At 41.6% G+C, this 548,629-nt stretch overlaps 16 protein-coding genes and 4 long non-coding RNA genes across 37 annotated transcripts; 10 read left to right on the forward strand and 10 right to left on the reverse strand.

Moving 5' to 3' along the window:
- Positions 1–423: 423 nt before the first annotated feature.
- Positions 424–16,560, reverse strand: LOC146682584 (uncharacterized). The gene is made up of 3 exons (XR_014917428.1): positions 15,964–16,560; positions 693–2,135; positions 424–599 (listed from the first exon to the last, which is right to left on the reverse strand). It is a non-coding gene; the product is annotated as an uncharacterized LOC146682584 (long non-coding RNA).
- A 7,407-nt stretch (positions 16,561–23,967) lies between these two features.
- Positions 23,968–28,380, forward strand: LOC146682585 (uncharacterized). Of its 2 annotated transcripts, XR_014917613.1 has the most exons (3): positions 23,968–24,101; positions 26,604–28,111; positions 28,205–28,380. It is a non-coding gene; the product is annotated as an uncharacterized LOC146682585 (long non-coding RNA). The 2 variants fall into 2 exon arrangements; XR_014917612.1 differs by lacking the exon at positions 23,968–24,101 and having other exon boundaries at positions 26,420–28,111.
- Positions 28,381–43,137: 14,757 nt separating this feature from the next.
- Positions 43,138–46,278, forward strand: LOC146682586 (uncharacterized). Its single transcript, XM_085445662.1, has 3 exons — positions 43,138–44,350; positions 44,667–44,802; positions 45,085–46,278. Exons 1-3 carry the CDS (start codon positions 43,755–43,757, stop codon positions 45,835–45,837), a joined length of 1,485 nt encoding a protein of 494 aa, XP_085301788.1. The 5' UTR covers positions 43,138–43,754; the 3' UTR covers positions 45,838–46,278.
- An 18-nt stretch (positions 46,279–46,296) lies between these two features.
- Positions 46,297–52,974, reverse strand: LOC146682587 (uncharacterized). The gene is made up of 5 exons (XM_085445663.1): positions 52,775–52,974; positions 52,349–52,440; positions 47,851–48,045; positions 47,686–47,762; positions 46,297–47,429 (listed from the first exon to the last, which is right to left on the reverse strand). The coding sequence occupies exons 1-5, from the start codon at positions 52,923–52,925 to the stop codon at positions 46,454–46,456; spliced, it is 1,491 nt and encodes a 496-aa protein (XP_085301789.1). The 5' UTR covers positions 52,926–52,974; the 3' UTR covers positions 46,297–46,453.
- A 46-nt stretch (positions 52,975–53,020) lies between these two features.
- Positions 53,021–56,062, reverse strand: LOC146682588 (uncharacterized). The gene is made up of 3 exons (XM_085445865.1): positions 54,582–56,062; positions 54,130–54,265; positions 53,021–53,847 (listed from the first exon to the last, which is right to left on the reverse strand). The coding sequence occupies exons 1-3, from the start codon at positions 55,175–55,177 to the stop codon at positions 53,095–53,097; spliced, it is 1,485 nt and encodes a 494-aa protein (XP_085301991.1). The 5' UTR covers positions 55,178–56,062; the 3' UTR covers positions 53,021–53,094.
- Positions 56,063–69,231: 13,169 nt separating this feature from the next.
- On the forward strand, positions 69,232–120,589 carry cica (capicua transcriptional repressor a). Of its 5 annotated transcripts, XM_085446867.1 has the most exons (22): positions 69,232–69,434; positions 73,795–77,348; positions 79,141–79,417; positions 90,272–90,403; positions 92,882–93,035; positions 101,787–101,886; positions 102,015–102,197; positions 102,500–102,626; positions 103,524–103,696; positions 106,116–106,248; positions 108,097–108,179; positions 108,482–109,313; positions 109,721–109,857; positions 110,896–111,056; positions 112,289–112,532; positions 113,721–114,009; positions 114,173–114,339; positions 115,208–115,353; positions 116,096–116,247; positions 116,397–116,531; positions 116,616–116,741; positions 117,413–120,589. In XM_085446867.1, the coding sequence occupies exons 2-22, from the start codon at positions 74,001–74,003 to the stop codon at positions 117,673–117,675; spliced, it is 7,362 nt and encodes a 2,453-aa protein (XP_085302993.1). In that variant the 5' UTR covers positions 69,232–69,434; positions 73,795–74,000; the 3' UTR covers positions 117,676–120,589. The 5 variants fall into 5 exon arrangements, with proteins under 5 accessions (XP_085302993.1, XP_085302990.1, XP_085302994.1 ...); XM_085446864.1 differs by having other exon boundaries at positions 116,397–116,741; XM_085446868.1 differs by having other exon boundaries at positions 108,482–108,962; positions 116,397–116,741.
- Positions 120,590–121,424: 835 nt separating this feature from the next.
- On the forward strand, positions 121,425–144,727 carry LOC146682590 (glycogen synthase kinase-3 beta-like). Its single transcript, XM_085445266.1, has 11 exons — positions 121,425–121,798; positions 130,694–130,779; positions 133,017–133,118; positions 133,247–133,330; positions 133,770–133,880; positions 134,119–134,249; positions 136,441–136,645; positions 136,783–136,878; positions 138,443–138,629; positions 138,863–138,940; positions 139,833–144,727. Exons 1-11 carry the CDS (start codon positions 121,624–121,626, stop codon positions 139,892–139,894), a joined length of 1,317 nt encoding a protein of 438 aa, XP_085301392.1. The 5' UTR covers positions 121,425–121,623; the 3' UTR covers positions 139,895–144,727.
- A 1,401-nt stretch (positions 144,728–146,128) lies between these two features.
- LOC146682591 (dromaiocalcin-2-like) lies at positions 146,129–148,999 on the forward strand. The gene is made up of 8 exons (XM_085445267.1): positions 146,129–146,148; positions 146,215–146,289; positions 146,421–146,447; positions 146,724–146,768; positions 148,042–148,202; positions 148,352–148,483; positions 148,649–148,751; positions 148,842–148,999. The coding sequence occupies exons 2-8, from the start codon at positions 146,238–146,240 to the stop codon at positions 148,916–148,918; spliced, it is 597 nt and encodes a 198-aa protein (XP_085301393.1). The 5' UTR covers positions 146,129–146,148; positions 146,215–146,237; the 3' UTR covers positions 148,919–148,999.
- A 1,490-nt stretch (positions 149,000–150,489) lies between these two features.
- LOC146682592 (transcriptional regulator ZNF706) lies at positions 150,490–154,802 on the forward strand. Of its 2 annotated transcripts, none has more exons than XM_085445160.1 (4): positions 150,490–150,572; positions 151,930–152,080; positions 153,335–153,457; positions 153,798–154,802. In XM_085445160.1, the coding sequence occupies exons 2-3, from the start codon at positions 151,946–151,948 to the stop codon at positions 153,428–153,430; spliced, it is 231 nt and encodes a 76-aa protein (XP_085301286.1). In that variant the 5' UTR covers positions 150,490–150,572; positions 151,930–151,945; the 3' UTR covers positions 153,431–153,457; positions 153,798–154,802. The 2 variants fall into 2 exon arrangements, with proteins under 2 accessions (XP_085301286.1, XP_085301288.1); XM_085445162.1 differs by lacking the exon at positions 150,490–150,572 and adding an exon at positions 150,898–151,549.
- A 1,223-nt stretch (positions 154,803–156,025) lies between these two features.
- Positions 156,026–168,312, reverse strand: bmp8a (bone morphogenetic protein 8a). The gene is made up of 7 exons (XM_085445159.1): positions 166,845–168,312; positions 159,892–160,084; positions 159,091–159,239; positions 158,432–158,611; positions 158,235–158,311; positions 157,953–158,063; positions 156,026–156,742 (listed from the first exon to the last, which is right to left on the reverse strand). Exons 1-7 carry the CDS (start codon positions 167,341–167,343, stop codon positions 156,593–156,595), a joined length of 1,359 nt encoding a protein of 452 aa, XP_085301285.1. The 5' UTR covers positions 167,344–168,312; the 3' UTR covers positions 156,026–156,592.
- A 5,350-nt stretch (positions 168,313–173,662) lies between these two features.
- macf1a (microtubule actin crosslinking factor 1a) lies at positions 173,663–398,156 on the reverse strand. Of its 7 annotated transcripts, none has more exons than XM_085446511.1 (106): positions 397,934–398,156; positions 310,770–310,831; positions 303,069–303,158; positions 299,695–299,772; positions 298,319–298,411; positions 280,644–280,810; positions 280,184–280,296; positions 279,027–279,133; positions 278,509–278,628; positions 277,388–277,483; positions 276,615–276,742; positions 276,382–276,475; positions 275,736–275,890; positions 274,684–274,978; positions 274,239–274,367; positions 274,076–274,153; positions 272,928–273,089; positions 272,623–272,727; positions 272,057–272,152; positions 271,812–271,937; positions 266,272–266,424; positions 263,612–263,766; positions 263,131–263,257; positions 262,811–262,994; positions 262,477–262,643; positions 261,523–261,701; positions 261,295–261,433; positions 261,023–261,216; positions 260,707–260,866; positions 260,525–260,608; positions 260,340–260,447; positions 260,099–260,197; positions 259,213–259,335; positions 259,004–259,095; positions 258,601–258,736; positions 250,080–256,229; positions 249,816–249,971; positions 249,435–249,650; positions 249,205–249,348; positions 248,725–249,012; positions 247,713–247,862; positions 247,325–247,558; positions 246,948–247,127; positions 246,687–246,860; positions 246,350–246,517; positions 245,028–245,219; positions 244,763–244,936; positions 244,396–244,519; positions 244,090–244,289; positions 243,622–243,939; positions 243,363–243,529; positions 241,813–241,969; positions 241,599–241,710; positions 240,683–240,745; positions 239,931–240,169; positions 239,660–239,789; positions 238,392–238,591; positions 237,735–237,962; positions 237,371–237,647; positions 236,562–237,154; positions 236,259–236,447; positions 235,973–236,179; positions 234,391–234,708; positions 234,109–234,291; positions 204,351–204,512; positions 203,195–203,365; positions 201,674–201,840; positions 200,306–200,465; positions 199,563–199,889; positions 198,423–198,507; positions 197,612–197,838; positions 196,483–196,689; positions 196,166–196,393; positions 195,829–196,047; positions 195,536–195,739; positions 193,620–193,845; positions 192,296–192,522; positions 192,040–192,162; positions 191,803–191,904; positions 191,565–191,666; positions 191,232–191,405; positions 190,929–191,084; positions 190,609–190,806; positions 190,208–190,336; positions 189,253–189,435; positions 189,011–189,166; positions 188,680–188,886; positions 188,397–188,516; positions 188,129–188,298; positions 187,854–188,013; positions 187,572–187,766; positions 187,192–187,464; positions 186,916–187,104; positions 186,656–186,767; positions 186,372–186,526; positions 185,987–186,149; positions 185,742–185,896; positions 185,578–185,652; positions 183,538–183,555; positions 182,678–182,795; positions 180,889–180,951; positions 180,330–180,362; positions 178,135–178,352; positions 176,306–176,428; positions 175,539–175,647; positions 173,663–174,465 (listed from the first exon to the last, which is right to left on the reverse strand). In XM_085446511.1, the coding sequence occupies exons 1-106, from the start codon at positions 398,154–398,156 to the stop codon at positions 174,218–174,220; spliced, it is 23,385 nt and encodes a 7,794-aa protein (XP_085302637.1). In that variant the 3' UTR covers positions 173,663–174,217. The 7 variants fall into 7 exon arrangements, with proteins under 7 accessions (XP_085302637.1, XP_085302635.1, XP_085302636.1 ...); XM_085446509.1 differs by lacking the exon at positions 180,330–180,362 and adding an exon at positions 301,475–301,576; XM_085446510.1 differs by lacking the exons at positions 180,330–180,362; positions 180,889–180,951 and adding an exon at positions 301,475–301,576.
- Positions 383,788–398,094, forward strand: LOC146682595 (uncharacterized). The gene is made up of 3 exons (XR_014917616.1): positions 383,788–383,853; positions 392,553–392,682; positions 398,012–398,094. It is a non-coding gene; the product is annotated as an uncharacterized LOC146682595 (long non-coding RNA).
- A 13,141-nt stretch (positions 398,157–411,297) lies between the features above and the next one.
- On the reverse strand, positions 411,298–416,662 carry ndufs5 (NADH:ubiquinone oxidoreductase subunit S5). The gene is made up of 3 exons (XM_085446438.1): positions 416,578–416,662; positions 414,863–415,082; positions 411,298–411,510 (listed from the first exon to the last, which is right to left on the reverse strand). Exons 2-3 carry the CDS (start codon positions 415,076–415,078, stop codon positions 411,406–411,408), a joined length of 321 nt encoding a protein of 106 aa, XP_085302564.1. The 5' UTR covers positions 415,079–415,082; positions 416,578–416,662; the 3' UTR covers positions 411,298–411,405.
- Positions 416,663–418,188: 1,526 nt separating this feature from the next.
- On the reverse strand, positions 418,189–461,259 carry rnf19b (ring finger protein 19B). Its single transcript, XM_085446822.1, has 10 exons — positions 461,003–461,259; positions 438,928–440,200; positions 428,952–429,151; positions 425,889–426,033; positions 425,628–425,790; positions 423,066–423,180; positions 422,444–422,584; positions 422,161–422,350; positions 421,881–422,015; positions 418,189–421,024 (listed from the first exon to the last, which is right to left on the reverse strand). Exons 2-10 carry the CDS (start codon positions 439,590–439,592, stop codon positions 420,577–420,579), a joined length of 2,202 nt encoding a protein of 733 aa, XP_085302948.1. The 5' UTR covers positions 439,593–440,200; positions 461,003–461,259; the 3' UTR covers positions 418,189–420,576.
- A 7,745-nt stretch (positions 461,260–469,004) lies between these two features.
- On the reverse strand, positions 469,005–487,851 carry ak2 (adenylate kinase 2). 2 transcript variants are annotated; one of them, XM_085445670.1, is made up of 7 exons: positions 487,650–487,851; positions 485,342–485,467; positions 482,985–483,095; positions 482,020–482,114; positions 478,770–478,842; positions 474,228–474,447; positions 469,005–469,266 (listed from the first exon to the last, which is right to left on the reverse strand). In XM_085445670.1, exons 1-7 carry the CDS (start codon positions 487,746–487,748, stop codon positions 469,259–469,261), a joined length of 732 nt encoding a protein of 243 aa, XP_085301796.1. In that variant the 5' UTR covers positions 487,749–487,851; the 3' UTR covers positions 469,005–469,258. The 2 variants fall into 2 exon arrangements, with proteins under 2 accessions (XP_085301796.1, XP_085301795.1); XM_085445669.1 differs by lacking the exon at positions 469,005–469,266 and having other exon boundaries at positions 473,568–474,447.
- Positions 487,852–489,764: 1,913 nt separating this feature from the next.
- On the forward strand, positions 489,765–506,745 carry LOC146682599 (hepatic lectin-like). Of its 5 annotated transcripts, none has more exons than XM_085445985.1 (8): positions 489,765–489,861; positions 490,050–490,130; positions 492,167–492,271; positions 492,464–492,541; positions 492,627–492,692; positions 505,419–505,570; positions 505,686–505,810; positions 505,903–506,745. In XM_085445985.1, the coding sequence occupies exons 1-8, from the start codon at positions 489,798–489,800 to the stop codon at positions 506,105–506,107; spliced, it is 876 nt and encodes a 291-aa protein (XP_085302111.1). In that variant the 5' UTR covers positions 489,765–489,797; the 3' UTR covers positions 506,108–506,745. The 5 variants fall into 5 exon arrangements, with proteins under 5 accessions (XP_085302111.1, XP_085302110.1, XP_085302113.1 ...); XM_085445984.1 differs by lacking the exons at positions 505,419–505,570; positions 505,686–505,810; positions 505,903–506,745 and adding exons at positions 492,802–492,953; positions 493,069–493,193; positions 493,286–494,130; XM_085445987.1 differs by lacking the exons at positions 489,765–489,861; positions 490,050–490,130; positions 492,167–492,271; positions 492,464–492,541; positions 492,627–492,692 and adding exons at positions 498,962–499,037; positions 503,966–504,040; positions 504,556–504,678; positions 504,996–505,073; positions 505,244–505,309.
- Positions 506,746–510,785: 4,040 nt separating this feature from the next.
- On the reverse strand, positions 510,786–511,228 carry LOC146682600 (uncharacterized). The gene is made up of 3 exons (XR_014917515.1): positions 511,163–511,228; positions 510,966–511,077; positions 510,786–510,885 (listed from the first exon to the last, which is right to left on the reverse strand). It is a non-coding gene; the product is annotated as an uncharacterized LOC146682600 (long non-coding RNA).
- A 3,223-nt stretch (positions 511,229–514,451) lies between these two features.
- LOC146682601 (uncharacterized) lies at positions 514,452–517,966 on the reverse strand. The gene is made up of 3 exons (XM_085445704.1): positions 517,825–517,966; positions 516,437–516,671; positions 514,452–516,234 (listed from the first exon to the last, which is right to left on the reverse strand). Exons 1-3 carry the CDS (start codon positions 517,946–517,948, stop codon positions 514,644–514,646), a joined length of 1,950 nt encoding a protein of 649 aa, XP_085301830.1. The 5' UTR covers positions 517,949–517,966; the 3' UTR covers positions 514,452–514,643.
- A 13,660-nt stretch (positions 517,967–531,626) lies between these two features.
- On the forward strand, positions 531,627–536,015 carry LOC146682602 (C-type lectin domain family 4 member E-like). Its single transcript, XM_085445989.1, has 7 exons — positions 531,627–533,393; positions 534,430–534,510; positions 534,719–534,832; positions 535,023–535,091; positions 535,287–535,438; positions 535,541–535,665; positions 535,757–536,015. Exons 1-7 carry the CDS (start codon positions 533,330–533,332, stop codon positions 535,941–535,943), a joined length of 792 nt encoding a protein of 263 aa, XP_085302115.1. The 5' UTR covers positions 531,627–533,329; the 3' UTR covers positions 535,944–536,015.
- Positions 536,016–537,805: 1,790 nt separating this feature from the next.
- Positions 537,806–539,891, forward strand: LOC146682603 (C-type lectin domain family 4 member E-like). The gene is made up of 7 exons (XM_085445990.1): positions 537,806–537,866; positions 538,036–538,101; positions 538,587–538,700; positions 538,886–538,954; positions 539,150–539,301; positions 539,412–539,536; positions 539,630–539,891. Exons 1-7 carry the CDS (start codon positions 537,806–537,808, stop codon positions 539,814–539,816), a joined length of 774 nt encoding a protein of 257 aa, XP_085302116.1. The 3' UTR covers positions 539,817–539,891.
- The last annotated feature ends 8,738 nt before the right edge of the window (positions 539,892–548,629 follow it).

Here is a 548,629-nt window from a genome sequence, read left to right on the forward strand (position 1 = left end):
TCTTGACATTTTTGTGTTTCTTTTTATTGCTGTATAACTGATTTTAATTGAAAGCCTGCGTGCGCTAGTACCGCTTGCCACGAGTTCCCAGAATCCTTTGCGGTTCTACCCGTGAATGACGTCACATTTTCAATCTCTATATAATATGCATGTTAGATTTTATATTTGGGGTAAAATATCAAGTCTTTTCAAGTAAACCGGTTCAAGTCCAATTCAAGTCCCAAGTCATTGGTGTAAAAGTCCAAGTCAAGTCACAAGTCTTAGAACATTTTTTCAAGTCAAGTCTAAAGTCATAAAATTAATGACTCGAGTCTGACTCGAGTCCAAGTCATGTGACTCGAGTCCACACCTCTGCATATCACTGTCACGGTTTGGCATGGCAAACCGTGGGGGTTGTGGGGAAGGAGGACCCAGGCGCGGTGCTCTATGTACAAGCAGTACGTTTATTTACAGTGTGTGGAAATAACAACAATAAATCCCCGTGGTTTCCCCTGACTCCCGTGTCGTGTCTCTCCGTGACCAGTCCGTGTCTCAGTGCTCGCCGCTCCCGTGTCTCAGCACTCCTCGTGCTGGCTGCTGTCTGGCGCTCCACACTTCTCCTGGGGACACAATAGACGCAGCCGTCAGGACACATAACCGCGGGCATACATACACTAACTTAGTTCAAATGGATGACTAACGTGGAGACTCACGCAATGATCCCGCGTCGGTGGGAGCTCCAAGACTCTCCCAAGTAGCTCCCCCGACGAGGCCTGACCAGCAGCAAGTGTGTGGCTTCGGGTGTGGCCAGACCATCAGCAGGGCCACACCCACCAGGCCTGAAGGCGCCCACTGAAACACATATACACACACGCAAACAGGGAGGACAGCAACACCAAATATACATACAATAACAATAATAATATAATTCATAACTGCTCAGGGACCCTGACAATCACCGATGAACATCACATTATCAACTTTGATCTTTTTAAGTCTAGGCCAGAGTTTTATGAACAGCCGTTGGGTGATGGCATCAACTTTTTCAGTAGAGGAAGGTGAACTGGCATTTTTATTGACACGTGTCACCACCTTCTTGATACAGGCTTCCACAGATAACCTGTAATTTTCAGCCTCTTCAGCATCACACAGGGCTGGATTCTGCATAGTGTCGATCAGGTGATTTTTAATGATATCGACCGTCAGTTTTCTCAACACTGGGTCCTCGTTGTTCAGTAACATCAGTAAATGTTTTTCTTTACAGAATGTTTTCTGACGTAGCTCTTGGTAAATGGCCCGGTCGAGATCTTTCAGGTTTTTTTTATGTATATGCAAATCTTTGATCCTGTTGTCAGACAACATGTGTTTTTTTGTGTGTCCCGTTTGGATCTTTAGCCATAAGAATTGTTGTCTTGCCATATTGGTCCATTTGATTGACCTTTATTATAATTACAACACGTGTTTTAACAGGTACCTGTGGAGTTTTTTTTTAGAAGGTCTGTAGTGCGAATTATTTTCAACACGTGTGAGCACAGCATCAATGAGTGCGCTCACATGTTCCTCTTCATCATCATCATAATCGCTGACACTAATGCCAGATGATGATTTTTTCCTCCACTATTGGAAATATATTACTTTTAAATTCTTCTAAACGTGTTTCAGACATGGCTTTAGTTTCTTTGTCCTCGTCATCCTTGGCTCTAACGCACCACGAGAAGAACCTTGCCAGCAGGTTTTTACGGAAGTGGTGATCTTCAAATATGGAAATGATCACCTCTAGGTACGGCTGACCTACGGCTAGCGCAATGATCACGAGATCAGGGCTAATGTCCAGCCGCTTTGATGTCTTTAAAAATCACCTTTTCAAGTTTTTTAATCCCCCTGTGTGTGATTTTGAGAGGCTTTTGCTCAACTTGTGACCACAGAGCTGTGAAGAGGCGCTGCTGAATCATGTCAGATGGCGACACCTTTGCGTCTTTGGAGGCACGTGAAAAATCTTAATTGCCCATTGTTTTTGGAAAAATCTAAATTGCCCATAGGTATGAGTGAATGTGAGTACGAATGTTTAGCCCTGTGACAGACTAGCGACCTGTCCAGGGCGTACCCTGCCTCTCGCCCTGAGATAGCTGCCATAGGCTCCAGCACCCCCTGCGACCCTGAAAAGGAAAAGCGGAAGTTAGGGGTGGGCAACTCCAGGCCTCGAGGGCCGGTGTCCCTGCAGGTTTTAGATGTGTCCTTGAACCAACACAGCTGATATAAATGGCTAAATTAGCTCCTGAAAATGTCCTGAAGTTCTCCAGAGGCCTGGTAACGAACTAATCATGCGATTCAGGTGTGTTGACCCAAGGCGAGATCTAAAACCTGCAGGACACCGGCCCTCGGGGCCTGGATTTGCCCACCCCTGGCGTAAGTGAATCGATGGATAGATACATACACATATACACTGTGCTAACAATTCAAGAAACATTTGGAATATTTTATATCCCTCCCCTCTTTGTCCCTTTTCCCTATGTCCTTGTAGTACTTCTATTTTGTGCCCACAGAGCTGTGAAGAGGCGCTGTTTAATCTGCAACAGCATCCTGCCATGCGATTGAATTCGTCCCTAACCTTTGGGAACCCTCACATAAATTTTATCGAATGGAAAAAGGTTAGCTTTCATCCTCCAGCTTCACTGTGTTTATGTTATGCTAACATAGCTGTATCGCTAGTGATCTCGTAGTACATCATTATGTACCAGCTAGTCCAACCTCAGTAACCCAAAAAAAAAAAAAAAAAAAAGTCACTGCTGTTTAGTTTTCTGTCTTCATTTATGTTGGAAGTGATAGCAGAGCTGTACGTTTAAATTTTTTCAAAACGTCTCTCAGTCAGAACATTATATATTATGTTTAGGTGGCCCTTTCGAGATTTTTTTCCATTGATGTGCAGATCTTTGATTGTGTCGTCAGACAACAGGTGTTTCTTCAAAGATACCTGTGGAGTTTTTTTTAGAAGGTTTGTAGTGCGATTTCTTTGTAGCCCGTGTGAGCACAGCATCAACACTGTAAAATTAATAAATACAAAAATAAAAAATTGTTGCGAAAACTTAAACTCAAGGCAACCCACTGCATTTAGATTTTTAGGTTCTGATGGATAACTTAGTTGAAGCAACTTTTCTCCTAAACTTGAAACCTAACATTTTGTTTTAAAAACAAAATGTTAGGTTTAGTGTTGTTGCTAAAAAAAAAAAAAAATTTTATATCAATTTGGGAACTTCAGGTTCATGCACAAGTTTTGCAAACAAAGTTATATGGTACTATTTACCTAAAAATGCAGCCAAGGCCTCAGGCATTTTTTATATAACCATCTAAATCTATTTACAGAACAATCAGGTGTTCTGCAGCAAATAAGAAGGCACACAAATTATTTGTGCCGGTCCAAAAAAAAAAAAAAGAAAAAGTTTGTGTTCAGTATAAGACAGAAGAGAACAGCACAGGCCTAAACCCTGCAGGTCTGACAACAGGAGGTGTATCAGTCCTGTTTTCCCTGTGGGAACAGCGTTTACACTAGAATCTGCTTTTGATGGCTTTTTTGGAGCAAATGTGACATTCAGCAGTATAACTGACACAATACAAAACAATAACTACACTACACACTAACTCTAGCCTCCAAAAACGCTAAACATCACTAATGTCTCACATTTGAAAACTTGCGCTCTCTTTCTTTTGCTCACCGCTTTCCGTCGCGGGTGTCACTCCTAAAACGGCACCTTCTCCCTAAACAACCAAGTGCCGCATGTTGCCATATCATTTTTTTGATTGGCTGACATGGTAAATTCTAACACCAATCCGGTTGTTCAGTCTGACGTCACTAGCCGTGTCTGGACCTAAACTTCATACATAAGGCGCACCGGATTATAAGGCGCACTGTCAGTTTTTGAGAAAATTAAAGGATTTTGAGTGCGCCTTATGGTCTGAAAATTACAGTACAAATATCCTGTCACATTTGATCTCTGTGAGGTCAGAGGTCAAATTTACAAATTAGTACCTCTTATCTGTGACCTACTCCTACATGAAGTTTGTGTAATCAGAGTAAAACGCCTGTGCAATGTTTTTGTTGACTAACGTGGAGACTCACGAAATGATCCCGCGTCGGTGGGAGCTCCAAGACTCTCCCAAGTAGCTCCCCCGACGAGGCCTGACCAGCAGCAAGTGTGTGGCTTCGGGTGTGGCCAGACCATCAGCAGGGCCACACCCACCAGGCCTGAAGGCACCCACTGAAACACATATACACACACACACACACACACACACACACACACACACACGCAAACAGGGAGAAGGACAGCAACAACAAATATACATACAATAACAATAATAATAATATAATTCATAACTGCTCAGGGACCCTGACAATCACCGATGAACATCACATTATCAACTTTGATCTTTTTAAGTCTAGGCCAGAGTTTTATGAACAGCCGTTGGGTGATGGCATCAACTTTTTCAGTAGAGGAAGGTGAACTGGCATTTTTATTGACACGTGTCACCACCTTCTTGATACAGGCTTCCACAGATAACCTGTAATTTTCAGCCTCTTCAGCATCACACAGGGCTGGATTCTGCATAGTGTCGATCAGGTGATTTTTAATGATATCGACCGTCAGTTTTCTCAACACTGGGTCCTCGTTGTTCAGTAACATCAGTAAATGTTTTTCTTTACAGAATGTTTTCTGACGTAGCTCTTTGTAAATGGCCCGGTCCAGATCTTTCAGGTTTTTTTTATGTATATGCAAATCTTTGATACTGTTGTCAGACAACACGTGTTTTGTTTTTGTTTTTTTCTTGTGTCCCGTTTGGATCTTTAGCCATCAGAATTGTTGTCTTAAGGCCAAGAAAGATGCCAAACGGATTTATTTTACCAAGTGGATCATCATGGCCTTGCCATATTGGTCCATTTGATTGACCTTTATTATAATTACTTAAATAAATTGAAACTGAAAATCCTGCGTCCAGATAAACAAAATCTACTTTTAGGGACTTACACAACAGTAACCAAGTATTTTCTGCCTGCGATCCATACAGCATGAAGAAAGAAGCTTGTGATGAAATGTTCACTTTCCAATACAGTGATGGCATGCTCCTTGAAAACCTTTACAATTACATCATCTGCATATTCATGGTCTAATTCCATGAATATGTATGACATCTGGCTCTTTCCATTTCTGTATTAAGGAGCTATAAACCATATCACATTATCAACTTTGATCTTTTTAAGTCTAGGCCAGAGTTTTATGAACAGCCGTTGGGTGATGGCATCAACTTTTTCCGTAGAGGAAGGTGAACTGGCATTTTTAATGACAAGTGTCACCACCTTCTTGATGCAGGCTTCCACAGATAACCTGTAATTTTCAGCCTCTTCAGCATCACACAGGGCTGGATTCTGCATAGTGTCGATCAGGTGATTTTTAATGATATCGACCGTCAGTTTTCTCAACACTGGGTCCTCGTTGTTCAGTAACATCAGTAAATGTTTTTCTTTACAGAATGTTTTCTGACGTAGCTCTTTGTAAATGGCCCGGTCCAGATCTTTCAGGTTTTTTTTATGTATATGCAAATCTTTGATACTGTTGTCAGACAACACGTGTTTTGTTTTTGTTTTTTTCTTGTGTCCCGTTTGGATCTTTAGCCATCAGAATTGTTGTCTTAAGGCCAAGAAAGATGCCAAACGGATTTATTTTACCAAGTGGATCATCATGGCCTTGCCATATTGGTCCATTTGATTGACCTTTATTATAATTACTTAAATAAATTGAAACTGAAAATCCTGCGTCCAGATAAACAAAATCTACTTTTAGGGACTTACACAACAGTAACCAAGTATTTTCTGCCTGCGATCCATACAGCATGAAGAAAGAAGCTTGTGATGAAATGTTCACTTTCCAATACAGTGATGGCATGCTCCTTGAAAACCTTTACAATTACATCATCTGCATATTCATGGTCTAATTCCATGAATATGTATGACATCTGGCTCTTTCCATTTCTGTATTAAGGAGCTATAAACCATATCACATTATCAACTTTGATCTTTTTAAGTCTAGGCCAGAGTTTTATGAACAGCCGTTGGGTGATGGCATCAACTTTTTCCGTAGAGGAAGGTGAACTGGCATTTTTAATGACAAGTGTCACCACCTTCTTGATGCAGGCTTCCACAGATAACCTGTAATTTTCAGCCTCTTCAGCATCACACAGGGCTGGATTCTGCATAGTGTCGATCAGGTGATTTTTAATGATATCGACCGTTAGTTTTCTCAACACTGGGTCCTCGTCGTTCAGTAACATCAGTAAATGTTTTTCTTTACAGAATGTTTTCTGACGTAGCTCTTGGTAAATGGCCCTGTCGAGATCTTTCAGTTTTTTTTATGTATATGCAGATCTTTGATCCTGTTGTCAGACAACACGTGTTTTAACAGGTACCTGTGGAGTTTTTTTAGAAGGTTTGTAGTGCGAATTCTTCGCAGCCCGTGTGAGCACAGCATCAATGAGTGCGCTCACACATTCTTCTTCATCATCATCATAATTGCTGACAGTAATACCAGATGATGATTTTTTCTCCACTATTGGAAATATATTACTTTTAAATTCTTCTAAACGTGTTTGAGAAATGGCTTTAGTTTGTTCGTCCTCGTCATCCTCGGCTCTAACGCACCACGAGAAGAACCTTGCCAGTAGGCTTTTTTTACGGAAGAGGTGATCTTCAAATATGGAAATGATCACTTCTAGGTATGGCTGACCTACGGCTAGCGCAATGATCACGAGATCAGAGTTAATGTCCAGCCGCTTTGTGATGTCTTTAAAAATCATCTTTTCAAGTTTTACTAACCCTGTTTGTGTAACTTTTGGAATTTTCTGTTCAACCTGTGCCCACAGAGCTGTGAAGAGGCGCTGCTGAATCATGTCAGATGGCGACACCTTTGCCTCTTTTGAGGCACGTGCAATAACAGCATTTATTAGCTCTTTAAACAAGCAGAAATTATATGTGTGTGTGTGTGTGTGTATATATATATATATATATATATATATATATATATATATACATACACGTGTGTGTATTTAATAGTGATGGGATTTCCGGCTCTTTTTAGAGATCCGGCTCTTTCGGTTCGGCTCACTAAAAAGAGCCGGCTCTTTCGGCTCCGAACCGGCTCTTCAGGTTGTTTTGTTGCTTTAATTAATTTATTATTAACAATAATATAAAATTATGCACAAAAGGAATTACTAACATAAAAACAAGTGGTTTTATTTATATATGTTTATATATAAATATATGCGGTGGCCCCTAGAGACAAAACACGTACAAACTCCAAAACACATTTCTAGCATGAACTGAACTTCCAAAGCAGAGCTACTAGATCACTTAAATTACACAATTGAAAGCATGTGTGTATTGTTTGTGTATTTATACACAGGCACTCATATATATATTCAAATAATTTAAAAAAAAGTTCATTTACCTGTTATTACCACACACCAAATCCGGTCGTTGGTACTTGCTGGCTTGTGTAGCCACAAGATAACAAAGGCTCAACACTGCGCCCAGCATCCTGGAGCACTTCTGTTGTCTTTTGTACGTGTTTTGAGTTTTTATGTGCTTCTGAGTTTTTACGTGCTTCGGAATTTGTACGTGTTTTTACGTGTTTTGGAGTTTTTACGTGTTTTGGAGTTTGTACGTGTTTTTACGTGTTTTGGAGTTTGTACATGCTTCAGAGTTCGTACGTGATTTGAAGTTTGTATGTGCTTTGTCTCTAGGGGCCACCGTAAATATACTTTTATTTATTCACTCCACATAAAATGTAATAAATAAATCATATAATACAAAAATCAACTATTCACATTTCAAGTTTTAACTATTTAAATTTTCAGCTTTTTCCTTTCACAAATTTAAAGTGAAAAGAACACAAAACACTGCAAACCACAACACAATTAAATATAAATTATAATATGAAAACTAAAAGAACATGCATATTCTCTGTCATATGGACCTGCATGAATAAACTTTCTCAATCCTTTATCATCTGCAACTGAAAATAGTTGTGGATGATTACTATACCTTTCTAATGTTGTTGTCCCTGCCTCTCTTTCTCTCTCTCTGGCTCTGTTCCTGTGCTACTGAGTGTAACTACCGCCCCTCCCCCCTCTGCCCAGCATAAAGCACAAGGCTCGCGTGCAGAGTGAAGCGGAAAAAAAGTGCGAGAGAGAGGCTGAGAGAAAGGAAAAAAAAAAAAGAAAACCCACGTGACGGCTCGCGATAAGGAGCCGGCTCTAAGAGCCATTTCGTTCGCGAACGACCCATCACTACTGCATAGTGTCGATCAGGTGATTTTTAATGATATCGACCGTCAGTTTTCTCAACACTGGGTCCTCGTTGTTCAGTAACATCAGTAAATGTTTTTCTTTACAGAATGTTTTCTGACGTAGCTCTTTGTAAATGGCCCGGTCCAGATCTTTCAGGTTTTTTTTATGTATATGCAAATCTTTGATACTGTTGTCAGACAACACGTGTTTTGTTTTTGTTTTTTTCTTGTGTCCCGTTTGGATCTTTAGCCATCAGAATTGTTGTCTTAAGGCCAAGAAAGATGCCAAACGGATTTATTTTACCAAGTGGATCATCATGGCCTTGCCATATTGGTCCATTTGATTGACCTTTTATTATAATTACTTAAATAAATTGAAACTGAAAATCCTGCGTCCAGATAAACAAAATCTACTTTTAGGGACTTACACAACAGTAACCAAGTATTTTCTGCCTGCGATCCATACAGCATGAAGAAAGAAGCTTGTGATGAAATGTTCACTTTCCAATACAGTGATGGCATGCTCCTTGAAAACCTTTACAATTACATCATCTGCATATTCATGGTCTAATTCCATGAATATGTATGACATCTGGCTCTTTCCATTTCTGTATTAAGGAGCTATAAACCATATCACATTATCAACTTTGATCTTTTTAAGTCTAGGCCAGAGTTTTATGAACAGCCGTTGGGTGATGGCATCAACTTTTTCCGTAGAGGAAGGTGAACTGGCATTTTTAATGACAAGTGTCACCACCTTCTTGATGCAGGCTTCCACAGATAACCTGTAATTTTCAGCCTCTTCAGCATCACACAGGGCTGGATTCTGCATAGTGTCGATCAGGTGATTTTTAATGATATCGACCGTCAGTTTTCTCAACACTGGGTCCTCGTTGTTCAGTAACATCAGTAAATGTTTTTCTTTACAGAATGTTTTCTGACGTAGCTCTTTGTAAATGGCCCGGTCCAGATCTTTCAGGTTTTTTTTATGTATATGCAAATCTTTGATACTGTTGTCAGACAACACGTGTTTTGTTTTTGTTTTTTTCTTGTGTCCCGTTTGGATCTTTAGCCATCAGAATTGTTGTCTTAAGGCCAAGAAAGATGCCAAACGGATTTATTTTACCAAGTGGATCATCATGGCCTTGCCATATTGGTCCATTTGATTGACCTTTATTATAATTACTTAAATAAATTGAAACTGAAAATCCTGCGTCCAGATAAACAAAATCTACTTTTAGGGACTTACACAACAGTAACCAAGTATTTTCTGCCTGCGATCCATACAGCATGAAGAAAGAAGCTTGTGATGAAATGTTCACTTTCCAATACAGTGATGGCATGCTCCTTGAAAACCTTTACAATTACATCATCTGCATATTCATGGTCTAATTCCATGAATATGTATGACATCTGGCTCTTTCCATTTCTGTATTAAGGAGCTATAAACCATATCACATTATCAACTTTGATCTTTTTAAGTCTAGGCCAGAGTTTTATGAACAGCCGTTGGGTGATGGCATCAACTTTTTCCGTAGAGGAAGGTGAACTGGCATTTTTAATGACAAGTGTCACCACCTTCTTGATGCAGGCTTCCACAGATAACCTGTAATTTTCAGCCTCTTCAGCATCACACAGGGCTGGATTCTGCATAGTGTCGATCAGGTGATTTTTAATGATATCGACCGTCAGTTTTCTCAACACTGGGTCCTCGTCGTTCAGTAACATCAGTAAATGTTTTTCTTTACAGAATGTTTTCTGACGTAGCTCTTTGTAAATGGCCCGGTCCAGATCTTTCAGGTTTTTTTTATGTATATGCAAATCTTTGATACTGTTGTCAGACAACACGTGTTTTGTTTTTGTTTTTTTCTTGTGTCCCGTTTGGATCTTTAGCCATCAGAATTGTTGTCTTAAGGCCAAGAAAGATGCCAAACGGATTTATTTTACCAAGTGGATCATCATGGCCTTGCCATATTGGTCCATTTGATTGACCTTTATTATAATTACTTAAATAAATTGAAACTGAAAATCCTGCGTCCAGATAAACAAAATCTACTTTTAGGGACTTACACAACAGTAACCAAGTATTTTCTGCCTGCGATCCATACAGCATGAAGAAAGAAGCTTGTGATGAAATGTTCACTTTCCAATACAGTGATGGCATGCTCCTTGAAAACCTTTACAATTACATCATCTGCATATTCATGGTCTAATTCCATGAATATGTATGACATCTGGCTCTTTCCATTTCTGTATTAAGGAGCTATAAACCATATCACATTATCAACTTTGATCTTTTTAAGTCTAGGCCAGAGTTTTATGAACAGCCGTTGGGTGATGGCATCAACTTTTTCCGTAGAGGAAGGTGAACTGGCATTTTTAATGACAAGTGTCACCACCTTCTTGATGCAGGCTTCCACAGATAACCTGTAATTTTCAGCCTCTTCAGCATCACACAGGGCTGGATTCTGCATAGTGTCGATCAGGTGATTTTTAATGATATCGACCGTTAGTTTTCTCAACACTGGGTCCTCGTCGTTCAGTAACATCAGTAAATGTTTTTCTTTACAGAATGTTTTCTGACGTAGCTCTTGGTAAATGGCCCTGTCGAGATCTTTCAGTTTTTTTTCATGTATATGCAGATCTTTGATCCTGTTGTCAGACAACACGTGTTTTAACAGATACCTGTGGAGTTTTTTTAGAAGGTCTGTAGTGCGATTTATTTGCAGCTCGTGTGAGCACAGCATCAATGAGTGCGCTCACATGTTCTTCTTCATCATCATCATAATCGCTGACACTAATGCCAGATGATGATTTTTTCTCCAGTATCCGAAATATATTACTTTTAAATTCTTCTAAACGTGTTTCAGACATGGCTTTAGTTTGTTCGTCCTCGTCATCCTCGGCTCTAACGCACCACGAGAAGAACCTTGCCAGTAGGCTTTTTTTACGGAAGAGGTGATCTTCAAATATGGAAATGATCACTTCTAGGTATGGCTGACCTACGGCTAGCGCAATGATCACAAGATCAGAGTTGATGTCCAGCCGCTTTGTGATGTCTTTAAAAATCACCTTTTCAAGTTTTATTAACCCTGTTTGTGTAACTTTTAGAATTTTCTGTTCAACCTGTGCCCACAGAGCTGTGAAGAGGCGCTGCTGAATCATGTCAGATGGCAACACCTTTGCCTCTTTTGAGGCACGTGCAATAACAGCATTTATTAGCTCTTTAAACAAGCAGAAATTATATGTGTGTGTATATATATATATATATATATATATATATATATATATATATATATATATATACTCTTGGCATTCTTAAAGTTTGGTTGAAGAAAGTAACGTATATAGTATTGTTAGCAAAATGCATTGTACTCCTAGAGTAATGTGATGACTGGTTATTTTGAAAGCAGGATTTTTAAAATGAAGTTGTTAATCCAGCTGCTAATCCAAATGGCAATCCTTGAGCTAATAATTTTTAAAAAGCATTTTGAAAATCAGTTTAATAATCCTCTACGAAATAGCGTGTCCCTGAGGCAACAAACCACATTTTCATGCCTCACACTGACCCTTCAAAAAAAACAAACAACTGTTTTTCAAATAATTAAGTTTTTTAAAAGACATTTTGAAAATCTATAAAAATCATGGCATCAACTTTTTCAAAACAGGAAAGTGAACTGGCATTTTCGGTCACCACCTTCTTGATACAGGCTTCCACAGATAACCTGTAATTTTCAGCCTCTTCAGCTTCACACAGGGCTGGATTCTGCATATTCTCGATCAGGTGATTTTTAATGATATCGACCGTTAGTTTTCTCAACACTGGGTCCTCGTCGTTCAGTAACATCAGTAAATGTTTTTCTTTACAGAATGTTTTCTGACGTAGCTCTTGGTAAATGGCCCTGTCCAGATCTTTCAGTTTTTTTTCATGTATATGCAGATCTTTGATCCTGTTGTCAGACAACACGTGTTTTAACAGGTACCTGTGGAGTTTTTTTAGAAGGTTTGTAGTGCGAATTCTTCGCAGCCCGTGTGAGCACAGCATCAATGAGTGCGCTCACACATTCTTCTTCATCATCATCATAATTGCTGACAGTAATACCAGATGATGATTTTTTCTCCACTATTGGAAATATATTACTTTTAAATTCTTCTAAACGTGTTTGAGAAATGGCTTTAGTTTGTTCGTCCTCGTCATCCTCGGCTCTAACGCACCACGAGAAGAACCTTGCCAGTAGGCTTTTTTTACGGAAGAGGTGATCTTCAAATATGGAAATGATCACTTCTAGGTATGGCTGACCTACGGCTAGCGCAATGATCACGAGATCAGAGTTAATGTCCAGCCGCTTTGTGATGTCTTTAAAAATCATCTTTTCAAGTTTTACTAACCCTGTTTGTGTAACTTTTGGAATTTTCTGTTCAACCTGTGCCCACAGAGCTGTGAAGAGGCGCTGCTGAATCATGTCAGATGGCGACACCTTTGCCTCTTTTGAGGCACGTGCAATAACAGCATTTATTAGCTCTTTAAACAAGCAGAAATTATATGTGTGTGTGTGTGTATGTATATATATATATATATATATATGCATACACGTGTGTGTATTTAATAGTGATGGGATTTCCGGCTCTTTTTAGAGATCCGGCTCTTTCGGTTCGGCTCACTAAAAAGAGCCGGCTCTTTCGGCTCCGAACCGGCTCTTCAGGTTGTTTTGTTGCTTTAATTAATTTATTATTAACAATAATATAAAATTATGCACAAAAGGAATTACTAACATAAAAACAAGTGGTTTTATTTATATATGTTTATATATAAATATATGCGGTGGCCCCTAGAGACAAAACACGTACAAACTCCAAAACACATTTCTAGCATGAACTGAACTTCCAAAGCAGAGCTACTAGATCACTTAAATTACACAATTGAAAGCATGTGTGTATTGTTTGTGTATTTATACACAGGCACTCATATATATATTCAAATAATTTAAAAAAAAGTTCATTTACCTGTTATTACCACACACCAAATCCGGTCGTTGGTACTTGCTGGCTTGTGTAGCCACAAGATAACAAAGGCTCAACACTGCGCCCAGCATCCTGGAGCACTTCTGTTGTCTTTTGTACGTGTTTTGAGTTTTTATGTGCTTCTGAGTTTTTACGTGCTTCGGAATTTGTACGTGTTTTTACGTGTTTTGGAGTTTTTACGTGTTTTGGAGTTTGTACGTGTTTTTACGTGTTTTGGAGTTTGTACATGCTTCAGAGTTCGTACGTGATTTGAAGTTTGTATGTGCTTTGTCTCTAGGGGCCACCGTAAATATACTTTTATTTATTCACTCCACATAAAATGTAATAAATAAATCATATAATACAAAAATCAACTATTCACATTTCAAGTTTTAACTATTTAAATTTTCAGCTTTTTCCTTTCACAAATTTAAAGTGAAAAGAACACAAAACACTGCAAACCACAACACAATTAAATATAAATTATAATATGAAAACTAAAAGAACATGCATATTCTCTGTCATATGGACCTGCATGAATAAACTTTCTCAATCCTTTATCATCTGCAACTGAAAATAGTTGTGGATGATTACTATACCTTTCTAATGTTGTTGTCCCTGCCTCTCTTTCTCTCTCTCTGGCTCTGTTCCTGTGCTACTGAGTGTAACTACCGCCCCTCCCCCCTCTGCCCAGCATAAAGCACAAGGCTCGCGTGCAGAGTGAAGCGGAAAAAAAGTGCGAGAGAGAGGCTGAGAGAAAGGGAAAAAAAAAAAGAAAACCCACGTGACGGCTCGCGATAAGGAGCCGGCTCTAAGAGCCATTTCGTTCGCGAACGACCCATCACTACTGCATAGTGTCGATCAGGTGATTTTTAATGATATCGACCGTCAGTTTTCTCAACACTGGGTCCTCGTTGTTCAGTAACATCAGTAAATGTTTTTCTTTACAGAATGTTTTCTGACGTAGCTCTTTGTAAATGGCCCGGTCCAGATCTTTCAGGTTTTTTTTATGTATATGCAAATCTTTGATACTGTTGTCAGACAACACGTGTTTTGTTTTTGTTTTTTTCTTGTGTCCCGTTTGGATCTTTAGCCATCAGAATTGTTGTCTTAAGGCCAAGAAAGATGCCAAACGGATTTATTTTACCAAGTGGATCATCATGGCCTTGCCATATTGGTCCATTTGATTGACCTTTATTATAATTACTTAAATAAATTGAAACTGAAAATCCTGCGTCCAGATAAACAAAATCTACTTTTAGGGACTTACACAACAGTAACCAAGTATTTTCTGCCTGCGATCCATACAGCATGAAGAAAGAAGCTTGTGATGAAATGTTCACTTTCCAATACAGTGATGGCATGCTCCTTGAAAACCTTTACAATTACATCATCTGCATATTCATGGTCTAATTCCATGAATATGTATGACATCTGGCTCTTTCCATTTCTGTATTAAGGAGCTATAAACCATATCACATTATCAACTTTGATCTTTTTAAGTCTAGGCCAGAGTTTTATGAACAGCCGTTGGGTGATGGCATCAACTTTTTCCGTAGAGGAAGGTGAACTGGCATTTTTAATGACAAGTGTCACCACCTTCTTGATGCAGGCTTCCACAGATAACCTGTAATTTTCAGCCTCTTCAGCTTCACACAGGGCTGGATTCTGGGTCCTCCTCGTTCAATCCGGTTGTTCAGTCTGACGTCACTAGCCGTGTCTGGACCTAAACTCCGCTGCAGGTTCACATGACAAACGATCACTATGGCATTACTGAGAGTTGAAAAACTGTCTAAAGTCTTTCATCTTTAATAAAATGATCAGCGTTCTGTTCTACCAGGTGTAACAATTGAGTTTAACATCCAGGCACCCATGAAAACGAAATTTATGACATTTAACGGAGTTAGAAGTTAGCAGGGAGTTAGCTCGCTAGCTTCTATCTAAATACAATATAGCATGTCCTGACTGCGGGGTTTTGGAAACAAATTAAACCCTACAGCTGTTATCACTTCCAGCATAAATGAAGACAGGAAACTAAACAGCAGTGACGTTTGTAGGGTTATTGAAGTTTGGCTAGCTGGTATATAATGATGTGCTACGTGACCGCTAGCGACACAGCTATGTTAGCATAATATAAACAAGCTAACTTTTTTCCCCCCACTCGATAAAGTTAACGTGAGTGTTCTCGGTGGAGGACTCCACCACCCCGTTCACACAGAAACTAAACCACATTTTTTTGGCTAAATATGATTTGAACAAATTAAACAACATGGCAGCGGGGGCCCCCGAAATTATTTATTTATTTTAAAAAGCGGTGGGGGGTTTGCCATGAGCGAGCTATATTTTATTTTGTCGGGTTTCTTTCGTTCGGTGGTATGGCGAACACCCCCTACATGAAATACACGTAGGGGGTGTCGTGGAGGCTTGTCAGACATGAGCGCGCCTGTTTGGAAGGGATGCTTGTCGGATTTACATTATTTTGTGACATGGCGATTTTTATACGAAAACTTTAAAGCACTATTTCATGATGGAAAACATTAAAGTTGCTCACGAGGGCATTCAAGCAGCACGATTGAGTAAAACAGTCTAGGGGGATCTTAAATGAGGTAGTAAACACATATAAATCCACATTAAAAGAAACAGTACTTGCCTTCAGAAAGTTGAGATGAACACCTTAGCTGCATCCAGCTCCTGGCGTAAAAAGCCTCGTGTTCGCATTAAGGCAGACGGCCAGGTGGCTTTCAGTCCTTGCAAAAGTGCATCGTAGACCCCGTAGTATCCAAAAATATGACATGCGCATGCGTGCTCAGGCACAGAAAGGCGCCAACAGCTTCAACTCATGTAAAACTTGAATTCATTCATTTTGCCAGCAATAAAGTTCATGTGAGACCAACTTTTGCTCCAAAACGTTAAAGGATTAGTTGAAACCCTTAATGTATTTGAGTTTATGGGGCAACTCAGCTTTTATTGTTGAATTGTGAAAGAAATGACTGTAAGCAAGTTTGATTTTTTACAGTGAATGAGTGCGCTGACACTAATGCCAGATGATGATTTTTTTCTCCAGTATTGGAAATATATTACTTTTAAATTCTTCTAAACGTGTTTCAGAAATTGCTTTAGCTTCTGCGTCTTCATCATCCTCGGCTCTAACGCACCACGAGAAGAACCTTGGCAGTAGATTTCTTTTTTTTAGGGAAGAGGTGATCTTCAAATATGGAAATGATCATCAAATCAAATCAAATCACTTTTATTGTCACATCACATGTGCAGGCACACTGGCACAGCACATGCGAGTGAAATTCTTGTGTGCGAGCCCCACAAGCAACAGAGATGTGCAAACACAACAACACAAACGAGCAAAATACAAGAATGGCCAACCTGAAACTAATAAATATATGTACAATATATAATAGTGTATGCATTTCTGGATGTGTATACTAAATATTTTCCTACGTGTGTGTGTGTGTGTGTGTGTGTGAGTTTGCTTGTGTCAAAATTGGGGACTTCTGTCAGCTCACACACCAGTCAATTGGGGACACCTCTACCTTTGGGGACCAAAACCACCGTCCCCAATTAGATTTACCTCTAACAACGTTCAGCATGCTCTAAAACATATTTTAATCCAAAAATCTCAGCTGTCCCCAAAAGTGACATTTTTTAGATTTTTTGTGTATGTGTATGACATTGCCCCCAAAAATTTTTGCAATCTGTGTATAACTCTATGTTGCCCCTAGTGGAAGTGTGTGAAATTGCAAGAATTTCCACTGTCCCCAAAAGTGACATATCTTAGATTTTTTTGTGTGTGTATTACCTCTCCCTAACCCTTATATTATTATAGTGTAAGATTTCTTTTAATATACTGATCTTTTTTGAAGATCTTATTCAACATTCTTCTGTATGAATGGTTTTATATAAACAAACATTTGTTCTCTTGACTGAATAATAGAAATCAGTAGACTATTTAGTAGATTATATTTTCAAAGGGTAAAGAAGACACTAGAAAATACAAAAGAGTCATATTTCACGTAATTATGATATAAATAGTTTTAATATTTTTTAAAGAATTATTTGGCATGATGTGAAGCAGATGCATGAAATAATGGAGCACTTTAGGTTCATATTTGCTTTCTGAACTGCAGCTTGACATAAATTACTCTAAATTCTTGATACTTTTATTGCAAAATATTTAAGATATTTCTTGAATTTCTGTTGGATGGTGCAGGGATCCAAAATTTGGTGAAACAGCTGAGCTAAATTTAAATTTCAATGTTAATACCTTTTAGGCAGTATGTAAAATACTGCCTAAAAGGCATAAAAAGTCACAAGCATATGGCATAAAACTTAATTCTCACCAAAGTTTCTTTAAGAGCTGATCAAAAACTGTGTAAGACAATGGTCATTACATATGGATCATGACAGAAAAAAAATTATATCCTGGATACAAGTGGGAAAGATTAGCTTCTGTAGCATGGTTGACTGGGCCTTAGAGATATGTGCAGAGCTTGACTCAAGTCAAGTTCAAAGTCAGCTTTATTGTGAAAACCCACATGTACAGATGATACACAGGAATTTTAAATTGTAATGCTCCCACGGTCTACAGTGTACAGTGAAAAACTTAAAGATAAAAACAAAACAAAAGTCCTATGTACAACATAATACAATGAACACTAGTGTCATACAATCAGAGTGCTTTTGGGAAAGAGTTCGTGTGCAAGTGGGGGTGGGGCAGTAAGTCAAAGGGCAATGTTTAGAGTTTTGTATGTCTGTCGGGTGGGGGGGCTCAGAGGAAAGAGATGAATGCAGGTCTGGAGTTCGTGTGTGTGTGAGAGTGAAGAGGGACAGAGCAGGGACAGCCTAAAGATAGGGGAGGTGAGGTAAGACCTCTATGTCACCATAGGCCTTGATCGCAGCCATAGAGGTGTGTGCAAGCAGCAGCATGTAGAGCAGCTTTAAAGGTATGAAAAGTGATTAAAACTTTTTTAGTTTTTAATACCTATATCTTAAGGGTTCTGCTGACAAGTTTCAGCATTTTCTGTTTGAATGTAAGAAAGTTATTTAGTAATAACTGCTAATACTGGTTTGCTAGATGTGCCCTTGATGATTTGGGGAAAAAAAGACTTGAGCTAATTAGCCCGAAAAAGCTAGCCACATATAAGTTACACATTCAGAGCCGTCTTGGATTAAACATCAAGGGATGTTTGAATGAACCAAACTTTCAATATTTTAGGGGATTTAATTTTTTTTATGCTTTTATGATTCTAAAATAATAAAGGATGTTTATTAGCATCCTTAAGTTTTTCATGTGCAAGCTAACAATGAGGATTATCTTGTTAATTAAGAGAGGCTGATGAAACGGAAAAAATAAATAAGCTTTATAAAGAGGAATATTATGCTATTTGTTTAATTAATTAATTTATTATTCTGAAACAAAGAAACATAAATAAGCTGCAGGATTTTGAATGTCCGCATTTAGGTTAAAGTGGAGTGTATTTGTGTTAGAAACGTCCCCAAAAGTCATAAGAATATGGCATACTAGTGACTATAGTTGGATATAGTTTTGTATTTTTTTTTTTTGATATCATGTCCCTATTTTCTGTATAAACCTATCCATGAAGTCAGAGAACAATTTATCAATGATTCCCACACTCAAGTAAGGGCTATGTTGTAAAATCCTTCATTATGTCTAAGATTTGAAAATATGGAACAAATACCAATCAGAATGAGGATTAAGATAAAGCAATCCATCCCCCACATCATTACACATACCTCAACATATGCATATGTTTAATAATCAGAGTTCATTGTATTTACCAGTTCCAGTTATTTACCAGTTATTGTATTTTTAAAAATAGTGTCATGTCCCTTTTTCAGTATAACTCCATACATGAAGTTCGAGAACAATTTATCAATGATCCCCACACTCAAGTAAGGGTTATGTTAAAAAAAAAACCAACCTCTTCATTATGTCTAAGATTTAAAAATACAGAACAAATACCTTAATATATGCGTGTGTTTAATGATCAGAGTTCATTGTATTTACCAGTTCCCTAAGGAAAGTTTCCCACTGAATGTCCCCATTTAGGTTAAAGAGGAGTGTATTTGTGTTAGAAACATCCCCAAAAGTCATAAGTATACTGTATGGCATACCTATGACTATGGTCAGATATGTTTTTGTATTGTTTTTTACAAATAGTGTCATGTCCCTTTTTCAGTATAACTCAATACATGAAGTTCGAGAACAATTTATCAGTGATCACCACACTCAAGAGTTATGTTGTAAAATCCTTCATTATGTCAAAGATATGACAATATGGAACAGTTACCAATCAGACTGAGGACTAAGATAAAGCAATCCATCCCCCAAATCATTACACATATCTTAATATATGCAGATGTTTAATAATCCGAGTTCATTGTATTAACCAGTTCCCTAAGGAAAGTTTCCCATTGAATGTCCCCATTTAGGTTAAAGCGGATTGTATTTGTGTTAAAAACGTCCCCAAAGGTCATAAGCATATGGCATACTAATGACTATAGTCGGATATGTTTTTGTATTGTTTTTTAAAAATAGTGTCATGTCCCTTTTTCAGTATAACTCCATACATGAAGTTCGAGAACAATTTATCAGTGATCACCACACTCAAGAGTTATGTTGTAAAATCCTTCATTATGTCAAAGATATGAAAATATGGAACAAATACCAATCAGAAGGAGGATTAAGATAAAGTAATCCATCCCCCAAATCATTACACATACCTCAACATATGCATATGTTGAGGTATGAAACATATGCATATGTTGAGGTATGTGTAATGAGTTCGTTGTATTTACCAGTTCCCTAAGGAAAGTTTCTCATTGAATGTCCCCATTTAGGTTAAAGCGGAGTGTATTTGTGTTAGAAACGTCCCCAAAAGTCATAAGTATATGGCATTCTAATGACTATAGTTGGATATGCTTTGGGATTTTTTAAAAGATGTTATCATGTTCCCTTTTTCTGTATAAATCTACCTATAAAGTCAACAAACAATTTATCAGTGATCACCTCACTCAAGTAAGGGTTATTGTTGTAAAATCCTTCATTATGTCTAAGATTTGAAAATATGGAACAAATACCAATCAGAATGAGGACTAAGATAAAGCAATCCATCCCCCAAATCATTACACATATCTTAATATATGCAGATGTTTAATAATCCGAGTTCATTGTATTAACCAGTTCCCTAACGAAAGTTTCCCATTGAATGTCCCCATTTAGGTTAAAGCGGATTGTATTTGTGTTAAAAACGTCCCCAAAGGTCATAAGCATATGGCATACTAATGACTATAGTTGGATATGCTTTGTATTTTTTTAAAAAAATAGTGTCATGTCCCTTTTTCAGTATAAATCTATCCATGAAGTCTGTAAACAATTTATCAATGATCCCCACACTCAAGCAAGGGTTATGTTAAAAAAAAGAACAACCCCTTCATTATGTCTAAGATTTAAAAATACAGAACAAATACCAATCAGAATGAGGACTAAGATAAAGAAATCAATCCGAAAAGTAGTTACACATACCTTAACATATGCATGTGTTTAATGATCAGAGTTCATTGTATTAACCAGTTCCCTAACGAAAGTTTCCCATTGAATGTCCCCATTTAGGTTAAAGCGGAGTGTATTTGTGTTAAAAACGTCCCCAAAAGTCATAAGCATATGGCATACTAATGACTATAGTTGGATATGCTTTGTATTTTTTTTTAAAATACTATCATGTCCCCTTTTCAGTATAAATCTATTCATGAAGTCTGTAAACAATTTATCAATGATCCCCACAGTCAAGCAAGGGTTATGTTGTAAAATCCTTCATTATGTCAAAGATATGACAATATGGAACAGTTACCAATCAGACTGAGGACTAAGATAAAGCAATCCATCCCCCAAATCATTACACATATCTTAATATATGCAGATGTTTAATAATCCGAGTTCATTGTATTAACCAGTTCCCTAAGGAAAGTTTCCCATTGAATGTCCCCATTTAGGTTAAAGCGGATTGTATTTGTGTTAAAAACGTCCCCAAAGGTCATAAGCATATGGCATACTAATGACTATAGTCGGATATGTTTTTGTATTGTTTTTTAAAAATAGTGTCATGTCCCTTTTTCAGTATAACTCCATACATGAAGTTCGAGAACAATTTATCAGTGATCACCACACTCAAGAGTTATGTTGTAAAATCCTTCATTATGTCAAAGATATGAAAATATGGAACAAATACCAATCAGAAGGAGGATTAAGATAAAGTAATCCATCCCCCAAATCATTACACATACCTCAACATATGCATATGTTGAGGTATGAAACATATGCATATGTTGAGGTATGTGTAATGAGTTCGTTGTATTTACCAGTTCCCTAAGGAAAGTTTCTCATTGAATGTCCCCATTTAGGTTAAAGCGGAGTGTATTTGTGTTAGAAACGTCCCCAAAAGTCATAAGTATATGGCATTCTAATGACTATAGTTGGATATGCTTTGGGATTTTTTAAAAGATGTTATCATGTTCCCTTTTTCTGTATAAATCTACCTATAAAGTCAACAAACAATTTATCAGTGATCACCTCACTCAAGTAAGGGTTATTGTTGTAAAATCCTTCATTATGTCTAAGATTTGAAAATATGGAACAAATACCAATCAGAATGAGGACTAAGATAAAGCAATCCATCCCCCAAATCATTACACATATCTTAATATATGCAGATGTTTAATAATCCGAGTTCATTGTATTAACCAGTTCCCTAACGAAAGTTTCCCATTGAATGTCCCCATTTAGGTTAAAGCGGATTGTATTTGTGTTAAAAACGTCCCCAAAGGTCATAAGCATATGGCATACTAATGACTATAGTTGGATATGCTTTGTATTTTTTTAAAAAAATAGTGTCATGTCCCTTTTTCAGTATAAATCTATCCATGAAGTCTGTAAACAATTTATCAATGATCCCCACACTCAAGCAAGGGTTATGTTAAAAAAAAGAACAACCCCTTCATTATGTCTAAGATTTAAAAATACAGAACAAATACCAATCAGAATGAGGACTAAGATAAAGAAATCAATCCGAAAAGTAGTTACACATACCTTAACATATGCATGTGTTTAATGATCAGAGTTCATTGTATTAACCAGTTCCCTAACGAAAGTTTCCCATTGAATGTCCCCATTTAGGTTAAAGCGGAGTGTATTTGTGTTAAAAACGTCCCCAAAAGTCATAAGCATATGGCATACTAATGACTATAGTTGGATATGCTTTGTATTTTTTTTTAAAATACTATCATGTCCCCTTTTCAGTATAAATCTATTCATGAAGTCTGTAAACAATTTATCAATGATCCCCACAGTCAAGCAAGGGTTATGTTGTAAAATCCTTCATTATGTCTAAGATTTGAAAATATGGAACAAATGCCAATCAGAATGAGGACTAAGATACAGCAATCCATCCTCCAGATCATTACACATACTTTAACACAGGGGTCCCCAATCCCAGTCCACGAGGGCCGGTGTCCCTGCAGGTTTTAGATATGTCCTTGATCCATCACAGCTGATTTAAATGGATAAATTACCATCTCAACATGTCTTGAATTGTGATTCAGGTGTGTTGACCCCAGGTGAGATCTAAAACCTGCAGGGACACCGGCCCTCGTGGACTGGGATTGGGGACGCATGCTTTAACATGAGCAAATATTTAATAATCAGAGTTCATTGTGTTTACCAGTTCCCTAAGGAAAGTTTCCCATTGAATGTCCCCATTTAGGTTAAAGCGGAGTGTATTTGTGTTAACAACGTCCCCAAAAGTCATAAGTATATGGCATACTAATGACTATAGTTGGATATTTTTCATAATTTTTTTCTAAAAATAGTATCATGTTCTTTTTCAGTATAAATCTATCCATGAAGTCTGTAAACAATTTATCAATGATCCCCACACTCAAGGGTTATGTTAAAAAAAAAAAACCTTCACTATGTCTAAGATTTAAAAATACGGAACAAATACCAATCAGAATGAGGACTAAGATAAAGAAATCCATCCGAAAAGTAGTTACACATACCTTAACACATGCAGATGTTTAATAATCAGAGTTTATTGTATTAACTAGTTCCCTAAGGAAAGTTTCCCATTGAATGTTCCCATTTACGTTAAAGCGGAGTGTTTTTGTGTTAGAAACGTCCCCAAAAGTCATAAGAGTCAGGTATACCAATAACTATTGTTGCATATGTTTTTGCAATTTTTAAATGGAGGTATATTTCTGTATTTAGTATTAATCTACCCTTGAGATCAGTGACAAAACCGTTAATGGTCACTGATCGTTAATGACGATCAGTTAATGATCACTGTACTCTGGTACTATATCAATTCAATTTCATTTATGTATATCCTTTTGATTGTCCTCATTCAGGTTAATGCAGTGCATTTTTGTTAGAAATGTCCCCGGAAGTCATAAGAGTCATCTTCTTTGGCAGTTTTTAATTGTCTCTTGTCTATTTGTTATTCATGTTAAATGGACTACTTGCACTAACACTTCCGCGTTCTATGCTGGCAAAATGAATGAATTCAAGTTTTACATGAGTTGAAGCTGTTGGCGCCTTTCTGTGCCTGAGCACGCATGCGCATGTCATATTTTTGGATACTACGGGGTCTACAATGCACTTTTGCAAGGACTGAAAGCCACCTGGCCGTCTGCCTTAATGCGAACACGAGGCTTTTTACGCCAGGAGCTGGATGCTAAGGTGTTCATCTCAACTTTCTGAAGGCAAGTACTGTTTCTTTTAATGTGCATTTATATGTGTTTACTACCTCATTTAAGATCCCCCCTACACTGTTTTACTCAATCGTGCTGCTTGAATGCCCTCGTGAGCAACTTTAATGTTTTCCATCATGAAATAGTGCTTTAAAGTTTTCGTATAAAAATCGCCATGTCACAAAATAATGTAAATCCGACAAGCATCCCTTCCAAACAGGCGCGCTCATGTCTGACAAGCCTCCGCGACACCCCCTACGTGTATTTCATGTAGGGGGTGTTCGCCATACCACCAAACGAAAGAAACCCGACAAAATAAGCTAGCTCGCTCATGGCTGACGACCAACAGCGGCAACCCCCCCCCCCCCCCCCCCCCCCCTTTATTTTTTTTATTCTTAAATAAATAAATAATTTCGGGGGCGTCCGCTGCCATGTTGTTTAATTTGTTCAAATCATATTTAGCCAAAAAAATGTGGTTTAGTTTCTGTGTGAACGGGGTGGTGGAGTCCTCCACCGAGAACACTCACGTTAACTTTATTGAGTGGGAAAAAAAAAGTTAGCTTGTTTATATTATGTTAACATAGCTGTGTCGCTAGCGGTCACGTAGCACATCATTATATACCAGCTAGCCAAACTTCAGTAACCCTACAAACGTCACTGCTTTTTAGTTTCCTGTCTTCATTTATGCTGGAAGTGATAACAGAGCTGTAGGTTTTAATTTGTTTCCAAAACCCCGCAGTCAGGACATGCTATATTGTATTTAGATAGAAGTTAGCAGGGAGTTAGCTCGCTAGCTTCTAACTGCGTTAAATGTCATAAATTCCGTTTTCATGGGTGCCTGGATGTTAAACTCAATTGTTACACCTGGTAGAACAGAACGCTGATCATTTTATTAAAGATGAAAGACTTTAGACAGTTTTTCAACTCTCAGTAATACCATAGTGATCGTTTGATATGTGAACCTGCAGCGGAGTTTAGGTCCAGACACGGCTAGTGACGTCAGACTGAACAACCGGATTGGTGTTAGAATTTACCATGTCAGCCAATCAAAAAAATGATATGGCAACATGCGGCACTTGGTTGTTTAGGGAGAAGGTGCAGTTTTAGGAGTGACACCCGCGACGGAAAGCGGCGAGCAAAAGAAAGAGAGCGCAAGTTTTCATATGTGAGACATTAGTGATGTTTAGCGTTTTTGGAGGCTAGAGTTAGTGTGTAGTGTAGTTATTGTTTTGTATTGTGTCAGTTATACTGCTGAATGTCACATTTGCTCCAAAAAAGCCATCAAAAGCAGATTCTAGTGTAAACGCTGTTCCCACAGGGAAAACAGGACTGATACACCTCCTGTTGTCAGACCTGCAGGGTTTAGGCCTGTGCTGTTCTCTTCTGTCTTATACTGAACACAAACTTTTTTTTCTTTTTTTTTTTTTTGGACCGGCACAAATAATTTGTGTGCCTTCTTATTTGCTGCAGAACACCTGATTGTTCTGTAAATAGATTTAGATGGTTATATAAAAAATGCCTGAGGCCTTGGCTGCATTTTTAGGTAAATAGTACCATATAACTTTGTTTGCAAAACTTGTGCATGAACCTGAAGTTCCCAAATTGATATAAAAAATTTTTTTTTTTTAGCAACAACACTAAATGCGTTTTTAAAACAAAATGTTAGGTTTCAAGTTTAGGAGAAAAGTTGCTTCAACTAAGTTATCCATCAGAACCTAAAAATCTAAATGCAGTGGGTTGCCTTGAGTTTAAGTTTTCGCAACAATTTTTTATTTTTGTATTTATTAATTTTACAGTGTTGATGCTGTGCTCACACGGGCTACAAAGAAATCGCACTACAAACCTTCTAAAAAAAACTCCACAGGTATCTTTGAAGAAACACCTGTTGTCTGACGACACAATCAAAGATCTGCACATCAATGGAAAAAAATCTCGAAAGGGCCACCTAAACATAATATATAATGTTCTGACTGAGAGACGTTTTGAAAAAATTTAAACGTACAGCTCTGCTATCACTTCCAACATAAATGAAGACAGAAAACTAAACAGCAGTGACTTTTTTTTTTTTTTTTTTTTTTTTTTAGGGTTACTGAGGTTGGACTAGCTGGTACATAATGATGTACTACGAGATCACTAGCGATACAGCTATGTTAGCATAACATAAACACAGTGAAGCTGGAGGATGAAAGCTAACCTTTTTCCATTCGATAAAATTTATGTGAGGGTTCCCAAAGGTTAGGGACGAATTCAATCGCATGGCAGGATGCTGTTGCAGATTAAACAGCGCCTCTTCACAGCTCTGTGGGCACAAAATAGAAGTACTACCGAGGGGGCCTGGATTAGTTCGTTACCAGGTTCGTTACCAGGCCTCTGGAGAACTTCAGGACATTTTCAGGAGCTAATTTAGCCATTTATATCAGCTGTGTTGGTTCAAGGACACATCTAAAACCTGCAGGGACACCGGCCCTCGAGGCCTGGAGTTGCCCACCCCTAACTTCCGCTTTTCCTTTTCAGGGTCGCAGGGGGTGCTGGAGCCTATGGCAGCTATCTCAGGGCGAGAGGCAGGGTACGCCCTGGACAGGTCGCTAGTCTGTCACAGGGCTAAACATTCGTACTCACATTCACTCATACCTATGGGCAATTTAGATTTTTCCAAAAACAATGGGCAATTAAGATTTTTCACGTGCCTCCAAAGACGCAAAGGTGTCGCCATCTGACATGATTCAGCAGCGCCTCTTCACAGCTCTGTGGTCACAAGTTGAGCAAAAGCCTCTCAAAATCACACACAGGGGGATTAAAAAACTTGAAAAGGTGATTTTTAAAGACATCAAAGCGGCTGGACATTAGCCCTGATCTCGTGATCATTGCGCTAGCCGTAGGTCAGCCGTACCTAGAGGTGATCATTTCCATATTTGAAGATCACCACTTCCGTAAAAACCTGCTGGCAAGGTTCTTCTCGTGGTGCGTTAGAGCCAAGGATGACGAGGACAAAGAAACTAAAGCCATGTCTGAAACACGTTTAGAAGAATTTAAAAGTAATATATTTCGGATACTGGAGAAAAAATCATCATCTGGCATTAGTGTCAGCGATTATGATGATGATGAAGAGGAACATGTGAGCGCACTCATTGATGCTGTGCTCACACGTGTTGAAAATAATTCGCACTACAGACCTTCTAAAAAAAAACTCCACAGGTACCTGTTAAAACACGTGTTGTAATTATAATAAAGGTCAATCAAATGGACCAATATGGCAAGGCCATGATGATCCACCTGGTAAAATAAATCCGCTTGGCATCTTTCTTGGCCTTAAGACAACAATTCTTATAGCTAAAGATCCAAACGGGACACACAAAAAAACACATGTTGTCTGACAACAGGATCAAAGATCTGCATATACATGTATATAAACTGAAAGATCTCGACCGGGCCATTTACCAAGAGCTACGTCAGAAAACATTCTGTTAAGAAAAAACATTTACTGATGTTACTGAACGACGAGGACCCAGTGTTGAGAAAACTGACGGTCGATATCATTAAAAATCACCTGATCGACACTATGCAGAATCCAGCCCTGTGTGATGCTGAAGAGGCTGAAAATTACAGGTTATCTGTGGAAGCCTGTATCAAGAAGGTGGTGACACGTGTCAATAAAAATGCCAGTTCACCTTCCTCTACTGAAAAAGTTGATGCCATCACCCAACGGCTGTTCATAAAACTCTGGCCTAGACTTAAAAAGATCAAAGTTGATAATGTGATATTCATCAGTGATTGTCAGGGTCCCTGAGCAGTTATGAATTATATTCTTATTATTATTATTATTGTATGTATATTTGGTGTTGCTGTCCTTCTCCCTGTTTGCGTGTGTGTGTGTGTGTTTCAGTGGGCGCCTTCAGGCCTGGTGGGTGTGGCCCTGCTGATGGTCTGGCCACACCCGAAGCCACACACCTGCTGCTGGTCAGGCCTCGTCGGAGGTGCTACTTAGGAGAGTCTTGGAGCTCCCACCGACGCGGGATCATTGCGTGAGTCTCCACGTTAGTCATCCATTTGAACTGAGTTAGTGTATGTATGCCCGCGGTTATGTGTCCTGACGGCTGCGTCTATTGTGTCCCCAGGAGAAGTGTGGAGCGCCAGACAGCAGCCAGCACGAGGAGTGCTGAGACACGGGAGCGGCGAGCACTGAGACACGGACTGGTCACGGAGAGACACGACACGGGAGTCAGGGGAAACCACGGGGATTTATTGTTGTTATTTCCACACACTGTAAATAAACGTACTGCTTGTACATAGAGCACCGCGCCTGGGTCCTCCTTCCCCACACCCCCCACGGTTTGCCATGCCAAACCGTGACAGTGATATGGTTTACAGCTCTTTAATACAGAAATGGAACAGAAGTTATTCACTGTCTACTTTAGCAGAAGGTTTTTAGCTGAAGATAGTTTAACCAGCTGTTTTGCCAACACCTTCTGATAGGTTTGTTGCTTGTACCTATCCGCTGGAACGTTAAAGACAATACAATTACACTGCAAAGCAAGACACAAGTAGGCAAAGTTCTTCATGTTACTCGTGCACGGGAGAGACCGGACAGAGCGCCGTTCCTTCGTCTGACCCCAGTTGCTCTCGTCCGTCCTCCCGTACCACTGTCCTTTTATTGAGGTTACATGAATATGCATAGGTTCATTAACATACGACGTCTACATACAAAGAGTACCTTGCCTGTGTGTGTGTGTGTGTGTGTGTGTGTGTGTGTGTGTGTGTGTTGCTGATCAAAGGGTCAAACATCCTTGGTCAGGAAGAGGGTAGACTAGGGGTCCCCAATCCCAGTCCGCGAGGGCCGGTGTCCCTGCAGGTTTCAGATCTCACCCTGGGTCAACACACCTGATTCACATGATTAGTTTGTTACCAGGCCTCTGGAGAACTTCAAGACGTGTTGAGAAGGTAATTTATCCATTTAAATCAGCTGTGGTGGATCAAGGACACATCTAAAACCTGCAGGAAACCAGCCCTCGCGGACTGGGATTGGGGACCCCTGCTGTAGCTCAAACAGCATATGAAGCATTTAAATTCAGACCAACCTTATAACCGTATAACACCGATGGGGAACAATGTGTTCTGCAGAATACTCTTGATACTTTAAGAGCAATTTTCCAATAATACAGATTCATGTGTAGTAAGGTGGTTTCATTGCTACTTTTATTAAAGGAGTGCTTCTAAAAATTGAGGTGGTCATCTCCGCTTGCATTTCTGTAAAAGCCACAGCATGCCACCTTGGGTAAGAATATGCATTCTTAACATTTTGCTGTCACAGTTTAGCAGTTTTCATTTCCACTGACACATCAGCTCCTAAGACCACAATACTACTACCAAAGTACTACAAGGATCCGGAAAAAAGGACAGAGGGGGGATATAAAATATACCAAATGTTTCTTGAATTGTTAGCACAAGTGTATATGTGTATGTATCTAGTCGAGTTTATATGCAGTAGTGCTCACTTGTTTTCTTTCATTTTATTACTTAACTGTATTTCATGTAAGTCTTTGATATTAAATATTGATTTTACAGAGGGGTGGTAAGAGTTTGGTTTGAGATTTTCCTGTTAATATTTGGATATTTTTCTTGCATTAACAATTTTTTGATTAGAAAAGCAGAATAAAATGTGCAAATTAGCTTCATTTATAGTTTGTTATACTCCTTCCCTCTAATACAAATATTTCATTTCTAACTCTGAGTGTAAGTGCATAATTTAATGATAAGTGTTTCTGCTCACAAATGTCCACGAGCACAGACATGCACGCAAAAACTGCGTGACTCCTCGCTGGCTGTAACTCACCGCGCGTGTTCACCTGGAACGTCCTCTAAGAAGACGTGTGACCATTCTGATAGCCGTCTGTGTCTGCAGGTGAATGAGTGAAGCTACATAAACAGTTAAATTAGCATAGCTTACCAGCCGTAAACCCGACAACAACACAGTGGGTGAGGGTCGGAGGGGGGGTCGCTTGACATTCTAACTTTAAAGGAAGGATTTTAACAGTATTTGCTGTGGGTTAAAGCAGTGGACCAGCAGGCTACATGTTTGAATCCAAACAAGTTTCACTCAATCCCAACAACTGAGGATCGCCATTGTATAGCGGTCGCTAGGGTAACGTCACGTCGCCGTCATATCGGATGTGGGCGGGGCTTAGCGCTAGAATCCCTTTGATCCTTTCATGTCTTGTGTGACATCACCTTGGTAAAAGTCTATAAATAGAACCATTTGCACAGGGTTAGTCACAAGGTAAGTTTAGTAAGAGGGAGTAAGAGGCATTAATGTCTGAGACACAAACTCAGCAACTTACACAAAATTCAGAATCAAGTCCAGATTGTAAAAAAGTTATATCATTTGAAAATATGAATTCTGCCATTGAAACAACCGATGCGATTCAAAGCTGCGCCACTGAAGACGACTCTGAATGTAGTGTCGTCCCTGGCGTAAACATTTTACGGAGCGACGAGGGGAAATCGAAGCACTGTGTGTGCTACCCTCAGTCATGCAACCAGCAACAGAATCCGGGGGATCCAGAGTCAGTTGATCTCCAGGAACCTCCGGTGTCAGAAGAGCAGCTGCTCGTTAAAGAGCTAATAAATGCTGTTATTACACGTGCCTCCAAAGAGGCAAAGGTGTCGCCATCGGAAATGATTCAGCAGCGCCTCTTCACAGCTCTGTGGGCACAAGTTGAGCAAAAACCTCTCAAAATCACACACAGGGGGATTAAAAAACTTGAAAAGGTGATTTTTAAAGACATAACAAAGCGGCTGGACATTAGCCCTGATCTCGTGATCATTGCGCTAGCCGTAGGTCAGCCGTACCTAGAGGTGATCATTTCCATATTTGAAGATCACCTCTTCCGTAAAAACCTGCTGGCAAGGTTCTTCTCGTGGTGCGTTAGAGCCGAGGATGACGAGGACGAACAAACTAAAGCCATGTCTGAAACACGTTTAGAAGAATTTAAAAGTAATATATTTCGGATACTGGAGAAAAAATCATCATCTGGCATTAGTGTCAGCGATTATGATGATGATGAAGAAGAACATGTGAGCGCACTCATTGATGCTGTGCTCACACGGGCTGCAAATAAATCGCACTACAGACCTTCTAAAAAACTCCACAGGTATCTGTTAAAACACGTGTTGTCTGACAACAGGATCAAAGATCTGCATATACATGAAAAAAAACTGAAAGATCTGGACAGGGCCATTTACCAAGAGCTACGTCAGAAAACATTCTGTAAAGAAAAACATTTACTGATGTTACTGAACGACGAGGACCCAGTGTTGAGAAAACTGACGGTCGATATCATTAAAAATCACCTGATCGACACTATGCAGAATCCAGCCCTGTGTGATGCTGAAGAGGCTGAAAATTACAGGTTATCTGTAGAAGCCTGTATCAAGAAGGTGGTGACACGTGTCAATAAAAATGCCAGTTCACCTTCCTCTACTGAAAAAGTTGATGCCATCACCCAACGGCTGTTCATAAAACTCTGGCCTAGACTTAAAAAAATCAAAGTTGATAATGTGATGTTCATCAGTGATATGGTTTACAGCTCTTTAATACACAAATGGAAAGAGCCAGATGTCATACTGACATTCATGGAATTAGACCATGAATATGCAGATGATATAATTGTAAAGCTTTTCAAGGAGCATGCCATCACTGTATTGGAAAGTGAACATTTCATGACAAGCTTCTTTCTCTGTGCGGGTCATGCTGTATGGATCGCAGGCAGAAAATACTTGGTTACTGTTATGTAAGACCCTAAAAGTAGATTCTGTTCATCTGGACGTAGCATTTTCAGTTTCAATTTATTTAACATCTAATCGAGTCATTTTAAAAACCCTTGACCGGTCGAGGCAGATGGCCGTTCCTCACTGAGCCTGGTTCTGCCGGAGTTTTCTCCCTGTTAAAAGGAAGTTTTTACTCCTCACCGTCGCCTAGTGCTTGCTCAGAGGGAATTGTCAAATTATTGGGGTTTTGTTTTGTGCCATCTAATACACAACTTATCGTATTGGGCACTCTAAATGTATTTTTAATCAATAAAAAGATCCAAAAAAGATTATATTGTGAATTCTGCGTGTTTTCATTGTCACACAAATGTATACATTTTCAGCTTAGACTGAACGTGTTTGTTTGTCATTCCTTTCAAATCAAAGATTTTAGTAGCAACTATTGTATTAAAACATTGCACAGGCGTTTTACTCTGATTACACAAACCTTATGTAGGAGTAGGTCACAGATAAGGGGTACTAATTTGTAAATTTGACCTCTGACCTCACAGAGATCAAATGTGACAGGATATTTGTGCTGTAATTTTCAGACTGTAAGGATTATTTGTATGTAAACTATAATTTCATATTAAGAATCCACATCAACACATTCTCACTCTCAAAGTGTAAAATGTTACACTATAGGTGACAAATCGTCAGTATGTTACGCTTTTGGCCACCCAACATGTCCCTGTGTTACTTGTTCGGAAAAATGAGGAAACATGAGAACCATTTTGAATCAATCTACACGTGTATGTTTATTTTACTGTAATTGCTTTGGAAAACACTATCTAACACGATTAGGTTATGATACGGGTTAGGATTAAGGTTAGGGTTATGGCTGGAATACACAGCTGGAACGTGTATTACACCGGGAGCGTCATTCTATTGGATGTCATCCACAATCCGGCGCGTATCAAATAGATGCGGAAGGTTACCTTTCACGTGTCTATGGGACACCTCGGAGCGCGACTAATGGTCGGTATGTTACACGTTGGGAATGAGAACGGGCTGTCCACATATATTGGTATGTCATCTACTAAATTTTGCCAATACAAACAATGGCAGTAATGAATTAATTCATCAATATAATAATTAATATATATAAATATAAAAACACATTTACAAAAAAAAATTATTCACTGTCTACTTTAGCAGAAGGTTTCTAGCTGAAGATAGTTTAACCAGCTGTTTTGCCAACACCTTCATTTTTATCATTTAGCATCATTTTAGAATATAATACATTACTGTAGATCAGGGGTCCCCAATCCCAGTCCGCGAGGGCCGGTGTCCCTGCAGGTTTCAGATCTCACCCTGGGTCAACACACCTGAATCACATGATTAGTTTGTTACCAGGCCTCTGGAGAACTTCAAGACGTGTTGAGAAGGTAATTTATCCATTTAAATCAGCTGTGGTGGATCAAGGACACATCTAAAACCTGCAGGAAACCAGCCCTCGCGGACTGGGATTGGGGACCCCTGCTGTAGCTCAAACAGCATATGAAGCATTTAAATTCAGACCAACCTTATAACCGTATAACACCGATGGGGAACAATGTGTTCTGCAGAATACTCTTGATACTTTAAGAGCAATTTGCCAATAATACAGATTCATGTGTAGTAAGGTGGTTTCATTGCTACTTTTATTAAAGGAGTGCTTCTAAAAATTGAGGTGGTCATCTCCGCTTGCATTTCTGTAAAAGCCACAGCATGCCACCTTGGGTGAGAATATGCATTCTTAACATTTTGCTGTCACAGTTTAGCAGTTTTCATTTCCACTGACACATCAGCTCCTAAGACCACAATACTACTACCAAAGTACTACAAGGATCCGGAAAAAAGGACAGAGGGGGGATATAAAATATACCAAATGTTTCTTGAATTGTTAGCACAAGTGTATATGTGTATGTATCTAGTCGAGTTTATATGCAGTAGTGCTCACTTGTTTTCTTTCATTTTATTACTTAACTGTATTTCATGTAAGTCATTGATATTAAATATTGATTTTACAGAGGGGTGGTAAGAGTTTGGTTTGAGATTTTCCTGTTAATATTTGGATATTTTTCTTGCATTAACAATTTTTTGATTAGAAAAGCAGAATAAAACGTGCAAATTAGCTTCATTTATAGTTTGTTATACTCCTTCCCTCTAATACAAATATTTCATTTCTAACTCTGAGTGTAAGTGCATAATTTAATGATAAGTGTTTCTGCTCACAAATGTCCACGAGCACAGACATGCACGCAAAAACTGCGTGACTCCTCGCTGGCTGTAACTCACCGCGCGTGTTCACCTGGAACGTCCTCTAAGAAGACGTGTGACCATTCTGATAGCCGTCTGTGTCTGCAGGTGAATGAGTGAAGCTACATAAACAGTTAAATTAGCATAGCTTACCAGCCGTAAACCCGACAACAACACAGTGGGTGAGGGTCGGAGGGGGGGGTCGCTTGACATTCTAACTTTAAAGGAAGGATTTTAACAGTATTTGCTGTGGGTTAAAGCAGTGGACCAGCAGGCTACATGTTTGAATCCAAACAAGTTTCACTCAATCCCAACAACTGAGGATCGCCATTGTATAGCGGTCGCTAGGGTAACGTCACGTCGCCGTCATATCGGATGTGGGCGGGGCTTAGCGCTAGAATCCCTTTGATCCTTTCATGTCTTGTGTGACATCACCTTGGTAAAAGTCTATAAATAGAACCATTTGCACAGGGTTAGTCACAAGGTAAGTTTAGTAAGAGGGAGTAAGAGGCATTAATGTCTGAGACACAAACTCAGCAACTTACACAAAATTCAGAATCAAGTCCAGATTGTAAAAAAGTTATATCATTTGAAAATATGAATTCTGCCATTGAAACAACCGATGCGATTCAAAGCTGCGCCACTGAAGACGACTCTGAATGTAGTGTCGTCCCTGGCGTAAACATTTTACGGAGCGACGAGGGGAAATCGAAGCACTGTGTGTGCTACCCTCAGTCATGCAACCAGCAACAGAATCCGGGGGATCCAGAGTCAGTTGATCTCCAGGAACCTCCGGTGTCAGAAGAGCAGCTGCTCGTTAAAGAGCTAATAAATGCTGTTATTACACGTGCCTCCAAAGAGGCAAAGGTGTCGCCATCGGAAATGATTCAGCAGCGCCTCTTCACAGCTCTGTGGGCACAAGTTGAGCAAAAACCTCTCAAAATCACACACAGGGGGATTAAAAAACTTGAAAAGGTGATTTTTAAAGACATAACAAAGCGGCTGGACATTAGCCCTGATCTCGTGATCATTGCGCTAGCCGTAGGTCAGCCGTACCTAGAGGTGATCATTTCCATATTTGAAGATCACCTCTTCCGTAAAAACCTGCTGGCAAGGTTCTTCTCGTGGTGCGTTAGAGCCGAGGATGACGAGGACGAACAAACTAAAGCCATGTCTGAAACACGTTTAGAAGAATTTAGAAGTAATATATTTCGGATACTGGAGAAAAAATCATCATCTGGCATTAGTGTCAGCGATTATGATGATGATGAAGAAGAACATGTGAGCGCACTCATTGATGCTGTGCTCACACGAGCTGCAAATAAATCGCACTACAGACCTTCTAAAAAACTCCACAGGTATCTGTTAAAACACGTGTTGTCTGACAACAGGATCAAAGATCTGCATATACATGAAAAAAAACTGAAAGATCTGGACAGGGCCATTTACCAAGAGCTACGTCAGAAAACATTCTGTAAAGAAAAACATTTACTGATGTTACTGAACGACGAGGACCCAGTGTTGAGAAAACTGACGGTCGATATCATTAAAAATCACCTGATCGACACTATGCAGAATCCAGCCCTGTGTGATGCTGAAGAGGCTGAAAATTACAGGTTATCTGTGGAAGCCTGTATCAAGAAGGTGGTGACACGTGTCAATAAAAATGCCAGTTCACCTTCCTCTACTGAAAAAGTTGATGCCATCACCCAACGGCTGTTCATAAAACTCTGGCCTAGACTTAAAAAAATCAAAGTTGATAATGTGATGTTCATCAGTGATATAGTTTACAGCTCTTTAATACACAAATGGAAAGAGCCAGATGTCATACTGACATTCATGGAATTAGACCATGAATATGCAGATGATATAATTGTAAAGCTTTTCAAGGAGCATGCCATCACTGTATTGGAAAGTGAACATTTCATGACAAGCTTCTTTCTCTGTGCGGGTCATGCTGTATGGATCGCAGGCAGAAAATACTTGGTTACTGTTATGTAAGACCCTAAAAGTAGATTCTGTTCATCTGGACGTAGCATTTTCAGTTTCAATTTATTTAACATCTAATCGAGTCATTTTAAAAACCCTTGACCGGTCGAGGCAGATGGCCGTTCCTCACTGAGCCTGGTTCTGCCGGAGTTTTCTCCCTGTTAAAAGGAAGTTTTTACTCCCCACCGTCGCCTAGTGCTTGCTCAGAGGGAATTGTCAAATTATTGGGGTTTTGTTTTGTGCCATCTAATACACAACTTATCGTATTGGGCACTCTAAATGTATTTTTAATCAATAAAAAGATCCAAAAAAGATTATATTGTGAATTCTGCGTGTTTTCATTGTCACACAAATGTATACATTTTCAGCTTAGACTGAACGTGTTTGTTTGTCATTCCTTTCAAATTAAAGATTTTAGTAGCAATTATTGTATTAAAACATTGCACAGGCGTTTTACTCTGATTACACAAACCTTATGTAGGAGTAGGTCACAGATAAGGGGTACTAATTTGTAAATTTGACCTCTGACCTCACAGAGATCAAATGTGACAGGATATTTGTGCTGTAATTTTCAGACTGTAAGGATTATTTGTATGTAAACTATAATTTCATATTAAGAATCCACATCAACACATTCTCACTCTCAAAGTGTAAAATGTTACACTATAGGTGACAAATCGTCAGTATGTTACGCTTTTGGCCACCCAACATGTCCCTGTGTTACTTGTTCGGAAAAATGAGGAAACATGAGAACCATTTTGAATCAATCTACACGTGTATGTTTATTTTACTGTAATTGCTTTGGAAAACACTATCTAACACGATTAGGTTATGATACGGGTTAGGATTAAGGTTAGGGTTATGGCTGGAATACACAGCTGGAACGTGTATTACACCGGGAGCGTCATTCTATTGGATGTCATCCACAATCCGGCGCGTATCAAATAGATGCGGAAGGTTACCTTTCACGTGTCTATGGGACACCTCGGAGCGCGACTAATGGTCGGTATGTTACACGTCGGGAATGAGAACGGGCTGTCCACATATATTGGTATGTCATCTACTAAATTTTGCCAATACAAACAATGGCAGTAATGAATTAATTCATCAATATAATAATTAATATATATAAATATAAAAACACATTTACAAAAAAAAATTATTCACTGTCTACTTTAGCAGAAGGTTTCTAGCTGAAGATAGTTTAACCAGCTGTTTTGCCAACACCTTCATTTTTATCATTTAGCATCATTTTAGAATATAATACATTACTGTAGATCAGGGGTCCCCAATCCCAGTCCGCGAGGGCCGGTGTCCCTGCAGGTTTCAGATCTCACCCTGGGTCAACACACCTGAATCACATGATTAGTTTGTTACCAGGCCTCTGGAGAACTTCAAGACGTGTTGAGAAGGTAATTTATCCATTTAAATCAGCTGTGGTGGATCAAGGACACATCTAAAACCTGCAGGAAACCAGCCCTCGCGGACTGGGATTGGGGACCCCTGCTGTAGCTCAAACAGCATATGAAGCATTTAAATTCAGACCAACCTTATAACCGTATAACACCGATGGGGAACAATGTGTTCTGCAGAATACTCTTGATACTTTAAGAGCAATTTGCCAATAATACAGATTCATGTGTAGTAAGGTGGTTTCATTGCTACTTTTATTAAAGGAGTGCTTCTAAAAATTGAGGTGGTCATCTCCGCTTGCATTTCTGTAAAAGCCACAGCATGCCACCTTGGATGAGAATATGCATTCTTAACATTTTGCTGTCACAGTTTAGCTGTTTTCATTTCCACTGACACATCAGCTCCTAAGACCACAATACTACTACCAAAGTACTACAAGGATCCGGAAAAAAGGACAGAGGGGGGATATAAAATATACCAAATGTTTCTTGAATTGTTAGCACAAGTGTATATGTGTATGTATCTAGTCGAGTTTATATGCAGTAGTGCTCTATTGTTTTCTTTCATTTTATTACTTAACTGTATTTCATGTAAGTCATTGATATTAAATATTGATTTTACAGAGGGGTGGTAAGAGTTTGGTTTGAGATTTTCCTGTTAATATTTGGATATTTTTCTTGCATTAACAATTTTTTGATTAGAAAAGCAGAATAAAATGTGCAAATTAGCTTCATTTATAGTTTGTTATACTCCTTCCCTCTAATACAAATATTTCATTTCTAACTCTGAGTGTAAGTGCATAATTTAATGATAAGTGTTTCTGCTCACAAATGTCCACGAGCACAGACATGCACGCAAAAACTGCGTGACTCCTCGCTGGCTGTAACTCACCGCGCGTGTTCACCTGGAACGTCCTCTAAGAAGACGTGTGACCATTCTGATAGCCGTCTGTGTCTGCAGGTGAATGAGTGAAGCTACATAAACAGTTAAATTAGCATAGCTTACCAGCCGTAAACCCGACAACAACACAGTGGGTGAGGGTCGGAGGGGGGGTCGCTTGACATTCTAACTTTAAAGGAAGGATTTTAACAGTATTAGTGTAACACACTTAGAGACAGTGTGCGCACCACGGATGACGTCAGTGCGCACACTGTGTCTGAGGAGGATGTGCGGAAGTGCTTCAGGAAGGTGAACGCACGCAAAGCTACTGGTCCGGACGGGATTCCCGGCCGCGTCCTCAAGTCATGCGCGGCTCAGCTGGCTGGAGTGTTCACGCACATCTTCAACCTTTCCCTCTCTCTATCTGTAGTCCCAGCCTGCTTCAAAATGGCCACCATCGTCCCTGTACCCAAATCCTCCACCATCTCCTCATTGAACGACTGGCGACCTGTAGCCCTGACCCCCATCGTAAGCAAATGCTTCGAGAAGCTGGTCAGGGACTTCATCTGCTCTGCACTACCCGACTCACTGGACCCTCTACAGTTTGCATACCGCCACAACAGGTCCACTGATGATGCCATAGCCCTGACACTACACACTGCCCTGTCACACCTGGAGAAGAGAGACACGTATGTGAGGATGCTGTTTGTAGATTACAGCTCAGCATTCAATACCATCGTTCCCTCGAAGCTGGACAGGAAACTGCAGGATCTAGGACTGAGCAGCTCCCTCTGCAGCTGGATCCTTAGCTTCCTGTCTGACAGACGCCAGGTGGTCAGACTGGGCAGCATCACCTCATCCCCCATCACACTGAACACTGGTGCTCCACAGGGGTGTGTACTGAGCCCTCTCCTGTACTCACTCTACACCTACGACTGCACAGCCACTAACAGCTCCAACATCATTGTGAAGTTTGCGGACGACACTACAGTGGTGGGTCTTATCACCAACGGTGATGAGACGGCTTACAGGGAGGAGGTCAGCGCCCTGACCCACTGGTGTCAAGACAACCATCTCACCCTCAACGTCGCAAAGACAAAGGAGTTGATAGTGGACTTCCGGAGGTGCAGAGAAGTACACACCCCCATCACCATCAACGGCGCTGCTGCGGAGAGAGTGAGCAGCTTCCGGTTCCTTGGAGTACATCTGGCTGAGGATCTTACGTGGTCAGTACACACAAACAAAACAGTGAAGAAGGCGCAGCAGCGCCTCTTCTTTCTCAGGAGACTGAAAAGATTCGGCATGAGCCCCCGCATCCTCAGGACCTTCTATCACTGTGCCATTGAGAGCATCCTCACTGGATGCATCACCACCTGGTATGGCAACAGCACCGCCTACAACTGCAAAGCTCTCCAGCGAGTAGTGCGGTGCTCTGAACGGATAATTGGAGGTGAGCTTCCCTCCCTCCAAGACATCTACAGGAAGCGCTGCCTGAGGAAAGCGGGGAGGATCATCAAGGACTCCAGTCACCCCAGCCATAAACTGTTCAGACTGCTTCCATCAGGAAGGAGGTTCTGCAGCATCCGGTCCCGTACCAGCAGACTGAGAGACAGCTTTTTCCATCAGGCCATCAGACTGCTGAACACGTCATAGACACCTCAGCTTCACTACTGGAACTTCAACATTATGCACTCCACACTGTATATAAATGTATATAAATGCCACTTGTTTTGCACATATTCAACTCTGTATATTTTATATATTTTATTATTATTATTATTATTATTTTTTTTTTATTTTTTTTTTTTTACTATTTAATTTGTAAAAATGTGTATACACACACACACACACACACACACGCGTAGGAAAATATTTAGTATACACATCCAGAAATGCATACACTATTATATATTGTACATATATTTATTAGTTTCAGGTTGGCCATTCTTGTATTTTGCTCGTTTGTGTTGTTGTGTTTGCACATCTCTGTTGCTTGTGGGGCTCGCACACAAGAATTTCACTCGCATGTGCTGTGCCAGTGTGCCTGCACATGTGATGTGACAATAAAAGTGATTTGATTTGATTTGATTTGATGATCATTTCCATATTTGAAGATCACCTCTTCCCTAAAAAAAAGAAATCTACTGCCAAGGTTCTTCTCGTGGTGCGTTAGAGCCGAGGATGATGAAGACGCAGAAGCTAAAGCAATTTCTGAAACATGTTTAGAAGAATTTAAAAGTAATATATTTCCAATACTGGAGAAAAAAATCATCATCTGGCATTAGTGTCAGCGCACTCATTCACTGTAAAAAATCAAACTTGCTTACAGTCATTTCTTTCACAATTCAACAATAAAAGCTGAGTTGCCCCATAAACTCAAATACATTAAGGGTTTCAACTAATCCTTTAACGTTTTGGAGCAAAAGTTGGTCTCAGATGAACTTTATTGCTGGCAAAATGAATGAATTCAAGTTTTACATGAGTTGAAGCTGTTGGCGCCTTTCTGTGCCTGAGCACGCATGCGCATGTCATATTTTTGGATACTACGGGGTCTACGATGCACTTTTGCAAGGACTGAAAGCCACCTGGCCGTCTGCCTTAATGCGAACACGAGGCTTTTTACGCCAGGAGCTGGATGCAGCTAAGGTGTTCATCTCAACTTTCTGAAGGCAAGTACTGTTTCTTTTAATGTGCATTTATATGTGTTTACTACCTCATTTAAGATCCCCCCTAGACTGTTTTACTCAATCGTGCTGCTTGAATGCCCTCGTGAGCAACTTTAATGTTTTCCATCATGAAATAGTGCTTTAAAGTTTTCGTATAAAAATCGCCATGTCACAAAATAATGTAAATCCGACAAGCATCCCTTCCAAACAGGCGCGCTCATGTCTGACAAGCCTCCACGACACCCCCTACGTGTATTTCATGTAGGGGGTGTTCGCCATACCACCGAACGAAAGAAACCCGACAAAATAAGCTAGCTCGCTCATGGCAAACCCCCCACCGCTTTTTAAAATAAATAAATAATTTCGGGGGCCCCCGCTGCCATGTTGTTTAATTTGTTCAAATCATATTTAGCCAAAAAAATGTGGTTTAGTTTCTGTGTGAACGGGGTGGTGGAGTCCTCCACTGAGAACACTCACGTTAACTTTATCGAGTGGGGGAAAAAAAAGTTAGCTTGTTTATATTATGCTAACATAGCTGTGTCGCTAGCGGTCACGTAGCACATCATTATATACCAGCTAGCCCAACTTCAGTAACCCTACAAACGTCACTGCTGTTTAGTTTCCTGTCTTCATTTATGCTGGAAGTGATAGCAGAGCTGTAGGGTTTAATTTGTTTCCAAAACCCCGCGGTCAGGACATGCTATATTGTATTTAGATAGAAGCTAGCGAGCTAACTCCCTGCTAACTTCTAACTCCGTTAAATGTCATAAATTTCGTTTTCATGGGTGCCTGGATGTTAAACTCAATTGTTACACCTGGTAGAACAGAACGCTGATCATTTTATTAAAGATGAAAGACTTTAGACAGTTTTTCAACTCTCAGTAATGCCATAGTGATCGTTTGACATGTGAACCTGCAGCGGAGTTTAGGTCCAGACATGGCTAGTGACGTCAGACTGAACAACCGGATTGAACGAGGAGGACCCAGAATCCAGCCCTGTGTGAAGCTGAAGAGGCTGAAAATTACAGGTTATCTGTGGAAGCCTGCATCAAGAAGGTGGTGACACTTGTCATTAAAAATGCCAGTTCACCTTCCTCTACGGAAAAAGTTGATGCCATCACCCAACGGCTGTTCATAAAACTCTGGCCTAGACTTAAAAAGATCAAAGTTGATAATGTGATGTTCATCAGTGATATGGTTTACAGCTCTTTAATACACAAATGGAAAGAGCCAGATGTCATACTGACATTCATGGAATTAGACCATGAATATGCAGATGATATAATTGTAAAGCTTTTCAAGGAGCATGCCATCACTGTATTGGAAAGTGAACATTTCATGACAAGCTTCTTTCTCTGTGCGGGTCATGCTGTATGGATCGCAGGCAGAAAATACTTGGTTACTGTTATGTAAGACCCTAAAAGTAGATTCTGTTCATCTGGACGTAGCATTTTCAGTTTCAATTTATTTAACATCTAATCGAGTCATTTTAAAAACCCTTGACCGGTCGAGGCAGATGGCCGTTCCTCACTGAGCCTGGTTCTGCCGGAGTTTTCTCCCTGTTAAAAGGAAGTTTTTACTCCCCACCGTCGCCTAGTGCTTGCTCAGAGGGAATTGTCAAATTATTGGGGTTTTGTTTTGTGCCATCTAATACACAACTTATCGTATTGGGCACTCTAAATGTATTTTTAATCAATAAAAAGATCCAAAAAAGATTATATTGTGAATTCTGCGTGTTTTCATTGTCACACAAATGTATACATTTTCAGCTTAGACTGAACGTGTTTGTTTGTCATTCCTTTCAAATCAAAGATTTTAGTAGCAATTATTGTATTAAAACATTGCACAGGCGTTTTACTCTGATTACACAAACTTCATGTAGGAGTAGGTCACAGATAAGAGGTACTAATTTGTAAATTTGACCTCTGACCTCACAGAGATCAAATGTGACAGGATATTTGTACTCTAATTTTCATACCATAAGGCGCACTCAAAATCCTTTAATTTTCTCAAAAACTGACAGTGCACCTTATAATCCGGTGCGTCTTATGTATGAATTCTGGTTGTGCTTATTGACCTGGAACCGATTTTATGTGCTACACGGTGCTCAAAAATCTGTCAAAAATTGTTTTAATACGACTTTGGATCTCGTGATCATTGCGCTAGCCGTAGGTCAGCCGTACCTAGAGATGATCATTTCCATATTTGAAGATCACCTCTTCCCTAAAAAAAAAGAAATCTACTGCCAAGGTTCTTCTCGTGGTGCGTTAGAGCCGAGGATGATGAAGACGCAGAAGCTAAAGCAATTTCTGAAACACGTTTAGAAGAATTTAAAAGTAATATATTTCCAATACTGGAGAAAAAATCATCATCTGGCATTAGTGTCAGCACACTCATTCAGTGTAAAAAATCAAACTTGCTTACAGTCATTTCTTTCACAATTCAACAATAAAAGCTGAGTTGCCCCATAAACTCAAATACATTAAGGGTTTCAACTAATCCTTTAACGTTTTGGAGCAAAAGTTGGTCTCAGATGAACTTTATTGCTGGCAAAATGAATGAATAGACTACTTGCACTAGGGCATGTGACGTATTTCCGTTTCCAAATAGTACCGCTTGTGCGTTTCCGGTACGTTTGCTTATCTATCGGTAGCTATGCTAATGTCGCTTCAGAATGAGTATAAAAAGGAAAGTATTTAAAACAGAACATTTTCAAAAACAGGAGAAGAAATACTCCGAGCATTGCTGTGTCCCACTTTGTTCAGCTTCAGCCAAATTTAACGGCATACTAAGTTTTCATGCCTTTCCGACCCATTCCGACTTGAGAAGACAATGGCTGGTAAATATACGCCGGGATCATTTCACGATTACCTCTCACACCAGGGTCTGCTGCAGACACTTTGCCAGTGATCAACTCATAGAGCCAACAACCCTCGGTGGTCGAAGGCGGCTTATTAAAGGTGCTGTACCAACACTTTTTGAGTGGAATGGCTATAAAGTTGAACCACCGCGGCGTAGTGTTTGGGAGAGAACGGAGCGACGCCCTGAACTAGTTCCTCCTGACAATCAAGAAGAGCACAGTCTTACAAGAGATCATGACTACTGCTCAGTCCCTGAGCCATCTGCATTGGACATATCTGCATCAGCTGCAGAAGACCTGTCCAAAGACGTGGAGACTCTGAGGAAGGAAATACAGGAGTTACGTGTCCAGCGAGAATTTGGGTTACAGCGTTTTGCTGGCTCCGACACTGACATCCGATTCTATACCAGGTACATCTAAGTTCTATTCAAGCTAACTGTTTAAAATATACCAAGGTCACCATCAGTTAAATTTCGAAAGTTTTTCCAGTCTTAATGAAAACAAAATAGAAATTTACTTTTTCTCTGCTGATTGTATGTTTTATGTAGATGCTTTAGTATTTAAACAATATCCTAATGCTACAGGTAAAATACAACACCAAATACTCTTAATCAGACTATTTTATACAGCATTCCATTAGCATATTTGTCACAGTTCACATTATTTTTATGTCAGTGTGTAATGTTAATTAATGATTGACACGATGTATGTCTCTCTCGTGAATAGATTTCCAAGCTATGATCATTTGATGGCATTCTGGGTTTTGATTGAGCCTTGCATCTATAAAATGATCCGGGTTTCAAGAGCCAAGTCAGCTGCCAATCGGAACGAAGAAGTGTTGACACCTGCACGCACATCAACAGTAGGTTATGGGTTTGTTGGTAGTTAGAACTAGAGGTGTAATGTTATTGTATTTATGTACAATAACATTACTTTATGTACAGTAGCATACATACACAGGTGTATGTATGCTAGACTCAGTATCCTTTACATACATACACCTGTGCACTACAGCACCTCATTGTTTACCCCATGGTACAGTATGGTATGCCTAACCATTACAAAACATTTAGCCAAGAAAAGCATAATTTTACTAGTTCATAGCTTAAGGAGTAACATTTTCCCTTTTGTTTTCACCTTCCAGAGGCAGCTGCTACAGCCAATTGACGAGTTTTTTCTTTTCCTGGTTTTCCTGTCAGTTGGTTTGAAGGAGAGGGACCTGGCACACCGATTTAACATACACCAGTCCACAGTGAGCCGCATTATTGCAACATGGACAAATTTTCTTGCCACTGCACTGGGGTCTCAGTGCATCTGGCTTACACGTGAAGAAGTGCAAGCTTACCTCCCTGAGGAATTCAAAGATTTCTCAGACACCCAGATGATCCTTGACTGTACAGAGCTGAGGTGTCAGACACCATCCTCACCACTTCTCCAAAGTGAAATGTACTCTTCGTACAAATCCCACTGTACGATGAAAGCCCTGGTTGGCATAGCTCCACATGGTCCAGTGACATTCATCTCTAATCTGTATGCTGGTTCGGTTAGTGACAAGGAACTATTCAAACAATCAGGCATTGCTGAGAAGTTGACTGAAGACATGGCAGTGATGGTAGATAAGGGCTTCCTAATCACTGATTGTTGTAAATGCAAAGTGTACTGCCCACCTTTTCTATCTAAGCAGAAGCAGATGCCAGCATACCAGGTTAAGGAGACGCAGGCCATAGCCAGACTCAGGGTACATGTGGAGCGAGTCATTAGGAGGATCAAACAGAACAAACTTTTTGATAGCATCATTACCATGTCACATGTTTATAATATCAACCAACTGTTTGCAGTGGCATGTATGCTGTCAAATTACCAGAACACAGCATTAGTTAAAAAATGGGTTAAGTGAGACAAGATGGATTTTTCCCAAGACACCAGTGCCAGTACAAGTAACTTATGGAAAATGACCTGCAGCTGAGGCCACTACAGTTGCATTTCTTCCTTCTCAGCTGACAATACTTGATTACAGAACTGGTACTTGAGTGCCGATAGTTGAGTTTCAGTTATTGATAATTCAAATTCATTGCAAATGTTTAATGTTAATAATACTGTTTAATTATATTACTATTATTACTATTCAGATTCAACAAAACTATTTATCAAAATTATAAAGTAAATCACTAAATCGTTTTAAAACCATAAGTGACATTGAACTTTTGTAACATCAAAAATACCATTTGTCATTTTCTACAGTTCAGTTGTGTTATTGTCTAAATGTATATCAGTATGCTAGGCATGGAGTTTTAAATACTTACCATGTAAATAAGTTCTGCACAAATTCAATGTTTTAATGTGTTTTTAAAAATTTAATTGATGCCATTGCTTAAATAACAGTTTATTGATGTCACATAAAAGTAACATGTAACAACAAAATAATTCATGAAATATATTGAAAATAAAACATCAGTTATTTTGTTCCAGCCAGCCTGAAGGATCTGTTTTTCTTTTTGCTATGTTTTCACTGTTCATTTTTTCAAACACAGGTATCTTGGCATATATATGTAAAAAAAGAAATAGTCTGCCTTTTCTCTGATTGCATTGTGCACATCTGTATCCATGTATATTCTTTGCACTAGGTAGTCCTCTTGTGCCCACACAACAAAGTCACACCACTGCATCCCACTGATGAGCAGTTGTCCTTGCACTTGCCAGTAATATGCGTGGCTCTTTTTTAGTTTAGGGGTACCACATTCCATCTGCACATATTTGCAGTCAATAAAGTTTTGTACATTGGGACATTTGAATTCGACGAAGCCAAACTGGGGGTATTCATTGGGGTCAAAAACAACACCATCAGGAGATGCAGCAAGCCAGGGGGCAATGGGGTGAATGACCAGACCACAGGGTGAGTAGTTAACATTCATTAGCCTACTATACTCTGCTGCTATTGCAGGCTCCATCTCAGTTCCTCTCCTCATGTCTGCTGTCTGCCTTGTTCCCTTCAATATACGCTCTGCTAGTGACTCGGCCGAGCTCTGGCCTCTGACGTGACACACCTCCCGAAACCTAGAGGCAGTCACTCTGGGCCTGCGGAGCTGATGCCACTCAGACGAAGAGCTTTGCTCACGTGTAGCTTCCTCTATTTTGTGAGCCATTTCCAGAGTTACAGACAAGCTTTTCAGATGCAGAAGCTCTTCTTCTGAGCACACAAACACACAATCTGATGGCAAGATGTCATACCCCTCCAGAGGCAAGTGCGGTGTTGGTGGTGCATCGCGGTGTAGTGTGATGTACCGGGTTGTCAAAACCGGCTGCTGATATGACAGAACACTGCCCTCCTGCACCAGCCCAAAGGCACTTTCCACAAGGGGCTTGTCAGGTCTCATGTTCATTGTGGTCACAAGTGGCCTGTCCTCAATATTACATTTTGCATATGCCTCCGTTATTCTGAACAAGCAGGGATCTGGTAACGGACCCACCATGCCTCTGTAGAAGCCACTCCTAAAGAAAACATCAATGACAATAATGTAAGGGAGAAGGTTATTATACTGAACAACAACTAAACTAAAAACTAAAAGGTGTAAAACAGTGGTGCATAAGTTAGAGACTGGGATGTATATGTACATGACTGAGTTAGCCGTCTTCAGAAAGTGTAATGTTGTATGTAAATTAATACCTATTCTGACACATGTATGTATGAAAAAAATAGCAACATACATTTGTAACACATGAAACCAAATTTTACAAATGTAATTACCGTACTCCAGTCTGGGCCATCCTATTTGGTACTGGCTTAGTGAAGATCATGGAGTTGATGGGTCCTGGCCTCACACCCTAACAGAAGACACATTTACTATGGATGGTGTTGCTGTTCATATGTAAACATGGACTAATTCAAAAACTTTAACCTCATTTAAATTACCACTGTCCGTGGCTTGTGCCATTGCTGTTCAGATTCCGTGCAGCTATGCACAGGGGGGACAACCGGCACTCTGAGTTGTGAGTAGTGTGCTGTTTGGAAGAGCAATGCCACTGTGTGATTGCACATAACAGCGCCTGCCACACAGGAGCACTGGCTATGTGTCAGTATCACCGGCGATGAATCCAGAAGCTTAATCTAAGAAGAAAGAACGAAAATTAAAAATGTAACATCTTCATGGAAGAGCCGAACAGGAACATAGTTCAGTGTAGAGCTGGGCGATATGAGATTTTTTCATATCACGATATGTTTTTTTCATTTCAGGCGATAACGATATCTATCACGATATAAGCCAAATAACTATATTTGTAAGATTTAAATGTGCCGTTGCTCACAAGTAAGATGTGAAATAATCAGCAGCTTGTTTTTATTTAAATATTTATTTCCCATAATAAGTTCAACAGGGTAGATGTACTTAAGGAACATGAGACTTTTTCAGATAAATAAAGGCAAATATTGCAAACTACACAAAAGGCAGCCGCTAAAGCGTTTAAGTTTCAAAATAGAACAAACGAAACAGACTAAATTGTCAATTCCACTTAGAAACAAAATATTAATTCTAAAAATAAATCTTAGTTTGTTTTACAGAAGAACAGACAAAACTGACTAACTTTTGTCAATATCAAATAAACTGAGAACTAAAAGGAAATTCTCAATCTCTCCTTGTTGTATAGCTGAGCTTTTCAAACAGTTTTAACAGTTACTTTAGTCTGACAAAAGCCGAATGACGAATTAGCGCTTCCAGTCAGAGACTGAGGCTACGTCCACACGTACACGGGTATTTTTGAAAACGGAGATTTTCCGTTTTCGTTTTAAAAAATAATCCCGTCCACACATAAAGGCAGAAATGAAGGAAAACGCTGCTATGAACATGCCAAAGCAGCAGGTGGCGCTAGATTCCTAACCGTGCCGAAATGTTGGCCAATCAGAAGTCTAGAAGCCTCGGTGGGAAAAAGTAAACAAAGCTGGGGCATAGAAGCAGAACCGAGTCGTATGTGTGGAGCAGTGGCGTGTCTATATAATTTTTGTTGGGGGGGCCAGGTAGGGGCACAGATTTGGAGAAGGGTGGCAGATTTAATTGGCAGATAATGTTTAAAAAAAAAAATTCTACCAACCCTTAACCATAATTCAATAATCCTATAAACCTAATAACCAAATGCACTTTTAACTCTTATTAGAATGAGATTTTAACCACTACGGTGCAAAGTTTTTAGATACTGCGTTGATAAAGTACAAGAGATACAATCAGTGCTTTGTCAGTGTTTACTCAGCATTCAAGGACATCAATATTTGCATAGTATTTTTACTGACATATAGTGCACATATGTTTTGGGCAAAAACATTTTTGAAAATTAAAATACGAACATTTGTAACAAACAATTGACAAATTAGCCAATGCCAATGCAAAACTTTATCTGCCTGTTAAAAAAAGAAGATAATCTTCTCACAAACTGGTGTTTGATTTTGAAACAGGAAAAAAGTGGGGAAACAAATGAAAAGACTAACATTTGAATAAAACCTGAAAGCAAGTAAATACTTTCTATGCTGCCTTATGGTAAACTTTGGTAATATTGATAAAGAACAACACTGGCTGATGATAAAATACAGTCAGCTGGCATGGTGACACTGCCAGTATTAACCTGCAGGGCTGGACTGGGACAAAAAAATTGGGCATTTTTACTACAGACCGACCCACCAGGTATTAAAGCCATAAAGACTTTGAATGAAAACAAATGCTGTTGTGACAGTGATGTACAGTCTTGTTGGTATATGTATGATTTCTATACATTTTACGTCAGATAAAAACTTTGGTTGTAAGATTTAGATAATTATTTAATAAAAACTAGGTATTTTAAATGAGAATAAGAAAGAAAAGTATTTCTTTGTGCCCCCTTTCCCTGTTAATGCCCTACCTGGCCCCCTGGCAAAACTTTGCTAGACCCGCCCCTGCACAGTTACCAGCTGTCAGCTACATAAAAAAGGATCCTGGTGTTATTTATCTCTCAGAAACAGTTGATAACTTCAACTCATTCATGTCACCTAAAAGGTAAACCTGTTTCTCCATCACCTGTTCAGCTCTGATGATTCAGTAAGGACATCTCCTGGTTTCATCTTCATGTTTCCCTCTCACCACATATCTAAACCGACATCATGACCAGCAGCTTTACAGCTGTGGCTCCAGCAAACATCAGCTGATACTAGAAATTAATATTAAATACATTCTAACAACAGCTGATCAAGCTTAAACGTGCTGCTGTTGTTTAGCGCAATATCTGCTGGTTTCCTCTTTCTGGCGCAAAGTGGGCGATAAACAAACAAGAGAGAAAAGCCGATCAGCTGATCATTGATCAGTTTCATGATTGAAGTAGCAACAGGAGAGGGAGGGGGAGAGAATGAGAGAAGAGGCAGCTGTGCAGCATAAAGACAGAATAAATCCAGCTTTGTGTCTTTTTTCCAATTCTAGCTAAAGTCCGGGACAAACTGCGTCTCTTCTCAGCTCAATACGAAACGCGTAATATTTTCTCTGAATGAGGGACCATTCCATTTTTTTAAGGAGCCGTTGGCAACTCTACTAACCTTATGAATAAAATAAAGTTCACTATCAGTAACATCATAGCACCCACCCAGCTGTATAAAAACTCCGTCAAGCTGGCTAGAACGCAGTATGAGTTATTGCAACTGACAGTAAAAAGTCAGCAACATGAAAATAAACTCCACCTAAACTTGGTTTATATCTGACCCAGATAGACTGCAGGTCATAACTTCTTACCTGAAGTTCAGTTCACCTGACACTCGGACTGGCGGCTGCCTCGGGGCTCTCCTCCTGCCTCCCCTTCCCTCATCCACCTGTTGCCTCTGTGGAAGCCCCGCCATAGCCACCACCAAACAACGGAGTTATTTCTACACATCGACCTGCATCTGGCCAATCCACCACCTCTCATTGTTCATGCCATTACAAAAAAAATAAAAAATAAGTCACTGGGGATATGCCCGATGGCCAGTCCAGCTATGTTAACCTGCAACCAAATTTGTAGCTCCATACAGCAATGTTACGACTTAGATTATATTTTATAACTCATAACTCTTATGTTAGCTGCCCTCAGTAGCATACTGTCTGAAATATTCCACAGCTGCAATAATTCTTTAAGTGTTATTTTTTTCCTTGGTATTCTAATTTCACTGAAGTTTACTAAACTCAACAAACTTGATATTACTTACCGGGACATTTATTCTGTCCTCATTTTCTTTCACCGAAAAATTGTTTCCTGCAGTGCCGTCTTTTGCGCTTGGCTCTCCTACCTTTGCTAACGTGATGCGCATAGCGCAGAAGTGATGCTGCATTCACTTACACTCGGATATCTGAGCGTCACCGTGAAAACATAATCGGACATTTGATATTTGATTGAATTTTATTGTTTTGCCTTTGGGGTGGCACCTGGGGTGGCCAGTCTGGTTTGGGGGGTGGCCTGTGCCCCCCCAGGCCACCCCGCTGGACACGCCATTGGTGTGGAGGGACAGTAACTTTGTGTATATGTAAGCATTTAAACACTGCAGAGAGTAGAATTAACAGTAACAGTATTGTAGAAATTCATTTCACCGAAACAATAACGTGGCGCACAGTGTGACGCATGCACCAGTTTATTGTATTTCCAGACTTGCTTTCGGCACAATTTACTGTGCACGCTACTCTGTTTTTTGTCAGACTTGAAATAGCCGAAATACCTTCACACTACGGAACTTCTATGGCTCTTCCGTTCGACAATCTCTCCGGCATTGGAACCATCATCTGTTTTCTCTTCGGTCACGCTCGGTTGATTTTTCTAGTCGGCACACTCATTTCCTCCATTACCCGCTGGCTCCATTACCCGCTGGCTGCTTCCCAAACAAACACACGTGAGGCTTGGCACTTGTGCTGTACGTAACAAGTCACACGACGTGATGCTGCGGCTGTGATTGGTTCGGCTCTGCGCTACTTAATTTGGATTGGCTGACCTTTTTTTTTTCTTTTCTTTTTTTTTCTTTCTTGAGGACAAGAGCGGCGAGGTCTATCGCGATAGCTTAATTTCTCTATCGAGTCAAAGTTATATCGCGATACATATCGTTATCGTTCTATCGCCCAGCTCTAAGTTCAGTGTTATGGTTACGTACCCTCCTGAATGCTTAGTGTTTCCTTCTCTCCCTATTAAAACAACTTAACCATGCTTGATAACTGTAATAACTTAGATTGTGTATATTTGCAGTATTAACTTGTTGTCAAATGTTTCTGATCACCCAAACACACGTTGATTTAACTATCTGACTAGTCAAATTAGGAGTGATAAAGCAGGGAGACAAGGAAAAATTCAAGTTGATGGGCCTTTAGGAATGACCTTAACTAATGCTTAAATGAACTGAACCCCACAGAACGGGGATTAACAACTTTACACAGCTTCCTGCCTACACTTAGTCTGTGTGGTGCCTCACTCTTCCTCATCGACCTGTAGCACAGGGCTCTCACACCGACCTCCCCTGACAACCTGTCTTTATTGGACACTGAATAAAGATACAAGTACCATTAGCATTATTTCTGTATTACTCATTTCAGCATGTCTTAAACATATATATTTTACACTTAGCAAGAGTAGCATTAGGTAGTTAACTACCTCCATAGTTAGCCAACTACCTAACGCTAATATAACAGTGTCTAACAACAAAAGTGACATTAGTTAAGAAAACCTCAACTATAGTTTAGGACGACATAAAACACCGTTTAAGAAAACATGTAATGTAGAGAACTGACATCAAATGAAGGACATAGCGGAGTAACGTAGTGTTTGCATTTGACGTTAGCTAGCGTTTCTTTGTCGGTTAATTTACGTTTTCTTACCTTCGTAGTTGTGTATATAAGATGCAGCATATAACTTAAATCCTTTATCTAATTTGCTGGCGGGGGTAGTCGTCACTCTGCAAATCCGATGAACATCGGTGATGTTCAATTTTGGGAGCTCTTGTAGGCATCGAGTGTAGAACGTCGCCATGGTTTAACCGCACCGGAAGCACTGGAGCAGGACTACATAGAACGTGGAAGTGTTAGTGCAAGTAGTGGACTACTTGCACTAAAATTCAACTGTAGTGGCCTCAGCTGCAGGTCATTTTCCATAAGTTACTTGTACTGGCACTGGTGTCTTGGGAAAAATCCATCTTGTCTCACTTAACCCATTTTTTAACTAATGCTGTGTTCTGGTAATTTGACAGCATACATGCCACTGCAAACAGTTGGTTGATATTATAAACATGTGACATGGTAATGATGCTATCAAAAAGTTTGTTCTGTTTGATCCTCCTAATGACTCGCTCCACATGTACCCTGAGTCTGGCTATGGCCTGCGTCTCCTTAACCTGGTATGCTGGCATCTGCTTCTGCTTAGATAGAAAAGGTGGGCAGTACACTTTGCATTTACAACAATCAGTGATTAGGAAGCCCTTATCTACCATCACTGCCATGTCTTCAGTCAACTTCTCAGCAATGCCTGATTGTTTGAATAGTTCCTTGTCACTAACCGAACCAGCATACAGATTAGAGATGAATGTCACTGGACCATGTGGAGCTATGCCAACCAGGGCTTTCATCGTACAGTGGGATTTGTACGAAGAGTACATTTCACTTTGGAGAAGTGGTGAGGATGGTGTCTGACACCTCAGCTCTGTACAGTCAAGGATCATCTGGGTGTCTGAGAAATCTTTGAATTCCTCAGGGAGGTAAGCTTGCACTTCTTCACGTGTAAGCCAGATGCACTGAGACCCCAGTGCAGTGGCAAGAAAATTTGTCCATGTTGCAATAATGCGGCTCACTGTGGACTGGTGTATGTTAAATCGGTGTGCCAGGTCCCTCTCCTTCAAACCAACTGACAGGAAAACCAGGAAAAGAAAAAACTCGTCAATTGGCTGTAGCAGCTGCCTCTGGAAGGTGAAAACAAAAGGGAAAATGTTACTCCTTAAGCTATGAACTAGTAAAATTATGCTTTTCTTGGCTAAATGTTTTGTAATGGTTAGGCATACCATACTGTACCATGGGGTAAACAATGAGGTGCTGTAGTGCACAGGTGTATGTATGTAAAGGATACTGAGTCTAGCATACATACACCTGTGTATGTATGCTACTGTACATAAAGTAATGTTATTGTACATAAATACAATAACATTACACCTCTAGTTCTAACTACCAACAAACCCATAACCTACTGTTGATGTGCGTGCAGGTGTCAACACTTCTTCGTTCCGATTGGCAGCTGACTTGGCTCTTGAAACCCGGATCATTTTATAGATGCAAGGCTCAATCAAAACCCAGAATGCCATCAAATGATCATAGCTTGGAAATCTATTCACGAGAGAGACATACATCGTGTCAATCATTAATTAACATTACACACTGACATAAAAATAATGTGAACTGTGACAAATATGCTAATGGAATGCTGTATAAAATAGTCTGATTAAGAGTATTTGGTGTTGTATTTTACCTGTAGCATTAGGATATTGTTTAAATACTAAAGCATCTACATAAAACATACAATCAGCAGAGAAAAAGTAAATTTCTATTTTGTTTTCATTAAGACTGGAAAAACTTTCGAAATTTAACTGATGGTGACCTTGGTATATTTTAAACAGTTAGCTTGAATAGAACTTAGATGTACCTGGTATAGAATCGGATGTCAGTGTCGGAGCCAGCAAAACGCTGTAACCCAAATTCTCGCTGGACACGTAACTCCTGTATTTCCTTCCTCAGAGTCTCCACGTCTTTGGACAGGTCTTCTGCAGCTGATGCAGATATGTCCAATGCAGATGGCTCAGGGACTGAGCAGTAGTCATGATCTCTTGTAAGACTGTGCTCTTCTTGATTGTCAGGAGGAACTAGTTCAGGGCGTCGCTCCGTTCTCTCCCAAACACTACGCCGCGGTGGTTCAACTTTATAGCCATTCCACTCAAAAAGTGTTGGTACAGCACCTTTAATAAGCCGCCTTCGACCATCGAGGGTTGTTGGCTCTATGAGTTGATCACTGGCAAAGTGTCTGCAGCAGACCCTGGTGTGAGAGGTAATCGTGAAATGATCCCGGCGTATGTTTACCAGCCATTGTCTTCTCAAGTCGGAATGGGTCGGAAAGGCATGAAAACTTAGTATGCCGTTAAATTTGGCTGAAGCTGAACAAAGTGGGACACAGCAATGCTCGGAGTATTTCTTCTCCTGTTTTTGAAAATGTTCTGTTTTAAATACTTTCCTTTTTATACTCATTCTGAAGCGACATTAGCATAGCTACCGATAGATAAGCAAACGTACCGGAAACGCACAAGCGGTACTATTTGGAAACGGAAATACGTCACATGCCCTAGTGCAAGTAGTCTATTCATTCATTTTGCCAGCAATAAAGTTCATCTGAGACCAACTTTTGCTCCAAAACGTTAAAGGATTAGTTGAAACCCTTAATGTATTTGAGTTTATGGGGCAACTCAGCTTTTATTGTTGAATTGTGAAAGAAATGACTGTAAGCAAGTTTGATTTTTTACACTGAATGAGTGTGCTGACACTAATGCCAGATGATGATTTTTTCTCCAGTATTGGAAATATATTACTTTTAAATTCTTCTAAACGTGTTTCAGAAATTGCTTTAGCTTCTGCGTCTTCATCATCCTCGGCTCTAACGCACCACGAGAAGAACCTTGGCAGTAGATTTCTTTTTTTTTAGGGAAGAGGTGATCTTCAAATATGGAAATGATCATCTCTAGGTACGGCTGACCTACGGCTAGCGCAATGATCACGAGATCCAAAGTCGTATTAAAACAATTTTTGACAGATTTTTGAGCACCGTGTAGCACATAAAATCGGTTCCAGGTCAATAAGCACAACCAGAATTCATACATAAGGCGCACCGGATTATAAGGTGCACTGTCAGTTTTTGAGAAAATTAAAGGATTTTGAGTGCGCCTTATGGTATGAAAATTAGAGTACAAATATCCTGTCACATTTGATCTCTGTGAGGTCAGAGGTCAAATTTACAAATTAGTACCTCTTATCTGTGACCTACTCCTACATGAAGTTTGTGTAATCAGAGTAAAACGCCTGTGCAATGTTTTAATACAATAATTGCTACTAAAATCTTTGATTTGAAAGGAATGACAAACAAACACGTTCAGTCTAAGCTGAAAATGTATACATTTGTGTGACAATGAAAACACGCAGAATTCACAATATAATCTTTTTTGGATCTTTTTATTGATTAAAAATACATTTAGAGTGCCCAATACGATAAGTTGTGTATTAGATGGCACAAAACCCCAATAATTTGACAATTCCCTCTGAGCAAGCACTAGGCGACGGTGGGGAGTAAAAACTTCCTTTTAACAGGGAGAAAACTCCGGCAGAACCAGGCTCAGTGAGGAACGGCCATCTGCCTCGACCGGTCAAGGGTTTTTAAAATGACTCGATTAGATGTTAAATAAATTGAAACTGAAAATGCTACGTCCAGATGAACAGAATCTACTTTTAGGGTCTTACATAACAGTAACCAAGTATTTTCTGCCTGCGATCCATACAGCATGACCCGCACAGAGAAAGAAGCTTGTCATGAAATGTTCACTTTCCAATACAGTGATGGCATGCTCCTTGAAAAGCTTTACAATTATATCATCTGCATATTCATGGTCTAATTCCATGAATGTCAGTATGACATCTGGCTCTTTCCATTTGTGTATTAAAGAGCTGTAAACCATATCACCGATGAACATCACATTATCAACTTTGATTTTTTTAAGTCTAGGCCAGAGTTTTATGAACAGCCGTTGGGTGATGGCATCAACTTTTTCAGTAGAGGAAGGTGAACTGGCATTTTTATTGACACGTGTCACCACCTTCTTGATACAGGCTTCCACAGATAACCTGTAATTTTCAGCCTCTTCAGCATCACACAGGGCTGGATTCTGCATAGTGTCGATCAGGTGATTTTTAATGATATCGACCGTCAGTTTTCTCAACACTGGGTCCTCGTCGTTCAGTAACATCAGTAAATGTTTTTCTTTACAGAATGTTTTCTGACGTAGCTCTTGGTAAATGGCCCTGTCCAGATCTTTCAGTTTTTTTTCATGTATATGCAGATCTTTGATCCTGTTGTCAGACAACACGTGTTTTAACAGATACCTGTGGAGTTTTTTAGAAGGTCTGTAGTGCGATTTATTTGCAGCTCGTGTGAGCACAGCATCAATGAGTGCGCTCACATGTTCTTCTTCATCATCATCATAATCGCTGACACTAATGCCAGATGATGATTTTTTCTCCAGTATCCGAAATATATTACTTCTAAATTCTTCTAAACGTGTTTCAGACATGGCTTTAGTTTGTTCGTCCTCGTCATCCTCGGCTCTAACGCACCACGAGAAGAACCTTGCCAGCAGGTTTTTACGGAAGAGGTGATCTTCAAATATGGAAATGATCACCTCTAGGTACGGCTGACCTACGGCTAGCGCAATGATCACGAGATCAGGGCTAATGTCCAGCCGCTTTGTTATGTCTTTAAAAATCACCTTTTCAAGTTTTTTAATCCCCCTGTGTGTGATTTTGAGAGGTTTTTGCTCAACTTGTGCCCACAGAGCTGTGAAGAGGCGCTGCTGAATCATTTCCGATGGCGACACCTTTGCCTCTTTGGAGGCACGTGTAATAACAGCATTTATTAGCTCTTTAACGAGCAGCTGCTCTTCTGACACCGGAGGTTCCTGGAGATCAACTGACTCTGGATCCCCCGGATTCTGTTGCTGGTTGCATGACTGAGGGTAGCACACACAGTGCTTCGATTTCCCCTCGTCGCTCCGTAAAATGTTTACGCCAGGGACGACACTACATTCAGAGTCGTCTTCAGTGGCGCAGCTTTGAATCGCATCGGTTGTTTCAATGGCAGAATTCATATTTTCAAATGATATAACTTTTTTACAATCTGGACTTGATTCTGAATTTTGTGTAAGTTGCTGAGTTTGTGTCTCAGACATTAATGCCTCTTACTCCCTCTTACTAAACTTACCTTGTGACTAACCCTGTGCAAATGGTTCTATTTATAGACTTTTACCAAGGTGATGTCACACAAGACATGAAAGGATCAAAGGGATTCTAGCGCTAAGCCCCGCCCACATCCGATATGACGGCGACGTGACGTTACCCTAGCGACCGCTATACAATGGCGATCCTCAGTTGTTGGGATTGAGTGAAACTTGTTTGGATTCAAACATGTAGCCTGCTGGTCCACTGCTTTAACCCACAGCAAATACTGTTAAAATCCTTCCTTTAAAGTTAGAATGTCAAGCGACCCCCCCTCCGACCCTCACCCACTGTGTTGTTGTCGGGTTTACGGCTGGTAAGCTATGCTAATTTAACTGTTTATGTAGCTTCACTCATTCACCTGCAGACACAGACGGCTATCAGAATGGTCACACGTCTTCTTAGAGGACGTTCCAGGTGAACACGCGCGGTGAGTTACAGCCAGCGAGGAGTCACGCAGTTTTTGCGTGCATGTCTGTGCTCGTGGACATTTGTGAGCAGAAACACTTATCATTAAATTATGCACTTACACTCAGAGTTAGAAATTAAATATTTGTATTAGAGGGAAGGAGTATAACAAACTATAAATGAAGCTAATTTGCACGTTTTATTCTGCTTTTCTCATCAAAAAATGATAATGCAAGAAAAATATCCAAATATTAACAGAAAAAAGTGAAACCAAACTCTCCCATATTTTATATCCCTCCCCTCTTTTTCCTTTTTTCCAGATCCTCCACACGTGACACACGGGCAGCATGGTGGCACGGTTAGCACTGTTGCCTCACAGCAAGAAGGTCCTGAGTTCAATTCCACCATCAGGCCAGGGTCTTTCTGTGTGGAGTTTGCATGTTCTGCCTGGTTTCCTCCTGTGGTCCAAAAGACATGCAGTTAGTGGGAATGGGTTAATTGAAAAATCTGAATTGCCCATCGGTGTGAGTGAATGTGAGTACGAATGTTTAGCCCTGTGACAGACTAGCGACCTGTCCAGAGCATACCCTGCCTCTCGCCCTAAGATAGCTCCCATAGGCTCCAGTGACCCTGAAAAGGAAAAGCGCAAGTGAATGGGTGGATAGATACACATATACACTTGTGCTGACAATTCAAGAAACATTTGGAATATTTTATGTCCCTCCCCTCTTTTTCATTTTTTCCAGGTCCTTGTAGTACTTCGTGGTCTTAGGAGCTTGAAAGAGGATGACTGGACTTCCTTACGTTGTTTGAATACACAGGAAACAGACATTAGCAATAGAAAAACAGGATGACAAACATAACAGCCTTTACTTATGTAGCAGGTTTGTCAGAGAAACTCGAGAGAATTTTCTCCAAGAACAACATCCCAGTGCACTTCAGACTCAGCCACACCCTCAGACAACAACTGGTTCATCCCAAGGACAAAACTCCACGACACGGGGTATGCCGTGCAGTGAGGAATGCTTGGACTTCTACATTGACTGTAGAAACCAGAGAGCCACTCCCTATAAACGCATGGCACAACATAGAAGAGCCTCCTCGACAGGGCAAGACTCAGACTTGCATCTGCAGGACAAAAGTCACACCTTCAGATGGTTTGAAAATCAGCCCAAATAATCACCCCTCCACCCCTGTGCTTTATGGTTAGCATGACGTGTTTGGTCTCGCCTGTGCAAAGGACATTTTACCAGAAGTCTTGTGGTTTGCTCAGATGTGGCTTTGCATACATACATACTGTATTCTTTATAGACAGAAGAGGCTTTTAACATGCTGACTGAGGCCTGTAGAGTCTGAGATGTGGCTCCTGGGGTGAATTTTGTTCCAGGAAGATTATGGCTTTGTGTTAACAAACCTGAATGCTCCCCTTCAGAGGTGACAGTCTGCTTTAAAGTAGATGCTCACACTTACTAACGCTCAACTAACCAAATGCATTTGATTACCAGCACCTGGAAGCAACTGACCAGGGGAGCCACCATAGGGGTGGGGAGGCACTGGCCTCCCCTGACAAGACTGCCTTATGTTGGTAATAACTTTAATAAATGTAAGCACATGAGAGAGTAAGACACCCTACAATGAACTTGTCATGGGGTTAGTGTTTCACAGGACTGCAGAGAGCCCTGTGAAAATGTTCTCTTTGCTGTTCATCATCTGCTTTTTAAATGAATAGTTTATTAAATATGAATGTTCACTTGTTCTCTTTTAAATTTAAAGACAGGTGGGTTGTGAAGCAGTTGTTTTGGGCTGTAATTTGTGACCCACCAACTGAAATGAGTTTGACAGCCCTGCCCTAATCCAGAGTGAAATGCAAAATGAGCTGTTAGTATGTATCTAGGGGTGATTTAAAGAGCGTTGCCCTCTCAGAATCAATCCAGACTGATTTAAATAGATCTCAGTGAAGTTGGCTTAGTGCAGGTCAGCGTGTGTAGAAGATCACATGCTCCCTGATGCATACCTGAACCGCAGAAGGTGTTTGAGTGTATTACTGGTGACAAATTGTCCTCATGGCTCATGTGAGTAATGAGGACTCATTATTTGCGAGAGTCACAAGATGAGAGCGTCCAGTACCGGCTGCTCGGGTCTGCTGCTGGCTCAACATGTTCTCATCCAACAGCTCAGCTCGACAGATTAGCCAGAGAGGGGTTGCTGTCGAGTTACTACCCTGGACCTAAATGAGAAGAAGATACTCAAGTATTAGTGTTTTTGTGAACTGCAAAAGCCCCAAATCACTTTGTGTGAACCAAAACCTCGGTGATTTAAGCTAATGTAGTGAATCAACCCCTCTTCTGACAAGACTTTAAATGGTTTTCAGCTCATTAGACACAAATTGCAGACCCTGTTTAATCTTTTGTTGAATGCATACACCTTTGATTTTCATGCATTTCCTCTGAATTATTGCTTCATGGTTATGAGGGAAAATAACCATGAAAATAAAAGGAGCTTTTATTTTGAGTGTGTGTTTGAAACACTGAGAGATGTTAGTGTCTTTGAGATTCTTAATTTGTCAGCTTTGTGTAGACACCTCAGGACTTTGTAGGTGTTTGGATATAAAGCTCACTCTGATCTGCTGATGTCTCTGTGTCTCTCCAGCAAAAGGTGATCTGATAGGGCTTCAGGATGTAAAACAATGCATCTCAAAGGTTGTGGCTCGAGAAGCAAAGAGAGCAGTATTTCCCAATGTTTCCAACATAAATAGGTCCTCATCTGAGTGGACAGAGGCTCTTCTTGGATTTTAACTGTCTCATGAATTCTGAAAAGCTGAGCAGATTTTAGTAAACTTCTGTATGTGTAACTCAACACTTGAAACCTCATGTGTGTCACAGTCCTCTTGTCCTCCTGTGGCAATCTGCATCTCTTTCCTCTCTCTGTGTGAGAGTGAGTGTGGGTTTGTCTCTTAACCTGCTTGTGTGTTTCAGAGATGGCGTTTGTTCCCATGGTTACTCTGGCTACACACCTGGAAGCTGTTTCGTATCATCCACAATCATCCAACTGTCTGCAATCCAGTGATTACCTGCCTGCTCTTTAAGGCTGAAGAGTCCCCTCCGTCGATGCCAGGTCGATGTGTAGTTCGGCTCTGCTGTGGACGTTTCCTCATCTCTGCCAGCCCGTGTGGTGAAACGAGAAAAGAAAAGCTGCGGACGAAATACCTCTCAAGATGACTCTATCTTCAATAAGCCTGTTAAACCTTTATTCTGGTGTCCTGCATTTTGAGTCCAGATCCTTCAAAAAGTGATTGTCTTGCAATTCTACAAAAAATGCAAACTAGAAACGGGAATGGACCCAACACTTGTACTTTCAAAGAAAATAATACACCATCAGACTTCTTTGTCTTAAACTGTGGTTTACCGGCTCCACATTTCCTTCATTCAACCTTGTGTGCACTTGATTCATACTTGTATAACATATAGTTATGTTGGATGACCCATCTGCTTTCACACGTAAATTACAGTGTGACACATAAAAGAATTTAAAATAAGCCACCATGATCTTGAACCTCTGTTGTACTGCGACGTTACATGATACTGGTGGAGGAGGGAAGTGGCAGTGGAGGACTGCCACCTCCCTGTTTCTGGATTTCTGTTTTTATTTCATACTTTATCATTTTTGTAGGATTATAAAACAACCACGAGTCTGGAAAGACCAGAGTTGCGTGTCAAGAACACTGTTTTTAATTTTTTTTTATGCAGCGTGTCATGAATGCTGAATGGTGTTTATATTTTTATGGTCGTGCGTGTGATCTGAAGATTCATGTGTAGTTCTGAACTGTGAGGGTTTGCCTCACAAGAGGTTAAAGTATTTTGAAAACAAGGTTTTATGTTTAAAGCTTTGAGAAGACTGAGAAAAGTTCTAAGAAATGTTTCATAGCAACTGAGAAAAACTGTAAGAAAATACAAATCTCAAATGATGAAACGGAGTAAGCGGTGAAATTAAATCTTCTCTCTGCTGCTTGCCACAGCAGGTCGTCTGTCTCCATCCCACTCCGTCCTCAGTATCCTGTCACGCCAACCCTCTGCATGTCCTTCACTACATCCATGAATCTTCTCTTTGGTCTTCTTTTCTTCCTCCTGCCTGGCAGCTCCATCTCCATCCCATTATCCCTCCCTGTGCTAAATTAAATAGTAAAATATCACCATGTGGGGTAAGTGGCTGGTCAAAACAAATTATATCACACAAAAGGTCTCAGCTTTACCAACATTTTGATCCAACGCTCATCTTCTAGCCATGAGCCAAAGAATCGGGAGCATCAAAGATGACTTGCACCGAAGCCTCCGGGTTTATTCACAGGAGAGATGGCACCATCTACTGAGCAGAGACGGCTGCTGCAGATACTGTGTGTGTCCACCAGCTTTATCTGTGAGATTTCCATTCATTGTTTTATGTCCAATCACGTCCAACTAATCTGTCAGCGTAGCTGTGTGTGGGCAACACTGATTCACAGCCTTTATAGTTAAAAATAGTTTTCTTTTGCTTCATTTCTGATGATTATTGCAACATCGAGAGTAAGAGACTGTGGTCATTGTGTGGTCACTGTGGTGGGTTTGATAGTTTGTGTTATTTAAATATGCAAACCAATACTTGTAATGCACTTACATAAGAGAAATATGCAAAATGAAGTGAAGTGGGAGTCGTTGTATTATACAAGCCAAGTCGCAGTGAAGTTTAATGTTTCGGCTGCTGGCACAAAAAGCGTGTGGTATCAATTGTATGACAGAAGTGAGGCAAGCATACAACATGTGAGGCCTTTTAAATGAAGTTTTACATTTTTTGTAAATAGCAGGCCTGGAGTCATCCGGCGTCTCTGCCTGTTAGAGAGTATGAGTCAAGCCCTGAAGCAACATTAACAGACAGGGAGGAACAAAACCCTCATATTCATGATGTGTCAGTGGAAATGAAAACAGCTCAACTGTGACAGCAAATTCAGAAACAAACTAAGCCTGCTCAGTAAAAACATTTATGACACAGGGTGTGCACGAGAGTTAAACTTAGTACCTGAACTCAGAAACAGCAGATAAGAAAACAGCTTTTCACGATTTTCCTTATGGAAGTAATGAACATGATGTATTGAGATAAACAATTTGACTATTATTATGCTGTTTGATGATTAAAGTCAGTTGACCCATCATAGCAGGCTGGAGACCAACAATGATAGGAATTAGGAACCCCAGAGTCTAGATGGTGGTAATGAAGATGAAGGGGGGATGATAGAAAAGCAGTGAGATTTACAGTAGACAGAATAGCGGCTGATTGGCTCACAGACGGTGGGCAAGAAAAAGACTGGAGTAGATAATGATTGAGTTTGCAAGCGTGGGAAAGTGGAAGTGATGAAGACAAGCAGCTCGAACACCCAGGAAAGCAGGCGGATGACTGATTACAGCTCTTCCTTATTGAACTTACGCATAAGCTTCATTTAGATACATGCTTGTATATGTTTATGTTAAGAATACATATTCTTGCTCAAGGTGGCATGCTGTGACTTTTACAGAAACGCAAACAGAGACGACCTCAACCCCCTCCAAAAAGAGAACATCTTATAGAGTTGAGAAATACTATTACTTATATAGATGTCATCTAAATATTTGTTATTAGGTGACAATGAAGAGTGATGGAGGAATTTTTAGAAGCACTCCTTTAATAAAAGTAGCAATGAAACCACCTTACTACACATAAATCTGCATTATGTGCAAATTGCACTTAAAGTATCAAGAGTATTCTGCAGAACATTGTTCCCCATCAGTGTTATATGGATTACTGCTGTAGGTGTTAAAGGTTGAGCTGAATTTAAATGCTTCATATACTGTTTAATAATGCATTATATTCTATAAAATCATATATTTGCCCGGGCTGCTTTGTGAAGACCACTTATCTTTAAAAACAGGTTTTAATGAGCTCAGAAAAATATACCTACACCTTGTTTAATGACAAAAGAATTACTGATGAATTAAAAAGTTTGTCCACTATCTAACACTGACTGTCAATACGTACAGGAGGATTAAAATCTTAATTAAAAATGAAGGTGCTGTGTTGACAAAACAGCTGGTTAAACTGTCTGTCAATCAAATGATTTCTCATAAATACTAACCTGAAAGTGCGGAGCCTACATCTCTGACTTTTCTAAATCACACGTTGGTCAAGGTGGTTCATATGAGGAAACTTATCTGTGAAGTTGATAAGTCACAGTCATTTACTTCTGTTCCCACACGGCCACTGATGGAAACTGATCTCAGAGCAGTGAAACCAGAGCAGTAGTTTGTCTAGCACATTGGTCCCCCATTGGTTTCACATCAAACCTGCTGGGTTCTTAGCTTGACAGGGTCCAGCTGTTGTTTACAGGACACACAGATGTCCATGAAATCAAAGGAAGCTAAAGATTCCAGTGGCCCCATAAAGCAGAGTTAAGCCTGCTTCCAGAAACAATAGCCAACTGCTGCCATAAGATGGCAGTAATTTTAAGGATGGATGCAAAATGACAGAATGTTTTATAACAACACAGTTTGAAATGAAAGCAGAAAGACTGATTTGACCTTGGAAAAAATTCTTTAATATCTATTTTTAGATTTCACCAGACAGGCAGTGCTTATTTTGAAAAAAATGTCAATAGTTCTAGTTTATCTGTTATATTTAGCCTGCAGTTTACTTTCTTTATCCATACTAAGAACTGTAAGTGTTAGCTTCAACATTAGTTAATGATTTTGGATTTTTCAGCCAGCTATGTAGCTACTTTTCTGCAAGCTGTCAGGTCTGTTTAGCTAACAGTATTATCTGTTAGCTAAACAGGTTATCTGTTTAACCTGATTTTAGCTAATGATTACAGCAAAGGTTTAATCTATAATTGTAGTTGTTACAACTGCTCACCCCAATAACTGTATAGCATAATATTTTAGCTATTAACATCTACCCTTTTGTTAGATATTGTAACTGCAAGCTATTCAGCTAATGCTGCACTAATTTATGACTTTTTTCTTGTTTGGCTAACTGTTTTGCCTATTTGATGTCAACTGCTAACCATAGTTTTACTTAAAAATGATCAACTTTCTTTGTTCAGTTCAATCAGTATGTTTAACTAACAATTTATTGTGTATACATACTGTAGGCTAACACCGTCAGCGGTCAGCTATACTCGAGGTATAACTTTTTTGTTAATTTTATCAAGCTATTTTACTTTTTTATCCATACTGTAAGCTAACAGATTCAGCTGCTTATGCATACTACAGAGACTTTCTGACTTTCTGTAATCATTAGTATTAGCTATTGATTTCAGTTGTTGGTCATCATTTTAATGATTTATTTCAACTTTTTATTTTTTTATTTTTTATTTTTGGTCAATTAATCATATTTAAGTCATTTATGTATTTGCTTTAAACTGTTCTAAAAAGGACAAACAAAAACCATCAAAGGTGACGGTACAGTCAGCTTATTTTAGCTTGTGTGCAGGCAAGAAAAAATGGTGTTGTAGTCCACACCTGTTGTGGAGTGCAAATGTGGTCATTAAATTTATTTTTATTACAAAAACAAACTAAAAAAGGCACAAGGAGGCTGAATTGAGGACAAAAATATATTCAATATACTGCTAATACAGCTGTTTGCAAACATCTGCACATGAAGCGTGCTAATGCAGAGCTAGCAGAGAACCAGGAGCGAGTGTATGCTGACCCTAGGCCTGCAGCCAGATCCTGATCTTCAGCAGATAACAAAGACAGGTTTACAGCACTGTAACCTCCATTTCTACCTGTGCATGTTTCTACTCAAGAAACACATTGCATGAACACTTTGAAGTCTCTTTGAGCTGGTTTGCAACATTACTTTGTGTTGTCAGCTCTAAGTTCAAACGCTAAAAGAAAGGTCAGAGGTGTGTCATCAGCATATTCATTTGCGTCAGTGTGTGGGACGCTAGTCTGAGGTTTATACTGGCAACTGTTAAATATGTGACAATAAATTTTAGGACATGTCACAATGTACCAGAAAATAATGCAGTGAGCTGTGTAACAAATTACTTTCTTCAGGGAGTAATTAAGTAATGTGTGATACATTGCTTTTTCTTTTTTTTTTTTAAATAATAGCCCCAACACTGCTTTTAATTCAATGATAACTTTTCTGCTGAAAGACATTAATCTCCTTTTAAGTCTGCCTGAGATGATTATCCTGCAGTGCACTGAGTATTGCAGTACTCGGTATACAGAAGTAATACATCATTAACTACTATGATATTTTCTACTTATGTTCAACCAAGCCTTAAAGTCAGGTTTAGGGTTATCCAAGTTAGGCAGTTTACAAAAAGGAGGGTTAGCGTCATGTTAACCCATGAAATTCAAATGAAATGGTAGTTGATAAGCTGCAGGCTGAGGTAATATCACTCGGCGCATAGCTGAAATGTCTTTTTGTTTATTTAAAAGGTTATTGTACTGTGTGATGTGGAGTATTTCCACATATTTGGGGAAAACCTTATTCATCTTAGACTGGAGAGTTATTTCAAGTTTTGCAGGCTTTTGTAGATAATTATACATGCATTATCTATGAGTGACTCCACACTCGTGTCAGATTGTATTACTCACACCCCAAGTGCAGGCTGTTAAATCTACTGTACACCTATTCAACTTCAAAATGCTGGGCAGGGTTGGAGAAGAGAAGTGCTGGACTCATCTCACTGGCGAATTGTTTCTTTTTTTAAAACACACACACACTTGAATTAGAGCATTTTAGAGTGTTGGGTCAGGCACAGTGCAGGGTCCCTGGAGCTGTTTAGCAGCTAAGTGGCCATAATGCATTTAGTGTAAAGTGACTGGGATTGGGGGGGCTTAGCCACAGCTCTCCGTCTCATTCTTAGAAAGTGCTCAGAGGTGCTAATACCGTCCAGATTTATGCCGCTCATTCACAAGCAGCTCGACTTCTGCGACAAACAGCCGTTCTCAGTCTGAGAAGCTGTCCAACAATTTCTTTTTTTTTCTTACATGATTTATACCTGTCTCTTTGTCTCCCTTCCCCCTCTCTTTGCAGTCTCCTGTCCTTCTTTATTCACTCCACCTGTCTCACTTCCACCTTTCCTTCACATTTTGATTTCCAACCTCACTCTAAGCATTGCAGAGACTTAAATCTCAGGTTTCCATCTCACTCTAATGTCTCTCGACGGCGCCTTACGAAACCAGCCACCCCTCAAAGTTGCTACTCGCCCTACATTTCTTGAATACACACTTGTCTACAGTGAATGAGCAGAGGAAGAGACTGCAGTGCTTCACTATACAGGGTGTTGATGTCTGGAGATCCCACTCACTCTTAAGTGTGTGTGTGTGTGTATCTGATTTGCGAGTCACAGGTTCTTCATATGTGTACAGTTAATACATGAAAGCTAAGCCCGAGCATGCGTGTGCAACCTAACACTTAGAATAAACCTGTGTTCTCTTTGTTGTATGTGCAACAGTGCCTGTTTGCATGCTCGAAGAGGCTGTACACACACATAGGTCGGTGCGTATATATGTGTGTGTGCTACAATCACGCACAGCTTATGTAACGCCCAGGCATGTTATAACTTCACTGCGCCTGCTGTGTGTGTAGGTGCCTGTGTTTATGTGTGTGCCCAGTTGTGTGTAGCTATGGAAGCGTGCCCGCTCGCCTGTGTGTACATGTGCGTGTGAGTGCGCCAGACAGACTGCAATGCCGCAACCAGCCAGCCAGCCAGCTCTGTATCATCACTGACCATGCTCGCCATCTGTGCCTGTAAGCTATAGAAACGGCGTGCCGCACTGCTACACAGCAACGCCATTAGTGTCTTAGGAAACTATGCCTCTGTGCTTCCATCACGTTCCGTGTTGTGCTGTATTCCTCAGGGTATATGCTCCTGCAAACATCTCCCACAGTGTATGTGTGTGTTTGTGCAGGGAGGCCCACAGTGTATATGGGTCACTCTCTCAGGAGCCATAATCCCATGTTTGGACCAACTTACTCACTGGGGTTTCACTCCTTCTGTTTGGCCAAGCTGATGGCAACAAGCATAATGACCTCACCACACCACTCGGTCATTGGCCTGCAGACCTCGGGCCTCTCAGCCAATAACAGATGGCTCTGGTGACGTATAGCCTCCAGTGGCTGTCCTGATTGGCTGAGGAGGCGGGACAAAGGGGCACTGTGCTTTTTAGAGCGCCTCTGATTTGCTTAGAGGGTGAAAGAAGAATGGAAGAAGGGAAGGGAGAGAAAGCATGAGAATTTGGGAGTTGGTGTTTTTTTCTGTGTGGCTCCTGTTGAAACTACACTCAACCTGTGGCTTACATGGATCACAGTGCAGCTGTGCAACACATGGGAACACATGCATATACATAAATAGCACACATGCAGCTAACGAAGCGTACTAAATCTGCTTTAGAAACTATGAGCTGAAGCTGGTGACCTGACATTTTGATCTTTATTAAATCTGATAATGCCATGGCAGTGATTTTTTTTCTTCACTGTCCACTAAAAGAAAGTCTAACCTTTAGTTTGACAAGCCACAGCCCATTTTTCTGCATTAATGTTTATAGCCAAATGTAAACGATAAATAAATAAATAAATAAATAAAGGCAGGAGGAGAGAAAGGTTTCAGTCCCGTCCTGCGTGCCTGTATAGAGTCGCAGACATACCCACATAGCAGCTCTATTGGACGCAGCAGCCTTGCTCTCCGAACAGCTGTTCTGTGTTTTCCCACACTGTGATTGGCCACGATGCGCCGTCAATCAAATTTACTTTGACGTGCGGCCTCGCCCCTACTCGCCTTACGCGGCATCCTATTGGCTACTGTACGCGTTCGTGTTCCGCGATTGGTCGGACGGGCTGGTTGTCAAGGCTTTGGGGCTTCATTCACCATTTTGCGACTGTAGTGTAGAATGTACAGGGCAGTAGTTTTTCCTCCTTTTAAGTTGCTTTGCCGGAGAAACATGAACGGCCGCTAACTGGCAGCTGCGGACGACTGGACACCCTGCCCTATTTTACCCAGCAAACTCATCAGAGAAACACACCGGGGTACTATACATGAGCTCTGGTGAGTACAGGCTGCCTACAAATCTTCTCCTGCAGCACTGCAGTGGGGCTTGTTGTGCGTTTGCTAACGTTGTTCATGTTTACCACAAACAGTATTAGCAGAGGAGCTGATCAGCACAGTTTGCGATATCTGGGTGGCCTGCGAAGAGACCGGAATGGGTGTCTTCTGCGAGAAAAAAAACAGGGAGCGGTGCGGCTTAGGCATAGTGAGCCTGAAACTTTTCCACGAGAAAATAGAACGCCATAACAGCCGTTGGACTTTCCAGAAACAGCGCTTATTTAGGAAAAACCTCGAAAACTCCTCGCTTGTCATGCTTTCTTCCTGTTTTTTATTAAATCAGCGTGGCCATTTGGATTGATATGTGGTTTTAAAGCGCTTGTAGAGGCCTTTTTTTTCTCCCCTTGGGCTAGTTTGTGGCAACACACTGACACTAACCCCCCTCAAACCACCCCATGTAACACGGCTGCAATTATGCTAATAACGACGAGGGTGAATACTAAATTATCCTGGCAGCTTCAGCTATATTTTCACATGGTTGTCACTTTCGGATGGGCCAAACAAGCGACTTTGTGTAGCTGTTTGTCGCTTTAAGGTCGTGTAAGCTGGCAGATATGGGCCATATATGGTGGCATTAAGGGTCAGTATGCCCGTTAAACCGGTTATTTCCCGGTTACGGTGAGTAGAGGATTTCCAAGAGGCCTTGTGTGTTTAGTTGAGGCCTGGTCGGTGCACGCCACGGCCTGCAGTGTTTGGAGTAAAACTGGTAGTAATCGCGGTACTACGAGGGCTTGACACGGCACTATCCAGCTAAAGCAGAGGTGACATCACCGCTTGTTGTTTGCATTTTGTGCTCTGGGGCCTTGTCTTGGTAAAGTTAACAGCTGTTATCTGCTCGGGTTTATGATTATGCATATATTGACCTGCCCTATCGTCATTACAGCTCTGTAGTAAGCCTGTTATGAACTTGAAAAAAACTTTTAGATATCTGTCCACTAAATGTGGATTAGAAACGCACTTAGAAGAGACTGAAAGTTCACTCTGTCTATATTGTCATAGATATTACATTTTTGTATGCACACTTACTAGGAGTGTACTTGAGGTGCCACAATAACCTCAGTATTTAAGAAAATGAACATGTCAGTAATGCATGCATTGTAATATGGTAAATAATAGGTGAATTATTCTATTTTATATTATTTTTAGTATTACAGACTCTCATGCCCATCTCCATTCATAGGTATTTTGGTTTTCATTAATTTGCGAGAAAAGTCAATGTATAGTAAACAAAATTATAGATGCATTTGTCTGATAGCATTGCTTCTTATTTTAGTATTGGCCTACCCTGCCCAAATAACTTTGTAGACGTGCTGTGCAATGTAAGAACACTATCGGATATCATTTATTACAATGCGGGTTAATTAAATCTGGTTACGAGAGCCAAAATATCTGTAAGAGTTCACCTCTTGACACTATAATCTCTCGCAGCTTCTAATAGTAAACACTAAGTGTGACCATAAACATCCTGTAGGGCATACAGTTTTGTATGTATGGGGAATATATGTCCTAGAAGGGTCACAAAAACCATGATTTTGAAAATTAAATATCAATAATGTGTAGTTCTTTTTTAACCAGTATAATCCAAAGCTGCAGGTGTCTTCTATCATATTATGCTTATACATATGACCTGCCCTGTTGTTATTGTAGTTTTGTAGTGATCCTGATATGAACTTTAATCATAGGCTCTGCATATAAGAAAACTAAAGGATATTACACATTGAAGACATCTCTAAAAGGTCACAGCTTGACATTAGAGATCCTTGCCACATATTGTAGTGAGGTTTATGGCAGTGTTGGCATAAATGTTATTGAGGACATAACGTTTTGTGTGCACAAGGAATATATGTACTAGACAAGTCATGATAACCATGATTGTATTGTAAACACCTGCATTTTCAAACTCTCTCATAACCTCCATGCACTTCTAGTTTCATTAAAATATATTTTAACTACTTGCAGGATATCTATTTCAGTGTATAAAATGCCTAGAAAAAAAAAAGAAAAATGGTTCAGTGTAACACAGATTAATTTCCTTTCCTATACTTGGACCCATGGTGCTTTTACATGCACTGGTATGCATACACCCCTCCTCAAGACTCTTTCCAAGCTAGGACAACCTTGTTTGGGGTAATTTCTGATAAGACTGGGAATGTTTTATATCGATTAAAGTAAAGTAAAAATCACCCTATGATTCAGTTCATGCGTGATTTCATAATGATTTTGGCACAGTTATGGTAGAAAAGTGGCTTACACTTGAACAGACGCCTATTCAGACTAAATGATCCGTCAGTCATGTTTTTCTCTTTCTCTCGTATGACTTATATCAGCTCCATGGGGCCTACAGTGGGTATTCACAACAGCTCAAATGCTATTCTGCAAGTAAATTACGACTGAACTTGTTACCCCGCTCTTTATGTGCGTCTGATGATTACATGAATGTGAAACATTAAAGCCACAGACCTACTTTACCTCCCATATGGACTCCCTTGCACCATATTTCACTGAGGTTACTGTGTGTTGTGTCAGTTTGCCTTTAAGCTCTTATCGTACGGCCCATGACTCTGACACCAGCTGTTGTACACAGTGCACTACTGAGTAAACACATGTAGCATACCTCTATCGTGACCAAGTAAGGCCAGCTGCCAAATTATTTTATGGTGTCTGCTGTACAGTTGTCTGTCCTAAATAGGGATTTACATAGAGGCCAGTGATGGCTATGAGCTCTCAACCTCTCCGTGTGCACTATCAGCTATCAGCACATAGATGTTTGCTTTGTGTGATGTGTGTGTATATGTGCGTGTGGCCTTGAGACAGGCGGCACTCATCTCTGAAAATGGATTTCTCTCCAGCCGATATGATGTGTCAGATATTAAAAGGACCTGAATGAATGCAAGCCTTCACAGACAAACAGGAAGGCAGCAAAAGGGAACAGAGACGAGCAGACAGAGAGACCGAGACTAGTGGGAGGACGAATGTAGAAACAGGGACAGGCAGGCAGACATGTAAGTTAACAGCCAAACTGTCACTGACAAGTAGACATGCCTAGTGGTTGGTTGATAGACATCATAACAGAACATTTTGACAGTGACCATCACAGCTGGAGTGAGGAATTACATGACAGAGTATATAAGGGCTGTGTTGACACTCCCTCTTATATACATGTTTCTGTATCTATGAAGACTTCACTTCCCAAAGAGATAAGCTAGAGACCACAGCAGCTACAGCCTGAGGCTAGTCCAGCGCACACCAGCCACACAGCAAACAAACCAGCTAAGTGATCACAGCTAAATCAATCTGTTTTACTTTCTAAACGTGAGTCTGAGCTGTGGATGAGGCTGGTGCAGAATAAGAGATAATCTGAATGACTCTGGCACGGCTAAGAGCGCTGCTGAATGACTCTGGTGTGGAATAGCAATTATTGTGAACAACTCTGTGTTTCTGGATGACTGCGGCACAAAAACGAGTATAGAGACTAAGTGGAAGGAGAGGAAGGAAAACGGGGGAGATGAGAGGTAAAAAAAACCCAAACAAACAAAAATCGATATTGTGGAAAGAGCGAATGCAGGCAAGGAGGATAAGAAAGAAAGCATAGCAAAGAGAGAGGGAGGAATAAAGTAACGGGAAGTTAGGTAATGGTCTTCCACAGGAAATGGAGTTAGTTGTAGGGGCGGATTGCTCTGCTTTGAAATACATAGATAAAGGTCGCCACTGAGAAAGAGAGAGAGAGCGAGAGAGAGAGAGAGAGAGAGAGAGAGAGAGAGAGAGAGAGAGAGAGAAAGGGAGGGTTTCAGTATGTGAGCAAAGAAGGAATTCCCCCGCCTCTACTGCCCGGGCCAAGAAGTAGTGTGTGCGTGAGTGTGTGAGAGAGGATTGCATGCAGAAAGGCTTGTCTGGGCAAATTGCAGAATGCTCCTCACTATTTCCATGCTGCGCTGTAAGCCTACATTGTGTTTATCCTACAATATGGCCTCCTGTTTTCAATATGTACCTGGTATGGCTGTAGGTCTTGTGTAATGTGAGTAGAAACTGTTATGTAATGAATTAATGTGTAATGAATTTGTAGATGAGTCATGTTCATTACTACTCTAATACGATGGTGCATCATTTAGCGGGGAATACATTTCTTTGAATTATAATTTAACTGTTTGTTACAATTTTTTTTTTTTATATCGTTGCTGTGTTTTTGTTTTTGACTATTTGCCGTTTTTAGAATGTTTTCAGAAATTACTTTGAGTTGTGTTTCTGTCTGAGTGTCTTTGCTGCACAGGAAACCCACACTCACCTGTTCTTCTCCTCTTTTCAGAGTCTCTGGAATAAGGTGGGCAAGTGCCGAAGTCGCGCAACGAACACGAGACAGGATGAGAGTGAGAGGGCCTGGCAGAGAAAGAAAATAGAGTGAAAGGAAAGGAGGAGGAAATAACGCTGCAGCGCAAGAGAGGAACGTCAAGGAGAATCTCTGGGATAAATAAATAAAAGAGTTGTTTTGAGAAAAAGGAACTAGATGAAAAGATGAAGCCAATAAAAAAGCGCTCCCCTCCCTCCACCCGGGCTAAAGGAGGAAAGCGGCGAGGAGCGGGGGATACCTTGGAAGGAGGAGAGAAGAGAGACTCAGATGAGAACAGAGACAGAAGCAGATCTCCGCAAAACCGAACTCCCTCCTCCTCGTTATCTTCTAACTCACATTCAGAGTCTCCACAGGCGGACGCATCCAGAGCGCGGGACTCTTCAGATGGGGAGGGGAGGTCTGCTGCCAGCAGCGGTGGTGGCAGCAGCCACTGTGACAGCAGCGGCAGCAGTTGTAGTAACAGTAGCACACCAAGCGCCAACAACAGTCCAAACCCCGCCTCCAGCCGGAAAACAGCCACCTTCAAGGCCCGTGTCCCCAAAAAGAAGTACACCTCCGAACACTGCTCATCTAATACTGCTGGTAACTATAGCAACCCTGCATCCAGCACGCCCCCTCCTTTTTCTCTGAGCCAGGAGTCAGCGGGTCCAGGAATCGACATCAGCGTCTCGCATTCTGACGGAAACAGTCAGAGTAGGAGCTTGATGGATGACTTCCACAGTCGTACCACCAGCAGGGAGGGGTCTCAGGACTCCCCGGGACCACCAACCCTGTCGCTTGGAGGGGAAAAACCCAGAGGAGGTGAAGGAGTGACAGATGCAGAGCAGGTGTCCCCAAGCCCGCTGCCCCGCTGCTCCTCAACAGACACAGCCAGCGAGCACTCGGCTGACCTGGAGGTAGTTGGTGACACACCCCCTCAGATGTCGACACACAGAACGTCTAGTCTCCCTGACGCACTGTCCGATGCTCTGGCCAAAGGCCTGAAGAATCAGCGGATCCTCGCCCGCCAGCTCAGGAGAAGAAGTGATGAGGAGGGAGGAAGTGACAGGAGGCACGACTTGGTATTCCGGGCTGGCGTGGTCCGTAACGTCAGTGGTGAATATGGAAGCCTGGAGGTTCAGCTGAACGGGGAGAAGACGTTATGCCGCTATCCTTACCGACATGAGAGCCCCCCAGGGGTGGTGGACATTATCCTAGATGCCCCACCTCCTGGTGTGCATCCAGTACCTATAGGCACCCGTGTCTGTGTACCATTTGGGAACGACGAGGGCAACGAGAGCCAATGGCAATGGTACCGAGAAGGTGTGGTGACACAGGTAGACCCACACCCTGCGGTGGCTAACCGCTACCGTGTCCTGCTGTCTGAAGAAAGGCCTCACTCTCTAGATGATGAAGAAAACAACAGGGGTGCTACCCAGGCAGTATGGGTCTCCAGACAAACACTCCGGCTTCTGGTGCCACCCTGGGACTTGGATTTGCCTTCTGCTGGTGGACATGAAGTAGAAGAGGGGGTAAGAGACAAGGAGAGAGATCGGGAGGAAAGGGAAGAGATGGATGTGGAGGTGAGACGTTTGAGTCGACAAATGACCCCGAGCATGGGATCAATGTTAGGGAGAGGAATGCCCTACCCAGGAATGGTTCCCGTTTCCTCCACATCGGGCCACAGCATCACCTCGCCCGTTACTCCGACTTCAGTCCTCAGCCTGGCTCCTGGGCGAGAGAGGGAAATCGAGAAGGACTTGGAGTGGGAGTCACAGAGAAACCATGGAAGAGAGAGGGAAAGAGAGCGAGAAAGGGAAAACAGTGTCAAGCAGCAGCAGCAGCATCACCCATATATGCCCCTCACCCCTGAAGAAGACATGGAAGTGTCCGGCATCAACATGGTCCAAGTGGGGCAGATTATATCTGGGGGCAAGCCTATGGCAGTTCCCCAACATCGTCACATTGTTTCTAAGACCCCGTCTGGCTACCTCAACCCCCATCCCCACTTGTCTGTGGTGCGAGGCATCGGGATTCCCCCTGCTCACATGACCTTGAATCCCCACCCCTCTCCTTCACCTGTCCTGTTAGGCCTTGACCCAGCAGCTGCAGCAGCCGCAGCAGCTGGAGCTGTCATTACCACCCCTCAGCTCCATCCTCTCCCTCCCATCACCTCTTCCACTACATCCTCCTCCAGAGTGGATAAGACATCAGGGGGAGGTTCTGCCAGCAGTGGAGCAGGTGGTGGATCCGGATCAGGTTCGACATCCTCCTCCTCGTCACGTTCCCGGACTCCGCTGACAGCTGCCCAGCAAAAATACAAGAAGGGAGACGTGGTGTGCACGCCGACAGGTATCCGAAAGAAGTTCAACGGGAAGCAGTGGAGGAGACTGTGCTCTCGGGAGGGCTGCTCCAAAGAGTCCCAGCGGCGAGGGTACTGCTCCAGACACCTCTCCATGAGGACCAAGGAGATGGAAGCCAGTGGAGGGGGCCGGGATCGGGGCGGCGCCAGCAGCACAGGGACCCTAACACCATCTGACCTCCGACTCAGCGGTGGGAGAGCCAGTTCAGAGTTTGACTGGGATGAGACATCACGGGAGAGCAGTGAGGCCAGCAGCCGTGGAGGAGACTCTCGCCCCCGCCTCGTCCTTCCCTCGCTGCTCCCCCAGGACCTTTCTCGCTTCGACTTCGATGAATGTGAGGCGGCAACTATGCTCGTCTCTCTCGGGGGCTCTCGTTCTGGCACGCCTTCATTCTCCCCCATCTCCAACCAGTCACCCTTCTCACCAACGCCATCCCCATCACCCTCTCCGCTCTTCGGTTTCCGCCCTGCCAATTTCAGCCCCATCAATGCTACTGCCTCACTTACCCCACGCCGCCCCCGACAGCTAAGCGGCACTAAGATGGGTACGCCAGGCGCAGAGAGAGAGCGCCATCTGTCAGGGATTGTGCCCACTTTTCAGACCAACCTGACTTTTACAGTCCCGATGAGCCCCAGCAAGAGGAAGTTCGACTCCCACCCACCCCCACCGCTACCTGCTGTCCAGGACTACCAGACCAAACCTGAACAACAGCAGCTGGTGGGTGTTGGGGTGGTGGGAGACCCACCCATGGGCCATAGCCCTGCTGCCTTCAGAGTGCTCTCCCCCCAGAGTCAGCCCACAACACCTTCCTCACTTTCCTTCTCTCGTCCTCGTAGCGCCACCAGCAGGCCACCATCCTCTGCCGCCTCCACGCCTCCACCCATGTTAGTCTCTCCAACTCCTCCTTCACCACTTCCCCAGGAGCCGTCCCCACGCCGCATCGTGCCCCTCCGGGACTCCCCAGTCATTGTACGCAACCCAGATGTCCCCTTGGCCAAATTCTCCGATGGCCCGTCGGGAAAGAGAGAGAGAAGCAGGTCGAGGGAGCACAGCCAGCACACAGCTCCCCCAGGCCTGCAGGCCCCCGTCCCCATCAACGGGGCAGCCACCAACGGGGCAGTTCTCCTCCGCAATTCCACATCCACGCTCGTCCTGGTCACATCCAGCTCGGTAAGGACGTCATTCTTTTTTTGTAATATATGACTATGTACTGCATAGGGTCATAGGTTTGTATTTTATATCTCTAATATTTTAATTATGTCTTTATTAGCTCATATTATAGAACATTTATAGGTGTTAGGGCAACAGAAATAAAGTGAGAAAGCTTTCTTAAATAACATACAACTGGTGTGACCACCATTGACTCACATCCCAAACCCCACAGTTTTTATCAGTTTACAATGAAAAGGATCCGAGCTGTATTTTAGTAAAATAAATATAAGAAACCTTTGTTTGAGTGTTTTACTTATAATGATTCATTCAGCTTGTTTTCACTCCATATTTCTTACACCAGTTTACCAGTTTGGCCCCAGTGGGGCTTAGTCTAGTCCTTCCTTCTCTTGAATTAATAAAATGTTACTTGCCTTGTGGTTTTCAAATTGCTGAAAACAAAAGATCAAACAAAATACATTTAAAAGTGAGCAACAATACCTCTTTCCATGACAGTTACTCAAGAAAATCCTGAAACCTTGAACACTTTAATGTAGCGACTTGTCATTTACTTTCTGCCAAATTTTGAACCACATCACTGTGTAGAAGGAAGCAAACATCCAACCGTAAGCATTAATGGTGACCACTCTGCTAAGCTGCCATGTTTGCCATCTGAGCACTTCTTCTGACTGGCCGGTGTGCTTCAGTTGGAAGAAAACATCAATGTTTGTGATTTTTTTTTTGAGTAACTGCGTCACAGGGCTGTAGACTTAATTGAATTTTAATTTAGAGTAAAATTTTGGTTTCTCGCAGTAATAAAAACAAGACAATCGAGACAAAACACTTATTGTCCCACAATCTATTTTGCTGCAATGTTCTCCAGCCCATCGTTTTCCTTTACTTTTTCCTGTCCGTGACAGTCCAGAGTCACTCTCCAATAGACTGCAGGAGGTTTAGTTCATATGTATTTATTATTTATTTAGTTTTTAGTTAGTTTTTTGGTAAGTGAGGATCCCTAATGGCTTATGATTTCCAGAAAGAGATTTTCACATGTATTTTTGCCATTTTGCCTCTGTCAGTGAGAGGGTGGCTGTGGCTACAATGTAGCTGCCATCACCAGTGTGTGAATGTGTGTGTGAATGGGTGGATGACTGGTTGTGTAAAGCGCTTTGGGGTCCTTAGGGACTAGTAAAAAGCGCTATAAAAATACAGGCCATTTACCATTTACTTTGTTACCACAAACGTTTAATGTCATTATATTGAATAAAAGGCGTGTGACTTCTTGACAACTCATACCAAAGCGATCTAGATGGACAAGTGAAACTATAGGCCAAAGACAAAATAAGTAATTTCGAGGTGAACTGTCTCTTTAAAACAGCAACAATTTATGCAGGTCGATGTTTGTTTTAAAGATATGACTGGTAGACTGGTTTGCGTGCATTCCCAGACTGACTTCATGACGTTGACGTCAAGTCTCTGTTGGGGCCTGCTTGTTCCAAAGGTTGTTCTAACTAAAGAATAAATTTGGGACCAATCAGGTGCCTCTGATGATATTCGTGATGAATAAGAATCTCACCCTCTAAAATAGCCTACAATTGTGCATGGGACTGCACATCATTATCACCTAAACCTTGTACATTTTGTATTTTGAGCTGTGACACCCAGAGTTGGGGTAAGGAATCCATTAAAATGAGATTAAACAGTTTTGAAACCATTTCGCACCTGGAAATGGCGTTACCAGCTGCAGGATGTTTTGAATAATCCGAGTTTCCTTAAAATACTATAAATATTTTTTTTGATGTCTCTTCCCCAGTCCTTGACTCCAGCCACAGGGGGCCACGCTTCCCTCTCCAGCCCCTCCACTCCTGGGTCCATGTCTTCTTCATCAAGCTCTGTGTTCTCCTCGTCTGGTTCCGGAGGCAGGGAGAGGGAGAGGAAACCCGAAGGGCATCAAGACGCCAGTGGTGGGGCGCTGCCACAGCCGGTAGCCTGTCATCCCACACCAACAGCCCTGCTGCCCCTCATACTACCAGCAGAGTCGCCTCACCCTGCTCCACGCAAGCAAATCATCATGGGACGCCCAGGGACCGGTAAGAAACGAGGGGGAGGGGGAATGGGAGATCATTTCTTTGTGGTCTGAACCTCTGTTCTGTCAGATTTAGAGTCAGCTGAGCCACACAGCCTAAAGTGTGAAGAGATGTGCAGCTTGTGTCTTATGCACTCTGGCCCAGTACCTCTCACTTTCAGTATCTCTCTAGGATTACAGCTGTGTCATCAATGCTTTGGCTATGACTCATGTACACTTTACTATTGTTCCCTTGCTTTCAGATGGCTTTTTGTTTGTTTGTTTTTTTCTCTTTGTTTCTGTTTTCAGAAAGTTTATAAGAATTTTTCCACTGCTTTGGGCTTCGCAGAGGACTGGTATCTTCTTAGAAATGCTAGAATTTCACTTTTAAAATATTACACAGGCTACAACACGGAAAAGCAATTCCATTAATGTGAAATATACTCTTAGCAAAGAAGTGGAAGAGTCACAGATGGATAAAATACAGATGAAGTGGTTGTTTGTGTTTATTCAGAAGCATTTTCGACCCAAACTTTAGTTCATTTTGGGTCACACATGCAGTTTTTGTTGTAGACTAAGGATATCGTACAGTACAGGGCTTTAAATTTTAATTTTAAAAAAGAATGCCTCCTTTAATTACTTCCCACAGGGGGAATTTATACACTTTGGGGACAGGATACTACATTGTTCTGTTCTTACCTCAGTCTGTGTTGTCGTTCTTCACAGAGTAAATCATTGCCATTCATCATTTCTACTGTCCGTGTGTTTTATGGCTTTCTTTTCCTCTTACCTCCATGGCTGCGCTGGTAGTTTTCTGGCTTAGCTCGCTCTTAATGGCCATGCATTCATTACTGGTTCTGCTCAACATTATTATATCTCTGCAACTGTGTGTTAGAATGTCCCACTTTATATGTGCAGGAATTGTTTAAATCATATGCAACACCCACAATCCCACCCTGACATTCCAGCGGTGATATATTTATTTTCCTTTTGGTTATCAATGTTGTCTTAAATTGTACCATCGGGAGAGCCTTTAAAATACCAGCTGTGCTGTAGTTGTGTGAAGATGCCGTTTTGCATGAGGGAGAAAGGAAAGAGAGATTGAGTGCTTGTCCATAATTGGTAAACATAATGAGGTCTGTAAGCTGATACTTATAAGAAAGAAGAATAGCTTAGAAAACTGCTTTCTAATGAGGCTTCTATATCAAGCAGGGTTCAGAAGTAGTGAACTCCATGGTTCTCTAAAGGTTGTAGGCCTGTTATAAATCACTCTTACTAAAGTCTAATAAGACGTGGATAACTCCGGTTCTCAATTGAGACAGATTGTGTCACTAATTATATTCCATTTAAGAGTCAACAGTACCTCACAGATTATCCATTATAGGGCAGATTTGCTAATGACAGAGAAAGTGCAAAACCCCCAATGACTGTTGGGATTTACAAAAGAGGTGCAGTGAAAAGTTAGCAATATTTGGAGGGGTAATTTTATACTCAATGAGGTGTTCAGTGCTCGAAATGGTTGCAGTAGTTGCCACTATGAGTGTTTTTGAAATTTCAGGAGAATCAGGGATATTTTCCATCCTTGTCCTTCCTCACATGGAGTGAATAGTCTGTTTCAAACACATTTGCATTACTGGAACTACGCCTTGTGGTTTAGGTGAAGGAGCTGCCTGCAGAGAGCACGCAGGAGGGAGTGCACATGACACCCACTCTTTAGTAATGAATGCACTGGACAATTATCTGCTCTATTCTCACATCAGCACAATCTGACATCGCACAGATGTTGTATTGGGGAGCTGGCAGGTTGAAGACTGGCAAATGCCCGATCTGCATGTGTCAGACTTTTGCATTCTCACGTGGATTTCTGTTGGGTGATGTGAAGAATTCAGGGCTGCACTGCATGTGTGAAAACAGCTAATTTATTTGGAATAAGTGCGTAATCGCTGATCAAGTCTGAGTGTGTGCCTTGGCTATCCACTGGCAGTAAATTTAGTCTTTAAAGTAAGGGCGCAGTTGAAAGTACCAAGTAGAAAGCTTCACTTGAGTTGTTAGCAGATTACTCGAACCTTCATCAAGCGTGCTCTTGGTGGATTATGCTGGTGATTACTGAAATGAATCAGCTCTTCCTGTGTTCATAAATCGCCCGCCTCAACTTTCCCCTTCCTCTGGACCTTATTTGTGATTTTAGCTGCACACTAATGTGCACTCTGTAAGCTGGATTTATAGTACTATGTTAAATCTGTGGTTTAAAATCTATGCTACAGCCTACAGTGTAGCTTGATCTCCACAGAAATGTAACTACAGGTTACAGCGACATGGATCTCACAAACTGTGACAGGTCTGTTCAGTAATAATATGCAGCGCGAATGCATTTTATTTTCTTAGGGTTTTAGTTTTAGCTATCTTGCTCAGTAGGCTGTAGATGTTAGTTTTTTGCCAGTGTAGACATATACACAGAATATGTGTAGACTCTGTTTGTTCTGAATCCTTTTCTCCTTCCTGTGATTCAGTAATAGTAACTGTTGTTAAAGATTTATTAGCTCCAAGCCCATCATGAATGGCTCGCTTTCACTCCTGATGGCAGAGCAATGCAGACACACCAGGGTGCACCAAATATAAATGCAAACAGTACTGCACTACTACTACAAATTAGTATTGCAATATTCTAACTGTTGTTATCCATGTGCACTAAAGATGGGGACGTAACAATTCTGAAGCTAAGACCAAAACCTCAGTAAAATATTTTGCATTATCCATTGTTCCCTGACCCAAAGCAGAGCTGGTTGCCTGACGAAAGCTGTAATGTTCATGCAGTGAGGGAAATATAAACACATCAGAATGACTGAGTTTATTCTTTGTTTAAGAGCTAATTATGATCAAGTGATGTGGACTGTGGTAAAAAATGATTCTCTATTTTTTGTTGTTGCTTGTGTAATAACCAGAGTTGCTTACAGTTTTGTATATTTTTATTAGTTACATTGTTTAAAAATGTTTTGTTTCTATTTAGTTTTATTTAATTTTTGCTAGTTTCAGTTTTGGTGATTATTATAATTAGGGGCAGATTTAAAGAGTCCAGAATAGCTGGGTGATAGGTTACAGTCATGCAGTGATCCCGGTCTGAGAGGACTCTAGTTGTGTTGGCAAATGTAACCGTGCTGACAAAGACTAAAACGATAAAACTGGGGAAAATTTGCCGAGAATTTTATTTTATTTTCAGTAGTTTTGTTTTCTTTCTTTTCTTTCTTTTTTTTTCAAAATCTAATTCCTATCTTTATTTCAGTTAAGTAAAAGGGTTTTTTTTCACAGCAACTTTTAGATTACTGTGTTTAGTTCACTATTATAACCTTGGTTTGAACTAAGTTGTAGTTTTTGCAACACACCTACTAGGCAGCTAGGAAGAAACCAGAGCACCAGCACTGATCCAACAGAAATTGTTTATAACACATGAGACAGAAAGTAAAATTAATATCATTTTCTAATTTCACTCGACTGTGACTCTTCTACCAGAAGCTGAGACCAGTTTAAATGAATCTTCTCACCCAGTCAGGTGGTGGGATGTAAGAAAATTGGCTAGCGAGAAATGTAGGTGCTTGGGTTCATCATCTACTTTGTGCTTGTTTCCATGCCAACTTTGTGATATTACAGCCTGGGCAAGCTCAGAAATGTTACTTTGAATATATGAATGACGAAGATTGTTTCCATTTAAAATGCCTGATTTCTCATTTTGTGTCATTTTGATGCAGCACTTTGTAAATCTGAAAACTGAAAGTGGAGGATATTGGCAATTTATAGGTTGGTTGGTTTCACGGTTGATAGTGAGATGATGTAGAAGCAGAATATTTTGCACAGGCAGTCACGTAGACGAGGATAAACATAGACATAGCTGCAGATTAGTTTAAGGCAGGGGTTCTTTAAGTTTTAACGACTGAATGAAGGGAGCCATGATACGAATGAAGGCTACAGAGGATAAATGCACACATCAGACAAAATAACGCTAAAAGCTGACATTTATTTATTAAACATGAAGATAACAGAAAGCTTCATGAGAACCTGCTGACAGAGAGAGTAAGAGATTGCCTGTATACCACATGAACATGTTATTTTTAATCATTAGTTTTATTGGGATTAGTATTAATATGCTTAAATGATTGGAGAAGTTCAACACATCAACATAGCGTCTCTTACCTGTGGCCATTTCCTCCTGGCCAGAGTTTTCTTAAAGCCCGTCTCCATCTCTGTCTCTGACATGTCAAGGGTGGATTGCATGCGATCTTAGCTTGGACTTGTTGATGGTGGAGAAGGTTTTGTTTTATTTATATGTCAAACAGAGAGGCCACTCTCTTTGTATGCTTGTTTAAGTGCAGAGTGTCGACACTCGGAGTCCGTCAGTGCTACGTAGAGCTTTGTTCAAGGGGCAGTGTCAAAAATATGTGCATTAGCTGGTAATGTTGGGTGCTTTTATTCATGTCTTTGTTCCTAAGTAAACAGCAGTTCTGATATATGTATAAAGAACGTCTTTGTCATAAAGTAAAAGTGTATTAACAGCAAAAATTGCGCAGTAGAGCCACTGTCTGTGGTTCTTTCTCTTCATCGTGAACTTTGCTTACATTTCCTTTCCTCTTTAAACAATTAATTAGCATTTGATCCACGTGTGATGTCATCCCCATCAGGCTATGTGTTTTTGGCTTTTTGGTATCTGTAGCCTTTGCATTAATTGTACTGGTTTTATCGTGTGTGCAAATAAAATGAACCTTGAATTTGGTGCACCCACAGGTCAGTAAAATATTACTGAGGGCCACCAAAAAAAATTTGTTCTTCTAGTGGGCACTTGAAAGTGGCTACAGAAGCAAGTTAGTCCCCACAGATAAAATGTTAAAATGTTGAACTCTACATCAGAAATAAACATGTTTACACCCTGGCACTGCAAACTATTTTGGTCTTTATTGATAGTTACCACATATATATAAACTGTATGGGGGTGATTGTTTTTTAACTCATTCTCTTGGATGCTGGTGAGGCTGAAAGTTAGGTTCAATTTCAATTCAGTTCAATTTTATTTAGACAGCGCCAAATCACAACAACAGTCGCCTCAAGATGCTTAGTATTATAAGGTAGACCCTACAATAATATATGCCGAGAAAAACCCAGCAATCATATGATCCCCTATGAGCAAGCACTTTGGCAACAGTGGGAAGGAAAAACTCCCTTTTAACAGGAAGAAACCTCCAGCTGACCCAGGCTCAGGGAGGGGCGGGGCCATCTGCTATGACAGGACAAAAGAAATGCTGTGGAAGAGAGCCAGATATTAATAACAAGTGATTCAGTGCAGAGAGGTCTGTTAACACATCGTTAGTAAGAAAGGTGACTGAAGAAGAAATACTCAATGCATCATGGGAATCCCCCAGCAGCCTACATCTAATGCAGCATAACTAAGGGAGGATTCAGGGTCACCTGATCCAACCCTAACTACGTGTATGCTTAGAGGCTTGGCTGCTTACATTGACAGCTCTCCTCATTAACTGGACGCATTGAAAACTGGTCCGATCCGCTGTGATTGGGGCATTGGTGCCTTTATAGCATTTTTAATGCAGTTGTCTGACAAATAATATGGTTTTGCTGTGTAGTTATTTGTCTAGTTTGTGCTCCAGTCTGGATGAGTGAAATTGTGCAGCTTAATTAGTATATTACTATTACTAGGTAATAGTTTATGGATGCAGCTCAACAGAGTTTCCCCTCATCCAAATATGGTAACTTCCCGAACCAAGATGCCATTTTCCCAGATGCAAAAATGCAGGATTCAAAAGGTGGAGTCAAGAAAATGATGGATGGGTACAACTGTGTCTTTATCCATGTTTTATGTTCAGTCTACACTTTAAAGCCATGAACACAAGTGGCAAAACTATCAGCTTTGCTTCTCGAGGATCTTTGAGTTCCTTATGTTAGGATTTCATATCCTCCTTTGTGATTAAATGATAATATCTTGTCTTGAGTCAAATGTTAAAAATGACTTTAAAGTGAAACAGTTTCTTCTGAGGAATGAATATCGAAAGCTTTGATACATCAGTCGCTCTGGCAACCACTCAGACCCGCTGCTCGCTGTGTGTAATCTGTGACTCAGTGTGTGTAGTGTCACAGTTATCGAGTGTGCAGTGGGTGTCACCCTTTTTATATGTGTACGCATGTGTGTGAGCACGCGTGTGTGTAAGGGAGTGATAAGGGGTGTTTCACTTTAAACTTAAAAAGGGCGAGAATATCGACATGTCTAGACATGCAAGACTGAGAGCGGGAGTGCAGAGAGCAACAAGGACATTCACACCTCCTACACACAATACACACACAGACACACACACACAAACAAACATGCAAGCACGCACACTCGTTCCAGACAATCAACAACCTCAGACAGGGCATTAAGGGCAGGTCCAGCGTGATATGAATGTGTTTCATTGCTCTCAGCAGAAAAAGGAGCAATCGTATTGCTGGCGTGTTGTCATGGATACACTGTTTCCACCGGTAGAATTAGTGCAGTAAAGCGTTCAGGCCTGAGCTGATTACTGGTGTGCCCTTTTCTCTCCCCCCTCTCTCCTTCTCTCTCCCTCTCTCTCCCTATCACATCCCTCGCACTGCTGCTAACAGCCACCTGCCTCTATAGCGTAACGTTTCCTCCGCCATACATTTTTTAAAACACCTAGAGCCATCGCGGGCCCAGAAACAAACACAGAAGAAGGCAGAGCAGGCCCCACGGCTGAGATCTCTCCTAAATATAGCCCAGCTCAAGTGCAGCTGCATTAGCATCACAAGTTTTATTACTGCTCTCTTTGAGTGCATCTGCAGTCTTCAGTGACGGAGAAGAAGGAGGAATAAGAGCTCAGAAGTAGCTCAGGAGCTGTTTTATTGCTATACTTTCCACCCACGGGAGTGATTATTAGGAAAGGTCTAGTGGTAGTAACGTGCAGTCATGGGTCAGATGCATAGTTTTCCCCACTTTAAATCGTGTGCAAGTCTTTATCAGTTCAGCCTTTTGCTTGTCACTAAACCAAGTAAACCAATAAAAACATCTGATGTAGATATCCGAGCAGTGCTTCTCTGTGATAGTTTCACAACTCACTACTGTCAGTAGTTGATCAGTGCACTTCACCTCTTCCGGGTGTTAGCATTTCCTTAAAATGTTCAAAGTATCTCTAGCCAGGTTTTTCATAGCTAAAATAACCTAAACCGAAAAATAAAACTACCCACCGTTGCATTTGGCCATATTCTGGTATGTCACAACCACAGAGAGTATAAAACGTGGACATAATCACCATGACATCACCCACTGGTTTGTGAAGGCAGTTATGAAGCCTTGCGCCGAGCATTTTCACTGTCGCCATCTTAGTGTTTTGAAACTGGATGTGATGAGTGAGGGTTAGATCTCGCTAATGGCTTGTAATTCACAAGAGACAAGAAACCCCCTCCCTGCTCTCACCAGTGAGCTTCAAACTTTGCTTTTTTGACAAAGCTAATGGTTAAGACCTCCAAGTATGCCTTCGCCTTAGTTATCCCGCTATAGGCTCATGCTGCTGGGGACTTCCCCTCTTTTTACTAACCATGTTTTATATACCACAGCTGCATGTCTGTCTTTGTGTCTCTCTTTTTTCTCTCCCTTCAACCCCAAACTGATCACAGCAGGTTACTGCCACTCCCTGAGCATGGTTGTGTTGGAGGTCTCTTCCTGTTAAAACAATGTCCTTCTCCCCGCTTTTGCCAAATAGTTGCTTGTGTGTCTGTTACAATACCATGTTTGCAATGTAAAGTGCCTTGTGTGTACGATATGTTTAAATTGAGAGATTTTAGCCTTTACACACATGTACTACACAGATGAGCAGGTCGTAGTAGTAATTATTGTAATTGACCACATCTGTGGCTGGAAACAGCAAAATGTGTTGCATGTCGACAGTTTGAAATTCACGCTTCTTTCTATTGTTACAATAATTCGTGACATTATAACTGTATCCTATTGAGCTGCTCTTTTAAACTAGCAGACTGTCATTAGTTACACTTTATTTGAAAGGGTCTTAATTCTCTTAATTTGGTCTTATAGCCAATTCAAGAAATGTCTTCACTGAATATTCTACAGTAACAAATGTCTGCATCAGGACTTATTTGATTATTAGGATCCCCATTAGCTGTAACACAAAGCACAGCTATTCCTTCTGGGGTGGGCGTGTATATTAACACATTTTAAAACAGTGATGTAAAACAGTGTGACTTCTTTTAACTTGTGGATGAGGTGTAACCAGTTGCCCAGAAGTCATGTGACGTGTCATATAGCTGTGACAGAAGTCTGTATGAATCGGTTTATCACAAATGAAGTGTGTCATGTGTTTCAGTCAAGCAGTACACATAAATAGCCATAGACCTGCCTGTAATTTGCCACACACAGAAATCCAGTGTAATTTTGTTTGGGATTGTTTGTTTATGTCTTGTGTTTATATAATGAACGGTTGCTATGGTTGCTATCAAATGTTGTCTCTGCTCTTCCTTAAAATGTCTGCATCAGCTGATTTGTCCTCGATTGAGACCTTCAATCTCGTGGGTTTAAGAGCAGTGCAGCTGGATTTTACCTTCAACCGACTAATGAGGAAAACAACAATAACGTGTGTGAATTGTTTTGCATTTAAGGACTTTCCCGGGCATCTTAGCAAAGCGTCTTGTGGTGTATAAAGAATTTGAATAAGCCTCACTTCCTCAACTGAAGTTCCCTTTACAAACAGTAGTATAAACTTGGAGAAAGAAGTACGGAGTCCAGAAGTCTCAGTGCTGTGATGCTAGTCATGTGATCCGAGAATCTGCATCTAAAGGATTTCTTAAACACAGTGAAACTAACAGCAGCTACAGTACATCCAAGATGCACTTCTTTTTCTTACTTGTCTAGCTCAGCAGTATCTAGATCTTCATTTAGAAGAGCAATAGCTGGCAAATGGTTAGCTATATTTAGACCATTTTAATACTTAATTATATAATTATAAATGGAAATGGAAACTGGACATGTCAGTGCTGCAGCGAAGAGTTCACCACCAGTTCGTTTCCACCAGGCTGGACTTGAATCTGGACTAATGGAGGCAGGGGAGGAACAGGGAGCTGGGAGGAACTGAAGCTGAACGCTTTATCAAATAAACTCAGTAAAGATGTCTAAAATACCATGCCTCTGTAATTAATATAACTAGAAAGGTTAGTGGTGTATAATTCAACAGTTTAACAAGTTTATGTAGCTTAGTTTCCATTAACCTTGTGAGTCTCTTCTTTTACATGCTAGCTTTGTGTTTATCAAGTTTATGTTTAGCAGGTTTCGTTTCTGCTGAGTTTACCACCTTGGTTAAGGATATCAGCATGTTCACGTTCACTAAGTAGCCTGAAACACAAAAAAACAGCTGTGGTGAATGGGAATGTTTTTGCTTTTACAGGATCAGTCATTAACAGACAACCATGCAGGGTTTTTCTCCATGCAGGAATCTTTTGTGCACCCCAAAAATGCTTTAACCCAGAAGGATATTGTAATAAATATACTGAAATCAAATTATGCTTGAGCTTTTCATTCGCTCAGCAGTAAAACACTGTAGAATTTGGTCTATAAAATGTTCAGAAGGAGCATAAGAAAGCATTAATTTATGTCATGTAAGGCCAAAGAATCACTTACTTTATGTGAATTAGACCCATTTCAGCCATCTCAGAATGAGTGGTGGCAAACCAGTGTTTACCAGCATCCAGACTCATCCTCTGTGAGCTATGAACACTGAGTAAAAAATGAATGTTAGTCCAATGTTGTTGAGATGTTTTAGTCTTTAACAATATCCTGGTTCAACACAGTCGTTGCCATTCCAGGGAAATATTGGAAATACATAATTATTAGGGCAATTCATTGGACTAGGGCAGTTCTTTAAATTATTTTATTTGTATGTTCAAACATATTGTGAAATATTTGTATTAGGGAAAAAAATCTCTAGTAAAGGAAATTACTCCAGGAAAAATATGTACCCAGTGAAGGCTTGACTATAAAATTTACAGTAAATGTATGTACGTATGAACGTTATGGCATTCTGTTTCTTTTTTTAAATATTAATTGTAACTTCTTTTCAACATCTCCTTTTATTTTACTTAAGTTACTGAAGCAACCTTGCAAACAGGTGTTGTAAAATTACTGTTAAAAGAAAGACTGAGCAACGAGTTTTAGTTTTGAAAAGTCATCAAACTGCCTCTCGTGCCAAGCTCCTCTTTCAACCTGATATCAGCAGGAATATATATCACGTATGGTCAAACAACAACTTCTCTGTGATTTTCCAGTATGATTTAGGGGAAAAATACTGCTGGGTCCTTATTTTGGACCCATGATGCATTGTGACTCTGTAAGATGGCAGCAGGAGAAGTTGCTCTAAACTCTTTGAATTTATTGCATTTTGTTTTACGGTGTCGTTTGTGTCAGCTTGAAATAGATCCCACTACAGAGAGAGTTCAGCTGAGAGTCTGAAGTTCGGCAGGGGTCTAGACAGCGAGTAGACTGGAGTCTGGAATCTGTGTGGATAAAATAACAGGTTCCCTCGTCACATCGCACACCACATGACCCCTCAACTCTCATTATCCTGAGGGCTCATCTGCATGTGTGTGTGCTGGAGACAGGTGCTGACTAGGTGACTGAGTACACAACTCCATTCATGGTCTCCAGACACATTTTGTCAAAGTGTGGTTTTTAGTATCGCTTCAACAGCAGTGATGGTCACACAAGACTTCACATGCTGCCAGCGGGCAGAGTGATACTTTCTGTTTACAGGCAGTGATACTGAGGCAGATAAACATGATGACATTTCACTTTTTCTCTCTCCCTCTTTCCCTTCTCTTCCCACAGTTTGGACCAACGTGGAGCCTCGGTCGGTGCCAGTGTTCCCTTGGCATTCGCTGGTCCCTTTCCTGGAGCCCAGCCAATCGGGAGCAGCTGCCCAGCCCGTTGATGGCCAACAGCTTGTCAATCAGAGCAAAGGTACCAAATGACCATATTCCTTTTCTGTACACACGACCTCGTAAGGTTTTACCCAGGAGAGGTGTGCCGAAGATGGATTCGTGCCCTAAAAACAGTTTTATAAACAGTTTTCCCACAATAAAATATTCATAACAGGAAACGGCATGCAGGGATATGTTCTCAAATAACGCCTGCCAAAACAATCAAGTAGAAATCAACAGCCAAGTCAGTGTTTCCCAAAACAGTTGCGACAGGATTGCAAATCACCACAGTTGGTGTTCACACCATTATTATTCTCGTAACATTGTTGATAACACTATTTATTGAGTCAAGTACTGAAATCTATTCAAAGACTGATTTGAGCAGGTGGGGATTGTCAGTAAGCTACAAGCTAATTTGGAAACAGAAATCTCTTTTGTACACATCTTAATGGGATTTTATTTTAGGCCCTTTAAGTCATATTTTTAAGAGCTGTAGGCTGTTTAAAGAGGTTCTGCTTACCACCTCTCTATTTATATCTGCTACTGGAGTAGCTTTGCATGATTCACAGTTCAAAATAAACAAGTAGCTTTAGCTCCTCCCTCTTCAAGCCAGCTTTCATCTGATTGGCTGCTCCTTACAAATAGAGGTTTGAACAGCAGGAGGAAACCAAAAGTACTAAAAACTGTCTCACACCCAGCATTTTGAGCTGTCTGAAGCCTGAGCCTTTCAGCCACAGGGATTTTACATGTTAACCTCATTATTTGAGACTTCATCCATGTTTAATATGATCTCTACCACTTTAACAGTGCATACCACATATGAGAGAAAATAAGGGTCCACTTTAAGACCTGCTTCGAAGGTCACAACTTAAAATTGCTTGTTTTATCTGCTCAGAAAATCAGAGTAGCTGGTGATAATTTCCCAATGAGCTGACCTGCTCATGAGTGTTTAGCAGCATTTGCTGCACACACCAGCATTTTCAGCCAATGTTAGTGTTTTTATAAATACTTAGCCACCTAGACATCACTCATTAGTTTTTGGATTACCAGTTTGAAGGTTAGAGTTTGACGTTTGGCCCAGTGCCATCTCGGCTCTGTGAAACCGAAAATGACTATATTTAGATGAGAGAATAGAGCTAATCAGCTAATGCCTAGCTAATTTGGTTAGCAAAGTGTATCTGTTATATACACAGACTGTATAAGTGAAGACAGTGCAGTTTTGATCACTAGTTTCTACTTCTACTGAAATGCAGCACAACGTTTATTGTGCAAATTAGAGTTTGAAAGCAATATGAAGCATGGTGTGCTTTAGGGTGGGCCTACTAAGAGTTGCTGTGTAAGCATGCAACACCTCTTAGTTTCTCTGTGAAATCCACCATCACTTATCATGTGTGGTTTCAAAACATCAAGATGACGATGCAGAAATACTGAGCTTGAGGCTTCACAGTAATGGTAAACGGTAAATGGCCTGCATTTGTATAGCGCTTTACTTAGTCCCTAAGGACCCCAAAGCGCTTTACACTACATTCAGTCATTCACCCATTCACACACACATTCACACACTGGTGATACCAGTGGCACTGAACTGCCCATTTGGTGACAGTCGGTGGTTATTTACAGTAAGTGGCTTTATTATCTTAGAAGTCCGCAGGGTTAAAAACAAAATTTTCCTTGCTGAAGAAAGTGAACAGCCAACTCTTTTGATGATACTGAGAAATACTTTTGCTAGAAAATTAGAGAAATAACATCGAGAAAACAAAAGTAATATTAAGAGAGTGAGCAGAGAAAGAAAACCCCACTCTGTTTCGTATCTGTGAAAGTGGAATAGATAACTTCGTTGGACCCAGATCACCATGATCAGACTGCACCAAGTTACAAAATGAACATCATGCTGTATTAAATAAAAAATAAAATTAGCTTTGGAGACTATAAACTCATGAGGACATTATTTGCTGAGGCCTTAAATCATGTAATTTTCTCATAAACGTCTGCATCATAAGACTTCTGTTTTTGCCACTCCTGGATCCACTTTTTAGACCCAAAAGCTATGTCTTATTTTATTTTGTTAGATTTGTTCACCACACAGCCTGACTGACTAAATGCTGCAGAGAGTGTTAGCTAAATAAGTAATGGTGAATTCAGAAGTTGAAGCCAGTCTCTGTAAACCCGTCAAACCTTGAAAACAGAATAAATACAAGGAATACTCGGCTAAATCTTTCAGTCTGTGGATTTAATGGACGCACTTATTTGATGTACAGATTTAGATTTTAACTTTTCAGAGAACAGTTTCTTTATGTTTGCCTCCATCTTACACAAGTATTTTTGTTACTACAGCAATAGATTATAACATAGATTGAGTCAGAGCTTGTCACACCTCCCACAGACAGTTGGCCAGAATACCTGCCATCAGCAAGCTGCATGCAGAGTAGCCCCGTGTTTACACATACGCCACTGTTACTTTCATAAAGCTTCTCCACTAACTGGCACATAAATCGCTTTTTTTGGATAATATTTTCAGAGCCTCGCTGTGCTGTAGCTCTGGTGAGTGACGGGCGGTCAGGTCCTCCAGACCTGGAGAGAGGATCGCCATCATGTCCACCCCCAACGAATGACAATCCTCCTACAGACAGGGGTGGGGTGGACAGCGAGATGGAGAGTGACACAGATGACCCGTAAGTACAAAATGTTTGTTTGTTTTTTCATTTTATGCAGAGTTTCTTTCTGGCGAGTGATGTTTCGACGCGTACAGGGTCTTTTCATATGTTTTATTTGCTTGGATATTGAGGATTAAAGCCATAAAACGCACTACAGTCAGCTGACTTCAGTTCCTGTGGGCATCAAAGGACAAGCGCATGATTTGAAAGTGCATTAAGACCAGGAAGTACCCACTGCTGTTAAAGTGACCTGGAATTTCTTAATTGTTTTTTCTTTCTTATTGTTTTAAAGAGTTTTTATTCCTGTGAAGCACTTTGAACCTTTATATATGATTCAAGACTATAGAAGTGGTTGTGAGTGTACATGAGTCCAGGAGTGCCATGGGATTTTAAGTCAACCAAGCTTTATTATTTTAACTGCACAAATGGAATTTACATACATTCAGTGCCCTGAATGACACATCAAAGGTCCTGATTGGTAGAGAGGACAACATTTGTGAGGGGGAAGATTTCTTGTGTGGAGAAAACAAATAAAAACCCCTAAAGATGAAACAAAAGCTATCAGGAGAAATTACTCCAAAAGTTTCCTGTTTATGACTTCAGCTGGACTGGGGGTGTCAACGGCTTTCAGCATGAGTGTGTCATTTGTTTTTGAGGAGGTAACCACTAATGCCATTGTGCCAAATGAGTTAGAAAGGCACTTGAAGACCAAGGGTCCCCTTTCAGAGAAAGTTTGGCTACTGTAAAAGAGCACAGGATGTTAACTAGAGACGGCAAGAACGTGTGCTGGATTGTGTGGAACTGTCAGATGATGAGGAGTGGGGTTTTAGTTTTAGTGGGGCTTATTGCAAAAGCGTCTTCATCTGACAATAAAATCAAAATTGTCATTCATGTCATTCTGGATAACATAAAGGGCTTTTTCTCTGCAGATGAAAGCTTGATTTCTCTTTGAAGAAAAGCTAGAAAACCACTGAGCTATACAAATAAAAATGGCCCGACTCTTTGCAAACAACTGCAAAGAAGGCATGCGAACAAAAACACTAATAATGATGTGCCTGCTGACCTCAAACAAGCAGCCAAAGCCTGATTTTTAACACGTAACAAAAGTAGAGCTGAGGCTTGTAGCCTCCATTACAGCACAATCTGCATGGCCTCAACATTTTCCTGCGAAGTGCACTTTGTTCTGTTTGCCCTGTGTTGATACTTAAACACTAAAAAAAGCTCATGTGTGTAACCTCATTAGGATAGAGGCTTGAGCCTGTGTGTGGGACTGTAGCCTAGGATTCATGTGGTTCACTGGTAATGATGCAATAAGTCGTCTCAGGCCGTGCACACAAAATAAGGAACCACAAGGATAACGTTGTGTCTTTAAAGTCTAAGCTCTTATCGATGATGACCCCAGCCCATATTCTGTGCTATCAGAGTATGTAAATATTGCTTTTGTTAAGCCGTTCTTCCAAGTGTTGGCAATGAGGAGGGGGGAAAAAGTCATTCTAACTGATACGCTTAAAAAACAAGTTGCTTTTTGCTTTTCTCCAAAATATACAGTTAGAGTTTTAAAAAAAATAGCAGATTATATGTAAGATATTACTTTTTTGAGTACAGGGGCCAACATTTATGAGTGCTGTTGGAGAAGAAGTGGAATAATCACAAAAAACAATAGATTGAATTTAAATTCAAGTGTAGAGGGTAGCGTGGTCCCCTGACCAATCAGAAGCCAGTCGACTGCCGAAGCGGTTTAGGTCTTATTTACATGCAAGTGCAGTCTTTATATCTGTCTGCTACTCACATATGAACTCAGTCACTTCTTAGAGCGAAATAGCAAACAGTCTGGAAATCTGTTTATCAGTAGCTGCTTGCTGGTCCCCTCACTTGCTGCTGAGGATATTTTATTCTAAAGTTTTTGTGTGTGTTTTTTTCAGAGTCTCGCTGAAACAACAGAGTGTTGTTAACCAGGGACCTTCTGTCCCTTCGTGCTCCATTTAAATGGTGTCAACTCATTTTGAGCAAACACTTCATACATAGTGTTTGTTTCCTTTCTGCGACTCTCGGTATGACTCATGAAAGCGGGTAGTAACTGTGGATTATATTAGATGCAGTTTGTCGGTATAGTTTGAATCTCCAGCTTTAAAACTCTCAAGGACTCTACACTTGGAACAGGTGTATTGAAATCCACCTTTGCCAGCAGAATTCAAAAGAAACAAACAACTTTTCTATCAGCTGCATCGGTGTGTGTGTGTTTAAGTGTGTGTGTGTGTGTGTCTGGCAGGAGTTGTATAGTCTGTGCTTGTTCATTCCTCTCAGTCTCAGGCTGTGTCTTTACATCTGGCGGGGTTATTGCTCTTTCAGAGTGACTCAGACGAGCTGCGCGGCTGTCTGGCTGGTAGTGTGGTTATGAATGTTTCAGGGTCACTAGGCTCACAAAGGCTGCTGTCGCCAAAAGAAATAGATCAGCAATATCTTAACGTTACACTGCTTACACCTGTTATCTGCCTACATCTCAATGGAGAGGACAGCGGCATTAATAAAAACAAAAAGTCTGCACATTTAAAAAGAGCCGGTATATTAGCTCCACTACCCTGTTTTTATGTTATTCGTTATCAGCCTCTTGTTATCGGTCCATTCCCAGTCTCTTGCTTTCTTTTTCTGCTTTTGTTCACTGCCACACAAAAGTGAAACATCCCCCTACACAAGCACATTCACACATACGCCTATAAACAGTACTGACTTTACCCAAAGTCCTTCTAGAAGAAAGTGTCTCCACTTGGCAGTTGTTCCTGTTAGCAAACACTAAGGCCCTGTCTGAGTGAGTGGGGAGAGAACCATAACATTTGCTGCATGTAAAGAATCGGTAATTAAATCTGATTAAAAACTGGCTTAAAAGTCAAAAAACTCCCGACGTTGTTTCCGTGAAATCTGCCAAACTCCCCGACGGAAGCTTGTGTGCCATGTTTAACGTGTGGTTTAAACATGACCATGCCATGAGAAAAACACTATTTAAATTATTTAACCCTCAAGTCGCCGAGCTATTTTAGTTTTAGTAACTGTGACCTCCTTACCTTACCGTTAGTTGCAGGCTTATATTTAAGATTTTTGTTTGTACGTGTGCAGAAACATCTTCTGCAACAGCAAATGTTGCTACGCTAAATCTGTTAGCGTAGGTTTGCTTCAACACACAGACGTGGGAAATTCCAATCAAATCAGTAGCTGTGATGTCAAAAAGCACATATATATTACCGTTGGCCTTCCCACACCAATGGACCAATTGTCATTAAAAACAATGAACAGTTGGAGTAGAGGTGAAAATATTTCCTCACATAAATTTATGTCGGGAAACTTTTTTACAGTCAAAACTACCACATCAGCATATTTACATATGTGTCTGGGGCAGTGTTGGGGAGTAACGGAGTACATATGTTATGCTATGCCCTCTATATTTTTGGTAATCCCACGCCGGTGGAAACCCCAAACAAAACACGCATTAAGAGGCTCTAATGCCTGTGTCTCAATCTCACGGCCTATGTCACCTCTACTTGCGGCCTGCATAATGACGTGACGAAATATTTTTAAAAATTATTGTTCAAATAATTATTTTTGTGTTACAGGCATAGCCTCATGGGCTAGTAACCTTCAGTAATAGTAATAATTCACACAGCAATAGTACATTTATGTAGCTGTAAAAAACATGATAATATATTACATTACTCTCATTGAGTAATGTAACGGAATACGTTACAAAATACATTTGGGGCATGTAATCTGTAATCTGTAGTTGAATACATTTTAAAAGTAACCTTCCCAACACTGGTCTGGGGTCATGAATTGTATATTTGGCTACTTGAGGGCTAAGAGCGAGTATCTAATTTTGAAGACTTTGTACACTGTATGGACAAAAGTACCGGGACACTTATACATGTCACCTATAGGAGCTGCTCAGCCTTCACAACATGGGTTTCATGCTGTGAAGCTCCCAGTGCACAGTTTTCATGCTGATGTTAATACCAGAGGAGTTTTGAAACTCTGCAGACTGTTGAGTCAGCAGAACGGCGGTAATTTTAACACCCTTTGCGCCTCAACACTCGGCGCTCTGTAGCTCTGCGTGGTTTGTCACTTTGTGGCTCAGTTGCTGTGGTTCCTGCAGTAATACTACCTTCATTTGAGAGTGGAGAGAGGAAATCTCACAACGCATCTTATTACAGCACCACGCTCAAACTCTGCAGTGTAACCCATACTTTCACAGATGTTCGTAAAGGCAGACCTCATGGCTCTGTGTTTGTGATTTTATACACCTGCGGCAACGAAAACACCTGAATTCAAACATTAAGAGATGTTTTTACATTACTTGTTGTCCATATAGTTACTCCTTCATTACCAGCTCAGTCCAAGTCTCAGCAGAAAACCTGAATAATTCTGCACTAATCCACGTTATGGGCCACAAACACTGAAGATACAGCGAAGATACCTACACCTGCACTATAATATCGAGTTACTGTCATGAATATGAGTAGCCCACGTGTTTCCTGAATCAGCCATCGATCGGCTCTATGAGGACAACCACTGTTCCAAACTGCCTGATTGAGAGTCTCAGAGTACCATGTCTCTGAGTCAAAACTAACTTTATGTTCTTCAGCATCAGAAACAGAGACAGTACTAAACCAAATAAGTTACATTTAGATTTCATAATGCCATGGTGTCAGTTATATATAACATTCCTGTTTTGGGTGGCTTTGGCATTTAATATAATTCAGCAACACCATCAAAGAGGTTTTCAACCTTTCACAAAATGACTGTGTTATCAGAGCTTAAAATGTGTTTTTCTTCATCAGATCTTCAAAAGTAACAGGAACACAAGTCTCTTTGTTTGGATCAATCATGCTTATGTATGTAACCTTCCCCAAAGGCTCAACCCTGATATTCTAATCAGTTAATAAAGTAAAAGTCTTAATTATTATTTTCCATACGATGGTGCTGTGTTGTTTAAAATGTGCTATAAACTTGGCTTTGTTAATGACTGTTTTGAGGGGTTTTCTGTGTAATATCTTGGCAGACATTTCTTAAGCTTGTTATTCCGATAATATCTTTTTACCCCATCCTAACTCTCTGACTCATTATTGTGTTGTTTTTTTTATATTTCCTTGTTTCCCATAGCTTAATCATTATCTCCATGGACACTGTAAATATTACTCTTGTGCCTTCATCTGCTTTTGTTTATTTATTCTTTCTTTTTCTTGTGTTTGCCATATTTGCCAAAAATGTTGAGTAGAAAAGAAAAGGAGAAGAAAAAAAACACCATATTCATGTAGTCACAGCTTGACACCGAGTTCACTGTCTAACAGACTTTCTGTCTGCCTGCTCACAAAAGCTTTTCTTCTAAACAGAGTTTTTTATTATTATTTCCTTTTATCTGACACCAAGTGTAGCAACAAGATTTCCTGTGTTTCCTGTCGCTCTCAGGAAAAAGTCTGAGAGTCAACACTAAACTATTATTCTTCTGCAGACGCCCTCAGATAATCTTTTCTAATACTGATAACTGGTATGTTCACATTTTAATTCTTAGTATTTCTACATTCCTGTAAGTTTCATTACTTTCCCCCTACGTCAAGTTTAATATCATAATTAAAAGTTAAATTTTCCAATTAATCGACACTAAATCCGTCTTTTGTTTTTTCTCATAAAATGACCAGTCATGTCTTTTGAAGATAAGGTTAGCGTTTTGTTTACTTGTCATTATGAAACTGCTCATTCATATGTAACAAAAAACTGTCATCAGCTGCAGCAACAGCTGTAAAATCATGTTTTTCTATTGTTGTGTTGATAAAAATAATCTAATATTGTACATTTTAGTTAGGTTTCTGTACTTGAGTACAGTGAACTCTTATCAACACCTGTACAGTTCTTAATAAAGTCATTAGACCACCGCACAATGAAAGGTTTATTTCTTAGCTACACTAAATTAACAGTATTAGTAATGACCAAAATCATTTTTTATGTTTCTGTAGTGGTTGTTCCACCAGTATGTGCAATCTCTTTAATCAGAATTGTATTTTTAATACTAAAATGTACATTTTCAAATGTACTGCTTGACGAAAAACTCAAAATATAGTAATGTCCATGATTATTTTTTGATTCACATGCCGAATTACAGTTATTTACACGCATTTATGAGAAGAAAAATTTGTTTTAGAAGTTAAATGTCACACTTGATTAATGTCTGACTTTTTTCTGAAACTCAGTTAGTTTTTTCTGTTTTTCCCGCCTAATCAATACCGATATAATTTTTAGTTTTACACAAAGCTTTGACAGATTTTTAAAAATATTTCTGTTTTCTTGGTGGTCTATAAAAAATCGTGTCAAGCAATGAATGCATATGGCTTATTAACACTTTCTCATCCCTGTACCGATACCCATGCAGTTTCTGCTGATCCAATACAGTCTTTTTCACTTTCGTGAGCAACTAAAATACTAATACAAAGAAACAAAAACTAGATAGAATCAACACTCAGTCTAACCACTATCTAAATTCACAGATTAGTTAAGCTTTTGTGCATTCTGTCAGATTTCTTTTTTCTTTTTATTATCTGATGCTTGTTTTCCTCTGACACCACTGCTCAAAACAGCAAGCAAACACTTTGATTCAGCAATACTTGGAATTTTAAAAAAATGCATTCAAACCATTTTTTTAGCTTGTGAAAGAGTTTATTTTTGGATGTTTCTTCCTTTGGTGATAGTTAATACTTCCAGTATTGTATTCACAACAACAATCTCTGTTTTCTGCAATCACGATCACCTTATACTCATGGATGATTATTCCATGTAAGGTTAAACAAACCTGATCCCACCTGATACCCTCATAATCAGCTAATTTATTTATAATTTTAGTTAATGTGAGTTATATAATAATTACAAAATTTGAACTTCATATTATGAAAATGTTCTGAGTTTCAGGCCCTCAGAGTACATAGAGGTGGGTAGTGATTTGGTCCCATATCTGCCATGTGTGACTGTTAAAAACTGTAACCAAATCTAAAGCCAAAATCATGTTTTAGCCCAGCATGTTAGAGACTCAAAGCAGCCTAATATAAACAACAGTAATGTTGAAATAATATTAAAAAAAGTAAAGCACATCACTGCATTTACCATTTATTTTAACTGCTGTTTACAGCAGCAGGTCAAACTAATGTATGTTTATGTATGTTTGGTTCCCTTTTCCCAGAACCAGTTCAGTGTCTCGGGGGGGAAATGCAGTTTCGTAGCAGAAAAAGCCGTTTCAGTGGAACTCACTGAATACATTCTCAGTAGTTAGCAGGCTTAATGATAGCGACGGTCGCTTTGAGGTGTCTGCACAGAGCTGAAACGCTACTAAAAGACAATATCAGCCACAGTCTGATCACCCTGCTGCCCTGTGGCAAGGGATACAAAAGTGTTTGCTGCTGAACCACAAGACTTTGAAGCCGTTTGTTTCATCAGTCTGAGACGACTCATCCACCACATTCCACCACAAACCTTTATTTCTATGACTTAATTATTTATTCATTAATTTATATCTTTTGTTTGGTTTTTTTGTGAGTAGCAAAGGGGATTTTTTTAAAAACCCAGCCTTGTTTTGATAATTAGAAATTACCACCGAGTCTCGAAGAGGTGAGAAACGTCGTGCCAAGTAAATTTACAGCAGATGAAAGATACACGAAGTGGAAAAAGCAACACAGATGGAAAGAACTGCTCCATTATTTCATGATTGCATAGAAAACTGCAGGTAACCACTAAAAAGGAAACATTTTTTGTGGTTTCTGCAGCACGACATTTCATACTGGTTAAGTGGTTACTTCATATGAAACGCCACAGTGAGCTGAACCTTCCCTTCCTGCAGCAAATTTGTGAAACAAATTTAAAACATATGAGGTGGAGGAGTGAGATATCTGAATAAGCAGGCACTACTGCATCAGAGACCCTTCTGCTGCATTGCTTTCCTGACTTGGAGTATGTAGCCACACTAGTATGCTTTTATATTTAAAAGGTGTAAATGTTACTCCAGAAAACCCTAAAACACAGACTTGTGATATCAGTGCTGACCTAGTTTTAGTTTCCATACTCTGGGATTGTTTTATAGTTAGACTGGAGACAGATTCGCTCCCTGACTGGGGCTTATCGCTCTCAGAAAATAAACATTAAAGCCAGGCTCACATATGCCTGGCGATGTAAGTCTTCTCACGTCTGTATTCATTTTACATTTTTGTGTCATCACTTGATGATGGATACTCATCCCAGTAGGACTCTAATGTGTTGCTATATTCGCTTTGTAATGACGAATATATTTCAAGTGTCACAATTTCTAGCCAAAATCACATTTTGTTAGAATGACTTTTGCCAACTTTGAGGATCAGTATCATAAGCTATGTTGAAATTTAAATAGCAAAACTGAACTGCATTTTAAATGTTCCTGTGGGGTAGGGGGCTGTTCATGAAAGGTCTCCCTTTTACATTTATGATACCAGGATCATCTTCTATCTAAAGTTATTGTAGGGAAAAATGGGAATGTCGAAGGTGGTCCTCACAAAGGAATCTCTGGTCTTTCTTTTGAGTTCTTCTCCTGTAATATTTTCTGTGTCACTCTGCTTCCTGTCAATGCAGTCATTCGTGGATGGATATTATTTTTTGGGAAACTGTGGTAAAACGTCTGGACAGAGGATAAAGCCTCAGACTGAGGAATCTCCCTTGAATTCCCGTCTCAGTCAGAGTCTCAGTTTCACTTTTCTTTTTGTGTGGATGCAGGTTTTCCCCGGGTTTGGCCAACGATCCATCGCCTTCCACTGGAACCATTAAGAGACGCACACAGTCCCTCAGTGCACTGCCTAAGGACGGAGACAGAAAGGTCAGTCCGGAGTGCACCCAGTCAACCAGCAGACAAGATGTAAAAAATAGAAGTGGAACACCAGATGGTGATTGCTTGTTAAATGTCACTACAATAAACACTCGTGTCCTCTGCCAAACTTTAACCAGAGGGAAAAGGACCACATCCGCCGTCCCATGAATGCCTTCATGATCTTCAGTAAACGCCACCGGGCCCTGGTGCACCAGCGACATCCCAACCAGGACAACCGCACAGTCAGCAAGATCCTGGGCGAGTGGTGGTACGCTTTAGGGCCCAATGAAAAGCAGCAGTACCATGATCTGGCCTTTCAGGTAAACAAACACCCTCAAATTCTTCTTCTTTCCTCCTATTTTATTACTTCTGTGCTTTTTCTTGTAATGAATTGGTTAAATGTTTTGAATTGAGTTTACTGCTAACAAGTCTAACACATTAGCCGCTGTAAACATCCAGTTTCAAGTGGCTTCTCTGTAATTATCAGATAAAAAAAAACTGGGGGAAATTTCACGAGCTGTGAAATCTGCACAGCTGGTATTCAGAAACTGAAACTGCATCAACAGAAAGTTGAAGACCTTTTCTCCTCCTCCTCCTCCTCCTCATCTTTCTCCTCATTCAGGTGAAAGAGGCCCACTTCAGAGCCCACCCAGACTGGAAGTGGTGTAACAAGGACCGCAGAAAGTCTTTGTCAGAGGGCCGGGGTACCCCAAAGGAGCCACGGGAGAGGAGCATGTCAGAGAGCATAGGTGTGTGATGATCACCTCTAATCTGCATTTTTAAGCTAAAGGGAAAAAAACCATCTGTGAATCGCTTCGAACCTTCATAAGTTCTGCAGTGAATTTTAATACCAACTGTTGCTATGAAGCATTGTTTTTTTTAGATCTTCACATAATTTATATGTATAAAACGTATCGAGTTTGCTAGCTGTAATATAGTAATATTACGAAATTTAACAATTTTTCCAAGCAAGTCAAAAAAATACTGGTGAACTGTACAAATCCATTTCTTACTCAGGTGATTTTACATTTTCATACCCACAAAAAAAAATCACCACATCAAAATGCAAAGCAGCATGAGCAGATTATAGAATGACCCCAGTCAGCTGGCAAGTTCAGATCAGGGGCCATCAGCACTCTTACTCTCACCTTTTTTGTCTTGGTGTGACATAAACACACCACTTTAGGTTACACCTGTGCTCTTTTACCCCTCCCTAAAAGCTCAAACTCACTCTGTTTTCAGGAAAGACGAGTCAAAGAGAGCTGTTGTTTAAAAAGCTCCATCTAGAGGAAATAAAACTCACAATGTTTCTCTAGATGAGCCAGGGGAAGGCTGAATATCAGTATTAAATTATCACAAAGTCATTGTGATTAAGATTATTTGCTATAATGGAGGAGCCTCGTCTTCAGTAATAAAGGGATTTGCTTGTATTTTATTATAAAATGCACAAAGCGTTACACACATTTGTATCAAGTGTCAGGCTTTTGTTCAGTATGGACAACAATAACTAAACCCCTCGACTGTCAGAATATAAAGGAGCGTTTCTGAGTATAAACGTATTGATTTGAAGCTGTATTGATCCGCTCCTTGATGATTCAATGTGATATTTGATCTTTGTTCTGAGTCTGCTCTTCTCTCTTCCCCAGATGCCCACTCAGAGTCCCAGGTGCTGGAAGGGAAGGGGGGAGGCTCGGGATGGCCGGGGGCATCGGAGCGTCGCGGAGGGATGTTTGGGGGGCCGTCTCACCGTCCCCGAGCCTTTTCCCAGAGTGCAGTGCACACCCTGGAGCAGAGGGAGTGGGAGAGAGACCTGGAGAAGGTGCGAGGTTGTTAATCTGTAGCTGCCAGGCAGCAAACAGACTCAGGAGATTTAAGACTGTGAAGAAAGCTGTTTCAGATCACTGGATACTACCAACTGGTTACTTACCAAACAGTGTAATTTCTCAGAAAAACACCCACGTAAATCTATTTAATGTGTCAAGTTGAGTGTATTTAACAAGTTTCTTAGAGAAAAATGCATCCCAGAGTGAAATGAAGAAGCAACAGAGTGAAGTAACTTAAAGAAACCCACATGAACTCAGCGGTTGCAGTGTTTGTGTGTGCCTCTGCACGCACACCGCAGACGTGTGTCCCTCAGACCGCAGAGCGTTTTGGCCGAATGCTGTTCAAAAGCAGTTCAAATGGACTCGCTCGATGCTTTGTGTGAGGGCTCGAGTTGTTGCTGCTGAAAACCCAGTGGAAGCTCTGGGGGAGAGCAGCCTCCAACTTCAAAGGTTTCGCCTTCTACTTTTTGTGTGCCTTTGAAGGTGTGAGACTGGTGTTTGCTGCTTCGCTCCTAATCACAGAGGAGTAGGCCTACATGCGAGCGCTTTTGTCTGAAGGCGTTCATCTGATGCCACGGGCGTAAAGAATGTATGCATGCTTTAATAATAGCTGCATTACTTCTGTCTGATTTCTTTAGAGTTTATAAACAGCACATCTTCCAACACTAACACTTTTTTCACGGGTTTCTCCCATATTTTAAGACAATCCTGTTTTCCTCCATCTCTCGGGGAAACTCCTGGGAATTTGTGCGAGTCTCAGACTTTATTGTAAATAACTGGAACACATGCATCTGTTACCAAGGTTACCTCGTCTGCCAGATTGTTTGTGAAATGCTGTCTACATACAGAATTCACACACCACATGTAATTTTAATGAGATTTTAATCCATCTGTAACCCACAACATGCATTAAGAGGTGTCTGTTTCACAGCAACATGCATCAGAAAGGTGACTTTAAAACACAGCAAAATAAATAATAATGCCTCGAGCAATGTGTGCGAGTTGCTGACTTCAGTGAAGTTGGAAAGAGGAACCTAGACCAGGATATGTGCACACATTAAACTAATGTCTAGGTCTGCTTTCTTTCATCTGTGCAAAATCTCTAAAATTAGAAACATCCTATCTCAGACGGATGTGAAAAATGAGCTCTTGCATTTGTTACTTTGAGACTGGACTGTTGTAATTTCTTACTATCATTAGGTTGTTCTAAAAGCTCCTTGAAAAGCTTGAGCGAGGCTCAGTTGCCGCAGCGAGAGTACTGGAAAGAGAGATCATATTTCTCCCGTACTGACTTCTCTTCTTTAGCTCCCTGTTGAATCCAGAACTGACTTAAAATCCTTTTTCTCACATACAAAGTCCTAAATGATCAGGTCTTGCTGTAGATTGAGAAGCCTCATAGTATGATATTATCCCAACTGAGCACTTTGTTCTCAGACTGCTGGCTTAATTGCGGTTCCTCGAGTTTCTAAAAGTAGAATGGTAGGCAGAGCCTTCAGCTATCAGGCCTCTCAGCTCACAGTTTGGATTCAGGAGAGAGACACCGGCTCTACTTTTAAGATTCAGCTTCAAACTTTCCTTTTTGATAAAGCATATAGTTAGGGCTGGATCACACATTCCTGAACCATCCCTTAGGTACGCTGCTATAGCCTCAAGCTGCTGGGGGACTTCCCGTGATGCACTGAGCATTTTGTTCCCCCCTGACCTTTTTACACACTTTTCACTGCATCTCAGTAATGTTTGTCTTCTCTCTCCCATAGTCTGTGGTATTTATTTGTCTTCTATGCTTTCCCTTTTTTACTTTTCTCTCCCCCGACCATCCCAGGAGATGGCTGCCCTTCCCTGACCCTGATTATGTTGCAGGTCTCTTCCTGTCAGAAGGGACTTCTTCCATCCTACTGTCATCGAGTGCCGCTTATTTATCTTACAGTATAAAGCACCTTAAGGCAGCTATTGTGAATTAATGCTATAGAAATAAAACTGAATTGAACAGCCACAACTTGAGGTTTACAAATCAATTACTCATACATGAAATATTGTAAAACCACCAAAGATACCCCTCCCCACTCATATTAAATTACACAACTAGTTGCAACCAAATTAGGACAAATAGTGATATCTCTGTGTCATGAGAAGAATGTGCAGGGACCAAAAACACAGAGTAGTTCCAGATCACTGGTTATACTGCAGGACGTAGCTTAAAAATGATTTATTTTACATTTTTCAGGGCAAACTTTATTTAAACATTCAGTAACTTTAGTGGCACTCTGTGTCACAATCACTATAAAATACTCTTGTCGTCCTAAAAAAAATAAATCTCCCATATTTTGGACATAAATGTTGGCTGGTGTCATTCAGTGTCGGTGATATATTTTAGAGAAATCACTTCATGTGCCGTCTTTCTTTCTCCACTTTCAGGAGGACGGCACAAGTTTGTTTCGCGGCCGTCCACCGCCTCAGTCGCTGTACCAGGGTGGGGCCAGCGAGGACGTGACTAGCGATGAGGAACGCATGGTCATCTGTGAGGAAGAGGGAGACGATGATGTCATGGGTGAGTGAGATTATCTGCAGAGTGATTTTAGTGAGGTTACAGTTTCATAACCAGAGAGTAATAGTTTCAGTTCCCATGATGGCCAGTAAACTTCTGTTTTCTTACTCAGTGTGACTCTGTCAGCAAATACCTAATGCTTGAAAAAAAAAAGTGTCTCTGTCATGCAGCCATAACACTTCAGCTGCTAATTGCTAGTCTTAAAATATCACGACCACAACAGCACATAATTCCCAGTGTAGCTGTGAAAGTCTGCAGGCAGCCTTAACAACCTTTGTCTCATTTGCTCTACAGAAGAAATCAATTCATAGTCATAGGTGTAGATTTTCCAGTCAACCTACAGGATACTTCCTTTTCACTATTATAAACATGTGTGTTAAGATAAGATAAGATAAGATAAGATAAGATAAGATAACCTTTATTAGTCCCACACGTGGGAAATTTGTTCACTACTATTGTTTCACTACGCCCAGTAGGAAGCTGAAGACTTTTGTTGTTAAAAAAATAATAATAATGACGTGACTCATAAGTATAACAATGCCTCTGACAGGGCAGGTCTCTTTCTTCATCATTAATCTTCCTCTGTGAGCTCACGCAGCTACTAGATCTTTTGTGACACAAGTAAATATCCCTGTCACGCACACAAACACATGGTATTAAGGATCTGCAGGAGAGAGCATGCAAATGCAGGAAACTGAGGCAAGATTAATAAACAAAAGGCAAGGTTTAAATGGCTGATAAATACTTAGAAGAGTCCAGTTAGGTCCAGTATTTCACAATAAAAGCAGAAATCTAAAGCAGACACATAGAAGGAAAAACCATAAATAGCATTAAAAAATGGATGTAGCCACCATGATGTCACCCACTGGTTGGTGAAATCCCACCGTTTTGGTGTGACGAGTGTGGGAATGAAAGGGTTTACAGCAAAGGCCGTTTTCACATGGACGTCTATATAACTGGAACCAGAGGCATCACCCCCTGCTGGTCATTAGAAAGAATGCAGGGTTGAAGCTTCACTTCTGAAGTGACGTTACCGCCATCTTTTTTACAGTGTGTGGATAATACTGAGAAAAACTGAAAGCTGAGAGTGGAGAGACAAGAATACAGTGGGTATATACACAGGACTGAGTGGACACAACTGAATACAGATGAAACTAATGAGGGCGGGGCAGCAATCACAAAGGAACAATAGGCAAAGAGAACGTCATCACCAAAATAAAACAGGAAATAAGAAGAAAGAAGGAGATTGACACATGGACAAAACAGGAGACAAAGACAAGGAAATATGACACACTTTGAAATAGAAGAAAGAGTATCAGTTAAATCGAAACAGGGAACATAAAGGAAAGGAAAAGGAAAAAAGACCTGACTTAGAATAGAAAGAATTCATTCATCACTGAGGTGAATACGGGACATAAGCACAATTAACAAAAGACCCAAAGGAGGGCAGAGTAGTGAATCGTGCCTGCGTGTGTGGATTCAGCAGGTGTATGTGAAATAAAACAGGAATAAAGAAATCAGAAATCCTCAGAGCCTCTGTTCTATTTTTAACTGTTATGAACTGTAATAAAGACATTTCAGCCAAAAATTCATGAAAAAGCCTTAAAGCGCTGGATGCTCTCACACATGAGACTTCTCAATGTGTCCACCACTCGCAAACATCCAAACAAAATCTAAACCCATGAAAGGTTTGAAGTGTGCTGTGTGCGTTTTGTGCACTTGTGCCGATATTTTTTGAAGAGAGTAAATAAGAAAGAGATCAATGAAATTGATAAGGCTAAAATGTTTTGTAGGTGAATAAAGAATAATTATTCTAATAATAAAAGGGGTTGTGTGATATTTCACCCTCAGAAGATTCATGTCCTGAAGGCTCCATCGACCTCAAGTGTAAAGAGAGGGTGACAGACAGCGATGAGGATGAACCAGATGGACAGGTACGTGCAGGGTTTAAAGAGATGTTCATTCAACATGTGTTTGTCTTATTTGACTTGTTCTTGGAGTCTGTAAAGTTTGAAATTTAGCACAAAGCTCTTTCTGTTTGATCGAAAGTGATTCTGAGTCATCAGCGTTAAATTAGCATCATATTGTTGGTGCTTTATTTTAAGGCTTTTTCTGCATTTCTTTATTCCCATCGAGCATTAAAAACCCACAGACTTTTCAAAGTTACTGTAAGTTGAGAAGAACTTCACATATTAACTTTCCCCCTTTGATCTCTGTGCTTCTCTCTTCCCTCCAGCATGGCTTCCAGCCTGTGGCTCGCTCCTCTCTCCCCTCCTCCTCTCCCTCCATCATTCACTCCGACTCCTCCTCGGCTAAAGGGAACGGTGGCGGTAACGGAGGAGGTCCTGAAGACGGGTCAGAGAAGAAGAGAAAGAGAGGCGCAGATGGAGGAGAGGATGAGAGCGAGGGAGCCCTAAAGACAGAGCAAGCGGCAGCGGGTGGAGGAGAAGGAAATGGAGGAGGTGGGCAGGGTGTCTCCTCTCTCTTCATCGCCCAGCCTCCTCCACCGCTGGCCCAGCAGAGTTTGACCCCGGTCGGCGTCCGCATGGCCCCCACGATGGTGACTAACGTTGTGCGCCCCATCGCCAGCACGCCCATCCCCATCGCCAGCAAGCCGGTGGAAGGAGCCATCACCCTCAGCACCCTGCCACAGGACAAGAAGGCCACTCTCCTGATTGGGGGTGGAGGTGCTCAGCAGCTGCCGATCACAGCAGGGGGTGGGTACCTGTCGTCCTCCTCCCCTGGTCCAGTCAGTGTAACCCCTGTAGGAGGCAGCAGCCTGCTCACTAGCCTAGGTCTGGGACCCGCTCAAGCAGTGGAGCTCCTCTCCCTACACATCCAAAGCCCCCTACCTGTCCTCCAGCTCCACCCCACTGCTGCCACCACCTCTTCTCTCACACCTCCCGCCTGCCCCACGACCCCGGGACAGGCGCAGTACATCCTGCCCACCGAGAGCCCCTCCTCCCCTCAACTCACTCACCAGCAAATCCTCTCCCTGCCCGCAAATGCCGCCCTGGCCAATGGCGTGCACTCGGGGGCGGGAATCAGAGTCAGCCCCGGGACTAGAGGTGAGACAGAGAGCAACGATTGGCTGAGAGAGAAAAAAAAATGGCAAAAAAAAGTAAAAATGTCTTTCTTTGATTTTTCTTTCTGCTGCTCTTCCCTTCACTACAGTAGATTTGATTGGCTTACATAAACGGGAGATACATGATTGACATGAGTTATGAGTGCCCGCCACCCGCCCACGTCCTAATCACTCTCTGTTCATAAGAAGCAACAGGACGTCATTCCACCTTGTTATCAGCAAGGAATTTCACTAGCATCTGTAGCTGAAATGTTCCCTCCGTCTCAGCGTGTCTCCACCCACCGCCGCTCCTCTGATGTCTTCACCTCCCCTCTTTTGACTCGATTCATCTGTTCCTCACGCTGAGTGATTTAATTCTCTCTCTCTCTCTCCCTGCTTCTCACTAATCAGTCCAAACCCAGTCGCCAGTCTTGCAGAGCAAGATGTTGGTTCCCATGGCAACAGTGAGAACCGGGTCTACTCCTCCTCATCCTTCCCTGGTGGCTCCGCCTCTTCCCGTGCAGAACGGCCCTGCGACAGGAAACAAGGTAAGAACACGGTGTCAGAGATAAATACCTGCCAGCCCGGTGGCTCGGAGCAGCAGCGACGTTAAAACCCGAGTGAGGCGACAACAAAGCAGATGACACGAGGACGTCCACGCGTGTTTTACTCATCTGATTTGGAGCAAAATTTTCTTTTTGAGTAAGAAAATTAGATTCACACATTACAAGCAGCCTTTTACTCTTATTTGTGAAGTTGTGTTGAGCGTTATTTAAATTAAAAGATCATAAAAACTCCACGTGTAGAATCATCAGTCAAATCTGATGTCAGAGTGCTAAATTTGCTACAAAATGAGGTTTTAAAAAGCTTTCTTTCCTCTGAAAGTGAAACTTCTACCTCTTACTTCAGCCCTCTTTGTGTTGCAGACTTAGGGTATTTTTCAAATCAGAATAATTTGAATGCCATGTCTCCTTTTTATAATATCTCTTTCAGTGCTCAAGGACATCCGATTTGTATCGTTAATCAGGGGACCTATTATGCTGATTTCCATCTCCATGTTTCTTTCTTGGACTTTATTTACAAGACAACTCTTATCTTATACTGAGTCAGTTCATGCACCGTCTGAAAGAAGCTATTTTATCTCTGTGATGACCATATAAAGATATCAAGTCTTTTGACAGATCTCTGTAAGCTTTTTAATTAGATGATGGTCGTTAACATTAGTGAGAGGGGCTGTCACATTTGTGGCTTTGTTTCTAATTCTTAGGAAGGAATTAAACTTTCTCACAAGAACAGAAAAGTTTAGTAATTTGCTTTCACACCGTGACCTGAACTGAGGGCGAATTACATGTACGCCATTGCTTTCTTTGTTTTTCGAGCTCAAAGGTCTGCTTGAGATGTTGTTATAGGCTCAGAAACCCGGCTTTAATTCTTTTGATTTCTCACAACCATGAAAATACATTGTATGTTTATAGCTTTTAAATACTGGATACATGACAGAGAGATGATAAAATATGAAACCTGTTCTCTAAAAAACTGAAACCTGGTGAGGAATTAATGGTGTTTTTCTGATTCCCCCACTCCAGATCATCCAGATCGCTTCCATGCCTGTTGTGCAGACCAACGTCCACCCTAGCGGTGCAGCAACAGTACATCCTGGGAGCCCCTATCCTGTTTCCATGGCAACGGTGATGACTCCCGGTGCTGCGCCCCCACAGACCGTTCTCCTGACCTCTCCACCCACCAGGTCAGTAACACAGGCCTAACACCTGAAAGACAAGCAAAACGTGCCCTGACTAAACTTTACTGGACTAATGAGTGAGCTGGTCAGAAAGGACTCAGAGACACTGGAGTTCAACAACTTTAAAAGATGCTGTCAGATATTGATTTTGGCTGGGTCATGCCATCGCTTAATGTGCTGCAAATGCAGATAAAGAAAGTCAACACTTTGAGCACGATTTAATTCTCCATTATCCCTTGCAGCCATGTGAACTATGACACCAACTATAAAAAGCCTTACACTTTGCAAAAGAGAACTGCTACATACGGAGAAGTTTCTGAAAGTTTCTTTAAAGCTGGAATCATGACTGAGTATTTTATAGACAGTAAACAAATTTACACCCAACATTTAAACCATATTTATTAAAACAAACCCAATAGTTATCTGATCCAGCTGCAAATAAATATTTTCTTCATACAGACTGTACAGGGGATGAATTTTGACTTACGTTTTAAGTACTGTTAGCGTCTTAAGTTATGTAACTACACAACTAACGATACAACTAATGAGACAGCAAGCAGCTAACTGATCCAATTTTAGAGCCTTCTGGAGAATTTTAGTGCATTTATGCAACACATCACATGGTTTGCTGTGCAATTAATTATACTAACAGACTGTGTGAGTTAGCTTTGGTGAGTTAAATTCTAGTATGCTGTTAGTCTGTTAGCAGATATGTGTCTGTGCATTGCAACCATACAGTTCATGGATGCAACTGTCTATTCAGTTACTTAGCTCTCCACTCGCTTGTCTTGTAAAACAATAACAGGGCTAGAAAACAGCATGGGAAAGGCAGGATAAGAGGGCATGAACACAGTCTGACAAAAAACAGACACGTTAAATATACACAGAGGGCTGACTGGGTAGCAAAGCAAAGGTGAAAGCAGTTAAGAAAGGCAAGTCAGACAATCAGGAAAGGAGGGAAAAGTAACAAAGGCAGGAAGTTAGATTGCATTAAAACACATGACTAGATTGCATTAAAACACACGACTAACCTAACTTTCAGAGTAAAATAGGCCGATTACTCACTGGCAAACATGAAGTCAAAGTCAGATAACGCAGAAGGAACTAGAAAACACAAAACCGACAAATTAGGACCATGATGGCGGTGGCTACGACCGTCTTTTACGTACACTAATCATTTTATTATTATTTTATATATTTTTTCTGGTCACTACTGATATGGCTTTTTTCTCGTCCAGGATCACGTATGTTCAGTCAGGTCCAGGTGTCACCACGGCAACGCACCAGCAGGGTCCACAACCCCCTGGTCCTGCATATCTCCAGTCTTCTCTGGCAACCCTGGGCTTCACCGCCATCGCCCCAGCTCCACAAACCCTGGTTCAGCCAGTCGTTGGTCAGCCTCCGCTACTCGCCCCAGCTCAGCCTCTAAGCTGTCAATCACAGAGCTCTCCGGGACAGACAGCGGGCACCACCGGTCGTCAGGTAAAAAGAGATTTGCACAGTATCAAATATCACTACAGTGTAGAGGTGTGAGAGAGAAAGTAATGATAAAGATGTGAAAACAATTACAAAATCAGTCTTCATGTACATGTTTAAGTACCAGACTTCTTCTAAAACAGACCCCAGACAGTTCAAAGTGACTGTCTCACCTGCTGAAGGAGTTCAGGGTGGTAACGCCCTCCTGTTTGTACTCTACATCCATGACTGCATTCTCAAACATGTCGCCATCATTGAATGCATTAGAATTCATATTAGAGAGGAAAATCAATAATTACTCAGTGTGGTGCACAGAGAACAAGATGCACACTGTAGGCTTTGTAGCCCCTGTTTTGGATGAATTCCCACCATCTCTCTCGGCAAAGTCTAAGTCACCACAATCATTAATCCCATATTTGGACGTGGCTGTTAATTTTAGAGAAAGAGAGGCCTTATTCTAACTGGAAACATCACAAACCAGTATGAGATGTGGATTTCCAAAGATCAAAAGGCTCAGCGGGTGAATAAACCCACCGAAAACATCACAACATCACTGGGATCAGTGAACCAAAAAAAGAAACTGTCCAACCTGCTGCCATCTGTCAAGCAACACAGAAATAAAGTAAAAATAACTATATTAACCCAACTTAAGTAATTACTAATTTATTTTATTAAAATGCTAATAAAAAAAAGTACTTCTGTAACTCGAGGCTGTAGCTTACTTATACCACTTTGTGTTGCCGTCAAAGTCACTGCTATCTTTTGGTTTTTCTTTTTAAAACACACACTACAGACTAGTTTTCCTCACTCGCCAGTGGAATATGAAATAGTTAAACGTCATCCGAGCACAAAACAAAACAAACACACAGTAATCAGCCTCAACACTAAGCCCACTGACAGGTGAAGTGAATTAGATCATCTGGTTACAATGTGATGGTCTTCTGGGAAACCTCGTGTTCTGGCACAGTCCACAAAATCTTCCCGATCAAGCATCAAAACAAGCTGGACATACAGATCCCAAAAGTATCGTTGCCATTGTCCAGGAGTTCACGGGACGCCAGCAAGGACCCGGTGCAGGGAGGGGTCAGACCTGTTTTTGGCAGCATCGGGTGGAGTGTCTTTTCAAACACTGTTGTTGTTCACTTCAGTCTATTTCACCCGCTGACATGCCTGGTTTCCTGTTTCCTTCTTCAGGTACTAACTGCCATCTACCCTGCACCACCCGTTGCTCTGCCCACTGGTGTGGTCTCAGTGACGCCTGTGCCGCCTGCAGGGGCGGCTCCAGCTCAGGACGTGGCGAACCCTCCCTCTCCGCTCGCTGTAGGGCTGCAGGGTTCAGCGGTGGCGACCCCTCACCCTGGCATGGGAACAGAGGTGGAGGTGAAGCACGAGAGCCAGCTGGATGCTCAGAGTGACGCTCAGGGGTTGTCGAGCTGTGTCACCAGCTCCTCGATGGGCACCTGTACAAGCAGCATCATCGCAGGTAACGGTCCACTGATTTAGAACACTGGTGGATTTATTTGTACTTATCTTATAGTGTAGTGTGGGCTTCATCAGACGTCCACTTCTAAAGGAAAATTACAGCAATGTGCAAGTTTTTTAACTGGATAAGTAATTTGGTAAAAATGATCTATTTTGTGTTTTAGTGAAAAAAGAGGAGGACACCACTTTGCGCATCAAAGAAGAAAATTTGAGGGATGGATATGAGAGAGAGAGACAAAGTGAGATGGACGACGAGCGAGAGAGCTGTGAAAAGAAGCGAGGCAGAGAGACGGAGAGAGAGGAGCTCAGCACGGGCAACAGCAGCAAAGAGGTGAACAAAGCCGCATGGGGCCTTCACTCATACTATAATAATACTTTTTATATCTGAAGTTTTTATCTGTTTACCATATGTTTCTCCGAGTGAATCAGAATCAAATCAAAAAATATCTGTGAACGATACAGATTCTTTTTCAGAACTTGTGTGAAGTGATTTTGGAGGTTTTCACAACAAATCACAATTTTGAAATACAATTAAGAGATTTTTGAACAACCACAGATCAAATCATGGTAGTCGAGATAAAGTGATCATTTTTTACATTTCACTTTTCTCCCACGAACCGAGTTCCCCGTCCTGAAAGGTCATGCCAGCTCCAGATGCTGCCTTCATCTACCACTATAAAATTAAAAGGAGGACTGGTGATATTTCAAACAACATATAGACAGATGCGCCTTGAGATTTTGGCTCGCCCTTCAGTGTGCATTGGGAGTGTCTGTAAGTCATTCACTTAGAGGAAGTAAAATGTTTCGACATTTGAGCCTGAGAGAGAATCAAAACTGTTGCAGCTGCTTTTGTCTCTGAATTGCATCAAGTGTCCGTCATGCAGTCTAATTCCAGCAGCTCTCCTCTGTCATCCTGCCCCCCGTCCTCCACCACAGACATCCTGCAGTGGAGGTGTGAGCCAACAGAGACCTCTGCTTGCCCACACAAGGCATCCACACATCAAACCTTTTTATTTTTTTATTCGAGTTACGTTTAAAGTTCTTTGAACTTTAAACCTTAAGTTATTACAATTATTACAATTATTGGCCAAAATCATTCTGCGTTCACAGGAGAGTTTAAAAAGCTCCTCATGTCCTCAGAAACAACCACACAAACAGTGCAACCTTTAACAGATGAAAACCTCTCACTCTGTTCCCAGGCTGGACCTCGTTCCCCACCTCCACCACTACCCTCAGGTTTGGACCCCCCTCCTCCTCCACCTGTAGAAAGAGATCCTCCCTCTTCCTCAAAGAAGACCAAGTTTCGGCCCCCGCCACTCAAAAAGACGCCTGACTCTCATGACAAGTAAGTGGGCTGATAAACCTTTATGTCAGAGGACTCCTGAGATTCTAACGTTGCTTCTTATATTTTCTACAACTGTGTGGGTTTGTTGGTTTAAGCAACCTCAGATGCGGACTGTATAAACTGATGTGAAACAGGTAAGTATGCATTTTAATGAAGCCAGATTCCATCTCTGGCTGCAAGAAAAGCTTTTATTAAAGTCCAGATCTGGTCTCGCCGTGGTCAGACTGAAGTTTCATAGAATCGTTGCCAAATCAGAGAAAAATAAGCCAAGTCTGCCAGCTCTTTCTGGCTTTCTGGTCTTGGTAAAAATAAAAAAAATAAAAAGACTTCCTTTCATTTTAACAGTTTACATATTTTCAAGCTGAGAGAGCGCATACAACAGGAATGAATCTTATGTAATTTTGGCAGCTTGAAGGGAAACTAGCAGCACCCTGGACAGGACTCCATTTGTTGACTTTATTAATGAGCACTTGTTTTAAAGCGTAGTGGCATCCAGGTCTGTTTTTAGTGCACGGCCAAACCTCCAACTTTCTAAGATTATGGTGGAAACTCTGTTTACTGAATGTGAGTGGGCAGAGTGCTTACTCTTGATGTTCTTTATTTAGATGGTAGGAAAGTAGCATGGAAGCCGCAGAGGCGAGAAAGTCACGGCAGAACTCGGCCTTAAGGAATGCGAATACATTCAGAAGTCGTCCCTTGATACTTGAACCACCGCACAACTGGACTGTGTTTGTGTGTGCAGGCTCCTCTCGGAGACGTACTTTGAGGAACGCTTTGCTGAGCTGCCAGAGTTTAACCCAGAGGAGGTCCTTCCCTCGCCCACTCTGCAGAGTCTGGCCACCTCACCGAGAGCAATCCTGACCAGCTACCGCAAGAAGAGACGCAACTCCACGGGTACGAGTCAGAAATTCAGAGATGACTCCAAACTTTAGATCTGAACAACTGATATCCTGTGGAACAAAATCTCCACATTCAAAGTCTCTGTTCTTCCTCTTTTCCTTTGCTTGCCTTTCATTATTCCTCACGCGTCCGTCTCCCTCCAGACCTTGAGCTGACTGGGGAAGACCCGAGCTCCCCGAGGAGAAAGACTCGTCGCCTGTCCAGCTGCAGCTCAGAGCCCAACACCCCCAAGAGCGCCGCCAAGTGTGAGGGAGACATATTTACCTTCGACAGAGCAGGTATGACGTGTACGGCACCTACAACCTATCGAGAGATGCCGAGATGGCCTGACGCTGGTCTGATGGACCTTTCTGTGAAACCAGGTCCAGAAGGCGAGGTTCCCCCGGGAGAATTGGACAGGGTTTCGTACTCGTCTCTGCGCAGAACACTGGATCAGCGTCGGGCCCTCGTCATGCAGCTGTTTCATGACCATGGCTTCTTCCCCTCAGGTAAGCTAACAGTAGATAAGACATGACGTCACAGGAGAAGCAACAAACTAAAGCTAGAATCATTATGTAGTGCAAACCTGTTAATAACAAAAGCAGTAATGATGAAAATACGTCACGGCTGTGTGCTTCCACCAACAACTTAAAAAGCAAAATCACTGTCAGACTGAAGCAAGGAAAGAAGAATTTGCATTTTTCAAATTATTATTTAATTATTTATTTAAGTGGGAGTTTCCATCGCTATTTTTTCAAGAAAGATGTTTACAAAAACACAGACAACACAGTACAGACACTTAATACAAAGAAATACACCAGACTTCAGAATAATCAGATAAATTACAGTCCAAATAAATATAATCCTTTAAAACGCTGTAATGAAATAAGAAAATGTAGCTTCATACATTTTCTTATTTCTTAGCTCGTCCCATTCGCAGGCAGCAGAGCATTTTAATGTGTCTATCAGAGGTCTACCTAATGTTAAAATGTCCTGTGAATGGACTTTGGTATGCTATTTAAACGTCACAACAAGGGTGCGGAGGTAGACCTTCCCACTTTTTTATAAAAGATACAATGATGAGTGAGAAAAGCAGCAGTCTGTGACGAAGAGAATCGAGGGGCTTTCAAAGTGCACAAATGACATAAACATAATTTCCTTCTCACTCTCCTCTCTCCAGCTCAGGCCACAGCTGCCTTCCAGGCGCGCTACTCAGACACGTTTCCCAACAAGGTGTGCCTGCAGCTGAAAATCCGCGAAGTCCGTCAAAAGATCATGCAGACGGCCACGCCAGGAGCCCTCGAGCCCGGAGCGTTGGCCGAAGCCAGCCCCGCCTCTTCCCACAGCTCCTCTTTTAATCAATCAACCCGGGAGGATGCAGGGGTGGAGCAGCAGGGAGACAAAGGGCGGAGCCCCGAGGAGCCGAAAAGCGAAGGATCGTAAGCTGGAGAGGGCGACGGAGCAGAAGAATGGAGGAAAGACAAAGAGGGAGAGAGAGGAGTGCGTTAACCAGTGAGGTCCTATCTACTGGCGCTAATCTCCATCAGACCTGGGCAGAAATGTGGAATGTGGTCACAAATAATTCAAACTACTCAAGGCGCGCTTGGATCATCTAATCAGACCTTTAAAAAAAAAAAATCAAAAAGCCTCAAATATGGTCAAATCACATGCAAGTCACGATGAGTCAAGTGCTTCTTGTATTGTTTTCGCTGTTTATTTTCCAAGTATCCAGAATGTCTTTAGTTAACCCTTTTGCCCGGGTCTGCTCTCAGCACATTTGTACAGTAGTTTGTAGTTTGACACACAAACTCTATCTCTCTGGCAAACACACACATGCGTACAGACACACACACCAGCCCTGGTGCATATGTAATCTCCAGCATGCACATGATCCCACAGAAACACGCATACACGCTTAACAATCAGACTGTTACTCTTGGTTGGCAGCCCCCAGGAGTTGCTACCAAGGACCACGACACACAAAGGCACTTTGTCACTTATTGTGCAGATGCAGTTTGCTGTTGCCAGCCAGCCAGCCCTCAGATGCCATTGACTTGACCTCTTTCTCGTCCTCCCACTCCTCAGCACAGTGGTCAGGACATAAAAACACAACCCCAACGACCTCCACTGATATTTCACAGCCCCTCGATGCTGCAAGACAGACAGCACACACACATACACAGTACACACACACAAACACGCGTCCGTACAGCGTGAGTACACAAACACAGTCAAACACCACCACCAACCCCGCCCCTTGGTCTGACCAAGCCATCGGCCTGCACAGTTTTTAGTGATTGTAGTGAGAAGAGAAACTGAAAGCATGAAATTTTATTCGCTCCTGAAAAGAAAAACAAAACAAACAAATAAAAACAAGAGGGCAGGAGTCGTGATGTAGTGTGACCAATCTTTGCACCTTCAGTTTATTGCCATTATGAAAGACTCGAGTCATTACTGGCGGGAGCTGATGATCTATATGTCTGTATGTCTGCCGGGGGTCATGACCCCCAAAACCTGTGCGAACAGGCACCATAAAGAGATTATGTAAAGAGACTTTTAGGTTGTGAGGCTTTGAAGAATCAACGTTAAACTCGACACCGACCAGCTCCCAACAGAGCACGGAGAAAAAGGGCGGGAGAAGGAAAAACTGGATGCAAGATTCATATTCCAACGATGGGAAGACGTGATAGCGGTGAATACGGACAACATGACGAGAACCAAACTTCTCTGAATCTCCCCCCTCCCTCCCCCCATGGATATGATGTTGCTTTCTCTCATTATCGTGGAAATAACCAGTTTTAACGTGGCCTGTTTTTCTCTCTCGTGGCTCTATTGTGTTTCTTCTCCAGCATAAAAAAATAATAACAACAACAACAACAAAACTCTGGACAAATAAGGGGACAAAAATCAGCGTGTGCCCCGTCTCTCCCCTCCCTCCCCTCCCTCTACGATTTCTCACCAGACACAGAAGCGGGGGAGCAGGGGCGTTTGTCGTTTTGTAAAACGTTGAAATCAGGTGTTTGCACAATTTGTGCGGCCCTCTCCGTCTGGGGGCCGCCACAAGTTAAATCAGGAAAGTATTGTTTTTAGAGATTGTTTTAGTAGTTAAAAAATAATAACTTGTTCCTTATGTTATCAATCACCCTTTTCCTCCTTCCCTGCTTTCCTCCTCAGCCCTCTCTCTCTCCTTCTCCCCCCTTTACTGCTCTCCTCCCTCCGACCCTCAAGTGTTGTCTGAAAGTGCCCTTAAGCACTGGTCCCGGGTCAAGCGCTATGTAGCTCAGGATGGTTCTGGTTAGGGTTAGTTCAGGGAAAGCGGATCCTAGACCAGCACTGGAGGGCAGTCTCCGGAGCCCTCCCCTTGTCCCTCTCTTCTCGACACTTTATCCTTTCCCATCAAATGGTGCAATAGGACTTTTTTTTTTTTAAATGGGTGGGTTATTTTTTTTTTTTTTTTCGGGGCAAGGCTCTGTGCCATAGATATTAAACCCAGTCAGACAGTGAGAGGGATGAGCTGTTGTCTATAAATATGGTATAAAAGAAAACAAAAAAGAATCACGCAATTATTGTTCTTGTTGAAGCGATAGAAAGTATAACTTACTAAAAGTCAAAGACAATTTTTAAATAGCACTTTTTGGCTCTTTGCTTCTCGAGTGAAGAGTGGGGGTAGTTATTATTATTATGGGTATCTCTATAATTTCTCTGTATACAGTTGGATGTGTGAAAAACAAATATATATACCGGTATTTCCATATATGTGCATTTAGGTCTGTGTTTGGGTGTTGTGTGTATGTTTTGGCACATGCAGGTAGCGTGTTATCACGACCAACCTCTCGTTCTTTCACCACACAGCAACATTATCAATAGTATATTTTTCATTGTATCTACATTCTATATTCTACTCTAGAGACAGTATTTTTATAGTCACCATGACTATTTTGTCTGCCATCTTGACTGTTATCAAACCCAGTTGATTCAGGATATATGTGAAATATATATATATATCTATATATATAGATATGTAGATATATCTATATATATATATATAAATACACACAGGTAAGAAGAAGACTATCAATTCACATTACTTCGGGGTTAGGGCTGTAAAGTGTCTGTCTGCATGCATGTGCAATCACATGCACGCGTGCACACACCCACACAGACATATGTGCATACACACACGTATGCGTGTACACTGTATGATTGTGCTTAAAAATAAACTGTCCTTACTTTGGAGAAGGAAATTTTAGGATGAGCGATGTGAGTGTTATCTCATAAGCAGGCATGTTGACCATGTGCAATATTTCTAAACAACAAAAAAAGACTAAATATTGAAAATATTAAAGTTCTAACACAACCTCTTATGTGCTTGCATTTATTTCATGTCCCTGCATTTCTTGAGTCTTTTATAATGTCGTGTGTCTTATTTGTGAATCTGTGTCGGTGGGAGATGAATCTCTGCAAAAATCATAATGGCAGCAAAATCCCAAAATCCCTGGAACATACAGTGTGTGCTTCTCCAGCTGGCCTTTATCGAGCATATCAGTGTTGAAAGTGCTTATTGGATTAGAGCAGCCTTTGAGATTCAGGTCATATTGGGCGAGAAGCTGGGTTAAGTTAAGGAGACCTGGTCAAAGAGCTTTCAGTACAGTAAAACAGATGCTCTGTGGGAAGCTGGAGATAACACCTGGCTGCCCACGTCTGAACCCTAAATAAATCCATTGGCCTTCATTAGTTCTTTTTTTTTTTTTGTTTACCCAAGCAAGACATAACACCAAAGGCATGAAATAAAATGGAAAAAATACATTTAATTTAAAGGATATGCTGTTAAAGATTTAAACGGCACAGCAGTGTTGAACCTCACAGTGATCGGTCATTGAGTTTTATTTGTATTTCCAATATTTATGTTACTTTTATTACATTTTTACAAAGAGAAAAATTAATATAAGAGTCCAGGCTGTAATATGAACTAAAGTAAAAGGGTGTGAGTTATTTCCGAGAAAAAAAGCTAAATTCTGTGATGTATCTTGAATTTTTTGTTGCTTTTCTACAAATGTTATAGTTTTACATTTAAATTTAACTGTAGCTGCGGCTCTTTCTGGCCTACATCCCTCCTGTTAATCCAGTTGAAATTTGTAGTTGTTTTGATTTGTAAAATTCAGAGCGGCAAACCTAAGTAGCGGTTGGCTCTAACTCCATCTCCCAGGTGTCATTGCGTGCGGTCTGTTTCTAGGTGTCTAGCAACAGCTATAAGCCCAGACAGCCGGCGGCAACGGGAGCGGTGTTTCTTGGTGTGTCTTTGGTGTGATTGTTCGTTGCCGGTTGTTCATAAGTAATAGTGGTTTAGCTGAAAAAACGGTGAAACAACAACCCTGACCCCTGCACAGAGATATGAGCGGCAGCGGGCGGCCCAGGACCAGCTCGTTTGCTGAGCCGCCAGGTGTTCCAGGAGCCGCTGCTGCGTCCGCCGGATCAGCCGCTGCCGTGGGGAGCAGCACAGGAAAGACCGGGGTCTCGCAGGCCTCCGGTAGCAGCTCGTCAGGATGCTCCAACCTTAAGCTTGCCAGTAAGTTGTAATTATCTACTAACTCCTTATCAGAATGTGCTGAATCAATATGTCATATTACAAGTTACAAACTAAAAACTACACACCGTCGTTATGTGTCACAGCGCAGAGGAAAGTCGTTATTTCTCCGCGAACTGGCTAGCAAGGTTACTAGCCTGCTAACGTTAGCCACTTGTTTTGTACATTACTAGTTCCCTGTCCGGCCGATGGCTCTTTTCACCCCGTCTGGTGTCAAGACTGTTTCACATGCCATCATTTTAATCGAGCAAAACTAAAGCACATTAAAGATTTGAAGTAACTAACTAATATGTGTTTAAAAGCTGCAAGTGGGTTGGATTTTTTTATTGTGGTCATTGTGGCTGCTGAGCTGTTAAATCAGCTCCGTTGTTCTTTGTGACCAAGCTAGACTGTAATACCCCAAGTTGAGTGCTCAATTGAAGGGTCTTTTGTAGGTGTAGCTGAGAGTGCCATTAGCTAACAGTCTGAATCCACTGGTGGAGGGTCAGGGCGGAAAAGTTGCATATTCACCAAGGTCACCTGCGGGGTAGTGTTAAAAAAAGAAGCTTAGCAGCAGGTGGCCGACGCCTGGAGGATGCAAGTGATCCACGTCCAACAGCAGAGCCCAAGGAGTGGGTTTCCTCAGTCTGAGGAGAAATAATAGTATGCCCTTTTATCACTGTAGTAGCGGGTGTAAGCAGAGATCTATGTGTGTGTGTTAATCCAAACCTTATCCATTTGCAGCCACTGCCGCGTCTCTTGATATTAGAGCCCAAAAGGGAGGTCATCTCCAGTTCAAAGCCATGTGACCCCTAGTTTCTCTGCAGCAGAACAACACAGACTGATGTCCTATCAAATGTTGCCTTTGGCAATTTAAAGATACTCTTTTGAATGGTTGATCAGGTGTTTTTTTGTCATGTTTGAGCAACCTGCAAGCTATACCTGGAGGCAGAATTTCTGTCAGTAGGATTTTCCTGAATATATCACCAGGACTGTGATATTTATTTATTTTTATTTTTTTAAACAAGTTCTTTTTGTAAGTTGGGTAAAAATACTTTAATCCATTTTTGTTCATCAGAAATAATAATAAAAAATTTAAAAAAAAAACACCTAAACCTCTGATATGCTTAATTGTATAGCCAGCCTCACTCCCAGCAGACCACAGTGAACCCGGAGCAACGTTGACACGTGAGGGAATGAAGTGATTTGGGGGATTAAAATTAAACTTGGACATGGAGCTTAGTCAATGCAAAGTTGAATTGTAGTGCTTCACAGATGACTGACAAGCCTATAAAAAAAATAATAAAACAAATGAAATAAAAAGTAGAGAGTAAATTATAAAACCAAACAGAATAAAATACAATAACTTATTTTATTTATTTTAAACCATACATGCCTTTTCAAAAGGAGAAGGGAACACAGGAAGGTAACGCCCGATAAATATTTGAAAGGGATTTAACATTAATTACATTTTGAAAACTAGATACAGCAAAGCCAATTTAAAAAGTGGTAAGCTATGTCTATAAATCATACTTAATCACAAGCCAGGCTGAAGAGGCCGGTTTTAGATTTTCTATTTCAGTGATTGTTCCTGTGATTTGAAGCATAAAAAGTAAAAAGCTGCCCCACCTGGTATAATGGCGTATACTCTGAGAGCATATAAGACACATTAGGGCTTTTTTCTGGCTAAAAATGGACCTTTGGGGCAGTGATGACTGCAAATATAATCACAATTTCTTCCAGTATATGTAAGGCACAGAATCTGTGTTGCCTTACTAAAGTCTACATTAAACATTAAACACCACTAACAAGAATTTAAAAAAAAAACAAAAAACCAACAACTTTGAAATCATAATCCTGCTGATCTTTCTTTAGGTAGAAAGCCAACACTTTTTTGGTTTTTGCTGGAAAACTCCTGGATTTGTGCAGCAAAGGACCGTAGGGCCTTAATGCGTACCATCCATCTTGTCCAAATAAGCACTCAGGCTGCTGTTTTTTCAAAGACTAGATAGCTGAGCATTTTTCAAGCCTGCTTTAAAAGCTTGGTCACTTGGAGAGATAAAGAAATGGTTTCACTTTTGTGGCATTTTTAAGGAGATAAATGGCAGATCTGGAGATAAATCTCACATGAGAAAAGTTCAGCTCTGAGGCTCCGTCCACACTAATGCGTTTTGAAAACACATCGTTTTCTCTCCATTTTGGCCTCCCATCCACACCGGATGGCGCTTTCCCCAAGGAAAAACGCAGCGTTTTGAAAACGCTCTGGAAAACGAATACATTTGAAGACGGTGCGTTTGCGTCGCAGTGTGGACAGTGAAAACGCAGACTTTCGAAAACGATGACGCATTTTAGTCATGTGATGCACTCATGTGACTAATTAAACAAAGATAGCGGAGGGCATTATACAGCTGTTGTTTTATTTGCTCTCAATTTTGACAGCCCTTTTAAACATTAATATCAGTTTGTACATGCTCCAGATAGCTTTTCTTCAAATTCTTTAATTCTCACTCGCTTTTGCAACTTTGTACTTTTGTGTTACTTGCAGCAACATCTCCACCTCATTGTTAGTCCATTTGAAAAACTCGGTGCTTTTCCTCGACATTTTGCCGCGACATTTCAACGAGCCGGAAAGTAAATAAACGGCTGACAGAAATGAGGCAGGCCGAATCTTCTTGCGCTTCACGCATGCGCGGTACTGGAACGTAGGCGTTTTCTGCCGTTTCAATGTGGACGCACAACTCTGTGGAAATGACTGAAAACGCTACTGTGGACTCCGAGCGTTTTTCAGACGAAAACGCTGTTTTCAAATCTATCCGGGCTAGTGTGTAGCCTGAGTCAAAGTCCACAACTAAATCTCTAACGCGTTGGCTTGTTTTTCAATGGATCTGTCTGTATAAAGACTGGAAAACATGTAATGTTGAGGCATTTCCTTGATGTTATAAAATACCGGTATTGGTCTAATTTCAGTCCTTTGCTCTGAATATGGTACTTGTTGTTGGTAACTCTTAAAGATGACATTTTTACCTCACTGTGTATTAAACAATAAAGAAAAATGCACCTCCTTATAGCTTAGATTAAATAACAGGTTGCTTACCCACCTGGTTACCTGCCAAAATAGTTTTAATTGGTGTGGAGATGTCCTGAAAACCTTAGTTTTCTGCATTAAGGCCCTGTGTGAATGTACCTCCTGAGCTGACAAGCCCTGACATGTCTTTGAAGTGAAGGAGGAGGACTAAAGACATGCTGTGTACAGTAATCCTCTATGATTACATTTTTGCTGAAATACGCTGTTATTAATACTTATATAATCACTAAAATATTTCTCTCTTGGAAATTAGAGTACCAGCATCAGAATTGATGCTAATATTATGGGATGCTTGACAGTGAATTTAATTTTTTTGTGTGTGTATGTGTATTGTAGAGTTTTTCTATTCAAAAGAGGAAACAGGTCCTGCTTCCATGAAGCAGAACATTTCTTCACATCGTTGTATAATTACCTTGTCGGCTGCTGTCACCGCTGCATCCAGGAAGATGTTCTCTTTTCCTGTTTTGTTTTGTTTTTTTTGTATGGTCTGTGAGCAGCACCAGGATTTATCTCAGGTCTGCTTCATGCATAAAGTGTAATTCCTTTGCAGTGTTTGAAGTTTTATAATGCAAAATACAGTTGAGGATCTAACTTCTAGTTTCGTGCTCATGGCAATCTGATGTCAATGCTGGATGAATGATATGAGGGCTTGACTTTTGCAATGCAATATATAAAATTCAGAGCATCATACCTGTACAGTGGAGGTTGAACATGTAGGACACAAGTCAGGGGCAAGAGACCGTTCGCCTTCCAAGTAAAAGTTGTGATGTTTGAAATGTGTTTATCCATCGGTAAAACTGAGAAAGAGTTATCTATTTTCATTTATGCTTACTGCTTATTCTTAGCAAGCAAGTTGGGGGGAAAAATGCAATTAAATTAAATCCTGGATGTTTGTCCTTCACACGAATGATGCCACACCTGTAACTGTGAAGCTTTTGTGTAGGTTAACAATGTCAGTATTTCAGGCTGTCTTTTAACTGTAGCAGGTGTTTCCTGGCTTAGAATAGGCCTTGCTGTTGAATAAGTCTGTTAACTTATTCAACAGCATTCATGCGTGTTTCTACCCTTTGAAACATTGTTAAATACTAATGTTGTTAATAAACGAGTGCATAATTCCCAGTAACACACATTTAAAACATTTTTTTTTAATCTGATCCACACAAATATTTATTTTGTTAGGATTAGGTCACTCTACCTGTGACCTGGACAAGCTTTAGAAAACGGACAGCTCAGTGTCAGACTGTCAGTTTGATAAAGTAGGAAATGTGTGTTGAGTCACTATCTCTTCTGTGAAACACTGCAGAGGCGTTTCTGATACAATCATGTGATCACCTCAGGCTTGAGGGTATCACAAGGTTGGTAACAGCTACATTGATTTTATGTAAAGTTGATGTAAATCAGCTTACAGTTTACTCACAGATGTAACCTCAGTGTACCGGGAAGTGGACATGTTTGTTTTTTGGTTTGTTTGTTTTTTTATGGACATGTTAAACATAACATGAGTGCTATACTCTAAAACAATAGAAGCCTCTTTCTTCCACCAGCAGTTCTCCCCACAGAGCAGATGCCCTGGTTAGATTTTTTGGAAGATGCTGCTGCATTAAACTGCATATTAATAAGGTAAACTTAATTCTCTTGAACTACTTTGCTTTAAAGTGTGGAGTTCATCTAAGTGCAGTTTGTTTCTTGTGTGTAAAGATATTAACACAGAAACCTGCTGCTTAAGTGTGGCAATTCAGACTACTTCTTGCATAGTGTAACCCTCAGCTGACTAAATTATTTGGCTTATAAATTACCAAGTACGCTTATTTATGGTGCCCATTTTATTCTGTATGGGACTTCAATGTATTTACATTTTGTTTTCAAAGTTTAAAAGGTGTGAAATTATCTTCCATTCAATTAAACTGTGTCCACACCAGAAGTGATTTGCTGCACTGTAGTGACCAGAGATCACAGAATGTACATATTTGGCAACGCAAAAGTGGGCGGGACCTGAGATAAACTTTTCTCAACTTGCAGCAAATGACTGAAGGGGCTACCAGTGAAAGTGTCAAATGTCATATTTGTCATAAGACCTAGTGGTAAATAAGGTAGAGGCTTACTAGACAAGATGGACCTTGTGATTTCCACAAGTGATCATCATCAGTTTCAAAGCGATGCACAGTGAGTGAATGGTTTTCTGTGTGCATATGAATCCTTGTTTACTCAAGTTCTGTTTCAACTGTGGTGTAAAAATTTTCAAAAAGGAACGAGGGGCAAGCTTATTGATGGCATTTAAAAGCAGCTGGAGATGAATGGTTCACGTTGGGTTTTCAGACAGACAGGAAAAAAAGGAGAGAACTGAATAGAAGCTTAACACTCGGTGGTTAATGCTGACAATATGTTTTGATTCCAGCTTACTTTTCCACTGGCTGCAGATATTTGTAGGTTTCTAGCACAACTCTATTCCCGCAAGTAACATGAGGGGAAACTTTTTGTGATGCACCATTACCAACTACATTACTAAATCTATTTGCGTCAGTAATACTAGAAAAGGAACACTTAAGGTGGGTACAGTGTGCCCTTATTATTTTAACACCAGCCTTTTATCCTCTGTTGTGCTTCTGTTTCAGAGCAAGTCTAAACAAACACATGGTTTTTAGATGTGTCGTATTTAAAATATTTGCAGAGAAACATTCAAAATCAAGAGTTCTGCAGCAGTAAATCTTGTTCTAGGTCTATTATCATATATAACGATTATGGGTGGGAAATTACAATAAAATCAGAGTGTTTATTGTCGGGACTTGCATGCAAGTGTTCATTTTCCTTGCCACAACAATGAGCCACTTGCAGTAAAATACAACGTATAAATATACAACCAAATTCCTGTTAAGAAACATTTTTTGATTAGAAATATCCCAGTGGGAGATAAATGTTCAGCTGAGGTCATTATTAATTTGACTTGGAGGTTAGGAGGAGTAGATGCAACACGCATTTTTTGATCTGGCTACAATGTATCAGCCTTTTAAAAAAAACAAACAAAAAAACTGCAGCTGAATTGGTGTTGGTGTGACAGAGTTTGAATAATGGCATGCATGCAGGGATTATTTCCTCCTGGAGACGCGTGTTTCCCGTCTGTGAATGTCAGGTGAAAGACAGGAAGCCAAGCGGTGACACACAATGCAGCGCTGGTAGGAAAACACTGAACCGTGAAGCGGTGATAAATCAGGAACTCTGACGGAGACGGAGAAAAGGCTTCATCTTTATCGTGATAGATTAACAGCCTCGAGCAAGTTACAAGCCCGTGGAAATTATTTTTCATGCTATAAAAAATAATCAGCAGCAGAAGGGGGGGGGGAGCAGCATCTAAGACAGTTGCCCTACTTTTAACCTGGACAAGTGAGTGTGTTCATCAGGGTTCAGAGCTTGAACCCAGTCAATGAGGTAGGGAACCCACTGACACGGTCACGCTGCAGGCCTCACGGTTTCAGCTGTAACAGATACTGCCATCGTGTCATTTGGATAACCAGGACAGTTTGCTGTGTGGACACAGACATGCAGGAACACTAGGGTATGCAGTTCTGTGTGAACGAGAACAATATCAATAAGTGCATTGTCTTGTTTGGTAAACAGAGCATTAAGTGTGTGGACATAGAGTGGTAGTGACACAGAACCATCATAGCTACATGACAGTGTTGCCCCATTATTTAGACTGCACAGATAACACAGGAAAATTAAATTTAAAGTTAAAGCAGGGTTGTCATATTAAGTTTAACCAATGGCCACACAGAGAAATGGGAATCGGATCAAGGTTCAGACATAGATTAAGCCTAATCGCAGACCGTCAACACAGGTTTTCATTGAGTTTTTCGTTTAGACTGGGCCTAGGCCTAATCCATGTCTGGGAAACCTGCTGATGCAGTTTATTCGAGGTTTTTCCAGGCTCAAATGAGTCTTTAAGGGTATTGCATAAAGGCATGATTGATCCACATATACTCAAAACTAAGACCCGTCAATTTGCCAAACAAAAATGACATTTTTAATCTTGAGTTTAGTAAACCCCACTGAAAACACAGTATTGGTGATTTTCATTTGGTGGAAACCCAAAACTACTTTGGTCTGTACTGGAAATTTCAGAACTAGTTGACAGGAACAACAGATGATTCCCAAATTTTCATATACAAGACAGTGACTTTTCTGCACGAGGCATATCTTCCTATGAGAATTAGTACTTCTAAACTATGATTCTACTTGGACTGTTGAGGAAACGTTTTGTGTGTTTGTATCCCCCCCCCCTTTTTTTTTTATTTTTTTTTTTACTTTTATCTGTTTGTTTGTGGTGGTGGTGTTGATGATGATTGATTGAAGTGTACATGCTAATTTATCAAACATTTTGACACTTAGAAACCTTGTTGGTAAAAAATAGATGTGAAAGGAAATTGGGCCGATGTTGGAGATGCTTTACACTTTTCTCAACTCCAAGGCATGCCTTATCTGATAGAGAACAACCCATGCATTTAATTTCTTTTTGCAGTATTCTGATATTTCTTTCTTTGTAAGAGACTGGGGCTCATCGGAAGAATGTCACCGTCCTTCGGTCTGTGATTCAGTTTTTGCTTTCACACCTCGACCAGCTTTGACCTGAGAGAGAGTCACGGTTTCAGCCACGTATGCAGGATTTCTGTTCTCAGGATTATTTTTACATGCAAAAAATAGCCTCTTTTCCACCAGCACCTACTCAACGTGACTCTACTGAGTTTCGATTGTTTTCCATTATAATTGATTACTACCTCAATGTGGGTGGTGGTATTATAGCAAGGTCCTGTGACATTTTTATGCAAAACAAACACAAAAATGGAGGGCACTTGTGCGTAGCCATTTTCATCATTTCCAGGTTTCCACAAATGACTGGTTTTATTCCTGAAAGTTGCCCTCATGACTCATTGACTGACGTCACTCCCTGGCCAATCAGTGGCGTGCAGTCTGTTGATGGCACATTTTCGGCTCGACTCGGCTCACTTGGAAATCCGTTCGAGTAGGTACTAAAAAAGTACCTGGTACCAGGTTGTACTACCACCTAATGGAAAAACCTAAAAACAGTCGAGTGAAGTAGGTGCTAGTGAAAAAAACGGGCTTTAGTGAGCGAACATCTAGCTGACAGGAAACGAGGTGATGGGAAAAACATGAAATCATGTGTGCAAACCAAAGTCACCACCTTAATGATTGAACCATTCGGGTAGGTTAGATGTCTGGGTAATTGAACCTCAATCTGAGGCTCACGTGTGAAAATGTTAATGGCAGAAAAGTATATTTCCTCCATTTCAGTTAAACAATAATTGAGTGAAATGCTACAGTCTTCCCATTATACTGGAGGCTAATATATGGCTGATGATGCTACAAAAATAATCCTTTTATGTTAGGCTGTTATGACTTAAAAAAAATTTATGAAGACAAAGAAAGTGGCTGGCCTATTTTTGGGTCCATTCCCACTTTAATTAGTCACAGCGTCTTGAATATGAACTCTGTCTTTCGCTCCTTCTTCCTTGGAGGGTTTTGTAAAGTTGACAATCATTCACAGGCTGTCATTAACCTAAATAATCACCCGGCCAGTGGAGAGACAGCCCAGATGTAAAGGCTGTTGGCAGTCAGTTGAATGTCAGGAGTGCTGTTTAGTTTGTATCCTAAAGGTCTTTCATTTCTTTAAGTCTCATAGAAATGAGCCAGAGGGATGACAGGACATTTAAAACCTCCTTATAACTGTTCTGTGGTCTGCAGCACAGTTAACCTCACTATAGCTACAATTTTTAACATGCCTCTTCCTGCTTGTTTCCTAGGAGACAGCGGGAAGGTGACAACAGTCGTGGCCACACCGGGTCAGGGACCAGACCGCCCACAGGAAGTCTCCTACACTGACATCAAGGTGAGAAAGAAAGAAAAACTGAAGCTCTATGAAATTACAACTTTCTTTTTCCAAGTCTTCTCCTCATTTTTGTTTTGTCTGTTGAGGATGGTTTTACTTAGTTGCTGCATATTAAACGCACAGTTGTGAACAGCACATGTAAAGCCCCCAGTCTATGTAGCAAGTAGAGACCAAACACACTTGTGCAGAACCAAATGCTTATACGTCTTCTTTGGTTTCTTTTGGATTTTTAAAAATCAGAACAACACAATTTCAGTTTTCTTGAAACTAAAAGAAAATGTATCAAAATCAAACCACTTTTAAGGACTTCTGATTGGTTCTTAGTAGCATCCAGGTTTCCCCCCCCCCCCCCTTTTCTCCAAGAGCAAAATGAATTTATAGTTTATGTAGTTTGTAACAATGAGAAACTGAAGTTGAATCAAACACTTGGCGAGTACAGTGCGCTTGTCCTCCATTTGTCATTGTTGGTGACGCCACCAAAACATCCAGTCTGTAGGAGAGTTTCAGCTGATGGGTCATCATGATACAGCATCAAGCAGATTTTTCACTGAAGCTGAAATATTTTCAACCCACACAGACGCATTATTGCCACTTTTCTTATTGTCTAACAGAAATTTTTGGCAAACCAAATCGTGCATAAACTTTGTATGTAATCTCAGCAAAAACTGCCCTCATTTGGTATGACAAGGGCGTTAAAGACGTTAAATGGGATCTGTCGTTCTTATTTCCAACTTTATATTTTTATTGGATTCTCGTGATTAGTTTTTGATGAGTTAGTTTTCATGAGTTTTTAAACGTCACAGGTTTTAGTCCTTGAGGGCCAGTGTCCTGAAACTTTTAAACGTGTCCAGCTGCAACACAACGGAATAAAATAAGTAGGTCATTAGCAAGACTATAGAACTGCATGCTGAGGTGGCAACCCCTAACCTAACTCAAGTAAATTAAAATACATGTATTTGGAAAAATGTACTCCTAAAAGTACTTTAATTGCACCATGTTCATTCACTCATGAGCTACTGTAACATCACCACCTCAGCATGAAGTTTCAGAACACTGGCCCTCAAGGACTGGAGTTTGACACCCATCCTATAGAGCTACCAGTGGAACAATCTGAATCCTGAGCTTTTGGCTCACAGGGATAAGTCAAACGTTATTTGAAACTTTAATCACTGCATGTGGAATTAATAAGGGTATTGGTCAATGCTGATATTTCCATAATTATTCTGCCAAGCCATAAAAATGCATGATTTTAAAGGCGCACATTCTTTTGCTTGTGTCTTTGGAAAAAATGACATAACTGTGTCAACTGTAGCCTGAAACTACATAAAGAAGAGTGTTGCACAGAGCCAGGCTGTTATCACTTTTAAGATTACTTAATGGCTCTGTAGGTGTGTGTAAATTCAGATTTATCACACTTTTATCACAAAGCCAATAAAATCGTCGTTTAGGCTTATCAGAAATACTTAACTTGTCTGATGCCTGCAGCAGTGGAACGTTATCATTATATTTGTATAATTTGGCAAGAGTCTTAAGCAGAAATAAAATCTGACTACAAACATCTCAATGTGCTTAATCGCCATTTTTAATACCTGTAATTTTAATACCAAAGGATTTAAATGGGAAAATTGCCAAAGAATTTTGATTTATTCATGTACTGTTTCTGTGCTCATGTCTGACTATCCATCTATCTTTTGTGAAACAGTCACAAGATTTAATCTATTAAAACATTTTCTTGATCATTAATTTCCCCTCTTATTTATTTTTATAAACAAATTTTCTACATATGTCCACATAGTTATCATTTCACAGAAGTCCCGCATGAGACCCTTAACACTTCTGTTAGATTACTAATGGAATTTGGTTGGACACCATAAATCGTTAGGTTTAGGCATGAGAAACTACTTCATTAGTTTTATAAGAATAGGCTGAGGTAGGATTAACAAAAAAGGAAGATTGTTTGGATTTAAATACATAAGTTGCTATTTTATAATTTAAATTTTGTGGTTGTTAGAGTGACAGATCTCCACTGAAGAGTCATCATATGCGCTGTAGGCTTGAAAAAGACTTTCAGAAAAAAACAGACTATCAGTCAAAGATGGATAGAGCCAATTTATTACTGTTAAAAGAATGGAAACACCAGCAGCTGCAGCTTTCAGGAAATTAAATAAATGTTTGTGGTTGATCACCTGATGGGCTGTCCTTCAGTCTGACTCTCCTGTTCTGTTAAAACCTTGCAGGTCATTGGGAATGGGTCGTTTGGTGTGGTGTACCAAGCTCGCCTCATCGACACACAGGAGATGGTGGCCATCAAAAAGGTTCTGCAGGATAAGAGGTTCAAGGTAGGCGTGTAATTTAGTTTCTGTAATAATCTTATCAATGGCACCCCCCTCACCCTCCTTGTTAATAGTTTTCGTGATCACTTTGTTTACTTGGTTTCCCTCATTGACTCATGTGTCTGTTTGTACAGAATCGGGAACTACAGATCATGAGGAAGTTGGACCACTGCAACATTGTCCGATTACGTTATTTCTTCTACTCTAGTGGCGAGAAGGTAAAAAAAACAAAAGGGTCATGGTACAGACTACTCTAAAGAGAGCTGAAAGAAGAGATGGTGAAACAAAACTAACATAAGTTAAGCTATGGTTTATAAAAAAAAAAATAGACATAAAATAATTAAACCTCTCTAAACTCCCAGTAGTTTCAGTATGTCGAAACTATAAATAAAAGGAAATGGTGCATGTCCATAATACATATACAGATGCTCAGATATAGCATTAAAAAAATAACCCAACCCTAAAAAGGGGAAGAAATTAGTTTCTTTTACTGATAAATATAGAATCTGATTTAATGTTGCAGAAGTAACTTACTGGAAATGTTTTGTATCAGCGTGCGAGGTTATGCCAGGCTTGTCTGTCTGTTTGCTTAGCTGTCTTAAACCATAAATGCTTTAACTACAGTTACCTTTGTGTCAATCCCTCCATCCTTTGCAGAAGGATGAAGTGTACCTCAACCTCGTGCTGGACTTTGTCCCCGAGACGGTCTACAGGGTTGCCAGGCATTTTAACAAGGCCAAGAGCATTATTCCTATCATATATGTGAAGGTAATTCTGCCCCTAATTTCCTTCCAAAACATTTCCATGTTGTCCAAGTCACAGTATTTTTCTGTTGCAGTTTTTATTCTCCAAAAACTTCAAACATTGTAAAGTTCAGAATTTCCTTCTTGTTTTCAAGAATCTCCTCAGGTCTCCAGTACAAATACCAAGCTTTATGCTATTTATGCCTCTTAATAAATTATTTCTATGTTGTCTGATTTTTGTATTTTGTGTTGACCTCCAACAGGTGTACATGTACCAGTTGTTTCGCAGTCTGGCTTATATCCATTCCCAAGGTGTGTGTCACAGAGACATCAAGCCCCAAAACCTGCTCGTCGACCCAGAAACTGCCGTCCTAAAGCTGTGTGACTTTGGCAGGTAAACTAAACCAAAAAAATTTCCACACAAATCAGAACTTAATTTAACAGTAGTAGCAGGATTACGTTTATCTGCCTTTTAAGTATATATATTTTTTCTGAAATCTAATATGGGAAGAATAACAGCATTTCTAATGCTTAACACTTAGATTCTGTTCTGTGAATCAAGTTCAACATGCATAGGACTGCAAACAGTCTGAACAGGGTAATGAAGGTGGTTGTCACCTCAATTCAACTCATCTAATCTAGCTATGAGCACATTCATGTGAAAGACTTGGAGTTTGCTGCATGTGATTAATTGGAAACGAGGACACGTCAATGGCTATTAGAGCATTATACTTCACAAAGGAAAAGCAAAGAGTAATGTTGTAAAAATACAAAAAAGTTAACCATAAAACAAGCAGAAAGTAACACAGCTGCTGTAAACGTGTGCTGAGAAAAGCCCTGTACAGAGTGTGAAGTATTAAACAGTGATGTATGGTTTCATGCGTCTTATATTAGATCCAGAAATGACAGCTGGCAAAAACTCAAGTTTAGCGTCAGGAACACGGCTCTGTTTTTATTTTTGGTAGTATTTTATTTTTTTTATTCAAATGCTTATTTTTCTGTTTCACAAGCACACACGTCTCTCCCAATAGCCTTTCTCCTGCACTCAAGCTGCATTACTGATCTCCTCTTCAGTATCTGCAGATGATGATCAGGCATTTGGTTGAAGATCAGACTTTAATTACAATGTTTAATTACCGTATTTCCCGGACTACAAAGCGCACCTAAATATTAGCCGCACAAGCTAAAATCAGGGGAAAATCCTGTTTTGTACATACATTAGCCGCACCTGACCAAAAGCCGCAGGTGTTTCAATGTTGACTTATCATATGTAAGAGAATATGCACAAAGGGAATTGTCAGGAAAGAGATGGCTGTTTGGAGACATCACTTTTATTAATATTTTGAAAAACAAGTTATGGGTACATATTTGCACATGTAGTACATAACAATAACCTACAGCACACCAGAACAATAGATTCGGACTACCTTTTAGGCTCAGGTGCAGTGACACAGCTTTAACAAGAAGAAAAGTCAAGTCATTCACCACCATCTTTCTCTTCTTCCTGCGCACTAAAACCACCAAAGTCCTCTTCTCCAGTGTCGGATACAAACAGGCTCAGGATGGCTTCGTCATCCACTCTTCTTCTCTCCTTCGTTGTCACTTTCAAAACCAAAGAAATCCTCATTGTCAGTGTCAGAGTCGAACACCCTCAGAAGGGCCGTGGCGGTGTCCTCCTCTCCATCATGCAGCAGTCCAGCCCTTCAAAATCCGTTGGTGATCGTGGATGTTTTCGCACTTTTCCACGCTGTCAGAATCCACCGGTGGAGTTGGGCATAACTTGCTTTTTGGGCATAACTTGCAAGTTTATCGCCGCTCATCATCCACGACTCCCGCTGAACGCGTAGCGCTACTTTGAAGTTTGTTTTTCGCGCTACTTCGTACGGCACTACGTTGCCTGGCGGACGGACATGTGACTAACATACCACTCTTGAACCCCGATCCTTCCGCCAGGCAACGTAGTGCCGTACAACAGCGGAACACACAAAACAAATCGTCTTACGATATGACAAAAATCACGGACAATCCATAGAAAAGCCGCACCTGACTAAAAGCCGCAGGGTTCAAAGCTTGTGCAAAAAGTAGCGGCTTATAGCCCGACATTTACGGTAGTTAAATTAAGACGTTGTTAAATGAAAGGACTCATATGGTGTGTAATAAAGTGTTAATCTTGCTCTGCCCAGTTGTGTTAATCTGTCTGATAGAAATAAACTATAATTCAAAACAGCAAATGCCTGATTGCAAATTTTATAAAAGTCATCAAGTACTCTTTTAAGATTATATTGCTTTATGAATGTTTGTATATCATAAAAATTGTTTTCAAATTTTGCTTGCTGACAGAAGGGGAAGGTAAAGGAAAGAAGTTAGTCCTCAGAGTCTATATTTCTCTTTGATGCTCAGGGAAATATAAAAACTTCCGACCCTCTTACTATCTGCACACAGAGGCATCTTCCAGGAATAGTGTCACTATTTTCCAGACAACTGAGTGCTCAGTAGGGAGTCGTTTGGTATATATTGATCTCCTATCTTTCTTTTTTTCCTGCCGTCTTTGTTACCATTTAACGTGATTCTTGTGCTTCCTTCAGCGCAAAGCAGCTTATCCGGGGTGAACCAAATGTGTCGTATATCTGCTCACGGTACTACCGCGCCCCAGAGCTGATTTTTGGCGCCACAGACTACACAGCAAACATCGACATCTGGTCAGCTGGCTGCGTACTGGCAGAGCTGCTGCTCGGACAGCCCATATTCCCCGGCGACAGTGGAGTGGATCAGCTAGTGGAGATTATCAAAGTGAGTTGTTTGTTTGTTTGTTTGTTGTTTTGTTTTTTCATTTAAGTCTTTCTGCACCATTCATTTATACTATTAAAATGTAGTCTTGCAAACACTCTGTTTGAAGTAAATGTCTTATCCTCCTCTTCTGTTCTCAGGTGTTAGGAACACCAACAAGGGAACAAATTCGAGAGATGAATCCAAACTACACAGAATTCAAGTTCCCGCAGATCAAAGCGCATCCTTGGACCAAGGTAAATAACACCTGAGGACGAATAACAGCAGCACAGTCAGTTTTCTCCAGGTCTATGCTCTCTGGAAGCAGGTGCACTGTGAATAAGACCGATCTTTTGTCTGAAGTGAGAAATAAAAGTTATCACAGTTTCATCAAGTAAATGAAAAATGTTATGTTGGTAGTTTCTTGTTAATTATATTGATGGCACTGACTTAGATGTCAAGTAACAGTCCCAAAAAATGAAGTATTGTTGTTCATAATGTTAAAAAGAAAATGGCAAAACCAGCAGTTACAGCTTTTATACTTTTTCAGACAAAATGAATCATTTCTGCAAAAGTAAGTTTTAAGAAATGATTTAAAAGTAGATGCAGAATTTGCTAACCTCGGTTCTTTTGCAAAACAGTTCCTCAACTGCAGGGTGTCTAAATTTCCTTTAGTCTGACCCGAGGAACTTGGGCAGTGACTCAGTTTTTGAAGGGGAGTTGATGTGTAATATAGTCGGCGAGCCCATGAAATGCTTTACATTTAAAAGTTTAAAGTCATTTCTGTATCTTAACTGGTAGCTACTGTAGTGTAGCAGGGATAGGAGTCATTTGGTCTTTGGTGTCATTAAGTGTATTTTCAAGTGAAGTCTCGTTCAGTTTGGTGCCCAACGTCCTCTGTAAGCCTCCTTTATGGTTACTGCAATGGTATGCATGACATCATCACAGCCCTGGGAATATTTACATTGGTGTTTGTGGCACTCTGGACTTGCTAGTTTTCTCCAAAACAGTAGGTGTTGCAACCTTTTCACCAGCGCTGGTGCAGAAGAAGTCAAAACAGGAAATGAAGCAGTCACAGAGGTTTTCTCCAGCATGTCTCATATTTTCCAGCTGTTGCAGCTTCTCTCTGTGTGCATTGCTATATGTTGCTGTAGAGCTGTAACACACTCGTAGACATGGCGCCAGGTTAGAAAAACTGAGATACCAAAGCACGGGGCACCTACAGCTAGGACATCATTTTTGTTGATGTACCGACTGCTGCTTCCAGTGCAACCATAAAGTGCTGCCACTCAGAAGCAATCATTAGGCTCATCTTTATTGGTAGGTTTATTGAATTTTAAAGCCCTATAATTTATCTTTTCCCTTAAAAAAAGGACCTAAGGAGGAGGAGAGTAGAAAACCTCTTTTAGGTGCACAAGTTTATTAGAGTAAAAAAGAGAAATCCTGTGGTTGTGAGGATGAGGCCACATGGACTTGAGGTGTTTTTAATGTTTGATTAACTGAGATATACAAAAAGTATATACTCAGCATGCAGCCAAGAGAAGAATCCCTTGTAAATTTACTACAAAGCAGCTGGCTCTACTTCAAAAGCTGCCTGCTGTTGCCTTTGTAGATGCAGAACTCCTGCATAGAAATAACTGTCTGTCATTTTGGGTTAACTTTGGGTTAACTTCCAGAATGGAAGAAACCCTGCATTGCATGACACTGGTTAAACATACTGGCATATGGAGCTTGCCAGTATGTTTAACCAATGTCTTGCCAGTATCAAAACATGTTGCTTGATGTCGGAACTTTTGAAGAAAAGCTCTCGTATTTCCTCAGGTGTTTAAACCTCGCACCCCTCCAGAGGCCATTGCGCTTTGCTCTCGGCTGCTGGAGTACACGCCAGCCTCACGCCTCTCCCCGCTAGAGGCCTGTGCACATGCCTTCTTCGACGAACTGCGCCAGCCAAACACGAGGCTGCCCAGTGGACGAGAACTGCCGATGCTCTTCAACTTTAGCACCACAGGTAGCAGAGTTAAAGTCTCGTTTCCTTCCCTTTTTTCTTTGCTAATTGTTCAGCTAAGTTGTAGCTGCTCTGCATGATGATTCTATGTCTGTAACACGACTTTAAAGTCAGTTTGTTCTGCGACTGCTGAGGTGTTCCGGTTAATTCAGTATACCTCTTTTGTTCTGTTGAATGACACTGCGCTCTCCTTATGACTCAGCGCTAAATAAAAACTCTCCTTTTATTCTCTGCAGAGCTGTCGATCCAGCCTCAGCTGAACTCAATCCTCATTCCTCCTCACGCTCGCTCTCACACAGCTGCTTCTGCACACGGTGGGAAACTCTTATTGTAATTTTACTGACACTGTCAATAGCAGCTGAGAGGGAAAAAAACTGAAATATATTTTTATGTTTTACCTTTTTGATTTTATTTTTTTAAAGCCAGACACTGAAGAATTAAAACTCTTAAAATTGTCTTTATATTTTTGAAAACCATCTTTATATCTCATGGAAACATTTTAATAAGCACACCTTATTTAAGTCCCATCCTTGATGTCCCCATCAACATCGTATATTTGTATAAATTTGAACACCTCTGTTATTTTTAGTTCATACAAATCCTTAAAATGCCTTGTAGGGAATTAAACTCATTCACCTGAAAAGTTTATGATGGCCATTTGGTAAAATTGAGACAGGCTGCACAAAATTCTCTAAGTTTAAATGCCTTAAATTAGTTCTTCAAAAGTCTTTCAAAAATATTATGCTGTTTGTACGTCTCAGCAGTAAAAATCTTATGGTTTTGTTGTCACCCTGCTGGGTGGGTGGGCGGTCAGCATGGACACCAAAGTTTGTAAATCCGATTACTCGAGAAGGAAGTCGCCTAGGACTTTCAAATTGAAACTTAAGCTACTGTTTTGTACAGATTTAAAATAGATGCAAAGTTGATTTTAAGGCCTTAAGAGGTTTCTGAAGATCTTAAGAGTCACCTTGTGTATTTAAAAAAAACAAACATAAATCTGACATAAATAGTTTGAAATAGAAAGTTTGGGGGAGCGGGTGTTTTTATTTTGTTTTTTCTCTCCTGACACAAGATGGCAGCACTACGCATAAAATTTCAGACTGATTATTTTCTATTACACTGTCTGATGTTTACTGCTCTGTAAAGCTGTAAAGCTTCAATTTAAAGCTCACTGTACCTTTTGCCTCTTCTTCCTCTCCCCTTCAGATGGTACCGGTTCAGATTCATCTCAACACAGTTCAGTACCAGGATCTCTCAACAGCATCTGAAGCAGCTTCTCACCCATCTGCCTGCAAAGCATCACCACGTTTTCTCAGACACACACACACTCTGTGTCCACAGCTGTCCACCATGCTGCTTTGCTATCTTCTTCCATGGTCTGTTTCTGTACAGTAAATCCACTGAGCAAACCCTTCGTTGTTTAGGTGTCAGGGTCGAAACTACGACAGGAGATTGTTACACACACCGAATCGTCCCGCTGCTGCTCGGGTGGTTTTAGAAGGTTCAATAGTCGGGGCTGGTCCTCTGTATTATAAGCTTTTGTTAACCATTTTTTTTTCATTTTTGTTTTCTTTGTTTTTATTTATTTGGCTAGGTAAAATCATTATATACCTGTTTTTCCCCCCTCACTTTTAAGATTATTTTTTTATTCAGTGTTTTTAAATGAGTGCACGCTGCCTGAACAAGACTAGAACTGGGCCCCTCATCACAGGTCATCACAGTAGGACTTTAATTTAACTCAGGATGGGAGAACAGTTGCAGGGACATTGACATTATTTTAGTCCAGTCCTCTACCTAAGTTACAAATCAAACCTTCAGCTGTTGTTGTTTTAGCTGCAGATGGAAGAAAAAAACAGGCCACTGCCAGATAAATGTCAGTTTGCCTCGTGTTGGAAACGAGCATCCTTACAGGTGTGTCTGCTAAAGGAACTAAACGCTTCTCTGACTAAACTATATATACCCAACAAGGAAGGAGTCTTAATTTTTTTGAGGCTTGAGACCCTTTCTCAGTTTTTAACCATGTTTTTACTTTTAAAATTAGGTCCCACATTGTCGGCCACAGAGGCATATTTGTAGGAAAGGGCACTTAAGTGCAACTCGAAAAGAAGGCATCACTTTTCAGGAAATAGTTTTAGACCTATTAGGGTTGGGGGAAAAGAAATGGCCTCCTCAGAAATGTTTCTAGATGGCTGGACAGAAGCGTGGCTGCTCGTTCTCCTCCTTCACAGGTAATTTGGCTGCGTTCGCCTGATCATGAAATGTCAGGAAAAGGTTCAGACAGTACTTTTAGTCTTAGATCAGTGTTGTGAAAGAAGATTGCAAAAGTTCCCCATAATGTGCAAGTGGAGGTGGAGACTTTATATTAAAAAAAAAAAAAAAAAGTCTTTTCTTTAAGCAAGCAGAAAAGGAAAACTTTCAACCTTCCCCAAAGACATGTTTGAATTTCAGCCTTCTCTGGAAACGGCTCTGTGTTCTGCTGTTTTAACTAAACCAAAAACGTAGTTATTTCTTTACTATATTTCCATATTTGCTTCCTTTTAAAGATTCAATTCTGTGATATGAAGTCAGTGATATGAACATATAAATTGGTGTTACAGTCTGAAATTATTCAGACTTTTAATGGCTTAAAAACAAGAAGCAGAGAATTATCTGATTGGTCCCTCATCCGGTTTTTGTAGTTGTGTGGATATGAAAGCCTCGAAACTTCAGTTAAAACTTAGCAGAAAAATTGATTTAGATGCAAATCATGTCCAGATATCAGAAAGCTGTTTTTGTCTTTTTTGGGGGTTTTTTTTGTTTTTTTTTTTTTTTTAAATCCTCCTTGGTTTGGAAATGTGGCGCTTGAGTATTTGTCTCACTGTTGATTAAAGGCAGCAGAGAAACAAATGAAAGCTCCGGCGAGTTCGTGTTTATTTATAAGGTTGTCTTTGGATGAGATTGGAGTTACTCTAAAGTCGTGGTGATGGTGCGAGGATAAATGGAGCTGGGCTATCAGCTCATCAGTGCTGACGTAAGAGGAAGCATATCTGTAGGCAAGCAGGGAAATCCCTTTAAGCTGAGTGTGTCTGTGTGTGTGTCTGTGTGTGTGTCTGTGTGTGTGTCTGTGTGTGTGTGTGTGGTACTCCTGTGTTCTTGAGGACCAACTCTGATTTAACCCCCGTGATGGTGAGGATGTTCTTCCTGTCCTCACTGCATTGTTTTGTTTTTTTTCTTTAAGTAGTTGGAGCCCAGAGAGTGAGTGTGTATGTGTGTGTGTGTGTCTGTGTGTGTGTGTCTGAGAATACTCCCACCTACAGTCTGAACAGCCAGTGTTTTAGGAATAGAGCAGCCAACAATACTGATTTTTAGTACGCAGTACAGACCACTTGAAAGTTTGTAGTATAGTATATTTGATACTATTGTACCATTGCCTCCACCTGCTCTTTTCCTCCACCCCACCTTTTTTTTTTTTTTTTTAAATTGCTCCACACGTTCACATTAATTTTACACAAGGAGAATCACTCTTCCCCGCCAGCCGCTTCATTTGTTTGTGGCGCGTTAAAGCCGGCTGCATCCCCCTTTCTCTGCTGTAAGAGCCCAACCAGCACGTTTGATCGACTCTGCGGGTCGACAGCGTTCACACGCAGAGCTGTCAGTCTTTTCTGACGCAATGAAAAGCTGTGACCAAGCCTGAGGAGAGGACTCAAATGTGGCTGGTTTCAGAAGCCATTTTACTTCCTAACTCCCCTCCTCCTCTTATCGCACGTGTAAATATCACTGATTTTTATTTGTTCCTCTTTTTACTTTTATTACAGAGTTGTTTATATCTTATTTCCCCTCATTAAGCTGTCTTAGTTCCTGCATTTTTGTAAATAATTTTTTTCACTATCCAAAATGTAAATACTGCAAAAGTGAAAAGGAAAAAAAAAACAGCCACTCCTCATGTTTGTTGACGATCTTTCTCTCTCCTTCTCTTTCTTGTGTACCAGTGAAACTGTTTAGTAGCTCGTCCTGTTTCTCCTTTAGTCCTCTGTGGACTGACTGACTGCTGAATGAGCCTCTTATAAGGGTTCTGTTCCATAATGCTCTCTCTCAGCTCACCGAGTGTGAATATAATCAGCTAATCTGACGCCTGTAAAGGACTGAGCCATTTAAAAGCAGCATCCTGGGTTTGAGTCTATCCCGAGAAGCCAGCCAGTGACGTCAATAAATGTGAAATGTCCAGAACATTAAACCATTAAAGTGAGACTTAAGGGGTTTATTTTTGATTTAAGTGTGATTATATCTAAAAGAGCTGTTTATGTACAGGATGTTCCACTTACTCCCACCTGCACTAATTCAATCCTCCAACAGGTCCTTTTCCTGCAGCTTTTCCCAGAAAGAGGAAAAACATAAAAAAGCAAAAGAAAATCTCTTTGCAGGTTGTGCAGGTCATATTTACAGTAGTCATTACCTTTTGACTGTAGATGGCGAACACCAGCAAGCCTAATCCTTATAGCACAGATAAAGTAATGCACTCATTTTCATTATTAGGCTAAGTAATTGCTCCTGTTACTGCTTCACAGGGGGTAGAGTACAAAGTACAAGCAGCCCATAACAATTCAGTGAAGGTCAGTGCACAGTGTAGTTATTTTATTCCTCACACTCAAACGCACCACTCTCACTCATTTCAGTCATAGAGTTGGGTTTGTTAAGCACAGACTGTATATAAAAGATGGACGTAGCCGCTGATTCTGAAAAGCGAAGCCAAGGTTCTGGTTGCTTAGATGACCCATCAGTGTATTTATCACCTCTTCACACGTCAGTCATTGGTATCCTTCGTTTCAGTCTCTTCAATCACTCGTCTTGAAGTGTAGTTTGTTTTTGGACACGCCCACTTGTCTGTTGTTACTGCAAGTCTCTGAACATGGTGCTTATTGGTTAACAAGTTGCGATCTTGCTTTTCTTTCATTTCACAGTCGGGTCTACCCCCTCACTATGATGTCTCGTTACAGAAAGCTAAGATGGCGACAGTGAAAATATCTGCTCAGGGGCTTTATAACATGACCTCACTAACCAACGGGTGACCTGACAGGAGTTATGTCCATCATTTATTTACAGTCTGTGGCATAAAGTTGAAAGTTAACTCTTAGCTTCTCCAGCTCCAGTTAAGAACTTTTATCAGAGTTCATAAAGCTCTTTAGTGTTTTTTGTTTATTTTTATGTGTGGTTGTACTTCCTGTATTTCTTGCCTTGTAAGTGGAGCAGGTTTAAAAAGCACCTGAGATTTACATGTCCTACTGAGTTATATGATGGTGCTTTATTAGGTGCCTCTGTGTCTCCCCCATTATACGAAATGTGTCCTTCAGTGTTGGCGCTCTGAGGCTTAACCACAGCTCCAGTTGTCATCGTCATAAGGAGCTTGGAGGAGTGTTGGTGACTTTCCAGGATTAACAGGTTTTCACTTTTGACTTTCACTTGCCTCAATCTATGCGTTTATAAACTGCTTGGTTATGGTTTCGGAAAATTTTCGTGCTTTTTACCCAGAGCATCACAACACAGATGCCAGCAGGTTTGACAATGCAGTCTTAACTGACGCCTCGGGATCAGAGCGAGCGTCTCATTAATTCTCATTTTGGAACAGAACTCTTTTTGCTTGTGACAGTTTGCAAAATATGATTACTGTGCAGTATCGAGAGGAAAAGTGTCGAGCGATCTCACAGGTGTTTAGTTGGGTTAGAGTCCAGCTAGTACTCAACATGTGGGCATTTTTGTGTTTATGCGCTGTGTGGCATTCAGAATCGCTGCTAACGATCACAACAGGGTGGACATGGGCGCCTGTGTTACGACAGACCTATCAGGTGTGTGTGGATGTACATTACTGACAGTTTCATGAAGTCTGAATCTCAGAAATTGTTCTTAAATTCTCTGAAAACTCAGATGTTAATATTACCTCCTTTAAAAAAAACAAAAATCACATCTGTTAATTTTTTATTTAATCTGTTTACTTTAGTGTCACTCTGGCCCGTAGACCACTGAGCCTGAGTGCTGGAGGGAGAGGGAGAGAGAAACAAACAAGTCTGTCTCTGTTCTGTGTGCGTACGATATGGACTCATTTACTGTAATAAAGTGATGAAACTGTGTCACAGCGTGGGTTGTCTTGTTTGTGACTTGGATTAAAAGTTAAAAAACATTTATCCACAGCTCGAGCTCTTTGTGGGCCAAACCTGCAGAAACAAGCTTGTCCTCAGACTGAGATGTCTCACTTCTGCTTACTTTGGTAGACTGTCACCTAATACATCACTTTAAATCACATCCCTGATTAAAGGGTGAACAATTATATTGGACTCTGTCTGCGAGTAAATTTCAGTGTCTTGGTATCTTCCCCCCCCAGTTCCTTGCTTAAAGACCTACTGTGGCTTGAAGGGCCACAAACACAAGTTGGGGGCCCCACCCAAGAGGGAAAATGAAAGGGACACAGTTCAGCATCAAGTCTGTTAAGCTTCACGAATATTGATCTTGTCAGTTAAGTAGCAGAGAGGGTTTTAATCACTTTAAGCTTCTTTGCTGTCAATTAAATTAACTGGTCCACTAGAGGTTCAACAATCAGACAACCCCCAAAAGGAATGGTTTCACAGGTGGAATCCACTGACATTTTTTCCCCTCCTCATCTACTCTGGGGGGTTGTTTTCATGTTTTGCATAGTCTACTGTCACTACTGGTAGCTGTACCCTACAGAGGTTGTGCAAGTAGTCCAATTTCTGGATTCACAGAAGTACGTCCCATTGCTAGGTTTGCTATGTCACCCAGCACAGCACATAGAGGAGAGTCCAGGAGACGGACAGTTACTCGACAGCGTGTTAGGTCCTTATCAGTGTGACCAGTATCTGGTTTTACAAGTAGAGACAGAATGAACACAAAACCCCTTTTTCCCTTTGATAATTTTCATTTGTATCACATGATGTTGCATCCTTTTGTTGCTAACACATCTATCTAGAAGTATAGATATCCAGGAGTCTTCCTGTTGAGTTGTTTTCAAAGTATTCCTTTCTCAAGGGAGGAAACTGAGTTTGGTGATGTCCCTGAGTTCTAGGCTTCAGGCAGTCATTGACTGCAAACTTTAATCCAAGTATTAAAAACAATCATAGAAATACTGAATTATGCTGGTTTGTTCAATCAAATCTGCATTGTTGGGTTTAAAATCCCCTGTAGTGATGTACGCAGGCAAAACTACAAGACTTCTGTGTTTAGGGCCATAATTTGTTGGACAGTGGCGTACCTATTGAAGTGGTCAAGAAGTGAAGACTTTGCAGACGCTACAGAACTTTCATGAATTTGCTTGGTCATCGGTGCAGGTGTGCACTTTTTGGAACAAAACACCTGTTTTGGAGTCTTCAGAACAGTTATTGATTTATTTATTTATTTTAAGTCATTTTTTAACCGTGCCTAATTCAATCAGTAACCATAAGTAAAAAATTGTTTCCTTGTTTCTTCTTGTATATAAGAGTTTGTTATTTCACAGGACTCCAGAATTCAGCCGAGAGGTTAAACTTCACTGAAGCAGGTGCCTGAACTTTCTGTTCTTTCCTTTGGGTTTGTTTGAATTTGTGTTTATTAATTTTCTTTGCAGCAGTCCATCACCCAAAACAAGCTATGAGGGTATTTTTCCTTCTTTTTGCCGGCGTTGCTTTGTGCATCACAACAGGTGAGACTCATCACAACAAAGAAAACCATTGAACAGAAAAAAAATCATAGCGACATATATGATGCACGTCTTTTCATAAACTACTTTGTTGTTGACAAATGCTTAACTTCAGTCTAAATACTCTTTCACAGCAAATCCAGTGCCTGACATGAAGCAAGGTAAAAGTCCTTGTGATGCATCTTTAACATTAAGTAGGTCAAAGTTAGTTACTGCCAGCACAGAGGCTACATAGAGGTAACTTTTTCTCCAGATAAGTATTTTCTATGTTTTGTGGCTTTGTTCGTGCAATAACAACTGGAAGAAAATGGTACAAATGTGTAAGTAACTGTGTTCCCTGCAGGTCAGTGCCACTTCTACTGTCCTGCTGCACATGCAAAGCTGACAATGTACATTAAAACCTACATTTGATCCATTCTTGTTATGTTCTGTACTAGAGTCACCACTGGAGCTGATCCCTGCTCAGCAAAACAGGACTGATGGTAAGGGAGAATATTTCTTAACTTGTCTGTCCTTCAATCACGGGTCCTCTACCGGAGGCCTGGGAACTTCAGGGTACTGTACAGTATCCATGCTGCTCCTAAGACTTTCCTCTTCTATACAGAAATCTCAGATATCATTCTGAGTTTGGGGGTCACTGCACCAAATGCTCTGATTACTACGAGGAGCAGATCTTCTGCACCAGCTCTCTCAGGTATTTCTCAAGCTTCTCATGTTCCTTCTTCCTAATGTTGCTATCACTACGGCCTTCTTGCTCTGCTTGTCCACCACTACAATGTCCATTTAATTAGCCATAACCAGTTTGTCCCACAGGATCATTCTCAACCACCTTAGGGGGTGTATCTCTTTGGGACATTTAGGCCATACTCAGCACAGATGTTCCTGTATATTGTTATGTAGTAGGATTCCAACTTTTCCCTATTCTCATCCCCTGTGCACTTATGCCATAGCCTTGTACCAGTAGCCTCAACACCTGACGTGAGTCTTGCTAGTCCAGGCAACTTCAGTTATATATCTCCCACTCATGTACCGAGGTAGGCTTTGGGGGGCTTAACCTACAGCAAGCTGGACTGAAAGGTTTGGTAGCACAGGAACAAGCTCCAGCTGTGTAAAGAAGCCCCTGAGCAACCCAGCACATAACAGCAGGGTGCAAGAAGCTAGCAAGATTACACGGGTCTTCCAGATACAGGCAGACAAACTCTGATGATGGCTAACCAACTGGGCTCAGTAGTGGTGAACAACCAGAGGAAGATGGCTGTGGTGTTAGATGTAGCTATACAAAGTGCTAGCAATATCAAGAAGAAGGAGCACGAGAACCTTGAGAAATACCAAGAGCTGAGAAAGTAGCTGGAGAAGATGTGAAGGGTGAAGGCAACAGTGGTCACCGTGGTAATCAAAGCCCTCGGTCAGTGACCCCCAAACTGAGCGAGCGACTCCGGCAGATCACAGGAATGTCATCCAAGATCTCTAACAGGAACAGCAAACAGTGCGGCACTAGGAACAGCAAAAACCTCAAGCTCCTAGGCCTCTGGTAGAGGACGTGAGCGTGGAGGATAAAGACTCGCCTGCATGGCAATTGTGTAATTTTTTTTCATTATATATAAAAAAGAAATTATAACTTATATAAATTATAAAATGTAGAGAAACTCTCTGAATTAAGTCTATTGTCTATGGAATACCAGCACTTTTCCCAATTTCGAACTTCTTCATCTCTGGTCAATTCAGGATGTAGTTCATTAACTATTTTTTAACCAGAGATGAAGAGAGGGCAGCCGCTGCAAAAAGCAGGAAGGACGGCTGTAGGGAAAGAGGGATTCGCTGAGCCTCCAAACCAACATGGAGGGAAGTGTCCCTCTGAGTTTCCTGAGCGATGCTTCGGCTTCTTTAATATCCCCCTGGCTTGGATAGATGCCGAGGTAACCGTGTTACATCATAATTCTACTGAAGACCTTTAGAAATTACTCAGAAATCCATTATTTTTATTATTTATAAAAGTAACTTAAGCGTGCAGTTACCATTGAGGTCTGAGGCACTGTGTTTGCCTGTGATGTGTCTGCTTTTGCAGAAATATTGTTGGTCGTTTGGTGCCAACCTCGCCTCCATCCATGAATGGGATGAGTATGATTTCGTAATAAAGTTCATGGAAGAAAAGGGATACAATGGTCCGGCGTGGATTGGCGCCTTTGATGCTGTCAGGGTAATGTAAAATGCAATTAATTGTTATTACAGCAGAACATTTATGCTAAAGAATGAATGTCTCCCTGCTTGTTGTAAATACGTGCCTTGACTGTTGTGATTTTATTTTTACAGCTGAATTCTTCTTACATTGCTTGACGCTGCTTGTCGTTTTTGTTTTTTACAGTTTGGAGATTTGCTATGGAGTGATGGTTCAGTATCCATGCCATTTCCCCGTTACTTGCTAAATGACTGGAATAAATTGGGACATTGCCTCACAATAGGTTCAGGTAACGTGACTAAATCAAGTGACTACAGAAATGCATGTATGTATTTTGAAATATAAAGCAGAATGGTCACTCTTCTTGTTTTCTTATCAGATTACCCCACACCGAAACGTCCTGGTTGTGAAGAGAGGCTTCCTTTCATTTGTGCATTTAGACCAGGGCTGTGTTAAGCACTTACCTGCAATCAATCACATGAAACCAAAATCTAAAATTCCTTTCCTTATTTGCAAAATAAAAGTGGTTTCTCTTAAATCATAGCTCAGTTCTGTTTTATTTATTTATTTATTTCTCTTTGTGCATTGCCCCGGGATACATCAGCATAATACGTATATGAATGTCATGGGTACAAAGCAGGGTTGATACAGTCTCATATATGAATCGGGTCTGCTTTTTATTTTCATAAAATGTCGACTGTTTGATGAGGTCTTCTCTCATGGTACCCCCGGTATAGATCAGTGTCATCAGCATACAGCAGGGTCTTTACATCAGGATAAACAGAAGGACATGATATGATCTAAACAACACACCCAATAACACTTTGCCTTGTGGCTTCCCTCATGGTTAATGTACTCCTAGACCCAGTGCCAAGCCTGGTTAAATGGTGAAGGCTGCATCAGGAAGGGCATCCAGTATACAATCTTTCCCAAATCAAACATCCAAAATCACAGTATTTCTCTACCAGACCAGATGGAGCCCTGATTAACAACAACTGCCTCCTGTGCTATTGGCTAATAGTATGCCAGTGGAAACGGTGATATTGTTGACACTTAAATGTAGAGACTATGACTGGTTAAGAGAGAGAGCAGGATGATATGACATGGAGAAGGAAGGTAGATGTGTGAAAAAAGACCAAGAGGAAGAGAAACAAGGCTGGGAGCGTTAGAAGTAGATTTAAGGTGTTCTATCATGCTGTAGATAGGAAGAAAATGGGGTAGAGTTAATCTTGAAGGAAGAGCATGTTAGTAATGTTCTGGAGGTACAGAGAGAGTCAGACAGGAGTTTGAAACTAAAAAATTGAAGGGCTGATGTCAGTGTATATGCCCCACAGATTGGATATCAATTAAGAGAAAGAAAAATTCTGGAGTAAGTTGGATGAAGTGATAGAGATTGTAAAATGTAGCTAGGCAGCATCAGATGATAGTCTGTCGGACAACTTTAGAAATCCAAAAGAAGAAGTGGGTGAAGACAGAGTCAAGGATTAAATGGTGGAAGTACAAGAAAGGAGAATGTTGAGAACTCTTCTAAACCACTCTCTGAGGTGTTTGAAACATCCTCTGGACAGAGGAAAGAAAATAAGGAGACTTGGTGATGTAATGAGGAAGTGCAGGAAAGTTTTCAAAGGAAAACAGCAAAGAAAAAGTAGGATAGTCAGGAAGATGCATAAAGTTGACAGGAGTACTGAGAGGCGCCATGTACAACAAAGAGAGAGGAGGAAAAACAAAGGCTTAAAAATCAGAATACCTTTATAATCCCTAAGGAAATTATGTGAAAATTAGAGTAAGTTGTATCGGAGGCAGGACATTAAGGAAAGAGAAAAAGACTTCCATTAATTGGGTGGGCTTTTGTTTTACAGATTGAAACCAAGCATAAAATGAAATAAAAAATCACAACTATAATAACTCAGGTGTATCACAACGTCACTCGTTCGGGGCTAGATAGTTATATTATCTCTGGATGAACGTGAAGCTCCGCCCCGGTCCAGCAGGGGGCGCTGCTGGTCTCGTCGCATTTCAAAGCTTAGATAAAAGCCTCCGCAGCTTCCTTTAGCACATTAAAAAAAAAGAGATAACGACAAAGGAGCGAAGGCAGAGCCGCATCTCGAAGGTAAAACCACAGAAAAAAATCTTCCTGTTAGGGACCTGTTATTTATTCTGGCGTATTTTAATCCGGATTTGTACTCAACACTGCTTCGTCTTTAGTATAAAAACACCGCACAGCTCTGTAACTCGCGATCACGTGTAATATCAGCTTCCCTAGCTAGCTCAGCTAACAGGGTTAGCAAGGCGGCCCCGGCTGAGGAGAGGCCCGCTGGCGGTGATGACGGTTTTCAGCTGTTTATTTAACATTTTGTCAGGAAAACAATACAAAGTCAGTGGCATCAGTTAGTTATTAGTAACCTGTTAGAGGCTCTCTCCTCGGTCGTCGAGGGTAGCTGCTGTTAACGATCTTTAAAGGACTGAAAGTTGTGATGATTTGACGCCTTTACTTTACTTTACCATCTTAGTAACGCCCCCCAGGCAGTTATGTTTGAAGTGATAAGTAAATCAAGTTTGGTTGTTGGTCCCCGGGACCATAAAATCTGTGTTGATGCGTTTGGAATCGCTGTATAATTCAAATCGTTTAAAATGTGTGAAAAGTTGTATCTGCAGTCGCATCCAGACACTGCTACAGCAAGTCACCTGAGAGATTATTTTTGAGTAGATATATAATATATTTATGTTATAACGACTAACCTGCCTACATTTTCGATGATTATATCAGTAACTCTTCTTACTACTGACACCGTAGTACTGCAGTCACATCATCTAGTTGATCTTCTGAGGGTACGTGAGGTCACATAGTCCGGTTTCAAGCTTCGGTCAGTTCCTCTCGCATTCAGTGATCCTTCTTCTATCGCATTTGGGGTGATGATATCTCTCCCTTGCCGTAGCACGTGTGTTGTACCTTGTCAATCTCTAGCTGTGAGAGCATAGGGGGGTCTAACCTAGATGGGAATCAAACGTGCAACTCCCGCTCCAAAGGCGTGAAGACCATCTGACTCTGCTAGATCAAACACACCTGGTGACCCCACAATAATAAAGGTCCGCTCAAGAAGAGATTGTGGCTGCTGGATCACTTTGACAATTAAAGAAGTCCGTAATCATATAATACAAATGTTTATTTCTGAAAGGTAAAATCTGGCACTTATACAGAACTTTATGGAAAAAGTTGACAAAGTAAATTTTTACAAATGTATTACAGCTATGCCACAAACATTTCAGTCAAGCTCCCTTCACCAGAGAGTAATTCAGTGTGCCAATAATCCAAATCAGTTTGATTTTAAGCCTTTATTGTCTGAAGAAATAAACTCTTAACATGTGGTTTTCAGATCCCTGAAGATACTTCGTTTAATGCAAAAGAAATGCACGACTATAAGGTAGGTTCTTGCGCCGTTATAACTTGTTGCCGGTCGTTCCTGCAGGTTGAAGCTGAGGGCCATGGCTCGTGGGCAGCAGAAGATTCAGTCCCAGCAGAAGAACGCCAAGAAGGCAGCAGAGAAGAAGAAATCTCAGGGCGCTGACCAGAAGACTGCAGCCAAGGCCGCCCTGGTCCACACCTGCCCTGTCTGCCGGGTAAGAAACAGCCACAGCTTCTGCCGAAGCTCGCAGAGGCCTTTCACCTTTGTTTTTAAAATGTTGATGCTTCATATTTTAAGATGTTAAAACAACCAGTCAGCAGCTGCATACGTCATGTGGCTGGGTTTGTGCATGTGAGAGACGAGGGAAACTCTTTAGAGCAGTGATTCTCACCAGCACTGTAGAGATGTAAGACAGGTTTGTCTGTATGCACTAATTTCAGTAATTGTCATAGGTTCAAGTTAATTGCATGGAGTTTATCGTAATGGTCACATAAATATCTCTGTTAAGTGCAACCAGGGCCAGAGATGGAAAAGGTCAGAGGTCATTTAGCTGGGTTTTTAAAATGTAGCTGTTCTGCTTACAGAGTCTGAAGTGATTGAAAGTGGAAAGTAGTTTGCATCCACTTTGGTAATTATTCAGCTGATGGCCACAGATTAGGTACGTTTGAACTTTCTTACCTCCTCAGGTTCATGTGCACATGTGAATTATTAAAGAGCAGGTGGATCAGTCCAGATGTTACACCTTTTTTTTTTTTTTGTTTAAAGGGTGTCATTTGACATCTTCCACTGTTAGGCTGTAGCTACAAGCTGCGACAGTCTCAGATGTTAATAACTTGTTAGCAGGATTGATTTTACATGAATTTTAGACAAGATTTTTTTTTTTGTACTGGAAGCTTTTTGGCTTCTGTTTGTTGTCTAATGTTAACCAATCATGGGAAGGCTTTACCTGCAGGTAAATGGTCTATGTGGAAAGCAAGAGAAACACAGTGGCTGAAATTAACTGTAGAAATTTGTCAGCTTAGCTTTTTAAAATCTGCATCCTAGTTTGAACTGTAAACACTGAAACACAAGACAGGAAACCAGGCTTGACTATCTTTCTGCCATCAGCACCGGAAACCCCAAAACTTTGAATTTCCCCCAGAGGCTCAGTCAGATGATAGCTGATAGTTTCAAACATTGTTAAACTCACAGTGCTGGTTGGTGCATTTTCGGTTAAGTATTCTTTAAGGGCTTTGCCCCCAGTCAGCAAACACAAAGTGGTCTGAAACACGTAAGAAAATAGTTTATCTGATAAAGATTTTCCTGGATCAGAATCCAAGTACAGTAAGCTTAACATACTTGGGTTAAGTAAGGCTGCTGTTGCCTTACTTAACCTGCTGTGCCAGGGGAAGTGAAGCCCTGTTAATGGTTGGAACGAGACCTTTTTGGTGTTTTGTTTCTCATGCTTTTACTGTCCTCCTCCTTTCAGACACAGATGCCCGACCCCAAAACCTTCAAGCAGCACTTTGAGAGCAAACATCCCAAGTCCCCCATGCCCCCCGAGCTTGCGGATGTTCAGGCATAAAGGACTGCTGACTGGACCTGAATCTGGGTGAGTAGTACCTGTAGTGTTTTAAAAAAAACAGTGTTTCCCACTCTCCAGGTTTCAAATTTAGACCAGAATTTGCTCTGCCAGGTTGCTTACTGGTCAGATTTGTGTTGTATGATGTTGGATGCACTACAAGTCCTCCTCGGACTGCAGCTGGCGTCGGTAGTCCTCGTTTCTGCTTTGGAGACCGGCTGTGAGTTGACGGGACACTCCAGTTGGAACCGAAAGCAGATTGAGAACTTTCTTGATTCTGTTTAAATTAATATTGGAGTGAAACTACACAGCAAACATGAGGAAACTGTGTTTAAACTGTAAACATGACCCCACAAACTGTTGCTTACAGATACACAATGACTACGGATTAAACATCGACTCGCGGCACCTGAAGGACGTTGGCGACGAACGCTGGGACCTCTCAGAATTCACGGACATCGGGTTGGGAAGGCGGGACGGGGCGGATGTGTGTATGTGCTGTGTACGTACATGTTTGTGTAAGAGAAAACAGTAATGATGGGGCAGGCGTACACCAGCAGCCCAATTTTATATTTATTGTGTACAACTACCTTGTTATCCCAAGTTGGGGAGGGGGGGGGAAGCAGAACCAGCAAGATTATCTGTCTGCTTACACTGAATCAAAATTGTGACTAATGACGGGGATCTGGAAAAGCTTCAATAGGATGTAAAATAAAATTTCTGAATGTGTGTCTACCTGACAGCCGGTTCTATTGAAACGGTGTCGTCCAATGAGGCGACGGCACATTCACTTCACTCCCACATGGACGTGGCTCTGCTGTCGGGTCAACTCTTCAGCTCTGATTTTTCTTTCTCTCCCCAAAAAAAATCCCAAAATCGGCTCCTTAAGGCGACTAAACGTTTCCTTTAACTTCCTGTCTGTATGGTCGGACTCCACAGCTTTGCCTCCTCCATGCTGCTGCTGCTCCACAGGTGTCCACACTCGGTAACACCTTACAACAGTACCTCACGTTAACCACACAGCAAGTCTATAACGCACTCTTTTTCAAATCTCTTCCACTTGGACTTCTCAGTGTCATCCTTCTTGGCAATAACACCCCCCATCTTTGTCCCGCCTCAGTTAAAGCAGGAGTTGTTCTGTAAACCAAACACGCAGCTCTGTGCTCAGCGATGCTTTCAGCTGTAGTTTGAAGAAGCTGTACGTAGCCCCAAAGGACTGAGAGAGAAATCATTTAGTTCCGAAACTGCAAAAGATAAGAGTTAAGGATTTTCTTTTTGGGTCTTCTTTAAATCACTAGCAAGCAAAAATAATTTGTTTTCACTGTAACTTTTTTTTTTACCCTTTTCAATAAATTGAAAAATGTATTTAATGTGATTGGTCTGCTCAGATGCCTTTTATTCTGCATGAGAATCGTTTTTGTTTTTAAATCAATACAGTTAGTTTTTGTGTGTATTACTCAGACTGTGACTATTAACTGTCTTTAACTCAGACTTGCTACTTCAAGCTAACATATAAAGAGGTTAAGTTAAAAGTTTGGGATGGATTTGCATGAAATTTTGTTTTAGAGGCGATGATTTCAAGACCATTTAGAAAATATCAACTAATCTGGATCCGGACTCAAAGCGAGGTGTGGAGCAGTCTTGGTCTGCTCCTGCTGAAATAAATGCAGTCTATTTAATTTAACATGAGTATGCAGATATTTATAGACAATAGAAGAGTTCTGGTAATAGACATGTTCTGGTTTGAATTATTAGTCTGAATAATGTTAATTGGACAGTCATGTGATCGGAGAGACACTGGTGACAATAACAGGTGTGACTCTGTAACTAGCAAGACTTAACAGCTTTTTAAGCTTAATATATTTACGCATTTGCAGCACTAACTAAATACAGGTAAATTCTCATGGTTGTTGGTGAGATACAGCTCAACAGTTTACTTATATAAAACATGCCTTCAGGATAAAATCTGTGTTATTGTTAAAGAATCGGAGAAACCGCAGAGCTCCAATTTGATTTTCGAGCAAACATAACGTGCTCCAGACCAGCTACGTGTTCAGCGTAAGTCACAGTTGTGATTTAGCCTTGCTAAAAGCAGCACTCACTGTTCCTCCACAGATTTACCAGGGTTCAGTCTAGAACCCGGTCCTCACATTTTCACCATAAAATAATTTATGATCCCAGCGTTTGGAGCACTGATGTTCTCGGCTTTGGGAGTGGCTACTGCAAATTCTCCAGTACACCCTACTGTTTCCACACCGGGTGGAATATTGCAGCTGTGTGCAGGACTGCTTATACATAAATGTGAAGGCACTTCCTCCGTGGAAAGCTCGTCTCTTCTGTCCTCCAGATGCATTTAAGGACTTGAGACATCCAGGCGTCAGGCTGATTTCCAGGTTTTAGGCAGGATGATAGAGACGCTGGTAAAAAGCCCATCATCACGTTTACTTTCACACCTGTTGAGACTCTGGTTTCACAGCAGCTGGCTTCAGATTGGACTCAGGTTACAACATGTTTGCATTTCACTTTAGTGGAATAACTAGGATTTGCTTAAAACTTGCAAAAATAAAATTAGATTATTTACACGCCTCAATCTCAAACTGATAATAAATGTACTGTTTATTTTATATTAACTGAATACAGTTTAATAATCTCTTCATATAGATTTTTCTTATAACAACAGTAGTGCTGTCAGTTAACAAAACCAAAAAAAATTATCAGGCATCACTGATGGATTTCCTACCATCTAAAATCATCTGCCTTCATGAGAATTTAAACCTTTCTGTAGTAAACTAAAGTTTGTGGTTTGATGCTGATAGATTAGCTTTTTTCAATTTGAAAATGTATCAAAATAAGAGAAATGCCCAAACATTTGCTCGTAACTTCCCTGAAGAAGCTAAGCGATGTTCAATGTGTACATTTATGCCATTTCTGCAATGTAATCGTGCGCCGCGAATCGATTGTTTTTGTGAAGCCAAAGAGTCTCGGAAAATGCTGAAACACTGACAAAGGAGAAATCTGCGAACTTTAACTCTGAAAAACAGGACCATTCAGACCTGCTGGATGAGATTTGTTGGTCCATCATCATCCAAACTGTTCATGTTTCTGCAGCGTCTGGAAAAATAAATCACCCTTTATACATTTTCTTCTAAGCGGGGCCTCGGCCACTCATAGACAGCCGCAGGTCTTGACCACCATGTTGCGATGCTTTTTGAGGATGACGTTGTTGTTGTCGTCGTAGAACAGGACGGAGATTGGGCTGAGCTTCGTGGGGGCGCAGCACGCTTTGGGGACCTCGTCAGGCTTCAGGATGTGAACCTGCCAGAGCAGAGTGAAATACAGTTAATGCTGTTATACTAAAGTATGTTTTAGATATGTAACAGAGAAGAGACAAAAATAAAGTCTATTATAATATTTAGGTATGTTGTAATCAGGTGTTTACAGGAGTTAGAGTCTGTTGGCAAGTTTTAAGGACTTTTATTTTACCAAGCTGTCCAACTGAGACCCAGATCTGTTCTGCAAGAGAAGCTGGTCAGTGTGGCAGCCATACAGACTCACAATATTACCCTTTCTTCATGGTACCCATCCCTCGAGCCTTTCTCCATTTGAAGCAATGAATTATCAGAGATTGTAACATCTGGTCCTCTTACTGAATCAGTTCGTGTTTCTTTTGTTATTTCAGTTAAATTAATAAAATAAAAGGAAATGCTCCTAACTGAAAAGATCCATTTCATACACTCCAAATTTGTCCAAACATTTGTGATTAGGATTTTCTTTCTTTCTTTCGCAACAATTGCCCACAACTAAAGAAAAACAGCCACATGCCTCCTTCACCACATTTATTACAGTGTGTAAATTCACAAACCATCGGCTACAAGTGCAGATCTTTCTGTAAAGTTTCTGCAATGTTTGTTAAAATAAAAACACTTCAGATCTGAAATCCCACATAAAAAAGAATGACTTGAAAAAGTAGTTCAGCTCTAAAAGAATGCAGTAAGAGACTGCAGAGGCGCAATGATAATATATCATAGGCACAAAAGTAGAGGCCACAAATCCACACCTGCGCAAACCCAGATGTATGCATCAGCGGTACTCAGTAGTGTTCAGGAGTTTACCCAGTGGCACATTCGGATGCAGGAGCTGGGACTGAACCATCAGTCGCCTCAGTGGGGTTAAGGTCTGGCTCTGTGATGGCCAATATGTGTTTGAAATGTTCCTCAATGATTCCGTCAGGGAAGCAAAAATCCACTGATGGAATAAACATGGTTGCTCATTATACTCAGGTGGTCAGCTGACCTCATTTTTTGGAAATGTGGTGTTAAAAATGCACAATGTTGTTTTTGTTGGTCGAGTAGTGCGTACACACATCACCATGACACACATCAAGCCAACAGGAGCAACAAATTGACTGAGATTACTACACGAGGGGCCCGCGGGGAAAGGTAACAAGCTTCACGGTGTTTATTTTATCTGTATCTGTATTCTGACATGGCCGAGGTCAGGATGTGATTGACTCGTGTGTACTGACCACTTGCTGGATGAGGGCGTGGTTGGTGGCGTTCATGCAGGCGCCCAGAGGATAAAAGCACTCTCCATCACAGTAGTACGCCGAGTATCCAGTAGGAGCCAAAACCCAGTCCTGAGCACAAAGACACAATTATAGTTTATGATACAGAAGCTACAAGTTTTATCTAATCTATAAAGAAATGTCACGTATGAGAGCGACACATGAGACGTTATATCAAAGATGATTTAACTTTTATAGGTCACTAGTAAACAGATGATTAACACCACGAGTAACAGGACTGACCTTCCAGCCCAGATCGCTGAAGCTGACGTAGAGTTCGTGCTTTTTACAGGGCTGACCTCTGTTTTCAGAATTACGTTCTGAAGGAACAACAGAAAAAAAGGTGAAAATTATTTGCACGATAAAACAACGAGTTAAAGGTTTCAACACGGTCATCAGTAAGGCCTGTAATCCCAGAGTGTGATTGGCCGGAGCCTGACCTTTGAAGTTGGGGACTGGGAGGTCGTATTTGGGTTTCTTCCTGCGGGGATGAGGTTTAACGGCTCGCGGCGGCCGACACGGGACCTGGTTCTCCCTGAAGAAGGTGACCATGAAAGGCTGCTTGGAGCGAGGGCCCCTCCGACCCACCAACCCAATCCACCCTCCAGCCAAGGAGCGGTCTGAAAGAAAAGTGTCTCGTTATATAAAACATATAAAGGTAAAGAAGCTGGCTAATAATTATGGAGACCTTGATACAGGGTGTTGACCTCCTGAGGCCACACCCTCCCTCATTACATAAATACACATCACCTGATCTGCTTAAGTCCAATAAGCGTTTAAGTTTTTACAGCTTGGAGTTGGAAAATATACATAAAAACTGTGATATGGTCAAAATACTCCCTACTCACCAAGCCCAGTATAAGATAAATACGGATTATTTTGAACTGACTCATGCAAAGCTACACTTGAGGAGTCCAAGGGTGAAGATATGGAGCTGGAAATGAAAGTAACATGACCTGTTTAAGTATTTTCCACTGATTAAAACCACAGGGCAGGAAAGCAGGAGATAGTTGGAGGTTACAACCATATAAGGCGAATTAATGGATCTAATGGCACTGATAGAAATGAGCATCGGTGTTGGGCCCAGAGGCGGACCCACCTTCTTCTGTCTCTACGTAGAGACGTATGCCCATGTTGCTGCGGGGGTGGACGAGCCAGTGGTTGGAGGCTGAGGTGACGTCAAAAGCCAGCCAGCCCTCCTGCCCTGCAGGTACCGACTGCATGTCCAACAGCACCAGCTCTGGCTCTCTGCAGGAAGAGGACGTATAGGAATTTAGAATTTAGAAGAACAGCTTGGTGGTTTCACATATTTTGATTGAGCATACAATCACCAAAATTAACTATATGGTCAAAGGTCTTTTGATCTTTTAGTTGTTTTACACTTTACGTAAAAATCTCTGCAAGGTTAGGATCTGAATGCTTCTTCCAGCTCTGGTGTTTTTCTCCAGCACACGCAAGTAAACTTTATCAGTCTAGACAATCGTAAACACTCGAGTCAGCCTGTATTTATCAGTTTGACAGATGACGTCCTTTACGGCTGTTATAAACAAGACTTCAGATGGTCTTATTTTCACAGACTGCAGCCAGGCTCGCGATCTTTGAATCTGTGTTTTCAGTGTTGCTTTGATCTGATTTGACCTGCTGATTTCATATAAGGTTATCGGTCTAGCTTTGTGTTTGAACCAGTTAGTGTAAAAGCAAAGTAGGGCTGAGGCACGGGGGGGGGGGGGTGTTTATAGGCTTATACCCATAAATTTAAAACAACATAAAGACGCTAAAGACAGGCTAAAGCGTCAGAAGGCCTAAAGCTGGCCGTGTGGGACTAAAATCAAGTAACTGAGACCAAGACTGAGAAGGAGAACTACCGTAAAGGAAGAAAGACATAAAAGTGAGAGGAAACCTCTGTCTATTCTCTCGTTTGATCTCGTAGACGGAGATGTGCAGCGTTCGGTTTGCCCTCTGACCCACCGTCAGCGTCTTATAGATACGAAACTCTGCCGCAGTCACCGTCTCACCCTTGGGGAGAGGGGTGAGGTCAAAACGAAACTCCTTCCAGTAGGGACGAGGCTGCAGGAGGTCACGCTCCTGCTCCACTGCACACGGAAAGAAAGAATAGGGGAGATTCATCAGCATGGCTTTTCAGAAGGAACAGATTTGTTTGAGAACTTTAAATAGAGTTAGATTGTAAACATTTAGATGATTTGACAGTAATGCTGAAGTATTTCAAGCATACATTCTGGAAGATGGAGGCACAGATGCTCAAGCATCATTCCTGGTCAGTGCATGCTGGTCCTGCACATTCATACAAGTTTGTAAATGAGGGCAGTTTCTTTCAGAACACCAGAATAAAGCAAACAATCAAAGAAAAAAAGGATAAACTAAATAATGCGATAAACAAAAACAAAAAAAAACTCAAACAAGGGGAAAAAAAGCTACCAGGTGAAGGTTTTTGGACCAACACCAGTCGCTGTCGGTGCCAACATCAGATTACAAACTGTTCCTGTTGTGCAAAGAACTGGGGGAAAATGGTTTCATCCAACCAGATCTGAACGGTTTGTCTGAGGAGTTTTAGTTAACAGCAGATGAAAGAGGAGAAAATGTGTGTAACTGTGGAGCATAAAGGAGCAACAAAAGTGAAGAAGAGGAGCAGCAGTGAGCTCATCAGGAAATGAGTCAGAGAAAAGGACAGAGGGAAACAGTGATGAAAGAACTATTCACATCTTTGTAACACAAGTAAAAGATCAGACAGAAAGGTGATCATTACAATTTATTCCTCATTATTTTTATTAATGATAATTTACTGCTGTAGCTGCAAAATGTAAAAGACAATTTAAACTACTGTAAAGTGCAAAAAAATAAAACAAATAACTATTATATCCTTCACACAGAAAAATCATACCAACTAACTGCACCCGAGAAGCAGAACTCAAGCAAACATTTCCCCCAAATGTATAAAAGACCGACGTGTTTCTGTTCGTAAGGTCGCAGTTTTAAAATTGCATTCTTTTATTGCCCACCAGGGGGCGACAGCGCTGCCTGCAGCTCCGTCTCGCCGTGACCCGATGACTCATCGGCTCAGTTGCCAATGGTGATTCCGTGATAAAGGAGGGTCATCCAGGGACTGTCAATTACAAATCAGGTGACTGCTCCCACCTTTTGTGGCCTGCACTACAGGCTGCACGTCTTAAACACATTCTTCTTAAAGGTTTCAACTATTTTTTCCTTCATAGTATTAAATAAATAAGCTGTTCGGTTCTGTCATTTATTCTTCTAGCGAGGAACAAGCGCTTCAAAATCATATAAACACTGGAAAATACAGAAAAAAGACAAATAATTACAGGAAAATGTTGTTTACTGTAGTTTGAATACAGTAAACACCGGTCATCCTCAACATTAATCTGAGGTCATATCTTTTGAGCACTTTCGTTTGTGAGCTAGGACAGTAATTAAAACTCGGTCTGATGTATCTTGTGGATACTCAAAAAGCCTTTGTTGAGTTCTTTAATTGGACAAAGTCTTTCTAGAAGCAGGCCCCGAGAGTCTGCAGCCACCCTGAGAGTGATCTAAGTTAACTAGAACCAGTCAGGTCGAATAAATACTGGTTAAAACTTTGCTCGGAAACACACCCTTTAAGAGCTTTTCCTCCCCCTGAAAGTTCAACTTCTCCCTCCATCTTCCCTGACATGACTTTTATTTACTTTATTTTTTAATCTTTAGTTTTATTTTGTTTGTATTCATTTGGCTTTTTAAGATTCATTCGATCTGCAACAGTGTGCCATGATCCTGGGCTTTGCAGCACAGCGTTGTTCTGAAATTAGATTATTTATGTTACTTCACCTGTCGGTGATTTTGTAACTGACGGCGATCAGCGAGTTTAACAGCTTCAAACCAGGAAGATTCGAACTTACAGTTTTTTCCTGGTTGCTTTGCTGTGTGAAGTCCTTTTAAAGCATAGCAGTTTTTCTCTATGAAATGCGTTAGCTTTATTTCTTCATGCAAGTCCTCACATGCACACCTGTTCTGCACTTTCTCAGCACAAAATCAAAGTATTTATCCAAGTACATGCTCCCGGGATCGCCTAGTGCCGACATTTATGACCGTTGTTATGATTTTTGTCATATTTTTTAAATCATAAAAATGTTTCTTGAATTTATCAGTTTACTTCACTCATAAAATGATCAATAATCACAAAGCAACGATTGAGTAAAATGCAACTGATTTATAAAATGAAATGTTTATTTATTCAAACTTGTATAAAATGAAAATTTACCAATCAAGTACAATTCATTTGATCAGATTCCAATAAATTACATTTTTACATATATTGGGGGAAAATGCCAGTTTTTAAAACTCACAGATTAAGTTGCAAAGACTCACTTTTAGTTTAGATTTGGGGATGGACAGTAAACCCTGATCAGAAGATCTACTGGTAACATTTGACTGTTTGGCTTTACAAACACAAACGGAGCCATTACGAGATTTACTGTATAAACTATAATGGTAGCTATAAATGACCACACTTGGTGACTTGAGGGTTCAGCTGAGGTGCCCTGCTGAAGGGCACATCAGGAGCTGCTGAGAACATGCGAGCATGAAAAGTCCTTCAGGGTTTGATCGTGACTCACAGGAGGAAACCCGAAACATGACACGAGGTGGAAAATGCAACTGAGGCCTGAATCTGTAAACGCAGAGGTGAGCAAGTGAACACACGCCCTCATACATCAGCACAGCGAGTGTGTGTGTGTGTGTGTGTGTTTGGGGTTTGGTCTACACACACACACACGCACACAGAGCATGTTAAATAGAGATACTCAGCAGAGGACACCCCTCATGGGTTGGGCGTGCGCATATCAGCACACACACACACACACACACACACACACACACACACACACAGCAGCAGTAATTAGAGACACTTAGTGCTCTGAACCGCAGCAGCTGCTCCGCACACACACCACTAATTGCAGCCCTGCCTGGTATTTTTAGTGTCGCTCCCTCCACAGCAGTATTTTCATCTCAATTCAGACCGTTGGCTTTTTTTGTGTGTCAGTGGGCCTTTAATTCTAACCAGCTGTGTCTTCCCATTACATATGCACAGACACACACACGCTCGCCTGTTTCATTCAGCTTACACGAACCACACGCACTGATTCGATTAGTTATTCGAGGAGCTGCTAAATATATTTGGTGTGTGGTTGGATGCTTCGTCTTTTTGTTGTGTGAAAGTTCACACACTCAGCCTGAGGTCTTTATTTCCTGCACGATATCTCGAATGTTCTCTGTTCGCCTGATGTGTTTTAGCCGCCCTTTTAAGTACGTTCAGTGAAGTTTTAAAGGTTTTCTCCAAAGGAAACTCTGTCCTGAGCTGTAGGTGATTATTAAAGATATGAGTCACCTCTGTTTACGAAATCGTGCTGCTTTGGGAGATGACACGCTATGCTTCTGCAGCGCCGACTGATAAATTTCAGGGTGCTTTTTCTTTTCCGTAGCAGAGCAGATTTATGTTTTGTTTCTGAAAAAGCAAACCTCTCATTTGAGGCAGTTCATTAGAGACCCCGAGCAGAGAGGGGGTGACGTTTCCCACGGTGAACTGGGTGCAGATCACCATCGAGCAGGAGGAAGGAAACCATCGGGAAGAGGATGTTTAATGTTCAGGCTCGGACAGATAGGCATCAGCGGGGCTGCGCTGTCGTGTTGGTGGACGCATAAACATCCACACACGGAGGCCAAGAGGCAACTTTCAGCAGTATATTGTTTTCGGTATTAAATGTTATGAATTTTCTTAATGGATTAGTTTTTTGTTTGGGCTGCAAAATGTTAGAAAACACTGAAAATTCCAAATCAGTTTTTCATTTCTGTTCAGCTTCACTTTCCTTTCTCTGAACTGTATAAACATGTTTAGGGTCAGTTTAGTGTGTACATGCTGGGTGGTCACTGTCAGGGCCATGTCAGTTAACATATAGTACAATATAAACACAATCTTCCTCATGCTGGTCGTGTTGCAACATTTAACCAAACTGCATTAGTATTTTTTTAACCACATAGTATCATTTATTCCCATAAAATCTATAAAAATGTTTTTGTTTGCTTGCTTCTTAAATAATATAGTTGCTTAGAACCTTTGTTGGTGATGGTAAACTACATGAACTCATGTAGTTTACATGAACACTTTCTTGGTGATGCTCTGTTTTTGTCCCCTATTAATTGACCTCCATCGAGTTCACGCTAACCAACATTTCTCACCATAATTAAAAGATGGGCATAATCAGTGTGAGCATCTCTGTTTTTAAAAACGACATCATGAGAGAGAGAGAGAGTGCAGTGACTTTTCAATCACACTGTAAACAGCTGCAAACCTGCTTTATTGACCTTTTTTATTGTAAAGGGGACATAATTTACCAAATTGACATCATGTAATATTCGATGAGACTTTAATTTAATGATCTTGACCATAAACGTATCAGGAAAGTGTTTACTGGGGTCATAAATAAAGCCAGAAGCACGGTGGTTTTACAACCCAGTCTTCAGCAACAAGGGGAGTCGCCCCCTGCTGTCCATTAGAAAAAAAATGCAGGTTTAAGACATGCTCTCTTCCACAGCATGTCTTTTATCCTGTCTTCCTTCTCTCACCCCAAGTTTCTTCCTGTTAACCGGGAGTTTTTTCTCCCCACTGTCGCCAAAGTGCTTGCTGATAGGGGCTCAAATGATTGTTGGGTTTCTCTCTGTATGTATTATTGTAGGGTCTACCTTACAATATAAAGCGCCTTGAGATGACTGTTGTTGTGATTTGGTGCTGCATAAATAAAACTGAATTGAACTGAATTAAGGCTCAACCCAGCAAAATGTCTGAACTAAACTAAAAATAACAATAAACTTAATTTCATATGCAACTACAGTTAACACTATATTTTAATGATAATTACTAACTTCCTGCTTGAACGTATTGAAGATTATGCCCAGTTAATCCATGCAGCCATTATTAATGAAAGCTGAGTAAAATGATCTAAACAAAGGACATTAAATACGTGGATCTGCTTCAGAGTGTGGATAAGAAGCAGCCAATAAAGGGTTTAATTCAGCCCACTGGGTGGTTGAAAAGATTTATATGAAGAGAGGTTTACTTAAAATATACTTCTTAGTGGCTCATAGTCCGTTTCTGTCATGTCAAAGCTGTCTTACAGATAAATACTCAAAGTATGGCAGGCCTTTATAGCTGACAGATCTGCAAAGGAACTGTGGTGAGGTGTTTGACTTCCATAATAATGTTTCTGTGTGATTTCGACTGAGTGTGGAGAAACAGACATTTCAGGCTGTTTCATTCTGAACAGATGGTTCAGGATGTATTTCTTTACACCAAAGGGAAACAGACTGGAGATGTTTTAGGTTGTTACGGTGTTTTGGTGGTCTGGACCACATGTTCAGACAATCCCTAAATTTTGATTGGCTGCAGTTTACAAAAGTCCACATAAATCTGCTAAGACACGAGCTGAAACAGAGATGTGAGGATCTATGAATGAGTTCCTGCTGAAGCCCAAAGATGATCAGCAGGCAGAAGAGCAGCGTTTTGTAGCCAAACCACAAAACCACAAAAAGGCAAAAACTGTCCTGTCATTCAAACCTGATGATAAACAGCGTTCCTCTCTTTAAGCTATAAGGAGCAGTCCAAAGCTTAGACCGTTTAGTGATGCCAGATGAGAAGACCGATGCCACAGCTTTACCTACAGATGTTAGAGAATGAAAACTGGAGGGGGAAACATCTGGGCTGGTTCAGTTTCAAGGTAATAAAATCTACTTGATGCCAACTGTGACCCTAATTATTACCAATTAACACTTTAGATCTTGTTTGTTTAATGGCTATAATAAAACGAAACTCAAACCTAGAGATGCACCAACATATCAGCAAAACACTGCCATTGGTTTTGTTGGTAATTCGATCACAGTTACTGCGATGAAGACTTTAAAATGATTCAGTTATTTTTCTTGAAATTTCTTTGTTTCTTTGACATGGGAGAAATATGAAGACAAACAAAACAGAAAGACAACTTCAGAAAACTCTGGCACATCTATCAGTTACATTTTTCCTGTAAATATCTAAAGAGGCTGAAGCTCCAGAAACACTCGTGGCTTTCACCGGGGTCAAGAAACATCAGTACCTGCTGAGAATGACATTTCCTGGTTTTAAATGTCTCGCAAGTCTTGCTTTCACAAACATTTACCTGACCGTTTCATAAAGCCAGTTCTACTGGCCTTTTTGATTCTAATGAGGACCATAATTTACAAAGTGAACATCGCGTTGTATTAAGTAGGACTTCAAATTAGAAACTGAGAACATTAAATCATCAGGAAAATGTTTCTTGAAGTCAGAAATCAGGTGAAAAGTAGGGCTGTTTATCTATAGACTTCTACAGTAAGCAGAGGAGTCGCCCCCTGCTGGGCATATGAAAGAATGCCAGTCAAAGACACTTCCAGACCTGGACGTTAGGTGCATATTTTATATATCAGCTACGGTTATATTAAACGATTAAAGGTACATTTTGTAAGTACTCGCTGCAGAATTTAACTAAAATGTTTACCACCAGGGGGCAGCATTTTACACAATTTTCCCTCAGGTTTTACATCACACCAGGCTGCCATTGTGCAATTTCTCATTGACTTACATGTTATATAAAGGTGACGCTGATTCACTGCACCATCTTGTGGTACAAATTGGTATTACACAAAAGAAAAGCATGGCTCTAGTTTAGCTACACCTGGTAACGCTTCACCCAGTCGCTGATGTTTTGGACATAAAGTCATTGTGTTGATTGCCTTAGTTTTAGGAAAACAAGTACCTTTAACAGTTTTATGACTCACCCAGGTTGACGAAACTCATCACCGTGTCAGCCTCGCTGACTACCGTCCCCAGCGGCGGTGTGTGCGTGCTGAGGGTCGGCAGGGCCCCGCGGTTGACCTGAGGAGTCCCTTTAGATGACCCCTTGAAAGGTGTACTTGCAATAATCTCATTGCCTTCATCCTCATCAACCGACATGGCGTGGTACAGGTCCAGCATGAAGAGCGGCGCAGAGGATGGCGGTCGCAGCGGAGGATGGGGTCTTGGTCTCCCCGGGAGACCCAGGATGGTCAGGATCTCCTTCTGCATCTCCTTCTTCTCTCGTCCACTAAGCTTCCGGAAGCTGGAGGGGACCACGGCCTCGGCCTGCTGGCTCCACAGCGAGAGGGAGAGCAGGAGCAGCAGGGAGAGGAGGAGCAGGGTCCAGGGGTGGATGGCGGACGTGGATCTGGCGCTCCCCGTGTGCGTCCGTGTCATCTTGGTGAAAAGGCAGGAGAGGCTGTAAGAGACGGCCGAGGCCATGACTGTAGTCTGCCCCCGATTCTTCTCAAAGTTTCCCCTCACAAATAATCCACTTCCCTCCTCGCGTCCTCTCTCACCTCCACCAGTGTGACCAGCCTGACCACCACAGAGTGCCTTCTGCTCGCTCCTGTTTATGCCCCGACTGCTTCAGAGTCACCACAGACAAATACAACCTTGATTTATGCCCAATGTGTTTAGAAAACAGCTGCCTCTGGACAGGATGTGTTTACAGCCTTAAACTGCCTGTTTATCCCTCCCTGCCTCCCTCTTCTACCTTCTCTAATCTCCTCTCATCCACTTCTCCCTCACCTCTCAGCCGTGGAGCAGGAGAAGCAGAGATAATGAGAGTGAGAGCATAATTACAAGCTTTTCAGATGTGTTTTGGATATAGACAAACAATGCCCCTATGGAAGATTGCTCGAGGCTTTGAAGTTGTAAACTTGCAGGATGGAAAGCAATTTCAGTGATGAGCAGGTGCTGCAGAAATTGGAGTGAAACCGGAGAGCTGTATCATCAGGTTAGCTCCGACTTTTTCTCCACCGCACAAGGAAATGAAGCTCGCACCTGCAGTGAGCCAAAGATTAACCCGGGATACCTCACGAGGACCATCTGCTGACGAAAAATAACTTCTGGAAACTTTTATCCAGTCTTCCGTGAGCACTTATTCATTCATTCAAGGCTGCTCGCCTCCCACACGTCTCTGGGGTGCCAGATGTCTCTCTTAATCCACTTTATAAAAATTGTTTCCTGACTGTAAATCCTTGAGAGGGGTGAGAGGTTTCTCCTGCAGTCCTTCGCTCAGCGTGAGCTGTGCAGCGCTCTGAGTGTTTGAAGCCTGAACAGTTGTTCAAGACCAGAAGGGAGTTTCCCTCCCAGCCTCTGCCTCTCCTCCTCTTTCAAGTCCTAAAACTTCTCTCTTGTCCTGCTTACATCTCGTCAACCTCCCCTCCCAGTGGTCTCTTTGGGAGACCTCATCTCTCTCCTCCTTACCTCCACCCATCTATCTTTTCATCCTCTTATGACTGCTTCCTTTCATTGCTACTCCGCTTTAAGTGTCTGGCTGCCAGCTGCCTTGTTTAATGCTAAAACATCTCTGTTCGCTCGGTGAGTCAGAAGTCAGGAAGTCAGGGAGAAGCATTTCTTTACACATGTAACCCTGCACAGAGATGCCAAACTGACGGAAAGGTCGTAAAATAATAATATCAAGATAAAAAGGCAACGTTTAAAAAAATAAACCTTTTTAGAAGTTAGCAACAAGTTAACTTTAAATACACCTGCGAATAAAATGATACCCTATTTTAGTTTTCACTGATGGATTCTGGTTTTTTTTTTGGCTCTTTTTCAACAAAAACAACGGATGAATAATGACTGTGAATGAAAGTGCCAAAAACCGCATTTCCTCTCATGGCCACGTGAGGCCGGCTCTACAAACTCAAACTAAAAACTGTATAAAATCAAAGCTTCTCAGTCATCCAGGCTATGGTTGTCTTAAATGGTTAAAATGATGGCAGCTGGACAACTTTGTGGTTCATGAAGACGTCTCACCTCTCGTCCAAGAGATTTACAACCTGATGGAGAATCGTAAGGGCGTGGGAGGTGGTCCTGAGAGTCGTTGGCCCACCCTGTAATCTTCTGAGTCATTAGGAGTCACATGACCCAAGGCCAACCTGGCACCTAAAGGAGAAAGGACACTCGTTAGAGGATGCTAATCTTCACAGTTTGGACCAAGAAGGCAGATAGTTTGACAGAGTGAGGTGGTGGTTGACAACACCGACTATCAGACACCCACCATACTGTCTTGAGATCATTTTCTGGACGATTCAGCCGCCACTCACATCTACACCCACATGATCTTAGTAAGTCTCATGATGGCGGGTGGGCAGTGTCTCACAAAGGCTTCAAGTTGAGACATCGTCACAAATTAAAAAGATTAAGCCTCTGAAAGGTTTACTTGGTTTATCTGGACAGCATGAAGGATGAACTCTAAAAAGATCTCAGCAAATATAGATGTATGAACCTATAATCCACGTTTACAGGCAAACCTTGCTGTTATACCCTCCGTTTCCACTGCATTTTATTTCAACTTGAATCCTTTCAGTTCACTTCTGTGAGTTGGATGAATGTTTGTTTCCCTCTGTTGCCAGTTTCAAAGCTCTAAAATCTCCAACATCGATGTGTTATCTTGGCTCAGAATTAACGTCTAACATAAGTCTGCTTTTTTTCTGAAGCTGCAGGTTTCCCGTTAAGCTATTCATTAGTTCACAGAGCCTGTCGTGCAGCAGGCCTAATGCAAACACACTGTGTGCATGTGTGCGACTCTAAATCAAAAAGACTTGGAGGGAAGAAGTGACTCAAATATAGTAGTGAGGCTCAGGCCTGTGCCAGCTCGTGTTTGTGTACTCTTTGCTTCAAAGCGGCCTGGTACTTGTGGTCACTTTGAAAGGCATGAATAACACTGACCAAACCAAAGTGACCACGGTTCATTCTGTCCTGGCCGAAAGGGCGAGTCCCAAATGCCAGGAATTAACGCTCTGCCCCATTTTGTTTTCTTTTGCTCTTCACATCTGCAACTTTATGGAAGCCTCGTCTGGAGAGATAAAGGGGAGGGGGAGAGGAGTGAGAGGAGATGAAGAGGCGGAGGTGAAAGAACAAACAGGGAGTTAAAGAGGAGAGAGAGGAAAAAAATGTGCCCGAGTGCCCTCAAAACCATACAAACCCAGCATAAATGAAAAATGACATTCCTGCGAGACAGAAGTGGTGGAACAGAGCGAGGACTGTCATCAGAGGGAGCAGTCTGGGATGACAGATGGACTGCAGGCAGGACGGGCGTAGATGGATTGAGAGTGGACAGAAAATGAGAGGAGTGCGAGTGTGAGTGTACACACAGCTGCAGAGGGTGGACTCAGACCTCATCATCTCCGGTGGAACCACCAAATAAACAGGACGGAGTTATTTTCAAATCCTCCATCGCCGTCTCACACCGACACAAACTGGGGAGCTTGAACACGACAAGAAACACATCAGGACCGAGAGGAGGGAGCTCAGATTATTGAGATTACTTACTCCACCACCTCCTCCCCTGGGGTTAGCGACTCATCGTGTACAGGAGAGACGATCCAGTCGGGCGTGCCCTTATCTGTAACAGCGTAATTACCTAAGAATGTCCGGTGTCTGTGGGCCGCTGTCTGCATGAGTGAGTGAGTGAGTGTGGGCACGCACATGCAAACCAGAGAAATCGGAGACTTAAAGGCCTTTTCCACTAATTAGACTAGAAATCCTTAAATAAAAACTAATGATAACAAAAAACAAGGAAAACAAGCTGGAAACATCACTTTAAGACCTGAAAAAAAGTCAGTGTACTCACAAAAATACCCCTAACTGACCAAGTGATGCTACCCATCTCACAAAATCAGCAGACTTTCATTTTTAATATCATGTAAATGAAGAAATATTATCCATTTATCGAGTGCAGTTATTATTTTTTTAAATGGTCAGTCATTCAGTGCAGGAGTATCTGACTCTCTGGTCTTTGGGAGTTTGAATTTAGGTGGGCGGGGCTAGTTAAATCCATGCATAAAAGCCACACGGCTTCCATTCTTGCAGTGCAGGGGTCTCAAACTTCAATGAGCTGTGAGCCACTGCTGGCACGGTCACCTCATTGTTCATGCAGTACAAAAAGACCCCAAACAAACAAGAAAACTCCCACAAATATTTCCAAAAATCTAGTGTTTTGTTTTGTTAATTTTTCAAATATTGTGTAACAAGACAAAACTGCAAACGTGAACACATTTTTTCTCTCACCTCTTACTGAACTGAAGCTTTTCATTGAACTACTAAATAAACCAATGGCTACTCTTTCTGGCCAGACACGTGGCAGCACTTCTGCTATAAATTTGTTTGTATTTAACAAAACAAAAATGCAGACATAAGTGTGCACGTTAGTTTTGGACTCTCTCACTGAACTAACACGGCCAATCCCTCAACACGTTTGTGCTCTCTGCTCATGTTGCCTTCATATTAAATCATTTTTTACTTTTAAAGACTTTATTTTAACATTGCACTCAACAATACACAAATCCTCCCTGACAAAAAAGTTACTTCTGGGGCCAAATTGCATTACATTTCTTCAGGTCAATATAAGGGCCGCAAGTAGGGGTGAGGTGGGCCGCAAGTGGCCCCTGGGCCACAAGTTTAAGACCCCTGTTGTAGTGTAAAGAGGTATTTTGGGAGCAGATTTAATAAACTGCCCGTTTACAGATCAAATGATCAGAGTACTCTTGCCCTTAACAACAGTATGGCTCTTATTTCTTTATGACCAGAGCTATGAGAGAGTCCTGGCACTCAAACATCCCAGCTCAGTTGTGCAGTGGGGCAGATTTGGTGCTAGCAGAATAACCTCCAACTAAAACCTTATCTTGGGGCAGCTTTTAAATCAGGTTCGTCCAGTGATCATAAACGTGAAACCTTTATGTACGGATGATCATTAAAATTAAAGTTACTTTAGATGTTTAATGCTTTAAATAAGTGAACACACACATATTAGTGTTGCTTCTAGGACTTTGGATAAGATTAAATACCTCGTAGAGATCAGGAAACACCTTTAAAGGGGTTTTGTGTAGTTCATGCATTAGAACACACAGAACAGCAGAGCACTGAGAATTTTCTATGATTTATGATTGCAAAGTCTGAAATTTACAGCAAAGTAATCTGCTGATGCATATGAGCCACATGTTTGATGCCCCTGACCTGGTGCATAAATCAGGGCTTCAGTTCAGGTTGGAGTTGTTGGGACCGGTGACCTCTTGCTTATATTAATAATAACTAATAAGTTGTGGGTGCTTCGGGTCACATTCACACATCAAACTCGGCTGCTCTTACATACACAGACGCAAAAGACGAGGTTTTACTGCAAGCATAATTTTAATACAAAAACAGAACAAAAAAATTGTTTATAATTTTAGTTTTTTTTTGTTGTTTTAATTTTACACAAGTGACTCATAGTAACACCCCCTCCCCTCCCTCCATGTTCTTATCACACAGAGTAGCACAGCATCAAAAGGTGGTGGACTCGTCTCCCGATCCCTCCCCCCTCAGAGAGACAATAAATAAATAAAAATCACCTTATGATGTCTTCTTCTTCTTCCTTATTGTAAATTCATTAGTTTTCATAAACTTCATCTCTTACACCGAGATAACACAGAGACAAACTCGAGCCCCGCCAAAGATGGAGCATTTGGAAAAAAAAAAAGAAAAGCCTAGAAGAAGAGACGCTGGGGAGGGACACGAGGGAGGACGCCCGCTCTCATTGGTCCGCTCAGCCCAGGTCCCCTGTCATTCATATTTGTAGTTCTCTCTACACATGAAGGGCAACCCCCTTTGGTCGTGGTCAGGAAAACTGTAGTCATTAGCTTTAAAGAAAATGTAACAAAAAGGCTGCCACTAGAATCAGCGACCTAGTGAATGATGTCATGTTACAACAGAGTAGAAACACACGTTACACACAGATCACGTCGAAACAGCGGAGTGGGCATCTTCTCGGTACAAAAAAAGAGAAAAAAAACTTTCACCATAATACTAAATCACTCTCTGCCAACGGTGATATGACGTGAAAAATAAATAGATCTTTCTCTCAAGCTAGAAAACAAAACTGGATTATAAATTAACCAGAAAACAACGAGAAGAAAAAAAACAAAAGACATTCGCAAATTAAACGTTTGCATACAGTGACTCAAGTCATTGACCTTTATTCTTTCCTATAAGAAAGACACACGCGACACACACATGCGCGCACACACCTTTTGAGTTTGAGAGTGCGCGTATGTGCTGCTGGGCTGCAGAGGAAGAGACAATTAGTGCATGCTGGTTGTCGGACTCTCCGAACGCGCTCGTTTACGTCAGGTTACGCATGTCGTGTATTGTCAGTAATGTGCTGTTAGTTGAGTGTGTCGCCATAAAAATAGTCCTCTCTATTGCCAGTTTGTGATTTCTTATTTCTGTGTGTGTCGGATTGTAACGCAGACATGTGACAAAACCGCCGAGACGCACACCCGCGAGGCCCGTCTTAACGTTCCAGCGGTCGGGAGGAGTCGGCTCTGCGGCGTTTGAGTGTGTGAGAGTTTGCCCTCAGCTGCAGCAGCGCCACCGCCGATCCTCCGAGTCTGAGGTTGGCCGCTGTGGGAGCCAGACAGCGTTTCCCGCCTCCGTAGATCTGCTGAGGTGACTCTTTTTCTCGCCAACCAACGAAGCGACATGGCAGTCGTTGCATATTTTCTTTTTTAACTCATCGCTGAGGCATCTGGCCCACAAGCCAAAATAATAACCCACAAATTCCTTCTTTTTTTTTTTTTTTTTTCCTGAATGCCACTTGAGCTTTTTTTGTTTTTGTAGCTGTGGCGGCGGCGGTGGCGGCGTGTCCCACTCCCTGCACCGGCTCTGTGTTAAAATGTGTGTTTGTGTGTCTGATCGGGACAGGAGTTTGTAACACAAAGTAAGGCAGCATCACATCGGGTCGGTCTGTGTTTGGTTCCTCGCTGGTGGGGAACTTCTGAAAGACGAAGCAGGAGACTGGAAGGCAAACTGGGGTCGCTTCTTAAAGGGGAACAGTCTTTTTTTTTCACCCCACAGACTCTGGCCTGAGACCGCCAGACCAGAATCTTCTCCTCTTGTGCAGGTTTTCAGTCGGCTGGGGAAAGAACGAGACGGAGATTCACTCAGCTCATCCACCTCCTTCTTTCTCCTGGAAAGTATCAGTCATAGTGCACACATTCTAGACAAGCCCTATGGATGGATGCTCAGAGTGACGCTGGTACACCCAAAATGGCAGATAATAGTGGCCCACCCACTGCAAGTTCCTCCAGTTTCTCTGTGGGTGGGTTTATTTCTTCGCAGATCCCGGGGTTTTTGGGCTGGGGGTCTTCTTGGAGATGGTGGGGATCTTGGAGGGTTTGGCCCCACTGCCCGGTCGTCGCGGGGTATCTGAAGTGTCGGAGCAGACGGACCGAGCGTCCTGGAGCTCTGATGCGTCTGAGGCGTCGCTGCCACGGCGACTGCTGGCCCTGCTGCCGGCTCGGCTGCCGGCTCGGCTGGTGGGACCGCTGGCTGTGGACCCCCCTCGCTTGGGATCTAACAGGAGAAAAGAGGGAAACGAGAAAAAAAAAGACAGTAAAAATGTGCTGACAAAAGCAGAGCATGCATTTGTGCAGATTCACATTTAGTTTGCAGCACTGTGGCTGTGGAGGCTGCCATGTCTGTGGGTTGGCCGAGACCACAGACTGCATATACAAGATAGACGCAGCCTCTTTGATGTCACCCAGTGGTTTGTGAATTTTCTTTGATCTTCAACCACAGCTGTCAACATCTTGGCTTTTTGTGGGGTCAGAGTAGCCATATTTGTACGAAAAGGGCAGACTGCTGCAGACTGTTGGCTAACAGTAGCTAGCCTGGTTTGTAAGCTTAATTTATGGACTAGACACAGACACCCAATAATGAATCTTAACAAGCAAATAAAATACTAGTATTTCACTCTCAGTAACAACCTGTGCATAAACCTTTTGGACATGGCCTATTAGTGCAATTAAGCTATTATTATTTGACATATAACCGCGTTAAAATGCTGCAGAAGTTACCGAAATAATTAGTCTACTACAACATCAACAGGTGACTTCACAACATAAATCACTCAGTGAACAGCTGCCATGAAGGGGAAAACTATGACTCATGTTTCTTTCTGCTGTAACGCTGGACATTTTAACCCTGGAGTGCATGGAGGCTAACTCACTTCAGGGGACAGCCTCCAAGTGGCCGTTAGAGGAACTGCAGTTTTTGGCATTTTTACGTTTTAGTCTCAGATGTTGACACAAATTTAAGAGTAGAACTGAATTCAGTTATCTGAGAGTAAATATCTCAGCAGCAACAATGCTGTGAATTGGCTGTGAATTAACACATTCGCTGACGTCTGTTGGTCACAGAAGTAGGAATTTTAAAACCTGCCCTGCATTCAAGGAGAGAAGCCCCACCCACTTTACAATCAAACCTCCTGGTAAGTCTGGTCTTAGCAGGGACAGGGGCTTACTTTGAACTGTGAGTCCTGCAAAGCTAATCTAGTAGAGTTAATGAATAAAAATATAGAGCTTGCAATTAGCAGGTCTTCCTTAATGAAGTAGATAAGTAGCCAGGACACATGGCTGGTGTCTCACCCGTCCGCGATGGTTTGCTGGTGTGCGTCGTTCCACCGTTCTCCCCGGTTAGTGAGCCTCGGCTCGAGTGGAAGGTCGGTCTCTTTAACTTGGACCCAGATGGCGCCCCCTGCAGGAGCACATGGCAGACGTCAGCTGAGGATAATTTCATTGTTATCACTTTAGACACGCACACAGACACACACACACACAGGGGATTTAACACAACATATCACATCCACATGGACATGAACAAAAACAGATCTACAAATAAATAATAAACAACACAAAGAAACGTGTTAAACACAAAAACACCAACAACATATGAACACTATATTAAACACTACTATTAATTGTGAAGGTATGTGTTTATAAAACTATGTGACCACATGAAACTATATGTAATAAATCTGCTGATTAGTCCTTTAATTTTTTTTCTTTATTATTTGCTCTTTTTTTAATACAGAGGATATCTCATCAACTTGCTTTTATCTAATCAAGAGTTAAAAGCCACAAAATAATAATTTTACTGTCATTTCAGTTAAAGAAATGAAGCGACTCAGCTGAGAAATGATAAATAAATGCACTAAACTGTGCAGGTTTTATCCTTATTCTCCTATTTTGACACAAAAAAAACCAAAACAATTCAAGCAAAGCTCAAAATCACCCCAGCCAAAGTAAAGCTTCCCATGTGAGAGCACCTGCAAGTGTGCATTAGTGCATTAGCGCGTTCAGTGGAGTGGGGTTGGGTGGGGCAGGGGAGTTGGTTGGGTGGGTGGGTGTGTTACCTCGTGCCCAGGAGTGGTGTGGCTGTGACCGAGATCTGGGCAGCAGTGGCACTTGGTTGGCGTTGGAGTTTTACTGTGTGCCAGCCAGGGCTTGGCATAGTCACGCGAGTGAGTATGGGACGACTGAAGGGAGGAAGGGAAGCAAGGAAGGAAGGAAGGGTGGAGGAGAGCAAAGCAGCGTAGGGAAGAAGCAAATGAAGGAGGGGGTGTGGGGAGGAGGTGTGGGGGCATTGGATGGACAGTTCAGCGCAGCAGATTAATGTGTAAGAGTGGATCATTCATTTTTTTTCCCATAAAGAGAGACCGCATCAATGCAGGAAGGACACGTTTGCAGCGAGGTTAGCAGGGTTGAATAAGAGGAACGTGGGGAAAAGGCAAAAAGATGAAAGAAAAAAGAACAAAACATAAAATTTCACAGTTAGGGATGCGGTGATTTCTGACAAACAACAGGAGGATGACAACAAATCAACTATGTTACAATGCATAAAAACACAGTTACAAATGTGCACCACCTCGCACACACACAGCGTTCACATGACAAACAGAAACATCACTGACATCAGATGACGACACTAAGAAATAACAATGGTCTGTTTGTCCTGACAATGACGATGTTTCCATTTAACAAACACTCCAACACACAACAGAAGATGAGCATGAAAGACTGTGTGTGTGTGTGTGTGTGTGTGTGTGTGTGTGTGTGTGTGTGTGTGTGTGTGTGTGTGTGTGTGTGTGTGTGAGAGCTACAAAAATTATAGCTTTCATCTAGAATACGTGTTTTCCATCTTCCAGTAAAGGAATATTACACCAGTTTAAGATTTTTGCAAAAGCCAGATAACATCCTTTTTTACAAGTCTTTGCATTTTTTTCCCCCTTTTTCAAATCCTGGTACCTGAGCATTTCTAATTTTTTCCGAGATATAGACTGTAAGAGGCTGAGGTGCTCTGGCGGTGTAAAAACATGGAACCATGTCTCTAGGGAAGGGTCAGGGAACTCCAGGCCTCAAGGCCCAGTGTCCTGCAGGTTTTAGATGCATCCTTGATCACAGCTTGAACACAGCTGATTTAAAATACCTCCTCAACATGTCTTGAAGTTCTCCAGAGCTGATAATGAGCTAATCATTTGATTCAGGTGAGTTGACACAGGCGGATATTTAAAACCTGGAGGACACAGCCCTTGAGGCCTGGAGTTCCCCACCCTCGCTCTAGGGGGAGACTCCTTGGAAAGGCCGATCAGCCAGCTCTGGAAAATTTAAAAGCATAAATTTTGGACTTTCCTACTGACAAAGAGCTCCCCCTTTCATATTACACCAAAGTTATTAAGTAATATATAGCAAAAATTACATTTGTTTTTCTTGACATTCCCTAACCAGAATAAAACAGGTGGTTAAAGTAGGGCATGCTTTAAGGCGTGTCTGACAGCGTTCCCTGATTTCTCAGTAAGATCAACGCTACGTTTATTACGTCTGAAAACTAACTTCATACTGCCAAGGCCATCTTTTATATCTTTAGGTCGAGGGCACTTCTACACTTCATGCAGAATGTTTGCTTTTAAGTAACAAGCACATTTCAGCATGTGCAGTGGGATTCAAGGCTTTTAATGTTTTGGGTAGATAACTTGATCAAGTAATAAGAAGTTTCATTTCCTATGATAGTATCAGATGTGTGTTTAACCATATTTTCTAGTATTTTGAATATTACTTAAAAGTGTTACAAAACCAACTTTTAAACCACTATTAGTTCAAAATTTACTGTAAATGTTTATTACTCAGTGCTTATATCCCTGCTCTGTCATTAATGCTGTGTAATGACTCGAGGGAAAAACCTTACCCTGGATGATGCAGAGGCCGTCGGGGTGGCTGGGGCAGAGGGAGCAGAGGGGAGGGAAGCTCCACTGTGGGAGGCCGAGGAAGAGGAGCGGGTGGGCGAGGCGTTCCGAGAGCCCGGCTTGGAGCGACGGCCCCGGGACCGGAAGGCGGCCAGACCCTGAGACGCTCCTTCAGGAAGGATGAACTTCTCCCTTAGCTCCAGGTTGGTGCGACCTCGAGCTGGACATAAAGAGACGGACAGGGAAGGGAACAATGAGTCTGGGTTCGAGTCGGCTTGGAGGTTTCCTCCAGCAGGGGGCGGCAGAGGGAGCGAGCAGAGTGAGGGAGAAAGTCAGTGCTTCCTTGGCTGCAGACGTCAGAGTCGGTGCATGTTTCTTTGAGAGTGCGCGTGAGCAGAGCAGGTGTTTGGTCGGGTGGGGTTTCGGGGACTGAGGGACTGTTAAGTGCACTTCGGTTGAGTCATTTTTAAGGTGGGAGGCGAGCGAGGGGCGTGTTTTGTTTGAGTGCAAAGGTGGGAGCAAATTAATTACTGCGATACGCAACGAAAGTCAGCTAGTCATCGACACTGGTGGACACGAGTTCGGAGACACAATGCCATTGCTTCAGAGAAAGACTATAAAACTTGGTGGTTATTTCAAACTTATTTTCCTTTATTGTAAATAACTTCTTGAGGCCCACCTGCAGTACTGTTCTCACCCAGCAGGGGGCCACATTGCAAATCAGTTTGATACATCATTTATGAAATAAAGGGAAACTATCAATATTATTGGAAATGTAATGTTTATGCCAAAAAAATAAAACTGAATAAACAGGTAGTTTAATTGTGTGGCTAAGAAGCAGGCCACCATGCATGCTTCGTAACACCTGTATGAGCAAACTTTACAGGTACTGACAGCAGCCCACTCGCTGCTTCCTGATGCTGTAAACAGAGAAATAAGACTGATAGACTATTCTATAGATCACATATAAAAGTGAAAGACTCCTCCTTAAATAACTCCTTAAGCAACAGCACGCGTCTCTGCTCTCATAATCTGCAAACTGTGACTGAGTGCCACACTTTCGTTGCGTATCTGCTTAAAATCGTCTGAGCGCGCTGGAAGCAAAGTGCAGCTGCTCTTATGCTGTTTGTCAACAAGATCTCAAGTAGTTTTTCACTTCTTGCTGCAAAGGAGCATCTCAGCTCTGCTGTATACACACAGATTGTGTATAAATACATGTGGGGGTCATGCCTGGTTTATGCTTAGCAGGAGAGAACCCAGAGATTCAGGGTTTCTCCCGTCTTCAAAAAACACTCAGCGGCATTCTTGGACAAAAAGTGGTGCAGCAGCCCCAGCAGACAACAGCAAGCCTGGAGAAGCCAGCCACAAAAAGAGAGAGTGGAGAGACCGAGGACAACGGGAGGGTTCAAGAGAGAACAAATAAATACAGAAAGAAAGAGAGAGGGAGAGAGGACACAGATTCAGAGTGGAGGAGAAATGGAGTGAAAGAAAAGAGTGGAAAAAATCTTAAAAAGAAGAAGAAGGAGAGGAGGGCTGCAGCTAGCTCGTCCCGAGCAACTGAATAGCAAGGCCAGTCAATTAAACGGGTGCACCCTGTAATTATGTCCCCCCTCAAAGCCAGCCAGCCAGGTGCACCCTGTAATTGTGTCTCCCACCAACCAGCCATCACATTTAAAGGAGCCGCGTTGGAAAGCCAGCGTTATTAGAAACCCAGGCTGGCCACGCCCAGGTCTAAGACACCAATATTTTTCTCCTACAAATCAAGAGTTTTTACGTTCTTCTCTACGAAGCAGACAAAAGAGCAGCTCTGTCTTTACTTAGTACTCATAGTGACCGCTGTATTTTTTTTCTGTGTTTATTCATTTAGTTTTACACACGCTCTCTTCTTGTCTCAATAATGTCTTATTTATGGATTTACTTTGTAAAAATCAGCAAACCTCGAGTTACATCTAAAGACCAGGGGGTTGGCCAAATCCTGCTTTTTACTGTGAGTGAGGAAAGCATGACGCAAACATGTGCCACACAGACGGGACTGACATGAATGCCTTCAACGCACAAACCTGACCACGGTTATAAAGAGCACACACACGTGTACACACACATATATAGACACACAGAGGACAGCTGTGGTTAAAGATGGAGATGAATGGATGGATGGATGGATGGTGAGTGAGAGACAGAGAGGAAGTGTAGATACCTCGGCAGCAGAAATAGCCAGGAGTGACTGTCACTAAGAGACACAAGAGACAACGTGAAATAACTGCATGCTGGAAGTGGAATGAAGAAAGTCTCTCTCTCACACACACACACACAATCCTAAGACTGTTTAACCAATCTGTTAAAAAACAGCTTTAGATACACACGAGCCCTAAACACACACAAACACACACACAGCTGAACTCTTGGGGTCCGGACGAGTGTCGGAGACCCCTGAAAGGTGTTGGAAAAAGGGAACAGATCAGGATTTCAGGGCTGGAGCCAGCAGCAACAGTAGGGGAGGAACAGTGGGGAGACATAATGTTAGTCAGGTGATCACAGTCAGCAAGGCACAGCAATAAGGCCAAACCACCAAACCAAGGAAGAAGAAGAGAAAGGGGAGAACGATAAAGATAAGAGCAACAAAAAAAGAATGAAGAAGAAGAGAAAAAAAGAAAGGTGGAAGCCCAGGGGAACACAAAAAAACAATCAAAACCAAACCAGACGGAGGAAACACAGGCAGCTAAGAGAAAGCGTGAGAGAGAGAGGAGAAATCCAACCTATACGAGATGAGATGGAGCTACTCGAATCGGAGCGGAGAATCTTTATTCCTGGATGTTGCACTGAGAAGAGAGAAAAAAGGGAGAGAGGGAAAAAAAAGAAAGGGAATAAAGAGAAACTGAGGATCATGCACCATGCAATACTACGTTTTTTATTTAAGAAAGAATGAACAGAGAGAGGCCGAGGAGAGGACGTGTGTGTATACAGAAATAAAACGTGACGAGATAAGATGATGATGAAGATTGAGTCCTTTGGGATCGACAGAGGATGGGCTCGGAGGGAAATGACAGATTGGGGAAGAGAGATGGAGACAGGGAGAGAGAAACACCACTCCGAGGAGCACAACAATTACACCGACGTCACTGGAAGAAAACACTGGATAGAAAAATGAGACGGTGCGCTTCACTGCATCACCTGCTGACAGAAAAACTAAAGAAACTTGAGTCGGTTTGTGTGTTTTGTCCTTTATTTCGTGTTTTGTCTCCGTTTGCGTTCAGCCACTTGTGTTCGGCGTTGTAAACATGTTGAGAAACATCTTTGAGGGTTTGTTTGCTTTGGTGTGATGGTGTCTTAAGTGCTTGTGCCTGACCGATATATACCACTGGATATTTTTTCTCAAGATGGTGCCCCATTCATTTAAAAAAGCATCTTAGTCCCCATAAATGGCTTCAAGTTTTAATGATGAGGCTTTTTTAAAGATCCTTTTCAGACCTAAAGCCTACAACTAAAGCTAAACTAAAAAGAACTGATACTTAGTAATAATAAAACTGCATAAATGATCTAATCAGATTTTAAAAAGTTTTTTAAAAATAAAAAAAAAATATATGTAAAAGCAGTTAGAATCATGAGATAAAATAAATTGTCAACTAAACCTGACAGACAAATGACTAAAAGAGATAAAAGTATCAATATAAAGTTGGAAAATGTTAGCTAATCATAATGGAAGTTTAAACTGTTGCTTAAACATAACAGATAAACATTTGAAAAAGAATTAAATTAAAAAACTAATTAACACATGTGGTTAGGAGTTAACTGTTAAGAGATAAACAGTTACAAAAAGATTTAAGTAGGAATGAGAAGCTGGAAAATATCAGCTTAACGTACGAGCTAACAGTTTACTAATGCTAATGCTAGCTAAAGCTAAAAAGTTCATAATTACTAACTTGAAAGTTATAGTTAATGGTTTGAGTTAGCTTAAAATATATAAGAATCAAAAATTGTATTAATCATAACTGACACGTTTCTAAATAAAATCAGGAATAAAAAGTTATAAAAGTTATTAGCTAAAAGCACGATTTGCAGTTAAAATTCTTAGCCACAAAGCTAAAGTATAGATAGTGTATTAAAAGTTTTAGCTAAAAATAAAATGTTGAAAATCGTCACTACACATAATGAAAAGTTGTTTAGTAGAGTGCTAACTGAAAGTTAATCATATAAATTTAAAAGTTTGCCAACAAACAAATTCTGATTATAAAAGCTAAGAATAAGATATATGCTAATAACAAAGCAGATCTAATTTAAGTTTAATTGAGGTGAAAATGTAGAATTATTATGTCAGAATTATTTCCAGTGTATACACTAATCAATATAATTATTTTTCACAGCTAATTATTTACTTTTTATTATTTATTTTTACTTTTTTCCAATCAAAAATGCATGTGTCAAATTGAAATTGTGCTGATATGCCTAAAAAAAAAAGCCCCATTGTAATCCAGTATCGGTCAGGCTCGTGTGTGTGTGTGTATAAATGAGAGGAGGCTGATCTGTTTGTGTGCCCACTTTGCTCACCTCTGCATGGATCGTTCTTGACCAGAAACTCGTCTAGAGCCATCCAACCTCCTCCGACTCTCACCATCACCGTGCTGCGCAAAATCCTCACCAAACGCAGCTGCTGAGAGTCTCCAAACTGGGGCAGGTGACATAAAAACGGAGGGAAGAAGGGCCAAAAAGAGTGGAAACAGAAGAGGGAATCAGGGGGAAAAAAATTAATGAGTAAAAACAACTATTTGGTTTCTAAAGATTTACAACCATCACACCAAGAAGCCCAAGTACCAAATCTGAGCATCGTTTCTACTCCATGCACTGACAGAAAAACCATGCACTGACAGAAGTTACAGATCTCAGCCCAGTTCACCCAGCCACTCATATCCACGCATCGTCACACACAATATAAATCAATCATGTATTTATATTCAGTCTTTGAAGTTTTCTAACGTGTTATTGTTTTTCAAACCGCCCAGCGAAGCAGACCTCCAAGCGATACCAGCACAGAAGGAATTTTCTGGATCTCTCTCCAAGCAGCTTGATTTGTTTCCCAGCTTCAGTCCCAAGCACACTATATATCACCGAACCACTAATTACCCCTTCAGCCATGTCACTGTCGCCAGCTTCGCATTGTGCAATTTGTCACTCTCAACACCAAACAAATCACAGCAGAAACACGAGCGGACGGTGAAACCCGCTTACACGTTGCAAAGCCACAAAGGAGTGCTTCTTCCTTGAAAACGTAAAATTAAATAAATACAGATTTACTGTATCATAACGGTATTTTCTTCAAGTATACGGAAACAGGAAGCGGTGCACTCCTTCAGTGGAGAACGGGGAAGCAGCTTTCACACGTCCACTCGCAGCAGCGGACGTCACTTTACCTGGTTTCCGAGGAAGAACTACAATAAATCCAGAAGACACGGAGCAGAGGAAGACAAAGGGAAGAGAAAGAGAGAATGAAACAACAAATACCGACAACTTGAATCTGTGATGTATGAAAGGACACCATTTATCTGTGTGCAGTGTTTTCGGAAAACTCAAACTTGGGCTCACAATTAGTGGTGAAAGCAAAAAGAAGCCGTGTGCGGCAGTTACGTCAGCGATGTGAAAATGGGTGACGATGAAGTCGAGACAGGAGATGGAGTCAAAGACAGAGAAGAAAAGAGAAGCCAGACACACACAGAGGAGCAGAGAGACAAACACTGTGACGATTAGTATCCCCAGCGTCCTGCAGTCTGACGCTGGATGTCATTACCCACTGGGTAATGATGGAGTGGACACAAACTGTAGCAGTGGTAGTGATGGCCGATCCAGGAAATGCTGCTGAAAACGGTCAGAGCTGAGGTCTGCTGTATAATGCTGCACAGACACACACAGACTGCTGCTGTCTGCCACGTTGTGTGAAGTTCAGTCTACAGATAATGCAAGTGCACTCACATTTATATGACTTTCTAGTCTTACTGACCAAGCAGCTTATATTGCAAGACACATTTAACCATAGAGCGCCTCATCTACCTCATAACTACAGCCAATTTAAATTCATCAATAACCAGTGCTAACCCCTACACCAACGTCCGGAGAATTTTCCTAAAAGGTGCAGTAACAAGGCACCTCCTCTGTAGTTAGATTTTGGATTAAAATTAAATATATTCAGTCATTTTTCACTTAATCTGTTCATGTTGGTCCAGTTTTTTGGTGACCCGTACAGTTAGGTTCACATCTACTCCTCTATTTTGATTTTATTTTAGTTTCAAGCCAAGCAAGCATAGTTTCTGAAACTAGAAGAAATTACTGTTTAAACTGAGTTCTTACAGGTATTTTTGCTTTTGGTTCAATAAGGTTTTACTGTGTTTATGCCAAGAAAACACATCTTCCACATAAGAAGGCAGATTTTAACCAGGTTACTGGTGATCTATGAATGTAAAGGTTTATAAAAAAATATTCATGCATGCTTGGGTGTACCAAAATACTGGCTGTTACCTCCAAAAGGGTAAAGGATTACAATACAGCCAATGATCTCCCACAGCACAGTCTTTAAAGTCTTTCATCTTTATGGCGTTCATAAAAACAAATACAGGAAAACACTTTGGCTCCGGGTCCATATCAGCGGTTCTCAGACACTGAATAAACTTTACTCCTCACAACCCAGAATTTAAATATCCCCAACAATTAAACAAAAATGTATTTCAGTGACATAAAATTTAGAACGACATCATCAAAAACTCTGTTAACTAGTTTAAGATTCACTCCACATTTTTCCTGCAGAGAACCAGGTTTTACAGTCCAACAGTAATTCAGTTACAGCTCCTAATTCCCACCCTGCTGTGTGTATCTGTGCTGTCGCATTTACAGGATTATTAATGCTTTGTGATGAAAAAGACAGCCAACCCGCAGTTGTTATAAACATGTTCTATCGATGTTATGACATATTATGACAGCGACAGCGTAAACACTTAAATACACCATGATTATCATGATGTGAGATGGACACACGTGCGTGAAATGCTGTGAAGTTAAGTTGAGAAGTTAATGAAGTGCAGTCACAGTCAGTAATGAATAATGAACCAATCAGAACAGAGTCAAATGGGATTCACGGGTAAATCTTAGCAGTCATGCTTAGATTTCTACTTCCTTCTCTTCGTTCGCTTCACACATTAAAATAATCTTTGTTTAAACATTGATTTTGGGTGCTGTCACACCCACTCTTGTGTTAGGTGTAAATTTGAACCTGAGTGTTTGTTTATACTACTTCGACCTCATATGCAACCTCAAAAGGTTGCATACTGCTACACAATCAAAGTAAATCCCCTTTGACCCAGTTTTTTAAAACAATTCCTGTTAAAATATCTTTTTTCCAAAAGTTATTATTTGAATCTTTATTTTATCTCTAACAGTAGATCGATAAATAAAGCTGAACTTACCCGGTATTTGTTCTCGCCTATCTGCTCCACCTGGAACCTCTTGGCACATTTACACTGGGCTACCTGCCGCGTCACCTGCACAACCACAGACCAGACAAGACGTAAATAACTGACATGTTTTGAGCTAAATTTATAGCGAGACGTTTTTCTAAGCTCCCTCTTACCTCATCCTCGATCTTGTCGGCGTCAGTGGTCGGCCTGTAGGCATCCTTGTTGGGGTGCAGAGCAGCAACAAACTCGTAGTAGTCTATGTAACCGTCTCCATCCCTGTCAAAGATGTCTGCCACGGCCGTCATCTCCAGCTTACTGGTTGGAAATTCTGAGGATATTAGATATGATATTTACCGTCTTTGAAATATAAAACAAAACAACAATATAAACACAAAACAAAACCACTGCAGCTTCGTACTCGAGGCCAAGATGCCGTCGATGAACTCCTGCCGTGTGATCTTTCCATCCTGGTCTTTGTCGATGCGTCTGAAGAAATCCATGACGCGGGACTTCTTGTGGTTCATCCAGCGCATGTACTTCTTCCTCCACACGTCAAAGTCAAAGTTGGCAAACTCCTTGAGCTGAAAATGGACAACAGTGGCATTAATTAGGATTCAAAGTACACAACAGATGCAAATTAGCTTAAGCTAACTCTGCTACAAAGCATTTAATGGCAATATTTATGTTAATGCTCTGCATGGTCCCTTTTCAAATAAAATTAATTAACAACAATAATAAAAAAAATACATAAAGTTTAATGTTTAGTGAGTGTGGGTAGCTTTGCTTGACCAAATTTAATGTACCTCCTCCAGCCTGTCCAGAGCATCGTTGAGTTTGCGCTGCCGGTCGAGAGCTAGCAGCCACACCTGCTGCCACCTGGCACACAGCTGGTTGAGTCGTGGGTTTCCCCCAGAAACCTGCATGGCCGCCTGCTGCTGTTGCTGCTGCTGGTGTTTTCCTGCAGAGAACAGGTAAAGCTAAACGAAACGGCACCTGCACCTTTCGACCACATTCACTAGCGTCAGTGTGAAACAGACGTGGGAGATGATAATATTTGTTCGCTGAGAGGTAAACACAGGAGACTTACGAGCGCCTCTCCTCTCCGCCAGGCTGCTGGGAGGCTCGGCTGGCTTTCTTTTGTAGGTTTTTGTCACTTTGTCGACATCCGGCTGCTTCCTCGTCATCTCCTCCATAAACATCTGAGTACAGCAAACAGCAACAGACAGTAACTCAAATGTGCGTCCAAACATAGTCAGTCTTAGAGTGTAATACATTAAAATACTACGTCTGCGAGTTTAGTAAAAAGACAAACAACTGATGAGTCACTGAGGCTACTGAAGGACTCACCTGATGCTCTGTGATGAGGTTTTTGAGTTGTGGGATGTCCTGAGGCAGTGGTTCAGTGTCTCTTTGGACCAGTGTGGTCTCAGCCCACTGTAGCCATGACAGGAGCTCCTCCAGCAGGTTGGCATTGTTGAGCACTTCGGTCAGAGCCGTTTCCAGCCGCTGCTCGTGCTGTTTAGCCCAAGTCAGCACCTGCAGATTGAAAACGGTTATTAATTAGTCAGAAATCTCAACAACAAAGCAATACTTGTGACAAATATTGATTTATTTCTTCGTCACCTCCTCGAAGCGAGCCCTGATGATAGTGATCCAGTGTTTGATGGTGGTGATGGAGTCGGGGTGACACACGGTCAGGATGCCCTCTCCCATGCCAGCAGCCTTGTTCACGTCAGTCCTCTTCTCCTCCACTGTGCCCATGAAGTCCCGGTGTGTGTGGAGCAGCGCCTGCAGAGTCTCCGCCTCTTCGGGGAGGACGCCGCGGAAACGAAGCGTCTGCTCCGCCTCTGAGAGCCACTCCAGGAGCAGCTGCACCGCTGTGCGAAAGTCCTCCGCCTGACAGGCACACAGAGCATTTTTTTATGGATCTGCGATTGTCTGATTACGGAAAAATGTGGCGAAAAGTTTGACAGTGAAAGCAGCTGTGCAGCCGCCTTTCTGACCTGTTTGAGCGCCTGCTGCAGGCGCGTCTGCTTGGTGACTGATAGGGCACAGACTGTGTCCCAGCGGTTGCTGAGCTCCTGAAGCTGAACTTTGACCCAGGCTGTGTCATCGCGGCCGGTCTCCATCAGGTCACGGGCCGAACGCTTCAGAGCCTGAACGCTGCTGGTTCTCTTCCCCAGTTCTTTTTGGAAAGCCTGTAAGTGGGAAAGTTACCAGTCATGAGTGAACATAGCACACATGTTCACATAACAGTATAGTTCTGTTTGTTCTAATATACACACCTTATGCGAGTCCATGAGGTTGGACACCAAATCCAGGTCCCCGTGGACGGGCTGGTCTTCTGCTAGCTGAGGCTCCACTCGGTACAGCCAGTCCACCAAAGCCTGAAGAGCTTCAGCAAACTGACCAGAGAACAGCAGAGCCTCCTCCAGCTTGTGTTGTCTTGATGGAGAAAAGAAGATGACGGCTATTACTCAACAGATTTTATTTTTCACAGTAATGCAAACCTGTCCGGTGAAGCCGAGCACACCAGTTTCAGTGTTCATCTTCTCGTTACCTCTCCACGCTCTTGCCGCAGACGGTGTCCCATTTGTCACGAACTTCTCCCAAAAGGTTATCCAGTTTCTGCGTGTCTGCAGGCAGCTGAGCTTTGTCCCTCATGGCCCTCCCTGACCTCACCGTGGTGTCGTAGACGGGCTGTTTTGATCCCAGTGCTTTCTGAAACTCCTGGAGAGGCGGAAAAATGATGGGAGAGAAAAGACTGTAGCAGGAAATGGAGCAGTAAAGAAAACTGAATATTTGATGATGCATTTTTCTTCTTGTACCTTGTGCTTTGTCAGCTGTACTTTGATCTTATCCGGCTCGTTGGAGATCTCCAGCTCTGAGTCCAGCCTTTTCTCGGCTTCTTCTAACCAGTCTGTCAGCTTCCTCCAGGCCTCGTGGAACTAAAGAAAACAATTTGATGAAAACTTGTTTTAATGCACTTTTTTCTGAAGTTTTAGTCAAAGTCAATATAAGAGAGAAAACCACAGCGCTGAAACAATCCTCAAAAGTTTAAATAGTCTTCATGTAGCCGCAACAAACCATCTTTAAAGAGCCTGTTTCTACCTGTTTGGCTCTTTTGCGGGCCTCATCCAGGTGTCGGCCTCGGTCCAGTGACCTCTGGACCAGCTTGTCCCAGCGGGCCTGGACGCTGAGCAGCAGGTTCTTGATCAGAACCACGTCCTGCTTCAGGCTGGCAAAGCGAAGCTGAGAGCCGGCCTTCTCCAGAGCCAGGACCTGCTCTCTGTGGGTGTTCACCTCATTGACAAAGACCTGGACAGACACAAAGGGTGGAAAGAGTTACACGCAACGCAAACAGCATGTTCATGACAATATCGAGAAACAAACAGGATCTGAAAAGTAAGCGATCTAAGATAAGTATTTTTAATGTTGCTACCTTGTGCTCATCAATCTGGAAGAGGACGGTGTCTAGTATGAGGCTGGGGGGCTGGGCCATGTTCAGGGTCTGCTCAGCCTGGGTCAGCCAGTTGATGGTGTCCTGCAGAGAAGTCTGAAAACCCGTGGCCAAAGAAACGGCCTCGTCCAGTTTTGCCTGGAAAGTTTCGAGAGTTCAGAGTTAACGAAAGAGCTGCAGAACACATGAGCAAAACAAAGAGAAGTGTATTCGTAAAGATTTACCCTGCGGTCGTCCATCTTGGTGTTGAGGCTGCCCCACTTGTTCTGCAGCATGGCCAGGTTCTGCTGGGTCTGGGTGGTACCAGGTCCTGCTTCTTCTCCTCCACGAGCCAGCAGCATGGACTCTCCCTGATCCAGCAGGCGATTGTACTGCTCTGCACGTAGAGTCACCTGGGCTTGGAGCTCCTGCAGACAGCGAGAGCACAAACAGAAGATGATGAAAAGGTGAGCTTCATCGTGTCTAACAGGCCGTTATAGAACAATACAAGCTATTAAACTTTTATAGCCTCCATATGCCAAGTGTCTCTCTGTGTGAAATGAAGAGTGCGTTTGTAAGTCGATACTCTGCAGCTGCACAAATTTTGGAGTCAAAGCACTCCGGCACTGTTACAGAATCCCGTCCTAACACTGAATTAGATATGTGCAGAAGACTTTTTTGCAACATTCGTTTGTGATCTGCGATAGGAAAGCATTCCTCAGCTGCAGTAACAACAACTAATGCACACGTGCATAATGTCACACAAACCCTAAAATGCTTCCTCTACACATGAATGTTTTTAAGCAGTTAATTATTTTGTTCACAGAGGCACCAAAAATACTCCAACATGTGAGACGTAAAACACTTCAGAAACATGCAAGAGAGACTTTAAATGGTGTAAATTGGCAACGTTGATAAATTCTAACAATTCAGTCACGCGGCAGATCGAATTCAGCTAGTTTCACTTTGGTTTTTATTACCGTGACGTGGATGTTATGGCCCAATCTCAATATCTGATAGCATGATAACACGTCACATAGACATCCCAGTCTGTACTTCAATGTTTATTTATTTTTTATTCTATAAAGTATTTTTTTTCCCTTTTTCAGAGTTATAACACCAATGTGTCTAACCACTGTGGGCTGTGACGTGTGCCTGTGTATTGTCCCTGATGATGTGAGTATGAAGGTGTAACGTTACCATGTGTTGCTGTAACTGCTCCCTGGCGGTTTCAGGGAGACCGCCTGTTGGCTTGGCGGCAGACAGCTGGCTCTCGGTCCTCCTCAGCCACTGGAGGAACTCCTCCAACTCCCCATGGAAACCTTCAGCCTACAAAGACACCAGTGAGACACCAACAAGCATGAACAAGTTGAACCTAAACTGAAAATCATGTCATGAAACAATCAAATAGACCTATTATGATGAAATTAATGACAGAGCATCACAATCAACACTTCACAACCATTCAGATGATATAAGATCTACATCTAGCTCAAAAACAATCTAAACAATCACTATGAAATATATATTTTGTTAATTACCAGTCAAGTTAAAGCTAACTAAAGCAAGCACAGATCTAATTTTCTGCTTCTTTGCAGTACCTGCTGCAGGGCGGCCTCCAGCAGTTTTTGTCGCTCCTGGGTTTTGAGCAGTAGACTCCCCCAGCTCTGGTTGAGCTGATCGAGCTGATCCCTCAGGTTGCCCGCCTCATCGCCAGGAGAGGACTCCAGCAGCTCAGCGGCAGCGTTGTTCACAGTGTCCACTGTGGCATGATGGGACAGCACATCATTACGTAAAACCTGGGAAGGAAAGAGGAAGAAAGATTTGAATGCTGGGATGGAAAAATATACGCATAAGTGCTCTTCAGAAAGTTAAAACTGATTACAGAGATACACTTCCTGCAGGTAATAACAGGACATACATGGTGTTTAGCCAGCTCAATTTCGATGGCCTTGGGGTCAGAGCTGACGGGTCGCTGTGTGTCCAGAGTGGTGTGTGTGTGGGTCAGCCAGGCCTGCAGCTCAGACAAGGCATGCTGGAACTGACCCAGAGCCAGCAGGGCAGCCTCCAGTTTGTGCTGTGGTAGAAGAAAGACAGTCAAATACACGCAATTCTACAGGATACCAACAAAAAGAACAATATCAACAGCTTCCTCGGGAGAAACAGAAGAGCTGAGACGAAGAACAAATTTCAGATTTTAAATGTTAAGGTGTGCTTTCATCACCTGTCGTTGGGTGATTTTATCCCCCAGGTTTTCCCACAGGTGTCGGAGTTCGGTCAGCGGCTCCTGGATCATGTCTCTGTCGGTCTGGTCTGACACTTTCTTTAACAGCAGCTCCCCCTGGTGGCTCAGCTTCTCCATGTCAATCTGCTGCTGGTAAACCTCCACCTTGTACTGCTGCTCAGGTCAGTGGAGGCGCAAGTAGAAGAGCGAGGTGCGAAATAAGACAGAGAACAGCTTGTTGTTAGGCACTGATATACATCTGACTTTAAAAAGTGTTTGTAAGATATCTAGATTTTATACACAACTAGTGAAAAATCCAACTATCATTCCAACCTTAAGCTCCTCAATCTGTTGTTTGACAGTTCCCAGGTCAGTTCCCACAGTTGACATTTCACACAGCTTGATCACTGCGTTGTCCAGATAGTCAAACATGGACTGGAAAAATTACACAGAAATTATTCCAACAGTAATCCACGGGAACGTCCTGATCGCCACAGTTAAACTGGTACAAAAACAACTGAGCTTTTTATGGTAGCACTGCTATACAGCTGTATCAAGAAAGGGCACAAACCTGCAGTGCATCCTGATACTGAACTGAGGCAGTCATGGCTTCCTCCAGTCTCTCCATCCTCTCTCTCCATGTTCGGTTCAGTCCCTCCCAAGCAGCATTCATCTGAGAGAGCGATAAAAAGAGTCACCGTTTAGTAAAACGTTTCAGAAGGAAGTGGTCACTTTTTCACAACAACGTGATCCTGGTTTAAGAATCAGATATACTTTATTAATCTCAGAGGAAATTGTGATTTCTAACCTCATCTATGGTCTTCTTGACTTCAGGCTTCTCAGTTTCTCCACAAGCGAAGATGAGGTCAGCTCCGAGGGTCCTGACAAACTCCAGCTCTTCCCTCAGGCCATCCGTCTCCGCCTTGATGGCCTAGCACATGCACAGAGGGACATCATAATGACTCGTTTAGCATAAAAATGTGGAGGACAAAGACAAAAACAAACATTTCAGCTGTTGATGAACTCTTTCGTCTTCACGAAGCATGTTTCTGCCTCCTCCATACCTCAGCAGCCTCAATCTGTTGTTTGATGAGCGATGGGTCCACTCCGGGGTCCTCCAGGTCTTTCACGATATCTTGGGAGTCTCGGAGCGTGCTCAGTAGCGCCGCCACGTCGGCCCAGAATTTCCCAGCCAGGTCCAAGACATCATTGAGTTTCCCCTCTCGCTCTTCAGCACGCTGCCGGATCTCATCCCATAGAGAGCGCAGGCGGAGGAGGCGGGAACGGACAGCTGCATGAAAACAGGAAAAGAGGGAAGTGACATTTTAAAGAGGTTCATATAGAAACGCTGCTGGTCAGAATGGGAAACACTTCTTAGGTCACACAATGCAGTCTGGTATCAGTTTCATATGTCATATTAGTTTGGATCCTGACATCTCATGTACTGCACTGGTATGTTTGGTCTATTCACTCCCACTACCAGTGCACAGTGAGGCCTTTCATGTTGAGGAGGGCTGCAGGGCATCAAAGCAGAAAGGCCAACACAACAAAGATGTGTGTGTTCTGTCTCACAATGTGCTGAGCAGAACTTCACTGCTGGTTCTCCTCTTTTCCTTTTCTTTTTAAGATTTGCGAACTGACCTGGTGACAATTAGAGACCCACTCTCTTCAGCTAGTGAACTTACTGGACTGGAGCCCACAATAAGATTGTAATGGTTTTTACAAAGGTTACAGAAGCCTCTTTATTCTGAACCACTCCGAATTTTGATGCCCTGTACTCTTAGACAGGGAAATGTTTTGTTCCAGTCAGAGCCTGAATTTTCCATTTCTAGTAAAAGGTTTCAGAGCTGCACTGTTCAGTTTGTAGCTTGTTTATAAGCCAGTTATACGGAGGACTGACACTGCCAAATTAAAACTAAATGACTAATTCAGTATAATCATTAATATGACATTAAATCCTTAATAATGCAATTATAATTGAATTAAAATATAGGCATTTGTTGATTTCTGAAATGTCAAACTGATCATTTTTTCTGAATTAATTAAATTACATTTCAGTCTTTTTATTTATTCAATTCAAATCATATACAGATCGCTCTCTCTCTCCCTCTCTCTATAAAAAACTTTTTATTTATTCAATTCAATTCATATCATATATCTATATCTATCTATCTATAAAAAAAAATTTGTGTGTGAATTGATCGTTTATTTATGATTTTGGCAGTTTTAGTCCTCCATAAACAAGATGTCATGAGATCAGTTAATCCAGCCCCTCATCGCTGGATGCAGAATATGCGACAAATACAACTTTGTGACCTGCCTGCTTCTTTTATGTCTACACATTGTGAAGCTGTCACTGACAGACAGCTTCATCCTCGAGTCACTCACCCTGAGCAGCAGGGTCGTCATGAGCCGCTCGGCCGATGAGCTCCTCGCCGCGGGCGCAGAGGGCGGAGAAGCTTGGCAGCAGTTTGTCCAGCTCTAGTCCCTGGGCTCGGTGCTCTGCCAGCTGCTCCCTGATCTTCTCCACCTCTGCAGCCACGGGGGGAGGCTGCCGAAGCCGCTGCACCGCCCCCTCCAGAGTCTCCAACAGTGGGTCCATCTTGTCGTGAAACTGAGGGCATAAGGAGACGTGTAAGAGGACGTTTTGACGGAGGAGAGAATTTGATAGAGTTCGATAGCTGGGCGACATGTTGAAAGCGGGAAAATACTGAGATATCGCGTAGGTGGGCAGCCATCTGTGGCAGACTGCTCAAACTTTTTTTTAATTATAATTTTTATTATAATTTCATTTCAGATTTCAAGAGAAAATGTAATAAAATATCACTTCTTCACTTTCAACAAGCCAGCCAGGTTATGTAACTATGACAACGCAGGACTCAAACCTACCACACAAAAGGGAACTATAAATGTAGCAGACGTGTTACAGAAGAAAGAACTCGTGGTTCAATTCCTAAGAGGATAATCTTTCTAGAGGGAAATCAAACTGCTTGATTATGACAAAACAAATCTCATCTAACCACGAGGAGAGCGCTACATGATACAGAAGGACCTCTAGGACTTGAATCAAGCCTGGTGTAGACGCTTTATTCAAGCTTGCAATCATAAACCAAAGGGACCGATCTGATTCAATGTTTTGGTCACTCAGGGTGAGAAACAACATGATTCTTATGAATGTTTCAATCAATAAAACTGTAGCTGACACAAATCAATTCAAGTTAATTTTCCAGTGAATAAACGATTACTTTCAATACTGAACTTTAATCATTTATTTAAAAAAAAAATCGATAACAGCTTTCATCCTGCAAATGTGAAATAAAAAGAAAGCCCAATGATTAGCACTTGATTTGTGAAAGTTTTATTGCTTTAGTATTGATTCATTTTTTGTTATTTGATCCAATCATGTGGCCCAAACACACCCTGAGTGTCGGTTTCATGTCAGTCAGGGGTCTTACCTCTACCAGCTGGGTGATTGCAGTGAGCAGTGACCGTGGAGAAAATGGTGGTGAGGGGCAACACGCACAGCACATCCACAATGAACAAGGGATGGAGGAAGGGATGGGGGTTGCAAGGATGAGAGGTGAACATAAGGTTAAGGATTAAAGAGGGAGAGACGAGGTGGTGTAGTTTGGAGTGAGGGATGAGAAGAAAGTGGTGGACAGTGCGGGTGGAGGGAGAGAGGGGAGCCACATGTGGATTGGTTTGAAGAGGGTGGAGAAACAATGCAATGAGTTAAATCAGAGTCATGCAAACGGTACAAACTGATACATCGAGGGCAGCAACACCCGTGATTCAGTGATGTCTCGTGAAATGAAATGCAAAGAAAAAGTTAAACGTCTGTAAAGAAGATTACTTGATAAGAAGATGAAATATGGCACAAAAAATTATGTTTTGCTATGAACGTATGATGAAACACAGTTACATGAGGCCACTTTGGCTAAACAACAAAAAAAATTCAAAATCTGAAAACGACTAAAATAAAATGTAGCTTTAACTGCACGTGTAAGTAAATGTAAATGTATCTCCATCAAATCGTGTATCATCTAGTGTAGAGCAGGCATTAGACACAAAAACACACTTGCATACATCTCATGCTGTTATCATGTCAGACGTACTCATTTAGTTGTGGGCTGCAGACACTGCATTAAAGCTCTAAACAGACCTGGGCTCAAAAGCACTTCTTTTATCTGTGCTGACAGCCACACTGGTGTAGCTACACAAATTTGGCACAGTTTACTAAAATTATTAGACCCAGGTCTGCAGCTGAGGCAAAAATGTCCAAACATTTAGTTTATCCTCCATACCTGTGCAGACTGGGACACCGCCTCATCTAGTACTGTAGCACGACCTTTGACCTCCTCTTTGATGGCCTGGTACCGTTTCTCGGCATCTGCGTAGCGCTGCGTCACACTCGCACCCTCCTGCAGGCTGAGCTCGGCCAGCTGAGGTCCGATTTTCAGCAGCTTGTCGATGTGTGGCTTGTGTTCTGCTATGGACTCCCTGAGCAGCTGGAGAGGAAATTAAAAACACGGATAGTGAGCATTTATTTTAATCAGAAAAGCACAACCAGGTTATGATATTCAAGGTCTTCGCTTACTCTCATCTGGTCCTGCTGCAGCCGGAGAGCATCTGTGTCAATAGCTGGTGGTGGAAGCTGGGCGATGAGGGTCTCAGTTTCACCCAGCCACGGCTCCAGTTCCTCGCAGGTTTCCCAGAACCGAGCCACAAGAACCTGGGCCTGCTCCAGAGCTGAGAACCGCTCGCTGTGGCTCTGACTCACTGCATCATAACGAGCGCTCAAAGAGCCCGTCTTGAGCTGAGGAAGAGGATGACGATTCAGATATAAGAGATTATTTCTGTTGCACTTCTTGAAGGTTCTCACTTTCCTTCCCGTTCACTCAATACGCCCAGAACTGTGTCTGTGAGCATCTTACCATGAGTGCATCCTTCTGAGCATCACTGCATGCTTCTAAGATGTCGTCTCTGGTGCTGAGGAGCTGATCTACTGTGTCTTTGTGTCGGATGATGTCAATGTTGAACGCCCTCTGCACTTGCAGTTGGGCCACGGTCACGTCAGGCTCCAGACTCAGCGGCCCCAGAGATGCCAGTTTGCGCTCCGTCTCCCCAACCCAGGCCAGCTCTGCATCCACAGCCTCTTCATACTGAAGGGAGGAGTTAGCGTTCAGCCATTTTAACCAATCAAAGTAAAAAATAGAATGAAAATTTAGACTTATTAAACTACTTGCAGTACCTGCTGCGACCTCTGGATGGCAGCTTGTACCAGTTGAACCCGCTGAGTGATGGTTTCATCAGACTGTCGGTAGCGCTGGTTGGCGTCTGCGACGAGGCGGTCCAGGCCTTCCCGGGCTCGCCAAGGCACTAAATCCAGCAGAGCGCTGCCCACCTCGTTCACTGTATCCAACACCAGACGCTTCTCTGCTGACACTTTCTTCAACTCCTGCAACAGTGAAACTTTTAGTTTTATAGAGCACAATCTGCGAAAAAGCAGAAATATTTCCTATATCAGTTCTTTAATATGACCACATGCATCAACGTAAAGCTGAAATAAACTTGTCTAAATGGCATCGAGTGTATCATCTGTTTTTTTTCTGCTGCTTGAGTCAAAATGAGAACACCGAAAATGTCACCGAAGAGTGAAAAAACTGGAACAAATTAAATGGCAATAATCCTTTCAATAGCTTTTACAAACTGTTATGGAGCTCCCAGAAATCAATGTTTCTATGGTAACTCAGCTGTGGGTAGGTTGAGATTGGAAAGGCTGAAAATGTCATTATAGACGGGAGTTAAATGAGCTTTTCAGACATTTTGTACAATTTCTTTATTATGAAAATGTTAAAAAATGATCTTTAAAAGCTGTAAAATGTGGTTGACTGAGCAGCGCACTGGTTACTAAAAAGCGCAAAAGCTGATCGTGTAGTAAAAAAAGATGACGATGCTTCATCGTAGCCTGTTTTAAAGGAGATTCTGGAGAAACTGAAAATCAGTGTGCACATAAGAATGCCTGCAACTGATGCATGCAGTGTTACAGCGATACTCCAAACACAAATTTTTGACCCACTCGCTTATTGGCAGAGGAACAAATACACGAGGAACCTGTGATTCTCGTGTGAAAAACTGGAGCACAAACATTAGATCATCGTGTCTAAATATTTAACTTAAGAAATCCAGTTAAGCTGCCTTTAATTCCTTCTGCGGTCTTCATGTTTGCACACGATTATTTTTGTGTTATTTTGGCTAAATGGAAACAGTTTACAACATCCACAAAAACACAATTAACAAAAAAGAAAAATGCTGCCGTTTAAATCTGAAAGTCTGTTTTTAAAAGAATAAGAATCGTAACTACACCCGACTCCTCCCACCTTTTGTCTCTCCTGGTAGGCGGGTGAGGCGTCGGGCTCAACAGTGTTAAGCTCCGTCTCCACACCGTCCAGCCACTGGTTGAGGTCGTCGTGGGCGCTGGCGAATCGCGTGGACAGCTGCAGGGCCTGCTCCAGGGTACGGAGGGCTTTACTGCTGCCGGCCGTCATCTCGGCGTAGCGAGACTTGATGCCGTCGAGCTTCTCCTGGATCAGGAGGACCTCCTCACCTGCAGGACAACGCAGAGGTCAGGTAACTGGGTTCAACCAGGATACGTCAACAAACCATGTGCAGAGTGTATAAAAATATGATCTCCTTCATTCCAGCCGAGCATATTATCTCTGCAGAATCTTTAGTGAGACACACAAACTTGTTCAATCTAAAAAAAAAAAAATCGATATATTCTGTAAAATCTCACAGGATCCTCAATTTGACAGCTTGGCGCTCCTTTTATGGCCACAACATTTGTCTAACGGCCTAAATATGACAATAAAAACACAAAATGCAGTCATGGGTAGACCAACAATCAACTCACTAAAGGGGAAACAGTCAGCATGGCTAATATCAAGATATACCAAGATAAACAAAAACCAGATGTTACAGTCTGGTTCACTGCTGATCAAAAAATATGTGGTTTGGATGCGAGTCTCTCCCCAAGCCTGGACTTTCTGCATCCGTAAAAAACACTGATTTAAGAGTTTCTTTATCCTTTGGCAGATTTAATGCACAACCCGACACCAGACCAACACTTTTAAGTACAAGCCGAAAAAGGAAGAAACTCCTGAGAAGATTCACAAAGACGTGAGCGATCACCTGTGGTCTGTTTGAGTAGAGCTTGTCCGTTCTTGATGGCCTGGTCCACGGTTTTCTTCCTGCTCAAGATCTCTTCATTCAGAGCCTGAGGGAATAAAAGGAGTGAAAATGAACACGAACTGTTTTATTTTTGCAGCCAAAGACTTACTGGAAAAATGTAAGAAATAAAACAGCATCCAAGTTTTATTATACTCACTGAAACTCTGTTTATAATGTTTATTACACTTGATTTAAATGGGTTTAGCTCTGTTTCAGGCTTCTCGGTCCTTAAAGGAGACCTATTATGGTTAGGATCTGTCATATATGTACTGTTACAGTGATGGACGCTCATATTATAAATGACCTAAGAGGTCAATGTAGTCCTTCAAACTCTAAACCAGGGGTGTCAAACATAAGGCTCAGGGGCCAGAATCGGCTCAAAAACTGGAAAACATGAAGTAGTTAATCAATTTTAAACTTTTAACTTTATTTGCATAGGTTTTGCAGCTTTTCCTCATTGACACAACACCAAAGTAGGTAAATAATGGATAAACATGAAATGAAATTAAAATAATTAAATGTTTAATTAAACGTTTTGACACTGATAGAAGGGCAGCTGCACTGGTCTGACCCACTTAAGCTCTAAACGCTCCATTTCAGACAGTCACAGAGTGAGACTGTCCTTAACATCGTCACATGTGAACACTACTATTCACCCGACCCGCCTGCTTGAAACCTTTTGTTTGTGAGGGGCAGCGAGTAAGATGAAATGTGGCTTAAAGGGAGAGGAGTGGATATGAGGTCTTTTATAGCGGATGAACTGAGGGGCTACACCAGGGCTCAGTACGGGATAAATAAAGATTATTTTAAACTGTCAATTACACAAAGCTACTCTGGCAGAGTCCAATAATAAACAAGTGGAGCTGGAAGCATAAACACAATAGGTCCACTTTAAATATTCATATTTTTTTATAGTATAAATTGTTGTGATTTTGGAAAATGTGTAACTGAAAGTGTTTAACGCCCATGACACAAACTGTTATCTTACTGAAGGGATCTTATATTTGTGCAGCTCTCTCAGAGACAGAGTTACTAAGTTCTTGAGTTTTGAGGAGATGAAGCGCTTCTAGTGACACTCAGCGTGTGTTCATCAAGTCGTACCAGAGTGTGTTTGTGCTGCTCGGCCAGCACCTGGGGCCGATAGCTCTGTACAGAGACCTGAGCCAGTCTCTGAGCCACCTCCGCCAGCCAGTTCAGCACCTCTACCTCGTCCTCCCCAAACAGCTGAGCGTTGGCCAGTGCCTGCTCCAGCAGGCCCGCCCGCCTGGAGCACCAATCAGCAAGCTCTGAGTGACCAGACCTCACCGATCCCACACGTTCGCTTAACCAATCGCGATCAGCCGCGCAGCTGAGCGGGCTCAGCGATTGGCTCAGCGACTCGAGGTGGTCAACCTCTGCTTCCCGGGAAGACACGTCATCTTGGAGCGCCTGGGAAGTGAAGGTGTGCGTGTGTGTGTGTGCGAGAGAGAGAGTGTTTTTGAAGTGAAGGGAGGTGAACAAAGAAAAGAAAAACACAAAGAACATGGATAAAAACTTAAAATATGAGCATGCAGATGATAAAATCATAACCGACAAACATCACTGGATGACTGAATGACTTAAAGAGAAAAAACTTGACACCACTGAAATAAAAACCAAAAAAAGGAAACTCGTAGGAGGTCATGTTTTGATTGTAAATTAGTGCTTTGTGGTTCTAGGATGATTTTCATCAATGAAGATCGCCGACTCTGCTCGTCCGGATGGATGCGTCGTCTTTTCCCTCGACACACGGGGAATGAAAATCTATAAAATCTAAATGCAAGTCAGCGTCTTACCCTAATCGGGTCTCTGAGGGCAAACGGTACCTTGTGTTTGACGATCTGCTGGGTGATCTTTGCCGTCTGGGTTCCCATAGGCTCAGCAGAGCTTAGGCGTCTCTCCGTGGTGCTCAGCCATTCCCCGAGTGGCTCGAGGGCTTCGTGGAACTGAAGAGCCAAAACCTGCAGCTCCTCCAACTGCCTTTGTCTGAGAGACGAGAGGGGAGGAGGTGAGAAAACTCCATGATGAAGAGGAGGAGGAGCGGCAGGAGGAGAGGGGTCTCTTTATTGCTTTCACAGTTTGTTTTTTGTGTCACTGACAGATTGGGTCTTGGATGTTTGTCATAAAGTGGTTATATCTTTGTTTATTAAATGTTTCTCATAAATAATTCAGCTTAAAAGTATTTAATGAAAAGATAAAACAGATTACTGTAGCTTGACTGAGGCAGAGGGAGGATTTGCAAAGTGGTAAGAAAACACGACTTTTGTGCGCAGATAAGTGAGAGTCATTGCCAAGAAAAGCTTATCGCGTGTTTGTACAGAAAGCAACACTGTGTGTGTGTGTGTGTGTGTGTGTGTGTGTGTGTGTGTGTGTGTGTGTGTTCAGGAAAGACGCTGTAATAAACTCCAGAGACATGTCAGAGATTCTTCTATCATCTGCTACAGCTTGCAGCCGGGCATGAATGTGTAGTAACATTATACATTATGACTCCTCTACTTTTCACGAGCAGACACATCAGAGGTATCAAACCTCTTAGCTGTGCTTTGTGTGTTCGTGTATTTATGTGTATCATTTCCCTGGTGAACAAAAGAACCTCTAAAATTACACCACAGGAACCAAAAGTTATGATTCCAACATTTCTTCAGGGACAGAGGCGTTCGATGGAGCCACACAGAGATAACATGATGTTGAGGTAGACTTAAGTCACAACGTTACACGCAGCAAGGAACATCTTAACTCATAAATCATCTCTGCTGCGTTTTTCTTTAAAAAAGGATAAAGATTTAGACTTTAGCACTGACGACGCTGAAGGGGACTAAAAACAGAAAACACCATCAGAGCTTGGACCTGGGTTCTTCTCACAGAACCTGGTACAGTAGCTCTCAGGTATTTTGTAGGTGCAAAGCAAAGCAGACCCACATCTGCATGTTTTTATGTGGACTAATCAGAGCACTGTGTTGAAGATATGTGGACAACTCTTGAAAACGAGTATTAAACTATTGAAAACTGCTGCCAGTGTTTGTGCTTCTTGCATACTTTTCTGTTCAGCAAATCAGCGCTGGATTTAAGCGTATCGTCACCCAAATCAGGATACGCAGATCTGGCTTTTCAGAAGACCGCATGAGAGCGTCTTTCTGTCACCAGCAAAGACTGTAAATCCCACTTTGGGCCACCTTAGCTGTGAGGGGCTTTACCTGCCGCTGGCCTTGTCCAGCAGGTCAGACCATCTCTCTGCTAGACTCTGCAGCTGGGTCTGGATCTTCTCTCGGTCCTGAGAGTCTGCTGTGGCTGCAATCCTCTCTCCTTCAGCCTGGATCATGTCCACTGTCGGTCTGCGGTCATCTAACAATCTCTGGAGGAGCTGAAGGACAGGAACACACACTTAGCGAAGTTTGGAGTATGAACGAAATAACAGACCGCATTTCAACAGCAGTGGAGTCTGGAAATGGATCATAAAGTTAAGTAACACCTGATTAAAACAAAAACTGAACACAATAATGAAGTTGGCTTTAAAGCTTACGCATTAGAAGTCATCTGTTTATCTGCTCAATAACACTACCTAATTAAATTTGATAGTAATTACATTTCTGTCAACACGCTCTCATTTTCAAATCAGAACGTGAAAGCTAATCCGTCCATGTTTGTCAAAGGGCGGCGTGACTAAAATCAGAAAATATGCCTCAACAAAGCATGCAAGTCTGTGCTAATGTGTCTGAGGCGTGAAAGGAGTGAAGGGAATCAGAGAAAGTCTCCTTTTTTAATAAAATCAATTTGTCTGATAGTGCAGGTTGGCCGATATCTTTTCCATCTAAACTGTTAAACATTAACAAAGGCTGTTGTCACCTTTGATCGGACTGTTTGCACATTAAGAAACGACGTCTCTCATTGTTACTTCCTTCCTGCTTAGATATCAGCCCCACTCTCCCTGCTTTGAACCTCTGCTGACAGCTCGGCTTCAGAACGCACCCCCCCTGCAGGTGACGTGACTCTCCGTCACGGAGGTAAACACATGTGATTGATCGCTGGCTGAGACTACGGCCCCATATGTGCACAAACACAGGAAATGTATGTAGGATAAACAAGGGAAGGAGTCTGACTGTGTCTCTGAAAACAATACAACTCCACCATGTGTGCACATATGTGTGTGTGTGTGTTTTTATGCCAGTCTCGCTGGCAGACGGTCAGCTGGGGCCGTTTGGATGCCAGTCAGACGGACCATTGACCGAGTGTACATGTGTTTGTGTGCATGCGCTCGTCATTCAAATAACTTTTTGAGGTTGTTTGAGGATGAAGGACACTGAGGACATCTGAATAGCATAAATAATGCTGCTTTAAATCTGTGAAATTTAAAATCAGAGCAGACGCGGAATGAAAGCCTCACTTATGACCTAAAGCAGGGGTGCCCAATCCCGGTCCTCGAGAGCTACCGTCCTGCAGCTTTTAGATGCATCCCTACTCCAACACAGCTGAATCAAATGGTTTGATCTCTACAGCATGCCATCATGTTTGGCAAAGGCCTGATAACAAGCCATTCATTTGATTCAGGTGTGTGGGAACAAGGATGCATCTAAAAGCTGCAGGACGGTAGCTCTTGAGGACCGGGATTGGGCACCCCTGACCTAAAGCAACTCACTGATGCTGCTGAGTGTTGTGCTGCTTTACTTTACACTGAAACTGTTCTTCATATTTTCCCTCCTCTCTCATCCCTCTCGTACCTTTTGCTCTTGGATCTGGGCCTTGACCACGCGGTACTCGGCCGATGGAGGCTTCTGATTCGCTACCAGCTCCTCTGTGTCGCTCAGCCAGCTGAGCAACGGCTCCAGAGCATCCTGGAATTTCCCACAATGCAGCAGGGCCTCCTGCAGCTGGGCGATCCGCTCTGCCACCTGAGGACAGCAGAGATGATTGTGAATAGGGAAACAAAAGTGATTCGTAGGTTTAATAGAGTCAAGAGGTTATATCTTGGGATAAAGAAAGAGCCAATAAGCTCCAAAGGAAGTCAATCCCTAAAGACTTTCATGTACTTATGCAGAATTAAAGAGAAGAAATAGTCATGTTAACAGCTTGGCACTTAACTAACAGATTTAAAGAATAGTGAGGCTTATGACGAGTTTACTTAATACAGACTCGTCCACTTGTCAGGTGGATTCTGAGTAAACTGCTAGTTGGTACCCTTCAACTCAGATATCTGGAGCCATGAACTGGACTGCATGTTTGTTTCTTGGTGCCTTTTGGAGCATTTTGAATCAAATTCACTCTAAAAACAGTTTTCACTGCTGTGTGGTTATTTATAGAAACACACAGTGCATGAAGTGAGAAATTCTTTTAACATCTTTGTCACCAGTTTGCACAGAATGTGGAGGCAGCTTTCTAACAAAGCTTCATTCACTTCACCCTCTCGGCAAACTATGATAACACCTGGCTCCAAAAACCCCCAAACAGCCCTGCTGAAAATGCTAAACTTAAGAAATCAAAAGAAAATCTGTGACTGTCTACATCCACCTTTTACATATACGGGTAAATATATATAGAGAAGTATAACAACAAGCTGCCACTGCAGCTACAGTAAAAGGCTGAACTCAAAATGTGATTTAAAAAAAAGGACAACGTTATAACTCTTAATTTTCTTAGTCTTTGATGTGATGCAGAAGACAGTGAAAATTAAACATCTTTGCTGAGATAATGAAAAGCACACAGGAGTCGAGACCAGTACAGATGCACCAGTGAGCTTTAAGTATTTGGTTTTACCTTTAAACCATCTCCAAGGCTGAGTGCTTACAGTGCTTACGCTGCTGATTTTGGCCTATTATCTGTTTTCCCTGCCTGATCCTGATGGTTTTGACCATCACTGGATCTTTTCTAGAGCCGTACCCGCTTGTTGAGTGAGTTCCATTGGAGGTTGGTGGTCTCCAGGTTGTGCTCCAGCGCCTGGGTGTCGGTGTGTTTGGCGGCGCTCTGGATGAGACCCTGACCCACTGCGTTGACGTGCTGCAGCTTTGGCTGAATGCTGTCTACCTGCTCTCTCTCCACAGCCTGAGAGGAGAAGGAAGAGAAAGAAAGGGGTTTGTCACTGACTGTTTGACTGACTTACTCCATCCATGAATTATTAAAAAAGAAAAGAAAAAATGCAGAAGGAAAGAAAGAGTTTCAACTGTTTATTTAAACACACAGTTCAGCAGCAGTCTGCAGCCAAAAATACACCACATACTCAATCTGCACGACAACAATTGGAAGTGAACCGTCCCACTTTATGTGCCTACATATAGAAGTGGATATACTGGATAGAGAGGAGTGGGAGACAGGAAGGGAACTGGAAAAACGAGGGTGGAGGGAGGAGGAGAAAAAAAGGAGGGGTGAGGGGGGGATTACGAGGATTAGAGGTTTAGACGAGTAACAGGATGGCTGGAAAAGGCTGAGTTGACAACACACACACACAAACCGTACCGTATGGGTGCACACAGCCCTCACTCGCTCACACCCCCAAATCCAGACACAAACAGGCAGGCAGACCTACACCAACACACGTTTATAAAACATACACACACAACTTTGCCTGTCTGGCCACATTAATCACGCATGCACGTCACAGTGGAGGGCTGGAGCCATCTTGTGATGACAATAGAAGCAGCCATCCGACGCTAAAGACAACCAGACTTGACTTCCCAGGCCGAAAAAGACTGAGCGATAGCCAATAAGTCAGTCTCCCTCTCTCAGAGTAAAACTGTGTCACGGCTGTAAGCAAACACATTCTGCAGCGGTGACGGGTCCCGTTTGGCTCACCGATGGAAAACTGCAAAGCTCTCCAGCAGCTAAGGTGTCAGTAGTAAACTGAGCGGTATTAATCTGCAAGTTATTTATCTCGAACTTGGGAAAAATAAAATATATTAGATTTTTGAAACCGTATATTGACAATCTAATATTATTACTCGTCCCGTGGTAACTGTGATGGGCGTTTTTCATATCCTACATTTCTTTCAAAGGCCCCACAAAAACATCACATGACAAACCTGTGTGACTTGACTATAATTTCCACATTTCAGAATCTGGAGTTCTTCCCAGACCTATAAATTCTTGTTCCTGTTTGGTTTATTAATGCTGTTTTTCTAGAGGGGTAAACAGTTTTCGCTGCAGCCTTACTGTGAAGAAAAATAGCCCCAAACCACGACCTAATGCAATAAAATGTCAGGACAAAAAGAACGACATTCTGCTAAATTCCAGTAAACCATCCTGTTATATCCAACAATTTGCCAAATCCGCAAGACAAGGTCGAAAATTTCACAGTATTCCACCAACTTTCTGACCAGTGGGAACGCTGCAAACCACCACAAAGGAAATCTTCTTGGCTGCCTCTGGGATGAAATCCCATCAAATGGGAATCCATGACAGTAATGCCGGGCTGAGGGGCGGGGAGGAGGGGGCTGTCGTGAAAACATTTGAGAAGTCCTGACATTTAGAATCGGTCCAAAAAGGGAGAATTAGGTCTGGTGGTGGTGGTTTGTGATGCTACTGCAGCCAAACCCCAATGGCCACACAAAGAGACACACACACACAATAACCAGATGTGCACATCCAGGCCACACATACACAAGACTGTGGTAAATCCAATGCCTGAGGGAAAATAGCTGGTGTTAAACACTGAGGAGAGGGGGGCTCACTTAAAGCGAGTGAGAGGAGAAAATGGGAAAATAAAGGTTTGGGTTTCAGGGAAATGCCACCACAGATTGGGAGCATTCACAGCTGAAAGTGTTACCAAAGTAATAATGTAATACTGTGTTAGATAAATGGGTCATTATTTTCACTATGAAATGTTAGATATGTTGTGTTTTTGTAAAATTGTAAGATGCAAAACAATCCTGCATTCATCGATTTAAAGTCAGGTGACAGTGAACAGGTGAAAGGTCAGAAAACTGAACTTTCCACAGATTTCTATTCAAAGTTTTTCTATTAGATTCACTAAGAATAATCAAAGGTTATCTTCAGATATCCGCATTCTGCTAAGTAATGTTTTTTTAACGTGATAAAATGTGGAACTAAAGAGTGAATTTTCTTCAGGCTTTTAAATTTATGATGAAAAATAAATCTCGAGAAGAAGAATTACCATTCAGGACATGATTTGTTGAAGTCTAAAGCTTTGAAATCCTTACACCCGGATTTATGATGTGCTGGAGACATTTACAGACTCGCTGTTGTAGCTGGACTGGAAGTTGTTGAGCTGCAGTTGGTCATAATCAAAGGCTTTACAGGTTTCTGCTCATCTGGTTTATATATGGCATCAAACTACAAGTCGTCCATGCCAGCACGCACGTGTGCGTTTGTGCGTGTACTTCCATATCTGTGTGTTTATAGGATTCTTTTTTGTGCAGAAGTGCTAATCAGTGTGTGTAATTATGTGTGTGTGTACACGAAAGTGTTCTACAGGTATTAGTCGCTGTGCATGATTAAATATGAATGAGCCGTTTTTGTGTGTGTGTATTCCCGTCCAGTTTGGACACAGCTGTGTTGCGGCGATGGGCGTCATAGCTGCTTGGAACAGGAAGTCTGTCGGCCAGAACAACAATGACTTTAACCATGACCCGGCTCCACCCTTCGCCTTATCCTGACGTGTGTGTGTTTGAGATAGAGGAGAGCAGAAAAGGAAAAAACAGGGAAAGTCCGCCCATTCATCACCTACACACACGCACGCATGCACAGAGATGTATATAAAAACGTTATAGGTTGTGTGCGCTTGCATTTCTGTCTGCTCTCCCTCCTTTTTCTTTCTTTTCTTTCTGCCTCTACTTCAGCCGCCCTGCTCGCTCTCTTTCTCGCCAGCTCTGAGTAGCTGAATCTACTAAACCAGAGCTCTGGAAAATGTCCCACATACTTGTCATTCTTCTCTACCTCAGCCAGCAATGCAGCAAAAAAATAAGAATTAAAAATGCACCCAAACTCTCCGACTGATCTTACTTAGCTTTACTGCCATACTCAACCTTTCTCCTCACGTCATGTCATCATTCATCTTTCTACCTCCTCTCATCTTCCTCTCGTTCTCCCCGCCATAGCCGCCTCCTCCTCCCGTCTCCCATACTTCCCCTTCTTCCTACTCAAACTCTCCATCTGGACTGCAAACCCACACTGGCTTTCTCACTTCAGCCGCAGTTCAGCGTGGACAGGCGATACAAAACACTGGGATGAAGGCGGATCTGAGTAAAGCTGGAGAAGGTTGTGAGGTGTTGATACAGGAGGCTAAATAAAGCTCCGTTTGCAGTATCTCAACAGTTTAAAGAGCTGGTGAAACGCTTAGAAATTTAGCAGCCAATTCCCAGATTTAAGTATTTGGCCTGTGCCTCAAAGGTTAACAGTTTGATAAGCGCATCTTTCAAAGAGGATAAATAAATAAAAGAAACTTGCCAAACATTAAATATTCACAAGTAAATAAGCAACAGAATCAAAGCTAAAAATACAAGATTTATAATTTATATATTAGAAATGTGACACCCAAAGACTCGCACTGTATCTGCTTCAACACAACCGAGTGGGAGCGGTGTGGTCACGTTCTGATTCAAACGAAAGCAGCTGACATCACTTTTTTCCTCCAAGGGAGCCACACCCAGTTAAAGAAAGCTCTGTTCAAACTGTTCAAATTATTTGTCTGTATGTGCACCCCCACTGCTCGCAGCTGGAGTCTGATTGAAAAAACATGCTTTCAGGCCCTCAAGGAAACATCCATCATGAGATCACAGGCAGATACTGTCACTTAGTGATTAGTAGATTAATGAAATCATGATTTTAATGACTCCCAATGACTATGAAAATGAGAAAATAGAAAAAAATGCTTATGTGCTCAATCTGTCTTGTGTCATTAATCCCTTTCAGCCCTTTCCCCCCTAAAAGCCCCCTAAAAACTCACTCACCGTGGAGATGAGGGAAAAAGAGAGCCTTTGTTCAACAATAGTAACCTAGAGGTTAGCAAAAGCTTTAACATGGTTTCCAAAGGAGAATCCATGTTGGAAAAGGATTATTAATGATCGCCTGCTTGCCAGCACCTGTTGATTTTTCTGCACAAAAACATTCCCTACTCTGGGCATGCCTCCTGACCAAAACACCATACCATACCATACCAACTTTATTTCTAAAGCACTTTAACATAAAACCAGAGTTTCACAAAGTGCTGTACATGTTAATAGCATACGTAAAGAAAATTAAAATGAGATACGATAAAATAAACAGATACAATAAATTGAAACATGTTAAAACAAATTGAGTCAACCCCTCTAATCAATGCCAAAGGCTTCAGCGAATAAATATGTTTTAAGAAGACTTTTAAATTCAGAGAGAAGAGGCCTGCTTAACATGCAAGGGCAGATCATTCCACAACTTTGGAGCAGCTACAGCAAAAGCACGATCACCTTTAAATTTATACTTAGTTTTCGGTACCTTAAGGAGCTGCTGATTGGCGGACCTAAGGGAACGGGCAGGTGTATATGGTTGTAGTAGCTCCGAGAGGTAGGGGGGGGGGGCCAGGCCATTAAGAGATTTAAAAGCAAATAAGAGAATTTTAAAAACAATCCTAAAATGTACAGGTAGCCAGTGGAGTGAAATTAAAATAGGGGTAATGTGCTCAAACTTTTTTGTTCCAGTTAAAAGACGTGCTGCAGCATTTTGCACAACCTGCAGGCGCCTAATGGACGCATCACTAACCCCAAAATAAAGTGCGTTACAATAATCCAGCCTAGAAGTAACAAAGGCATGGATTACTGTCTGAAAATGCTGTTTCGATAAGATAGGCTTTATTTTGGCTAATTCCCTCAAATGAAAAAAGCTAGATCTTACAACAGCTCTGACCTGGCTTTCAAGTTTAAGATTTGCCTCTATTTTAACTCCCAGATCAGTGATGACTGGTTTAACATACTGTGCCAGTGAACCAAGATCTATAATAGTGGCCTCAGAAGCGCCACCAAAAACCATCACTTCTGTTTTCTGTTCATTAAAATGTAAAAAGTTCAAAGCCATCCAAGTCCTTATTTCATCAAGGCATCTGAGCAGCGGGTCTACTGAGAAGCCATTTATCTTTTTAAGTGGGAAATAAATCTGGGAGTCATCGGCGTAGCAGTGGAAAGAAATCCCATGTTTCCTGAAAATAGACCCAAGGGGTAGGAGATATAGAGAGAAAAGAAGCGGGCCTAAAACTGAACCCTGTGGAACCCCACATTGAAGAGAAGCAGTAGAGGATACAAACTCCCCTAGTTTCACAGAGAAAGTTCGCTCTGCCAAATAGGATCTGAGCCACTGCAGTGCGGTACTCCGCATACCCACCAACTGCTCTAAACGGGAAATTAAAATATTATGATCCACTGTATCAAAAGCAGCAGTTAAATCTAACAGCACAATAATAACACAGTCACCTGAGTCATTTGCCAAAAACACATCATTAAAAACTCGTAAAAGGGCAGATTCAGTACTATGTAAAGCTTTAAAACCAGATTGGAAAACTTCTAAAATACCGTGTTCTTCTAGGAAGGACATTAATTGCTTGTAAACTACCTTTTCAAGAATCTTTGAGATAAAAGGCAGTTTGGAAATAGGTCTGTAATTCGCAATAATATCAGGATCAAGAGCAGGTTTTTTGAGTAGAGGCTGAATCACTGCATGTTTGAGATTGACAGGTACAACACCAGAGGACAGACTACTATTTACAATGGATTGTACAGCTGATGCTATAGTGAGAAAGACCTCTTTGAAAAAACACCACAAAACAAAAACCCACAACTTTAACACATCCACTGGTTTAACTGGGCTGAAATTTATGTTGTTGCTGAAGTGAGCAGTCAAGCTATGATCTCAGTTCTGACCAAGAATAATGGCGAGCACAGTGAACATGTGACTGTGGCGCTGATGTTTAACAACACGGATGCAGAAAGAACTCGCGATCCCAGCAGGAATATTCTCACTGGATCTCGAACTGGAATTTCGCATCACGGTAGCTGCACGGCGCATCGATCGCACACACGGCTCAGATTTGGAGCTGTGCGATGGCATATCTCCAGAACATCAATTTCAGATCGCGGACATGCTGGCTGTTAACACACAGCAGCTTTCCTTTAACTGTTACCATTACGGTTACAAACATGCACGAAAGGAAAAAAAAAATAAGAAAAAGGAAATTAATAACACACAGCACTTGCATCTAAAAAGATCTGGGCTCTGCAGGATGTTGCTCAGCTTTTCCGACTTGTTATCGAGGCTTTAAAGTTGCTCTCTGAACTGCGTCCTCTCCTTTCATCTGCCTTTCCCTTCATAACTGATTTCTGTTACTATGAAACTTTGTGAGTGCTGGTGGTCAAATCACAAACATCTTCTTTAAGAGTGTCTGTGAAGCTACAACTGCTTGAAACTTGAGAGAAGGTGAGATGAACCTGCTGTGCGATGAAGAAGCGTACACGAGCAATAAAGAGAAAACCAACAGGAGAAAATGAGCACACACTGAACTGGTCCTGACAGCACTGCCCAGACTTGCTTTTCCTTCACCCCCATCCTTCCTCCTCCTCCTCCTCTCTCGCCTTTTCCCCTTCTCTTCCTGCCTCAGCTCTCGTCTCTCCTTCTCTTCCTGTCTTCCAGCCCTTATCCTTCCTCACTTGCTCCTTTCTCTCCTTTCTAATGGAACAAGAAAAGAGGAGAAAGGAGGAAGGGGAAGAAATCTGTTTCCCCACTAAACCACAAAGTGAAAATGGTATTGTCGGTGAGGTTTTCCTTTAATCCACGGTCTAAATAAATCTGACACAGGGATGAAGGGAGCTAATAGGTTCATAAATCCCATTTGAAACCAGCCAACCTGTATTTGAACACCAACAAACAGATACAAATCTCATGCAAATGTGGACTGCATTCAAAACACACTGTCCCAAAACCTCGCCCCACTCCTTTTCTTCCCCTGTTCTGTCCAACCAGCAGTTTTTTTCAGGGGGGAGGGGATTTTTAAACATTTACTTCATTCACAGGATTAATCATCTTCTGCATATTTGTGGGATTTTTTTGTGCTAAATCACTCCCTGAGAGACAAAGAAATGGAGGAATTCTGAATTATTTCCATCTTTTTTTCCCCTCTCTGGTGTTTCTCTTGAAAAATCTCCCTGGATTTTAGTGCTCTGTGTTTTTAAGAGTTTGTCTTCTCGTTGATATCACAGAAAGAAAGAAAGAAAGAGAGAGAGGTGGGAGTGACACAGCATGAGGCAAAGGGGGAGGAAAAATATGTAAAAATCACTAAAAACACTGCAAACATTTGATGTACTATTGATGTATTTTAAACACAACTACCTTCAGTTCTAGTGGGAGATCAATGTCTCCCTGCTTTTGCTTTAATGCTCCACATCCCCCCTCCCTCTCTTCTCCGTCTTTTGCAGGTTTATCCCAGAGGCGGATGTTCACAACCGGAATTATCACATCAATTGAAACACAAATGTATGAGCTGCAGACCTTAAGCCACCTGGCTCAATCTACCCCTGCTCGTCTGTCTCTCTGCTTTTTCATCTGCCTCTTCAGCCCGTTTGTTTCCACCGTTTCATCTTGTACTTGTTCTGATTTCAGCAACAGCTGAAAGCTACAGCAAATCTTTTTAAGACCCATTTATTAACGCCACACCGAACCTTTCAGAAGTCATTTCAAAAGAAATATTAAGGCGTTAAGCTGACAAAAGATGTCTTTCCTTCTAGCGGAACATAATTTATATGCAATGTGTAAAAACGTGCAGGATATAAAAAATATAATAATTCTAAAATGTTACAAATGTTTCAGATTTTGTTTTGACTGATCTGTACGGACTGAGAGAAGTTTGTCGCAACAAAGGGAAAAACCTCTTATGACTACAAACCAGCAAACTTTAGAACTGAAGAACGAAACCCAGCAAGCGCTACAACCTGCAGTTCCTCCAATGGCCACTGGAGGCCGACTCAAAAGCGGCGTTAACGCTTATGCACTGGTTAAAGACTTCATTTTTGGCCTCTAAAGCCAGTTTCCATTTCACAGCAACTATATGGTGGATGTCTGGATTTTTATTTTATTTTATGTTTTTAAAAGCTTTCTAGTCTAAATTTTATTAAGGCTTGAATTGAGGGCTGCACTGTATTTGTGATATTAGTGTTTTTTGGAGCATTTTTAATGCATTTACCTCCCAAATAATGTGTCCTGTTGTGTGTTTACTAGTGCTAACAAAAAACTCAAGCACTGTGTCTGTGCAAAACGAGTTATAGTTTATGGGTGCAGCTTGCTCATAAAGCTTGGTCATAAACAAGTTGCTGTTAGCCTGGGTCAACACGTTCTTGCCACGTCTAAATACATTTTTATCCCAGGCCAGAATAAATATTTAGGCCCTCCTCAGATTTTTGCACTACATCTTGAAACAGTCTTCAGCGTGCAACAACAACAACAAGCGATGGCACTGTTGGGAGGGATGATCTGGATCTTGTTCCGTTTCAACATCAAAAGCACCACAACTAAATAAAAGGAAAACGATTCAGAGCATCAGATTTTATAGGAGCCAACAGAGACGAGTAGCTACACTCCTGAGGGAAGAGATCAACCCTAATCTCAGTGTCATTCACAGCATTATACAAGGTTGGATGCGGTCATCCGTGACGCTGTAAAACATCAGAGCTGAGTCATTTTCACATATTTATTGACTCTTAAAAGTCTCCTGTTGTTCTCAGTAATCACCCCCCCCACCCAACCTTTTTGTTCACAAATTCCATTCTGCTCATGAAGCTTAACTTGAGGCTTCAACATGAGAGTCTATCAACCAATGAGCGATGTCATTCATCCATCTTTTACATCCACTCCGTAGCGACTACCTCTGATGTGAGCCTTTAATCATTTAAGACCCTTTTGAGAACTTCAAACCTGTGTCTGCAGAGAGCACCCAAAGACAACAAAATGTTAACCATGAAACAAACTCTTTCAGAACTGTCACTCAGTGCATAAGCTGCCATCGTTCAGCCTGTCTGTACTGTATGTTCCCTCGCTCCAGTTCATCAAACAGCATGCAAAGCTCGTCCATCTGTCTGTCTGTCTGTTTGCGGGACACGCATACACACACTGTGATTTAAAATGAGCTCCATGCTAATCCAAAGACCTTCTGCTTGCGTCTGCCTGCCAGCGTGGCTCTCTTATCTTTGTACTAAGGCCTCGTGTACCACTAAAAGGTGCTTCCCTGTGAAAACAAAAGCTTCCTCCACCCTACCTCCCCTGTCGCCTGTGTTTTTGTGCCTGCTCCTTTGTCTTAATAAACTCTGTCAGTTCATCTGATGGTATCTGTCCTCCCCATGGTTGTCACATCATCCCTTTTCAATTAATTTCTATCAGCAACTTAACATGAAAATTGCCTGGTGTTTGTTTAAGTGTACGCACTGGTTTTAAACGAGAGCAGAATATTGAAGTGGGAGGGAAGAAATAAAGAAAGAAGAACAAAGAGCACGAAAAAAAAAAAGACGTGAAAAAGACGAGTTTAACGAAGAGGAAAAAAGTAAAAAGCAGAAGCAGAGGTGGACACACCGAGAGGCAAACAAGACAAAGACTTTAGAGGTCAAAAACAAGCAAAGTCCAGCCCACAGTTTGAGTGTTAGTCCTGACACATCCTTATCTGATATCTAAGTTTATACTCCCCGGACAACTTCACACACTGTTTGTGCAACCATGCTGGCAGAGGCAGGTCCACTCACAGAAAGCCTCAGTATTTACCTCTCACCTCTTTATCTCAGCGACAAAAGCATCCAAGCATGCATCCAAGCATGCAACAGTCAGTTGAGAAGAGGAAGTGTGAGTCTGAATACAAAACACACAAGCATGCATTGAAAAGAACCTCTTTGGTCACCTTTCAGGAACGTGAACAGAACCCTAGAGTCAAATTTCCCGATTGCTGTCCATTAGTCATTACTGTGAAACAATAAACAGCACAGTGTTTCCGTGGCAGCGGGGTGTTACTAATATGCATACTGAGGTTCAGGATCAGTGCAGTGATCTTTAAATTATTTTCTCAGAAAAAAACCCTGCTAAAGTAAATTCTAGTCATCTCCTTCATGAATGAAAGTTTTAATTGGAGCTCTTTGTATATCTAAGTTGTAAAAAGAATTATTACAGACCTGAAAAGGTCTCATACAGATTTAACAGCCTTCAAATTCTACACTACATAAATATTTAAAAGGTAAGTATAGTCAGGATGCTGGCTTGACGAGTGGCAATCCTAGTTTTACCATTTTTAGTCTTAAAAACATCATCCAGAGCCTTTTCTTTCCTCCTCTGCAACAGGCCTGGTGTCATTTCAGGTCACCTGGAGCTCAGCGCTCTGTCCTGCTGCAATTCTCCTGTTTTACATCTGAGGAGGGAGCGAACATGACATCTGATTGCATTAAACTGAGGCCAGAGCAGCTGTAACTGCAGGGAGAACAAACAAACGAGGACTGATAACACAGAAATCAGTTACACACCCAACCACACACTCACCAATACACGGCGTAATGTACTCTTAAACCCACACAGGGTACAATAATTCGGCCGTTACCCAAGAGCAGCCAACGTTTACCTGGATAAAAAATATAATGTAATAAAACACGACCAGGAGCCTGCGTCGTCAGCGTGGCAGCAGGTGCATCAGCGACCACTCAAACCGCACATTGCTCATACATAATGTACGCGATGAGAAGTAATTACCTTTTTTGCCTTACCTTAAACCGCTAGGGTCATCGTGTTAGAAGAATTTCCCAAAACAAGACGACATTTTTGTTTTATAAGCAATACACTCACACACAGACATTACAAACGGCTCGCCTCTCTTCATGTATGCAAACATCTCAAAGGAGATATGATAGATTTGCTAATATCTTTAATCTCTGAAACCAGCTTTACCCTGTTCGAGCAGCTACGGTTCATTATCAGAACTGCAGCACATTTTAAAAACACGTGAGGAGCAAAAATAAATAAATAAATTCTGAGTCAAGAAGCAACTCTAAGCCAGACGCTGACACCTAGAAAGCAGGACAAGCTGTCAAACGTGCCATCACGATGACATAAACCCATATAAATACACACCTCCGAGATAGAAGACCCGACGCAGACAAAACAAGTCGAATACTGAATGCAGATAAAGATGAGCGTGCTACAGTCACCGACAGGCCTCTGCTGCGAGTTTCAAGTCAGGCTAATTTTGCTGCATTTATAAAAAATTCATATCGGTAACTTGCCTGTGCTTCAACTCTGATCACAAACTCAGAAATCAAATCAATCCAAACAGAAAAGTCACCCAAAGGTCTCACTTGGTATACAAACACAGCCTCATAAAACACCTCAAGCACCTTTCTCACAAATAATTCAAACAACGGGGAAAACTTTGGCCTGTGTTACTCGGGAACACACACATACACAGACACACACAGCTGGGATACGAGCAGCTGCCCTGACTCTGTATGGAAAACAGGCGTTCGGTACTCTATATACAGACAGCATAAACACAACAGCAGCACGGCCTCGGGGGGAGATGTTTTCAACTCTGCATTTGCGATCAGCTCTGCAAGTAACCTGCAGGCCTTGACCATCTCGCAAATAAAAAGGTGATCAATCAAATGCATGCGAGTGCGGATCCCAACCCAAACACACACATATTATAGGTATAAACAGAGTAGCCCTGAGGCTAGTTTCCCATGAACAGCACAACCCCCGCCCCGCTTAGCATCATATTGCAATAATTTAAAGCCCTACTACTGAAACAACTAGCTAATTATGGCGTCTACATAACTTCTCCACCACTCCCTCCCTCCACATACATTTTCCATGCCATGTCTACATCAGTTATTCTCAACACTCGGCTACCTGACCCAATTCTTTTTCCACGCTGTGCCTCTGTGTGCTCACATGTACACATCTAATGGATCATTGCTAAAAACACATTGATCTTCTGCTGGCAAACTTTTTTTATTAGGGTAAATTTTGATACCAGTAAACCAGGAGTTTAATTTAATGCTTTCTCTTTGTCGGCATGGCATTTATAGACACTGGTCTGTTCCAAATCAATCGGTTTTAGTGCATTTACGCAATCCCAGATATCTAAATGGCACAATTAAACGACACAGCAGCACAATGTGTTATTGTAAATGGGTCATCTCCGAGCACAACACGAGTTTATGTACTCTAGATTTACCCTGGGTCAACTCAGAGTATGAGTCCAAAACACTCAAAAAGAAAAAAAAAAAATCAAACACCTTGATGGTCAAACTTTCAAAATAAAAGCATACCTCTGATTGTGTATCAGGGTTGAAACACGGTAATGCAGTCGAGTCATTCTCTGATTCAGAACCACGTTCTATTTCTGCACGGGGGTCTGCGGGTGAAGCTGTGGGGCGCTCGTCTTCCTGGGGCGCACAGGCTTGAGCTCGGCTCGTCTCCGTCTGTGCAAATAGACTCTGTAGCAGACCTGGCTCAAGTTGGTCCCAGGCCAGGTCTCTGCTCGTGAGGGGAGGAACGTCAAGAGCGGAGCCATCTGACTCCCAGTCACTGTCACCTGTCATAGAGCCCAGGACAAACTCCACCCCGTCCATCCCGGACTGGGTACCCTCAGAGTACGAGTCCAAGTCTTGCTCCTGAGTATCCTCACAGGCTGAGCCAACATCTGAAGGGCCGGGCTGGGGGCGTTCAGGTGCTGCCATGTAAACAAAGCTGTCAGGCGAAAGAAAGGATCCCTCTTCCTCCTCGGGGTCTTGGCAGCAGGGTGGTTTGGGGATAGGACTGGGAGGAATTGAGTCTTCAATTGGAGAAGGGGGATAGTCACTGGGGTACTGGGAAGGTGCAGACACAGCCAGGTAAACAAAACTATCTGATATTACAAAAGCTTCAGAGTCTTTAGAATCCAAACATGCGCCACAAGAGTCTGTGTTAGAAGGTGATTGAGGTGAAGAGGCAGGTGGTGCTGAGTGTGTATGCTCAGAGTCTGATCTGGGGGTGCTAGCAGTCATTTTGGGTGTGGCTTCTGGATCTGGGGCTAGTTCAGATGTGTCCAGTACTGAAGCTACATCTGTGGGGACATTTAAGTTTTCAGTGTCTGATCCAAAAGATGTCCCCTCTGGGTCAAATATTATTGCCACAGAAGGCTTAAAGTCTGAGGGGACAGGAGCGTCATGACAGGAAGTTTGAACGTCAACATCCTGTATACATTCATCGTCGATTTCTTTTTCAGCCATGTGCGGAGGCTCAAGGGAGTGATCCATGAGAACTCCCTCGCTACTGTCCAAACTCGGCTCAGATTGGTCATACACATCCCACTCTGTTTCTAACTCCTCTTCCTCTTTCAATTTCCCTTCATCGTGCTCAATCTCTTCCTCCACATGTTCCACCTCCTCAGCATAAGGGTTGAGAGGGCTTTGAGATGGAGAGGAGGCTCTCTCTTTGTAATCCTCTCCGTCATGCTCTGATGACGCCCCGCTGTCCAGGTCTGTCTCAGTCTGTGCAGCTTTGTCTTGTTCACAGTCTGTCTGAGTGAGGTTACTGGTACCAGTTCTGTCTGGCTGGGATAAACGGCCCCCGCTGGAGTCTGTATCCAGCTGCTGACCAAGTGCAGAGTCTGTTGGGTAACTCATCTCCTCTTCCTCTACCTTACTCTCCTCATTATAGTCAATGTCACAATCTTCATCTATGAAACCATGTTCTTTTTTGTGGTCTTGTGCTTTAATCAAGTCAAAGTTTATAATTTCTTCATTGTGCTCAGAGTGAATTATGTTCAAGTCTCGTGTGGTTTTATCTAAACCAGGATCAAGACCATCAGGCTCTGTAAAATTAAATGCATCTATAGGAAGAGTTCCTTCAAAATCTACACAGCCAGTCTTTGCTTCCACCTCTCTATCCTCTTCCTCCAAATAAGGAAGCGTGTATGGGTCGAGAGGCTCAGGGTCCACACTCATCTCCACTCCCTCCTCTCCTTCATCCTCTTGACATTGCCTCTCCAGCTCTAAAAAGAGGTCATCTGACTCTGCTCCCGAGCTGGGACAAGGTGAAGCACTGGGGACCTCAGGACCCCCAAATCCAGTAGGGGGAGTCAGCACAGGCCAATGTCCAGAAGAGCCCGTTAAATCCCATCCCTCTGATTCCAGTGTTTCCCTGTGCCATGCCTGTTCAATGATCTCCCTATTCTCTAATTTAAGAACAGCCTCCCACTCCCTTTCCTCTCGCTCAGCTCTCTCCTCCTCTGCTTTATCCCTTTCTTTTTTCCAGGCCTCCTCCTCCTCCTCAAGTATTCTTCTAACATTTCTCCGCTCCTCTTCTTCGAGCTCCTGAAGAATCCTGTGCTCATCCTCCTCAAATTTGAGTTCAGATGCTGTGCGTTCTCTGAGATCGCCACCCTGAGTACCCCATCCAAGCAGTCCCTCGTCACATCCCTCCTGACTGATACAGGGAGAGAGAGGCAGACCTCCATATATTAGCCCCTCTTCTTCCTTCAGGAAGGGAGATGGGGGGTCTAGAAGATAAAGTGACTCTTCATCTGTGTTATTATCCTCCCCAAGCAAGGGGGGTAAAGGAGGGAGTACAGGGAAGTTGTGTCTCAGGCCAACTTGAGTCCTTTTCCCTGTTGTTATGCTGCGGGGCCAGGTGCGGGCCTTGGTAGGGGGGCAGAAGACTGGTTTTGGTGGGATGAGAGGGGCATTGTCTCCCTGGTCCTGGTCCAAAAGAGGAGAATCCCTCTCTGAATCTGAAGTCTTGACCAACTCAAAATGCTCCTCTGGGATCTGTCTAACTCCAGCTTTAGAAGAGCTAGCAGTCCGTCTGTGCTCCTCTCGTTTTCGGTCTACCTGTCGAGACACACTGGGGCTGTGCTGTGGTGTATTTCCAGAAACCTGCAGTGCTCGAGTCTGACTAAGAGCAGGTAGCTGTTCTTTTGAAGGAGATGGCATTGCGTGGGCCTCCCTCTGTTGCTTCTGAAAAGCAGGATGAACCTGCTTTTGCCTGCTGAGAGGATGTTGAAGAGGAGGCAAAGGGCTGAGTGTGGGTGTCAGCGACGGTGAGGTGGGGACAGGAGGAGTGTGGGGCGCAGACGATAATGGAGAGGGTGTGTAAGGTGGCAAGGAAGGCATGGAGGACGTAGGGGTAGATGGAGGGAGGTGAGAAGGAACAGGTTGTAGAGGAGAGATGGGAATCCCTGCCCCAGACAAACGTTTCTCTGCCCCCTCAGCAGAGGACATCTCAAGTCTTTCTGCAAACTCAGGATAACTCGGGGGCATAAAGGCTTTCCAAGATCGCCGGTTTGGATTGTCTTTCTTATCGCTTCCCTGATGACGTCTCTTAGCCACTGCAGCCACCCCACCAACTGCTGATGAGGATGGAGCAATAGGCAAGCCTGAACCTACGATACTAACAGGAGGTGACATAATCTGAGCATCACCAGTTAGCTTTAAGGCATCAAAGATCACCCTCTCATCCAGTTTCCTCACACCTCCGGCATTGTCTGCACTCCTGGAGACGAAAACACCACCTAAATCAGCTGCAATAGTGCCATTGCTGGATAGCGTGCTTCCCTCTCCTCTCACCTCCCCACCTGAACCCAACGTACTCCTGGAAGGTTGACACAGTTTGGTCCCTTGGTCAATCTGCTCATTGATGCGCATGGTATCATAAATTGATCGCTGGGGGACGTAACAGTCCTCTATGTACGCCTCGTCCTCATCACCTTTTCCAAGGCAGCGAGGGTTCTGCCTCAGACAGTCTGGACGGCTCAGGGGCTTCCCCATTGTGCTGAGAGTTAAGATGCAGGTATGGCACAACACTTAAAGAAATTAACCGAGAAAAAAGGTAAATTAAAAAGGAATCTTTGTGGGAAAAGATGTCCTGTTCCTTTAATTGTCCCTGGTGTAATGATCCACAGAAATAGACAGTCCATGTGGCTGCAATCCTTCACATTTGGAAAAACAAAAAGAAAATTAAATTTTCCATCCACAGCGTCATGTCGACTATGCAGTCTTATGTTCTTTCTATGTCACTTCAACAGCTGAGCACTTCCTGTGTCTTTCTGAGATGCTGTGTGGCATCAGCGGGGGAGTGAGAGAGACAGCCCACCCCCTCGGCACCATATTAATCAGCAGCTCTGTTTATTTCAAAGACTGTTAGGAATGAAAAAACGGTAGAGGGATGAGCACGGGGAGGAAGGGAAAGAAACGGTCGTCATTTCCCCCTCTGAGTAGTCCAAGGTGAGGCAAGCACCATGCAGATAACATCCCTTTGTTTTGCTGTCTGAAAGGCAAAGCAATCCCCTCTCCTTCATATTCAAGTATAGGCACAACAACTCATTCCTCGACTCCGGTTCGACTCCCCTGCAAGCTTCTAGCCTCCTTCCTTCCTTTCTGGCCTCCTCTTTTCTCTGTGGCACAACAGGAAAAGGCTGAGAGCTTGGACAACTTCAGCAGCCTCTGAGAGGCAGGCATGGAAGTGTAAAAGTCTCCTTTTAAGGTGAGAAAACCCACTCTCAGTTATATAAAAGAAAGGCTGCGTGGGGTGCAAGGAACAGCAAAGTACTAACTCCGAGAACACGTTTCACTATTATCTTCTTATTTTCAAAAATATTTCTTGCAGGGAAAATACAGATAAAATCCAGGAAAGAAGAGAAAAAGTTTGTATCTTTTAAAGGATTTTTAAGGCAAAAAAAAAAAGGTGCAGAAGAAAATGCATGAAAATAGAAATTCCTTTACCAAGTCAATGCCACTTTGTGGTCCAGTCACTGTTCAGGCAGTCTTTTTCTGTCCTCCACTTTCATCACAAAGAGTCAGTGTTTATGCCTGCAGGAAAAACCCTGAATTTTTTCCAAAACGTCTCATCAGTATGATTATCAGTCATTCAGTCTTTAGTGAAAGAAAATCCACTCCGTAATCCATACAACTATCCCGTATTTAATGAAAATGTATCCCGAACAAAGAGAAATCAGAAGAAATCCTCATCCATGCTTCAACTCCTTTCTTTTATCCTGCTGTCTTTCTCTCTTATCCTCGGATCATCTGCAGCTCCAGGGGAGAGCTGGTACCGTGGATCGAAAGCAGGCATGCTCCTGGAGGGGTGAGGCTGGAGTGAAAGAGGGCATCTGGGGGTAGAGAGGAGAAAGGAGGGGGGCTGGGGGTTGGATCCTGGACCAGCCAGGCAAGCAGGAAGGCAGGCGAGAAGGGCAGAGCGGTGAGTCGTGGGACTGTATCCAGAGGGCAAAGTCCCAGACAGCCCTCCCAGCTCCAGTCCGAGCTCTGCTTTGCAGGCAGGGTCTTCCCCCTCTCTACAGCAGACAATCCCAGGATACGCTCCCTTCCCTTTCGCTCTCTCTCCGCAGCCTTCTTTCTCCTGTCTCGACTCCGTGGTGAGAATGAAACAAAGTGCCACGCAGTTCCTCCTCTCTGCCTTTGAAACGTGTGGGCTCCGCAAGCTTTCCTCTCCCTTTCCTTTCTCTCACAGCCTCTGTTCTCAGGCCACTACAGAGCTGAAATGGTTTGCAGCTGCTAAAAAAATCTCCCTCTTTTCCTCTCACTCTCGCTCTCTTGCTGCTCCCCCGCCTCACCTCACCCTCGCTCTCTCTCTCGCTGGCTGCCTCCCTCGCTACTCTCGCTGTTTGTGTTTGAATTCAGCTCCGTTTGTTCTGTTTCCTGCACTGGTTTTAAAACACAGGAAGTGCTCCAATCATGCTGGTTTCCTCTCCCTCAAAGAAAAAAAAAAAAAACCACACATGCGACAGAGGCAGAGAGAGAGGGAGAGAAAGAGAGAGAGAGAGGTGTTAGGGAGTTAAGTAGCGAGAGAAAAGGAGGCAGTGTGCTAAGAGGGAGCGTGGAGCCAGAGAGGGCTGTGCAGAAGAGGATTACCAAATAAAATTAGCAGATTAGATAAAGGGATGCTATTAAAACCGTTTTAAAATAAATAAAGGGGGGGGAAGTATGAATTAAAAAAAACGACTATATGATAACCCAGCTGAGAGTTTGCTTCATGCAGGCACTATAATACAGTATCTCACTAACACTGTCTGGCTGCCACTGTAGCCAGATTTGGTACTGTGGGAGAGAGAAAAAAAGAGAGAGAAGGGGGCTAGCGATGTGAGCAGGCTACATTCACGGCTGCATTCATCACAGCTTTGTAATCCACTCTTAATTCTCCGAAGGGTAAACCTCCTCCCTCCTCCTATGAGGACAAAAACACTGTCCACACAGAGGGAAATGATACAGAGTCAAAGAAAAAGAAAGAGAGGAGGGAGGAATGGAGGCAGGGAGAGGAGGGGGTGGGACTGTTAGCCGACGGCAGAGAATGAGGCTTATCAGCAATGAGCCGTCGCTCTCTTTTTTCTCTAAAGCAATAGTCCAGGCTGAAGGCAGACGAGGAAGTCCAGCCTGTTTTTATTCACTCCATTACTGCCCCTGTTGTCAAAGAGTTTTCCCACGTTTCAGTTGAGTCACAAGTTCTCTCGGTGTCCAGTCCAAGTGATGGTAGCAAGAAAAAAAGAGGGAAAAGAGCTGCTCGTGTAAAAAATAAATATGGAGAAGACACAGACACACAAAAGTCTGTGATATTCACAGGCTCCACTTGTGCATTCCCCGTCTGCGCCTTCACTGAAACCCAACACGGCAGAGGAGTGTGTGTGTGTGTGTGTGTGTGTGTGTGTGTGTGTGTGTGTGTGTGTGTGTGTGTGTGTGTGTGTGTGTGTGAGAGAGTGTGAGAGTGTGTCAGAGGGAGACACCAAGGGGCCAAGAGGAAAAGGGGCTGTGCACAAAAAAAAACAGGAGAGGAGGAGGAGGGAGCTTCTTCAGGTGGCCGCAATAAACCACCGAGCAGCAACCCACTCAGTCAGAAGGGGGATACCAGCTAACATGGCAACATGCCAAAGGTAGAGAACTTTAAGCCACTTTGTTTTTCTTCTCCTCATCCAAAGTTACAGGCTGCTCAGTGCCAGTTGTGGTGGTTCTCGTCCTCCTCCTCATTCTCTGGTTCGTCTTCCTTTTTCAACACAACTGTTTGTTTAAAGCAGCCTGGCAGCTGATCTGAATCGAGGAAAGCCTACTTTCTTTCTCTCTAGCTTACTCCACTGCTTTGCAACGCCTCACAGCTCCCTCATTCTCAACTGTTGCACAGATCAACCCGTGGCTTGCATGTCAAATATGCTAAATACTCCACTCTTTCTTTTTAACTGCCCTCCCTCCAAATACCCACCCCCTCTCTGTCAGTTGCCCTGCAGCTGTCATTGCCGCGTCCAAGGCAAACGTCTTCATAGAAACAAAAGGGGTTTGTCACAGAGTTCGCTACACACACCCACACGCGCGCGCATGCATGCATGCAGCGCTCGCAAAATCTCGCGTGACCCACGGCTAACTGACAATCCCCTCTACACAGACCACAACAAGGTTTAAAGCCAAGCATTCGCAGATGTGGGCCAGCTACCAGGAGAGGAGGAAGGACAGGCACTGAGGGGAAAAAGTAAAAACAAAAAATGAAGAGTGGAGGAGCCAAAAAGGACGATGAGGGGCTGGTAATTAGATTAGGCTAGTTTAATTTATTCATTTAAATTAACCCTACCCCCTCTTTACCTCATTGACTACTGACAGGCCGCATTGTCTGTGCCTCCACCCGTGCCCCCCTGGATTGGCTAAAGATTAAATTTGATTAGTCAAGTCCTCTGCGGATCCACTTGCGCTGCCCTGCTTTACTATGATTTCCACTCATTCCTCAGTCGTCTCAGCTAGTTTAACAGTCACACAGTTGATGGGATGAGCAGTAGCGAGGCTGTTTAGAGGCGGAGAGGAGTAAAAGAGCGTAAGGATTAGGGCTTTAATTTTCCCCGGGGCCGATCCTGTGGTGCAAACTTTACCGAGGTGCAGTGTGCACTAAATGGCCTGCTTTCCGAGTTAAAGGCTCACACTGCCTTTGTCTGCACCTAGAGGCTTGAAACCACTTAGTGTGGCTAAGTGACATTAACACAAACACAGGTGGAGGGCATAAAGTATGTATTATTGACTTTTCTGGGTCGTTTATTTGCTCTTGGGGGAACACCTGTCGACAGGAAAATATACTTTTTTCCCCCCTCTCCCTCCTCCTCCACGAGCCAAAGTAAATCTATAATCCGTCTCTTCAAACCGCTGCCATTTAATGTCATTTTCCTCGTCAACATCTTGCTTTTCAAGCTCCCTCCCCCTCTGTAGTAACCTGGTAGCAGGAAAAAAAAAGTAACTGCCATCTCCATCACCCTCCCTTTTTCCAACTCTCAGGGGTAGTTTTATATTAACTAGCAGAGCGTTTCACCTGCCTGTGTGCATGTGAAAGCATTTATTGTTCTCAAGCTTCCTCAGTCTGAGAGAGAGAGACACACAAAGAGGACAAGGACCCACATACAAAAACACCACGAACACCTCTGAGTAAAAACAGGCACGCACATCCACCATCGCGCACAACATGTTCAATAAAAGCACCTGCCAATCACATAAACACACCAATGATGGTCATAATGGTAGTTTGAAACTTTGCAGATTTTCGGGGCCGATTTGCTTTGTGTGTGTTGCAGGTAGGCAGCTGCTTGTGTGCATTTCAATTTAACGGTAAATTAGCCTGCATGTGAACACACACACATGCATAAACACAAACACACACACACTCTTTTAGGAAAACAAGAACTTCACACTCTCCCCAGCCAAACCCTGCAGTGTGTTTTCATTCAGCTGGCAGCCAGCAGTCTATGTTACAGATGGAGTTTAACGTCCATGTGCGATTAATGCAGGAAGGACTTTCCACATTATAAACACTTTGGAGGTCAGCTCTCTGAGGTGGATTACACCATTTGATCAGTTTTAGTGTGTAAAAATAGGCTGATCCTCCGTTTTCAGTGACCTCATGTTTCTCTCTCTCACCCACACACAGCACCTGTGAGGCAGCCTGCCAAGGAGTCAAATCCAGAGGTCATCCCCCTTTTTCTTTCTGGCATGCCTCCTCTGCTGTTTTTATTCGAGCCTCTTCCTCCTCCCACACATCCACGTTCACACACCTGACTCGCACTCACTGGGATCTTACACCACCCTCCTGGCCCAAAAATCTCTCATTCAGTGTGTTTGCTCTCAGCCATGGCATTTATTTATTGTTTATTATATGCCATCATAAGGCGGATGACAGTCGCAATAAGCACAAGGTAAACAACCACCATTACAAGCTTTACGGTTGACTACATCACGAAACAGCAAGAATTATATTTGATACTTGTTAGGGTTCACTGTGCTAATGTTATGCTAACATAGCTGTTTTGCTAGCGATCATGTAGCGCATCATTATATACCAGCTAGCCCAACTTCAGTAACCCCACAAACGTCACTGCTGTTTACTTTTCTGTCTTCATTTATGTTGGAAGTGATAGCAGAGCAGTACGTTTGAATTTTTCAGAAATCTCAGTCAGAACATGCTATATCACGTTTAGGTGGAAACTAGCGAGCTAACTTCCTGCTAACTTCTAACTCCGCTGAATTTAATAAATTCTGTTTTCATGGATGCCTGGATGTTAAACTTAATTGTTACACCTGGTAAAGCAGCAATGCTGATCATTTTATTAAAGATGAAAGAATTTAGACAGTTTTTAACTCTCAGTCATGCCGCAGTGTTCGTTTGACTTTGGGACCTGAAGGGACGGAGTTTTGTACCCAGATTACTCCACGAGGCTCCTGACTACGGTAGCCGTAATGCTCCGACAATCCATCAAGCAGTGCGGCTTCATAGCTTACCAAAGTTGTGCTATGGATATGACGCCGTGTACCACATAAAATTGGTTAGAGGTCAGTAAACACAATAAGAATTCGTACATACACAGGGTAGATTTTTGAGAAAATTAAAGGATTTTAAGTGCGCCTTATAGTGCAGAAAATACGGTACAGTTAACCCAAGGTTCAGAAATGATACAGCTTTTATTCTTTTTATTCAGCATAAAACAGTGAAAGGTTACAAAGAAAGCAAATGCTTAACTTGTGAATTTAGAAGCTTTTCTGTGTCCCTGAGAATGTCTTTGTTGTACTAGTCGCTAAATGAGACCATAGAGTTTGTGCATTTTGCTTTTGCATAACTTCAAAAATCATCAAAGCTGCATCAGTTTGTAAAGATCGCATTGCTGGAAAAAGCCGGTAAGCACCAATAACTTTTCCCACGCCACACACAGATCTTATTTACTGTGATAACACAAAAATGAAAGCTTTTTGTCTAGGAAGCCAGCATGGCATCAACTTCTGGGTTTGCCTAGAAAAACAAGTAAAAGCTGCACAGATCTGCTGTGTTTCACATCAAAACTCACAATCTGACTCAAAACGACAGTTTGTTTCTTTTATTTTTGGCAGCGCTGCTGTAACGCATGAAGAAAATGGTTTGCTGGTATGAGCAAGACCTTTTGTAAAAAAAAAAAAGACAAGTTGTTTGAAAGGCTGTATACGTTGGTCTGAAACGTGTCTATAAAGTTTAGCAAATATTATATTACACTGTTAGCTTTAATGCCTCGATATTTGGTGCAGAGGTCATAAGAATAAATGTTACACTAATTCTTTTCTAAACATTTTCAAGTGTCAAGGAAGTCTATCTTGGCTTGACCTGCAGCATTATTCAGTTTTATTATGTTTATTTTATTATGCCCAGTATTTGGAGAGAGAAGAATGATATCGAGTTCCATCTTATCGGGTCCTGTTGGACAAGTTTTGTGAAAATATTTATGTCAGTATTGTCGAATTTCTCTGAACTGAGAGAAAGAGCGAGGAAAAAAGCGAGAGCGAGAAGACCGGGCTGAGCTGTGGCATACCTTTCTAATTCACAACAGCTGAAACAATATAGGACCTGAGAGGAGGGAGGCCAAGACACACACACACACACACACACACGTATATATGCGCGTTAACTCACACCATCCCGGACACATTTTGATCACAGACAAAACAGTTGCTCACTTCTCAGTCGTTTTCAGATGTATACTGAAGTGAAACATCTGTGTAAATGTGTGTGTTATAAAAAGGTCCAGCCGAAAGGCTCAGGTTTTAGGATAAGATAAATTATATTACTTTGATCCAATCGGCCTCTCAGAGGGACAAAAAGAAAATGCAGCAGTAAAAATAAGAGTCATGACCTCAGACACACACTGAATCTGTCTTTGGCTTACACACAGACTCACACACTCGCATTAGACACGAATATGCAGACAGAAAGAGATCAGAGAGACAGAAAGTAGTCCAGGAAAATTCAGAGAGCCAGTAAACAGAGTTGCCGTCCAGATGATGTATGACTTGGATTAGGCGGGGAGTCATGGGAGGGTTACTGGGTTCTGACACACTGAACTCTACTGACAGCACACAAACTTTTCAGTTCCATTAGACAAGCCGAACTTCAAAAATATAAGGCTGGGAGCATCGACTGGATTCACTCTTTCAGTATCATATGTTTTCTATTTGTCAGATTAAGTGCAATTAATCACCTAAACGGTTTTTACTGAATCCACTGAAGGTGACTTCACTGCTCCTGCTTTTGATCAGGACTTGTTTTGATGTTTCAGGGGTTTTTTTTTAGCTTTAACATTAATAATAAGTTTTTATATTACACCTTTACATTTGTACGCTGACTCTGTGTGTTTGTGAGTGTATTAGTAATGTTACCACTGTTCTTGTAGTGCAAAAGAATTTTGCTTTTCTCTCAAGAGTCATGATTAGCTGGTTAAATTACAAAGAAATTACACAATCATAAATATGTGAAAGTCAAAAAAAATCTTCCCAAGAAGTTTTATCTAGGAATGTATGACTAACTGGAAAACAGCACAACATTTGGGGCGCTGAAAGGTTCAATATCTGCATCCACCTTACTGCTGCTTACCGAAGGATAAAGGACTAAATGCGCAAACAACCTTATAGGTGAAAATAGGCCATGTTCCAGCTTCACAGCGGGCCAAATGACGACCAGTGAGCTACTGGCCCAGTTTGGCTCGACTTCTACACCCATCATTAAATAGCTGCTGACACAGTCGGTGCGGGGAAGGACAGTGAGTCACAGGCTTGCAGATTCTTGGAGGACTGAAAACTAGCGCATGGCGAGGTGGAGAGGAGAGACGAAGGAGGCTGACACAGCGGAGAGGAGGAAAAAGGTGCGAGGGAGGAGGATATGGAAGGGGTGAAGACAGAGGAGGTGCGCAGGCATGATTTAGAACTGGGATTTTAACAAAAACGTGTGCACACAAGGACACACAGATGCCTGCTGTGCCGATGTCACCCAGACTAACCAGCCCTTCCCAGGAATGTCCATCTGCAGTTATGGGTTTAGAGCCTCCTAACGCCCCTCTGCTAAATCACCAGTGTGAATATGTGTGCGTGCCTTCTCATCCCACCCAGAGACTATGTCAGCTGCTTAGGGACGAGGGGAGCCAGGGGCATGCAGAGAGATGTTGAAGCCACACCCTGATGTGCGTGTGTGCGTACTTGTGTGTGAGGGTGGGGTGAGCAGACAGCTGAGATTCCGGTTGCAACCCGAAAAAGACTGGAATTAGAAGCATCCTCTGATGCGCAGTGCATACACACCTCTCATCAGGCCACAGAGCAACCCTAAATACAAACACAGATTCCACGGTAGCGCATATGTGAAAACAGGATGGCCAAGTATAAACATGTACATGATAAATGGCAAAACTCTTGCTGGGAACAGAGAACCAGGCAGGCAGCAGCACTGCCGGCTCATTACATCGTACATGTTCTCCTAAAGGCATATTATTAAATCAGTGCCAATGCAACAAGGGTTTGAGAACGAACACATAGACCAGACTGAAACGTTTTATGATTTACTGGAACCTTTTGAATAGACTTGGACAAAGAGCAAACATTTATGCACCCACTGATAAATGAACTGCATTAACTTTTGTTAGCCTCCCTTTTTTCATCTGGCACGATAATCAGATCAAAGTCCAATAATGTGTTTCATGAGAAAACTAATGTCTCGTTCTGATTAGCTATTTTAAGAATACTGAGACAGTAAAAATGGTAAACATCAGTATGTTAGTACACTGATGTTACTTTTTAGCTCTGCTTACCCGAACAAAGCTGCTACTGGCTTCTTGATTTGAGAGATATAAACAAGCTTTCGGGGTTAAAAATGAGCAAAACAAAGTAGTAAAGCTGCAGTTCTTCTAGTGGCCACTTGAGGCCAACTCGTTAAAATGCATAGTCTCATTATTAAAAAAGATTTGGTCTTTAAAGCTACTTTTTTCCATCATGACAACTCTGCATGGGATTTCTTAACACTCACCTGCCTAAATATTATTAAGACTTCCTCATTAGGGGCGTGTCTGCTTTCTCTGTTAACTCCGTTACTAAACTCAACCTCTCAGCCCAATTCATGGTTTTAATGAACTGAACAGTCTGTTCAAGAAGTTTGTGCCCTGGTTATAGTTAAATACTAGTTTAATTTAGATGTTACTTAGCACTAATTAACAGGTATATGTGCATGTGTACCCATACAGTTTAGTGATGGAGCTTGATAACCTAGCTCACACATTAGCACTTCTTGGTTTGAAATAACAACACAGTGAAGGTCAAAATGCTAAAATCGAGATTCAAAATGAGGCTTCACAAACCCGTGGGTGACATCGAGGTGGCGGTTTCTTGGATTTTCAACCCCTGCCAAAAAACTTTTACATTAAACATCACATTTTTCAGTCAGTGACATCTGCTCACTTTCAGTTTCTCACAGCCAAACTTTTAGATGTTTATCTAAGAACAAAATGATGTTTCCGAGGCTCGGAGTGTCTTGAATAAATCGCAGTGTAACAGGAATGCTAATAAAGAGACAAAGAGCAGAAGGAGACTGCTCTCTCGCACCCTCATTGACTCAGTAAGCCTCTGTGAGATCACCATTGGGAACTTTAAACAATAATCTGACAACATCACCACCCACTCCCATGACCCCATCATCCCACGGCTAGCCTCCACCCATACCCCCCCCCACACACACACACACACACACACACACACACACCTCATCTTGAGCCCACTGGTCTTTTTAAGCATTGGCATGACATCATCTCTCTGGATTGGAAAAGGGGTCTGTTGGGGGAGGGGAAGGGGGCTGAAGAGAGGGGAGAGGGGTGGCCCGGTCTGTTTTAGAGCCAGACAGACATGTTTAGGTTTGAAATGAGCCTGGATCGGTTACAGAGAGAGTGAAACAGAGAGAGAGGTGGAGGGGAAAAAAACAAAACCAGGAGGGCTGGTTCACAAAAGTGGACGAAAGACATTTTCTCATCTCAAGACTATTAGAAGACACAGGACAAGATATTCTTCAGCTACCAAGAAAAAAAATGAAAAAAGTCAAAACGGGGTCAGACAGAAGACCAGAGCAACGTAAACCGTCTATCACAAAATTCCTCATCTTTCCCTGTGTATCTGTAATCCTGCCCGATAGTTTGTCTTTTTCTCGATTCTTCACAATATCCCCCCTGCTATCCTCTCTTCGGTGCCCTCCTATAAATACCCCCCCTGCCCCCAGATAGAGTGACAGACCATTTCTCCATGCTCTACATACCCTGCAGACAGTAGCTATTATACATTCTGCCCGTGATATTTTTGCAGTCTGTCTGCACCTCGGCTCACAGTTCACAGCTTTAATAGAGGAAAGGTCTTCATCACTGAAAAACAACACAAGCTATTTACCTCTTAAATAACACATACAGACACGCGATGGAATATTTGACTTATATTTTGATTGCGTCTGTTTCACTACAGCTGAAATGCTGCAATTTCACACTGTAGCAAATAGAGTAGACCATTTATCAGGTCTACAGCCATGCTCGTGGCTTTTTAAGGCGGTATGGGCATTTTATTGTCGTGTGTCAAGTTATGTAGCTGTATGTATGTTTCTTTATTTGATCGGAGATTGAGCTTGAGCGATGCTGCAGCTTTGCTTCATCATCTGAGAACAATGAAATCTGTATAGACATTATAGGGAAGATCCCGAGGGCCAGATTTACTAACCAGGGAAAAATAGCGTGTGAGCGTAATCCACAAATAAATTGAACATTAGATAATACCTTCACTGTATTTAATTAAGAAACATTTTTTCTTGTCACCATGCGTATGATGCGTGCTTGTGTAAACTCATTTAAGGGCTAAAATCTTGTTAAGCGATTTCTTTTCTGCATCAAAATGAAAATATGCTGGAAAAGCTGCTTATTATTAATATGAAACATGCTTTATTTGATAAAAAATAATATCAGTTGCCTCTTTAAACCTTGTAAACACTGAAATATTGCTTTGACCTAATTACTCCCAGTCATATGGCGCATTAGTACACCTGCAGATCTGCTCGCTAACATGATTAATTCAAGTGCAAAATATTTGACGGAGCTTCAGACTCTTTGATGTGGCTCCGTTTTTCAAGTGTAGCCTATTTATCTGGATCTCTCCTCTCATCCTTCCCTTCTTCTTTCAGCAGCTCTTTATCTCCTCTATTTGTTTGTTCTCTGCTACACATTCCCTCGGCTCGCTCTCATTAAGAGCCCGGTGAGGGGGAAGAAGAGAGAAAAACCCAGAAACGCACACAAAGAAAGGTTAGTAGGCCAAGAAGGAGGCGCACCGGAAATTAAGATGTTTCAATATATCCGAATAATCAAATTAGGATGGAAGAAAACAAGAAAGGTGCAGAGGTTTAAAAAGTTGAGGATGAAGAGAAACAGGAACAAAGAGTCACATGGAATGAGTAAAAACTCTTCTTTGATCCACCCACGCATCTCGACAACAGCGGAGATGATCGCTCTCAAGGGGACGAGGACGACTCAGACTAAATTTGTCGTGTGCAAAAAAATGATTAGCGCCCATATTATGCGAGTCATCGATCATCCTGAAAAAGCAGGACCTTCCTGAAGCGCCACAAGCTGCAGATGGCAGAAAATGCACTGACTGTGCGTGGGACTCCTTGCTTTCTACTCCTGAGCTCTCACATAGTTGTCTAAAGTGGACAGGATATTACATCATGTCAAGAAAATGTACTCGTTAACGAGAGAAGTCAGACTGAAAGACTAGCCTAGGCCTGTGAACCGAACACTGGAGGTGCCAGGAGTTTCTCCCAGCGGGATTTTTTTCTTTAAATGCAGAACGAGCTGTAAACAGTTATGTCTTAATGACAACTTACAGTATTACAGTACATACAGGATTAAGGATTTCATTATTTAGGTTAATACCTCACTGTAAACATGCGGTGTGTAAACAGTCAGATCCTAAATTTGGATCCACTGGCTCAGAATTATCACATTTCTTACTCCAGTATTTATTTTCCTGCAGTTCAGTCTTCTGCCACAATAAGTCAGCTGTCGATTGAAGTTGTGAAGCAACTTGAAAAGAATGTGCTGTGTTTGTGTCGTTGTAAATCCAGAAACTTTGGGTTATGGGCTGTTAACAGGACAAAATAAACTTCTTACAGAGGTCACGTCTTCAGGAGTCCTTCCAGTAATTTTACAGGCAATTTAATTTCTACTCAGCAAATGTGTCATTTGCTTTATTTTTCTTTTCCAATCTTTCAGCTCCAGCCTCTTAGTAATTGTTAAACCCGTAAACTGTAAATTTGCAACACAGGATTCAAAATATTTGATCAAATCTTGGTTTGATTGAAGTCTGAAGCTGGGTGGTTCTGTGGTGGCTAGCAGCCTCTCAGTATCTAATGTTGTATGTTATAAGCTTAAAACCGCACTCTCTGTGTAGTGCAAGCTGTATTTATATGGTTTAGAAAGTTTATGTAACGCCCAGACTACCACCGAAGACTCACGCTGGGAAACGTGTCCTCAAACGCCTCAAATCCTCGAGGTAAAAAGGAGCAGCACAAACAAAGACAGTACAGCCATTCCTTGTGTTTACAGAACCCGAGCTCGTCTCAACCACAAGAACATCACGAGGAGGGAGGGGCGTCATAAGTATTTGAGGGAGGGAGAGTGCGTTCACATATTGGCTGGAAATGTTGACAGAACCACAACTATCCTTAAAAGAACAGGAGCTGTGTGATTCAGCAGCGTGTCAGGCGTTTCAAAGAGACATGTGACTCAGCTAATCACCGTGTCCGAGTCCTGATGCACAACAGGAGTCCCCCCAACACACACACACACTCACCCCCACCCATGTACCTCATGATCTCTAGAGAGATGAGCAAGAGGAAGAGCACAGATACAGACCCCCTCAGAGACACATATTGAATGTCACTATTCATAACTCACTCACACACACGCAGCTCTAAATCAAAGCTCATGTTACGCTGAAGAGTCGCTGTGTATCTGTGCAATTTCATTTCAATGGCATCATGAGAAGGGAGACACACAAACACGAACAACCCGTTCACCCAGAGCTATTTTAGATTCTTGCATGTCGTCGACGAGCAGACACAATACCCGCCTGAGCCGATGATAAACTCTTGTCTTCTCAGAATCATACATATACTGTAGTCATAACAACGAACAGTGGAAATCACACAATCGAGCTGAATGTAACAAGGAAAAAAGAAGATTTGGTACAAACTACTGCAAATCTGATTCCTTGTTGAAAAACCTCAAAACATTCAGTGACAACGAATTCAGTGGCTGCAAACTCGCTGCTTTCACAGTCACACACACAGACTGCACACATCCACGTTAATAACCAGTGAGTCCTACCTTGAACTCCTGCAGCTGCTGCTTAATCATCTCCACCTCTGTGCCAACCAGGCCCTGCGCATTCAGATTCTCTTCTGCTCTTCCCAGCAGGCCTTGCAGCTCAGCCACCAGCCTGTAGAAATCACGAACACGGTCCGCAGCATCCTCGATTTGGTCCAACCTGGCCTGGCCGCGTTCACTCAGCTAGAGAGCAGAAAACACAAATCAAGGATGTTACTAACATTTACCAAAGCCGCCACGAGTCAGGATAACCTCCATCACATCAGCGTCCTCTTCACTCACCTTGCCGGCCTGGCGGCTCAAAGCCTCCGTCTCCCTCCTGAGTGCGAGGAGGTCGGGAGAGGAGCCTTCGCGCCGCAGCATGGTGGTACACTCTGACGCGTGGCCCTCCAGCTCAGTCCTGAGGTTGGCCAGACGGGAGAGGAAGCCCTTCAGGGCGTCGGCCTGAGAGGCCAAGGAGTCCGCGTCGCGTCCAACGGGACTGAAGGAGTCCAGTTCATCATCAAGGTCGGCGAGACGTGAGAAGACGTCCCGCACGTGAGCCTGGACCTCGCCGACGCCCTGCAGCCGTGACTCCAGGGAGGAGCAGCACTGCTCGATCTGATGGAGGAGGATAACAAGTATTTAACTATGATTGTACTTGACCTTAAAATGCATTAATTTAACAACACACGTTAAAGAGATTTAACAATACAGCAGCATCTGCCTTACAACTGAAAGACCATCTCCCCACGTTTTACTCTGACATGAAATCTCTTTACTCTGAAGCGTCAAACCAGAAAACATCATAAATGAAAGGGCAGAAAGAGCATGACGACTTTTTGCTTTTCAGTGCAGTGACTACTTTTTTGGAAATATTTTCTTTTTTTTTAAAAAGCAACAAAAGCAACAAACAAGAACCAGAAATTTAATAAGAATAGAGACCCAGTAATGATATCAGCTTAGAACAGAAGACTGCTTGTTCAAACCACAAATTAATCAGACAGAGAGAAGCCTGTGTGGTAATATTTTCTGTCCAAAGCAACAGCTCAAGGCTAGAGAGCAACGTGTGACCAAACCAGAAAATGATGCAACACAGCAGCGAGTATAAATAGATTTCGTCTGTGTAGGTGCAAGGAAGGGACAGTAGAAGCATCATTGCGCAAAGCACCGCAGAACTGTTTCCTCGGCAGCAATGTCATCAGATCGATAGTTTGTCTTGTTTTAAAAAAGGTAAATAAAACATCTTAGAGGATCCCAGCGTAGCCTGATGGCTTCGATACTGTATACAGTGAGAAGTTGTGTGGTAGTTGTGACCTTAAATGGAATATATGGAAGCTGGATTGCAGAAATAAGATGAAACGTTATGGGCGCTGAATTCTGAACGCTCTGGTTTACATTTCAAACTGTGACAAAGTGCTGAACGTCCACACCGACCATACACAGCATCACTACTATAACATTAACAGCCAAACTCTGACAGCTATAGCTGTTCTGCTCTCCCTCAGTTCACTGGCACACTCACTAGATCAGACACCCTCTCACACAATGACCCTTGGAATAAATCGTTCGTCCGGTGGTAAAACATGTCTTCAGTCCAGATTGCAAAAATTGCTGGTTGGGTTTCATCAACTTTTATGGCTCCTTTCATCACTGCCCCTTTGTCACATCCTGCTGTTTTACCAAAGCATGTTCCCGGGTGGCAGATTTGGCACTTTAATATGTGCATCAAGTATATTTTAGACAATTCCAGGCCACGTACAGGTAATCAGGGAATAGGAAGTTCACCCTTTTTGATAAACACAGATGTATCTGATGCCCGAGTACATTAAAGAAACTTTAACAAACCCCCTCCCTTTTTAATTACAATGACCCTGCTCCCCACCTTGTCAGTAACATCTTCATACTCTTTCTCTGCATCTTTGGCCTGCTCCTGGAGTCTCCGTGTTCCCTCTGTGCTGCCTCCTGGTGTCTGGGGTGCATCCTGCACCAGCCCCTGAGCCAGGTCTCTCAGGTAGACCACCTGAGGCTGCAAGGATCTCAGACTCTCCTGCTGACTTCTCAACCTCTCCAGGCTTTTGGCACTGCATGCCTGAATGTGAAAGAAGGCGATGTGGTCACTGCTGGCAATAACGTAAGTGTGAAGGTTAATGATCAATGCTTTTCAGTACCTGAGGTCCTAGAGCCTCCTGCACTTCGATTTGGTGCTTGGCAGCCTCCAGTCTCCTCTCCACTGCCTGTCTACCTTCTTCAAACTCCTTCAGACGGCTGGCCAGCTCCTCCAGCTGGGCGGTGCGATTGTGGAGGCTTTCGCCCAGTCCATCTACCCTCCGGTTCAGCTGAGCCTTCTCATCACGTACCTACAAAAAAACATGTGTTTATCATTTACTGAACTTTAGATTTTTTCATACATTTTAATCTTGCATCGCCAATCAGATGAATGGATTTATCAGTCTCCATATTTCAGTCCATACCTCTTCCTCCCCGATGCAGCACTGCTCCAGCAGCTGATCAGATGCAGCATTAAAGGCTTCAAGTAGAGGTTGTCGTCTCTCGATGTCCAGGGACAGATTTCGTGCTTTCTGCGAGGCTTCATCCAGGGCAGACGAGTCAAGTGATGGTTGTAGCTCTTTTTCTTTCCCTTCGCAGTCTGCTAACCACGGTACCAGCTCAGCCTTGTGCTGCTGGTAAGTTTCTGCTTTGTTCAGAGTGTTTTTCAGTCTTGCCTCCCTGTCTGAGATCCTGTGGTTCAGGCCCTCCCAGTCCTGTCTCAAGGAGGTCAGACGGGCCTGCAGGGCTGAGCGCTCGTCTACTGGTAGAGTGGCGAGGAGCGACGCTCCCTCAGCCTGGATCAGCTCGTAGGAGCCTCGCTGACTGGCAATCCCACGCTGGAGCTCATCTGTCTCTGCCAGCAGGGAGCGAATGGCCTCCGGCTGACAGGGCAGGGCGACGGTTGATGATTCTCTAGGATCTGTCTGCTTGTCAAGCCAGGAGCGCAACTCCTCAAACATCTGCTGGAACTGCTGGGTGGACGACAGGGCAGCCTGGAGCTGAGACAGACCGTCAGCTAAAGGAAAGAAAAGCAGAGCAAGAGGAATTAGAAACAAACACCAAACAAGTACATTAATAAAAATGACAAAAAGGACTTCAGAAGGTTCTGATGTATTTATCAGTGAGTTAGTTAGTAGCAGGTTTTTGCATCAACAATTATCAATCATAACAATAATAAAAATTGTAAAATAGTAATGATAATCATTCAATGTGCCACATAAACTCCACATACCTGCACGCTCCTCCAAACTCTTGAGCGGCCCGCTGACACCCTCCAGTCGTTTGCTCAGCTCTTCTTTCAGGTAGGGTTCAGCCACGATGGCGCTCAGCTCCTGACAGAGCTTCTCCGCCTCGGCAAGCTCGGTCCGCCTTCTCTCCAGCACAGATCGGATCTCTCCGGTTTCCTGCAGGCGGCGTTTCAGTGCCTCGGGTTGAGCGCTCAGTGAGGCCTGAGCATCCAACCTCTCACTCAGAGCAGACAGACTGGAGGAAAGATCTCGGAGCAAGGCCTGAATGGGAGATTAGAAATGTTTACCACCACATGAGGAATGTGACTCAAGATTCTGCTGAAACCTCTCGACTTGTCTCAGTCTTACCTGGTACCGTTCGCTGGTTCCTTGGGCCTGATCGATGTGGTTCGACCTCTGTGTCAATTTGCTCGTTAGGTCCTCCCACTGCTGGGAGATGGAGCCCAGTTCAGAACGCACCTCTGCCAGGTCCTTGGGGTCCTGAGCAGAGTCACCGGTCTGGGAGAGGATGCCCTCAGCTGACTGAGTCAGCTGGTCAAACTGTGGCCGCCGGGTCTCAAACTCCCGCAGCATGAACTGAAGGAAAGAGGAAAGATCAAAGGCATCATTACAAATTCAATGAAGTAACCTGTCGATATCAAAAACATACAATCTGTCTAAGAATTGAAAGCCTGCAGAAACCCCCCCACTTTTTCTTGTGCTGGATTTTCATTGAACATCACTGTTTCACCTACTCAGAGCTTTAATTCTTTTTACATTTTCTGCCACGTACTTGTAACCTGACACAGCAGATGGTTTGTTAGACAGAACCATCTGGGAACTTGTCCGTGTAAACTGTTGCGAAAAGAGCTGGCACTTTCAAAAATACTTGGCAGGTGATCTGTCTATCACCGTTCACCACGGGCAAACTTCAACCTATTAAATCAGCGAACCAGAAGATGAAGAGAAATTTGCACATAGGACCACATGGCCAACAGCACTTCCGGCTTTATAAGGTGAGCATACCTGTGCTTGCTGTTTCTGTGTGTTGAGCATGTTGGGGTCGATGCTCAGGGGTCCAAGAACGCTCATCATCAGCTCCTTCTCCCTCAGCCAAGGACCCAACTGATTGGCCGCTGAGGCAAAGCTGCCCAGCCTATCAGCGCACGTCTCGAGCTCAGTCTGCCTCTGAGCCGCGGTCTGATTAGCCGTTTGCCAGCGGGAGTCTGAGGAAGTAATCAAAGCAGACGTGAGAAAACTTCAGTCAAACTGTTGATGAACGTGTTTTTATATTCCTCATCTAAAAACTAACCAAAGGGAACAGATTGTTTAGGGAATATTTTTTCATTTAGCTGTGCAACATTACAGCTCAGTCATATTAGATTTTTCTTCCCCTGCCCCTCCTACCTCTTCTGTCTCCTTCACTGACTCATGTTCTGGGCATCCTGCAGTGCGTGTGTGTGTACTCGGTCCACATGGCTTTGAAAAGACTTTATGAAATATGAAATATAAAGGCCTCCTTCTTGGATTTCACCTTACATATTTCTGTCTCTGTTCGCTCATAGGGTAAAAATATCAAGTATTCGAGTGAACAAACAGCTCCGACAGGAACGCTTCCCACTCTCTCCCTGGACGGTATTGATTTCACCTTCTCGTCATCTCATATAAAAGTTATTACAAATTCTGAAGTAACGTGCAAGTTTCCTTCAGAGCCATTTTCAACTAAGCAAAAAAAACCGTCATCTTTTAAGGCCATTTAAAGAAGTCTGGAAAGATTACGTTTCCAGCACGGTCTACATCTACAGTCATCTGCATTTTTATCTGTTTCTTATTGTCCTCTCATATTTATCAAACTTGACATGAGGGAACATAAACTCCCTGACTGCTACGGGTATCACAAGTCATATTTCTCTAAATCAGCGTTTCTTTGTGTCAAGCCCCTCAGGCAGTGTTTGTTCTCTACATCACTGACTTGCATCTCCTCTGCGTGAGTCGCTCAGGCTTTGACACAGTGCATCGTCTTCATAATGAATCTCTCCAAAAGTACTGCGCAGTGCAGTGCTCATTCCCATTTCCTACACACAGGATTTACTTGGGGTGTACTGCACAGGTAAGTGCATACTTGGCAACTCATTGAGCATCCTTCATACATTTTTTTTTTTTCATCCAACGGAAACACTCCCATCACATTATTTTAAAACTACGCTAAGCTCAGCCCTTCCCGTCTCTTGTCTCCATACTAGAGGCTTGTCCAGTCCTACATCATCTTTTCCGCCGTCACCTACAGCACATACCTATCTCTTGCAGCTGTTGTCTCCAGGTGTCTGCTTCTGGTGAATCTGGGTTTTCAGCAATCAGTTTCCTCAGCGTGCTCTTCAGCTCCTCCACCTTTCCTGAGTGCTCGGCCAATTCTGACAGCAGGGCCTGCAGAAGAAAAACAACGTCTGCATATCAAAGCTATTCAATAAAGCAAACAAAACTTGGTTATAACAGACAACAGATGACTTTGCTGCATCTTTACCAAAGAAAAAAAGGCACCACAAAGCATTAGAGTCTATCCTTTACCTTGTTCTCCTGGGCCTGAGCTCGTACCACCTCCGGTTTGGAGGGAGAGGCGGTCTGTGCCTGTTTCAGGCTTTCCTCTCTGTCTGTCAGCCAGCTCTTAAGCTCTTCTGTGCCCTGCTTGGCCTTCTGCCTCAGCTCCAGCGAGGCCTGCTGCTGACCAAGACGCTCCTTTAACTCCCCGCCCAAAGCGTCATATCGACTGTTCACATCAGACACTGCTACCTGGAGCTCTGTCAGATCTGAGGGCCAAAAAAGGCATAAACCCCGAACAGATTAGAAAACCCCGAATACACCAAAACAGAGAAAACCAGCAAACAAGCAAAATCTCAGAGCAAAAGGATAGGAAGACCCACAACTGTACATAAAGAGAAACTTTGGAGTGAAGCAGTGGAGACACCAGTATTTTTTTTAATGTAATAAATATACCTGCTGTGTTTTGGATGGACAGAAAGCCAGCAGTGACAGGACAGAGTGGGGGCACAGGAAAGGGTAAAACAGAGAACACTCTCTAAAAGCACCACTAATGTAGGTGGTGGTCAACTCTCTGAGGTTCATGTTAGACTCTCATTTTAACCATGTGGGGTCTGCTGCTTCTGACTACACAAAGGTTGTGCAGCGGCGTCTCGCTGGCCTTTGTGAATACGCGTGCTGCTGAGATGTTATATAATAAACAGCGAGTGAAAAGACACCACACGGTTAAGTCGGGCTTGATGGAGAAAAAGGACAGAGAGCGAGCTGGAGGGAGAGCTCACCTTTACAGGTGTGAATGCCATTGACACTGCTGGGACCTGCTGAGCCATTGATGTGAGGAGCACCTGGGAGAAAAACACACACAGCTGACTGAGTACAACATGCTCATGCAAACACCGTCGCACAAACATCAACGTGGCGAGCGACGAACCAACGGGTTTGAAAAAAGGTTCAGACACAGGTGCTCAACGGTACCAAAAACATCTGCCAGCGTGCAAACAATATCAGCACAGGATGCTCGGGAGGAAGTGAGGAACGCTGAGAGACAGACTTGGGAGAAAAAGATATGGAGGATATCCACAGTCTGAACATGGACACAGGAATCTAATGTGTGTAACACACAGCAAGATAAACACTCACACCATTCGCCTACTTCTGTTTTGGTTTTATTTGACTTAACTATTAAGATGTGTACACAAGAATCTCCAACCATGTAACCAGAGGGCAGAACACCTAGAAGTGAGTGGATACAAATGTTTCTGATGTGGTCCAAAGCCGGAGAAAATAACTGGAAAAGTCTGGGATTTAGTTTGTGGTTTTGTTGGGTTTCCCTGCAAAGTCTGCAGGTAACAAACTGTTTTAGAAGTTGGCAGCGCTCCCTGTTTCCTTCATTATTTAAACGTGCCGTCATAGCTTAGCTGTATCACAGGAATGTACCGCGACAGGTCTGATTATTAATACAGATTCATTACACTTGTTGTTTTTGTTGTCGCCTTCCTGCAGTTCTTAATTCATGATTTGTTTTTCATATCTGTTTACCTCAGGTCAAATTACTTTATAAATCCTCCGATGATTCCCCCCCACCCACACCGTCTGTAATTCTCACTTAAAAGCGCTCTCATGCGTAAACAGTCATTTAAACTGAAGCAGAGTGTGAGAGTGCTTATTGATTGGCAGCTTCTGCATCCTCGTTCTTACCCGTTTTGGTCTGAGGAGCGGTGATATCGATGATGAGCGATTCCAGCTCGGAGCCCGTCTTGTTTAGCTCTTGAACTCGGGATCCCTGCGACTCCCAGTCGTGCAACAAGTCCTGAAGTCATAAAGCATTTTAAGGAGTCGTTTCAAGTAGCATGGATATATTTTTTTCCCATGATTCACATTGTATGAATCATTTACAGCCAAATTAATTAACCTTAAGCTGCTGAACTCTCCTCTGCAGGCCCTCGGTGTTGAGGTTGGCCTCTTTGGAGGGCAGCTGGTCCTGTGCTGTCTGAAGCCACCTGACGAGGGAGCTGGAGAGGCCGCGGAACTGGAGCAGCTGTTGCTCGCAGGCCTGAATGGCAGCAAACCTGTGTGTGGAAAAACAGACGATGAGGAAGGAAGACGACAACGTGAAGAAAACAAGTCGTAGACAGAGACCAGAGAACGTACGGAGAACCAGAGCAGGGAAAGTTCTGCTTAAAAAACACATTTTTTAATTTTCATTTTAATGTCAAGTAATCATGTGATCCATTACAGTATAAACAGTTACCCACTGTAATTTTTTAAAGACAGAAAAATGCCCAGACAAAACACTGCTGACATGAACCAGCCAAGGTCCAGCCTTGACCTCCCTCTGCGTATGTGATCTGTGTCGGGCTAAAGCTGGAAAAGTGCTGACTGCCTGCAGACAAAACAGCTCTGAGAAGACGTCTGGCATGGAGCAGTATCATTATCACGCTGCTATTTTCTCTCCCTCGGGATTCGAGGCTGGGAGTTATCTGAGCGGGCAGTTTATAGGACGGACAATGAGCCATGTGAACTCTGCTTATATTAGTACCCCGGTCAACACATCAGTTCACACTCATTTGAATACAGTAGGCTCACACAGAGAGACACAGTACTGTACCCCAGTACTGAGAAACATCACGTAAGATTAAAACAAACCCACATCCTACAGTACGTCGTATGAGTGCCGTTTAGCCACTATAAAATTAGAAATAATATGTTGATTTTACAGAAGGCTGACTGCCCCACCAATCTGAACTATAATCCAATAAATCTGCACCAGACTGATGGTATTTATAAATTCCCAACCCCCTGCTGACAGGCTTTAAGTGTGGCTGCTCACTGATACAACGTCAGGCCTTGTAGGCATAGCAACCGGTGCCTCGTGAAGGTTACAGATTTAGAAAACAAAATTTGGAAACCGCTCCACTTACACAGTAAGTGTTTTAAAAGTAGATAAAACTCAATCTTAGACGAATCAAACCACATCCTAGGTTTGCTCTGAATTCATCTCCAAGGTCGTCTCATTTGAAGTAAGTCTAGAACGGGCTGACATTTTTATGATTCACACATCTGGGAGCAAATGGTAAATAAAGGAGCCATGGCACTGTTCAGAGATTTGTATCTGGGGCCCTCTTGTGTATTTTATAGTGAACCTGGCAACTGATGAGACAGGAGCTGCATCATCCTCTTTTAGGAAACTTGCACACATGAATTTCAATTCTATATTATACTGTTATAAAAAAAAAAAGTCTTAAATTACCAAGTTATCTAAATTTAAAGGGACATTAGCTGTAAAAGTTTCTGTTTTCTATGATTTTTATTACTCAAAAAACAAACAAACACCAAAAAAAACCCAAAAACTTGTGAGCATGAACTCTGTCCTTACAACACAGTTTGGGTCCCTTTAAAAACACTTATTCACATTTACAGCTGCACAACCTGAAAGTGCATTTTTCACATTGGTGTTTTTACCTTTCGTTTACATTTTCTTCCAGTTGGTTGAATTCATCAGTGACCTCTTTGACATTGTCCAATAAGCTTTGAGTATTACTGAAGGGTTTTGATTGGCTGAGCTCGGTGCCAAGGTTGCAGAAGGATTTCAGCTGCCCGGCTTCCTGTTCCAGCTCCGATCGGACCTCCTGAGAAAACACACACAGACAAAAATGTTGGACGGAGCCACCGTATGACCAATCCACTGACCTATTAATGAAAATCTGTCGACCCTGCTAACCTCAATGGTCTGCCTGTAGTCGTCCACGCTGCGGTCCGGTTGACCGACAGGACTCAGAGCCTTCACTCGGCTCTGGGTGAAGACCTGGAGGTCTGACCCCAGCCGCTCGTAGCTCTCCAGCTTGGGCAGCAGCCCTTTGAGCTCAGCTTCCCTCTCAGCCTGGCTGGCCTGTGCTGCAGTGAAGCGCTGAGTCAGATCTTCTAAACTCCCCTGAAGGCCTGAAGCCGTGGAGGCGTCTGAGGTGTGAAGCAGTTTGGAAACAGAGTCTCGTGTTGCGTCCACACTGCCCTGCCGGGAGAGTAATTCCTGCCGAAGTTTCTGAACAAGAAAGATGAAAAAACAGAGGTCCTTTTAGAGTAGGATGGATATTTATTATAACTATAAACCTACAAAATTCAGGCAATTTGTTTTCAGATGTTTTATACTTTGTGAAAAAATTCAGCATTTTTCTTTTGGTAATTATCCCACCTGGTTCTGAGTAAGGGCATCCTGTACAGCCTGTGCAGTGGGTTCAATTGGTCCAGGGCTCAGAGCCAGTTTGTCCAACCAGCTCAGCAGACCCTTGAGGCCCTCCTGGACGCTGACAGATTGGGCCACAGCTGTCTGCAGCTGCTCGGCCCGTTCTGAGACAGATGTGGAAAGGGAGTCGAATCTCTTCTCCAAGCCATCTAAAGAGAAAGTGTGCGAAACAAGTCAAGCTGTGAAAGAGCCCAAATAAAGGCTCTGTGGTCTGTGATTATAACTGAAGTCAACGTGTTTGGCAGATTAAATCACCTGCAGCACACAGGATGTCAACAGCTTTCAGGGAAGGAGATTCATCTGTGCTGACCAGATCTCTTCCTGCCCTCTTCACCTTCTCCAGCTGCACCGAGCGCTCTGCCAGCTCATCCTGAAGCAGCTGGAAATAGAGATACCCATAAAACCCATAAATATTTCCTATAATCCTCACAAATATTACAGCCTTTTTTCGTTATCTGAAAAATTAAATTAATGTTTTTCATAATTTCTTTGCATGGTATACAGCTATGGAATGAAGACTGCAAACTAAGCCATGTTTTTGAATGTGTCTCAATTGCATAATTTCTCTTTTCTCTGTCATTTTGTGTTCATTAATGCAGGTGTTGGTCATTGCATGCTTCACCTGTACTTGTCGTAGTATGTTCTGTAGGTTCTGCGGGTCTGTCTCTGCGCTGGCCTTCGCTATGCTTTGGTTCTGTTCCTGAGTGCTGAGCCAGGAGTGGAGGGAGACGACCTCATCCTGGTACTGCTGGTATCTCTCCAACAGGCCGGACAAACGGCTGCCCAACTCTGTTGACTGCACATAGCACACAAAGGTTTTTAAGCATATACATGAACCAAATGTGGCGTTTAGCACAGTTCCTAATGATTATCAGAACTTCCTTCACCTTGGTGTGTAGAGTGGTGTATCTGTGGTTGGCATCCTGTAGATTGTCAGTTACCAGCTGCTTGGTGCTCTCCAGAGATGCATCTGAACCACCACCTTGCTCCAGAGCTCCCTGAACAGAGTCCAGAACTTTCTGACCCGAGATGGAAACGAAGCGCAAGTCCGCCTTGTGGCAAATCACATCTTCGGCAAGCTGGAATTACAGATATATTTACAGGTCAATTGGGAATAAATTCACAGAGTTTAAGTGGAAAATATAATTTTAAGTTTTCATGGAAAGCACGATTATATCAGAAGGTCATCAGTTCAAATTACAAGAATGGGTGGGAAAAACGTGTAAGGAAAACACATAAAACACTGTAAATGAGGTACCAGGGGACTCTTCATGAGTAAATTATCCTAAACTGGTAAAGTGGAATTTCCCTCCCCCTCCCACATGTGAGACTATATAAAAACATATGGATAACTTGAACTGGAGCGTGGAAACTTAGTCACCCATGGATAATTAAAGAAAAACAACAACAACAAAACATACATTAGAACAGTGATTTCAATCTGGGCCCAGCCCATTTACTTCAGTTCAAAGCAGCAAAAACCACGTTCGGCTAATTCATTCAAACTGCAGAGCCACAACGCCACAAGCAAACTTGTCTGCCTGGAGAATTTTCTGCTCAGTAGTAGATGCAGTACAGAGTTTGAACTTCTAAAGGTTTGCTTTTTCCTTCTTTTTTGAGAGGGAAAAAAGGCTTTACAGATGTGCAGCTCACCCAGTGGCATCACCACCTTGTCTCTATCTGCAGGACTGAGGTCAGCATCATGTGAAAAATTAATTTGATACAACAGCTCCCTCTTGTGGAGAAATACTGGCATCCCATTTGGAAACAGTCCATATGTATAAGTTTGTGATCTTCATGAGAAACTTCATATTGAAATATATAAAAGCGTTGAACATAACAGATGAAAACAGGTAAGGTTTTAATGCTGTAACATGTACTTTCTCCTAGACTTTTTAAAATTGATGCAACATACATACAAAAGGTTGGTTTTATTTTGAAAAGGCTTATTGTCTTAACTTTCACAGTGTAGATAATAACCCAACATGAAGACAAAGCTCAACTCTGCACCCCTGCCTGCTGAGCTCCGATGATTGTTCTCACAGTATTGTAAACGCTGGAGATGCTGTCGCTCTAGTGTAAAAACTATGTCATAACATCATTTCCAAATTATCTTAAGCATTTTCTTTCTGTAAAAAACAAAAAACCTTTCATAATGAAGGAAACCATCTGTGTTAGCAACGACTGGCTGGACTCTACTTCCATGTACCTTTCTGTGCTCGTCTAGCCTGCCCTTAAGTCCTTGTGCATCTGTTTCTCCTTCGCCAAGAGAACGAAGATCCCGTTCACTTTGTTCCAGCCAGGTACCCAAACTTCCATGTTCCTGGAGGAATTTTGTCAGCTCATCTTTCAGAGCCTCAGACTTTCTCAGACGGTCCTACAAGATAAACGATACAGGAGAGGCAGTCAGTTACCACAGGGGCTAAACACAAATCACTAATTACCTCATTAAGTTGCAACTGAACAAAAAAGATATTCCTAGACAGTGCACATATTATGTATGGAGAATAGCACACTATTTATACACATATTTATACTTTTAGTACCTGGCAGCTCTTCAGTTTGTCCTGGTGCTGAGCCTGCAGCTGGTCCAGGGCAGCCCTGAGTCGCTGTTTCTCTTCAGGAGGAACTGTTGTGTCAGGCTGCTCCAAAAGGGACCGAGTCGACTGGGTGATCTGCAGCAGCTGTGCCTGCTGAGCCTGGAGCTGCTGAAGCTCCGCCTGGCAGAAAGATGATATCGGTCAGAACTCTGTAACATTGTAAGGCATTTAAATCAAAATGTGCCAAACATAGATCAGAGAGTTAACCTGTAGCATCTCAGTATGTGACATCACAGCGCCCTCTGGTGGTGAAAAAGGGGAATCAATAACATCCTGGGCTGCTGAAGATCCAGCTAGAGTCTTTCCAGGTTGGTTAAGGGTGGACAATTCATTCAGGAGGGAGTCTATATGAGTTCGGGTCTCCTGTAGTTCCTCCACTGCTTTCGCCTGGAGAGGAGAAGACAGGAGCAGAGTGGAGGGTGGAAGACGTTAAATTAAAACCTAGTTGCTTTAAATGTCAGGTTTTAACTTTTAAAATGTCTTTAATGTATGAAAAAATATCTTCAGAAATGGGTAAAAATAGTTGTTTTAACAAGGGGATTTTTAAAATTCTGACAGATGTACGACCACATTGCTGCTCTTACCCTTTGTGTGTTCTGCTGCACAGTGTTATTAATGGCTGTGTCGAGCTCAGACAGCGTGGTGCTGGTTGAATCTGTCAGAGCACTGTACTGCTCCTTCATTCTTGTTAGCGCCGCCTGGAGGTTCTCCCTCTCCTCTGGGCTCAGGGTTTCTCCTTGCTCTGACAGGAGCTCCTCCACAGACCTGATGGCCTCAGCTATGCCCTCGCCTTTAGTGTGGAGGTCTTTCTGGACTTCCTGAAGACAGAAACAAAGAAATAGAAATATTCCGTTAAATATTAAGGATTTAAATGACTAAAATTTTTAATGATATAAGTGCGATATCCAGAATTACTGAGCTGAATCTTATACACAAAAACAAGAAAGATAGATTAATGTAGGACTTTCACACCTTTAGTTTCCTCTGCTTCTCCTGCAGGATATCCACATCACCTGACTCTGCTCCTGGTCTCTGACTGGCCAGCAGGCTGGCAGCTCCAGCCAACCACATGCTGAGGCCTTCCAGTTTCTGAGAGCACTCTGCTTTCTGCTGCTGAACCACCTGAGAGAAATGGAAGAGAGAAGGAAAAGCAAAGATCCAGAAAGAAAGAAAATGTGAGGAAAACTGATCCTGACCAAACCTCGTACGGACGAGTCCATCATAAACACTTCAGGAACAGCCCACTCGTGATTTTGTTTTACCATTTTTATACCTCTTAACAGAAGCACAGACTACTAAGATGCTATACGTTTGTAGTGCACATTGCCAAGCTTTGAGCAGATTGTGTCCAGAGTTCACACTTAAAACACACACAGAGGCAGACACACATACACATTTACATCAACGTGTCTGACAAGCAACAAACAAACAATACAAAGAGAAATCAAACAAGTATCTGTTTTATTTTTGCTGTTTTTCCTCTTTCTCCCAGGTATTCAGATGAGACAAGAGGAAAAACAGTGACGCGCTGTAGCCAGCAAGGCTTTACTTTACCGCCGTGACACAAGCGATTTTCTTCAGTGGCAATCTGGAACAGCAAGGCAAACAGGTTAATAATACACATGTTATAGAGACATGCAGAGGAGCAAACACACTTGCATAAAAAGTTTCGGTAGTAGAAGTGAGGGTGGTGATACTGTCAAGTAGCAAAGCATTTGCAAAAACAGCAGCAGTGGTCCGAGTACAAACCCGAGACGAGGAGATCAGGTCTGAGTCGATGTGTAATGGCACTACAAGCTGAAACTATGGTGGAGGTTAGCGAGATTATGTTGGGCTTTTCTAATCCGACACATCAGATTTCATGAAACATGAGCTTTTTTAGCATGATGACAGTTAACAGCATGGCAACAAACGATGTTAAATATGAAAGCTAACCGAGTGTTTGCGCAGCGTTTAAAACCATCTCAATCATCGTTTTCCAAACCTCTCTCTCCCTCGCACTCTGCCTCTCTTTCTCCTTCTCTTCTTCTTTCTCCTTCTCTTTGCACTGCCGCTCCTCTTCCCTGTCTCTCTGGGCTGAGAGGGCGTGGGCCCAGGCCTGGGCTTGACCGGAAGCTCTGTGGAAGGCCTTCTGCAGCTGCTGAAGCTGCCCCAGAAGATGCCTGCTTTGCTCAGGGGCCAGGTCCTGCGCCCGCTCTGAGATGAACACCTGAATGTCAAACACTACGTTGTTGACCTCGCTAGAGCGAGCCATCAGAGAGGACTGGAGCTCCTGAAGGAAAGTTTCACACAAACAAATGAATGCTCAGCAGAACAAATCAGTGAACCAGTGTCCCCACCCCTCCATATGATCCATGTTTACGATACCAAGCAATAATACTGCTAATTATTTAAATCCACAGGTTCAAAGCATGACAAATGTATATATGCTTATAATACAATTTATTCTTTCTAGAAAACTTGCCTTGCAAAGAGTCAGCTGCTGCGTGAGCTGATCTGAACCGTCATTTTTCTTCTCTTTCTCCATCTGAGTCTCTGTCTCTGTCAGCCAAGACAGCAAGCTCTCCACGTGTTGTCCCAGTGACTTCTGCTCAGCTGTGACTGCATCCTGAAGGAAAAGTCGGAGCACCGTCAGTGATGCCTTTGTCTATTATATATGTGTGCTACCCTCTGTTATTTATCTGTTTCTGCTACCTTATAAGAGTCTCTGTGGTCTCGTAGACTTTGCAGAATGCCCTCAGAAAGAGCCCTGGCAGCCTCGTATCCTCGAGCCAAGCTCCGCCCATCCTTTTCCAGGGCCAATAGGAGTTGAGGAGGAACATTTTTCGGTTGGGGCTTCAGCAGTCGCTCAGCCGCCTCCGCCTCTTTGTTGATCTCAGGCTCCATGTCGCGCAGTTCGAGGTCCAGAGTCTGCGAGACAGATTAGGAAAAGAAAACAAAAGTTTTCTTGATTCTTGATTAAGACACTAATCCTTAAACCGGCTGACCGGTTTGTCTCGCACGGAAAACAAATGCCAATCTAAACCAAATTTAAGCATTAAAAGCAGTGTGCATGTTTGTGTGTGTGAATTTCACCTCAGTCTGTCTGATGATGTCCTCCAATGTGATGAGGCTGCGACCAACAGACTGCTGCTGCTGCTGCTTCAGTTGGACCTCGATGTGTCTAACCATGGAGAGCAGGGCCACCATTCGCTGGTCGTGCTCCAAGCATTCTTGACGCATCAATGATGACTGTGGGAAGAAAACAAAACACACTTTAAAGATGCTTTGACCAACCGAAGGGCTTTAAAATAAATAAATAAATAAAAATATTTATAACTTCACAAGTTTTCCTCTTGCCTTGCCAGTCACAGATGATGCTTCCTCTTTCTTTGACACCTGTTGGGGACTCTCGCTGGCGTCATCCTCTGCCCAGGTCTCAGTGGTGGTCTCAGACTGTGGGACTACAGGTGATCCAGACTCAGCTGCAGCATCTTCTGAGAGCAAAGCCGGCGTTTCTGAAGATTCAAGATGTTGCTGTTGGTTTTTTAAAGATTCTGATGCAGGAGTATCGGTGCCTTCTTCTTTGACTGGTTGGTGCTTTTTCTTCTTTCTGCCTTTGCCAGCTGTTTTATCAGGCTGTGGATCAGAAGCTGTGGGCTGAGCAGTGGACAGAGCAGCGGACAGAGCTGTGGACTGAGTCTCCACTTTGTGTCCATCGTGAGAAAGGTCAGCTTCGATCACACCTCCAGTGCCTGAATGGGATTTGTCTTTCCCGCCACTGATCTCTTCCGCTTGTACGATGTCCTGCACGTGATAACTGGGCCTCTGTGGTGAAGTTTGTTCAAGAGTCTCAACTGTTGGAATAATAATCGCAGGGGTCTCCACCTCAACTGTCTCTTCACCAGCCGAAGGTGAGAGGACATCCCTCGTTAGTGACCGACTCTCAGAATCTACCTTCTGCTCCTGAATCAAACCTGAGCTTTCCAAATCTGTTCTTTCCAGAGTGGATTTTGGGGTAATTTCTGTTGCAGTCACTTCCACTTTTTCCTTGCTCAGTGCCTTCTCAGTATCAGGCTCAGCTTTTTCAGCCACTTTCAGCCTCTTGGATCTTTTGCTCTTCTTACTTTGTTTACTAGGCTGGGCTTCTTTAGATTGGACCGATGCAGCTGTCTTAATATCTTTTTGTGTCTCTTCCATTCCAAAAGTTGCATCCTTTTCTTTTTCATTTGAAGAAACTTCCAGCGGTTCAGCCTCCGTGGTCTCCTCGACCAACGGTTTCTCCACAGGCAGATTTTCTTTGACTTCTCTCAGTTTCATTTTGTCCACCTTGACACTCATCTCTTCTTCTTTACTTTCTTCAGATAAACCATCGGATGTCTTGACAGTGTCTTCTTTTACAGCTCGACTCTCCACTCCATCCTCCTTAGCGTGCCGAGTTTGTGCCTTTACATCACTAACAGTTATACCTTTACCCTCCTTCTTCCCCACCTCCTTGCGCAGCGCCTGCAGCTCCTCAGCAGCCTGTTTCTCACTCACACCTTTTTCAAACACCTTTTTAAGAATACTCTCTTTGGCCTTCAGGATCAAGGCCGCTTTCTCAGTGTCTGGCAGAGGGGATTTCTGAGGCAGCTCATGCTCTTTCCTTTCCTTCACCTCCTGAATGCTCTCTGGTTTTTCTGGTTGCTGAGTGACAGAATCCTTTTCTTCAGACTTCCCTTTCATCTCCTCTCTCTTATCAGCCTTTGCTGTAGCTGTTAATATTTTATTTGCCTCTTTCTCTGGTTCAGCGATTGGTTTTAAGGCTTCTTTCTGTCCCTGTCTCACCAAATTACTCTCAACCTCAAATTTCTCATCAGTCCTTATGCCTTCGATTTGCCCTTCAGAAGCTCCCTGACCATGAATCTGTGATTTCTTGTCTACGTCTTGTGACGCAAGCTCAACTGTAGTCGCATTAACAGCTCTAGACTTTCCTTCCATCTCCTCCTCAGTTTGATAAATTTGAGATGCATGCTTTATCTCTGAAGGGTGTGTTTCGCCCTCTGTCTCTTTACCTTTTCCCTTCTTTTTATTTTTCCTCTTCTTTTTGCTTTTGTTTTCTGACTCTTTGGAAGCAGATGTCAATGACTGTGCTGACTCTTCAGAACGAGTGCTGGTTTTGATCTCTAAATCTTCAACCTTTAAGGGCTTCGCTTTCTCCACCATTTGGACCTTCTCTCTTATGCCATCATCTTTCTGCACTGCCACATCATCCTTTCTAGATTCCTCTTCGCCCAAATTTGACACTTCATCACCCTCTTTGCTTTCCTTGTCATCTATAACCATTGCTGCCACAGGACTCGTTGTCTTAGGCTTCAATCTTCCATCCTCGGGAACACGCTCTTTTTCCCCACCCTGCACAGGTTCCCCATTGACACCTGTTCTATCCTTTTCCTGTAAATCTTTGTCAGCATGATAGATTTGTGTCGGCTTGACTTCTACAGAATCTCTGATAATGCTTTTCCTTTGTTCATCATTTATTTGCAGTCTCTCATCTGCCTCCTGTTCAGGAAGACTCTGTGATTTAGTGGTGTCTTTCTGTGGTTTAATTTCTTTTATGGCTTGCTGGATTCTTTTCTCAACATTAGTTGCAAACTTAAATAAGATGTCCATGGACTCGTCCGGCTGCCTTGAAGTCTTTTCTTTCCCTGACTCAGGTTTGTCCACTTTGTCCTCATCTGCAATCGTGTCATATAACTTTAACTGATCTGAAAGTACAGATGTCAGTGTTTTCTCTTCATCTTGCACTGCTTCTCTCTTTGAAGGTGGAGATTTCGTGGGCTCCTCAGTGTTCACATCAGACCAGTTTGATGGACTGTCTGGACTTGATGCTGAAAATTTGATAGCAGGGCTGTACGTACTATCTGATGAGGCAACGGGTGTAGAGCTTTCTTCACCACCCTCTGTCTCTACCGACATCACTTTCTCCTGAATCTCCAAAGCCACATTGTTAGATATCAGTCCTAAAGCAGTTGCAACATTGAGACCTGAGACTCGTTGTCCAGTTGAAGGATCAACTAAGCCTCCTTTCAAAAACTGGTTTGTAGCTATTTCTGTGACCATATCATCTCCAACTAAACCTCTCTTAGAAGCTTCAGGCAGCGAGAGCCTTTCTCCAGTTCTGATATCAATGATCCCACCGCTGTCTGCCTGGCTTTGGAGAAGTCTAAATGCTGGAGCTGGATCAACTTTCTTTAATGCAACTGCTTCGGGAAGGGTCAGTGTTTCCTTTGATTGTTTATCCTGAACACCACGGAATGGTTTCACCTCCAAGAAGCGTTTACCTGTTTCAATATCTATCTTACCCTGGTTTACAAGTTCTGAATAGGGCACAATCCGTGCTGTTTGGGGGTCAAGAACTCCTTGAGTTACTGTAGGAGAAGCCATGACTTCACTGGCTTTGTTCTTATCTAGAAGACCCTTAGTAACAGCCTCTGTCAAAGTAAGTTTGATTCCAGTGTCAGGGTCTGAAATAGCTCCGGTTGATGCTTGGAAAACAAAAGCTTCTGGGCGATGTGAAGGACTGACTTTTCCTTGGTAGACCCACTCAAGTTCCTCTAACCCAGGAGCAACGGACCGATCTACTAGTCCTCTATCAACAGCATCAGAAACTGGAAGCCTCATGCCTGAAGGATGGTGAATTATACCACCTTCAGCCACTTGCCTAGCCAAGACCTGATAAGCTTCCTCTGGTCTAATTAAGCCTTTGTGAATAGCTTGTTCTATAGGAACTGGAGACTTGGACTCTGGGTCGAGAACACCTTCCATCTGAAGCTGCAAACTGGCTTTCTTGAGGAATGTTGAGGAATCTGCATCCTTTCCCTTGCATGCCTTCTCCAGTGCTACAAGTTCTTCTCTATGATCATCTTCAATCAGCCCCAGGTTTGCTGCTAGAGTCACAGAGACTTTCTTATCCCTACGCAGGTCAACAATCCCCCCAGATGCCACCTGGGCTTCCAGAAGTCGAGAGGCTGTGTTGGGATCAATCAACCCTGCCTGAGCTGCCTCCCTCACCCCACAGATCTGCCTTTTCTCCACATCAACAACCCCTGCAAGGGTTTTATCTGACTTTAGGACACCCCACATTAGATCTTCATCTAGTAAACCCTCCTGCATAACTTCCTCCATGGTAAGTGACTCCCCACTGATGGCATCTAGGAAGCCCCCAAACAAACCGGCTTGAGCCATTAATTTAACAGCTGTATGGCCAGGAAGGACACCCTGGGCTACTGCCTCATCTGGCAGCAGCTTTTCCCCTTCTTCTGTCATTAGACCTCCCTGTTTGAGCTGCATGACCATCCTCTCCAGTTCAGCATCCTCTTCTTGCTTTTCCACTACTGCTTCAGAGATATCAACTTGTGGTTTAGCTTGCTTCGAGTCTGTCTCTTTTACAGCCACGTTTTGTTTTATAATTTCTGATTCAGCCTGGGAATCTTTTATACCTTTCCTTTCTTGGGATGCTGTTAATTTAACATCTTCATTTGGTTTTTCCCCTGGGATGAGCTCTTTGAATGTCTTCCTTTCAACATTATCCTCTGATTTGAGTGGTGCTGTGGCCATTTCAATAACTTCTGTTGCAGTTGTACTTCCACTGTCTCGCACAGGACTATCCATGGGTTGGTATTCAGTTTGTATTATTTCATTTGGGCTCTTTGTTATTTCATCGTTGAGGTATTTAGCTGAAGCTAAACTGTCCCAACTGGTCATTTCTTTCTTTTGTTCATCTACCTTTTCACTTTTATCACCAGCAATTTCATATTCAGCTGAAATGGCTAAGTCTTCTTCTATGGGTTCTGATGGTTGCTGCAGTGATTTGTTGTCTCCTTCCCCATCATGCATTTCTTCTAGGCCACTTCTATCGTTAATCTCAAAATCCTTACTTGGTGTGACTAAACTGGAACTGTCGTTGACACCTTCACTCACTCCATTACCTGCCAAACTAATCTTTTCCCCCATTTCCAGTTTATCTAGCTTATCTGTAGCCACACTGCTTAGCGGCTCAACCTGACGAGCAGATTCTCCAGCAACCATGTCAGCGTCCTTGATCATTATCATTAGCTCAGGGTCAAGCAGCACGAGGCGCTTTCCAGAATGAGCATCTACATAGCTGTGAGTCATGAGGTGAAACAGCAGCTTGTGTTTGGCTTGTTCCTCAGGATCCTTCCCATTAGTTGATGTAGTTTCCCACACAAGGCCTGTGGGAGATGATGGAGGCAGGGGAGAGGATGGAGGAGAGGAGGAGCTAGTGGAACCCCAGCTGTGGCGGTTTAGAGATGGGTTACCTGACTGGGTCATGTTGGAAAGAACATCTGGTATGTGGATTTCTTTGAGAAAACTGACCGCACTGGGATCTAATTCATTTTCAGCAGTCCTGTTCAGGGGCAGCACCTGAAGGGTTTCTGGGTTGTACAAAGCCCCAATGGCATGTCGTTGTCTCAGGGTGCTCCTTGCTAGATCCCCCGAGATCACACCTTGTTGAACAGCCTCAGCAATGGGTAAAACCTCTCCAGTTTCAGGCCAGAGCAAGCCCATAAAAGTCCAGAGAGACTCAAGGACCAACAGAGCCAAACGAGGGGAGAGAAGGTCCCTGCGAATACTCTCTTCTAAGTCCAGGCGCTCTCCACTGAAAGGGTCTAGAATGCCCCCATTTTGCAGTTGACGTGCTAACATGGCACAGGCTAGATCCTGGTCCATAAGCCCATGGCGAACTGCTTCATCAACTGTCAGTCGATGGCCAGATCGTGGGTCTGCAATACCACCGGCAAAAAGCTGAGCTTCAAGAAGTCGTACGGTAACTTTCCGATCAATCAGTCCCTCCTGCACAGCACGGAAAATACCGACTTTTCTTCCAGAACGGAGGCAAACTGTTCCTCCAGGCTGCTGCTTGACAGGGAAGAGAAGAAGCCCTGAATCATCATCGAGAACACACTGGAGCTGCAGCTCACAGAGATTTACTTTTTCAGCTGTGTTTGGATCAATCAGCTCTCTGTGTTGTAGTCTCGACTGGAGCTTGGTAATAATTCTGGGAGACAAAAGTCTCTTGTCTTCTGCTTGCTCCAAACTCAACATTTTTCCAGTTGAATGTCTCAATCCTCCAGTGTTCATCTGGAGTTGGAGAATGCGAAGTCCCACTTCCTCTCTGATTAGCCCGGTCTCCATGGCTCTAACTATAGGCAAGGCATTTTCTTGTTGTTCATCACTCACAGTCTTGGTGTTTTCCACCAAATACAGGGCGCTCTCAAGCTCAGACAGGGACTGTCTGGTATGGCTGTCAATTAGGCCTCGAGTTAGAGCTTGCTCCAGTGAAAGTTTGACAGGAGAGTCAGGTTGAAGGAGCCCACCCATAATGAGCTGGGTCTCTAGCAGAACATGGCAGGTGTCCTGGTCAATAAGACCACGTTGAGCTGCTGGGAATACTGGGAATGTTTCCACTGTACTCAGGTCAATCACTCCAGCAATGGCAATCTCATTCTGCAAAAAGAAAGAAACCAAAATCCCAGTTGATATTCATTCTCTTTTCTTTATGACCTGGCAGTTTTAGCCAGCACGCATATTACGTAATGTTAATTTGTTATTATGTGACACTACACTATGACAGATCGTAGAATCAGGAAAAAAAGAGAAGAAAACCCACAACCACTTGCCACAAAACAGCTTATCCATGTTTAAAAATGCCACTATATATATTTCTGTTAGCAATTTGATAATTTATATTTTGAACTTGTTTTAATTTCTACTAAATTAAAAGGCATTTTAATACTTACCATCACTATTCTAGGACAAGCAGTAAGCATGCAACAAAGCATATTCCTAACAAAAATGCAGAAAGAAGCACTAGATAAGGGGAAACAACAGCAGAAAAAGGAACACACAAGTATTCAGAAGTTGAGGAGAATAAGAAAAACTACACGAGAAAAACTTAAAGGCAACGGTAAGAGAGAAAGCGAGCGCTACTTACCGTTTGGGCCCGTCCTGCTGTGCACACACTAATGGGCCAGTTTATGGCTCGGCAGAGCGAGGCGCGACAGGTGAGAAGCTGGTTGTTAGCGTTCTGCATGCCACTCTTCATTCAGACTCCTAACACTGCTTTGACGTCAAAACCTCAAACTGACCTAATGTTAAACTGACTAAGGTACAAACTGAAACTATACTAAACCATGACTGCTCAGTGAAAGCTGATCGGGAGTGGGGCAAATATGTGGCAAATAGTGATAAATAACAAATATTTATCAGTATTTCCACATTTCTGATAGTAAGTTTACCTGCTGATTTGCACAGATTATGATTATTATTGCAGATTTGTATCTTTAACTGCATCACACATTACATAATACATTTCCATGAGACTGGATGGCACTAAAACTAACCATGCAGCTGCTCTAACCTGCAATCACAAAATAGACTAATGATGTTTATCAAAGTCCTGTTTTGCTTTGTTTTCTGATCCTTGGATGTCCACAACTCTCCGTTGGCAGCTGTTAGTGATTTTCAAGCAAAATGCTGGTTTAAAAGTTTCACACATTAATAGTATGCATTAGAACAAACACAAAAACGTCATTCTCTCTCACACACACTCTTGTGATCTGGACACAACATGCTCAAATGGTGACGTTGTTTTTTTTGTTTTTGCATAGCTGGCCTTTGGTGCACTTACACTCTAAAATACAAAAGTGACTTCTTGAAAAGTTCTGCTTTACCTTTTAGTGAGCATTTTTAGTAAAACCATAAAACATTTACACAAAAATCAACTATGAGTGCAACTGTTAAAAACTAGGAAGTGTCATAAATGAGAGCTTCAAACCTGAAATTCTCTCACACATCCAGGGATGATGTAATGTATTTCAAATGAAGGGGAGGAACACTTGTATGAGAGTGTGAGGGCTGGGAATTTGTGATTCCCCTTGGATGACTGTACATCTACATGGGGTAAACGTATGCAGAAAAATGCTAAAAAGCAATGCTGACTTTATGCAGTGGCATTTCACCACCGTATAAAGAAAAGTAACATTTTACTTTTTCGATGCTGGGATGACATAAAAATGTGGATGTACCTTTTTTTTGACAGTTTCTAAGAATGAAAAGCAAAGCTCTACAGCTTTCCCCTCACTAGCGTCACCTGGGAAGCTCTGATCTAGTGCGGCACCACTAAGGCCGTGTATTAACCATGTTAGCAGCTCAGCAGATGTATTTTCTGATGATAATGATGATGACGGTGACAATGAGGATGATAAAAATCAGGGTTGGTGATAGTTAATGACATGAATGCAGGCTTTTATATGATAATGTGAGAGTGGATCACTCCATGCTGAGGCCCAGTTCAGACGGTGTATTCCAGTTGTTTTCTGTCCTTTTGACATTTCCCTTTAACACCCATATATTGATTAATGAGCTGCAGAGGTTTCTTATACCAAAAACAAAACACTGCAGTGTATTCTAGATGTATAAATTATTTTAGCAACCCTTATTTCTCCAGTGATGACCAAAAAGATGGTCATCCTGGTAGAAATGGTTATTACAGAGGATCTGAATACACATCTGAACAGGATCCGTCGGTGTTTGTTAAACCAAACCAAGTCAATGAGTGACATTCGTCAAGACTGGTGATGTTTTTCAGAAATGCAAATCGGTGAACACACAACATGCTGAACAACATAGATGATAATTTGCTGGCCCACATATAAACTCACGCTTCGCTCGCAAAGATATTCAGACTCAAGGAACATTTTATAAAAGTACCTTTGTGGTTATTTTTGTTTAAGCTCGCATAAGCAGAATACATGTTTGCCATAAATCTGCAGACACCCTTCTCCCCGCTCGGCCCACCCCAGCCAAACCGATCTACCTTTCTTTCCTCCTCTTTGGCCAGTTGCTGCTCCAGCTGCTGCAGCTGTTGGGTGGAGCTGTCGCACAGCTGGTTGTAGGTGGTCTTCAGCTCGTCCAGCTGAGCCTCCACGTGTGCCCGCTCCTCTGGGGACAACCTACAGAAGAAAAAAGGGACAAGGTTAACAGGTGTAGTTAGGTGTTTAACATTAGTCTGCATGTGTGTTGGAAAGATGCTTTACAGTGGCTTTGACATAAAATTTATAATGTGATTGTTTGAAGTTGGCAGTTATCATCATCTAATCCTAACTTCTATTTACCCGCTGGTTGCTACAGAAGTGGCCCCTGTGGTGCGTGCACTGCTGGCTGGGAGGACAATTTAAAAATCACTGCTCTCTGTGAGGAGTCCATGCATGTTAACTTACTTGCTGGCCTGTTTCGACAGAAGGAAGACCTGTGTGCTCCTTATAGCTTCAGCCACCTGATCTTTCTTGGCTGCTAGCTGTTCATTGATGGCCTGCAGAAAAAAACAGATGAAGAATCTATTTGACAACATAACAACCTTCATGTACCACTAAACGAGGTACCAACATAACAGTCTCCTTCGCATTCATTGCATATGTATAAACAGTACCTGTTGAGCAGCCAGAGAAGACTCGGCGTTGGGGCCACCAGCGCGTCCCTGGAGGCCTTTGACCCAGCCCAGAAGGTCTGAAACCTGCCCCACCCTGGCCTGTTTCTCCTCCTCCACCTCTTTCTGCACAGATAGAGGCAAGAAAGCAAAAATTAATGACACTAAACAGTAGATTTCACATAAGATCCCTTTTTGTCAATTCACCTGTGCAGCACATACAGTATGAGATATCACACCTCTGTGTCTCCTGACCAAAGACGCCTCTATTCACAACTTTCAGGCAGATGACCTGTGATGACATATCACAGGCACCACCTGCAGACATACACCCTTCTCATCACAAACATCCCTCAGTTCTTATACAGGTTTTGACACGGTACTCTCTGCCTGTGGTGTCGCGTCACCTCCTCCGGAGGCTTCTGATAACTGCACCTTGCATGTTAACTCTAGACACCCAGTATGGGGATGCATTGCGAGCGGTTTGGACTGCAGTGCCAGCTGCACATCAATTATTTGGAGCTGCTAGCTGCTTTTCCAGCTTTCAAGCATTTCTGCCCAGTTCTGATAGACCAGTATGTCCTGGACAGAACAATTAAATCTACACTTCCCAGTTAAAGTTTTCTCACTTTCTGTTGTTATGTTGCAGTGTTGCTTCTCTGTGTTGCCTGCCGAGAGGTCAGATTTGATAGCCAGATCTCTGCTAGTCTGGTGGCAATACTCAAAAGCATAGGAGCTTCATCCACTCAGGGAACAGAAGTTATAATAGCAACTCTTCGATTCAGTGAGCTACAGCAACCACAAGTAGTGTCTAAGTAAATTAAACAGTTAATAATAGATGACCGCTGTGTAAAGCAAGAAAGTCACTGAAAGAGAATCAAAGTGTCACCTCCTCCTCCTCCAGTCTTCTCAGAGCATCGCTGATGTACTTCACATGCTGGGTTGTTAAGGTCACTAAGGCTGTGTAGCGTGTGCGCAAGTCCATGAACTGAAGAGATAATAAAAACCCCAAACAAACATCACTAACTGCGGGATATTAGATTCAGACAAATACAAAACACACAAACTTTATTTACTTAAAACAATAAAGCTCCTGCAATGATCACGATGGTAAACAGTTATCCAATTACCTCCTGAGTGATAGCGTCAGAGGAAGAGTGCATCCTTCTCCTCTTGACAGGTGATTTGTGCATCGACTCTACAAAGGCTCTGAATGTCATCAGCTGTAGTTCATAATCCTACAAGATAAAAGCACGAGAGGAATCAAGTTTCCTGCGTACCTTCACTCCGAGACACGTCTGTCACGGTTTCTCACCTTCACTGAGGCACAGTATTGTTTGGAATGAGTCTGGCACTCGTCTAGTTTGGTCTGATTCTGTTCGATCTCAGCTACCAAGGCCTGGAAAGAAAAACAATCAGAATTTATAAATGTTTAGGCTCAAGTCGTTTTTCTCATCTGGACACATGTTGTAAGTCAGAGGATTCAGCGGCACTAACAGTCTGCTGGGCCAGTTGTTCCGACAGCGCTTTGCTGTCCATCTGTCCCGGCTGTGTGTTTTCTTGTCTCTCCGTCGTCTCTTCGATCCACTTGATCAAAGCGGAGTGGCCGTCTCTGTACTGCTGCAGGGAGGAGCCCAGAGCTTCAAGATCCGCTCGTCTGCAGAAAAAAAGAAAACTACCTTCAGATCCTTTTCCACACTAACGTCCTGATAAGTTCAGCATCCAGTTAGTTTTTCTAAGCAGATCGTTACATCGTTTGTCACAACACACATGAATCGTGCTCCTCCTTTTCTTTTTAGGCATCTTCACTCACCGTGTCTCCATCTGTCTTTTGATTCCACTCCATCTTTCTGTTATCTGATTGGCTTTGTCCTGGTAGCGCTCGAGCTCAGGGCTGCGGTCCGGGTGGAGCCTGTTGAGCTTAGACCCCGCCTCTTTGGCCTGACGTACCTCCACCTGCAGAGACTGGAAGACTCCTTCCTGCTCACCAAGCTCAGCCTGCCACTTCTGAAAGTTAGAGGTTAGAGGGTCAGAGGTTCATCTTTATAGAGACATGAGAGGACTTTATGTGATGGTGAGGCTTACCCCCAGTTGATCTCTGAGGTTCTGAATGGCTGTTGTGTCAGCAGGAACAATGTCTTCCTCACTTAGTCTGTTCTCGTACTTCCTGACTTGGCTCTCTGCTTCATCCAGGCTACGGATCAGGACATCCACTGTTTTTAACCTAAAGATGTAAAAGGACAACAAATCGTATCATCTGGGGAAACAAAAAGAACAGAGAAGTTTCACATGACTTCTAAAAATCTAACTAACTTTTCAAGGTAGACAGCTGAGAGGTTGTGCAGTTTGTCCATCTTCTCCACAGCGTGATTGAGCTCCGACCGGAGGACAGGAACGCTGGACGAGGTGGGCTTCTCCTCGAAGAACTTAACGCAGCGATGAGACACGTCACCCAAACTGGAGCGCAGGCTGTCCAGCTCAGACTGCAGCTTCTGCATAAAAAGGAACCATCTTTATTTTTAAACTACATGGAGACAATCTTTAAAATTAAAATAAAAACTGCTTTGCTTCATTAAAATAGCTTCCTCTGTGGTAAATGTTTCGAAACTTCCAGACCACAGCCATACTACTCAATACCAGTTGTAATCATCATCGCTTATTTGCTTATTTATAAGGAACCCCAATAGCTTCCACAACAGTGGTTGCTAAATGTTTGCTCAAATAAAATATTACTCAATAAAGTGGATGCAAAATAGCGTCTTACATCCACAGTCAGGTTTTACTATTGTGAAAATATAAACATAAATATCAATAACATTGAGACAAAATACACAAATTTCCATTATTGCCCTCTTACAATATTTACAGTAATTAAAAGCTGCCTAAATAGACTTTTAAGTGTTTTTTGAAATTATGAATAGAAGCCAATTCTCTAAATGCATAAGGCTATTTATTTCGCTTAAAAGATGCTTTAAATATATATATTATATATATTTATTATAAATATATATATTTTTGGCCGCCTTATTCTGGACTAACTGAAGTCTGTTAAGATCTGTCTTGTTAGCTGCTCACCAAAAAGGCTGACTTGTATGATGAGTATTTGCTGTGATATTTCTTGGTTAATCCAAAAACAAATCTATCAATGGACGAGCGCTTCTTCCTCTGGCTTTATAGACAACGACAACAATATACTGCAAAAAACCCTCAGTTCTTTATAACATGGGTAATAACTGTGTGCAAGCAGCAGATGGAGCTCAAACTCACCTCCTGCTCTCTAATCTGGACCGTGTTGTCAGCACCATCACCTGACAACAGGATGGGAGGCGGAGTCTCAATACTTCTCATCAGTCTCTGCTCAGCCTCGTTAATACAAAGGGTGATGTTCTGCAGCTCTGACAGGTACGACCGAGAGACTGACTCATCCTTCTCCACTGGAGAAAAATAAAAGATGAGGAACGAGGTGGATTATTTTCATTAACAGATTAAGACGGTCATTTTGAGACACGCAGAGCTATTATTTGCATCAGTTTGACTGGTCAGAGGTCAGCAAGAGATTAACTAAATGTATCCGTGTGTGAGCCCGTCCATCTTCACTCACCGGTCTCCATGTTGAGCAGCAGGTCCTGGCAGTGTTGCTGGGCCTGCTGAACGTCCTTCTCGAGCTCTCGTCTTTCGGCCGGCGTGAACAGCGAGCTCTCTTTGCTGTCTGACAGAAAGTCGGCCATCTGGGACTCCAGGTGATTGAGGACGTGCTCCCGCTCTGATGGAGACTGACTCTGAACCTGAAAGGTGAGACAAGGAGGGAGAAGATAAATATAACGGAAGAGAAGAAAAGAACCACAAATTGAAATCATCACGGCGAGAGAATAAAATCCAAATTCATAGCCGTCACATTTAAACGCATGGAGAGGATCTCACCGTGTCCAAGTTCCACCCAGATACAGTCTTGATGTCTTTGAGCAGGTAGTGCCACGATACCACACTCTTCATGTTCACATGGAGCTGATGCCACAGGGACATGACCTTCTGGTACAGCTGCTCAGCTCTGTAGACAAAACACAAGGAACATGAACATTAGTCTCTAAAATACTAAACAAAATAGATTCAGATTAAAAGGACGTCATTTTATAAACCAAGCTCAAGCTCAACAGTCAGATAATCTCTAGGAAACAGTTTCTTAGGATTTTGGACTGATGTGAAGGCCGAACTTTCCTACTCTGTAGTGCTTCCTGAAGTCTACGGCCTCGCTACGCTACGTATTGTGGAAAATTGTGGCTTTTGTGCATTAAAGACTTAAAGAAAATCAACTATAAAAAAGTAAATAATCAGCACAGTGCTATCCACAACAAATGTTTAATACATTCGCAACACCAATGCACGTTTCCAGTACGTGGCTCACCTGCTGGCTGTGTCGATGGCCTCCTGGTTTGGAGGCGGGACGGTGAAACACACCGAGGGGACCATGGCTTCGTTCCCCGTCGGACTGATCACTTTCCACTTGGTCCTCTGAGAGTTGTCCTGCAGCACACACTCCTCTCCTCGGCTTATCGTGATCTGAGAGTATGAGGCGAGGCGCAGGGAAGGACAGATGAGAGCGGAAATGGAGGTTATGAAAATGATGTTGGAAATGATGTAGAGAACAGGGTTGACAGCAAGAGAGAATATTAAGAGAAAGATTCACAAAGCGAGGGAGTTGCAAAAGATGATGGAGAAAGAATGGAAGGAGAAATGCCCAGAAGAAAGCAAGGGAGGAGGAAAAAGGGGGAAAAACGCGTAAATCAAAAGCAAACAGCAAAAAAACTCATAATGCAACACAAAATGCAAAAATTCATGGACTTCATGAAATTAGCAGGAGCCCTAACATGACGTGATATTAGAGAAGCTGAGCGAGGACAATGCCATGTGGTGTGAAAGCTGCTTTGCACCAGTAAAGGCTTTTATTGTGAAAGCAGCAAATATATTCCAAACTCAAAGCGAAACTTCCTAAAACCTGAGCTGGGTTTGAATAATTTAACGAGGAAATAAACATTAGTGACACGTTATCTGCAGGAAACCCAGCAGAGGATATAAACAGAAGACAAACGAGTTTGGCTTTAAATTTCAGCGTTAGGGCTGCACAGCCATCCCCACCCGCCACCCTCTCTCACCCCTTCCCTGCACACACACACATACAACCATAATGCAAAGCTGTGCACAAACACTTAATACATGAAGATATATTGAAACGGAAATGTTATTTTCTGACTGACTGAATGAGCCTGAGGGGCACAGACGGGTTAAATTCAGTTCAGTTCAGCGATTACCACCTGCTCTTATCAACTGATCTCAGTCTGACACAAATCTGTGACTAAACATACGAAACTAAACTGATTCTGCATAAATATATGAAATCTGCAGAATATTTTTTTTTTCTGTTTGTATCAATCATATCTGAGCTGGATTTTACTGCATAAAGATAAACATCTATGCAAAAGAGTGACGCATTTTCCAAAAGACAATCTCCAAACCACTGGGTATTGTCTGACAACAATGCATCCAGCATTTTGGCAGCCTATTAAAAAGCATGTGCATTCAGACACAATAACCTGTACACAGAACAGGAAGTCTTGGCCCAGGTAGCAGCTGGCTATACCGGAAACACCGAATCATTTGCAGTAATTCCCAGAGGCTAAGTTAGTACTTGGTTACTGATTTACAGATTGTTGCCATAATCAACTTTTGTGAGATTATCCTATCACCTGATTCTGGCTATGAGAACACCATAAACATATGCACATATAGAAAGAGTCACTTGGACTTTATAATGAAACACTTAAATAAACATAATTGGCTGATTTGATTAGGAAAACACCACTAAATTATATTTTCCTGTAAAAACATAAAACACAATAAGCTTTCAGATTTTTGTTCCAGGGAGGAAATCCAGTAAAAGGTACTCTGAACCATTTCATGGGTAATTTCATCTAATTTATTCCAAGAAGTCTGAGAGTGCAGGCATAAAGTTTATTACCAATTATACAACCTGAAATCAGCTGATAAGAAAGCGGCACCTGGGGCAGTACAGTGTGTGCAGTGTCAAAATCTGAGGTGAGAGAGGGAGAATATAGGCAGCTATACCTGAACGTTTGTCTTGCCAGCCCAGCCGACAGACGAGGGGGAAGAGAGGGAAGAGAATGAGGAGGAGGAAGAGGAGGGAGTGAGAGGGGAGAGGCCAAAAAAAGGTACATGAGGGTATGGAAAGAAAGGAGAAGACACAGGAAAGTGAAGGAGAGAAAGATTACTTTTGGTTCATGTGCACGTTTGTCCAGATGTTTTTTTATAACTGTCAGCTGTGTGCGAGGTTTCGTCACGTTGCTTTAGATCAGTGATGTGGACCAAACCACCTTCATCCTTTACCTGGAAACAAGACCTCACATCTGGTATGCTTCAGGGAGCAAACCACCCTGGGCAATCTAACACATAGTAGACTAAATATAGCAGCGCTGGGGGCAGCTGTGTGTCCGTGCCAAGCTCTCAGGGTGCAAAGAGGATGGGACAGATGTATAATTGATTAGCTTTTAGATTCCCAGAGGTCATCACAGCTGAATCTGAGAGTGAATCTCATAATGCCTGAGTTATCTTTCTTAAAGACTCAGTCAGAGTGTTTTCTGAGGAGGACAAAGGCAAAGGTCATAAGTTCTGGTTAATTATGTCCATTCAGTTTCCAAATTTCGACATGCTGGTTTTAAAAAAAGAAAAGAAAAAGAAGAAAACTGGAGCTGTGTGAAAAAAAGAAGAAATCCACTGCTGTGCGATATTCATCGTTATGGAGGAAACTGTTCATGTAGATGTTTACATCAATCTAAATTTCACGAGCAGAAAACAGTAGCTGAGTAAGGACTTTGTGGGGAAGTGCAGGGCGGGGGGCCTGGTTGGTGGTGAGGGGCGAAACAATCGAGAGGTGAGGTCAGAGGTGAGTCGGTGCTAAATATGCACACTTTTTTCTTAAACAAAGTCACAGATTTGAGGGACATGCCCACATGTTCATGAGGTGTAATGATACTGCTCTGGGTGCCGTACCTCGATCTGCTTGTAGTCACAGATGGCTTTGATGGGTGTTGTAGTTCCCAGAGTGCTCTCTGCACTGCGGGGGCGCAGCTGCACCACCATCTTGGCCCGGCCCACCAGGCTAGCTACTGTACTCCGATACTCAATGAGCTGCTCTTTCTCCTCCTACAGGAAGGAAAACAACGACAACATTAAACATTGAAACTCTTTATGAAGACTGTACATGTGTGGATTTACAATAACATTCATCTAAAGGCATTTTTTCCATTGTAAGGTAAAGATCTATGTATCTGAGAACTTAAAGCAGGGATGTTAACAGCATGCTGACCTTTCCATTAGGTAATTATTTGATAATTACCCATGTCACACGCCATAAATAATAAACAATGTTAAAAAACTACGGCAGATCTATCAGGTTGCATTTTAGATGCATTTTAACAGATAAATATGTAATTAAACACCAAATATATAAAAATTCTAAATATCTGTAGCAAAATGCAGTGTATGGAAGTCAATCCAGCAGCTACGGTGGCCCTGAGAGGCCAAACGGAGTGCAACTTAAGAAAACACCAGCAACAAGAAAAACGCTCCAAAAGCACACAAAACACAACAAAAATAGGGTCAAACGACAACGGAAATAGAAAAAAAAAAAACACAAGGGAAGTGTTTCTGGGGAAACAATAACCCCACGGACCAGTTGCAGGAACCAAAAATATGCCTATAATTGCACTGGGAGACACTTAAAAGAAGTGGAGGATCTATCAGTTTTGTGAGGAAAGCAAAGATGAGAGGTAAGTGCGTCATCAGTATTATATGAATCATGATAAAACACGCCTACCATGTTTTGGGTTCCTGCAACTGGTCCGTCGGGTTATTGTCTCCCCAGAAACACTTATCTTGTGTTTTTTCCCCATTTCTGTTTTTGTTTTTCCTATTTCCATTGTGTTTTGTGTGCTTTTGCAGCATTTTTCTTATTGCAGTCCGTTTGACCTCTCAGGGCCACCGTAAGCAGCAGACGTTTCAGTCTAAATCACAAATAACGCTGGAGAAATCCGTGAATGAGTTTACAAAATCTTCAGAAAATCCTTCCAGTAGACATTTAGATGTTTCACCCTATATCATCTTTCCTCAAGTTTTTCATTTTCACACCACAAAATCCACCCAAATGATATTTAAGCAACATTTTCTGTCTGAAGTCCTTCAACACATAATCAGCTTAACGGCCTATTAGCCTGTAGCTGCTGAGATGAGTGGGCCTGCTGCTTCCTGACTCAGCTGCCCATGTTAGCCTGACCACTAAGCATTAAACATTTAACATGGGCTTTTCACCCTGACAGGTAGAATTACACTTCACTTCTCTCTCGCCCCTAAAGCAGAAGCAGAGAGAGTCATTAAGGATTCATTAGAGAGGGAGACAACAAGGAGACAGTTACAGGTACAGGAAAGAAAACATTGAATGGAGCCGAGAGTTAGACACAGTCTGAGGCAGAGAGCTAATAACTTCATACATCACACCCCAGGAATGAATTTCACAGTGAGATGGCATTCGCTGCAGTCAGCAGGACCAGTGACAAACATAATTTACACAGACATAAATTATAATGTGGATGCATGAGGAATTCTAGTTAATTACAACCACAGGGTGTCAAGGACTTCTTTAAAACAAATTAGATCACCAGAGAAGCCTTGCACTAAAAGAAGACCGTGGATAACATGTATGACAGCATTATGATAGCAAGAAATTGTAGTAACACAGGCTGCAGGTTAGCTTGAATGATTACAGTCATGTTATTTCATTATTGGCACTGGATTGCCCAATCAAATTTCTTAACGTAACCAGCTTTTCCTTACCTTACCTGTGAACTCATTAACCAGTTCTTTTCATTTTTACAACAGAGTTTAAACTTCCATTGTTTTCATTCAAATTCCGTTCTTTTCATTGAAATTCTGTTGTTTTCATTCTAATTCTGTTGTTTTCATTCAAATTCCATTGTTTTCATTCTAATTCTGTTGTTTGTTTTAAACTTCCATTGTTTGTTTTCAAATTCTGTTGTTTTCATTCAAATTCTGTTCTGTTCATTCTAATTCTGTTGTTTTCATTCAAATTCCATTGTTTTGATTCAAATTCTGTTCTGTACATTCAAATTCCGTTGTTTTCATTCAAATTCTGTTCTGTACATTCTAATTCTGTTGTTTTGATTCAAATTCTGTTGTTTTGATTCAAATTCTGTTCTGTTCATTCAAATTCCGTTGTTTTGATTCAAATTCTGTTCTGTTCATTCAAATTCCGTTGTTTTGATTCAAATTCTGTTCTGTACATTCTAATTCTGTTGTTTTGATTCAAATTCTGTTGTTTTGATTCAAATTCTGTTCTGTACATTCAAATTCCGTTGTTTTCATTCAAATTCTGTTCTGTACATTCTAATTCTGTTGTTTTCATTCAAATTCCATTGTTTTCATTCAAATTCTGTTGTTTTGATTCAAATTCTGTTGTTTTGATTCAAATTCCGTTGTTTTCATTCAAATTCCGTTGTTTTCATTCAAATTCTGTTGTTTTGATTCAAATTCTGTTGTTTTGATTCAAATTCTGTTGTTTTCATTCAAATTCCGTTGTTTTCATTCAAATTCCGTTGTTTTCATTCAAATTCCATTGTTTTCATTCAAATTCAGTTGTTTTCATTCAAATTCAGTTGTTTTCATTCAAATTCAGTTGTTTTCATTCAAATTCTGTTGTTTTCATTCAAGTTCAGTTGTTTTCATTCTATTTCCATTGTTTTCATTCAAATTCCATTGTTTGTTCTAAAATTCCGTCGTTTTCATGTTAATTCCGTTGTTTTCATTCAAATTCCGTTGTTTTCATTCAAATTCCATTGTTTTGATTCAAATTCCATTGTTTTCATTCAAATTCCGTTGTTTTCATTCAAATTCCATTGTTTTCATTCAAATTCCATTGTTTTCATCCAAATTCCGTTGTTTTCATCCAAATTCCATTGTTTTCATTCAAATTCCGTTGTTTGTATATTATAGTGTTATAGTGGAGTGAGACAACTGCAAGATACAGACTGCAACTAACAGCATAATCCAGCGCGCCAGCCGTGATCGTATAGTGGTTAGTACTCTGCATTGTGGCCGCAGCAACCCCGGTTTGAATCCGGGTCACGGCAGCGTGGTCTGACGGTAAATAATGTCTGCTGTTCTTTTGCGCATCGTACAGGTCACTGTTCAGGTATATCAATCAATCAGAACTTTATTTGTCACATGCAAGTTGCCCTGCAGTGAAATGAGAAACCCCCCCCCCCCCCCCCCACACACACACCCCCCTTACATACACAACACAGACATCACATGGGGAGACAGGTCGGAGATCGGTAGTATTACGGGAAAAACACTGAATTGCACAATACAATGGGAAAGTCCAAGAGTGAAAAAAGAGACCTCTACTCATGTTGGGCTCATATGGGAGGACAGCATGAGAACAGTAAACAAAAAAACACCTCTGCACAGAAAGCACATAAATGTCCACAGCACAACATTGTGGAGCACGTGACAAGCAACAGGGGTGGGTGGGGGGTGAGGAGTAATCCGAAACAAACACTGCAGCCATCCTGCCCTGCGCTATTATTCCAGTGCTGGGCCCAGACCCGCCGTGTTCTCCAGGAGGGAACAAGCATAGAAGAGGTTGGAAAGGGAGGCGGGGATCAGTGAGTGCGTATCAGTGTATGTGTGTGCGTGTCCAGAGTTCAGCTGAGACAGTGTCCTTCGCCCTGCCAGGCTAAGTAAACAGTCTTCCAGCCAACCCAGGTGGCCTTGCATACAATGGGAAGAACAGTCTAAACACAGTCGTTATCAGGGTGTTTTTGTTCAGCTCCAGCCTTGAGACCGCAGCTGGCGCCGAAGGGATAGCTGCATGAAGTGATGGTGGTTTTTACTTTAGTGCGAACAACTCATGAGAATTTCAAAGCTGTTCTAACAGTCCGACACTGGTCTCTCAATCTCCCGTTGGAGATCCGCCCTGTTCTGACGGTAAATAATGTCTGCTGTTCTTTTGCACATAGTACAGGTCACTGTTCGGGTATATATAGTGGAGCATATTAGGGAGAGGTTCCTGAACAAGGCGATAATACGTATTTTATCTTACTTCAAAGGCAACAAATGCCTGTGGTATCTAACCACATATGAAGAAGTCATTCAGTGACAGTCCACAAAGGAAAGATTAGGCAGGAAACAAGTCAGAATGGAGGGAGAGGTCTGATCAAACGGACACTGCTAAACACCAATCTCCACCTTAAAGAAGCTGAATAGGATGATTCAATGTTCCTGTCTCAGTTATTATCTCTGTCAAACAAAAGTTCAGCTGCTTCTTTGTTATGTCATTTAAAGGTACCTGCAGGACCGGCCTAAGAAAAGCATCTGTTTGTGACACCCGCTCTCTCGCACACCTCTTTAATAAGAGGACATGGATGCTGCTCTGGCCTGTGGAGCGATGCCCACACTAACCCTGCCATCTGCTCGAAGTCAGAGGAGTGTGTGTGTGTGTGTGTGTGTGTGTGTGTGTGAGAGAAGTAGGTGCAAATATGGCAGGCTTGCAAATGTGCCATGGGGGGGAGATGATTCAGGACTCTGTAACAGATTACTTTGCCCTGTCACATGAGGTGCTGCAGCCGCCCGAGGCAGAGCAAAAACAATCAGGAGGACGCTGCAACACCAGCAGCTCAGCTACTGCAGGTCTCTGATGCTATAGTGGTTAGAAAAATGCTGTATCATTCCTGATAATATGTCAGTCTGGGAGTATACTGAATGTTCGAGTTTGCACTTTGTGCACATGGTGGAAGCAGAGATTGAGGACGCTCAGTTATCTGGGATAGAAATGTGCTACTTAAAATGTTCATTGTACAATATTTTCTGGTTTGCACATGACTCTGCAGCTGTGACTCAGAGTGGTACGTTTGATGGTTTGAAACCTGGTTCTTCTAGTACTTAGGTCAGAGTGGCTCCAGGTAAGACACCACCTTCATAATTTGCCCCTGGGGTGTGTTAAAGGTGTGTGAGTGAAACCAAAGCACTGTCTGTGTAGTAGTTAGGGAAAAGTGCTTTTTTAAAAATAAATCCTAAATATCAAGTAAAGTTGAGATGTTGACACAGAGTTAGAGAAGGAAACAAAGACCCTTCTTAGATTAGAAGTGGACACTCTCAACTAGTCTCTTACACACAAGGGGTTGCCACAGCAGGTAGCTGTGCATGTTTGATTTGGTGTTACACCAGATGGCCTCTTCCTCCCAGGATCAAATTGGGGATGTTTGTTAAGCACTACACTATGGAGCCGCTTCTTGAAATTATCTCGCTAAATGGAGACATGATGTCAAACAACCTCTGTTATTGTCTCTCTGTTATCGGTCACTGAGCTCCAGTAGAGGTTAACATGACACAATTCTTTGCAGTAAATCTAGTGAAAATATAAAACCACAGTCGGTCTTTCCTTCAGCACCATAAATCTGTCTGGCATAGAAGAAACTGAATATTATTCGTAAGACAGAAAGCAAATGTGTAGATACCATTGAGTCCTGCAGCAGGTCTTCCAGTTTGCTGAGCCTGCTGTTCTTATCACAGGTATATTGTCTCTTGATGGTTTCCTGGAGCTGGCGGAGGTATGACTCACAGTCCCGGGCGTCAGTCATGAACTGACAAAAGTAAAAATGGATTTGCATGTAATAATACAAAATCATTTTAATATAAGCCTAATTATATATGTGGATGAATTCTTTTGCCAAACTCAGAAAAATAAGAATTTCAGCCTCACCTGGAAGTACGCCGTGTTGTCTTTGAGATGCTGCTCCACACACAAGCAGAGCTGGTCCACCCACTGCCACTGGGTCTGCAGGGCTGCACTGTAAGCCTGATAACAGGGAGATGGATGGATATTGAAAGTTGGTGCCATGCTAAACTTATGTAAGAGGTCCTTTAGGGGAAATAAGTGAGATTTTTACAGTCTCCGATCATATAAACTGCCTGTAATCTATCTGCAAGGCTCTAACTGGGATGTTAATCAGCACAGACAGAGTCAGCGTTTCACCCAGCCAGGGGTTTCTGGCTCTCAGCAGTGATAGGGGACAAGCAGCATTAGCATGAAACTGGTATGAAAACCATATCCCAAATAAGTGTAGCTACACCAGTATTTTAAAATGTACATAGTAATTCCTGCTCGTCGCCAAGGAAGGCTTAGAAAAAGTGAGTGCAAAGTGAATAAAAGAGCATTTTAACAAAAGCAACGTGGTTGATTTGTTCCAGACAAGCGAGCCACGGATACGGAAACCCAGCATCTTTAAAGGTCATCCAGCCCGAATGAATAAAAATCATGAAATTCACCTCCACGGTCTGCTTGGCAGGATGGTTCTCCTGACACAGACGGCTGGCCGTTTCCTGGAGTGACCGCATCACATCTCGTTTTTCATCCAGCTCTAACCTCATTTCCTGCAGGCAGAACAGGAAGCGGGGAAGGTTAAAGGTGAAGACAAACAGTCTAATGCAAAGTTACTCTTTATATGTTGGGAGGTAAACAAGACTTTTATCTTGACTTTAAATACACGTGGAAACCAAGTGAGGTTAAAGGTTTGCAATTTGTGACGGAGGAAACCGTCCGTGTGTGCGTCTCTCCTCTTCCTCACACTCACACTGTATAATTCTTTCTTTGCGTTCGTGTTGGTGTTGTTGTCGCTCCAGTCGTAGGCGATCTCCTCCTCCTCCCTCTCGTTGAGCCAGATCAGCTCGTCAGTGCATTGCGACACAAACATGTGCAGGCTCTCCAAGCTCCGCAGGCGCCATGACGAACGTTCCTATGGCAACCACACAAACAAAGCCCCATGCTAATCAGCAGTGCAGAAGCAAATACTGCAAAAGGATCCCTCTTACTTGGAAATTTGAATTACACTGACGATCCAGATGCATCTTCCCAGAAAACTAATGACAAACACTGCCCCATGTAAGAGCCCAATGTCCCGCATGTAATTCCTTAAAGGGTGCTGAACGCTAAAATCAAATTTGGATAGTGTTGTGATGGCAATTGTTTTAGTGCAAGTTGCCCATGTATGCAGGTGTAGAAATATTTGCCTTTTCTTCACTTGTGGTGGGAAAAAGTAATTTAGAAAGACTGAAATAATGTCTATTTACAGAAATCGTGACCTGTAAAGAGGTGGAGTAAATTTTAAAAAGTAAATAAATCTGAAAACCTTTTCATGAGCAGAGAACTCTTTTCTTTCTAACAAACTACACTCACTGAGCGTCCATCTACACTTGACAGGATATAAACTCAACTGCGGCTCCCTCGGCTGAGCTGTAACGTTAGCCAGCCGCACATTTTATTTTGGTTGGTGACATAGACAGATGGATAAATGGCGATACAGGCCAGAGGAGAAATGCATAAATATTTCAAAGTGAGCTGTGCCTGTGGTTTATTTTCCCCTTCTTTGTCCTGAATGTTATTAATGCATTTAATACATTTAAAATAGCTTTTTTAGAGGTAAATCTACAAGCACATACTTCTTAAAAACCCACAGAAGCCAAGAAGAAAAACAGATTGAGAGGAATAAGTATGGATGTGATTACAAATATATTATGGGATGAATAGAAAACAGAGGACACAGAGAAGAGACAGAAAGGGGGGACATTTAGGGGCAGCAGGAGAAGACAGCGCAGATGCAGATTTGTGCCACGCTATAATGGGATTAACTGAGGATGCTGGGTGAGCTGGGGAAACAAAGAAGTGCAGAGGAACTCAAACACACACAAACAAAGCCACAAGCCCCTCTGAGCTGAGACTGACCAGTAGTTTGCAGTATTGGTTCTCCAGCTTGGCCAGCGTCTCAGAGTAACTGCTCTTGAAGTTGGGAGAGACTTTAGCCTGGAGGAGAGAAAGAGAAGCCTCGTTACAAAGACCATCACTGCACGGACGCCCGTGTTTGCAAAGGGAGGAGGGATGTGTGAACCTCGTAGCTGCGTGCCTCCTGCAGGCTGTTCATCAGCTCTTCAATCGCAGTGTGTATGTTGTTGTGCTCGTCGAGGTTTTTTTCTACAGAGGTGAGGTCTGCACCCCACTCGGCGCGCTCCAACAGCTCCTAAAACACAAACACAGAATGATTTACCCACTGAAAATTACAGATATCTTCTATTATATGTCTTTGAATGCTTTTAAGACCTCGCTTCAGTTGAATGTGATGTTTTTAGGCTTGTGACGACTTCTGAATCCATATGTGACTTTTTTACAAATTCTGATTCATGTTTTATGATATTTAGGATGCTTTTAATTCATATTTCACCAAATTACTACATTTTATTTTCAGTATTTAAATAATTTAATAATAAAACAGCGTATAAAATAATCAGCAGTAAAAACAACAGCCCTAATTTTAAGAGAGGCTGACAGAGACTGACCTGCGTCTCCTCCACCCATCCGAGCAGCTCGTAGATGAACCTCAGGCTTCCTTCGTCCTCTGATGAAGACATGGCCACCAGCTGGGACCGAGCCATCGGTCGCCGCAGGAGTGCGGCTCCGACCGCTCCCACAGCTCCCAGCAGCGTCTGACCCAGAGACAGGCCCGTATCAGGGGGTCTCTGGTGGGTGTGCTCTGTCCCCGTGGTGCCCAGGGCCTGAGAGAAGTGGCCTTTCCTGTAGACGCTGGAGCACTGCAGTCTGAGGGAGACCAGCTCCTCTTGTAGGCGGGAAACTCTGATGAAAGAAAAGAAAAAAAGCACATAACTGATCACATTATTATAAACCTATGAAACATTTAATAATCTTTGACATTATGATCCTGCTACAAAGCTGAGTTCTTTTTTTAAAGGTACTGCTGCTTTAAAGGGCAGCACACAGTGGCAGATTTACAAAATAGTTGTTTCATTAGCTTTCATAACAGCAGTGCAAATTAGACGGAGCAGCATGCTGATGAGACGCAAAATGAGGACACGCTTTCCATCATTTTTTGACACCACTGCTTTATATCAGTGAACACTAGATGCAGAGGAGGATACAATAGGTATTAATACAAAACAAAAACACAACAGGCAACTTGTTGACCTATAATGAGTAGCTTGTATTCCCAGCTATTAATCTAAATTGTCCAGATCATAACAATTAATTGAAGACTGCTGTGATAGAGCTGAAACTGCCTAAATCATTTTAGGTCTATAAAATAATGCAGAAATCACAAAAACTATAATAAATTAAACCAACATTAAATTAAGGAATATAAAGAAATTAAAAGGTGTAATAAGAAAAGATTAAGGTTAAAAAAATGAAATAAGTAAATAAATTAAATTAAATTAAATAGATTTATAGATATATATTTTTGGGACATTTAATTACTTTAAAAATAAATAAAACATAATCACTAAGAGGGTTTTTTTGTATTAATTTTTGAAATGCTGGCATGTTTGGTCCTTCAAAAAGACCAAGCCACTGACTCCATCCCACCATCATGACTCACCTGAACACCAGCTGCTCCACCTGGTAGTATTTCTCATCTCTCAGGATTTTGAGCTCCTGGTAGAGTTGTTGAATCAGAGACTCGCAGTCCTGCAGGTAACAGGCCAGCTCTCTCTCGCACTGCACGCCCTCGCCGCTCTCCGCTCGAGACATGTCCTGGAGACCAGGGGAGGGATCATTGATCAGTTTTGTTTGGCTTTTCTGTTATTATGAAGTATGACGACCTGAGGATTCGTGTTTACACAGAGATAAATTCAGTAAACAGTAAAGTGGAATCAAAGTGGACAGCAGCAAATACTAGCAGGAGCAATAAAGTGAAAACAAATATATAAAAATCAGGGTACAAAGAAACTCCAGACCCAGCACATCACTTATTCTGTCTAACGTCCCTTCATTCAGGCAGGAAGTTGTGCTCAGGCCGAGGAACACAGTCAAAGGAAGGAGTGAGCATGTTTGCAGAGGGCAGGGGAAGTGGTGTGTAAATATTTACAGTCCCAAAAGAGCGCTCACGTTTACGGCTTGGTCACATTAACACCCTGTAAAATACTCGGCCAAATTATTAAACAGTTACCCAACATAAACCCAGGGACTCTGTGTGTGTGAGAGGAAATTAAATGGATGTGAAGTGAGAGAGGTTCAGCGCTCACAGCCTGGAGTGTGTTCTTAGCGAGGGTGAGTTTCTCCTCGCAGTCCAGAGACATGTTCTGGATCTTATTGGCTCTCTGGAGCAGCAGGTCTAGCCTGTAAATGCACACAGAAGATGATGAAAAAAAAAATGGTATCAGCAGTTATGATTTAATTATATGCAACGTGTGAAGAGATTTGTGTGTGTGTGTGTGTGTGTGTGTGTGTGTGTGTGTGTGTGTGTGTGTGTGTGTACCTTTCCACAGCTGGCCGGAGAACCTTTTCTCTCTCCAGCATCTCCAGGATGAGTTTACCCCAATCCTCCTCCAGGTCATTGGGATGAAGGCCCTGAGGAAGCTTAATGCGACCAAACTCTATCCACACCTGGAATAAACAAACACACACGCAGCGTAAATACATGCCAAACATCCCAACATCTGTTAGTACAAGCCAGCTATGGTTCCCACATTTTTCATAATTGTTTGGAGGGTGATTCTTTTAAATAGCGCTCCCATTAAATTGCATTGCATCGGAGTACTTCTAAAAAACGAAAATAAAAGCTGCTACAGTCTGTGGAGGCAGCTTTTTAACAGAGCTCACTAAGGTCAAAATATGGTCACCTCTACCTCCTAAAAATCCAAAGCCGTGAAGCTCAAGACGAGGCTTCAAAGTGGGACGCGCTACCAAAGCCATTACATCAGTGACCCCATTTATGAGCAATCATAAGTCACGCCGCAGAAAAACCCCGGTAACATCAGCTGAGTGAGAATAAAATGGGAACTATTATCGGCTATCATGTGTTTGTTTACAATCAAACAATCTGCTGCTTTGATAACAGCTCGACGAAAGAAACGACTTCGCTTCGGGAGGCGAACGTGTGACTCAGCGCACACAAACACGCTGCCAACAATGTTCTCTAACTTCCTCTCGTTGACACAATCCCCCTGAGCTCGACCTCATGATGCACGGAAAGGTGCCAAGTGCTGGTCGCCTTTTCCTTCCTCGTCTCCACTCTTCATTTGTTCTTACCTCCAGCAGTTTGTAGAGGTGTTCGATGTGACCTTTCTCGATCTCCTTCGCGGGGATCTCCGTCTCTTTGAAATGGACGTACTCATTGTAAAGTGCCTGAAGAAGGAGAGAAACAGCGTTATGGAGTCGGTGTTAACGCAGGCTTTGTTTGAAGCCAGCACCTGTTTTCAAAGGTTACAGCTTCCTAATCACCGCCTGCCTGAGGGGTCATTCGTGACGTGAATCGGCTCTTTTTCTCCACATCTCGAGACACTTCGTCAACCATTATTCTTTCTACTTCAATCTAACGCCTTCTTCTGCAAACTAACTCACTGACTCTTCCTTTATTTCGCCTTTAATCTGAATACACTGCTGTGTGAAGTTTCCACATTATTAAACCCTTCTACTCTCCCTCCTTGTGTCCTCCCTTTATTTGCTCTCTCAAGGTTTCACTGAAATTGTTTGTCAGCTGCCTTATTCAAGGCTACACGTCTGTGGGATTGCAGATACAAAGCTGGGAAGACATACAGGGATTCGATTACCACCACAGTCAAATGCATTCATGTTGCTGTCAAGCAAATTTGCATAAAAAACACCAGTTAGAATGAAGGTAAATCTGTATGTCACCAATTTTCCCAATGCTGGGTGAAACATTACACATTTTAAGTGCCGTTTGTCGGTTTATCAGCAACATTATGCAAAAACCACCAAACTGAATCTCATGAAACTGAGATTCAGTTTCATGAGCAAAGTAGAGAGTCGCAAAATATGGTGCGGGTGCAGATCAAAGAGCGGGTCTAGGAATTATCATAATTACTATTTAATATTACAAGATTGAGCTTCTTTTTTTTTTCCATAGACTTACAAACCATCAGACAAATTTAATGAAACTTGGAGAGCAAGGCCAAAGAACGAGCTCGTTAAATTCTGGCTGGTGTCCAGATCACATTATTAGGAATAATAAAGTTCGGGGGATGGGTACTGACCTTACGGGGGGACGTCCTGAGTGCTCTTCTAATATATAATTTAGAATAATGATCACTTCAACTTACTCGAGTCTTCTTTATTTGGCTTATTAGGTGGTTTTCTTAAACATGGACTCTCGCACATCTAAATATTTAAAAGAAAACTGTCGTGTTCACCTTGAGTTCTACGGGGTTTTGTGGGAAGTTCTTGTTGGCCATGAGGGCCGTGTGCTGGCGGCTCCACTGGAGCAGAGACGAGAACCTGGACTGGTACTCCGACCAGCGCTGATCCACCTCCTGAGGATGGGGGAGAGAAAGAAAATGTCGCAGACGTGACAGAAGCTGTTCATTAGTGGGAAATCATGCATCACACATTCACACACTGCCTGGCAACAGGTAGGCTGGCTCATAATGAATGGCTGGAACAGTTTTAAATTAACTGCATGATTATTTAAAGGTTTTGGCTCATTACTCAAAAAGGTCCACAGTGAACTAATAATAACCTGCCTAAATGTATTCATGTTTTAATGTTAACAGGATATGGAGGAACAGTACTGCAGGAATGTGCTACGAACTGCACGGCATGCATGCTAACAAATCACATGCAGTCCTGGGAAGTGTAGTGCATGCTTTAAACTGAACAAATTATAAATAAATAAATAAAGGCATGAATGGTAAACAAGACCGTGACGTACGTGTGCGCCGATGCCCTCTCCACCCTCGGGGATTTTAGGGAAGGCATCGTAGATTGAGGATACATAAGTGATGACTGACTTCTCATCTGGAGAGGGAACATCAACGTCTGGGGAGAAAATGAGAGGGGATGAAGTGAAAAGCTGCGGGAATTATGCAGATAGTTTGGTGCTTGTTACATTATCAGTTAGAGAGAGAGAAAAAACAGCCTCTGAGGTTTTCAGATATTTGGCTCAGTGTTAAACCCAAACCCACACGTGAATCAGTTAATGAACTGTAACCATAAATCAAGCAGCCAGTAAGATTTAGGAAGGCTCAGTGTTTATATGAACATTTTCACAGCTGTGTCCGTCTGTAACAAGATAAAAGGAACAATTAAGTTGCATCTGAAGTACCGACTTTCAGTCTTGAACTGTTTGAGAGACTGACGAAAAGCATTACTTAGTCTATTTTCTGATGCTCAAATGTAGCCGTTTCTTGGTCAGGCATGTAGCATTTTTCATGATTTTATTGATAAATTAAGCAGATCAAAGGTTTGGGAATAAGTCCAGGTCCTGCAGTTGTATCTGGAAACTTGATGTGAAATCAAAACACGGGGTCAAAAGAGCCCTTCCAAGTGAAACAGGCCATCTATTCAGATCTGTTGCGGTGGTGTGGATTAAAAAACCAAACTGTCAATTAAAGCAAAAGTAATCACTTAATATAAGCCTTATAAATACAACAGGAAAAAATACAGGCTGTAGAAACAGCCTGTATTGTTTGTGCCAACAAACACTTCTCTAAGGTCTCTGGAGGTCTTCAGCAGCTTTTCCTGGAATGACTGGTCTATGATGAGTCTTTGAGGCGTTTTTTTCTTCAGGGGAAACAGACCTAAATATATAAAAGGGTTTTCCACACAGAGCCAGGGTCTGGAGCTAGAGCCATTAAAGATACAGTTGTAAATATGAAAGTGTATGCTTGTGGGTCATTACTGGTTGCCTGGGAGGTTGGCAAGCTTTCAAAATAAAAGCTGGAAGACAATAGGACAGCCTAATTTGAATTTCAAGTTTACAACTTTCGTTAAATATAAGAAGCTCAGTTAGTAAAACACTGAAGACCTGTCTGTGCTCGGCCATGAACAAGCTGGCCAGATTACTCAACAGTGGATCAACAGTCTCACCCTCAGCATCCAGCAGTCTGGTCACACCTAACGACTCAGCGATCTCGAAGGCCTGCTCCAGGTTCTCACGGTTACTCTGCCGTGACACCACCTCCATGTCGATCAGGTCGGGCCTGAAAAAGGAGTTGGAACAAAAAAAAGCTTTGTTTTGCTTTTTTCCTGTTTGTTTGTGGTCGTCAGACTCTGTTTATGTTTATCAGATTTTACAGATCATTTCTGCTGCGTCTGCTGTGAAAATATCACCCAACATTAGCATGAGATCATGAATTACTGTCCTTGTCTGATGATTTCAGATCAGATTAAGATCAAACCACTTCAATCACACAACCAGATACATTGTTACAAGTATTTGTTGAAACTATATTAACCATTTTGACATCACCAATTAATATTTTGTGTGTTGAAGTCAGTCTGTGTGTCTCTCAGAAGGACATTTTAATCACGCCCTTCGTCGTCTAACCTGTATCTGTGCAGCAGAGCGTTGAACATGCGTCCGTCGCTCCACGATGAGGTGAAGTTGACGCAGCGGAGGCCGGGGTAGCCTTCTATCGCCTGCTGGCTCCATAACAGCAGCTTCTCTTTGGCTGTGAGGTCAGCTGACTCGCCGCACACGTAGATTTCTGAAATCTGAGGGAGAGAGAGAGAGACGGGGTTACGACTGGTATTCGCCACCCCCCCCTCACCTCTGCAGAGCTGTGATCTGAGAGTCAAAATGTTTCGGGCTTCGTTGCCAAATGTACTGAAACACATTAAAACAATATTCAGACTCACAAAAACAAATCTAATCAGGATCCAGCATGTGGGGACTTTTCTCATTATTTTCTGTGCACTGATGCATTCAGCCTCTCTCCATCAGCTTCATTGCAGACACACAGACGCAGCTACAGTGAGTTGGCAGAAACGTTCTCTCTCCCTCTCTGTATGAAACTAACTCACTGCAGAGATTTTATTTCCTTTTATTCAACCCGCTCGCTCTTTTCAGACCATCACTTTCCTGACACTTAATGACTGAGTGCATGTGTGATATCTGGATGTGTTCGTTTCAGAGGCGTTTTTATTAATGTTTATTAATGCCTTCTCCCATTTCCCATCTGCAGCGTCTACAGTCTATCCTGCTCATTAGCTCACGTACACCCCCTACCCCCCAACCCTGTTCATCTGTCTCATGCCCCCCCCGCCCAACCTCAATCTGTCTCTTCAGTTTTTCATGTCCTTTCATCTGCTCTGCTTCTTATTCTGATCAATCTGCTCTTCCTTCTCATCCTCTTCCTCCTCTACATAAACTCAGAGTCCTCGTATCGTCTCCCCTGCTGTTTGTTTCACGGAGTTCAGAGACGACGTCAAATGCACACGATCTGACGGTTAAATATGTTAAACAAAATGCACTTGGCCACAAATAGGTTTGATTTTTGCATCGTCAGTGGGCCTTTACCAGTAATTGTTTAATTGATTAAGCTCGTTTCTTTTTAAAACATTGGGGATCCTTAAATTGCGCTTGTAGTAACTAACACATTAACACATTAAGAAAAAAATTAATTATTTTTTAATAATTTGGGGGCAAAAAACAACTAAGAAGCCTAAACACTAATAATTTTCACAAACAAAAGAAGACATTTAACAGCCTTTAACCAGCCAGCTCCGGAGCACAAAACCCATAAGAGTTTTCAGTCTCGTGTATTCACAGCGAGCCAGAGGTTGTCGTCCTCCACTAAGGAGCTCCCTGAATTACATTAGCAAGAATTTTCAAATGGGAGAGCACGACTCATGCCAACTACCGTCTGTAATGACAGCTTCAGATAAACTCCTGCCTACAAACTGTATATAAACTATGAACACAGCTTCCAGTTCTGAAAAGTGACACCAGTATAAAAGTGTTTAAAACCACATAAGTACCGTACAGACATTCACAGGTGTCAACTCTCTTTAAACACTGTTCTGATGGGTTCATAATCTCAGTTTCTGGTTTCAAGTCTTACTGAATAGAACAAGAAGTTAATTTTCTACATTACAGTTCAATTTGTTGTCTGAATGGATGATAAAGCAGAGTGAGTGTGCTCTACTGCGTAAAAATGAAAAACCAGCTGTGTGTGAGCATGCATTTTCTACTAACATTTCAGGAGTCTGTGTGTGCAAACGCCTCTAAACACCACAGATGCAGCAGCACACGGCTCCTGAAAGCTCTTCTAACGACGTGCATGCTTATTAGGGGTGGATCTAAAAGAAAGTCTTCCACAAAGACTGACGGCTTCCTAACGCTTGGTTCGGTTCACTTAGCTACACGACCACTCAGCCATTTACCCCCTGCGTTCTTCTTCCTCTCAGTTGGAGCTCTTTGGATCCATCTGCCCAGAGCAACAAAGGCAGAGTGACGTATAGGCGGTTACTGTCAGTGCTAGGCTGCCGCTACTGTCATCTGTATTCTTCTGTCATCTCTCTTTCCCTAACTCGGCTACAGTCCGACACTCCACCCTCTCTCAGTCTTTCAGTTTTTCTCTCACTGCTGCTAATACAGAGCAGTATGAAAGTCCAGCGCGTGCCAGGAGACTGCAGCAACAGCCAAAAAGACGAGGAACGGGAGGGAGAGGAGAGAGAAGGAAACGTGATGAAGATGAGCAAGGTCGGCAACAGCACTGTGCATGTATAGCTTCCAGCTTCTCGTAAAGTAACATCTATTGAGTCCTCATTCACTCAGTGAAAATGACATATGCCAAAGATTCTGCATCACTAAAGGAGCCTCTCAACCACAATGTAAACACAAAACTGAGACGAACAAACGCTTCTGCTACATGACAACTCGTCATTATTCACACCACACATGCCTGCACTGAGACGTGGGGGCTACAGCGAGCAGGTTAGCATTTCTTACAGTTACTCCATGACTACACTGTCACTCAAACAGCAATCAACAAATATGTGTTTCGTGCACATGCAGCCTCCTTTGCAGGGAAATGCAGAGCATCGACTCCTCCATCTTAATATTGACACTGCACTCTGTGTGAGGTCTGCATCTGTGCAAAGAGCCTGCACTCCCACTGCTACAGCACTTCATCCTCTTTTCCCCATTGTGCACGTCTGCCGTTCCCTCATGCATCAGGTGAATTAGTAAGTTTCAGAAGCTTTCAAACACAGCTTGTTATTTTGTGAGCTGCAGTACAATTTCTGTCAGGCCATTTGCTGCAGAGATACGGGCGACAGCGCCTGATAAAGCAGGTGAACCTTGAGTTTACGATATGAATGAGGCTGCGTGAAGCATGAACAGCAGAACAAGAGTGTCCTTCAAGTCGGCCCACGCTTCATAAATGCGTTTGCTTTAACCTACGGAGGATCAGAGGTACCAAAAATCACAAAATAATTTTATAAAAATGATTCACTAAATCATTAAATCTCTCTCTTGCTTTTCTGCCCATTTATTTCCCTAACCTCTTACTTCTGCATCTCTATGCTCTCCTTCTTTAGTGTGCAGAGGAAAAGGTTGTCATTTAAAGCATGTCATATTGTCAGCTGACTCAAAATGCCAGCTCACAGCAGAAATGGCTGAGACGCCTACAGTAATGCGACTTAAAAAAAAGAGAGACACATTTTATAAAATTAATGCTTATTCTGAAATTTTGATTTTCAAAGTTTTGCTCCTCAATGATCCAAAAAAAAAAAAAAACTATAAGTTTATTACTGCTATCTCGCTGTAAACAAGTCTGCTTAGCCCAGTAGTTTATGTCTTTTGCGAACAGTCTCCGCAGTCATTAAACCATGTCGGCTTAACATTTAGCTTTCCTAAATTAGTCTGTTGGGTATTCGGCTAACGAACGAAAACAAAACCGTTCAACTTTACAACTGTTTAATTAACTCGACCGAGTCTCCTGAAGCTCAGAGTCTAAAAATGTCCCCTGTCAACGCAACTTCAATGTAATCATTTAATACAGTTTTCTTCTTTTCCAATCACAAGTAAACAAACTCAAACTAAAAACTCAAACTTTCTGCCTCCATAATAACCGTGAAAACACGAATGACTGCGTGACATGGTGACATCAGCGTGGATCTTAACAGAGATTAAACGAAATAAAGGGATTTGAAACAACAAATTTGAACGTGTGAACAAGATACTCGCTAATTTCTACGCACAGTGAGTAAAGTTAAGATAAAGTACAGGTTAATGTCAGGTCACATGACATGTATGGCTTCTCCAGTTGAGCTAAAGGCCTGATTATATGTTCACTAAACACAGTTTATCTTCACGGTGCAGGTGTGAAGTGCGGGTATGAACTTGTGAAGATGTGACGCTCATGCGTGACCCAGCCGTGTGAACGTTACTCCAGCTAAAGTATAAACAGACGCACACAGACTAGAGATTAGATCAGGTAGCAGCAGTGCTCAGTGCAGCTATGATCCAGTCACAAGCATCCATGATCCACTAGCAGCCCCCTGGGGCTCTGGACCAGCCCTCTTTTAGAAACATGGCCTCTTTGAAGTTTTCAGGGAGAGGAGGGAGAAGAGGGAGGGGTGAGTGCTGGATAGGAAAAATAAAAAAAGAATAAAAGATGGATTAATTGATTTATTTGACTTAAACATGAAGCACCTCTGCAAAATCATGTTTAAAGGCTGAAAAGATGGATGGGTGCATGAAGGCCAGAAAGATAAATGTTGGATGGATAGCTTCAGACACAGCAGGATGGGGGTAAACGGGTAAATTTGGGTGGTGTTTTCAGTGTGCGGTAGGAATCCCCTCTGGGCTCAATGAAGCAGCCGTCTCACTGATGAATGCACATTTCAAATCCCTTTTTTATGCAGACAAGGGCAACACACACCCACACACAAAGGACAGCTGCACTTTAAACTGAACACAGACACATCCTGACACTCACCTACCGTGACATGACGCAGGAGCACGCTTGACACACGAGTATTGATTATCGCTGCCCAGTAAAGCAGCATTTTAAACCGGGGAACTCTGCAGAGCCAGGATCTATAGCAAACGCGTGTTTCTCATGACTCAGCAGCAGCTGTGCACCAAATGAGATCACGTACAGCCTAACACAACCCGACAGCATCCCCTTACTGTACCGCCTTCAGCATGTGATGGAGAAGTGAACAAACCACAGCAGCCGTGGTAAAAAAGTGCCCATCATCTTTAAGCTGTATTACTGCAGTGGCTGCAGCAGACTCTCTTATTTTCAAGGTTAAGGAGAGCTGAGCAGCTGTAAGCTAGCAGAGGAAGCCTCCCTCTTTCTGTTTTGGATCCCTCCTGCAAGTGTGTGCTGTAATAAGCCGAGGCCTGAGCAACAACCTGCATGTTTGCTTTTCAACACATTAAGTCGCTATTGCATCATCGACTTTTGGAGACTAATGTTTTATAGATTGATTCTCCTCTAGAAGCTCTTGTTATTTCTCAGTTATATCTGATCACATGTTAATGGGATTGCTGGTCTGCTATCAGAAAACAACACACTTAGCACTCAGATCTCAGCATCTGCACTATGGCTGGATTATGCAAAAGATTTAGAGCAGAACTGGCCCACCGGATGGTTTTGCAAAGTCTAAGAAATTGCAGAGAATTCATTAAAATTTCACATATTTCGATAAAAAGCACGGCTATTCCTGGTGTGGTGACGCAAGCATTTTTACACAGAAGTGGAAAATTAAAGTAAAATTTAAGTTATTTCTAGATCTTAACTTCAAACTTGTTTGAATCACATTTAATACCATGTTGTTAAATTCCCAAATACTTTATATATTAAAAGTGTCGTACTCTGATCTGTAAATGGAACTGGACATACTATGATTAAATATTATCCAGTAGCTTTACTGGTCCATCACACTTGAGACCAACATGGCCTGTATGCGGTCCATGACCTAAAAAGAGTATGACACTCTGGTTTAGAGGCAGATTTATTTTTGAGATATCATATTGTGGCAGTAAAAGTAAATAACCTTCATGGTTCTGAACTTTTAGGACCTACTATGTGTTTGCAGTAGTAAACAATCCTGGCTCAGAATGGGTTTTTGGGTTGTGGCATTAAGAGTAATCCCTGAGCACAGAAAAGTTTGTCTGTTACTGTATAATAAAGAAATCTGTGCATTTTCCTGTTACTTCTGGCTACTTTATAGCTAATTTAGCAAGATTAAAAGGAATATCAAATTAACAAAACTGGTTAAAAAAATACAATTTATTTCACTGCTTTGGATTTTTCTCTGGCTCTGGTTAAAACTTCTTTAATGAGGTGCCAAAACTTCCTGTAGGCAGGAAAAAGCCTGTCCCCAAAGTCTCTTACCCAGCCAATACTGAGTAAGATGCATATTAGGAACTGACTGAAATTAAAGTTCCAGCCACACATTTTCTACTGCTTATCTGGGTGGAGTCAGCAGACAAAGCAGAGGTGCCCAGACCTTCCTCTCCCCAGCCACCTCCTTCAGCTATTCTGGGGGAACGCCAAGGAGTTCCCAAACCAGCTAAGAGACTTAATCTCATCAGAGTGCCTTGGGTCTACCCTGGAGCTTCCGCTCAGTTGGACAAAATGAAACACCTCCTCTTAGAGACGTGATAGTCAGATCTCTGAACCCCTCCAGGGTGATTCACTGGTCCCACTATGGTCCTGCTCTGTGCTCCAGCCACAAGCTGTGGGCAGTAATCAAACAACTGAGGATATGAACGGGCAAAATTTTAGACCAGTGCATTCAAAGTTTAACTGATTGAGGAATACAACTTGCATTTTATTAACCGCTGCATTTAAACCTCATAAACAATAGTTAGACATGCTGGTAGGAAAGAGCGAGTCTAGAAATTACAAAATGATATGATAAAAGCGTGGACATCTAATATTTCACTGAAGCTGAAGTTAACTGATCTCACTTTTCTGATTAACCCTGAATAACCGCTTCCAGCTAAAATCATTGGAGCTAGACCCAAACACAGATGTGCTGTGTGCTATTTAAAATGACAAGTTTCAGTTTACATTAAGAGGAAACCCTGTCATTTGAAGCAATGACCCTCCTTCTCTGTCTCACACACACACACAGCTTGTGCGCCTCTCACACTCTGACAGACGTCAGCAATGAGCGAGTACGTGTGCTGTGAGAAAAATAAGAAAGGGAGGGCGCAGAGACGGATCCTGAGACTGAGGGGCACAGTCTGTGCTGCGCTGATTAGGCTGCAGGAACAAAGGCGGAAAGAACGGAGAGACTTATAGTGCTTTTCTAGAGCCGATAACGGCGCGCACACATAAACCTTCACGGCTGCAAACATGGTGCACACATGACAACAAAAGCACCCTTAAAAAAAAGGAAAGAAAGATATCAAGTGCTGTAAATGGCTCTCTTAGCGCTACAGAACACCAGTTTGAAAAATGCTGTTCAACTCAAAAACACTGCTCAGTCCTGGAAGCAAACATCTGCGGTCAGTGACTAGAGTCCAAAAGTAAAACTATTCCCTTTTCCTTAGGAGCGGTGGGAAGTTCGGACACAGTGGATGTCACAATTAGGGCTAAAACTAACAGTGTTTACATAAATTACTGTTAGTCTGTGAAATATCTGACAAATTCTGATACTTTAAAACCAATATAATAATTATGATCTAATTAGTGAGCATGTTTCCTTAATCTGCTAACTTCTTAATGTAGGGGCTCTGTACTTTTTGCACCTTTGGATCAGTCATCCTGCCTTCCTGAAACCCTGCACTACCAAGGATGGTATTTGCACATGTATGAAACTCTTGTTCACACTAGCTGTCTCGGATCTTTGTTTTTCTTGGCTTGAGGATTTGGATTGTGGTCAGGACACAAACCTGTGGCAGGCATTTCCTAGTTGCCTGATGCTGTAGGGACAGCGGGCTCTCAATCATGGAGTCCAGCCTCTCGGACGAGCTGCTGGTCAGCCCTCCCCAGTCTGTCTGACTGGGAGTGGTGCCCGCTGTTTCCGGAGAGGTCAGCGGCAGGTCGCTGGCATAGCCTGACTCCAAAAGAGACGCCCTCTCTTGTGCCCACGCTGGAGAGTCCAATCGAAATCCTTTGACAGCCGACGTCTCCTGAATCTGCAAGTAGCTTGAGGACGTGGGGAAATCCCCTGCAGATATTTTGGTTCTGCTTTTGTCCTGCTCAGACAGTTGGACTTTGAGAATATTCTCTGTAACTGGAGATGGTGTTGGAGACTCTTTGTGGACCTCCACCTCTCCATCACTTTCACCCCTCCACACTGGAGAGCCATAGTCACTGGGGTACACCGTCCTCACCACACAGAGTTTACCGTCCACCTCCTTGATGTGGACCACACCTTTTCTGTCCCTGTCTGAAGGCGTCTTCACCACCTGTACAGCCCCTTCTCCTCCACCTTTTTCCCCTCCATGCTCCCTTTCATTTTTATCCTCTCTCCTGCCCTTGTCTTTTTTCTCCTTCTTCTGCCGGAGTATCCAAGGCTTCTCCAGGACCCCTTGGACTTTCTCCCTAACACGATAGACCCTCCCTCCGCCCGGAGTGGTGCTCCCCAGAGCTGGGGCTGTGTTGACTGGGGTGGTAGTGGTGGTTTGGCTCGGGATACTGGAGACATCTATGATTGCACTGACGGTGTCTTCCTCCCCTGGAAAGCAGAAGACCCCTTTCCAGGCTGGGCTGGGTTTGGGGGTCCCTTCAAGTAATATGTTGCCCAAAAGCCCCCCAGCGCTGGTGCTCACAGAGCCGGGGGAAAGAGTATTGCTGTGGGGATTCGTTTTGGAATAATGTGTATCAGGCACTGGTATTTGAGTCCTAGCTCTGCTGTTAAAATCTGAACCAAATGTTTCTCTGACAGCAGCTTTTTCCTCCTCGTCTTCCTCCTCCTCCTCCTCTTTTTCATCAGGCTCGAGGCTTCTCTGCCGCTCACTGTCCTCTAGCTCTGCCTCGCCTTTCCTGGTCTTCTTGCCCTTGTGCTTACGTCTGAAACGCAGACGCTTCTTTGGTGAAAGTGGGGGGGCTCCACCAAGCTCTCCCTCCCGAGGAGGCCGAACGCAGCCCATGGAGTTCCCCATGACTTCAATGTCGATGAAGAAGAGCGTAGAAAAAAAAAAAGAAAGGCAGTTATTTTATAAGACCTAAAGTGATGCTCATTTAGGTTTATTCCACTTGTTTACAAAAAGAGGAACTGTAAGGCTCCCTCGTTAATCTGACCTATGAGGGTAGTTTCAAGTTAAGACGAGGAGGCTTTGCTCCATTTTCTGTGGCACTGTCTTAAATTTAACCCGTTGAAAATAAAGGTGGAAGAAAAGAAAAAGTCAGTCTTTTCCTCAGGCAGTTATTGGTCCAATCACGTGGCAGGCTGTTGTGTCAAAGGACCTCGGCGTCCTTTATCTTTCCTCTGCCTGTCCTGACTCAGACTCGGGTAGTGTAGTCGCCAGACACTCACTCTCTAAGAACACAGGTTTACTCTTCCTGTTTTCTCAATCTGAAAAGACTTGTGGTCGGAGTCAAGGACATGAGGACACAGTTGTGTCAGCAGAGCCACACGAGAGAGGAAAATAAATTCAGTTTGGGTCAGATGTCTGATTTATCACGGGTCCTCTGGCAGGTGAGCTATAACCTGGTGTAAGGGAAGCTGTCAGGCAGGATGATGAGTTGCTGGAGAGAGAAAAATATAGTACAGTCCAGTGCTGCTCAGCCCATTAGTGATAATCCAGAGGTCTCACACACACTGTATGCACCTGCAGGTGACAAGCAAAAGAATGGCAGAATTTCTGGGTCTCATCTCACTTCTCAGTTCAGTGTTGTGATTCGAAATATAAGAGATGATGTGAGGAAAAACACTTTCGTCAGCTTCAGTTTCACCGCGATACTTCCATCATCAACAACCCAAAAACAGATTTAATGTCAGGTACAGGTGCTGGTGTTATCCAGGAGCTCTAGTATCTATCTGAGCTCATGAATTAATGATGCCCTCTCCTTCCCTGGTAATGTTGATACAGTGCAAGATAAGAAGTAAGATCAGTGGGAATCCCGTCAATTTGCTCCTAGCGGAAGCAGTATTAATGGTGATACTGTCGATATCCCTCGTAGTAATGGCACGCTCAGAGTCTCATTCTGTCGAGGCAGCGCACTGTCCAGACTGGTTGTGGCGGACAGAGTGTGTAGTCAGCCAATGCCACTGCAGATTGCAGGAAGAATCAGCCAATACACTGACAGCTTCCTAAATACTCAAATCAGAGCATCAGCTTCCGCCTCGATGCTTCTCGTCATCCTCCCACGACTTACGCTGTTCAATGAGCTGGTTTCTCACATGATGTGTCAATCCTTCTGCCATGTGTCTGTTCAACATCCACACCTCGAGCTGCTGCTGTCAATATGTCAGGATTCAAAACTGCTGGCATTAATTTCTCCTACTGACAGGATTGGCAGGAAAGTTGACAGTTTTTCTAGTGATTATCTGGGGTGACCAATGTAAATGCAGCTGTTAGCCTCAGCAGAGCATCTGTCTAAATCTGGAAGCAGACAAATACAGGCAGACTCCACCTTGAGCTCCCCAGACAGCTCAGCATCGTGTCTATCTCTGCTTTGAATACCTGGGCACAGACTGTCCCCAATTGATGTTAGATTCCCCGAGGATCAAAGTTGACTTGTGCTTCAGTACTATCCAATCATGCTGCTGTGTCCTGCTGTCAGTCTGCCAAGCGTCCCCTTTATCAGGTGGTGCAGTGCGACGATGCAACAGCCTGACACCATCCACACTTTGCAGGAGTAATGGTTGGGGGTATTTAGATCAGGTCTTACCCTAAAAAACTAAAAAGCCTCTCACTGTTTCTCCTCTCGGGTGCCTTTTTCTCCTTTTAATAGCTTCTCACATCCACCAGGTCTAATTAGAATTTAGGCATGTGGTGTGGGAAGTGGAGCTTGCACTCTGAGGCTGAAGAAGACGTGGGTCCTCTGTCGGCTTAGGTGAGGTCTTGCAAAGATCAAGATCTAGTAGCGGACCTAGTTCATGTGCAGATGTGTACTGCACCTGGAAGAGAGCCAGAGGGATATAGCATCCAGTAAAGGGCAGTCCCAAACATCACACAGCACAGCGCCAGAGGTTAGGACAAAAGAGTACGCAGCCCATGTCCCCTTAAAAGACCGACAAGAGGGGAGAGGAAAAAAAAGAAACACAGGGCGTCTCCAGTTAAAATGAAACTGTGGCTCCCTCAGACAAGCATGGCTGGACTGATCCGATTGATACCGTGGAGCAACTGTCCAAAAGGGAGTACGAATGTATGTTTAGTGCCCGCCAGGTTGGGCGGTCCCCCCGGTCAGCTGTGTGAGCTCTTTCTGCATACGTGTCCACGAGTGTGTCTTGTCCTGCTGTGTATTTGTGGTCTGAGGCCTGCTGATCAGGGGAAGCCGGGAGCTCCAGTGACAGCAGGCAGCCTGGATCGGTCTCTCCCTCGACTGCCTCTGCTCCTCCGCTTTATCCTTCGCTGGCAGACACCGACAGAGGGAGAGAAAAGCTTTTATCTCCCGGCTGCTGCAGCTTCACACTCTCTTCTGCGCGATCTCTCACTCTCACAGTCCACCCCTCCCTCCTTGGCTCTCCTCCTCCTCCTATCCGCTTCCTCGTTACTCCCGTCACTCTCTCTCTCTAGCTCTCTCTCTCTCTCTCTCTCTCTCTCTCTCTCTCTCTCTCTCTCTCTCTCTCTCTCTCTCTCTCTCTCTCTCACACACACACACACACACACACACACACACACACACACACACACACACACACACACAGACTTGACCCAAAAGCTTTCCTGAATGACAGGCTGCAACAGGGACAGAGACAAAAAACAGCCATCCAGGCAGACAGGAGAGAAATCAAATCGGAATCAGACCGTCGCATCTGTGATAATAAATGAGGAGCTGGTAAGCATTTCAATTTCTCTCTCTCCATCTATTCCCTTCAATCTCCACCTGCCTGTGAAGCTACAGGTTATGAATGGTGTGGGAAAAATGTCATAGAAGGGGAAGAGGGAAGGAGTGAGGAGAGAAATTTAAAGGAATCAGGGGAGAGCTAAAAAAGAGAGAACGATAAGGATGCAGGGAGGAAGCAAAATCCAAGAGGGGAGTGAAATGGAGGCACAGACTGATAACAGAGATACTTCTGCACAATTCAGACCGAGCAAAGCCTTCAATATCAATAGCTGTATCAGGTCAGTCTGTGCACAATTACAGCCATATGGAAGCTGCAGCATTTTTGCATTAAAGTGATGAAGTACCTGGATTTAAAGGGCAGTTAATCCAGTGGATTTGCTGGAAAATCCTCCTTTTCAATCTGGCTGTTAAAACCCATAAACAGTTAATGCTTTGACACAAATGATTGTTTCAGCAACGAAAAACGTGCACACACAGACTGCAACAGCTTTAATCTCTTTGATTATCAGATGTATTTTTGGAGTTTTGGGAAATTTCGATATGCATCTTATTTTCTAACTGACAGAAAATACTCAGCGTTAGCCCTCAATATAAAATTCCACTGAAATCGGATCCATATTTCCAACCTAGAGCTGGGCGATAGAACGATAACGATATGTATCGCGATATAACTTTTACTCGATAGAGAAATTAAGCTATCGCGATAGACCTCGCCGCTCTTGTCCTCAAAAAAAAAAAAAAAAAAAAAAAGGTCAGCCAATCCAAATTAAGTAGCGCAGAGCCGCAGCGTCACGGCCGCAGCGTCACGTCGCGTGACTTGTTACGTACAGCACAAGTGCCAAGCCACACGTGTGTTTGTTTGGGAAGCAGCCAGCGGGTAATGGAGCCAGCGCGTAATGGAGGAAATGAGTGTGCCGACTAGAAAAATCAACCGAGCGTGACCGAAGAGAAAACAGATGATGGTTCCAATGCCGGAGAGATTGTCAAACGGAAGAGCCATAGAAGTTCCGTAGTGTGAAGGTATTTCGGCTATTTCAAGTCTGACAAAAATAGAGTAGCGTTCACTGTAAATTGTGCCGAAAGCAAGTCTGGAAATACAATAAACTGGTGCATGCGTCACACTGCGCCACGTTATTGTTTCGGTGAAATGAATTTCTACAATACTGTTACTGTTAATTCTACTCTCTGCAGTGTTTAAATGCTTACATATACACACAGTTACTGTCCCTCCACACTTACGACTCGGTTCTGCTTCTATGCCCCAGCTTTGTTTACTTTTTCCCACCGAGGCTTCTAGACTTCTGATTGGCCAACATTTAGGCACGGTTAGGAATCTAGCGCCACCTGCTGCTTTGGCATGTTCATAGCAGCGTTTTCCTTCATTTCTGCCTTTATGTGTGGACGGGATTATTTTTTAAAACGAAAATGGAAAATCTCCGTTTTCAAAAATACCCGTGTACGTGTGGACGTAGCCTCAGTCTCTGACTGGAAGCGCTAATTCGTCATTCGGCTTTTGTCAGACTAAAGTAACTGTTAAAACTGTTTGAAAAGCTCAGCTATACAACAAGGAGAGATTGAGAATTTCCTTTTAGTTCTCAGTTTATTTGATATTGACAAAAGTTAGTCAGTTTTGTCTGTTCTTCTGTAAAACAAACTAAGATTTATTTTTAGAATTAATATTTTGTTTCTAAGTGGAATTGACAATTTAGTCTGTTTCGTTTGTCCTATTTTGAAACTTAAACGCTTTAGCGGCTGCCTTTTGTGTAGTTTGCAATATTTGCCTTTATTTATCTGAAAAAGTCTCATGTTCCTTAAGTACATCTACCCTGTTGAACTTATTATGGGAAATAAATATTTAAATAAAAACAAGCTGCTGATTATTTCACATTTTACTTGTGAGCAACGGCACATTTAAATCTTACAAATATAGTTATTTGGCTTATATCGCGATAGATATCGTTATCGCCTGAAATGAAAAAAAACATATCGTGATATGAAAAAATCTCATATCGCCCAGCTCTATTCCAACCCAAAACAGTCATCAATCGCTCTAATTCAAACGCACACATTTATCCCCCCCTCCTCCCCACCTACAGTTTTTAAGCCTCTATAGGCCACTTCCACCCACCATCTCTCCACATAAGTTGAATAAAACCGCTTATGCACGTGATTCTGTACAGTACAGCATGGCAATAACTCTGCAGGAGAAAGATTCATCAGTCACTGGCACCAACACTGCAGACGTCTGAACACACAACATTCGCCTGATCTATGGTGAATGCTTTCACAGAGACACATATGGATGGAGACCTCCAAAAATGCAATACTCCCGAGTGGCGGTGAGGCCAGAGGTAATCCATCTTCACTCATTAACCACAAGCATAAGCGAACACACAAACGCACATGGAAAATTCATGAACCAATAGGAGGAAAGCACTAATCAAGTCCCAGAGGCTTTCATCCCTTCGTGGTGGCGACATGCCATCGTGAGCCCTGGAAATCTCAGGCCGCAAGCGTTGCCTGCTGAACCCAGCTTTACATACAAATCTCAGAAGCTCTAATAATATATTTAGCAGCTCTTTAGACGATGACGCCCTCTTAAACAGAGATTTGAAGATGTTTTAAGATGTTGACCCTTAATGATAAATGTTTATAAAATACTAGAAGACTCGTGACCAGCTGTTGCCACATTATGCTGCAAAGCACAGCTAAAGAGACAAAGAGATTTTTGTGTTGACGATTTTGCCCAAATCCCTTTCTTTGGTATTCTGAAACTCTAAATGTCAGCTTGTGTATTATTATTATGATTGCACAGAACAATCAGAATAATAATCAGAATAATGTAAATAGATGGGTCAAGCCAGGAGCTATGCAAGCCCTTTTAAACCAACAGAAGATCATTTTTTACTTTAGAGAATTAAACTGCAGCTCACACGGCCGTCAGATTTATCCGACACAAATGGTGATCAACCTGTTCAATAAAACCATGACTACCTCTGAAGACACAACAAACTGAGCCCGCTTGCTCACCTGTCTTGTAGCAGGGCAATGAAACTAAAAATTTCTTGAAAATGAACTCACTGGCAGTCACACAAAGCTGCTTTGGCCAATCACAGCCAGACACAGTGCAGCTGGAGGAGGATCCATAACAAACACAACCATCTGCGATACGGAGCTTAACTGTGACATCTAGTGGTCTGGCAGGGTAACTACAACCAAGACTCACTAGTGCAAATCAGAAATTCTAATAATTAGTTTTAGGATCATTTTCTGTTGATAATTGTTTAAGAGGTGTTTTTGGATGTTTCTACAATCCCAGTACAACAGATATGAGAAAACAAGTTAAAAAAAAAAACTTTTATCCCCATCTCAGAGAAGAAGGACTAACAAAGTCCTCATCTGGACATTCAAGAGAACAAAAAGGAAGCCACACATTAGCGTATAAACACTGAGAAGATGTGTCTAAAGCTGGACAGTTGAGGTTTTCTGAGATAAAACAGACTGAGGCTCATTTGTATCTTGTATGTGCTAGTAAAGTAACTTAAATTGCTAATTGCTAAAATGATAGCCCGGTGAGAGTTCCTATAATTAGCCGATGTGCTGAGTCACTCATTTGCACACGTCCTGGTCTCAAAGACCTGCAGGGCTTCTTTCCAAAAACGACTTCTTCATCTTCATTATAATCATCATCAGTCCAAAACGACCAGTGGAAGTAATGTAAACGTTACACATTTCCCTTCTGTGGACCACACTTCTTTCATTTTCTGTTTTCATGTTGTTATGATGAGTGGCTCATTAAAAAACCATCTCAATCATTGCATGAAGATATTTTTTGTAACTGTTGTACATTATGATCTGATTTCTTGGCTTTAATTGAGCCTAAGGACTGAGCAACATTAGGCTAAACCTCCTACCTACTCTGTCACTGTTTAACAGCTGCCATGATTAACACTCCTCTACAGTAAATGCTGTTTCGTGGGATATGCTCCTGATAGTGCACTCTGGCCACGCAAGAAGCTTCAGGGCAGAGTTGAGCTTATTTTCCCCCCTCCAAAATTCTGATATTCATAAGCAGAATATCAGCTCTTTGTTTTCTGTCTTAAGCTCTATTAAGTTGCCTTGCATGGCTCACAGATTTCATTTCTCATATTGGGTTTTGATGCAAGCACTCAGTTCATCCTGCATCAAGCATTAGCTCCTCCCCCTTTAAGGCTACTTCCAAGCACTCCGTTCATCCTGCATCTGAAACAAAGAGCATTAGCCCCCCCCCTCTTTAAGGCTACTTCTTCCGATTGGCTGCTCCTCACAAACAGAAGGTTTGAGCAGCAAGTGGGTGGGGCTTCTATGCTTACATCTAGAACTGCATGCCTAAAATGACCGTGTTATACCTGCTCTCAGTGACATCACATAGAGCTAACAGTAGGAAAAGAAACTGTCTAAAATCTAAAAAAAAAAAAAAATCCCCCCAAAACAGCTCTATGAAGACAAAAAATTACGCAAAGCAAAACATTTTAATGTGCATCCATTTCGTCCCATGTCTCCTTTTGTTAGGATAGTTTTTATAATATTGGTAACCTTGAAATTTCTAGGGCCTTGTGGTAACACTTTCTGTTTATTTGACAAGCACTAAATCAAGTCCAGCTAGTCCGAGTCCAGCAGCAGAGCCATGTGACTGGAGTTTCCCACACCAGCTCTAAAAACTGTCCTCATCTAGTGAACTCGCTGAACTCCTGAAACTCAAACTATCTGCTGCTGTGAGCCAATTCCCTCCTTCCCACTGATTCATTTTTAGCACTCGTTCATTTCTTCCGTCCGGAGCTCCTGCAGTCCGCTTCACATCCCCGTCCTGTCCTCCAGCACTCTTTCACCCTTCATCTCTTTACCAAACTCATTGATGTCTTGCTGAGTCATGCAGGGGTGTCGTGCATTGCTGTTTCTATGGCAACCAGCTGGCAATGTCACCCTGCTGAGGGTCATATTACAGCACAACCTAGTGGCCGACTGAGACAACTGCAGCTTCTCCTTTCTGTCCAGTACTGAATATGACAAAAGCAAAGAGTTGAGTCCACGCCATGAAAATAAGAAACAGGGACACGGAAAAAGTTTTGATCGATTTCAAAAGTCTTGCTTTGGTTTCTAGCTTTGTTGTCACGCATGACTCGGGCCCAGCGGTACAAGGCAACCCACAGTAATGATTTAATAGAGAACAACGCTGTCTGCAGGCAAAACTGGTGCAGAAACATTTGGTGGACATGATTCTACGTCAGGATCCCAAGAGCCGGCTGTCTAGACTAAACAAGCTGTCCTTGAGACAACATTCAGTCACGAGTTGCACACTGTTGAGCTCTGCGGTCCAAACTTTAGACATTTATATTCACTTTGAATGTTTTTGATAGCAATGCAAAGAATGTCTAGCAATCTTAGCCAAAACTGCTTCAGTGTAAAACATCTGTGATTTGAACTAACCCCTAAAACTAAATATATCATTAGCTAATAACATCAACTCCTGATCCAACACCAGAGAAAAGGGCACACACTGCAATTTATTTATTGCTTCTTCTCACACAGTGACTCGTGGTCTAACTTTGAAGCTACCTTTGACATAATATTACAGATAGCAAAGGATAAGGGCCCTGATGGAACCTTAACATGTTGCTTTGTGTGCTCCAAAGTAAATCCTTATGTTGGGTTTAAGATGAAGCACTCGGGCAAGGCCCGGCTCAGAGCTTACATATACTTAGGGCAATAACATCAGTTATACATAAGTCACACATAAGCCTTAGTGCACCTGGCCTTGTTCAGATTGGGGCAAAACAATATAATGTATATGAATCTGCTCGATGATTACTGAGGCACTAAAGAAAACTAGAATGCAGTTAATACCCAGAATGCATCTTGATCAGATTCCACAGCAGACCATGAATACACACACAAACACACTTTGTTTTAACCACTCAAACAATTCTTCAGTTTCATAACTACAAACCAGTTTGCCAGGATGCAAATGTCCAGCCAAGCTCAACATGGCAGCAATAAAACTCTAATCCTGACTCAGAGTAATGCCGATATTTGGACCAATCCATTTAAACCCCAGTTAGCAGTAATGATGCAAACCATAACTTGGTTATTATGTAATTAATTAGTGGTATTACATCATTCTAAAGCCTTCCTGCCCATTACGTCCCTCTAATGCTGACTTTAAGGACTTTGCAGATGCTGGTTTGACCACATCGGCTACAAATCAGAGGAGAACACAGAGCGCCAGAAACAAAGATGCCAAGTGAAGGACACAGACCTGGAAGTGAAGGATGATGGTCCAGATGAGTCCTAATGTCAGTTTGGGGTTCCCATCAGTGATGTCATCGTTCCTGATATTCACAAGTTTGACCTAGAAAACAGACCAGAGTATTTGTTTCTGACACAAAGGCACCTGACTGGATTCAAGACAAGAGAAAACATAACTTATTCTTTTTTCCTTGCAAGTATTAAGAACAGTCTCCCCTTCACCTATCATGCTCATTAATTGTACAAAGCTCTCTGAGATCTTATTAAATCATGTAGCTCCGCCTAAGCTCAGCTATCCGGTCTGCATAATTAGACCTGCGATGAAACTAAGAAGAAAAGGTCAGTCCTCCTCTCTCTGGGGAATGAGATGGAGACAAGGGAGGCGGTTTAAGAAAGATGGGGACTGTTCAGATAAGGAGGAGGAAGAGCTGCAGTTTGGCAGCAAAACAGTGAGAGATTAATTTGAGGCAGCAAGAGAGGGAGGAAGGAAACAATGGAAGAGATGAAAGCAGAGAGGAGCAGATAAAAAAAAGATGATGCTGTGTGATAAGACAGCACGAGGAGGAGATATGGCACTGCAGGTTAACCATTTTTACTTCAAGCCTGCGCTGCCACATACATTAAAACACCTTTGAACTTCACTGTTCAAAGGTGAAGTTTTACCTTGGTATACATTATTATTGAAATATATGGCATTAAAAGGGACATTAAAACCAGCAGCTATCCCACTTGTGTCCCCTGAGAGCTTAATGTGTAACACATTAGCTAACCATGTTACTACGTAGACACATGAGCACAGTGGAGATTCATGATCGTGTCAGCTGTGGGGTGGGGAAGTGATCTTTTGAATCATTATCTCAGTGAAAGCAAAGATAATTGCATGTTTTTCATGTACTGAGAGTTAGCATGGACATTTGTTCAGTACTCTCGTGGGATGAGTCTGTCACTGTGCCGTTTCTCTGAGCTGCTAATGAAGATGCAACGTGACGAAATTTGTGCATAAATAGCGGAAGAAAAACTTGTGAGGGAAAAACAATTATTCAAAATTCAAAATAACCTTCCAGTGGTTTAAGATAGCTGTCGTGCTGCGAGAATATACTAGTATGTAGAATGTACTGATGTTAAGTTTTGCAAAAAAAGAGACATTTTGAAGCATATCTGAAGCTACTTTCAGCTGCTAACCCTAAAAGAAGACTTGTGTCTCTTCCTGGAATCGAACACTACTTTTTTCCCCTGATCAGCTGTTATATAGAAATGAATTAACTCATGTGCTCAAATTAAGGACAGTACTGTTTTATAAAAGGGTTATCAAGCCAATAATAAAAATATTTATCATTCAGAAGGGTGATGAAGACAAATACTGTGTGTGTCCACATGTGAGCTTACCTGTCTCTGTTTGAGGAAGTCCAGCGCTATTTGGACATTCTGTAGTCGATGAAATCTCATTCGGCCCTTTTCTCTGGGCTGCAACAAGAGAGCAGAGATAAGAATCGTAAAGATGGTGAAACAGGAAATTAAATTCAGTGTTTTTCAAGACAGAGAAAACACAAAGGAGGCAGCAGTGAGTGCAAATAAAGCCGATCTCAATCAACAGTGCAGTGAGGTCAAAACACAGAGCAGTTTTATTGACGTGAAATGATCCTCTGGAGGGCGCTGTCTTCAACAGGAGCCGTTAAAGACATGCCAACGTTGTGGAGGCTCAAACCATGCTGGTTTAGCATGAAAAATGCAGACTTCACATCAGACCGTCTTTTCTTTAATCGTAAACAGATTTTCACAAACAAACATCCAAGTTGAAGTTCAGATGGAGAAAAGACTGAGTTTAAGAGAAAGAAAGACAGAAAATCACACACACAATCACACACACACTTTGGCTGTAAGGAGTAGACGAGTAAAGTGCGGGATGCAGATATGGTTCACACCGTGCTGGTAAAGAGAAGGTTCACTCAGGATTAATCATTACAGACTGAAAGGAGAGGAGAGTTTTTTCCACTTTATTCATTACTGTGTTTGTATTATTTAACTGACATATAATAAATCTTACATTTTACCTTTTTTCCACCTGTACAAAGCTACATTTCTAATGTATGTAAAATTCAATCAGGATTAAACAGGGATGCGCTTATTTACTGGCCAGTACAAAGACATCACGAGGAAAACTGGAATTAAAATAAATCAACTGCTAATGGAAAATTTATAATGCGCCCAGAATTTAACACCATTTGCCCAATGAGAAAGAAATACTTTTAATTCGTTTTATAATTATTCACAATTTGTGTAACATTTGAGTTCCTGGACTCAGTTTTGATCATTTTCATCTTTACTCTTCAAAGGAAACAGATTTGCTTTATAAATTAAATAGAAGTAAGAAATATTTGTGTCATATCACAGACTATACATAAAAGATGGATGCAGTTTTTTTTAAAAACTAGGTATCATATGCAGTGTGGATCTCACAGAGAAACTTCTTACAAAAATGAGTTCTTAACCATGAGGCAACCACGTGCTGCACCATACTCCTTTTTATCTTCTATTTTACTCTCAGTCGGACCATAATTTAGAAAATGATCATCATCTTGTCTTCCCTAAGATTTAAAACAATCGACTGACATCATAAACTAACCAGGAAATTGTTTACAGTGCCCATAAATCCAATGAGAAGTAGGCTAACCTTCCCATAGACTTCAACACAATCTGACTTCTTTTTGCTATCACAGTCGCCGCCACCTGCTGGCCATTAGAAACAATGCAGGTACAGGCACTTCCGCATACGCTACATTTTGCTGTGACATGCAAAATAGCAGCTATCTGTTGAGTGAAAACACACTTTAATAACGCTGTTTTTGAAAGTTTATGATATTTCGTTTTATATTTATTTATATATTTATCAATCTAACAGTCAAAGAGAAGAAAGTGGAAAATTTAACTAGGAGTATCGATGCTATCACCCAACAGAAACGGCGACGCCCTGTAGTGACACAGTAATGCAGCACTGACTCGTGCCATGTACAGTTTTGTAGGTCAAAAGTCAGTGGCACAGCACTCTCATGCGGCCTCGCAGCTCCGCCTATGGGAGCAGAGGGTGAAGCTGAAGGGGTCAAAGGTCAGGAGTGAGAGTGTGAGCGGTGGCGGGTGGAGGTGCAGAGGGCTTTGAGTTCGAACATACTCCCTGAGCTCCTTCCTCCTCCTCATCCTCCCCTCCGAGCGAGATGAGAGGGGGGGCCCGCGAGGCGTATGCCCTTTTCAATGGAGGGCCGCTCTTCTGTTGCTATGGTAACAGAAGGGTGGAAATGCACAAGAAGAGGAAAGGGGAAAAAAAAAAAACAGAGGAAGAAGAGATGCAGGATGAGAACGGCTGAATAACAGAACAGAATGAGGATGAAACATAAAAGCTCAGTAGCTGTAAATTAAGGAAAGAATATAAATGGCTCAAAAGGATCACTCAGCATAAACAGACAATTCAAATCAGCTGGGCACATCCGTCTGCTGACAGGCCCACGTCCATCTACTGAAGCCTACAAAACAAACTCTGTGGTAGGACTGTTTAGTCAATGACTCTTTACACATTCATGCATGAACCTCAAATAGTTGCAGCACACCACGTGAAACCGTCGTGTTAACCTCTGGTGGTTTGACACGGACGCCAGGACACAGTGACAGCTGTGGTTTGGTGTGATGCAACAACTAAGCTCTCTCTACACCAAAGGTTAAGAGATGAAACAAGCAAAAAAGCAGTGCACTTCATCCTGGAAAGTTCACCTGTAAATGCACACGGGCAGAAATGTCTGGATATGGAAAAACAGGAATTTTAATATCTAATTCCATCACAGCTAAGCCTGCATACAAATAGTCTAGTATTGAATATTTGTTTCATATGTAGTTGATTTGGATAGCCTACTTGTTGAACATCCCTCTCTATCACAGAAGTGATTATTATGCTTCAGTTCACCTCATCGCTGCTAACTTTAGCCTCTTTTTACACCTCTAACAGATTTTTATTATTAAATTAGGGCTAGCAAAGAAGCTATGGACAGTATCCTCCTTCTGTGTTACATCTTGCTCTACAGGTACAGGAACAGCTCTCTCTTGCTGTTGTGTTTATTGGGCGAGGCCTTGGAAAGTGTGAGGGGGGAAAAGTAAGACCTGCGTCTGCTTCCAATTTTCTCTATAAGAAATAATTTTACAGGTAAATGCCAAAGTTATGCTGAAGCTAATTTTGTTGCAGTTAGGAAATTATACAACTTAATGCCCCCACAGCAGCTCTGAGGCTCAAAAAAAGGGCAGTGGGTAAAGCCCTAATCAGTGAGACTCTACAACAGTGAGGAAATGGTGATGGCCTCATCACAGTTTGTCCTCTTCTCTATGAAACACTTATTATGTCTGACTGTTGCGCTGTCAGTCTCCCTCAATCCGATCTGATGTCCTGAAGGTGACGTCGTCAGGTGACACTGTCCCCTGTGTGCGTGTGCTCCTGCAGACCTGAGTCAGCAGTCCCTTTACATTAATCTACCTGTCTGCAACTAGACCATTCAGAGACTGACTCGTAGATTCTTACATCATCATCAAAAACAGGAGGGAAACTGAGGACGATGTCCCGACATCATTGTCCCAAAATTGCCCAAGAAGTCATGTGTGAAACCGGCTTACATAACAGTCACTGGATTTGTATGCTTGGAATTGGAACAACAGCGTGTGCGTGATGGAAAATATCGCAGTGAGATACGAGATGAATGTGTGTGTCAGAGATAAAAATCCCTTACCAGGGTGACTCCAGAGAGGACTTCCAGCAAGGAAATCAGGTTGTGTCCATCTCTCAGGTCCTCATACAGGTCTGTGATGTGCTTCCTCACCTAAGAGAGAGGCAGGGATGTAAAGGAAGGAGAGAGGGAGCAGGGACAGACAGGAAATGAACAGGGAGGAGGAAGAAAAGGGAGAAAGAAAAAAAAAAGTTAATTTTACACTGCAGTCATCCCTCTGTTGACATCTGTCAGGCCGATTGCCCCACAGCTGACAGGCCTGGTGACAGCGGTTGCCTGGCCAACAGAGATGAAGCACCAGCTGTGCCCTCTTGTCTCCGTTGCCATGATGTTGCCTTGAAATAAACCAGGGTGGCAGCGGGTCGTCACTGCTGGCGGTCACTGACACAGTGACTCAGCGAGCGGGCCGAGCAGAGCGATCAGCATCAGTGGCGGTTTTGTGTGAAAGTGGGACACTCAGTGGGACGGATGGACGGACAGACAAACGGAGACTGTTTGAGGCTCAGCAGAGAGGGAAAACTGGATCAAGCAGCGAAGAGTGAGCAAAGCTTTACGGGAAAGAGGAAAAAAGAGACTAATACGACAGCTGCACCATGCTGAAACCTCCGAGGCAGAAAAAAAATTCAATGCAGGAAACAAAAACAGGTGTCCAGTTCCTCTAGAGCCTCAAATCCCCACAGATACCCACGTTAAAGTGCCCAGCTGAACGGCATTAAAAAGCAGCATTAAAAAACATTGTGATTGCTAATATGCTAATGCTGAAGCTTTAAATGCGGATCCCATCATCTAACAGGTGATGTCATGAGGCATCCATCTTTCATATACAGTTTATTAGCTCTTAAATTGGTTAAAAGTGTTTTACTTACAGTCCCATCTGCCACTGATAAACTTTGTAATGATGTAACAATTTACAGTGTAATTACTGTCAACATGGAATGAAATCTACATATTTTTGCTTTGATGCTTCTGTTTCTAAAAGACAGACAAGTGGCAACTTTGTCTCTCACCTGTGAAATATTAATTACGGCATCCTGCCCTGCACATTAGAATTTAGCGAGCAGACGTGAACCTGACATGAACTAACCATGTCTAAAACTAGGTTGTTTCCCCAGCATAGACCTCCTTTCTAAATCTCCAGTTTGAAATACAGGCACTAGACAGACTCTTAAAAGGCACAGCCAAACAAGAACAAAAGCTTTTCTTTTGTAAATAAAACATTTCAGTGCGAGCGTTCTTCATCAGAAAGAGCGAGGAAAGTGAGAAAAACTGGCAGGCGGCAAAGGTCGACCGAAGTGCTTCAAAAATGCAGACCCACTTATGTAAGCAAGGACAAACGTCCACCTGCATTAGAGGGATTTTTACTGCTTCGCGCAGCACCAGCAGGAACTCGGGTTTGCTGCATTCCTGGAAAATGCACTGCCATGTGTTTCCAGAAGAGGGCAAGACAGGCACAAGAGTAGGCTGCCGGAACATGACTGCAGACTCACCGAATCAGGTACAAATAATAAAGATATAATCTAAAATAAATAACATCACCTTTAAGTTAATGCAGAGTATCATTACATAACTTATCACCCATTCTTGTTAAAGATAAGATACCCCGAGGGCTTCAGTTTTAATCAGCAGTCACAGAAGTAGCAGCACTCCACCCTTTGTCCTCAATAACCTCTTCTCCTAAACCTCATTTCACTGTCTATTTTTCTCTCCCTCGCTCATCTGTGTCACTTCCTCACCCTCCTCTCGCTGCCTCCGCGTCTCTGTGGAAGGGTGACACGAGCTGCTTCGGAGGCACGCTGATGTAACGAGTGTTAATTAGATGACAGGAAGACATGGTGTATCCACCAGTGCCTGGAAATGAGGTGCAGTTTATTGTCTAATAGTGCCCGAGTGTGTCACAGGCTCAACATGGCACACAGTTCATAGCCCTCATCCTCAGTTTACTGTAAGCTCTGCATGTCACTGCCAATAAACCATCATCCTAATACCTTCAGTCACTTTCAGTAATTCAGATGGACATGCTAGCTGCTGCAGCAACACTGCAACAACTTCACCTTCTTCAGCAGCTTTTTAGACCATAAATAACTACAACAAATCTGTATCTGAAATTGACTTCTGCTCAGAAAGGACTGTTATTTTGAGCTTAACACTGAGTTTAACCGCCTTTTGTATATTATAATACAGCAGTGCATGAACCAAATCTTGGCTAACAAAGTTTAAATTCGGTTCCTCGTTCTTCTGTTTGTCAGGGGAAACAAAGACATTATTTGAGTTCAGCTCCACAGAGTCATTGAAGGTGCTGTTGACCGTATGAGCTCAGAAAATATTTTAAAACAAAGTCTCAGCAATTAGTGGATAAAAAAATGAACATTCAGCCTGACTTTTTGGGCTAAAATGTAAAACTATTCACATTGTTGGAATTACTTCTCATTGAAAATGAAATTAGCTGCTATAAGATGCAACAGAGCTCAGCGCTGTGCCACTGTCACTGAATTTAAAACTGCAATTTAAACCCAAATTGATCTTTTGATCAGCTGTTTTAAGGGACGCCGCTCCCTAAGCCAGCTGTGCCTGATGTGCAGTGACAGCAGATGCTTCTGGCACTAAAGCATACTGTCATACAGAGCCAATGTTAAAATACCCCAGGCTGCCTGACAGCACCTGGAGCTTCCGGCACAGTGAACACAAATGTAGGTCACGCTGATTTTGGACAAAAATACAAGACCTATCAGTTCAAACAGCATTTTGTCACATTTGGATACATTTGGATTGAAAGCTATAGTAAGACAACAGAATAGATGATGGAAATTATTTGATGCCAGTTATAAACGTGTTTCGTGGACTGACATGCCGTTTAATGTGATAGGACTTGCATGATCAGCCAAAACAAACAAAATCCGTGTGTTGCCACACAAGGGTCACAGAAATGGATAACCTGTGCTATAAGGTGGCAGTTCAGTCTTTGCCTTGGGCGCAGTCCGTGATCATTTCAGTGTTTTCTTCAAGCTCAGACAGAGATTTGAGTGGGTGACGACACACTGCACTAATCGATGAGTGATGAGCCCAAAGTTTTTTTGAGAGAAGCATAAACAAGCTTGCTGCTATGTTTGAGTCCATGAAACACAACATCTGTCGCCTCAGGACCTCATATTTTACGTTTTAAGTAAACTACACAAGTCCTCTTCTCAACCTTTCAACCCTATTAACAGATAAACAGTTTTTTTAATCCATTCTTCTAAAACATGTGTCTAGAATTTGTACTCTAGTTCAGGAGTTAGAGGGTTGGTAGTTTGACCCCTGCTCCTCCAATCAGAATGCTTAAGTGTTTTTTCTGCAAGAAACTAAACACACGTGTACGATTGGTAAATTAAAAGTTGTAAAATAAAGCTCTTTTTTTCCACTCTGAGTGCACATTAAGAATAGAAAAGCACCAAGTGCCAGTCAATTACCAGTTTCAGCCAACCTCTTTATATATTTGGAAGTATGAAATGAGACTTCCTCCGACAGCAGCTTCTTGGGTAGTTTTTTCTGATGTTAAAACTTAAGTTTCCCTTAACATGGACAGGAGACAGACTGCATGACTTCTTAATCCATAGCTGCCGTATTTGTCTTCACTGTGTCAACAAACTGCTGGGTCAAAGTGTGTCACTGCATGCCAGCAGGTAGCCTGGAGGACAGTGTTTACATTGGCCCCTGTGTGCACTGTATACACCAGAATACCTGAGCACACCTCAGCAGCCAGAAATAAACCAGACTTGGCGCTAGAGCTGGGCGATATGAGATTTTTTCATATCACGATATGTTTTTTTTCATTTCAGGCGATAACGATATCTATCGCGATATAAGCCAAATAACTATATTTGTAAGATTTAAATGTGCCGTTGCTCACAAGTAAAATGTGAAATAATCAGCAGCTTGTTTTTATTTAAATATTTATTTCCCATAATAAGTTCAACAGGGTAGATGTACTTAAGGAACATGAGACTTTTTCAGATAAATAAAGGCAAATATTGCAAACTACACAAAAGGCAGCCGCTAAAGCGTTTAAGTTTCAAAATAGGACAAACGAAACAGACTAAATTGTCAATTCCACTTAGAAACAAAATATTAATTCTAAAAATAAATCTTAGTTTGTTTTACAGAAGAACAGACAAAACTGACTAACTTTTGTCAATATCAAATAAACTGAGAACTAAAAGGAAATTCTCAATCTCTCCTTGTTGTATAGCTGAGCTTTTCAAACAGTTTTAACAGTTACTTTAGTCTGACAAAAGCCGAATGACGAATTAGCGCTTCCAGTCAGAGACTGAGGCTACGTCCACACGTACACGGGTATTTTTGAAAACGGAGATTTTCCATTTTCGTTTTAAAAAATAATCCCGTCCACACATAAAGGCAGAAATGAAGGAAAACGCTGCTATGAACATGCCAAAGCAGCAGGTGGCGCTAGATTCCTAACCGTGCCTAAATGTTGGCCAATCAGAAGTCTAGAAGCCTCGGTGGGAAAAAGTAAACAAAGCTGGGGCATAGAAGCAGAACCGAGTCGTAAGTGTGGAGGGACAGTAACTGTGTGTATATGTAAGCATTTAAACACTGCAGAGAGTAGAATTAACAGTAACAGTATTGTAGAAATTCATTTCACCGAAACAATAACGTGGCGCAGTGTGACGCATGCACCAGTTTATTGTATTTCCAGACTTGCTTTCGGCACAATTTACAGTGAACGCTACTCTATTTTTGTCAGACTTGAAATAGCCGAAATACCTTCACACTACGGAACTTCTATGGCTCTTCCGTTTGACAATCTCTCCGGCATTGGAACCATCATCTGTTTTCTCTTCGGTCACGCTCGGTTGATTTTTCTAGTCGGCACACTCATTTCCTCCATTACGCGCTGGCTCCATTACCCGCTGGCTGCTTCCCAAACAAACACACGTGTGGCTTGGCACTTGTGCTGTACGTAACAAGTCACGCGACGTGACGCTGCGGCCGTGACGCTGCGGCTCTGCGCTACTTAATTTGGATTGGCTGACCTTTTTTTTTTTTTTTTTTTTTTTTTGAGGACAAGAGCGGCGAGGTCTATCGCGATAGCTTAATTTCTCTATCGAGTAAAAGTTATATCGCGATACATATCGTTATCGTTCTATCGCCCAGCTCTACTTGGCGCACATACACAGACATCAACAACAAACAGGAAGTGAAGAGCCATTATGCTACCTAACGTCCCTTTATCTTTTCTTTAACAGGCTCTTTGTTTTTATCTCCAGAGTTTAGTTTTGATTCTGCCTTCCGTTCTTCATCTTTTGTCTCGCTCAGCCTTGTTTTCTCTGCATTTCTCCCAGCTGACAGGGCGGAGGTTTGTAGGTTTAACAGTGCTGGCTGAGAGTCGATATATGACGCAGGGCACACAACTATTTCACACTTCTGTCTATTCAAGCGCACAGCATTGTTTCCAATACATTTTCTTAGGTCTTACGTCCTTATGGGTAAGTTTTGATTGAACAAAATTCACCAAAACAATAAGTCAGAACTCACTTTACTAATACAACTCAAAATAAACTGTCCAATGTAATGGCTCGCACTGTGCAAGCATACAAAAATACACATTTCAACTGATTAATCGGTCATTATGTGTTTTGATCAATTAGAACAGTGGTCCCCAACCCCCGGGCCACGGACCAGTACGTGACTCATTTGGTACCGGGCCGCGAGGGTGAGACTCGGGTGTGAACTGTATGGTTTTAAGGGTTTTTAGCGTTATTTTGTTATCGTTTTTTTTTCGTTAACTCTGTTTTCCTGGGTCTTTTCACGTGTGTTATGAGTAAATCTTCTTTTTTTCGGTACCGGTACTAGTTTTATTTTGTTGTATTTATCCGCGACACCTTAAAGGCCGGTCCGTGAAAATATTGTCGGGCACAAACCGGTCCGTGGCGCAAAAAAGGTTGGGGACCGCTGAATTAGAAAACAGATAATAACAAAACAACAAACAGCCTAAATAAATGTAATTTTTCCTGTCACAGAGAACAGAGATGCTGCAACTCATTATCAATTCTGCCTAAAGGCCCGACATAGAGTTTCAGCTTATTTTGAAACCAAAACTGTTGTGCAGACACCATCACTGATTAAAATGAACCGATAAGATTCAAGAAAATGTGACAGACCGGATCATCGCTCAACTAAAACCGGCTCATTCACATTGGCAGTTTAATACTCTGTGACGTTAATAACTGATTAATTCAACATTTGAACAACACTTTAAACTTGTATGACTGCACAGATGACGTGACCTCCCATTAGAAAATATAAGCTGAATTTCGAGCTCTCAAAAAGAGAAGAAAAAAAAAAATCATTAACATCTCTCGCGGCCGCTCTGTCTCTTCATCTCTGACCTACATTCACAGTCGGCATTGGCCTGGCAGCGCCAGCTGATACAGAGTTACATTTTCAGGCTGGGCAGCTCTGACGACAGTTGCTCCAGAGTTATGGGGTCAGACAGACGTTTCCCTGCCCGGGTCATGTGACAGAAATGCTCTGCATTCTCCTTACGGCCTGTGTGACACATGGCGTACACACTGTACTTTATGGATGTGACAGAAACCGTGTGACTGAACGCTGATGTGATGCTATGCAGACAGAACGGGCAGCTGTTTGTGGCCTATAGAAAGACATATATATACACACTAAATATATATATATATATATTTAAGCGACAAATGTTTTACGTTCAGCTTAATTTCATATTTGAGCATGACTGAAAGTCTCCAGGCATCCAGTCATGGAGGATTTAGTCTCCAGGGTGTTATGGCACCTTGGTTTGTGCATTGTGAAAGAAGAACAGTGAATATCATTTACATGAATGTTGGCTCTCACAGCTGCTCATTCAGATTTATTAAAATGGGATGTTTCTTTTCTAATGCCCTAAAAATCAACAAACATATTCAAAAACTTAGCCATAAATAATTAAATATCTGCCTTCCTCTAAGCATTTGTAAATACACAACCGCATTCAAATATTCATTTAGGACTCTTGTTCAGTTCATTCTCAACTGTGTTTTCTCTGTTAAACATTAGGGAGGGAAGGCATTTAACAAGCTGTAGTTTCAGAGCCGCTAACGGTGATAAAACAGGGGCTAAATGATGCAGACAGATGCTCATCCATCGATGGAGCAGTGCCGCTCGCACACAGTCACATTAACGCTGATCATTACACACCAGCCTGATGCAACAGCACTGACAGCTCAGATAAAAGGATGGAGAAGAATGGGACCAGCAGGAAGTCTTAGTGGAAAAAATATATATTGTTAGTTTTATGCCAGAAGACAGGAAACGTGAGAATGAGATGAAGAGCTGCAGGACAATTTCAGAAGGAGTAAATCAGGCGGAACATCTAGAGGAGCTTTTTCTGAAGCTATTACTCTGCTCCCGCTGGACTGAAGATGTACAGTCCAGCTGCTTTATGACCCGAGACTGCTCACTTCATTGATTATCAAATAAATGTTGTCTGGGATGGTACACGAGGTCAGAGTGCGGAGCACTGATTTCATACACAGTACACAAACAACCATTGAAACGTGATTGATGTAAGTTGTTACAATTTATAGTGTGATTTCTATTGAAGATCTTTTCTCAGAACTATTACCATTCATTCAAAAATAACCTGGAAATCCCAGCTGAGCAATCCCAGCAGTAAAAGTTAGTGATACATACCTTGATGAGATGTTTGTTGACCCATTTTGTGAAGGTTTTCTTCTGCACCCTGTCCCGCTCATCTGCACAAAGAGAAATAAAAGGAGAGAAAGAGAGAGAGGTAAATTACATAATCCAAATCTTGCAAAGATGCTGCAGCCACTGCGATTATTTAGTGCATTACGTAGATGAAGAGGTCACACTGTGTTTGTGTCTGCAATGATTATGTGTTTTATACAAAAAACGAAAATCTTCTGTTAAATGACTGAATACTTTAATTTCAATCTGAATTTTGTCAATGGGATGACAAGAAGGTGCTGCTCAAACCTCCCACAGTCAAACTGGTAGTGGCTTTTGGTTACACACACTCATTTTATAAAGCTGCACATGGAACCGAACAAAAGGACTCAGTCTTCAAGTTCATGGAGAACAGCTGGAGGTCCTGTTGATAAGAGCCTCGTTAAACGTCCACGAACATGATTGCAACATCTTTACTGCATATTTTATCTGGATGACATCACCCTTAATAAAATAAGATGTTTTCCTGATGCTCAAAAAACATTTCACTTTTCTGCCCCACTTGTTATTTTTGAGTGCAAACTTTATGCTTCCTTCTCTCTTCGTTACATTTCTGCAGAGGTTTTTCCGCCTCTCTGATTCAGTCTCTTTCTGTGTGACCTGCAGCCAGGCACAGCTCCAGGCCTCCCCAGGCCAGAGGAGTGAGGCAGCCAGACCAGGAATAGAGCCTGATGCTGACCCACAACTCATTATCTCCTCACCGCAACCACAGCCTCCTGGTTTTTATACGGACTCGCGGAGCCTCTTCAGCTTTCCTCTGTTCATATCAGCCTGTCTGGGAGGAAACACAGACCCTTCCCGCCTTTCAGTTAAATATCTGACTTCCTGATGGAAAAACAGCACCACATCCTTTCGGTTCACATGGATTTGGATACATGTGAATGTAGAATTTAAAAATCCATTATAATTCTGGTCAAAGTTAAAAGTAGAAAGTAGTTTCAAGTTTTAAAATATTAAAAATGGGAATCACCGATGAACTGATATTTCTATGTTAATCTTTTTCTTTCTTTCCTTTTTATTTATTAATACATTTTAGCATCTTTCTTGCATCCCACTCTTCTCATTTTAAAAAAACAAACAAAACATTTCATAAGTTTCTGCTCGGTAACTACTGGTTGATTACATCCGCCTTATTCCGAAAACAACAACGAGACCAGATGGATGAAGCTAATCTACCAAGAAATTAGGGAATGAAATAAAGTAATTAAGTAGAAACAATTCCCATATAAAGAGATAAAAATATGCTTACATTAATTTTATATATTATACTTTATCATATGAGAACAAATTAGAGCTGAAGAGTTTTTTTCCCTCTACTATATTGAATGAATTTGCATCAGCCAATCAGAAAAAAGGTTGCTCCAGGTACCTCACTTCTTCATCTGCTGTTTACGTGCTGCCACCATGTGAGAGCGCGACCATGGGGAAAGAGTATCACTTCCTTCTTAAGCATCTTGTTATCTCTCTGTCTGACACCCACACCTATGCAAACACACACTCAGTGACACACACACCCTCTCAGACCTCCACAATGCTGTCGAACAGCTCCGACAGCATTGTGGAGATTTCAAAAAGAGAAAGTCTGATTTAGGCTTTAGGTTCAAACATCTCAACTGGATAAAAGTCAAAGATGCCCTAAACCCTGAAAAACACACCCACCCAGACTCGCACAGAGTGACCCCTCTAAGGAGTTTACATAGACGGAAGAGCCTCTCAGCAAAGAGCGCAAATTTCAACATCTCTTGCAAAATAGTTTCACCACTGCCACACGCCTTGATTCCCAAACCTGCCCGGGTAGTCCGGCTTGTTAACCCAGAGGAAAAACTTAGGTTACAAACCTAAAGTCCTTAATGATCGTGTAATGATTCATCAGGTTCATCCAGGCGTGGCAGCTGGGGTTAGTAATCCCAGATATGCGGGTTATAGGATTTAAAAACCAGAGACATGTGGAGATGTGTGAGTGGTAGCCACAGAAAGGCAAACACACATGCACAGCAGAGTGCATTGTTAAGCCGTACACACCCCCTTCCAGGCTCTCTAAACACAGGACGTGCACACACTTCACCCTTTGCGTTCAGACGAACAATGATTAATAGAGACAACCTTTAGCATAACTGCTGTCACCGGCATGTGCACAAATGGGAACTGTTCAAACACACACATAAACACGTGCTCACAGGAGACTCTCTGCAACATGTAAACATGCACTGCACACACTCTACAGCTTCCCTGTTGACATGAACTGTACACACACACACACACACACAGGTAGGGGCTCACACTGACCTGCACAGCACATGAGCGAGTACAGGTGAGCGTTGAGGTTACACTCATTCCTGTAGTCGGGCCACATGTTCTACTGTTTCACTCCTCCGCCTCTACTCAGACCTTGAATTGATGTCAGTGACGCATAATCCGAGACAGAAGTCAGATAATGATAGCAGTGAGACGTCTTTTTGGCAACAAGCTGTCCCCATGTATCCGAAACTGAAAGCCGTGGCCGACAGGAGCGCACCGGACGGTACCACCAGTTTCAGTCTCAGCGCCGCTCTCTCCCCCTCTCTATGGTTCACCCGTTCCCTCTTCCCTTGATCCCTGCCGTCGCTGCCATGTCTCCGGCCTACAGTCACTCTTTCCCAAGCGCAGTTGCTCTCACACACGTGTGTGTCAAAGTCAGCTGGCAGCTCCTCCCCTGAGTATGAAAAGGACAGCCTCCTTCACTCCCTAATCTCACTTCCTCACTAAGCTACGACTCTCTCTCTCTGTGTGTCACTTATTCTGTAGCTCACTCGCCCTCTGTTTGCAGGCCACAACAGACGGTGTGTTCTCCGACTGCAGCTGACGGTGGCTCTGCAGAGCTGCAGGGGTGCTGTCGTGTTCATCTCCTCTGTTTTCTCTCTTTTATTTCTGCCTTTCCTCTTCAATGCGTACGCAGGAACCTCTCAAGGAAAATCCTGGAGGGACAAATTGTGTTTCTCGTAAAGCTGACTCCTTTAAAGGAAATTTTTAGAAGGGAAGTATATGCACGTGTCCCACAGTGATGTCGTTTAATAAAAATGTCTTTTTTCGCTCCAGCCACGTCCATTTAGGATGATGTAATCCACTCCCTGAATGTTTCGAAAACAAAAGCACTCATACAATCAAGGCTTGTTCTGCCACGCTTTGCAAACACCCATGCATTCTTTTGCTTTCCAGCAGTGCCACCAGCTTACTGATATCACAGGTTTCCTTCCCCAAAGATGCACACACAAACTTCACAGCTGGCTTTTGTAAAAACAATCCTGCTAGCTAGAAGAAAACTGAGGAGAAGGCCAGGACTTGAGCTGAGGTGGACTTTAATTAAATACTGACAGGAAAACCAGCTTGAGTGGAATCAGTCATCTCATTAGTGCACGAGTCTGTTCGTGTAACAGCCATGAGATGACGAGCCCAACTGAGCCAGGCCTGGATCACAGCTGAAGCTCAGATCCAGGTGAGTGCTTAATAAGAGCCCACTAGCTGCTCTTTAGCTCTCAACTGGCTGGTATTCGACATGTGACATAAGATTACACATCCCGGCAATAAAAAACCAACAAATACAAAAAAAATAAAAGAGTGTCCTGCTTGCGTCCTCACAGCTGACAGACTAAACGCACATTTTTATGAAGCCTCTTCGCTTGTTCTTTGCCGTCTCTTAAAATAGCTCAGCTGTGCCAGACAGCGCCAACGCAGGTTTGAATAATCTCAGCTGTGTGGAAGCAATGAGTCTGCACCGCTCTGGCTAAAAGCTCTGAGTCAAACAATATCCACCGACAGGTCATGTGACCCGGACCCAGGCGGTGAGGAAGGGCGGACGTTAAAGCGAGCTCCTGATGCTTGCAGGATGTGTACTGTGGACAGTGTTGTACAGTACAGGTACACACACTTATCCAGGCGAGGCAGTGACTCACAAACACTCTTATAGTCACAACAAGCTCAGACAGAGCCACACAAGCTCCTCCCCTTTCCCCCCCTTTCCCTCCAACAGCAGCCTTATTCCTTCAGCTCCATCCCTCCTCATGTCGTGTCCTCTTCCTCTCTGGTATTCTTCTCCTCCTCAGTCTTCACAGTGGTTCTCTCTTTCTGTCACTAAGGGACCATCCACACTAAAAATACCAGACGGAGCTTACGCCTCTAATACCACGCAGCATGCTTATCCCTCGCTCCCTCCTTCTCTGCCGTTATCGCCACTAATCTCTAACACACTCTCTCTTCTGCCCGGTCTTCCGGTGGTCTGGCGTTCTCCTCCTCTGATTCAATTTAAATTAAATGTGGAAGTGAAGGATGCTTCCAAGTGTCCTGCTTTTCCTCTTCTAGCCTGCCTGGTTGTCTGTCACTTCTTTCACTTTCTCTTTCGTTTTCCATTTTTCTTGCAGCCGGCCTGTTTCCCAGGGCTCATTTAGCCCATTTCTGGTGACACTTGAAGCCTGGCACCACTCTGTCCCTTCTCTTTCATTTTATTCTTTCTTCTCTTCCGCTTCTCATCCCATTTCTGTCTCTTTCATTGGCAGCTACAAACACTGCATGTTAAATATTTGGCAGTTTGTCATTTTCTTCAATTTTCAAATCTAAACTTTCCCTGCTGGGTGGCTAAGATGTCCCAATTGCACACTAACAAGCTGTCCAGTTCGCCCCTTCAGCAGATTAAGATCACATTCAATTTGCCCTCCTGTGGCCACAGACGACAGACACCTGAGGGCTTAAATGCAGACTCCTGGACTCCTACTGTGCATTAAATACTACACAGATGCGTGTTAGATCAGCCCCTTCAACGTTTCTACACGTGACTTTAATCAATTCAAATTAGTTTTACAAACTGTTTCTGCTCGGGTCAGAGTGATACAGTTTGTAAAACCCTGTTAGGAAGTGAAGCTGATTCAGGGTCACTGTGGCTTTGTTATCGACCCACATCTAAATAAAGACTTCATCATCCTGTTCAGTGGTCATGACATTAAAGCAGACATTGCTTTAACTTGTTTTCAATTTAGTACGTTTGCTTTTTACAGTGAGACGATTGAATTTTCATTTTTTCTGACAACTGGAAATCACTCCAGCAGGCTTCAGCATTTACAAGCAAAGCAGAGCTGATTCAGACCAGTTAGCTAACTATGAAGAACTACAGTCCAATATGGCTGCAGCCATGGGAGGTTTTAGATATTTAGTTATTTTTACGGTGACTTATGCACACATTTTCACTTTTATCTAGACACATTGTTTGTGTGCTTACAGAGCTTGTAGATTCAGATCTAACTGGTTAAAATTTGCCTCTGGTAGATGGTGACAGACAGATCGGTCATATAATTACAAGCCAAGCAGTTTAGTGAAAGTTCAAACTTTTTGGAAGATTTTCCACAAAAGACCTGACTCTTCATCTCACAGAAAATTCCCTCCAAATCATAAATGCGTTGAGTCCCTTTGTCATTTTGTCCTGAGAACAACAACAGTTTGCCCCATTCTCACAAAGAATCCTTCTAAAAGCTTCTAAATCCTGATATATTCAAAATAATTAAATTGAATATAAGTTAAGCTAAACTATTACTAGTAAAATACTACTACTAAACAACTTTGGTAACACTTTAATTCTTTTTCATTCAACCCAGAGTAATCCTAACAAACAGACAGATTATTAACTTCTCCTTGGTGCAGGTTTTTAAATCTACTGAAGCCTTATTTATTATTTACTGATGTTGCGCTGTTGGACAGGCTGTACGCGTAAACAACAAACCCTGTGCTCAATAAAAAGCGTAGTAATTTCAAAGAAAGCATAAACCACTGACATTTAAGTAGTATGTCAACTTTTACCACATCATGTACTTTCTATATAAAAACCCATGCATCCACACACCCTGGCATGCTTGGCCTATCACTGTGAAATGCTGAGTTTCCTGTCACAAGTCACACACACACACACACACACACACACACACACACACACACACACACACACACACACACACACACACACACACACACACACACACACTGCAGCTGTGTTACACAGTAGCAGCTCCTCTATAAACTGGAAACAACAAGTAAATCAACATGAAAGTCAAATATGATGCTTCATAACGTCCAACCACACCCAACATCTCCAAATGACTAAAGTAGTTGCATTCCTACAAGTGCACAATCATTGTGACACCCACATGTAACCGAATTACTGCACGCACCTAAACGCAGACAGCCAAGTGTTCACACTCCTTTTATGTATTATGAGACGTATTATCTGTTAGTGACACTTACACCTAATTCCGCTCACATCCATCTTTGAATGAGCTTCAAAAAGATCAAATCACGGTGAGAAAGTCACACTTTCACCGCCTTGCAGCCATACAGAGGGTGAGTGCACTCAAAGGAAATATTACATATGTGTAAGGAAACATATCTTGCATCTTGTTTATTTAGCAGCATTAATTATCTAACCACACCTCATATTTTTGTGTCTATCAATAACCATCCAGGGCTTTTTTTCAGTAAAAACTTTGCTTATTTCAGTAGGTAAATGCCAGACCACATATGCTAAGCCAGGGGTAGGCAACTCCAGGCCTGGAGTGCACACCTGAATCAAATGATTAGTTGATTTTGAGGCCTCTGGAGAACTTCAAGACATGTTGGGGAGGTAATTTAGCAATTTGAATCAACTGTGTTGGATCGAGACACATCTAAAATCTGCAGGACACCGGCACTCGAGGCCTGGAGTCGCCGACCCCTGTGCTAAACCAAAGTGAAATCCTACATTAAGCAAATGAGTTCAACCATATTCTGGCCACCTTCCATCACTAATTATCTTCATAGCGGCCATGTTTCCCGCCAGCCTTTTCACTGCCCGCTTTTCTCTCTTACCACACCTCAATCGTGATCAGAGATGATCTGGCCTCACCCCCCCAGTACCGATCGACCTCATTGATTCACACTGTGACATCATGGCAGATACTGCTCTGCTTGTGAATCCCAGTCAGTCACCGCAGTCAGATAAAATTAGCCACAGTCCCAAAACCAAACATAGAAATTGGTTCAGTTTTTCCGCTCATGAGACACAAGCTTTGACAGAACAGCAGCTACTGAGCGTGAGTGTAAAGGTTACCATCAATATGTCAAAACGATGTAGTCATCCCAGACTTTAGACAGGTACAGTATTAATTATGCAACTCGAGCAGGCTTTAAAGGAGCGTTAGCACCAAGGCTACATTACAAAACACAAAAGGAATTTCCCTAATGCAAGACAAAGGTATGAATAATTGGACACATGACCAAACTTAGCAGCTTACTGGCAGCACAGCGTTTCATTGTTTACTGTAGAGTATGAAGATTTAAACACAGAGCATAGCTCATGCAAGCAGCTGAAGATGCACATAAATGCGACGATATAACATCTTTTTCATGGATTCTCCTCCACTGACTCATGTAGATACAACAATAAAGTCCCTGCAGCACAAAAGCATGAAGTGTCTCAGTGTAACAGGAGATGAAACAGGAGGAACCTTCATGCTCTTACAGCACAAGCTGCTTTACATTCCAGTAAAGCTAAAATAGAAAAACTGCACGGTTAATACAAACACCCATTACAAGCCAAGAAAACACTAAAGGTACTAATATAAAGGGGGGAAAAAGACACTGACATGCTAACAAAGAAGCAGAAGAGGCGGAGCCTAAACAGGAAGCACATGGATCTTGACATATAAGTCAGAACTGAAGCAGTGAGGAGGAGGAAAACTGTAGTCGACAGTGACCGTTTACCTGCGTCAGTGATGGGCATCTGACGGCGGCGGCGGCGGTAGTACCAAAACCCAGCTGCAGTCAGAAAGTGAAAAGCCACCACCAGGATTGGCGTTATGACATCAGGGTCTGACAGAAAATCCATCTTGTCGTACCGAGCGATGACAAAGTGCTCCTAGTCTGTCTGAACTTCCACAAAATACCACTTAAATAACAACCAAGTGAAGTTCCTGAAAGTCCAACAACTGAATCCCTCCAGGTTACGTCCCAACGCTAGCAGCATCCACGCAGATTCACACAAGCCTTCTAAGGTCCGCGCACAGAATCATGACGATCCTTGGCCTGCTTTCACTTCTTCCCTTCCTTCCTCCAGCAGCATCTCTCAACTTCCTACACAAACTCCTGCAGCTACAAACTTCTGAGTCCCTCTCTCCATTCAGATGCCCTCCCTCTCCCCCCTATGCCTCTCTCTCTCTCGCTGCGTTTTAACCTCACTCGCTCTCTGACACTCTAACAGTGAATTCCATTCCCCTGAAACAAGCGACCAGACTGTAGCCGTTGCTCAGTGCGCAGTTAGAAAAGCAGTAAATAAAAGAAATGGGACTAAAAGGACGGAAATGTGTGTATGCCACGTGTGTGTGTGTGGTTGCCTCACACTCAGAAGGAAACCACATGGGAGATACCATACCATCTTCCTGTGTGCATTCTCTGCATTACCATTTTAGCATGTTAAAATAGATTTTTGTATGTATATATATTAGTATGCACACATGCATATAACTTTCTAAGTGGGTGCACACGCTGGCAGAATTTGTTGATGATGATGATGATGATGTGAGTGTGTCTGTGAGTGCGAGTGTGCACCCCTGTTGAGAAGGTGAGTGTGTATGCGTGTTTACCTCTGTTGCCATGAGTGAGCAATGCATCCTGTCTGTGATATTTATTAACGGCTATCTTTGAGTGATGTCTGCTGACTGTGACGGTGCGTTCAAAAGCTTTGGACACAAGGGGAGAGTGTGAGTGTGTGTGTGTGTGTGTGTGTGTGTGTGTGTGTGTGTGTGTGTGTGTGTGTGTGTGTGTAAGAGATATTACAGAGTGATTCAGCATGATTCAGGCTGCACACTAAAAGGCAGGGGGTCCCACAGCTGCTCTCACCTCGCAGAGAATTGTGTGTCTGTGCCTGAGTGTCTGTGTGAGTGTCTGTGCGTCTGACTCTGTGGTCAAGTTATCATGTCACCTCTGAAAAAGCTGCTGAGGTTTTTGGTCCTAGCAACCTCGAGACAAAACAACACACAACCACAACAAATCTGATGCTCTATTTGTGGGGTGAAAAACTTCACCGCCTCAGACTGTTCTGACTGTCGTGTTGATTTGAGTTCATGTGATTTAACACACTGATTTAAAGACGAGGAGTGAGTCTTTCTTTGTTTGTCATTTCCTGAACATCACAATTACCAGATAACATGAGGTGATGGACGTGTGTTCAAGATCCCGACTAACTGTCCGGTACTTTCCACTGTAGTTTAGTTAGTGCTATGCACTGACTACATTACCCAGAGTCCTTTTTGTCCCAAGATTATGGCCTGCACTCAGATGAGAGTCAGACTGACAGTTTCAACACTGAACAAGAAAATTCACTGAAAATTTAAGGTTTGTACATTTTCCAAGTTAATTAAAGCTACTACACACGCACAGACATGGGAGTTGTGATGTTCTGTGCTACAAATTCAGCAAAAACATGCTAATATTGCCAAGAGTTTGACAAAGTGATTCAACAAACAATAATTATGAACAACTTTACATTTATCATCACGATGACTTGTCCACAGAACAACTTCACAAACTTTACAGACACTGATGAAATGCAAAATATGTTCCTTTACTTGAATTATCATCAAGATTTTCTGTGCAGTTATATAGTAGTTATATAATAACATGATTATATAAAAGCCAGGTTTTAATTTGTCAGTGCCGTGCTCTTTGAGATGTTGCTGATAGTTTCTGACAACGTTAAACACGAAACACCAAAGTACCACAAAAGGAAAGTAATGGACAGTTTAACACGATTGTTTTCACAGGGAGGAAATTAAGTGACCTATTATTTCAAAGTATTGAGAGGATGAGCATATGTAAATGGGAACCTTAAAACTTGACAAAGCTGAGATAAAACCTGAAATAAAAGCCTGTTTGGGATTTCCAGCTTCCCACTTTAATGGGAATGGAGCACTTTAGTTTGCAGAAAAGCAGAAACTGGATGTTGCGTTTACTTATTTATAGTTTCTCACAGTTGCGAAAAGGAAACTACAATAATAGATTAACTAAAACAGAAAAAAAGTGAGAAAAGAAACTGTGTGAAGCAGACATGTCTTGTGTGGGAAAGTTTGTTGCTACCACTGTGGGGCAGAAGAGACCAACATGTGTGTGTTAGGCTAGATGACATAACACTCACACCACTGAGAACACACAAGTCGGGTGTTACACTCAGCAGCCTGAAACCAACCATCTCTGAAAGAATCTTTTTATGTTGTTGTTTACACACTTAAACCATCTTTAAGAATCCTTCACTGCTTAATATCAGGTCTTTAAGGAGGAAAATTACAGTTACATCTGCTTTTATATCGCCCCTCTGCACACAAAACGCCTCCTCTAAGCTAATTTTCACATCATCTTCACGCACACTTAATTCACACCTGCAAAAACATCAATAATTCACATGCATAAATGCACTTCAACAGTATAATACCACTTACACTCCCAGGACCTTCAATGAATTAAAGGCTGCTGTTTTTGCTTGTGTGTGCATGCTGTCAGGGTCAAGAGGTCAGGGATCTGCGTCACGCAAAAAGTTTTACAAATGGAAGATTTACAACAAAACCCGGGGATGATGTGAGACTACAGTATAAGCAGGAAACAGGAGAAGAAGAAAGATGGAGGGATAAAGATGGAAGAGTACAGGAAGCATTGAGAGGAGAGATGGAGGAAAGCTACAGTGTTATTACAAGGCTCTGTGCCGGAGAGTGAAAGACTCTTTTCTTTCTGATATCAGAGGGAGAAATCTCACAGTCACTGACACACACACACACACACACACACACACACACACACACACACACACACACACACACACACACACACACACACACACACACAGAAAGCCTTTTGTGACCGTCAGCTTCACTGCTGACTATATTAGCATAATTAAATCCCTCCAGAAACTCAGAAAACCCTCAAATGACACAAACAATTAAATAATGTAAATATCTCCCTTTACGTGACAGGTCTATACGATGCTCGCAACAGCCTGTCACGTCTTCCCGTCTCTCCCTCCCCCAGTAAAACTCAATCCTTGCAGTCAGTACCAAGGTCACCCTGACACACAGAAGTACGCGGGCACACACGCTCCACATCTCCCAGAAATATGCCGTACCTTTGTGCGCACCTATTACTGCCTTGGGCCAGCACATGATAATACTCCACAAACAAATTTCTCTCCTCACTCCCACAAAGAGACACACACACACACACACACACACACACACACACACACACACACACACACACACACACACACACACAGAGGCCGAGCCATAAACTGCATCTGCATATGCAAATACCCTGCAGGCCGAGCACACCTAAGAGCATGTGCAATCGCAGGTGCATTGCTGCACAAGTGGCTGCAGTAAATGACCATAAGCCATAACCATAATTTGTTCCTGCGGTATATTTCACCATCAAAGTGGATCTATTATGCACATTTATAGTTCAATATATTTTACTCTTAGACTCCATTAAAGCCTCTTTGCAATATAAGCCTTATTTATTTTGTGCAGGACCTCAGTGAAGTGAAACACACTCCCAGGCCTTAATCTAGTAATATTTCTAACGGCCAGCAGAGGGCGATTAAAAAAATCTACATATATCAAAGCCTATGGGAAGACTCCCTTGCACTGTAAACACTGTCCTGATGGATTTATGAGCTCAACTGCTGGTTTCAGGTCATAGTGAATAAACTACGAAGTTATTTTGTCATGTCATTGGCTAAATTTGTCTTTTGTAGTGTTTTATGCTCTGATTGGCTGCCCCTCACAAACAGAGGCTTGAACAGCAGAGCGTCTGTGTTAACAAACAGAGCCGAGTGCCTCAGCTGACCATATAAAGATATCTGCATGCCATGAGATCATACAGCGCCTAAAGTGGCAAAACATCTCAGAAACAGGGCATTGAGAGCAGTTTAAGCTGTTGCTTACACATATAGAGGTATACTTACACATATATTTAATAATAAACTTACCCTAAAAAAACAAAAGGACATTTCTATCACATATGGCCACCGTAAAAACCTTCATTTTATGATAGCTGGTTTATGGTAGCAATAGCAGGGATGAATTACTAAGATAGTGTTTTGGCAATATTTAACAACGAAGTGCAGCATCCCAGCTGTTTGAGAGCCAATGCCAACTGCAGGAGGAAACACAGAGGGCAGAGGGGAGGATGAGCAGCAGGGAGCAGGATGAGGAAAATGACGATCACATCACAGTGATGAATCCTCTAGCCTTGGACTTTCATGTCCAGATTTCATGGTGACAAAAACTTCCCATCTCCCCCTTCCTCCTCCTCCTCCTCTCTGGCTCCTTTTAGTCCTTCTGAATCCAAATCCCATGTGCCAGAATGAACTCAATTACCTCTGCATCTAAACCAGCTTCTACTTGTGCAAGCATCCCCTATCAAACAGTGCTAAACCAAAATGTAATAGTTTTGTGTTGAGAATTAGCTATATAAAAGATGAAAAATGGAAACTGTCCTCCCTTATGAGCCCAATGCCTCTGTTATCTTTATAAAAAGATAACAGTGAAGAGAAACTGTTCTGAAAGAGCTGCTGTAAACTATATCTGAATAAAGCAGCTATTTTCAGAGTCCAGTCATTGCACAGCTGCATGTTGTGTGACCATGAAAACATCACAACTGACTGTCAGCCTCCCACACTGTTCCCCGGCAGCTGCGTGACCTCTGACATCTCTACTGGCAACATGCCGCAGAAACTCTTCCCGTCTGGAAACTGAGCCGGCAGCCACAGTCCCGACCTGCCAGTCTGAGGCTGACGATTCAGACAAAAATACCACGAGGATTCAGACTCAGGAGGTGGATACTGACGAGAGGAAGAAAACACTTGTACATGTTTTGATGAAATATATTTCCACCAGCAGCGTGCTCTGCAGAGGCACCGGACTTTCTCGTGTCACTAAATCACACAGTAAAATTGTCCCTGTGATCCTGAAGAGTGATTAAGCTGTAATTCTGTTTGCACTGCAATGACAAACAGATGATGTATGGCCTGCAGGCAAAGTTGGAGCTATGTTGACATAGAGCCAAACTTCGAGATGACCTCAGAGGGACGCTGCTTCCCTCTGCAGCACTGAACCCTGCAGTTAGGGGGCAGACTGGGTCCAGTTACAGAGCAGCACAGCTCCACTCGTTCCCAGTGTTTCAGCATTTATTCTCAAACATCTTATTCAGCTGAAAACAAAGTTTAGCCACATACGTAAAACAGTGAACTTCAGTTCTTCCTGAAGACTTAAACTTAGAGAAGTGAACATGAAGTTCACTAGAGTTGATTGAGACTTCATAGACAGACCAGTTATCTGATGCTCATGCTGTGACTCTTCAGTTCATTTGCTGTCTGAAATTAGCGGTTTTAACTCGTCTACCTTTAAGCCAGCTTTCTTCTGATTGGCTGCCCCTCACAGTCGGAGTGTTTAAACATCAGAGCCGTGTGCTGTCTGTGCTCACATCCAGGGCTGTATTCATGAGATTAATGATATCACCTCTCTATGAAATCATAAGAAGCAAAGAGTGTTCAGAGCCGTCTGAAATCTGAGCTTTTGACTGCTGGGAATTTACTGACCTAAATATTTGAAACTTTAACTGTGCTTAACAGGAGCATCACCCACTGTAACCGTACATTTATGACAGAAAATAAAGAAAACCTCAATAGGTCCCCTTTAACTACAGTACTATTTTCATCAGGTTAGAAACACTGGTAAGTTTCTTTGCGGTCCTCTTTATAAACTAGAGAACTTTGTTTCACTTCCACCTTCATCTCTGTGTAAAAAACAAAACAAAAAGCCTTTTTATTCAGGTATGCATTTCTATGTTGCACATACGTTGTTAGTGTTACGTCAAAGTAGGAGTGCCCTGGGTTCAAACCCATCTGAACCTTTTGTTCCGCACAAAAGCTTCAGAAGCATTAGTTTAGCATTAATGCTACATTACGGTTATTTAAAGAGGCATTAAAGAAAAATCATGTGCGACATTTACAGGAAGTACACGTTTCTTTGTTGGTATTCAACCTTGAGCTACTAAAGATTTTATCTAACATCATTCTTTCCAGGTTGGAAGAGTTACAGGAATCTTGACTGACTGTTTTATTTATTTACACATCAGACAACATGTAAAACTGCATTTTTAATTTGTTTTAGTTAGTTCATCTCACAATCTACAAATCACATACTGGTGAAGTAATATACTGGTATTTAGGGTGGTGACGAGGGTGGTTCCCCAGATGAACCAACAAGGATGGATTAACAGGAGGACGCACACAAAACACAGGGATGGAGGAGAAAAACGAGTGATGACAGACGGGAAGCTGACCCACCTGGAGACCAGCAAGAGGTGAAAAACTAAAGTTTCCCAGCTAAAAGCTTCAGCCGGTGGAATCACGCGGAAGCTCCCTTCCTCTGATAAAGGCTTTCATCTGTGTTGGTTAAACACAGGTTGTTATTAGAACATTTCCCAAAAAGCTTACTGTGTTTCAGGAAGTGACCTGGGGTTTCTAAGATATGAGGCCATCTCATGATATGAGAAAAATGAGGAAAAACTCTTCAGGCGACTGTGCTTAAACACTAAAGGAGTCAAACTGGGTCATTAGCCCTGCAGCCTTGCTGCTGAGTCTGAATAAATGTCAGGAGAGCATACAACTCTTTTTCTGGAATTCCTGCATAGCAAAATTTAATTATATGGCTGAGAAAACAGGAAACGTTTCTGGGCCTGCACACGCAGAAATACAGACACATACACACGTGTGAAAGTTTTTGTTTTCAGCAAACAAAGCCCAATTACCCCTGTCCTCTCTTTCACCCTGCATATAAAAGAACAAGGATGTGAACATTAACATCTCTGCTCTACTCCCTTTGGGCCACGCCGACACACACAGCAGATCTTTTTTAGCATATAACTAATATCAATAGGATGCAAAGCTTATAACAAGAAGCTACATCAACACAACATACAGATGCAACTACTAACAAGCAGTTAGCTGAGCTATGAGTGGCACAAAGAGCGAGACAACATCAACATGAACTGAGTTTTCCTGCCAGTAAGAAATTCACTGAGCCTGATGAAAGCACCTCCGGCTGTCAGAAGCACATCCAGGTTTAAATATGAAATCTAAAGGTCCTCGGGCCACAGTGATAACTAGTACTGATGAATATGACGTTCCCCTTCCTGCTGTCACAAAGGCTAACCTATGCATCTACAGTAGCTTTAGGCAACATGAAGCACATGTGAGAGGAAAAGGAAAACATGCTAATCTTCTTTCTTGGTAGTAGCAGGTGATACAATCAACACTGCTCTTATATGAAAAAGGAAGCTTCAGCCAGGAAACTGCTGGCTCAGTTTAACATAAAAATCATGTTGTCAGAGTCTAAAATAAACTTCAATATGTCTACTTGCTATTTTAAAAGCATTTACACAGACATTTAAAACCCAGATCTTTGACTTGTAACTGTGTTGCTTCATAGACACGACTTCATTTCATTTACCTACATTCAACAACGGGAAAAACCGACCTCTTTTAAAGGAGATCTCCTATTCTATTGTATCTATCATGGTAAAAATAAAAATCAGAATTGAAATCAGACAAAATTATTTTTTAAACACTGGTATCAATCCAAGATTAGCAGTTAGTCCCACACTGCCACACACACTTTACAAATCAGACCTTTGGCACAGAAAGGCGTCCACTGATGTATGTATGAATGTAGCTACAGTAACTACTAACCATCTCCAAAAAACTGATTCTGTTCATCTGGACGTAGCATTTTCAGAGCATGCTGTTCATGTTATCTTCACTTTGGCAAAATCAAACTATGCAAAGTGACTTGTAGTAGGTTGAGCCTCTCAGAATAGAATACACATGTTCAGCAATACACATTGCAATTTGTTACATGATCGATGGATTGCAATGAAGCTTGACTGAGCCCGGGTGGAAGCAGGAAGCCTGCGTGACCTACGTGACCCGACTCTGACGCCGCCTCATTCTCACCCTTCAGGCTCAGGAGGTCCATGAAAACAGTGATGTTGACCTCTGGATCATTAAATGCTGGGTCAAAGCCCTCCTCAGATTATAGGCCAGGGATCATGGGGTGTGCATGTGCTGACATGAGTGCAAGCAAATCACCCAGCTAATCTTATCACACAGTTTGTAGGTAAACATTTCAAACCATCGCTCTGACATGGCTGCTTAAATATGGTTCTTCACAGCTACAGCAGAGAAACAGAGCTGTCAGCCCTGCATGGATAGATGGTGGGAAAGGAGGGAGGGGGGCATATAGAGCAGTAGATTTATGACCTTGTAAGAAAAGAGAAGCTTCATTTATCATTTGGTTTTAGGGTCTTGGTTAATCACAGGTTAATGAGCAGGAGAGGGAAGGGCAGAAGAAAACAGAGAAACACAAAGAATAAGAGTTGAACGAGGAAGAGGAATAAAAACTATTTAAATGGAGACAGATGGAGTAAGCAGCGTTCACTAAAGGAATAGGGTGGGAAGATTATGCAGAAGAGCATGGGATGACGAGGACAAGATAAGGAAAGATAAAAGATCAAAGTCCAGGAGGAACAAACATGAGATAAATGGGAAAGTGAAGACAGGTGAAAGTGAAATAAAAGGGGGGAAAAAAAACAGCAACAACAGCAGATGACTCAAAGCGGAATCATTTCCAGAAGCTGAAACATGTTTCCTTACTGTTATGTTATTAGGTTTTAATTTGTAACTGGACATAAAAGAATATAGTGTGTTAGCAGCCCAGTGAGGCACTATTAATGCTAAAGAGCTTTAAGCCAAACGCACATAACGTTAAAGCTATTGATTTTTATCATGTACTCTGTTTATCACTGTGCTGTGGAGCTGAGGCTGATGGGAAAGTCAATGTCAAGCTGTCCACGTACTCACATCCACATCACTCACCTTTCACTATGCAGTCAGTTTTTCCATTTTGCACTGCTGCACGACGAAAAAGTGCAAAAACTTTAATAGAACAACTTTGTACCAGTAATCTATTAATTAAAAAAGCTTGGTATGAAATGCAGTTATTATTAAATGCATGTTCAGAAAATCAGGAACAGTACAAGGAAACAGACCTGTGTCTGAAAACTGTCTAAATAGGGACTGAAAAGATGACCTGATGGCGCTACGTGAAAAGTTTGGTGATCACCAAAGTCCTTGGAGCCATGGACGCCTAATACCCCTTTCATACTAGGACAATACCCGTGCACAATCAATAATTTCTGATCCATGGAGACCGACTTTCATGGCTATGGGAGGGGCTAAGCAATATTTGGGATCCCACAGGATCCGTCTGCCCCAGTTTTCTTCCCACGGACGTTACCTCAACTTCTCATAACAGCATTATGTAATAATTGGTTCTGAAACATGAAAAATATGTGGGCTGTTTCTCCAAAGGCACTGGCATATAACTGGTTCTGTACCAGTACCAGCATTGCTTTGGTCTAATGAAAACATTTTGGGTCAAGTGGACCGAGTGACAAAGCCACAGACTGCTAACAACAGTTAGCAACAAGCACCGGTGCTACGTTGGCTCCTCCTTTATCCAAACAGGTTCAGAGCCGAGAAACAACGAGAGACTAAGGCAGGAGCAAGGGCAGGTGTGTTTGCGAGAGCCGAGAGGAAAGAGTGAGACATCTATGAAGGAACCGTGAGAGAGATGAAGCTGAAGAAGAAAAACACTTTGATGATGAGGTCAGCTGATGGGAAAAGACGGGGCACAGCGAGAAAGACAAAAGGTGAGGTGATGACAGGGCCAGGGGCAAAGAATGTGAAGAGTGTACACAAATACAGGGGACCCTACCACATAACCACGGTAACCGGGCCTTTAACCCCAGCTGTTCCCGTCGCCATGGACACCTCTCAATTAGGACCCTTCCTCCACCCTATCCCATCCTCTGGCCTTTCATTCAGGCACTTGACCTGACCTCCTGAAATAGCTGTAATTATCAGACTGTCAAAGGCATCTGCGGCGTCCACGCCACCAGGACGTCAACGTTTACGCCCAGTCACTCTTTAAAAATGTTCTTTTCTTCCCCAATTAGTTATTTAATCCAATATGTTAGGATGAAACATTAACACAGCACAGACTCAGGAGTCACCTTCAATTTCTAATATACTTTCTATTTGACATAAAGCAGGATAAAATATTTATGTGAGCAAAAATTAGACATATAAAAATGATGACCATGGCCTCCTTATTGTTCAAAATATAATAAATAAGAAGAGACTCACTAAGTGTACGGCCTTCCACTAAAAGCTGCATTTTTATCAGCTGGTGCTCGTTTGGTTCAGTTTGACTTCCTAATGGTTTCGGTAGTAAAACTGTCTTGAATGCAGCTTGTTAAATGAATCAAGTAGCCTGGAAAGCTAAACACAAATCCCTCTCACTCACGGAAGACTTTCACTTCTGTTTTATGGCTCTGATTTCACGTGTGTGTTGCACACAGGCAGGTGTGTGTGCACGCCGAATTCAGGCTGTGTCACTGTAGCATTCGGCAAGATAGGCTTACGAGTGTGAGAGAGAGCGCAATCGAGAGACAGTGGATTATTGTGTTTGTGTGCGTGAGTGTTAATCTCACTGACGTAAAGCCAAAGACCACCTAGGCTGACCATCGAACACGAGGGGAGGGGAGGAGTGCTCGCACATCAGAGACAAACCGAAGCTCCTTTCTGCAAAGATCACCACACACAAACACCTACACCAAACGGACACCATTAAAACCAACAGCAGCCAACACGGAGTAATTCCATCACCACTGATTTTCCAAGTACAATACAACCTTCCACATGGAAACGTGTCAGTTTGACACGAAGCACCTACCCAAACCAGTAGCACCAAGCACAACCACTGTGGCAACAGTTTATCCTCCAATGATAATTACATGAAAACTGCTCACGAATACCTTAGTGTTTTTCTTTCTGATATTACCTTGAAATACATCAATGTTGTAGACACTTTGGAGCATGACAGCTACACGTTTTTACTTTGCAAAAAGCTCCACAACCATAACTTGCCCCCATCCAATTATTCGACACACAACCCAATAAATGTTCTTACTCCCTCTGGTTCAGATCCAGTGCTTTCTAGTACACAGTGTTTCTCTCAGAAGGGATGCTTAAAGTTTTTAAGTGCCTCTTTAGCTTTCTTGGCATGATGTTCACTTCAGTTTAATCCCCTCCAACAAATGATGCACACAGGCTGAAGGCCGTTAACATCCCCACTTCAGCTGAAGAATCAAAGCAGTGGCTCTCACAGTAATGTCTCAATTTTTCCCCATCTTTGTTTGATTTTATCTGCAAAAAAGTGATCGGTTTTATGTTCTCACAAATGTTACCCTACTCAAAAGTGTACAAATATTCCTCTTTTTCTTGAGGTTTCAAATTAAACAAATTACTTTTGAGCAATTAAAACAATACTCTTTGATTGACACTAAACCTCAGCCCACCCTGACTTGTCTTATAGCACACTGGGTTAAGGTATCCAAAGAAAGAGTAAGTTAGCCCAGCCTCCAACCTCAGAATCCAGTCGACGATTAATAATATGTGGTGTCAAAAAACCTGATCGACACAGGATCCAAACTGCACGACCCAATGGACCCGCTTACAAAATCCTGGTCCAAGACACCACATGACATCATGTGTGTTGTGGTTACACCAGCTATTATAGCGGTGGTTTTAATGTGGTGGCAGATCAGGAAATGAATGGTCCTGAGTGGGAATCTTGGAGACAGCAGGAATGTGAATTGTGCCCGACAAGCACAAAAACATAGAAAGTGATCAATGGCAGCCTTAATTGCTTTGCATTGCACAGGTTCATTAAGGAGTCAGGTATGTTAATGCTCAGTCTTTTTACAAGCACAGACAGTAATCCTCTTTTAATGAGCTCCCACAGAGAGGAGACAAAAGACAGTATTTGAACAATTTTAAGAAAACTGGCATTTTGTTTTAAAGCACAGAGTCCAGCGATGAGGGGGTTGAATGTGACTTTAGGTCAACACTACGCTAAAAACTAAACAAATGAAGTCGATGTGAACTTCCTATTTTAAGGGAAGCTGTAGCCGATTCAAATTTGAGTTCTATTATCACGGTTTTGTGTAACACTCTCTCATATTTGCTTAGAACAGCTGTGTACTCTCAATTTTTGAATGAATTTGCATGAAAACTGGTCAGTCACAGGTTCTAATAAGACCATGAGTTATTCCTCCATAGTACAATATTTGAAGCAATGTTCAGCTATTTCAGTTTATGAGGTGTCTAATCTGTAATCTGTTAGATTAATAAAACGTGACAAACAAATAATCGATCATTAAAATGGATGGATTGACGCAAAAAAAGCTATTTTATTGGAACGTCGAGGGGAGATGAATCAGATAATCCAAAACTGTCTGTTCTTATTGCCTGTGGAAAAACGTGGACTGAAGGCTTTCAATAAAACACAAACAACACTTTATAAAAGAGATCGAAGCATGATGAGACTGTGTGAAGAAAAAGTGGGCTGAGGTCAGGAACCTGCCAAAAATGCTCAACTTAAAGACTGAAATGAGTGAAGAACACACAGGACGGAAAGAGGAATTAATGAGATCATATGCATAATCGAGAGCACAATAGAAAGCAATTATATTTTACTTCCATCCGCAGAAATGCAACCACAAGCGCTCTGCACACAGTAAACTCTGCTGAGATTACCCGCTTTTCTCTGTGACCAAACACGAACAGGAAACAAATCCCTGTGTGCCATTTCAAGTGTTGACGCAGCCCTTGAAGCGCCACAGCGTGTTTCTCCAACTTCAAAAGCTCGGAAAATAATTCTAAATAGAACCATTTCTATCTCGGAAATGAACCAGAGGGCAAAGCAAAGCAGGTCGAAATGCATCCTCACAACCTTCCCGAGCTTCGCTCAAACTGTGTAAATCACAGAGCGGAGAGCAGCCGGCTCACTATCACACAGAGATAACACCAGGTTTCCCACGCTGTCTGTTGTCTCCAGGAAGTGGAGCCAGCTGAGCTCTTTGAGGTAGCGCTTGTAGCCCCTGATCGAGTCTGGGGGCAACGGGAAGCAAACAGGAAGCAGAAGCAAGGAACAGACAGCGATCTGCCCCTCTAAGACAGCTGAGACAAAAACACAGCTCAGGGAAAAAGTTTGCCATTTTGTCTGGGAAATCATCTACATCCAATGGGAACAGAACATGCTAATGGATCTATAAATAAGATACTTGGCTAGAATTAGACTATTTGAAGTATTAAACTGCATTTAATGTTTTCAAAACATTTTCGTATTCTGACAGTTTAAGAGAATTTGCATTAAACTCTGACAGCTGAGTTGGTAAATGAGCCAAGTAAGACTTCCTCAGGGCACTGGATATAACTTGAGACACAGAATATATTCAAATATCATCGTTCTGTAAGTATTTATGAGCCATAAATAAGCTGCAGTGCGATTTAGTGCCCTAGAGTCAAAAATTATGCTTTTAAAAAAACAAAACAAAGAAAATGCACGACTGTGACGCTGAAGGAGCAGAGTGTTGAATGATTTAAAGAGAGACTCCAAGTCTGTCTAGTTCTTACTGAAACGCCCATTTAAAACAGTGGAAACATTTTGGACCCTTAGACGTTCATCGAGTTTTTGGAGACAGGATCCAAAAGTAAAAATAAAAACTGCGCTTAACCACCTCTCGTTTCCTATTCCTCAGATCATAAATCATTAACACGAAGAAGTGTCTAGACATTTGAGGGACTTTATCTTTTCTTTATTGAAAACTTTAAACTTTGTTTGCAAAGTGTCACATCTGCTGATGAGATTCAAGCATACGTAACAGACACACCTCCAAGTGCTGGCGCGCAGGTCGAAGCATGTGAACGCCGGATTAACATTGAGCCATAACTGCACTTCAACATTCATGTGGGAGCCTGGATCACAGACTACAATACAGCTGTGGTTAAGGCTGATAAATCATTAGCATTCAGGGCCTGCTGATGGTGAAAGTCCTGCGGTGAACGGCCGAGCCAGATTGAATTAGACCAAACTCCAGACGTTCAGGTAAACAAAATAACGAATTCAATGGATCTAAACAAATTAACTGCCCACAAGCAAACAGAGGAACATTTGCTGAGCCAAGGAAGAGGAATTAATGACCAGAAGACAATTGGTGGCTTAAAAACCTGATTAACTTCAGGTCAGCGAGCTAATAAAACATCCATCCATTCTGGTGCCGAGATCATCTCATTCCTTCCGCCCGATTCGGCAAAAGTAATTTAAAACCCGAGACCGGGCCCAAAACGCACAATGCAGGGCCAGCAAACAGCACCAGTGGAAAACAAGCTGAAACTCGACAGAGCCACAGTGAAGCTCTGTGACATTTCCAGCCATTCTCCGTGGTGCCTTGACATTTCGGGGCTCGACTGAGGAGCATTTCAAGTCTTGAATGAGAAGTAGGGAGTGTTGATGGGGGCTTGATGAACCAAACATTGTTCTCTCACACTAATCAAGCTTTTATAGTCATTATTTAGGTGAAAATGAATTGAGAACAGACTGCTTTTATCTTTGTGTTACTGACTTACTCAAAAGCCTTTAACACACAACCAGCATGCATCTTTCTCCTGTATATGAAGCCAAGACCTGCAGCCAGTCTTATACAGTACAAAAGACAGACATAGCCTCCAATCGTGAAAGGTGAATATTAATAAAAGATCTACTAGCATCCCTGCAGTGCTGGGAAAACAAGTAGTGCTTCTTTGACATTTCACCTTTCACTTTTCCAAAAACACACTTCTCTCCCTCAATATTCTCTTTATCTCCCTCCATCCATCTCCTCCCACTGCTCCTCCTCTCCCTTTTTACCGCCTTGTTCCCTCGCCCACACAGACAGTGTCAGCCAGCACACATCACCTCTCACACACACACAGTAATTACATGAACTAACTGTGTGTTATCCTATGTGATTACAGCCCTGTCAGAGCAGGCAGAGGGCTGCGGTTAGAAAGTCGAGGCTGCAAAAGGACGGCGCAGAGAGAGGTGGTGATAAAGTGTTAACAAAATGGTCAACGGCCACGTGTGGATGCATTAAGACGATTCCAACATCTCTCAAAGCAAATTTTAAAGAAGCTAATTGTCTGATTAACAAGTGACTGGAGGTTTAGTTTCCCCTGACCCCAAAAAACTCGACGACTGGTCAAAAAATCCATCCAATGGAGGGCGCTACAGCCTCACCGGCCACAGTCAGGGGCTTGGAAGGCTGGTTAGGAGCTGGTGTCACACTAACGGACCAGTTCACATGCCTGGAAGCAAACACTGAAGCTCCGAGAGGCAACAGTGGAGCCGCACCCATCTCGGTTGATGCTGATAAATGCTAAGAGCGCTTATCACACTGAGTACATCTGGGTGGCTGCTACTGGAGACATGTATGAGTGTCAATGTGACACCGGGCAGCAGGGTGACGATCAAACACTAAAGAAAAAAATAAATGAATAAAAATAGGAGACGCAGATAAGGATTCACCCTGCTGAAGCCTCTGCACCAGCTCCTGGGATGATTCTGGGAGCTGTCACTATCCACCCAAAAACTACAGTACATTCATGCTCTGTCATACGCCAGCAGAGACACGTCAGCTGTCTGTGACATTTTAAAGACGTCTCATGGACTGCAAAAAGTGCCGTTATTTATAACAAACATTTTAAAAAAAGGAACTGATCGAGCACATTTAGGTGAATAAGAGTTTTTAGCAGCTTTCTGTTTTTGTTACATCTTTGCTTTCATAGTGTCCATTTAATTGTGCTTTAACTCAAAGCACCTTCACATACAGCACTCTGAAATTGTGTTGTACAGACAATACATTTTTATTTTCAATCTAACCTTGATTTTTGGCACAAAACTACATAATCGGGATCTGAAAGCATCCAGAGTCGTGATGACTGGGGTCAAAAACCTTTTATTAGGGTCCAATTTAAAAATTTGGCTGGAGCTGAGAGGATTTGAGTAATCTCATCTCTTTGGCGTATCCGTCTCTGCTTCACACACAGGCAGATAAACCACACATCATGGTTTCTCTCTTTCCTCATTCTGCTGCCATAAAAAAAAGGAAAAGGAAAAACTCAATAAAAAGCTATTATTAGCACCAGTGGCTACAGGCAGATTCATTTAGATATTTTATGGTCCGGTCTTCGTTTGTAAAAGGACAACACATCAAGGACACAATATGCTGCTGTTAAATGGATATTCCTGGATGATTAAATACATATTTATACATCAACTGCTTCTTGTACAACACTGATTTTTAATCGTTCAATCTGTCACAATGCTTTAATGCCAAAATAAAATCCTAAATAACGATCAGGTAAGTCCGACACCACTTTAATGGCAGCTCTGGCCATTTTTACTGAAATCTGCTTAACATGACTCCAGTTGGTCCCACTGACATCAGCGCCATGCTGAAAGTGTAGTAATACGCCTGCTACCTGCAAAAATGCTTTACTGACATGTCTTGAAATGACTTTACCGCCACGTTTGAACGTTTCACACAAGCCCGTGCGTTCTGTGTTTAAAGCCCGGCTGCTACAGTAAGTCTTCCTGTGCTAATTCTGGCAGTCTAGCCGGTCTCATATTAACATGGAAACAGCCCCCAGACGTTTATGTAACCCGATCAACAGGCTTTTAAGTTCAGTCGGGCGACTTTGTCTGCTTGTGACACAAAACAATGCTAAGCTATTGACTCGCTCAGTAACAGTTTGTTCTTTCAACGCTGATCTGAAGCATTTGCTCAAAACAGGTATAAATTAATCATTAATTGTCATATGATTTGATTTCTTTAGCTGCCATATGTGAGCACTGTGACATTTGAATTCAGGGAAAAAACAAAAACAGCTTCAGGCAACAATGTTTTCAGCTTTTCTTCAGTGTAATAAAATCTGTGGTTTTGTGGTTGAGATCTCTTAAAGAGAAGGTCAGTGAATTCAATTATCTTTTAGACTGAGCATGTGCCAAATGTGGGACCTAATTATTTATCTACTAAATTATATAAATGGCAAGATTAAAGACACTTAGTCTTGGCAAGGGCTCCACTAATTATAACCAAACACTTCCCAGAAAGGCATTCGTTTCTCACCGAATGATTTTAGCGTTGACTCACTGATATTTTTATCATTTTAGTTATATTAGGGTATTTTTGAAGCTTTACTCGCACAGCAATTTCCTTCACAGACTTGGGTAAAAACAATAAATAATAATATTAAGTTCAGCATTAAAGTCAACCTCATGTTTTTCCTGCATAAATTCCTCCAGATGAAAGACAGGCCACGCAGCCAGCTGAATATCCACACAGACCACAGAGCTGCTGGAGCAGAGTGTGTTTTGTCTGTCTTTATTTGGGGCGTTTGGGACTTTATAAATACAAATGCTGTAATGGAGATGGAACTTGAAAAATCCAAGCCAAACTAACCAGCGGTTTGGAGGAGGATGCTGAAACGGGCCCGTTCCCGTCTCCATTCAAACATCCAGCTGATCTGAGATCGACAGCAGCGGCCTCGCAGGAAATGCAGCTTACACGCACACGTACACACAGGGGAGGTGGAGAGGGAGGTGTGTCCGTGTGTGTGTAGGAGCGCATCCAACTAGAGCTCACAAAGCTGATTAAAGGCCTGACAGTAAATTGTGTAACTTATTTACTAGGCAAAAACATTTCTTTGGTTCAGTTTCTCGCATTGTAAGATTTGTGTGATTGTACAGTTTTTTTGTGAGGATTAATAATAAGCAACAGGCAGGTTTGGGCTACTTTTATGGATGTTGTGAACAAGAGGTTTAAGCTAAATGGGCTGTTCAGACACACAAACACTTGAGAGGGTTGTATATTAGCTTCATCTACTCCCTGTACTTTTCTTGAGGCCACCAAACACAGATCCAAACACCCAACACTTTACACTCTTCGACCTCATGTCTGAACAGCCCTGACCTTTGTCTCCACCTTTGAAAAACACACATGCCCCAGCATCTCCCTCCCATTAAGGTAATTTTCACAGCATGGCACCGCTCCACTGGCGTCTGATGTCATTCACGTAATCACATCAGACGATTCCCTTTGGGGGAAAAAAAACAAACAAACATGTTTTCAAACCTCAACTTGTTTTTTCATCAAGTCAAAGAAAAAAGCAAATAAGGTATTTATAATCCACAAATGTATTCCTTTAATCCAAATTAATCTACTTTGGAGGGGGGGAAAAATTAAGTTTCCACACATGACTGAGGGCGAAAGATAAAAACTCATGACAGCAGAGACACAATGGAGCTAATGTTGAGTTTAAAACAGAGTTAAAAACCACTCATATGACTGGATTATTATAAACTGAGCCACACAGGCCAGCATGCTGCTTTTTAACAGGGTGTGAGCTGCTGAAACAAAGACAACCTGTATGTGAATGTGATGTTGGCCGAGGGTTTGGTCCACTGTAATCTCGATAAACACGTATCTGCATATAGATATGTGCACAAGCAGCAAAACTGTTGGTGCTGTTTCACTATCTGATTGTTACTGACCAATTACAATAGTAAACACTTTGAGACATGCTTTGCTGTAGTTACATTCCCCCAGTGACTTTCCAAAGTCCAGGCTTCCCGTCCATCGCTCCGCATCGCTGATGGTGATTCAGAATGATGATGATGATGCACAGAAAGATAAATCATCTGATGCCCAGTTCTGCAATCTGTTCCTGAGATTCGGTAAGGTTACCTCATTTCTCTTAAAACTGTCAGCCTTTAGCATCAAATGTACCCGCGTCTGTTTGTTGGCGTGTTAGCTTAAAGGTGGTGTAGAGGTGTCGTCTAATACAGCGGTCCCCAACCTTTTTTGCACCAGCGACCGGTTTAATGTCAGATAATATTTTCATGGACCGGCCTTTTAGGTGATGTGGATAAATACAACAAAATAAAATGTAACGACCAAGACAAAAAACTGTGGTGTTTTGTAAATATAATAATAAACGCGAATTCACTCTTTGTAATTGTGTAACTTTATTAGCAGCGTCCTCCTGAAATGGGCCGTCAACATTCAGAGCAACATCCTCCTTTCTTCCCCTTAATGCTGTCTGGTCGCTATGGTAACACCTAAATATTTCTTTCAAAATAAGACACAACTACTAAACAAATATAAAGTACATGAAATATATAGAAAATTTATTCATAACACACAGGTAAAGACCCAGAGAAACCGAGTTAACGATTAAAACTCTCGTGGCTGAGTACCAAACGACTCACGGACTGGTACCCTGTGGCCCAGGCATTGGGGACCTCTGGTCTAATATACAATGCATTGACCATTATGCAAACTGTAGCTACAACTAAGCAGGTTAAAACCTATTGAGATATCTAAGTGATATGGAGGACATTTGACCTCTGACCCTGGAACATGGACTGGCAGGGCTTTTAAGTCTTACTGATCACTTAAAGAGTGCAAGTACCTACTATATAGTTACTTTATTTGACACACTTTAAGCATTTAGAAATTCAAAACAGAACCTTGTGAGGCAAAAGTGTTAAAAAAAAAAAAAAAAAAGTGCATTACTGCGCTACCCCTCCTGTGGTTAAACTGCCCTCTAACCTTCTCAGCAGCACTTCAGCCACGTGAACCACATGCCTGAACAAAATTATCTGACTAACAGGAAACACTGCATAAGCATTTCTATTTATCTCGAATCAGACCATGTTTTTGTTTCCAAATAGCAACAAAGGGGGAGGGTGAGGAATACAGAAAAGGACGTTTATTGTTTTTTCTTTGATAAGACACAATTAAACTAAAGTGTATTTCACATTTTTCAAAAATTACATAATAACCGAAAGAGTTTGTGTTTTAACGGATGAATGAAGAGGAACAGTGACTCAGATATAGCAGCTAAAAGTAGCAAGGGGAGAACAAGAGTCGCATAGGAAACACAGATAATGGATAAATATGCACTAAAATAATGGGTGACTCAGTGTCACACACACACACACACACACACACACACACACACACACACACACACACACACGCTCGCGTTACTTTTCCATTCATAAAGTCAAAGAATCAATAAAGAAGTTACACAACTTCTTTATTGAAGCCTGAAATTATTAAACTTAATTATTTAAGTGACTTCTAAGTTAACTTGATGTACTGTATAGTAAATGTAATATCCTCTTTCTAGCATTTCCTTATGTTTTATAGACCAAGCTACTCCTAAATTTACAAAATAATTATAAAAATCAACAGATTTGTGAATGTGAGGAGCTTCAGTCAGGCATTGGTCAAAAAGCTTTTTGGCAATTTGATCAAATGTTGCAGGCTGCAAATGTTCCAAAGTAACAGATTTTTATTAGCGTTTTAAAAGCTAAAAGACAATCAGGTATATTGGAGACCTTTGGACCTTTGTGCATAAACTTGAAAACATAACCTTGCTGTCAGCACTGGGGACATTGACACAAATTTGGTCTGACACAGAAACAAAGGTAAACAGAAAAGAAAAGTGAAGCTCATGCAGATAAACATGGCCAACATGAGGCTGGAGCACATGTCACATAACCTCAGTGAGCAGACAGAAGGAGCGAGAGCAGAAAGTGACAGCTACTCCTTCCTAAACAAATGGTGAGCAGACACTCAGACAGCTCAAACGTCCCTGCCACAGAGATATTTGTACCAGCGCTCTCCTGTGACAGGTGATGGGCAGATAATCATGATCTGAAACAAAGAACTACTACTAGAGAAAACACTGTCCTGGGCCCCGTCACTGAGGTTAAAGGGGAAAAGAAAGGGGCTGCAGCTCCACGATGAGTGGTCACACAAAGAAAAGTCTAAAAAAAAAACCTGTATTCTCGAGAGTAACACCAACTTTCAGACAGATTTATGTTTATCCTTGTGACAACTATGCGTCACTAAAATCTCAAATATCTTTGTATTCATTCAAAATTTAGTGGCGAGATAGATTAACTTGGTTTTTGGCTTCCACGACATCCTTGTGACGTAATGTGTTTGCACATGATTATGTGTTTGTTCTCATGCCTGTCAGTGTTTGATGCATTAATTACATTCCTGATGGTTACATTTCCCCACTGGCTTTAAAAGTGGTTAAGGAGTTTAACCTCAACTATAATTTAGGGGGTTAAAGGAGATTGTAAGTGATTGTAAGCCAGTCTGACATGCAGCACTGTAAGACCTCAGACGGAGCAGCTGTTTTCGTTGGGGAGGGGCTGCCTACTGTGCCGCCTAATATCACCGAACCACAAGGAGCAGCAGGTGTGGCCATGGCTGCTGTAATGCTATCGGGGAAAAGACAAAAAGACAAAGCTGTGGGGTCAGATTTAGAAAAGGTTTCAGTCGAGGAGGTGAGCAGTCCATGGTTCGCACTACAGGATTGGTTTAAATAGTTCTTCAAAAACTGCACCACAATTCACCGCAGACCAACGAGCGAGTGCCCCCTTTCCTCTTTAAACAAAGCACATTTGCATGCCAAAAGAAGGTGGGCAAAGAGCAGATAGGGATGAAGAGGTTGTTGGAGAACAGGTGTTGTGAAACTATTCAGACATTGTTTGGATTTGAAAAGCTGACGTCTGTATTTGGTCGAGTGGAGACAAAGTCTGAAAAGGTTTAAGCTCCAGTCTCTGACGCGAGTATCTCCACCAGTGTCGTAAAAGAAAATCCAACTGTGATGAAAAAGCCAAATGCAAAGTATAAAGAAAATAAATATTTCAAGAGGAACTTGACTCAGGTCAGAAACTCGAGGCTTGCTTTGTGCTATGTGTGATAACAGCTGCTGGAGCGAAGCATCCCTGCCTGCTCCCACACGTCACCTGACACTTCCAACCATCCCACGGCCGGCTTTTCCGTTCGGCGTCTGACTTTTGCTCCCACCGAGCTCGAGTGTCAGCGAAAGACAAAAAGCAGAGACGTCCTGACGCAACAACGAAACAATAACAAACAATTAGCAACAACAGAAAATTAGCCACAGAAGCTAATTAAGAGCTTAGAGACCCCCAGGGTGCTGTTAATGCATTCAGGGTGATAGCAGACACCTGCGCTGTTAGCCAATATGAAAGCAAGCAGCCATTTGTCCTTCACTGACCCACGGCTTATCTGGACACCACGCAGTAACTAAACACGCACAGATAAATGCATGAAGTTGAAGCAAAAAGACCCAAGAAAATAAACCAGCAGATGGTTGTGCTGCACGGTTTAAATGAATGTAAATAAAGACCAATGGCTTATTTTTTTTTCCATCTCTGCTCCTCTGAAGCAAACTGAAGGATTTAAACCCAGCACGATCTGGGCGACCACTGATTGTTTCCCCCCCTGTAATACCTTAAAGCAAATGGGTGTTCAATCCGCACGAAGTCTCCGAACAAAAGTAAAATCTCAACATTACTGTGAGGCCGAAGGTTGAAAAAACACAGTGCAGTTTCTGATTGCATAAGGATCCCTGAGGAGCAGGTATTACACCTGCAGCCCAACCCACAGTTTTGGTTTATGTTGATTCAAAGCCCTGTTGAGCGACCCACACGTGCAACATGTCACTCTGTTGATATGTGCCAATCCCACAAAAAGATAAGAGATAGGAAACTGCTCTCATTAAAACATTATAACACTAAGACAGCCCCTGTAAAGTATAATCATTCTCTTTTTTTAATCATTATCACATGCTTTAAAAGGACAGGTGACAAGGAAGAAGGTGAGGGTGGGGTGGGGTACCAACCTCTTTTCTCCTCTAAATCCTGGAGGAACTGCCTGTAAGCAGCCGTGGCGCTCATCCCTCCCTCCCAGAAAAGCGGTGAAAAGAGAGGGAGGTAAAGAAGTGATAAAAGCGAGAAATGATTAGAAGAAGTGAAAAGGAAGTGAAGGAAACTGGTGACAAGCAGCAAAAAGGGAGGGAAAGGGTTCGAGAAACCTCAAGGAAATTAACAGAAGTCAGTTTGTGAAAAAAGGTGAATGAAAAGGCGACAGTAAATGAGTAAAAGAGGAGGAGGAGGAGGAAGGGGGAGAGTTTAGCTGAGCTGTTCGCCACGCAGGATCCAGTTTGTCAAAGGAGAGGCATCCTTAATCACGTAGATAATCCCTCATCTCCCACTCGCTTCTTTTCTTCTTCTTCTACACGTCTTCTGTCTGGCGTGTGTGCGTCCGTGGTTAGGGTAGCTGCGAGTGTGGCTGTGTGTTAACAGCTCTAAGCCGGATAGAGGAACTGGACTTTGACCACAAGGCGGGTGATGTCACTGCCAGCGCTAGAGACATGTGCATCTGTAGTGAGTGCATATGAGTGTGTCACAGAAGGAAATTAAAAAAAAAAAAAAAAAAGGAGGCGTGGTTTTATTAGTCACTGCTCAGCTGTACTCTTTTTTTCCTACTCAGCAGTATGGTATGTTGGCCGTGAGGTTTATTCAAGAAATACCACATGTGTCATTCATTCTGCTTCACAATGTGTGTGTACAGTAACTGCCGTGCTGGGTGAACCAACTGGAGCTGATAACAGAGCAGCAGACATGAAAAAGCCTCTCACACGCCCACTTTTCACCCTGTGTCTAATTTCACCGCTCAGTCACTTTCTCTGTTCTCAGGCGTGTGTTCCTGCGCTGATATTTTAGCTGACATTTAGCCTCACATATTATCTGTCACAAAGCCAAACTGTCACTGTTCACTGATGCAAGTTTGGAGAATGAAGTCATCGCAAGTCTAAAGCAGTTTCAGGTGAAAACTTATTAGTATATTGGATGTAGTATATACACTACTATAGTATAGTAATAATCTGTGTTTCTTCCACAGCATGTCTTTATCCTGTCTTCCTTCTCTCACCCCAACCGGTGGCGGCAGATGGCCCCGCCCCTCCCTGAGCCTGGTTCTGCCGGAGGTTTCTTCCTGTTAAAAGGGAGTTTTTCCTTCCCACTGTTGCCAAAGTGATTGCTCATAGGGGGTCATATGTTGGTTGGGTTTTTCTCTGTATGTATTATTGTAGGGTCTACCTTGAAATACAAAGCAACTTGAGGCGACTGTTGTTGTGATTTGGCACTGTATAAATAAAATTGTATTGAATTGAATAACACAAAAAAAAAAAAAAGCTTAAAGACCTGTCCATGACTTCCTCCACCCGTCACCCAATAACAGCTGTGAGATGGTCTAGCTCACCTGCGACCCTAAACTGGATAAGTAGAAGAAAATGACTGGATAGATGGATGGATGCTGTGGTTGACAAAGTTCCTTCCACCTGAAAAATCACTTCCTGTGTGTCAAAGTCAGACCACCTCTGTGGCGTAGGCCCAGGTTCAGTTCTTACCCTCGGTTTATGCTCACAGTTGTTGATTGTGTGGACTGTTTTTTAACCTCTTTAACCTTTTAAACCCACTCGACTGGAGGCACGAGTGTACGAGCGGAGATCAGAGGGTTCAGACAGACATGGGGCAAACATTGTGTAGAAAACTGAAAAACCCACAATCACTTTGCTCCTATCTCACATTTTGCTGTGTGACCATATACATATCTTTCTCCTGACTTCAGACACACCTCTGTTGGTGCAAGTGAGAGTTAGAGGTAAATGATTTAGCCTGACGTCATTTTTTCTAACTTGAGTGGATGGATAACAGCCAAACAAATGAAGGTAAATATTTTCTGGTCCTTTTTTCCCCCTATTTCTTTTAGTTTAGTTGCACCAAGTCTTTGAGGCTTTGTGTAAAACATAATAAAACACCTCAAAAAACACCCTAAAACTGTCAGTTTAGCTCCAACAGGAGGGAGCTGCGGCCCATTAAGTATAATCAAAGCACACAATTCTGTATTTAATTTATATTTTGGCCTATTGCCACAGTTTCATGAGATACAACCAGTCTTCTAAGTCTTTGGAGAAACTAACTAACAACTAACTAATGACTAATGGTAATGAACAACGAAAATCAGGCCCAGGCTGAAGCCACAAATACGTGGGATTAAGTAGGAATGATTTTAACTTTCATGATAATCAAAAGCTCCATTAATCCTTTCAGCACCAGTTTGAGAAGCCAAAGGACGGCCCATTAAAAACAATTATCATAAGCCCCAAAAACCCCGCCGCATGTGATTAATTGAACATTGTTTACAACTATATTTTAATGGCCCAGGACTGACTGATCAAATATTATATTTCTATGTGAATAATCTTTATCCCTCAGTGCTCCCCCGTCGTTTTTATTCCACCTCATGAAATGCTAAACACCACATGGTAAATACTTACCTGGTTTATAACATGTACACGCACTAAAACTCAGGCAGGGCGGAGTGGGCACGATGAGGTCTACTGTCATGACAACTAGCAGCCGGCCTTCAAACACCTCTCAATGGTTTCCTTCACGTCGGAACTTATAAACACCAGAAGTGCAAACAGAGCAACAAAGGCAGTGCCATTAAACACCTCGCTTCACATTAGTGTATTTAAACAAGCGCTCTAATAACTGCAGGAAGCCCTGGATAAGGAAATCGACAACTGCTCAAATTCACAAGCTCAAAGCTGCAGAGGCCTTAACATTCAATATCTAATCCATGATGTTCAACCAGTAGGAACTGTTGAACCACAAAGTCCGCTAACGCTACGCAGAAACAGTCTGCCATGAAAAAACGACTCAATGAACCATACTGATTAACATAATGTCCATGAAGTCGCCAAACTTTTCAGCACTTTTACAGATCTGACTGGTGATTCCTTACACTTTATGACCTGGTAGGTGTTAATAAAGACAGGGATCTTGTTGATCAACTGTTAACCAGTTCTCTATTTTTTATGCACATCCCACTTCTAAAAGGCGTGTCTCTCCAAAGTTTAATCAATTTTTAGCTAAACTATTTATATTTAGTGTTTACTTTCTCATTTTTACATTTTCTAGAGCATAAACAAAGTGAAGTTTGCATTGGGTGAGGCTGTTAAGTTGTTTGGTCTTACCTTACATCAGCAATGGAAGCAGGTTTCATGTTTTCTATTGTCTATAAATTCCATTGTTGTTACATCGAAGTGTGAGCTCACTGCTTTGGGGTCGTGTACAAAATAAAGACATTAGAATAGATCTGAAATGCTCTATAAAAGTCAGGCCTGACAGGAATCTGAGCGTTCTTTCTCATAAGTCAGATTACTAGAAATGATCTTGTCACGTTTTAAATTCACCTTCCTCCTTCTCTCTCCAGCTCCGTTAGAGTCACAACAAACACTGTACCATCAAACAAACTTCTTAGTGTGTGAAAGGTTACAAGTAAACACACAAACGCACACACACAAAGAAAAAGAGCTCACTGGCTTCTAATAGCTGAGGTCAGGACAGCCAATAGCATTTCTGTTTTGCATTTACAAATCAATATCAGAACAGATAAATGGAGGGTGTGTTTCAGCGGGATTTGAAATGGCCTCAGATACAAAGCAGCAAGAAGCACAGAGGTGACGGCTGAAGATTTCTCTCCATGAATGAATTTCTCCACGCACTAGTGAAACTAGAGGGCATACGCATTTCTGGGTGTATTTAAACTCACATGGTATTGTTTGTTTTCCCAGTGCTGCTCTTTCTTGAACAGATATGAAAACTATTTCTATAAACACTTCATGTATGCAAAAGCTGGAGGCCATATGAAAACATCATCCACAACACACACGCACATGCAGCTCAAAACCACGCATGGACCACGAGGCGGTGCGGTTCAAAGCCAACATGCTCTATTCAACAACTCTTAAGTTTAGAAATCCTGACACAGAAATGCTGAAAACTGCTCAGCGATCCTGAACGCTCGCCTGGGAGTCTCCTCTTTCACATGACCCCGTCAACAGCAGCCAGCATCATCAAAGGCCGGCCTGGACACGCACACAAACACCGACTCACACACACTCCTCCTTAGACCGTCACACACCGGGACAGGCGAGGAGGTGGTGTGACTGGGAACCATGGCAACAGGACAGGGGCTAGCTGCTGGTGTCTTTTTTTCCACCTTCTCCACCAGTTCCTTTGGATTAAAGGGCCCGGGGCTGCATAGCACACTACAACCCTGTTGAGAGGTGTTAACAACTAACAACAAGTATACTGGGAAACATCTGACTGAATCAAGTGCACACAAACAGCACACGTTAAATCATCAAATTCAGCCCATCAAATGTGTCCTCTCCAAGACTCAAGAGGACAGAAATGTACTTAAAACCTCAAGCTAGCACATAAAAAGATGAACCTCTGGGAAGAGAACAAAAGCAGCTGAGGAGCTTTTGTTCCAAAAGAAAAAAAAAGAAACAGGTTTTTATCACCATTTGGCCACAGAGCCAGTGGTCTCAGCCAAAAAACAAAACAAAAAATTAAAAACAAGAATCTGATGTATTTACCTTTGTTGGAGAAAGTCAGCAGGAAGAACAGCAGCGACATGGAAGAGAAAACAGGACAAGAACAGATTGGTTAGTCTCGAGATTGTACAATATATAAAACACAAGTCAGGATCAAAACAAATGCAGAGCAAGTATAAAGTTACCGTCAACACCTCAGTGATTTAGGACTCGGCTGCTATTACGAGTTCAAATTCAGGTCTGCTTAACCAACTTTCTGGAGCTCTCAGCGTCATCGCAGAAACTTCAATTTCATCATGCGAGCAGAAACTCAAATCTTTGGCCATGTGATGACATGTTAAGCTCATTCCACACATTGTGAGATCAGATGTGGTCGACGGCTCTAGAAAAGAGCAACACTTGATCTGATAGAGTATTCTGTGACAGTTACAGCAGTAACGTTTACATTAATTTCAATACAGGCAAAGTGAAGGAATAATATCCAGATTAGTGGGAAAACATAGTGATTAATATCCTGCTTGAGTTCATATTTATATTACATATAAATATGAACTCAAGCATCTTCATATTACTTGTTGCCCCATCTAAACCACTCCATGCATGAGTGAAGTGGGTTCAGAGTTAAAATGTTTTTATTTACCACTGCATTGCTTGCAGCAACACTGAGGAAGAAATAAACATTTTAGTTGTACTCTAAACACAAAATGGGTCCATGCTGTTTAGTATTCACCCTCTTTGTGCTTTAGACTTCCACTCTAAGGCCGCCTAAGAGCCGAGACACAAAAGAAATCACGGCATCTAAACACAAATTGATTGTTTTTTGCGAGTTTGTGTTATCTTGTATCGCTTTCTTCGATATTGAGCGCGTGTGCGTGTGATACAGATTCTCTAAAATGCCAAGCGCTTTCTGGTTGAGCAGCTAAAGTGAAACCACGCGCAGCACTAATCAGAGACGGTGTTCAGCCTCCTCTGTCAGCTGGCTGATGGGGCAGCATCAGCATGCAGGCGCACGCACGCGCAATCTAAATGCTAATACAGCAGAAATAAATATGCCACAGCCAGCACGGAGACAGCGGTGCAGGAGGTAAAAGAGCACCACAACAATGCAACAATATTAATGGTGCTAGCTGATTCTGTGGTAGAATCGCTGGCACTGTGGTAGTTTGTAGACTAAAATTCAGGAATTTTAGAATTTTACTAATATTATTAATAAATACTGCTTCTTAAACCGTTTTCATGCAAGACAAATGTAATTCAAATTCATAACAAGACCACAGTCTTCTTGCTTCTGTACTTCAGCACACTGAAGAAAAGCCTAAACCCCTTGAAGTCAGGTTGTTATTAGTTTAATCGTGCTGACATTGCTGGATTCCATCAGATCCTCTGGCTCTTTCCTTTTCTGTCATATTTCTACACTCTCCACATTTCTGCACTCTCTTTTTGTCCAAAACAGGAGAAAATGCAGGAGGAAGACAGACATCAGTATTTCACATCTTTTGATGTGCCTCGCATCAACACAAATTGCCTCTCCGGGGGAAGTGGAGTCTAAATCCAAGCACGGCCTCATAAAACACAAAGGACCACAAGTCATTAAGCAGAAGGAAAGGCGAAAATAAGAGAAGGTGGCACGTTGAGTGGATGGATGTGGACAGAGTGATGTGTCAGAGGGTGAGGAGGTGAAACAACTGCAGCCTCTGATAGCTGAGAGTGTACAGAGATGCAGTTATGAAACAAAGAGGCATTCATCGGAAACCGCAGAGCAGAGAGAGCTGGTTAGCTCTGTCACCAGAGAGAAAAGGACAAACTCAACTTCACTAAGGGAGAAATGCGAGAGTGAGTAAGAGAATAGACTAGGCAGAAGCTAAGGATGTATAATTTTCTATAGAGTTGGCCAAGCTTTTAGTTTCTACATATCTCATCTTCTCAACCAAATGGGGGAAGATGAGATATGAGATTAGGCGGCCTTAGAGTGGAAGTCTGTATCTGCAGATACATGTAGGTCAGCTCGAGCGGAGATAGTCCAGTGAACTGCAGGAAGAACAATAATGAGCACTGACAGGAAACAGAAAACAGCTACAAAACAACATGTACGTCTACACAGGCAAAAATAGCCCAGACCATATATTTCATGTATAATCTCATAAATTAATGAATGACTGCAGGATTAATCAAAGTAAGGTTCAAAGTAAAGTTAAAGGTTACAGGAAACAATAACACGGTGTTCAATGAGGCAGAACTCCTCTGCTGGGCTACTTGAGCATGTAGGTGGGTACTGAGACCAAGATTATTTAAGACAGTCACACAAGTCTAGAGACCAGTTGGCAACCACCAGTTTCTGTGAATAAAAAAAAAAAAAAAAAAAAAAATGAAATTATAAGACCTGCTGAGGAATACACATTTTCCCCTAGCAACCAGAAGCTGCCAGAGGATTGGTTACCGGTATCCACCGGTACCGGAACTTGAAAATCATTAAGTTGTTGAACCTTTAAGTAAAATATTCATCAAATTATAGCCAGTGTTTCCAAATGGCTGAATCGGTTTTGGGTAATAACAGTCACTGATCCTGTCATCATGGCTTGAGTTGACCTAAAGTTACCACAGCCCACACAGGAGTGAGACTGGGGTTTTAGAGAAGGGTGAAAATACATAGTTGTAAAGGACAGGCAAAGGGAGCTCCTTTGCAAAAAAGACTGCAGAAAGACTCATGAGAAGACGGTTATTCAATGTCAAAATATTTGCTGGTTAAGTACTCTTTTCATGCCGTATTAAATAAACATCATTACACACAGCGCGGTTCCCATGCTACTCTCTTAATCTCCTCTAATCATTTGGGGGCAATTTAGAAAGCAACCTTTTGTCCATTCATGTCTAAACCGACTCTCTCACTGACACTGAGTGTGTGTGTCTGTGTGTCTGTGTTGTTCATTTGATCCACTTCCAAATCATATCACCCGATTTGTCATCTCACGCCAGATGAAAGTGATTCCCAGCCTTTGTTTTACCATGTGTAACCTCTCTGTCCAAAGAAAAGCACAGTCACCTGTGATTAAGTCACCTTTTCTTTTCACTTTCATGACGGACACTTCATCTAATAATTCAGGATTATTATGTGCCTGTAGCTGGAAATCCTGCCTGTGTTAATGTGCTCCGAGTCCTGTTAGAAAGCTGTTACGAAACTCTGCTAAAAGAGGAGCCGGGATGTCAGCAATATTCATGATCTCATGGTTCGCTACACAAAAATCACCACTATTCCACTGCAGTGCAACACATGTTATGTCAGACTTGTGCTCCCTATTTGGTGGTCTGAGAGAGAAAGGAAGGGCAAAAAATTAAGAGAAACAGATGACAAACAAAGGAATAAAAGGCTTGGAGGCAGAAATGAAAAACAATGCAGAAAAAAGAAAAAAAATATAAAAAATAAAGTGGACGAGGTCCCAAACAGAGTGCAGACACACATACAGTCACGAGGGAGGTAAACACAGAGATAAGCTGAGACAATAGAAAGGAGAGGTCACACAGGAAGAAAGCAGGGCTGTGATTATGGCTCCAACATAAAATCCCCTTACGTCTCTGTGAATGTCCATAAAAAGCTCAGAGCCTTTGTTTCTATAAGTAGGTAAAACGCTCTGGCCTCCACAGGCGTAACAAACCTTCTTACTCTCACTGAAAACTGACGTTTTCTAAATTTTTAAGCAGGAATCAACACTCAAAATCTCAAATTTATCCAAGTAGAGCCTGTGAAGTAGATATGTGCATTTTGCATATATGCATATAAACAAATGAACATCCACAGTTCACTTCTTGTTGTACATGTTACCTACACAATCTATGAAACTACACAAAACGCTGCATGTAATTCCTGAGTCACACAAACGCATTTCAGTGTTTGCACATCTACAAATAATTAAGTGTGCATATGTTGACGTGCACACAATGACTGTCAGGGAGGGGCTGGCACTAAAACACATGAGAACCCAAACACACAGGCCTCAACAAGCCCACCGACAAACCATTACATTACAAGTACAGCATGACAGGGGCTGCAGGCTACAGACAGTGTATGTTCATTGTCATTTCTCTTTAACGTGGTCTTTAGAGATGAAGATTCAAAGAAAGCATGATACACTAGATGTCTCGTTAAAAGCTACATCTGTTCAGCTCCCTGCAAAATCATTTAGTGGTTGTTTTTTTTAAGCAGACCACGCTTCTCATAATATATGGGGCAAGCTACAACGGCTGAACAGATAAAGTAGAGAGCAGCACACTGACTCACAAACAGGCAGGAACAATCAGTTACACCAAGGTAATCAAGCCGCTGCTGAGCTTTACTTCACAAACTGACAGCTTACTTTAGAATTCTTGTAAATGCAAATAATAATAGTGCATCGTTGCAATGAAAGCTCTGAGTGATGCAGCTGTGCAGACAAGCAGACCAGAGGTGGGAATGAAAGAAGAGGTGGTTCTAAAATAAAACCACAGGTCTGAATATCAATTGAGGGCTGGAGAGAGAAGAGAAAGGGGGCGAAAAGTTGAAATGGAGTTAATAATGTGCATGAGAGACAGAGAATGAGTGGGTAGATTGAGTGGCTGGGAAAAGGAATGGCAGGGAGAAAGTAATGATGTTAGAGAGATGAGAGAAAGCAAAACATACTGCTCTGTGACAGAAAGAGACAAATGAGACCAAGGCTCCAGAGGAAACAAAGAAACAGACTTTTACTTTGGAGGGAGACAAATCAGAGCCCCACAATAACATTAAACACACACACACACACACACACACACACACACACACACACACACACACACACAAAGCCACCGTGACAAATGTCATGTAGTTTTCTGATCATTTTCTTCAGTGTTGGTATCATTATTGAGCTGTGACCTCCTTAAAGACTGCAGAAAGAAAATCTCCCACGTGTGTCAATAATAATAAATTATATTCACACTGATGTTCATATGGTTCGAATTGTTTGCACGGGTAACTGATACTTGGACATATTAACAGCAGAAAAACTCAATGACTATATGAGGAAAACATGCAGACACACAAAGAATCAGAGCTGGAAAACAAACCTGGTGTCAAAATTTAGATAAAAAGGACACAATTTAGATGCTGTCATTTGTTTTTAAACCAGCCACCTATCACATGTGGAGCTATGACTTTTAAAGGTTTATGCAAAATGCACGCAGGTCTGTAGTGTTATCAAAATATTATCAAACATCCAGGGTATTCTTAACATCACAGGTATTTTATTACTACTGAAGCTACAATGTAATCCATGATACTGATGCTCAAAGTTGGCCACAGTTAAAAAAAAAGAGATTTTATCTTTAGATTATGACATATGGAAATTTTCAGCTCTGATAAATAGTCAAACAAATATCTGAGATCCACAGTTTGTCTCCAACTTCACATTAAATTACACGGTTGTTTAAAAAACTCAGAGATAAAGTTGTACCTCATGCACACTCAGGGGCGTAATTTCCAGGGGGGTTAGGGGGGGTTGTGGCTGCACGGGTTGCATGATTAACCATGCAACTATTTGCATGGTTAATCATCTGGGAATTTACCCAGATTTATTTATTCAGACAGATCTTGGACCCCCCCCCAAATGTTCAGCACAAAGTTACGTCGATGTGCACACTGGATCACATCTCTATACCGCAGGTCTGTGTGTGTCACATGACTGTAATGCACGATAACCCAACAGTCTCACATTCTCTCACTTATTGACTGGCAGTTAATTTAAAACGCTGAGAAATTAGTTTGGTTCATTTCTTACTCTGTGCATTCACCTCTATCATATATCAGCTTTTGGCCACACCACAATGAGCAGAGGCTGTAGTTTACAGCCGACTGTGCGTTTGTGTGCGTCTAACAGAGTGATAACAGAAGGCCAGTGTGCGGTGGGCGAGTGGATGACTGTGAGAGTCAGAGAGAGACAGGTGCGATTTGAATGGAGTCCACGAGTCCAATAAGCTGAAAGATTAAACTTCAGTGACGCTGCCTCGGTAGACTCCCCTGTCAGCAGGAGTTCCCACACAGAGAGCACATTTTATTAAATATTCATACATTCATGTTTTTAAGTCTTCAAAGAAACACAGTCAGCAAAAAATGAGCATCAGGGGGAATCACTCTGCACTTTTATGTTGTGTTATGAGAGGCCATACTTTGGGGGAAAACACATTTCAGGCTTTTTTTAGTGGAAGCTTCATTAGGAGAAAAAGAAGTCTCCTTAAGAAATGCTGTGTTTCAAAGGCTTCTTTCCTTCTAATGAAGGAAGTGCTTAATAGTGGGAATCTATACACTGGCAATTTCTTCAGGTCTCAGGTTATCTTTTTCCTATTTCACATCGCGTTTTGTAATTCTCATCGTCTGCTCTGTCTTCAGTTTGGCGGCTCTGATTCCTCTTGTCCCCGTGACTCTTCTGTGATATCAGCACCCCAACACCAGTGTTTACAAGTCAAGATCAAGCCACACATACACTCTGACCTGAAACTCCCGATAATTTACATTTTTAATCATTTAAGTTCAGTGTTCATTGAGTCATGCTTTATCCGACAAAACCAGGACGTCCCGTTATCTTGAGGAGGATATCAAGGCTTTAAAATGATTAATGGTGTTTGATTGGCAGGTGTGTCCAGCCTCTGAGGTAGTGACTCACCCGTGTCCATCCAACACCGGATTATTTTTCCTATCACACCTACAGCTCATGCAAACGTCAAACATAATGGATGTCCTTAGGGTGTACACAGTGTTATTATTAACCATCTTGCTGCTTGGGAGGATCAAATAAATGGACCAAAAGGATTTTTGCAGATAGGGTTTCCTACAGTGTTCCTCTCGTTAAGGAACAAAGTGACACATTTTAGCAACAGACTTATAAAAATGCCAAAAAATTAAAAATTAACAAAAAGGGTCAGTGTGAGTCCATCTGGCAAGAAAAACTGTTTCACATCAAAGAACTAAAAGAGACGAGAGAGGAGGAGGGAGTCGCTTTTTCCTAAAAATGACTTTGTAAAAAGCGTAAATCCGTGCCCAGAGAAACCATTAACTCTGGTCATGCTTAAAGAGGATTTCTGCAACATGAATACTCGGAGACTTCAGAGTGCCAGCTAGTAGCCAGCTGAAAGCCTCTCATTTCATTACAGTGCAATTAATAACCAGTAGCAAAAAAGCCAGGATGAACAGCTGGAGAGAAAGAAGAGAAGAGAACCAAAAGGACGCAGAGATCAGATTTAAAAGAGAGGAAAACAAACACGCATGAAGGAGGAGAAGATGACAGCTGACTCACAGTCATCTATTAAGTCATCCACTTGTTGCTTTAACGTTATTCATAGTAAAGAAATGTTGCAACTTCACGACAGTCTGAGTTATTTACTCATTAACAGCCGTTTTCTTTTTGAGCATCTCCATCTGCCTCATTCATTACACCTTCATCTTTGATTCAGATGGAAACTGGATCTGAGAGCTAATATTAGCCTTCATCTGGTCAACATTAACACCGCTAAAGCATAAATGGTTCTCTAAAGATCGCAGCTGCAGGTCAAGTTGATGAAGTTACCAACACTTTAAAAGTATTTGCTCGCGGTAATCTCCTGATCTGACCGGGATAAATCAGTAGAGTATACATTAGGTGAGAGAAGCTGGGATCTCATCACTGCCAACTGCAGGAAAAATAACCTCAAAGTCGCCCTCTCTGCTTTATTAGTCACCTCTGTCTAAACTGACACCCTAAGAGGCAGCTATTTCCAGGCTGTGTGAAAGAGCAAGCACTCTGTCAACTACACAGGCTGAAATCACAAATGCAACTTTTGCCTTTGACATCACGCTCGTCTCAGACCTTCACTTCAGCTACACTTTAAATATCTCAGGCACTGATCTTTAATCTACTCCCGTGATTACTTTGAACTCCTTGAATATTCTCTTCCAAACTATTCTAGCTACACTGAACTTAAACATACTCCTTTAATCTTACTGTATTATTTAGTTATTAAAGTTATTCTAATTCAGTCTCATATAACCACCTCAAATTGAATTACACATATTTCTATTTAATCTCTAAACCAAAGCTGCATGTAGAAGACAATGAAAATATTTTAACTGTAAAAACATTCGACTGGGCTGATACACAAATCTGATAACATCCTGTAATAACTTCATGATTTTATGCTTTACAAGACAAACAAAAGCAGATAGAGAAAACTAATCTAACAGCACGGTTTCTTCTGTGCTGACCCTTATGTTATCATCATTATCAGTAAGCATCCACGCCCTGTAATGTTACAGCAGTCAGTCATAACGCACAACATGCAAATACTGATCTGAATGCAGCCGGCGGACCCCTGACACACCCTGTAACCACAAACAGCTGTGGCGTGAGGGGGTCTGTGGCTGAGGCCATGTCAGCATAGCACAGGAGGAGTCTGACACCATCAGAATGTGGGCTAGTAAAAAGAGGAAGAGCTCAGTATGTAAAAAGCCATCTTTGGCTTGGCATCCCTGAGCTATGTGCATTTGGATGAGTTCAACAGCCAGAAAGGGGTGTGTCTCAAACCCTCACCAGCTTTATGTGATAGGAGGCATTTGCGGCTGATCGGGGAACAGTTACGAGGAACATTTCTGAATCATCACTTCCTGTGATAGCGACAGCTTTAGTGGATTTAAAAGGAATCATCTCAGCTAAAACTGGGCTTAAATTCTCAGTTTCATATTTATATCTATATACAAGTAGCTATGAGTGACTTATATAAAATGTAATTTATTATTCATTCATCTTTATTTATACTGAAGCTTGGTGTTTCAGCTCCTCTCCCTTTAGGACAGGGTGGGGAACTCCAGGCCTCGAGGGCCGGTGTCCTGCAGGTTTTAGATCTCACCCTGGGTCAACACACCTGAATCAAATGATTAGTTCATTACCAGGCCTCTGGAGAACTTCAAGACATGTTGAGGAGGCAATTTAGCCATTTAAATCAACGGTGTTGGATCAAGGACACATCTAAAACCTGCAGGACACCGGCCCTCGAGGCCTGGAGTTCCCCCACTCCTGCTTTAGGGCAAAAGTTATTGGCTGCCCCTTGCAAAGAAATGTTTTGACACCAGTTGGGTTGGACTGCAGTGTTCACAGCTCAAGCTGTGTGCCTGAGATGATCTATTTATTTTAAACTCAGTGAATCACAGTCAGATGAGAGAGTTGGTGTTGTTGGTTGAGAGCAGATCATTATGAGGGGGTATATGCAAGTTTCTTAGATTTATGGGACTCTGGGGAGTGAAACGGTATATAAACGGATGCATTTAACTTCAGATCCAGTTTCTGTGTTTGTGTACCAGCCTCAGTTTTCTGCATTATGTTAAATTTACAGTAAATCTAAGAACTGCCCCTGACTCATACTGACTGTTGTGCCACTCCAGTATTTTCTTTAAAAAAATATTTACCCATGTTTAATCTGAAAAAAATATCTGAACCTGGGTGATAAGAGCAGTCTCAGAGGTTTAATATGGGCATCTATCACTTTAACAATCTATCTGACAAAAAAGGACAAGGGTAAGTGGTCCCCATGAAGCACAAGCTGTTATTTCTCATCAGTGGAAAGATGGTGAAAGACGTGTTTGAGGGGCTCTGACAGTGAGCAGTAGTATATGTTTCATACAGCAGGAGCAGGGAAACTCCCAGCAGCCCGAGGGTGCCAAGAGAGACAGGTGGGCTTCAAAAGACTGTAACAACTGGGGAAAAACATATGACACACATATATCACATTCACCCCACACCCTCTTCATCAATCACTCACATCACATCAATCATCGTGCCTTTCGCTCTCTATTGGTTTCCACTCGATGCGTCGAAGGACGTTTTGGGGAAGGGCTGGGCATATGTCAGTTGTTGCCGTGGTTTGTTTCCAGGCGTGAGGAAGAATTTAGGCTGGACACACCTGTTAAGACCTCTCTCTCACTTAAGCTCCTCTGCTTTCTGTCAGAATACAGACGTGGACTTCTGCTCATCACTCATTTAAGCACAGGGAAGCTTCTCATTCACACATCAGCTGTTTTTAAAGAAATCCAGTGCAGGGCATTGAATTTGGAAGAGTACTGAACAGGCAGAAAGGAAGAAAACTGAAGGAGTTGCATTAAGTGAGTAAGCACGGTGCGCCAAAGGACGCCAAATATGTCCAGCTGAAAGACCTGTGGCTTAAAATGTGTGGCTCTGTCCATAGCAGTGTGTAACTGAACACCTAACTTAATCTTTAATGAGTGGTTAGGTCTGTTGAAACTATAATGAACCTCTGCTGTTCACATGCAGCAATGAAACAACACGATTGGCCCACAGGTTTCCTGGTTCAGCTGTTGATTGGCTCTTTGGTGACAGGAGCAGGAATACTGCCATCTTTACCTTTACAGAACTATCCTGTACATTTCCCTGCCATGTCCCCTCCTTGTATACCGTCTCTCATACTGCTACTTATTAGAGATAAGCAAAACCTATAAATTAAATGTCAGGGATTCCAACAAAGAAGCAGAAGACTGTCTGAATGAAGTGTCATGTGGTCATGCAAAAAGCCGATGCGTAAACCCCAGTACAACATCACATCGCACTGGTTTGCAAGACCTTTTAAGATTGTGCGTCTGTAAAAGCCTTTAAGGAAAGTCTAACATCCAGCTTGACTCCTGACAGACAATAAAAATCAGCATTTCCTTCTCTTCTACTGACATTAAACTTTTTTTGGAAACCTAATTTTAAGAAAGTGCATGTCAACATCATTAGAGAGCACCTATAAATGATAGTTTCCTTTTCTTTCTTTGCTGTGCAGCACAAAATGTGCACTTTCAGACATATCCAAGGGCACTATTAATATACTGTACGTGCCATCCAGGAAACTCTGCTCATACAGAAAGGGAGCCATGGGGGCAATTCAGTAGCTTTGAGTGCAAACAGGAATTTGAAAGCTGCATGAAAATGAGAAGAAGTCTCCTCTGGAGCCACACCACTACATTCCACCATGTGACTTAACCTCAAACAGTGAATCGACCTCTTATGCAGAGGACAAAAAGCAGCTGAAACATGCGACTGTGAAAACTGCCGTGTTAAAGTAATAATGCAGAACCATTGCGTCAGCGTGGCTGCGAGGCAGCAGAGTCATGGGCGACGCTTTTCAGTCTCAGACAAAAACAAAGACGGCTGCTGGAGCGGAGAGCTACACATGGCTGCAAAACGGATGGTGCAAAAATAGGCCTTTGTTCAACTTCCAGCTCGCTACCTCCCTCTTCTGATCCGTTCAGCCCACAGAGCCACCTCCCTCTGTCCTTATCCTCATTTCTCTTCATCCACCACTCCATCCTGCCTTCTTATATCACCTCTCATATCTATCAAGCTCTCTTTAAATTTCCTCTGTGCTATCCTTCAAAACCCTGGGTAGTAAAGTTTATATACATTACAGGTTAAAAACAATTAGACTGCATTCCTCCACACGTCTTTTCTCCTTCTGTCAGCAGCTCTCATTACACAAACGTTTTTGCTCACAACACCTCTCTGCATTCCTGCAGTAATGCCAACACACAGCCTTCTCGCCCGGCTCATTAAATCTCTTTGGAGGCGCAGCATGTAGTTTTGTATTACAGGCGTGCAAATACACAACACAAGGGGAGAAAAACGTTACTGCAGGTGAAAAGAGTACTCAGCTGAGTGCTAGTGTGAGAATTCCAACATGCTAGTGCTCCTTTATTTTGAGAACATTACACACAAGTGGTTTTATCTGGAATGCCTGAAATAACAGCTGCTGTTTCCAGTGCAGTCCTGCTGACACCTTCTCCTCAGAAATCACCAGCAAGTTGCTTAGCCATGACACCATTTGGTCATGAACATTAACTACTAGCAGGATGTGGAACAACATAATGCATCCTCGTGTAAAATTATTGAATTTATTAATGTTTAAATGGGTTTTTTCACACATTTCTTGAAGACCTGAACGCTGAAACTTAATAACTGGTGAAAAATGTCAATAAGTTTTCATGCACCATTCTGCTTAGCTGACTCTCGCAGAAATAAACGCAAATATAATCAACAAGGGTGAAACTAAAACACATTTTTTCACAGCCCGATTTGAAAGATGGACCTTTAGTCTTCCCACCCACTATGCAGCCAAGATGGCAACCTTTGAGCGTGAGACGTGTTCATACTCAGCTTTTAGACTCCTTCAAATACGTGTAGTTACAGCATGTGAGAGCAAGTGATCTGAGAACAGAAGCCTGATGAAGGCCACAAGTCCAACAATAAAACTGGTTTGTAAACTGGGAGTTTTGCTCAAGCTCTTCTCCATGCATCTGGGAAGCAGGCGTTTCTAATCCAAATTTCCACCTGCAACTAATCCTATAAAACTGCACATTTTTCCATTTCAAAGCTAACTGTTGTGTTTATGGATACTTTGTGTCGGCAATAAAAGCAAACAAGATGCTCATCTCCAGCAATGCTCTTTTCCCATGCAGGTTCAGACACTGTTAAGTGTGCATTATGTAACACTAATGAACAAGTTCTTACTTTACAGCAAGCCCTCAATGCCAACAGTCATTCAGGCGTCAGTTCAAGTGGGACTCTGAGGTTTCCCACAGGGTGAGAATTTATTTAAGGGTCGACCCCGAGTGCAGCAAAATGCATTCAGCATTGAGAGCTGGACGGAAAACAAGTGTGAATTGAAGTTCATGCAGGATTGCACATAAATGCACAATTAAGCAAGACCTTTCAATTGCTCACTTTCAGTTACTATTTAAAGCAGGTTTCTTTAACAAGGGAAGTTACACAAAACAACATTTGATGGTGTTTTGTGTAACTTCCCGTCCCGTCCTATCAAAATCATCTACTTTTTTATAAAAAAAACAACCTAATTACAGGATTGATTAGGTGATAAGCGGTTTCTTTTCCCCTACATCTTAACAGAACAGCGCTAAGGAATAAATAACAGGCTTGAGTTTGTGCATTTTTCTACAACAATAGTCGTTTTCTTAACGGATTAATGGTGTCAGTCTTGTTAAATTAGCTGAAACACAAACAGAGTTTCTATTTGACATTCTGCTACACAAATAGTTGGAAGTTGTGGGCGTATTGAAAAAAAAAAAAAAAAAAAAAAGAAGAAAAAGAAAAAGAAAAAAGTTATTGGTTTGTAATTTCCTGTTTTCTCCAGGGGCAAAAAGGCAGGAAAGGAAAAGCCAGGGAGATAAAAAAGAAAGCGCTGTCCGACCTCCACCAGGGGGCTGAGTTCAGAAAGGATGGAGAAGGGAGGGACAGGGAAGGGGCGAGGAGAGATACAGGGAGAGATAAGGAGCAGGGAGTTACAGTAAATGTCAGAGAGAAAGAACGAGGAGGACAGCGTGAATAGAAGCAAAAGTTCAGGAGAAAGACAAATACGTGAGGAAATGTGTGAGGAGATGAAATGTGAGAGCAACCGTGCCTCCTTTGCATCAGAGATAAAGATTTCATTCATTGGCCTCGGACAAACACCAACACTCTGTGCCCTACTCTCCCCACCTCCTCTCTGTTCCCTTCTCTTGGCCTTTGTTGTGCTTCTCTCTCTCCCTCTCTCTCTTTTGCCCTGCTTCTCCATCCTATTGATGTGAACAAAGTGAAAGGGAAATCGCCTGGTGCAGGGCTGTGATCTCGTTCTGCTCACACCCACCCACTCTACAGTTCTCAGAGGGAGCCAGCAGAGCAAGAAGCACGCCGGAGCCTTGATGCAGACAAGTCACACCCCTTCCCAGTACTGACGGGAGGGGAAACAAACCACTGCGGCACTGCTGAGGCCCAGAACCGTGAACCTCCTGAGACCAACAGAGGTTCTGACGGGCAGATCTGAGTCTCTGGAGGAGCCACAGGGTGAAGTTAACTTCACACTGAACAGTATCTTATTAGAATAAATGAATGATACAAGTGTAGAAGCCAGAGCTGATATGTTCACTCATCCCTGAGACCCGAAGGAGCCCAGTAAGGCGACCAAACTTCACTGTCAGCAGAAAAACACACACACACTACAGCTACTGTTAGGTCAAATTGGACCCCTGAAGCCGTGGAAAAAGAAAGAAACTGAGTGTCAGATGCTGATGATTTAACCATGATCATAAGCATGCATCTAGGAGCGGGGAAAACATCCTTTAACTGGACAATTGGAGGAACTTCATGCATCTGAATCATAAGCTACTGCTGAAAAGTCCTAAAGCATGACTCTGCAGCATTGTCTGACCTCTGTTCTCCTTATAGGGAGCAGATGAAAAGACAAATCTGTAAAGTGGAACACATTCCAGCAATCTGCTGATGAGCAAAGCTTCATATTCCTATTCTTGGACTTTACTAGAGTAGTTTTACATGACTTGCAGAACTGGTGTAACAGTTCACCTACTGTCTGGGGGGGGAAGTTGTAGCTCCTCCCCCATTAATTCAGCTTTGTTCTGACTGGTTTCCTCTCAAAAACAGAAAGTCTGACCAGCAGCTGTATGCTTCAGATAACAGTATCAAGGATAAAGGCTCTCTCTGACATCATAAAGTTTCTAGCGTAGAAAAACAAAAAACAAAATAACTTTCTTATCATACACTTTCACCATGTTTAATGTCACGATTCAAACTGTCTGGTTACAAAAGAGGTGAATATTGATAAAAACTGTACCGGTATTAATATTTGTTCCATTACTGAATCTTTTAGTGTTGATTCTTTACCGATTCCTTTATAGACTCATCTGTGTATGAACAGGCCTAAAGAAGTTTTATGTTTAGATCTGATTCTGAGCCTGAAAACCTAAAGTGAGTAAACAGACTGAACTGCCTGGATTTTTGAGAGAAGTAGTAGAAAACTCGTTATTTGAGGTACATGGTTCCAATGAATTGACTGATACAGAATCAGTTTCCTACTTGTTAGTTGCATCAGTTGTAAGTTAACATGAGAAATATCTTATATTCAGTTAACTACCAATAAGGCTGTTGTCATTATGAGCATTTAAATTGACTAAACAGAGTGTTCAATAACTTGCTTCATGTTTTATCAGTTAATAGTTAAAAAAAAAAAAAACAAAAGACATTCATATTAACACAGAAATCATATCAGTGTCACCACAGTTTGACTTGACTGAGCAGCTCAGGTCTTTGGTATCTCCTTGTTAGCAAGCACAGGGAAGGGAAAGTCAGGCCTTAATTAGGAAACTTTACAATAACAGAACATGTAAACAGGCATTTAATCTGAAGACAGTTTTATTTAGACGTCGTTCAAGAGCAGAGGATATACTGGGGATATTTACGTCACCAATTTCCTCTGTTGTTGTGGAGGTGGTCAGTAACTATAAGTGGTTAGCTTTGTGTACAACCCTAAAGAAAACCAAAAAAAAAACCCCACACACACACATGTAAACAGTCGGTGCAACAGCAGCAGCACTTCTTTACTGCATTAAAATCATCATTGGTTTACACGGGCCTGTAAATGCTCTCATTTAATCATAAACGTACAGTTGTCGTCATCTATTTACAGCTCCAGTCAAATGAAATATTTTAAATGAACTGAGGCTTCCCAGAATCATTGTGCAATTAGACAAAACCAAACAATATTTATGGTCTCCAAACGGGAAGCTTTAAAAAAAGTCAACAGCCAAACAGACTGAAAGATGGGACATGCAAATGTGGACGACTCTGGAGGGCTGAGAAACAGAAAGACGATTGTGCAGGGAAATACCATGAAGGAAGCGGTGAGTGATGACTGGGGAAAAAGAGAGAGAGAGAGATGTTACGTTTTCAAGGAAAGAGAAAGCAGTCAGAAGAGGAAATATAAGTGAAAGAGAGCTCAAAGAATCAGACGCATGTGAAAATACAAACACTAAACTGTGAAGGGAGAGTGAGGAGAGCATGTGTGACAGCTCAGAGGACCGTCAGCCTGAAACCTCCCTGTAGATCAGATAGCTAGCTGGGACTTCCCGAGGTCACATAAACCAAAAAATACCAGAAAGTTTCACATAAAGAAAAATACAAGGACGCCCCAGCTTACTTGGTTACACACACACACACACACACACACACACACCTCAAGAGTCAAGTGTTATCTGAATACCTGAAGAGACATTTCCTTAAATGATTGTCCAGCAGCTCCCCAGTAACGGCTCTTCAAGGGAGATTATTGCCACACATCAATATTCTGACTGAGCCCGAGGCAACAGAGCAAAACGTCTTCATTTCTAATGAAATCCATTAAAAACAATAAAATAAAAAGGACGCCAGAGATCTCTGCAGCAGCAGGATCTGGATTTTTGTGCCATTGAAATTTTTTTTTTTTTTTTTTTTTAATTGCTAAATTGGCTTTTTCCCCCTCTCATTTCAAATGCTGTCAAGTACGGCCCAGTCAGCATTATAGTCCTAATGTGGGAATAAAATAATATTTTGTTGTGTTTTGCTTCTGTTACAAATTCAGTTGAGTTGCATATGAAATATTTTAGAACAGTTTGAATCACATCAATGTCACCGACTCATTTTAAGAATTTTTGATGAGGAAGCTCAAATAAAAGCCATTTTCGGTACATTTTAAAATGTTATGTTTCATATCCACAATCAGGCTTCTTTAATCCTTCATTCTATTGTATTACCTTTAAAGAAACCTGTTCATGTTAATGTCACCTCTATACATTTAAGAAATAAAAATATATGTAAGCTCCAAAAACTTGAAGGACAAAATATGGCTTTGGACAGTTGCTCATAGAAAGCAATGCATATTTATGAGTATTTTTAAAGGTTTCCTCTTGTTTTCTAATGTTGTTCCAATCAGCCATAGCAAACACAAGTACACCACAAAGTCTAAATGCCTTCTTTAAAGCAAGGTGAGCCTTGCAGGTCAGATTTTGGCACACTTAAAGGCACATACACGTGTTATAAAGCTACATAAGACCCTACAGACTGCACTTTCAAGAGCTATGAGACGCCATGTCTGTGTCCTCAGTAAAAACGGTGAGGCAGGTCACGAGTATCTCGAGCAAACAGTGAGTTTAAATACTCGAAAGGTAAACGTAGGAGTGTACGTTTAAATTTACTGGTCATGTTATCAGATCATCGGGCTGCAAAACAAGCAGAAAGGCGAGTATCCGACTGAGAATGAGTGGACGTCTTCATCAGAGGCAGACAGATTAATAAACAGACACGGCTGTGGACAGACAGGGGGGCCAGCGCGCTCACACACAAATGTTTGTGTGTCTGCGTCTGGGTGTGTGTGTGTGTGTTCCCTCCATACAGGATGATGGTATTTGCTCTACAAAGTCAGGCATGTCTAATCTTTTAAACACAGAAAACCCTGCAAGGGGACATGCCGCAACTGGACCTGTGTAACTGCTGCGGCAGGTAGAGCCAGATGGCGCCAAGTTTACAGATAAACACTGATAAATATAAGTGTAATGGTACATAATACATCCCCCAGCTTCTGGACCATGACCTCCAGCAACTCTGAACCCACACCAACCATTTCTGCACACCCACACATACCATCTTATCTTTAACATCCAAGGAAATAAATTCATTTTGTTTCTTTGTGGCAGCGGTTAGACAGTTTTTGGTATTAGTAACAGTCTGCCAACTAGCACGCTACTCAAGGAAGAAACCCGCCATAACAAATGACAAATCAAAACCACAAACTATTTGACTTTCTTGCCGAAATAAAAATCATGGCCACTAAAAATGTCATGCAAACAGCCCACTGATGCCAGTTTAACACATGAACAGCATCAATGGCTGAGTAAACCCTACAGGCTCTGACACGCATGCACCCACTCACCCACAGAGTGACCTGATTTCAGAGAACCACAAGATGTGCATACACCCACAAAAACAGGAGAAAAAAGGACAGTCTGTGCTTTTTTGCTGTGCTAATTCAATATTCATAACTTTATTTAAAAAAAAAAACCAAACATTTTCAGGAAACAGAGAGCAGAGGCTGTTTGCAATTAGCTTCTAACAAGCAGATGAAACATCCTGTTGTTCACGTTAAAAGAAACCGGCAGAGAAAAGAGAATAAAAATATATCAAAAATCACATTTCGGGACAAATTCAGTTCTGAAAATGCATGATAGATGAGCATATGATGAAGGGTGTGTAACGAATTAGTTTAACAGTATTAAACGGACAACTAAGGAAATTCTGTGTTTGAGAGATGCTGCAACAAATTTTCTAAAACTAATCAACTATAATGTGGACAGGACAGGTTTAAATCATCTTTTCCAGCCTCTGATCCTGTTCTGTCCTGTAAGACTAGACCTTCCTCTGTCTCTTGTGAACATCATGCAAAATTAATCACTGAAGTACAATAGCAAGGCCAACCGCAGGAACACCACGAGGACCTCTTCCATACGAGCGCACCCTGTTATCACTGATGCTAAGCTACATTCATGTTATTTTAAGTTTCCTATGCAGCATGTTATAATCATACACAAATCTGGTGATATTACAGAAGATCAAAGACTTGGTTTGGCCAACTGTCATTATTTGAAATTTAGTGATCCAATGATGTGGTGTTTGTATTCGATATAGGTCCAATATTGACCCCACTGTGTGTTTGGAGATGCACAAGTTTAGCTGAAGCCTCAAATGTGTAGTCCAGATGTTCCATCTTTTATATACAGTCTATGAGAGAAACCAGTGAGACCATAACTGGCAGCAGCTCACTCTCAAAATGGCCTGAAATTGAATGGGGTGCAAATAAATTAGTTGAATAAAACAATTTGATCATTTTCTATTGCTATGCATCATTTTTCTGATACATTTATTTCACTGTGTTTTGCAAAGTTTGGAGAGCCTGTTTAAAGTCAAGCCTGATGCTGCCTTACAGATGTTTCCAGCCTCTCACTGAGCAACACAGCTTATTAAATAACACTGATACTGAATAGCTACTCAGCATCAGCAGGCACATAAAAGCAAAGGTGGGAATTTAGAAAGTTGGAAGGGTGCATTCCTGGCAAATACAGCTCTGTTTCATGCTTACGGCTATTAATCGTGTGCATAAAATATTCAGAGAACTGAGAAACAGCAGAGTCAGCAGCAGAAACAAACGCCGATGACTGACAGACACTCCAGTGAGGGCCAGCTGCCATAAAACTGAGCCGCCACATCATTACGTATACATCAAAGGAAATGAAGGCTGCTTCTCAAGGGAAGATCAGGATGTGGGTCAAAGCAACAACAAGAAGAATAAAACAGATGTGCATATGAATACATACAGCATGATCGGGGATGCAGACAAGATGCCAGGACAGAAAATACAGGAAGAGAGGTCAATAAACAGCAAAGGGGCAGGAAATGGTGGAAATATGAACCACAAGAAAATATAATTAATGCTGACAAACTAAATTATGTCCAGATGTGAATGCTTTATCTTAGGCACATAGTTTAAAAAGGCAGGATGAACAGCAGTTTAGATTAAGTCGGACAGAAACTGATTTATTTAGTGTGTTGTATGTATGTACATCAGGTCATCGGAAAAACTGGCACAGGTCTCAGATGGCTAACATGAGCTCGAGAAAGCAGACAAATGCTGAGCAGAGGATCATTTACCAACTGCTGGCATCTATAAACATGAAACATAACCAGAGACCATCTGGGGATAAAATGTTTAGAAAGGATTGGACCAGACTGCTGGCATCCATTCTTAAATTTCTGCTCTCATTAAGATGTACTTGCAAAGTTAAAGGATGGATGTCTTTAAAAAGTAAAAAGAGTGAATTATCTGTCATCTTTAATGCCCATCGCATCATCATAAAACTTTATATATCTGCGTGCGGATCTTTTCCCACCCTCGACTTCTGGCTGCCTCTTTAAGAACAGTAAAAGAAAACAGTCCCAACTTCCTCTCTCCTCCTTCCATCATGTTTGTTATTTCAGGAATGTTCTCCCCCTGTTCTGCTGTGTCACTGCTGTCTGGCACAGAAACGCAGAAAAACCTCACGCTAACCAGTTGCCCTCTCTCAGGTGTTTATATTAAATTAAATGCTTCCACCTGAGAGTGCACAGATGAGTGTTTGCACTCAAATAATGTGAAAATATTGTGCGCTTAAAGCAGAAAACGTGGCTCCTGCAGCTCTAAAGCACACACGCAGCTAAAGAGCAGCCTTGAAAAAGATTGTAAGGCAGGACTGTCATAACAGCTGTCCCCTCAGGGCGCCAATCAGCAAACAATGATACACGAGAGCGTCTTCGCTCCCTCGTCTCGTTTTACTCGTAGGACTTGAAAGTAACGTTTAAAGTTGTAATGAAACGTGCCTTCGGGATTTCTTGCGCAAACGTGCCGAGCAGACTGGACAATGTACTCATTGTGATGAAACCGTTGCGATTAATTGTAGTTGTATTAGCGCCGGTAAGTCTCATTTTCATCGAGCAAAGCATTTGTTTTTGTGCGGTCTGCAGCACAAATCACTCTGCTGCTAGTTGCGACTTGCACAGTTTCTCATTAAATGTCTGAATAGGTCAATAACACCTTCAGCCAGCCATGTGACAGGTGTAACTGATAGTTTGGAGTGTTATCCTGAGCTGTGCGTCTGCCAAAACATAATGACGACAGAAAAACCTGACAATTCACGACCTGAGAGCACGGCTGCTGGATTAGAGCAAAAGCCACATTTGCAATTATTCCTTCCTCAATGACACAATTACTTAACATAAAAAAGGTTTGTGTCCTTTTCATTTAAACAGATTTGTATTAATTATAATTTAACTGGATAATCAAAATAAATAACTGGAACAATCCGGTGAAAGTTTGGCTTTTAGTTTGTCATATTACTGAAAACTGTTGCCAATTATTGATTTTCCTGGCTCTAAATGGGCTTCGGTGGGGTGTTGGGCTCTGTGGGGGAAAAAGTAAAGGCACAAGAGAGATTTATTGCAAAACAGAATGCCGCATATTAACGGCTTTATCTCGATTTTCTCATTTTAATAAATGTCCGAGGCCAAATTTGTGACTTAAATTAAAATGTGATTCATAGCCGAGCCCTATTTGAATCTGTAATTGTGGTACAATCCTCAGGGTCACATGTTTGATGGCTTCTCTTATATCAGCGCTGCTTTTTCTCAATAGCAGAAAAACACTTAATCGCATTCATTTATTGCACAGAAGAAGCTCTTTGTTAAACCTTCACAGTTATCAAATCGTCAAAATTGTCAGATTGATATTATTGAAAAGACAGTTTCATTGTTTACCTTCATAAGCGACAACTGATCAATACGACCAAATATATTTGACGCTTTTTGAGCATCGGTTTTGTTCACATTTGTGTCAAAACATTGCCGGTAGTCCTCTCATTGGAAACTGACACAGTGCACTCAGCTGACCTATTATATTCACATGTTCTCATTGTCCCCCACCCCCACCTCTGAACACCTTCACACCTCTAACAGCCAGCCGCCATCTCCCCTCCCTGCTTCTATCCATGTATTCATCCATACATCCGTTCATCCATCCCCCTTCAGGAATGTCAGATTATAATCAAAGAGAGGAAGCAAAGTGAGGGAACGTCGAGGCTGGGGTGGAGGAATGGGCAGAGGGCGGGGTGAGGATTAGCAAAAGAGGGGTGACAGACGGGAAATCCGGTAAGACCTGCTAACGTGGAAGAGAGCAGGAGAGATACCCTCCCCCTCTTATTATCCGTCAGTGTTTGGATGGTGGCATGCTCTAATGCCAAATGAGACCGCTCTGAATCTTAAAGGGGTTGTTTTGGTTCCAAAAACACGATATTTCTATTTCTGTAGACTCTTTCCCCTTTCTCTGAAAACGTTTTATCCTGAATCAACTTTCTGACATATTCCATGCAGATGTGGATTTGTGAGCCATCAGATGATGCAAATGAGTGTACCATAAGGCTGCTAAAAAACACACAAAAAAGAAAAAGATATCAAACTCCACAAAGTCACAATCTGAACTGTGACTACAGAAGAAGAAAGATGTCCACACTGGCCGTCAAACAGAGCAGGGGTCTCCAGCCAGGCAGGTCTTAGGGCTCCGTGGGTGATGTCTGGTGATTAAAGGATGCAAAGACCCTCTGACAGATGGAGCAGGTCACCGAGTGGGGGACGTTTCAGGTCGCACAGAGAGGCACACACAGCACAAATTCATGTGTGCATTTACATGCATAATCTCGCTCTTTCACATGCACCCACCCACACAAGCATCCATACTACATGTAAGCAAGTGGCTGCATGAAAAACAGACCTCCAAGGGCACAGCTGTTACTGAACAAGGGCAAGAATCAAAGTCCGAGCTCAAAAGCAGGTATAGGCAGGCAGGTAGTCAGAGTGCAGGTACAAAACACTCCCCACAAATGATCTGTCAGTCAGCATTTTAAACCTTTCTCCTAAAATACGCAGACATAACAAAACTGTGTAGCCTTCATTAAATAAAGCAGCACAGGACCCCGCTGGCATTTAAACTAATGAAACGCCATTTAGAGAGCCTCAAGCCTCGTTATACATCAACAGGCTTCCTGTCGAAACACCAAACAATGCTCAGAGAACAGAGGGGGAATTACATGTTGGTTGGATTGGAAATATAGGAGGTAAAAAAAATAAGGTGAAGAATTAATCTAAAGCTATGAAGGCATTCAACTGACACACTTTCAGTCTAGAATTAAAATTACACAACACTGCGTGGTATATTTAAAAAGCAAATAATTATGTCAGCTGAAACACAGCAGTAGACACAATCCAAACTGTCCTTGCATCTCTAGGTCTATTCAGTTTCTCTTCTATGAGATAAAGCAGATTATTTAAGTTAAAATTAGTCAAGCTTCTCATATCTGCAATGGCTGCAATCAGCTCTGACTTCAAACTATTCAGGATAAATCCTACAACCAAAGGCACACACACTCAGCAGAATCAATACACTTGTGATCTGATCCTAGCTGGATATGAATAGCAAATGAGAGCATGTCCTTAATGAGGACAGCGCAACGATAATGTTCTTGTGGTCGATGCTGATAAAGTGAGCAAGCGTGCCATTAAAGAGGAAATTATTAATTGGAAACTGATGACACACAACAGTTGATCTATAATATATATTCTATATTGATCATCTGTTATCTGAACAGGGACGGTCCATGTGCTAAAAAGCACTCACTCTGGTGCTAAGAAAGTGAGGCAGTAAATGAAACACACACACCCTGAGTGACAGTCATACTCATCCATGCCCGCAGGATGGTAATTTTAGAGATTCTCAATTAGGAGCAAAGCCTTTTAGGAGAAGTAGCTGGAGCTATACGAGATTAACAACAGCTCTGACTACTGACCTAGTAAAGACAGACAGTGGAGGAAATGAGAAAGGAAAAGACCGTAAGAAAAACAACATGGCGATAAGAAGAGAGAGCGATGGTGATCACTAAAATCTGGGATGAAAGTAAAACATGACAGTACAAAAACAGGATGAACGTGAAAAACAAAAACATGATGTCTGTAAAAGGTAAACTCATGAAAGGACAGAGGGATGGGGGAAGTAAAAGAGAGGAGCGTCTCATGACGATGGTATGATGAGGGGTTTATCAAGGACAGATAAAAATAAGATGATGAATCAGAAGTCTTCACGCTCACAAGACCACACACACACACACACACACACACACACACCTTTAACTCAGTGTCGCAAAACATTAGCGGTGTGTGTTACTGCAGTGAGAACCAGACCGTTTCACAACTCTGATCAATTCATTTGAACTGTCCAAAACTACATTTCTCACATTTTCCTTTTTACGTACAGTTTCATTAACCCTAAAGTGACCAGGCGATTTTAGCAAATAAAGTTATCATATTATGTAATTACCAGCCACTTAATTTGGTACACCTTTTCAAGCACTCAATGTTATCTAATCAGCTAATCACATAGCAGGGAATCAGTGCATTTAGGCATGTAGACATGGTCACGTTTAAACTGAGTTTCACAATGGGGAATAAAGGTGATTGATTTCAACGTGATATGGTTGTTGGTGTCAGACAGGTTTCTCCGAGTATTTTAGTACAAACTTGGATTTTCCCCACACAGGGAATAGTGAGAAAATACCCACTAAGCAGCAGTCAGCTAGGAGAAAACACCCTGAGGGCACACTAGAGGTCACAGGAGAATGTGTCCACTGCTTCAAACTGATAAGAAAGAAACAATAACTCCAGTAACCACTCGTTACCATCGAGGTATATAGGAGAGCATCTCTGAGCTGATGGGCCACAGCAGCAGAAGAGCACACTGGGAGCCATTCATGTCTAAGAACAGGAAACTGAGGGGTTCACCAAGTGTGGCAACAGATTGGAGAAATGTTGCCAGACCTGATGAGTCACAATTTCTGCTGTAATACTGGACAGTAGGATCAGAATTTAGCGTAAACAACAAAAGCATGGATCCATCCTCCCTTGTATCAACGATCCAGACTGCTGCTGGTGGTGTAATGGTGTGTGGAATATTTTCTTGGCAAACTCTGAGCCCTTTTTACCAACTGGGCATGAATTAATGTTACAGCCTAGTGAGCATTGTTGGTAAACATGACTATCCCTTTATGAGCACAATGTAAACATCTTTTGATGGCTGGTTCCAGCAGAATAATGTGCCATGTCCCAAAGCTAAAATTAGCTCAAACTGGTTTCTTCTTCATTCAATGACAATGAGCTGCTGTACCCAAATAGCCTCCACAGTCACCAGATCTCAATCTAACAGAGCACATTTGTGATCTGGTGCAATGGGAGATTTGCATCACCGATGTGCACCAATCTGCAGCGACCGTGAGACTCTATCACGTCAACATAGACCAAAGTCTTTGACGAATGTTTCCCACACCTTGTTCAACACCATGAAGACTTAAGGCAAAAGCGGGTCTAACCACCCAGTACTAGCAAGATAACCAATGACATGACCAGTGAGTCAACCAGATCAAGTAACTAAAATCAACAGGCCAAATTTTGCCAAATTTGATTTGTGTTTAAAACAGAAAATAACTAAAGTTGAATGCATTAAAAGAAACACAAATACTTCTTCAAATGTAAAAATCTGGGATAAACGTACTATAGTTTTGTCTTTGGAAGCCATGATTTAAGAGAGAATTTACAACCCATTATCCACACCACCTTAAAAAATGGTCTCTGTAGAGGTGGGAGGAGGGAAAGGACAATGCTGCTGACACATAAAAAGGCAAGAAGCTTACAGAGGGATTGCTGGGATTTTGAATAGCTCTGCACTAAAAAGAACAGCATTTAAAATAGTGCATCCTGATTGCAGCTCCTGCGGAGGAGTGCAGTGCTGCAGTTCAGTGTTTAATGTGAACGAATCGCAACTGCGGCCGCCATGCTGTCAGAGACATTACGGCAAAGAGGGAGAAGACTGTGGTAATACGACTCAACTCACTTTGATCCATCCCAACAGGATCTGTTAAATAGCCACATTATCTCTCTGAAAGACAATCAGTATTACATTCATCCAGGAATCCAATCAAAGGCCAGGCTACTCCATGATGTCAGTGCCACAATGAATTACATAAGAACCACAGTGAACCCCCTGTAGCTGAGCCCTCTTGGTACAGGCCTTACACTGAAGACATGTGAGAGAATGGACCAGTGCACAGTGACGGGGGTGTCCAGTTTCCTCGCCTCCGCGTTGGCATAGTAAAGTAGATGAATGGGATTAGGGCTCGGGCCCCTGCTGGGGGGCTGTCTGTGTGACATCCCGCCAGGACCAACCAGATTACCCTCACAGCCTCATTTGCATGGCAAATCCTCACACCACCTCGCATGCACGAGCACACACGCAAACGCACACAGTAATGTATGAGGCTAATGGAGCGTGGACTGTAAGCAATACACTGCAACACCATCAACACTGGGCAGAGAAATAAATGGCCTTAATTCATGGAAATTAGCTCAAATTCATCAGACATTAAAAACAAAACGAATCTATAAATATCTTTGAAAATTGAATGAAAATACTGTTAAACTGCTTGTCTTAGTCAACCAATAGTCCAAAGGTACTAAAATTAAAAATAATTAATAATAAAAGATATACAAGGTCAGGAAAGCTCAAATTCTTCGATGTGAAAAAGGGAAACAAGGAAAGTCTGTTATTCTGTTTTAAACATTAGTATGAAATTCACAGATTATCAAATTGGTGTTCTGTGTGAAGTTTGCGTGTTCTTCCCATGTGTGCGTGGGTTCTCTCTGGCTTCCTCCCACAGTCCAAAGACATGCAGTTAGTGGGGTTAGGTTAACTGGTCATTCTAAATTGCCCATAGGTGTGAATGTGAGCATGAATGGGTTAGCCCTGTGACAGACTGGCAACCAGTCCAGTGTGTACACTCCTTCTCGCCTTATGGTAGCTGGGATAGGAGCCAGCTCCCCTGTGACCCTGATAAAGATAAGAGGGTGGAAGGATGGATGGATGAAATTATTGGGAATTAATTGCTATTCAATCAACTTACTGAGGTTTATCTAGGCTTAAAATCAATCACCCTGTGCACCCAATCATGACTGACCCACATATTTAAAGGTCAAACTTTTTCCAATCTGTGGGTTATGATCAAGTCAGTCACAGAGTGGGAGAATTAGCATTTCTCAAGGTAGGAAACGCAAGCATACGTGTGATGTGTGATGTACCTGCAGTGATTCATGTACGTCACACACTTCATTCTGACTCTGTCCACCTTCCTTTGTTGTGTTTACGGTGTGTGAACCTGTTCCGGTGTGTATGCGTGTTGCGCAGTCAGCTGAGAGTCACAGGCTGAAGGAATTGGAGCAGATTAAAAGTCACCCTGCCTCTCTCGCGGTCACAAGCCGGGCTTGACACTCAGAGCCGCTCTGCGCGTCCTTTCATCTCACGGGATTTAAACAAAGCGCACACGTCCGACAGGATGGGACTGACAGTTCACACAGTTATTAAGAGTAATGTGTATAAAGTATAAGTTTCTCGCCTCAGTTAATAAAATAAACTTCCTTCTCATCTTAGCAACGAGATACTGTTCTTAGACGAGCTACCGTAGATTACACGCGCACACCAATCTGCAGATTTAAAACACTTTGCTTCCATTGTGCTACAACTGGATGTAAACAGGATTTTTAAAAAACCCACCAGCTACTTAGTTCCTCCGCAGCAGTCCCCATCTAATCTCCCTTTCTAGAAGAAACATTTGTTCAAACTTTTTCATGTTTCAACAACTCGGCATGACTTAAAAAGAAACACCTCTGCTCTAACATTTATTGCCCAAGGCGCTGACGCTTTTCAGACTCTCGCTGAACATATACACGTCAAATCATATCCAGATATCATACAGTGGTTCACTCTGCCGCACATCAGTGTGGCTCCAAATGTCTCATTTTTATTCACCTGCCTACAGCTGGATTTTTACTATGTTTATGCATAAGCCTGATTTTAAGTATCACATCTCCAGAATCAGCCATGTGAAATCATTTCATACCTATATGAAATTTAAGAATAGAGGCACCGCACCTCACATCCCTCTACACTCTCCTCTAGCATCTTATCACTCAGCCTCAAACTGACCAGCATGAAGATTTATTGAGAATCATTTATCTGTTACTGGAGCTACCAAGGCTTCCAGATTTGATTTTAAAATACTCTCTCGTATATGAAGCCTGATATGATCTTACATCTGATCCTTCACTGCCAAACTGTTAGACATCCAGTACTCCTCCCGGAGAAAAATCCGGGGTGAGCTTTTCCCATCTATGACCCTAACCTTTGAATATTTCTACCTCACTAGAAGTAATCAGATGGATCTAGAGAAAATTATTCCCTTATACCCAAGTTTGTTCTTTCAGCTTTCTTCTCTTTATTATGTTTTATGGTTGTGAAGCCCTTTGAACCTCTACATGTGATAGCGGGCTCTACAAATAAAATCGATCTGACTGACAGGATGATGGAGAGACAAGAGGAGGTATAGATCTACCTTTCAGCTACCAGAAGCTTCCTGCCCACTCTAGATAATTAACAAGGGGGGCGCAAAGGAGAAGATGATGAAGATTAAGAAGAAACTATAAGCCTTGTGTATAAGGTGATAGATATGAACAGACATCAAGAGGATGACACAGGAAGGGGAAAAAAAAAAAAGAGCAGGAAAAGACATGAAGGAGAGAAGTGGCATCAACTGCTTAGCCCTGCCAACTGAATTAGCGCTAAAACTAAATGTCTGCATTTCCCAAAAGACAAATCAGATAGTGGAGGCGGAGAAATAAAGATACAAAGGTGACGGATTAAAGAGGAAAAACGAGAGGAAGGATTCAGTGTATGCTTCACAGAGATGATGAACTATAGGGGACAGAGCTGCAGGACCAGCTGTGTGTGCGCGTCTCAGCCCCAGTGCAGCAGTGTGCAATCGATGCACGCTAACCGCTGTGCCCTATATTGCTTTTAGAGCAGCCACCATGATTTATTCATTAACCGCTTCTCTCCCATCTCACTTCATCTCGACATCTCTGCTGCGTCTTACAGCCCTCGCGTTCTTCTAGCAAAAAGAAGCATCCAGGAACAGAGAAGACACAAGGCTTCATTCACAAAAAGCTTGCTAAATTTGAAAAACAGCAGAATCTCCAAACAAAACCAGCTTCAGAGGAAACACCTGGTGACAAGTGAGACAGCCACAGCCCTGCTGCAGTCTGCGCAGCGTAAATATCTCTTATGTCCCTTCTGCTCGTTATTTCCAGCCAAGCTGTGGGGGGTTAGAAAGGCTCTCCATCTTAAAGTGGAAGGGTGAACGTATCCACTGCTGACAGCGTTTCTGAAAAATGCTTGCCAAGTGAGGACTGAAGGTCAACACAGAGAGAAAAGATGACTTTTTAAATTACACCAGCTGCGAGCAGACACAGTCTGAGCCGGGACGTGACCGTGTGTGTGAGATTGCGTCTCACAGAGGTCAAAGCAGCAGCAGCACTGGTTTCCTCTGTCCGTTTCCTTTTGGGGGATCTTTTTCTAGATTATTTTGAGAATTTTTATGTCTTTGGCTGAAACACAGCATTTCTGTCCCTAGACAGGAAAGGTTGGAAAGCACGCTTTGCCAATCAGGGCATCTGCATCCATGTGCTTCCCTAACCTCTTGGTTGCTTTTTGCAGCCTTTTTACCAATTCAACCCACACACACGCCTTGATATCATGCAAGGCAACATCTACTGGTATTCCTGACCCATTTTTCCCCCCCATCAAGTTAGTGCGCACGCTGACACACAGCAGCCAGAGATTCCTCCCCCCACTTTTCTGTGATTACACCGAGCGCCCAGGAAGCAGCCGACAGAGATGGGATGCACATCGCTCTACTATATCAGAGCAAAAACTACGAGAGCTTTGACAACCGCCACGCAACCCCGGAGAAAGGTTTTCAGAGATGTGCCACACAGCCTTCCCTGTCTGTCATGAATACAGGCCCTGTGTGCTGCTAAGAGAGACGGCCACTGTTACCACACAAATATGCCCACATTTATGCATCAACGCAAATATTTCACACTCGCTAGCTGCTCCCCTCACGACTATTCAACTCGATTTCCTCCCCTAACGCACAATCACAATGAACCTCATTGATTATTTGACTAGAAATCAGCTGGGTGCTGGTTATGTAAGAACCCCGAGGGGAGAACTGCTGCAAACAGTAAGAAAAGAGGGGATTTTTAAAAAAAAAAAAAAAAAAGGTGGAAAAACACGAAGAATGGGGAGGAGAGACGTCACTGTGGCAGATTTATTGCATGCGAATAGAAAATGTGGAGAATGCAGGAGAGACTGAGTGCCAGAGGGATCACATTTTGACACTGCAGTATTTTTCTTTCAGCAGCTTCACTAAAACGCCGTTATTATTGTGTTTATGTTATACACTCATTTTTTTTTGCATGCGCTTACTGTAAATATGATACTACTAAAGCTACAAAGAAGAATCGTTCCCTCCAAGTTTTGCATGTTACTATAAAAGGGACTGAAAAACAGAAGAAGTGCATGGTTTTATCGCTTAATTACTTTTGCTGCCACTGATATGCCTGGAATTTATCTCCTCTGGTGCTGGATTTCATTTCCGTTTTCCTTCATATTCTCTTCTTAATTTATGTGCTTTAATATTCTTCAAAGCATCCTAAATGTTCCCTCAGTTATGAGCATCCAAAAGATTGCAGAGTGTAAACAGTTTCCCACATTTCTGAGGTTCAACCTCACTGCATTAACAACAACACAGCGGGGCAGAAAGGCCCAGGAGATGTCCCCGAAGCCCCCCTCCACCCGGCCTCCCTTCGCTCTCCATCTGCAGTTAGCAGTGCAGGCTTTCTAGCTCGGCCAGCGTTTGGTTCTGCCTGCCGCAGCTCTGGCAGCGCTTGGTTTTCCTGCCGACACGATCAGGTGCTGCTGGAGAATGTGACTAAACAGGAAGTAATGTGGGAAAGGATGGGAGGGTGGAGCAGAGAGGGGAGGAGGTGGGGAAAGAGAAAGAACAGAAGGATAGAGACAGAGCAGAATAATTAGGAGGTAATGAAATAAGCAAGTGAGAATGCGAGGAAAAGGCAGACAAGGAGGAGGCTGAATGCGAGACGGGAGAAGGAAAAAAAAAATCAATACCAAGAAGAGCAGAGCAGCCACGAGATGTTTAATATTAAAATGTGAAGAAAAGCTGCTTTAGTGCAGCAGAGTAATTGATGATCTGGTTAGGGCACAGTAAGATCTGAAGGACGGAGACTGTGCTCAATGACTGAGAGAAACAAGAGAGAATTGAAGGAGGACGAAGAGGAGGAGGAGGTTGTGTTCTTGGGGGCAGAGATCTACTGTGAGAGGAGACCAGGACTGAGGGAGCTGGAAAGCAAAAACTAGGCCACATGGAAAAATCCAGCTGCAATGATCCAACTCTGGGACCAGCGCATAGCTCCCATGTCTGCCTCTCCTCCTGTCTATCTGTCCATCATCTGTGGTCTTCTGTTAAACTGCTCTGTCCTTCTTCCTCTCCTGAGACTGCAGCTGTTTGTCTCCATCTCTATGTTTTTGACTGCTTTTCCTCTCTTGCTTCTCTAATGGATCCTGTACTTCCTCCAGTGTCAGAGATCAATCGTCTATTTACCAGTCCGCGGAAGTAAAGAATAATTTTCCTCTGACTTTTTCCACAGTCTAATCTCGACATTTCAAACTCTGATTTTACCTTAAATGGGATCACATTATTCCAGGAGCAGAACATTTCTCTGAGAGGCACAGAGAAAGCAAACAGACCGAGCTGATGGCATATTCAAAGCAGGAACAGATACAGTTTAATAGGATTCACAAGATGGCAAAGCACATGTGTGTGGAGGAGTAGAGAGGGCGGCACTAAGAGAGATCTGGAAAGAAGGGAAGAGCTGCCCCAACACTTCCTGAACTCAATGAAAATGTAGGACGTCAGCAAACACTCAACTCCAAACCCTTCCTGTTACTCTGTGCACTTCCTGTGTCTTTCTGTCTAAGCCCTTGACCTGTGTAAGAATGAAGCCAGACTACATGACCAGGGATGGAAATACTGTAATTTTACAGGCTCCAGTGGGGCTGGGTAATAAGTCACTATTATTACATCCAATTTTGTTTTATAGTGTTTGAAAATTGTGTCGTCCAGACTAATCATTTCAAGCAAAAAGTGCTTTAAACTTTGGTGCTTTGTTTTATTTATTTTTCAATTAAAGGCATCGACTATAGCACCATATCCAAATTTCACTGCCCCAGCTATATACAGAGCAATCTTTCTATGCACAGTCACAGTCAAGAAGTCCATTTAGAAACAGGAAAATGAAGAAAAATGCTTGTGAATTTGTATATTATCAACTTTCTTGTGCTTTATATGACTTAATATTGCAGTAATATTAGTATCATATTACTTGGTCTTTCAGTATTGATCAATGTTGCCACATTTAGCTCAGGAAAATGAGCACTTTTCACACACATATTGAGGTAGCAACATGTATCCTGAAGAGCAGGGAATATGGTTTATATATGTGAATAGGTCACATAAAAAGGAGAAATCCTGAGCTTTTGGGGAGTGAAAGGCTGCTACATTTGTTGACAAAATTCATCACCTTTGATTTCTCTTGTGTGAATGTCAGCGCTGATGACATTTAGAAAAGAAAAAAAAAGTATCAGTGAACTCGTGTGTGACCCTGCATGACTTACAAACAGTACAGTAAAACATTAATCCTGAGGGGTGGAAAAATGACACTGAATGTTTGCTTCTCTACCACACGCACACAAACACAGAGGGCAGCAGTAGCACTGAGCTGCCAGAAGTTGGCACTGCCTGTAGACGGATGAATTAGAGGTGGTAAGTATACAGTACAGAGCGGATATCGTGATAGACGCAGAGGACCACACACACTCGACATATTACATAAAAGCCTTAATGTGGAAAAACATGGAGTTTATCTACACAAAAGCAGCATCTGAATTGAATTTTAAGTAGATTTGTAGGTCAGAAACACACATTTCCTACCATCTATATTTAAGTCAGCGGCTTTCCTGACAATCTTCTTCTTCTAAGCTCTGAAATTGTTCTGCTTCCTTCCAGGTTTCCTGGCTTATATTCGGCTCTGAAAGGATTTTCGTGACACTCTACCTGACCCGTCATGTTTTAATGAACACTTTTTGCTTTTAAGCTGCTCTTAAGCTTACATAAGTGTTATTATACATGTCTAATTAGGATTATTAGAGTGAAAAAAAAAAAGCAGAGAAGCAGAAATCCATAGAGTGCTGCTTCATATGTGGTAATTACAGAGCTATTTGAGTAAACATAATGCTCAAATGTTGGTGTCAATGTGCCTGAAACCATCTGCTTTGCCACTGACTCACAGTACGTCTATGAGTGTTTCTGAGTGTTCCAGTATTTTTCCATGTATGACCTTGTCACTCTTGCTTTAGATATCCTGTCATTGTTACACAGCAGTTACACTCATGGCTGCGAACACAAATGCCAAGAAAAATACAAACACACACAAACACCGCACCCGCTGCCTGTGAATGATTTAAACCCTATCACATGTCGACCTCCAGTTTTAGTGACGTGATGCTACAGCGAGCAGGACGCCAAGTTCCCATTTCTCCCTATATAGCTCTGAGTGACTCAGTCACAGGTGACAGAGTAACGAACACTTACATACATACGGGAACGCTGTTTACAGGATCAGCAGATCATAGAAACCACTATAATCCCAGCTATCAGGGGACAGAGGGGAACAGGCAGGACAATGCATGACAACGTAAAAGGGTAAATGACAGGGGGAAACTTGATATCGCTCAAGACAGTAGACATGCTGACACCTCAACGAGCAAAACGTGATTAGGCAGTGACACACAGCAGCAGGAGCAGCAGCACAGGTCCTATTGTGGTGGAGTGAGTGCAGAGGACACAGGGTTTAGCCTATAGGGTTACAGCCTCATTATAGCACTGATGAGGGAGGCGAGCTGGGACTGCGACGCTTGGAAGGGTTGAAAACCTGCAGCCTCACAGGGCCAGAAAACAGACCTCAGTCTAACAGGAGTGCTATAACCCAGAAACAGGTCGAAAACGTCCACATTACTACAGTACCGCGATCCCCACGTGGAGCTGTTGTGTTTAGAGATTGTTTGTGGAGTGAATATATATCAGAATAATAGAGACTATGTGTACTGTGATTAACATTATCAACTTATCAAGTGTGTGGCAAAATGTTTTTGAACCTGATGCTCACATTCTCTGTCAGGACTGCACTCCCTGTTTATGTAGCGTTTGAAACCAACACTCAGGACAAGCACACTTGGCATCACTGGACTTTTTGTTATTAGGAGAAAAACGATTCTGAAACCAGGAGCAGTGCAGTAAAACCATGATAGCAATGCTGGCTAAGGGCAGCCCTGTAAGATAAGGCATCCAAGTGGAAACAGAGAGCGTAACAAACTGTATCAATACCAATTTCTGTTACTGTACCTGTGGGAAATTACAATGCATCTACATGGAGACAACGTGTTAGGCACACCTCAGTGCACCTGCACATTTATCCTCTGGCTGTTCCGGTTTATCACTAGCGCTGATTGGCTGCAGAGGGTCACCTGCATGAATATAAAGTAAGGGTGTGTGTGTGTGGGGGGGGGGGGGGGGGGGGGGGGTCTCTCTCCTCCATCAACACTAGCTGCACAGTTCTCCACACGTGCTTTTGCCTCTTTTTGCTTTGTTTTGTTTAATAACATTAATCGAGGTGATGGGCGTGAATGTGATGGCTAACTATTTTGCATTAATAAAATGTTTTGCAGCATTAAATGCATCAACTGATCATGGCTGCAGGAATAGCAGCCAAACAAAAAACAAAAAAAACCTCCAAATTATGCAAAGCTGCTTTGCTTGTATCAAAATAAGAGCATAAACAGTTTTTCAAGGAAATATTAAAATTCAGATGTTTTGCTTTGCAGCTTCTGGATTTCTACACACAGCATAGCTGGAGTGATCCTCTCACTGATGAAGGAGGTGAGCTGAGATCGTGCTTGTGCAGATACTAATTAAACATCCTGGACTTTACCTCTACATTTACCAAAACAGCTCCCAGGTCACTGCTTGCTCCTGTCAGATAAAGGGCTAACAGCAGGCATGTGGTTATATCAATACCACATTTGGAGGGGACTGACATATGATGGAGCTGTTGGGCTATTATGCATTGATATTTCCAATGGGGGGGAAAGAGCCCTCAGAGACCCACGTTCAGCTCCACTTTAATCAATGTGCTCACGTTCCCTTCCTTTTAATCTCACATAATAATAATAATAATAATAATAATGGATTGGATTTATATAGCGCTTTTCAAGGCACCCAAAGCGCTTTACAATACCACTATTCATTCACTCTCGCATTCACACACTGGTGGAGGCAAGCTACGGTTGTAGCCACAGCTGCCCTGGGGCAGACTGACAGAAGCGAGGCTGCCATATCGTGCCATCGGCCCCTCTGGCCAACACCAGTAGGCAAGTAGGGTAAAGTGTCTTGCCCAAGGACACAATGACCAGGACAGAGAGCCCAGGGATCGAACCGGGCTCTCTGTCCTGGTTACAGATGCGATTCCCAACCCCCTGAGCCACGGTCGCCACAGTCCCATTCACATGGGAAAAAAAACAGCTCTGATGCACCTTATTTGTTTATCAAAGTAAAGCCATCCTGCTCGCAGATAAAACTGGACGACGGCTGCGATCAACGTGAAGCACTTAAACGGAGAGCAATTGCTCTCTTCAGGATGAGAAATGGACTGTCGAATCCATCCCGAATGAACTGTTCTCTGTGAGTGAGAGCGAGGCAGATTTAATAGAAGCCCCATTGGCTCCCGAGGAAGTCTAACACCTATAATATGTGGATTTATTTTAGCACTAAAGCAGCCATTAATGCCAGACAGAAAAACAGAAAACCCTGCGCATATATAAAATATAACACTAAGAAAGTTAAGCTGTTCTAAGCAGTTTGAGTTATAAGTGGGTTTTGTTGAACAATATAGTCTGAGTGCTAGAAAGGCTAAAAATAATAATATACATGTGCAAACTAAATGTAACTGAATTTTCTGCTTTTTATTGCATGATATGAGCCTGAATGAGTGCATCTACAAGAAAGAAAGACCAATATTTGCAGCAAAGCTTCACTGATGTGTCGTTTACAAGAGGAGACGGTTACATATTATGGCTCAAGTAGATAAAGTCTGCATATTTCCTTCTGTAGACAGGTTATTGCACGGAGTGAGAGATAAGTTAAGCAAAGTGTTGGCATAGAAAAGATATTGCAAACTGTTAGTGAAACCTCCCAAAGGGCTTCTTTCTTTGTGCTTAGACAGGTGTGTTGAACACATACTTTATGTTGGAGGCTCGGATACGAAACTCCTCATCTCAACCTCCCTCCTCCTCTCACATATTTGACAGCAGCACATGGAGGCTATGTCCCAAACCCAGAGGAGTTTAGTTTCATTATAACAATCAATAATTCAAAACCACCTCCTTTTCATCAGTGCCAGCATCACAGATGTGACCCAAGTCTATTGGCTGTCTGCATCCCCATTCTGTCCCTCTGTAACGCGCACACACACACACACACACACACACACACCTCCTCCCAACAGTCAAGTTCAGCAGAGGCATTCATTTTTAAAGCGCCCCTGTCACTGGTATTATAAAATAGCAAGTCTCAGCCCTGGTTGTAAGACCTCTGCTGCAGGGCAGACACACATACACACACAGAAAAATAAATATAATGATTGTTTTCTTCACCTTAAAGTGTTTTAAAGCCACATCACAGCAAACTCAAACCATCCCAGTGCCCTGCACAGCAGCAGCTTTGATATTTACAGGCTAAACAGCAAACAAGGCGAAACCCGAGGCCATGTGGGGAAAACTCCTTACAGGAGTGGGCTGGGAGAACTTCATAAAACTGCTTCCTCTGGTGTCTCAAAAGCACACAAGTGATTAGGAGGGAGTCAGGGCATGCACTGTGGAGGCCAACAATGTGGCAAGGCTAGAAGTCCTGCTTTGCTTATCCAAAATACAAGGAAAAAATCCAGATTATGAAACTGGCAGAGTGGTGCTGGCTGCGTGCCTAAAAACCCACTTACACTTTCAGACATAATCTCGGAGTTTCTTTCATCATTTTCCCTTTCATTCCCTGACAATACAAACAAACGCCTTAACTATTCCCCGTGGGATAGCTTTTTTTCATATTATCCTCTTGCATCCTGCTGAAGATCTCTGTACATTTACCTTTATATCTCTCCAGCACATCTTCATACGCCTGGGCGAACTCCTTCTCCTGTGAGTGGTTTGAAGGCAGCAGACCCGGTACGAAACCGGCCATGGTGGCTCACAAGCCGGCTTGTGAAGAAGAGAGGGGTCGGCCTGCGGACTACCGCAGTAACCCGTTCCGCTGGTGTTGCTGCTGCTTCTGCTGCCCGTCCGGACCCCAGCTCCGGCTCCCTGTGCTTCCTTCTCCCTCCTCCGGTGTCCAATACAAACACCACGGTGCGTGAAACTAGTGAATATGATGCATTGGCGCACACCAAAAGCCCCGCAGCTCACTTTTGGAGCGCGGTTAGATAATCCTCAGGGACACTTGAGAGAATATAAAGGACAACAAAAAGCCTCAGTGAGCGTCTATCTGTGAAAATCTACTAAAATGAAGGTTACATAAACGCTATCTATCCATGACAGCCGTCAGTGTACGTGTGGGTGCGGGGCCACACAGTCGCATCGCTCGGTGCGTTTCCTCCAGCCAGTCCCTCCTTAAATATCGCCTTCCACCCGGTGACTGCTGCTTTTTGTGCCTCCTGTGCGTGTGTGTGTGAGAGAGAGAGAGGGAGGGAGGGAGTATATCCTAGTGACGGGAGGGGGCCGTGTGTCTCTTTCCGTCCGGAGCTCCAAACCAAACCGTATCCGGGCTCGGGCTTTCTATCCGAGGCTGAGTCGGCAGCGTCCTGTGGATCCGAAAAGAGCCGGGCGAGCTCCCAGCATGCTTCCCAGTCGTAATGGCTGCTTCTGTCCGAGGCTTTGCGGCCCCTGGGTCCGTGTGAATGTGTGTGCGTGTGTCTCTCTCCCTCCTATGCTCAGGTTTCTCGGTCCTTCCTGCAGTGGCTGTCTTCCATCCCTCTCTACCGGCCGCGCCAGGAACCTCCGCCACAGGAATTTGTAGAGCCGGGGAAGAGCTAGCTAGCCTAGCTGAACAGGTGGAAAATGGAGCTGGAGCGCCCTCAGACGGAGGTAGTGGCTCAGTGACAAATCTTGTTCAGGTGTTTTAAAATATTGTTTATCATTTCCCACTGTGACGGATATTAAACCAGCTTACTAAAGCAATAACCCCCTGATTGAAAACTACATGTAGCATGCTAACACTTAACGTTATTTTCCGTTAAACTGCTGAACTGAAAATCTATACCAGGGATGTCAAACTCATTTTGTATCGTGGGCCACATACAACCCCAGACTAAATACATTTAACCCCCATTTAATGTGATTAAAGTGGAATTTCTTCTTTTTTCATTTTTACTCCAAGATGAAGAAATTCTGCTTCAGTAAATGAAAGAAATTTGTCGGCACAATTAACTAATGTGTAAAATAACAGAAAGTTCTAGTACTTTGTTATTTTAGTACCTCATTGCCCAGGAGAGTAATTCACATTTATTCACATAGCGGAAAAAACAGGACATTTTCTCCATTTTAATTCTTATTGTTTATCTATTTACTTTGGTGTGCCATGAAGAGCCATGGTGGCAGTCTTTATATGTAGGAAAAAGCTGTAAAACCAATGCAAATACAGTTAAAAGTAAAAAATCTATGAGCTCATTCACAATTTCCAAAATAGTTCAGCGGGCTCCATGGTCTTCGGTGGGCCGATTCTGGCCCCTGGGCCTTATGTTTGACACTTGTGACTAATTAAATTTGTCAGTTTTTAACATTTTTTGTTTGTTTTGCAAAAGGCACGTACATGTTAAAGTCCCCCACAACTCAAGAGAAGTCCTTTTGTAATTTTATGTCTCTCTCTGTTAATTTTTCAGCATAACTTTGAACTTTGTTTGAGTCATTTTGTATATTTTAGAAATCTTTTTTTGTCTTTTTGGTGGTTTTAATTTTTCCTTCAATAGTCATATTTTATTTCTGTTCCTTGTTTTGAACCATTTTTTGTTTCCTTTTGGCTGTAGTTTCCCCCCCAGTTATTTTGTGTTTCTTTGTGATTGCTTTGAGCTTACTTTCAGAAGTCATCCTTCTCTGTGTAATCATTTTAATTCTCTATAGGTGGTTTTTTCAGTTTTAACCTTTTTGAGATGCATCTCACAAGCATATAAATCGTTGTTTTCAGACTGTCATATTTGAATCACTTCAGTCTGTTTGTCATTTGTGTCTTTTTGCAGTTCCCTGATTTCACCCCCATAAGCTAATATTAACAGAAGGTCTGTCTCAAAAGCTCCCTGATCCCTTGTGGTCCCTGCAGGCTTGTTAAGTCATTTTTCTACAATTGTCAACCCCCAACTAATTGATCATGCATGAGGATTTGCAACCACATTGCATTTTTGCCATGGCAGGTAGTCACTGTAGTAACAAGTAGATGCATTTTGATTTATTATTTCTGAAAAATTCTGCAAACAACTTGTAAAACACACTAAATAAACTCAAGAATGTTTAAAGGAGTGGACTGAATGAATGGAGCACAGTGCAATCTAAAGGCTAAGTAAACATACAAAACCAGGAGCTCTGGCGAAATAATAAAATTTTAAACAACACCTTGTTAACAAGCTTTTAAACCAAAACTTATAAGCTTCTCCAGACACAGGAAACAGTAAAACTAGGCGATTATATTTAATTGAAAAACAGGAACATCTTATTGTTCTGTATTTGACGCCATTAAATATGTATTTTATGTTAAGTAATCTGTGTGTCTGCCCTGTCCTGCTGTGGATAATCTCTCAATGCCAGTAAGGTCACAGTCCATAAAGCAGCATCATTGGTGCAGAGATTATGTCATTTAATCCCACAAAGACACATAAAGATAACCTTTATGTAAATCACAATACCATCTCCATTCTGTCAGAAGAAAAACATACATTTATGTGGTTGGAAACTAGAGTCCACAGAGTAAAAGAGGTGGAGATGTCAAGAGTGGAGGCAGGTGTAGATTGTAGATGTCTGTCTGAAGTCAATATTAGATCGAAACACAAATAAAAGATGCATGAGTGGCCCCACAAGGCAGATGACCAGTGACTGGGAAATCAAGAGCCAGATACATAAAAGGACAGGAATGCAGCATATTTCCACTCATGTCTGCAGCCATGAATGGAAAGTAAATCACATAAAAAACTGTGTTTACACCACCAGGTTATTCAGATGGCAATGAGAGGAACAGCAAAGAAGCTTACATTCACTGAATGTGAAATTCAGAGCTTTGCTGCTGGAGCTGTTGGTGGTCTCAGTTATTACTTACAGGAATAAAGTCAACAGGAGAGTGGATAACACAGAAGCAGGGCAGCCATACTTATGCACAAATAAATAGAAATTAAAATATCAGCATTATTGTTGATAAGTTCAGTATGCACATCATTAATTTACGATGCAGCCTGTGAATATAATGCATTTAAATATCTTCAATTTGCAAGATTTTATGGATTTGGGTGTGCACATGGAAAGTATCCTCCCTTCTTACCCTATAAATTCTAGATTACGTCCTTAGCTTAATATATGGATATCATTTGGAAATGTAATGGGGCCTTATAAGGGCCTATAAGGAACATTTTTAAGATCCCTAACCTTTTCAAGTAAATTTAGAAATTCATCTTTCTCTAAATATATAAAGAGGATATTTCATGTATTTTAGCCTTTTCATTTTGCCCCTTTTCTAATCAAATTAATGCAAACAGGAAGAATATGTGTATGTACTGAATACTGAAGTGTGTTGGAACGGGTATTTACTGTCCGTCTGTCATGTGTGGGTCACGGCTGCTGTAACAGGTCTGGAAGTAGCTGCATATCATCATTTACGTCATGCATGCACACATGTGTACTCAGATGAATTTAAACCATGTAACATGACAAAAGATAAAAGGAAAGAGTGAAAGTGGCAGTAAATAAACCAGCCTCACAAGCTCATACAACATTTATCATATCAGCGGTTCAATGACCCAGGAGCCATTCATACATCTTACTGTGACCCTCTTTTCCTTCCTTCCTTGAAGCCTTTAATCTCTACACATCATCAGTGAGCAAGGCCAACACCAACAAACTGGCAGTCTCTGCAGAAATATACTGCTTTGCTGCATTGCAAGAGCTCATTTCTGAAGGTAGCAGAATAAGTAGGAGGTCACAGGTTCAATAAAAAAACATCCTATTTGTGCAAAAAGGAAAACGTTCAGGAGCTTTCCCGCACCAAAGGAAATGTTGGTTAATTATAAAAGCATCACTAGTCTGGCTTAAAACACCTTAAGCGATTTAGAAAAGACTAATTTCTTTATAATAATTACACAAAGATATTATCAGTTTCAAAGTGAATGATTAGATTCGTCTCTCTGCAGAGATCTGACCCCATCTTTCATTACTCTAACATCCTGTTTGTGTCTCCTCACTCTGCCTCTCCCTCATTACAGGACCGACACACATCACATTAACATTACCCCAGTGATGTAAACACAAACAGACACTTTAGGGATACAGATCTGGCACCCTCTGTATCTACAGGAAGTCAAGGAAGATGAATCCAAAATGCGAGAACTGAAAGAAAAACATTCCAACAGATATTTTTGTCTTAAAAAACAAATAAACTCGGGCTAATGTGACTCTGGTCTCATGGTCCAGTCGTTTCTATTGTACTTTACAGCATTGAACAGCCAGAGAAAAACATCTTTCACTCTATAAAGTCCAGACAGAGTTTCACTGATAAAATGAGGAAAAGCAGGTGATTCCTCCTAAAAATGAACCTGTCGGTGTGTGAAACCATTATATCTCCGTCTAGTGGTGGAGAACGGAAATTACAGATGAGTCAGAGTTGGCCTGAATGACCTCTTGTTTATGTTTCTCCACTTGTATGTTTTCATCTTCATGTCATGATGTGTATTAATAGTAAATACATAAGCGTGAACTTAAATAAAAGTAGTAAAATATGTGTTCAAGTGTATTTTTCACTGTTTTCTTCCCGCAGTGCGAGTCTTCTGCATGTGTTTGTTAGCATGTGTATTGTTGTGTGTCTGTGCTACATGCAGAGTCCAGCTGCACTGTGAATGTGCCAAAAGTACACAAAGTCCTCAACACAACAGCATGACCAAACACTTCAGCTGCAGAGCTCCACCTTGGCTTCTAACTTTAACGTCAGCCACAAACATTTCACACAGAAACCTCTCTGCTGCTTACGTGCCTACTCATGAAACATCTAAAAAATGAAAGCTAACATCAAACAGTCTGATCTCATTATCCACGCCTGCATTTTTGTGTAAATTACTTCCTAATAATGCAGCTGAGCGCCCTTAATAACCAGCTGAGAGATTAAATCAAATCTATTGTGAGTGACTTGGATTTAAGTTAAAACTCTTTACAGGGTCTGACCTTTGCTCTACTGTTTTGACTTTCACAAATAAACAAATTCAATCATAGATAAAAATGCACTTAAAAGATTATAACAACAAAGCCTGAGTATAAACTCTTAACTGGTTCAAGTGTAGTCGGTGATGTCTGCAATCAGATGTTTCCAATCATGCAATGAGAAAATATGAATGGCATGAGAAGCAGTTTAATGCATCTAATTTGGGTAAGTGCTTTAGCTTTGATCCAAATACTTGTAGATTCATACTAGTAACCACTTTAGCTTACCTCTTATTAATTTATAAAGACTGTTAGTCCAAAATGTGATTATTTAAAATTGTCCTGGTTTTCTTATGTTTCAGTTTCATTGTAACATAAAATTTAAAAAAGAACAGATTTAAATGTGTCCATAATATTTTTCTGTAAATGAATAGATTTAGTGTCTTAATTGAAAACACATTTAACACTCTGCTGTAAAAATCTTTGTTAGTTCTGAACCTTTAGCCCCATAAGTTGAGAAATTAATCCCAGGATATGACACTGCTAAAAACGTCTGTCAAGTTTATTTTTAGTTTTATATTCAGTTGATTTCCAGACCAGCAGGTATCTTACAGTACATGTCATCACAGATCTATCACAATCACACTCTAAAACATATTTTGTCTTTAGAAACCATACATTACGAGCTCTTGGTGCATCTTAAAATATACCCTTCTTTGCTGCCCATTTTACTCTAAATTAACCCATCACTGACAAAATGAACATCATGTTGTAATAAACATGACTTTAAACTGGTGACTGAGACCATAAATTTAACAGAAAAATGTTTACTGTGGTCACAGAATAAGATAGAAATAGAACTAGTTTCCGCTATATTTCTGTACAGTTTGACCTCTCTTTGCAGCCAGGTGTCGCCCCCTGCTGGACACTGGAAGAAGTACAGGTTTAAGGCATTTGAGCATTGGCAGGTCATGAACAGCTTATACCAAAGACACTATCTACTTGCTTTCCTCCCAAAAAAGGAAAAAAGAACCTGTAAAACTTTATAGTGCTTAGAGGATGTAGCCTACTGGCACATCACGGCCAACCGAAAAAAGTTTGTTGGGTGGTGCTTTTTTCTTTTTTTAAACTTTATGTTTCTCTTGCTTTCAAAGTTTCCTTTTCACCACACAATCACTTTTATTTCCCTTTAGTCTCCTTGCTTTATTCCCTTCCTTCTTTCTTTACAATCCTATCTTGCCCATCTCTTTCTGTTTTAAGCTCTTCTACTGTTTCCTCTCATCTTTACTTCTTTCTTATTCATAGCAGTCGTTCTCCTTTTGTTTTTCCGTCTTGTTCCTCGAGCTCATTTCTCTTTCCAAGTTCTTTTTTTAAGTTGTCAGTGCTTGTCTTCATCCTCCTGTTAATCATTCTCTTCTCTGTGTTATGACCTCCTTCACCCTCACATCTATTCACAGAGTCACCCTTTCTTTCCCCTCTTTAAATTCTCCCCCTCTCTCTCCGACTCCATTTCTCTCCTCTCTTCATTACTTTCTAAACTCACACGATCATTCACTCCTCGGTCTCTCTCTCCCTCCTTTCTCCACTCCAAATTAAAATTCGGACACTCTCTCACTCCTTCGCTATTTGTTTTGCGCCCCTTTTATATCCAGTGTCAGTCTCTCTCACCCTTGCCGCCATTGCTTCTCCTAGCCTTGCATAACCATGGAAACAGAGTAGACCACGTCACCATGGCAACAGGGTAATAGCCAGGGCCTTGAGCCGAGGCTTCCTTTCAGTTTGCCTGCAAAAAAAAAAAAAAATGCAGCAGGCAGGATGGCGGACGCCTAAGTTACATGCAGGCAAAGACATCTGAGGTCCTGATGCTCATATGCATAAATTATCACTGCTGCTGCCTCACTCACACTGAGCAAATGTATCACACTGTGTCATTTCCTTTCTTATTTTGTTGTACAAATAATTTCCAAACAATCCTTTATTTGTTGTGTCTCTCCATTACTGCATCTCCATGTAAGTAAAACAAGAAAACCTAAATGTTCAGCATTCATGAGGAATTTTGAAGTCAGAAAGCCTTTTTTGTGATTTAATTGGATGTGATGTAATTACGTCACAACCAAAACCTGAAGAAGAGTAGCAACTCTTGTAAAAATATGCACAAAAACGTCCTTCTAGTTACAGAAATATATAAGAAAATTATCCCATTTCTAACCTAATTTGTGACCTCAGTAAAAAAATTTCAGTTTATGGTTTTAAGTCTTACTTAATGCAACTTGACGTTTAGTTTTTTAATTTATGGTCCAATGAAGAGTAAAAAAGATGTTAAAGCCACCTTATGATTGAAAAGTCAGCACACTATGGGTATGCAGTGCCCTGAGGTTAATGCTCATCAAAAACAAAATTGCAACACAAAGATGGGAGATATCGCATTAGCTATGACCATCTTTTATATACAGTCTAAGACTAACAAACTACTTTTAAAATATTTTTATTCTGGTCTGTGTTTACAGCCCCCAATTAGTTCAAAATGTAATTTGGTGGGAAAATACTGAATTTTCACTCACGTACACAGAAAAACTAGCAGCTGTTGGTCGGTTTCATTGACATTCAGATTCAGCAGACAGGCAGTGCAACCCAAAGTGTCTGAATAACAGAGTCCAGTCACTACAGCAGTGTCTCTCTTTATCCTCTCCAGTATTCACAAAGCTCCCAGTGTTTCCTCCCCTCGTCCTCCACTTCTTCTGCCTGCTCTTTCTTCAGATGTGTAAGGATGCAACTTTTGCCAAAATAAAAATAGATATTTTCCGAGAGAAAAGAATACCTTCTTCCTAGCACTACATCTCTGTGCTGCGTGTCCTTAGTCTGTATGAATATGTTATCATGGGGCTAAACTGTGTGGCTTATAAGCAGGCTAATATATTCACATTCTGACCTCTGTTTGACTGGAAATTGAGGTCAGTGTAAACACGCCGTACAGATTATTTAAAATGTAAAATCATCACAATAGGCTGCACACGCCTGAGCGAGCACTGAACAAGCCTGGGAGATACAGGATGTTACCAGAAGCATGAGCTTTAAATGAAAGCCTCTGCAGAGTGAATTCGACAGCGTCAGTATTACAGAGACACTCGTGCTCTGCTTGTCACATCAAACCATTTAGCAGACAGGATATAAAAATGTACAGCATGCTTTACTCAGCAACAAGAACTTATCAAAGCTGACAAGGGGCAAGTGCAAGGTTGCACCTCATAGCGCAAACACAGACAACCATTAACATTTAAACCTATAACTATGTTGGATGACCAGTTAATCTGACATTTACATCTCTGGATGGACGCCAGGTTTGAACCCAGAACCTCCTTTCTGAGCACTTACCACCATGTATTTCCACTATATCATTTGAATGGACTGAAGAAGCTTCAGTTAGTCACATGATTTCTGATCTAAATGATTTCTCCTTTAAAATATTTTAATGCAGGACTCAACATAGGGTGCAAAAGGAAACAACTGTGGATCAAGACAGAGGAGAAAGTATTTTGCACAAGTAAAACCATTTAAATTCACATAATCATGAATCAAAAAACAAAAACAATGTAAAACAGGAAAAAACTAAAAGTCACACTAATCAAGACAAGAAGAGATGCAGAAAGAACGACAATAAGAAGAACATACAGGGAAACTACCACTAATAATAATCTAAATCTAGCAGGATAAGAGAGACACAAGAAGAATACTAAAATCTCCAAACTGATAGATAAAAATAAATAAATGATGAACTCAAGGGGTAAAAACAAAAACTGGACAAAATCTCAAATAACACAAAATCAGGACCATGTGCAGAAGCATAGCAGAAAACATAGACACAGCTTCAAACTGGGACTTCACTAACCTGTCAGTGAAATCTTGTTGGTTATATCTATTTTTAATTTACAGTCTTACATATTACTGAATCATCGGCCCATCTTATATCAGGACCCTGTAGTCCTGTGATTTTTTTGTTCCACAGTAAAGCTCTTTATTGTCTGTACTTCTGGAACACAGTATGGGTACACACTTTACAGACTGGTAACAGGCAGTTGTGAGGTAACTGTACTGCTCTGTACTGCATTAAAAGAGGCTTACAACTACTTTTTGTCCCCCACACCCACTCTATATGTTTTTATTTAGCTGTGGCAAAATGTCTTTGGATCTCCTTTAACCTTCTTGGGGTTTAAAACAAAAAGAAAAGAGTTGTGTTGAGTTAGATGTAATGGTTGAGTTCATAGGATCAGTTGCTATTTGTTGCATTGCTGTAAATTCACAGTGAGTCTGGACATAAAGTCAAATGTTTCGTTGGCAGGTGGAGAGAAAAATGCCACACAGCAGACTTTGGCAGTGTTAGTTAGGTGTTGCCTGTGTTTCAGCCCCAGGGTGGTTTGTGGCGACGCCAACATTTACTCGACTGCGACCTGCTGCCGCCAGAACTGAATGATCTCCACGCAATCGAGTCTGACTCGCTGACTCACCCGCAAGGCGCTGCCAGGAAAGCTCCAGGTCTAAGTGTTTGGTTTAATAACTGGAGATAATAATCCTTAAATGTTTTTCACCTTTCCCAGCTCTTCTCTCTACGCGCACACATGCATGCACTCTAAACAACCGTCTGCACAGCTGTGAATTTCAACGACATGATGCATGTTTATCCAAAAGGCATGAAAAAGTGGAAAAAGCCAAGTGTTCATTAAGAACATATGAGATCATTTGTATTTTCTTCCTCACACCTGAGAGCAGAAATAAATCTGAGAGAAAAGTGGCCTCAAAATGTAAAAGATGCACATAAAATTAACCATAAACTAAATTTACAGTGTGAGCAAGTCGGACTTACAGAGACATTTTTTCCTTCATTTTCTCTGCTTTAAAAGAAGAACTGTGATGATGATGATGATGATGATGATGATGATGATGATGATGATGGTGTAACTAACATTTAAACATTGTGTGACTTTACTGCATGTAGTTTTGATCATCTGTAATAAAACGATGACCAGAGAACATAAAAGTGACGCCAGATCTCTTAAACCAGACTCCAGCAATAATGAGGATGCCACATCTGTCCTCAGATCTGGTTGTAATTAGACGTGTAACAGTAACAAAAAGGAGAATGCTTATATCTGTTATGTTATATTGTTATTAAGGCTCAATAAGTGATTCTTGAAGGTTTTAGTTCTGTATTTTTGGACTTTTTAATATCACAGTTTTGCAGTAAAGCTGAACACAGTGGATTTTACTTAAAGTGGACATGTGTTTTAGGAGCTGCTAACATTAGACATGTCTAATCTGCAAACAATGAGATCAGTGTACGTCCAAGGAATATCTGTGTTTCACACTCACACACAGATATTTTTTCTACTCTTGGCTCTGTATGATGTCAGAGACGGAATATCCCTTATATGGTCATCTCCGTCACACTGCTGTGGCTGTGAGCACAGATGCCACCTGTTGTTCAAACCTTCTGTTTATGTAGGGCAGCCAATCAGAAGGATGTTGCCTTAAAAGGGGAGGAGCTAAAACAGTTTCAGACAGTGGATAAACTGCTCTCAGGCTCAGGGAAATCAGGATGATTTTGAGCTGTGACTCATACAAAGCTAGTCTAGTAAAGTCCGTAAATATCTATAAATAGATTTATTTATTTTCTTGTTTCACCTTTACTTATCAGTTGGTTCCAGCTGTTTTCATGATTGTGTCAAATTGTATTTCACATGACATTATTCACAGGTTTATCCTTTAACCACACGCTGCCTTCATTTCACCTCCTTTTGATCTATTATCCTTATTTCAAAAGCCATGCATGTGTAGATGTGTGCATATGAGAGCCAGTCTTACACGCACTCTCACTTACCTAGTGTACAAATTGAATTCCCCTTTTGCTCTTTGTCATCTTCCTTTCCTCCACAAAGCTTGCACATCTAACTTTATTTTTACTTGGCAGGAAACACCAGGTTGGTTCAGATAAACTCATTATATACATACAGACACTCACTGTCTTCACACTAACATCAAAACAAGTGAACACTCACATGGTCCTCTGTTCTGTGAAACTAACATAAGTGAATTAAGTACATTAATAAAACATAAAAGGTCTTTAATGGGAGCTCTACTGCAGCGTCAGGCAACAGATTCCTTTCTCCAAACATTTGCTGACAGATTTAGGAAGGACAAGAAAGTGAAAGCTTCTCTAAAAACAGCCATAAAAGTATCTGACGGGCTTCTCCTGTGAATGGAAGAGAGTCTAAAACATTAATGTGGGAGGCCTTGAAATGGTTCCAGGGCAGGAAATATCCCAAACTTTCTCCATGTCTATGTTGTAAGAGAATCAGCACTGAGATACAAATACAAGACACACACACACACACGCAGAGTGAGCCATCTCTCTTGGCCTGATTGTGCTGATGATATGAACTCCTTCACCCGGCCCTGACCTACATGCTGTTTTCATGTCTGAAACGTAGACTTTCACTGCCTCTTATCGCCTCCCTGCTTCAACATCCCAACCAACATATTTCCTCACAGAACAAGAGCAAACCTCACTGGAAGAATGTAAACAAATAGCAGGGGTGTGCATGTAACACTTTTGGTTCTCTTAAAAAATTTAAGGTATTTATGAAAGAAGGTGATTTGATGATGTCATTAAATTGAACATAAATGTAGAAATCACAACAAATGAATAACAGACTAATAATAATGATAAATCATTTAAATCCTCAGTGGAACAGAAGCACTGTGTGTTGCCTAATGCAAGTTAGCAATGCTGAAAGGGTTATTGATGATGTCAGACAGCTTAAAATTGGTGCGCTGATTATAGAAGCAATAAATCTGGCTCCTCGAGGTTTCTGGAGCGCCCGCCTTTTTGGGTTTCAATTATAGTCTCAAAAAAACAAGGAGAGTGCAAAGTGAAGGCATTAAGAAAGTATAATTCACTTTGAGAAGAAACCTCCTGAGTGGTAATCAATATTCTGATGTCAAAATAAATATTGAAAAAAAATCAAATATACCTTCTATATTGATTGAACTAAAAGTAATTTAAGGGAAACATAAGATTAAGAAAAGTGTGATAAGAGAAAAAATGCTGAACAAAGATGTAGGTTGCCAAATAATCTAAAAATTGCTTGTTATTGGCAGCCGTCCTGTTGTTGATAAGATGCTGTGGTTGTTGCCTCATTGGAGAGCTGTTAAGCTGCTATATGATGTGCTATGATCAGAGTTTCCTCTACTGCTGGATCAGCTGTAGGCCAGCAGAGTTATAGAGCATGCTGACGAAGCTGGAGGCCTTACTGTCCATCCACTGAAGCGCATTTATATAAAAGCCTCAAACTGAAAAAATAAGCACAACTATTAGACGCCATCAGAGGGGAAAGCCACACATGAGCCTGCTTTTACTTCATTTCCCTCAATTTTCAAACTCGAGGTCCCCTCTTCTCTGTATTTAAAAAAAGGCGTGCTGCCAGTGATCCATTACGTGAGCAGGGGAGCCCCGGCCTCTCTAGAGAACTGAGTAACCTACATTTCTCCTCCATCTTCTGTTACCACAAATACGAGAGGATGATACTGGCTCCTGACTTTGACATGTGATCCCTGCACGTAGGAATGTACACAATAAAAATGAGATAAAGCTCATCTCTGCTGCCTTCACAATGAAACTAAGCGTTTTCTTGTATTCAAGGTTCATGTTGCTCACAGCTCTTTATTGACATTTGCTAACCACCATTATTAAAACCGATAACTAAGAAAACAGTGATTATTACATCTGAGTGTTACACGATAACACTTTTAATAACAAGCCGCAGACGTCTTTATCCATCCCATAAATAAAAGACTAGAAATTTCTTCTCATTTCTTTGACATTTAAGGAGATGAGGCTTTTTTCAGAGGATGCTTAATGACTGTTTGAAAGAAGCCCTGTGATTAGTGAAAATGTCAGTGTGCATGTGAGAGTGGATGCATGAGGAATAATTCACGACAAGAAGAAAAAAACCTTTTTGCAGAGATATTTGGTGATAAAAAGACAAATAATATGAGAGCGACGTGTTTCCTTTTAAAGAGTCTTTTCAGGAGCAAAAGGTTGGTCCAATGTCAGCTTTTCTACATTAGAGCTGTAGATGCCCTGCCTATGCAATTCTTATTACTTATTGATTCAAGTCTGTTAATATAAGGGACTGTAAAGCCTATATCAGTTATACTCAACTTACCACCGATGGATGGCCTGGGGGTGACACGGGATGTTCTCAACAAAGATACAAACAGGAGGAGAAACTACACATGACTGAAAACCTAAAGTCAAGGAACTCATCACAAGGGCAGGTAGATGTAGGCACAGTGGGTAAACTAAACTACAGAAGTGTGGAAACACTTGGTTTCTGGCAATAATTATGAACAGTGGGATGTCACACTGACAGGAAGTAAATACGCTGAGAACACTTAACTTATGAAATATTTTCAAACTAAAATGGGGAACAAAAAGTAACCAAAAACTCTGGAACTCTTAACTGTTTTGGTTGTTTATTCATTTCCTTTGATACATATATCCATCCATTTGAGTCTGAGTCACTGGGCAGAAGACTTCCTTCACCCCAGCCAAATGTTCCACTGGGGGACGCTGAGTCGTTCCAAAGCCAGCTGAGAGATATAATCTCTTCAGCATCCAGGAGGCGTCCTGATCAGATACCTGAACAACCTCTATTACTTGTATATTTCTTTATTAATTGGTGCAAAAGCATTTCCTGAGCAAAGCAACCTGAATGTCCCCATGCTGCTGACGTTGCTTATATTTTATGTTTTGTATAAAGCTTCATTTTGATTGAAAATGACACACTACATCCATTTTCTAAACTTCTTATCCAACCATGACATCAGGGGGCTGCGCTGCACCCTAATCCCAGCTGACACAGGGAAAGAGGCAGCAAACACCTAATCCGTGACAAAGGCAGGGCTAAATACAGACAATCATTCATGCTCACATCCACACACCTTGCAGTCAGCTTTGAAATGTCCAACCAATCTCACGTCAGGATCCAGCTGACCAGGAACGTTCAAACTAAGAACCTTTGATGTGCAGCAACTGTGCTTTGCTCCTGTCAGTTTTAATGTTACATCAGAGTGCATTTTTCAGCAGTTTTCCCCTTGTAGCACTAACGCTACAAACCAGACACATATATTTAAAGAGGACTTAAAACTGTGGTTATCCAAACTCAGCCTTCATTAACTCACAAAAAAGGCAAAAGGAAGAACTCGGACAGAACCAGGAAAAGGCAGAAGAGAGACAGTAACACTGTCGTCTCTTATGCAGCAGGTTTTTCATAGAAACTCAGAAGATTTTTCTCAGAGCATGACGTCCCAGCACATTTCAGACCCAGCAACACCCTCAGACAAAAATAAACAAAGCAGGTAGTGTGTGTGCAATGCAGTGAGGAGTGCTCGGACCTTTACACAGGAAGAACCAAACAACCACTCCACAGACACATGGCACAATTACATGGGTCACATCTTGACCCATGTAAGGGTAATAGCTCACAGGATGTTGGGAGGCAATGCCTCACAAACGACCCTGTGATGGCAATGACCCATGAAGCTTCTGAAGACCTCTCTGTATAGTTTCCCTCCTTCATGAAAGCAGGTAAAGTTGTGCCTGAAAGCCCCACTCTGCTTTTATAGAGTTCAATCAGCAAAATTCTGCCTCTTCACCATCTCCTGGAAGCTTCCCTTGAGTGTTGCTCAAAGGCAGAAAGATAAAGTATTACATTTATCAACTCACCTGCGACCCGAACCACCGCCCTCTCTGCTGGGTCCAACACTGAATCTTGGCTCTTCCTCTTCTTCCTCTCATGCTTAGACAGGTTCCATGGCAAAGTGTCTCCCGGTGGGCCCACAAGTCCTGATGTACACGGGGATAACGACCCCCCTGAACGCTCGCTACGGAATGACGGCTCGCTGACGCAGGAGCGCTCACTCAGAGTATCATCATCCGAAGACTCCATCTCTGCTTAGGGCTGCAAGGAGGAGAAGGAAGGAGAGGAAGGATGGTAGGAGGAAAAAGGGATGTGGGAAGGGTGGGAAGAGAAAAGAGGTCAGAAAAGAAGGACAACGTGGAAACACTCGATAATTTATTGCTTGCTTAAAGTGTGATCACGCAGGGGTCATGAATGATGCAAAGTTGTAACATAACAACAGTAGTAATGTAGCAAGACGGATGAGAGAAATGAGGAAGGAGAATGAACTGGGTTAAACTAATCATTGTGTCCAGATGATAGCTTCAGTGTTCAGGAAGCTGCAGATGTGCAGCGACAGCTGGATGGAAGCGAAACAGCGGCTCAGAGAAGAAGACGACACACATCGCACTGGAAATGTCTGAGGCTTGCTCGAATAAACAAAACATGAAAGATGTAACTTTGAGACACAGATGAAATTTCATCCTTAGCTTCAGTTGATCAGAACGCATAAAGCGGACCGCTTGCTTTACCCTCTTAAATCGCTATTTATGTGCTCGGACCGACACATAAATAATGCACAGACTGCTTCTGCAACACGGAGGCACGGTGGTTTGAACTGTGCCTCACAGCAAGAAGGCTCTGTGTTCAAACCTTGTGATTAGCTGATGCTTTTCTATGTGTTTACATGTTCTCCCTGTGCCTGCATGGGTTTCAGCACTCTGGCTTCCTCTCAGAGGCCAAAGATGGCATCATGTGACATTAACTGTCTAAACTGGCCATAGATGTAGTTATCTAATCACAGTCCTAACACTGTTGACCTGTACATCACCTCTCGGATGGATGCTTCTAAAATAGATGTGGTCCATGTTCCTACATTACTGAAAAAGCTTCTTATTTTGTACATTTTGTGGATTTCTTTACCCCACATGGCATTTTTGCAACATCTATTATTTAAAAAAAAAACATCTTTCAAGCTTTTTAAAAACACAATTTTCTTCGAAGTTGTGGGTGCACTGACAAATTGCTCAAATGGGAACTCATTCCAAACTGTTATTTATTTATATTTTTCCTCTATCTTAGTGTGCTCTTTAGACATCCAGATAGATGTCTGCGTTTTCCTAATTACAGTGGAACTCAATGACACTCGCTTCGTGGTGCTCAAACTTTTGATAAACTCCACAGTAATATTTCTTTCCAAAAATCACAACCAGATTGCACAAACAAGTCTGCAAGCTTGTCGTGAGCAGACTCACACTGTTTCCCTTTGGCTGAATCAGACTGCCAGCTACATCACAGCGCTGAAGCATCTATCCGTGATGAGGGGGGTCATGCTCCTGACAGCGTAAACACTGACGCTGTCCTCCCTCAGCTGAGCTGTAAGGTTACAGCTACATTTACAGCCCCCGGACAAACACAAAGATCATGCAAACTTTTTAGGCATAAAAAGAGATAGAAGCTGGTGTAACTGCTCCAGTTTGGACACACACCAGTTTTTATAGATATATGGAAGATTCCAGGTGTGATGGAAGAAAGTAATCTCTGAGCTGAGGTGGGGGGATGGGAAACAGTTCAGCAGGCTGAGCAGAGGCAGTGATGAAAAAGGAGCAGCGAGATGAGATTTTAAAGTCTGAGTAGCGTTTCTATTTTTAAAGAAGAGTCAATATGCAGGAAGACAGAAAAGAGCTTTTCCCTTTGTCTTCGTCTCGCTTTCACTCCTTATACCTTCTCACGTTTCTACACTTCTATCTGTTGCTCATCTCCACTCTTTAACCTACCTCTCTAAAGCGAATTAGGGGCTGCAGGCGTCACACACACAAGAAGGAAGTGTGTGTGTGTGTGTGTTTGTAGGACTCTGGAGACCCGATGAACTGATCCGTCCATCTCAGGATCAATACATCAATAACTCTAAACTCAGCACCTCTATTCTGAGAGAATGAATTGCCTTATATCAGCTCTTATATTTCAGCTCCACAGGGAGTCCCAGCAGTTCTGTGCTGAGGTTTAAAAACGGGGGACAATAATATCAAATGCAGCTGAATGCATGAGAGAGCAGCAGGATGCTAGCTTGTTATTGTGAAAAAGTACATAAAAGTACAGGTGTTACTAACAGCACTAACAGCTGCTTTGTTCTAATCAAATGAGTCTGTGGCCTGTGCATAAAAGCAGAACCCTGAAACTGAAAGCAGCTAAATGGAATTCAGCCTTGATTAACGTCATCATTTATGACATTTCCTCCCCATTTAAATCAGTGCAGTGGGTAAAATATGCAGACTTTGACCTCAGCAGTAACTATAAAGTGGACTCAGCACAAAGTATAAATTATGGCAGAGCTGTTGTATTTGAATGCACAAATAAATTATGTTTTTCTTGTTTATGTCAGTGTTTATTTTAAACAAGAGTAGAATAAGTTATAATCTTTAAATAATTAGAGATGACATATTACTTTTATTTCCTTGTTTTCAAAAGCCCGCCAACTTCACTAGACGGGGATACTGTTTGTTCTACAGTTCATCCACCGACAGTTAGAGCTAAAAGCGAACACTGCGACCTCTGAGAAATTCTCCTCAGCAAACAATCGGCTTAACCCTCAAAGTGTTGCAGATTGTCGCTGAATAACTTCTGCTGGCTGCCAAAGACTTCGTCACAGTAGATCTGTGTTTACCCCCTCCATGCTGTAGCAGACTACACTGTGGAATGACCTGAGAGGTGGTCACAGAGTGGGAATGATTCACTGCACGACGTGTGAGTCCAACACAACGGCTGAGATTTCCATCTGCTCCGCTGCTGCCAAAAATCCTCCTCCTCCTCCTCCACCTCCGCTGACTGGCCTCTGGCTAAACCGCTGGCAAAACCCCACTTCCTGAATCCCTCCGTCTTCCCAGCAACGCCGCGAGGAAGAGGTTAAATGCCTTCCCAGAATTCTCAGCGACCTCACTGGTGTATAGCTGTGTGTGTAAGTCTGGTTCCCTGCCGCTTTCTGACAGTGAGTCAGTGCCACTGCAACAAGCGGTTTTATAAATAGAGCCAGAACTGAGGCTTCAAAGCCGCACCGTGTCATTACAGCTCCGTGAAGACAGAATGAGAACTTTGAAGAAAAAGAAACTACCAGGAGGAGAAACGCGAGCAAGAGCGAGCTCACTCCTTCTGTGATGAGACCCTCACCAAGGCGTTTTTACTCACAGACACAGCTTTCCTCAATAAGACCATCAAACAAAAGCACACACACAGTTTGGTGAATTCCAGCCATTACACTTTAAAATATACACTGAAAAGGGGCCATCACAGGTTAATTTGAGCCCTAGTTTCTCAAAAGTGCTTAACTTAATCATTGCTTTCTGACACACCAACTGTTTAATCTTTGCTTCATGTCTACAGAAGAATTACCACCTTTCGGGTGTACACCTTAACCAACCAGTGAAGTTACAGGTTGCCTCTCTTCCTGTTCACACTTACATATCTATTTATATGGAAGATTTTGAAGGAATTTAATTGGTGGCCAGAAAAGATTTGAGTCACCAATTTAATATCTGACCAAACATGCTCACACTTGGCTCTTCTTAATAAAAGTCAGAGTTTTATGTCGTATTATTTCGTCATGGTAAAGATAACTATTGAACTTTTAGAAATAAATATCACTTCAGATTTTTTCCAGTGAGACATTTGTGTACAGTCTGTTAGAATTATTGGAGAAATGTGTGATTTATGGTTAAATATTGAGGTTTTTTTGTAAAGTGACCTTTAACCTCCGCTCACCAAATTCTAATCAGTACCTTCAGTCCAAGGTACTCAGGTGATGTGCTGCCATGATTGTTGCTGTCATTAATCACTGGTCTATGAGTCGTCACTCCATGAGAAGCACAGGTCAGTGATGAGTCCCTGCCACTGCACTCAGCTCTGGGTAATCTGCTCCAAATCCCTGCAGGAACATCCATTCCTCTGCATTTCTGCCTCTGTGCCCTTGGGCCTTTCCTCCTTCCTATTAAACTTATTATATCCTATTAATTATGACTTAAAAAAGCAAATGACCAGCAACATGCAATCCAAACACAGAGAGGCCAGCGGGTTCAAACCCAGAACCTTCTTGGTGTGAGGCGCTAACCAACACATGACTGTGGTTCATAAAAACTAACCCTGTTCCTCTTGATTTGATTTTAGACTTTCAGTTAAACATTTTTAGACAATCAACATAAAAATGTGCCCCAGATTGAAACTATTTGTTAGATGATTTTTGTTATTAATTTCACAAATCTACTAACTGATAGATCTAAGAGGTATCACGCGACTCTGAAATGACCCACAAATGTTCTTCGAGCCTGAATAAATGTCTTTAAATTATTTGCCTGGTTTAACAAAAGTCAAAAACATCCCATTTACAAAAGGGAGAAAAGCACTGAAAGGTTAAACAACACTGCTGTTGCTTAGGTTTTCTATCAAACAATAATATTGTAATACAGGCGTATTTGTATATATAGGACATATATACACGCAGAGCTTTTGGCCTCTTCCTGTGACAGACTGTAGCAGTTCAATCAAACCAAACAAAGGTACTGGATGGTTGACTGGCCTGATTTATAACTCGCAGCCAGGATTTACATGGACACGGTCTGTTCCCACAGCTTAGTCTCAGCAGCGTGTGTGTGTCTGAATGTGTGTGTGTGTGTGTGCTGCAGGAAACAAAAGTAACATAAAACAGAGAGAGACTGTGACAGAGATGTAGAGTGAGAAAGAGCGACGAGGGAAGACAGGAAAAGAGATTTGAGGAGCGAGAGAAATCCAGACATTTGCAGACTAACGGTCGTAACTGCCGGTGAAACTCTAGTCTCTTCAGGGCAGCATTCCAGCATGGTAACAGCCACTGATGAGAGTTTCACTGACATTCATGCTCATTGGACAAAAACAATCCCTGACACACACCGTAACATGAAGCCACCAAACAAGAAAACACAACTGATTAACATGTGACTCATTGTGTACATCCTGCAAAATCTGGGAACCTGCATGCTCCCAACTAACCCAGTAAAACCTGAAACAACCCCCCAAAATAGACTGAGATATGAAGTCTGACAAAGAAACTACAAACTGTAGTTGATTGAAACTAAGTTATTACCTTAACCTGACCTTTTTTTGTGTTCTATATATTCTAAATATTAAGTGATTCACAACGTCACAATCTTCGCAGGAGTGGATGTCCCACCAAATTCCCCCTGAGGTCAGACCGTGCAATGCTCAGAGAAACTGTAAAAAACTAAGAGCTACATCTCAGACTCTACAGGCTTCAGTTAGCATGTTAAAGTTAATGACAGTCCAATTAGTGAAAAAATTAACAAATAAAATATGTTAATTTTTTAGAATCAAGAATCAAAGTACAGCAATGACGCAGTGAAAGTACAGACCTTAGCCAGAAATACTGTGGTGGGACCTTATGAGAGCTATGCATAAAAGAGTGTGAAGAAAACGAAGAAAGTTTAGCAAGTTTAGCTCAACAATATGAAATACTGACAGAGGCACACAGGATACTGCTACTAAAGCTGCTGAATTATGAGATAAGCTTAGTTTTTCCTGTAGCTGTACATGTCTTATACTGTGGTTTAATATAGTCACATTTATACAAACTACATTTTTCTATTTCCTTTTTATAAGGGTGCACTGATTAGCTTTATTCAGTAATGCAAGTAGCTTTAGCAAATGCTAGCTTACCCACTGTTTCTATTTCTGATGATTAAAATTAAATACATTGAATTTATTATTTGGTTGACTGACCTGATTTATGTGGTGCTGCTAAATCCAGTCAAGGGGGGGAAAAAATCCCAGATAAACATACGCAACTTAAAAGCTAAAAGCTAACTAGTCTAGCTTATTGAGAAAAAAAGGACCTGCTATATTTTATGCTTTTAGTTTTAAGGTTTTCCAGTTTAAGTTGGCTTAAATCCCTTTAGATCATACTTGCATTTATTAGATTACAGATAAACAATATAGGTTTGGAAATATATGTATATAAAAAACGAGTCAGCAATCAGTGATTAGCTTAGCATAAGGAAAAAAGGCTAACATTACTAACTGTAAAACTTCAATTTAATTCATTTTTCTTTTGCTTTTAAAAAAATATATTGCATAAAAAGATGATACTTGCTCCCATGTCTGTATTTAACATATAAAGGTTGACAAGATTATTGTTTGTTTTTGTTTCTTTGTGTATAAATTAGATAAATTACATATTAAGTAAGAAAGATCAGCATGTCACTGAGCTGAAGGGTACAACCCTGTGTCCAAAAAGCTGAGATTCTGTGTAAAATGCAAATAAAACCTGATGTAATGATCTAAAAATCAGTAAAGCTCCTGGAAACAAAACAAAGATAATATATCATATGCTGGAAATAAGATTTATTGTTAAAAAAAAACCTGCTTAAAGTTTATGTTTGTTTAAAAAAAAAAAAGGTTAGCAAAGGGGCATGTTTACATCTGTGTTGCATCACCGTCTCACTGTGAGAATCTGGGAAATAAGGAGAGCCATATCTATAGTTTCCAAAGCAAAACCTTTTCCCATTTTGTCTTATATAGGATGTAGCATTTCAACACTTCCACGCTTGTGCTGCGTGTCTTCTAAAGGACATATTTGAATAAGATAAGTCAGAAAAAATGGAGAAAGGTAGGACAATGTAAGTGATGCAACTTCTTTCCCTCCCATGCATAAATGTAATAAGCATATCTAAAGCGTGTTCCTTACGTCAGTTATTAAAAGTGTAACTAGTCAGTGTAATATAAGAATGAATGAGAAATGCCTCCCTTTAAACTGCAGCTGCCAGCTATGATGAGTAACACACCAACGACTGACTGACTGGATAAATGAATGGCTAGACTGAGCTCCCCCACGCGTGCACACACAGACATACATTAATACACATGCAGACACACACACGAAAGTATGCATGCATAAATACACAAATGGGACTGGACTGCCAACAACGCTGCTTGGCATGAGTGTACTGGAGTCCATCAACATGAGAGTGAAAAAAAAGGACAGCTAAACAAAAGAAAGAAAAGTATGTGCATAGATGAGCAAGGATGACACAAGAAACAGGATCTCTTATTTGAATGACCTGATCGTTTGTCATCGTATGCCTGTCTTGTATACGCTCGTCAATATTTACTGCTCCAGGATGTGGCGATAAGCAATGTTAGTGTGTCTGGCTTTGTTCCACCTTTATTCACTCATGGTAAAAATGCTCTCTGCAGACCAGAAAGCTGCAGGGAGAAGAAAATCAACACAGAGAGTCTTGGCCAGACAGACAGGCAGACAGACAGAAGGGTGGAGGTGCCAGTCGTGAATTTCACAAAGAGCAGAGGGACGATTTCAGCACCATGAAAACAATGCTGAATGACTAAATGGATAAGTCACTTTGTTCCCAAACAAGTCCCAGGATAAAAATATCACACTGGCAACAAGCTAGTGAACAGGATGGAAAATATAGTTGATAAAATGCTGGATGTTTACCCTCGGAAGCTGACGGAGACTAAAGTAAAGCTAAAATGTGAATGAAGTTCATTCATCAGGTGGACACCACACTCCAAATGAATGATAACATGCCCACTGGTTCTCAAATGGGGGTAATCCTAGCCTGATAACAGCCAGAACCACTTGAAGAGGAAGGATTTAAAGCTCTGAAATGAGGCAAGGATCATACTATATGCTTGGAAAGTCTTCATTTTTCCTCACCATCAGGCTTTTTAAAATAAAGAAGATAGGTTATAATCAGCCAAAAAGTGACTTGTGTCCACACCAAAGCCATAACCTGTAATGAAGCAAATGAGGCACGGTGGAAACTACATGTTTGGTATAAAAAAAAAAGAAAAAAAAAAGGAGAGATGAGTAAAAATCCAAACATCCGCTGGCTCCCAGTGTCTCAGATGTTCAGATTTTGCTGCTTTTATTGTTTTAGTTTTTTAGTTTATCAAAATGAGCAGTTTAGATATATTTATATATTCCAGCATGGATTAATTAGTCTTTTGTTTTTATTTTATTTCATTATAAATTGAGCATCTCTTGGCTTTCAACTGCTGGACGTACAAAAACAGGAAACCTGGAGGTGTCACCTTGAGCTCTAGGCGCCTATAATGTCCACTTTTCACTTGTTTATGACAGTAAGCAACAACAGCTTCCACTGCTGTTAGTCTAAATTGGATGATCTGATTGAAATAAACCAGACATTCCACAATTCATTGCAAATTAAATAACAACCACGTCTCCCACTATAACAGTCCTGTCTTCTATCCCCATCCTCACAGACATGTTGGTGCTTTCCTGCACTGTAACGTGCAGTAGTAAGGAGGTGTGTCGTGGCAGTGCAGAGGAAAAAATGGAAGAAACCAATTTAAAACGACCATTTAAATGGAAATGAAGGTTTGAGAGTGTTAGGAGTGTAGTAGTCTGAAAGCTGAATGTCCAGCATAAGGCTAGAGGGAGATGTATATTTGACCATCTGGTGCTGAACGGCAGGAGGGGACTCCTGCTTGAATCCTGTTTTTCCCTCCCTCTGGCTGCACCTTGCACATTATATCCAGTATTTTCCAGACAGATAGACAGCCTGCAGTTATGGAGCCCACTGGGATTCATGCAGCAGGTAGAGATGGAGGTGCTGCTGGTGATGATGGGGTGTCTCTGGATATAATTGGCTGCAGGGATGCACGGATCAATAATGGCAGCCTCTCACGGGGCGTGTTGGTGCACATATAACAGAGATATAGCTGCAGCTGGTGTTTCGTGTCACCAGCGTTGCACGCTTGCCTCGCTCTCTCTCTGTCTGTCTTTCCCTTTGATTGTGAGGAGGGAATGTGTTTGCATGAATGGACATCAGACATGGAGCCCAAACGCTGTGTGCGCGCACTGAAAGGCTGGAAAGCAGGGAGCTCTTTGTCCAACACACGGCCACTGCTTGGATGGATAACACCAACTAATTACATTTATCCATTTGTGGTTGGCACTGTTGACTAAATGCTGCTTCCATACTGCTGCTGCTGAGTGTCTCATTAGGAGAAACAGCCACGGCAGCCTTCTCACGACCCAGAAACCCCCTCTATATCTCTCTCAGTGTGAATGTCCGCTGGTTATTTCCAGCCCAGCCCTTCAGCACACAAATCATGAGCAGTGTGCTTAGAAACAGGGCGGATGTATGAGATTACTAAAACTTGCAGTGCATCTCCTGGAAATCACGCCAATAAACGCAGAGCTAATGAGCAACACGTTGAGTCTGGGGGAAAAAAACAACAACTCCATCCATATATTATAACCTGTGCACAAGTTATGATTGGTCTGCAGTTCTTATTGAACATGTCTGTAAATTTCTTTTAAAGTGAGTAACAGCGATCCGTTTTGAGCTAATAAGCATCAGTGTTTTGTCCCTGTAAACACTCCATAACAGCAGCGGGCCTGACAGCTCGTGAAAACACATGATCACGATGGTTTGAACGCGCACGAGAGTGTGAAGCACAGACAAGAGCTGCCTGCCTGCATGAGCTCCGGAGCGCTTACCTTCCCCGGGGCAGCAGCGGTCCTGGAATCCGAGCACAGCGCGAGGGAGGCCGGGGATGCTGCCGCCGCTGCTCCCTCTCCTCCTGGGGGTAGATGGGTGGATGGAAGCTTGGATGTTTTCTGGCTTTGTATTCAAGGTTTTTTGCTCCAAAACCGAACCGACACGCAGCCGGTGGGATGAGGCTGGAGAGAACAGCGGGCAACGTGATCCTGAATGGTAATGGCTGTCCTATTCCTCCTCCTTTCCCCCCTCTCTCAGTCTCTGCTTCTCTCTCTCTCTGCTCCTCTCGCCTTCAGCAACCCCCCACCAGCCCTCCTCTCCCGGTCCGCTTTCACACACACACAACCTCTCTTTTCTGTTAAATAGGCAGTTTTCACGGCTACGATACTTAACCCATGACTACTGAGTGTGTAAGTGTCGCGGAAATTGAGATTTCGGGTGTACTCCTGCGTCATCTGTGGCTCAGCAGCACCGCCAAACCTGGACCGAGACGCGCGCGCGCGCACACACACACACACACACACACACACACACACACACACACACACACACACACACACACACACACACACACACACACTTTCTCTTAAATCTCTTAGAGAATAGGGAAACCACAGGCGTTCACAGTGGTGCATTTGCTCCATTCACATATTTCGGGATTATGTAAAAGAAGCAGCGCTTGATCTGGTCCGCGCTTTTACGCCACATGCGATCGTATTAATCTGGGATTTTATAATCCCTCCATACTACCATCGCCACCCCTCCTCTCCCTTCTCCAAACAGCTGGAGGAAGGCAGGGAGTATCTTAAAAAGCAATTGATTACAGCTGGAGGAAGGGAGCGCAGTGGAAAGCATTGGGAGAGTTTGGGGTGCCGCTCCCAGTCTTCTGGGAGGAGATCCTTCACAGTCTGAGCTGACGCTGGAGTCCCGCATTACTCATTTGGAGAAAACTGGACTCCTGGAACAGACCGGACTTCACCGCTCTGTATCTAAACATATATAATTTAATTAAATAAAAGGGAAAAAAAAGGATTATATGAAGGTATCTCTAATATGAAACCACAGAAGATCAACACAGATTCATGCAGTTATCACTTTGGCCCCATGTGGCATTTTCATGTCTTTTAGCTCACTGATTTGGGGTTGCCAATCACTATCATGCTCCAGTTTGCCTCCAGAAAAACACAAAAAGGCTCCAGGAAAAGGCCTCTAAAACAAATTAGTCTTCACCTGATTTAAATGTCACCATCCTCCCTTTCAAGATCATCTTCTCATGCAGCTCTCGATCATGTTAAACACTGCTTCTCTTTTTAAATTGCTCTGTGGAACTTTTTACCGCTCTGGTCTGGGATCTGTTTCAATCTTCTCTTTTCACTAAACTGACCGTCAGGTTGCATGTGATGATAAAAGCTAAAGTCTGAAGTGGGGTGATATATGCGGGTTTCATTAAGGAGCGTACTGACCAACCTGTAGTGGTAATGTTCAGTGCAGTGAGTAAAAATGATGTTTTTTAAGGTATCAATGTATTTGGCGCTCAGGCTGATAAGACGTTGGTTTAAATCGGTACCACCTGGATGTATGGCAGGTTGGGTTGTCCAGCCACTGCTGCAGGATAATCCCAGTTTTCACCCTCCCTCCGTCACAGCTGATCAGCCCGGTCACAGAAGGAGAAGCACAGCTGGATTATCTGCACTGCTGCCAGTTTCACCAAACAGCGCATGAACCACCAGCTACACAAAGTGTAAAGTTCACTGATCTCAAGATTCTTTCACTTGCAGTTAATTATTGACCAATGCTGAACTGATCATCGTTACATTGTGTAAAACGTTGTTCACAGCTGGAATGTTGTGATAATGGGAAGCATAAATCATTTCTGGAAATCTTTTGCAGCGCAGGCGGGATTATCTTTAATTTCCAGTTTAATAAAGCCAATCTGGATTTGAACTGGAAAACAGTGGGACCAGCTGCTTTCAGAGTGTGTGACTCAGTCCTCATGGAAAAACATTCACCCACACGTGAGGACAAACAGTCAAAACCTCAGAGGAGGTTGGTGAGACTTTAACACTCTGGGGACTTAGCTGAAACAAAAAGATAGAGGGATACAGAAGGTATCAAGCAATCATTGTGACGAGTCACATTTCTTTCTGTTGCAAAAAAAAATCTACCATGTTTGACCTTCAAATGACCTTAAAAACAAGACCTGATGTCAGGAATATAGGCAGATCACTGGTAAACTAAACTCACTCAGCTTTGGTATACAAATCTGAGAATCAGTGTGTGAAAAAACATACAAATATAGGATAAACTCATCTCCATGTCATGAACCATGAACCCCCCACCATTAATTTTGCAGAGGATCTGACCTCTGTGTCCTCACTGGTGGCTACAGGGATGCATATAATTAAATCTCACGGTGGAGTCTGCATGTATAAAAGAACCAGAGGACGAATAAACAAAGAATTACCATAAATGCAGCCATGAAACTCGAGTGGGTTGAAGAAGAAGTGCCTGGGTGTAAAATCTGAGGAACCTGAGTGTTTTATCTGTGCTCCTGCTCCATCTTGTGGTGGCTCATGAAGCCTCCTAACCCCATCAGCCTGATTTAAAGGCTGCTTATTGACTCAAGGATGTCAGGGAGCATCCATTCAGATCTATCTCTCATCAGGGTGGTTGAGCTGTCCCTCGGGAGCACTCACTCACTGATCCACAGTACACTTTACTAAAATTAGGTCAGTGGGTTAAGAAAATAGACTTCACTTTAACTTGCACTTATATTAAGACACCGCAGAGCAGACTGCTGACTACAACAACTGGAAGGGCAGTAAATCATTTCATAGAAGTCAATAAAGCAGCTGTGGTGAGGATATTAAATTCAACAACTGTTGGTTTACTCACTGCATCACTCACAGGCCTGACTTTTAATGCAAACATTAAATTCTGATTTAACCAATATTCAGCTCAACATTAGGGTTTAAGGGCTAAACACACAGAGCACTTTGGAAAATTACAATAACAAAAGATGAAGGGTAGACCAGCTGTTATACGTGCACATTTCAAACCATTAAGTCTGACAGCTTCCTGGAGGTTTTTGAGGAAGCTCAACTGGGAGCAGACCCAGAAGTCATTGAAGAGATCATATACCTCCTCTACGTAGCCAAACCGCAAACACAGAACTGCATGTGCTATGTAACTTTTACAATAATAAAAACTGTGCTGCATTCAAATGTTTTAGGAGTATTTAGTGTTGTTTCATTAATCTTAACCAGCTCGCAATGTGTTTTTAATAGACACTTTGCTTGTGTGAGTTTTGCAAAGGAGATATTCCATATAGTAATAATAGATGCTCTGTCTATTAGTGTAAAATAGAAATACTTAGTACCTCAAATTCTAGTCTTTTTTGTTTGCTGTTGTTTTGTTTGTATTTGAATATCTTGCTAAAATCAAGAAAATGCACAACAATGTCAGTTTACTGGACTGTTTTTTTCTTATTACAAAGTACTGAGTTTGTACATTTTTTGTGAGCCTGTAAATAGAACCAATAAATTTAAAACTGCAAATGAATTAAGATGAGAAATAAGATGAATCCATCTCCTCAAATACCCTTATATATAGTGTAAATTTCAGAATACTATAAGGAAGATAACATGAAATGAGAAGGTGACGACAGTGGGTGATAACATTTATTTGCAAACTTGTACAGGTGAACAGGAAATAAGAGATATCTGATTGGCTATACACAAGAACAGAACTGCGGACAGCTGGATGTTCCTTCATGGAGTCTGTTCAGCCTTGCCTGTGTGGTGGCTCGGCGGCGTGTATTTCCCCTCCTTAATCAGCTTGTCGCGCTGCTGACGGATGGCATACAGCCTTTCGTGCTGCAGGGAAGATGGGGAGAAGAGAGAGATATATAACAGGAATTCAAAATAAAGGGTGTTCTGCATCACCTTTCAGTTCAAAGTAAAAAAAATTTGTTCTTCTGCCACCATCTTTTACTCCTTGCAACATGCGTCACTGTTAAACACCACAAGCTTTAGCTCCATTGGCTCTACAGTCCCAACCACGGTTCTGTAAAAGCAGCATCTTCCTGTCCACATGCACTCAGCAGAGATGCAGGGATTCCTCTGAGTGATGTTCTAACATCTCAAACGGCCTGTTTTAATGAATGCTGATGTTAAAATTTGGCATGAAGATGCCGCACAGTTAATCTTTAAAACATGTCCTCAGTGGAAGCAAATCTGACGTGAAACCTTGAGGCCGAAGCGGACATGCATCTTGAATCAGCACTTCATCCCGCTCCATCATGTTTTCAAATGATGACACACGGCTAACAAGCAAAGAGCGAGAGTCTGAACTTTGTGCTGCCGCTGCACTTCCACCCAGAGCTGTCAGTCTGTCCTCTGCTGACTCCTCCACTCTGTCAGATAGGCTGACTTCAGTTCAACTACATTACTTTGCAGATTTGAAATGGACGCTAGTTTTTCTTTCACTTTTTAAATAGTTTTCTTATTATTCAAACTCTGCATGACAATCAAGTCATTTAATGCCACAAAGGTTAACAGAGATGCCAACATGTCAAATACTCAGGCAAAATAGGCTGGTTTGTTGAATTAAGTAAGTAAGTAGAACTTTATTTACATAGCACCTTTCTAGATAAAAGATCACAAAGTGCTTCACACAAGGATAACAAAGTATAAAACAAAACAGACAACAGTTAACAAAATGCAATTCTAAAAAGATGTGTTTTTAGTTGTTTTTTTGAAAGAAGCTACTGAGTCCACAGATCTTATGCTCAGTGGGAGAGAGCTCCACAGCCTGGGAGCCACAGTGGCAAAAGCTCTGTCTCCCTTCACTCTCCACTTTGTATGGTGAATGATAAGTAGACCCTGGTCACATGACCTAAGAGACCTGCTAGGAACATAAGTCTGTAGAAGTTCAATGATGTAGGAAGGTGCTTGACCATGAAGAGCTCTATAAGTCAGTACCAGAATCTTGAAGTGGACCCTGAATTCGATGGGGAGCCAATGCAGCTGTATTAAAAACGGTGTCACATGTGAGTACTTCGATGTTTCGGTCAGAAGTCTTGCTGAAGCATTTTGAACAATCTGCAGACGCTGCAGGGAGTTTTTATTTAAACATGTAAACAGTGAATTACAGCAGTCCAGTCTTGATGAAATGAAAGCATGAATGACAATCTCCTGTCTTTGCTCCTACGCAGAGATTTATATTAATATTCCAAAAGGAGTCAAAATGAGGACAAATAATGAGAAAGCAGATGGCCACGTCACTGCAAGCATAATTGACTAACAGCACATTGATTTTTTTCCCCCCCAATATAAAGATACAGTGGGGCAAAAAAGTATTTAGTCAGCCACCGATTGTGCAAGTTCCCCCACTTAAAATGATGACAGAGGTCAGTAATTTGCACCAGAGGTACACTTCAACTGTGAGAGACAGAATGTGAAAAAAAAAATCCATGAATTCACATGGTAGGATTTGTGAAGAATTTATTCGTAAATCAGGGTGGAAAATAAGTATTTGGTCACCTCAAACAAGGAAAATCTCTGGCTCTCACAGACCTGTAACGTCTTCTGTAAGAAGCTTTTCTGTCCCCCACTCGTTACCTGTATGAATGGCACCTGTTTGAACTCATCATCTGTATAAAAGACACCTGTCCACAGCCTCAAACAGTCAGCCTCCAAACTCCGCCATGGCCAAGACCAAAGAGCTTTCGAAGGACACCAGGAAAAGTATTGTAGACCTGCACCAGACTGGGAAGAGTGAATCTACAATAGGCAAGCAGCTTGGTGTGAAAAAATCAACTGTGGGAGCAATCATCAGAAAATGGAAGACATACAAGACCACTGATAATCTCCCACGATCTGGGGCTCCACGCAAGATCTCATCCCGTGGGGTCAAAATGATCATGAGAACGGTGAGCAAAGATCCCAGAACCACACGGGGGGACCTGGTGAATGACCTGCAGAGAGCTGGGACCAAAGTAACAAAGGTCACCGTCAGTAACACACTACAACGGCAGGGAATCAAATCCCGCAGTGCCAGACGTGTTCCGCTGCTGAAGCCAGTGCATGTCCAGGCCCGTCTGAAGTTTGCCAGAGAGCACATGGATGATACAGCAGAGGATTGGGAGAATGCCATGTGGTCAGATGAAACCAAAGTAGAACTTTTTGGTATAAACTCAACTCGTCGTGTTTGGAGGAAGAAGAATACTGAGTTGCATCCCAAGAACACCATACCTACTGTGAAGCATGGGGGTGGAAACATCATGCTATGGGGCTGTTTTTCTGCCAAGGGGACAGGACGACTGATCCGTGTTAAGGACAGAATGAATGGGGCCATGTATCGTGAGATTTTGAGCCAAAACCTCCTTCCATCAGTGAGAACTTTGAAGATGAAACGCGGCTGGGTCTTCCAACATGACAATGATCCAAAACACACCGCCCGGGCAACAAAGGAGTGGCTCCGTAAGAAGCATTTGAAAGTCCTGGAGTGGCCTAGCCAGTCTCCAGACCTCAACCCCATAGAAAATCTGTGGCGGGAGTTGAAAGTCCGTGTTGCTCAGCGACAGCCCCAAAACATCACTGCTCTCGAGAAGATCTGCATGGAGGAATGGGCCAAAATACCAGCTACTGTGTGTGCAAACCTGGTAAAGACCTATAGTAAACGTTTGACCTCTGTTATTGCCAACAAAGGTTATGTTACAAAGTATTGAGTTGTATTTTTGTTATTGACCAAATACTTATTTTCCACCCTGATTTACGAATAAATTCTTTACAAATCCTACCATGTGGATTCATGGATTTTTTTTTTCACATTCTGTCTCTCACAGTTGAAGTGTACCTCTGGTGCAAATTACTGACCTCTGTCATCATTTTAAGTGGGGGAACTTGCACAATCGGTGGCTGACTAAATACTTTTTTGCCCCACTGTAAACTGTAGTGAAAGTGCTCTGTCCAACAACACATGGGCTGTCATGCCAAGTGTGGTGTGGAGGAGGTGAGATTCGGGTGATGTGTTAATTTTTAACAGTTTGAGAGAAGATTCATCCTCTTAATGGAACTAGATATAACTTACGGTTCTAGCTTATTACAACTATCCTCTATAATTAGATTACTTTAGTATCTAATCGTTATTTCTGATAATGCAGCAGCCGTTAATTAAACCAGTGCAATTTGCACAGAAGCAGTCGAGTATGAGGAGTCAGATTACCGTCTTCTGCCTGTGCATGCACTCATAGAAGTCCTCAAACTCCAGCTGGCACTCCTTCTTGGCACGGGTCTGCCCGATGCCATGAGAACATTCGATCCACTCCTTCTCGAAGGCGTGGCAGCGTGCCGCCCGCTTGTTGGGCTGCTCTCCGCTCTGCAGCAGCAGCCAGCGGTCCAAGTTGATACCGAGCCGCGACTGCAGATCCACGAACGGCATGATGCTGAACGAGGAGAGGCACAGGACCGAGAGAGATTAAAGTGAGGCAGGACAGGGCAAATTTTATGCTTTTAATTTAAAATGAAACTTAACAAATTAAAACTGGAATTTGTAAGCTGGTCTAACTGAACTCTAGACATATCAGTAACTGTAATCACTGAATACAGGTATTTGGATCTACGGTATTTTATATCTATAAAGGCAGAAGTAAGGATTTTAATAAAAACTAAGCACTCATGAGTTTTTAAATATAGCAAGCAAAAAAAAGCAAAAACTCAAAGTGATACAATAAAAAACGAGTTCAACTAAATCAACCTAAATTCTGCCCAAATCAGGGGGTTGTGATTTAGTGGTATTAGTGATGAAACTTACAATTACATTTCAAATGTAAGAATAAACTATAGTAAATAACAAGCTCCTGTAAAGTCTTTTTTATATACTTTTGGACATCATCCCCCTTCTCTTCAACTTCTCTCAGCCAAACTATTAAAAAAATATATATATACAGAAAAATGAATAAATTAAAGGAGAAATTAAAAAACAAAAAATTTAAATCCCAAAATTTTGTATGTTTGATTCTTTTGGCCACAGTTATCTTTAAAAATCTGCTACTATGACAGCACTACCCAGTTTAAAGGAGGACAGTAATTTAAGTATTTTATTTCTATATCAACAACAAAATAAAAAGCTGGCTATTTAACTTTTAGTGTTTCATTATCTTTCAGCTGTTGGATCATCTGTCTCTCTCTCATACAAGCCCTCTACATGTCCTCCTTTTACTACATTCGAGCTCCGTCTTCAGACAGCATATCCCCTCTCTCTTCTCTGCACATGCCCAAACCATCTCAGCCTTGCTTCTCTAACTTTGTCTCCAAACTGCTCGAACTGATCTGTCCCTCTGATATACTCATTTCTAATCTTCAACTCGACCACCTGTCTTTTTGATTAACCAACCATCGTCCAGTCACAGCAGGTCTCACTACATCTTGCAAACTTTCCTCTTCACTCTTTCTATCACAAATCAACCCCCGACACTCGTCTTCACCCACTCCACCCTGCCCACCTTAAAAATATAAATGCTCAGACTCACTGCCTACACTACAAGCAGACTAATCATCCTCACATCTCCACAGAGCCATGGAAAAAATCTGGACTCTTAGTAAACGCCAAACTGTCTGCTAACAGCTAACCGTAGACAGCCCGTCGTAAACATTACAGGAAAAACACATAAAGACGAAAATATTCGTATCTGTAATTAAAGTTAACAAATGTATGAAGTAGTTATGGCTGTTGAAATGAATCCGTTACATTACGATAATATAACCCGCTGCTGAAATCACCCTTCAATGACAGCCACCCATGCTAATCACGGACCGCATTTATTTCACAGTATTTGCTCACTGACGCAATTTTCAAACTTCATTTAAAATCTGCGGTGTAGCAAACACGTCCACAGCCTGTTTACGTGTCGCTATTTCCCGTTAAATGTTTGTATTTACCGTGTTTTCTTCAAGGCGTTTTAACCTTCCTCCGATTCTGCACGCCCCGCTTTACGGCTGCTGAACAAAAACACTGCCGTAAAGTGACCGACTGGGGTGGAAACACATCTGCCCTTCTTTTGCACCACCGCCATCTGCTGGTGTGGCCTCAAAAGTACAGTTACATTTTATTTAGCAATTTAACAAAGCTGTGTTGAAGCAGCACCAAAGTTTAGCGATTTTCAGAAAAAATTCGATGATTTTGATAATGTGTAATATTAAAGTATAATAAGATATAATAATCCTAATGCAATGTTGCTTTTAAGAGAACTATAGAGAAGATTATGAGGAGTTGCACTGTTTTTCTGTGGCTGTAGATAAAGCATATGATAGGGTTACAAGAGAGAATGAAGCTGCATGAGGAAGTAAGGAGTGGCAGAGAAGTATGCGAGGCTGGTGCAGGATGTGAATGAGGACAGTGAGACAGTGGTCAGATAAGCGGTAAGAGTAACAGATGAGTTCAAGGTGGGGGTGAGATTTTGGTTTGCAGTGGTGAGGGACAGGCTGACAGATGAGATCAGGCAGGAGGCTCCGTGGACTGAGAGTAGGGAGCAGGTAGAAGAAAGCCTGGAGAGGTGGAGGCATGCTCTGGAGAGAAGAAGAAGAGTGAAAGCCATTAGAAGCAAGACAGCATACGTGTCTGTGAATGAGAGGAAGACAGATATAACAGGAGATGCAGGGAGAATGAGTAGATGCTGGATAACAGTATTTTTTAGTTTTTCTACATAATAAAGAAATGTGGTAAATGAAAGAAATGTGTCAGCACAGCTCTTAAGGCTTAAATTGTAAAAAATAAATGCATAAAATGACAGAAATAGTTATGGGGGCTCATTGCCCAGATTGCACTTTAATTATAATTATAGTTTCTGGTAATTCACAGAAGATTTCCTTGTTTTTGAAACTTTGGACTCATTGTGGAAAAACAGAACTTTTTATAGCCGATAATGATCTGTTACTTAATTACTTTAGTGTAGTAGGAATGGCCATGGGTTACGTCTCCTTATAAACAGGAAAAGCTGTAAAACTTCAAATAAAGGCTGAAATCTATGCCCTCCTTTACATTTTTCAAAGCCGTCCAGTGGGTCAGATTGGAGTCTTTGCCGGGCCGAGTCTGGCCCCCGGGCCTTATATTTGACATCCTCGATGTACGATTTGGACAATATAAAGGCAGGATGGGGAGCTCGAGCCAGAGCTGAAGATGGTGAAATTATAGTTGGCTTGATCAGAATGGACAGGATTAGATACAAGTATATCAGAGACAAAATTAGAGAGTCAAGTGCATTTGAATAGCAGCACCTGGGTGCTTATCTTAGTCCCATGGTAGTAGCAAACATGAGCTTATTAATGTATAAAGTAAATAATGACAGGGTATATTATGTCATGTGGTGCTTGTTTGAAGTTGTATTTATTGATTTTAAGACCTGCTGAGGATCAGATTATATTTTACTATGTCTGATATGTAAATCTTGCCACAAAACGTCTTTAGTGATTTCACGTCTGACACATTTTTAAAATAAGTTAATTTGCTCTAATTGATTCTAATTCATAACAGATCAACAACAAGTCGCTGCATTGGTGCAACATCAGTTTGTGTTTATTTATTTTGTCCCCAAAGGTCCACAAGTTGTCTTTCACAGTCCTGCGTGTCGATCCCCACACAATTTCGGGGCTTTTAACAGTGACAGGAAATACACAAACAGTATAATAACACTTAAATATTGCTATCTATAAATGCTAACCTTTTCAAATAAGATCAGGACCACCTATATCCATCCTTTAACACTCATTCAGACTCTTTCAGGAAGTTGGGGTTTCCATCCGTGGTACATTCATGTGGTTTCTTACAGGCAGGCAGGCAGAAACTAGTGATAAGTGTAGACCAAACAAAGCACTGCCAAATCACATAAGCAGCTAAATCCATAAAGCTACTCTGAGATGAAAAGGCTCCCGGGTTGATTCCTCACAGGTTCAAGGAAAAACCTGGTGGGGAAACCTTTTTTTTTCTTTTTTTTCTTTTTTAAGAAAACAGAAGCACAGAGGTGATACAAAGCTAAGAAACAAGTCAAGCTATGATTAAGAAAAGCTTATCGGCATCAGTATTTAAAGTGTTTGGCTCCAAAAGTCACAATGACTTGTATGAATGATTAGAACAACATAAATTACAGAATATTAAAAAAAAGAAACTAAAAAACTACAGTATTTTCATCACAAAATTGATTAAAAACACCTTAAATGTCATTGAAGTTAAAAATACTGAATGACAAATAAGACAATGAATAGATTTTTTTATGTTTTGGAGCCAAACTCTTCTTTAGTTACATCCAACATAAAAGGCCCTCTGGTAGGTGATTTATTTTGGTTGTACCACAGACTGAAGTAAACTCACTTTATCGCAACAGATCATGAATAGCAAAAAAGAAGATAAATACAATAATTCAGATAAAGTGCACAAGTGCTCGTTCAAAGAAATAAAATAAAATAAAAGTGGGACACACATATACATTCATCGGGAGTTCATTCACACAGACGCACAACACACAACGTTCAAGTGGGCCAGACAGCCAGTTAACACGTCAGAAACCAAAACCTCCCAAACGGGTGTGGGCTGTTGTGTTGGTCAGCGAGTGTCGATAAGGCAGGCAGACAGCCAATTGTAAAACACTAACTTGGTCATGTGACATACCTCAGACCCGACAGAGTTCTGACAACGACAGGAGAACGCCTTTTCAAGTGTCTGAAGTGAAGGTGAAGTCTTACCGATTAATAAAGTTATTTAATCATTTTTAGGTAAAAAAAAAGTTCATATTATTTTGTGCTAGCTTTGACACTGTAGCGTTCTGCTGTTAGCTAGCTGCTAGCAGACTGTTAGCTGGATTTGCGTCGCTGCATTAGCATGTGTAACCTTAGAGACAACTTATCTTTGAATAGGCAGCCTGGAGGCAACTGTATCGCTTTCTGCATTAATGTAGCTTATAAATAAATGTAACTGAAAAAAAATGAAACCAGCAGGACTTTTTGGTTTTTCCATTTTTCCGATACATAAAAAAAAAAAAAAAAGCTTCACAGAGCTTTATTCATGAAATGCTCAATGCTTTAGTGCTGATGTGTGGAAAGCAGACAAACCTTCACTCTGGGTTGTCTTTTTTTCTGCCCGTGCTTTTCACAGTCCTTCCAGGATCTGTCATGTCATTGTCAGAACTCTGTCGTTTACTTCTGTAACAGTGACCCTTTTTTAAAAATCTCTATGTCCATTCCCCTCCTCCTCCTCCTCTGTGCAGTGAAAGCGAGATTCAAGTGCAGCTTCATCCTCCAAAGTAAACTTTAACTTTCACAAGTGTTACAGAAACTTGCTGCCCTTTTACGACCGTCCACACAAGGAATGGCTCATGCAGACTCATGCACACTGCAAATAATACAATTTCAAGGTCGTCCGAATATAAATAGAGGAAAAATGTCAAAATAAAGCCACAATAACTGAGTACAAAGTCCACATTCATTCACACGTTTTTAAAAACACCCTCCTCATCCTCGGCAAGCATCCTCGGCAAGCATCCTCTGCTTTCCCAGCAATCACCATCTCTCTTGGTGACGTTTCACCGTATTTCATAATTTCAGTTCTCGTGGAAAATTTGTACCTCTTGTGTTTTTTTTTCTTGCTCTCTCTCTTTTTTTTTTCTTTTTTTTGCTTAAGTAGCCAAGGCATTTTGCACCAAGGAGTAAACATAAATCATCATCTTATAAATCTCAGAGGTAGAACCCTGACAATTTGCTCAGAGAGTAGATTGGCAGGTAGAAAGAGAAGACAGACCAACGTAAACAGATGCTGTCTGTGTTTAAGACGGTGTCTGTGAGTCGCAAAAGCAGCAAACGAGAGATGACACGAGGAAAAAAAAAGCTGTTACAAGTTTAAATGTAAATGTTCGGGGTTGTTTCTGTGCAATCCTGAGAGCTGCTTTTCTCTCAGACGTAGAGGATGACGTTGCTGTCTGCAGGACAGTGAAGGCCTTCGGCGGAGGGGTTCACAGCTCGGCACGAGGGGGGCTGGGGCTGCTGGCCGGCCGCCGGGTGACAGCTTTTCGGGTGAGGAGAGTCACAGTCGTCCGACGTCAGCTCTGCGATGTCGTCTGACTGAGTGTCTGACATCTCCAGGTCGCTGCGGATGCTCTCCGGCTGAGCCAGGGTGACGTCTCTGAGCCCCTCCCTGATTGACGTTCCCGGTGACAGCCCCAGTGCCGAGCCAGACAACGCCCCGCCCCTTCTGGAGCTGCAGTCCTGAGGCTCCTCCCCTCCTGAGGCGGTCGCCATGGCAGCACAGCCCGGATGCGGGGTTAAGTCCTCTTCGCTGGTCAGGCAGAGATGGCTGGGTTTGGTCTCAATGTCCACCTGGATCTCCAGGTTGGTGCACTCCCTGCAGAGTCACATGATTTAAAACACGTCAGTTGGTGTGAAAGAAGAAATATCAGATAAGACAACATCTACTGCACAGATTCAGCTCAAATAGGAAGCTAGTGGTAGGGTTCACCTGTAGATTGTAAATAAGATGGAAGTAGCCTCTGAAAAATGAAGCCCCTTTATGGATGTATGGTGAACCTGAAGTTCTTTAAACAGCCAGCAGGGGGCATCTAATCAGTTTCTTAAAAATGTGAGAAATTAGCTGCGCCTATCAGTTGATTTATGAGCTTGGTAAAAAAAAATTTATGAATACATCTCACCTGGTAAATTAAATCAAAATATGATTGAAACAGATGATAAAGTAGGGTATGCACTAGGAAAGAAAAGTGTTGCTCAATAACAATGAGGTTAAAAAAAGTTTTATTCTTTTCTGCCTTAAGATGAAAGACAATTTTGCAAATAACTTGCTGTAATTTTCCATGTTTTAGAGGCAAAATCCATCAGGTTACATCACCAGCTACACAAAAACGCCCGCACATAAATGCAAAGCTCAATTTCACAGAACCTGCATGCATGGGTTGTTAAAGAGAAAGATTAGAAACAAAAGGAACACCGTTGACTCTCTTTAAGAGCAGCTGCAGACCTTTCTGAAGCGATAAGATGTCATGATTCATTTCATGTTAGTGCCTGTTAAAGTAAAGCTCTATATAATCTAGAGAAAGATCGACACAGCTTTAGAAGACGGCAGCATGATATCATGGTGTAAAACTGCCAAGTCCACAGATTAGTTTTAATGCTGTTATCTCAACCACATCAAATCCCACATCTGCTGGAGCAGCAGAAGGAGAGAGAAGAGAAGTTTCCTCTCCTACCTGTCAGGTAGAGTGTAGGAGGAGATGATGGATCCGGCCATTCCTCGGGTGCTGGCACAGTCGCTCCCGGCTCCCAGGCTGCCCGTCTCTCTCTGGGCTGATTCTTTGGCAAGTTCCCCTGCTTGAACCTCCAGCCTGAAGCATTAAAATGCCCACATTAGCATTAAACATCAACCAGCATTTGCACAGCATAAATATAAAAAATTACATCCATTGGTACCAAAACAAGCCTTGTACTCTTGAACTCTTGAGCTTTAGTTACTTCATCCCTTATCCTCACCTGCTGTACTTGCTTGTGCGAGTCCCCAGAGCGCCACTGGCCAGGGTGTTAAAGTGTGGCGTGTCGCCCAGAGTCCCTGGGGCTACGGAGAGCCCCTCGCTGGGAGAGGTGGTGCTAAGACCACTGACCGCCCCTTCCAGACTGCTCTCACCGAGGCTCGGAGACTTGAGGGCTCGCCAGGCGTCCGCCACTGCGTGATTGTACAGGAAACATTAGCTTTAGTTTAAAGACGCCAGCAGCTACATCCACTTTGCTGAAAATGTTACCAGCTCAGCGTACCCACCTGTGATTGGCCCATCGTCCTCATCAAAGTCGATCCGCACACCACGCCCTTTTCCTCTGCTCACACCACAACCACCTCCTCTGCACAGAGAGATGGGCACGACTCCGTACACGTAGGCCAACATGATGGGCACACCGATGCCTGTGAGAGGGGCAAAGCCAAGCAAACACACGTCTAACACCCGTTTGTCTAATTTTAATATCACTCGACGTATAAAATTTCACAGAAATAAAAAACAAAAAAAATGTGATTTATTGTGTCTTTTTCTTGGCTGTTATTTTGCTTTCACATACGATGAGGCACAAAGAATCAACTGTATAAACTGCAGCAAGACACAGATTATGCTGGTTTCTTCAAAACAGCTCTTGCTTGTTGTGGTTTTGTTGCTTGAATTATGACTTATGCAAGAATAAAGAAAGAAAAAGAGAAGGTGAAATAACACCTTTCATTATCCAGAAACATGCAGTACTTTTCATTTCGCATCAAAGCTCTTTCCTTGTTTGAGGCTATCACCAGTGATGTGTCTAGACAAACTGTCCTCTTTCCTTTTTTTTTTTTTCTTGGCCATCATCTTCAAACGATCGTGACACATAATATCTGACGGCCCCGTCGGGTTTCTTACCCACGCTGACGGCTGCGATGACAGGAGCGGTGATGATTGACAGGGCCACGCCCCCCGTGATGGCCAGATTCCTTCGGTGACGAGACGTCTTCTTCAGCTCGTAGTGGGCGTGGATCTGTGGGAGAGGAGAGGGACGCACGCTGTTTAACACAAACGCTTCATGACAAAGGAGGAGGTGGTGGTTAATGGATATCTGGCGTTTTGGTGAATCGAAATGACAAGAACGTAAACACAGAAATTATCGAATTCACTGTGATTATTTAATTAAATTTCAATTCAATTCAATTTTTTTCTTATATAGCACCAAATCACAACATAAGTCGCCTCAAGGCACTTCATATTTACAGGTTTTATGATCAACTATAATAACAGTGAATATGTTTTGGGATGTGTGCTGCTCATTTATCACTGTTTCTGTTGTTTCCTACTTATTTTCTTTATGTTTCAATAGATTTGTAATTGATTTTTAGCTCATAGAAGAGCTTTATTGTCTATGTTGCCATTGCTTGACTGGGATACAAAACAAGCAGCTCTTATTTCAAAATTATGTTGAAAAAAGGCGATCTTTGCCTTTCACTTGATATCTTTAGTTCCTCCTAACTCACACAGGAACTCGGCTACGAGTCAAATTTCCCGAGAATCCCCCAGATTTATGTTTCTACATCTACGTGCTTTTTCAGTGTCGGTGGTGTAACCGAGGACATGGCTCTTTTGTATTTTAGGCAAATTCAAAGTATATGAAATATCAGACGTGTAATTCTTGTGTTGCTGCCATGTTCTTCTTGTGGGACAAACACTTCAATCTGCAGCTGCTTGCTAACACAAACACAGAAAAACAACTATGAGCCCATTTCGCTAGGCCTCATTGAGTGACATTAAAGCAAGTTTTCCCTGCAGGGATTTGCCCCAAATTACCACAGAGGTAATATATTACTCTGAAACTTCAAAGTTTCCTTCTCAAGAACTGAATCTGTGTCGCGACTTGTCGTAGAGGAACAAAGACTTCCTGGAAGGTTATTAACTACCTGAGATGGCACGCCTGGAGAAATTTCAACACGAGGGAAAGAAACAGAGTGGGTGAGCCGCTGCGTAGCTCTCAAACAGGCTTTCATAAGTTTGCAGTTTCATTGTTATCCACAAGAGAGCGCTGTAGTATGTTAATGCACCACAAATCTCCTGACAAACGCCCACTGTCAGTTTACTTCACTCTAAATGAGGGGCTGTTGTCTCTTACTAAATACAATTTTTTCCTCTGACAATAGAAAAGTATAGCCATCTGTGAAAAAACATGACACAGCTGTGATTTACAGGAACAAAAGGAGACTTTAGAGGCTTTAAAAAAGCTGTTTTCTTTTTTTTTTATATAGAATGAATGAGGTTTTTACTTAGAATAGAAAGAAAAAACAAAAGAAACAGAGTTTTTCTACATAAGAGGGAAAGCTTTGAACTAAATAGGAAGCAGAAGGAAATGAAATTCACAGTGTTTCTGTTTTACATCGTATGACGCTTTCACACAGCAGCCTAAGTTTAACTACATCTATCAGACGGGGGCAGGACCGAGGTCTGTGTGGAGGTCAGTGTGAATGGAAAGTATCTGGTGATTCTGATGGGATCTGAAAGTGCTTTTCGTCATTTCTAGAAAACTTCTGACGCCGCGCTGAAACTTAGAAAAGATTTTGGTTCTGCAACGCTGTACATTCCAGATCGTCACTGAAGCAGGATTGTGAAAGAGTGACTGCAGAAGTGCTGCTAACTGTTTAAGTGTGTCGCCACATCTGTGTGGTTTGTGCTTCTGGTTTCTTTAGCTGTGCGGATGGTTGATAAACGTCAAGTGGCGAGACCTTACAGATTAAAAAAAAAAAAAAAGGTGCCGCTTGGCGTGAAAGACACTTAAAAATCCACTTTGTAGACAAAGTGCAGCTTTAGATTATAAACAGTTTCACAACATGTTGAAGTTTCCATTTAGAGAGCTTCTATTTCCTTTTATCGACTCGTCTATGAAATACTTCAAAACTGAGTGAGACATAAACAGGAAATTAATTTTATTTTGTAACTTTTAAAAAAGTATCTAAAATTAGAATACACGTTAAATACTCTGTAATTATTTTCTCAGATAACTAATTAACCATGTGTCTGAACAGTGAAAAATGCCAGCCACACGTGCCTGAACCCTCCTGGGCTGTGTAAGGTTAGCACTTAGTCCTGGCTGATCCTAGCCTCTCCCTGTCTGAGGAGTTCAAGTTGCGTCTGTCTGGCTGCCAACGTGCAAAACAAACAGACTTAGAAACTCATCTGTCCCAGCTGTCATCAGCCCTTGAAATGACTCACTATGTTCTTCATGTTGCCTTTTTATTCTGGATTCTGGGACATTTAATGTTTATTTAAAATCATTGATACTTGAAAATCAGGTTCTGTAAGACTGCCACTGCTGATATAAATATATATATTAATTCAGGTTAAATACACTGTGTAAAAACCTTCTTCACAGTGAAGCTGAACGAGCACAAAAAAGTAAAAATCTAAAGAAAAGTGACCTCATTCATATTTCTGCAGGTTTCTCACCTTACGGCCGACGTAAACTGGGATGCCGATGACCATGGCGGGAACAGCGATGCCTGCGATGAGAGTGATGCCAACCGGAGCGCCGATCAGAGTTCCCAACTGCCACAAAATCTTCTTCTTCCTGCTCCACGGCTTCTTGCCCCAGAAGGTGCAGCCAGATGGACTGATGGAGGGAAAGAGGGAAGAGAATGCACAGAGTTAGGTATCTACATTTGAAGGATCAGACGCAGGTGTGTAAAGTCGAACAGGACGTGTGAGTACCTGAGGTAGTGCAGATCGGAGATCTCCTTCATGCAGAGCCAGCAGAACTCGCAGCCGCAGACGGCACAGGTCATGTGATTGCAGCTCCCGTCGTTCATCTTGATGATGTAGGCGCCACAGCGGGGGCATGGCTTGATGTCATCAGCTGGAGACAAAGAGATGAAATATGAGCTTAAGAGGTGCAGGGACGTTTTGTTTAGTGTGAGAATGTGTTTTTATTCAGTCTATTGCGAGAGGAAATTTTTTTATTAGAAGATGAGCTTCTAAGCATTTCAGCCTTTTCTAACGCTTCAACCATCAGTTAACCTTTAAGGGAAGAAACTGTGGCACCACAGGTGTGGATGCAAGTGTTAGCAGTTCTCTGTCTCTTTGTGTAAGCCCCGTCCATATCCCACTAAACTGCTAAGAAATAAGTTGGATGGACACCCATCCTGCGTATCAAAGTGTCCTCCAGTCGCCAGTCTTTTGAAGCTATTACAGGCATAGAAGGATTAAAACAATAAAACACAATATATGTTTCGCCAATAATGATGTGAAACTCTTGATCTTTGTTTTTACTTATTATTGTCTCTGGAGGAAATGACACTACACCCACGGTGTGGGTAGTGTCTGTATTAAAACAAAAATTCCAGTAAATCGTTTTAACACAATGTCAGGTGCAGTTTTTAACAGGAAGTGGAGCTGGTGTGTTGTTGTGGAAAACACCCTGGGAGGAAAACAGCAAACGGGACAAACTGAACGTAACACGCAAATGTGAGGTGGAAAACACAGACCTGTTTCATCTCCAAGCAAATAAGTCTCACTGGGATTACTGACCATCATCAAAGAAAGCCAGAGCAGTAGGACAGAAGCACCCACACAATAGCAGGAAATCACAAACGGTACTCGAGCTTGGCTTTAATATTCTGGCTTCATTTCATCATAAGGCCAAACTAGGAAGCCTGTGTGGGTGTCTGCTTCATTTCTGCCTGTCCAAACTAATACATAACCCTGGAGTTTCCAAACCAGTCTAAACAAGTCTCACTTTTCCACATTAGTTTCTCACATCTTTCAACTTTCTTTTTCTTGATGAAAAAGAAAAATCGAATTAGAACTTAAATAACAGAAAAACTCCAAAAGTGCTCTCTTTGGGTCTTTTCCTGAGGGTAATAAGCTCAAACCTCATTAGAGTAATGGATCATTAGGCTCGCTGCAGCACTTTGTCCTCTAATGCATTTTGAGTCAATTCGCTGTGAGTTTGAATTCTGGTTGCAGGGAACGCTCTCTGCTCTTTAAAGGGCATTTTGGCATTTTAACTTGAAGTGACTCTGGCAGATGTGGTTGATGTGTGCGTGTAGGAGTAGTTGTTATTGCTGCGCTCTGTATTCTGCTGACATCACTCTGCTGCTCACTCCTTCTGGTATCTCGCTTTCGTCCTCTCTTTCTTCCCCTCCTCTCTCTTCATCTTATCTCTATATATTTCCCTCCTTATCATATCTTCTTTTTCTCCTCCTCTCTGTGTTTGTCTGAATCCCGTTGACTAAGCAGCAGGTATCAGCAGACAGACAGACAGGCTGACACAGAGGGAGAAGCCTGGAGTTTTTTTTATGAGTCAGTTTCGGGTGCTTGGATTGTTGTCCGTCCTTCTGAAGCGTTGGCACAGAGAGGCGAAACTGGAAGTGGCGAATTAAAGAGAGAGAGATGAGGGCAGCTGGAGAGATTTCCCTAATAAATGTTTAATCAAAACAGGATTAAAGGCGCGCATGCAAGTAAGAATGTTTGCACACGAAGGCTGTTGTTTGTCTGTAGAGATTTTCATGATTGTATCTATTATCACTACAACAAGTATGTTAGGGGACAAAATATACAGTTTTCTTGCTAAGAGCTGGATGAGAGGAGGGAAAACCAGTTAAATATGAACCAGCAGCAGCAACGGGAATTAGCTTAGCACCGAAACTTCAAATTGACCAATTAGCATGTTCGTTGGAATATTTCTTTATTCCATGTAAAACAGAACAGCAGAAGTGAGTCTAAAAATAGAAAACTGGGAAATGAGCTAGCATTCAGCATTTCTAGTTCCCTTTTAGGACCAAATACGCAAGTAACATCCATTCTTTCAATGCTTTAACAAGCTAAATGTGGCTGAAAAAGCTGCTCTGAACATTCGGTTCAGCAGAGGAGTTACGCTGCACCTGTGGCATAGGTACACATTTCAAACATACGTCCTAAGGGCTTCGAAAAGCTCGCCAAAGGCTACAGATCGTCCCACTGGACGGTTTTAGGAAATGTGACAACTGGAAAAGAAATGGAGAACACTATTGCTACAATATTTAGTTATTTAAATATAAAAAAGAGACATGTTCTGTTTTTATTCACAGTAATTATGAATTAAATGAACTGCCGGTATATTTTAACTTCTTAGGATTTCTTTGCTACAGCTATTTTGTTTTATCATGTAGAAAAACTGAGACTTTTCCTTGAATTAATGAATAATTGCGTAGTTAAACCTCTAGGGAAACAGGTGTGTCTTTTTATATAATGTTAGTATTAGGCAACACTGTAGTTTCACTGGGCTACAATATAAAAAAACCTAAAGATAAAAAACTTACTTCAACTTACAGCTGAACCGTTTCTGAGTCTTAAAAGAGAAATTATTCCAAAACTTTGATCTAATAAAGTTTAGACTGAGAAATGTTTTGGTGTTGTTTCAAATGCAGGCTGACAGGATGCACAGCACCGCAGTCTTGAAACTATCAAGTGAAGAAACTGTGATATAAATAGTGCCTCATGCTTGATTGAACGCTGAACACTTCCTCCAGCGGTGGGAACACTGAGAGCCTGGTACGACTGACGCGAGACGAGTTTGACTCAGCGCTTTGACAGACTGAGAAGAGATGTGACAGAGACAGACAGAGACAGAAAGTTCTCAGAGGTGTGAAAGTATTTTCAGGATGGAAACGCTGGTGAGAAGATTTTATCTGCCTGCACAAAGCGCGCAGACATCTGCACGGCGAGGGTTAGTCCCTCTTTGACTCTGTGTTGTGTCTGTGATTGACACTGGTTTGTGAGGCTTCAGGTACTCACCGGGTCCTTGCTCCTGCGTGTAGCTGGGCGAGTGGTTGCTGTGGGTGTGCAGAGATTGCGCCCTCTGCTGGCGGGCCGAGTCGCAGGTCTGGTTGGGGTGCCAGGCCTGTTTGCAGTGGTAGCAAAACTCCGCGCCGCAGCCTTCTCTGCGACAAACCAGCCGGGGACAGCTGGCACAGCCCGAGGCGATGACGGCGAACCTGAGAGGAACAGACGGAGGAGGGACGTTCAAACAAATGAGTCAAATGACAAAGTCAGAAAAGTTTTGAGGCCCTAATTGGAAAATAATAACGCTCAAGGCGGTGTTAAGAAGCTCAAACTGATTAAATGGGTTGCTGGTGCTGTTGATCCCACTGAGAATTAATGTCCCAAAATGCTGGGCCATATGTTTGAGTCTGAGCAATTCCCCCACATACCATCCACACCTATAACTGAACAGCCATGCATAACCTGCAGAGCACAAAATCTGCAAAAACACAACATTAATACTGCAAGCCACACTTATCCCTTCGCACACCCATCCACACTTTAAGCTCTTTATCTGTCGCTCACAACAACACATTGAGGTTTATTTGGGGTACAGGATGTTACTCAATGACGCTTCAACTTTTGCAGACTGCTCACAACATCTCTTCGTGCTATCTGTGAACATAGAAAACTTGGTGCTAAACTTTGCTAAAAAAAGAATTACAGTGTGTTTTACAGTCAGCAGTAACAAGTGCTAAATGTGGCCATTGTAACACGTCACATGCGGTTTGTGCTCTTTCTGTCTCTTTCTGATGTGACAAACAAAAACGGGGACTCTGACTGAGAGACACTGCACACATAAGAGTCTGTTTGACACTAATTTAAACCATTAGGCTTTAATAAAGAATACTCCTGATTAGCAACTGAGGTCATAAACGGGTAGAAAGGGGATAAAAAAAACCTTAAAGAATCACACTTTTTGCAACACAAGTAGTCGCCCCCTGCTGGCCATTGAAAGCAGTGCAGATTTAACTGTCACAGAATCGCCATCAGGCTTTTCAATACAGTCCGAGGTCTTGATGCGCGAGCCATTGGTGCATTTTATTTTTGCAAAGATGATTTTATGTCTTATTGATCTAATTTAAATCTAATCTCTTAACAAAAAGAGCTTAACTTTTGCCTTTATTCTGAAATATTTAAATTGAAGTTGGCAGAAAAATCAAGCTGCAATTTCGCAGCGGCGACTAATGGACACATTACGTAGCCTAAAAGCCCTCTGTAGACTGAGAGGAGAGAGAAGATTTGATCAATAGAGCAATCACTTACTAACATCACTGAGAGAGAAGGGAAAAAAGATGGGATGAGGTCAATCGATACGGATTTCACAAAGTACGATAGTGAGAATAGAGACAGAGAGCAGCAGAGTGCTAACTGGGAATATACAGCTGTATTGGAGTAATGACACAAATGTGTTTCGCAGTAAGGCGGTCAGATTGGGAAACTAGCCGTTGCTTTGCGCTAATCAAGATCGGAACTTGAGGTAGAAATAAACCTCCTAACTTCTACAGCACAGTGCAGAAAACTTAAACCACTCTTCATTTCTTTATATCTTGCTAAGAAAAATGGGAAAGATGGTACAGAGATGAATCAAAATGTGAATACATGAATGGAAATACAGTATATGAGGCAAATTTTTCAGCCCAGCTCTTGTGCAGTTTGGCACACCTCAGCCTTTTCTCTCTGTTCCTTCCCTTTCCTTAAGAATGGCTTCCTAACAGCTAACCTCCCCGAACATCATATTAACTGAATAGTGAGATATATCACTCAGATGCTGTGTCGTTTTTTAGACCTGCTACTTCTTCTTTTTTACACCACTTGTCTAGTTTCCTCAAATTTCTTAAGGACACACTGCACACCCTGCTGAGATATGCCTACTTTTCAGCCAACAGCACCTCATTGGTCCAAAAATACTATTTTATGCCTGTCAGACTGTTTTTTTTGGCATTTTATATAGATTCAACTAAGGAAATTATAACATATTTTTCTTTTTGTTGAGTTTTGGGCCTTTTTTGTATTTGAATGATTCATCGATTAGTTTTAAGGAAGCTTAAGAATCATAAAACATTCCTCTAAAAACAGTCAAGTACAAGGATTGGACTGAAAATGAGTGAAAAAGTAGCCAATGTACAAAGAAATACTTTGATAAACTTTCAGAAAATCTGGAGAATTGTTATTCAAGACCACTTCAACACTTTATTCTAACTTAACCTTTCCCTTTTTATGTAATGACGGTTAAGCAGCACACGTTTAAGGAAATAATGTTAAATATAGCCAAAGCACGGCACGTTGGAGATGATGAGGACGGAAATGAAAGAAGAGTGAGATACTGAGATAGGAGCGAGCGTCAGTCACAGGAGAAATCACAAAGGATGGCTGTCATAAAAGACTGTCAAACAGAGAAGAGAAACATGTTGGGGGAGTGCAAACAAAAGCAAGCAGGGATTTTAAAATAATTCCCTCCCTGAGAAAAACAAAGGTTCTGCCACTTTTCCGCATGGTAGCTGTGCTTTTACGTCCCTCTATCAAGAAGAGGAAGAACGTGGAAGAAGCGATAATGCGACAAACTTGTAATTGTTTTGGCATGCCTCCAACACGCCAACTTCAGCGTGTCCCTCGTTACCACCTCTGCAAGCGGTGTGACAGGCCTGCTCTCAGGACTGAATAAATTAGCAGATATCTGAGCCGACAACAGCTCGCTTCCCCGGACAAGATCAGACAAGAAGTGGCATTTCTGCAGAACCGCAGAGACACTTCAGCCTGCATCTGTTGAGACGTCGGCAACGCTTCCATCTCCAAAACATTTATCCACAAAGATTATTCAGAGTTCATCTATAACAATAGTGCAATATCTTAAAAACTACCCACATTGATTTCATGCTGGTCCCTTAACTGGCTTAATGTTTAAACAAGTGCATAAACTTTGGATCTAAATGATGCAAATAAAAACACAGACATGCTGATTTTGCATTTCTTTCAGTAGCATCAGGACTCTGGTTCGAGGTCTCCTAAACAGCAGCAGAACAGCAGAGAATCACATGAGTAATAAACAAGCTCGATTTGTTTACATTTTTTATAACTCAGTCTAGTTGCTGCATGAAAAACCCCCATTTGTCCTCCACTGGGAACCTTCCTACCACTTCTATAATTTTCCTGTGTATTTTCAGTGGTCATACACAGAGACGTGTTTCCAGGAAGACAAACAGTCCAGAAACAAAGACCTGCTTTCACCTAAGTGCTACTGCTAGCAAGTATTTACAAGGACAAAATATTCCAGTTTGGAAATTTTTTTTTTTCAGGCAACGTGATGAAACTGGGAAACGATTCCTGTAGAACCAACAGGTGGATGGTGGGGCGGTGGTGGAGTTTAAACAGCAGGCAGCAATGCAGGCAGGGGGAAGGATCGCCAAATTGGAGGGGTGTGATGTAATGTTATGTACTTGAATTGCATTGCAGCGATTTTCTAGTCTCATTCAAAAGGCTTTAACCGTACACTCGCACAGCTCTTGAAATACGTCATCTAGCTCACACCCACAGACTGTTTGAAATCAACATGCAAGTGTTCGGACTGTGGGAGGAAGTACCAGGAGGAAACCCACGTAGGCTCAGCAAGAATGTGCAAACTCCACAAGGAAAGACCTGGAGGTTTGAGCTAGGAATTGTCTTCCTGTAATGCAACAGTGCTAACCGCTGTGCCGGCCCAGAGGTGTGTTTTGATATTTGATGTGAGGAGAGTGAGTGTGTTCAAAGCTATGCCGCTTGAGTTGACTGCTTGAACTAGCTTTAGACTTGCTCACATTAGTGAAGGAAGTAAGGTTGCTCGCTTATTTGCAGGGGTCACCACAGCAGATGGACGCATGTTTACATTTGGCACTTCCAGACAGCACGCTCCTATTTATCCAGGCTTGCATCCGGCACCAGGAGTATACTCTCCTCCCAGGGAACTTTCACGTGTAAGGGAAGTGTATTAACCTGCACACCACAGACCCATTGCAACAGGCTAAAATTGCAGTGGCAAGTTACTTTGTTGCCTATCAGTACATGAAAGGCACATGTACAGAGGTAATATGAACTCTGGATGATAAACTACATTTTGGCACTAGATTACAAAAGAAAGGCGTTGTGCGGATTTTTTTAGTAGCTTGAGGCTTGTGATTTTTCCTAAAATGAGAAATATTAACCTTATGATGGCGCTACAGTAGAAGGCAGAGCATCACCAAAGCTTTTGAACACAGCGAGCGTGTGTGCACGGCCTATAAAGCGTTTCTTTTTACAAGTAATTTGTCTTCGGGTAAACATCTGGTGCTTTAACTGCTAAATACAGCACAAGTCTGAACCTGTCCTTGACTCAAACAAGCCTGCAAAACTGCTCTTTTTCTGGCTAACTCTGGACAGGCTGTGGCACAAAGTGCAATTTCATTTATGGGACAGATGCCACGCCAGCTTTTTATTGGTGTATTCTGATGCAGCGCAGTCAGCGAATCAGGACTCATGTTTCCAGGGTGGAAAATGGTTGGGTGGGGTTGGGGGGAAACCACAGACAGAATGGGACAAAAATAAGTAAAACAAAAAGGAGACGTGAGATAGGTTAAAGGGGGCATGTAAGATCACGAGCTGAGATGTAAATCTGTAATAACACATGACGGAAACAGAGGAAGAGAGGGAGGAGAAGCGGGGGAGTCATAGGAGTGCTAACATGCTGAAAGGAAACGTGCTCAGACACTCCTGTCAGTGTTCGGCTTCAATGGGAACCACCTGGGAGTGAAACCCTTAACCACACACGCAGACACATGCACAGCAGGAACCGGGATAAACCGACACCAGCATGAAGTCATGGCTCATCAGTCTGACTCACACAGATACACGAAAAACACGAGTGTTCGTTACATCTCAGTCCGAGACGAAGGCACAGAAATTCAGTCCGGCGACTATGTATTGATCGGTTTAATTAAGTCCCAACTCCTGTTACCCTTGGCAACGCTCCTTTTATGCCGCATCGATAGTCACCATGGCAACTGACAGCCAGGGACAGTCTTTGTTCTCACTGGATGCTGAGGTCCGACAATCAGACGGGTCGGGACCTCATTGGCCAGATAAGAAGAGCGGGTCAGAGGTATCCCACTGTGATATGACGGTTATTTAAAAATAAAAAAGATTCACTCAAAACCACAGACTGTGTGTAACAGACGGGTGTAGCCACCATGACATCACCCACTGATTTTAAAGCTTCAACATCAGCATTATAGTCACCCCCATCTTGGAGTTTATTAACCGGACCTGACACTGGAGGATGGATCCGCCTAAGAAAGGAAAGCGTACCCGGCTTTGTAAATGGGACCATCATTTTTTAAATTAACATCGCACCATGCTTATAAGGGCTTCAGACCATAAACCTATCAGGAAAGTGTTTACACAGGTCACAGATCGAGTGAGAAGTAGGGTTATTTTTCAAGAGACTTCAGCACAGCATGCTTTCTTGTTCTTATTGTGCAGGTTTAAGTCACTTCCTCGTTGCAACCACTTTTCACACGGTCTGTGGATGGCACCCACACAAAACTCCTACATTTCCCAAATAAGCCTTTAAGTCACTAATGATGACTAAAAGCATACCTAGAATTCAAGCTAAAATGTTAAAACTGTGACAAAACAATTTCCCTGTGAGGATTATTAAAGTTCCCCTGATACCTGATGCTTATCTGTGTTATGATATTTTGAGGTTTTTAGCTTTTCCATCACCTCAGGACAACAGCGTCTTTCAAGATTGTGCGATAGGCTTAAAAACACAGTAATTATCTGGTGTTTTTCTCTGTAACTCCCGGCTTCATCGCGAAGCTCATCACACAAACAGACTGAAAGCAGTAAAGACTGGTCTGCCCACATTAGGGCAGCAGAGCAAGCTGCACACGCGACACTCGCACACCTTATAAACAGTCATCTATTTATATGCCATTCCTCCTGAGGTAAACATCTGGCTCCTTCGCTGCTAAATATACCACTGTTTCCCCGCGCTAACGAGAAAAGTTTGTCTCAAACATCTGCCTCCCGCAGCCAAAAGCGTCACTGATGAGAGCTGCGAGACAGAAGATATTAAAAGATGTTAAATCAGTGCTCCATTAAAGCTGCCGAAACACTTCAGAGGAGAGGAGAAATTCAGGGTAGGCTTATAATTTCTCTACTGATACTCCTTCCTGTTACACGCTGTCATCTGATGCACTTTCATTTGCAAGTATTGATCAGTGCAGTTAGTTTTACTACCTTAATAGTTCAGAAAGACAAAATGGAAAAATCCCCTCTAGCCCAAGAGAAGAGCGAAAGTGAAAGCTCTTTTTTTTTTTCCTTTGTTGGTCTTCTAACCACAATGGTGACATTTACCAGCATTTTACTCACCTGCAGGGGAGTGAGGGAGGTTGTGAAAGTGTTAGCTGCAAACAACTGTCCCTTTTGACGAGGGTAACGGTGCATAATTTACACAATCCACACTGATTATTTGTTCACTTGTCACTTAGACCGTTAACTCCGATCAAATGTCCAATAGAGAAAAAGATAAGATAGAAAAACCAGGTCACATTTACATAACTTTCCCTGAAGACGTAAACTCTCTCTCACACACACGGTGCCCATTCTCAGTTATAAACACTCGATTAACAGCTACGTTCAAGAACTTCACACTTTTTTTTTTGACCGTTTTCGGTTGACGCCTCGTCTCCAGTGAGCAACAGTCTGAAACTGCCTTTATCTCTCAGGTGTGTGTTTGCATGTGTGTGTGTGTGTGGGTGTGCGCTGCTTTCTCCCCTCTCTCCAGCCCTGCTTGTTTGTGGTGAATAACAATTTGATCTCGTCTGATGTAAAGAAGAGGCTGAGTCACTGCTGCCGTCAGACAGCGGACTGTCCCTGTAAATATGTAGGTCAGCAGCAGTCGACCTCTCCTTTAGTGATACTGGTAATACACACACACACACACTTTGGTTTTGGTTTATTTTTACCAGCAAACTGGACTAAATTACGTCTGTCCCAACCTCCGTTAGCTCCTGCTGTTCTTTTTTCCACCAGGGCAGGCCAAAGTGTTCTGTCACAGCTGTCTGCATCCAGAGATACTAACAGGTCTATGCAGGTCTTCTACAGGAGACATCAGCCTCTCCTTTACTTTCAGAGACACAGTTTGAACAGGTTAAGCTAACAGGAGAGGCATGTTTCAAACAGACCCAGAGGGAGCCAGGAGACTCATTAAAGAGCTCTGCTTAAAAAGACATTTGCAATATCGATCAAAAAATGCCCGTTGAGGTTTATTTACATCCCCATAGAGAGTAAAACCATCCCACTCATGGATTCAGGCTCAGAGTTGAGCAAACAAGGTGCTTTGAAAACCTGAAGTGAAGAAGATGTGACAGCAGAGCTGTGACACGATATAATTATAAAGCAATTAATTCCCCACAAAGCAGCGGTGTTTCATTTGGCTGATAAAACTTTCCTTGAATATTTATTATAACCAGAGGTGATACAAGTGCTTGATAATATAATCCACCACATACTGCTCTAAAAGCTGCAAAGTCTGGATGAAAGTGCATGCAACTGCTTAAAATCTACTTTTAAAAAATTGGAAAAAGAAGTTTACATATGCCATTAATCCTTGATTATTTTACCTCTTTGAAACAATGCTATACTTGAACTTTATGCACGTAAACACACAGATTATGTGCATTTGCAAACTAAAAAAGGACATTAAAAAAGTATTAATCGTAGCACGAGATGCCTCATCGTTACAAATGTAATATTTCTGCCTTCAAAAGAATAAACTCGTTTTATATAAATGACTCATGACTCCCATGCACGGCTGTACTTTCACAGCCCACAGACTTTCTAAAGCTACTGAAATGAATACAAGAGTGAAAATACTGCATTTTGTTTTTAGATTGTGCCAAATCTTCATTTATTGGGACAAAAATCAGTAACTAATAAACAAAAACCAAAGAGAAACAAATGCACATAAAGGCCCATATAATCAGAGATTTATATAGCTTTGGCTTCCCTCTGTAACAATACCTGTGTTACTATACAAAACCAAAGCAGAAGAATATCACTGAAAATCTGCGTTCTGTCTTCCCACATACACAGACACGCACTCACGCACACAAACACAAACACAATGAATCACTCCTGCTTTCTATGATGAAACAAACGCCTCTCATTTGTTCCAGAAACCTAACCAGAGCAACGACGCTACCTCTAAACCCATCTGACGCTCCCCTCCTCTGACCACAGGGCCACCTCTCAGGCCTCTGACCCACTTACAGCTTCTCCTCTACTTTGAAATTTGAGCCCTCGCTCTGCGTCTTTCCTTCTCCCTCAAACTGGTCGGCTCAAAGCAGTTCCTGTTTAGTTTAACCCAGACAGAAAACTGACGTGAAATCTGAAGTAACACCCTTTATCTGAAATTGCAGAAGAAAGAGTGAGCAAATAACGTTTAACAGTAACCGACTGGGCAATCTCGCACGTCAGCTGTTGGCCGGTAATTATAGCGGAAATCCTTTCGTTGGAGATGCTAACGTACTAATATTTATGTATGCTTATCTGATGACTTCTTCATTCAAAACCAGACGTTAACTTGAAACTCCCTAAGTTTCGTTATGCTTCCAGCTTTGGAGAAACTGATCTTCAATTTATTCTCTTTCAGATATAAAATGACTTCTGGCATTACTCAAGCACCTTCACCAGTAAACTGAAGTGCCTCTGGCTTCACTACATTTTCACTTTGAGTCTCACTCACAGCCTCGTAGTCTAGTTTCTCTTTCTCACTCTGACTTTGTTTGTTTTTTATAAATTACGCAATGTGAATTCCCCCAAAGGCCGCACAGACTTTACCACAAACGGACCAGGGCTCTAAAGCTTGATTTGTATAATCGCCTTAATCCCCCAATCAGATAACTTGATAATATTACATAAACAGGAAGACGGAAACAAAGCTGAAACTGAAGCCGGAATTTCACCTTACTGTAACTGCTCAGTCTAACCATTAGAAGAGTCATTCATTCATTCAGTGCTATAAATGTTGGTTTTCCAACCCATTTTTCTTTCCACTGGTATCAGAGATATACGCATGGTATCCTTTGCCATCTGTGCTGCCACACTCCGGGTTATCACAGTAGTGCTTTACATCTCATACTCCCATTTCCTAACATTAAAAACACTATTATGTCATTAAGAAATCCATTTGAACGCAAAACTCAGCTTCTTCTCATCCTAACCAAGTAGATTTTAGTGCCTAAACATAACAGTACAGCGAGTACAAACGATACTTGTGTGCAAAGTGGAAAAAAGTCCCAAACTAGATGCAAATTGTGGTCTCCGGGTTGACAAAGTTGGGTGTTATGTTATTGCCACTCCTCCGGTTTTACAATGTGGACTTTATTCTGTCAAAAGGGACCGTTATATGTGGGCTGCAGACAGTGACAGCAAAAAACAAGTCATGCATATCTGTAGGACAGTAGTATTTGACTGCCTGGCAGGAGAACGTGGTGCATTTTACTATAAAGGATGGCACAGTGACCCACAATGACATATAGCTGAAAAAATACCATGACTGAGCGATTAGTTGAGGGACAGAGCATTAATGGTAACCACTTACTAATAAGTGAAAACTGTGGTTGTTAATTTGTTGGTTTTTGATTCCCAGTTTAAAGATCCCTGCTTCTTTATGACTGTACAAATATTTTGGGTTTTTGCTTATTCAAGAGAGAAAATAGGCCACTTAACTATGTCACCAATTTTCTGATATTTTTTCCGTCTACGACAAGAACATAGAGCTCATGAAGTGAAAGAGGCAGGAAACTGGTGATAATATCACATGAACAGTCAAACAAAAGCACCCAGAAGTGGAACCAAGCAGCAGCATCAGAGCAAAAATGCAGATTTTATCAGTGAGACGGGGCTGAAAACACAATTTGCAGGCTCTTACCCGCAGTCGGGCGCCGGGCACCATCGGCAATCCGGATCAGAAGCGAGGCACCTCCTCAGTAGGAATTCCTCATACTTCTCCATCAGGGCCGCATCATCCAAGATGTCGGCCACCTGCCGCGGGGCCAGCCTCTCGGCACACTCGGGGCAGCTGAGCTGGACTCGGCTCTCTGTGATTTCAATGCGGAGGTACTGGCGCAGGCAGCAGAGGCAGGATCGGTGGCTGCAGCCCAGCAGCTCGGGGAGCTGGTCAGCAGGCTGACGCACCAGGCACAGGGGACACTCCAGGAGATTGGTCTCCCCGGAGGAAGCGCCTCCACCCAGAGACGGCTGGCTGGAGGAGAGTGGCTTTGAGGGGGTGCCGGAGGCTGCATCCTGGGGGGTCGTGGCGGTTGTGGCCGTGGTGGTTGTGGTGGGGTTAGCAGCAGCTGCAGCAGCTGCAGAACTCAAGGCGGAAGGATGCAGCTGTTGTTGCGTGTGGTGATGATGAGATAAAGGGGTGGCCGCTCCTCCTTTGGGGGCCCTGGTTCCCCGAGAGCTCCGTTTACCGTGGAAGAGGCTGTGGAAGGAGATGCGGCCCGGGCGCTTGCCTGGCGCACGGCACTTAGGGTTGGGAACGCCACTAACTGAGGAGTGAGGTGACTCTGAGTCCTTTTCTGATCCCATTTTTCCTCGAAGAGACAGACAGGGTCGGTTATTGTCCCCTTGTACCGAGGGACTCTGAACTACTCAAACACACACTCTATCAGACACACAAGGGTGGATTTGTCCACTTGTGAAGCCAAACTGGAATGCAAATGCTACTCCGGTTTGAGGCTGAGAAACTTGAGAAACAGTCTCCCTCCTCTTTTTTGTTTGATTGGAAACAAAACCTTATCAGCAAAATAGAGACTGAGATAACAGATAACCACAACAGAATATGAAAAGTGAAAAAAAAAATCCACTTAGATTCCCACAGTACTTTTCAAACTTGGCAGTCAAAGCACTCGCGAAGAGAAAAAAGCCTCCAGCCTTTCATCTTTTAGGCAGATGTTAAGGTCTGACTTTAGTGTGACTCTCAAAAGATTAATGTCAGTTTCAATCAATTGCTCTCCAACAAAAACAGACAGGGCAAAAAAAAAGATAAGAGAAGAATCCAGGGAGCCTGACTCAGTCCAAATGTTGAAATAATTCCTCCGTTTTCATCCGATTCTCTTGAGCTGTATTCAGAGCGTCTCCTCCGTTCACCCTCCTCTGCTTCTTGTTGAGCACCGGCTTCTCTGAACGCTCTTTTTCTGTCAGGAAGAAGAGAGCAGGAAGTTAGTACAAAGAGCATGCTCAGTATGACACACACCTCTCTTCCCCCCGCCCCCCCCCCGTCTCTGTGACTCTGCTTTGCTCTTCCTGGGTTTCGATCTGATCATTAACTCCTTAGATAATCTGAACCGAGTATCTATCTGTGCTAATTACATTTAAACCCACAAACACACACACGCACATTAATGAAATCAAATGTTTTTCTGTATGTGTTAAGTAACCATAATTGAGAGGTTAAACAGGACACATCTGGATGAGTTAAGCCACCAATTAAATCCATGACATCATCATCCAGCCCGGCCAATGGTGTGTCCTTGTGAAACCAGTCTCTCTATCGCTCTCCATCACGCTGAGCATCGCAAGCTCTTCCTCCACTTCACACTGCGCTGCTAGTGCCGTTGCCATGGCAATGCTCACTATGAGCGAGGCAAACAGCGACCCACTCTGTGGCTCTGGCACTTATGTACGCACACACAGAAACACACACGCAGCTGAGCATGAACTGCTAAATGGATTCACATCGAGACACATGTGATTGCGCGCGGGCACACACACTCAAAAGATGTTTTTTAGCTGTAATGCAGGTACAAATACACGTTGAAACACGTATGCATTCAGACTACACACAGGCAGACATAAACAAGTAAATTTTTCCTATTGTCTAAAGACATATACAAACACACACACACTCATACTTAAACATCAGATATGAAAAAGCATGGACTCACATGTTCAGTCTTGTAAAACAACAACACACACACACACACTATAAATGAAAAATGATAATAACGCATGCACACAAACACGCAGAGTAGTAATGTAACTGCAGTATATACCAACACACAGGTAAACAGTTTTACACCCAATAAAATCCAACACAAAGATTGGCAAACTGGAGGGTTGAGAAATGAAAGCAGAATGGAAGTGATTACACGTGAAGTTCCTCTAGTGGCCACTTGAGGCATCTAAAAACGAATTAATTCCCCGTGTCTCCCGTGATCGATGCGGAAACAAACATGTTTACGGCCTTTTTGGGCTCTAAGACTAGATTCTTCCTTCATAATAACGGTGAATTTTTTTTAAACACAGCCAATTAAAATGTGTTCAGGCTTAAAATTAGTGGCACGGCTGCCTTGACCGACAGACAGAGAATCCCTCCTCTTCTGGATTGATTCAGGTCGCAGGAGTTTGTAATGGTAGCTATACCTCTCGTTTACACTGAGCTTGGAAAAATTGGATTTAAATACTTTTCTGTCTATAAACAGAACGAGTGACAAAAACTCTCTGATTTCTCTGGAACTTTTTTAAAATAGATCTTTTTATTAGCATTTTGTTCATGTAGAAAAAAGAAAACATATTGCAAGTAACAGGTCTAGTGTCCTTGGATCAACAGACAATACGTTTTTTTGCAATACTAAAGTCCGTTGACATCGATAACAATCTAGTAACTAGCAAAACAGCTTCTGACGATGTCTGCTGAGCCTGAATTATGCTATAGCCCCTCCCCCTCCATTCCCAACAGGAAAAAGAAAACCGGTACATTTTAAAGGGCTGTATTTATCTATCTGCAACGACCATCGCATTTCTCATCATGTATGATGTGCTGTTTTGTTATGTAGTTCTCTGACTTAGATTTTTTATTTCTTTTTTTGCACATAGGTGAAAAAAAACCCTCTGATTTGCACTCATATAGTTTATAAAATCAGCTTGCTAAACAACCTCGCTAGCATTAGGTGGTAACTTAGCACTTCACTGTCTTAAATATTATCACTTCCAGCTCTTCTGGCACTGAGCAAAATGTTAATACTGAGGTTTCCAAAAAAAACGTGAGCTGTCATGATGGGTATTTCCATCTTTTGCGTACAGTCTATGGAAAACACAGATATGCAAACTCATAAAACTCCCCACAAGCCTATTAAAGAAACACAACATGTATACAATGTCACACTCAAACCCGTAAATGAACATACACTAGCTCACAATCTAATCACCTATATGTCTGAATAACTGCCGCAACCTTAAACGTGATAATTATGTTCAAGGCGCACACACACACAAGTGAGCATACACCACCATCTGAATACACCCATTGTAATTATGTTCTCACTACAATTGCAGGCTGTGTGAGCTTGGATGTGTTATCACGTTGCAGATTTATTTGTGTGTTTCTACGCGTTTCTCTGTAACTACTAAAAGCTCCTGGAAGCTCTCCATGAGCTCCATGGAGCTGGGCATGGTTGGAAATGTCATGTGGCATTAGAGATAATGGAACAGACAATAAAGTGAATTAAAAAGACTCAGGAAGCACGGTCACACTTCCTCCTCAGCAGTGCAGACATTTATTGGTTTTCTCTCTGTTATCAGCAAATGGCTGACCGGCATCTCTGATTGCCTTAGCGTTAACAAATGTGATTATGAACACCAGTTTATAAGCTTTTAACACACACATAGACCCATGCACACACGCTTACATGCACTATATGTTGACCCAGTAAACATCACACCGTTCAGGATATTGAAACCTGTGGTTCTCTGTGGGAAGAGTGTGACGCAGGAGTCACGTGAGCAGCAGATAAGCTGATCAATCACAGCTCAGCAGACTGGCTGAGGGACGTGTCTGTGGAGCTGCTCCTCCGGGCTAAGCTGAAAGGTCTGATCCCAGAGTTTCCAGGTCATAAGCAAAACACAACTGATTATACGGGCCTGTATTGTATCTGCATTTTAAATGCAAAAAGCTTTTTAAAAAAAACCCAAAATCATTTAAATATGTTTTGTTAAAGATATAAACAATTCTAAAGTTTAGTGGTTACATTTTATAGTCAAAACAGATCAAATGTTAATGATTATTATTAGACGTGGCGTGGACTTTCTGATACTGGCACGCATGACCGACACAGACTGAAGGTGAACCTCAGCAGTTTTGCAAACCTCTTACATATTTTTTCTTGTAAAGAAACTTATATAGTCAAACAGTCTGACCAACAGCTCGGAGCATCAACCAATCAGCTTCCTAGCTCTCTTATTCTGGCTCAGGACACTTTAGGAAAAGAGATCCTGAATCTCTGTTTCCAAGTTAAGTAAAGGTAAAAAAATCTGACTCCAAGAGTAAACTGTTAACAGAGAGTTGGAGGTCACATGTATGCCAGGCTTTTACAAAAATGTCCACATACATGTAATGAAAGTGATGAAATAACTGATAATTATGGTGTAAATGCTTAAGTGTTACAAGAGTTGAAAACCTTTTAAATATTCAATGTTTCTACAAATTTGCAGTGCACATTCATTCAGTCACAGAGTGGATACAGTGGTGCTAAAACACTGTTTTATTTATTTAGATGACTTCCTCATAATCTGTTACTGCAGCTGTTATACTGGTTTTATATTTAGGGAAATAAAACGGTACTATAAGATAGGTTAAGGTCAATGAGTGTCCTTGTTCAAATCCAGTACTAAAATATGTAAAAAATACAGGTGTGCATTAACCAGAGGACTGTGGAGGCTTTAACGGTAAATAACTGAGAAAGTCAAATGTAAACTGTCATGGTGGGAGTTTTTTGAATAACAAACAAGGAATAAAACAATAAAATGAGAAACTAGCTATGAAGTTATCAAACCGGTAAATGTCTGCAGAGCTTTATAGTTCAAAGCATGAACTATAAAGAAAAAAAAAATTACATGGTAATGGAAAAGGAAAGAAAAGGTCGGTTTCAAAGTGCATATGAGGGATTCATTTGATTTCCTTCAGTATGTTTGGACATTGGAGCTATTTTAAGCCTTCTCTGCAGCAAGTGCATTCATTATCAACGAAACCATAACCTTCACAGTAACTTTCAGTTCCACAGCCAATCTGATGATTCACTGTGATTCTCTCAAACACTGAAGAAAAACACTCCTCAGACATTTTTCCAAGAAATGAAAAATAAAGTCTGGCCAGCTTTATTGTAGACAAAGTAAACCTCCATGTCCAGATGACGAAACAGGTGCGGAAACCAATTTTTGGTTTAATCTGATATGATCTGAACTGGCCTCGCCTGTCAGCACCAATCACTCTGAGAGCAGTCACTATAAAAGCCTAAATGTCACGCACTGTTGTTTTATCAAAGGAAGAAACAATGCAACAAGAAGCACACACGTTCGGCCAGAAGAATTACCTCAAAAACCAAATTCTAACAAACTGCAAGCTGCAGGAAGAGGAGGAAAATACTTCTGAGCTGTAGTCAGAAACCAAAACCAAAGGAGGATATCTACTATCAAAGTACATCATTAAACTTTTATGTGCATTTTTAACACATACCTACACGCAGTGTGCTAACAAAAATAAATATCTGCTGAAAGCGAGCATGGCGGTTCATCACTCGCCATCTTCTCTGGGTCAAACTGGGTCTTTGTGGAGATGTATATAAAAAGCCAGCAGTTTCTAAATATACACCCCCAGCAGCTCTGCGTGTAAGAGCCCTCTCCTCTGCGGCAGCCTGAGCTTCACACGCTGTTTTTTTTCCTCTAAATGTGTGTTTTCATCCTCCAATGCAGGGTTCCCATTTGGCCCAGTGATCAGGGCTGCTGGAACTGGAATCAAACTGGTTTTACATTCAAACAGCGAGAAAACGAAAACGATTCTGTTGAGAGGTACGAAGAAAGAACAATGTGTCACAAACTTGTTTGTTTGTAAAGTAACGCCTAGATTATCCTCTAATGCAGACGTGGACACGGATGGCTGGAGACACCGCAACGCAGCGCTCGTTCCTGTTATACTCTTAAAGATTGCTGCCTGGGGTGCGTGTGCACTTGTTGCATTTTTTATGCAAAGTCTCTGCTTACGAGCCTGCATGGTTTTCGTGCCCTCCCCCCCAGCAGGCAGGCACAACTTATACTATAAAATCTATAATTATAACATTTTCTGTTTATAATATTCTATTAGGCGACACAGTTACATATTAGGGATTGAGGAATGTGCATTTATTCTCATTTAAATTTCACACAATTTTGGCTTCCACAGATTATTAAAACAGGATAATTGAGATAAAGCGATCACTTGTTGTTCTCCTAAATCACTTCCCAATAATGCGTTATTACTTCATTTTTTTGGCACAGACGGTAGAGTCGGGTGTTTTCCAGTCGGCAGGTTGGCGTTATGATTGGTCTTGTCGATAAGTCTTTGGGAAAGTTAGTAAACCCCAATCTGCCCCCAATGCATCCATCAGAGTGACTGAGTGTGTGTGAAAGTTCAATAGCGTTTAAAGGAACAGAAAGTGTATTTGTGTGTGTTTGCAGTGCTTTGAGGCACCATGTATTTGGTTATTTACAGTTACACTTAACAAAACAGTGCTCCTTTTCTTCTAATTGTGTTAAACAATTACAGAATTAGAAAATAATGATTATAATCGTGCCTGTTATTTTGCTATAATTGAGCAAAAAGGCTACTTACTAATACACATTAATTTAACCATTACGTGAAAATCAATACGCAGCTCCTTTGAATGACGACACAAACAGATGATGAGTCAGTGTGGAAAAAACATCTCCGCAAACAAAAAAATGAATGAGGAACTGATCTGAAAAACGGCCATGGCATTAACAGAAATGAGTCCGCGCACAGAGTATCTGCAGCCTCACCCAGAGCTAACAGCGAACATCATTCCCAGCATTCCCCACCTGGCCTCAGAGTCAGGTGGTGCACTTCTTTCAATAGGTGGAGTCCTACTCAAAAAACAGCCAGTTTCTGTTTGAAATGTTGATTTCTTTCTATCTACTTCTTTAAAGCACTCATTTGTGTTCTTCATCATTGTCACTGGTTTAATTGGTTTGTTTTGCACTGCTACCATCCAATTTCGTTGACATTATGAGCCAATAAAGTTTTAATTGGAGATGTTGTGAGAACGCACTGTTTTAATGGATGCACGCGTTTCACTAATTATTTATCAAACTCGGTATCTGGAGTCACGACAACTCTGCATTTCTAATTTGTCATGCATTTTTTTAACCTCTTTAGAAAATGAAGTATTTGAATAAAACAAAATAAAAACAATAAAATGCAGTTTTTACTAGTGGGAATTTTATCAGTGTTACATTTTTAGATGATGTGAGCATCTACAGATCTGGTTGGTTTGGTCCTTGGAAGCGTTGTTAGAATGATGATGGGGTAAAGGGGACGTGCTGCGATGTTATGGTTAACTCAAAGGTAAGGGGTGTTGGAATAATTGAATGTCCTCACAGAGATAGCCAAGCAAACGTTTGTGTGTGTGTGTGTGTGTGTGTGTGTGTGTGTGTGTGCAGCGTTCGTGTCGTGCTTTGGCAGATGGGCCTGAACAGCCTGAGAACTTCACAATCTGGACTTGATTTGTTATCAACAGGCTCACACGCACTTTGTTCTACACTTGTCCTCCTACTCCACTGCTGCTCAATTCAACACACACACACACACGCACACACACACACACACACACACACTGCAGGCTGCTTTAACATGCAGCCTTCCAGGATCTACATGCCTGTAATAATATTTCTCTGCCCTGCTTTAATCATCAAAGCTTCAAAAACACGAGGTTAAGTAACTGTTTCATCTGAAAAAAAAAAAGAACTAAACTTTTTCTTTTCACTTTGGACTTTTGTGGAAATTATTATTATAACCATCATGCATCCTAACTGCAGCCAAGCCACCTGACAGCGAGGGTCATTCCCACAGTGCACTCTTGTTTTATAGCAACAGTTCTCAAACTCGATTCTCATGACAAGCAGAGGTTGCTTTTCATCTTTGCCAGGACAGTCAGGTGAATGCAATTACCTGCCCGGTGGGCTGCATTTTTGCGACTGCCAAAGCCCGCTGCTTTGTAGAATGATATTTATTTCTCCTGCTCGCCTGTTCGTCTCTCCATCTGTTCCACATTTTTGTCCAAATTAAGGTTTTGACAGCTACTGGCCAAATTCCCATGAAGCTGTTCGTGGTCCCCGGAGGACTTTTTCTGTACTGCAACAACTAGATTCAAATGTCCTTCTGCATGAACAATTCCAGAGTTTTCTATGTGCTCTGGCTCAGTTTTGAGTTTCAGAGTGCAAAAACTCCAATGCTCATAACAAAACTGGTATGCTGACATACTGCACATTAGATTTACTAACACAAAGATAGCTGAATCAATGCATCACATATGTGTTTGTGAGCCTTTATTCTTATTTTATTATCACGACCCAAACATTTGAACATACATCCTGATGATACACATACATGCAGATTATACTAAAGCAATTTGTTTGTGGAGGCAGACTCCAGGCTTCGATAACTACTGCACAGTTACAGCAGTGTAACATCTTTGTTTAATGTTGATTAACTTTCTGCTGCAGATATGGTTTTGATGACAATCTGTGGTGACAACCGCGTTCATAAAGAGGACACATTATACTAATTTAGAACACCATATTTTGAATCTTGGACTCTAACAAAAAAGCTTTCTCTAACTCACAAATTAAAATAACCTTTATTCATCTTATACTGGGCCTTTGGGCCCCTCAGTTCATCTTCCCAGTTGTAGTTTACTTTAATCTAATTGGCTGTCACAAGATCAAGGTTGTAACAAGAGGTGGGCGGGGCTTCTGTGCTCACAGCCAGGATGCCCATATTAGCGATATCTTTCAGTCTATGACAACATACTGAGCCAAGGAACAAAATAACAATAATAATAATTATGATGATGGGGATTGTTTCTAACTTTGGACATGTTTTCTTTGAGTATTCAGCACTATGAAAGGTCTAAAGAAAAAACAGAGAGGTATACAGGAAAGTCTTAAAATGTAAGAAGGATTCAAATCCTTTGAATATTCTGATAAACTCACTTTAGTGCTTAATGTGACACAAATGTTTCATAATGTGAGATTTCAAAAATTCAGAGCATACTAATGATTCCTCTTGGTGTCAAACATATTAATGTGAATCTTTTCAAAATGTGTCATTCCACATTTTTATATCGATAATTTAATGTGGACGTGTAAGCTATGCTCTTAAAACAACAACAAAATAAACTATCACAGCTATGCAGATGACACACAAATATATATCACAATGTCACCAGGAGACCGAAGCCCTGTACAGGCTCTTGGTAAATGCATTGAGGAAATCAATGACTGGTTGTGCCACAATTTTCTCCAGCTAAACAAAAACAAAACTGAGGTAATAGTCTTTGGCGCCAAAGAAAAACGATTACAGGTCACCAGAGAACTTCAATCTATACATCTAAAAACCACAAACCAGGCGAGAAATTTGGGTGTAGTGATGGATGCAGACCTAAACTTAGAAAAACACATTAAGACAATAACAAAGTCAACTTACTATCACCTCAAGAATATTTCAAGGATAAAAGATCTGATGTCTCAACAGGACCTGGAAAAACTAGTCCATGCATTCATCTTTAGTAGGCTTGATTACTGTAACAGCATCTTTACAGGTCTACCTAAAAAATCAGTCAGACAACTACAGCTCATTCAGAACTCTGCTGCTCGAGTCCTCACTAAGACCAAAAAAGTGGACCACATCAGTCCAGCTCTGAGGTCCTTACACTGGCTGCCTGTCCGTCAGAGGATAGACTTTAAAGTTCTGATGCTGGCCTATAAAGCTCTGAATGGTTTAGGACCAAAATACATCAATGACCTCCTGACCCAGTATGAACCATCCAGATCCCTCAGGTCATCTGGATCCGGTCTTTTATCAGTTCCCAGAGTCAGAACCAGACACGGAGAAGCTGCATTCAGCTTTTATGCTCCTTATATCTGGAACAAACTCCCAGAAAGCCTCAGATCAGCTGAAACACTCAGTTTATTTAAATCCAGGTTGAAGACTCACCTGTCCTCAGCTGCATTTGAATAAAGCACCAAATCCACACTTTAAGCTTAAATTTCAAAACTTACATTTAACTACTGATTTTATCTACTGTTCTGATTTTATCTGTTTTGATTTTATATACTGTTTTGTTTGTTTGTTTGTTTGTTAATTAGTTAGTTAGTTTATTTGCTTGTTTTAATCAATTTTAAATCATGCTTTTTATTTGTTCTTGTTTCTAATGTCTCTGTAAAGCACTTTGAATCACCTTGTTGTTGAATTGTGCTATACAAATAAACTTGCCTTGCCTTGCCTTGCCTTGCCTTGCCTTAATTTAGATCCAGCGTGTCCCAGCAGGCAGCTTTAACCTCATTGACTCCACGGTGTCTCCTGTAGCTTCCGGCTCTCGTGGATTAACTAAAAGGAAAAATCATCCACGTGTTCTTCATTTAATTCAACATGATGTAATAATAACTGCAGCCTGTAAAGGCCACTAGTAGAACTCTTAATCATGTAGTTTACAAGACAATAAAACTCTAATAGTCCAAGTTCCTAAACCGCCACAATGAGTCCTCACAGCCTAATTCTGGACTCGGTTTCCTGAATCAGAGCGAGAGACAAACAGACAGACAGAGTGAGGCCGGTGCGATCTGCAGGTAATCCGTCCTCAGCAGCTCGCAGACACAATGTTCTGTCTTAGACGGTGAATCTACACCTCAGCACTTTGGGATCCTCCAGTTTCTCCCTGCAGGGCATGAACTGCCTAAACTGCTGCAGCTCAGAGCACATACTCGCCACACCCATCCTACAGGAACATACGTTCACACAAAAACACTTTGTATCCAAGTTCAACTGGGTTTAAGTATAGTTAGAAGTAAAATCCAGTTTTGAGTTCTACTTGCGTGTATAACAACGATTTGATGTTTAATACTCAGGTGTCCTTGTGATCTTCCTTCTTTTTTATGACATCTAACTCAATATACTTTGGCAATAATCCTAGGACAAATTTCCCCTAAGGTACAATAGAGTTTATTTTACCTGCTCTGACTTGACTTGTTGCCTTTTACTGAATATATTTCTATTCATCTTTTTGACTCTTGATGAAACGGTGCAGAGGGAACTTTGGGATGGACATTTTCCAGCTAACTCACCATTAGTGCAAGCCCGGTATGCAACATGGATTGTAAGACTGAAATGATTCAGCTAGTGTGGGCCCTGCTAGCAGGTTACTCCACATTAGAGGCCATGATGAAGGATGATTGGACACACACACACACACACACACACACACACACACACACACACACACACACACACACACACACACACACACACAATGACACGCACACGAACATTCACACCAACATGCAGTTCGGAGTAATCAGCTGTGCGCTACAGGTGTGCAGCTGTCAGAACTAATTGCTGTTATATAACACGACTCGCCGCCTGCCTCGTCATTGTCCGCACAGGGTTCACGCTACAACACACACGTACACACACAAACGCACACGAAGGTGAGGTGAACATACATGAACAGCTCACAGATTCGCGTTTAATGAAGTCCCTGTGGAAAAATCTGATACGATATGTGATAATAACACACCACTAGCTCTTTATCTATTAAAAATGATAACACATAATAGATGAAGCGGCTGAAACTGAAACTAATTATACTTTTTTGCTCGGTCCTGCTCTTTTCTCTTTGTACATGTTGCCGTTGGGATTAATTTTTAGAAAACATAACATCTCCTTTCACTGTTATGCCGATGATATCCAGATTTATTTACCTTTGAAATCCGATGTGACTGCTTCTTTGCAACCTCTGTTCAACTGTTTGCATGAAGTAAAAATTTGGTTATCACATAATTTTCTTACATTGAACGAGAATAAGACCGAAATCATAGTCTTTGGTAGTCACACTCCGCTAGACCAGTTAGCTGACGCCCTAGGCCCTCTCGCTAGCCATCTTTCGTCCACTGTAAGAAACCTCGGAGTGTTCCTGGATGGCTCTTTTAAACTCGAGAAACAGGTGTCCACTGTGGTAAAAAACAGCTTTTACCAGTTGCGTCAGATTTCCAAAGCAAAGCCGTTCCTTCCTTTAAAAGATCTTGAAAAGCTTATCCACGCATTTATTACATCCAGATTGGACTACTGTAACTCCCTCTACTCGGGCCTCCAACACTCCTCTCTTTGCCGGCTCCAGTTAATTCAAAATGCAGCTGCGCGTCTTTTAACAGGTACGAGAATTCATGAACACATAACTCCAATCTTAGCCAAATTACATTGGCTCCCTGTTAAATATCGTATAGATTTTAAAATTCTTTTGTTCACTTTTAATATTTTGAATAATTTAGCGCCCAGTTATCTTTCTGATTTACTCCATTCATACAATCCCAACAGGGCACTTAGATCATCCAACCATAGGCTCCTAGCACAACCTAGGACTCGAATGAAGTCGAGAGGCGACCGGGCCTTTGCATCCGTGGCACCCAGACTCTGGAATAACCTCCCTGTTCATATTCGCACTGCCGAGTCTATCCAGTCTTTTAAATTACGTCTTGAAACTTATTTTTTTACTTTGGCTTTTGATTCTGTCTAGTTGGCTGTTTTAGCTTGTTGCGTTGTTACCTATTGTTTGTTGTCCTCTTCTATTGTTTGTTTTAACTGTCTCATGTTTTTATTGACTGTGAAGCACTATGGTCAACACTGTTGTTTTTAATATGTGCTATATAAATAAATTTTGATTTGATTTGATTTTTGTGGTTTCAGTAGTTTAATCTACAACCGGGGGCAAACACATATACAATTAGGGAGCTTTGTACATGAAGGACTTGTATTACATGATTGGGGAAGTGTTCCCATTTAGAACATGTTGTGCACACATTTTCAGACGATAATTTACTTTAAAAAAAATCCAAATAAACTATTAGCCTGCTGTTGTATCACTAAAAAAACTTTAACTATAATAACTTTCAGCTGCTTTCTTAGCTCCCAAGGCTTCGCCACAGTGGATGGATCTGCTTGTTTGATTTGGCACAGATTTTATGCCGGATGCCCTCCCTGATGCAACTCTCCCATTTATCTGGGATTGGGTCCGGTGCTGGGAGAGCATTAGCTTGCAATCTCCTGAAGCTCATTATAATATCAAACACACGAGCTTTATCAACAATACAAAATTAGCTTAGAAAAAAACACTTAGTTTAAATGAGTCCTAGTGGTGTACGACGGCATGCATGCATGGGGAAAAAGCCGACTATTCAGCCCATGTTTATTTGTTAAGTGGGAACAAAATGAGTTTCTATACAGCACTGAGGTAAGTAATGATCTGAGCATGGCCAGTAAATTAATATCTACACAAACAACAATGGTGATGAAGCAAAATATTAATTTGACTCTATGTAAAGTAGTATTAAAAACCCTCCATTATTATATAAATTACCTTACTGCAAACCTAACCGCAGAGCTTTCTAAGTAATGACGTGACAGGCTGCAGCCTTTTGTGTTTACAAGACACATCTCTCCTCCACTCTGGGTTTCAGCCAAAGTGCCTAAACCCTCCCATTCCTAAGAACTTGACTGAAGTTTATTGTCTTTGCTGATTCCAGAGAAAAATGTCAGGCTGCTTTGACTCTGATCTTTCTTTTTCTCATTGGCTCATTCCTCTTGTGCAGCTGCAGATCTGCCTGAGGAACAGAGTTTCATCCTCTATGGATTAAAAATTGTTATATAGGGGCGATCTTATGGCAGCCCCTCCTTTGACCTTTGATGGATGTTTTCCTCCTGCTCTCCCAGATTCTAAAATATATAAACACACACATGCGGCAGATTCAATATGCCACCAAGCACAACCTCAATAAAGCAAACGCCACTTAACATTTCTTTCCAGTCTTTCACGAAACACATCAAATCAGCCTAAACTGATTATCCTGTTGTTGCGCTCAGCTCATTCGAAGGCATCTTATCGGTTCGGATAAAAGCGTCAGCTAAAAGGCTGCAGTCTAAACCGACTGATGACAACACGAGAAAGTCCGCAGAGAGCAAACAGCTCGGCTCAGGCTGTTATCCTGTTTGTAGTGATACCGAGTAAAGCCCTGCTAATCTGAGAGCGGGGGCCAGGAGTGGAACAGGTGGTCCCCCTTCTCAACCAGCAGCTAATAATGCACGATGTGTGTGTGTGCCTGTGTGTCTTCAGAGAAGACAGCTAATTAGAATCAATCAGCTAATAGGCTAGCTGGCCCTGTTGTAAAAATGCCTCTGTGTGTTTTTGCAGAGCAACTGCAGCACAACGCTGAATTTCTGTGAACTTGTGCCAGAACTTCTAGGAGGAACTTACGTCTTCATCAGTGTCTTCGAAGAATGCAGCTAATAAAAGCATGTGACCCATTATTTATTGTTTCATAAATGCTTTGTTGAACTTGGCAGTAAAGTGGTCATTCTTCTGTTGTTATGCACAGTTTGACCCTTATTGTTATTAATGGTTTGCACGGGCCATCTCGGGTCCCGCTTCACATGCCAAAATTTCCCAGGGTACTGGTAAGACAGCACTTTGCATGTCAGCTGCACAGCTGTATGGGCGAATGAGCGAGTGAGAGATCAACTGTAAAGCCCTGATGTCGAAAAAATAAAACACTTTAAACGTTTAGACCTCCATAGTAGCAGCACATGCATACCACTGTGGAGGGCCATGAGTGCCAAAACAAATTAAAGAAATACATCATTAAAAAATTAATTCAATGTGTTATTAATTAATAAAACTGGTAAATAATGAATTTAATTTAAGACATTTTCTATTCAATATTAAATCATTAAAAATGTATTATTTAATTAATTTTGGCGCTCGTGGCCCTCCATACATGACTAACGTCTAAATGTTCCTTCACAAGAAGAAGTCAAGCAAAAAACACCGTCACGGTCGATCGGCCAAGGCTGCTTCTTCGGAGCACGATTAGCACGATTAGATATCATGGCTGCTCATCAGGGTTATAATAATAACGACCTCATACTTTACTGCTGAATCACGGCCATCTGGTCATACTCAACTTCTTTCCGCTGTTTGCCTCATTGCACAAATCATTTCTTTATAGTTATTCACAACGGCCACTACCTGTTGTTCCCAATGAGCGTCAAACATTCAAGTATTCACACCTGCAACCTGCAGGAGGACGGTCATGGGAAATACAAGAACTAGTTTTGGTAACGACTAAGTGATTCCTGGTTGATGTTTTAAATGCCAACCATTTCTCTTTCATTATGAGCTTCCTGTCATTCACAACTATAAAAGTGTCTCATAAAATTCCAGTTAAAACACCTGTAAAAGAAGAAAATGATGTCTTTATCAGCGAATAGAAGTTAGCCTCACTGAGGTGAAGATCTGGATGTATTAAGGAGATGGAAATTGTTGGGTACGTGAACAAAAATATCACGGGGCAGAGCAACCATGACCACAAGGTGGCCGAGATAAACCCGTAAAACCTTTTTGCACAAATCGATTAACTTAATTGTGATAGCTTAGAAATATAACTACATATAAAAGATATAAAGGTTACGTAATATAAACTGACTTATATGGGTCATTACCATTTTACTTCATGAAAGTCATGCCAGGAAATTTATCTTGTTCCATGCTTGGTATGTATATCAGGGCTGGCAGCCTCCAGGGCTAAAAAACCAAGCCAACACGGAAGTGCCAAAAACTGTAGTGCCCCTGTGGGCCCTGGAGGCTGTCCCCAGAAAGAAGTCAATCCCCAAGATTCCCATGCTAACATGGCCAACTTTACAGCATTAAAGCGTGTTTACACTCCGGTACATAAACTGGTTTCGGGCCGTATGGATGGTCTCTTTTTTGTCTTTAAGCAGTTAAAGCACTACAGTTTGGTTCAGCCTCTCCAAGAAGTCGGGTTCAGGTTTTCCTGCGTGAAACTCTAGTACGTTGTTTGTGTGTTGAACAATAAGAGACTATAAATGTAGCTTGTTAACCAAGCATACCAGCAGTCACTTCTGACTGAAAAAAGCCAACACAGCGGTGTTGAAGATGGAGACTATCCCAGCTGTCTTGGGGCAAGGGGAGGGTCCACCCTGGACAGGTTGCTAGTCTGTCGCAGGGCTAACACATAGACACAGACAACCATTTGCACTCACATTCACACCTATGGGCAATTTAATGTTTCCAATTAATCTAACCCCACTACCTGCATGTCTTTGGAGTGTGAGAGGAAGCCGGAGTACCCGGAGAGAACATTGCCGCCACACAGAAAGACCCCGAATTTAAACTCAGGACCTTCTTGCTGTGAGGCAACAGTGCTAACCACCATCCTGCCCTCTTTAACTGTTAACGAGAAAATCATGCTTAAACCTAAAGGATCTGGAACTAGACAGTCTTGCTTTTAAAATCCTAGCATGTTTTGGCTTCATATATAGTACAAAAAAACCCTGAATATCATTTAAAAATGTACTAAAATGTTAACACCAATAAATTCACTGCTGCCAAAACTCTAGTCTGTCACATTTAGTGATTATTTCACACTGTTAATTTTATTTACGTGCAACTTTGTATCACTAATCATACTTTTATTTCACAATCAACCACGCCTCAGCAATTGCATACATCTGAAAGAGATTGTGCGCTGATAAGATTAGCTGGCAATTTTTTTCAGCGTGGGCTAAAAAAAATGAAACTGTTTCGCTTTCATTTAAGTTGCGTTCAAAAGAAAATGAGCGCTTACTTTAAACACCTAGTTTTACTGTAAGGGTTTTAAGTGCAAAAAGGTCTGCAGAGAGACTAAGTCACATTTCTCTAAAAAGCATTTTCTGATGAAGATCACATGATTTTTATATCAGTTTTATTTTGTAAGCCAAGCAGAATGAGCTGGGCGATGATGCTGATAATGGATAATATTCTGTGGAAATGCAGCTCGTACAGCCTCTTCCTTGGAAACGAGCACACACACAAGACCTGCATACTATTAGAGTGTGCGCGTGTGTGTGTGTGTGTGTACACGTGTGTGTGTGTGTGTGTGTGTTTATATAAGCCTCTCCCCTGAGAACATTTACAAACAGCTTGTCAAATTTGGCTCACCCTAAGCTTGTTGCTTTCTTTTTTAATGACTGATATTTTTATTGAATTTTGGATTAACACAGAGAGTCAGAACTCTCAAAGACAAAGAAAGGAAACATCTTAAAACAGACAACAAACTCTGCATCCCGTGAATTACAGAAAGTCTGATTAATGAAGAGAGCTTCAGGTAAATTTTAAAAAGGTCATCTATTCACATGGCACCACAACAAGAAGCAGATTAAAAAGTTGAGCTTCCTTCCCTGTGAAATGAATTTGAATAGAATAAAATATTTGAATCACCCGCATGAAGCTGTGCCATCTATTTATTCTGTTCCCACTCCCTTTTTCTCTGGAACTGGACAACGCTGTTGGCCACTTTCCATATCAGCACTTTACTGCTGCTGCATTCACTCTGTGCCTCTAATCTTTCTATCAATCCGTCTCTAAGGCCTGTTACTGATTACTGAAGATGCAGAATAATTTGTTTCAGGAACTATTAGTGTCATACATTTGATAATTAACGTTAGGCATCAGTTTGGGACTTTGGTGCAGACATAACCTGATAATGAGAGCAACCAGGCATGAGATTCATTTTAATAGCTACTTGGTTTATTATTCTTTGTGGTTAAAGGTTTAGATATGGTTTTAAGGTTAAGACTGTACAGTAAACCTGAATATTTAAAGCTGGTGTTTTAGCTTCTTTTTAGCTGCTGTTTTGGATCTGAAGCCTTCAGAGTCACTGTTTTGGTTTGACTTTAGTTGCAATTGGCTAGCAAACTAGCTAGCAGCCACACTGCTACCCATTCTCTCAGGAGGTGGTGGAGACCAAAACAGAGCCAGAAGGAGAAACGTTGCGAAATACGAACCAAGAGTGTTGGAAATCAGAGTTACTTAGTTTATCATTAGTTTTATGTCTTATATTTAGATTTGAGTTACTTTCCAGTGTGGGTAGTTTCAGTTTAGTTTTGCTCAGTTTTTAGTCTTTGTTTTAGCTTTATTTGCAAAGTGGGTGGTAAGATTTCTGAAGCTCAGATTAGACAATACAATAGAAATAAAACACTTCATGTAGATATTCCTGCAACAAAAAGATTTGTGCTTGGAATGGTTGACTATTCACCCTATATGACAAAAAATAAAACTACATTTTATTTTTGTTAGTTTTGTGAGTACATAGTAGTGTTTTAGTTAGCTCTCACTCTTTTTTTAAATTGTAGTTTGTGGTTTTATCTGTTTTGGATCTTTGCAACCAGACTAATGCCAAGGTGTGTGAGCACAGTCTCCCATTAGCACTCATAGGTGTGGCTAGTTTTACAGGTGAGTTTCAGAAGCTGCGCTGCTTTGTTGGCATTAAATATCGGCACAATTTGCAGTTGTAAATGTTAGTAAATCTTTTTGTGTGCTTGATTTAAATGTTCTCCTCTCTTTATTTCACACCTTCAGAAAGGAACTAAAACAAATCAGTGGCAAAAATCTCACAGTTTCCACCTCCTATACGCACTTTTTTTAAAACACCAAAACCCAGCTTGTGCTTCCACAACGTGCTAGAAAATGTGACCTATAGTGCCTTAAGGGCTATAGTAACAACGCTTTTCTCTTTATCTGCAGTATACTGTACAAATTAAGTGATTGATTGTTTGGCCATTAAATTTTTGCATTTTGATTTGATCATTTTTAAAATATTTGCCAGTTAGATTCTCTTCATGGACAAATTTACTAGCTAGCTGACTGACTTTGGCTCTACTTCACACTAACACCGGATATTTTCTATAAATCAGTCGACAGGCAAAGAACAGAAATCAGCAGTGATGAGTAATAACTGCAATTTATAAGAAATGACTAACGAAGAATTTGCCCTGCTCGATAAAGTTACCACAAATACTGTCTTAGTGACTAATATCTATCTATCTGGAAACACATAAAATGATATTCTTAAGGGATTCAAGCAGGGGAGGCAGATGGGTACACAAATGGAGAGTTTGAGTTTTCTCTCTCTCCCACTGACGCTCATTAACACCTCTCCCACACACACGCACACACATAAAGTACACTGAGAGTCCAGAGCGATGCAGTGGAAGGTGGAGGTAGAGAGAATCAGGCTGGGAGCTTCTATAATTAGAGGAGCATTCAGGAGCCATACTGCTGAGTTGTTGAATGTTTAATGTGAGGCCGAGAGCCGCTGCAGTGACTGAGAGGAAACCTCTGAGCTCCTATGCATCTCCTCATAACACACAAACTGAGGCACGCACAGCGAGGGACGGGGCGAGCGGCAGTAGTAGTAAACTGAATGAGTGGATTCAGGTTTCAGAGAGGAAACAACAGCTCACACACACACACAGTCCATCTGAGGGTGTAATTCCCGGCTATTGTCTGTAACCTGAAACTCGTAATGGCACAGAAACTTGAAACTCCTGTGGATGAGGTAATCCTCTACCACGTACTCCAAATATAGTCACTTGTAACACTTTTTAACTTCACTTCTTCGTACAATATGCTGTGCTTAATGCAGTTTGGTTCAGATGACATCATATTCCTTACCTATTGCTTTGAAAGGATTTTTCAGTGAAAATTTTAAGACTGTTAAATGTTTTAATAATGTTCTATAACTGATTTTTTTTTTTTACAGCTGCACCTGTCCTGTAAAACGTCTCTGGAGATGCTTCCAGGCAGCTCAGTATGCAAATAGATTTGTTAAACAAAACATTTAAAGCTAACAAGCTGAAGACCGAGACATTAGAGATTAAAATTTAAGCACAGTTCCTTAAACAGATGTGTTCAAAGTACTATTTTACATCTCTGTGTTTTTAGTGCTGCACTAATCAGGTGCTTTGGATTCGACTCCATTCTACTGATCCTATTAAACATAGATTACATTTGGCACATTGGTCCAGTCCATTAAATAAAATGATAACAGCCCAGTTCCACTTATCCACAACCACAGTTAAAAACAGCACTCGGCTACACTACCCATGTACTTTTTTTTGATGGACTCTACATGTGAGATCCTGGAGAAAGCCCACGCAAACATAGAGAGAACAGAATGTGCTTCTCGAGGTCAATACAGATCTTTGAAATTTTAAAAACAATTAGACTGACTTTAAAACGTTTTACAGAAGTAAAAATACATTTGTCAGCGCACTCTAGTGGCCTCAAACTATGTCAAACATGCATTTTTTGGCATTTTCTCCTGCTATTAATTTTACAGGTTCACCGTAATAAACCTGTTATTAAATGATATTAACTGATATTTGGCCCTTTTTTTGGTTAACTGACAAAATTAATCTGATATAACATAAGGATTAAAAAAATCCTGGCTATATTGCCTTTTTCTAGGATGGGGAAAGGTATTCAAAATGTGACCTTAAAACAAAACAGCACTGGCCATTCAAAGGTATCATCACGCTCTGGGAGAGGTAATAATTGACTATTAATTGACTTTACGCATCCTCTTTGTTTTTATGCTTTTCCTTATTGTGTGTTATAAATATTTCGTTGCATAACAGACATGAAAAGAGTACAACTGATCCCTGTGAGCCAAAAGCTCAGGCTTCAAACTGCTCTAAATGCTCAGTTTATCATCCCAGCAGCTTCACCCACCTGCTGGTAAAACCTTCTGTTTACGAGGGCTAGCCAATCACAAGAAAGTTGTCTTAAAGGCAGATGATGGATTGAGGTGAAGCACAAAGGCTGCGTATTACGTGAAAATCATTTTGACATGTGAATCATACACGCTGAGAATAAAAACAATGTGCAGGAAATAGTTCCTGTTTAGTAAAAGGCCCGGTCAACACTGATAACAGGCCTACTTTACGAAAACCAGCCAGACAGATTTACAGACTGTGTCACGTCTATGCCACATTCAAAGAATCAAAACAAACTCATCATGCTGACTCACCTGCACTCCAGTCATAAAAAGATAAATATTAGTATTGGTTATTTAAGGGGTGACTTGAAAAAAAAAAAGAAACATCATCACAATCTGTAAATCTAAGCAAATCTACTATCTGATGTGTCATTCACCAAGACCAGTACGGCAGTTAAAGAGTTTTTCTTTAAGCCTTTAAACACTATTTACAAGGATGTCAAATAACTATATGGAAACGTGACACAAACGGGAACGCCTCATTAAGCCTGAGCTCTCATCCCAACATCAGAACTGAACCATGTCATTATTTACAACTCATTTCAACTCCTTATCTGATTCATAACATCTGCAAGGGCACCGGTTCGTGCTGGCTCGCTTGTATTTGGTTGTGCTGCTTTTAGTTTGAGCGTTTCAGAAAACCCTACACTGGGGTGCTGGTGATGGTCACCACACCCCGGCGGTTCAGAAAATCTGGCCTGAAACAGAAGTAAAAGCCCCCAAAACATAAATATTCATATTCCTGTGAGGAGTGTTTGAGGAGCTCTAAGCTTCTGTAACACCTCCTCTAACACTGCGTTTTATTATCATGTAAGGCTTCTGCTGCCAGCTTCGTTTTCACGGTCATGTTTAATGTATTTTTTCCCATCTTTTACGGAAAATACACAGTGTCCTTAGAGCAGAGTGACCGGGGAGTGGCAGAACAGACAGGAATGTGTTTTAAAGGCAAAGACAGGGCAGCGTTTTAACTCTCAGGATGACTTGGACATTCTGCTTCTATAGTTTAGGGTTACACTGCAGCAGCTGGGCTCGTCCTCGCTGTATTTAAACAGCCTACATGACTGAGATTTTTCCAAAAACGTGGATGGTTTGCTTTGAGCTCACCTGTGACTATCAGGCTTTTTGAATGACCATTCAGAAAACAGTTATTTTAGTGGCAAACAGATCTACGGCCAGTTTTGTTTTATTTATCTCATACATTCAAATATAAAGAGACACATTTAAATCCGTGACATGTCTGTTAAGCAGCTCATGCAGCAGAGGGTTCATCACCGGACACTCACCCTGCTCAGGACCGGATTTCTTCCACAGGAGAGGCTGGGGAGCGATGCGGCGGCCGCTTCGGTGCTCCTGTGCTTGGCTCGCTGATCTACAGTCTGGGTGTAAACCGTCCTCCGTTACCGTGCCAGCCTCTGTCTCTCTTCTCGGGCTCGGCGGGGGGTCTCCTGGCAGGTGACGGCGGACTCTGATTTTCCTGCGCCCCAGGAGCGCAGTGCAAAAACTCTAATCTCCGCAGCTCACTCCGCGTCGCCTCGCGCTCTCTGGTTACCGCCCCACCGCCCCCTGACGTCATGGAGGAAAGCCCTGGCCGGTGACGTCACGTCACCGTCAATGTGGAAACCCCTCCCCGTGGCGCAAGGGCTAGTTTACTGTAAATGTGCAAAAATAAATAAATAAAAAGGACAGATTTGCTTTAGCTGCTTCTTAGATTACCACCTCTAACACAGCAGCACCATGTTTATCTATTAAGATATCTGTCGGTAATACATTGGGTCCAAATCCCAAACGATGGTGAACTCATTTTTATTAAACACATCAGTGATCAGAAGCAGAAATCCCTCCGAGAACAAAAGTTTATTGTGCCAAAATGTTTCAGATAAGACATATTTACAGCGCCCTTGAAGATAAATACCACAAAGTGCTTCACAACACAAAACAAACATTTACCCAAAACTAAGTGTAAAAAGATTCCAGATCATGGAGTCCACACATTTCAGAGTTTCTGCTGCTATCAAAGCTCAGCCTCCTAGTTCTCAGTCTTGTGCTGTACAGCCAGCAGGCCCTGGTCACATGAACTCTGCTGGGGATGAAAATTTAAAGTGTTGTACAGTAGTGCTGTTTCATGCAGGGCTCTAAAAGCCAAATCCGAAATGTTAAAGTGGATTCTGTAGTTAATGTGGAGCGTCAGTGACCTTTAGGTGCTTAGAAGACTCAGTGAGAAGTCTCACAGAAAATATGTCTCAATGAAGCTTTGCTAAGACAAATGAAAAATGAATCAATAACCCAGATGTGATGAAATATAGGCGCGACACGATGATATCTCTATTAGTCATAAAAACAACACCAAGCCAGATATTTAACACAAGCATTCAAAGTGAAGACTGAGTCTAAACCTACACATAGAACTTTTAGTAAAGTAATTTAGTGGTAAGGAAACCTGAAGTTTCCATGAGCTTCGCTAAGTTGGAGAAAAGTGGCAGCCAGCCAACCTTTAAGTCTAGGAACACATTGTGGCTTAAGGGAGATATATATAGCGTAGATGTCATCTGCATAGTAGTGATAAGAAAGGTCTTTATATGTTCTCAAATGTCTATGTTTCTTATCACTCAAAATCCAGCAGATATAACAGAAACAGTACAATCAAGATGTTGCTGGAGACTCCAAGTGATAAAGTGGCGCTGCAACGCCTGCCTGAAAAGGATAAATTATTAACGGTTTTTAGGAATACTTTTGAGATGGATCTATAACTGCCAAGAAGAGACGGGTCGAACTTGGAGTTTTTAAAAAGTGGCTTAAAATTACCAGGGACCTGATCAGAGACCAGGGAAGGATTCATTACAGTGAGAACACAGGGAGCATTTAAAATGCGAAAAGAATAGGAGGATGCTTTCATCGAGTCACCTCAGATAAAGAAACACGTTAGTCTTTCTAACATAACAGACGGAGCGAGAGGTAGAAAGAGACACGATGAAAGAAATGATGATGAAGGAAAATATTTCCCCAGACCCTGAAATGATTCCACTTTCATTTTAGAACAAAATACTAATAGTGAGTAATCGTTTCACCTATTAATAAACACAGCCTTGAATTCCAGCCACACTTCTTCACGTAGGAAACATGACTGGAATGTCATGTCTTAAATAACATCTTATACAAACATATATCATACACAAGCAGTCTGATACCAGGAGATAACTATGACATGCTTTGTTTGAAGGACACAATAGATATATACGCACAACTATTCAGAAATGTTGCAATCCCACATTACATACGTTACCTTACAAGAGAAACTACAGAGTAAACATAAATAATATAAACACATATGGATCTGTGAGGAAAAAATAATGTTACAATCAATTTAAAGCTTACAGTTCAGAAGATTTAAATTCCTTTTGATCAAAAAATAATTTGACCTATAAAATACAACTTAGACGTTACCCCATACAAGTTAATAGTTTGTGTTTTATTAAAAAAAAATCCTAGATCCAACAAAGAGCAACCAAAGCAATGGCAAGAACATATAATACCAGGATAAAAATGCAAGAAAGTGTATGTTGAGGGGTTAGCCGTCACTGCTTTGAGCCCACGTGCTGCTTTGCAATAATCCAGGGTGACTACTCTGTGCTCGGCTTTTCTAAAAGAACCTCTTTGTTCTTATTGGTTACTCTCCTTTTCCTACAATTAAAGGAGGAAAGGTTTTCAGTATGAGTCATGCCAGATGCGTGTCATCTTTTCCTGTTTCCAAAAAAGTCTTTATTTGAGTAAAGACCAAAAAGAAAACCTTTTTCTTCTTTTTTTGTAATTCACAAGTTAAAGATATTTGATGCTTAGTCTAAATGCGAAGGATCAGTAACTGAATATTTTCAGTTTACAACAATACAAAAGGAAAAAACGCACTTTCACATTTGAGTTACAAGCAAATCTCAGAAACAGTGACCTCTAGAGAGGGTTAGGTGACTTCTGCAGGATGCAGCTGCTGCTTCAGACTAAGCTGCAGGTAAGCTGCAGGCATGACATTTGGGTTAAAGTGATCATGTGATTTTTATGCTCAGACAAGTTCACATGCCCTTATCTGCTGCTTATCACTGATAAAGCCGACTTCCAGGCTCTTTTTATTTTATCTGGCTGATAAAATAAAAAACAGCTTTGTGCTTCTTATCACTAGTTTTACTGAAAACCAGTAACATATACACAAAAGCTCCAAGACACTGATACCATCATTGTGCTGTCTTTAAACCTCCAACTTATCCAGACATGTTCACACTGCACCAGTGAAATAATCTCAGACAAAATAACAGGTTACATTAAATATTTAAGACTAGAATCAATTCAATTCAATTCAATTCAATTCTTTATTTATTTGTCACATGTAGTTATAACTAGTACAACACACAGTGAAATGTTTTTTCCGGCTAAAAAGTACTCCCCCCCCCCCCCCCCCCCCGACTGTGCATCTTACTAAACTTATAATAAAAAAATATCTATATAAAAGTATAAAAATGTATAATATCGTGCAAAATATTACGCTGTAATAGTTAAGAGCTATAGTGTACGTATTTACATAAATACAGATGTAAATGATAAAATACAAATAAAAATAAGGATAAAACTCAAAAGAAAATTATATACTGTGTATGGAATTGTCCATCATGTTGTCCGATTTGTGTTTTGATTGAGGAGTCTCACTGTTTGTGGGTAAAAACTCCTCCTGAACCTTTCAGTTCTTGTTTTCAGGCTACAGAGGCGTTTCCCTGACCTCAGTGGCCTGAACAGTTTGTAAGCGGGATGGCTGGAGTCGTTAGTGATCCTGATGGCCCGGGATCTGCACCTTTCAGCGTAGATGTCCTGCAGTGTTGGTAAAGATGTTCCCATGGTGCGTTCAGCTGTGCGCACGACCCTCTGCAGGGCTTTCTGTTGCTGTACTGTGCAGTTCCCGTACCACACCGTGATGTTATTACACAGGATGCTCTCAATGACCCCGGTGTAGAATCTCCTCTGGATGTTCTTGGAGATCTTAAACCTCTTTAAACGCCTCAGATGATAGAGGCGCTGTCTGCCTTTGCTGATGAGGAAGTCCGTATGTGTGTTCCAATTAAGGTCCTCGTTGATATAAACACCGAGGTATTTAAAATTAGAGACTTTCTCCACAGGGTTTCCATTGATCTGAATTGGGGTGTGAGTTTTCTCGCCTCTCTGTCTCCTAAAATCAATCACCATCTCCTTTGTTTTGCTGATATTCATGGAGAGGTGGTTTGCCACACACCACTTTGCTAATCCGTCCACCTCGCTTCGGTAGGCCCTCTCGTCATTCCCGGAGATGAGTCCTACCACCACTGTGTCGTCAGCGAACTTCACAATGGAGTTAGTGGGGTATCTGGCCGTGCAGTCCGCGGTGTAGAGGGAATAAAGAAGAGGGCTAAGCACACATCCCTGGGGGGCCCCTATGTTCAGTGAAAGGGTATGAGAGTACACATCCCCTATTCTCACCGACTGTGGTCTGATGATACTTTATATTCTTATTTAGTCTATTCTTTCCCAACAGGGATATTCATTACAGGTCACACACATTATTTCATAGTAGAAAGGAGAAAAACCAAGTGGCTTCCATTGATGATAAGGTTTGAAACTAAAATTAGATATGAAATTTAGATGAATTTAATGTATTGAGTCAATTTAAAGATTTCAAAACATAGAGACAACATGTACTCAGTTTAACACCTGGCTAAAACAGAAATTCTGGACAACGAGATCTTTGTCTGTTGGTTTGTTAGCTCTAACAGCTTCATTATCACCAAAGTCTTTTGCATTCAAATAAATGTCTCAGGTCACGTCACAGAACTCTATGCAGTCCTGTGATAAACTAAGTACACCTCACCATTCAATAGAAGCACCGTTAGCATATACAAGTGATTGTTTACTGTATGACTGTATCAGTCTCGCGTCACTGTGGATGAATTTTGGGCCACTCTTCTTCACAATAGTGCTTCAGTTCAATGAAGCTTACAGACATTTTTTCATGTAGAGTCAACTCACAGCATCTCAGTCAGTTTGAGGTCTGGACTATTTCCCTTTTGAGCCGTTCTTTTGTAGATTTGCTGCTGTGCTTGGGACCGTTGTCCTGTTGCATGACCCAGTTTCAGAGAAGCTTTAGTTGTCAGTTTTGACTCTAGAATACTTTGGTATATGGAGAAGTTCATGGTCAAATCAATGACTGCAAGGTAACCAGGTCCTGTAGCTGCAAAGTCAGCTAAATCACCTTTCCACCACTGCATTTGCACTGCATTGACATGAGGTGTTTATTCCATGTTTGGGTTTCGTCAAATGTCCTACTGTGCAATGCGGTCAGATATTAAGATCATATTTGTTTAGGCTTTTTCTATTTGTGCTATCGTGAGCTTTAAGATTTAACATGCTGATTGAGGTCTGTGGAGTCTGAGATGCAGCTCTTATGTTTGTCATAGTTTTTCTGAGCATTGCATTTTGGGATGAACTTGCTGCCACGTCTAAGATTGCGATGGTTTGTTAACACACAGATGATTGTTTTCCTGCATTTGATTAGATGCACCTGGCTGCTACTCATCTTCCTAATTCTTATAGAAGAAAAATAGTTTTTCACAGGACTGCATAGCTGATAACACCTAAAAACTTGTGCATTTGTGTTGATAACTGCTGCTGACAAACTGAAGTTTTGTCACATTGATGAAGTCTCCAGTTCAATCTTTGTTCAAAGGTCATGTAAAAAACTTTTTTTATGTGTGAGGTGTACAGGCTTCACGGTTGAGGGTTAAAAGGTAAACAGAAACAATTTGCTTCAACTTTTAAGTTTAAAATTAATTACATTTTAGCTTTGATCATGTTTATTGCTACTAACTTATGTGTTTAGTATTTTTTTGACATCTCAGTCAGACAACTCACATTTGGGATGATTCATGACGGCTGCGGATTACTATTAAGAGTTTGGTGTCAAGGCTCTGAGCTCATCACTCCCTACAAATATGATGACTAAACATCACACATGTGCAACTTAAATAGACCAACAAGTCTGGTATGTTTTGGGTGTAAGACGCAGTGCAGCTCAGTTAACATTTGCCTTAGAAATAGGGCTGTGTTAACCATCTCTGGGAAAAGTTTCACCATGCTAGCTCAAAGCGGAAACAGTGTAGTGACAGCAGCTTCATTATATTTTACACGAAGACTCGGAAACCTGTCATTTCCTTCCTGTGTTAGAAAAAACATGTTTTATCGCAACAAACACAAATGGAAAACTTAACTTCAACAGTTTCCTGCTTAGATTGTGCAGCAGTGATAGGATCCAGGCATCAATCTCCATCTTAAGCAATCTTTTCCAGAATGAAAAAGCCCCCATCTACAGGGCACGAAAGGCCACTGAATGTTTTCATTCTTAAGAAAACCACAGTGAAATAATATGCAATGACTCAGCGGATCAACATGTTAAGGCAGTGCTCGCTCAGCACCTCGAGTAGAGTTCAGGGATTCAGACAAACCCTTCTGGCTGCAAGCAAACACCTTACAGTGATTACAATCCCTAAACAAATCTTTTAACCTGTTAAGGCCCCAGTGGTTTCATGATCTCCTCCCTTTTGCACCCATCTTTGGGTGCATGGGTGCTTAAGAGGTTAATAATCATTATCTTTCCATTTTAGATAATGCTAGTTCCTGTTTTATAATCTTTCTCTTGGATAATTGACAGTTTTATGAGGAAAGCATTCTTGCTCGTGGAGATCGACTCGTTCACAAGTTCACTTTCTTGCTAACGTGTTGCTCTAAAAGATCTGTTAGTCTTTTTTTAGTGAGAGATGTGAGGCCGATGTTTCAAACCAGATTTCAAAGGTAAGAGGCAAACCTGAAAGGTTATTCAACACGGTTAGTGATATTATTATTCCTAACCCGCATGCTTACGTTCGTAATTTTTTCAATAACAAACAGAAACAGTAATGTGAAAAATATAAATTCTCCTTCACCATCTTTGGTGTCTGTTTGCTTTGTCTGTTGTTTTAGAAAGTTGGTAAAAATCACTCATTCAATAAAAACATCCTCGTGCTCTTTTGACCTTGTACTTGCACCTTTGTCCAAAAATGTCTTTCAGTCTGTTGGCCTCGGTGCGCTCACTATAATCAATGCTTCATTGGTGTCCGATCCAAGTCCTTGCTTCTTTTCACATTTCTGTCACTCACGCTTAAAAATAAAGTCTAATCAATTATAGATCAAATCAAAAAGTATTAATAAAAATTAGAAACAGCCACAGAAAGCGATTGTTACCAAGTTCAGGTCCTCTTTGACATCTCGTCTATTGTGTGTGTCCTGTTTTGGGACCTTTATTGTCTCCTCTTCAGCACATTTTGAGCATTTATCAAAATTTCCAACACTGCTATGCAGATGACATTCAGATATATATCACTCTTAAGCTCCAAGATGTTTTCAAGCAGCAGATGTTGCACACATACTTTAGCTCTATTAAAGGTTGGATGGTAAGTTTCATCCAACCTAATGAGGAGACGTCTTTGATGTGTCCCTGACAGATTTGCGCCTATGGTCATGGAAACTCTGGCTCCTCTCACCAAGCTGAGTTCCACTGTGCCGTGCTCTGAACTGAAAGTGATTATTTATGCCTTTATTTCATCATATTTGGATTACTATAAGTGTTTCTGTCAATCACTTTTACGCACAAACTCACCGATTCTTCCCAGACTTGTATTTCTTTTAATAAAAATAAGCCATTTTGTCATTTTATGCAGTATTTAAATTTATTTTACTTTGACTTGTGGTCATTGCGCTGCTTTAAAAACAAACAAGCTTTTCCTCTGTTTAACTGAGGTCCTTTTACTGTATTGAGCAATTTTGTCATCCTGTATTTATTTTACTGAACTACCTTTAGGCTATTTTCTATATGTTGTTTTCAATTTCTGAACTTCTGAGATAAATTGAAAACATCTTATAAGCAAGTCCAATTTAGTGTATTTCTCATCATTCATATAGATCCTCGATCCTTCAGACATCAGTGTGTGATATGTGGAACTGTTAAATAGGAAGTCACTTCATTCCTCACTGCACACCATTACTGATAGCCTGACTTTAACCCTAACCTTTTTACGTGTCACTTCAGGTTATGATATGTCAAACGACAAGCAACAAATGTGCGCACACTCGATAGAAAATGTGCATGAAATGTCACGGTACTCATACACGATATTTTATGATTTTATTTCTCGGATTAAAGGCCAAGTGAATTTGAGACTGGAGTGAAAAACAAAATGCACAACATTTGATGATTGTAGAAAAGCAGGAAATTTATTAGAAGGGAAAACATGAGGATTGTGACAACAAGATGGCTTCGTTTATTCCTGTCATGATCTACTTGAAATAGAAATGTGCAACAAAAACCCCAAAACAACCTTAACTTATTCAGTCTAAGGAGTCCCCTCTTATTGCCTGCCCCTCCCCTCCGTTTTTCTGCCCACCTGAGCTGTTTGCCAGCTCCAGTCCTTCGCCTCGGTGGGCATGACGCAGCTCTGAACTCAACCAGCTGGAAGACAAGGGGGAGAAGGAAAGAAAAGTTTTGAGTGAATTTCTAGAGAAAACGTAACCAGGCATGACTTCAAAAACAAAGCTTCCTCGGTCAAACAAAATGTACCTGCCTATCTCACAAGCCCATAAAAAAATGCATTTAAGGTGGACAAAAACATCCAGACTTCGAATCAGATTAAACTATAGCACGTGTACATTTACAGCTTTCAAAGAGTGACAAAACGCATTGGAGGCATCACAAAGCACGGCATGGAATATTAAGGTAAATTTAGCATGAAATAGTCTCATTGTGTTGAGCAACAGTCTGAAATCTGCCTCCCGGGAGCGCCGAACATCTGTTGTCGTTTTTCATCACAACAGCCGGGAGAGACTAAAAATGCATCAGCATTCAAGGGAAAGAGGAAGGTAACACAGTCTGCATGCAAGAAGCTCCTACTGAACACCAGGTGACTACAGAGGAAGGAGGCGACTCCAAAGGTCAAGGAGGAACAGAGGAGTGAAGGATGAACGCATCCACTTAACACACTGTTTGCTGCTACAACTACACGTTTCTTTTCCAACTATTTATTTATGAGTGACTTATGTATGTATGTATGTATGTATGTATATATTGTACTATTCTTAGTTAGCGTATTGTCTGTCTTGTCTTAATGTTGGTTTAAAATGGAGCACTGTAACAAAAAATAATTTCCCCCAGGGATCAATAAAGTATTCTGATTCTGAACGCACAAAGAGGATACAACAGGAAAACCTAAAGGCTTTGTTGTTTGTAGAAGAACATTTTTAGAAAAAAAAAAAGTTTTACAGCTAAAACTGCTTCAGCGAACATAAAAATAAGTGGAAACTACAGAAACAAGATGAGATGAAACGAGATTAAACAGTATTCTTTGGAAGTCTCTATTTAGTGTGAAGGCGTTCGTTTCTTTTACTGGTTTTCCTTTTAGATCACAACTGTTTGATCTGAAACAGCCACCATCAAAACAAAAACAAAAGGTTAAATATAAAATACACCTTTTGGGAGCTGCAGAAACAAAAAAGACTGAACTTAAAACATTTCCTTGTAGTATCTACTGTTAAGGTTTTTGCAATCGTCCTTCAGCTCATGTCTGATCCTTGTGACGTCACACAAAGTGATGTCAGTGCTGAGAGCCTGAAGCACAGCAGAAACACAAGTTTAAAAAAAATAAAGTTCACAGTTAAAATGTAACTTTTGATTTCCATTTTCAGACCTCTGAAGTAAAAAAAATAAAAATAAACAGGCATCTTAAGAGGGGAAAAAAGGAGCTTGAGATGGCTTCATTGTGTGTGTTTAGCTCACGACTCTTTAATGTGGAACTGCATTGTATATCAACCCTGCAATAAGTGATTTTGTGCCACTTAGGGGCAGCAGACCCAAGCTGAATCACTATACACACTGACATACAGTAGTGTCTTTTCCTCATTTTCTGTCACATATATACAGCACACACTGTTGCAAATACACACAGCAAGCTCATTAAATATGGCCCGAATTTCAACTACTGCACGCATGTTTCTCCACACATAGCACATATTCATATCTTTAAAAGTCCCCAGACTTCACACAACTCCAATTCAGCGATGTTTCTTTGTACTCCTGGATCTGTTTGAAGCCATTGAGAGGAAATGTGTTTCATATAGTCTTCTCAGGCACGCAGAAGCTCCACAAAACTGATGCTCAAGCCTTGATTATGAGCTGATAAAAAAATCAGGAGATAAACCGGCTCAGTTCATTCAGTGGATGAACTGAGCCCAGTTTAAGGTAAATATGAAACTGGAAATTAGCACAGCACGTCCCCTTTTAAGTCGATACAGTGACAGTAAGAAAACACTTGCTTCTTTACACATCTTGCAGCCAAAGAACATTCAATCATTTTTTAAACTATATTTTGGTCTCGACCAACTCTAGAGGAACCATCTTGCTCTTTATCTGCTAAACATTTAATTCCAAGTCTTAGTTATCTGTAGCTGTACAGGTAGTAGGTTTTGCATGAACAGATCCCTGCTTTGGCTGAAAAATTACACCTCAAGAGTGGCAAGGTGATTGTGTTTTATCATAAAATCTAATCATAGCCGCTAAAAGTCTTCATGTCTTCCCAGAACTCTTAAAGTTTGGTCACAGTTATTTTAGGAACTAAACACCAGAGAAAAACCCCAAGAGTGCTTTTTTCTAATTACCCATCGGCAGTAAACATGCTGACTAAACTGAAATGTCAGTTATCTGGTTGCGAATCAGTCATCACGGATTCAGACGTGAAATTATCTGACAGATTCTTGGAAGTGGTTCGAACTATTAAAATTCCAGGATCAGCGTCAAGGAAACAACATGTTGGAACCAAAACTTTGTAAACGCTGCAAAAATATTACTGGTATTAACAGGCTGAGCTGACATCATGCCAAAAAGTGAGCATCCTGTTTCACAGTTAAGTACATAGTGATTAAAAAATTAAAGGTATTACGACGTATTAAAGATGAAGTGTGTTCTGGGAAACAACTTGGGGGAAGGAAGTGTCCACTTTCCACTCCTGATTCATCACTTCTGTAGCAAACTATATTAGGAAACACAAATGAGTCTTGTTCTACACTTTCCCACATATCAATAGATCGCTATTTCTGGATCCACTGTCAAGCTGTTTCCCAGCTCCTGCAACCAATTTCTCTAGACCAGGGGTGTCGGACTCCAGGCCTCAATGGCCGGTGTCCTGCAGGTTTTAGATCTCACCCTGGATCAACACACCTGAATAAAATGATTAGCTCATTACCAGGCCTCTGCAGAACTTCAAGACATGTTGAGGAGGTCATTTAGCCATTTAAATCAGCTGTGTTGGATCAACGACACATCTAAAACCTGCAGGACACCGGCCCTCGAGGCCTGGATTTCGACACATGTGCTCTAGACCCTGCCTGATAGTTGCATTCCTCCAGGCCTCTATCTTTAAGAGGGATAGGCATAACTGCAAATCTTAGGACTACTGCTCATCAATCCAGTATTTTTATCATTACTTCCAACCACCAAATGATCCAAAACTGATAATGGTAATTTCTGAGCTGCAGATCAGATGATGGTTTCAGCATCTCAAGAGTTTAATAATGTACACACCTTTAAGACCTTTAAGGCTTTTAATCAGTAATCACATTTATATATTAGATAACTGATCATTTAGTTAGTGGTATGTGTGCCTCAGGCTGCTGGTATAACACACCTGGAGCAATTCCAAATGAAATACAAAACGAAAACTGTGCATTTCTCCGTGTGTGATGGACTTCTACTAAACATTTTGATAGGCTGCTCATGTTTTTGCCTTTAAAGGCAAAAGACTTGTGGTGACAAGTACTTTCCAATATCACCTCTAGTGAAGTGCAATCATACTTTTGAGCTTTTCTCTCTGCCTGCGTGCTGCACCACACCCACCGCGGGCAGCAATGTGTGGATGGGAGGCCAAAACTGAGAGAAAACGATGGTGTGGACGTAGCCTTAGGTAAAGCACAATGTCTTCTGCATCGAAAACAGAAGTGCATTAAGGATCTTTATCAGTAACTGAGGCAGTCAAAGTGTGAAGATACAAGCTATTTTTTTCCTTTAAGCACTGAAAGCAATACCACTAATATGAGAGCAAACTGATGTTCCAGTCTTGATCTGCTGACTCTGTTTAAAAACATTTTAAGTCCGTGTGTGTCAGACTGAGCAGATTTGTGACTGGTTCAGCTAACATGCTGGTGTTTTCACAGTTAGCGAGGGAAAAAGGCCCTCTGTGGAAAAATACGCTGACCTGACTGAAGTACACGAGGGAAAACAGCTTTAAACTCACACATAGGTGCATAAATTGTACTGCAAAACTCATTTTTGTATTTTTGGCAAATGTCGGCATTAAATTGATGCTAAACAATGACGCAACTTATGTCAGGTAAAGCTCAACTTATAAGCAGCGTTTATTTTTTTGCCATTAGAGTTAAGTGGAAATCTGATTACCAGCGAGTCTCAGAGACACAGATGGCCTTGAGAAGTTAAAGCAATACTAAATATAAAAGTAGACTTTCAATCATACCCGTGTTTAGATCTGAGCGAGTTGTGAGTATCGCTGTTGATGCAAATTGCAGCAGTTGGGCACTACGGGGTTTTAAAGTACCTTAATTGTCTACTTGAGTGCGTCATTGGCCACGGGGCCAATCTGTGGCCAAGAACTCACCCTCCTGTTTTCAGAACACACCTGAGGCTGTTGCCACAAACATTACTGTGCCTCAACTTTCCCCCTGCACCCTGCTGCAGAGGTTCAGTCTGCAGACCTCTAACATCAGAATATAATTCATACTATGACACACTCCACTTCCGGTTTTGCTTTTTCTTGCACTTCAGATGCATTCAGGGACAAGAAGGAGCAGCAAGTACAGCTGGTTTGGAAAAACAGAAGATCTAATCTAACATTAGGAGAAAAGGTGAAGAAAAAAAGGCAAAGCCATTGATTAAACAAGAGCAAACCTGTCCAGCAAAGGCAAACAATATGCAACAAATGTCAATATTTTCAAAATGCGCTCTGGTGAGGAGCATCTATACAAACATGCACGGCGTTCTGCACTGCTTAAATGTCAAAACCTTCTCACATCTCTACGGTGAAAAGCAGCAGTGTGGTGCTAATCGATGAGCTCTATTTTGGCTTCTTCTGTGATGAAGAGTAACGAAAACGATTCTACATCCGCTCTGTTCCTGTAACATTGATGATGCATTGCTGCTGAATTTCTTGAGCCGTGACGGCACACCGAGTCTCCATCTTCCCCGTTTACACTTCAAAGTTACATTTTGTTGCCACTCTGACACTCGATCCACTCTTGTATAATCTCCACCACGCGGGGGGAAAGAAAACAAAACCAAAACATGAAAACAGTCAGGTGAAGGGCAATGCGGCAAAGAAGAAAAACTTTAAATGAAGAACACTTGGTCTTTACAGGCTGTGGCACGAGCGGGCATTTCCGTGGCGGCGGAGAACGCGGCTACGATGGAGGCGAAGACTACGTTTGGGTTCTGGGCAGCGTCGACGGCCGTGTGCAGACCCCTGGCACTGTAGTACTGCACCAGAGGGGACGTCTGCCGGTGGTAGGCTTCCAGGCGCGAGCGCAGGGTGTTCTCGTTGTCATCGCTGCGGCGGATCAGGGGCTCACCCGTCACCTGAGTGCAGAGTAAAAAAAAAGAAAACACATAAGACGAATCAGAAACTGTGTTCTTCTGAGTTCGCAGATCTTTATCCCTTCTGCCTTCTTTCTTGCATACACAACGGCTTCTTCTTTGTTTCTACTCTGTAAGCGAGCAAAACAGGATTTTTTGGAAATTTTTGCTTTATTTAAAAAATAAAAAATTGCATACAAAATGTAAAGCACGTTAAAAGTAGAAATGCCCGACAACACGATCGGTTGTGCAAGAACTGATTAAAAATAAAAAAAAAATGTAAATATCACATGACTAATCCAAAGTGCATACAATTTTACTTTATGAGTTATATTATTGTTTCAGTCTATTTTATTGTACAGTCTTTACCTTCCAACATAAAGTGAGTTGATGCACATGTTGTTGTGATTTGGTGCTATACAAATAAAATGTAATTGGAATGTAATTAAAAAAAGTAATATCTGATTTAATATAAAACGTCCTGTATTTAACTGTAAATTGTACAAATGAACTGTTGCATCGGAAACTGAGCAGATAGCGTTCGACAGTTTTCAAAGCGAAAGTTTTCTCAATTTGTGCTTGGTACAATATTTCATCAGGGGAGAAACCCCCCCCCCCCCCCACCTTGTGAACACTTGATTTGTTGTTTCCGTTTCAATACTAAATATAGTGTTTCACCAAACATCTTTCAATTAACCATAAAAGGCACAGCACCAATGAGTTTTCAATCCAAATTGTTTTTTTGTGTCAATATAGTTAAAGGCAATGCATGTGCATGCACAAATAGGACTGGCATTAAGCCCTGGTCACTCATTGACCATTAAACATTGCTTTTGTGCACTGGGATGTCAACATAGCTACATGATCATTCGCAGTCAGGTTTCTACCACGTTGCCATAACTACAAAAGCTGTTGTTCCTCAAACTAATTTTTTTAAAAAGAAAAAAGAAAAACAGCAGAAACAGGAATCAAAGCACCGACTTAGGATCTGATGTTTTTCTGCAGAATCTCTCCTTTAAGCTATCGCATTAATCTCCCCCTGTGCTGGCTGTGAGTCCCTGTGCTCTGGCACTGATGTACGACAACAAACACTTGCAGAGACAGACCTGCTTGCAGACTCAGACTCGTGCCTGCTGTCAGCACCTGATTACAAAAGCTGGGAGTTGAATGACAAGCCGAAACAACTCCAAGGTGCAGCAGCAGTCATGTCCCACTTTTGAAACACTCGTGTTACACAGTACTTGTGGGTCCAGTCACACCTGACATTCATTACATGTAATGTTTCATGATTACCACATCACAACAGTGCAAGGTGCAAAATGTGTGCTCAAACGACACACACACATGAACCAGCTTGGTGCTAGTCTCTGCTACATTAGGTTCAACAGCACCTTAAACATCTGCACACACAGACTGAATTGTTGCAATTTTCACTAACGCATAAAACTGTACAGTCGTTGGAACGTCAAGTATAAAACTAAAAGGAGAAACTGAATAATTAAAATTAAGTCTCTCTGCTGCACATTCCTTAATCCACAGAAATCTACTCATGGAAAAAACAGGAGACAATCTCAGGAAAACTTCAAAGCTCTCTACAGTTGTTTCTCCGCATCTTCAACAGCAGAAAGAAACATGAGATTATAACTTCCAGTTGTATTGCTTCCCCTTTTTAATGCATGTGTGCAGACGGAGCACGGTTAGACTGCCAAAAAAACAAAAAAAAAAACAAACTTCAACTTGAGTTTATTTGAAGAGCAGACACTTCTAATGTGACTCATGTCACTTTATTAGTAACAGGATGTGTGAAAATGAACATCGAATACTACATTTCAAAGAGGAAACATGCCTCATGTATGCAAACACAGTTTTCTACACATTAGTGGTTCTTATCTAACATTCACACACACTTATACTCCAATGAATGTATTGGAGAACAACTTGCCCAAGGACACTTTTGGCATGCAGACTGAAGCAGCCAGGTATCGAACCACAAACCTTAAACCCTCCATGCACATAAACACAGGTAGTGTTTGTAATTTGGTAGTCCTTGTTCTGCCCTACAGCCACCTGAACTTGTTTTCCACCTGCAGCACATTCTGATTAAAGAAGCCCTCCAGTCTGCTGAAGAGCAGACAAACAATTACAGTCACAGCTAAAGTGCAGGTGGAATCTGAGAACGGTGGACTGTTGAATCAGAAACTCTTTGTAAAGCAGCCAACTGATATCATGGACTACCACAATGGAGACGTAAAGAGTGGAAAAGTGTTTAAGGAAAACGTGAGAAAGGACACACTGGCTGGCAGGCAGCGACTCAGCTTTTGGGTATCGGTGAAGACCTGCTAACTGTTCATCAAGTTTGATTAAATTCTGACAAACACTGCAGGAGTACTGGTTCTTGTGACGCGTGGGTGGATGACAGATAGCTCATTTTATAAGCTCATCAGTCCTTAACATAGATGAGCTAAATATAAGTCAGCAAAGAGACTTGGGGAGGTGTTAAGCTACCCGAGCGGTCTCTGTATGATAAACCCAGACATGGTCAACGCCATGTCTTCGTCTACTCACACACTGGTTGAACTCTACTTTGAAGCACACCACCATCTCACACTATTAATATAATTAAAGAAATGAAACTCCTTGTTTAAACCATTATTATTAGTTATAATCACAATTTCTACCGTCATGTTTCTAGAAAGCTTCACACTGACCTTTTTCCAAACTCATATTAAAACAGCAAATGAACTTCAGGTCTTTTTTGGTAGGCGCATTTGTGCGTGAAATGTGTTTTTAATCATCATAAAATGAACTTTTGCCATCTGCCAGGCTGAAACAACTTGTTAGCATTTTTAAAAATCAAGTTAGTAGATGGCCTAATACATGACCTTTGGTCTTTTATTTAGTACATGTGTCATAATCTCCTGTTGCAATAGCGCAGACAAGAAACTTCTCGCCGTCGCCACACAAATTTTATTCAGTTGCTGCCAGCAGACAAGTTCCCACATGCAGAAAATAAAATGAAGGAGTGAAGTATTCAACCCAATACTGAGTAACAGCCAGTGAAAAGTATTTGCCCCCTAAACCTAATGACTGGTTGTGCCATCAGCAGCAGCAAGAACTGGATTTAAGTGTTTGTATAACTCGCAATCAGTCTTTCACATCGCTGTGGAGGATATTGACGCACTCTTATTGTTGCCACATTGGAGAGTACAAGAATGAACGGCCTGTTTATGGTCCTGCCAAAACATCTCAATCAGGTTTATGTCCGGACAGGCCACTGCAAAACATTTTTTTAAATTTTTGAGCCAATAAGAGGAGGACTTGTTGGTGTGTTTCAGATCATAGTCCTCCTGCTTAACTCAAGTAACCCAGGGCACAAAATGATGGCTTGACATTCCAGGATTTTCTGGTCAGGAGCAGAATTCATGTTTCTATCAGTTACAAGTCATCCAGAGCCTGAAGCATGAAAGCAGACCATCACACTACATCATGTTTGTCTGCTGGAATGGTTAAAAAAATAATAATAAAATGCCATGTCCATTTTACTTCACATGTAACAGGATTCAAACCTTTACAAAGTTTGACTTTTGTCTCATCAGGCCACAGGATATTTTCTCTAAAGTCTTGGGGATCATCAAGATACATTTGCTAAATATCAGACGAGCCTTTTTTGTTCATCTCCCGTGGATGCCACTTTTGCCCATTCTCTTTCTTATTGTTAAATCGCTATGTTGGTGCACCACTGTTCCAAATTTGCTCCACTTTCGGATAATGGCTCTCACTGTGGTTTGCTGGATTCCCAAAGCCTTAGAAATAGTTTTGTAACACTTTCCAGACACAGACTTTGTTTCTCGGTTGTTTCTTTAGACACATCTTTAGGCAAGACGTGTTGCTTGTGATCATGATGCAATCTTTTAGCCTACTTTGCTTTATCAGAGAGGTTGAAGAAAAATCTGGTTTATCACAGTTAATTCATGATTTTGGGGGGCGTCATTTACTTTTCCACACGGGGTCAGGTAGGTTTGGATAGCTTTTTTCAGGTAATAAATGAAATCATCATTTAAAAACAGCATTTTGTGTTTATTCTTGCCATCCTTGCATAACATCAACATTTGTTCCAGTTGATTTGTTTGCTCCACTCGTTTGTGATACATTTTGTTCTTTAAGAGCAGATTAGTGGCTCTATTTAATTGAGAAAATGTACTGAATAATCTAAAATGCATGGAAACACTGATCTAAATCTTTCTGCTGGTTTCCAGGCTGGCAGTCATTTTTGGTGGGTGGCAGTTTAGCCAGAAATGGTTTCTAAGTGGGTGGAAAGTACTTACGTCATCCTTCATGGACTCTTTGGGGGGGTTGAACTCCTCGTGGTAGGAGCGGCCGCTCGGCTGATGAATTAGTCTGGGGAAACAGAGGGAAGATGGTAAGCGGAAGCAGAGCACAGGACAAGGACGTTAAAGAAATCAGAGCAAGAGCGAAGGAGGTTTGACAACCACGGTGACTCATTAACTACTTAACTGTCCTTTTTTTCCATCCCACATGATGCCCTTGTCCTACTTGGGCTTGAAAAGGCAGCAGTCTCTTCAAAAAGGACCCCCACAGACAGAAAGATGACTCTCTGTAAACTAGATATGCTTTCTACTCAGTGTGACGTGTGAATAATGTGGAGTGGGTATAGTGAAGAAAGGGGACACCGATGAATGTCTGAAGAGACGTCTGCGTGTGGGTCAGCTTCAATTCAGGGCTCAGAGTCTCATACTGAGTGTTCTGAGACTTGTTTTGTAGATCATTAGACGTATTAATGTACTGCATAAGAACAAAAGTAAAAGGAGAGAAACACACCAAAGAAAACAAGAAGTAACAATTATAACTTATTTTCCAGTTCTCTCTCATTTCAACATGTACAGCTTATGCAAACATTAGGTCAGACCAGAAAGTAACACATTTCTGTTTCAGTTCACCAGTGCTGACTTTCTCAACAAAAGCTGAATGCAAATCTTGCAACAGTATGTATAGCAATGTAATAGGGATAGAACGAGGAATGAATAATGATGAATCAGAATTCAGAATAACTGATGCATTGTTTTGAAATGTACCAGAATAAACTCCATTACTCGCATGCATTTCCAGTTTACTTAGATGTGAAGGTCACCGAGGTTCAAAGTTATACAGCAACACCACAGGAGTTACGTGTAACCGCACAACCCTGTGGTGTTGGCGACATACATAGGTGACACGCCACCAAAGTTCATCAATCAGACATTGCAGCTTTCAGCAGACTAGCATTCTGAATATAGCTAACTGACAAACCCATGAGTGCATGGCTGATTACCAAATTACTACATAATCCACATTAAAGATGTTACTTTAGTAAACTTTCATTTATAGTTACAGAAATACAAAAGGTAAAATTCACAGCACATTAATATGAACATCACAAAGTGCTTCACAAAAAAATGATAAAACTTTAAAATGAAATGTTACCACTTTGAATATAATTTGTTCTACTGATATTCAGTTCCTAAACCATGTGCGGACACTTATTGGAGCTGATATACTGACTATGGATGCCCTATTACACATTCAGCAGATGCAGACTGACATTTTGAATGACGTGGCCACTCTGTGAATGCAAGCATTAAAATCCATTCTTTTGTTAGCTTCTTCCTATGATTACAATATCTGCCTCTTCAGCTGCAAAATGCTGTGTGTTCATCACCTAGTTGCCAACTAGGGCTGTGCGATATGACCAAAATCTCATATCCCGATATAAGACATCTATCGTCCGATAACGATATAAATCACAAAAATGTAACATTTTCTGTAAATTCTGTGAATCTCGGGCAGCTCGACTTGTGTGAAGTGTTTCCAGCTGCGTGTCGTGTACCTGGAGTCGAGTGTTTTAACTGATGTATGAAACTATACATTTTTAGACATAAGTTGTAACGGCCGACGTTTTCTTTGTATTTATTACACAGCGTGCTGCGGGGAAAAGCCTGTTCTAACGTTTGAGTCTAAGGTTTATTTTTTAGCACCTGGCGGCTCTTTTTTGCTTCTCATCCGTAAATACTCTGCATCTTTCACGTGATTCTGTTTATTTTGAAAAGTCTCAACAGGATCTTGAGCTTTATTGTGAAAGGTTTATGTGGAAAATACACAAGCGGACACGCGATGGTTTTACTGTTGTTGTTGCTAACGACAAGGCATAAAAACAAGCGCTTGTCCGTCTGTAGTGTGGTTATATAAGCGCTACATAAGAGAAGGAGAGAACTTTAAGAAATTAATATAGCCACTACAGTGACCATCAAAACGATGAGAAAATATTGCCGTAAACAGTTTATTTTGCGACACCACAAAACAAACGATAGCGTAAAATGAAACGATAGACGTTTTTAAATCGTCATCCGATATATATGTTATATCGAACAGCCCTATTGCCAATCCTATTTTCTGTTTAGACACAGGCTTATTAGCGGTTAGGGAATCAACAAAATCAAGAGACTACTCTGTGGGCTCATCACCTGGTAAATAGTAGCTGTGTTTACATTGAAAATCTTAATTGTGGCTGCTTGAGAGCCATGAATTAGATCAAAGTTATTCAGATATTAGAGTATCATGTTTTTTCTCTGCACACGTGTCTCTTTAGAGTTAAAATCTGGAACCAGATCATAGAACCTAAAGAAGGAAAGAAGGTGATTGGACTTCTCGGACGTTTTACGTCTCATTCGAGAACGTTCTTCAGTTCTAAAACCAAATGGTGGAGAGTACAAAGCATTTAAAATCTAGTTGTTGACCCACTATTGATCATGTGGCTCATCACATGGGTCAAAGTGTAAAAAAAAAAGGCATAAGTCATTATCAGGCTTTCTTTCTAAGCTCTTTAGAGTGTCAGCCAGGCACTGAGCAGCTGTGGTATTCAACATGTCCCATCAGGGACGGACACGTCGACTTCTCCAAGAATTGAATCTGCAAACCTTCTTGCTGCAGATGCTCAATCGCCTACAGGCTACTTTTTGCTAATCATGTGCGTTCATGCTCCATTTCTCCTTAACATCATCTCACTGTCCCAGAACCTCCCGTCCGCATGAATCAATCTACTCTACCTGAGTAGGTTTAACACGCTGACAGAATGAGGAGCTGCTCACTCGAAGGAAAATCACCAACTTGCCCTTATTGTCCACTTGCTACCCACCTGAGAAATAAACCACACTCTTTCTCTGGTCTTGAATAAATCATTTTCTGTCATATTTCTGTCAGTGCGCCCCGGGCACTGACGAGCCAATGGTGAGACTTTTCTAGTCATCTTACTACATGTAGAAGATTCCTAAAATAATCTCTGAAAAGCTGTTTATATTACATCTTAGGTGTGAGTGTAATGTGAATACAGTGATTTATTTTACAGCCTCTGTCAGTGCGCCCCAGGGTGGCTGTGGCTACAATGTAGCTGCCATCACCAGTGTGTGAATGTGTGTGTGAATGGGTGGATGACTGGATATGTAAAGCGCTTTGGGGTCCTTAGGGACTAGTAAAGCGCTATATAAATACAGGCCATTTACCATTTACCATACTGACTCCCACCTGCCACAGATCCTGCGAACCAGCAGAGAATCATCGACGGAGAACTCGATCACAGAGTCCAGCTTCTCGTCTCTCTTGTCCAACAAGTCGTCCAGCTTGAAGAGACAAACACAGGAAGTCAAACATAACAAATCTGCTGTAAAGTACAAACTGACTTTTTTGACAACCGACTGTATAACACTACTGTTTTCAGGTTTATGTAATTAAACTTTAATAAAAGCTTTGTTTTTCTCTGTGAAGTTTGAAGAAACTTAAAGTAGATAAGGACAATGTTCACAAAACCCTTTTAAACAGATTAATTATGCCACCTAAAACTATTTGCATCCATTAATTTTAGCCTGGTTATTCTGAGTTCTAGGTTTAATATATTTGAGAAAATAGTTTTAGAGTTTGTGTGTGTTATCAGTTTGTTAGGAAAGTTGAAACTGAAAAAAGAAAATGAAATGTAGACACTAGAAAAAGTTGCATTTCCTGTGAAAATGCAGTATGAATGCCGTATAGTGGAATCTGCTAAAAACAGCAGAAGAAGCAGAAGTGTCTGCTGAAAAGAGGCGAATAAGCTGAAATTTGTGCTAAAAAGTGAAGAAGCTGAAATTTTTGATGAAAAGAGTTGAAGAAGTTGAACGGTCTACTGAAAATAAAATGTTGCCATGAGTAGGATTCGAACTAGGGCCTCCCGCTCTCAGAACGGCTGTTCATCTCACTGAGCTAAAACACAGCTCACCTCGGCGAGCTAAACTGGTGATCACACTTGTAATAAAAAAAAAGTATAAAAGTTGTGAGCACCAAAAGCTGAAAAAGAAACCTACCAGCATGCTCAGTTCTCATGAATCAACATTAAAACTAGTTTGTTTAATCTCTTCATTAGCCAATCTGTATTTAAAGTAAAGCAAACTGCACGATGCTCAAGAATTATTAAATCAACATTAAAAACGCACCAAAACACTAATAAATTAAGTCCTCACCATCTCTGCTTGTTTGACCGTTCGGGGGAATCCATCCAATAGGAATCCGTTCCTGCAGGCCGGCGACTCAAGGTTCTTCTCTATGAGCTCCACAACCATCTCATCGCTGACCTGCAGGGACACAAAAACTCCTCTTTATCAAGCAACAATATTTTGGCCTTATACATTTATTTCATGTCAATACAAAATCTTTTTATACAGCAACAGGAAATGGATATTAAAGTGCACAAATATGAGCAAACAGCACCAAACTGTGAGAGTCAAACAGATGGCAGAAAATCACACCAGGAACCTCGGTTACATGCTGGGAGATGAAATGGAAACAAAGAGCTCTGCAGCAGCTGCACAAACATGTGTACAGCGCTGGACACAAATATAGAGGAAAACACACAGACGCCTAGAAATGTTACAGAAGTGAGTTTTGACATTAAAGAGACTTAAGAGGCCACAGAATCACAAACAATTTATTATGATACAGAATAAAATGGCTTTAAAAATCAACAAGATTCTCATCCCAACACCATTTCCACCTTCAAAACAAAAAAAATAAAAATCTTGGGGTTCATTGTTCTGTATTAATTTGTGCCTCTCATATGTAAACAGTTATATACACAAGTCAGGTCAGCAGAGCATGTCCACCATAAAAGTATAACATGATTTTATAGGTGAATCTGATCCAGTCTCAAATTTTAAAGTAGTCATTATAAAGTTCATTGAACTTGATTTAATACAACTCGATTTGAATGCTACATACAGATCATGGATTGGAGTGTAGTCTTGATAGTGATCATGCAAGAGCATAAAAAACTGAACTGGAACAGACATCCGCCCGTCCACATCGTGCAGACTTCCGGGGATTTAAAAAATGCTTTTTCACTTCATGCCTCTCTTACGGTGCGTGTTCACACCGAATGTGATACACGCGACCAAAAAGCGCCAGACACCCCTAGCTGGTTGCGTGCACATTCGCACCTCGACGCGTGACCAATGCGAATTGGTCATGCTTCAAAATATGCAATTTTTTACACACGTGAAGCGGAAATGTGGGAGGAAGTAGTGCCAGACGGTATGTTTGGAAGATGGCAGCTGTCAATCTAGCGTTTGAAGAGAGTCTCTCTTCTCTATTTACTGTGGAGAGCAGAGCAGCAGCTTAAAGGACGTCCTCGCCGTACCTGGGACCATCAGGTCCTCCAGAAGAGTGAGCAGTTTGGTGAGTTTCACCATTTGCTCCCGGAGCTGCGCCTGGATGACGGCCGCTTTCGGCGGTACCACCGTCTTTCCCTCGCCCAATTTGAGGATCTGCTGTCCCGCATTGGTCCAAGCGTCGCCCGTCTAGACACCAACTACAGGCGCTCAATCCCACCTTCAGAGCGCTTCAGAGTGTTTTATACGGTAGTCCTTTATTGATACCCGCTACCTGATATATTCTCATTTGAAGTCCCAGCGACTTCCCCACAACGACTCTTTTAAGAGCCACCCATAAACCTCTAAAGAGCGATCCTGCCTTTTAAAAATGTTCTTAATAAATGGAGCTTGCCTCCAAAATAAACTAACCCCTTTTTATTCTCTTAAATAATTGGTCTTCACTATGTTCCTATATAGTAGTATATTTTTTCTTTAGTATAATATGAAATAAATTCCACATGTGTCAAGTTGTCTGTCAAGTTTGCTGTGTAGTAGAACCGAGACATTAGTCATTACAAAAATTTCAAAATAATATTACAATTCTCGGTAGAGAAAGCAGCTGGTGTCATACAGCTCCGGGTGGTTGGCTACGGCGTTGATGAGCCTTTCCTCCATATTGAATGAAGGGCTTTGGCTAGACCTGCCCCTTTGAACTAGGTCAGAGAATCACATCACCAGGTTCCTGATTGGTTGTCGCGGCGCGACTTGACACTGGAGTTCAGATCTTCCCAACTCGAGCGCGATACGCGCGAATGCACAAAATGCACCACACAAACTGCCATGCATATTTTTATTCGCGCTTCAAACGCGTCAGTTGCTTTTTCGCGACGCAAATCTGCTTCTGAATTTCGGCAGGACCCACAGTCACAATCATGCTCCTCCATTGACTTTACATGTATACCTGACGTTCTGGTCGTGTCTATCGCGTTAGGTGTGAACGCACCATTAGTTTTGTTTTAGCATTATTGTTGATACAGTTATGTGGTTTTAATCAACTCTATTGGAACCATCACTGCAGAAAAGGAAGGAAGCAAGTAATTGTAATATAAGGAAAACATGAGATGTCATCAAAGACTCGGGATGACGAGCTGCAAAGTCAATAAAAACCTCAGAGGAGACAAAGGGACAGGAAGAAAAGTTTATAGAGAGATCATGAATAGAAGAGCAGTTACCAGTTTGCCAGAATCCATCGTCTCCTTAAGCCTCTTGCCGAGCTCGGAGCCTGAAGCCACCATGGCCCTCAGCATGTCTCCAGTAGCCAGGTGGCAAACGCAGTATTTCTCTGCTAGCCGAGGGGCCTGCAGGGGAGAGAGTGTTTTTTAATATGGAACTACTATTCATCACTACCAAACACCAACTGAAGGAAATATTTGGCTGTTGACCTAAACACTGATGAACAAATACTTCCTGCACCACTGACAAATAAAACCATGATGTAGGTTTCTGAGCATAAGGCTCTGAAAAGAAAGTTTTCAGCACCACAGACTGATCTGTGGAGCTCTCGACCTTCTAGACGGCGTAGCTTTCACTTTTTCAACTCATCTGAGGATTAAAGATTAGAAGACATTCTCTTTATATGTTGCAACTAATGAAGTCAAAGGTTATAATTTATATAAGCTCATTAAAATCATAACAGAGTGAAGATCCTTAACCAACAAAGGTGAGCTTAATTCATTTAGACAAGGCCTCAACTGCAGTAGAGCATATGCTGCATAGATGCCAGCAATGTCCAATACTTCAACATCTCCAGCTAACAATTATTTTCACCACTGACCGATTCATACTATTGATTATTCATTTAGTAAAAATTGATAATTGAGGGAATCTTGACATATCCTGAAGAAAAAAAAAAATTACATTTTTAAATGAGCCAGAACCAACAACTATCATTCCTGCTTGTGCACAACATAATTAATCATTTTCCTTTTTATTTTCACATAACGCTGTGTTTTAACTCTGTGTTGTTGTTTTTTTAAATTCTCTTAATGCATTGCGAACCTTTAATCTCTTTTGGTAAGCACACTGAGTGTACATGTAACGAAACGTGTTATAGAAATAAAATTGACGCTGAAGCTTTATTTAAAACATTTGATCGCTCCAATATCGGTGATACTAAAACGGGGTTTGCAACAGAGTGCTTTTGGGTAAACAAAGCACTCAAAACAAATGACAACACTAAACAAATCAGAGAGCAAACACATGGATCTATTCTGACAGCACGTGTCTGTGCTATCAGACACGTCCATGTGCCTGAGCAGAGAGGACTGCACAGTGAACCGCAGGACACAACGACGAAGGTCACACTGAGACAGACATCTGGGTTTCAGCGCTCTACACAGCTGCAACAGAAATCCTACCGAGTTATGTAACTGCGACACTGGAGCCTTACATGCCAATGAAATGCTGAAGAAATTCCAGTTTTGCACAATATAATTCTAAGAAAAACCCACTGATATGCAACTGGTCTTCTCAGACTTCCATCTGAGTTTTCTCCACACTAGTATTTCTGTATGACTGCTGCAGCTCTGGTTGCAGGCTCCCGGGAGGTTTCTCAAGTACTAAATGTTGGCTATTGTTTCTAATTTACAATTGATGTATTTATATGTAAAGATGAATTAGTAAAACCTGAAAAAATTAGAAATGAAGTACTATTCTGAATGATAAAGTTAAAAATAAAAAAGGCAACTGTCTTACCTGGTAAATATTTTTATTGATCATTTAGTTAAGGAATATGAAACTAAATGATTTATTTTCACCACAATTTTACAACAATAAATACAGTCAAAAGAAAATATTTACATGTAAATATCAAGAACTGTTTTCAACATTATTGTGAACAATTCACCAGTCAACAACAACACGTTATTTAAAATAAACCACAGATGCTCCGGGTTTTTAAGGAGAAACAATAGGCAAACTAATTTTAATAACAAGGTATTAAACTGAATCAGCAGGTTTTTATAAATATGGGTTTGTACTTTTCCTGCTGCTTCATATATCATATAAAAAGTTTTTCAGTTGTGAACTTAAAACAATTTTATGCTTCTGTAGCCTGTAAACAGCACAATATACTCAATTTATAATAACAAATGTATAAACTGCTTTTGGAAGGAGTCCAGTATTAAACTTATTTCGAAATAGCACCAACAGAAAAAAAAAAGACAAACACATTAAAATAGCTGTCACAAATTTGGCTGGTAGAGGTTTCGGTATGCACTTCACTGTGAAGCTAAAAGCAGATAATGCATTGAAATTTCTTAGAAACTCAGACATTAACGGGGTCGTTGTGAGAGTAAATTTTATTATTACATAGAGGATTAGAACATATACCTAGAGATAAAGAGACTGACAGCTGGCTCTAAAGCCTGGCAGGCTAGCATTAGCACCGACCATGCGCCTAGAATACACTACTTATATTTCAGGCTAGCCGCTAACAGCTAATGCTAGCTCATTAGCTCGTCTGGATATTTCTGCTCTCACCTGAGTCCCCTTCCCAGCTCCAGGAGGTCCAAGAAGGATGGCACGAATGCCGTCCTGCACATCGGCTATCGCCTCCTTCAGCTGCGTGCTGGGGGCCATGTCAGGACCTGGGGGGGCACCGCGGCAGAAACTTTAATAAAGTCCGTCGGTGAAGTCCTGGGTAGACTTCAGCCAAGTTGGCTAGAAAAGGAAGGACCGCCGCATTCTCTTCCGCTACAATGCATAAACCCCGCCCCTTAGACTAGTGCGCTTGATTGGCTGTCAGACTGCTCTATCACCAGAACAGCTGAATGACTTGCTCAGGGCTCTGTCTATCGCTACCTGTGCCAGCTGATTGGATAGAATTCGTAAAACACCTTGTGTAACTTACGAACAGGGCTTCAATAGAAAATGCCAATTTGTAAAACAAATAAACAAAGCAGAAAAAACAACAACAGAAAAGTATCATAGTTACTTGAAACTGACGTTGAATAAAAAAAAAAAACTTACCAGAATGAACACTAGAGTGCCACATAAAATAAAGATTACACATTTATTTGTTTTATCCTTCATAATTAAACATTTCCTTTTGTTTTGCGGATTGTTTTTTTTAAAATATATAATTAGTATAGTATTGTTTAATGGTATTTTAAAATTGAATTACTGATTTTTGTGACTAAATTGACATAAAGTTTACACAAATGTTCACTGTTAAAACTTTTAACAACAATAATTAATATATCAATATATTATTCCATAATTTATCCGACCATCCTCTTCTTAGCCAATCCAGTGTTGCTGGGGCATATCCCAGTTGCCACATAGTGTGAAGCAGGGTACACCCTGGAAAGGTTGCAATCTGTCAAAGGGCTAACACATAGAGATGAGGAGTGTCTCTGATCACCCCAACCAGTCGTGGCAGATGGCAGCCCCTTCATGGGCTTGGTTCTGCTAAAGGATTCTTCCTGTTAAGAGGGAGTTTTTCCTTCCCACTGACACCAAGTGCTTGCTCATATAGGGTCATCTGATTTTTGGGATTTTCTTTGTGTTTCTGCAGGGTCTTTACCTCACAGTATAAAGTGTATTTAGGCAACAGTTGGTGCAACTTTTGGTGCTGTATAAATAAAACTGCCAAAAAAACGTTCAACACGTGAATTATACTTCTGCATCTGATCTAGGCTGTAACTTATGCCCTATATCAAACTTTTGCTTAAAATTCTTGAAAAAAAAAGTAAAAAAACAACAACAAAACATTTGTATAAGTGTTCTCAGCCTTTGTTCAATAATTTGTTAAAGCATCTTTGGAAGCAAATACATCCTCAGTTCTTTTTGAGAATTATTTCACAATCTTGGCACAACTATTTTTGGGCGATTTCGGCCCAGCTGTCATGTGCCTTTTAATGAAAACTGTCTTTCTTCTACCACACAGGCCTGAATGGTGAAGTTTAGAAATGGTTGTCCTTCTGGAAGTTTCTCCTCTATCCACAGATTAATGCTGGATCTCTGTCAGAGCGACCACGGCAGTGGCGGAGCGAGGGGTGGCTTACTGGGCTTAAGCCCAGGTTGTTTTTTCAGAAGCCCGGGGTCTTTTGGAGTGTAATTCTTTCATAGTTAGATGCCTGGCTGACAACTGTATAAAATTGTGTAGAATTTTGAGGTGAAAATGAATTTAATGCATTTTGGAAAAAGGCTGTAACACAAAATGTGTATTTAAGACACGAGCATTGGAAACAAAACATGCGACAGAATCAGTAAAAAGAAAACAAAATGTAGAACAAATAATTTTATATGTTCCAAAACAATTTCTGTCTGTAATAAAATTTAAAAAAGAAGGACAAAATGTGCGCAACAAATAGCCACTCTAGCTTCACAGGTCACACACACACACACACACACACACACACACACACGCACGTATATATATATGCGTGTATGTGTGTGACCTTCCTGTGAAACTGGATGTTTTATGGCACATTCATCACAGAGCTGAAATGGAAGATTACTTCATTTTATCCCGCCAAAACAGGAAGTAAATTACCACAAGTTAAAAAAAAAAAAAGAGATTTGGGTGGGTTCTTGTGAGGAAGGTTTTTTTTTGTCTGCATGCTGTGAAACTTCTCTTTTAGAACTGCTAATACACAGCAGCCACACACACACACACACAGCAAAATGCCTGAAGCTGAGGTAGTATACTCCGATGTGAAGCTTGCAAGAGGAAAAAAGAGAGCCAATGGTGAGACTTATCTAGTCATCTTACTACATGTAGAAGATTCCTAAAAGAATAATCTGAAAAGCTGTTTATATTACATCTTAGGTGTGAGTGTAATGTGAACACAGTGATTTATTTTACAGCCGCTCATTTTATTGGCAGCCATTTTCAGTGGTAGCTGTGCAACAATCCGGTTTCATCTTTCATTACAGAGGCCGTTACCACATCGACTGACTCGACTTACTCTGAAATCAAGATCTCAAAGACTCAGCCATCCACAGCAGAGCTGTCTGGTAGGAAAACAGCAGTAATTAATAAACCGGAGGATTAACTGTGAGCTCCAGTTAGTGTTTGCTATTAAGTAAACAGACAATAGAGGAAGCACTTTTTCCTAAAATAAAGCAGAAATGTGTTTTTTGGTCAAACAGAGCTCTGTCGTTGAAAACAAAACATCCACCTGAATCAGTAAAAAGAAAAAAAGCAGAACATTTGTTCCAAAATTGTAGCTTTATGTAAATTTTAAAAAGAAGGTCAAAATGTGTGCAACACATAAACACACCAAACTTTTACAGTAGTACTTAAGACAAAAAGATGACAATGATGAATATGAGATAAATGATAGACATCACTGCACCACAGAGGCTGTCAGTATAAAAAGTAGCTGAAATAAAATTATTAAAGAACAAAAACAAAATTGTAGTTCAGTTGTCACCACACTTTATTCTAAATTTAATGTAAATTAAATTTGACAACATCAGACCCACTCGTTTTTTTAAGTGTCTCATTTACAAGTTTCCCCATTTTTTTAAAAAAAATTTGGGGTTTCTTTTTTTTTGTTTATACTGAGGAAATTATAAAGAGACGTAAAAGTTAATTTAAAAATGAGGAAGTGGTTCTGAAGGAGTGGTTCCTTTAAATAAATTAGTTTCTCTGTGTGTGCATGCGTGTTAATGTTGATGCAGTTTCTTTACATTTCTCTGAAACCACTGGTCCGTCTTATTGCAGAAGAGGAACTACGGTGCTGAGTTTGAGGTTGTCTCGAGGAGCAGTTCTCTGCTAAAAGATCATTTGCATAAAATTGGTCAATTTTAGTCCCCAAAAGACCGACTCTGACCAGACACTCTGCTCATTTATCTAAACGAAACTTGTAGCTCCATGCAACCCGTTTTTCTTTGTCCCTCGGTTCCTCCTCACTCTCTACTTCATTTTTTAAAAAATTAAAATTGTTAAACATTGTTAACATTGTTTTTTATTTTTCCTTATTTGTAGTCCACATAAGACAGTTAGTGGATGCACAGTTTCATCCAGGAGATTAGTTTTCATATCATTTTTGTTTTAATTAGTTTACCAGTATATTTTTGACTTGTAACTGTTGTCCTCATCCACTGTTTGGTTAGATGTATATTGACAATAAAACTTTACGGGGTTAGTTGAGTAAAAGGACATACTCTGGGTTAAAATGCACCCTCTTACACCTTTAACCATGTAAGAAGCATCTCCTTCATTTTTCAGGCTTTGTTACAAACATGTTTGTGAAGTTTACAAGTATGAGAATACAGTTGCCTGGGAAATAGCTCATCAGGCATCTGCAGTACAAAAGATCTTCTTTACTAAAAATCCTACTTCCTCTTACTGACATGTTATTTTTTAATAAAAATGTAATTTCCTTCAAAATTATTTCATGCAAACTGCCGATATGTGTTTATTCCCGGCTAAAGATTCTGTCCCAATTCTCTCCACATAAGCACTCAGGATAACAAATATATATTTCTTTGATGCTGTAATTAATGCAAAGCCAGCGTTCTCCTTAATCTTCATCTTTTTTCGACTGCTTCCTTTAGGGGGTGATGACAGGGGGCGTATTGCTAGCATCCTCCTTTTACAACATCCATGTATCTTCTCTGTGGTCATTCTTATTGGCAGCTCCATCTTCAACATCCTTTGTCCACTTTAACCACTGTTGCTTCTCTGCACATGTCCAAACCATCTCAGCCTCACCTCTCTAACTTTGTCTCTAAACCACTCGACCTGAGTTGTCATACTCATCTGCCTGCACTCTTTTCTTCATCTCTCTTACGCGCTGTCTTTGGAAGGTTGACCTGCACTTTACAACCTGCACTGTTTGCCTTGCTTATAAGTCATATGTTTACCTTTGAGGTTGGTGTGTTTTAAATCTGTGATTCTGTGCTCGAAGAATGAGCCAGTGAATCGCGTTCTTTGTACAAATACAGTGAGAACATTAACATCTAAAATCTAGCTCAATAAAATTCTCAACCACATTTACACCACATCTCACATCTCTAACGTGTTTCCTTTTCTCACTATTCAGAGGATCCTCAACAAGCTGTCTTGAGGAAAGGGTCAAAGGTCACCTCAGAGAGAGTGGTCCTGGTGGTTCTCAGTATTCTCCTGGCAGCTGCTCTGTGTTTTACCTGTGAGTTAACATTAGAATTTAATAAGACTTAAAGTAAAATCAATTATTTTAAGTAATGTTAAGAAGAATAATGCTTCTGTTTAATGTTTCCCCAAAATACTGTCTTTTACATTTTCAGAGCTATAAGAATGTTTTCAGTGTAAAGAAAAATGTTTACTGACTGATGTATTTGTTTGATCTTTTTTAAATCAGCATTTGAAATAATTAAAACTAACAAGAAGGTCAAATATCTGGAAGATGACAAAATGAAGTGTGATAATAATCTCACAGGTATGAATATTTAAGATACACTTTGATATTTGGTCAGACATTCCTGATGAATGACTGATGACTGTTTTATTCTTTATTCTAACAGAGACTCTCTCTAAGATAAAACCATGCAGCACGGTGCAGCCGACCTGTCCAGTACCTAAAGTAATAGGTAAGTTATGGATTTTGCCTCTGAGACACAAACTTCAAGCTAAGCTCACACAAACATGAATAGTGATTTCTTCCACCTGACTGAAGTCGTTGCTGTAATCTCTTCAAAGATGATCCTTGTTATAAATGTGAAGAAGGCTGGGAGCAACATGGAAGAAAGTGCTATTACTTCTCCACCAGTAAATCATCCTGGGAACAGAGCAGAGATGAGTGTAGAGCTAAAAGAGGAGACCTGGTTAAGATAGACAGCAGAGAGGAGCAGGTATGAAACACTGCTGCAGGTTCATGTTCGCACATGTTATATCACATCTTTATGTTTCACCTTCTCAGCACAGAAAAGTCTAACAAAGTCATTTTCATCTTCTTTTCATGATCAGAGGCTCCTGGAGAGAAGACTGAGAGATGTAATGACTAGAGATGAGGACAAGTTCTGGATCGGACTGACAGACTCAGCATTAGAGGGCAGATGGGTGTGGGTGGACAGATCACCACTGGATCAACGGTTTGTTTGTTGTGAAAATATATTTTTTTCATTTCCAGAATTAAAGTTATCAGTTTTTACTAAACCAATTATTTTTGTTCTTCAACTCTTAGTTTGACGTTTTGGAGCAAAGGTGAGCCAGACAATTGGAACGGGACACATGAAGAACATCCTGATGGAGAGGACTGTGTGAGGATGGGAGAAAAAGGTGGAGCTGATGATCTGAAGTGTTGGTTTGATGCATTTTGCTCAAATCTTCAGAGAAGTATTTGTGAGAAAGCAGCAGTAAAAGGACAGTTTAAAAAAGTATGTGTCTGAAATTCACATATGAAACACCAGGATGAAGTGATGCAATTTTTAAAATAATGGCACAAACAGAAACAAAATGAACACAGTAAAATCAACATGAGTAATATTTTGCATCTGATACTTTTTAGTTTTGAAGCGATTAACACGAACAAGAAATGTGGGAGCACCTGTGAAATTCATTAATTTTTATAATAAAATAATAAATGATCCTGTTTTGTAAACTTAAAGCCATCTAGAAAGTTAAAAAGTATTTTGGATACTGAATCAATGAGTACATCATATAACAGAAGAACCTATGAATTATTTATTATCACTTTTACAGGAAAAAGAAAGGAACGAAGAAAGAAAGACATGTGAAGTGTTACAATGGAATAAGTAATTCACGTCAGTGTTATTAAAAATAGGAATGCAACATTTAACATCGATTCATCCAGTACAAGAAAAGGAGGCTGTGGTTCTCAGAGTTTTCAGTGTGAGAAGCTGTTTGTAAATGTGGTAAATGATACACATTTCTTAACTCTCACATCTGTGACTCCTGAAAAACCTCTGACAGTGTGGTACTGCTGTTGTTTTTTTCTTTTTTCAAATGTGTGTTTGAATGACAAGTAATTAAATGAGCAACAGAACATTTGCTGTTGTTGTAAAATCCTGTCGGCTTCTTGTGTTAACCCACTTTTTTTGCGGGGGGAGGGGGGGCATCCAGGATCTGAAGCAAAACCGGCGACAAATTATAAATCATTAGATATCATTACATATTATTAATAGATATTAATCAATTGAGCAATTGTTAAAGAAGGATCTTAATTTTAAGATTTCAAGTGTATTTTTAATTTTAAGTGGAGTGCGATCCTAAGTTGCACCACAAGAGGGCGCTTCCAGGTCTGGCACAAAGTTCTGCCCATAGTATCCTAGACATTCAGACCTGTAGATACTGTACCTTTATACAGATGACTGGGAGATCATGCACATTAAAATAAAGCATTTTAAGATTTAATAATGAATAAAGATAAATGAATAAAATATGTTTCAGTAAATTCATTTCCAAATCACTTTAGTTTATTATACATTTATTATACTTCTTTAGTTTGAAATTACTTTGATTGTCTTTTATTGATTTATACATTAATAAATTAATTATTACTAATAAATTGTTTGATAATTCAAATAGTGGCAAAAAACCCACTGTCTAATCTGCTAAACACATCTGTAATTCTAAACCTCGACCATAGAGAAGAGAGGACAGAAAAATGTCTCATTATTTATTTATTTTAAGTTCCAGCTGATCATCGTATCACTTTTTTCCGATGCTGTTCTAAGATCTTTTTGTTTTATTATGTTGTAATTAACAAAATCTTTGTTTATTAAATTTATTAATCAGCATTTGAACACATGAGACACAAAGAAACATTAAAACAATTGGAAGGTCTCAAAAATAAAGCTGTAAATAAAAAACTGTAAACTTGTACAGTATTCACATTTCTTTACTGTTTTTGATCAACATTATAATATAAGTTGGGGAATTTCTGTTACAGCACCAAATTTATTAGAAAATACAACTTATTAAGTCATTGATAAATTAAATAGAGCATTTTTACATAATTTGAAAGAGTTTTGTTATATTTGTGGTTGGATGGTTCAGGACTGTGTAAAAGGCTTGATTGTTGAGAAAACTTTAGGTTGTGCCAAATTTGTGAAACAACTATTTTAACAAGGCCCTAAAATATCACCTCATCTCATGGGCAGTTCCTCATTTTGTTCTGCTTTAATACTTTTTATTTTTATCTTCCTTTTAACCGCCTGCAAATGTGATACAACTCATAAAACTGTTGTTGCATTTGTATGCAAGAGATCAGCACAATGTACCACAGGGTCAGACATTTCAACAATAAATAAAGAAACCTTGCTTCAGTTATAATAAAAGCAGTTATTCTGACAGGAGGAGTCTCAGTCTCAGTCTTCAACAGCAACACAACATACTTTGTCTTGTCTTCCTTCTCCCACCCCAACCGGTCGCAGCAGATGGCCCCGCCCCGAGTCTGGTTCTGCTGGAGGTTTCTTCCTGTTAAAAGGGAGTTTTTCCTTCCCACTGTCGCCAAAGTGCTTGCTCATAAGGGGTGATATGATTGTTGTGTTTTTCTCTGTATATATTCTTGAAGTGTGTAACTTATAATATAAAGCACCTTGAGGCGACTCTTTGTTGTGATTTGGTGCTGTATAAATAAATTGAATTGAATTTCAGTGTTGATTGTTTACATTTTTTCTCATGTTTCCACACAAACGGACACTGGAGAGCAGGAATATTCAGCTCATGCTTTGAGATGTTTGAGAATGTTAGAAATAAACAAGTGTTGTTAAGAAAGAAACATTTCCATGAAACTAATGTTTTTTGATGAAAGAGTTTTCATACTTGACAGTTTAGTTTTTACAATGGGATTTAGTGTTTTTGCAATTCAGAAAACTGTAAAATAGTTTTGGATCAAGTGTTTGGTTTTGAAAGACAAGTCGAAGGTTTTGTGTGTGTTTATCACACTTGTGGCCAATGATGTGAGGGTACATATAAGCCAGAGCACTGGTTTGTGAGGCACTACAATGGATAGAAATCCAAGAAGAGGAGTTCGTGTGAGAGGAGGCTGAGCAGGTCAAGGTGGTCGAGGTGGTCAGAGAGGAGAAAGAACAGTAAAATCAGATGAAATCAGAGCTACTGTGATTGACCATGTTCTTGTCCATGGTATGACAATGAAGGAGGCTGGACTAAGGGTACAACCAAACATCAGTAGATTCACCGTGTCCACCATAATCCGAAGATTTGGAGAAGAGAACAGGTAGTTACCTTTTTTGACATCATATTATGTAAATGTTGAAAACAATTACACATTTACAATGACTGTACTATATACTGTACCACAGTAAACATGTTTTAGTACATCACTATGCCAGTGTACTGAGGTACTGTAATAGAGGGTTAGTCTGACTGTTTGTAGGCCTATTCCATGTATGTATTTTTGTAAGTGCATTTTCTCTTTTGTAGAATTGAAAGACTGCCACATGGGGGTGGTAGGACATCTATGTTCTCCCCACACAATTACAGTTTTTTCTGATTGCTTAAGCACATTTTTTGTAACTATTGGCTATTTTTGCAAAACTCTACACACAAATAAGAAAACCTGTCACCCAATTATCAAAACATTGTAGTTCTCTTGCAAAAGCGAATACAGCTAGATTAACTCTTCACACCTTCGTAAAAATGGTGTTTTCGTATCAAACAGTACACACAAGCCATCATCTACTAAGCACACAATGCGCCAACTGCAAACTGATGGTATGAATACAAAACACATCTGACTTTTGCTTTCTCTGTGTACAGATGTCAATTTGAGGTCACACTTTTGTCATAGTGTCATGTAAACATACAAGGATCCAAACTTCAAGTATTGGTGTTTATTCACACTCATCAAAACCAAGACGAAGTCAGAACACAAAATAGGAATTTCACAAAAAAAAGGGGAAAAAAAGACAATCAGCCTACATCATGTCGTCTTTCTGGGTCTGGCCACAAAATTTCGTCCACATCGCATGCGATATCCTCCAGTCCAAGGCACCGGCGAAAATATCTCCTTGAATGCCGTATCCAGGCCTGACATGATGCCTGGTCAATATCTCCACATGCCTCCTCCATTGCCTCCAGGGCTACCTGTTGATGAGGGTGACGGTCGTACACTTTCCAGCGCCAGGCAGAGAAGAACTCCTCAATGGGATTTAAGAATGGAGAGTATGGAGGGAGGTTGAGTGCCATGAAGGATGGGTGGTCTGTAAACCAGTTGCGGACCAAAGCAGCCCTATGGAAACTAACATTGTCCCATATGATGACATATTGGGTCTGCTCTGGTCTCTGAACAGTGAGCATGTCATGCAAGGTGTCCAGGAATGCAATAATGTGTGCAGTGTTGTATGGGCCTATGGTTGCATGATGGTGAACAACACCATTTTGGCTTATAGCTGCACACATGGTTATGTTACCACCACGTTGTCCTGGGACATTGATGATGGCACAGTGTCCAATAATGTTCCTGCCACATCTCCTGGTTTTACTGAGGTTAAAACCGGCCTCATCTACAAAAAGTAGCTCATGTCCCATTGCATCTGCTTCTAGTTCCATCACTCTCTGGACAAGACAAAACAAATGCAACACATCAGGCCCATGCACAGCACTACAGTATGCACTTCCAAATTCAGAACCAATGACACTAGCTTACCTGCACACAGTCATATCGCAGTTGCTTTACACGTTCTGTGTTTCTCTCGAAAGGAACTCTGTAAATTTGTTTCATTCTTATTCTGTGGCGCGTAAGTACACAACTTGGTGCAGAAATGCTTGCACTGTGTATATTTTGAAAGATGGTGTCATTATCAATTATGCGCTGCTGTATTTCGCGCATTCTTATTGCATTATTGGCAATCACCATGTTCACTATATGGGTCTCTTGCTCTGGAGTGAACATTCTGCCTCTGCCCCCAACATCTGGATGTCTAGCAATTCTGTAAAGTAACAATTTCAGTATTTTTGCATGTATGGTACTGTTGTGTTTCTCTGGCAGTGCTACAAAGTACTTACCGATTCTCATTTCGAAATGTCCTAATGATGCTTGCCACAGTGTAGTGGCTCAGTTTAGGCTGAACCCGTTGGCCAGCTTCCCTCAGGGTCATCCCATGGTTGATGACATGGTCCACTATTGTAGCTCTGATGTCATCAGTTATTCTGTTTCTTACTCTTCTTACCCTCTTTCCCCTCCTCGTCCTCTTCTTGCTCCTCCTTGTCCTCTTCCTCTTAACTTCCTCTAACCCTCTTGCTTCTTCACCTCCACGTCCTCTTCCTCGGCCTCCTCTGATTCTCACTCTTCTAAAAATCTGATATTTTTGTTTACAAGGTTACAAGAACAAAATATTTATCACCACAAATTGAGGCCATATAAATGCTTTCATACAACATATTTTGCAACACAGAAATAACTGAAGAAAAAAACAGTCCCTCTGGTTGATTAGTGGTGTGGGGTTTTTTTTTTTTTGTTCTTCTTACTAGTTCAGTCTGAATGCATGTTGTGTTTTTTTTCTCAGCGCAGAAAGGGAAGTGAATTACCCATAGTTTAAAAAAAAGTCAGATTCTGAGGAAGTGAGGCAGTTTATAAGCCCTCCTCATTTTTCAGTGTTGTCTATTGTCAGTGATGCTGACAAAGCTGTAAAATGTCTGAATGTCTGCAGAACTTTGCTCTGGTGTGAACTTTACCAAAGGAGACAGAAAGGTAAATGGAGACTGTAATCTTTTCTGTTTGTGTGTCTATGAGAGAAAAGTTTTGTAAGAAAAATCTTATAAAATCCTTTTATTCTGTTTGCTGCATTTTAGTTTAATGTGAATATAGTGAAGTTATAAACACACATTTTACCAGCAGCCATGAGTATTCAAACCACACCAGTCTGCAATCTAGTTTTGTGTTTTTGTTGCAGACGCTGTTACTCTGAAGTTAAGACCTTAAGTGTGATTTGCCACAGTAGAGCTGCCTGGTAGGTAAAGAGCAGAAATAAACATGAGTATGACCTATGAGTCCAGTCAGCGTCCATTATGAGAATGCTATTATGTCTCTCACTGTTGTTGTTGTGTTTGTTAATTGCTGAGAGAAACAAACTGAAGACAAGATTTGCCTTTTTACTGAAGAGTCAAAGTGAAGAAGTGGCTCTGAAGTCCGTCATCTCCTTATTTGTATGTGTGTGTTTGTGCATTGTCTTTGTGTATCTACTTCATACTCCGCAGGCGTATTGCTGACGAGGAAGTACAGTGTCTGTTTTTAGCTTCCTTGTGAAGTTCTCAGTTAAATTTTACTAACTTTTAGCTGAGTTAGTGGTCTTTGAGCCATTAGGAAAAATCCAAGCAAAGCTTAAACAAAAGCAAAGCATAAAGAAAAACTTATTCATGGCTTCATCCTTTCTAGACTGGATTACTGCAATTCTGCACATCTTTTAACAGGTGCTAGAATATATGAACAAATCACTCCAGCTGTAGCAGATTTTTGAGATTTGATGAGATTTTAAGATTCTTGGTATGGCACTCAGTTATTTAAGCAAACTCCTCAACATGTATAACTCTAAATGAGCACTGAGATCGTCTCGCCAGATGCTCTTAGTACAACTGAGATTGAATCATAGAGGAGGTTGGGCCTTCGCAGTTGCAGCGCCTAGACTCTGGAATAACTTGCCAGATGATATTCGTACTTCAGAGTCTTTCAGTCTTTCAAATCGTGTCTTAAAACTCACTTTTTTACGTTGGCTTTTAATTCAAGTTCACTTTGAGTACCATCAGACTTTTTTTGTTACGTTTGTTTTGTTTTTATGTTGCACGTTGTCATTGCCTCATCTCAATTATCTGTATTTGTTTTTCTATTGCTTTCTCATGTTCTTAACTAATTGTGAAGAACTTTGGTCAATGCTGTTGCATTTAAATGTGCTATAGAAATAAAATTGATTTGATTTGATATTTTAGTATCAATGAACACTGAATGAGATAAAAAGTAGCAGAAAAAACATCCCCAACTGTTTAGCTGAGCTAGAAAGCCTGTGCCAGGCTATAAACATTTAAACAACACTCAAATACCTTAATGCTTAATGTTTCAGTAGGTAGCTGCTCATAGATATATACACATCTATGTATATTACAGTTTTTTCTGATTGCTTAAACCCTATCTGTGATTCCTGTAGCACAATCTCTAAAACTATTCAGACTTATAGCAAAACCACTCACTGAGTTTGCAAAACTAAAAGCACAAAAACTGCTTTGCACTCAGTTTGCAATTTTGTAACACACACTTTGCAAAACTGTAGGCACAATTCACTGCACAACACTCAATTACCAAATTTCCAACACACTCCTAGCAAAAGTATACACATGTATGGCTATCATTAACACTAATTTGCCAACTGTCTGGCACACTTTCACATGTGAAAACTTTTTTAGATAATCAGTTCACTTTGCAATCAGCCTAAGCACTATAATACAGGTAAGCTGTGTGTGCGGAGTACAATGGAGGGAGCAGAAAGAGTGAGAAGTAGAGGAGGCCGAGGAAGAGGACGTGGAGGTGAAGAAGTAGGATGAAGAGGACGACAAGGACAAGGAGGAGCAAGAGGAAGACGAGGAAGGGGGAGAGGAAGATGAGGAGGGGGGAGAGGAAGGGTAGGAAGAGTAAGAAATAGAATTGCTGATGACATCAGAGCTACAATAGTGGACCATGTAATCAACCGTGGAATGACCCTGAGGGTAGCTGGCCAACGGGTCCAGCCTAACTCGAGCCGCTACACTGTAGCAAGCACCATAAGGACATCTTGAAATAAGAATCGGTTAGTACAGTCACTTCGCACTAAGATCTGTAGCACTGCCGTATGCCAATGAGAAACACACCAATACCATTGATGTAAAAATACTGAAATTGTTACTTTACAGAATTGCTAGATGACCAGATGCTGGGGCAGAGGAAGCATGTTCACTGCAGACCAAGTAACCCATATAGTCATTATGGCGATTGCAAATAATCCTATACTTGGAAATAAACACTTGTGTTTGTTTTGATGTGTTTGAATAAACACCAGTACTTGAAGTTTGGATCCCTCTATGCTTATGGATCTATGACAGAAGTATGAGCTCAAACTGACATAGCCTACCTTGTGCACAGAGAAAGCAAAAGCCAGATGTGTTTTGTATTCATACCATCAGTGTGCAGTTGGCGCATTGTGTGCTTAGTAGATGATGGCTTGTGTGTACTGTTTGATACGGAAACACCATTTTTACGAAGGTGTGAAGAGTTAATCTAGCTGTGTTTGCTTTTGCAAGAGAACTACAATGTTTTGATTATTGGGTGACAGGTTTTCTTATTTGTGTGAAGAGTTTTGCAAAATTAGCCAATAGTTACAAAAAATGTGCTTAAGCAATCAGAAAAAACTGTAACATTAAAATTGTTTGTGTGTGTAGCACTTGGCACCTTTTGTGATGGTAAAAAATTATGAGTTGGTTCATTACATTTTGAGTTAAATATACTTTCTATCCAACAAATTTAAAAAGCAAAGGAACTTTACACACGTTTTTTTAGGGTTAGTAATAATACTTTATCATATTAAATAATAATAATAATAATAATAATAATAATAATAATAATACTTAAGTAATGTTCTTGGCAAAGTATTTGATAAAGTTAAAAAAAATTACCACAGCTTTGTTCAAACAGATTTACAACCATGTAAGAAGTTTCTCCATTTTTTGGATTACCAGGTAACTAAAAGTAAATATGCACAGTGCCCTAAACCAACAAAGTTATTTACTAACACATTGTAGTAAATAATTGCACAACAAAGAATCCCTGTGTGCCCTGATTCCCCTTCTGTATCTCTGCTCCCGTGATACTCGTGCTCACTGCCTTCTCGTTCCCGCACTCCTGCTGGAAAATCCACAGAGGCAGCTGTTAGCACACACCTAATTATCAACAGACTAACACTCACTGATTATGCTGAAAACACTGACGGGTGGTCACACAACAACCCAGCGTCGAGGAGAACTCAGCCACACTGCTATGTACCTCTGTCGACAATCCTGGTCAGCTGCAGGTGTGTGTGATCATCCTCCTCAGGTGTGGCCAACCTCCCAACGGGACACACCCACCAGGCCTGATGGTGCCTGAAAACCAGACCTCTGGAACGCGCACACACGCACACACAAATACCTATACACACAAACCTGAAAACCAGGGACACAAGCCACAAACCAGCAAATATATAAACAAGTCCAAACTGCTCATCGACCCTGGGTCACTCAGACCGAGGTCCTTGACAATTTGTATTCCAGACATTCAGACCTGTAGATACTGTACCCTGATATGGATGACTAGGAAGTATTTCAAGATTTATTAATAAATAAAATTAATTGAATAAAATACGTTTTAGAAAATTCATTTCCAAGTTTTCTTTTTTAGTTTATTATACATTTATTATACTTAATGACTTTAGACTGTGATAATTATAGATAATTATAATCTGCTAAACACATCTGCAATTCTAGACCTCGACCACAGAGCAGAGGTGTCAGAAAAAAAAGTCTTATTATCTAGTTATTTTAAGTTCCAGATGATCAGCATACCATTTCTGTTTATCCAGTTTATTAATCAGCATTTGAACAAATGAGGGTCAAAGAAACATTTAAAAAACAGTCTCAAGGGTCTCAAAAATAAAGCTGTAAATAAAAATCTGTAAAACTTGTCATGACTGACCCCCTAAATCAGGGGTGTCAAACTCAAATACACAGTGGGCCAAAATTCAAAACTGAAACAAAGTCGCGGGCTAACGTGAATATTTATTGAAATATATTTATTCCTCCAAATATAAGAATGAATCTTTTCTTATGGACTCAAACACGTTTTGCTGAAAAACTGAATATGGAACAAGCAAAGCTTAATACTAAACAATATATATATTAGCTGTATAATACCAGTAGGCCAGCTCTAATAGTAATTTGGTATGGCTTCACGGGCCAAATGTAATTAGGCTGCAGGCCAAATTTGGCCCGCGGGCCAGAGTTTGACACCTATGCCCTAAATGGTTGTTTTGACAGTATTCACATTTCTTTAGTGTTTTTGATCAACATTTTAATATAAGTTGGGGGATTTCTGGTACAGCATCAAATTTATTAGAAAATACAACTAATTAAGCCATTAATAAATTAAATAGAGTATTTTTAAAAATTAAAAATTTCCTAAACTTAAAAAACTCCAGTCGCTTCTACCACGACCTGTGTGACTCAGAACCTACACAGATATTTCCAGTGAGGTCATTTCCTCAACTGTTTCTGTTCAGACATTTCTGGAGAGAAGAATGAGAAACATCATGAATGAAGATGACAAGTTGTGGATCAGATCAGATATTTGTGGGTGGATGGTTCAGGACTGTGTAAAAGGCTTGATTGTTGAGAAACCTTTAGGTTGTGCCAAATTTGTGAAACAACTATTTTAACAATGCCCTAAAATATCACCTCATCTCATGGGCAGTTCCTCATTTTGTTCTGTTTTAATACATTTTATTTTTATCTTCCTTTTAACCGCCTGCAAATGTGATACAACTCATAAAACTGTTGTTGCATTTGTATGCAAGAGATCAGCACAATGTACCACAGGGACAGATATTTCAACAATAAATAAAGAAACCTTCCTTCAGTTATAAAAACAGCAGTTATTCTGACAGGAGGAGCCAGACTGTAGATGAAGCCTCCTCCCTCCTCTTTAGGAACAGGCCAACAGGGATTTTTAAGCTGTAAAAGAGAAGCCACGGTGAGTAAGGAAGCAATTAAATTGAGCATCAATGCTTAGCTACATCTAGTTTCTGTTAAATGTATAAAGAATTGAATCTATGATAAATAATAAAGGAAACATAATTTCAACATTTTGTTGTGTTTTGTGATTGAGAGACTGTTGGATTACGTCTGAAGTCAGGATCTTGAAGTTTCAGCATGATGAGTCGTCCGCAGCGCTTCATAGACGGTAAGAACATTAATGTGGTGGTAAAACAACAGGAAGGTGACGGAGCTTCAGTCACATCTGAGTGATCATCATCAGACTTTTGATTAAAGTTATGATGTTTGTGCTGGAACAGAACAACATTATATGTATATGACTTAAAAATATGTAGAGCCCACATTCATTATTTAATCATATCAATTATTTTTCTTTATTTATTGCATAAATCAGAAATGTAACAGTCAAAAGTAATTGATGAAGAAAGAATGTTTAAAAGCAAAATGAAGATGTGAAGAGCAAAAACAAAAACAGGAACTGACCAAAAGGATGTGTGACATGTTAACATGTTTTAACTCAAGTGTTTCCTGTTCAAAGCATCTTAATCATCTTTAATGTTCTTGTATTGACACTCAGCTACAGTTCAGTGTACTTTAATAGTACTAAAATATTGTAGCATGACAAACTGTTTAAACTGTTGTAACTGATAAATACACACTTTTCTGAACTCTAACGTTGTGTCTCCTCTAAATGTTCATCAGGTGAAGCTCCTGACTCTCGGCATGAAAAATCAAACAGAGGGTCAAAGGTCACCACAGAGAGAGTGGCACTGGTGGTTCTCTGTATCCTGCTGGCAGCTGCTCTCATCGTTATTTATCGTCTCTGTCAGTTTGTGTGGTTTCCTTCGTCTTACTTAACTTAAAAAAAATCAATAATCTGATTTTCTGTAAATCAAATGAGAAAAATAATTACAGTGAAGGTGTAAAACACTGCAGATTGGCACACTGGCTCCGTTTTAATCATGTTGCAGCAAATTAAAGATGTGTCCAACTTTTCAGTGTTTTTCTTGTTTGTTTCTCTCATTTTTAAATCAGCAGTTGAAAACATGAGAAAGAAACACTGAAAACACAAAGCTACAAAAATCCTTTCAGTGTAAACAAACCTCACTGACTGACTGGTTTGTTTGTTCTTTTTTAATCAGCATTTGACAAAATTAGAACGAACAAACAGCTCGAAAACCTGAAACATCACAAAATGAAGTGTGAAAGAAATCTGACAGGTAAGCATATACAGCTGATTGTTTCTAACCTTCAGTCTAAATCAAACTCATGACACACAGCTGACTGGGCCTTTTTTACTTCATGTAAATGATTATTTGTTTTTAATTCAAACTTTAGATAAAAATAGATGATGAATGACTGATGATTGTTTTATTCTTTATTCTAACAGAGACTCTCTCTAAGATAAAACCATGCAGCACGGTGCAGCCGACCTGTCCAGCACCTAAAGTAATAGGTAAGTTATGGATTTTGTCTCTGAGACACAAACTTCAAGCTAAGCTCACACAAACATGAACAGTGATTTCTTCCACCTGACTGAAGTCGTTGCTGTAATCTCTTCAAAGATGATCCTTGTTATAAATGTGAAGAAGGCTGGGAGCAACATGGAGGAAAGTGCTATTACTTCTCCACCAGTAAATCATCCTGGGAACAGAGCAGAGATGAGTGTAGAGCTAAAGGAGGAGACCTGGTTAAGATAGACAGCAGAGAGGAGCAGGTATGAAACACTGCTGCAGGTTCATGTTCTTACATGTTATATCACATCTTTATGTTTCACCTTCTCAACACAGAAAAGTCTAACAAAGTCATTTTCATCTTCTTTTCATGATCAGAGGCTCCTGGAGAGAAGACTGAGAGATTTAATGACTGAAGCTGAGGACAAGTTCTGGATCGGACTGACAGACTCAGCAGTAGAGGGCAGATGGGTGTGGGTGGACAGATCACCACTGGATCAAAGGTTTGATTGTTGTGAAAATATATTTTTTTCATTTCCAGAATTAAAGTTATCAGTTTTTACTAAACCAGTTATTTTTGTTCTTCAACTCTTAGTTTGACGTTTTGGAGCAAAGGTGAGCCAGACAATTGGAACGGGACACATGATGAACATCCTGATGGAGAGGACTGTGTGAGGATGGGAGAACAAGGCGGAGCTGATGATCTGAAGTGTTGGTTTGATGAATTTTGCTCAATGCCTCACAGAAGTATTTGTGAGAAAGCAGCAGTAAAAGGAAAGTTTAAAAAAGTATGTGACTGAAATTCACATATGAAACACCAGGATGAAGTGATGCAATTATTAAAATAATGCCACAAACAGAAACAAAATGAACATAGTAAAATCAACATGAGTAATATTTTGCATCTGATACTTTTTAGTTTTGAAGCGATTAACACGAACAAGAAATGTGGGAGCACCTGTGAAATTCATTCATTTTTATAATAAAATAATAAATTATCCTGTTTTGTAAACTTAAAGCCATCTAGAAAGTTAAAAAGTATTTTGGATACTGAATCAATGAGTACATCATATAACAGAAGAACCTATGAATTATTTATTATCACTTTTACAGGAAAAAGAAAGGAACGAAGAAAGAAAGACGTGAAGTGTTACAATGGAATAAGTAATTCACGTCAGTGTTGTTAAAAATAGGAATGCAACATTTAACATCGATTCATCCAGTACAAGAAAAGGAGGCTGTGGTTCTCAGAGTTTTCAGTGTGAGAAGCTGTTTGTAAATGTGGTAAATGATACACATTTCTTAACTCTCACATCTGTGACTCCTGAAAAACCTCTGACAGTGTGGTACTGCTGTTGTTTTTTTCTTTCTTCAAATGTGTGTTTGAATGACAAGAAATTAAACGAGCAACAGAACATTTGCTGTTGTTGTAAAATCCTGTCGGTTTCTTGTGTTAACCCGCTTTTTTTTGCGGGGGGAGGGGGGCATCCAGGATCTGAAGCAAAACCGGCGACAAATTATAAATCATTAGATATCATTACATATTATTAATAGATATTAATCAATTGATCAATTGTTAAAGAAGGATCTTAATTTTAAGATTTCAAGTGTATTTTTAATTTTAAGTGGAGTGCGATCCTAAGTTACACCACAAGAGGGCGCTTCCAGGTCTGGCACAAAGTTCTGCCCATAGTATCCTAGACATTCAGACCTGTAGATACTGTACCTTTATACAGATGACTGGGAGATCATGCACATTAAAATAAAGCATTTTAAGATTTAATAATGAATAAAGATAAATGAATAAAATATGTTTCAGTAAATTCATTTCCAAATCACTTTAGTTTATTATACATTTATTATACTTATTTAGTTTCAAATTACTTTGATTGTCTTTTATTGATTTATACATTAATAAATTAATTATTACTAATAAATTATTTGATAATTCAAATAGTGGCAAAAAACCCACTGTCTAATCTGCTAAACACATCTGTAATTCTAAACCTCGACCATAGAGAAGAGAGGACAGAAAAAATGTCTCATTATTTATTTATTTTAAGTTCCAGCTGATCATCGTATCACTTTTTTCCAATGCTGTTCTAAGATCTTTTTGTTTTATTATGTTGTAATTAACAAAATCTTTGTTTATTAAATTTATTAATCAGCATTTGAACACATGAGAGACAAAGAAACATTAAAACAATTGGAAGGTCTCAAAAATAAAGCTGTAAATAAAAAACTGTAAACTTGTACAGTATTCACATTTCTTTAGTGTTTTTGATCAACATTTTAATATAAGTTGGGGAATTTCTGTTACAGCACCAAATTTATTAGAAAATACAACTTATTAAGTCATTGATAAATTAAATAGAGCATTTTTAAATAATTTGAAAGAGTTTTGTTATTTTAATTTTGTTAAGTTTCTGTAACAAGAATCTTACTGAACTTCTAATAAAGCAGAGATTAATGTAGAGCTAAATGTTGAGCTGAACATGAACCAGCATGAGGGTTCATGTTCTTATGCATTAAATCACATTGTTATGTTTCATCATCTCAGCACAGAAAAATCCAACAAGGAGCTCGGGAAGAAAGAGACTGGAGTTTAAAAAATGTCCTAAATTTAACCTAAACTTCCTAAACTAAGCTTGCTTCTACCACGACCTGTGTGACTGAGAACCTACACAGATATTTCCAGTGAGGTCATTTCCTCAACTGTTTCTGTTCAGACATTTCTGGAGAGAAGAATGACTGACACACACACACACACACACACACACACACACACACACACACACACACACACACACACACACACACACACACACACACACACACACACACACACAAATCTTTTTCACACATACAAATCCTGATTTACAAGTACAAAATATTTATGAACACATTTTGAGCCCATAGTTAGTGAGTCCTGAGTGATTCGCTACGATTGAGCACAGCAAGGGAGGGGGTGAGTAACTCAAATGTGCTGTTAGCATGTTAGCTGAGCGATGCTACTGTGAACTGAGGAGCTATTGTCTTGATGTGAGCTTCTACTCAGGGTTTTTTCTTCCAGTTCAGAGCAGAAATGTTTTTGTTAAGAATCTGTCTGTTGTTTCCCCCCCCACAATTTTAATTATAAGCTAGATATAGTTCTACTAATGGAATTAGTTTGGTAACAGCAACAGGGATGAGTCAGTGAGTCAGTCAGTAAAGTGATTCTCAAGTATTGAACGATTCGTTCACGAATCGAACATCACTAGTCAGGGCCTACCGGGGGCATTCTGTGAGATGTTACAGTGAGGGTAACATGCAGACTGGCTCAGCCGCTTGTTTTGTTTACATATATAGATGTTTGTTTTCTTTTGAATTAAGTCAGTTGTTTATTTTCTATGTAAATAATCTTTTGTGCACCTGCATTTGTTTGGGAGAAGTTTAGGAGAGGACCCCGCCACACCCAATCACTTCCCCATAATTTGAACAGTAAACCACAAGATGTTATACAATTATTGTTTCTAAAAGCTTAAGCGAAGGGGCAAGGAAACATTCTTCTGTTTGTCAAAGAATGAGTAAACTATTAATTTTTACAGAATACATGTTTCTTCGGCTGCCTTCAGCTGAAGAACCTCTCGCCATAACAACAATTTCGTCCCGCTGCTGTTGGACTCATGAACAATAACCATAAGTACTGTTCCCACAACAAACACATGACTCTGTGTGTGCATACATTTATATATCAATCTGCTTAGCACTTTTAATTTAAATTTTTATGTTTATGTAAGTGTTTGTCTTACAATATGTTTCGCAAGTACCGCAGCAACCTGCTCAACATTTGGCAATAAAACCCCTTTCTGATTCTGATTATAATGCAGAGGCACATCCTCTGTGGCAATAACCCCACAAGACACAAGTGCCTACATAAGGGGTAAATCCAAAACAATACATGGCGTGCATACATCCATTCTGCACAGTCACCTTGACCAAAATGAACTATGTCGTAGTGAAGTTATTGTCCTACTGTCAGAGAATGACAGTTATCAAACAGTCAGGTGAATAAACAACACTGAGACACTTGGAAACTGTTAACGTGCTGCACGGGTGAGGGCCCAGGGAGAGACTCACACACACCGAGCTGCAGTGGTACGTCTTTATGAAGAGCATAGCAGTGTCCTTTAATTTTGCATACATGTGTGTGTGTGTGTTAACCTCTCACAGGGTGAGCTCCCTGTTCCCAGAGACAGAGCAAGTAGTACATTTCGTACTTTTCCCAATAAGAGTAACATATGAACATATACCTTAATGCAACATAAAGCTCATAAAAGCGTTTCCACCCTGACACCTACTGATTTTGCCTTCCCTCAGTGTCGGTTGTCTCTGAGAGCATACTGACAATGAGGTGTATGGTGATTGGTATGTCTGGTAATTGCCATTGGCGCCCACATAAGTCATGAGTGACCTGTATGAACCCCATATACTTCCAGTTGATGGTGATGGTGTACTGCATCTGGTGCAGCCCCCTGTTGAGCCAGACCGACATGCAGTCGTGAGTACTCGTAATACTCCACAGACTACATGTGTCAACAGTAGAACAGCAATGTTGTTAAATGTCTCCACCACAGGCATATGATGACGAAACAGTGACAGCTGCTACAGAGGAGGCCGCAACAGAGCCACACTATGAGGTATACAGCGTACAGTGGAAAATATAACAACTGACGACAATGTGGTACTATGATGACACCATGGACTTACTATGTCCCTGGCAGAGTGATGCTGGAAATGAAGAGGAAGAGGGTCCAGCCACTCCTACAACAAACCTTACCACAGTGGGTTGTCCAGCACTGATTTACAACCAACCTAAGTAGGCATGTACTATGGATGCCAATGCTATGTCCTTTGTTGCAATAGCTTCCTGTAAAGCAGCTGTATAAGACATATCTGGCCAGGAAGATACAGAAGTGCGACATGGAAATGGTGCACCTCCAGCTGCAGATCCAAAAGTCGAAGCTGGAGATTGTACTGCTGGAACAACAGTTAAGGGTGGGTGGAGTGATCATAGATGGACGAATCATGTCAGTGTTTGTACAACATACTAATATACGCATTTATACTTTGTGTACAGGACATAGAGGGTGACCAATAAAGCCAGTTGACCACAGTATCTGTGTATTTGTCATGTAACATGTTGGGGTGATGGGTCACAGGAAATGGTTGTGGCATATGGTGTCTCTGACTGCTCTTCCATCCTGTACGTTCGTGGGTGGGTCAGGATGTTCATCGTGTGGATCACTGCTGATGTCTGGTTCAGCTGGACAGTGTTCACCTCTAATCGTGGCAATGTTGTGTAGGATCACACATGCCACAATGATGTCACATGCCCTTTCTGGGGTGACCCTGAGTCTACGAAGGCACTGGAACCGGGCCTTGAGCATTCCGATGGTCATTTCAACTCTGGCCCGTGTCCTGCAATGGGCCAGATTATAATGCTGCTGTGGGCCCGGTTCAGGGTCAGGGTAAGGGGTGAGCAAATAGGGTAGACATGGGTACCCCCTATCACCAAGCAGGTGGCCAGTGAACTCTCCTAGGACAGAAGAATACATGTCAGTGCAAACGTCCCTGTGGCAATTGGTCTCTGTATATTTCACAGTTACTTCGACCCACCATGTCCAAATTTGGTGCTCAGTGTACATTCCCGGAAGATTCGTGAGTCATGTACAGAGCCTGGCCACTTGGCTTCCACATTTGTGATGATGTTGGCAGCATCACATATGATCTACACAGTGCAGAGAACACATATTGGCATCCATTACCATGATGCCATCACTTGTTGGTGTGAAATGCTACAGGGAATTATGTACCTGTACATTGATGCTGTGGAAGGACTTCCTGTTCACATAGTCTCCTTCATTTGCTGAGGGTGCAATGATTGGAATATGGGTGCCATCTATACAGCCAATCACGCCTGGGAACCCTGGAAATTTATGTACCATTTGAGTGGTAGTTCACGTATCACCACATCATGCATTGAGTTTGTTTCATCCTGATACCTGCAATTTTGTGGCATCCCTCTTTGATAAATCTTGTGGGTCTATGACCGGGGAACACCACAAACGAGTGCAGGAGACGTTTCAGTGCTACTGTAACATTCCTGACTGCCCGACAGACGGTAGCCTTGGAAACGTGCTCAGCGTCACCAATATTGTACAGAAAGCTCCCGTTTGCAAAGAAACGGAGTGCGGTACAAAGAATATGTAATGGACTGAGCGCATGTCCGCGATGTGTCACATGCGCATTATATGGCCTGAGGATGTTATCCAAATAACTTATTGATTGTGCTGAGAAACGGTAACGTTCGCACAGGAAATCATCAGGAAATGATAAAATGTCCAAACGCGCTCTGATCACTCTCTCTCGGCGGAGAGCTCTGCGGAGAATTTGGGCTTCACGATCTACTGGCTCTTCAAGGAAGGGACACGCCATGTCTGACACTTCCTACTGTCAGGTTTCCGACAAAGAGGCGGGGACAGTCAGGGTTAGTTGTAGTAAACCTGCTAGGGGGCAGGTTAGCTTCACGGAGTGTGTCATCATAGTGACTCACTCAGGCTTCAGCTGAACTCGCTTTGTGAAACCGAAAACCCAGAGTTTTCGTTAACTCAGGGTATACTTACTCAGATTTTGCTCTAAACTGGCTTCCTGAAATAGGGCCCAGGACTCTGTGCTGGAACAACAAAGAACTATGAAACGTATACACGGAAGCAACATGGACATGACCAGCACAGAGTCCTGTAACCTGCCGTAACATGGAGGGAGTTGAACAGACGACGCGGCGACGAACAAAGGAAGACTGAGGACTTAAATACACACATGAGGTGATCAGGGGAAGTGGAGACACATGAGAACACAGCTGACTAGAAGGAAACATAATGACAATACAGGGGAGAGTAACACTAACTACAATGAACAAAGAACAGCAGACTCTTTCAAAATAAAACAGGAAACACAGAGACATGGAGATAGAACATGAACTTAACCTAACCAGAGACATGAAACATGACAGGTAGACACACGGACCAAGGAGAGATGACAAAAGGGACTAAGAAACCAAGGACTAAACTGCAAACTAGAAAACAACTAGATGCGTTAAACTACACATGTGGATACAAAAATGTGCATTAGAACTTAAACCCTGGGCCTCATGGTCCAGTACCGTGACATTCTTGGACTAATTCTGAAGTCTGTGTATGACGAGTTGTCCACAGAAAGTAAGAACATTAATGTGATGGTAAATCAACAGGACGCTTCAGTCAGAGCTGAGTGGTCATCAAACAACCACCAGTTACTTATAGAAAAAAAACATTAATTATTAATTAATAAATAATTAATTGCTAATTTTAGAACATAATGTGTTTATGTTGAAATAAAACAAATTCCCATGGATATAACCAAAGCGTCATGGTGGTGTAGTGGTGAGCACTGTCACCTCACTTTCCTGGTGTCTCTATGTGGCTTTCGTGTTTTTTCTTTGTGGCTATATGGGACTTGTTCTGCAATTTTGATTAACTGGTATTTCTAAATTGGTCCTAGTTGTAGATGCTAATTAGATACTGAATGGAGGCCTAGATGAATATGTGAAAAAAAGTTGGATTTGGCTTGTAGTGTAAAGGACTTTGAGTGGTTACTGAGACAAGCTTTGTAAATTTCATTCCATTCTAAACAACTTAAAGAAAGTGGAAAATTTAATAATCAAGACAGAGACAAAAAATAATGTTTTTTTAAAAAAGGCATCCAAAGTCCAGTATGGATAATAAGCATAAGGTAGGGCTGTGAGAGCTTTATTAATGTCTCCCTTGTCCGTGGCATAAAGATCATTTGTTACTTTTAATGACTACCTTTAATTAACTACTAATCTTTAAGAGTCTGACTCGATTCTCACATTAGAATATCGATATTTTAGTAATTTAGAGTAAATTTGTAGTTCATTAACAGGAACACAGTGGAAAGAAACTATAACATTCGGATTGTCTACATTCAAAGGAACAACTTTCTCTTCCGCCTTTCATAGTCATGTGCGAAATACGGCTGTATAAATGTCTCGCAGCCCCTTGGTGTGTGCACTCACAACAATGGCTGAGCGTAATTTTAGTCATGTGCAGACTTATTTTACCTCCACAAACAGCTGAGACGTGGTTTGCAATACATGTGGCAAAAAAGTGCTCCAAAGTAACCCTGACTCCCAAATTTGATTTCCCCTAACCCCTCCCTCATCCTAATTCTAATCTTAACCTGGGGGCCATAATACAAAACCCTCATCCTAATATTTACAGTTAATTACAATTGGACATGGACATTATTTACATCATAAAAATTGATTAAAAAAATTTTATTTGATAAAAAATGATGTTTAGAATAAAAAAAACGTGGAATCACGTAAAACATTAAAAACAGTGTTATTTCATGACATCATTTCACAAGAAACAAATACAGTTAAAAAGATTAAATATTAAAAACAGTGTATTGTAAAATGTTTAGAGTTCATATTTAAGGGTAATGGTAAAAAGGATTCACATGCAGAAGGTTAATACACGTTTTACAAAAGGAGAATTGGAAATGGATTGACAAAACATAAAAAACACACACAGTCAGTATAAAGGGAGGTGGAGTCAGCCAGGAGCTCATTCGGATTTGGAGCGTTGAAGAGTGAACATCTCTTACCAGCCACAGAACTGTGCATTACAGCCACATTTTTGTCAGCAGTTTCTTTGTGTGCCAAGCGCCTGAAGAAGAACCTTGAAGGGTCGAATCGTTGCGTGTACGGCACACCATTTTCTTGATCTTAATAATTAATTAAATAAAACTTTTTAAAAAAATTTTCTTTCTTTTTATTTTCTATATTTATTTCTCACCTCATAAAAGCTCATATAAGAGTTATAATTACTTAGATAAAGGCGAACCCAAATCACAAAAACTACAACAATATACAAAACATAAAACACAACACAAACGCAAAAATTAACCAAAGACTGAGGACCCAATGTCAGCAGGCTTTCCGGTAATCGTGACAACCAGCAGGGTGGGTTTCCTTCGGGAATAACAAACCCAACAGGGAACAAAAAAAAAACTACACAAAAAAATTTATAAAACCCCCCCCCAAAAAACAAAAACACGGCTCATCGGAAGAAAATGAGCAGAATAGAACACAGTAGGAAGAACCTTTCCCAAAACTTTTTCCGGGGTCAAACAGGGCAACCCGTTTGGGGGATGGACTCCGCCTCTCCTGTCTCTGTCTGGACAAAGGCTCAGTCATCCATTCCTACCCCTAACCCCACTTTTTCCACTTCTCTAGTTTTTTCCCTGCATATACAACGACCCTACTCTGGTTCCTTCATCCACTCTCTTTCTCATTTCCTCCAGTTTCTGGACCTTCTCTGTGTTTTGTTCCTCCTTCATCTTCTCAATCAGGAAGTCCAAGTGGACAAAAGTGGATGCTGAACCAGCTTTCAGAGCGATCTCCTCCAGTGTGACAAGTCGTTGGTAGCACTCACCAAGTAACTGTGACTTCTTTGCTGCCAGTTGGCTTATTTCCTCTTGAAGGTGTTCCAGAAGGCTCATCTGCTTTTGACTTTCAGACTTATTTTTTTCATACTTCTTTTTCATGTCTTCTGATGTCTGCCAGACTTTCCTTGTTTTCTGCACATATCTCCAATTTTCTTTCACATGATCTGATGCACGACACTTCCTGGTGCAAGAAGTGCAGTAGCCTCCTTTCATGACATCACACTGTCCAGGATACCAGGCCATTCTGCAATCCAAGTGACAGTTCTCCTGACAGTTTGTACAGCAGACAGTACCACTATAAAACACCAAACCCCACCACCCAGATTTTATATATTCTTTCTCTTTGTAAATCTCCAGAACTTCGACAGAGAAATTTTCATTGTTTTGCATCTCTTTTTTATGTTTCTCTAACACTTCTTGTCTCTGTCTGGCTTCGGTTTGCTTGAGTTCAACTTCATTTATTCTCTCTTTCAAGTTTTGTATGCAGGCTTTCAGTCTGTTGCGTTCACGTAACACTTCAGTTGTTACCACCAACTTTTCAGGTGCAGTTTTTTCTAGAAAAGCTGTGAGCTCATCCATTCCTCTCTCTGTTATTCTCCATGCTGTCTTCAAACAAGATTCATTTTTTTCTGTTCTCTCTTTTCTCTGTTGGTTATTAAACAGGAAGTGAACAGGCTCATTATTTCCATTTCTTGGACATTTAATTTTTGCAATTTCGAGAGCTTCGAGAGCATTTTCAGGTGTTACTCCATCTGAGTGTGTGATGAGAGCAACAATGCTTTTCTCCAGATCTTTTCCAAACAAAGACACCACTGAATCAAAGATGTACATCTGTCGGTCACTCAGTCGATTCTCACTTGCCTTCATCACCAGACCCACTGCATGAATTTTGTTAACTCCATCCTCTGATTGAAACAAGTCTAATAGTCTTTCACTGATGCTATCATCCATTTCAGTACCTCTGGTGTCTCCATATCCAGGAGTATCAATGATGGTCAGAGAGTAGGTCAGAGAGTAGGGCAGAGATTTATCTTCAAAACCAAAGATGTCATACACGATCACATCTGATGTCTGACTTTCTGTCTGACTTCTCTTCTCCTCATCTATAATCTGAAACCAGACTCCATCCTCAAACTGTACCCCCATGGTGAAGTTGACTAGAGCGTTGATCAAAGTAGATTTTCCTGCTCCCGTTTCACCCACAAGTAAGATGGTTTTATTTGGCTTGTTTGGGTTTTTTTCCCCAACAGTAATTCTTGTCAGACTCCCAAACCTCTCTTTCTTTGTTCTCAGTTGGTAGACAGCAGGAGGTCCTTTAGATTTCAGATCACTGTTGGAGATGATATCTGAGTACTTGGAAGGAGTAATAAAAAACCTAAAAAGAAAAAGTTAATATTTGCACTGTAATTATTTGGAATTATGTTCCCACAATTGCTTGTTTTTGAGCAATCGATTTTGTTTTAGAAGTTACAAGAATTGTGTTTAATTCTGTGGTGACAGTTTAAAAAAAAAAAAAAAAAGAATACGCAATAGTTTTCTTACTTTTTAAAAAAAATGTGAAAACTTGTGTTACCCACCATGATATGAACCAGCCTAAAGAAGACTCTCCATTGGCAGTACCATCATCTGCATTGGTGACAGGGACCCACGAAATGAAGCGACCCCTGAGCCACATCAAACCCAACAAAGTCACTGGACCGGATAGAGTTTGTGGACGAGTTCTTAGACGCTGCATAGGGCTTCGGTAGGCAGTGTTCAGCAGCCTGGTAATCATTCTTCTGGAATGGCCAGTTGATCCCAGCTGTCTCCAGTCTGCAAAAAATAAGAAAGTTATTGTCACGGCTCGTGGGGCAAACAGTGAGGAATTTAATGAAGGACCCAAAATGCAGGCAGCTTTCAGATGCAAGGGAGTTTTATTGGGGAGGTGAAATAAACAGACACGCAGTGGGCATGAAACAGAACCTGAGGATCCCTAAACTGGAGACAACTAAATACAACAGACTTGAAAGGGAGCTGCAGGGAGACTTGGGGAACCCACACAGGAGGACGCAGGGAAATGCAGACAAACCAGCAATGAGCAGATGATACACACTGGTCGTGTCCAAATTCATGGGCTGCATCCTCCTGAGGCCACATTTGTAGACCGATTACGTCACAGCGACGCGCCGAAGGCTGTCCAAATTCGTAGACTCCTCCGAACACAGCCGACAAATGCGTCCTCCTTTTCCCCGAATTTGAAGGATGGGTCGGGTGTGTCCTTCGTGGCCTACCATATCCCAGAATTCATAGCGCGGCCCAGCCAAACTCCAGTTTCCAACAATGGCGGCCGCTATTAAGTTTTAAAATTACTCATGCAGCCCATGAATTTGGACACGACCACTATAAATACGCAGGCAGTCACAAGAGGGAACGAGGAACAGGTGGCAACACAGCTGGGACTGATTGGGGAAGACGAGACAAGGAAGTGAAACAGAATACACTCACATGAGACACGCACCTTCACAATAAAACCGGAAATGTATGGAGACATGGTACAGACAGTAAACAGAGGGAACACAAAAACCAAACTAAAAAAAACAACTCTGTTACTGACACTGGACCGTGACAGTTATCACCTTCACTGCCCTATTTATTAGCAGTTAAAGTACCTTAACTTTACCTCCAAATAATAATATTAATAATAATCCAAATAATTCTGTTTAAGTAAAACAAGAGAAGGCAAAACTCGGTTTGTGTATGCTTTTGAAGGGAGCACACTTCTTCATAATATAACTTTTTTCTGTAATTGTTGAATAAATCAAAGGTACAAATTAATTAAACATTTATTTGGAATTACTTATAATTGCACCCTAAATTGAACAGAAACACATGGCAGATGATGTAAAGCTATGATGTGTTGCCAACTGTATTATAAAATGTTATCACATCTTATAGTTGACCAGTACTATGTTTAACTTTGTTTTACCCTTAATTAGGTATCGCCAAGCTTGCACCAAATAAATTCTCATTGTGTAGTGGAAACAGATGTCTTGTATCTTCTTAAGTGTCAGCAAACTTTGGTCTGTGGAACTGAAATGTAAGAAAAGCATTTAACCATAAGTAACAGATATGATAAGTGACAAATATGACAAACTTGCATTTTAAAAATAGTAACATAAACACACACTTGCAGTTTGTGATTGTAAGGGTATTCACTGATGTACAGTTATTCAAAATTGCAACACTGTGCAAAAATCTAGAGCCACCTCTCAATCATTTCTATCTTTTTAATTCCCTATATTCCAGACTTTGTCATCATTTTTCAAAGGTGGCCTCAAGTAATGAGGTGGCCTCACATTTTCTGCAGTTATTTTCAAGCAGAACATGGCTGGTTTTTCACTTGCTTTTAACTTTAACCATTTTGACTTTGTTAGCTTCTTTTAAATGTCTGCGTTCAGACTGCAGTGGTGTGACAAAGAACCAAAGTAAGGACTTACTTTAAACATTTAATAAATGATAATAACTTTTTTATATAAAGGGTAAAATCTAATTTCAGTTTTTAAAGTAAATAAAACGTAATTAGTGAAATATTTAATTTGGTGATTTATTTAGACTTGTTCTTAAATAACCCTTTGCTACTAGAGTAGTCCGAGCGCTTTACACAATACACCTCATTCAACCATTGATACGAGTACTTTTTCCTATGCTTCAGTGAATTCTGTCTAACATTTACACCCTGGTGAAATGTAGGGTGGAGAATATGTAACCAACTTTAAGGTATAAAGGTGAATTACAGCGCAATAATTACTTGGGCTCGTAATAAGACCCTGGCCAGAATCAGAAGACACCAAATTCGTATGGAGCCAAAGTATTGAGCAGCAATAATGACCTGGACACAATGTTAACTTTTGAGTAGCCACTCTTGTATTGTTACAAAGTATAACAGGTATTTGTCCAATTTGTACAGATAAAGTATAAAATAAAATAAATAGTGTGCACACTCAACAAAATAAAAGTACTCGTTGGGGCCCTTTAAGAATTTAGAGTTAAGCTGGCGATAGCCAACTTCAAAGGTCCTTGTGAGTGTAACTGGAATGTATGAGTGTGTGGTGTGTATCTTCTTTGGGGTAGATCGTCCTCAAAGTGGTTGGCTCGCCATCTATCACAACCAGAATATCGTCCTGGTCCTTGGACTTTTCTGTCCTCTCCAACAAACCTGACCGTTGCTCTGTTTCACAAAAGCCCAACACACACTGGCGTTGGAATTGCAGCAGCTCTCCGGATGAAAGGTGAGTGGTTAGCCGACGTTGCCTCTCTCCTTCATCCAGCCACTCGACTCCGGACTTCCAGCAGGTAAGTAGGCTGGCTTTCCTTCCTCTCAATCCTGAGTTTTCCTCTCTTTTGTCCGTGGATTTCTCGGTTTGAGTAGCAGATGCCTCCACTCCTCTTGCTGAGATAAGAAAAACCCGGGACACCATGCACCTCCACCTCACTTCCTGGCTGACAGGGTCAATGCGGCCTGGGTAGGCTCTGATTGGTTGCTGAGCTAGGTGCCCTCACGTGGGGTGAACTGAGAGGTGCATTCAATGGTCATAGGAAATACGACGCTTGTTGATGTGGACAGTTAATATAAAGAGAATAAGTATGATATTTTTCCATCTGGGCTACACCCTCCCCTCCTGAACTCATGCACGTCCCTGTGCATGGTAGACAGTTAAATGATGATTATTTGACGGGTCAAGGAAGAGGGCGAAGCAGGCTCTTCACCATCACTGATGACATCGGCCCAAGCTGAAGACAGTCCTTGCAAGAATGATTTTGCTGCAGTGATCAGAGGATTGCCTAGCTCCGTATAGTCAAGCCGTCGTGGCGGACGACGGTTTCTCTCAGATCTCCTTACAGAATCATTTGTATCCATGTTTTCCCTTGTATCCACTGGGACTATCTCCTCCACTCTCTCCTCAGAATTCGCACCTCTGGTGCCAGTCTCCTGAAATGGAAGTTGCCTTTCTTGGACGTCTGGGTCATCAACAGGTGAGTCAGTTTCAGTTAAGGTTATTTCATCCACTTGTTCGGTCGGTGTGACTCCATTGGTAGATAAGTACTCAGTATCATCTGTAGTACTGTTAGGCATATCAGGTATGTTGCCAAAATCAGATTGGCTGTCAAAAACAGGTGGGTTGTCAATATCAGGAACATTTACAGGACTCTCACTCACTGTGTGGACAGGGGAACTCAACCAAACAGGAATGAGCAAATCATCTTCTTCGTCTGAGGAGTTCTCTTCCTCTAGCGCTGGATTTGCACGGGTTCTTGGCCTGCGTGACACTGGCTTCTGTACATGCTCACTGCTTTCCTCCACAGGTAGGTAGCCACATGGTAGCAACAGATCCCGGTGTAGTGTTCTTAGGGGACCATCTTTGTTTTCAGGCTTAACTGTATATACTGGGAGGTTGCCTGCCCTTCTCACCACTACATGCACAGTGTGTTCCCACTTGTCTGAAATCTTATGTTTGCCCCGGATACGGACATTCCTGACCAATACCCGATCTCCAGCTTCCAAGTCTGATGCAGTTACATGTCTGTCAAACCTCATTTTGTTCTTGTGAGCCATCTTTGCAGCCTTGTCCATAGCTAACTTGTAGCTTTCTTTGAGACGTGACTTGAGTTTTTGCACATATTCAGAGTGAGATGAGTGTTGTTCCTCTTGCACTGGCAGGTTGAATGCAAGGTCAACTGGCAACCGAGGTTGGCGTCCGAACATCAGTTCGTACGGGGTGAAACCAGTCACTTCATTCCTGGTGCAGTTATAAGCGTGGACCAGGGGTCTTACATGGTCACGCCAACAGGACTTATCTTGATCACGGAGAGTTCCCAGCATATCAAGCAAGGTACGATTAAATCGTTCCACAGGATTGCCCCTAGGATGGTATGGGGTTGTCCTCACCTTGTGGATACCAGCCACCTGACAGAGCTCCTTGATTGTGCGGGACTCGAAATCTGGACCCTGGTCACTATGCAATTTTTCTGGGATGCCATAGTGTACCATAAAGTTCTCCCACAGACACCTTGCCACTGTGCGGGCCTTTTGATTAGGTGTTGGGATAGCAACTGCAAATTTAGTGAAGTGGTCCGTGATCACCAATATATCTTTGGTTCCACTCCTGTCAGCTTCCAGGGACAAGAAGTCCATGCACAAGAGTTCAAGAGGTCGTGTCGTATTAATGTTGACCAAGGGGGCCGCTCTTTCAGGCCGTGCCTTCCTCCGCACGCACCTGCCACACGTCTTCACTTTCCTTTCCACGTCCAAAGCCATCCTTGGCCAATAAAATCTTGACCTTACAAGGTCCAGTGTACGGTCGACTCCCATGTGACCCATATGGTCATGCAGGCTGGTGAGAACTGTGTTGCGAAGCTCAGCTGGAAGTACAAGCTGGTAGGTTTTCTGGGACCCCTCTTGGCGTCGCCGGTACAAGACATTGTTGCGGAGCTCAAGACGGTTAAGCTCTCGGAGGAGCAGTGGAAGCTCAGGGAACTGTGTGCGCACGGTTGGAGGTGGTGTGTCCCCATATTCGATCTGAGAAATAACATGCTTTATACACTGATCGGCTCTTTGCTCGTCTGCCAGCTCTGCCTCAGTTAGATGGGGAATGGTTGGCAGACCTCCAAACTGTTCCTCTTGCCCATAGCTATCAGGTACAGCACTAGGAGACACAGCAAGCACCTCCACCAAGGCAACACAATCTGCATCTGCCTCTCTTTCATTGTCAGGACTGACGCTGTAGGTGAACTGCCTCTCACAGATTGCTTTCACCACAGACTGATTTACAGCATTGATGTTGTCTGGATCACAAAGGTGATCTTGAGTGAACTGTTGTATGCGTTCAATCTCTTTTTGTGATTTCAGGTCGTCTGCTAGCCCTCCGTGTGGTCTGCGTGATAATCCATCCGCATCTCCATTCTGCTTCCCTGGACGATAGAGGAGTTTGAAAGAGAATGTGGACAGTGCTGCTAGCCACCTATAGCTAGTTGCGTCAAGTTTTGCTGAAGTCAGAATGTAAGTCAGCGGATTACTATCCGTTACAACAGTGAAGTGGTTGCCGTAGAGATAGTCGCTGAACTTTTCTGTAACTGACCACTTGAGCGCCAGAAACTCCAACTTGTGCGCTGGATAGCGATTTTCGCTCCGTGACAGCCCTCTACTTGCATAGCCTATGACTCTAAGTTGTCCCTCTTGCTCCTGATACAATACAGCACCAAGCCCGGTGGTACTGGCGTCGGTGTGCAGTATATAGGGTTTCTGGGGGTCAGCGAAGGCAAGTACAGGGGCAGTGGTGAGACTTTGGATGACTGACTCGAAGGCTTCCTGGCAAGCTGGCGTCCAGCGACCTCCGAAAGGGTCTTTTGGGTCATGGTACTGATGTGCACTTTGTCTTGCGTTTACTTTTGATTTCTTGTGGCTAGGTGGGTACCCCGAAGTTAAGTTGTGGAGAGGTTTCACAATGCTGGAATACCCCTTAACGAACCTTCTATAATACCCAGCAAAACCAAGGAACGACTTTAACTCTCGCAGGGTCTGTGGGACAGGCCATGTTTTAAGGGCCGAAATCTTCTCAGGGTCAGTCCGAACTCCATTTCTGGAGACCACATGTCCCAGATAACGGACTGAAGTCTGGAAGAAGACACATTTCTCTGGTGACAGCTTTAACCCAAACTCTTTTAGACGAGTGAGCACTTTCATGAGTCTTTCTTCGTGTTCCTCAAGGGTTCGGGAGAATACTATCACGTCATCAAGAAAGACCAATGCATCCTTCAAATGCATATCCCCCATGCACCGCTCCATTAACCGCTGGAACGTGCTGGGGGCGTTCGTTACACCCTGAGGCATTCTGTTGAACTCCCAGAAGCCGAGAGGGCACACAAAGGCCGTCTTCGGTTTGTCTGCTTCTTCGACCTCGATCTGGTAGTACCCTGATTTTAGATCAAGAACAGAGAACCACTGTGAACCATTGAGGGCTGAGAATGTGTCCTCTAGCTTCGGAAGGCTGTACGCATCTTTTATAGTCTGAAGGTTTAGACGCCTATAATCGATGCACAACCGGACTTGGCCGTTCTTTTTCCGGACTACCACTATGGGTGACGCAAATGGGGACTCTGACTCTCTAATAACTCCTGCATCAAGGAGTTCCTGAATGTGCTTCCGGACAGCCTCAATGTCCCGTGGGTGGATTGGCCGGGCACGTAGTTTGAAAGGCGTGCCATCCGAAAGTTTTATATGATGTCGCACCTGGTCCGTCCGGCCAAAATCCAGGTCGTGCTGTGCAAACACCTCAGGCATGCCGCTGAGCTGCTGAGTGATGCGCTGTTTCCATTCCAATGGAACTGGGGAGTCACCAAAATTGAAGGTTATGGTGGGCTCTTGGAAAGACGGAGTGTCTGGAGTTCTCTGGGATAGTTCTGACTGTTTGGTCTTGTTGTGTTCCTTTAATAGGATGGTCTGATAAGCACTAACCTCTGCAATAGTACACTTGGCAGGGATGACAATGTCGTGGTCAGACTCGTTGCTTATAACAACTGGCAACTTGTGGGGCCGCCGCTGGGGAAAGTCCACCAGACCGGCTTTAAGTAGCAGGCCACCGGGCAAGGGGGACGATGATGGGTACTCAATTACAACTGATTTTTCATCCTGAAGGCCCTCGCCAAGGGCGACTCCCTCCACCACTACAGTTGAACCAGCTGGAATGACTTGAGGCATCTTGCCAAGTAGCTTCACTACCCCCTGATGGGTGTCACTTGTCTGCTTCCGTCTCAACTCAGTGATTTTGAAGACTACTTTGTAGCCATGTGGGAGGGGTTGACGATTGGCTAAGTCAGTCTCTGAGTAGATGTCGAACAGTACATCTAGGGTGTTTGTGCCTATGAGCATGAGGGATTGTGAAGTGTCAAGGACGATTAAAGCAAGTGTGTTTACATCTACTGGAACACCTATAAAGTCCTTTGGAAAAGTTATGGTCATTTCTATATAGCCAAAGTAAGGCACTAGCTGGCCATTAGCACCTTCCACTTCTAAGAGGTCATGTAGTGGCTTGATCTTTTGCTCTGAAAGGTGCTGCTGGTAAAATGACTCAGGAACAGTGGTAACTTGGGAGCCTGAGTCAAGAAGACAGTTGACTTCTTCACCTCTCACAGTCACTTGAGCTGTACTTCTGGTACCAATCAACTGTTTAGGGAGTTGGAAAGATTGGTTCTGCTCTGAATGGTTTAAGCCAGAACATGTTTGTGCTTTGACAGTCTTTGCTGGGGTACTTACTTTGTTAACCTCAGCTGTGATTTTGTCACCATTGTTTACGTCTGAGGGATGTTGTTGACTCTCCTCAGCTCCTGTTTGTCCCACAACAGGAACTGTTAGATGTTTAAAGGTGAATCTGTACAATCTCGCGCTTCCCACTGGCGTTGTTTCTCCTCCAACTGCTTCTTTTTTTCTGCTACTAGGTTGGGGTTAGCGGGGTCAACACAGCATGGAGCGATATGTCCATCTTCACCGCAGTTGAAACAATACCAGGGCTTGGGTCTGCCCCTTTGCCTCTTTGAAGTCTGTCTTTGCATACGTCCATCTACACCATGTGGCTTTGACATCTTACTCTGCGGCTTCCCTGCAGGGTCCTTGCTGTTTGCAAACTTTGTTTTTTTCTGTGACATGAATGTAGTTAGTTGACTTTGCAGACTCGCCACCTGCTTTCGCAGATCCTCAATAGCAGCAATGCTACTCCCATGTTTCTCCTCTGGTTCACAAACATGTGCACCCTGGAACTGTAACTGAGTTCTCTGCTTTGTGGTGCCAATGTGTTTTCTCATACGGTTAGTTTTTGCTTGCTGTCGATCTTCCTCAGAGCGAATCATTAACAACAGGTCTGAGAATTGGGGTGGGCTGCTCTTCTTTTGCTCAAGTTGCAGGGCGCTGAGTAGGTCGTTGTCCCAACATCCCCTGCAGAACTGTTTAAGTAGATGTTTGTCCACTTCTTCACATGCGACTCCCCCCCTCTTCGTGGCTCTGTTTAATGCTAGCTGTAGCCGGTGAAGGTAAGTGGATGACTTCTCACCTGGATCTTGAAGGGTGTTCAGGAATTGAGCGAAAAGTTCCTCACCATCTTCTACAGTGCCAAAGGCTGAATCTAGAAGCTGCAAATAAGTCACAGGTGGTGACTCAGGCCGCAAACTCTTAACTATATCAGCTGCTGGTGGGAGCAGGCTCTCATGGATCTTTCTGGATATTTGCAGGGGGGACATGCTGGGATCATTTTGGAGCAGTTCAATTTGTGTGCGCCATGTGTCATAATCAGTTTCATTGTTAGGTCTGGGAACCTTACCGGAGAAGGAACGGAGTCTCACCTGGGACTGGATGTGTGGGACAACATCTTGCCTTCGTACGATATGCTCTACCACAACCTTCTGAATGTCAGGTGGGTTCAAGTCACTTACTGAGAGGGACGCTGCTCTCCTTCCATTAGTGAGGGGAACATCATCAGTGGCACCAGTATCACTTGGTGTAACATCTGAATGTGAGGTGTGACACTGTCGCTCTTTAGAAGCGGGCGGAGATACAACAGTGGTCTCGACATACGTGGGAGAAGGTTCTTCAGTGGTGGGTCGCATGGCTTCAACATCCTCCCCAATCTGACACATCATCTCCTTCAGCACCTCACCGTAGTCTTTGCCACTCAGCTTGGCTAGTTCCTTGAGTTCCGCCAAGTAGGTTTTTGTAACATTACTCCCAACCGTGGTAGTGTACATGCTACTGAGTGTTTTAATTTCATAGACAACGCTGGGATCAGCTTGTGCTGTGTATGTGTATGGTAAACGAGGTTCTAAACCTTCTAAGGCTGAACTGCTAGAGTATTCTACGATCAGGTTTTGGTAGAAGTTGGACAGTGAATCATCAACAAAAAGGACTCTTGTGATTTTACCATACTGTTTCAGAAAGTCAATGACCTGTTCATCTTTCTCAGATACCTGTGTTATCCCAGCGACAACAACCGCATTAGGTATTTTGACACCAGACTTTTGTATGAAATCCATGCTGGTCATTGCCTCAATATTGTCACGGCCGGGCGGATCGCACACAGTAATTCGGCGTGCCCGTGTGGCGTGCTGGCTAGACCCAAGCGCGGCGAAGGCTAGCGGTGGGTTTGGAGCAGACACGCAGTTATTCTAGTAATGACCTGAGCACGAAGCGTGGCTTCGGAACGGTCGTTACAGACAGAGAGCGAGCGGAGCCGGGAAGAGAAAAAGGATTGAAAGGGATTGTAACTCACAGTTGCTGAATCAGGCGGAGACTGACGTCGGCAGAGTTTCGGAGCTCGTGACACGAGGATACTGATGTCTGAGCGGCGAACAGGTGGGTGGCGTCTCTCTTTTAACCCCGGCCCCGTGATCAGCTGATCACAGCCGATCACCGGCTGACAAATATTGATGCTCAAATCAATTGGCTCCTGGCTGGCTCGCCACTTCTGTAACCAACTTTAAGGTATAAAGGTGAATTACAGCGCAATAATTACTTGGGCTCGTAATAAGACCCTGGCCAGAATCAGAAGACACCAAATTCGTATGGAGCCAAAGTATTGAGCAGCAATAATGACCTGGACACAATGTTAACTTTTGAGTAGCCACTCTTGTATTGTTACAAAGTATAACAGGTATTTGTCCAATTTGTACAGATAAAGTATAAAATAAAATAAATAGTGTGCACACTCAACAAAATAAAAGTACTCGTTGGGGCCCTTTAAGAATTTAGAGTTAAGCTGGCGATAGCCAACTTCAAAGGTCCTTGTGAGTGTAACTGGAATGTATGAGTGTGTGGTGTGTATCTTCTTTGGGGTAGATCGTCCTCAAAGTGGTTGGCTCGCCATCTATCACAACCAGAATATCGTCCTGGTCCTTGGACTTTTCTGTCCTCTCCAACAAACCTGACCGTTGCTCTGTTTCACAAAAGCCCAACACACACTGGCGTTGGAATTGCAGCAGCTCTCCGGATGAAAGGTGAGTGGTTAGCCGACGTTGCCTCTCTCCTTCATCCAGCCACTCGACTCCGGACTTCCAGCAGGTAAGTAGGCTGGCTTTCCTTCCTCTCAATCCTGAGTTTTCCTCTCTTTTGTCCGTGGATTTCTCGGTTTGAGTAGCAGATGCCTCCACTCCTCTTGCTGAGATAAGAAAAACCCGGGACACCATGCACCTCCACCTCACTTCCTGGCTGACAGGGTCAATGCGGCCTGGGTAGGCTCTGATTGGTTGCTGAGCTAGGTGCCCTCACGTGGGGTGAACTGAGAGGTGCATTCAATGGTCATAGGAAATACGACGCTTGTTGATGTGGACAGTTAATATAAAGAGAATAAGTATGATATTTTTCCATCTGGGCTACAAATAACTTGGGCCAGCCAGGGAATGAACCACTAACCACCCAATTAGTAAATAACCTGCTATCCCCTGAGTTATAGCCATCCCCAGTAAGTAGCAATCAGGTTCATCAAGTCATTCATTTATAGCTAAGTCTAGCTTGCGTGTTCCAGTCATTTGATGTTATCTTACCTCCCGTGATTATTTCAGGAACTTCTCTGATTCTGAAAAGGTGGAAAAAACAAGGAGCATTGAAAGTTAGGATCTCTTATACTACATCAGAGGAGGGACTAATGCTCTACATTCAAATGATTTCATTGAAATTCTAACCACAAGAACTCCTCCCTCCTGTCAGTATGTAAATTTTTCCAGTTTTTCTTGTTCTACTCCTCCAACTGAACAAATGAACTCCACACAAATAAAGACTCCCACAAAGTTACACTCTATTAGTGTAACTCTGCTCGTTGTCGTTATGTTTTAATGATTTTTTTTTTTAATTTGCCTTTTCTGTCCAGCTGTGCAGTAATCAGTGAAAATGCTAAAACCACTGAAAACGCTGTTTACGTGTGGACGAAAAAGCTGCGTTTTCAAAAATACCCGTGTAGGTGTGGACGTAGCGGAAAAGAGTTAGTAGTTTATTTTCTTACTACCTGTCATTTATTGCAGATTACTTGTATTTGCTTAATTGTTTACTAAATGTGTGAGGTGTGAAATAAACCGCAATGGAGCAAAATAATGGGTGTGTGTGGTTGGAGGATGTGCGGGGGGGGGGGGGGGGGGGGGCGCGAACATTTTTCCTAGCAAAAAAAGTTTGGGAACCACTGCTCTAAACCATCAACGTGCCTTGTAGACACCATTCTTACAAACCTGCTCATAGAAGTCATGCCATTAATAAATGCTTCAATCTTAAATATGATCAACTTATCTCTAATAATCAGCTATGTAACACAGGCCTTGAAGCTGGCTCTAGTTAAACCTTTACATAAAAAGCCATCCCCAGACCCAGCTGTCTTAGCTAATTATAGGCCGATCTCCAACCTTCCTTTCATATCAAACATCCTTTAACCCTTTAAGACCTAGCATAGAACCAAGTCCGCCAGAGCTTATTTTATTTTTTTACATCTTGTAGTGCCATTTTTGGGAGCATTTCAAGTTGATATACATCAATACAACCATTATAGCCAAAGTTTTAATAATATGTATGCATTAAGTGCATAGTAATTACATAAATTGCAATAAATGCAATAAACTACAAAAAAAATTGAAAATTGTTTTATAAATTTTTATATACTGCAGAAAAAACGAAAATAAATATTATAATGCAAATTTGCAAAAAAAACAGCATATGCATCGAAATAAACTATTTCCAGCAGTGCAATATGAGTCCTAAGCATCCCAGAAACGACACAGAAAGTCATAAAGTCAAACATAACTTTTAAAAACACAAGTATAGGCTCATAAGGTCCTGATGGTAAAAAACTACATTTCCGCAAAATGACGCCACTTCCGGTTTCGGGCAGGTCATGGTGGACATGCGATAGTTCGCGCTGATGGAGTAGGAAGTGTTACAAACAGCTGATCGGATGGCAAAGCGTGTTTCTGGAATATTGTGTTTTTGTTGCTGCAAGTGGTTTTTATGCAGTTTTTGCAAAGCTATATGTGGAAGGAAACCGTAACATAGGACAAGCTGATGGCATAAGATGTAAGTACAACTCCTCCGGTTTTATAGGCAAAAAAAATGATTGCGCTAGCTTACGTGGTTGCAGTGCTACCGGGATTTAAAAATAGTTACGCAAAATGGAGCATGCCCACTCTGACTGGCAGAGTAGTTGTCAAACAGCTAACAGATCATCTGCAGAGGAATGGCTTATTTGAAGAGTTTCAGTCAGGTTTCAGAGTTCATCACAGCACAGAAACAGCTTTAGTGAAGGTTACAAATGATCTTCTTATGGCCTCTGACAGTGGACTCATCTCTGTGCTTGTCCTGCTAGACCTCAGTGCAGCGTCTGATACTTTTGACTCTTATCCTATTAGGGTGATTAGAGCATGCTGTAGGTATTACAGGTACTGCGCTGCAGTGGTTTGTATCATATCTATCTAATAGACTCCAATTTGTTCATGTAAATGGAGAGTCCTCTTCACACATTAAGGTCAATTATGGTGTTCCACAGGGTTCAGTGCTAGGACCAATTCTGTTTATATTATACATGCTTCCCCTAGGCAGCATCATTAGAAGATATAGCATAAATCTTCACTGCTATGCTGATGACACCAAGCTCTATCTGTCCATGAAGCCAGATAACACACACCAAATAGTTAAACTGCAGGAATGTCTTAAAGACATAAATGTCATGTTCCTGGATCTGTTGACCCAGTGTTTTGAGTTTAGTTTATTTGGATGTTATGTGTTCTTTAGGGTAGCTAAGTTCATTTAGACTTTAACTGATCAAGCACACACATCCATACATATGCAATAATACTAAGTGCAATAATCCTTTCTGTCATCGTTGTATTTTTACTCAGTTGTATATAGTATTTGTATTTGTATTCTATTTTTATCTTATTGTATATTTATTTTATTTTATTCTACTGTATATAGTATTTTATTTTATTCTATTCTGTACAGTTGTGTACTGTATTTATTCTTATTGTATTCTAATTTTTGCCTCATAACTTTTGCACTGTCCACTCCTGCTGTGACAAAACAAATTTCCCACGTGTGGGACTAATAAAGGTTATCTTATCTTATCTTATTTGTTTATTAGTGTCTCTGTGTTTTCTACCCCTGTATTTAAGTTTCCCTTTCCCGGTTTCATGCTACGTGTCTTATGTTGTCAAGTTTATATTGTCTAGTCTGCATCTCATTTCCTCTTTTATTTTGAAGGTCTGTGTCCTATGTCAGTGTAGTCAGCTTTGCTTCCTTTGTCTCGTTATGTCAGATTAGTGTCAGCTGTTTCCCCATGTGTTTCCACTTCCCCCTAATCACCCTTGTGTGTATTTGGTCTGTGTGTTTCTGTTCATTCTTTGTCAGGTTGTCTGTTGTTCACATCATGTTCTCTACGCCTTGTTTCGGAGGTTCATGTCCAGGGCCCTATTTCAGGAAGCCGGTTTAGTGCAAACTCTGAGTAAGTATACCCTGAGTTAACGAAAACTCTGGGTTTTCGGTTTCACAAAGCGAGTTTAGATTAATTCTGAGTGAGTTACTATGACGACAGACTCCGTGAAGCTAACCTGCCCCCTAGCAGGTTTACTTCAACTAACCCTGACCTTCTCCGCCTCTTTGTCGGAAACCTGACAGTAGGAAGTGTCAGACATGGCGTGTCCCTTCCTTGAAGAGCCAGTAGATGTTGAAGCACAAATTCTCCACAGAGCTCTCCGCCGGGAGAGAGTGATTAGAGCGCGTTTGGACATTTTATCATTTCCTGATGATTTCCTGTGTGAACGTTACCGTTTTTCAGCACAATCTATAATTTATTTGGATAACATCCTCAGGCCATATATTACGCATGTGACACATCGCGGACATTCTCTCAGTTCTGTACATATTATTTGTATTGCACTTCGGTTTTTTGCAAATGGGAGCTTTCTGTATAATATTGGTGAAGCTCAGCACGTTTCCAAGGCTACCGTCTGTCGGGCAGTCAGGAATGTTACAGTTGCACTGAAACGTCTCGTGTACTCGTTTGTGGTGTTCCCCGGTCATAGACCCACAAGATTTATCAAAGAGGGATGCCACAAAATTGCAGGTATCAGGATGAACGAAACTTAATACATGATGTGGTGATATTTGAACTACTACTTAAATTTTACATTTATTCTCACGGTTCCCAGGCGTGATTGGCTGAGATGGCACTCACATTCCAATCATTGCTCCTTCAGTAAATGAAGGAGACTATGTGAACAGGAAGTCTTTCCACAGCATTAATGTACAGGTACATAGTTCCCTGTAGCATTTCAAACTAACAAATTATTTCATTATAGTAATGGATGCTAATTTGTGTTGTCTGCACTGTGAAGATCATATATGATGCTGCCAACATTATCACAAATGTGGAAGCCAACTGCTCAGCCTCTGTGAGTGGTGGTGGTGGTGGAGGACCCCCACCTGTTTTTCGGGCCTCCGCTTTTTTTCTGTTGGCTATAACGGGTCACATTTGAGCATACAGAGTAAGCAAATATGTACTTGTAATGTGCTCAGATAATTTCAATAAGTGCTTACAGAGGGGAAATTAATGTAGCCTCTAACTGCAATTGATTTACATCGGACAAACAGACCAAGCACTATGGCTCATAATACAATTACACCTTACCTGTTTGGACTATATTTTTATATTTCATTTTTACTTGCTGCTGTTTGGGGACTGGTAACAAATGGGTCCAGAACAGAATGAAAGGAAACCAGACTGAAGTTTTTAGCAAATATTATAGTTTTTATTATAGATAATCTTAACTGAAAGAGCCAGCAATGCCGTTTTACCAATAACTCTAGAAAAAGAAAAAGGTCGCAACAACAAAGAACAAAACTCCACACCATGAGGCACTTCCGGGGGCCCACAGACCCACCCTGTCACTAGCAGCAAGCTCCACTGCTACTGAGGCCCACAAGCCCGCGATACTCACATGAAGCAGCTACTCTCCCCACTGCTCCTACAACTCCACACCACAGGCAGGACAATCTCATAACAGGACCTCTTTCGACACCTAGAACACAATGTGGAGACACCAGAGAAAACCACCCTCCCACATCCAGTTCATCCCCAGCTTATACAACCTCAGAGAGGTGATTTCTGACTGGGCCCAGGTGGTAAACGAGGCCAATGAACAGCATCTGTGTCCTGGGGAGAGAGGAGAGTGAGAAAGAGACAGAAGGGTGGAGCAAGCAAAGAGGAGGAGGCGGAGAGAGAACACCACACCCACACAAAGGCAGTTTCAGGAGGCCCTGATATGGCTGTGACACATAACATAGGAGCAGCTAATAAATGCTTCCTTTTCAGCTGTTTCTGCTGCATGCAGGTAGAGGACGGCCTGCTGGTCCTTGTCACTCCCCGTGCTGCTGTATCGAAACAGAGCTTAAGTATCCACCTTTTTCATCCACTGTCTGGGTGAAACGTTTATTAGGATATGATAATCCTAAAGTTAGTGCAGTCTGTAGTGCAAATTTTAAGTCATGGAAAGCTTTCTCTGCATAATGAGTCTGCTGTAATCTATACAAATAGTTGTAATTCTGCCAAACCTCTTAAATTAACACAGAAACATCTGCACTTCAATCACATATAGATTGGTGGATTTATTATCTGTCATCATATCATCATTTTTCAAATACTCATGGACCTAAATGAACAGCTATGATTAAAAGCAGGCATGGTGATGTAGTAGTTAGCACAGTGACATTTCTTTTCTTGATATCTGTTTTCCTGTGTGCCAAAGCACCTACTGTAAGATATATTAAATCATTTTAAACTTCTTTTTTTATTAGTAGATTAGACCTGCAGATTGACCAAAATTTTGGACAAACATCATCTAATACCGGCCCTGGTGACTTATAGTGTCACCAGGTATGGCATTTATACAAGATTAGTGGGAGAGAGACCCTGGCAACCCTTTACCTCTGTAACAAAGCGCACACACACACACACACACACACACACACACACACACACACACACACACACACACGATAGAAAGCGACAGCAAAAGGAGGAAGAGAGAGAAAGAAAGAAGGGTGAGTCTTCGTATTTTATTTAGCTTATTATCATTCCTCAGTTTGATCAAAAATCAGGTTACGACTCCTTAATAAAACTCACAGTGCATCTAATCAAGAACTTCCTCTGAAAACATTAAAAAGAATACAAACATCATCTCTTCAACGTCATCTTTGTTATGGAAAATTTGTAATTTATTTTATTCACATAAAAAAGGAAGTAGAGCATTTTTTTTTTAATAACCACGAGTTTAAAAAACAGTCTGATATTGTGGAACAGTTCTTCGTAAAGCCCTCCCCATTTGTCGATTTGACAGGAAGGTTTTTTTTTTAGTTTTCCATTTTGTCTGTGCCTGTGAAACGTCTCTTTCAGACTCACCGATGGTCACACAGCAGTAAAATGCCTGAAGCTGAAATAGTTTATTCTGATGTTAAATTTAAAAGAGGGACGATGGAAACCAAAGGTGAGTTGATTTATTTGTGTACTTATGAGTTATATTTAATATGCATACAGCTTAATATTATTGGCTTTTTGTTAGTTGGAATATTAATGGGTTACACTTTATAATGTGGCTTAATCACAATGTACATCAATGCAATTTCAATGTATTTTTTAAATTACAATTTTATATATATATCATATTTATGTCCAAATACTTAAATGTAGGTACACTAGAACAAGGGGGTAACAAGTTAGGTTATTACAGGAAACAAAGAAAGGATTACTTACAGTGTAATCCTAAGTACAAAGTAAGTAACTTAAGTAGTGTATAATTGGTACCCATGGTATGTTTTTGTTGAAAAATACAATATTTCCTCATCTTACATTGAAAATATGTTGTACTGTACGGGGGTGGAGCCCACATTGCTCCTGCCTTTTTATATCTTTATATTTTTGTATCTTTATTTAATGTTCATTATGTCGATGTGGATGATGGATTCTCAGTTATTTAGTTGTGCTTTTATTATATCAATATAAATGTGAGAACGACTGTTCTTTGTAACGTACAAGAAAAAAATAAATGCCATCAAAATGTGTAGGCCTATGTGGTCTTTTAATGATGGAGCCAAGTCTAACTTTTTTCCTTTCACATTCACTGTTCAAACATAACATTAACAATAAAATGTTTTAAATCACTGTTGTATGCCTGCCTGTACTATAAAGTGGGCTAAAATGAAAAGAACATGCACATCAGCTCGAGTATAAAAGGACATGTCCTCAAATGAGCACTGTATACATGATGTATGTGGAAATGTTATTTTGTCTGCAAAAATTGTTACACTGTATTGTAAATGCACTAACACCATACTTAATTTATTTATTTTTTTACAGAAAATTTATTTCTTTGTTTTTTCATTTTTGGGGAATTATGTCCTTAGGATCTAATTATAGTGGACCTTTGAATTTAGTGTCAATATCATTCTTTTTAAACTTATATGTTATCACAAGTTAACAGAAATTCACGTGATACTGAGTAGCAATCACATTTTACGTTGTAGGCCCAGAGCCTGTTTCCTCTTTGGCTGATTTGACTTACTCAGATGTCAGGATCTCACAGACAACTTCAGAAGAGCTGCCTGGTAGGTAAAGAGCATGAACAGTTTTTCTCTCCTGGTTACATTTTTCTCCCTGTGCTCAATTTTTTCTGCCTAAGTCAGCCCAGGATTTTATTTACAAGCTTCAGTTTAATTCGGGTTTATTTACATAGCACCAAAACAGTAGCCTCAAGGAACGTTAATCTATAAGGAAGGGATGTCGATCTCACATCTTGGTGATATATGTGTTTAGAGGCCTCTCAACAAACTGTGAAGAGCACAAGGTCAAAGGTCACCCCAGAGAGAGTAGCCCTGCTGGTTCTCAGTGCTCTTCTGGCTGCTGCTGTTGTTGCCCTCTGTGTTACCAGTGAGTGTGCACAATTTTCTGATTTTAAAAAAAGATTTTTCCCAGTAATGTTTGCAGCATAACTAAAACTAATTTAAGAACAATTCATTAATGATTTGACTTCAGTTAGAGTTTTGTTATGTTCTGCAAAAAAGCCATAAAGACTAAATAACTAATAAAAATCGAATCTACATTTTCTTTATGGTACAAGAAAGAGACTCTGAAGCAAAACCATGTAGCACGGTGCAGCCTACATGTCCACAACCTCCTGAAGTTACAGGTACATAAGTTGTGGATTTATTCTTTTAAACATTTGTATCCTCTGATGATGATTAAAGAAACATTGATGGACTCACAGAAACAGTAACTTAGTTTGTACCTGCAGGACAGAAGGAGCTTCCTGCTGCCTTCAAATCACACAAATATGAACAGTTTCTTCCACCTGACTGAAAGTTTTTCTTTAATATCTTCAAAGGTGATCCATGTTCTAAATGTGAAGAAGGCTGGGAGCATCATGGAGGAAAGTGTTATTACTTCTCTACCAATAAATCATCCTGGACGAAGAGCAGAGATGACTGTAGAGCTAAAGGAGGAAACCTGGTTAAGATAGACAGCAGAGAGGAGCAGGTATAAAAAAAGTTTTGGTTCTCACATATTTAACCACATCTTTACATTACTTTAGCAAAGAGAAGTGTCACAAAATATTTTTGATCAACTTTTCCTGTTTAGGAATTCCTGTGGAAAAAAGTGAGACGCATAATGAAGGATCATGAAGACAAGTTCTGGATCGGACTGACAGACTCAGCAGAGCAGGGCAGATGGTTGTGGGTGGACGGATCACCACTGAACGAAAGGTTTGATTGATGTGGGGGAAAAAAATCCCATTTTCAAAATCAAAGTTAGCAGCGTTTACTGAGACAATTCTTTTTGATCTTCATCTCCTAGTTTATCTTATTGGAACTACAAGGAGCCGGACAACTGGAGAGAGGACGACTGTGTAATGATGGGTGAAAAAAGTCATGGTTACCAGAAGAGTTGGTCTGATACATCCTGCAAAGTGTCTCGCAGAAGTATTTGTGAGAAACCAGCAGCGAAAGGACAGAATAAAACTGTATGTGTTATATTTTTATGAGATGTGTTTATTGAGGTAATGTTTTGCTGCAGCAGTGTTTACATCTGTGAAATAATAAAAGATTGTTCCTTATTTTTCCTTGTTTTTTCTTTTAAGAATTAAAAAAAATGTAAAATTTAAATTTTTGAATTTATTCACCGCAAAATGACAAAATGTATATGTTATGATCCAGACGGTCTTGGGGTGAAGGGGTAAGATTTAATGAAAACAATGTAGAAAACCATCAGGGTAAAAGAATGAGTTGGAGGCCGAGGTTAACAGGTTATCTCTGAAAGGAAATTTAAAAAGTCCTGCAGGGGAGGAGGGAGAGACAGAGAGAGACAGAGAGAGACAGAGAGAGAGAGACAGAGAGAGACACACACACAGCTGTAACAAAAATAAATGTATGATTAGTTTTACTTCAAGCACGGATAAATCCACCCAATCATAAAGTCCTCGTGTTTATCTAAAGAGTAAAATACATCATTTATAGTTTATTTATTTGTTTATTCAGAAACAACTGGACTAACTCTGGTCATGTTGAAGCCTCAGCATGGCAAACTATCCACAGAGGAACATAAAAGGTAAGTACATGCATGTAAATATACAAAGAAACAAGAAAATAACTTAAATGTAGAATTAAAAGGAAGTCGAAAAAGTTCAAGCTTCAAAAAGATCTGTGTGATCAGACAACCATCAGTTTGAACAAAAGAAAGAAAGACAACCATTTAAACAGATGACTGAGGTATCAAGCCAGAAATAAATGAGGAAGTGACCATGACCATGTGTGAAATGTTACCACTGATACCAAAATGTCGGATGTTTCCTGTTGGTTTAAAGTGTTTGTGCCTCTTACATATGGCAGCATGAGAAACTTTTATCCTCTTCTATCTGATCTAAATACACTACAGTGTGTTAGAAAAGTCAAAGTTGAGCATCTGATTCAAATCAGATGTTCAGAATTATCCTAATGTAACCCAACACTGACTTAGTTGTAAGGTAAGAAAAAGAAAACACGAGCCAGTTGTAGTCATTAGAAAGCTAACACTTATTTATAACCTGGGATCTTCATAGTCCTTGAGTTTGACCTGTTTGCTGTGCAAAGTTCCTAGTTTGAGTTCCTAGTTAGGTTTTCTGTTGTAAGTATTTTACGTTTTGGAGTGTTTCGAGTTTTCTGTGAATACTCAGTATTTCATTTTTCACCTTGCCTGTTCATCCTTCTCATGTTTGTTCTTTGTGGTATTCTTAGTTCAGATGGATATAAAAATGAGATACAGGAAACAGACGAACCATAAACTCTAACAAAGACTAAGCTCATCATGGTGATGATAGCTGCCCGTAGGTACAACAGGACAAAATTCTAGTATTTTTTAAATGTTCACATATGTAAAGTGTGTGAAATGTGTGAAATCATACATTCTTCTGTTTGACAGGAAGGCATTTTTATATTGCTTTACACTTTACTTTGTGATTCGCTGATAGTCACACAGAAGTAAAATATCTGAAAATGAAGTCTTGTACTCCTGTACAATGAAACTGAAAAGATTTAAAAAGACAAGTGAGGGAAACTAATGGTGAGTCTATCCATCATTATGAATTACATATCATTAAGAAACACTTTGCAGGTTTATTCTATAAGACAGGGTATTGAAACAGGAGGAGATTAAACAATTAGTTACAATAAATTCAGAAGAGATCAAAAGAATTCAAATCACAAGCCTTTTGTTCTTATCAGCCACAGTGCATATAACCAGTAACACTTGTTATTTGTGGAGCAGTGGTTTATGAAACCCTCCCCATTCGTCTGTTTAACAGGAAGTTTTTTTTTATGTCTACATCTTGTTAAACTCTCTTTGACTAACTGAAGGTCACAAAGCAGTAAAATGTCTGAAGATGAAGTACTGAACTCTATCGTAACCTTTAGATGGAAGAGGGAGGCCAACAGTGAGTCTTGTCTACTTACTGTGATACATATGAGATATATAAGAAAATTCTCCTTCTACACTTCTTTTTGTTGAAGCTAGTCTGCTTGTGAATTGAAGGCGTTATTAGCAGCAAACAGTAACTCACTTCAAAGTAAGCAGTCATTTCTGGCTTCATGTTTTTGCTGCAGAGGGTTACACCACTCATGCAGACGTAAGGATCTCAAAGTTTCAGCCGCCCGCAAAGGAGCTGCCTGGTAGGTAAAGAGCAGTAATGAGCAATTATTGTCTCTGTTTACTTTTTCTGTGCTTGGTTTCATTTACCTATCTCAGCCAAAGAAGTTATTTCAAAAGCTTTAATTTAGTTGAATTCAATTCTATTTATGTTTATTTACATAGTCACAAAAGACAAGAACTGTTACCTCAAACCACTTTATAACATTTCAGTATTTATTCTGTTCAATCGTACAATATTAAAAGACAAAATAACAAAGGAGATTCATAATATCAGGACTTTCACTGCCCTGTTAAGTAATTAGTTTGCGTGATGTTTGGTGAAGATGTGATAGAAATATCACCACAGAATACAAACGCCGAAAACAAAAATAAGTTATCATATTATTATCTGCACAAAGTAACAAAGAATTCAATCATGCGTTCATATTGTTGTATCAAAAACCTGTACATATTTATGCTCATATGTCACATCTTGGTGATATATGTGTTACATTTGAATGTTTAGAGGCCTCTCAACAAACTGTGAAGAGCACAAGGTCAAAGGTCACCCCAGAGAGAGTAGCCCTGCTGGTTCTCAGCGCTCTTCTGGCTGCTGCTGTTGTTGCCCTCTGTGTTACCAGTGAGTGTGCACAATTTTCTGATTAAAAAAAAGATTTTTCCCAGTAATGTTTGCAGCATAACTAAAACTAATTTAAGAACAATTCATTAATGATTTGACTTCAGAGTTTTGTTATGTTCTGCAAAAAAGCCATAAAGACTAAATAACTAATAAAACTCTAATATACGTTTCCTTTATGGTACAAGAAAGAGACTCTGAAGCAAAACCATGCAGCACGGTGCAGCCTACATGTCCACAACCTCCTGAAGTTACAGGTACATAAGTTGTGGATTTATTCTTTTAAACATTTGTGTCCTCTGATGATGATTAAAGAAACACTGATGGACTCACAGAAACAGTAACTTAGTTTGTACCTGCAGGACAGAAGGAGCTTCCTGCTGCCTTCAAATCACACAAATATGAACAGTTTCTTCCACCTGACTGAAATCTTTGCTTTAATATCTTCAAAGGTGATCCATGTTCTAAATGTGAAGAAGGCTGGGAGCAACATGGAGGAAAGTGTTATTACTTCTCTACCAATAAATCATCCTGGACGAAAAGCAGAGATGAATGTAGAGCTAAAGGAGGAGACCTGGTTAAGATAGACAGAAGAGAGGAGCAGGTATAAAAAACTGCTGCAAGTTTTGGTTCTCACATATTTAACCACATCTTTACATTTCTTTAGCAAAGAGAAGTGTCACAAAATATTTTTGATCAACTTTTCCTGTTTAGGAATTCCTGTGGAAAAAAGTGAGACGCATAATGAAGGATCATGAAGACAAGTTCTGGATTGGACTGACAGACTCAGCAGAGCAGGGCAGATGGTTGTGGGTGGACGGATCACCACTGAACGAAAGGTTTGATTGATGTGGAAAAAAAAAATATCCCAATTTCAAAATTAAAGTTAGCAGCGTTTACTGAGACAATTCTTTTTGATCTTCATCTCCTAGTTTATCTTATTGGAACTACAAGGAGCCGGACAACTGGAGAGAGGACGACTGTGTAATGATGGGTGAAAAAAGTCATGGTTACCAGAAGAGTTGGTCTGATGCATCCTGCAAAGTGACTCGCAGAAGTATTTGTGAGAAACCAGCAGCGAAAGGACAGAATAAAACTGTATGTGTTATATTTTTATGAGATGTGTTTATTGAGGTAATGTTTTGCTGCAGCAGTGTTTACATCTGTGAAATAATAAAAGATTGTTCCTTATTTTTCCTTGTTTTTTCTTTTAAGAATAAAAAAAACCCCAGCTCACACCAATGTGTGTGGTGCAGAGAATCAGACAATGTGTTAGTGTCACGGCGAGTGAGATGAGCCGTGTGGAAAATAAAGGAGGATCCAAACGCAGGCACTTGTACAGGTGTGAGGGTGGTTTATTAAACACAAAATAAATATAGACAAGCAGCAAATGGAGCACGAACTAAACTAGACTGGAAACAACTAAACTACAGAGCACAAACCTGGACAAGAATGAGACCGAGCAGAGGAGAATGCCAATGGACAGCAAGGAGAACACACGGGGCAGACATGGTGGATACACAGACGGACCAGCAACTACAATGACAGAGGACACGACTTAAATACACACAGAGAAACACAGGGGAATTACACACAGGTGGTGGACACAGCTGGGAATAATCAGCAAGACGAGACAGAGGTAAAACTGAACACATTCACATGAGATGCAGACCTTCACAATAAAACAGGAACAAGAAACCATCACACTAAGACGCAGACTCGACATAGAGAGACAGACAGAAAATGACACATGGAACTAGACAAATACTAAGCAGACACAACCGAAGAACAAATCCTAAACAAACAGAAACACGAAACTCTAATAATAAACATCATAATCATCATCATTAACACAACAAGAGAACAAGAAAACAATCCCTGATGCAAACTTAAACCAAAACATAATAAACTCAAAATACTGGGTAGAAACTGACCCAGAACCGTGACAGTTAGTCCATTTATTCACCACAAAATGACAAAATGTATATGTTATGATCCAGACGGTCTTGGGGTGAAGGGGTAAGATTTAATGAAAACAATGTAGAAAACCATCTGGGTAAAAGAACGAGTTGGAGGCCGAGGTTAACAGGTTATCTCTGAAAGGAAATTTAAAAAGTAAGAGTCTAACAACAAGTCCGGTGCACATCTGCTGCAAAAACACACTTTCTGGATTCCCTCCCAAGCAGGAGTATCATGATGACTAGCGGTCCTCCTCCTGCATCCACAGACACCCTTGAATGGTGTAACTGCCGCCTTTGCCCATCTCCCCTTCCTCTCTAAAAGGTGCACCTGTAATCTTGCAGGGGAGGAGAGAGAGAGAGACAGAGAGTGACTGACACACACACACACACACACACACACACACACACACACACACACACACACACACACACACACACACACTGCTGTAATATAAATAAATCTATGATTAGTTTTATTTGTTCAAGCACGGATAAATCCACCCAATCCTATAGTTGAGCATGCATGAGCAACTATCCACAGAGGAACATAAAAGGTAAGTACATGCATGTAAATACATAAAGAAACAAGAAAATAACTTAAATGTAAATCATGAGGAAGTAGAAAAAGTTCTGTGTGATCGGACAAGCATCAGTTTGAACAAAAGAAAGAAAGACAACCATTTAAACAGGTGCCTGAGGTATCAAGACAGAACTAAATGAGGAAGTAACCATGACCATGTGTGAAATTTTAACATGTGGTTAGCTGATACCAAATGTCTGATGTTTCCTGTTGATTTAAAGTGTTTGTGCCTGTCACATATGGCAGCGTGAGAAACTTCTATCCTCTTCTATCTGATAAAAATATACTGCAGTGTGTTAGAAACATGTATTTTATAAACATTCATTTAAAGCATTGGCTCTCCTCAGCTCTTTCCGGGACAGTGGCGCGGCTGCCCCTCTGTTGGTCTTCCTTGGTCTCTTGTGTTCTGGGGGCCTCTGGAAGTCTGGAGTTTTGATCTCCTCCATACCTGCTTCATGCCCTGGAGGACGGGGCTGTGGCCCCCCCCACACCCTCTAGCAGATTATTACATGAAGGAACCTTTTAAAAAACAAAAAACAAGCGCGTCCATGCTCACAGGTGTACACACGGGTGATCACACCCACAAACTACACCCTTTTTGGCTCCTACCTCAAAGCACACTGTGTTCTGTTGATCTTATGTGCTGCACAATAATGTTTAACATTTAGTATTTACTGTCATATTCCCATATATCATTGTGATGTTGTTTATTCTATTACTCTTATTCTCTTCTGCTTGCTTTCTTTTTTCTTTCTCAGCAGGTGATCCAGGTGATTGATATATGCATTTTTTTTTCTCTGCCCGTTCTGTTGGTTTTTGTTTTTTGCCCTTCTCCCCCGTCCCTCTTCTCAGCTGTTTCTCTTTCCCTCTTTCTTTCTCCCCTTCTTTCCCCCAGTCAAGTCTGTCCCGTATTCAGTAAGTGAAAATAAAAACAATAAAAGGTGAATCATTACGGCAAGGCTGGGATGGTCAGTTTGGTAAAGTAAATCCGTTGGGCATCTTTCTTTGCCTTTAGACAACAATTCTGAGGGCAAAAGAGCCAAACGGGACAGGCCAAAAAATAAATAAAATAAAAATAAATAAATAAATAAAGCATTGGCTCTTAAGCAATCAGAATATGATATTCCCAGTGTTTAGAGACACGATAAGGATGGTGGGGACAATTCCTGGATTGTATTCTCAGACTCATCGTAAGAGGGCAGATGGTTGTCCAATTTGAATTCTGAAACACATTTTTCCTCAATAGCTGTGTCAGCATTAGTTCATAGTTTTATTTTGTAGAGCGGTAGCTACATGGACAGTTGAAGAACAGTTTCATGTCTTGTTTCTTATTCCCTCTCCTATTGTTAAGCTCGAAGTGTTTTATTTTTAAGCTACCCTGCCTCATGTGTGTTATGTTCAGTTTTGTCGTGCAAATTTCCTAACAGACATATTTCGAAGTAACCAGCAGCAGCTAGACAGTGCACAACTTACGCTTCAAACACTTCCTTTGTGGTCATGTGTCTATAAATGCCCTGCATACTGTTTGTTCTTTTTTCAGTGCATGATTCTTTTCTTTGTTTGTTGTCCTCTCTCATGGGTACCAAGGCTATTTGAAGATAAGAACTGAGAAATGAGACTGAAGAAGAAATACTTAAAGCATCATGGGATGCAGTCCGTCAGTCGCCATTCAGTGGTTCGTATCTTCACCTGCCTGTCCTCCTGACTGCCTATCATCCTGTTCGTCTCCCTGGAATCCTCTGCCGTGGGCACTCCTTCCTCCAGTTTAAACGGTCCGGATCACGGCGTCCCCGTGTCGTTTATTTCCCGGTCTCTTCTGTGTAGCGCCAAAGCAGCGTGTTCTCTTTGGTTATTCCGGGTCACCTTTGGTTGAAAACTAAAGTTTGTTTTGTGTGCATTTCTGCGTATTGTGTTTGCTTTTGGGTCCAGCTTGTGTGCTAGAACTACGGTTCATGACACTTCTAGGACATCCTGATAATAATAAATTACAGTAGTCCAGCCTGCAAGTAAAAAAAATGCATGAACTAGTTTTTCAGCGTCGCTTTGAGACAGGATAATGAGACATACACAAGAGATATTGTGCAAATGGAAGAAAGCAGTCCTACATATTTGTTTAATATGTGCCTTAAAGGAAATGACTCGAATATTCCTCACAGTGTTATTAGAGGCCAGGGTAATGCCATCCATAGTGAGTATCTGGTGAGACACCATGTTTATAAGATTTTCAGGGCTGAATACGGTGACATGAGTTTTATCTGAATTTAGAAGCAGAAAATTAAAGGTCATCCAGGTCTTTATACCTTTAAGACATTCCTTCATTTTAAGTAACTGGTGTGTGTTCTCTGGTTTCATGGATAGATAAAGTTGGGTTTCATCTGCTCAGCAGTGAAAATGTTATGCTATGCATGTATTGTTTTCTATACACACAGACAGTGTAGAAATTTAGTCACTGTGTGGTTTCAGTGACGATTGCGACAAAAAAAACAGACAATTTTTTCCCTTGTGGTTCTGGTTTAGTTCTTAGTATTTACCTTCCCTGTGTGTTGTCCGCAGTGTTTCCTGTGTTTGTCAGTCTTAGTCTCTGCGTTCAGTTATTCAAAGATAAGCTGTAGGGCTGTACTTCAGGTCTTCTCTCCATTCTTTAACTTGAACAGGAAGTTTGTATTCTCCATCATAAAGGTTTGAACAACTTTTTGAAGCCACAAAAGTGTAAAGGAAAATATTTATGAGTGTAGATGCTGACCGAAGATATACAAATTGGACAAGAAAGGGGAACCAACCAAACTATAGTCATTAAAAAACTGACATTCAAGGAAATACTAAACACAGCACAGAATTTGAACATAAATACTTCTTAAATTGAAGAGATTAAATCATTGTTATAATAATAATAATAATAAAAATAAAATTGAAAAATATTGACTGAAAAGTTGTTGGCTTTATATCGTACAGCCTTTTCAGTATTTGGCTTAAGAGAAAGTTGAAAACAGATGACAAAACAGTAAAAGACAAAATAGTATTCAAAGCTTATTAAAACCACACTGAGTAAACAAAATTGCTTCCTTGCTGAATTTTGTGACTCATGTCTTGGACTGACAGATGAGGTGGTTCTTGTCCACCACCTGCTTTCTTCTGGTCCTGAATAAGGCCTATGGGATACGAGGAGTAACAAAGTTATAACCAGGAAAAGAAGAAGCCAAACAGAGCAAACTGTGAAAAATGATAGTGTTACAGCGGTGTAGGCCAGTAGGTGAGTCTGACACTTAGATGTGTGAGGAAACGTTTCTTCCTCTGAAAACGCTACATCCAGTTGAACAGAATCAGACTTTGGGGATTTACTTTACTGAATGATTGAGCATGCATCAAGACGTAGGTAGGTTAGCAGACTATCTGGCGAAGGCTAGTTGTGTGTGCTGGCCTTAAATAAAGCTGGCTCAATCATCACCAGGTGTGGATACTGGGTGAGATGATGATGATGACTCCAGAGGTGGAGACCACAGCACTGTAGAAAAATACTGCCACTCACCCGAACAATGACAAATAGTTTAATTTAGAAGGACTCAAGTCAACCCCCAGATATTTCGGAGGCGGGAACAACAAAAGTAAAAACGCAAAGAAGGTGTTGTGTTGTTTTGGGCTGTGTCCCAATTCAGGGTCTCCACGCTTGAAGTACGCATTCTGAGTGTTATTACTTCACCGCCACTCGACGACGGCTGTCCCAATTCGAAGTGTACTTCAAATGCGTACTCCAAATGCGCCGTCGATGTGCCCAAATATCAAGCGTGGTCCGGTGCACGCTTCGTGGTCCCATACAGTGGGGCAAAAAAGTATTTAGTCAGCCACCGATTGTGCAAGTTCCCCCACCTAAAATGATGACAGAGGTCAGTAATTTGCACCAGAGGTACACTTCAACTGTGAGAGACAGAATGTGAAAAAAAAAAAAATCCATGAATCCACATGGTAGGATTTGTAAAGAATTTATTCGTAAATCAGGGTGGAAAATAAGTATTTGGTCAATAACAAAAATACAACTCAATACTTTGTAACATAACCTTTGTTGGCAATAACAGAGGTCAAACGTTTACTATAGGTCTTTACCAGGTTTGCACACACAGTAGCTGGTATTTTGGCCCATTCCTCCATGCAGATCTTCTCGAGAGCAGTGATGTTTTGGGTCTGTCGCCGAGCAACACGGACTTTCAACTCCCGCCACAGATTTTCTATGGGGTTGAGGTCTGGAGACTGGCTAGGCCACTCCAGGACTTTCAAATGCTTCTTACGGAGCCACTCCTTTGTTGCCCGGGCGGTGTGTTTTGGATCATTGTCATGTTGGAAGACCCAGCCGCGTTTCATCTTCAAAGTTCTCACTGATGGAAGGAGGTTTTGGCTCAAAATCTCACGATACATGGCCCCATTCATTCTGTCCTTAACACGGATCAGTCGTCCTGTCCCCTTGGCAGAAAAACAGCCCCATAGCATGATGTTTCCACCCCCATGCTTCACAGTAGGTATGGTGTTCTTGGGATGCAACTCAGTATTCTTCTTCCTCCAAACACGACGAGTTGAGTTTATACCAAAAAGTTCTACTTTGGTTTCATCTGACCACATGACATTCTCCCAATCCTCTGCTGTATCATCCATGTGCTCTCTGGCAAACTTCAGACGGGCCTGGACATGCACTGGCTTCAGCAGCGGAACACGTCTGGCACTGCGGGATTTGATTCCCTGCCGTTGTAGTGTGTTACTGATGGTGACCTTTGTTACTTTGGTCCCAGCTCTCTGCAGGTCATTCACCAGGTCCCCCCGTGTGGTTCTGGGATCTTTGCTCACCGTTCTCATGATCATTTTGACCCCACGGGATGAGATCTTGCGTGGAGCCCCAGATCGAGGGAGATTATCAGTGGTCTTGTATGTCTTCCATTTTCTGATGATTGCTCCCACAGTTGATTTTTTCACACCAAGCTGCTTGCCTATTGTAGATTCACTCTTCCCAGTCTGGTGCAGGTCTACAATACTTTTCCTGGTGTCCTTCGAAAGCTCTTTGGTCTTGGCCATGGCGGAGTTTGGAGTCTGACTGTTTGAGGCTGTGGACAGGTGTCTTTTATACAGATGATGAGTTCAAACAGGTGCCATTCATACAGGTAACGAGTGGGGGACAGAAAAGCTTCTTACAGAAGACGTTACAGGTCTGTGAGAGCCAGAGATTTTCCTTGTTTGAGGTGACCAAATACTTATTTTCCACCCTAATTTACGAATAAATTCTTTACAAATCCTACCATGTGAATTCATGGATTTTTTTTTCACATTCTGTCTCTCACAGTTGAAGTGTACCTCTGGTGCAAATTACTGACCTCTGTCATCATTTCAAGTGGGGGAACTTGCACAATCGGTGGCTGACTAAATACTTTTTTGCCCCACTGTATATCCCACAATCCATAGCGCGGCGGTGGGTGTGGATAATTTTGCAGCAAAATACAGCAGAAGGGAGCGGCCGAAGAGTGAACTGTCAAAAGTAAGTACTGAATATGATGTCATTTATTTATGTGCGAATGTTTAATAATGAAGAACATTAAAACATTACTGTTGGCCACATGTCAGCAAAGTTATGTGACATTAGTGATGTTTGTACTTTTAGCGTTTACTTGGTTTTAAAGCCTCTACTTCAAAAATATATAGTCGACCTTAATCTTACAGAGAATGTGATGATTTGATGGATAATTAAAGTCAGTCATATATCCACAAACACAACAAGCTGAAAGTCAGTGATGCTGCTCGGTTTGCAGTCTTGAATATCACAGCACAAGCAGGATTCACTGCACTGTTAATATTAGCTATGTTATATTGCTGCCTCTGTTCGGTGGTGTCGAGCCAAACTGACTTTAATGTGTGTTTGAATGAGCTGACAGTTCACTCGTTAAGCTGAAAGAAAGATGCTTTAATCACAGGAGTCACACATGTGTCCACTGTACCATCTGGGAACTCTTCTTGTTTAGCACTCGTAATAACACAAACACTAAATCCTCCTTCTCTTGTGCTGTTTTGTAGCAGTGTGTACACCTGAGACTGTCACCTGTCTGTCTGTCCTGCACTCGCTCTCTTTTTCTTTCTCTCTGATTGTGGAATAAAAGTATGAACATGTGTTTATAAGTTATACTTGTGTTTGACTCCTGCAGCTTATCACACATTTGATTTCCATGTGTGACAACTGCAAGTGTCCAGAGTGAGGACAGACTGAGGGACCCACTGCTGCACCCCTGATGATCCACCAGGACAAACTCAGCAGTGTGTGAGGAAGAGGAGGAGGAAGAGCCAGCAGCAGCTGACAGAGAGAATAGACAGAATATTGTCCATATTATATTTACATTACCACAGTGAGATGATTTTAGTCTCATGACCAACATTAGCTAATTGTTATTTACTAACTAATCTTGAAATGACTGTTCAGCACAGAAATGAAGCCCAACAATCATGTTTTACAGTCCCGTGGTCTCAGATACTCACCTAATCGAAGTGATGTCATGACAAAAATGAATGACCAATAAAACATTTTTCTCCTTCATTTCAGTCAAACAATGCTGTATGAAACATTTCTCGCGGTTAGTATCATGGTTGCTAGGCAACCTGAACAGCGCGACGAAGGCTAGACCGTCCCATTTCACAAGCCTCTCACTTCTGCACTTCTCATACTTACAGTACGCACCGTACGTAGTATGCGTATTGCGCGTACTTCAAGCGTGCAGACCCTGAATTTGGACACAGCCTTGGCACGATCTGTTTTGTTTGGATCGCAGCACAAAAAAGTCTAACAGTGTCATCTTCCTAAAGCTTTTCTGTTCAGACATTCCTGGAGACAAGATTGAGAAACCTAATGAATCTGATAACAAGTTCTGAATTGGACTGAAAGATGGTAGAGCAGGATTCTTGAACTTCAGGCCGCGAGGGCCGGTGTCCTACAGGTTTTAAATGGTAAATGGCCTGTATTTGTATAGCGCTTTTACTAGTCCCTAAGGACCCCAAAGTGCTTTACACGGTCAGTCATCCACCCATTGACACACACATTCACACACTGGTGACGGCAAGCTACATTGTAGCCACAGCCGCACTGACAGAGGCGAGGCTGCCGGACACTGGCGCCACCTGGCCCTCTGACCACCACCAGTAGGCAACGGCTGAAGTGTCTTGCCCAAGGACACAACAACTGAGACTGTCCGAGCCTGGGCTCAAACCGGCAACCTTCCAATTACAGGACGAACTGCCAACTCTTGAGCCACGATCGCCCGTTTTAGATATCACTCTGGGTCAACACACCTGAATCAAATGATTAGATCATTACCAGGTTTCTGGAGAACTTCAAGACTTATTGAGGAGGTAATTTAGCCGTTTAAATCAGC

The sequence above is a fragment of the Copadichromis virginalis genome, linkage group LG22 (genome assembly GCF_057382275.1).
Source record: "Copadichromis virginalis isolate Kocher_CV1m ecotype Utaka linkage group LG22, C_Virginalis_male_GT1.1, whole genome shotgun sequence".
NCBI lineage: Eukaryota > Metazoa > Chordata > Actinopteri > Cichliformes > Cichlidae > Copadichromis > Copadichromis virginalis.

Bases quoted from the DNA above. Each gene is read 5' to 3' on its own strand.
- LOC146682586 (XM_085445662.1), top strand. From the start codon at position 43,755: ATGAGTATAAAAAGGAAAGTATTTAAAACAGAACATTTTCAAAAACAG. The intron at 44,351-44,666 runs GTACATCTAAGT...TCTCGTGAATAG, and splicing joins GACATCCGATTCTATACCAG to ATTTCCAAGCTATGATCATT. The intron at 44,803-45,084 runs GTAGGTTATGGG...TTCACCTTCCAG, and splicing joins CACCTGCACGCACATCAACA to AGGCAGCTGCTACAGCCAAT.
- LOC146682587 (XM_085445663.1), bottom strand. From the start codon at position 52,925: ATGGCGACGTTCTACACTCGATGCCTACAAGAGCTCCCAAAATTGAAC. The intron at 48,046-52,348 runs GTAGGCAGGAAG...CTTTCTTCTTAG, and splicing joins AGGCACCACACAGACTAAGT to ATTAAGCTTCTGGATTCATC. The intron at 47,763-47,850 runs GTAATTTAAATG...GTCTTCTGTTAG, and splicing joins GGCACAAGCCACGGACAGTG to GGTGTGAGGCCAGGACCCAT.
- LOC146682588 (XM_085445865.1), bottom strand. From the start codon at position 55,177: ATGAGTATAAAAAGGAAAGTATTTAAAACAGAACATTTTCAAAAACAG. The intron at 54,266-54,581 runs GTACATCTAAGT...TCTCGTGAATAG, and splicing joins GACATCCGATTCTATACCAG to ATTTCCAAGCTATGATCATT. The intron at 53,848-54,129 runs GTAGGTTATGGG...TTCACCTTCCAG, and splicing joins CACCTGCACGCACATCAACA to AGGCAGCTGCTACAGCCAAT.
- cica (XM_085446864.1), top strand. From the start codon at position 74,001: ATGAAGCCAATAAAAAAGCGCTCCCCTCCCTCCACCCGGGCTAAAGGA. The intron at 103,697-106,115 runs GTGCGAGGTTGT...CTCCACTTTCAG, and splicing joins GGGAGAGAGACCTGGAGAAG to GAGGACGGCACAAGTTTGTT. The intron at 116,248-116,396 runs GTACGAGTCAGA...GTCTCCCTCCAG, and splicing joins GAAGAGACGCAACTCCACGG to ACCTTGAGCTGACTGGGGAA.
- LOC146682590 (XM_085445266.1), top strand. From the start codon at position 121,624: ATGAGCGGCAGCGGGCGGCCCAGGACCAGCTCGTTTGCTGAGCCGCCA. The intron at 121,799-130,693 runs GTAAGTTGTAAT...CTTGTTTCCTAG, and splicing joins CTCCAACCTTAAGCTTGCCA to GAGACAGCGGGAAGGTGACA. The intron at 138,941-139,832 runs GTGGGAAACTCT...TCTCCCCTTCAG, and splicing joins CACAGCTGCTTCTGCACACG to ATGGTACCGGTTCAGATTCA.
- LOC146682591 (XM_085445267.1), top strand. From the start codon at position 146,238: ATGAGGGTATTTTTCCTTCTTTTTGCCGGCGTTGCTTTGTGCATCACA. The intron at 146,448-146,723 runs GTAAAAGTCCTT...GTTCTGTACTAG, and splicing joins AGTGCCTGACATGAAGCAAG to AGTCACCACTGGAGCTGATC. The intron at 148,484-148,648 runs GTAATGTAAAAT...TGTTTTTTACAG, and splicing joins GCGCCTTTGATGCTGTCAGG to TTTGGAGATTTGCTATGGAG.
- LOC146682592 (XM_085445160.1), top strand. From the start codon at position 151,946: ATGGCTCGTGGGCAGCAGAAGATTCAGTCCCAGCAGAAGAACGCCAAG. The intron at 152,081-153,334 runs GTAAGAAACAGC...TCCTCCTTTCAG, and splicing joins ACACCTGCCCTGTCTGCCGG to ACACAGATGCCCGACCCCAA.
- bmp8a (XM_085445159.1), bottom strand. From the start codon at position 167,343: ATGGCCTCGGCCGTCTCTTACAGCCTCTCCTGCCTTTTCACCAAGATG. The intron at 158,612-159,090 runs GTGGGTCCGCCT...CTTTTCTTTCAG, and splicing joins CTACGTAGAGACAGAAGAAG to ACCGCTCCTTGGCTGGAGGG. The intron at 158,312-158,431 runs GTCAGGCTCCGG...TTGTTCCTTCAG, and splicing joins CCCAGTCCCCAACTTCAAAG to AACGTAATTCTGAAAACAGA.
- macf1a (XM_085446514.1), bottom strand. From the start codon at position 289,172: ATGGGGAACTCCATGGGCTGCGTTCGGCCTCCTCGGGAGGGAGAGCTT. The intron at 191,085-191,231 runs GTGATGAAAGCA...CTTCTACCACAG, and splicing joins ATAAAATCACCCAACGACAG to CACAAACTGGAGGCTGCCCT. The intron at 186,768-186,915 runs GTGAGTCCTTCA...TGCTGTACTCAG, and splicing joins ACCTCATCACAGAGCATCAG to ATGTTTATGGAGGAGATGAC.
- ndufs5 (XM_085446438.1), bottom strand. From the start codon at position 415,078: ATGCCGTTCGTGGATCTGCAGTCGCGGCTCGGTATCAACTTGGACCGC. The intron at 411,511-414,862 runs GTAATCTGACTC...TCTTCCCTGCAG, and splicing joins GCATGCACAGGCAGAAGACG to CACGAAAGGCTGTATGCCAT.
- rnf19b (XM_085446822.1), bottom strand. From the start codon at position 439,592: ATGGGATCAGAAAAGGACTCAGAGTCACCTCACTCCTCAGTTAGTGGC. The intron at 422,585-423,065 runs GTAAGAAACCCG...CCCCTCTCACAG, and splicing joins CATCGCAGCCGTCAGCGTGG to GCATCGGTGTGCCCATCATG. The intron at 421,025-421,880 runs GTAGGAGAGGAA...GTGACTCTGCAG, and splicing joins TCCTACACTCTACCTGACAG to GGAGTGCACCAACCTGGAGA.
- ak2 (XM_085445669.1), bottom strand. From the start codon at position 487,748: ATGGCCCCCAGCACGCAGCTGAAGGAGGCGATAGCCGATGTGCAGGAC. The intron at 478,843-482,019 runs GTGGGAGTCAGT...CTGTTTCCCCAG, and splicing joins GTTCGCAGGATCTGTGGCAG to ACTAATTCATCAGCCGAGCG. The intron at 474,448-478,769 runs GTAAGTACTTTC...CTCTGCACTCAG, and splicing joins AAGAGTCCATGAAGGATGAC to GTGACGGGTGAGCCCCTGAT.
- LOC146682599 (XM_085445985.1), top strand. From the start codon at position 489,798: ATGCCTGAAGCTGAGGTAGTATACTCCGATGTGAAGCTTGCAAGAGGA. The intron at 490,131-492,166 runs GTAGGAAAACAG...CTCACTATTCAG, and splicing joins ATCCACAGCAGAGCTGTCTG to AGGATCCTCAACAAGCTGTC. The intron at 492,693-505,418 runs GTAAGTTATGGA...ATCTCTTCAAAG, and splicing joins TCCAGTACCTAAAGTAATAG to ATGATCCTTGTTATAAATGT.
- LOC146682601 (XM_085445704.1), bottom strand. From the start codon at position 517,948: ATGCTTTTCTTACATTTCAGTTCCACAGACCAAAGTTTGCTGACACTT. The intron at 516,672-517,824 runs GTAAAACAAAGT...TATTTTTTGCAG, and splicing joins TTGGCGATACCTAATTAAGG to ACTGGAGACAGCTGGGATCA. The intron at 516,235-516,436 runs GTGGGTAACACA...TTTTCTTTTTAG, and splicing joins TTAGGCTGGTTCATATCATG to GTTTTTTATTACTCCTTCCA.
- LOC146682602 (XM_085445989.1), top strand. From the start codon at position 533,330: ATGCCTGAAGCTGAAATAGTTTATTCTGATGTTAAATTTAAAAGAGGG. The intron at 533,394-534,429 runs GTGAGTTGATTT...TTTACGTTGTAG, and splicing joins AGGGACGATGGAAACCAAAG to GCCCAGAGCCTGTTTCCTCT. The intron at 535,439-535,540 runs GTATAAAAAAAG...TTTCCTGTTTAG, and splicing joins TAGACAGCAGAGAGGAGCAG to GAATTCCTGTGGAAAAAAGT.
- LOC146682603 (XM_085445990.1), top strand. From the start codon at position 537,806: ATGTCTGAAGATGAAGTACTGAACTCTATCGTAACCTTTAGATGGAAG. The intron at 538,102-538,586 runs GTAGGTAAAGAG...TTGAATGTTTAG, and splicing joins GCCCGCAAAGGAGCTGCCTG to AGGCCTCTCAACAAACTGTG. The intron at 539,537-539,629 runs GTTTGATTGATG...TTCATCTCCTAG, and splicing joins GGATCACCACTGAACGAAAG to TTTATCTTATTGGAACTACA.